At 45.8% G+C, this 576,716-nt stretch overlaps 4 protein-coding genes and 2 long non-coding RNA genes across 13 annotated transcripts in view; 3 read left to right on the top strand and 3 right to left on the bottom strand.

Annotated features, from left to right (window-relative positions):
- Positions 1-204,363, top strand: part of trpm3 (transient receptor potential cation channel, subfamily M, member 3) — a 223,540-nt gene extending 19,177 nt beyond the window's left edge. Inside the window, exons 6-24 of the mRNA XM_070887456.1 lie at positions 3,970-4,093; positions 48,743-48,815; positions 64,239-64,339; positions 80,953-81,087; positions 81,917-81,967; positions 99,524-99,559; positions 99,804-99,944; positions 112,494-112,523; positions 114,696-114,985; positions 122,996-123,224; positions 133,813-133,980; positions 136,440-136,580; positions 139,858-139,986; positions 154,633-154,884; positions 157,629-157,803; positions 165,729-165,870; positions 168,728-168,927; positions 201,646-201,778; positions 202,884-204,363. Of these exons, the coding sequence (XP_070743557.1) occupies positions 3,970-4,093; positions 48,743-48,815; positions 64,239-64,339; positions 80,953-81,087; positions 81,917-81,967; positions 99,524-99,559; positions 99,804-99,944; positions 112,494-112,523; positions 114,696-114,985; positions 122,996-123,224; positions 133,813-133,980; positions 136,440-136,580; positions 139,858-139,986; positions 154,633-154,884; positions 157,629-157,803; positions 165,729-165,870; positions 168,728-168,927; positions 201,646-201,778; positions 202,884-204,363 (4,030 nt within the window). The remainder of the gene's footprint in view (positions 1-3,969; positions 4,094-48,742; positions 48,816-64,238; positions 64,340-80,952; positions 81,088-81,916; positions 81,968-99,523; positions 99,560-99,803; positions 99,945-112,493; positions 112,524-114,695; positions 114,986-122,995; positions 123,225-133,812; positions 133,981-136,439; positions 136,581-139,857; positions 139,987-154,632; positions 154,885-157,628; positions 157,804-165,728; positions 165,871-168,727; positions 168,928-201,645; positions 201,779-202,883) is intronic.
- Positions 88,195-131,827, bottom strand: LOC139268780 (uncharacterized). Its single transcript, XR_011594106.1, has 3 exons — positions 131,667-131,827; positions 113,762-113,959; positions 88,195-89,590 (listed from the first exon to the last, which is right to left on the bottom strand). It is a non-coding gene; the product is annotated as an uncharacterized lncRNA (long non-coding RNA).
- Positions 204,364-227,438: 23,075 nt separating the features above from the next.
- On the top strand, positions 227,439-233,711 carry klf9 (Kruppel like factor 9). The gene is made up of 2 exons (XM_070887435.1): positions 227,439-228,412; positions 232,265-233,711. Exons 1-2 carry the CDS (start codon positions 227,965-227,967, stop codon positions 232,516-232,518), a joined length of 702 nt encoding a protein of 233 aa, XP_070743536.1. The 5' UTR covers positions 227,439-227,964; the 3' UTR covers positions 232,519-233,711.
- Positions 229,840-354,332, bottom strand: smc5 (structural maintenance of chromosomes 5). 7 transcript variants are annotated; one of them, XR_011594091.1, is made up of 26 exons: positions 329,874-330,068; positions 317,743-317,884; positions 314,098-314,150; positions 308,829-308,991; positions 301,952-302,086; positions 301,727-301,867; positions 299,954-300,115; positions 295,895-295,966; positions 283,884-284,139; positions 281,589-281,743; positions 277,537-277,650; positions 276,136-276,230; positions 274,637-274,769; positions 269,182-269,355; positions 264,734-264,903; positions 263,991-264,114; positions 262,058-262,180; positions 260,137-260,265; positions 258,961-259,056; positions 258,131-258,235; positions 257,894-258,013; positions 252,198-252,377; positions 245,641-245,736; positions 243,100-244,823; positions 241,061-241,134; positions 229,840-229,930 (listed from the first exon to the last, which is right to left on the bottom strand). XR_011594091.1 is itself a non-coding variant. In XM_070887377.1 (24 exons), the coding sequence occupies exons 1-24, from the start codon at positions 354,076-354,078 to the stop codon at positions 244,689-244,691; spliced, it is 3,096 nt and encodes a 1,031-aa protein (XP_070743478.1). In that variant the 5' UTR covers positions 354,079-354,332; the 3' UTR covers positions 242,238-244,688. The 7 variants fall into 7 exon arrangements, 5 of the variants coding, with proteins under 5 accessions (XP_070743478.1, XP_070743495.1, XP_070743460.1 ...); XR_011594092.1 differs by lacking the exons at positions 229,840-229,930; positions 241,061-241,134 and having other exon boundaries at positions 242,238-243,184; positions 244,590-244,823; XM_070887377.1 differs by lacking the exons at positions 229,840-229,930; positions 241,061-241,134; positions 329,874-330,068 and adding an exon at positions 354,056-354,332 and having other exon boundaries at positions 242,238-244,823.
- Positions 354,333-371,875: 17,543 nt separating this feature from the next.
- mamdc2a (MAM domain containing 2a) lies at positions 371,876-543,700 on the bottom strand. Of its 2 annotated transcripts, XM_070887412.1 has the most exons (14): positions 543,566-543,700; positions 543,225-543,341; positions 500,844-501,100; positions 483,710-483,794; positions 481,052-481,189; positions 462,825-463,078; positions 453,453-453,546; positions 440,573-440,719; positions 433,874-434,136; positions 415,160-415,256; positions 410,618-410,770; positions 398,152-398,408; positions 390,578-390,662; positions 371,876-372,384 (listed from the first exon to the last, which is right to left on the bottom strand). In XM_070887412.1, exons 1-14 carry the CDS (start codon positions 543,594-543,596, stop codon positions 372,314-372,316), a joined length of 2,049 nt encoding a protein of 682 aa, XP_070743513.1. In that variant the 5' UTR covers positions 543,597-543,700; the 3' UTR covers positions 371,876-372,313. The 2 variants fall into 2 exon arrangements, with proteins under 2 accessions (XP_070743513.1, XP_070743523.1); XM_070887422.1 differs by lacking the exons at positions 371,876-372,384; positions 390,578-390,662 and having other exon boundaries at positions 398,289-398,408; positions 410,622-410,770.
- On the top strand, positions 423,741-449,552 carry LOC139268768 (uncharacterized). Its single transcript, XR_011594101.1, has 4 exons — positions 423,741-423,825; positions 435,168-435,257; positions 448,766-448,919; positions 449,234-449,552. It is a non-coding gene; the product is annotated as an uncharacterized lncRNA (long non-coding RNA).
- Positions 543,701-576,716: the final 33,016 nt, after the last annotated feature.

Here is a 576,716-nt window from a genome sequence, read left to right as displayed (position 1 = left end):
TTCCCTTTTCCTAATCTGTCACCATTCAGATAATAGTCTGTCTCTCTGTTTTTACCACCAAAGTGGATAACCTCACATTTATCCACATTATACTTCATCTGCCATGCATTTGCCCACTCACCTAACCTATCCAAGTCACTCTGCAGCCTAATAGCATCCTCCTCGCAGCTCACACTGCCACCCAACTTAGCATCATCCGCAAATTTGGAGATACTGCATTTAATCCCCTCGTCTAAATCATTAATGTACAATGTAAACAGCTGGGGCCCCAGCACAGAACCCTGCGGTACCCCACTAGTCACTGCCTGCCATTCTGAAAAGTACCCGTTTACTCCTACTCTTTGCTTCCTGTCTGACAACCAGTTCCCAATCCACGTCAGCACACTACCCCCAATCCCATGTGCTTTAACTTTGCACATTAATCTCTTGTGTGGGACCTTGTCGAAAGCCTTCTGAAAGTCCAAATATACCACATCAACTGGTTCTCCTTTGTCCACTTTACTGGAAACATCCTCAAAAAATTCTAGAAGATTTGTCAAGCATGATTTCCCCTTCACAAATCCATGCTGACTTGGACCTATCATGTCACCATTTTCCAGATGCACTGCTATGACATCCTTAATAATTGATTCCATCATTTTACCCACTGCTGAGGTCAGGCTGACCGGTCTATAATTCCCTGTTTTCTCTCTCCCTCCTTTTTTAAAAAGTGGGGTTACATTGGCTACCCTCCACTCCATAGGAACTGATCCAGAGTCAATGGAATGTTGGAAAATGACTGTCAATGCATCCGCTATTTCCAAGGCCACCTCCTTAAGTACTCTGGGATGCAGTCCATCAGGCCCTGGGGATTTATCGGCCTTCAATCCCATCAATTTCCCCAACACAATTTCCCGACTAATAAAGATTTCCCTCAGTTCCCCCTCCTTACTAGACCCTCTGACCCCTTTTATATCCGGAAGGTTGTTTGTATCCTCCTTAGTGAATACCGAACCAAAGTACTTGTTCAATTGGTCTGCCATTTCTTTGTTCCCCGTTATGACTTCCCCTGATTCTGACTGCAGGGGACCTACGTTTGTCTTCACCAACCTTTTTCTCTTTACATACCTATAGAAACTTTTGCAATCCGCCTTAATGTTCCCTGCAAGCTTCTTCTCGTACTCCATTTTCCCTGCCCTAATCAAACCCTTTGTCCTCCTCTGCTGAGTTCTAAATTTCTCCCAGTCCCCAGGTTCGCTGCTATTTCTGGCCAATTTGTATGCCACTTCCTTGGCTTTAATACTATCCCTGATTTCCCTAGATAGCCACGGTTGAGCCACCTTCCCCTTTTTATTTTTACGCCAGACAGGAATGTACAATTGTTGTACTTCATCCATGCGGTCTCTAAATGTCTGCCATTGCCCATCCACAGTCAACCCCCTCAGTATCATTCGCCAATCTATCCTAGCCAATTCACGCCTCATACCTTCAAAGTTACCCTTCTTTAAGTTCTGGACCATGGTCTCTGAAATTACTGTTTCATTCTCCATCCTAATGCAGAATTCCACCATATTATGGTCACTCTTCCCCAAGGGGCCTCGCACAATGAGATTGCTAATTAATCCTCTCTCATTACACAACACCCAGTCTAAGATGGCCTCCCCCCTAGTTGGTTCCTCAACATATTGGTCTAGAAAACCATCCCTTATGCACTCCAGGAAATCCTCCTCCACCGTATTGCTTCCAGTTTGGCTAGCCCAATCTATGTGCATATTAAAGTCACCCATTATAACTGCTACACCTTTATTGCATGCACCCCTAATTTCCTGTTTGATGCCCTCCCCAACATCCCTATTACTGTTTGGAGGTCTGTACACAACTCCTACTAACGTTTTTTGCCCTTTGGTGTTCTGCAGCTCTACCCATATAGATTCCACATCATCCAAGCTAATGTCTTTCCTAACTATTGCATTAATCTCCTCTTTAACCAGCAATGCTACCCCACCTCCTTTTCCTTTTATTCTATCCTTCCTGAATGTTGAATACCCCTGAATGTTGAGTTCCCAGCCCTGATCATCCTGGAGCCACGTCTCCGTAATCCCAATCACATCATATTTGTTAACATCTATTTGCACAATTAATTCATCCACCTTATTGCGGATACTCCTTGCATTAAGACACAAAGCCTTCAGGCTTGTTTTATTAACACCCTTTGTCCTTTTAGAATTTTGCTGTACAGTGGCCCTTTTTGTTCTTTGCCTTGGGTTTCTCTGCCCTCCACTTTTCCTCATCTCCTTTCTGTCTTTTGCTTTTGTCTCCTTTTTGTTTCCCTCTGTCTCCCTGCATTGGTTCCCATCCCCCTGCCATATTAGTTTAAATCCTCCCCAACAGCACTAGCAAACACTCCCCCTAGTTATTCTCCTAGTTCTTATAATTATTCTGAAAATACATCAGGTGAAATGCAATATAAATGAAGTTACCAGTATTGGAGGTAGATACTTTCCTTTCAGTGTACTGATTGAAGCACCAGGCCCACACATGATCCCAGGTACGCTTCCACGCATACTGCGAGCCGGGATCCGTGGGCCATTACACTGCCCTTGAGTACGCAGCATCAGAGAGCAAGCTCACGAAGGAGGGCCCCATCAGGTAAGTTCGTATTCTATTCGGATGCCGGTGGCATACTATGTAGCTATGCTTCCAGCCGCAAAATCTGCCCCGTTAATTATGAATATAGAGTTTCTCGGTTGCTAGGTAATAACCAACTCACACAGAACAGAAATAAATCAAAATTGACTTTACTTGGTATCCCATCCTGCTGAAAGAAATAACATTACATTTTAAAATGTTACCTCCAATAGTTTGGCTAAAAGTGAGACAAAGAGTTGTTGAGGCTGGGGGTCAATTGAAAATTTCAAAACTGAGATTGATAGATTTTTGTTAGGCATGGGGTATTAAGGGATATGGAACCAAGGATGGAGTTAAAATACAGATCAGTCATGATTTCTCAACCTAAGCTAATTTACTTTGACGCTATGAATGGTTAGGATTTGGAGTGCACTGCTCGATAGGGTGGTGGACATAGATTCAATATAATGGAGTATAAAAGCAGGGAAGTCCTCCTACAACTGTACAGGGTATTGGTGAGACCACAGCATTTGGTATCCTTATTTTAAGGAAGGATATACTTGCATTGGAGGCACTTCAGAGAAGGTTCACTAGGTTGATTTCAGAGATGAAGGGGTTGACTTATGAAGAAAGGTTGAGCAGGTTGGGCCTATACTCATTGGAGTTTAGAAGAATGAGAGGTGATCTTATTGAAACATATAAGATAATGAGGGGGCTCGACAAGGTAGATGCAGAGAGGATGTTTCCACTCGTGGGGGAATCTTGAACTAGGGGGTATAGTTTCAGAATAAGGGGTCGCCCATTTAGAACTGAGATGAGGAGAAATTTCTTCTCTCAGAGGGTCGTAAATCTGTGGAATTCTCTGCCCCAGAGAACTGTGGAGGCTGAGTCATTGAATATATTTAATATGGAGATAGACAGATTTTTGAACAATAAGGGAGTGAAGGGTTATGGGGAGTGTGCAAGGAAATGGAGCTGAGGCCAAGATCAGATCAGCCATGATCTTATTAAATGGCGGAGCAGGCTCGATGGGCCAGATGGCTTACTCCTGCTCCTATTTCTTATGTTCTTAATAGTAGCCTTCAAAAGGGAATCAGATAAATACCCGAAGGACAAAAAATTGCAAGGATATGGAGAAATAGACGGGGAGTGGGACTAACTTGATTGCTCTTGGAAAGAGCCGGCCCAGACTCGATGGGCCGAATGGCCTCCTTCTATATGGTACTATTCTATGATTCTATGATCTAATTGAATGGTGGAACAGCTTGAGGGCTGAAAGGCCTCCTCCAATTCCTAATGTTCCTATGTGCCATACCACAGTCTATTCTAAAGGCTCAATCCTTTGTTTTTTGTACAATCCAGGGTTATCAATGAATCTTTGAGAGACCAACTGCTGGTCACCATTCAGAAGACCTTCAACTATAGTCGCACCCAGGCCCAGCATCTCTTTATAATTTTAATGGAATGCATGAAAAAGAAGGAATTGGTGAGTGAAGCAACTCGGCTGGGAGTCCCACATCGGGCGCAGTCTACGGCGATATGGAGAGACGCAGACCGCAGGCACAATTCAGCTGGTCAGAGTTCTACCGAGATACAGTCACTACTAACTCTTTGCTCTCCCCAGTGTAGCGCTTTGGACAGGTGGAGAGAGGAGGATTATTCAACCTATTGGAGCAAGTTTGTAGCTTAATTATAACGCTCATTAAAATTGCAGAATATTGCTATTTTCAGGGATTCTGAAATTAGTATCCGTTTTTAGTGAAAGAGAGAAGTCAGATCAAGTCTGTTATATTTGGCATAAGATAATTGGAAAAAGAACCAGTGTGAAGAGAAGGAGAATTTGTTTTTACGCATCGAGTTGTTGTGATCTGGAAAGCACTACCTGAAAGGATGGTGGAAGCAGATCCAATAGTAACTTTGAAAAGGGAATAGGATAAATACTTGAAGGGGAAACATTTGTAGGGCTATGGGGAAAGAGCAGGAGGAATGGGACTAATTGGATAGCTCTTTCAAAGAGCCGGCACGATGGGCTGAATGGCCTCATTCTGTGCACTGTAAGATTCTATGATAAAGTAATTCCTCAACCTAAGCTAATTTACTCAATTCTGACATATAGTGGACCTATTATAATGCTGATTCATTTAAAATATTGATTATTATATCTACAATTTTACTGTTAATTTTATGTTGCTCATCTGCTGCCAGTGAAACCTCAGTCATTCACCTCCTGTTATCTGTTCAACTCGTTTTGTCATTCAGTGGAAAGTTTACACAACAAATGGGAATAATGTCCTTTATTTTAACTTTGCAGACACTGAGCAGCTGTAAGAATTTTAAGAAGGCACATAACTTGGAGCTACAAAACCTGCCAATTCATTAACTATATCAAAACCACAAAGTTAATTGTTACTCTTTCCAGAGGGTAGCTTGATTTAAATGTACGTAAGCTTTAAGATGGACATCAGTATGGTGACATTATCTCAAACGAACGGAGAGTCCAGTATAATTGAATCAAAAGAAAGATTTGCCTTTCTATAGCATCTTTCATGACCTCAGGACATTCCAAAGTGCTTTACAGCTAATGAAGTGCTTTTGGAGTGTAGTCACTTTTATAGTGTAGGAAAGGCGGCAGCTAAATTGCACACAGCAAGCTCCCACAAACAGCAATGTGATAATGACAAGATAATCAGTTTTAGTGATGTTGAATGAGGGATAAATATTGGCCAGGACACCAGGGAAAACCCCTGCTCTCCTTCAAAATAGTGTCAAGAGATCTTTTACATCAACCTGAGAGAGCAGACGGGGCCTCAGTTTAACAGTTTCATCTGAACAGCGGCACCGCCAACAGTGCAGTGCTCCCTGGTTCATCTTATCAGCTCCTGCCTTCAACTGTCCTGCTCCCACACTGCCACCATTGGTCACTCACTCAACACATCCATCCTCGTAGTACACCACCACCCCCTGCCAGTTGGCAAGCCGATTGGATGATTCTTGACTGTCAGTCAAAAGAACCTTTTATCCCCATTTTCAATATTTTTATAACTGTTCAAAGAAAATGGCAAAAAAAACACACTTTTTAATGCCCCTGTGATTGTTCTCCCGGGTGTTGCTCCCAGCAGTGTCCTGCAGATTAGTCTTCAATTTCTGGAGATTCCAGGGCAATCCTGTCATTGATTCTACTGATCTTAATTAATATCCTCAGGGAGGCAAATAAGCACAACAACAACTATTTATATAGCGCCTTTAATGTAGTGAAACGTCCCAAGGTGCTTCACATGCTTCACAAGTAAAACAAAGTAAACTGTTAAATTCTCCCTCCCTTCAATGCATTTAAAAACTCCAACGAGTCAGTCAAAACTGATTTAAGTTGTCACGTAACTTGTGTAAATCTCATCAAATACTATGATATAAGTATTAGGAACAGGAGTAGGCCATTCGGCCCTTTGAGTCTGCTCCACCATTTAACAAGATCATGGTTGATCTTCTACCTCAACTCCACCTTCCCGCATTATCCCCATATAGAAACATAGAAAATAGGTGCAGGAGTAGGCCATTCGGCCCTTCGAGCCTGCACCACTATTCAATAAGATCATGGCTGATCATTCACCTCAGTACCCCTTTCCTGCTTTCTTTCCATACCCCTTGATCCATTTAGCCGTAAGGGCCATATCTAACTCCCTCCTGAATAGATCCAATGAACTGGCATCAACGACTCTCTGCGGTAGGGAATTCTACAGGTTAACAACTCTGAGTGAAGAAGTTTCTCCTCATCTCAGTCCTAAATGGCTTACCCCTTATCCTTAGACTGTGTCCTCTGGTTCCAGACTTCCCCAACATCAGGAACATTCTTCCTGCATCTAACTTGTCCAGTCCCGTCAGAATTTTATATGTTTCCATGAAATCCCCTCTCATCCTTCTAAACTCCAGGGAATATAGGCGATCCAATCTCTCCTCATATGTCAGTCCTGCCATCCCGGGAATCAGTCTGGTGAACCCTCGCTGCACTCCCTCAATAGAAAGAACATCCTTCCTCAGATTAGGAGACTAAAACTGAACACAATATTCCAGGTGAAGCCTCACCAAGACCCTATACAACTGCAATAAAACTTCCCTGCTCCTATACTCAAATCCCCTAGCTATGAAGGCCAACATACCATTTGCCTTCTTCACCGCCTGCTGTACCTGCATGCCAACTTTCAATGACTGATGTACCATGACACCCAGGTCTCGTTGCACCTCCCCTTTTCCTAATCTGCTGCCATTCAGATAATATTCTGCCTTTGTGTTTTTGCCCCCAAAGTTAAAAGCAGCAAGAGAAATGTCAAAGCTCTAGAGCATAGCAGAATTTGGGGTAAAATAAGCAGAGTGGGTCAGGAAGGGACAGAGAGAGTAACAAAGATAATAGGGCATCAATGACTAAGGTGACATCATTGAAAAATAGAAAAAAGTCAAAGCTAAAGGCACTTTATCTAAATGCATGAAGCATTCTCAACAAAATAGATGAATTAATAGTGCTGATCAAAATGAATGAGTTTGATCTAATGGCCATTACGGAGACATGGCTGCAAATTGACCAAGGTTGGGAATTAAATATTCCAGGATACTTAACTTTTAGAAGAGATAGGCAAAATGGAATCTTTTACTGAGATGAAGCCGTATCTTTTTTGGATGTACTCATTTTCATGATTTTCTTTTTCTCTTTTCCTTCCTTAATTTATTTATCTTTATCATCTTTTGGTCTCCTTTCCATATTTAATTCCGGATGGCAGTAAGAAACCTTGGGTGAAAGGCCACTCTTTGTGTAAAGATGCTTGGCAAAAATATTTTCAGGATTTGTATTTACAACTTGGTGTTATTGATGGAGGTTCCATGCTATCTTGAAGTGGTCAAGTAATTTTGGAAATTAGCTCTTAGTCTTAATATCCAGCACATCAGCAGTTTGACAAGGCAAATAGAAAGTACAGGAATTTCCGTTTAGGACCTATTTTGTAAAACCAGGCATAATGCCTTTTTTAAAAAAAAAAGCAAATTACATCTCAGAAAATTGCATTTTTGATAAAAATCCAAAAATAGGATTTTTCCTACTGCTTTGAAGTTTATATTCATGTTAAATAGCTTCCTTCCTCCCTGTAGTGGAATCTTCAAGTAGAACAACGTTCAGAATAAAGCTACAATTGTTTCCTAACTAGGTCATCATTGATACTCCCACGCAATGCACACATACCTTTAAAGATAGTCGATCTAACTTTGCCAAATCTCACTCTCATTGCTAGATATTATGTTTTGCAAAATAGTTAAGAACTTAAGAATTAAGAGCAGGAGTAGGGCATATGGCCCCTCGAGCCTGCTCCGTCATTCAATAAGATCTTCTACCTCACCTCCACTTTCCCACCCTACCCCCATATCCCACAATTCCCTTAGTGTCCTCTGCGGTAGAGAATTCTAAAGATTCACAACCTTCTGAGTGAAGAAATTTCTCCACATTTTAGTCCTAAATGGCCGACCCTTTATCCTGAGACTATGACCCCTAGTTGTAGACTCTCCAGCCAGGGGTAACAGCCTTTCAGCATCTAAAACAGCTTCTCAGCATCAGTTTTCTCACATATTCTATTTTCAAGCAAAACGATTGCATGTTTTCACAAAAATTCTGCTTTTTCTTGTCTTCTATGCCTTGCAAGTTGGATTAAAAAAATCCAACCGTCGTTTTTTCTGCTGATAGTAGATAGTAGAATTCATTGATATAATAAGTATCAGGTGGGTTAATTGGACTTTATTAACAGCAGTGGGGAGATTTGTCAGTATTAATGCCTGATCTTAGCAATAGCTTGTCTTTATGTTAATTAACTGATTTAGTTTCTGGCAATCACAGCTGTGGCATTTTAGAAAGGTTACCAATTGGAAGCCAAAGCATGTTCCCATGGAGATGGTGGGCAAATCAGAGGTAGTGTCCTCAGCAAGGACCTCAGGTGAACTCTTTGAATCCATAATTCAAGATAAAATGAATCACGCCCGGCAACCAAATTTTAATTTGATTTTACGTTTTAAAGTTTAATTTGTTTTCATTGCCGGTGCTTTTAGTGTCCCCCTCCCCTTTTATAGGGGGCACTGGAAAAATTTGATTTTAGCGCCCCAAAAAAAAAGAAGAAAAAAAAAGAAAAAAAAAGGGGCCTTGAAAATGTCTGCTGTGTCACCCAGGCGGGGGACATGGTTTTAATGTTTATGTTTATTTTCAGGTAAACTCAAAAGAGTTTCAAGATAAAATGAGTGAGAATTAATCAAGTATGGCCAACGTGGATTTGTTGTTGGCAAGCCATGTTTGATCAATCCAATAAAGGAAAGAAAGACTTGCATTTATATAGCACCTTTCACGACCTCAGGATGTCCCAAAGGGCTTTACAGCCAATGAAGTACTTTTGTAGTCACTGTTGAAGTAGGAAACCCAGCTGCCAATTTGCACACAGCAAGGTCCCACAAACAGCAATGTGATAATGACCAGATAATCGTTTTTTAGGTGTTGGTTGAGGGATAAAAACTGGCCAGGACACTAGGGAGTACTCTCTGTTCTTCGAAATAGTGTTTGGAAGAGGTGAATGATTGATTAGCTGGATGAAGGAAATGCAGCAGATGAACTTTCAGAAGGTGTTTAATAAAGTGCCTCATGAGAAGTGTGTTTGAAAATATTCAGGAAATGTAGCAGTGTGGATAGTAAGTTGGTTGACAGGCCGGAAGCAAAGAGTTAGGGTGTTCCTCAGATTGAAGGAAGGTTGGAAGTGGTGGACCCTGGAGGTCTACTTTTATTCTTGATAGAAATGGATGATTTGGGCATAGGGAAAACAATTTCAATATTTTCTGCCAACACAAAAGTAGAGGTTTTGACCAACAATGAGGAAGGAGCGTTGTCAAAGATTTCAGGATGACCTCGACAGGTTAGCAGAATGAACAGACAGGTGGAAGATGCCCTTTTACTGTGGATAAGCATAAAGTACTTCATTTTTGGGAGGAACAGCAGAGAAGGGAGTATACACGCCATAGAAAGGCACTGAAGCTTATGATCAGAGAAACAAAGCTAGGGGTTCAGATACATAAACCCTGAATGTTCAATTAAAAGGAAAGAGTTGCATTTCTATAGTGCCTCTTACGACCTCAGGAAGTCTCAAAGTGCTTTACAGCCATTGAAGTACTTTTGAAGTGTAGTCACTGTTGTCATGTAGGAAAGGTGGCAGCTAATTTACGTACAGCAAGCTCCCACAAGCAGCAATGTGATGATGACCAGATAATCTGTTTTTGTAGTGTTGATTGAGGGATAAATATTAGTCAGGACATCGGGGAGAACCCTCCAGCTCTCCTTTAATATAGCGCATTGGAATCTTTTATGTCCACCTCTGAGAGAACAGATGGGGCCTCGGTTTAACACCTCATCTGAAAGACGGCACCTCTGACAGTGCAGCACTCCCTCAGTACTGTCACTGGCAGTGTCCACCTGGATTTTTGAGCTCAAGTCTCTGGAGTGGGACTTGTAGATAAGCAAGTAGATAAAGCCTTAAAGAAAGGCCAATATAATTTTGGATGAAGAAGTATTGATAATATAGAACCAAACTGTGGCGAGATCCGAATTACAGTGTTGCGTAATTTTGGGGTTCCAATACAGAAAGGATACTGAAGTCACAGAGTGTGTATAGCATGGATCCTTTGGGATGGGCCCACAATGTGAAACTATTGTCATCAACACAGACTTGAGGTATTGGAGCAGTGAGGGCTAAGAGGAGATTTCATAGAGCTTTTTAAAATGATGAAGCGCTTGATAAGGTGAATAAGGAAAGACTAATTCCTCTGGTTGGGGTGGGAGTGACGAGATGCCTTCAATTTAAAATTGTCACAGAGAGTAAGGAGAAAGGCTAGGAGAAAGTATTTTTAACAGAGGGCTGTAGGAGCATAGATTGGTGACCATTGCATCTTTAGTGAGGGGGGTGGGATGGTGAGGGGGAGGGGATGGTGAGGGGGAGGGGATGGTGAGGGGGAGGAGATGGTGAGGGGGAGGAGATGGTGAGGGGGAGGGGATGGTGAGGGGGAGGGAATGGTGAGGGGGAGGGAATGGTGAGGGGGAGGGATGGTGAGGGGGAAGGGATGGTGAGGGGGAGGGAATGGTGAGGGGGAGGGAATGGTGAGAGGGGATGGTGAGAGGGGATGGGGAGGGGATGGTGAGGGGGGGAGGGGGTGGTGAGGGGGAGGGGATGGTGAGGGGGAGGGGGAGGGGTGGTGAGGGGGAGGGGATGGTGGGAGGGGATGGTGAGGGGGAGGAGATGGTGAGGGGGAGGGGATGGTGAGGGGGAGGGGATGGTGGGAGGGGAGGGGGAGGGAATGGGATGGGGAGGGGGGTGGTGAGGGGGAGGGGTTGGGGGTGGTGGAAGGGATGGTGAGGGGGAGGGGATGGTGGGAGGGAATGGGGAGGGGGGGTGGTGAGGGGGAGGGGGTGGGGGAGGGGATGGGGAGGGGGAGCAGGGCTTGTGCGGGGGAGGGGTGGCTATTGAGAGTGCCATAACAGCAGTGCGACCTTCTAATGCTAAGCAACATTGACAGGCACAGAACTGAGCTGGCACGGTCTCTGTAGAATAGGCTATTGATAGCACACAGCCTTATAGCGAAATGTTCATTCAAATTAATCTTGGAAGCAGCTTTGTTTCTTCAATCTCCCTAAGATGGTAACTTATAGTACGCTCAGCTCTCCATCTCAAAACCAACCTTTTAAGTTCCAGGCTTGGCAATTTGCATTTAACCAGCAGAACAAGATTACATTCAAGACTTGTTACAATAACACTTTTCTACCAGTTACTCCAGATGACCCTCCATCACCACTGCCTCCCAAACAAAATATTGACAATTTTGAATTTGTTAAAAATAATCATCCTCAGCAGAGACCTGGTGCACTTACAAGGTGAGGTGAAGTGATGACATGATAGTGGTTGAAGGATTCTGTTGTACAGGTATATTGTGTTCTTTCAGTGCAAGCTTATATTAGTCTGAAACTCCAGCCTTGTTGACAACAGCAAATTGCGTTTGTATAGCGCCTTTAACGCAGTAAAAACATTCCGAGGTACTTCACAGGAGTGATCATCAGACAAAAAATTGACACCGAAACCACATTACGCCAGGGAATTAAAAACTTTATCAAAGAGGTAGGTTTTAAGGAGCACCTTAAAGGAGGAGGGAGAGAGAGATGGAGGGAGGGAAGTTCAGAGCTAGGATGCTGAAGGCACGGCCACCAATGTTGAGGCGATGGATCTCGGGGATGCGCAAAAGGCCATATTGTTATACCCATAATTATTAAGTATTTTTGTCTAAAGGCATGCACGGGGCCGAAATTGGTGAAGGCCAAGGGCCGCCCAAAGGACCGCCGATGGCCGCCGACATACCTGACGGGACTCTGGGCAGGGTTTTTGGCAAAAAAGTCCTTGAAAGGGCGGCCGGCAGCAAAAGAGGGACTTACGCCGTCAATCTGAGCGGCAGCGGACGGGAGCTCTCATTCTCGGCGATAAAAGCACTTGCCACCCAAGTGCCGCCGAGGATGGAGTCGGACCCATGGAGGGTCAAAGTGCTACAAATAAAAAGCATTAAAAAAAACATCGACAGACCTTCAGCGGACCCCCTCAAGGTAAGTCGCTGTAAAGAGAACTTTTAAAAGTTGTTTACTAACCTTTTTTTCAGGTTCTTCACACTCACCATCGGGGACAGACCAGCCTCCTCACCGTGGTCCACCCCCGTTCTGGCACCGACTCCTGCCGACTCTCGCCTGCACCAGTCTGGCATCTCGCCGGGCCGTAGGTCAGTTGCGCCACTTGGCCGTCCGCTGATGTCAGCGGGCGGTTCCCGGTGGTTCTCCCCTCCCGCTCGCTCCATACCAAATTGAAACTGGCACAGGGCGCAATTCGAGGAGGAATGTCGGCGGCAGTCGGCAGAAGTGGGCGGTAAGGCCATCAATTTCGGCCTCTCTGTATTTACTTTCTTTTCCATTTGTATATTATAAATTCTTTGTTCGAATAATTTTCCTTTTTCTACAATATATGTTAACCTGTTTTGCTTTTGTTATGCACATTCTATATTGTATTTTGTGATTTAAATGTTGTGATGTATTATTTGCTGTGTTTTGTGAATGTTGAGCATTTTTTTTAATATTACTTAATCATAATTTTTGGTGTGCAGTTTTGCTTCATAAAAATTCATGAAACATCTTGACTTTGTAAGTTTTGTTAATACCCACCTAACTAGAAAATAAAATGCAATCAGTAGGACTGTTAACAAACGAAGTCAAACCCTAACAAGATTGAACACAACCTATCCACAGATGATTTTTTTATTCTCACACTCAAGGGAGGAGGGGAAGAATTGCTCAGTTGCTATGTATACTGATGACGTAAACTGGTTCATGAGGATTGACTCATGTTCATATTTCTAGAAAAATCATGGACCTATTTTTCTTGAGCACAAAGACACACCTATCAAAGGAATTCTTTCTGAAAGCCTTTCTTGTTCATTTTCATTCTCTGGAAAAGAGAAGGCTGAGGGGATGACCTGATAGAGGTCTTTAAAATTACATAGTGGTTTCGCCAATACTGATATAAAGTTTCTGCTAATGTGTTGTCAAACATTGAAATCTTTATTTTCAACACTTTGCCCTTTTGGACAGATGTGCGTGCACCTTTGGAAGTGGCTTAGCGAGTTGTAGTGAATGGTGAGACATAATGGTACCCCCAGCCCCCCCTCCCTAATGGGGATGAGTGTGAAAGGAATGGCCAGGGCATTGTAAGGATCCCTGGCCTCCCAGGTGCTGATGCCCTGTGTCCTTCGCAGCATCTGGTGATTACAGAGAAGGTTGGTGGTGTTGGTGATTCTGGTGTGCCTGGTGATGATAGTGTGCCTGGTGAGGTTGGTGTTGGCACTGATTGTGGTGGGATTCTGAGGACCAATGTGAGGTATTTGCAAAGGCACTGATGCTGATAGAATAGATGGCAGCTGAAGTTGAGATGACAGAAGCGATCAATGATGAGCGAGGTTGCTCCAAGGAGGTGACACTGGATAGAAAGTTCACTGCAAACACTTCAAACCGCTATAAAGCTGAAAGGTTTTTCTAAATCCTGAAGGCTCCAGCTTCTAATATTGGAAATTGAACAGCTGTGAAATGGTAGCAGTTATACCACTTCTGTAGCTAACAACTAGTTGTTGAGAACCAGACACACTTATCTGACGTGTTCGCCGAGGGACGGGAACCTCGTAAAAAACTTGGAAAAATGCTGCTTAAATACCTTTAAGCAGCTTCTTAACTATCTCCATTGCCTGACACGCTGCTTAGTGTCGGCTCTGCAATCCACAGGCAGAGCCGGCACTTGGGAAATTCACAAGGAGGCGGGTTCAGAGCAGACTTTCGTCCCACTGTCAATCACAGCCATTTTGACAGCGGGCCCGCCTCCATACTTGCACTCCCAGGACTGGTAAGATTCCGGCCTCAGTGTGCATTGCATCAAACAGTGTGAGATACCAGACTTAGTCTTGTTTTTATACAAAAGTATGTTCCTTGAAAAAATCTCCTTAATTCTCAGCCATAAGTTTCTAGTGTAATTTGAACAAACCAACTTTTAATTTGAAAGTGAATGTTCATAAGATTCTGCAATCATTTGTGAGTGATCTGCTTGAGATTAATTTGATAAATGAGCAGTTGACACACCAGTTAATATCTGTGTGGTAGTTCCAAAGATAAATCCAAGGCTGATACACTATGTTGTAAAAATGAGCTAATCTAAAACTCAACTGCCCGTGTCCCATCTCGCACCATATCCCGTTCACCCATCACCCCTAAGCTCGCTGACCTGTGTTGGCTCCCGGTTAAGCAACGCCTCGATTTTAATGTTCTTATCCTTGTGTTAAATCCCTCCATGGCCTCGTTCTTCCTTATCTCTGTAATCTCCTCCAGCCCTACATCCCTCAGAGATCTCTGCGATTTTCCAATTCTGGCCTCTTGCACATCCCTAATTTTCATTGTTCCACCATAGGCAGCCGTGCCTTCAGCCGCCTAGGCCCTAAGCTGTGGAATTTACCTCCCTAAATATCCGCATCTCTATCTCTCTCTCCTCCTTTAAGACGCACGGCTGCCAATGGCAGAGCGATGTTAATCAAGGATCACTGGCATATATACACTCACATGCCTCAAAACTCAATTTGATTACTCAACCACTTCAAAATATCCTGCTAATAACTAATATTTGATTTAAAACTTTCAATGACAGTCAATCATAGAGCAGTGGCGACAAGAGGCATCCAAAGCAGACATTTGTGAATGAAAATGAATGCAATGAGTGAATTTAGTACCTTTCAATGGGAATAGTGTGGTGGTACAATTGCTTCATCAGTGCTCCCATTTGTTTCAAATATAGAATGACATATAATGCTGTTTAAACGGTAATCCCACCTTCTATTTAATCATAAAAACCACTCTATTAGATGAGCGAGTTAAAGCAGAACCCTGATCTTAATCTTAATTTCAGGTAATTGGCAAAAGAGCTAGGACAGAGAGAATTTCTTTTTAACACAGTGAGTTATTATGATCTGGAATGCACTGCCTGAAAGGGGGCTGGAAACAGATTCAATAGTAACTTTCAAAAGGGAATTGGATAAATAAAGGGGAGAAAAATTGCAGGGCTATGGGGAAAGAGCAGGGAGAGGGGGACTAATTGGACAGCTCTTTCAAAGAGCCGGCACAGGCACAATGGGCCAAATGGCCGCCTTCTGTGCTGTAAGATTCGATGGCCGCAATTTTGCTGACCTTGGCGGGTCCGTGGCGGGCGACAGCGGATGTGGGTCCCGACCCCGCTGCTGGCTACATCCCGCTCTGTGAAATTAATTTCCCTTGATTAGGCTTGTTAAACCCGCTGTCAAAAATATCAGATTTCCCACCTGACCCGCCACCAATCCCATCCACTCACTCCCCGGAAAATTCGGGCCTATGATTCTAATGTTTGGAGAAATCTCATAGCATTCCTCAAAATAAGGAACAATACTCCAGCATGTTTTAACTGTCATTAAATTCTAGGGAGAGAGAACAGGCTTTGAAATCATGCCAAATGTTCATTATCATCTTTCAACACTCCACTGAAGAACAAATGCACTTCACGTAGTTAATAAATTGATGAATTGTGCACACTGAAGGGTTATGATCATGATGTGTTCAATGCAAGTTTATCGAGTGATCCACAGCTGATTCATGATTGTACTCAGAATGGATTTAAATCATTCATGCACTGGATTGCTAGGAGCATATACCCGTTTGGAGACAATCCTGCGGGATCTGTTCACCAGACCTAAATTCCCAATATGCTCTGTACTCAGAGTGAATTTGAATATCTATTCTGCAATATGATTTGAATTTGGATATTCATGTTAATGACTAAGAATTATTGATCCACCCACGTCTTTTCACAAAGCATAGCTTAGGAGGAATATTTTACAATCTTAACTTATCAATAAGTCTTTCTTTTATTTAATATTGTACTTGCACAAAACCTTAGTAAAGAAGGCAAGACTTGCATTTCTGAAATGCCTTTCACAACCTCAGGATGTCCCAAAGCTGCTTAATAGCCAATGAAGTACTTGTTAAAGTGTAACATAGAAACATAGAAAATAGGTGCAGGAGTAGGCCATTCGGCCCTTCTAGCCTACACCGCCATTCAATGAGTTCATGGCTGAACATTCAACTTCAGTACCCCATTCCTGCTTTCTCGCCATACCCCTTGATCCCCCTAGCAGTAAGGACCTCATCTAACTCCTTTTTGAATATATTTAGTGAATTGGCCTCAACAACTTTCTGTGGTAGAGAATTTCACAGGTTCACCACTCTCTGGGTGAAGAAGTTCCTCCGCATCTCGGTCCTAAATGGCTTACCCCTTATCCTTAGACTGTGACCCCTGGTTCTGGACTTCCCCAACATTGGGAACATTCTTCCTGCATCTAACCTGTCTAACCCCGTCAGAATTTTATATGTTTCTATGAGGTCCCCTCTCATTCTTCTGAACTCCAGTGAATACAAGCCCAGTTGATCCAGTCTTTCTTGATAGGTCAGTCCCGCCATCCCGGGAATCAGTCTGGTGAACCTTCGCTGCACTCCCTCAATAGCAAGAATGTCCTTCCTCAGGTTAGGAGACCAAAACTGTGCACAATACTCCAGGTGTGGCCTCACCAAGGCCCTGTACAATTGTAGTAACACCTCCCTGCCCCTGTACTCAAATCCCCTTGCTATGAAGGCCAACATGCCATTTGCTTTCTTAACCGCCTGCTGCACCTGCATGCCAACCTTCAATGACTGATGTACCATGACACCCAGGTCTCTTTGCACCTCCCCTTTTCCTAATCTGTCACCATTCAGATAATAGTCTGTCTCTCTGTTTTTACCACCAAAGTGGATAACCTCACATTTATCCACATTATACTTCATCTGCCATACATTTGCCCACTCACCTAACCTATCCAAGTCGCTCTGCAGCCTCACAGCATCCTCCTCGCAGCTCACACTGCCACCCAACTTAGTGTCATCCGCAAATTTGGAGATACTACATTTAATCCCCTCATCTAAATCATTAATGTACAGTGTAAACAGCTGGGGCCCCAGCACAGAACCTTGCGGTACCCCACTAGTCACTGCCTGCCATTCTGAAAAGTACCCATTTACTCCTACTCTTTGCTTCCTGTCTGACAACCAGTTCTCAATCCATGTCAGTACACTACCCCCAATCCCATGTGCTCTAACTTTGCACATCAATCTCTTGTGTGGGACCTTGTCGAACGCCTTCTGAAAGTCCAAATATACCACATCAACTGGTTCTCCCTTATCCACTCTACTGGAAACATCCTCAAAAAATTCCAGAAGATTTGTCAAGCATGATTTCCCTTTCACAAATCCATGCTGACTTGGACCTATCATGTCACCTCTTTCCAAATGCACTGCTATGACATCCTTAATAATTGATTCCATCATTTTACCCACTACCGATGTCAGGCTGACCGGTCTATAATTCCCTGTTTTCTCTCTCCCTCCTTTTTTAAAAAGTGGGGTTACATTGGCTACCCTCCACTCCATAGGAACTGATCCAGAGTCAATGGAATGTTGGAAAATGACTGTCAACGCATCCACTATTTCCAAGGCCACCTCCTTAAGTACTCTGGGATGCAGTCCATCAGGCCCTGGGGATTTATCGGCCTTCAATCCCATCAATTTCCCCAACACAATTTCCCGGCTAATAAGGATTTCCCTCAGTTCCTCCTCCTTACTAGACCCCCCGACCCCTTTTATAACCGGAAGGTTGTTCGTGTCCTCCTTCGTGAATACCGAACCAAAGTACTTGTTCAATTGGTCCGCCATTTCTTTGTTCCCAGTTATGACTTCCCCTGATTCTGACTGCAGGGGACCTACATTTGTCTTTACTAACCTTTTTCTCTTTACATATCTATAGAAACTTTTGCAATCCGTCTTAATGTTCCCTGCAAGCTTCTTCTCATACTCCATTTTCCCTGCCCTAATCAAACCCTTTGTCCTCCTCTGCTGAGTTCTAAATTTCTCCCAGTCCCCAGGTTCGCTGCTATTTCTGGCCAATTTGTATGCCACTTCCTTGGCTTTAATACTATCCCTGATTTCCCTTGATAGCCACGGTTGAGCCACCTTCCCTTTTTTATTTCTATGCCAGACAGGAATGTACAATTGTTGTAATTCATCCATACGGTCTCTAAATGTCTGCCATTGCCCATCCACTGTCAACCCCTTAAGTATCATTCGCCAATCCATCTCAGCCAATTCACGCCTCATACCTTCAAAGTTAGCCTTCTTTAAGTTCTGGACCATGGTCTCTGAATTAACTGTTTCATTCTCCATCCTAATGCAGAATTCCACCATATTATGGTCACTCTTCCCCAAGGGGCCTCGCACAACGAGATTGCTAATTAATCCTTTCTCATTACATAACACCCAGTCTCTGTTGTAGTGTAGGAAACAGAACAGCTAATTTTGCGCACAGCAAACTTCCACAAACAGCATTGTGATAATGACCAGATACACTGTTTTTTAGTGTTGTTGGTTGAGCGTTAAATATTGGCCCAGGACACTGGGGAGAACTAGTCTGTTCTTCAAAATAGTGGCCATGGCATCTCTTACGTCCACCTGAGATGGCAGACGGGGCCTTGGTTTAACATCTTATCCAAAAGATGGTTGCAGTTTGAGAATTGTTACATTTTGGGCACCCCCATTACAGGAAGAATATAAAAGTAATGTAAGGATGCAGTTCAGATTCACTAGGCTGTGACTAGGGGTATAGTTATATAAAAACAATAACAACTTGCATTTATATAACGCCTTTAATGGAGTAAAACAATTCAAGTGCTTCACAGGAGCGTTATCAAACAAAATTATGTAGAGAGACTTGAACAAGTAGTACTTTTTCACCAGACGTGAGAAGGTTTGGGGTGACCAATAGAGGCCTACAAGATTATGAAGGGTTAGAATTAGGTAAATAATGGTAGATCATCTCTACTGGTCAGGAAGGTGGCCACAAGAGGGCACAAACGTAAAGACAACCGTAAAAGGAATTGAAGAGGATGATCGAAAGAAAAAGATTCTTTACAACTTGGTTGGTTAGAATGTGAACTTCTCTGGCAGCACCTCTCGTTGAAGCAAAGGTTGTAAATTATTTTCCAAGAGGAGTTTGAAAAAGAGGAACATTACCCCTGAATGACCTGGCTCTAATACTGTTCTGTTTTGATCTTTTGATGGCTGAACTCTCTTGCTATTAATTAATTGGACTTAAGCCAGTTTCGCGAGCAATGTCCAGCCTTGTTCTGGACTTCCAGAGGAAATAGTTTCTCTCTATTTACCCTATCAACTCCTTTAATCATCTTAAACATCTCAATTAGATCACCTCTTAATCTTCTACAGAATCATAGAACAGAAGGAGGCCATTCAGCCCGTCGAATCTGTGCCGGCTCTTTCGAAAAGCAATCCAGTTAGTCCCACTCCCCCGCTCTATCCTCATATCCTGCAATTTTTTCTCCTTCAAGTATTTATGCAATTCCCTTTTAAAGACTACTATTGAATTTGGATCCACCACCCTATCAGACAGTGCTTTCCAAATCCACAACTCTTGTTACATGAAAATGTATTTCCTCATGTCGCCTCTGGTTCTTTTACCATTCACTTTAAATCTGTGCTCTCTGGTCATCGGTCCTTCAGTCATTGGAAATCATGTCTCTTTATTTACTCTAACTAAACCCCTCATGATTTTAAACATAAGTGCATAAGCAGTGCACAGCTCAGTGGCACATTGAATCGCACCTAATGGTTTTGAGCTGATTTTCCGGAGTTCATGCTGTAAGTGCTTCAGAAATTCTTTAATAATTTATGAACTGTAAGAATATCACAGAGGTGAAAGGGAATACTGCCAATGCTTTGAAATCGGAATCAGGAACAGAAGGTGCTGGAAGAACATCATCAGCCTTGGCAGCATTTGAGAAGGGAAAAGACAGATTAATGTAGACAAGGGCAAGCTATCGGCAACAGATTATCTTTTGTTGCTTTACAGATGCTAAATCTTTCTGCTGTGCATTTCCAGCAAGTTTTGTTTCATATAAACATACTGCTTCCAGTTTCCTACAGTTATACTGATCTGACAAAGGAAGGGACAAAATAAAAAACCTTTATATCCTGACATTGGTGCATAAAATCACCCAATGATATATTTAATAAAATAAGCAATTGAAAGTCAAATCTTTTTTTAATTCAATTTTTATAGATATATAGAACCCCCTCCTGACTGGTTCCCAGTCCAGCAACTCCTGGATTTAAAAATTCTCGTCCTTGTGTTCAAATCCTTCCGTGGCCTCACCCCTCCCTAACTCTGTAACCTCCTCCAGCCCTACAACAACAACACTCCTCAAAATCTTGCTCACCCCCAATTTCTATCGCAACACCATTGGTGGCCGTCACTTCAACTGCCTAGGCCCCAGGCTCTGGAATTCCCTGCCTAAACCTCTTCTGCTCTCTCTCCTCTTTTAAGACGATTTCTTAAAACCTACCTCTTCAGCCAAGCTTTTGGTCACCTGTCCTAATATCTCTTTATGTGGCTTTGAGTCAAATTTTGTTTGATAACGCTCCTTAGAAGCACCTTGGGATGTTATACTATGTTAAAGGTGATATATAAATGTTGTTATTAGTACCAATATGGGGCGCTGTATAAATGTAAGTTGTTAAAGCATACATTGAAAAACCCTGTTCCAATTGCCGTGAATTCACCCAATGGAATCCTGTTTCATCAAGCATGTGACGCACCCCACATCACGTTTTACAAACATGTGAATGTCAGTGGGGCTTTTTAATAAATATTTTACTGAGTGATTCTTCACAAGTGTCAGGAAATGCCTCCGGAAGAGAAGTTTTATACTTAGTACATTGCAGCTACTGGCAAGCAAAGTATGGGGAAATGAAAACAGTATGTTCATAATTTGCTAATAAATTATTAAAATGTTCCTTTTACTGAGAGATGTACAGATCAAACGGTTTTAATTAGCATAAAAGCAAAATACTGTGAATGCTGGAACACTGTTATAAAAGCAGAAAATGCTGGAAACTCCCAGCAGGTCAGGCCGCATCTGTGAAGAGAGAAACAGAGTTAATGTTTCAGGTCGATGACCCTTTGTCAGAACTGGAAATAGTTAAGAGATTTAAAAGGTTTTTAAGCAAGTACAGAAGCAGGGGGAAAGGGAAGAACAAAAGGGAAGGTCTGTGATAGGATAGGGGTCAGAAGTGATTAAATGACAAAGGGTGATGGTGCGAGGCCACAGGGGATGGTAATGGGACAAGCAAAGAAACAAAGATGGATGCAGAGGAGAGGTAAATTGCCTTTATCACAGGTAGATATTTAACAGCAAAAATCAGTTTGGGCAATTTCTATTACAGCACTTGATTTACCCATTCACATAGAGGTCTGTTCACCAAACAACAGCAGGTTTAATGTCAACTTCTGGGTTGAACCTGAAGTCGTGAAAGGCACTATAGAAATGCAAGTTTTTTTCCCCCTTATTCTCCAGGGTGGTACATTTGAGCTCACAATGTGTGGACTCGGAACCTAGGATCTTTCCGATCAGTATGGCTCAGTGCCACACTTGGACAGTGTATGTACCAACTCAGCTTTTAAAGTTGCCCCAGTTCTTCCTTTTTTAAACTACTTTAGATTGACAGTAAAAGAGAGAACATTTAGCACAGCATTTGTACTGAGAAGCTAATTGGTTACATAGAATTCACATAGAATTTTACAGTACTGAAACAGCCCATTTGGCTCAATTGGTCCGTGCCGCTGTTTATGCTCTACACCAGCCTCCTCCCACCCTCTTCATCTCACCCCATCAGCATACCCTTCCATTCCTTTCTCTTCAAACCCTCTTCAATTCATGGCGGGTGTTGCAGCTTTACTCACAGTCATCTTCCAGTAAGATGCTGCCTCGGATGATGACTCCCACCAATATGCTGGAGAGTAACACTGGCACACCACATTCCCAATTTAATATGTCCATTGTAAGGTATTTGTTTTTACTATCTTAACCCTAACCCTAATCAGAGGTGAGAGCAACCAAGACTTTAAACTTTTCTAACTAACAGTTTTATTAGCATTAAATCAGTATAGGTTTACAGATAAAGGTGCATACAACGTTTAGATCAGGAGATTTAAAAGGATGATTTTTTTTATTATTCGTTCCAGAATGTGCAAATCGCTGGCAAGGCCAGCATTTCTTGCCCCTTCCTAATTGCCCTTGAGAAGGTGGTAGTGAGCCACCTTTTTGAACCGCTGCAGTCCTTGTGGTGAGGGTACTCCCACAGTGCTGTTAGGGAGGGATTTTGACCCAGTGATGATGAAGGAATGGTGTTATATTTCCAAGTCAGGATGGTGTGTAACACGGAGGGGAGCTTGCAGATGATGGTGCTCCCATGCGCTTACTGCCCTTGTCCTTCTAGGTGGTAGGGGTCACGGGTTTGGGAGATGCTGCCGAAGAAGCCGTGGTGAGTTGCTGCAGTGCATCTTGTAGATGGTACACATTACAGCCACGGTGTGTCTGGGGTGGAGGGAGTGAATGTTGAAGGTGGTGGATGGGGTGCCAATCAAGCGGGCTGCTTTGTCCTGGATGGTGTCAAGCTTCTTGAGCGTTGTTGGAGCTGCACTCATCCAGGCAAGTGGAGAGTATTGCATCACACTCCTGACTTATGCCTTGTAGATGGTGGAAAGGCTTTGGGGAGTCAGGAGGTGAGACACTCGGCGCAGAATACCCAGCTTCTGACCTGCTCTTGCTTCCACAGTATGTGGCTGGTCCAGTAAAGTTTCTGGTCAATGTTGATGGTAGGGGATTTGGCTATGGTAATGCCATTGAATGTTAAGGGGATGTGGTTAGTCTCTCGCTTGTTGGAGATGGTCATTGCCTAGTTCTTGTGTGGCGCGAATATTATTTGCCACTTATCAACTCAAACCTGAATGTTGTCCAGATCTTGCTGCATGTGGGCATGGACTGCTCCATTTTCTGAGGAGTTACAAATGGAACTGAACACGGTGCAACCATCAGCAATCATCCCCACTTTTGCCCTTATGATGGAGGGAAGGTCATTGCTTAATCAGCGGATGATGGTTGGGCCTACGACACTGCCCTGAGGAACTCCTGCAGCAATGTCCTGGGACTTGGATGATTGACCTCCAACAACCACAACCATCTTCCTTTGTGCTAGGTATGACTCCAGCCGGTGAAGAGTTTTCCCCCTGATTCCCATTGACTTCAATTTTATTAGGGCACCTTGATGCCACACTTGGTCAAATGCTGCCTCAATGTCAAGAGCAGTCATTCTCACCTAACCTCTGGAAGTCAGCTCTTTTGTCCATGTTTGGACCAAAGCTATGATGAGGTCGAGCTGAGTGTGTGATATCTTTATACAGTTACTCAAGCACACACCCTACAAGATGGCTCCATGACAAGGACTGTCATCATGTGACCTTACCACATGACTTTTTATTGTTATTACATAAGTAGTTGCATTATATTAGTCCACTAGGTGGAGCTCCATTACACTTCTCCCTCCTTATTGAAGAAGTAATCATAACAAAATAATCATTATACATAACTTGCATGGTTTACACAACAAAAGATATTAACTTATTTTTCCATATTTACAAATCAAACTTAGCCACTGGTTTTCTGTTTTGAAGACGATACATTCTTCCTTGAACAGAATTTTCCAAATTTGGTGTTGAACTTAGACTCATTCTAGGCTGAGCCTGAGGAGACCTTTTCTCCAAGGGATGCCCTTGATCTACTTTTGGATTCTCTCCAACTTCAGACTATTTGTCTTTCTGACTCGGACTCAGACTTAAATTCTGACTTTCTCTTGGACTTGTTTCTAATACATCTGATGCAGGATTTGCTACTGGTACTCTACTTATAACAAGACTATCTGACTCATCAGAAATAATCGAATCACTCCAACTTTCAACTCCTTCCAATCTGTCGGTAAAATATGATCAATGTGAACAAACATAACCTTTCCATGATCATGCATCTTGACCAAATATATGCGAGGACCACATATCTTCACTATTCTTCCTGGTAACCACTTTAACCTTTTATGGTGATGGTTCTTCACTCTAACCTTCTGATTCAATTTCACACTTCTCTCTCTTACTCTACCTCTATCATGACTCTCTGTCTTGATTGTTTCTCTTCTACAGACTGTGCCAAGTTTGGCTTTAACAATGAGAACCTGGTTCGTAGCTGTTGTTTGAGAAACAACTCTGCTGGTGTTCTACCAGTAGTTGTATGAGGAGTATTACAATAAGTAATGAGAAAATTTGGCAGTTTGTGGTCCAACGACAACTGCTGTTTCTTTGGATTCCGATCCAACATTTGCTTGACGAGAGCACGTTTTACAATTTGTACTGTGTGCTCTGCTGCACCATTTGAAGCAGCAAGTATGGTGTAGCTTTCGTATGTTTCACACCATTTCTGCTCATGAACTGTACAAATTATTCTGAACAAAATTTGGCCCATTATCAGACATAATTTCTTCTGGGAGGTCATATGAAGAAAACAATCTTCGTAAATTGCCTACTGTTTAACTTATTGTTGTTTACCACATCAGAAACACCTCTATCCACCTCGAATGACTATCAATCACAATTAACAATTGCAGTCCTTCTAGCTCGGCAAACTCTACTTGTAACCTTAGCCACACCCTGGGAGGCCATTTCCATGGCTGTAATGGTACTTGCTTACCGATTTGACATGTTGTGCACTGACTAACGATGTACTCTATCTCTTTATCTAAACCTGGCCACCATAAGTAACTGTGTGCAAAACTCTTGGTCAAGCACATTCCCAGCTGTTGGTCATGAAGATCTCTTAACAATTTGGACATGAACTTATTTGGGCTAACTATCCTTGCTCCCCATATGATACAATCTTTATCCACTAATAATTCATACCTACAAATGAAGTATGGCTGTATATCTTCCTCTGATACCTGGTTTGGTCATACATTCACTATATAATCATACACCTTTGACATAACTGGGTCACGTTTGCTTGCTCTACCAATCTCTTCAGCTGTTACTGGCAGTTCATCAATGTATGAAAAATAGAAGACTTCTTCGCTATTGAGTGTAACTTGTGATGGGGATGGTAACCTGAACATAGCATCAGCATTAGTGTGATCAGCTGATCGTCTGTACTCGATGTCATATGTGTATGCTGACAAAATCAAAGCCCATCTCTGCATTCGGGCTGCAACTAAGGTTGGAACTGGGGACTTTGGATGGAGGATTGCTTTCAGGGGCTTATGGTCAGAAGCGATGGTAAACTTAAGACCAAACAAGTATTTGTGGAACTTCTCGACCCCAAAAATCAATGCCAAAACTTCCCTTTCGATCTGCACATAATTCCGCTCACTGGCACAGGCGTGAAGCAAAAGCAATTGGTCTCTCCTCCCCATTATCTAGCACATGAGAGATCAGTGCCCCAACTCCATATGGAGAGGTGTCACATGCTCGCTTGATCTCCTTAGATACGTCATAGTGAACTAAAATGGTACTCTCTACCAACTGGCTTTTACACTCTTTGAATGCTGCGTCACATTCTTCTGACCACTTCCAATGGACCTGTTTTTTCAACAACTTATTGCATGGATGTAACACTGTAGCCAAATTTGTTAGGAACTTCCCATAATAGTTCAAAAGACCCAAAAATGATCGAAGTTCAGTGACATTCTTGGGAGTGGGTGCATTTCTGATCCAGCTTTCCCTTCATTGGATGTAAACCATCTTTGGCTACTCTGTGCCCTAAGTACTCTACTGAGTTTTGAAATAACTCACACTTGTGAGCAGTCATTCATACTCTGTGCTTCTCTAGACATTTGAGCACTTCATTCAACATGTTACTATACATTTGCCTGTTTGGTGCTGAAATGCATATGTCATCTAAATAACATACTACCCCTTTAATGCCTTACAAAATTTGGTTCATCACCCCTTGGAATATGGCGGGGGCGGAAGACACTCCAGATGGTAGCCTATTAAATTGATATAGTGTGAGGGTGGGAGTGTGGGGTGTGCTCTGTGTGGTCTCTATGAGGAGGCCAGGTTCCCTTCTGACCAACTTGAGCAGTTTCGAATCGCTTCCCCTCCCTTGGGTTCTGTACTCTGGATTTATTTGTGGGGGGTGTGACAAAAGTGCAGAGGACGCTGGTTTGATGCAAAGAACTTTGGTTTTATTACAGTCAAAGTAATACAGGCTTATTACTCTAGTAAGAAAATACAAGGCCAAACTTACAATTACTCTAACAAAGAACAATACAAGGAAAGGTACAAGGTCAAACTTAAAATCACTCTAATAAAGAACAATACAAGGAAAAGTACAAGATCAAACTTAAAATCACTCTAATAAAGAACAATACAAGGAAAGGTACAAGGTCAAACTTAAAATCACTCTAATAAAGTACCATACACTACACATTCAAAGGGGGTTGCAGTAAAATTATACCTCTCACCTCCCAATACCTAATTCTAGCTAGGTTAGGCAAGGACTTATGCTTACCAATCCTTTTGATAGTTAATGGTAGATGGTGATGTTCTTCCTTCCTTCACGACTTCAAGACTTCGAGGCTGGAGAAGTTAGTTTTACAACTGTCCCATTGGTTTCTCTCCTTGTCTTGATGAGGTAGTAGCAACCACCTCTTCCCCCCTCTCACTAACCTCTGTTGAAAACAGTGGCCAGTTATACAATTTCAATCTTGCCACCCAATCTGTTCATAATCCTTTGTATAATTTTGGCGGGCCTGCTTCTTCTTTGTAATATTTTGTCGGGCCCGTTAAAGTTGATATGTTTTGGGTGGGTTGATGTTCGAAAAACTGTTTCCTGATGGAAATATTAGTTTGGCAATTGCAATGTCCTTTTGTGCTTAGTCTTTCGCATATAGGCTGGATTGGGCCTCTTTGTGATGTATATGCTGAAATTATTTGTCCAGACCCATGTTGATGGGGAGCTATCTCTGGGTGATTTTGTGATGGTAATGTCTCTTGTGGAGGAAGATTTTCAAATACTCATTCTTCCAGACAGGTTAACTCAGTTCTCACATCCAGACAGTTCCAATAATCAAGTGGGCTTCTTTTATTCCCTAGGTCCGCCTACAGGCTTGAATTTGTCTTGTAAAAGTTCATAATTCTATTAAAGTTCGTAGTTTGTTCCATAAGCACTTTAGAGTTCCAAACTTTTCGGTAGATAGTCCCAAATTGAATTTCCTTTCAAATGAGCCCAAACACGGGGGGGGGGGGGTGGTTCTGGTGAATTTTGCTCTCTGCATGACACTGTACACTCTTGAGTGTCAATCAAGGTCAGCAAAATTCCTGCTCCTGAGAGTCAACATTCCCTGCATTTATACTGGCTAAACATTACCCCGCATCCCCCGTTGAAATGCAATGCAATATACAGGCGAATACAGTCATTACAATTCGGTTATAGCATAGAGGGGGTATGATATCTCACTTTTACTCGGTTTTCACAGTAAAATTATGGTATACAGTCATACAGTTAAGTAAAGTGAAATAAAAACACATAGTAGCACATTCTCAAATCGCATAAAGTCCATAATCAAACACATTTTAAGTTCAGTAAAATAAAGGTACATAGTCAAAACATGAAAAGGACATTTAAAACCAGTCTCTCGCTGGTTCACCCCAACCTGCATGATCAGGTAGAGAGCAGGCGGCACCAAAAAATGTAAACGATAGTCGTGCCACTGTGTCACGGGAAATTGATCTGAATGACCCTGTGTATGTGCTAAACTATGGACATGGTCCCAAGTGGATCGCGGGCACGGTGATAGCTAAAGAAGGGAATAGGGTGTTTGTAGTCAAACTAGACAGTGGACAAATTTGCAGAAAGCACCTGGACCAAACGAGGCTGCGGTTCACAGACCGCCTCACCTTGTAAAAAGTTTTCATTTTGACTTTCGGCGGGGAAGTGATGTTGTGTATCTGTAAAGCATGCACTCCCATGTTCCGCCACCAGGGAGCGCATCCCCTGAAGTCCCAAGGGATCCCAGCATCCCTTGGGAGCACTGTATATAAGCCGGCCGCTAAGGCCTGTTGCTCACTCTGGAGTGTCTTATTAAAGACTGAGGTCACTGTTACTTTAACCTCCCTGTGTGCAACCTCATCTGTGTTAGGAACACAATACTTCTCATGCTGACCTCTTTCCTGTAGGGACACATCAAACAGATTGTCTAGCCCTGAGAAAGTTCGCTGGCTTGACAAAGGTGACCGAGTTCTAAATTGGGCTCATAGTCTTTAATTGACTGGCTGTCTTATTCAGTTCCTTGTGGACTGCTGTCTGCTTTTACTCTTATCTCACAGCCCTTCTGCTTGTTATCTTACCGGTGCTTCCTTAATAGCCATACCGGTAGATTCATCTTACTCCTGAGTGTTACCCGGCCTGTGCTTCTTTTAATAGCTGCACAGGTAGATTATTTTCCTTAGCCCGGTAACTAATACATATATACTTAATCATTACACAGATAAATCTTACACTACTCTAACTTATTGCTAAATATCCTTAAATTCACATCGCTATATATGTACATCTGCCACCCGTCTCCGGGTGGCCAGGTTAATTCCCGCCTTCTCTTTTTCTTCGTCTCCCGCTGGGTGTCCAGCGAGGTAGGTGATAGATCGGTCTGCACCGTCTAACCCTAAGTACCCTGACCGGACGTGGGTTTGAGTCCCACACTATCGGGGGAACGTCCCCTCCGGTGCTGCAGCACACCACTCCTTTGGGGGTGGCTGCCTGGTTAGTTTCTTCCCCTGGGGGTTCTGCCTGGTCGAGGGCTATGGGCTGGGAACTCTCACTTGGTGGCTGGTCCACCGCTATCTCTTCTGGGGGTCCCTTGTTGCCCGAGGCTACCGGCTGGGTGTCCCTGCTCGCGGGCTGGTCTCTGACCTTAGGTGCCCTTTTGCGACTGGTCCCTTTCCCGGGGCTGAACCATTTAAATCGGAGCGCTGGTGACCACGGTGTCTTTGGCCGTGGTGTGCAGGGAGTTCTTCTTAAGGCTCCGGCTGCTGGAGGTGTGTCCGAGTCCCAAATGATTGGGGGACAGTTCCTCCAGTAACACAGTCCACCGCCCCTCTAGGTGCAGTCTGTGGGTCTGCCACGTCCCCTGTGGGATTTCCACAGTCGGGGGCTGTTGGCTGGGGGTCCCTGTCTTTAGTACGGTTTACAGTTTTTGGCTGTCCCTTTCGTTTAGCTGCTGCCCCTGGGTTGAAAAGTTTGCACTGAGTTATGTGGAACCACTTTGTTCGGCGGGGCAATTTTATGGCATAGACCATGGGGCTTGCCTTGTCGACAATGTGGTACGGTCCCATGTACAGTGCCTCAAAGACCCCTACTCTAGTGTAGTTTCTCACCATAACCTGGTCCCCTATCTCCCACTCGTGGTGCTTGCGGGGTTCTAGCAGCAGTCGGTTGCTCCGATGCTGTTTTCCCATGTTGTTAGCAGCCTGCCAGTGAATCTGTTTAAGGTGTTCAAACAGATTCCTGACAAAGCTGTCCCGGTTCACTTCCCTAAGCTGACCTTCCGTGAGTCCCCGGGCTAACACATGGGTGGGGGTTCGCAAGGCTGTGCCAGTCATGAGCTCGTACGGGGAGTACCCCGTGCTCTTTGACTGGCTGGCCCGGATCCCCATGAGGACCAGTGGTAGGACCTCTATCCACCCCTTGGGTGAGTCCCCTTTCTCTTTACACAACCTTTCTTTGATAGTGCGGTTTAAACGCTCCATAGGCCCGGATGACTGTGGGTTGTGGGCTACATGCCATTTCCCTTTGATGCCGAGTACCTTAAGGGTCTCCTGCATCACCTGCTCGGTGAAGTGACTCCCTTGGTCAGACTCCACGTATTGTGATAGTCCCCATCGGGAGAACACTTCTCTGACCAGGATCCCAGCTGTTCCCAGGGCAGTGGCTGTTCGGCATGGGAAGGCTTCCACCCATTTGGTGAATATATCCACTAATACTAGGCAGTACTTGTAACCTCCCGGGGCAGTGGGTAGGGGCCCGATGTAATCGATTTGGATCGAGTGCCAAGGTCCCTCTACCCTCCTGATATGTTCCATCAACACCTTTCTTTTCTGGGGGTCGGGTTTGCTGGCCGTGCACACCACACAGCTAGCGCAGAACTCGCAAACGTCTTCCCTGAGTCCTGGCCACCACCCTGCCTGTTCCACACATTGCCAAGTGATCTCAGGTCTGGGATGTCCTGCTCCTGGACCCACGTGGGCCAGCTGGAGCAATTCTCTCCAGTGTTATTGCGGTACTACCCATTGCTCCCCCCTGAACAGTATGCCTTCTTTAATGGCAATGGTTGCGGTGCCGTATGAGCCGTCAATCCTTTCCCCTTTAGCTAGCGTGTTCAGGACAGTTTTGAGGACGGAGTCTTGGGTCTAAACCGTTTTTAGGTCCAGGGGCAAAGCTATCCCTGCCTTCCCTGCCGCTCCCATCCTGCCCCTGACTGCTGCTATGGGTCCTGAGTTGTACGGATCCCAGAGCTTGCCCGTGCGGGCCCCCTGCTTGGCTAACATGCCAGCCTGCTGGTTTCCCTCACTACGGCGTTCTGTGGTGGAATGTGCCTTCACCTTATGTATATAAATATTCCCTTCCTCTCCTACGGCTTTCATGATCTTTTCCAGTAGGGGGTTAATTGCCAGGGGTCTCCCGTCTGCGGATGTGTATCAGCGGCGGGACCAGATAGCCAGGCACTCCGTACATGAATTGCATGTGAACATTCTGTCCGAGGAAATCGTGTATGGGGTAGGGAATTCTTTGGGGTGTGTGACTTCATACACCACCGCAGACAGTTCAGCGTGCTGGGCGCTCATAGTACTGAGGAGTTTAATCGCCAGGGCAATGCCTGCCTCGCGGTCATATGCTCCACAGCCTGTGAGTCGTTCACCCGCAGATACTGTGCTTGAACCGTCCACATCGATCTCTCGGCCTGTGGGGTGTAACCCAGCCCGAAAGCCTATGTTAATTTCCCATACCCCTTCTACGGAACACCGTTGGGCTATACCTGGATAAATCATGTTGGCTGCGAGTCTTGGCTTGCAGAACCCTTTACCCTTAGGTCCATTTGAGAGAGGAGCAGGGTCCAGCAAGCAATGCGGGCACTGCTCACTGTCCCGTCCTTGATTCTCCCGTCCAGGAGCATTTGGGTGGGCGTATGGTGAGTAAGGAGTGTGATAGGGGACCCCCCCGTGAAGATCAGTGATCTTTTTATAGCCCAGTGAGTGGCTAGGAGGTGCCACTCACAGTTGGAGTATCCTTTCTCCACATCCGTGAGTATCCTGGAGGAGTAGACCACTGGTCTCAGTCGGCTGTGCCATTCTTGGAGCAGTACTGCGCTCAGACTGTCCCCACTGGCTGCTACCTCCAGGAAAAACTCTTTACCCCCATCTATTGCCCCTAGAGCTGGCGCGGTCTGCAGGTCTTTCTTGAGTTGGATAAATGCTGCCTCGCAACCTTCGTCCCATTCCCACTCCACTCCCTTGTGTAGGAGTTGGAGCAGAGGGGCTGCGGTGGCTGCATAATCCTCAATGAAATCTCTGCAGTACCCGGTGAGTCCTCGAAAAGATCTTACTCCTGTCACTGTGTTGGGGGCGGGTAACTTCTACACTGCTTCCCTTCTAGCTTTGTCTATAGTTCTTTCCCCAGCGCTCACCGACAGTCCCAGGAATTTGACTTCCTTCAGGCCGATCTGTGCCTTTTTGGGGTTTACTTTAAATCCCTCTTCTTTCAGCAGCTCCAGCAGTTCAGCCAGCAGTGGGCCATGCTCCTCCCTCTCATCGGTGAACAAGAGCAGGTCATCTACATACTGTACCAACTGCTGGGGTCTGCTGAAACTCTTTAAACAGTTGGCCATACACTGATGGAAAATACTGGGGCTGTCATGGAAGCCCTGAGGGAGACAGTTCCAAGTGTATTGCTGTCCTTTAAAGGTAAAAGCAAACTTGTACTGATCTTCCTTTCTTAAAGGTATGGACCAGAACCCGTTGGAAATATCCAGCACCGTGAAAGTGGTCGCGGAGGTTGGGATACTTCCAATGAGGTCGGCGACAGCAGCGACAGTGGGTGCACAGGCGGGGATGTTACGATTGATTACTCAATAGTCCACCGTGGCTCTCCAGGAATTGTCCAGTTTCTTAACCGACCACAATGCAGAGTTCACATGGGTAGCTATTGGTCTCAATACCCGCTGTTTAACCAGCGAACCCAAGGATGTTTCCATGTCTGCCTCCGCCTCCCTGGAGAAGTTATATTGTTTCTGTGGTCGGGTCATGGGGTCCCCATCTATGCTAACCTCGACCCCGTTTATTCTCCCACAGTCGTGTTTGTGAGTGGCAAAAGCTGCAAGGTTTTTCCTCACATACTCTTGATATTTTACAGGGGTGTTACTGACATAGAAACATAGAAACATAGAAAATAGGTGCAGGAGTAGGCCATTCAGCCCTTCTAGCCTGCACCGCCATTCAATGAGTTCATGGCTGAACATACAACTTCAGTACCCCCTTCCTGCTTTCTCGCCATACCCCTTGATCCCCCGAGTAGTAAGGACTTCATCTAACTCCCTTTTGAATGTATTTAGTGAATTAGCCTCAACTACTTTCTGTGGTAGAGAATTCCACAGGTTCACCACTCTCTGGGTGAAGAAGTTTCTCCTCATCTCGGTCCTAAATGGCTTACCCCTTATCCTTAGACTGTGACCCCTGGCTCTGGACTTCCCCAACATCGGGAACATTCTTCCTGCATCGAACCTGTCTAAACCCGTCAGAATTTTAAACGTTTCTATGAGGTCCCCTCTCTTTCTTCTGAACTCCAGTGAATACAAGCCCAGTTGATCCAGTCTTTCTTGCTAGGTCAGTCCCACCATCCCGGGAATCAGTCTGGTGAATCTTCGCTGCACTCCCTCAATAGCAAGAATGTCCTTCCTCAAGTTAGGAGACCAAAACTGTACACAATACTCCAGGTGTGGCCTCACCAAGGCCCTGTACAACTGTAGCAACACCTCCCTGCCCCTGTACTCAAATCCCCTCGCTATGAAGGCTAACATGCCATTTGCGACCAGTGATTCAAGGTCGTAACCCTCCTTTGGTTTCATGGTGCACACCGTCCCTTTTCCCTGTTTTCCTGGGATAACCATCACCTCACTCTCCTGTCCCATACAGACTGACTCCCAAAGACCCCGTGGCCTAAGATGAAGTCAGCACCCAGGATCCCTCTCCCATCCTGCTCCCACTTCATCAGGACACAAGTCCACTTAGTGTGGAGTGTACCTAAATGAATGGAGAGCGGAACAGAGAATGAGCCAGTCTGTTCAATGCCTGTGAAACCCACCAAGCTGTAGGGGACCCCGTTAGACAGAGGTGAGGCGGCGGGGTTAGCTGCATAGACAAGGGTGCTTGAGGCACCGGTGTCCAGCAGGCAAGTCCCTTTCACCTTTTCCACTTCCATCTGTATGGTCGGTCTCCCCCATGCATCATACTCGAGGGCACACAGGTGGACAGGCTGTGCCTGTCCTAGTCATAGTTTTGGTTGCGATGGGGCAGATGGGATCTCGGTACCGGTGGCAGTGGCTACCTTCCCAGGGCCATCTAACATGGCTCGGAGCGCAGTTAAAAAGGTCTCAAATGAGTGGGGAGGGACTGGATTATCTGTCTCGGTCTTTTGGGCAGGGGTTGGAGAATTCTTCCAAGGATTTTTACAATCCTTTCTCCAGTGCCCACTCTTTCCGTACCCGAAGCAGGTACGTTTTGTATGGGAGGAGTTGCCCCCCTCGTGGCACCATTCCCTCTTGTCTTGGTTAGGTCAGATTTCGTGAACTCTTTCCTTTTGTGGGTGCTCTTCTGTCCCTCTGCCGTTTCTGTAAGCTAGGGTCAGTTGCTAAGCACTCCCTGCTCTGTGGCTTGGGGATCTCTGGTGTCGAACCAGGCCTCAGCCTTGGTTCTTATTCTGGGTAAACTGTTAGCTACTAGGCTTCGGGGCCAGTGTGCTAATTCATCCGGGTTTAAGTGATCCCTGTCTATGTCCCCACTACAGGCGCTTTTGTACACCGGCCACTGTCGGTCTGCGAAAGCCTGTGGGGTTTCTCCTGTGAGCTGCACCGTTTTCCCTACTCTAGAGAAGGGACTTCCGTCATTGCAGCCCATAGCTTCTAAAATGACTTTCTGGACGGCAGCAAGTGTTTTCTGTCCTCTTTTGCTCTCAGTAGAGAGGGACTAGTACAGTTTGCTGTCTAGAGATAGGAGAAGCATCTTAACCATTTCTGCATCATCACACCCATTACTATCCCCTGCCTGTTCCACTTCCACAAAGTGAACTGAGGGGTCTCCCTTTGGAGTTAGCTTTCCCAGGTGGCTTATCATAGCCCTAAGCTGGTGGGGAGTGTGGAGGACCACAAACTGACTTTCATGGGGCCCTGGACCCCCGTTAAGGGTGGGCGGGCCAAACTTCTGTTGCCGGACCAGGCACATTAGCCCTGGTTCTGGCTCTCCCTGTTCTGGCTCGCCTCCCTCTCTTCCCTGCGGCCAAGCCGAGCTGAAACTCGGTGCTACAGGTGGTGGTGGTTCACTATCCCTGTCCGCCCCGCAACTGATATGCCCCTCCTGCTGCTGAACCGGTGTAGTCACCGGTCCACAGGTAGTGAGCAGGTAGTTTCTTCCTTCTCTTCCAGGTTTACCTAGGGCGTACCCGGGCTTATTAGGCATACCATGCCTTTTGCCTTGGACAGAGCAAGGTTTAAACTTTTAATTTGTTGCTGGCAGGGACCGTGGTCTCTCGATTCAAACCCATTAGTGCTAGCTACTTTATACGCTGCTTGCACATCTTTTAATCTTTCCTGGAGCTCTTTTACTTGTAGGGTGAGGCGAGTGCTTTCCTCCCTCAGTGACTTTTCATTATTTTTGGCCTCGGTAACCTGACATTGAAAATAGTCCTGACTGCTTTTAAACCTTTCCATTATTTGGGTCCTTTCCTGTTTTAGCTTATGGAGTTCTCCTAATAATCTTTCTTCTGACATAACCCTTTCCTGATAATTCTCTGCGCATTCCCATAACTCTGCCTGAAATGTTTCATTCATTCTGTCTAGCAGTTGGACCTGTCGCTGTAGACAGACCAACCAAATTGCTTTCTCTACTGCTTTTTTGTGATCTTTACTTGCTGTCCACTGGACTGCAGTGTCAGCTGGACACTCAGCGCGCAATAGACTAAGCACCCATTCTTTAGTTACATTCACTTTCTTATACACATAGGAGGAAATCCTCTCTTCCATTTTGATTCTTTGCCCCAAACCAGCACTCTCCACATCACAACCCATGTACCAGAGTCCTGCCGCGGTCGCCATTTTGTAAGGGAGGGTGGGGTGTGGGGTGTGCTCTGTGTGGTCTCTATGAGGGGGTCAGGTTCCCTTCTGACCAACTTGAGCAGTTTCGAATCGCTCCCCCTCCCTTGGGTTCTGTACTCTGGATTTATTTGGGGGGTGTGACAAAAGTGCAGAGGATGCTGGTTTGATGCATAGAACTTTGGTTTTATTACAGTCAGGGTAATACAGGCTTACTACTCTAGTAAGAAAATACAAGGCCAAACTTGCAATCACTCTAATAAAGAACAATACAAGGAAAGGTACAAGGTCAAACTTATAATCCCTCTAATAAAGTACCATACACTACACAGTCAAAGGGGGTTTCAGTAAAATTATACCTCCCATCTCCCAATACCTAATTCTAGCTAGGTTGGACTCCAGGGCAGGGACTTATGCTTACCAATCCTTTTGATAGTTAATGGTAGATGGTGATGTTCTTCCTTCCTTCAGGACTTCAAGACTTCGAGGCTGGAGAAGTTTTACAACTGTCGCGTTGGTTTCTCTCCTTGTCTTGATGAGGTAGTAGCAACCACCTCTCTCCCCTCTCTCTCCTCCCTCTCTCTCGCTTCTCTCTAACCTCTGTTGAAAGCAGTGGCCAGTTATACGATTTCAGTGTTCTAATCTTGCCGCCCAATCTGTTCACAATCCTTTGTATTTGGTCCAAGTGTTTCCGGTGAATGAGTCCATTTGAAAGTTTGACCCGAAACACCCTACTCCCCTCTTTGGCCACGACAGTGCCGGGAAGCCACTTGGGACCTTGTCCATAATTTAATACAAATACAGGATCATTGATTTCAATTTTGCATGACACATTTGCGCTATCATGGTATGCACTTTGTTGAAGCTGGCTGATCTCTACCTGTTCATGTAGATCAGGTGAACTAACGAGAGCCTTGTCTGAAGTGCTCTTTTCCTGAGCAGTTCAGTAGGTGGGATCCCAGTGAGTGAGTGGGGTCTCATGCGGTAGCTAAGCAGGACTCGGGATCGGCGAGTCTGCAGTGAGCCTTCAGTTACACTCTTCAAGCCTTGCTTGATTGTTTGTAGTGCTCTCTGCCTGACCATTGGACACTGGTTTAAACGGGGCAGATATGACATGTTTGATCCCGTTACGGGTCATGAATTCTTTGAACTCAGCACTGGTAAAACATGGCCCGTTGTTGCTCACCAGGACATCGGGTAGGCCGTATGTGGCAAACATGGCCCGCAGGCTTTCAGTGGTGGCAGCGGATGTGCTAGCCAACATTATCTCACATTCAATCCACTTGGAGTACACGTCTACAACCACAAGGAACATTTTACCCAAGAACGGGCCTGCATAATCGACGTGTACCCTAGACCACGGTTTGGAGGGCCAAGACCATAAACTTAGCGGCGCCTTCTTGGGTACATTGCTTAACTGCAAGCATGTATTACATCTGTGAACGCAGGACTCTAAGTCCGCATCGATACCGGGCCACCACACATGGGATCTGGCTATCACTTTCATCATTACAATGCCTGGTGGGTACTGTGGAGGTCATTGATGAAGGTGTCTCTGCCCTTCTTGGGGACCACTTCTCGATTGCCGCATAGAAGGCAGTCTGCCTGTATAGACATTTCATTTTTACGCCGCTGGAACGGCTTTATCTCTTCCTGCATTTCACAGGGACACTGGACCAGCTCCCGTGAAGCACACAGCTTTTGACTAGAGATAATAGGGGTCCTGGCTTGTCCAGGTTTTGATCTGATGGGCAGTGACGGGTGATTGTTCACTCTCAAATGCTTCTATAACCATGGCTAGATCTGTGGGCTGCGCCATTTCCACCCCCGTGGTGGGCAGTGGCATCCTACTGAGAGCATCGGCGCAGTTTTCTGTGCCTAGCCTGTGGCGGATGGCGTAGTTGTATACGGACAACGTGAGCGGGCCGATGCGTTGGTATTTATCCCTTTACTCTCGGAGAACAAGGATATAAGTGGCTTATGGTCAGTTTCCAATTCGAATTTTAGCCCAAACAGGTATTGATGCATTTTCTTTACCCCATAGACACACGCTAACACTTCTTTCTCAATCATGCTGTAGGCTCTCTCAGCCTTAGACAGACTCCTGGATGCATAAGCAACCAGTTGCAGTTTCCCAAAATCATTAGCTTGTTGCAATACACACCCGACTTCATGTGACAACGCATCACATGCTAGTACCAAACGCTTACATAGATCATACAACACAAGCAATTTGTTTGAGCATAACAATTTTCCCGCTTTTTCAAAGGTATTTTCTTGGCTTTTGCCCCAAACCCATTCATCCCCTTTTTGTAGTAAGACATGCAGTGGTTCTAACAGTGTGCTGAGACCCGGTAAGAAGTTACCAAAGTAGTTCAGGAGTGCCTGAAACGACCGCAACTCCGTCACGTTCTGTGGTCTCGGTGCGTTCTCGATTGCCTCCGTCTTCGCGTTGGTGGGCCTGATGCCATCCGCCACAATCCTCCTTCCCAGGAACTCCACTTCAGGCACCAGGAAAACGCACTTCAAGCATTTTAACCTGAGCCCCACATGGTTGAGTCGACTAAGAACCTCCTCCCGGTTCTACAGCTGTTCGACTGTGTTCCGACCTGTGACCAAGATGTCGTCCTGGAAGACCATGGTGTGCGGGACCGACTTCAGTAAGCTTTTCATGTTTCTCTGGAATATCGCCGCCACCGATCGGATTCCAAATGGGCATCTATTATAAACAAAAAGACCTTTGTACGTGTTGATGAGGGTGAGGCCCTTCAGTGATTCCTCCAGTTTCTGCTTCATGTAGGCTGAAGCCACATCCAGCTTCGTGAACGTCTTTCCTCCTGCCAGCGTTGCAAAGAGGTCGGCGGTCTTTGGTAGTGGGTATTGGTCCTGCAGGGAGAAACGATTGATAGTTACTTTGTAATTGCCACAAATTCTGATGGTGCCGTCTCTCTTGAGGACTGGGACGATAGGACTGGCCCACTCGTTGAACTCGATCAGGGAAATGATGCCCTCTCTTTGCAGCCGATCTAGCTCGATCTCTACCCTTTCTCTCATCATGTATGGTACTGTTCTCGCCTTGTGATGGATGGGTCGCACCCCCGGAATTAGGTGGATCTGCACTTTTGCTCCTTGGAATTTTCCGATGCCTGGTTCAAACTGCGAAGGAAATTTGTTTAAGACCTGGGCACACGAACTGTCGTCAGCGGGTGATAGCGCTCGGTCATCATCCCAGTTCCAGCGTATCTTTCCCAGCCAGCTCCTGCCAAGCAGCGTGGGATCATCACCCGGTACCACCCACAGTGGTAGCTTGTGCACCGCTCCATCGTAGGAGACCTTTACGGTAGCACTGCCAATTACAGGAATCAATTTTTTCGTGTAAGTTCTTAGTCTCGTGTGAACTGGAGTTAAGACTGGCCTTGAGGCCTTGATGCACCACGAACCTTTCAAAAGTCTTTTTGCCCAAGATGGACTGGCTCGCGCCCGTGTCCAGTTCCATTGACACCGGGAGTCCATTTAGTTCAACATTCAGCATTATTGGGGGACAATTCGTGGTGAATGTGTGCACCCCATGTACCTCTGCCTCCTCGATCTGAGGCTCTGGTTCATCATGATCCTCCGTGAATCTGTCCTCCTCTGCAACATGGTGGTTTGCAGGTTTAACAGGCTTTACAGCTTGCCTGCACACTCGTTAGAGGTGTCCCATTGTTCAACAGCCCTTGCAAATGTACTCTTTGAATCGACATGAATGGAAATGATGATCACCCCCACAGTGCCAATAAGGTGTTAATGGCCTTGCATTTATCACCCTTGATGGTGGACTCTGAGACATCTGCGGACGTGTAACTGCAGGTATGTGTGACCTACTTTGTACGTTACGATTCGAAAACAACATCACTTTGTTCACAGTACTTGTAGCAGCACTTGTGCGCTGAGAGATTTGCTTCGTATTGTCACTGGTGGCAATGAACGCCTAGGCCATCACTATGGCCTTTCTCAAGGTTGGGGTCTCTACAGTCAAAAATTTGAGAAGTATGGTTTCGTGGCCAATGCCAAGTACGAAAAAGCCTCTGAGCATGTGCTCCAAATGTACTTCAAATTCGCAATGTCCTGCAAGGCGTCTCAGTTCGGCGACGTAACTCGCCACTTCCTGGCCTTCAGACCTTTTGTAGATGTAGAACCGGTACCTCGTCACCAGAACGCTTTCCTTCGGGTTCAAATGCTCTCGGACTAGTGTGCACAAATCATCGTACGATTTCTCCGTGGGTTTTGCCGGAGTGAGCAGATTCTTCATGAGGCCATACAGACGGTGAGGAGGATCGCCCTTCATTTGGCTGCACTCTCTTCCCCATCTAGCTCGTTGGCCACGAAGTATTGGTCGAGTTGCTCCATAAAAGTTTTCCAATTATCTCCCTCCAAGAATTTCTCCAGGATGCCCACTGTTCTCTGCATCTTTGGGTTCGCTATCTGTATCTCGTCGCCAGTAGTTGTGTATGGAGAACGAGTCAGACTGAACACTGTGAGCTCAAAGTAAGGTGTGACCTTCATCTTTTATTGCACATCTCCAGAGTGCCTCTCCAACCTTTGAAGCCTCCTTACATACCTGTGCTCCCAAGGTATTATGGATAGAGAATTGGCTAGCTAACAGAAAGCAGAGAGTCGGGATAAATGGGTCCTTTTCAGGTTGGAAATCGGTGGTTAGTGGTGTGCCACAGGATCGGTGCTGGGACACAACTGTTTACAATATACATAGATGACCTGGAAGAGGGGACAGAGTGTAGTGTAACAAAATTTGCAGATGACACAAAGATTAGTGGGAAAGCGGGTTGTGTAGAGGACACAGAGAGGCTGCAAAGAGATTTAGATAGGTTAAGCGAATGGGCTAAGGTTTGGCAGATGGAATACAATGTCAGAAAATGTGAGGTCATCCACCTTGGAAAAAAAAACAGTAAAAGGGAATATTATTTGAATGGGGAGAAATTACAACATGCTGCGGTGCAGAGGGACCTGGGGGTCCTTGTGCATGAATCCCAACAAGTTAGTTTGCAGGTGCAGCAGGTAATCAGGAAGGCAAATGGAATGTTGGCCTTCATTGCGAGAGGAATGGAGTACAAAAGCAGGGAGGTCCTGCTGCAACTGTATAGGGTATTGCTGAGACCGCACCTGGAGTACTGCATGCAGTTTTGGTCACCTTACTTAAGGAAGGATATACTAGCTTTGGAGGGGGTACAGAAACGATTCACGAGGCTGATTCCGGAGATGAGGGGGTTACCTTATGATGATAGATTGAGTAGACTGGGTCTTTACTCGTTGGAGTTTAGAAAGATGAGGGGAGATCTTATAGAAACATTTAAAATAATAAAAGGGATAGACAAGATAGAGGCAGAGAGTTGTTTCCACTGGTCGGGGAGACTAGAACTAGGGGGCACAGCTTCAAAATACGGGGGAGCCAATTTAAAACCGAGTTGAGAAGCAATTTCTTCTCCCAGAGGGTTGTGAATCTGTGGAATTATCTGCCCAAGGAAGCAGTTGAGGCTAGCTCATTGAATGTATTCAAATCACAGACAGATAGATTTTTAACCAATAAGGGAATTAAGGGTTACGAGGAGCGGGCGGGTAAGTGGAGCTGAGTCCACGGCCAGATCAGCCATGATCTTGTTGAATGGCGGAGCAGGCTCGAGGGGCTAGATGGCCTACCCCTGTTCCTAATTCTTATTATGTTCTTATGACTCCAGGTGATGAGCCCTCTGGTGGCTGTAAAGAGTAAATACAAGTATACATATATAATAATAACCTCCCAGTTCTGGTATTCTTCTAGTAAATCGTTTTGCAACTCCTCCAGCATCTTTGTATTCTATTTTCGTATACTTATATATGTATACTTGTATTTACTCTGTACAGCCACCAGAGGGCTCATCCCCTGGAGTCCCAAAGGATCCCATAATCCCTTTGGAGCACAGGTAATTAAGAAGGCTTCACTGGTTGGAGAGGCACTCTGGAGACCTGCAATAAAAGACTAAGGTCACACTTTACTTTGATCTCACAGTGTTCAGTCTGACTCGTTCTCCATACACAACTACTGGTGACGAGATACAGATAGCGAACCCAAAGATGCAGAGAACAGTGGGCATCCTGGAGAAATTCTTGGAGAGAGATGATTGGGAAACTTTTATGGAGCAACTCGACCAATACTTCGTGGCCAAAGAGCTACATGAGGAAGAGAGTGCTGCCAAACGAAGGGCGATCCTCCTCACCGTCTGTATGGCCTCATGAAGAATCTGCTCACTTCAGCAAAACCCACGGAGAAATCGTACGATGATTTGTGCACACTAGTCCGAGAGCATTTGAACCCAAAGGAAAGCGTTCTGATGGCGAGGTACCGGTTCTACATCTACAAAAGGTCTGAAGGCCAGGAAGTGGCGAGTTACGTCCTCAATTAACACAGCAACTTGTTAAAGTTACTTAAAAGTACTGAGTGTCATTAATTAGTACTAATGATGGAGATGGAGTTCCTGCTGGCAGTTGCATTTCAAGTTATTAATAAAGTGGCATTTTGCTAGCCATCCTTCAAAGGACTATGATTCATCTTATCATTTTATCATTTTCCAGCCCTGTCAAATACCAGGGGTTCAAAACATTAAAATATTCCTCCTGAATACATGGAATATGAATCATATGACAAGCCTACTTAACTAAACTGATACTTTCCGATCACGTGTCTCACTTTTTCATTCTGAAAGATTGTTTATACTGAGCAAAGTTTTTTTTGGATTAGGCCTGCAACTCATGAACATTAAAAGGATGGAGACAAAGGAGGAAAGAGCTCACAGTACACATTGATTTTAAAGGGTATATAACACAAGTCAGGAGTGTGATGCAATACTCTCCACTTGCCTGGATGATTGCAGCTCCAACAACACTCAAGAAGCTCGACACTATCCACGACAAAGCAGCCCACATGATTGGTACCCCATCCACCACCTTAAACCTTCACTCCCTCCACCACCGGCACACCATGGTTGCAGTGTATACCATCTGCAAGATGCACTCCAGCGACTTGTCAAGGTTTCTTCGATTGTATCTCCCAAACCCACGACCTCTACCATCTAGAAGGACAAGGGCAGCAGGCGCATGGGAACACCCCCACCTCCAAGTTTCCCTCCAAGTGACACACCATCCTGACTTGGAAATATATTGCCGTTCTTTCATCTCACTGGGTTAAAGTCCTGGAACACCCTCCCTGACAGCGTTGTGGGAGCACCTTCACCACACGGACTGCAGAGGTTTAAGGAGGTGGCTCACCACCACATTCTTAAGGACAATTAGGGACGGGCAATAAATGCTGGCCTTGTTAGAGACGTCCACATCCCGTGAATGAATTAAAAAAGCACTAAATGTCTTTAACCTCACTGGACTCTTTGGCCTAGAAATACGGGGGAGCGCTAACGGGACACAAACGACTTTTCGCCTGGGGGCAACACTGCTAACGACTCCCGCTAAATTCCGCTGGAGTTTCGCGGCGGCAATAACCCGTAGCATCCCGCTCCGCTGTGCGGGTGATGATGTCATCACCGTGCGCAGCGCCCCGGGCCCTAAATGTCTTTAACCTCACTGGACTCTTTGGCCCTCTGATGCTGCGCAGGGCCATGACAGCTACAGCTTCAGGGGACGTGACCTGGGCGGCCAGCCGCTCGCAAGTTAAAGGGGAGATGCGGGCTTTAAAAAAAGAAATGATGCCGATTTTGTCCTGCACCCCGTCACACCCTGCGTGAGTGCTGGGCTGTTGGCACGGCACCCCCCGCTCCCCAGTGGTCCAGGTAGGATGCTTTCATTACCACAGAGTTTGCAGCTTGGGCCCTTCCCTTTAATTAAGGGGTAGCCCCATTTACGTGGCAGCACTACACGGCCCAGTGCGTAGTGCTGCGCCCCGCTCCCAACGCATCTGCCCCACTAGTGCCTCAGAAAGGAACTGGAGCACATTATTTTGCACACCACTTCCTTTTGGAGGCAGTAACCCCAATTTCTAGCGCGAGATGAGACTTCTGCACCTGGCACAAAATCTCACGAGTGGTACGGAATTTTTCCCCCTTAGCGAAGAAAAATATCAGCCAACAATTGGACAAAGGGTTTAGGAAAGTCAAGTCTTATTTTTCAACGCCTTCACAAGTCCATTAAAACTGTAGAAAATGACACTACTTGGGAATAATTCCATAGAATCACGCAGCACAAAAGGAAGCCATTCGGCCCATCAGCCTATGCCAGCTCTTACAAAGAACTCTCCAATTAGTCCCACTCTCCCCACTTTCCCCATCGCCTTGAAACTTTTTCCTTTTCAAATATTTATCCAATTCCCCTACTTCTAAGGTACCACTAAATCTGCTTCTCGACAGTGCATTCCAGATCATGTCATGTATCTATGTGAAGAACGGGTGGTCTCCCAGTGTCCTGCTAGCACCACCCCCCCCACCCCACCCCCGTTCCTGCCTGCATAACTTCAAAGTCGTTCATTGCATGAGTCGTGCTTTGAAACATTTCTGAAGATATGATAAATGCACTTTGTAAGTGCAAGTCTTTTTTCATTCATTTTTTTTCTTTGACAATCGCATGAGAGCTGGCCATCTTCTCAAGTGGCCCATTCTTCATTCATAGCCCAGAAAGTGGGTTCCGGCGGATTATACAACTGTACGGGCATTATCGCCAAGTCCGACCTTGTCCTTGCATCCATACATATTGCAATTTCCCACTGGATAGGAATCAGGAACGAGGAAGCCTGGCTCATTGGTCCTCTCACTAGACAAGAGGCCCAATATAGTGCTGCTACCGCTGACATCAGCTGGCTTGGCACAGCACGAGGATGGCACCTGCGAATCTTTCTGATCAGTATGGCTCAGTGCCAGTGTAATAGAGTTCCTCCTAGTGGATTACTATGGTAATGCAACTACTGATGTATCACAATAAAAGGGTCATGTGATAAAGTTACATGATGTATTGGAACCATCTTGTAGAGTGGGTTTGTTAGTGATGTTGTAAAGAATATATCATAGCCATACTTGTGTAGCTACCAACTCAGCCTTTAGAGTTGCCCCAGCTCTTCCTTTTTCAATCTACTTTAGATTAACAGTAAAAGAGAGAGCTTTTAGCACAGCCTTTGTACTGAGAAGCTAATTGGTTACATAGAATTTTACAGCACAGAAACTGGCCATTCAGCCCAACCATTTATGCTCCACACGAGCCTCCTCCCACCCCTACGTCATCACAACCTATCAACGTTTCCTTCTAAAAGGTTACATCACAAAGTGCCAATACTTGTAAAGGGCCAAATTCACTGCAATCCTTACAGCAACGATTTCCTACATTACAACAGTGACTACACTTCAAAAATACTTCATTGACTGTAAAGCCCTTTGGGACACCCTGAGGTCGTGAAAGGAAAGCTACTCTCTCACCAGAACTCATGAAAAATAGCGAGGAGCTGCTGTTTAAAAATTGTTATTCCCTTTTGTTCAGAACCCAATTTAGCACAGCAGTTATGCCAAAGATTTATATTCTTTACAAAGTGGCAGAATGAGAATACCTTCAGAATATTAAATAGTCTGTGTGGCGTGGGTTTTTATGTGACTCCATAGTTCATTTCATTGTCCATTCAGTGTGTGGAAAAGTAATTAGCTGTCTCATGTTTATTAAATGACTAGAAATAGCATTGCACTTTCATTCATTCTCCTCATTACCTATTGCATGAGGTCATTTGCAATATATAAATGATTGCTCTGCAAATTATTTGTAATAATACGATAAGTGAAATTGGAGCTACATTGTACTGCAGAGGAAGATAATGAATATTACTGCACAGGGCAGCGGGTGTGGGGTGTTACATGTTACATAGCCTTCAACCCTGTATTATTCAAGTCTGGAGCTGAAAACATACTCTGAAACTTTTTAATAGAATTGTATTCAGTTCTGCTGCTCAGGACCTGAGAGACATAACGGTAAGAGTAACACCAGCTTCACAACTGGAATGTTCATTTATCAAACCAGCATTTCCACTGTAAAGGAGTTTCGATATTTTCTAACATCCCTATACCAGCCAGTACTGGAATATATATTGGAATTTAGAAGATTAAGGAGTCATTGATCAAAGTTTTAAAGATATTAAGGGGAAATGATAGGGTAGATAGAGAAAAACCATTTCTACTGCTTAAGGAATCTAGGCTGGAATTTTTTCCAGGTAATGGGGTTGGGGTCAGGGGCCTCCAAGGTGGGCTGGAAACCTGAGAGGCCAGGTTTCACGCAAAGCCTGATTTGTATGTGAGGCCTCGCATTCCCACCTGCAGCCAGCCAGAATGAGATGCTAATATAAAAGCAAAACACTGCGGATGCTGGAATCTGAAATAAAAACAGAGAATGCTGGAAATCTCAGCCGGTCGGGCAGCATCTGTGGAGAGAAAAACAGAGTTAAAGTTTCGGGTCGACAATCCTTCATTAGAACTGCCAAATGTTCGAAAAGAACACATTCTTAAGCACTGAAAGAGGGAGAGGAAGAAAGAACAAAAGGGAAGGTCTGTGATAGAGTGGAAGACAGGAGAGATTAGAGAGACAAAAGGGATAATGGGCCGAATTGAAATGGTAATGACAGAAGTTAGAAAAAGGTTAATCTATATAGGGTGTGAATGGCAGAACAATGACCAGCTGACATTTGAGACAAAGAGAAAAAAAACATAAGATAGGGGATGGGGGATTGGGGGGGTGGGGGGGGGGGGAGGTGGGGGGAGGGAAAGGGAGCCAAAGATGGCCAGAGGTTATGCTCTAAAATTGTTGAACTCGATGTTTAGTCCATAAGGCTGTAAAGTGCCTAAACGAAAGATGAGGTACTGTTCCTCGAACTTGCGTTGAGCTTCATTGGAACCGTGTAGGAGGCCGAGGATGGAGATGTCGGAGTGGGAGTGGATCGGGGAATTAAAGTGACAGGCAACCGGGCGCTCAGGGTCACACTTACAGACTGAATGGAGGTGTTCAGCAAAGCGGTCACCCAATCTACGCTTGGTCTCCCCAGTGTTGAGGAGACCACATTGTGAGCAGCGAATACAGTATACTAAATTGAAAGCAGTACAAGTAAATCACTGTTTCACCTGGAAGGAGTATTTGGGGCCCTGGATAGTGGGAAGGGAGGAGGTAAAAGGGCAGGTGTTGCATCTCCTGCGATTGCACGGGAAGGTGCTTTGGGAAGGGGAGGGGTGCTGGGTGTGACTGCGGAATGGACCAGGGTGTTGCGGAGCAAGCGATCCCTTTGGAATGCTGAGAGGGGAAGGGAGGGGAAGATGTGATTGGTGATGGGATCACGCTGAGGTTGCGGAAATGGCGGAGGATGATCCGTTGTACACGGAGTCTGGTGGGGTGAAAGGTGAGGACAAGGGGAACCCCGTCATGGTTCTGAGAGGGAGGGGAAGGGGTGAGAGCAGAGGTGCGGGAAACAGAACAGACATGATCGAGGGCCATGTTAACCATGGTGGAGGGGAATCCTCGGTTGAGGAAAAGGGAATACATGTCAGAGGCACTAGTGTGGAAGGTGGTGTCGTCAGAGCAGATGTGACGGAGATGGAGAAACTGGGAGAATGGAATTGAGTCCTTACAGGATGCGGGGTGGGAGGAAGTGTAGACCAGGTAGCTGTGGGAGTCAGTGAGCTTACAGTCGATACTGGTCGAAAGCCTATTCCCAGAAATGGAGACAGAGAAGTCGAGGAAGGGAAGGGAAGAGTCGGAGATGGACCATGTGAAGGTGAAGGAAGGGTGGACATTGGATGCAAAGTGAATGAAATGTTCTAGTTCAGGGCGAGAGCAGGAAACGGCACCGATACAATCATCAATGTACCGGAAAAAAGAGGTGAGTGAGGGGACCCAAGTACGACTGGAACAAAGAATGTTCCACATATCCCACGAAACGTTAACTTTGATTTTCTCTCCACAGATGCTGTCTGACCCGTTGAGACTTCCCGCATTCTCTGTTTTTATTTCAGATTGAGAGGCTGTCTGGCTGCAGGCAGGTAGGCCTGCAAATGTGGAGAGGGAGTGAGCGTTTGGTCCGGGGGAGGGATCGCGGGAGGGCTAGGGACGGTGGGGGGAGGGTTTCGTTCGTGGTTGGGAGCAGATTGGTAGCCTGTCCCCGTACCACCTCCCCCCCGCCCCCCCCAATTCTGTCCCTGTCCCGTCTCTGTTAAGACCGGAAGTGGGCGGGTTCAAGGCGGGATCAGATCGGGAATCCCATTTTTAACAATTTAACTGACATCTTCTATTGCGCTCTTCCTCTCATTCTTTCTTTTTCTCTTTGCCTTCCTTTTTTTTCCTTTCCAAATAATTCTTCGCTCCACCCAATGAGCAGCTGATATCTGGAATAGACTCCTGAAGTGATTAATGTTTTTGACTATCTCCGTCAAGTAAGAGCTGTGTCAGTGTCTGCAGGGTATGGGGATACGTGTAGGTGTAGCTAATTAATTCTCCAAGGATGATGATGGTTCCAGTGTTGCACAGGTAATCAAGGGGGCGAGGATCTCATCTGTGGTTGCAGCAGACCAGATTCCAGTGGTACCGATGAATAAACTAGGGTTGCCAACCCTCCAGGATTGCCCTGGAGTCTCCAGGAATTGAAGATTAATCTCCAGGACACTGCTGCGAGCAAAAACATGGGAGAAAAATCAACACTTTTGTTTATTAATTATAAAGATATTGGAGATGGGGGTGAAAAGGCTGTTTGACTGACAGTCAAGCATCAGCCAATCAGGCAACGAAGAGTCCTTTCCAATTGGCTGTGGGAAGGCAGAGTCATTGCGATGATGGACCTATCGGGCAACCAATGGCGGGAGTGTGAGGGCGGGGCAGTTGCAGGCGGGTGGTCATGTGATGGAACTTCCAGGAATACATCCAACCAGCGTTGACAATCCTAGTGTACACGGGTAGAACAGCCAGAGTTTCAGTCCATAATCGTGTTGCATATATACGTGGCCTGCAGAAGGAATTGAGCTGGGTGAAAATTGATGGCCTTGTTTTGTGCCTTCTTTTGTGGGTTCATCAAAACTTCCGCTTGAAAGCTCGAGTTAGTCCTGCAAAGTTTAGGTCTCAGCGTACACAATTATGCTTTATTCTTCTATCATTTTGCAGATTACTGTCTTCAGAATGGGATCAGAGGGACATCAGGACATTGACTTAGCCATTCTAACAGCACTCCTGAAAGGTAACTCTATGGTATCGCAACAGATCTGCTGAATTACTTCCCTCCTGCTGATGTGCTTCTGCCTCCCGATCTCTGTAACCTCCTCCTGCCTGACAACCCCCCAAGATGTGTGCGCTCCTACGATTATGCCCTCTTGAGCAGCACCGATTTTAATCGCTCCACCTTAGGTGGCTGTGCCTTCAGCTGCCTCGGCCCTAAGATCTGGAATTTCCTCCCTAAACCTCTCCGCCTCTCTACTTTTCTCCTTAAATCCTATTTCTTTGACCAAGCTTTTTGCCACCTGTCTTAATATCTCCTCATGTGGCTCGGTGTCAAATCGCTCCTGTGAACCACCTTCGGAAGTTTTATTACATTTAAGGCACTACATAAATGCAAATTGTTGCTGTCGTGGAGCTCACTCATGCTTAACTCCTTACACCACAGATCGGAGAGATCAGTAAAAGTGAGCAGTATCTATTGATATTTGCCACAAATCACTTATCTCATCCTATCGCCATTTGCAATTATTTGTAAAACTGTTGTCAATCAACTCATTCCCCTTCGTTATTCTAACTGCTGCCGTGAAAAGTGGTGTTTGCATTAAAATTTATCCCATTGACTGTCGTAGATTAATTTTTCATAGACTGTGGTAATACCTTCACATTATCTGTGAAATATTAGCATATCAAACATTTAATCAGTCATAAACCTCTTATCTGGTCAGCACATACTGCATATTGTATAATATTATCAACAGAGTTGAAAGATTTCTGTGAGAGGATGTGGTGGTGGATTAACTGAAATGTTCAATAGTTTCTGTTAAGCTCATAATAAAGTGACGTAACTGAGTATGATACAGGTTACCTAGGGTTGCTCCATAACATCACTCCTTCCCAAAGTCAATAGTACACTTATTTACAGGGTGAGACGATCTGGGGCTTTTCGCTCCCTTGTTGATCGTCTCGGTACAAATGCAGGTGTAGGTGAGTTGGTTGGTTCTTCACTGGGCTGCTGGGAAGCTGGCCTTGCCGGTCTGCTGGGGATGGTGAGTTCGGCTTCGTGGTCGACCGTGATGTCAGTTGCCACTTGTGTGTGTGTTGGAAGGTTGAAGTTGGTGGTGTCCTCTTCGGGTTACTCGTGGCTGTTTGTAAATCGCAGTTTGGTTTGGTCCAAATGCTTTCTGCAAGTTAGTCCATTAGCAAGTTTGACCTGAAAACCCTGCTCCCTTCTTTGGCTATGAGTGTGCCATTTGGGACCATGTCCATAGTTGAGTAAAAATACAGGGTCATTGACTTTAATATCGTATGACAAGTTTGCGCGATCATGGTACATGCTTTGTTGATGCCGCCTGCCCTCGACGTGATCATGGGGATCAGGGGACAAGTGAGAGCCTTGTTTTGAGCGCCCTTTTCATGAGCAGTTCGGCAGGGGGAACCCCGGTGAGCGAATGGAGTCTGGTGCGGTAGCTGAGCAGGACTCGAGACAAGCGGGTCTGCAGGGAGCCTTCCGACACATGTTTCAAGCTTTGCTTGATGGTTTGGACTGCCCGTTCTGCCAGACCGTTGGATGCGGGCTTGAACGGGGCTGATGTGACGTGCTTGATCCCATTGCGGGTCATGAATTCCTTGTATTCAGCACTGGTGAAGCACGGCCCATTGTCGCTGACAAGAACATCAGGCAGGCCGTGCGTGGCGAACATGGCTCGTGGCTTTCAATGGTGGCAGTGGACGTATGTCACGACAGGACCAATACCCGCTTCCGAGAGCAGAGGATCTTTTTGCCACGCTGGCAGGTGGCAAGCTGTTCACCAAGTTGGACCTCACTTCAGCCTTGATGGGCTCTGTAGTGCCTTACGCCTTACTATAGAATCACACAAGGCATGTACTTCAGACAAGGTCACTACGTGACCTGAACCTTTATTCTCAGGACCAAGAAGCGCTGACCCTGCGTGGGACCTCCCTTTATATACCTGGATGACCAGGTGAGGAGTGTCTCCCACAAGTTCATCCCCTGTGGTCAAGGTGTGCATTACTCAGGTGTATACAGTGTACAGTGTTGTTACATAAGGGTTACAGTTATGTGAAGGTTACAAACATGACATCACCTCCCCCCAACGTCTTTGGGTCAAAGGTTGAGTCTTTCAGGCGGTTGACGCTCTCTCATGGAGCGTCGCAGTTGGGGCTCTGGTGGTTGGGCCTTGGCATGCATCTCTGTCGCCTGAGGTGATTCCAACCTGTCCGGGCTGGCCGCAGGGACTGTGCATGCTGGTGAATGTCCTTGTTGCTCGTTCACTGGCAGTGGTTTGGGTAACATCTCACGATCTTCCTCAGGTTCCTCAGTGTCCATGCTGAACCTTTTTTTTACTTGGTCCAGATGTTTGCGGCATATCTGCCCATTGTTAAGTCTGACCACTATGACCCTAGTCCCCTCTTTGCCAATTACAGTACCCACAAACCACTTGGGTCCCAAAGCATGATTGAGAACAAATACAGGGTCATCAATTTCTATGCATCTCCCCACTGAGTTGCGATTATAGAACTCGATTTGGGACTGGCGCTTGCTCTCAACAATGTCTGACAGGTTTGGGTGAATGAGGGACAGCTGCATTTTAAGCATGCGTTTCATGAGTAGTTCCATGGGCGGAACTCCCGTGAGTGAATGCGGGCGGGACCAATAGGCCAGCAGGAGGCGCGATAGGCGGTACTGAAGGGAGGGTCCTTGAATCCAGAGCATGCCCTGTTTTATGATTTGAACTGCACGTTCCACCTGGCCATTGGAAACCGGCTTGAACGGTGCTGTCCTGCCATGTTTGATATCATTACCCGACATAAACTCCTGGAATTCATAGCTAGTGAAACATGTGCCATTATCACTAACCAGGATGTCCAGCAAGCCGTGGGTCGCAAAGACCGTACGCAGACTTTCAACGGTGGTGGATGTCGTGCACGAATTCAATATGATGCACTCGATCCATTTTGAGTATGCATCGACAACAATCAGGAACATTTTCCCCATGAACGGGCCCGCGTAGTCTACGTGAATACGTGACCATGGCCTGGTGGGCCAGGGCCACGGGCTGAGTGGGGCCTCCCTGGGGGCATTTCCCAGCTGAGAACACGTCGTGCACCTGCGAACCCAGTGTTCCAGGTCTGAGTCAATTCCTGGCCACCATACATGTGACCGGGCAATGGCCTTCATTAGCACGATGCCTGGGTGCTCGCTGTGGAGTTCCCTGATGAATGATTCCCTTCCTTTCTGGGGCATGACTACCAGGCTGCCCCATAGCAGGCAGTCGGCTTGGATGGAGAGCTCGTCCATCCGTCTGTGAAATGGCCTGACCTCCTCGGGGCATGCTCCGTGTGCGGGCGCCCAATCCCCAATCAGGACACATTTCTTTATCAGGGATAGGAGGGGATCTCTGTTGGTCCAGATTTTGATCTGGTGGGCTGTGATTGGGGAGCCTGCGGTGTCGAAAGCCTCAACGGCCATGACCATCTCCGTGCTTTGCTCCGACGTTCCCTAGGTGGTCGCCAGTGGGAGCCTGCTGAGCGCGTCAGCGCAATTTTCAGTGCCTGGCCGGTGCCGTATGGTGTAGTCATACGCAGCCAGCGTGAGGGCCCACCGCTGTATGCGGGCTGATGCATTGGCATTGACAGCCTTGCTGTCGGACAACAGGGATGTTAACGGTTTGTAGTCCATTTCTAACTCGAACCTTCTGCCGAAAAGGTACTGGTGCATCTTTTTCACCCCGTAGACACATGCGAGTGCTTCCTTTTCAACCATCCCATATCCCCGTTCTGCCTGGGAGAGCGACGTGGAGGCATAAGCCACAGATTGGAGTTGGCCCTCATCATTACACTGCTGCAACACGCACCCAACCCCATAGGATGATGCATCACACGTTAAAACCAGTTTCTTACAGGTGTTGTACAAGGTCAACAGCTTGTCAGAACAAAGCAGATTCCGCACCCGATTGAAAGCCCGTTCTTGACAGTCCCCCCAAAACTATTCACAACCCTTATGCAGGAGCATGTGCAGCGGCTACAACAATGTGCTTAAGTTCGGCAGAAAGTTCCCGAAGCAGTTCAATAGTCCCAGAAATGAACGCAACTCTGATGTGTTGCCGGGCCTAGGCGCTCGACGGATCGCCTCCGTTTTAGATTCGGTTGGCCGGATCCCGTCTGCGGCAACCCTCCTGCCCAAAAACTCGACCTCTGGGGCTAAAAACACACACTTGGACTTCTTTAGTCGCAAGCCTACCCAGTCCAGTCGGCATAGCACCTCCTCCAGGTTGTGGAGGTGTTCCTCGGTGTCTCGACCCGTGATAAGGATGTCGTCCTGAAATATGATTGTTCCAGGGATGGATTTAAGCAAGCTTTCCATGTTCCTCTGGAAGATAGCGGCCGCTGAACGAATGCCAAACGGACACCTGTTGTAGACGAATAGCCCCTTTGTGCGTGGTGATGGTGGTCAGAAGCTTGGATTCTTCAGCCAGTTCCTGAGTCATGTAGGCCGAAGTGAGGTCCAACTTGGTGAACAGCTTGCCACCCGCCAGCATGGCAAAAAGATCCTCCGCTCTCGGAAGCGGGTATTGGTCTTGTAGTGACACTCGGTTGATGGTGGCTTTGTAGTCGCCACAAATCCTGACCGAGCCATCTGCTTTAAGGACAGGAACGATGGGGCTTACCCAGTCACTGAATTCAACAGGCGAAATTATGCCCTCTCTTAGCAGCCTGTCCAACTCACTCTCAATTCTCTCACATATCACATACGGCACGGCTCTGGCTTTGTGGTGCACTGGTCTGGCATCCGGGGTGATGCGTATCACTACTTTGGTGCCCTTAAAGGTCCCGACACCTGGTTGAAAAAGTGGCTCGAATTTCTGTAGGATCTGTGAGCATGAACTACGCTCCACAGATGAAATGGTTTGCACATCCTCCCATTTCCAGTTCATCTCGGCTAACCAGCTCCTCCCCAAGAGCGCGGAACCATTCCCCGGGACAATCCAGAGTGGCAGCCGGTTCTCCGATCCATTGTGTGTGACCACCAAGTTTTCACTGCCTAGTACTGGGATGATCTCTCTGGTGTACGTCCGCAACTGCGTGTTAATGCATTCCAGTTTGGGCCTGTTAGCTTTGAGTGGCCATAGTTTTTCAAATTGTTGGGCACTCATAAGTGACTGGCTGGCTCCTGTGTCCAGCTCCATGCGTACCGGGATGCCATTTAATAGAATTTTCATCATCATAGGTGGCGTTTTGGTGTACGAGCTGTGGATGTCTGCCACATGAACCCGCTGGACTTCAGCGTCCATAGTTTTACCCCAAGCATTACCCTGCCTTGCAGACCCCTTGTCTGGTTCCTCTGCCTCATAAACTAGCCTCACTATGGGCTTTCTGCACATTCTGGCCAGATGTCCACTGAAGTTACAGTTTCTACAGATAAATTGTTGAAACCTACAGGTTTTTGCAGCATATCTGCCACCGCACCTCCAGCATGAGCTGAGATTGTTGTGCACAAAGGAACTGTTAACAGGCATTCCTCTCTGATTGTCTCTTTGATTACTCCTGAGCAATCTGTTGCTGAGTGTCAATGGTGCCATCTCGGGACGTATTGTCCCTTGTGATGGCGTGAATTGCCGATCCCCCTGCCATTGTCTCTGTTGTTGGCCCACCCTAGAGTCTGTTGCTGCCTGGGCGGTGTCGAATTGCCCTTGCCTGCCTGCGGAGTTCTGTGTCTCGTTTACAATGTTAACTCCCTGGTTGGAACCAGGGCTGCGCGCGTAAATTATCTTGGTCTCCTCTTCCCCTGCCATAAAGGTCTGAGCTATCAGCCACTTCCTGGCCTTCAGACCGTTGAATGTGTAGAATCGATACCTTGCCATCAGAATGCTTTCCTTCGGATTTAGGTGCTCCCGGACCAGCATACACAGTTCTTCATTCGATTTGGTTGTTGGTTTCACCGGAGCTAGAAGATTCTTCATGAGGCCATCGATTGTTGCCCCACAGATGGTGAGGAGGATCGCCCTCCGTTTGGCAGCGTTCTCGACCCCTTCCAGCTCATTGGCCACGAAGTATTGGTCGTGTCGCTCGACGAAGGCCTCCCAATCGTCCCCTTCTGAGAATTTCTCCAGGTTACCAATAGTCCTCTGCATTTTTGCGTGATTGTTCGTTATCGCTTCGCCAGTTGCTAAGCTTATAATAAAGTGATATATCTGAGTGCTGTAGACATGAGTAAGTGTGACCTTAGCTCCTTTATTCAAACTCCAGAATGATACTGGGATCCCTTGGGACTCCAACAGGTATGCCCTCTGGTGGCGGTATGATACAGGTTATCGAGGGTTGCATACATAACAGTTCCCTCATGTATATCCAAAAATTATTGGGATTTGATCAATTGTGTGCGGTTGAAATCATACGGTGCGATTTAAACATGTTAACACCTTGCCTAAAGTAATGGACATTCCGTACACGAGTGAAAACGTGCGCGCTACTAATATCACATGGGCTCAAGCTGTCTGAGAAGTTACTGTTACACTGTGGTGAGATTTGACCTTGGTTTACACTCCATCTCTGGCTTCAAGTCTAATCCTGATTACATAATAGGGTAGATGTAGAGAAAATATATTCGCTTGCAGGGAGTCCAAAACTTGGGCTTATAACCAATGTTCCCTGTGAGCTGCGTTTTGTTCTGCGCAGCCTGTTTCTTTTAATGCGCGGTCCCTTTAAATCTCTGCACATGCGCAGTATTTACAGTGTGAAAGCTGGTGCACTGTCTGTGCGAGACCTGGCAGATTACAGTGCGTCCGCACACCTTAGGGGGAATATTGGTCATAAATATAAGATAGTCACCAATAAATCCAATAAGGATTCAAGAGAAACCTTTTTACCCAAGGAGTGCTTAGGATATAGAAATTGCTCCAACAGGGAGTGGTTGAGGCGAATAGCATAGATGCCTTTAAGGAGAAGCATGAAAGAGAAAGAAATAGAAGGATATGTTGATAGGATAAGATGAAGAGGGGTGGCAGGAGGCTCATGTGGAACATAAACACTGGCATGGCCTGTTTTTGTGCTGTACATTCTATATAACTGATGTTAGGCCGCATGCAGACCTGGTTTTCCTGTGTGCAAGTGGCCTGGCATTCAGGGCGACTCAATATTGTAGAGTGGACCTCAAACAGGCATTCAGCCCCCTTATTTTAATAGGGCCAGTTAATGACAAGTTTCGAGCAGGTTCGTAAAACAGGTGCTCGGACCCTATTTCGCATATCCAAAGCACTTGACATACAGGTGGGCACTCTGTACACCTGGGAGTCGCGACCTCCAATTTGACAACTGGCAAGGTCCTGGGCGGCTGAGATCAGACACGAGGAACCACGACCCAAAATCGTTCCCCTCGACGCACATTCTCCGCTCTCCAAAACAACAGGCGCGAGGAGAAGCGATTTCTCCCCAGCTACAAGCCACCACAGGCCTTGTGAAAATACAGCCCTGAACGTTGATATTTATTTTAAAGATGCACGGCTGATTTCAGAAGACACTCGAATTATTGCATGTTGTCTTTTGGCTTATTTGTGCTGTAGTAATTGCTGATTTAAGAGCAATCAGTTTACCTACAGAGTTGCTAACTGATTTCTCATCTTCCTAAACAAGCCTCTGGAGAATTATAATGGAAAGAATCTAAATAATTTCGCAATGAGCGCTTCCATGTTGAGAATGCAAAATTACAAGCCGTCAGGTCACACTGAAAAATTACAGTTTCTCAGAGAGGCGCAATGAATGAGACTATTGAAGATGTTTCACCTAATTAACGTCCTCTGGTATCATTCTGCTCTAAAATTACATACACAGGGATAACCACCAGGGAAGCAAACAATGATTAAAAACACTTAACATGTACACTGGACTGAAATTGAGAAAGCATTCAGACAACTCTAATGGATGGAAGTGAACTAGGGTCACTGGGATTGTTCACAACACTGATTTTCGCACTTTCTAATGAGGGAGTCATAACCTCTGAAAGACAGAGTCCAGGCAAAACAGTTCCATTGGGCTGAAGTTTTCGGGGATCAGCAGGCTGAGACCGGAAGTGAAGTTGAGGCCAGAAGTGACTTGCCATTGTTTCAGCTGATGGATTGACAGATGAAAGCTCCCAGCTGATTGAGAATTTTTCCTTAAGCTTACACCAATCCAGTAGTTTCATGGCATCATTACTGATAACTAGCTTTTTAATCCAGAATTATTTAGTTAACTGAATTTAAATTCCCCAGTTGCTATGGTGGGATTTGAACTCATGACTCGGATCTATAGTCTAGGCCTCTAGATTACTAGATCAGCAACAGAAGCACTATGCTACTGTACCTTATGCTGCAAGTTTTTGCACAAGTCTCCATCCAGTCTGATCTCATTACTTCTCCCATCATTGGCAGAACACTTCTGTCATCTGTACTTCATCTGCCATCTATTCCATCAGCATTGGTGCCCTTGAAACTATCTCACCTTGGTCCTCAGAATCCCACCATGATCAGCCCCAACACCAGCAGCACCAGGCACACCACTAACAACAACAACAACACCAAACTTCTCCACTGTCACTAGATGCAACCGACCACATTACTGCCCGGGAGGCTAGGGCGTCCTCACCATGGCCAGATTTACTTCACTTGATGCTGCATGCCCTGGCTGCCACATGATGTACCAGGTTGACACCACCCCACACCAACACCATAAAGCATCCCTACAATGCCCAAGCTATTCCTTTCACACTCAGCACCATTGCGGGGGGGTACCATTATGTCTCACCATTCACTGCAACTCACTAAGCCACTTCCAAAGGTGCACACAAATCTGTCCAAGAACGGAAAGTGTTGAAAATAAAGATTTCAATGTTTGACAGCACGCTAACAGAAACTTGAAATGAACATTGGCTAAAACACACAAGTGCCTTGTGTGTTGTTAGTTGGTATGATTGGACAAGGATGATGGTGAGTGTGAAGGATGGCTAGTGAGATGGGGAACTGATAATGTAGATAGAGATCGCTGGATGGAGTTGCAAGGTAAGTTGGTGTGAGTAAAGATGTGCAGGAGTAGGGTAGGGAAGGCAGAGTGATGGGGATGTGATGAATGGCACAGCAGGATGAGGTTGAGTGTGGCTTTGCAGTAACATTTCATGATCTACTGAGATCATTGAAAGATTTGTGCCACTGCAGCCTGGTCCTCCTGACAACATCCCTGCTTGTACCCTGCATGCAACCAGGCTGTGTTGGTCTCCTGGGGAGGTCTCTTCTGCCCATGAGAAGGAAAGAAAATCTCCCTGTGTGCTGTGACTACCTCCATAAGCAAATGGATGGAATCATGGGAGAGCCTGGGTGCAGCCGTGCATTGTCAGTGTTGGCAGCACATCAATTCTGCAGAACACTGACAGCACAAATGTTAAAATCAATGTGGACTTGGTCCCTTTAAGGAAACCGGCTGATGAGGCGTCATCAAATGACATCATCAGACCCACATCCTTCAAATGGCCAGGAACCGCGTTGGACGGGCTTAACAAGGCCCCTCAGGGGGAAATCATTTTACACAGCGGGTTGGAGCCAGCAGCCAGGCAGGACCCGCCACCGACCTGTCTCTGATCCACTGAGGTAGGTCAAATCAAACCCATTGTTACAGATAATGGGGGAGCGTTTCGCTTTGGACGCAATCGACGATCTGGGCGTAAGTTGTGCCCAAAATTACACTAGTTTTGAGAAGTGTTTTCATTTTCTCGAGTTTCTGTTCAAACTCATTTGCATATCGCTGAACGTAAAATCTGCCATGACCCAGCGCAATCAGGCAGTGTTTGGAATGTATTATTTTTTAAATTTTGTTTTAAAAAGTATTCCGTAATAGATTTAAGAGTGGTAACATGGTGCAATTTTACTCATACAGCTGAAAATGGGCTTATCACAAATAGAAGCATTTTTAATAGACTGGCAAGTGATACTTAAAGGGTTGATGGTGGATAGGCAATGGCAAACATTTAAAGATCACATGGATGAACTTCAACAATTGTACATCCCCGTCTGGAGTAAAAATAAAACGGGAAAGGTGGCTCAACCGTGGCTAACAAGGGAAATTAAGGATAGTGTTAAATCCAAGGAAGAGGCATATAAATTGGCCAGAAAAAGCAGCAAACCAAAGGACTGGGAGAATTTTGTAATACAGCAGAGGAGGACAAAGGGTTTAATTAGGAGGGGGAAAATAAAGTATGAGAGGAAGCTTGCTGGGAACATAAAAACGGACTGCAAAAGCTTCTGTAGATATGTGAACAGAAAAAGATTAGTGAAAACAAACGTAGGTCCCTTGCAGTCAGATTCAGGTGAATTTATAATGGGGAACAAAGAAACGGCGAACCAGTTAATCAAATACTTTGGTTCTGTTTTCACGAAGGAAGACACAAATAACCTTTCGGAAATACTAGGGGACCGAGGGTCTAGTGAGAAGGAGGAACTGAAGGAAATACTTATTAGGCAGGAAATTGTGTTAGGGAAATTGATGGGATTGATGGCTTATAAATCCACAGGGCCTGATAGTCTGCATCCCAGAGTACTTAAGGAAGTGGCTATAAAAATAGTGGATGCATTGGTGATCATTTTCCAACAGTCTATCAACTCTGAATCAGTTCCTATGGACTGGAGGGTAGCTAATGTAACACCACTGTTTAAAAAAGGAGGGAGAGAAAACGGGGAATTATAGACCGGTTAGCCTGACATCAGTAGCGGGGAAAATGTTGGAATCAATTATTAAAGATGAAATAGCAGCGCATTTGGAAAGTAGTGACAGGATCGGTCCAAGTCAGCATGGATTTATGAAAGGGAAATCATGCTTGACAAATCTTCTGGAATTTTTTGAGGATGTAACTAGTAGAGTGGACAAGGGCGAACCAATGGATGTGGTGTATTTGGACTTTCAAAAGGCTTTTGACAAGGTCCAACACAAGAGAGTGGTGTGCAAAATTAAAGCATATGGGGGTATTGGGGGTAATGTACTGATGTGGATAGAGAACTGGTTGGCAGACAGTAAGCAGAGAGTTGGGATAAGCGGGTCCTTTTCAGAATGGCAGACAGTGACTAGTGGAGTGCCGCTGGGCTCAGTGCTGGGACTCCAGCTCTTTACAATATACATTAATGATTTAGATGAAGGAATTGAGTGTAATATCTCCAAGTTTGCAGATGACATTAAATTGGGTGGCGGTGTGAGCTGTGAGGAGGACGCTAAAAGGCTGCAGGGTGACTTGGGCAGGTTTGGTGAGTGGGCAAATGCATGGCAAATACAGTGTAATGTGGATAAATGTGAGGTTATCCACTTTGGGGGCAAAAATACGAAGGCAGAATATTATCTGAATGGCGGCAGATTAGGAAAAGGGGAGGTGCAACGAAACCTGGCTGTCATGGTTCATCAGTCATTGAAAGTTGGCATACAGGTACAGCAGGCGGTAAAGAAGGCAAATGGTATGTTGGCCTTCATAGCTAGGGGATTTGAGTATAGGAGCAGGGAGGTCTTACTGCAGTTGTACAGGGCCTTGGTGAGGCCTCACCTGGAATATTGTGTTCAGTTTTGGTCTCCTAATCTGAGGAAGGACATTCTTGCTATTGAGGGAGTGCAGCGAAGGTTCACCAGACTGATTCCCGGGATGGTGGGACTGACATATGAGGAGAGATTGGATCAACTGGGCCTTTGTACACTGGAGTTTAGAAGGACGGGAGGGAATCTCATAGAAACTTATAAGATTCTGACGGGACTGGACAGGTTAGATGCGGGAAGAATGTTCCCGATAATGGGGAAGTCCAGAACCAGGGGACTCAGGACTGAGATGAGGAGAAACTTCTTCACTCAGAGAGTTGTTAACCTGTGGAATTCCCTACCGCAGAGAGTTGTTGATGCCAGTTCATTGGATATATTCAAGAGGAAGTTAGATATGGCCCTTACGGCTAAAGGGATCAAGGGGTATGGAGAGAAAGCAGGAAAGGGGTACTGAGGGAATGATCAGCCATGATCTTATTGAATGGTGGTGCAGGCTCGAAGGGCCGAATGGCCTACTCCTGCACCTATTTTCTATGTTTCTACGTTTCTATGTAATCAGAGTATCCAGTCCACCACCTGTGAGAATCCCAATTTTAAATAATAAAACTGAAAATGGCTTTAAAAAATGATACAGAACCGTTAATTAGTTAGTTTCTTACAATTTAAAAAAAAGTTATATGTAAAAGCTTTTAAAAATGTGCTTAATAGTGTCCTTGCACCTCAAGAAAACGACTTAATTTTAGGAGCATCCTCGAAGACCTGCAAACAGGCACATTTAGTGAAAACTCATCATGGTAATTCATTCGATGCAGGGGCGTGGCCAGTTCTGTGGGCGGGGTCGGCTTCCAGCACGGTGATTTTTAAACCACGCAAAAGATCGCAGAAACCCAATTTGTGCTGGATCTGTCTTTGGCCCCCTTCTATTTCTCATCTTCTTGCTGCCCCTTGGCGTTATCATCTGAAAACACAGCGTCAGTTTCCGCATGTACGCTGATGACACCCAGCTCTACCTCACTATCACTTCTCTCGACCTACCTCAGTGGATCAGAGACAGGTCGGTGGCGGGTCCTGCCTGGCTGCTGGCTCCAACCCGCTGTGTAAAATGATTTCCCCCTGAGGGGCCTTGTTAAGCCCGTCCAACGCGGTTCCTGGCCATTTGAAGGATGTGGGTCTGATGATGTCATTTGATGACGCCTCATCAGCCGGTTTCCTTAAAGGGACCAAGTCCACATTGATTTTGACATTTGTGCTGTCAGTGTTCTGCAGAATTGATGTGCTGCCAACACTGACAATGCACGGCTGCACCCAGGCTCTCCCATGATTCCATCCATTTGCTTATGGAGGTAGTCACAGCACACAGGGAGATTTTCTTTCCTTCTCATGGGCAGAAGAGACCTCCCCAGGAGACCAACACAGCCTGGTTGCATGCAGGGTACAAGCAGGGATGTTGTCAGGAGGACCAGGCTGCAGTGGCACAAATCTTTCAATGATCTCAGTAGATCATGAAATGTTACTGCAAAGCCACACTCAACCTCATCCTGCTGTGCCATTCATCACATCCCCATCACTCTGCCTTCCCTACCCTACTCCTGCACATCTTTACTCACACCAACTTACCTTGCAACTCCTCCTTATTAGACCCTCTGACCCCTTTTATATCCGGAAGGTTGTTTGTGTCCTCCTTAGTGAATACCGAACCAAAGTACTTGTTCAATTGGTCCGCCATTTCTTTGTTCCCCGTTATGACTTCCCCTGATTCTGACTGCAGGGGACCTACGTTTGTCTTTACTAACCTTTTTCTCTTTACATATCTGTAGAAACTTTTGCAATCTGTCTTAATGTTCCCTGCAAGCTTCTTCTCGTACTCCATTTTCCCTGCCCTAATCAAACCCTTTGTCCTCCTCTGCTGAGTTCTAAATTTCTCCCAGTCCCCGGGTTCGCTGCTATTTCTGGCCAATTTGTATGCCACTTCTTTGGCTTTAATACTATCCCTGATTTCCCTTGATAGCCACGGGTTGAGCCACCTTCCCTTCTTTATTTTTATGCCAGACAGGAATGTACAATTGTTGTAGTTCATCCATGCGGTCTCTAAATGTCTGCCATTGCCCATCCACAGTCAACCCCTTAAGTATCATTCGCCAATCTATCCTAGCCAATTCATGCCTCATACCTTCAAAGTTAGCCTTCTTTAAGTTCTGGACCATGGTCTCTGAATTAACTGTTTCATTCTCCATCCTAATGCAGAATTCCACCATATTATGGTCACTCTTCCTCAAGGGGCCTCGCACAACGAGATTGCTAATTAATCCTCTCTCATTACACAACACCCAGTCTAAGATGGCCTCCCCCCTAGTTGGTTCCTCGACATATTGGTCTAGAAAACCATCCCTTATGCACTCCAGGAAATCCTCCTCCACCGTATTGCTTCCAGTTTGGTTAGCCCAATCGATGTGCATATTAAAGTCACCCATTATAACTGCTGCACCTTTATTGCATGCACAGAAGGAGACTATTCAGCCCATCGAGTCTGCGCCGGCTCTTTCAAAAACAATCCAGTTAGTCCCACTCCCCCGCTCTTTCTCCATGTCCCTGCAATTTTTTCTCCTTAAAGTATTTATCCAATTCCCTTTTGAAGGCTACTATTGAATCTGAACGAACCCCCAGCAGGCAGTGCATTCCAAATCCTAACCACTCGTTGCATAAAAAGGTTTCCCTCATGTCGTCTCCGGTTCTTTTGCCAATCACCTTAAATCTATACCTTCTGGTTATCGACCCTTCAGCCATTGCAGACAGTTTCTCTTTATTTACTCTATCTAAATATTTCATGATTTTGAACACCTCTATCAAATCCCCTCTTAGCCTTCTCTGCTCTAAGGAGAATAACCCCAGCTTCTCCAGTCTCTCCACGTAACTGTAATCCCTCATCCCCGGAACCATTCTGCTCAAGGAGTTACAAGCCAAGTCGGTGCATTCTGCTTCATTAGGCCCAATTTGAAAACAAATATTTCACAAATTCTATTATCTTTGAGAGCTCTTCTACTTTAATGTAGGGCAGATTCAAAAAGGTAAAAGTGAGCCTCTCTTAAGCTTTGTAAGATGACTATAGACAGTCTCAATCCAATTTCAAGTAGGTATGAACCCACAGCACAATACGGTCAATAATTGGCAATCTCACTCAGGGAGAGTACAGATTGGCCGTTTGGGTCTTCTAAGGTAGACCCCATATCCTCCCCATCACAAAGACCACCTACTTTCGCTTCCATAAAATCGCCCATCTCTGCCATAGTCTCAGCCCATCTGCTGCTGAAAGCCTCAACCATTGCTTTTGTTACCTCCAGACTCAACTATTCCAAGGTTCTCCTGGCAGGCCTCCCATCTTCCACCCTTCATAAATTTAAACTCATCTAAAACTTTCCTGCCCATATCCTAACTCACACCAAATCCCATCAAATCCTCTCCATGACCTTGCCCTTCCCTATCTCTCTAACATCCTCCAGCCCTACAACCCTCTGAGATCACTGTGCTCCTCCAATTCTGGCCTATTGAACATCCCTGATTTCCATCATTCCACTGTTGGTCTTCAGCTGCCTCGGCCCTTAAAGCTCTGGAATTCCCTCCATAAACCTCTCCACCTCTCTCTCCTACTTTAACACGCTCCTTAAAATCTGCCTCTCATCTGCTCTACTATTGCCTTACGTGGTCCAGTGTCAAATATTTGTCTGATTACACTCCTGTGAAGCACCTTGGGACATTTTACTGTGTTAGAGGCACTATATATGGATGTTGATCAGGAGCAGCATTGAGGAAATTTGTTGCATGAGTCTACAACTAGTGACAAGGTGCCATTAATGCTTGTTTTTTTAATTTTTCCCTTTTTCTTTATAAACAGGAGCCAACGCCTCGGCACCAGACCAGCTCAGTTTAGCTTTAGCCTGGAACAGAGTGGACATAGCTCGGAGTCAGATCTTTATCTATGGACAACAGTGGCCGGTACAGTAGATGACTATTGTTTCACTTTTTGTTTTCTAAGCAGAACACCCGCCGCCCTGAAGATGCACTACAAGTTTTACATTTTCATCGCTCATTATTAAATTACACATATTTTCCAATTTTCTTTTACATTCTTTTTAAGCTGGAGATATTTTCAATTGAAGGTTTTCCAGGCCTTCGATGCATAATTTGCAATTAAATCTATAATGTGCACAACACTTTGGACAGGAAGAAACACTTTTCACTGCATTCATAAATAGTATAGAAATGGAAAGACAGTCCAAGCCAGAATAAGTAATGAAGCAGCTGTGACTCATCACCCTGACCCTGGTTAAGTGTGGCCATAATTCTAACATGAGTGCAACTAAAGGGAGGAACTGGAGATTGGTCTAATGCAGGAGTTGCGAATGAGTAGCTCAGTGATTTGAACCCAGCAGTTGGCAATCGGTGAGATGTCTCTTGATGTATTGAGGCTTCTTCGTGACTTCTATCATCTAGAAGGACAAGGGCAGCAGGCGCATTGGAACACCTCCACTTCCAAGTTCCCCTCCAAGTCACACATCATCCTGACTTGGAAATAAATCTCCATTCTTTCATCGTCACTGGATCAAAATCCTGGAACTCCTTATGCGAACCCCTTCACCACACAGACTGCAGCAATTCAAGAAGGTAGCTCACCATCACCCTCTCTAGGGCAATTAGGATCGGCAATAAATGCTGGCATTGCCAGAGATGCCGACATACCATGGATGAATAAAAAAAGCTTGGAGTAATAGAAAATGAAGGTGACAAAAGCACGGGTGAGGGGGTTGAAATAGGCAATATCGCAGAGAGGGTAAGGAGCTCAGTTCAGGGTTAAACATGATGATGCCATTGTACACTGGGTTTTATTCTGGCTTGATCAAATGGCCAGGGAAGGGAGAGAGATGGCATCAATGGTAAGGATGCAAAGTTTATCGAAAATTAAGGCCTCAGTTTTCAGTTGAAGAAGTTGTGACCAATCCCAGGCTTGATGTCGGTCAGGCAATGGAAGTACAAGTGGGGTTGCCAAAAGTGATGGAGAGTGAAGCCCCAATTTTAATCTAACCCACCCAGCAGGAAAGAGGCAAGTTCGGGTCAAATGCCCATTTTACATCCGCCAGATTTTACTCTGCATGTGTGCAGATATATGTAAATATATGGAAGAGGAGAGGGACTAAGAAAATCCAGAGGTGATAATACAGAGAGGGAAGAGAGGGAAGAGACACTTGCTGGCTGCATTTGGATAGGTTAGGGTTGGAGACGCATAAGGGAAGTCCTAAGGAACTGGACAACAGAGAAGCAATGGAGGATGATAGCAGGGTCGACCATGGCAAGCGTTGTAGAGAGGTCAAGGAAGATGAGGAGGGTTAGTGTGCCAATGTCACAGTCACAGAGGACTTCATTCATGACCTGGGCTAGGGCTGTTGCAATGCTGTGAGATGGGCGAAAGCCAAACTGGAGGAACTTGGACAGAGAGTAACACGAGTGATGGGCACAAAGCTGGGAGAAGAAAGCCAGTTCAATTACCTTTAAGAGAAAGGGAAAGTTAGAGATGGGCGATCATTAGAGAGGACAGAGGATCAGTTCTCACCAGGGTTGCCAACCATGCACTGGAGTTTCCAGGAATTGAAGATTGATCTCCAGGGCACTGTTGCAAGCAAAACACCCAGGGAGAAATATCATTGTAATGTATTTGCTTCATGGGTTCTTTGCTTAAGAATTCATAGCAATACATTGCTATTAAGAACTAGTTGGTTTATTAACAAAGGTTTAATAATCATATTACACATTACCAGTTCATCGACTAGGCTCACAACTGCATACCTCATCATGGATAACCTAGATCCAACTGAATGGGGTTTTATTGAGTCTTGTGAACATCATGTGACTGGCTAATCCACTCACAGTGCAACAGCTCTACAACTATTTTGAGCATAACTTTAAATCAAGTGCCCCCTTTTGGTAAGGGTACTAGAACCCAAAAATTTCCAAATCAAACTTTTAAGGAACTTAGTTCAAATTAAAATTTGGTTGCCAGAGGTGATGATGCGCTCCAGTCCCTCCAGTGCCCACCGATCATGGAAGGTCGCATGCTCCATCTCCAGGGCCGTAGCCACGGAAGAGAGGCAGGCTGTCGGGTTGAATGATCCGCCCCCCCAACCACCCACTGGCTGGGCCTGTTAATGGCCACCCAACAGCTCTACAACTATTTTAATTGAACGTAAATCAAGTGCCCCCTTTTGGCAAGGGCACCAGAACCAACAAATTTCAAATTAAACTTTTACAGTAACTTACATCAAATCAAAATTTGGTTGCCGGGGTTGATGATGCATTCCAGTCCCTCCGGCGCCCACCTCTCGCGGAACGCCACAAGCGTACCGGTGGACACTGCGTGCTCCATCACCGGGGCACCCTGGCTCAGATGTAGCCGCGGAAGAGAGGCAGGCAGTCGGGCTGGACTACCCCCACAACCGCCCACTGCTTGGATCTGTTATTGGCCACCCAACAGCTCTACAACTATTTTAATACAAACCTGTGAGCATCCTCACAAGTGCATACATTACAATCATTGAGGCATTAAAAAAAATTGTGTAATTTGTTTCATCTTTTTGGAAGAATTTTATTAGTTAAAAAATATTGGAGGTTGGTATAAAGGTAATTTGATTGATAGTAAAGAATCAGCCAGCAATGAGTCTATTCACTTTCCAATTGGCTGTGGGAAGGTGAGGCATCACAAGGTTGGACACGTCGGGCGACCAATGGTGGGCGTGTGTGTGTGTGGGGTGGGGGGGTCATTAATCCACCATCTGTCTTATACCGCTCTTTGTATCCAGTAGAATCTCTCCGTCAAGCTTTATTCCAATTCAGTTATTTTCATATATTTTTAATAATTGTACATAGTGCTTTTGTGTGTTTAATTTCAGCCCGGATGGAGACAACGCTATGTTTTATTTTAAATTATTTTGCAGTATCTCTTACAAAAAGAAAAAATGTGGAACATTATTCATTGGTTAAATGGTGAATCTTTTAAATCCTGCTTCTTTGCCCTCTACTTTAACTTCCAGTCTGGTTCAAGTTAGAAATCATAGAATGACACAGCACAGAAGGAGTCCATTCGGCCCATCGTGCCTGTGCCGGCTCTTTGAAAGATCTATCCAGTTAGTTCCTCTCCCCTGCTATTTCCCCATAGCCTTGCAAATATTTCCTTTTCAAGTATTTATCCAGTTCCATTTTGGAAGTTACTATTGAATCGGCTTCCACTGCCCTTTCAGGCAGTGCGTTCCCAATCATAACATTTCTCCTCATCGCCTCTCTGCTTCTTTTGCCAATTATCTTAAATCTGTGTCCTCTGGTTACCAATCCTCTTCCCGGTGGAAATAGGATCTCCTTATTTAAAATCTTCTCTCTCACTCTTTTTCTCTCTCTGTCTCCTTCCCTCTCTCTTTCTCTCTCTTTTCTAAAAATGGTGCGGTGGTAGCTTAGAAAACATCGCCCTCTACTGCTCGAGGAAGATTGTGTACTCAGTACATTAAACTGTGGAAACTCTCTCGACACTGTTCCATGGCTGCTTTTAGCTGCTGATATGTTTGTTCATTGTAGGTACTACATCGAATTAAATCACAATTTAACAACAATATGACTTCGAACAGTGAGAGATTCCTAATAATGCTTTGACACACGAATTACATTGAGCCGACAACTCAGAAACAGGCCATTCAGCCCAAATGGTCTATGCGGTTTTTAATGCTCCACACGAGCCTCCTCCCACCCCTCTATCTAACCACATCACCATATCTTTCTATTCCCTTCTTCTTTGTGTGCTTATCTAGTTTCCCCTTAAATATATCTATGCTATTCGCCTCAACTATTCCCTGTGGTAGCGTGTTCCACATTCTCGCCATACTCTAGGTAAAGAAGTTTCTCCTGAATTCCCTATTGGATTTATTAGTGACTATCTTATATTTATGACCCTTAGTTTTGGTCTCCCCCACAAGTAGGAACATCCTCTCTACATTTACCCTATTGAACTCCTTCATAATTTCAAAGATCTGTTAGGTCTCTCCTCAGTCTTCTCTTTTTGAGAGTAAAAGAGAATAAAAGAGCGCCAGCCTGTTCAGTCTTTCCTGATAGGTATAAGGAATTAGAATTCTGCATCGAATCTATTGAAGTGATGTACCTACAACAATAACAACTTGCATTTATATAGCATCTTTCACATAGTAAATTGTCCCAAAGCGCTTCACAGGAGTGTTATCAGACAAGAATTTGACACCGAGCCAGATAAGGGTTATTAGGGCAGATGACCAAAAGTTTGGTCAGAGGTAGGCTTTAAGCAGTGTCTGAAAAGGAGGAAAGAGAGGTAGAGAGGCGGAGAGGTTTAGGGAAGGAATTCCAGTTCCATTGGAACCTATTTTGTTCCAGTGCTGAGACATTCCTCTGGATTACTGTCGTAAACCAGTTCTGAGGGAATTGATTTTTTTGTACTTTTAAGCAGCAGAGTCTTGTATGCAACACTGTTTACTTATAAGTCAAAAATGTAGTGCAGATACTGAGTGAGGGACCACAGGTCAGTGATCAGACATGTTGCACCCTGGACTAACAGATCAAGGCCCCATATCCTTGATCTCATCGCATGGCAAATTCCTCATTTCACCTGTGGCGTCAGGAAATTATGTTGAGCCAGAGCCTGATACAGATGCATGGAAAGCATGAGAGAATCTGACAGCAAACTCCCTCTCCCTTCCTCCTTCCTCACCACCCAACAACTTGCTGAGAGGCAGCATTGCTTTTCCCAACCGTTACAGAATCGGTTTTCAGACACCAATGAGAACAGGTTTCAGCACTCCACCTAAACAGACCAGATGTGGGTCTAAAGAAAACTGACCTCAAATGGATTAACTTGCCTATTTCTCTCAATCTCTCTCTTTCACTATCGCTATTTTGCTCTCTCAATCTCTTTCTTTCTCACTCTCTTAATATCTCAATCCACCTTTCCTTCCTTCTTTCTCTTTCTCCCTCAATCCTTCTCTTTCTCTCTCAATTTCTCTCTTTCAATCTCTCTCTCTTTCTCAATCTCTCTCTCTTTCTCAATCTCTCGCTCTTTCTCAATCTCTCTCATTCACTCTCGCTATTTCTCTCTCAATCTCTTTCTCTCTCTCTCGCAATCTCACTCTCTCTTTCTCTCTCAATTTCTCTTTCTCAATCTCTCTTTTACTCTTGCTATTTCTCTGTCTCTTTCTCTCTCTCAATCTCTCTCTTTCTCTCTCAATTTCTTTCTCAGTCTCTCTCTCTATCTCTCAATCTCTCTCTCAATCTCTCTCTCTCTCTCGCTCTCTCTCTCTCTTTCTCTCTCGCTCTCTCTCTCTCTTTCTCTCTCAATCTCTCTCTTTCTCTCTCTCATTTCCAATGGCAATATTGGCAGATACCAGGGACTGGTCAGTGAACAAATCTGATATGTCCTTACTGTACAGTATAAATGCACACTTGAGAGAAGGTCACTCTGTGACCAGTTACCTTTATTACCAAGACCTTGAGTAATGAAGGTGGGTGGAGCTTCCCCTTTTATACCTGAAAGTCCAGGTTAGGAGTGTCTCCCACAAGTTCGCCCCCTGTGGTCAATGTTCTCAAGGTGTACAACTTAGGTCAGCTTATACATGGCTTACAATGATAGTTGAATACATGACATCACCTCCACCCCAAAGTCTTATTGGGATCACAGGTTAAGACTCTCTGGTGGTTTACGCTCCCTTGTAGAGCGCTTGAGTTGGGGTTTCGGTTGTTGGGCGCTGGCCTGAGTGTCTGCTGTTTGCGGTGCCTCAGGCCTGTCCAGACTGCCCACAGTGACTGGGCTCTCCTCCACATGGTTCCGATGTTCGGTCACCTGTGATGGGGTAAACTCTACGTCGTGTTCTTCCTCTGCTTCTTCTATGGGGTTGCTGAACCTCCTTTTAGTTTGATCCACGTGTTTGCGGCAGATTTGTCCATTGGTAAGTTTAACTACCAAAACCCTATTCCTCTCTTTGGCAATCACAGTGCCTGCAAGCCATTTGGGCCCTGCAGTGTAATTAAGGACAAAAACAGGGTCATTGACATCAATATATCGCGCCCTCGCATTCCTGTCATGGTAGTCACATTGTGACCGACGCCTGCTCTCAACAATTTCTTTCATAGTAGGGTATATAAGGGATAACCTGATTTTGAGCATCCTTTCCATTAGCAGCTCTGAGGGTGGAACCCCTGTGAGTGAGTGTGGTCGGGATCTATTGGCTAACAGGAGATGTGATCAGCGGCTTTGTAGGGAACCCCCTTGGATTCTGAGCATCCCCTGTTTGATTATCTACACTGCTCATTCCGCCTAGCCGTTTGAGGCCGGCTTGAACGGTGCCGTTCTGACATGGTTGATTCCATTGCCTGCCATGAAGTCCTGGAATTCAGTGCTTGTGAAGCACGAGCCATTGTCACTTACCAAGACATCCGGTAGACCATGGGCGGCGAACATTGCCTGTAGACTTTCTACCGTGGCAGAGGATGTGCTTGAATATAAAATGGCACACTCAATCCATTTGGAGTAGGTGTCTACTACAACCAAAAACATTTTTCTCATGAAAGGACCTGCGTAGTCCACATGGATGCATGACCATGGCTTGGCGGGCCAGGACCAGGGACTAAGGGGAGCTTCCCTGGGTGCGTTGCCCAGCTGAGCACATGTGTTGCACCTGCGAACACAAAGTTCCAGGTCTGCATCTATCCCTGGCCACCAAACGTGTGACCTGGCAATTGCCTTCATCATGACAATGCCCAGGTGCTCATTGTGAAGTTCTCTGATAAACACCTCTCTGCCCCTCTGGGGCATGACTACTCAGTTTCCCCACAGTAGGCAATCGCCCTGAATCGAGAATTCATCCTTATGCCTATGAAACGGTTTAAATTCCTCAGGGCATGCCTCGTACGTGGCTGCCCAGTCCCCATTCAGGACACATTTCTTAACTAAAGACAGTAGCGGGTCTTTATTTGTCCAGACTTTAATCTGACAGGCTGTCACAGGTGAGCCTTCGCTTTCAAAAGCTTCAACAGCCATGACCATCTCAGCATCATGCTCAGTTGCCCCCTCAGTGGTGGCTAGTGGGAGCCTGCTGAGTGCATCGGCACAGTTTTCAGTGCCCGGTCTGTGCCGAATTGTGTAGTCATAGGTGGCTAACATAAGTGCCCACCTCTGTATGCGGGCCGATGCATTTGCATTTATGGCCTTGTTGTCGGCCAAAAGGGACGTTAGGGGTTTATGATCTGTCTCCAGCTCAAATTTCCTGCCAAACAGGAACTGGTGCATTTTTGTTACTGCATATACACATACTAGCGCTTCCTTTTCTACCATCCCGTAGCTCCTTTCTGCCTGGGACAGACTTCTGGAGGCATAAGCTACTGGCTGTAACTGACCATTGGCGTTCACATGCTGCAACACACACCCGACCCCATAGGACGACGCACCGCACGTTAGAACAAGTTTCTTACACGGGTCATATAACTTTAACAGTTTGTTGGAGCGTAACAAGTTGCGTGCTCTATCAAAAGCCCTTTCCTGGCTGTCCCCCCAGACCCAATCCCAACCTTTGCATAGGAGCACATGTAGCGGCTTTAACAGCGTGCTCAATTTGGGAAGAAAGTTAGCAAAATAGTTCAGGAGCCCCAGGAACGAACGCAGCTCCGTCGTGTTAAGGGGTCTGGGTGCTCTCTGGATCGCTTCCATTTTGGACGCAGTGGGTCTGATCCCATCTGCTGCTACCTTCCTCCCCAGGAATTCTACCTCTGGAGCTAAGAAGACGCATTTCGCCTTTTTCAGTCGCAGCCCTACCCGGTCCAGTCTGCGTAGCACCTCCTCCAGGTTGTGGAGTTGTTCTTCAGTTTCGCAACCCGTGATGAGGATGTCGTCTTGAAAAACCACCGTCCTTGGAATCGACTTGAGGAGGCTTTCCATATTTCGCTGAAAGATCGCGGCGGCCGAACAAATTCCGAACGGACATCTGTTATACTCAAACAACCCCTTGTGTGTCGTGATGGTTGTCAGCTTCTTCGACTCACTCGCCAGCTCCTGGGTCATGTAAGCTGAGGTCAGGTCCAATTCGCATTCTATCTTTTCCCGCATCACGTACGGCACCGCTCTGGCCTTGTGGTGTACTGGCCTGGCGGCTGGGTTTATGTGAATCACTACCTTGATCCCCATGAAAGTGCCGATGCCGGGTTGAAATAACGAGTCAAATTTGTCCAGGACCTGTGAGCATGATACTCGCTCCACAGAAGAAATTGCATTGACATCATCCCATTTCCAGTTCATGACAGCAAGCCAACTCCTCCCCAATAGTGCAGGACCATCCCCCGGGACAATCCAGAGTGGAAACCTGTTCTCCGAATCTTTGTGGGTCATGACTACCGTGGCGCTGCCTAGCACCGGAATGATCTCCTTTGTATATGTCCGTAGCTGTGCGTCAATCGGCAATAATATTGGCCTCCTGACCTTGGAAACCCAAAACCTTTCGAACTGTTTGATACTCATCAGGGACTGGCTGGCCCCGTGTCTAGCTCCCTTAATACTGGGATGCCATTGAGGAGCACTTTCATCATTATCGGTGGCGTCCTGGTATATGAACTGTATATGTGCTCCATATGAACTCGCTGAACTTCAGCTTCCAGCGATTTCCCCCAGTATTCAATTCACCTCGTAGGGCTTACATCGGGCCTGTCCTCCTCGTACATCAACCTGCCTGCAGGCTTCCTGCACATACGAGCCAAGTGACCGCTGACGTTGCAGTTTTTGCAGGTTTATTGCTGATACCTGCAAGCTTTCGCTGAATGTTTGTCTCCACTCCTCCAGCATAAGCTGGAGGCCCTGTTGTTGGAAACAAAAGGTCCATTACCAGTCGATCGTCTCTGACTGTCTCTGTAACTGTCCTTAAGTGCACCATAAACAGCTGTTGATGGCCCCATTACTGGCCGCATTGTCCATTACGATGGCATGAATCACCGTTCAGCTAGCCATTGTCTCTGTTGAATTCCCCCTTTGGGTTCATGTCCGATTGCCCTTGTCTGCCTAGAGAACTGTGTGCCGCGTTAACAATGTTGACTCACTGGTCGTTTGCCGCATTTGAGCCAAGATTTTTGTCATACATCATTCTGGTCTCTTCCTCCCCTGAGATAAATGTTTGGGCTATCAGAGCCACCGTTTCCAAGGTCAAGTCTTTGGTCTCAATCAGTTTCCTGAAAACCCCAGCATGCCCGATGCCCTCAATAAAAAAGTCTCGCAGCATCTCCGCTCTGTATGCATCTGTGAACTTACATAGGCTTGCCAGTCGCCGGAGATCTGCCACGAAGTCTGGAACCCTTTGCGCTTCTCACCGCTGCATGTAAAACCGGTGTCTCGCTATGTGCATGCTGCTCGCCGGTTTAAGGTGTTCCCCGATAAACTTACTGAGCTCTTTGAACGTCTTGTCCGCCGGCTTCTCTGGCGCTAGAAGGTCCTTCATCAGGGAGTACGTTCTCCGTCAGGAGATGAGCCCTGCGTTTGTCGGCTGAATCTTGTCCCAACCATTCCTTAGCGACAAAACTTTGCTGTAGTCTCTCAATAAAGCTGTCCCAATCATCACCAACACAGTACCTCTCTTCTGTGCTGCTAGTGGCGATGCTCGCGTGGTTTAAATCCCAGTTTCTCGTCGCCAATGATATGTCCTTACTATACAGTATAAATGCACACGAGGCCCATACTTGAGAGAAGGTCACTCTGTGACCAGTTACTTTTATTACCAAGACCTCGAGTGATGAAGGTGGGTGGAGCTTCCCCTTTTATACCTGAAAGTCCAGGTTAGGAGTGTCTCCCACAAGTTCACCCCTTGTGGTCAATATTCTCAAAGTGTACAACTTAGGTCAGCTTATACATGGGTTACAATGATAGTTGAATACATGACAAAATCCATTCTGTCAAACTAATAAGAGAGAACAGAAATGGAACACATGGTGGCAGCAAAGGAGTTCTGTGCAGAATGAGGATTCTGCCCACAGATTGCTTCACGCTGTTGTGTGTAGCTTTAGCTCTGTAACCCTTAATATCCTTATCTCACAAAAATCTATCAGTTTCAGTTTTGAAATTTTCTATTGCCAATTGAAGGTTCCACTTCCCATCACTACAAGAAACTAAAGAGTGAGATGAAGACATGACGGTCTGGAAGTTGGGTTGTGTAGTGTCTATTTTTCAAACACTATGCGACCTCCAAAGGCCCCAAGATGGGCAGGATACCTTTTAAAAAAGAAACGAAGAACTTTGTTTTTTACAGTGCCTTTCACAACCTCAGAATATCCCAAAGCACTTTACAGCCAATGAAGTGTAGTCACTGTTGTAATGTAAGAAACACAGCAGTCAATTTGCACACAGCAAGGTTCAACAAACAGCAATGTGACAATGACCAGCTGATCCCATTTAGTGATGTTGATTGAGGGATAAATATTGGCCAGGACACCAGGGAGTACATCCCTGCTCTTCTTTGAAATACTGGCCAAGGGATCTTTTACGTCCATCTGAGAGGGCAGACCGAGCCTCGGTTTCTCGCCTCATCTGAAAGATGGCACCTCTGACAATGTAGCATTCCCTCAGTACTGCACTGGGAGTGTCAGCCTAGATTTTTGTCTCAAGCTTCTGGAGTGGGACTTGAACCCACGGCCTTCTGACTCAGAGCGGAAAATGTTACCCACTGAGCCACGACTGACAGTGCTTTGCCTGCCATGTTGGGTAAGGACAAGCAAGAGGCGTCCATTACCCACATCTGAAGCAAGTGTTAGGCCATTTGCATATGCAAATAAGGGGCTCAATGCCTCTTAGAAGGTTATGTTGATAGGATGAGATAGAAACATAGAAACATAGAAACATAGAAAATAGGTGCAGGAGCAGGCCATTCAGCCCTTCGAGCCTGCACCGCCATTCAATGAGTTCATGGCTGAACATGCAACTTCAGTACCCCCTTCCTGCTTTCTCGCCATAACCCTTGATCCCCCGAGTAGTAAGGACTTCATCTAACTCCCTTTTGAATATATTTAGTGAATTGGCCTCAACTACTTTCTGTGGTAGAGAATTCCACAGGTTCACCACTCTCTGGGTGAAGAAGTTTCTCCTCATCTCGGTCCTAAATGGCTTACCCCTTATCCTCAGACTGTGACCCCTGGTTCTGGACTTCCCCAACATTGGGAACATTCTTTCTGCATCTAACCTGTCTAAACCCGTCAGAATTTTAAACGTTTCTATGAGGTCCCCTCTCATTCTTCTGAACTCCAATGAATACAAGCCCAGTTGATCCAGTCTTTCTTGATAGGTCAGTCCCGCCATCCCGGGAATCAGTCTGGTGAACCTTCGCTGCACTCCCTCAATAGCAAGAATGTCCTTCCTCAAGTTAGGAGACCAAAACTGTACACAATACTCCAGGTGTGGCCTCACCAAGGCCCTGTACAACTGTAGCAACACCTCCCTGCCCCTGTATTCAAATCCCCTCGCTATGAAGGCCAACATGCCATTTGCTTTCTTAACCGCCTGCTGTACCTGCATGCTAACCTTTAATGACTGATGTACCATGACACCCAGGTCTCGTTGCACCTTCCCTTTTCCTAATCTGTCACCATTCAGATAATAGTCTGTCTCTCTGTTTTTACCACCAAAGTGGATAACCTCACATTTATCCACATTATACTTCATCTGCCATGCATTTGCCCACTCACCTAACCTATCCAAGTCACTCTGCAGCCTAATAGCATCCTCCTCGCAGCTCACACTGCCACCCAACTTAGTATCATCCGCAAATTTGGAGATACTGCATTTAATCCCCTCGTCTAAATCATTAATGTACAATGTAAACAGCTGGGGCCCTAGCACAGAACCTTGCGGCACTCCACTAGTCACTGCCTGCCATTCTGAAAAGTACCCGTTTACTCCTACTCTTTGCTTCCTGTCTGACAACCAGTTCTCAATCCACGTCAGCACACTATCCCCAATCCCATGTGCTTTAACTTTGCACATTAATCTCTTGTGTGGGACCTTGTCGAAAGCCTTCTGAAAGTCCAAATATACCACATCAACTGGTTCTCCTTTGTCCACTTTACTGGAAACATCCTCAAAAAATTCCAGAAGATTTGTCAAGCATGATTTCCCTTTCACAAATCCATGCTGACTTGGACCTATCATGTCACCATTTTCCAGATGCACTGCTATGACATCCTTAATAATTGATTCCATCATTTTACCCACTACTGAGGTCAGGCTGACCGGTCTATAATTCCCTGTTTTCTCTCTCCCTCCTTTTTTAAAAAGTGGGGTTACATTGGCTACCCTCCACTCCATAGGAACTGATCCAGAGTCAATGGAATGTTGGAAAATGACTGTCAATGCATCCGCTATTTCCAAGGCCACCTCCTTAAGTACTCTAGGATGCAGTCCATCAGGCCCTGGGGATTTATCGGCCTTCAATCCCATCAATTTCCCCAACACAATTTCCCGACTAATAAAGATTTCCCTCAGTTCCCCCTCCTTACTAGACCCTCTGACCCCTTTTATATCCGGAAGGTTGTTTGTATCCTCCTTAGTGAATACCGAACCAAAGTACTTGTTCAATTGGTCTGCCATTTCTTTGTTCCCCGTTATGACTTCCCCTGATTCTGACTGCAGGGGACCTACGTTTGTCTTCACCAACCTTTTTCTCTTTACATACCTATAGAAACTTTTGCAATCCGCCTTAATGTTCCCTGCAAGCTTCTTCTCGTACTCCATTTTCCCTGCCCTAATCAAACCCTTTGTCCTCCTCTGCTGAGTTCTAAATTTCTCCCAGTCCCCAGGTTCGCTGCTATTTCTAGCCAATTTGTATGCCACTTCCTTGGCTTTAATACTATCCCTGATTTCCCTAGATAGCCACGGTTGAGCCACCTTCCCTTTTCTATTTTTACGCCAGACAGGAATGTACAATTGTTGTAATTCATCCATGCGGTCTCTAAATGTCTGCCATTGCCCATCCACAGTCAACCCCCTAAGTATCATTTGCCAATCTATCCTAGCCAATTCACGCCTCATACCTTCAAAGTTACCCTTCTTTAAGTTCTGGACCATGGTCTCTGAATTAACTGTTTCATTCTCCATCCTAATGCAGAATTCCACCATATTATGGTCACTCTTCCCCAAGGGGCCTCGCACAATGAGATTGCTAATTAATCCTCTCTCATTACACAACACCCAGTCTAAGATGGCCTCCCCCCTAGTTGGTTCCTCGACATATTGGTCTAGAAAACCATCCCTTATGCACTCCAGGAAATCCTCCTCCACCGTATTGCTTCCAGTTTGGCTAGCCCAATCTATGTGCATATTAAAGTCACCCATTATAACTGCTACACCTTTATTGCATGCACCCCTAATTTCCTGTTTGATGCCCTCCCCAACATCCCTATTACTGTTTGGAGGTCTGTACACAACTCCTACTAACGTTTTTTGCCCTTTGGTGTTCTGCAGCTCTACCCATATAGATTCCACATCATCCAAGCTAATGTCTTTCCTAACTATTGCATTAATCTCCTCTTTAACCAGCAATGCTACCCCACCTCCTTTTCCTTTTATTCTATCCTTCCTGAATGTTGAATACCCCTGAATGAAGTAAATAGAGTGGGAGGGGGCTTGTATAGAGCATAAACACCAGTGGGGCCAAATAGCCTGTTCCTGTGCTGTAAATTCTATATAATTCTATGTAATATAGCAGAGGTATGACTCAGAGGAGTGGTTAATAGAATTTAATTTCATAGAGGGTTATAGAACAACTCTTTGCAAAGCAAATAAAATATATATAACCCAGCTTGAAGTGGTGGGAACATCTGGCCAGAGAATAATTGCAGCCTCAGTCAGGCATTGTGATTAGGGGTTGCCAACCCTCCACGGTTGTCCTGGAGTCTCCAGGAATTAAAGTTTAATCTCCAGGACACTGCTTACAGCAACCCTGGAGAAACATCATAGGGGCGTGGAAAAAGCGTGTCTTTTTTCTTCATTTTCTTTGAACACTTTAATTTATTAAAAATATTGGAGATGACCATTTGACTGACAGTCATGAATCATAAAATGGGGTAACGAATGAGGAGTCTGTTCACTTTCCATGGGAAGGCGGGGCTCTGCAAGGAAGGACGTGTCGGATGACCAATGGCGGGTGCGTGAGGGTGGGGTGGTTGGAAGCGGGCAGGTCATGTGACGACACCTCTAGGAATACGTCCAACGAGAGTTCGCAACCCCAATTGTGATGTCTGCGCTAGATTAATGTTACCCTTTGTAGCAGAGCAGTAATGCATTTTAAAACACAAGAGCTCTTTTTTACACCAGAATGTAATACAGTGTAACCTCCATTAGCCAAGGTCCAATTATCTGTCTTCCCAATTATACACCTAGACCGGGCTTCACGGATAATGCCATGTCACTACACAAGCCACTAACACTAACCTCCTCCTGTCCGACATAAATCAACTTCACACCCCCAAGAGAGATTAAATTCAATCAATGTCATTTATATTCGACTTGACGCACGAGTGTGTTAAATCCCAAACCAGCAAGTTATTAGCATTTAACCTCCTTCCTTCTCTGGTTCACAACAACACGTTTTGACCGAGCATGAGACCCTTGATAGTGGAATATACAGAACAGACTTTATTGATTTACGGCACAATGATTGGCCCAACTGTACACAAAAAGAGACGCTTTTCCACTTCTGTATCTTTTGAGCTTTCTGAAGAGCTATTGAAAACTGTGCTACTTTATACACCATATTTATCCTACATCAAAGGTACATGTCACAGATAAGACCTCGTGACGTATGTATTCCCAAATCCATTGAAGTAAACACTGGTAGTTATTTACTCCAAAGCTACTTCCCTTAAACAAGACTTCCTGACCTAACTATTCTTAACCGCTTTGAAGAACAGGCTTTATTAACCGTTACCTTTTTATGCTACAGTTAATAGATCCCTCTACCTATGTTTATTACCCTAACCACTAATGTTACACCTTAAGCACTCATGGCTGATGTCATTACTGTGGCATATTTCCTTGCACAAGCATTTTTCATATCAGAAAACAAGATATGTCTTCCTCTCACGGCACTTCAAAGCCATCCTGTTAATCTCGGAAAGTCTGTTGTTCCACGGTAAAAAGAAGTTTGATTATTAACCCTTAACTCCCCAAGAGGTCCAACAACTCTCCGGGGTAACCAACACAAGTTCTCAGAGAATAGAATTCAGCAGCTAAAATATCACAAAATTCCAGAATTAAGCAGATTTTCTTTTCCCGACATTCTCAGAGTTGCTCCTCCTACATTCTGCAAGTTTTTTACACTCAAGATTAGTGCCACCTATCCGTTACTCCTTGATTTATCTTGCAATCTCTGCTACTCCTGTTGTACTCCACTAGGGATCAGTCCCTTCCCCTGGATTTCATAATTTTAAATAAAAGCCTGGGTCCTGTTGTGTTTATATAGGATATTGTTATATATACCTATTACCCCTCTTTGGGTATTATAGGATATTGTTATATATCCCTATTGCCCTTATTTTGGGATTATAGGATATTGTCATACATCCCTTCTGTGGGGTATTATAGGATATTGTCATGTATCCTATTGCCCTTAGGTGGGTGTATCATAGGATATTGTTCTACACCTTTGCCTTGGAGACAAGTCAAGGATTGCTGAATATGCCGGGAGTCGATGTTCTCGCCGTGCCTGGTCGCTAAGTATTTAGCGCCGTGTTATCGCGCCACCCCCCCCCTCCGCAGAGGCACTTAATGAACCAATTTCAAGGCTTTAATCTCTTCTCACGGATGGTTAAGGACAATAGAATTAGGAGTAGGCCATTCAGACCCTTGAGCCTGCTCTGCAATTCAGTAAGATCATAGCTGATTTATGACCTCAACTCCACTTTCCCACCCAATCTACAAATCTCATGACTCCCTAGAGTCCATAAATCTATCCATCGCACCTTTGAATAAACTCAACGATTCAGCATCCACAGTCCTTTGGGATAGGGAATTCCATATATTCACAACCCTCTGAGTGAAGAAATTCATCCTCATCTCAGTCTTAAAAGACCGGCCCCTTATTCTGAGACAATGCCCCCTAGTTCTAGACTCTTCAGCTAGAGGAAACAACCTCTCAGCATCTACCCTGTCAATCCCCCTCAGAAACATATATGTCTTAATGAGATCACCTCTCATTCTTCTAAACTCCAGAGTATAGGCCTGTTCTACACAATCTCTCCTCATTGGGCATTAGACGGAATGCCTCCACTGCTTCTGGGCTGGTTTTGCATAAATAAATATGTGGATATATATGTTTTAAAGGTTTACTATAGCTATTCTACCTGGTTCACCTATACTTACAGATAACATTGTGCCAAAATTAAGCCCCTAAAATGTTAGGCAATGCAGTGGGTGCCATGTTTCTGTGGGATGGATTAGTAAACAATTTATATTAGGTGCAGACAAGCTGAATGAAACTGATGCTTTCGAGTACATAGCCCCTGTGTTTGGATCTAATTGCTCTTGCATTTAGGTGGGCTCCCTTGAGCAGGCCATGCTCGATGCTCTGGTTCTGGACCGTGTGGACTTTGTGAAGTTGCTGATTGAAAACGGGGTGAGCATGCATCGCTTCCTCACCATCTCCAGACTCGAGGAACTCTACAACACTGTGAGTCATTCAGTAAAACAGCCCGTTTTTCTCCGTCCAGTTTTTACAGCACTGCAATAATTAATGATCTTCTCTAAAGAAAGAACCTGCATTTATCTAGTGTCTTTCACCATCTCAGGATGTTCCCAAAGCATTTCACAGCTACTGAAGTACTTTTTGAAGTGTAGTCGCTGTTGTAATATAGGAAATGCAGCAGCCAATTTACACACAGCAAGACCCCACAAACAGCAATGTGATAATGATCAGATCATCTATTTTTAGGTGATGTTGATTGAGGGATAAAATTTGGCCTAGGACACTGGGGAGAACTCCTCTGCTCTTCTTTTAAAATAGTGGCCATGGAACCTTTTACGTCCATGTCCAGCTGAGAGAGCAGACAGGGTCTCGGTTTAATGTCTCATCCTATAGACGGCATCTCCGACAGTGCAGCACTCCCTAAGTACTGCACTGGGAGTGTCGGCCTGGATTATGTGCTAAAGTCTCTGGAGTGGGACTTAAACCCACAGACTCTGAGGCGATAGTGCTACCCACTGAGCCAAAACTGACTCTCTAAAGAGATTGCTAGTCATTTAGTTGAAGGTCTTGTTGTAGGCCTCTTGAAGGCTATTGTCATATGCTGCCTCACCCAGCATCATGGCACTGCCATCCAGGTTCACATAGGAATACTACGTGACCCCTCCCTCAAGGATCTGGTGGTCCAGCTAATAACATTTTTATTTCCTTTTTGCAAAGCGCGTGTAATGTTTCTGTTACTGCGATCTCACTGGAAAACTTCCTGACTGTTCCTGTAAACTCCGCTGACTTCAATGCATTCTCTGTTCTGTTTCAGAGACATGGTCCGTCAAACACTCTGTACCAACTAGTCAGGGATGTGAAAAAGGTAGGTTGTGGCATCCTGCTACTGGTAGGTCAGAAAATGATTGTCATTCATAAAAATGTAATGTACTATTTACACATCGTGTTCGTTTTTTAAATTTTTTTACGGGGGAGTAGGATTGAGTAGAATGCTTATCGAAGTAAGGGCTGTCAGTGATGGGGTGTGGAACACTCTTTCTTACTACTGTCATCCAATGTCGACATCAAGCATCCCTCGGTCTGTTGCAGCAACTCTGCAGCTCCCTCTATACTTGCTCCGCCAATGTGCTTTAACCTCAAACTCAAAGTCTGACACTACCGTCTCTAACACCAATCATTTTGTGATCTCTTTAGTGAGCAAGGATATCAAAGGATATGGATCTAAGGCAGGTAAATGGAGTTGGGGTGCTGAGCAGCCATGATCTAATTGAATGACGGAGCAGGTTTGAGAGGCTGAATGGACTCCTCCTGCTCCTATGAGACTGCAATTTTGTTATCAAATTGTGCTAAATTAGGGACAATTCTTTGCTCCAAAACTAGGGGCAGTTTTATGCTGTTCCCATGGTGAACTGGGTTTGAACTGACCAGACTCGTACCAACAACAGACAGAAGAGTTTTACATAAGAACATAAGAAATAGGAGCAGGAGTAGGCCATACAGCCCCTCGAACCTGCTCCGCCATTCAATAAGATCATGGTTGATCTGATCATAGACTCAGCTCCACTTCCCTGCCCGCTCCCCATAACCCCTTATTCCTTTATTGTTTAAGAAACTGTCTATTTGTGTCTTAAATTTATTCAATATCCCAGCTTCCACAGCTCTCTGAGGCAGCGAATTCCACAGATTTACAACCCTCAGAGAGAAGAAATTTCTCCTCATCTCTGTTTTAAATGGGCGGTCCCTTATTCTAAGATCATGCCCTCTAGTTCTAGTCTCCCCCATCAGTGGAAACATCCTCGCTGCATCCACCTTGACAAGCCCCCTCATAGGGCCCAAGTTTCCACACGATAAAAAACGGGTGCCCCTCCGAGCTGGGCGCCCGTTTTTCGCGCCTAAAACGGCGCCTAAAAAAAACCTCGCGATTCTGGAGCGTTCTGCAGCTCCTTGTCTGCCTGGCGTGGCGCCCAGGGGGGGCGGAGCCTACACTCGCGCCGATTTTGTAAGTGGGAGGGGGCGGGTACTATTTAAATTAGTTTTTTTCCTGCCGGCAATGCTGCGCGTGCGCGTTGGAGCGTTCGCGCATGCTCAGTGTGAAAAAAACATTGGCACTCGGCCATTTTTGTAGTTCTCTGTAGCTGTTTAATTTTTGAACATTTTTTTAATAAAAGCACATTGCCATCAGCACATCAGCACTTGCAGCCTTCTCACTGTCTCCTTCCCCCGCCACCCCCCCCACCGCGGGAAGAACGGGCGCCTCCTACCCCCCCCACGGGAAAGAACGGGCGCCTCCTACCCCCCCCGCGGGAAAGAACGGGCGCCTCCCCCCCCCCCCCCCCGCGGGAAGAACGGGCGCCTCCCCCCCCCCCCCCGCGGGAAGAACGGGCGCCTCCCCCCCCCCCCCGCGGGAAAGAACGGGCGCCTCCCCCCCCCGCGGGAAGAACGGGCGCCTCAGGCTGACTGCAGAATTCTCTGTGCCTGAAGCACTTTCACACAGGTAGGAAGATGGTTTATTTAATCTTTTCTTTGCTTATAAATGTTTATTCAGGTTGGATTTATTTGTATAATATTTGTAGAAGTATAAATAAGGATTTATTGTAGAATTTAATGAGTTCCCTTCCCCCCCCTCCCCCCCCCACCTCGTTCTGGACGCCTAATTTGTAACCTGCGCCTGATTTTTTAATGTGTAGAACAGGTTTTTTCAGTTCTACAAAAATCTTCACTTGCTCCATTCTACTTTAGTTTGGAGTACGTTTTCACTGTGGAAACTTTGAAATCAGGCGCCAGTGGCCGGACACGCCCCCTTTTGAAGAAAAAATTCTGTTCCAAAGTAGAACTGTTCTACCTGACTAGAACTGCAGAAAAAAAAAATGTGGAGAATTGCGATTTCTAAGATAGTCCGTTCTCTACCAGTTGCTCCTAAAAATCAGGCGCAAATCATGTGGAAACTTGGGCCCTCTATCTTATACGTTTCGATAAGATCACCTCTCATTCTTCTGAATAGTTGAGTAGAGGCCCAACCTACTCAACTCTTCCTCATAAGTAAACCTCCTCATCCCCGGAATCAACCTAGTGAACCTTCTCTGAACAGCCTCCAAAGCAAATAAATCCTTTTGTAAATATGGAAACCAAAACTGCACGCAGTATTCCAGGTGTGGCCTCACCAATACCCTGTATAACTGTAGCAAGACTTCCCTGCTTTTATAGAAACATAGAAACATAGAAAATAGGTGCAGGAATAGGCCATTCTGCCCTTCGAGCCTGCACCACAATTCAATATGATCATGGCTGATCATGCAACTTCAGTACCCCATTCCTGCTTTCTCTCCATACCCCTTGATCCCTTTAGCTGTAAGGGCCACATATAACGCTCTTTTGAATATATCTAATGAACTGGCCTCAATAACTTTGTGTGGTAGATAATTCCACAGGTTCACAATTCTCCTCAACTCGGTCCTAAATGGCTTACCCCTTATCCTTAAACTGTGACCCCTGGTTCTGGACTTCCCCAACATCGGGAACAGTCTTCCTGCATCTAACCTGTCCAATTCCGTCAGAATTTTATATGTTTCTATGAGATCCCCTCTCATTCTTCTAAATTCCAGTGAATAAAAGCCTAGTCGATCCAGTCTTTCTTCATGTGTCAGTCCTGCCATCCCGGGAATCAGTCTGGTGAACCTTCGCTGCACTCCCTCAATAGCAAAAATGTCCTTCCTCAGATTAGGAGACCAAAGCTGTACATAATATTCAAGGTGTGGCCTTACCAAGGCCCTATACAACTGCAGTAAGACCTCCCTGCTCCTATACTCAAATCCTCTCGCTATGAAAGCCAACATGCCATTTGCCTTCTTCACTGTCTGCTGTACCTGCATGCCAACTTTCAATGACTGATGTACCACGACACCCAGGTCTCGTTGCACCTCCCCTTTTCCTAATCTGTCACCATCAGATAATATTCTGCCTTCCTGTTTTTGCCCCCAAAGTGGATAACTTCACATTTATCTACATTATACTGTATCTGCCATGCATTTGCCCACTCACCTAACCTGTCCAAGTCATCCTGCAGCCTCTTAGCATCCTCCTCACAGCTCACACTGCCACCCAGCTTAGTGTCATCTGCAAACTTGGAGATATTATATTCAATTCCTTCGTCTAAATCATTAATGTATATTGTAAATAGTTGGGGTCCCAGCACTAAACCTTGCGGTACCCCACTAGTCACTGCCTGCCATTCTGAAAAGGACCCGTTTATCCCAACTCTCTGCTTCCTGTCTGCCAACCAGTTCTCTAGCCACGTCAATACATTACTCCCAATACCATGTGCTTTAATTTTGCACACTAATCTCTTGTGTGGGACCTTGTCAAAAGCCTTCTGAAAGTCCAAATACACCACATCCACTGGTTCTCCCTTGTCCACTCTACTAGTTACATCCTCAAAAAATTCTAGAAGATTTGTCAAGCATGATTTCCCTTTCATAAATCCATGCTGACTTGGACCGATCCTGTCACTGCTTTCCAAATGTGCTGCTATTATATCTTTAATAATTGATTCCAACATTTTCCCCACTACCGATGTCAGGCTAACCGGTCTATAATTCCCTGTTTTCTCTCTCCCTTCTTTTTTAAAAAGTGGGGTTACATTAGCTACCCTCCAATTCATAGGAACTGATCCAGGGTCTATAGAATTTTGGAAAATGACCACCAATGCATCCCCATCCCCTTTGCAATAAAGGCCAAGGTTCCAGTGGCCTTCCTGATCACTTGCTGTACCTGCATACTATCCTTTTGTGTTTCATGCACAAGTACCCCCAGGTCCCGCTGTACTGCAGCACTTTGCAATCTTTCTCTATTAAAATAAGAACATGCTCTTTGATATTTTTCTGCCAAAGTGCATGACCTCACACTTTCCAACATTATACACCATCTGCCAAATTTTTGCCCACTCACTTAGCCTGTCTATGTCCTTTTGCAGATTTTTGTATCCTCCTCACACCTTGCTTTTCCTCCCATCTTTGTATTGTCAGCAAACTTGGTTACGTTACACTCAGTCCCTTCTTCCAAGTCATTAATATAGATTGTAAATAGTTGGGGTCCCAGCACTGATCCCTGCGGCATCCCACTAGTTACTGATTGCCAACCAGAAAATGAACCATTTATCCCAACTCTCTGTTTTCTGTTAATTAGCCAATCCTCTATCCATGCTAATATATTACCCCCAACCCCGTGAACTTTTATCTTGTGCAGTAACCTTTTATGTGGCACCTTATCAAATGCCTTCTGGAAGTCCAAATACACCACATCCACTGGTTCCCCTGTATTCACCCTGTTCATTACATCCTCAAAGAATTCCAGCAAATTTGTCAAATATGACTTCCCCTTCATAAATCCATGCTGACTCTGCCTGACCGAATTTTGCTTTTCCAAATGTCCTGCTATTGCTTCTTTATTAATGGTTGTAGGGCTGGAGGAAACTACAGAGATAGGGAGAGGCAAGGCCATGGAGGGATTTGAAAACAAGGATGAGAATTTTAAAATTGATGCATTGCTTAATTGTGAGCCAACGTAAGTCAGCAAGCACAGCGGTGATGGGTAGCTTTTCAGTTTGCCTGCCTGTTATAGAAACCACCTGATTTTTTGAATCATGCAGTTTCTATAACGATCTACGTCACCATTTGAACATCAGGCAGCAAGTTCAAAATTTACCCCACGGACTAATGCCCTTCTCATTTCAACTCCCTATACCCATCTCCACCCTATAATTCACTGCCCCAGCCTGTGATATCCCACAACTCACTAGATACTGATCTACATGGATCTATTTTGGATTTATAATGTAGGTAGCTGAGGGTTAATGCTGCACGAATATCTCATTCACAGGTTTAAGAAATTAAGATGATCAGCAATCATTAAGGGATCATTTCCACGTGCTAAATAATTCTATCACTCTACTTTCATTAAAAAGTATGGATCAAAAGGGTTTATATTAAGGAAATGTTGGGCAGCCATCACAACATAGCTTATTTCCCTTCAAGCTCTCCTCATTAGTCCTCTCATGAAAGCCCTATATTAGTCTAGGATGTTTCCAGTACATTCTGCATGAATAAGTTTTGACAGTGAGTTCTGGTGAGCTGCAGAACCCTAGGCTCCATCATGGCCAAATCAGGCCATATCTCCAGCCCAAATCCACACATACGTACTTCCAATCGCAGTAGCTGAAGCCCTCAGTGGCTTTTTTTTTCATCTCCAAAACCTGGGGAATACTGAGCCCAGTTTTAGTGCTGTTGAGCTGAGATGAGCTATGAACATAATACCAATTACAGACAGGAAATGACCCTCTGGTCCATCCAGTCTGTCCCACACAAATTGTGATACCTTGTGCATCAAGATATATAGACTTCCCGCCCTACCCAAAAACCATGTGATCTCAGGGGAGAGGCAAAAAGCAGGTAAAAACCCTAGCACAATTCTGGGGGAAAAAATTCTGGGAAATTCCTCTCTGACCCCCTTAGGCAATTGAAACCAGTCCACAAGATCCCTCTAGCCCTGATAATGCTATGTAGTACATAGGAACACAGAAACAGGAGGAGGCCATTTAGCTCCTCGAACTGCCATTCAATAAGATTGTGGCTGATCTGTGACTTAACTCCATCTACTCGCCTTTGCCCTATATCCCCTAATAACTTTGGTTAACAAAAATCTATCAATCTCAGATTTAAAATTAACAGTTGACCCGGCATCAACTGCCATTTGATGCTAGGCCTTTTGTTTGAGATGATCTTCTCCACCCCAGCTAGGAACAGGTGCAGCTCTGACTTGAAGGACTAACTGGAACCTTTGGATGTTTGGCTCATTCCCCATTCGCCCCCTCCCCGCCCCCCCCCACTCCTCCGCCCCCATAACATCTTATCCAGTGTGTCATCAGGGGTGCTGATACTCCAGGTCGCCACTCAATAAAACAACTTGATTAAAGGACTGGACCACATGGGACCTTCCTCAGTGAAAGTGAGTTACGATCTACAATGGCATCAACGGCATCTTACATTTATTTCCACGATTCAAGGAAATAAAGTAAAAGCTCCCTCTTATTTTTACTAACTATTATAGATATATTTACTTCTATTGTCCAAACCGCTCATGGGTGAATCCAGTGTAACTGCGCAACGTTATTATGCAAGAAGTATCCTCCAGTGAGGTCTATTGGCCTTCGATTTAATACTGATGACACGTAGAAATGACTCAGTTTTAGGTATTTTAAACCCAGTTTGGAATAGATAAATGTTGCTGAGTTCCTGGAAGGTATTGCTGTTTTTTGTTGATCGTGCATCGTTTTAATTACATCTTTCACCTTTTCTTTCTGTATTGTTCCTACAACAATGTGACTTTGGTTACCCTTGATGATACTGGTGTCAGTTTGATGGATTTGGTAAGAAGTACATCCATCCCATAATCCATTTCTGTTGTTAAACAGCAACAAAGCGTATCATAAGGCAGCAGTATAAATATTTTCTTGAAGAATCGTGCCTTTGCTTGTTGCTATTATACGAGGTCCAAAATACAAATATTGGACGGATAAAGTGTGTGTCCACAGATGTTTATGAATTCCCAGGGTTTTATTTAATCTTCAAGTTGTTCAATCTGCAAACTAAATCTCATAAATAAAGACTTGCATTTATATAGCACCTTTCACAACCTCGGGACATCCCAAAGTGCTTTACAGCTAATGAAGTACTGAGGAACTGTAGTCACCGTTGTAATGAAGGAAATGCAGCAGCCAATTTGCGCACAGCATGCTCCCATAAACAGCAATGTGATAATGACCAGATGATCTGTTTTTTAATTCAGTTGTTTGAGGACTAAAGATTGCTCAGGACACCAGCGATAACACCCCCGCTCTTCTTTGAAATAGTGCCATGGGATCTTTTACGTCCACCTGAGGGGCAGATGGGGCATCGGTTTACCATCTCATCTGAAAGACAGCACCTCTGACAGTGCAGCACTACCTCAGTACTGCAGTGGGAGTGTCAGCCTGGGTTTTGTACTCAAGTCTCTGGTGTGGGACTTCAAATCCAGAACCTTCTGATGCAGAGGCGAGAGTGCGACCCACTGAGCCATCAAATTTATCTAATTTACCTTGATTTCCCTAGCCTGTAATGCAATTGCCCAAACCCAAATCCTAACATCTGTCACTTAAAAAAGATTCCATTTAATTTGAGCCGAGAGCAACTCCCTCAGTAACTTAACAAATGAATGCGCCGCCTAAGATGTGATTGAGCCGGAAGATCTTGAGTTTACTCCCTAGTTTGTGCTCAGTCGGCAACCTCAGGTGGCAGCGTGAGCCGTGCACTTGGCCTCAGCACCTTTGGAGGAGAGGATCGACCTCAGCTGCTTTCCACAGCCAAATAGCTCACTCTCCCGCGCTTGATCAACAGCCATTGGGGAGAAGGATTGGAGGGCAGGCAACACACATTGGAACCACAACCGCAGTAAGGACCTATTGAGAACAGAAAAGAGCATTTTAATATATTATTAAATAAATAAGTAGACGAAGCAAAAAATAAAAGAGGAACACAACTCATATACTTAAAAAATATTTAAATGAGTGCTACCATCACACGAATGTGTATGGCAAGGTTTTCTCACTTGTTCGCCTACAGTTTAACGTTACCATTAAGTACATTTTCTTTCCAATCCCATTATTTTGAAGAAAGAGGAGTACAGTTTACCTTGGCATGTGAGACTATTGTCCATAGTTCACATTGACTTGATTTCCTAGTGGCTGAAGCACATTACAACCTAACAAACATTCAAACTTGGTCCATGAGATGCTCGCTATACTGCAATGGAAGTTATGTTAAAGTTGTACAGAGTTCTGGTTAGACCCTCAACTGGACTATGCATTCAAATTCTGAGCACCACACCTCGGGAAAGATATATTGGCCTTGGAGGCCATGCAGTGTAGATTCACCAGAATTATATTGATCTAAAAGGGTTAAATTATGATGACAGGTTGCATAGACCAGGCTTGTATTCCCTCAAGAATAGAAGATTAAGGAGCCTAAATTGCCCTACTTACAAAGGCCTGTTAGCGCCTACGAATTGTGCTAAGAGGGCGCTAAAGGGTTTTCACTTGAGCGCAGCCGGAATTGCCCCCGGGGATCCACTGGCAAAAAGCGGTTTGCGCCCCGCGATGAGTTCAACAATGGCGGCCACTGGTGTGGCTGGGCTGCCAACATGCAGACTGGCACCCCCTCCTGGGTGCCAGGCCGCTGGCCCGACATACACCCCCTCCTGGGTGCCAGGCCGCTGGCCCGACATACACCCCCTCCTGGGTGCCAGGCCGCTGGCCCAACATACACCCCCTCCTGGGTGCCAGGCCGCTGGCCCGACATACACCCCCTCCTGGGTGCCAGGCCGCTGGCCCGACTTACACCCCCTCCTGGGTGCCAGGCCGCTGGCCCGACATACACCCCCTCCTGGGTGCCAGGCCGCTGGCCCGACTTACACCCCCTCCTGGGTGCCAGGCCGCTGGCCCGACATACACCCCCTCCTGGGTGCCAGGCCGCTGGCCCGACATACACCCCCTCCTGGGTGCCAGGCCGCTGGCCCGACATACACCCCCTCCTGGGTGCCAGGCCGCTGGCCCGACATACACCCCCTCCTGGGTGCCAGGCCGCTGGCCCGACTTACACCCCCTCCTGGGTGCCAGGCCGCTGGCCCGACATACACCCCCTCCTGGGTGCCAGGCCTTTGGCCCGACATACACCCCCTCCTGGGTGCCAGGCCGCTGGCCCGACATACACCCCCTCCTGGGTGCCAGGCCGCTGGCCCGACTTACACCCCCTCCTGGGTGCCAGGCCGCTGGCCCGACATACACCCCCTCCTGGGTGCCAGGCCGCTGGCCCGACTTACACCCCTTCCTGGGTGCCAGGCCACTGGCCCGACTTACACCCCCTCCTGGGTGCCAGGCCGCTGGCCCGACTTACACCCCCTCCTGGGTGCCAGGCCGCTGGCCCGACATACACCCCCTTCTGCTGTTGAGGCTGGAGGTCAATAGAACATTTCAAAAGTGAAATTGATTAATTTTTGTGAGGTAAGGGTATTAAGGGTTACAGAACCAAGGCAGGCAGGAGTTAAGATACAGATCAGCCACGATCTAATTGAATGACGGAACAGGCTCGAGGGGCTGAATGGCCTCCTCCTGTTCCTATGTAATTATTTCAGTTAGATAACGATGCAAAAATTGCATATTTTTACATGGTGGTTATTTTCATTTGTGTCTGTTGTAGTTTGAAATCCCGAGATTAGATTATATCAATAATGATATATTAAAATGCGCTCCACCAATTCTGGCCTCTTGAACATCTCCGATTTTCATCACTCCACCTGTCATGTATTCAACTGTCATTGTAACCCATGTATAAGCTGACCTAAGTTGTACATCTTGAGAACACTGACCACAGAGGGCGAACTTGTGAGAGACACTCCGAACCTGGACTTTCCGGTATAAAAGGGGAAGCTCCACCCACCGACTGTCTCTTGAGGTCTTGGTAATAAAGGTAACTGGTCACAGAGTGATCTTCTCTCAAGTATGGGCCTCGTGTGCATTTATACTGTGCAGTAAGGACATATCATTGGCGACGAGAAACTGGGATTTAAACCACGCGAGCATGGTCACTAGCAGCACAGAAGAGAGGTACTGTGTTGGTGATGATTGGGACGACTTTATTGAGAGACTACAGCAAAGTTTTGTCACTGAGGAATGGTTGGGACAGGATTCGGCCGACAAACGCAGGGCTCATCTCCTGACAATTTATGGATCCAGAACGTACTCCCTGATGAAGAACCTTCTAGCGCCAGAGAAGCCGGCGGATAAGACGTTCGAAGAGCTCAGTAAGTTGATCAGGGAACACCTTAAACTGGCGAGCAGCATGCACATGGCGAGACACCGGTTTTACGCGCACTGGCGGCGAGAAGGGCAAAGCGTTCCAGACTTCGTGGCAGATCTCCGGCAACTGGCGAGGCTATGTAAGTTCCCAGATGCATGCAGAGCGGAGATGCTGCGAGACTTTTTTATTGAGGGCATCGGGCACGTTGGGGTTTTCAGGAAACTGATTGAGACCGAAGACTTGACCTTAGAAGCGGCGGCTCTGATAGCCCAGACAATTATCTCAGGGGAGGAAGAGACCAGAATGATTTATGGCAAAAATTTTGGCTCAAATGCGGCAAACGACCAGGGAGTCAACATTGTTAACGCGGCACACAGTTCTCTAGGCAGACAAGGGCATTTGGACATGCCCAGCATGTAGTCGAACCCAAAGGGGGAATTCAACTGAGACAATGGCTAGCTGAACAGCAATTCATGTCATCACAATGGACAATGCGGCCAGTAATGGGGCCATCAACACCTGTTAATGGTGCGCTTAAGGACAGTTACAGAGACAGTCAGAGATGATCGACTGGTAATGGACCTTTTGTTTCCAACAACAGGGCCTCCAGCTCATGTTGGAGCTGTGGAGGCAAACACCCAGCCAGGGCGTGCAGGTATCAGCAATATATCTGCAGAAACTGCAAAGTCAGCGGTCGCTTGGCGCGTATGTGCAGGAAGCCTGCAGCAAGATTGATGTACGAGGAGGACGGGCCCAATGTAAGCCCTACGAGGCCAAATGAATATTGGGGGAAATCGCTGGAAGCTGAAGTTCAGCAAGTTCATGTGGAGCACATATACAGTTCATATACCAGGACACCACCGATAATGATGAAAGTGCTCCTCAATGGCATCCCAGTATTAATGGAGCTGGACACGGGGGTCAGCCAGTCCCTGATGTGTATCAAACAGGTCGAAAGGTTGTAGGTGTCCAAGGCCAGGAGGCCAAAATTATTGCCGATTGATGCACAGATACAGACATATACAAAGGAGATCATTCCGGTGCTAGGCAGCGCCACGGTAGTCGTGACCCACAAAGACTCGGAGAACAGGTTGCCACTCTGGATTGTCCTGGGGGATGGTCCCGCACTACTGGGGAGGAGTTGGCTTGCTGTCATGAACTGGAAATGGGGCGATGTCAATGCAATTGCTCACAGGTCCTGGATAAATTTGACTCATTATTTCAACCCGGCATCGGCACGTTCATGGGGACCAAGGTAGTGATTCACATAAACCCAGACGCCAGGCCAGTACACCACAAGGCCAGAGCGGTGCCGTACGTGATGCGGGAAAAGATAGAATGCGAATTGGACCGCGTGCTGAGGGAAGGCATCATCTCGCCAGTCGAATTCAGTGACTGGGCGAGCCCGATCGTGCCGGTGCTCAAGGCGGATGGGTCGGTCAGGATATGTGGCGATTACAAGGCCACCATCAATCGGGTGTCACTCCAAGACCAGTACCCGCCACCGAGAGCGGAGGACCTCTTTGCGACGCTGTCCGGTGGCAAACTTTTTTCAAAATTGGACCTGACCTCAGCTTACAAGACCCAGGAGCTGGCGAGTGAGTCGAAGAAGTTGACCACCATCACGACACACAAGGGGTTGTTTGAGTATAACAGATGTCCGTTCGGGATTCGTTCGGCCGCCGCGATCTTTCAGCGAAATATGGAAAGCCTCCTCAAGTCGATTCCAAGGATGGTGGTTTTTCAAGACGACATCCTCATCATGGGTCGTGATACTGAAGAACACCTCCACAACCTAGAGGAGGTGCTACGCAGACTGGACCGGGTAGGGCTGCGACTGAAAAAGGCGAAGTGCGTCTTCTTAGCTTCAGAACTCCTGGGGAGGAGGGTAGCAGCAGACGGGAATGGACCTACTGTGTCCAAAACGGAAGCGATCCAGAGAGCACCCAGAACCCATAACACGACGGAGCTGCGTTCGTTCCTGGGGCTCCTGAACTATTTTGGCAACTTTCTTCCCAAATTGAGCACGCTGTTAGAGCCGTTACACGTGCTCCTACGCAAAGGTTGCAATTGGGTCTGGGGGGACAGCCAGGAAAGGGCTTTTGATAGAGCACGCAATTTGTTACGCTCCAACAAACTGTTAACGTTATATGACCCGTGTAAGAAACTAGTTTTAATGTGTGATGCGTCACACATCACACATCACACATCACAATGTGCGATGGGTCGTGTGTGTGTTGCAGCATGTGAATACCAATGGTCAGTTACAGCTGGTAGCTTATGCCTCCAGAAGTCTGTCCTGGGCAGAAAGGGGCTACTGGATGGTAGAAAAGGAAGCGCTAGCATGTGTATATGCAGTAAAAAAATATGCACCAGTACCTGTTTGGCAGGAAATTTAAGCTGGAGACAGATCACAAACCCCTAACGTCCCTTTTGGCCGACAACAAGGCCATAAATGCGAATGCATCGGCCCGCATCCAGAAGTGGGCACTTACGTTGGCTGCCTTTGACTACACAATTCGGCACAGACCGGGCACTGAAAACTGTGCCGATGCACTCAGCAGGCTCCCACTAGCCACCACTGAGGGGGCAACTGAGCATGATGCTGAGATGGTCATGGCTGTTGAAGCTTTCGAAAGCGAAGGCTCACCTGTGACAGCCCGTCAGATTAAAGTTTCGACAAATAAAGACCCGCTACTGTCTTTAGTTAAGAAATGTGTCCTGAATGAGGACTGGGCAGCCACGTATGGGGCATGCCCTGAGGAATTTAAACCGTTTCATAGACGTAAGGATGAACTCTTGATTCAGGCCGATTGCCTACCGTGGGGAAACCGAGTAGTCATGCCCCAGAAGTTTATCAGAGAACTTCACAATGAGCACCCGGGCATTGTCATGATGAAGGCAATTGCCAGGTCACACGTTTGGTGGCCAGGGATAGATGCAGACCTGGAACTTTGTGTTCGCAGGTGGAAAGCATGTGCTCAGCTGGGCAACGCACCGAGGGAAGCCCCCCCTTTGCCCCTGGTCCTGGTCTGCCAAGCCATGGTCAAGCATCCATGTGGACTACGCAGGTCCTTTCATGGGAAAAATGTTTTTGGTTGTAGTAGACGTCTACTCCAAATGGATTGAGTGTGCCATTTTAAATTCAAGTACATCCTCTGCTACGGTAGAAAGTCTACAGGCAATGTTCGCCGCCCATGGTCTACCGGACGTCTTGGTCAGCGACAATGGCCCGTGCTTCAAAAGCACCGAATTCCAGGACTTCATGGCAGGAAATAGTATCAACTATGTCAGAACGGCACCATTCAAGCTGGCCTCAAACGGCCAGGCAGAACGAGCAGTGCAGATAATCAAACAGGGGATGCTCAGAATCCAAGGGGGTTCCCTACAAAGCCGCTTATCATGCCTCCTGTTGGCCAGTAGATCCCGACCACACTCGCTCACAGGGGTTCCACCCGCAGAGCTGCTAATGGAAAGGACGCTCCAAACCAGGTTATCCCTTATGCACCTCTTACTATGAAAGAAATTGTTGAGAGCAGGCGTCAGTCACAATGTGACTACCATGACAGAAATGCGAGGGCGCAATGTATTGATGTCAATGATCCTGTTTTTGTCCTTAATTACGCTGCAGGGCCCAAATGGCTTGCAGGCACTGTGATTGCCAAAGAGGGGAATTGGGTTTTGGTAGTTAAACTTACCAATGGACAAATCTGCCGCAAACACGTGGATCAAACTAAAAGGAGGTTCAGCAACCCCATAAAAGAAGCAGAGGAAGAACACATTGTAGAGTTTACTCCACCACAGGTGACCGAACACCGGAACCAAGTGGAGGACCGGACCCAAGTGGAGGAGAACCCAGTCACTGTGGGTAGTCCGGACAGGCCTGAGGCACCGCAAACAGCAGACACTCAGGCCAACACCCAACAACCGGAGCCCCAGCTCAGGCGTAAACCACCAGAGAGACTTAACCTGTGATCCCAATAAGACTTTGGGGGGGGAGGTGATGTCATGTATTTAACTGTCATTGTAACCCATGTATAAGCTGCCCTAAGTTTTACACCTTGAGAACACTGACCACAGGGGGCGAACTTGTGGGAGACACTCCTAACCTGGACTTCCCGGTATAAAAGGGGAAGCTCCACCTACCGTCTGTCTCTTGAGGTCTTGGTAATAAAGGTAACTGGTCACAGAGTGATCTTCTCTCAAGTATGGGCCTTGTGTGCATTTATACTGTATAGTAAGGACACATTACCACCATTGGTTGCTGTGCATTCAGCTGCCTGGGCGCTAAGCTCTGGAATTCCCTCTCTAAGACTCTCCGGCTCGCCACCTCTCTCTCCTCCTTTAAGATGCTTCTTAAACTCCACCTCTTTGACCAAGCTTTGGGTCACCTGTGCTAATATCTCCTTATGTGGCTTGGTGTTAAATTTTGTTTTTGAAGAACCTTGGGACATTTTACTATGTTAAAGGCATTATATAATTGCAAGTTATTGTTGTGTGGGTTCGAATTAAATGCATCATCACCTTGGTAGGAAATCCCTTTGTCCGTTATTTCAACGCGAGAGAAATTTTGTACAAATTCATTTGTTGCTTATGTTGCACAGCTCGATTGCAACCCAGTTGTGTGTGTTTCGATGTAAATCTTGGCAAAAATGGCAGAGTCAACTTGCAATACCTTCATTGCATTTAACAATAAAAGTTGAAAAGGAACGGTTCTGCTCACTGGGAACCCAAAACAATATAATTTTACACGAGCAATAGCATGGGACTTGCTAAAGGTTTGTTTAAATCAGATAGAAATTTGGTTAATTCTGTAGCTATCTATGGATTTTGCCGAACACATTCATGCGGTTCCCTAATTTCACAACTGTAATGTACACAACCATAACCAATAAGTTACATTGAAATGATTTTGTGAACAGCACAGCATTTAGAGGAGAGGGTGAAAGATGTTCTGTTTGATCTGTTAAATAAATTGCTCACAAATTTCACATGAAGAGACTGCCTGTAGGAGTGGGAAATAAATCAATCCTCTATTAAAATATTTGTAGATCTATTATACATTCAGGAGAGGGCTGCAGCCAGATCTGGTAAGCTGTTCTTTCTCATTCATTGCCGGGATATGGTAGGTTTCAAAGGAGCGTCTTAAAGGAGGAGAGGTAGCGAGGTGGAGGGCTTCAGGGAGTGAATTCCAGAGCTTATGGCCTCGGCAGCTGAAGGCACGGCCACCAATAGTGAAGTGAAGGAAATCGGGGATGGGCAGGAGGCCAGAATTGGAGGAGCGCGGAGATCTGGGAGGGTTGTAGAGCAGGAGGAGGTTACAGAGATCGGGCTCAATTTTCCCCAAAGCTTCTTTTTGGCATACTTGAAGAGTTATGACCATTATTTGGGGGCCCAAGTACACCAAAAATTATTTCTAAGTTTCCCCGTTTGATTGTATGCAACTGTATAGGGTATTGGTGAGGCCGCACCTGGAGTACTGCGTGCAGTTTTGGTTACCTTACTTAAGGAAGGATATACTAGCTTTGGAAGGGGTACAGAGACGATTCACTAGGCTGATTCCAGAAATGAGGGGGTTACCTTATGATGATAGATTGAGTTCAGAAGGATGAGGGGTGATCTTATAGAAACATTTAAAATCATGAAAGGGATAGACAAGATAGAGGCAGAGAGGTTGTTTCCATTGGTGGGGGAGACTAGAACTAGGGGGCACAGCCTCAAAATAAGGAGGAGCCAATTTAAAACCGAGTTGAGAAAGAATTTCTTCTCCCAGAGGGTTGTGAATCTGTGGAATTCTCTGCCCAAGGAAGCAGTTGAGGCTAGCTCATTGAATGTTTTCAAGTCAAAGATAGATAGATTTTTAACCAATAAGTGAATTAAGGGTTATGGGGAGCGGGCGGGTAAGTGGAGCTGAGTCCACGGCCAGATCAGCCATGATCTTATTGAATGGCGGAGCAGGCTCGAGGGGCTAGATGGCCTACTCCTGTTCCTAATTCTTATGTTCTTATGTTCTTATTTCTTCATTTTGGCGCAGCCCAACCTGTCCTGTAGTTTGGGGGTGGAGCCTTGATCTATGCCAAAAAGATTGGGTTGCCACGGTAACTAGGGACACAATGCGGGCTGAGGCTGCAAAGTAAAACATACAGCCAGCTCACAACACATTAAAACACATTGTAGGAACTTAAAAACACATTAAAATACATTACAGCAACTTACCTCCAATTATTAAAGTGTCCTCCCCTCACGCTGCCAGTGCCGATCCCCACCCCTATCTCAGGCTGAAGGGCCTCCCGGTCCGCTCCCCATCCCCTAACCCTAGCTGAATGGCCTCCTGGTCCGCTCGGCCGCCCCTAGCCCTAGCCGAGTGGCCTCCCAGGCCGCTTCCCCTGCCCCTAGCCCTGGCCGAGTGGCCTCCCGGTCCGCTTCCCTGCCCCATCCAAGGCCGAATGGCCTCCTGGTCTGCTATGCGCCCCTATCCAAGGCCAAATGGCCTCCTCCCTCCCGGTCCCCGCACCTAACTACACCCGAAAGGCTTCCCCCCGTCTCTCCACCTCTCTCTTACTTCTCCTGCTGCTGTTGTCCGGGCATCTGCTGCACTTACCTGCGATGATTTCCTTAACTCTCCAGAAGGTTTTTCTGCAGAGGCTACATATGCTTGGCTAAGAAGAACTGGAGTAACTCTCAGCTGGCCAAACTTCCCTAAATGGCCAAAATTAGTGCGAGTGGCAGGTTATGCCTCCTTTGGCTGAAAAAAAATGTATCTATGAGTTACGCTGGTGTAAATTGATTGGGGAAACTGTTTTTTTTAAACTTAGGCCAAAAAAAGCAGCCTGCTCCAAAAAAACGGCACAAATCACTGGGGAAAATTGAGCCCATAGGGAGGGAACCAGTGTGGGTCAGAGATGATGGGTGAACAGCATTTGGTGCGAGTTAGGATATGGTAATGAGCTCTGGTCTGTACATGTCTTTATTAGGCATTGGTAAAGTAAGGTCCGCTTGGGTTATAGTCAAGAGCAATAGTATTAAAGCAATTTCACATGCAGTCCAGGAAGTTCTCCTGCAATGTGATGCACAAGGTACTCTACAAAAGCTGTAAGAAACATTGCAGACAAGTTTGCAGTAATTGGATATAAAGAAAAATGAGCAATAGAATTAAACACTCCATCACTGGAGATTGATTTAACATTTAAGCATAAACATTATTTCAGCTTTCCTAACAAATCTTCTGAAGGAGCTACATGTAATCAAAAGGTTGTCAGTAATGTGTGCATATAAATCACAGAATAAAAATGTTTTTAAAATGCTGTGGCGCTATTGTTACAAAAAGGTAGCAATCAACAGACAAGTATTGCTGCAGAAAACTGCCTGCCGTGAACTGGCTAAGACTACAGCCCCATTATCAGAGGACTGATTGTCAAACACTTTTATCAATTCAACCTCCTGAGACCATCATCATTGAAGGTAGATTGTGGGAATGAGTTTGCTTTGTTCTGTAAAATGCTCCAGTTATTTATTCAAACTTATTTGTTCTCTTCAAGCGAGAATATCAAGCTTTCAGCTGGATCTATTTTCAGGTGAATTGATTACAATCTGCTTAGCGCATAAAATACATTCGTTATTAAACTAAAGTTTAAAAAAGGTTCTGTGAAAATCCATTGGATGCATTTCCAATGACACCGCTAAAAATATTATTAATTCATTTTAAACGCATCAACTAAAATCCAATAACAATAATTCATTGGCTTATGCTTGCTGTCTTCATGGTGGGTAGTGGATATTAAAGCTCTCTGTCTCTCTCGTGTCTTTGGTGTTGTTTAGGGGAACCTCCCTCCCGACTACAGGATAAGTTTGATAGACATCGGGCTCGTGATTGAAAACCTGATGGGAGGAGCATATCGCTGCAATTACACACGCAAAAGATTCCGAACACTCTACCATAACCTGTTTGGTCCAAAAAGGGTGAGTAATTTACAAAATAATAAGGAACCATATGTGGCGACAAGGAGATAGTGACATTATTTTTAATTTTTTTTATTCATTCACGGGATGTGGGCGTTGCTGGAAAGGCCGGCATTTATTGCCCATCCCTGGTTGAACTGCTGCAGTCCGTGTAGTGGAGGTACTCCCACAGTGTTGTTAGGGAGGGAGTTCCAGGATTTTGACCCAGCGACTATGAAGGAACGGCCGATATATTTCCAAGTCAGGTTGGTGTGTAACTTGGAGGGGAACTTACAGGGGATGGTGTTCCCATGCACCTGCTGCCCTTGTCCTTCTAGGTGGTAGAGGTCGCGGGTTTGGGAGGTGCTGTCGAAGAAGCCATGGCGAGTTGTTGCAGTGCATCTTGTAGATGGTACACACTGCAGCCACAGTGCGCTGGTGATGGAAGGAGTGAATGGTTGAGGTGATGGATGGAGTGCTGATCAAGTGGGCTGCTTTGTCCTGGATGGCGTCCCGGATATGTGGACTCCTCTTTGCATCTCTGATCGTTGATCATTCAGGTTCTTGCTGTAAGCTCTGGCCCTCACATTGCTGGATTTCCAGCTCTCATATCACACTCGCCGGTTGTAGATGGCAGCTCCTTGTTCTATTTGCACTGACGTCAATATTCTTTCACTCACAAGATTGGAACATAAGAACAGGAGAAGGCCATTCAGCCCCTCGAGCCTGTTCCACCATTCAATTAGATCATGGCTGATCTGTATCTTAACTCCATCTTCCTGCCTTGGTTCCGTAACCCTTAATACCTTTGCCAAACAAAAATCTATTCATCTCAGTATTGAAATTTTCAAATGACCCCCAGCCTCAATAGCTTTTTGGGGGAGAGAGTACCAAATTTCCACTATCCTTTGTGTAAAGAAATGCTTCCTTACATCACCTCTGAAAGGCCAAGCTCTAATTTTAAGGTTAGGCCCCCTTGTTCTGGACCTTCCCACAAGAGAAAATGGCCCAGAAATCCCGGTTTCTTCTTCCCAAGGGCGTTCGACTAAAAATAGGAGAAAAGATGCATACTTACCTTTTGGTCGAATGCCCGCCAGAGATCTGGGACTCGCGGCTTCGTCTTGCGCAACGGAGTGGGTTCACATTGAGACGTCCGCAAGAGTCACGTGGACCTGGACACCCAATCACGGTAAAGTATTTGTTTCAATCATAGTAATAGGAGTTTTGTAATTCCGAAACTCCTATTACTATGAATGAGAAACACCCCCAAACACCCAAACACTACATAAAACATTTAAAAAAACACATCACATAAATGCACTATCGAAATTAAAGTTGATAGAAATGTTTTATAAAGACAAAAAAATTTGCCGATTTTTAAAAAAAAGTTTTAATTATGTTTTAAAATAAAATTACCTGAGTGGGCAGGGTTTTAACATAAATATGTTGTTTAAATTTTATTTTAATCATGTTTTTGCTATGTTTTTAAACTCTTACACCTGTAAAAGTAGGCTATGCGCCTGCTTTGATAAGGCGCAAGAGTTTTGAAGACATTTACCGGGCAAGATATGCGTAAATCCCGCCAATATTTTATCTCTATCTACCCTATCAAATCTTTTAATCATATTAATTAGATCACACCTTAATCTTTTATACTCAAGGGAATACAGGCCAAGTCTATGCAACCTGCCCTCGTAATTTAACCTTTTATCCCCGGTATCATTCTGGTGAATCTGAACTTTACCCCCTCCAAGGTCAATATATCCTTCCTGAGGTGCGGTGCCCAGAACTGAATACAGTACTCCAGATGAGGTCTAACCAGAGCTCTGTACAGCGTAACATGGCTTCCACCCCTTTGTATTCCAACCCTCTTGAGATAAAGGCCAACATTCCATTAGCCTTTTTAATTACTTTTTGTACTTGTCCACTAGCAGTTAGTGATTTCGGTAATTGGGCCCCTAAATCTCTGTTAACTGGAAAAGATGGGAGATAAGAGCTTAAAAATAACAAAAAATAAAGTTTGAAATAGTTGATTTACAGAAAAATAGACTTATGTGTAATAATCATTGCACATGAATCCATTTTTCTTTTAATGAACCTAATTCAGGATTATCTTCTCAACAAAAGAATGTTGACTCCAGTTAAAGCAAGGCAAGAAGTTACCAACCATGCCCGCCATTATTTATTTTACGATAACTTCCCTCTTTCCCTGTAATACTTCCTAGCAAAGAGGTTGGAAGGACAATTTGCTACCTGGCCTTGCCAGTTATCTTAAAAAGCCACGAGGTGGTACGCAACAACCATAGGTGTTGACCTTTCCGATGGTCCACCCCTCCCTTCCGATGGTCCACCCCTCCCTTCCGATGGTCCACCCCTCCCTTCCAATGGTCCACTCCTCCCTTCCGACGGTGCACCTCACCTTCCGATGGTCCACCTCACCTTCTGATGGTCCACCCCTCCCTTCCGATGGTCCACTCCTCCCTTCCGATAGTCCACCTCACCTTCCGATGGTCCACCTCACCTTCTGATGGTCCACCCCTCCCTTCCGATAGTCCACCTCACCTTCCGATAGTCCACCTCACCTTCCGATGGTCCACTCCTCCCTTCCGATGGTCCACCTCATCTTCCAATGGTCCACTCCTCCCTTCCGATAGTCCACCTCACCTTCCGATGGTCCACTCCTCCCTTCCGATGGTCCACCTCACCTTCTAATGGTCCACCCCTCCCTTCCGATGGTCCACTCCTCCCTTCTGATAGTCCACCTCACCTTCCGATGGTCCACCTCACCTTCCGATAGTCCACCTCATCTTCCGATGGTCCACTCTTCCCTTCCGATGGTCCACCTCACCTTCCGATGGTCCACCTCACCTTCCGATGGTCCACCTCACCTTCCGATGGTCCACCTCATCTTCCGATGGTGCACTCCTCCCTTCCGATGGTCCACCTCACCTTCCGATGGTCGACCTCACCTTCCGATAGTCCACCTCATCTTCCGATGGTCCACTCCTCCCTTCCGATGGTCCACCTCACCTTCCGATGGTCCACCTCACCATTCCAGATTGCTTGTCCAACATCCAGTTCTGGATGAGCAGAAATTTTCTCCAATTGGATATTGGGAAGACCGAAGCCATTGTTTTCGGTCCCCGCCACAAATTCCGTTCCCTCTTCCCAACTCCTGTCTGATGCTGAACCAGACTGTTCGCAACCTTGGTGTCATATTTGACCCGAAATCAGCTTTTGACCACATATCCGCAACATAACTAAGACCACCTATTTCCACCTCTGTAACATCGCCCATCTCCATCCTTGCCTCAGCTCATCTGCTGCTGAAGCCCTCATCCATGCCTTTGTTACCTCTAGACTTGACTATACCAAATCCTCCCATATTCTACGCTACGTAAACTAGAGGTGATCCAAAACTCTGCTGCCCGTGTCCTAACTCACACCAACTCCTGCTCATCCATCACCCCTGTGCCCACTGACCAAAATTGGCTCCCAGTTAAGCAACACCTCGATTTCAAAATTCAGATCCTTATTTTCAAATCCCACCATGGCCGCGTCCATCGAAATCTCTGTAATCTCATCCAGCCTCACAAACCCCTCCCACCACCCCTCCCCCCCCCCCCCCCCCCCAGCCCCACGAGATATCTGCGTTCCTCTAACTCTGCCCTCTTGAGCATCCCTGATTATAATCGCTCAACCATTGGTGGCCATGCGGTCTGTTGCGTAGGCCCCAAGCTCTGGAACTCCCTGCCTAAACCTCTCCGCCTCTCTACCTCTCTTTCCTCCTTCAAGACGCTCCTTAAAATCTATCTCTTTGACCAAGCTTTTGGTCACCTGTGCTAATTTCTATTTATGCGGCTCAGTGTAAAATTTTTTAACTCATAACAGTCCTGTGGAGCGCTTTGGGACATTTCACTACTTTAAAGGTGCTATATAAATACAAGTTGTTGTTGTTCCCATTGTCCCACCTTCCCATTGTCCCACCTTCCCATTGTCCCTCCTTCCCATTGTCCCACCTTCCCATTGCCCCTCTCTCATCCGATTGTCCCATTCCCATCCGATTGTCCCGTTCCCATCCGATTGTCCCGATCCCATCCGATTGTCCACCTCACCCTTCCAGACAAGCATTTTATTTCTGCTTGGCAGCTCTCCATGAATGACCCAACTGAGATCAGGAACTTATTGTCCCGGTGAATCTGACAGCAAAACCATGTTCTACAATACAGTGGCACCCAGATTTTACATTTTTTGCATTGCAACCAGCTCAAGAGGAGGGATTCTGATCTGCTTCCATTAAATTTGCATTTGTTTTTAGGAATATTATGGCCTCAACCCCAAAGTGCCTAAAGAACCTTGTAGCTAGCATGACGTTTTAATGAATTAAAATTAAACTTATTAAACTTGCTAATCGCTGACCAACCTAATAGCTAAAGTGCATTTTTTATCCTTTTTTAAAATTTCCATGGTAGAATAGACGGCCATAGCTCAACAATTTGTATTTATATAGTGCCTTTAACATAGTAACATGTCCCTAGTGGCTTCACAGAAGCATTATATAAGAACATTTGACACTGAGCCACACAGGAGATATTAGGACAATGAGCGTCTTAAAGGAGGAACGAGAGGTGGAGAGTCTGAGAGGTTGAGGGAGGGAATTTCAGAGCTCAGAGCCTAGGCAGCTGAAGTCACGACTGCCAAATAGTGGAGGGATTAAATTCGGGGATGCTCAAGAGAGCAGAATTGGAGGGTTATAGGGCTGGGGGAAGTTACAGAGATAAAGAGGGTGTGAGGCCATGGAGGGATTTGAAAGCAAGGATGACAATTTTAAAATTGAGGCATTGTTGGACCGGGAGCCAATGTAGGTCTGGTTCAATAGAGCCTGAATTTGAATTCAGTCCAGAATGATGGGAGCAAAATCTCTTGTCTAAAGACCCCATATGGAATGAGTTTGGTCAGTCCGACCATAATCCTTGTGTACATTGGCCTACAAATGTGCCGCTAAGTTGGCAGCATCATCCTGAGAGGCCTTGGAGTGAGGTGGGAAATGGAAATCATGTTGGTGCGCTAGGGGAAGCAGTTCTGAGGGTAAGTTTGCTAACCCAGAGTAGAAAAAGATTTCCTTTGAACCAAAGGTGATTGATGCTGACACGTGAAATCACCCTTGGTGGCAGAGGCTGAGGGAGAAAAGGAGTGAGCATATCTCGGTGAGAAACTCAGGGGTGGGGACAATAGAGACCGAGGATTTCAACGGTATGGCAAGGGTTGTGAGCCATCGCTATGGCTCATCACTGATGTGGTGGTATTGAAATGATGTTCTTCAATGATCACATGTACTCATTTAATATGCAATCCCAGCACTGGCACTGAATCCTTGATCAGCATTGTCTAAGCATGCAGTGACACTAACCATCCACTGGGTGGCACTGCAAAATAATTGTTTTATATACAGCTGTCTCGGCCGAGAGAATCTTCTCCTTTCGTATGGTAGTAGCAAAGCAAATCAAATGGCTGAGAGAATAAACCCTCCAAATATCAGGAAAAAGAGGCAAGATTCTGCTACTACACTGCAACCCAAGCCTTTTGCTCCTTTATTCTTTAAGATGCCATTGGCCGATGACCAAAACACACCATCCCCTTTGACACCCTCCTGCTCCTCCACCTTCTCCCACCCCTCTCCCGCTCTCCTCCATCTATCCCTCCCCTCCCCTCCCTCTCCTTCTCTCTCTTCTTCTCCCCTCCCTCCCGTCCCTCTCCCATCCCTTCCCGCCCCTCTCCTTCCCCTCCCTCTCTTGCTCCCCCTCACCCTCCCTCTCCCTCCCCTTCCCACCCCCTCCCTCTATCTCTCCCGTCCCCTCATCCCTCCCTCGTCCAATCCCATTCCCTTAGCCTCCCTTCCACTCCCTCCCTCTCCCTCTCCCCATCCCCTCCCCTACCCCTTCCCTACCACTCCCTAGCCCCTTTCCCTCTTCCCCCACTTAGGCCCAATTATCCTGCCCTCTTTCCTCACTTGACCTGAATACTGTGCTTGTCCTTGATGTCCGGTGGGGAGCACTGTTAGTATATATCATAAGATGAAAGGGATGTTACAAAGCTGTAACAGAACCGAAGGAGACCCGATCTCCTAGTAATCATGACAGTGCAATTCAGGAAGTTTCCAAGAGGTTTTTGTTTTGGCGAGTGGTGTCCCAAGATTAGGTTATAGGCCTCCATACACTTACAGACATCTTCTATCTTAGGTTAGATACAACTATGTCCTAGGTTATGCACTGTGAGTCCTCAGTCTGCAAGTTGTGTTTGTTTGAGATCATTTCATGTTAGCATCCTGCGCAGGTGCTTATTCTATCAGTCCACAAGCATCCATCCATTATTCTCCGCAAGACACTAATTGCATTATCCATTATTCTGTGTCTAACCATCTAAAGCTTTGTAGAGGACCATGAATACGTCTAGAAATCAGCTAATCACCAGAATACTGAGATGATTCTGTCCTCAGTTTCCTGCATCTGATTTATATAATCTTCTTCAGTAGGTGCTGGTGACTAACTAATGCACGGGTGGTCCTATAATGCCAGTCCTGCATTGATGTCACTGACGACAAATTCCAAGCATTGCGATGGATGGTTTTACCAATTCCACAATGTGCTTTGAAGGGGGATTCATAATAACTATTTCAATCTATTATATATTAAATTCAGTACATGGGACACTCGTCTCATCAAAAAGCTTCATGGGAACTGTGGCTCTGTGGGCAAACCTGCTATACTGCCTGTAGTACCTGTTACACCTGCAGGTGGCACTGTGATGGCAGTTTTCAATGTTCACCTTGCCAGTCACAGATATATCTGATCCCCTGGTCTGGCAGACAGTAGGTGGAATGTAGTAGTGAAATTGTATTGTAACCAAAACACATTAACCATTTAAATGTTTCAGTAACTTATACAGGATTTTATTTTATATATATATATATATTACATGGAAATACATAGACTTGCATAGAATTTTACAGCACAGAAACAGGCCATTTGGCCCAACTGGTCTTTTTATACACCACACGAGCCTCCTCCCACCTACTGCATCTCACCCTATCAGCATAACCTTCTGTTCCTTTCTCTCTCGTATGTTTATCTAGTTTCCCCTCAAATGCATCTGTACTATTTGCCTCAACTACTGTTGTGGTAGCAAGTTCCACATTCTCACCACTCTCTAGTTAAAGAAGTTTCTCCTGAATTCCATATTGGATTTATTAGTGACTATCTTGCACAGAGGAACATTACTGTGTGGGTGAAGACTGGGACGACTTCGTGGAAAGACTCCAGCAGAGTTTCGTCACGAAGGACTGGCTGGGAGCGACAGCGGCTGACAAGTGAAGGGCGCATCTACTGACCAGCTGCGGACCACAGACGTATGCATTGATGGAAGACCTGCTCGCACCCCAAAAGCCAGCGGACAAGTCCTTTGGAGCTCAGCCAGCTGATCAGTGAGCATCTCACGCCGGCGAGTAGCGTACACATGGCCCAGCACCGGTTCTACATACACCGGCGTCGGGAGGGACAATACATCTCGGACTTTGTTGCGGACCTGCGGCGCTTGGCCAGTCTCTGTAAGTTCACAGACGCCTGCAGGGGGGAGCTGTTAAGGGACTTTTTCATTGAGGGCATTAACCATGCCGGGATTTTCAGGAAGCTCATCGAGGCCAAGGACTTGACTTTAGAAGGGGCGGCATTGATAGCTCAGACCTTCATGGCAGGGGAAGAGGAGACCAAGCTAATTTACGCACGCAGCCCTGGTTCCAACGTGGCGATGGACCGGGGAGTTAACATGGTGAACGCGGCTCGGGACCCCGCAGGCAGGCAAGGGCATTTCAAAACCGCCCAGGCAGCAACAGACTCTAGGGTGGGCCCGCAACAGGAACAATGGAAAGGGGATCGGCAATTCACGCCATCACGAGGAACAATGCGTCCCGCGATGGGACCATTAACACCCACCATCAGAGCGCTTAGAAACAACCAAATGGGCAATCAGAGAGGAATGCCTGGTAACAGTCTCTTTGTTAACAACAATCTCAGCTCATGCTGGAGGTGCAGGGGTAGACATACTGTGAAAAGCTGCAGGTTCCAGCAATATACCTGTAGGATTTGTAACGTCAGTGGACACTTGGCCAGGATGTGCAAAAAAGCTGTGGCGAGGCTAATCTGCAAGACAGAGGAACCAGACGAGGGGTCTGCAATGCAGGATGATGCCTGGGAAAAAGCTATGGATGCTGAAGTTCAGCGGGTTCACGTGGCTGATGTCCATCTCATACACTAAAATGCCACCCATGATGATGAAAGTTTTATTGAATGGCATCCCGGTGCGCATGGAGCTAGATACAGGAGCTAGCCAGTCACTTATGAGTGCCCAACAATTTGAGAGACTGTGGCCACACAAAGCTAGCAGGCCCAAACTGGAACGCATCGACACGCAGCTACAGACATACAACAAAGAGATCATCCCAGTGCTAGGCAGTGCAAACTTGGTGGTAACACATAATGGATCACAGAACCGGCTGCCACTCTGGAGCGTCCCGGGAATCGGCCCCGCACTCTTGGGGAGGAGTTGGCTAGCGAGATGAATTGGAAATAGGGTGATGTGCACGCCATTTCATCTGTGAAGCGAAGTTCATGCTCACAGGTCCTACAAAAATTCGGGTCATTGTTTCAACCCGGTGTCAGAACGTTCAAGGGCACTAAAGTAGCGATACGCATCACTCCGGACGCCAGACCAGTGCACCACAAAGCCAGAACGGTGCCGTATGTGATGCGTGAGACAATTGAAAGTGAATTGGACAGGCTGCTCAGAGAGGGCATAATTTCGGCCATTGAATTCAGCGACTGGGCAAGTCCCATCGTTCCTGTCCTTAAAGCAGATGGCTCAGTCAGGATTTGTGGCGACTACAAAGCCACCATCAACCGAGTGTCGCTGCAAGACCAATACACGCTCCCGAGAGCGGAGGACCTTTTTGCCACGCTGGCAGGTGGCAAGCTGTTCACGAAGTTGGACCTCACTTCGGCCTACATGACCCAGGAACTGGCTGAAGAATCCAAGCTTCTGACCACCATCACGGCGCACAAGGGATTATTTATCTACAACAGGTGTCCGTTTGACATTCGTTCGGCGGCAGCTATCTTTTAGCGGAACATGGAAAGTTTGCTCAAATCCATTCCTGGAACAATCGTATTCCAGGACGACATCCTTATAACGGGTCGAGACACCGAGGAACACCTCCACAACCTGGAGGAGGTGCTACGCCGACTGGACCGGGTAGGCTTACGGCTGAAAAAGGCCAAGTGTGTGTTTTTGGCCCCAGAGGTCGAGTTTTTGGGCAGGAGGGTTGCCGCAGACGGGATCCGACCCACTGAATCAAAAACGGAGGCGATCCGCCGGGCACCCAGGCCCGGCAACACGTCAGAATTGCAATCATTCCTGGGACTTTTGAACTATTTTGGGAACTTTCTGCCGAACTTAAGCACATTGTTGTATCGGTTACACATGCTCCTGCGTAAAGGTTGTGAATGGCTTTGGGGGGACTGTCAAGAACGGGCTTTCAATAAGGCGAGGAACCTGCTGTGTTCTAACAAACTGTTGACTTTGTATGACCCCTGTAAAAAACTGTTTTTAACGTGCGATGCATCGTCCTACAGGGTTGGGTGTGTGTTGCAGCAGGATAATGAAGACGGCTGACTCCAACCGATGGCTTATGCCTCCAGGTCACTCTCCCTGGCAGAGCATGGATACGGCATGGTCGAAAAGGAAGCACTCGCTTGTGTTTACCGTGTGAAAAAGATGCACCAGTACCTTTTCGGTAGACGATTCAAGCTAGAGACGGACCATAAGCCATTAACATCCCTGTTGTCCGATTGTCAATGCCAATGCGTCAGCTCGCATACAGCGATGGGCCCTCACGCTGGCTGCGTATGACTACACCATACGGCACCGGCCAGGCACCGAAAATTGCGCTGATGCGCTCAGCAGGCTCCCACTGGCGACCACCGAAGGGGTCAGCGGAGCAAAGCGCTGAGATGGTCATGGCCGTTGAGGCTTTTGACACTGCAGACTCCCCCATCACAGCCCGCCAGATCAAACTCTGGACCAACAGAGACCCACTCCTATCCATGATAAAGAAATGTGTCCTGACTGGGGATTGGGCACCTGCACACAAGGCATGCCCCGAGGAGGTCAGACCGTTTCAGAGACGGATGGATGAGCTCTCCATCCAAGCCGACTGCCTGCTATGGGGCAGCCGGATAGTCATGCCCCAGAAAGGAAGGGAAGCATTCATCAGGGAACTTCACAGCGAGTACCCAGGTATCGTGTTAATGAAGGCCATTGCCCAGTCACATGTATGGCAGCCGGAGATTGACTCAGACCTGGAACACTGGGTTCGCAGGTGCACAACGTGTGCCCAGCTGGGCAATGCCCCCAGGGAGGCCCCACTCAGCCTGTGGCCCTGGCCCACCAGACCATGGTCACGTATTCACGTAGACTACGCGGACCCGTTCATGGGAAAAATGTTCCTGATCGTTGTCGATGCATACTCAAAATGGATCGAGTGCATCATAGTAAACTCGTGCACGACATCCATCACCGTGGAGAGTCTGCGTACGTTTTTCGCGACCCACGGCTTGCCAGACATCCTGGTCAGCGACAATGGCCCGTGTTTCACCAGCCATGAATTCCAGGAGTTTATATCGGGCAATGGTATCAAACACATCCAGACAATGCTGTTCAAGCCGGCTTCCAATGGCCAGGCGGAACGTGCGGTCAAAGTCATAAAACAGGGCATGCTACGCATCCAAGGACCCTCCCTTCAGTACTGCCTATCGCGCCTCCTGCTGGCCCACAGGTCCCGCCCGCACTCGCTCACGGGAGTCCCGCCAGCGGAACTCCTCATGAAACGCACACTTAAAACGCGGCTGTCCCTCATTCACCCAGCCCTGGCAGGCATTGTTGAGGTCAAGCGCCAATCCCAAACCGAGTTCCATGATCGAAACTCAAGGGGGAGGTGTATAGAAATGGATGACCCGGTATTTGTTTTTAACCATGCTTTGGGACCCAAGTGGCTTGAGGGCACAATAATTGGCAAAGAAGGGAATAGGGTCATAGTGGTCAGACTAAACAATGGGCAGATATGCTGCAAACACTTGGACCAAGTAAAGAAAAGGTTCAGCATAGACATGGAGGAACCTGAAGAAGAGCATGAGATGTCACCCACACCACTGCCAGTGGACGAACAACGAAGACAATCCACAGCATGCACAGTCCCTGCGGCCAGGCCGGACAGGCCGGAATCACCTCAGGTGACAGACACGCATGCCGAGGCTCAGCCACCAGAGCCCCAACTGCGGCACTCCACGAGAGAGCGTCGACCACCTGACAGACTTAACCTTTGACACAAAAAGACGTGAGGGGGGATGTGATGTTATGTATGTAACCATCATGCAACGGTAATCTTCATGTAACTGTAACCTTCATGCAACTCCTGTACACTGTACTTATACCCTAGAAATGCACACCCTGACCACAGGGGGTGAGCTTGTGGGTGACACTCCTCACCTGGGTTTCCAGGTATAAAAGGGGAGGTCCCACCCAGGATCAGCACTCCTTGGTCCTGGGAATAAAGGTTAAGGTCACGTAGTGACTGTGTCTGCAGTACATGCCTCGTGTGAGTTTGTAGTACAGTGCAGGAACACCACACGAGCCTGCTCCGCCATTTAATACGATCATGGCTGATCTGATCATGGGCTCAGTTCCACTTCCCTGCCCGCTCCCCATAACCCTTTATTCCCTTATTGCTCAAAAATCTGTCTATATCCACCTTAAATATATTCAATGACCCAGCCTCCCAGCTCTTTGGGGCAGAGAATTCGCCAGTTTCATCCTAAATTATATCAGGGCTTCCATTATGAATTGTGTATCCCCACTTTGCATTGCCAGAAACTTCCAAAATACAAAGCTGTTCTTGGCTCGAGACTTTCTGACACATATCTTGTTCATTTTATTTACAGTTAAACCTGATTCCGATCCAAAAGCACAGCAGCCAATCAAGGGAATGTTGAAGCCTATAAAACACAGTGTAAAATTACACAGTAAGAACCAGAGGCGGAGATGAGGAAACTTTTTTATTCACTCAGCGAGTTGTTGTGATCGGGAACGCGCTGCCTGAAAGGGCGGTGGAAGCAGATTCAATAGCAACTTTCAAAAGTGAATTAGATATATACTTGAAGGAGAAAAAAATTACAGGGCGATAGGAAAAGAGCAGGAGGAGTGGGACTAATGGGATAGCTCTTTCAAAGAACCAGCACAGGCACGATGGGGCAAATGGTCTCCTTCTGTGCTGTAAGATTATATGAATTGCACAGTGCAGTCTTAACTATAGCTCATTTTTATCGAGCTGGTGCAAGTGCCAATTTGCTGCCATCAACTATTGGGTTGTTAATACCTTAACGTGTGGTCAATAGGCATTGTACAAAAAGACAAAATGCTCGGTGTTTAAATTAAACCTTCATCTTTGTTATTGATTTCTTGCAGCCCAAGGCTCTGAAACTGCTGGGAATGGAGGTACATTAACACCATCAATTTATATTCCTTTATTCAAGGAGGTCAACTTGGTTTATACAACAGGGGTTTCTATATTCACCAGTGGACGAAGTACTGATGTTACGCTCCAGTACGATACCAAATTGACCACATGCCCTGAGATGGTACCCCAACCAGAACTGTCGATGCACTATCCACGACACACTTTATGACAACAGTAATACACCTAACTGTTTGGAACTGAGGCAATAACATTGACCAATGTATTTCTATACAATAAGCAAATTTGAGATGAAAATTTCTTTCTTTCTCATTCTGTTTAATTATTTAATTAAATGTTCAGACTGGCTCCACGACTCACCCTGTAAAACGACAGTATCTGAGACCGAGACAGACTCACACATTGAATGCTTATTCCCATTTAGTGGATTTTTAGGACGTTGACCAATTATGTATGTGGAAATGCACATTCGGGAATGTTAACGCACTCTTGTGCACTTGTACTCATCCTATTAGGACCAAATTTTGAAATTCATTTAATTTTAATTTTTATGGTTAATTAGCCCAACCCCTGTTCTATAAACGAGATACACATTAGAGAATAGTGGAATATCCAGTGCACGAAAGAATTTCATAACTCGCAACTAGGTGCGTTATGAGCGCTCCCTGTGTGGTGGTACAGGCTGGGTATCGCATTGTTCCCTATTATGTACCCTTGATGTATCTGAAACCTCCTCTTTCATTGTTGCTATATTAATTTTGCATCCATTCCAATGTTGTGTCTCCGTGCTATTGGTGTTTTAGTCTCTTCAGCTTCTTGTATCTATCCTTAATCGTCTTATTTTCTTTGCTAATTTATTCTCAAGTCTTGTCAATTGTTTTTCAAATCACGGAAAAACTACATTGCCTAGTAGAATGTTTCAGTCGTCAGCTTTTCGTTCACTGTGTAATGTTGCTGTTTGATAGTTATTACCCAAATGTTCAGAATAAATCTATCCTTTTTTCAAACGTTTGTAAGTTTAGTACTAAAATTAAGTGATTGCAGTAAGGTAATGAATGATACAAATGGTTACATATGCCGCTTATCCAGTGGCATCTGAGTGTCCCGTTAATCCTGTCTAGATCTGGTACAAAAGTCGTTTTATTTTTGAAAAATAAAATCGTGGGACTGTCAGTGAACTATTTTCAGGGGTGATTTTAACCCTACTCACTCAGCAGAAACCAGGCGAATGGGCAGTTAAAATTGCCCTGGCTCTTACCTGTCCGAAAGTCGCCATGATCGTAACATCTGTCATTTTAACCTGCTCTCCTGAGCAGGCAGCAAAGACACGCATCCGGAGCCAACAGGGTCCTTCTTTACATAGGCATGTTATGGCCCAATGACATCGTTGAGACCCGACTGTAATTGTAACTCGAGCCTGAGCGGGGAATCCACCTGGATTTGAAATCAGGGCTATCTAGGAGAGCATTGATAATAGAGACTGCATTACAAGGGATAGAAAACCTATTAAAGTATATTATAAACTCTTCATTGTGAATTATGTATTTCACCAAATATTACAAGATAGACGAGTGTAGAATTGAGTTTATGATACAATAGTTGAATTGTGTTACGCAGCACAGTTACATTTCCTCAGTCCACAGATACTCTGCTAGTAAGGACCCTACCCTGCACTGCAATATATGCCGCCTATAGTACAGTATCTCTGCCCATGCCATATGACACTGAAGAACGAACCACATCCCGACAACTAAGGTTGCCAATTCTGGTTGGACGTATTCCTGGAGTTTTCATCACATGACCTCCTGCCTCCAACCGCCCCACCCCCACACTCCTGCTATTGGTCACCCGTCACCCCACCTTCCCACGCCCATTGGGAAACGTACAGACCCCGATTGGATGAATCTTGACTGTCAGTCAACCAGCCATTTTTTCTTCCCTCCATCTCCAATATTTTTTTAAGTGTTTAAAGAAAATGAAAAAAGAACAATTTTTTTTAACGCCCCTATGATTTTTCTCCCGGGTGTTGCTCGCAGTAGTGTCCTGGGGATTAATCTTCAATTCCTGGAGACTCGAGGGCAATCCTGGAGGGTTGGCAACGTGTTTGCCTTGCGTGAAAACTCATGTGCAGTGAAGGGATTCTGTGAAGCCGTCAATTGTTGCTGATGAACGTTCTCTTCTAAAATAAACAGGAAGAGCCTCCCATGCGAAGAGGCAGGAAGACCACCAAGAAAAGGGAGGAAGATGTAGACATCGATCTGGATGACCCGGAGATCAATCATTTCCCCTATCCCTTCCACGAGCTGATGCTGTGGGCTGTTCTGATGAAGCGGCAGAAGATGGCACTATTCTTCTGGCAGCATGGCGAGGAGGCCATGGCCAAGGCACTCGTCGCTTGCAAGCTCTGCAAGGCCATGTCTCACGAGGCCTCTGAAAACGACATGGTGGATGACATATCTCAAGAGTTAAACCATAACTCTAGGTTTGTTCACAGTTACTTTACAAAACTATGGCACATAATAATGGTGGCTGAGCACAAATAGCTTCACGTTAGCATTTGCTCAACTGTTCTTCTGAGAGAAAGAAAGAAGGAAAGAGAAAGAAAGAGAGAAAAGATAGAAAGCGAGAGAGGAAAGAAAGAAAGAAGAAAAAAAATTTAAATTAAAATTACATTTCTAGAGCACTTTTCACAAACTCAGGACATCCCAAAGCATCTTATAGCCCATGAAATACTTTTTGAAGTGCAGTCACTGTTGTAATGTAGGAAATGCAGCAGCCAATTTGTGCACAGCAAGCTCCCACAAACAGCAATGTGATAATAAGAACATAAGAACAGGAGCAGGAGTAGGCCATACGGCCCCTCGAGCCTGCCCCGCCATTCAATAAGATCATGGCTGATCTGATCATGGACTCAGCTCCACTTCCCCACCCACTCCCCATAACCCCTTATCCCCTTATCTTTTAAGAAACTGTCTATTTCTGTCTTAAATTTATTCAATGTCCCGGCTTCCAGAGCTCTCTGAAGCAGCGAATTCCACAGATTTACAACCCTCTGAGAGAAGAAATTTCTCCTCATCTCTGTTTTAAATGGGCGGCCCCTTATTCTAAGATCGTGCCCTCTAGTTCTAGTCTTCCCCATCAGTGGAAACATCCTCTCTGCATCCACCTTGTCAAGCCCCCTCATAATCTTATACGTTTCGATAAGATCACCTCTCATTCTTCTGAATTCCAATGAGTAGAGGCCTAACCTACTCAACTTTTCCTCATAAATCAACCCCCTCAACCCCGGAATCAACCTAGTGAACCTTCTCTGAACTGCCTCCAAAGAAAATATATCCTTTCGTAAATATGGAAACTAAAACTGCGCAGTATTCCAGGTGTGGCCCCACCAATACCCTGTATAACTGCACGCAGTACTCCAGGTGTGCCTCACCAATACCCTGTATAACTGTACGCAGTACTCCAGGTGTGGCCCCACCAATACTCTGTATAACTGTACGCAGTACTCCAGGTGTGCCTCACCAATACCCTGTATAGCTGTAGGAAAATGATTTGGGGCAAGGTGAGGAAAGAAGATCTCCAAATGGCAGCTTTGGAAGGTGCGGAGAAGAGCTAAATGTCAGCCAATGACTGAGTTGAGGGTTCGTGATGAAAATATCCATTTGACAATGGCCTTGGACTTCAGTCAGCTGAAGGATTCTCTTATGAGCTGTGCCCATAACTCAGTTACTGTATAGTGAGTGAGGTCACAGTGCTGTAAAACATTGCCAAGGGTCACAGTGAGGTAGCCCACTACATCTGCAGAAGAAGAGAGTGTGGGTACCAGCAGGCAGTGGTTGGGAGGCCATATTCTGTCCCTGTTTAGCCTGATCCTCATCAAAGCAAAAGGAACAGGTGAGTCCAAAATGGAGACCGCCACTGCATCCCAAGGTACATAGCATATATGACACAGAAACAGGCTACTCGGCCCAAGGTGCACGCTGCAACTTTACAACAACAACAACATGTATTTATTTGGCACCTTTAATGTAGTAAAATGCCCCAAGGCTCTACACAGGACCGATTATCAAACAAAATTTGACATTGCGACACATAAGGAGATATTAGGATAGGGGGCCATAAATTTGATCAAAGAGGTAGGTTTTAAGAAGCGTTTTAAAGGAGGAAAGAGAGGTGGAGAGATTTAGGGAGGGAATTCCGGAGCTTAGAGGGTTAAGTGAGGAAAATAGGCATCCTGCAGAAACCCCATCCACCCACCATTTATTACATGTCTTAGGACAGATGTAAGATACCTTAGTCGTGCATGCATATATACATAGAATTAGGATTTAGTTTAATCTCATATGATTAAAATTTTTGGTTTCTTTTTACTTATATATAAGAACATAAGGAATAGGAGCTGGTAGATTTTTTTTACTGTAGCTAGAAGTAATGAAATGGTTAAAGTTGTCCATTCCCAGGATGCTTTCGGATTTAACGTGTCAGGATACAATTTAGCTAGCTGTGTGGTTTAGTTTCCGCTAAAACTGCAAGATGTGTTATTCGTGTCACTTGACTTTCTTTTGTGGCCACATTGTGAAATGAGATAGCCAAAGCTGTTTTGAGATAGGAAGTGGGACAATAGGAAAGGATGGTAAAAAAAAGTTGGTATCTGCTGTTTTTGAAGAAAATACCATATTTCTGTGGGTCTTGTTCACAATAACACTTGTCATGCCATGATGAATCAGGAATGATGGTGTGTGTGATTAGAGGCCTATAAAGATCTTGAACTTTGCTTAACAATTTGTAGAGAGTCGGGATCGAAAGGATCGCCACAGGTTACCTGTCTACCCAGGGGAACGCGACAATATTGTTTATTTTTCTGTATGTCTACTAGTCAAAGACATGGTGTGTGCCTGGACTTGTCGAATACAATAAAAGGACTATGTTGCAACCCATATTTGGTGTCAGATTCCAACTGCTCACACAGAGCAGTGGCCAAACATGGCAATCCCAGTGGAGCACAAGGAATATCACTGTTGGTGTTTTTTGGGGTGAAGACCTGTCGTTGGGTCTTGCATCCCAATTTTTCTCTTGTTGACTACCCTGGCACATCCAGGAATGGTGGCCAAGCAGGAGACAATGCAGCCCTGTGTATGTCTGAGTTGAGGAATAGAATACTGACATTTATCCTCGTCCTCAATCAGTATATAATTATTCTGGATTTCATTTATATGTAAGTTTTAACAATTTGGGGTTTACTCAGTCTCAATCTTGCTGACCAATTCTACACCATTTTGTTGATAAAGTCCTTACCTTCCAAGGAGAGTAGACATGGTCAATTGCGATTTGTCTAAATGTGCAGCAAATGCTAGGCTTGAGCAATAGTTGAGAATAAAACAACTTGCATTGAATTTTACAACACAGAAACAGACCATGCAGCTCAACTGGTCCATGCCTGTGTTTATGCTCCAAATGAGCCTCCTAGAACATAAGAAATAGAAGCAGGAGTAGGCCATTTGACCCCTTGAGCCTACTCCGCCATTTAATATGATCATGGCTGATCTGATCATGGGCTCAGTTCCACTTCCCTGCCCGTTCCCCATAACCCTTTATTCACTTATCACTCATAAATTGTCTATCTCCGCTTTAAATATATACAATGACCCAGCCTCCACAGTTCTCTGGGGTGGAGAATTCCACAAATTTACAACCCTCTGAGAGAATAAATTTCTCCTCATCTCAATTTTAAATGGGTGCCACCTTATTTTGAGATGATGCCCCCTAGTTCTAGTTTCCCCTATGAGTGGAAATATCCTCTCTGCATCCATCTTGTCAAGACCCCTCATTATCATATACGTTTCGATAAGATCACCTCTCATCCTTCTGAACTCCAATGAGTACAGGCCCAACCTACTCAACCTACCTTCATAAGTCAACCCCCTCATCTCCAGAATCAACCTAGTAAAGCTCCTCTGAACTGCCTCCAATGCAAGTATATCCTTCCTTAATTATGGGGACCAAAAATGTACGCAGTACTCCAGGTGTGGCTTTACCAATACCCTGTACAGTTGTAGCAGGACTTCTCTGCTTTTATACTCCATGCTCCTTGCAATAAAGGCCAACATTCCATTTGCCTTCCTGAGTACTTGCAGTACCTGCATACTAACTTTTTGTGTTTCATGCACAAGTACCCCCAGGTCCCTCTGTATGCAGCATTTTGCAATTTTTCGCCATTTAAATTGTCATTTGCTTTTCTATTTTTTCTGCCAAAGTGGATAACCTCAGATTTTCACACATTATACTCCATCTGCCAATTTTTGACCCGCTCACTTAGCCTGTCTATATTTCTTTGCAGATTTTTTGTGTCCTCCTCACAATTTACTTTCCCACCCATCTTTGTATCATCAGCAAACTTGGCTACATTATATTTGGTCCCTTCATCCAAGTCATTAATATAGATTGTAAATAGTTGGGGCCCCAGCACCGATCCCTGCGGCACCTCACTAGTCACTGTTTGTCAACCGGAAAAAGACCCATTTATCCCGACTCTGTTTTCTGTTAGTTAGCCAATCCTCTATCCATGCTAATATATTGCCCCATCCCTGTGAACTTTTATCTTGTGCAGTAACCTTTTATGTGGCCCCTTATCGAATGCCTTCTGGAAATCCAAATACACCACACCCACCGGTTCCCCCTTATCTACACTGCTTGTTACATCCTCAAAGAGCACCAGCAAATTTGTCAAACATGCTTTCCCTTTCATAAAACCATGCTGACTCTGCTTGACTGAATTATACTTTTCCAAATGTCCTGCTACTGCTTCCTTAATAATGGAGTCCAGTATTTTGCCAACAACAGATGTTAGGCTAACCTGTCTATAGTTTCCTAGAATCCAGGGAATTCTGGTAGATTACAACCAATGCATCCGCTATCTCTGCAGCTACTTCTTTTAAGACCCTAGGATGTAAGCCATCAGGTCCAGGGGACTTGTCTGCCTTTAGTCCCATTATTTTACCGAGTACTACTTCTTTAGTGATAGTGATTGTATTAAGTTCCTCCCTCCCTATAACCCCTTGATTATCCACTATTGGGATGTTTTTAAAGTGACTTCTACCATGGAGATTGATATAAAATAATTGTTCAAAGTCTCTGCCATTTCTCTGTTCCTCATTATTAATTCCCCAGTCTCATTCTCTAAGGGATCAACATTTACTTTGCCCACTCTTTTCCTTTTTATGTACCTGTAGAAACTCTTACTATCTGTTTGTATATTTTATGCTAGTTTACTTTAATAATCTATCTTCCTCCTCTTTATTATTTTTTTAGTCATTCTTTGCTGGCTTTTAAAAGTTTCCCAATCCTCTGGCCTCCCACTAGTCTTGGCCACTTAGTATGCCCTTGTTTTCAATTTGATACCATCCCTTATTTCCTTCGTTAGCTACAGATGGTTATCCCTTCTCTTACAGTCTTTCCTTTTCATTGGAATATATTTTTGTTGAGAGTTATGAAATATCTCCTTAAATGTCTGCCACTGCTCATCAACCGTCCCACACTTTAATCTATTTTCCCAGTCCACTTTAGCCAACTCTGCCTTCATACCTTTGTAGTCTCCTTTGTTTAAGCTTAGGACCCTGGTTTGAGATCCAACTTTCTCACCCTCCAACTGAATTTGAAATTCAACCATGCAATGGTCACTCATTCCTAGAGGATCCTTTACTAGGAGATTGTTTATTAATCCTGTCTTATTAAACAGTACCAGATCTAAGATAGCCTGCTCCCTGGTTGGTTCCGCAACGTACTGTTCAAGGAAACTATCCCAGATACACTCTATGAACTCTTCCTAGCAACTATCTGACCAATTTGCTTTGTCCAATCAACATGAAGGTTAAAATCGCCCTTGATTATTGCCATTCCTTTTTTACAAGCCACCATTATTTCTTGATTTATACTCCATCCAACAGTGTAGCTACTGTTAGGGGGCCTATAGACTACATCCAGCAGTGACTTTTTCCCCTTATTATTCCTTATCTTCACCCAAACTGATTTAATATCTTCTGAGCCAATATCATTTCTCACTAACGCACTGATCTCATCCTTTATTAGCAGAACTACCCCACCTCCTTTTCCTTTCTGTGTGTCCTTCTGAATTGTCAAATACCCCTTGGTCACTTACCAACCACAATTCTGAAATGCCTATCAAATCATATCTATTTGTGCTGTCAACTCCTCTATTTTGTTACGAATGCTGCGTGCATCCAGATAAAGAGCTTTTACATTTGTTTTGTTACTATTTTTCCTGCTTTGACCCCACTTTCTGATTCACTTTTATGTTTATACATTCTGTCCCTTCCTGTCACGCTCTGGTTTTCATTTCCCCCAGTGCTACCCTGCTCTATTGCTTCTCCTTATTCTCTGACTTTTTAAATTTCTGCTCACCTGAACCCTCCCCCGCACTAATTAGTTTAAAGCCCTCTCTACAGCCCTAGTTATTCTCACCCCTCGTCATCTCACCCTGTCACATTATCCCTCTATTCCTTTCTCCCTCATGTGTTCATCTAACTCCCCCTTAAAGGTATCTATGCTATTCACCTCAACTATTCCATGCGGTAGCGAGTTCCACATTCTAATCACTCTCCTAAATTCCCTGTTGGATTTATTAGTGACTATCTTATATTTCTGGCCCCTAATTTTGATCTTCCCCACAAGTGGAAACATCTTCTCTACATCTACCCTATTGAACTCTTTCATAATCTTAAAGGCCTCTATCACATCACCCCGCAGCCTTCTCTTTTCTAGAGCAAACAGCCCCAGCCTGTTCAATCTTTCCTGATAGTTATAACCTCTCAGTTCTGATATCATCCTTGTAAATCTTTACGGACTGCTAATTATTTATAATGTCCCTCCTTATCTACCTTGACATCTCTGTTACCTTCAACATTTTTGAGCACTCCATGCTCCTTGGACATCTCTCCTTTACAGTCTCTGTTCATGCCACTGTTTTCTCTTGACTCTACTCTTACCTATGGACATTACATTGCCTCCAATGGCTTCTCATCCTGTACCCTCATGGTCACCTCTGATATATCTCAGCATTCCATCCTTGGTATGAACATACGAACATAAGAACAATGATGGACAGGAAAAGGCCCTCTGGTCCATCCAGCCTGTCTCACATAATTGCGGTATCTTTTGTATCACAATATAGACACTCCTTACCCCACCCAGAAACCATGTGATCTCCTGGGAGAGGCGAAAAACCAGATAGAAATCCAGGCCAATTTGGAGGAAAAAGTCTGGGAAATTCCTCTCTGTCCCCCTTAGGTGATCGAAACTGGTCCAGGAGATCACTCTGGCCCTGATAATTCCATGCAGTACCTCCCCTTTTGTAAGAGGTGTTCCCCATCCCAGCCAGAAACAGGTCCAGCTCTCGCTTGAAGGAATTCGGCGAATTGGTATTCACCGCACGAGATAACAACCTGTTCCAGAGACCCACTAATCCCTGGGAAAAGAATCAGCTCCCGAGGCCTGGCCTTGTAAAATTTAGAATGGTGACCCTTGGTCCTGCCTAACATATTTAGTTGGGATAAACTCAGATTACCTCTAAGTCTACACTTCTCTAAAGTATAGATTCCTAACTCTTTTAGCCTAGCTTAGGTAACTAAGATGCTTTAAACTGAGAATTAGTCAAGAGGCCCTCCTCTGCACCCTTCCCAAAGTCTTAATATCACCCACCACTTCACCCACACTTCATAATTTGCATGCTACCCTTGCCAACATCATCGTTAAGGGTGGGGTCAGTTTACACATTTATCTTCAGCTTTACCTCTCAGTCTCATTTGTTGGCCCCATATCTGTTGCCACTATGACCTGGATGAGCGAAAACTTCCTCCCACTTAAAGTTGTGATGGATGGAGGACCAGAGTAGAGGGAGTTGGGTGTTGAAGGGTGAACCAGTGATGCAGCAGTGGGAGATTTGTTTCCCCCAAGGGTCTGCACCGCCTTCAATACGACCATGGCTGATCTTCTACCTCAACTCCACTTACCCGCCCGATCCCATTATTCCTAGATTCTCCTAGAGTCCAAAGATCTATCGATCTCTGTCTTTAATATATCCAACGACTGAGCACCACAGCCCTCTGGGGTAGAGAATTCCATAGATGCACAACCCTCTGAGTGAAGACATTTCTCCTCATCACAGTCCTAAATGGCCGACCCCTTATTCTGAAACTGTGACCCCCTAGTTCTACACTAATTCTAGTCTAGCCAGGGGAAATAACCTCTCAGCATTTATTCTGTCAAGTTCTCTCAGAACCTTATATGTTTCAATGAGATCACCTCTCATTCTTCTCAATCCCTGACACACCAGACTGGGAGGGTGAACAAAGGACAAGCTCAAAGGGGCTGAATGGGTCCCTTCCCGTTCCTGAAAAATATTGAAAAGTAACTTTGCTTTGAGTGGATCTTAATTTGCCCTCGGATTGGGACTGACTGAATGTTATTATTTGTGCAGGGAGTTTGCGCAGCTCGCTGTCGAGCTCCTGGACCAGTCATACAAGCAGGAGGAGCAGATGGCCATGAAACTCCTGACCTATGAGCTGAAGAACTGGAGTAACTCGACCTGCCTGCAGCTGGCTGTAGCAGCCAAGCACCGAGACTTCATTGCACACACCTGCAGTCAAATGCTCCTCACCGATATGTGGATGGGCAGGCTCCGAATGCGGAAGAACTCCAGTCTGAAGGTTAGCGCAAAGCAACATAGCGCAGTCCGGAAATAGTTTACACAGATTTACAGAGAATTCACCCCTGTGCTCGCTGACCTGCATTAGCTATCAGGCTGGCAATGCTTCGATTTTTAAATTCTCATCCTCGTTTTTAAATCCCTCCATGGCCTCGCCCCTCCCTATCTCTGTAACCTCCTCCTCAGCCCTACAACTCCACCCCTGCGCCACCCCCCCACCCCCCGAGATCGTTATGCTCCTCCAATTCTGGCCTTTTGCGCATGCCTGATTTTAATCACTGCACCATTTGCGGCCATGCCTTCAGGTGCTTAGGCCCTAAGCTGTGGAATTACCTCCCTAAACCTCTCTACCTCGCTCTCCTCCTTTAAGACGCTCCTTAGAACTTACCTCTCTGTTCTAATAGAAACATAGAAACATAGAAAATAAGTGCAGGAGTAGGCCATTCAGCCCTTCTAGCCTGCACCGCCATTCAATGAGTTCATGGCTGAACATGAAACTTCAGTACCCCCTTCCTGCTTTCACGCCATACCCCTTGATCCCCCGAGTAATAAGGACTTCATCTAACTCCCTTTTGAATATATTTAGTGAATTGGCCTCAACTACTTTCTGTGGTAGAGAATTCCACAGGTTCACCACTCTCTGGGTGAAGAAGTTTCTCCTTATCTCGGTCCTAAATGGCTTACCCCTTATCCTTAGACTGTGACCCCTGGTTCTGGACTTCCCCAACATTGGGAACATTCTTCCTGCATCCAACCTGTCCAAACCCGTCAGAATTTTAAACATTTCTATGAGGTCCCCTCTCACTCTTCTGAACTCCAGTGAATACAAGCCCAGTTGATCCAGTCTTTCTTGATAGGTCAGTCCCGCCATCCCGGGAATCAGTCTGGTGAATCTTCGCTGCACTCCCTCAATAGCAAGAATGTCCTTCCTCAAGTTAGGAGACCAAAACTGTACACAATACTCCAGGTGTGGCCTCACCAAGGCCCTGTACAACTGTAGCAACACCTCCCTGCCCCTGTACTCAAATCCCCTCGCTATGAAGGCCAACATGCCATTTGCTTTCTTAACCGCCTGCTGTACCTGCATGCCAACCTTCAATGACTGATGTACCATGACACCCAGGTCTCGTTGCACCTTCCCTTTTCCTAATCTGTCACCATTCAGATAATAGTCTGTCTCTCTGTTTTTACCACCAAAGTGGATAACCTCACATTTATCCACATTATACTTCATCTGCCACGCATTTGCCCACTCACCTAACCTATCCAAGTCACTCTGCAGCCTCATAGCATCCTCCTCGCAGCTCACACTGCCACCCAACTTAGTGTCATCCGCAAATTTGGAGATACTACATTTAATCCCCTCGTCTAAATCATCAATGTACAATGTAAACAGCTGGGGCCCCAGCACAGAACCCTGCGGTACCCCACTAGTCACTGCCTGCCATTCCGAAAAGTACCCATTTACTCCTGCTCTTTGCTTCCTGTCTGACAACCAGTTCTCAATCCACGTCAGCACACTACCCCCAATCCCATGTGCTTTAACTTTGCACATTAATCTCCTGTGTGGGACCTTGTCAAAAGCCTTCTGAAAGTCCAAATATACCACATCAACTGGTACTCCTTTGTCCACTTTATTGGAAACATCCTCAAAAAATTCCAGAAGATTTGTCAAGCATGATCTCCCTTTCACAAATCCATGCTGACTTGGACCTATCATGTCACCATTTTCCAAATGCGCTGCTATGACATCCTTAATAATTGATTCCATCATTTTACCCACTACTGAGGTCAGGCTGACCGGTCTATAATTCCCTGTTTTCTCTCTCCCTCCTTTTTTAAAAAGTGCGGTTACATTGACTACCCTCCACTCGATAGGAACTGATCCAGAGTCAATGGAATGTTGGAAAATGACTGTCAATGCATCCGCTATTTCCAAGGCCACCTCCTTAAGTACTCTGGGATGCAGTCCATCAGGCCCTGGGGATTTATCGGCCTTCAATCCCATCAATTTCCCCAACACAATTTCCCGACTAATAAGGATTTCCCTGAGTTCCTCCTCCTTACTAGACCCTCTGACCACTTTTATATCCGAAAGGTTGTTTGTGTCCTCCTTTGTGAATACTGAACCAAAGTACTTGTTCAATTGGTCTGCCATTTCTTTGTTCCCCGTTATGACTTCCCCTGATTCTGACTGCAGGGGACCTACGTTTGTCTTTACTAACCTTTTTCTCTTTACATACCTATAGAAACTTTTGCAATCCGCCTTAATGTTCCCTGCAAGCTTCTTCTCGTACTCCATTTTCCCTGCCCTAATCAAACCCTTTGTCCTCCTCTGCTGAGTTCTAAATTTCTCCCAGTCCCCAGGTTCGCTGCTATTTCTGGCCAATTTGTATGCCATTTCCTTGGCTTTAATACTATCCCTGATTTCCCTCGATAGCCACGGTTGAGCCACCTTCCCTTTTTTATTTTTACGCCAGACAGGAATGTACAATTGTTGTAATTCATCCATGCGGTCTCTAAATGTCTGCCATTGCCCATCCACAGTCAATCCCTTAAGTATCATTAGCCAATCTATCTTAGCCAATTCATGCCTCATACCTTCAAAGTTACTCTTCTTTAAGTTCTGGACCATGGTCTCTGAATTAACTGTTTCATTCTCCATCCTAATGCAGAATTCCACCATATTATGGTCACTCTTCCCCAAGGGGCCTCGCACAATGAGATTGCTAATTAATCCTCTCTCATTACACAACATCTCCTTTTGTGGCTTGGTGTCAAATTTTGTTTGATAACGCTCCTATGAAGCGTCTTGGGATGTTTTACTACATTAAAGGTGCTATATAAATGCAAGCTGTTGCTGTTGAGTGTGGAGGTGGCAATAGTATGGATCAGGGTTTCAGCAGCAGGTGGGCCAAGGCAGTGGCAGAGATGGGCGACGTTACGATATTAATCACTGTAAGTAGACCTATCCTGAGCTCGGTTAGCAGCTAATAGCTTCTGGGGAGATACTGAGGTGATTGAAGAGTATGTACTATTGCTGGGATGCTTTTCCATTGATTGAGGGCTGACAACTCCCAGCACGAAATAATTAGCTTTCTTTCTCTTTTTTAAAGTGTGACACAGAAATTTATATGTGTGACAAAGGGAGTAATTGAATGCGTGTGAGACTTTCTATTTGTGTATATATATATCAAGAAAGAGAGAATGACTTGCATTTAGATAGCGCCTTTCACAACATCAAGATGTTCCAAAGTGCTTACAGCCAATTAAGTACTTTAAAGTATAGTCACTGTATTAGGAGAGAATAAGAGGTAATTACTTGAGCCATACATTCCCTCATCTGCTCTGTTCCAGTCTATCTTCCAGACAAGTTAGAATAACAGATGTGATAGTAGCAGGAATATTCCTTTGTTGCAAATTTAACTATAAAACATATTTTAACTGGACATAATTGATGATATTTTGCTAACAAAGCCAGCAACTAAAGGGTCATTAGATGTTCTGTTTTGTTTGGGTTGGAGATCAGTCAAAAGAGCCATGTACTAGTTCCATCACAATACAGTTCAAGTCTCTGCGTGCAAATGTTTCTTCTTCAAAGGCCAAAGACAATCAGATAGGGAGTTCTCCGTCAGGTCACTTGCACATCACCGCTGGCTGTCGACCAAAGGTTGGATCCACAGTGGCGATTTGCACGTCCCACTGTCTCTGCCAAAGGGAGATGTGTGGCCCGGGGTAAGTTGGAGGGGAGCTAATAAAAGGTGAAAACTAGGGGACAAGAGGGTCACATGTTACATAGTTACATTGGGGCCAAGTTTCGGCCTGAGTTGCTCCTGGTTTTTTGGAGCAACTGGTTTAGAATGGAGTATCTTAGAAATTTGAATTCTCGGCATTTAGTTTGCTCCAGTTCTAGTCAGTTAGATCAGTTTCACTTTGGAACAGAATTTTTTTTTCAAAAGGGGGTGTGTCCGGCCACTTAAGCCTGTTTTCAAAGTTTAGGCAGTGAAAACATACTCCAAACTAACTTAGAATGGAGTAAGTGAAGATTTTTGTACGTTCAAAAAAATCTTGTCTACACTTTAGAAAATCAGGCGTAGGTTACAAATCAGGCGTAGGGAATGGTGGGGGGGGGGTTTAAAGGGAAGTTTACAAACATTAAACACTTCCGTTTTACAAATAAAGAGCCATCATCAATAATAAATGATAAATACATCAATAAATCAACCAATAAATCAATTTTTAAAAATTAATAAAAATTTTTAAAAAAATTAAAAATCAATAAATAAAACATTTTCTACTTACCGACTGCAGCACCAGGAGTCCTCCAACAGCGCGCTGGGACAGCCCCCCCAGTGTGTCACTGTCAGTGTCTCTATCTCTCTGTCTGTCTGTGTGTGTGTCTCTCACTCTCTGTCTGTCAGTGTCTGTGTTTCTGACAGCGAGGGGAGGGCGAGAAGGGGAGGGGGAGAAGGGGAGGGGGGAGAAGGGGGTGGGAGGGAAGTGGGGGGGGAGAAGGGGGGTGGGGGGAGGGGGAGAAGGTGGGTGGGGGTGGAGGAGGGGGGTGGGGGGGAGGAGGAGGGTGGGGAGGAGGGGGGAGGAGAAGGTGGGGGAGGAGGGGTGGGAAGAGAAGGGGAGGTGGGGGGAGAGGGGGAGGAGAGGGGGAGAAGGGAGAGAGGATGGGGGAGGGAAGGAGAGGGGAGAGAGGATGGAGGGAGGGAAGGAGAGGGGAGGGAGGGAAGGAGAGAGGAGGGAGGGAGGGAAGGAGAGAGGAGAGCGGATGGAGGGAGGGAAGGAGAGAGGAAGGAGGGAAGGAGAGAGGAGGGAATGAGGGAGGGGAGGAGAGGAGGGAGGAAATGAGGGAAGGGAGGAGAGAGGAGAGAGGGAGGGGAGGAGAGAGAAGGGAGGGAGGGAGGGAAGAGAGGAGGGAGGGAAGGAGAGAGGAGGGAGGGAGGGAAGGAGAGAGGAGGGAGGGAAGGAGAGAAGAGGGAGGGAGGGAAGGAGAGAGGAGGGAGGGAGGGAGGGAGGGAAGGAGAGAGGAGGGAGGGAAGGAGAGAAGAGGGAGGGAGGGAAGGAGAGAGGAGGGAGGGAGGGGGGGAAGGAGAGAGGAGGGAGGGAGGGAGAGAAGGAGAGAGGAGGGAGGGAAGGAGGAGAGGAAGGAGGGAGGAGGGAAGGGAGAGAAGGAGGCTGAACGGCCAGGCCCAAGACTTTGGGCTGGATTTACAGGTAGGTGGCGTCGGGTCTCGGGGGGGGGTCGCGGAGATCCGGGGGGGAGGTCGGGGTGGGAGAGTCGCGGAGGTCCGGTGGGGTGGGGGCGCGGAGGTCGGGTCGCCGGGGGGGGGGGGGGGGCGGGGGTCAGGTCGCCGGGGGGGGGTCGGGGGGAAGCAGAGGTCGAGTCGCCAGTGCGGGGGGGCGGTGGGGGGGAGAGCGGGGATCGGGTCCGGCCGGATGGGAGGAGCCTTATCCACGCAGCCCCAGTGAGGCCATTCGGCCAGGGCTAGGGGCTGCGTGCTTCGGGCCCCTCCTACACAGTTTTGGGCGCCTGGAGCTACTGCACATGCGCGCCCACTATAGCACGCATGTGCAGAGGTCCCAGCACTGTTTTTAGCGCTCCGTCCCCCACAGCTCGTGCTGCACCGCGCCCAGCTCCAGAGGGCCTGCAGGGAGCCGGAGAATAGGTAAGTTTTTTTAGGCGCACTTTGTGGCGCGAAAAACGGGCATCCAGGTTGGCATCTAGGTTAGCGCGGCCCGAAACTTGGGCCCATTGTGTCTACAGCAGTGAAATAGGCCGTTCAGCCCAAATGGTCCGTGCCAGCATTTATGCTCCACGCGAGCCTCCTCCCACCTCTCTTCATCTCATCCCTTCACCATATCCTTCTATTCTTTTCTCCCGCATGTGTTTATCTTGCTTCCCCTTAAATGCATCCATGCTATTCACCTTAACTACTCCATGTGGTAGCGAGTTTCACGCTCTCAGCACTCTCTAGGTAAAGTAGTTTCTCCTGAATTCTTTATAGCATTTATTAGTTACTATTTTAAATTGATGGCCCCTAGTTTTGGACTCCTCCACAACAACAACAACAACAACAACTTGTATTTATATGGCGCCTTTAATGTACTGGAAACATCTTCTCTATGGCTACCCTATCGAACCCTTTCATGACTTTAAAGACCTCTATCAGGTCACCCCTCAGCTTTCCTTTTTCTAGAGTAAAGAGTCCCAGATCTTATTAGTGTCAACAATTAGAAACCATTTAAGTCCTGAGGTTGCACAGGATTGCAGTCAGATGAGATTTTAATTGATCTTCTAGTCATCATCTATAAGCGGACATAACCTGTACTTTTATTCCACATGCCCATTTTCTGATGCTTTAGATCTTACATGCCCAATTCAAACCTTTACACCTGCAGTTACTCAAGCAATAGTTATTCAATAGGGAATTGGATAAATACTTGAAGGGCTTACAGGGCTATGGTAGAAGGAGCAGCGGGGGAGTGGGACTAATAGGATAGCTCTTTCAAAGAGCCGGTACAGGAATGAGGGGACAAATGTTCCCCTTCTCTACTGTATGATTCTAAGATATTAGTGCAGCCCATAGGGAATTCAATTAGGGAATTAGTGCTTGTGCATACTTATGCTGTAGTTGCTTCCTTGTTTTTCGAAAGGTGACTGCCCATTTCACTAGTTTCTTGTATATTTGCAATGGAGGTCACCATTTGTCTGCAATCCACTTGCTACTGAGTCAGACGGTTGTGGGTTCAACTCCCACTCCAGAGACCTAAGCACGAAAATCTAGGTTAACATTCACAGTGCAGTGCTGCACTGTCAGAGGTGCCATCTTTTGGATGAGTCATTAAATCAAAACCCCTTCAGCCCTCTCAGGTGGACGTAAAAGATCCCGTGACACTATTTCGAAGAAGAGCAGGGAAGTTCTCCCCAATGTCCTGGCCAATATTGATCCTTCAACCAACATCACTAAACAAAACAGATTATCTGGTCATTATCACATTGCTGTTTGTGGGAGCTTGCTAAATTGGCTGCTACGTTAACTTACATTACAACAGTGACTACTCTTCAAAAAGTACTTCATTGGCGTAAAGCACTTTGGGACGTCCTGAAATCGTGAAAGGTGCTATATAAATGCAAATCTTTTTTTTTCACCCATTAAATCTCATCAGAAAACAGGATCCATCCTGGTGAATTGTTTTCTAGGGAATACATTCTTTTTAAATTGAAATATAGACAAAAAAAGTGGCAAACACATTGGCCAATAATTACTGACTAATTCAAGATTTTGTGACAGTTCTTAAAGCCATAATCGGAACATGAAAGCATCAGGCCATTCACCCTAAATAGCATGCCTATTACAGTACTTCGGGTCATGTACAGTACCTGCTCGGTCCATTGTGTAATATCTTCAGAGAGCACACAACACACAACCTGTAAGATGGCTACAGGTTCCAGAATCTTCTGAACTACTGGTCAGGTAACCTGCTCTTTATTAAACAGCACTAGCTACAGTAACACAGGTGTCCACAGTGAACAATCATCATACATAACTTGCATGGTTATACATAACAAAGGATATGGACTTATTTTGCCATATTTACAAATCAAGCTTAACCACTTGTTTTCTGTTTCGAAGAGGATACCTTCGTTCTCGAACAGAACCTTCCAACATGGTGTCAAATTTAAACTTATTCGAGGCGGACCCTGAGCGAAGTTTTCCTCCACGGGATGCCTTTGATTTCCATTTGAACTCTCTCTAACTTCAGACTGTTTGTTTTCCTGACTCGGACTCAGACATAAATTCTGATTTTCTCTTGGATTTGTTTCCAGTACATTGGATGTAGGATATACTACTGGTGTATCAAAACTATCTGATAAGTCTGAAATAATTGAATCACTCCCACTCTGAACTACTTCCATATCTGTGGGTAAAATATGATCAATGTGAACAAACCTAACCTGTCCATTATCAAACATCTTGACCAAATATGTGCGAGGACCACATAACTTCACCACTCTTCCTGGTAACCACTTTACCCATTTATGGTGATGGTTCTTCACCCTCACCTTCTGATTTAGTATTCCGAAACAATAACTTTCAGCAATTTCTAACAGAATGGGCCTGTAATGTTTAGAATCTGTTTCAGCGTTGTATCCTTTGGCTTGTCAGGCACAAGCAAAATTTACCAGTGTTTCATACAACGCAGGCCCGGCCTCAGTTAAGAATATAGATCTTTTTCGTTCCAAAACCACCCGGTTATTGTCATCATTACTGGGGATTTTGATGATATTATTTGCAGTGAAAAACATTTCTAGCCGATCCACATACGCTCTGAAACTTTCACGGTCGTGTAGAAATGCCCCCAAATGCCATATAATTCCCATAGAGCAGCCATTTTGACTCTGGCAGTTTAACCAAGTGTGCTCGTAATTTACCTTGGATTTGTAGCTATTTCCAAAAACAGAGAAGCTCTCAAAGTTTCTCTGTCAGCTGGCTGAATCCTTCACCAACAAAAATTTCAGCTTTGTATTATCCGATTAGATCGCATTCTCATCGCCAATTTTAATATCTTCAGAGAGCACACAACACACAACCTGTAAGATGGCTGCAGATTCCGGAATCTTCTGACCTGCTGGTCAGGTGACCTGTTCTTTATTAAAACAGCACTAGCTGCAGTAACACAGACGTCCACAATGTGGAGCTACAGACATTACAATTGACAATTCCCTTCTACATTGGAATCCAGCCCATATCCATGTTAATTCAGGAATCTATCAGTTTCTGATAGTTTTAACTCCGTCCAATTTACTGCAATTATTAATAGTCTGTTTCAGCTCTGAATGTGAAGTGGTTGTTCCTTAAGTTGATTTTACCTTATAGGTTTCTTGGATTGTAATCATAATAGTCCCTCAATCATAAATAACACAGTAAAGCCGGCCTCCCATCACAATTTGAGCTCATCCAAAACTCTGCTGCCCGCATCTTAACTCGCACCAAGTCCCATTCACCCTTCGCCCCTTGTGCTCGCTGACGTACGTTGGCTCCCAGTCCAGCAACGGCTCAATTTTAAAATTCACATCCTTGTTTTCAAATCCCTCCATGGCCTCTGCCCCTCCCTATTTCTGTAATCTTCTCCAGCCCTACAACGCACTTAGATCTCTGCGCTCCTCCAATTCTGCCCTCTTAAGCATCCCCAATTTTCATCACTCCACAATTGATGGCCGTGCCTTCACTGCCAAGGCCCTAAGCTCTGGAATTCCCTCCCTAAACCTCTTCGCCTCTCTACCTCCCTCTCCCCCTTTAAGACGTTCCTTAAAAACCTACCTCTTTGACCAAGTTTTTGGTCATCTGCCCTAATATCTATTTATGTGGCTTAGTGTTAAATTTTTGCCTGATAATACTCCTGTGAAATGCCTTGGGATGCTTTACCATGTTAAAGGTGCTATATAAATGCAAGTTGCTGCTGTTGTAAAGGTCAATAGAAGAGGTTATATAGAACTTGAATAGATCAAAACCAGGTATAAGGCAACAAGCTTAGTACAAAGGCCTTTAAAGTTATGCATGCACAGGGATAATGGTGCCATGGGGTGCCAGAATGTACCCGGCTTACTCCACCACAGAGCTGGACAAAAGCAGTAATGTCATGGGAATAGCATTACTTTCAAGTTCCCCTTCAAGTCACACAGTATCCTGACTTGGACATACATCGCTATTCCTTCATCATTGCTGGGTCAATATCCTAGTATTTCCTACAGCAGCAGTTCTAGAACGCCAACCACCACATGTTCAGCACAAGTAGGGACGGGCAATAAATGCACCCTTGCCAGCGACACCCAAATCCCGAGATCAGTTTTTTTTTAATGTAGGATTGTGTCTCCATTTATCAGTAAGGTGGTTCATCAAAAGAAGGGAGAGAAGAATCAGTGGGCAAGTCCTGCTAGATATCTAACTTTGGTGAAATACTAGAAGCATGTCCTTGGTCCACCCTCTCAGCCAAAGCAGGGTGTGCAGTCCAGAAGTGGGACATAAAGGAGCGATGTATATGCTTATTGAGGGGAAGAACATCACTACTGGGGTGTAGCAATCATACCACATTGGTGTAAAGTTTTAGGACCATTTAGGTCCAACAAGATGTCACTTTTTTGCTTAATTTCAATCCAATCCCACCCAGCTTCTCATCATACTCCTCAATCCTCACTGTCTCCCAAACACATCTAACCGCATCTTGAACTTAGTTATACTATTCACTTCTCTCGACTAACCCGGTGGCTTGTTCGAAAAGTTCCCATTGTGTACAGAATGGCTATTTAATATTTCTTCCAAACATATCTTTCTCATTTTTAATGTATGTTCCCACGTGTTTGAAGCCTTCATCATAATGTACAATGCATAATGCATCAATCAACATTGTCGGTCTCCTTCACAGATCTAAGCTAGTCACCTTGAGATCTCCTACTGTGCCTGAATTGTCCAATTCAGATCATTTTTGCACATTCTCAGTCCATTGGCTATGTTAAAGTTACAACATTACTGTCTGAAGAGAAGTCTTTCTAACAAGTCTTTCTCTCAATTGTACCCAAGGTTATTCTGGGCATCTTGCTGCCTCCATCAATTCTGAGCCTGGAATTTAAGAACAAGAACGAGATGTCTTATGTGCCACACAGCCAAGAGTCACCTTTACTAGGGAAAGAAGTGGAGGAACCTGAGAAACCAGTCAAAGAGAAGGAGGAGGAGGACATGGAGTTCACAGTAAGCAAACACTAGGGACACTTAAGCTGTGTAGTGAGCAATGATAACTCTAAAAAAAAAAGTTCTCTAATTCAGCATGAACTGACAAAACAGAAATGATAGACATCCCAAAGTGCTTCACAGCCAAAGAAGTAATTTTTGAAGTGTGGTCATTGTTGTAATGTAGGAAACACAGCAGCCAATTTACACACAGCAAGTTCCCACAAACAGCAATGAGATAATAACCTGATACGTGTAATTTGTTTCAGTGATGTAGATTGGAGGATAAATGTTGGCCAGGACACCAGGGAAAATTCCCCTGCTCTTCTTCAAAATAGTGCTGCGAAATCTTTGAGCTCCACCTGAGAGAGCAGACGGCGCCTCAGTTTAGACAGCACCTCCGACAGTGCAGCTTGTGCTCAAATCACTGGAGTTGAACCCATAACTTTCTGACTCAGAGATGAGAGCACTACTCACTGAGCCATGGCTGACAGGGAGAGGCTTTATTCTGCAGTAATAAGATAGGGAAACAAACACCTGCGGGTTAAGACTGGTCTGAGCTGATAACTGAGAAATGAAAAAGCAGCATAAGTGAGATAGAAATCACATCCTATGAATCTTTAGGATGTATTCTACTTATGCCATGTCTTAAAATTGAATCTGGTAAAGGATCAGGAAAAGGAAGTGAGATAAAGTGTTACTAAAATAGGCTAAGGGAAAAATGGGTTTATGTTTATGTTTCAGCGCCACCACACCCTCCCCCACCCAATGGATCAGAGCATTTATCAAGTCAGTAACTGAGCCGAACATTCCAGGAAAGGCTCAGGTCCCATCTATTTGGCTCCCAGTCTAGCAATACCTCGATTTAAAAACTCGTCTCCTTGTTTTCACATCCTTCCATGGCCGAATTTCCTCCATATCTCTGTAACCTCCTCCAGCCCCACAACCCTCCGTGATTTCTGCACTCCTCCAATTCTGATCTCTAACACATCTCCGATTTCATCGCTCCACCATTGGCGGCCATGCCATCAGCTGCCTCGGCCCTAAGTTCTAGAATTCACTCCCTAAGCCTTTCTATCTCTCTCTCCTCCTTTAAGACTCTCCTTAAACCTTATCGATTTGACCAAGGTTGTCCTAAAATCTCCATATGTGGCTCGGTGTCAACTTTTGTCTGATAATTGCTCCTGTGAAGTGTTGTGGTACGTTTTACTACGTCAAAGACACTATATAATACAAGTTGTTGTTGTTGGGCTGGGTAGAGAGGGAAAACTGGTCAGAGTTCACATTCCTGATCCTGTATGTGGAGTTTGAGACTGGGACCCAATAACCAGCTAGTACCTACAATCAAGGCTCACACATGAAGATTGGTTAAGAACTGGAACGCCCTATTTTCATTTCCACTGAACTTCTCCAGACATGACCATGTTAGCCTTGAATTTCCACCCTGATCTCCCACCATCAATTCAGATGAACCTTGGAGGGCAAATGGAATTCAATCCGGAGAAGTGTAATGCATTTGGGGAGGGCTAACAAGGCAAGTGAATACACATTAAATGGTAGGACACTGAGAAGTGTAGAGGAACAAAGGGATCTTGGAGTGCATATCCACAAATCTCTGAAGGTAGCAGGCCAGGTAGATAAGGTGATTAAGAAGGCATACGGAATACTTGCCTTTATTAGCCGAGGCATAGAATACAAAAGCAGGGAGGTTATGCTTGAACTGTATAAGACAATAGTTAGGCCACAGCTAGCGTACTGGTGCAGTTCTGGTCACCACATTACAGGAAAGATGTAATTGCACTAGAGAGGGTACAGAGGAGATTTACGAGGATGTTGCCTGGACTGGAAAATTTTAGCTATGTGGAAAAATTAGATAGGCTGGGGTTGTTTTCTTTGGAACAGAGGAGGTTGAGGGAAGGCCTTATTGAGGTGTATAAAATTATGAGGGGCCTGGATAGAGTGGACAGGACAGACCTATTTCCCTTAGCAGAGGGGTCAACAACCAGGAGGCATAGATTTAAAGTAATTGGTAGGATGTTTAGAGGGGATTTGAGGGGAAATTGCTTCACCCAGAGGGTGGTAGGGGTCTGGAACTCGCTGCCTGAAAGGGTGGTAGAGGCAGAAACCCTCACCACATTTAAAAAGTACTTGGATGTGCACTTGAAGTGCCGTAATCTACAGGGCTATGGACCAAGAGCTGGAAAGTGGGATTAGGCTGGATAGCTCTTTGTTGGCCGCCGCGGGCATGATAGGCCGAAATGGCCTCCTTCTGTGCTGTAAACTTCTATTATTCCATAACCCCTCCTCCCCCTCCCATGTATTCTGTTTCTCTGGTTGGGGGACTTCTGTTGAAGTTACAGCAGGAGATGGGGGACAAACCCCTTGCAGAAATTCAGAGGCCATTGCAACCATTAACATTGGTCATTAGACTGGGCTATCAAAGGCCAAGTCTCACAGCTGTGAACATCTATTACTTTCAGGCAATGCTGGATGGGGTGAATGGAGAATCGGTTCGTAAGAAAAATGAAGAGGAAGTACCAACTGTACATAGAATGATCCCCTTTGGGAGAAAAATCTATGAATTCTACAATGCTCCCATTGTCAAGTTCTGGTTTCACACAGTAAGTAATAGAATGAGGATTTGCTCGACAGTATAATAACATGCATACATAACAGTGAGAATCTCACTTTCCCAGTTATTGGCAATTCCCTGACAACAAGCGGAAGGACTGGCGTCAATGTCCTCACTACATGGACTTTTTTAAGGGTTCATAAGGCCAAAATAAAATCAGGTGACAAAGTCAAATCAAATCCAAACTGGTAGTGGTTTATGCATAACGTGACTGACTGTTCACTGATCAGCTGCATGTTCAAGTATCTGGGCTGTCAATCACACTCAAACATGCTCAAATTCAACTACCTCAGTTGGGTGTGTTGTGTCAGTTATTAACTAGGTCACCAGATTTAAAAAAAAAATGAATTCTCAGGATATGGGCATCGCTGGCAAGGCCGGCATTTATTGCTCATCCTAGTTGCCCCTTGAGAAGGTGATGGTGAGCCCCTTCCTGAACCGCTGCAGTCCTTGTGCTGAAGGTACTCCCAGTGCTGTTGGGTAGGGAGTTCCAGGATTTTGATCCAGCGACGATGAAGGAATGGCCGATATATTTCCAAGTCGGCATGGTATGTGACTTGGAGGGGAACTTGGAGGTGGTGGTGTTCCCATGCACCTGCTACCCTTGTCCTTTCTAGATGGTGTAGGTCACAAGTTTTTAAACCTTTTTAGTAGCCTAATCAAAAATGACGCTACTTTATAATTGGGCAGTACCCCCTCTACTGCTAAAATCAACTTGGACCCAAATGCAGAATTCTTCGTTTTTGCAGTTCATCCCAGCTATCAATAATTACATAACTGCAACACAACCTGCATTTAAGTAGTACCTTTTAATGTACCAAATATCCCAATGCAGAGGAGAAGCAGATGCCACAATGCAGTGGAAGAGTTAAGAAAGGTGACCAAAAGCATGTTTGAAAAGATAATTTTTGAAGAAGCTTTTATAGGCATGAAGAGGAGTAGCAAAGGTGGGCAGATTTGGAGAAAGAATCCCAGAGAGTTGAACCAATCTGGTGAAAGGTCTGCTTCCACTAATGGCGGAGCAGAGGAAAATAGGAATTGCAGGTGTAAGAGTCAGGAGACCACAGAGCATGAGCTGCGACATATGCCAGGGGGAAACTGGAGAAATGGGTTACAGATTAGCCATGATCTAATTGAGTGGCAGAACCTGCTCGAGGGACTGAATGGCCTCCTCCTGTTCCTGTGTTCTTTTCTTTTTTTACTCCCTTTTTCTATCTTATCTCTTCTTGCCCCTCCCTCTCATTCTTTCTTTCTCTTTTTGCACCTTTGGGAGGAGGGTGGGGGGAGGGGGCAGATGTGACCCCAGCCCATCAAAGGAATGCTTCTCATAGGCCCACTGACCCCTGACCCTGCAATCTTCGACAGTCTTCAGTCAGGTGCATCCTTATTGTTGTGCATGTAAATACCCTGTACACTCAATGTACAGTTACATAACACCAATGAATGTATCTTCACACTGTATACAATATGCCTGTACCACCAGGGGGTGCAACTGCTGGAGACCTAGAGGTCACCTGCACACCGCAGGTAAGCAGGTATAAAAGGGAGCTCACCTTACTGTAACCTCATTCAGGAGCTACAATAAATGGACTAAGGTCACAACAGTTCAAGTGCAATACCTTATCTCATGGAGTCATTATTAGAGTGCTTGCAAACACCACAATTGGCAACGAGAATACGAATTCCATGCGAAATATGGCTAACCTTGACAACTTTCAACAATTTGCTGATGGGGAAGATTGGGATGCCTTTGTAGAAAGGCTAGAACACTACTTCATCGTGAACGACCTGGCTGGAAACACACTGACCTTGCCAGCTGATAAGCGCCGAGCTATCCTGCACAGCAGTTGTGGGCCCACCGTTCATGGCCTTGCCAGGGACTTGCTAGCCCCAGAGAAGATGACAATGAAAACGTTCACGGAGCTCGTAACCCTGATACAGGAACAGCTTAAGCCAAAAGAGAGCATCCGAACAGCCAGACACCGGTTCTACACACACTGGCGGCCCGAAGGCCAAGAAATCGCAAAATATGCTGCAGACCTGAGACGATTGGCTGCACCATGTGATTTTGGTGAGCACCTCACCGAAGGACATCTTTGTTATTGGAATCAGCCACGAAGGCCTCCTCCACAGGCTGCTCTTTGCGGACACCACCGTTACCCTGCAGAAAGCAATTAACGTGAGCCAAGCTTTCATGGCCTCGTCCTGCGATTCCAGAAGGATGATGACTCAACCCCAGGACTCCAACACGGCAAGTACAGTGAACCGAATGACGCCTTTCAGAGGCAAGACTGTGACCCCGAGCCCCGCAACACTGAGTCCGCCGCAGGGGTCAATCGGCCAGCCCCATGCTGGTGCTGTGGAGGAAATCACAGGGCCCACCAGTGCCGATACAGAGACTATACTTGTAAGGGCTGTAACACTAAAGGCCACCTACAGCACATGTGTAAAAGAAATTTTACTCACAGAGTTGCTGAAGAGTTGGCCGATCACCCGGGCTCCAGTGCTGATGAAGATGAAGAGAGAGTCCAGGAGGCAGCTCAGCCCTAGGAAGAGGTGTACGGAGTGTTTTCCTGCTCCACCGAGAGTTCCCCGTTGAAGATAGAAGTTGAAATCAACGGTGTTCCAGTCTCGATGGAGGTCAACACAGGGCGAGCCAATTGCTGATGAACCAGGCGGTCTTCAAGAAACTCTGGGACAACCCTATCGAACAACCTAAAATGCTACCAATCCAGGCGAAGCTGTTCACTTACACAAATAACACCATCCCAGTCGTTGGCAGCGTGGATGTCCAGGTGTCATACGGTGGCGTGATGCACAAGCTACCTTTGTGGATCGTTGCTGGTGATGGTCCAACGCTGCAAGGAAGAAGTTGGATGAAACAAATCCAAATCTGTTGGACCTGGGAAAGCCTGCAGGCCCTGGCGAACGATGTCCTCGGTGGCCCCAAATTTGGATCCATCGCAGCACCTGAAGATCCTACCGTCCAATTCAACTGCGTGGCGACGACACAGACCGCACTACCCAATGGCGAGATGATCCAACCCGAACGACCAGGACTCACCTTCCAGGTGGACTAAGGTCACAACTGTTCGTGCAATACCTAACCTCGTGGAGTCATTACTAGAGTGCTTGCAAACACCACACTTATGTTGGGATGTGCCCCTTCCTCCAAACTACCAAGACCTTAATGTCAGATTGCCTAGATGTCAGCTAACCTTTTGTCAATGTTGCCGAGATAATATAATGTGTTTCCTCTCAAACAGCTGGCGTACTTTGGCTACCTGATGCTTTTTAACTACATTGTTTTGGTGAAGATGGAGCGGTGGCCATCTGTACAGGAGTGGATAGTCATCTCTTATATCTTCACGCTTGGTATTGAGAAGATGCGAGAGGTAAGCTATCCTAAAAGCAGAAAATAAAGTACGTTCTGGTTGTCGCTGAGCTTGTCATGAGTCTGTATCTACTGTCAACAACAACTTAATTTATGTAGCACCTTTAAAATGGCAGACATTTAGAGACCGCATGGATGAACTACAACAATTGTACATCCCTGTCTGATGTAAAAATAAAAAAGGGAAGGTGGCTCAACCGTGGCTATCAAGGGAAATCAGGGATAGTATTAAAGCCAAGGAAGTGGCATACAAATTGGCCAGAAATAGCAGTGAACCCGGGGACTGGGAGACATTTCGAACTCAGCAGAGGAGGACAAAGGGTTTGATTAGGGCAGGGAAAATAGAGTACGAGAGGAAGCTTGCAGGGAACATTAAGACGGACTGCAAGAGTTTCTATAGATATGTAAAGAGAAAAAGGATAGTAAAGACAAACGTAGGTTCTCTGCAGTCAGAATCAGGGGAAGTCATAACGGGGAACAAAGAAATGGCAGACTAATTGAACAAGTACTTTGGTTCGGTATTCACTAAGGAGGACACAAACAACCTTCCGGATATAAAAGGGGTCAGAGGGTCTAGTAAGAAGGAGGAACTGAGGGAAATCCTTATTAGTCGGGAAATTGTGTTGGGGAAATTAATGGGATTGAAGGCCGATAAATCCCCAGGACCTGATGGACTGCATCCCAGAGTACTTAAGGAGGTGGCCTTGGAAATAGCGGATGCATTGACAGTCATTTTCCAACATTCCATTGACTCTGGATCAGTTCCTATGGAGTGGAGGGTAGCCAATGTGACCCCACTTTTAAAAAAAGGAGGGAGAGAGAAAACAGGGAATTATAGACCGGTCATCGGTCGTGGGTAAAATGATGGAATCAATTATTAAGGGTGTCATAGCAGCGCATTTGGAAAGAGGTGACATGATAGGTCCAAGTCAGATGGATTTGTGAAAGGGAAATCATGCTTGACAAATCTTCTGGAATTTTTTGAGGATGTTTCCAGTAGAGTGGACAAGGGAGAACCAGTTGATGTAGTGTATTTGGACTTTCAGAAGGCTTTCGACAAGGTCCCAAACAAGAGATTAATGTGCAAAGTTAAAGCACATGGAATTGGGGGTAGTGTGCTGATGTGGATTGAGAACTGGTTGGCAGACAGGAAACAAAGAGTAAGAGTAAATGGATACTTTTCAGAATGGCAGGCAGTGACTAGTGGGGTACCGCAAGGTTCTGTGCTGGGGCCCCAGCTGTTTACACTGTACATTAATGGTTTAGACGAGGGGATTAAATGTAGTATCTCCAAATTTGTGGATGACACTAAGTTGGGTGGCAGTGTGAGCTGCGAGGAGGATGCTATGAGGCTTGGTTAGGTGAGTGGGCAAATTCATGGCAGATGAAGTATAATGTGGATAAATGTGAGGTTATCTACTTTGGTGGTAAAAACAGAGAGACAGACTATTATCTAAATGGTGACAGATTAGGAAAAGGGGAGGTGCAACGAGACCTGGGTGTCATGGTACATCAGTCATTGAAGGTTGGCATGCAGGTACAGCAGGCGGTTAAGAAAGCAAATGGCATGTTGGCCTTCATAGCGAGGGGATTTGAGTACAGGGGCAGGGAGGTGTTGCTGCAGTTGTACAGGGCCTTGGTGAGGCCACACCTGGAGTATTGTGTACAGTTTTGATCTCCTAACTTGAGGAAGGACATTCTTGCTATTGAGGGAGTGCAGCGAAGGTTCACCAGACTGATTCCCAGGATGGCGGGACTGACATATCAAGAAAGACTGGATCAACTGGGCTTGTATTCACTGGAGTTCAGAAGAATGAGAGGGGATCTCATAGAAACGTTTAAAATTCTGACAGGTTTAGACAGGTTAGATTCAGGAAGAATGTTCCCAATGTTGGGGAAGTCCAGTCTAAGGATAAGGGGTAAGCCATTTAGGTCCGAAATGAGGAGAAACTTCTTCACCCAGAGAGTGGTGAACCTGTGGAATTCTCTACCACAGAAAGTTGTTGAGGCCAATTCACTAAATATATTCAAAAAGGAGTTAGATGTAGTCCTTACTACTAGGGGGATCAAGGGGTATGGCGAGAAAGCAGGAATGCGGTACTGAAGTTGCATGTTCAGCCATGAACTCATTGAATGGCGGTGCAGGCTCGAAGGGCCGAATGGCCTACTCCTGCACCTATTTTCTATGTTTCTATGTTTCTAACATAGTAGAACGTCCCAAGGTGCTTCACAGGAGCGTTATCAAAAACTAAATTTGACACAGAGCCACATTAGGAGATAGTAGGACAGGTGACCAAAAGCTTGGTCAAAGAGGTAGGGTTTAAGGAGCATCTTAAAGGAGGAGAAGTAGAGAGGTGGAGAGGTATAGGGAGGGAATTCCAGAGCATAGAGCCTAGGCGGCTGAAGGCACGGTGGAGCAATTAAAATCGGGGATTGCTCAAGAGACCAGAATTGGAGGAGCACAGAGATCTCTTGGACAGGGATTGGGGGTAAAATATACTATTATGGATTGAGGATTGGTTAACGGACAGAAAATAGAAATAGGAATAAACGGGTCATTTTCGGGTTGGCAGGCTGTAACTAGTGGGGTGCCGCAAGGGTTGGTGCTTGAGCCCCAGATATTCACAATCTATATCAATGATTTGGATGAAGGGACCAAACGTAATATATCCAAGTTTGCTGATGATACAAAGCTAGGTGAGAATGTAAGTTGTGAGGAGGATTCAAAGAAGCTTCAAGGGGATATAAACTGGCTAACTGAATGGGCAAGAACATGGCAAATGGAATATAAAATGGAGAAATGTGAAGTTATCCACTTTGATAGGAAAAATAGAAAAGCAGAGTATTTTTTAAATGGTGAGAGATTGGGAAATGTTGATGTTCAGAGAGACCTGGGTGTCCTTGTACACGAATCACTGAAAGTTAACCTGCAGGTCCATCAAGCAATTAAGAAAGCAAATGTTGGCCTTTATTACAAGAGAATTTGAGTATCAGAGTAAAGATGTCTTATGGCAATTATATAGGGCCCTGGTGAGACCTGGATTATTGTGTCCAATTTTGGTCTCCTTACCTAAGGAAGGATATACTTGCCATCGAGGGAGTGCAACAAAGGTTCACGAGACAGATTCCTGGGATGGGAGGATTGTCTTTTGAGGAGAGATCGAGTAGACTTTGCATATATTCTTTAGAGTTTAGAAGAATGAGAGGTGATCTCGTTGAAACATACAAAATTCTTACAGGGCTCGACAGGGTAGATGCAGGGAAGATGTTTCCTCTGGCTGGGGAGTCTAGAACCAGGGGTCACACTCTCAGAATAAGTGGTCGGCTATTTAGGACTGAGATGAGGAGAAACTTCTTTACTCAGAGGGTGGTGAATCTTTGGAATTCTCTACCCCAGAAGGCTGTGCAGGCTCAGTCTTTGAGTATATTCAAGACAAAGATCGATAGATTTCTGAATATTAAAGGAATCAAGGGAGGTCACAGCGATAGAGGGTGCGAGGCCATGGAGTGATTTGAACACATTGATGAGAACCTACTGTCTCCAGTACATCATTCACAAAATCCCTTTATGCCTAACTACGACTCATTTCGATGGGAGCGGGGAGTGGAAATCTTCAGAACGTCACACAGTGTGGCAGGAGTGCCACTGAAATGTGTGAATGAACTAAGCTTCGCCATATGCTCAATTCATCTGAGCGCAGACACAGACAGTTGCCTAAGGAGTGATGTTCCTGGCAAGCTGACATTATTGGCCCCCTGGAGTCTTGTTCTGTGGAGAATGTAAAGACTCAGGAAGCTGAGTTTCTAAGTGGTGGCAAAGGGAAGACGGACTTCCGGCTGAATTGAATGCAAACTGTAAACTGTTATGTATGTAATAACTCGATAGACTGAATACTGTAAACTAACACAGGTACAAACCTGGCTCTGCTTTATTCTGGCCCAAAGTGAATACAAGATGGCTGGCCTTTTATACCTGAGCCGCACACAAGTGCGTACAGCCCAATGACCTCCGACAGTCGCACCACCTGATGGCTAGTAACCCCAAGGATACATACATGACAATATCCCCCTTTAAGATATTAGTAACAGTCTTTTTACAAATTGAGACGGTCCGGGGTTTTCCGCTCCCGAGTTGAACGTCTCAGTTCAACTCCAGCCGTGGGCGAGTGTTCTGAATCAGTTATGACTGGGGGCTGGGTAGCCGATCTGATGGGAGTGGCAATGACCATGTCAGTGATTGAAAGTCCAGATTCATTGATGACAGCGAAGTCCTCTGATGACTGAGGGTAGGTTGGTTGGTCACTGATTGTGTCTTCCTCAGACTGTTCCGGTTCATCCGTGTGCCGCAGCTTTATCTGATCAACATGTTTCCTGCATGTTTGCCCATTCTTGAGCTTGACAATAAACGCTCCGCTACCCTCCTTGGCGTAAGAGTACCAGCGATCCACTTGGGACCTTGACCATAATTTAGTACATACACAGGATTGTTAACAGAAATGTCACGTGACACAGCAGCACGATCATGATACCACTGCTGACTTTTATGTCTGTATAAAACACGATCATTCAAGTCAGGGTGGACAAAAGCGAGCTCTTCATCAATAGTTCAGCAGGGGGGAGCCCGGTAAGCGTATGGGGTGTTGTCCTGTATCTAAGCAATATGCGTGACAAGCGAGTCTGCAGTGATCCTTGAGTTACACATTTCATACTCTACTTGATGGTTTGGACAATGTTACACTCATAATAAATGGTTAGACTGAGTAATGTGTGTAACGAGCAAGTGTGACCTTAGCTCCTTTGTTACAATTCCAGAGTGCAGGTACTTCGTGGGTGGCCTGCTTATATACTGTGCTCCCAAGGGATGCTGGGATCCCTTGGGACTCCAACAGGTGGGCTTTCTGGTGGTCAGGTATGCTGCAGGTTACACAGGGTTAAATACATAACATCACTTCCCCGTGAAGTCAACAATACATTTATTTACAAGGTGAGACGATCTGGGGTTTTGCACTCCCTTGCCGATCGTCTCGGTACAAATGTTGGTGTGGTTGGGTTGGTCATTTCTTCAGTGGGCTGCTGGGCAGCCGGCCTTGCCGGGCTGCTGGGAATGATGAGTTCAGTTTCGTGGCCAACCATGAAGTCAGTTGCCACTTGTGTGTGTGTTGGAAGGTCAAAGTTGGTGGGGTCCTCTTCGGGTTGTTTGTAGCTGTTGGTGAATCGCAATTTAATTTGGTCCAAATGTTTTCTGTGCGTTTGTCCATTGGTCAGTTTGACCTGAAACACCCTACTCCCCTCTTTGGCTGTGACCGTGCCAGCGAGCCATTTGAGACCATGTCCATAATTGAGCACAAACACAGGATCATTGATCTCAATATCGCATGATAAATTTGCGTGGTCATGGTACACAGTTTGTTAATGCCGCTTGCCCTCCACGTGATCATGGAGATCAGCGTGGACCAGAGAGAGCCTTGTTTTAAGCTCCCTTTTCATGAGTAGCTCAGCTGGGGGAATCCCGGTGACTGAGTGGGGTTTGGTGCGGTAGCTGAGCAGTACTCGGGATAACCGGGTCTGCAGGGAGCCTTCCGACATGCGTATCAAGCTTTGCTTGATGTCTGAACTGCTCGTTCTGCCTGGCCGTTGGATGCGGGCTAGAACGGGACAGATGTGACATGTTTGATCCCCTTGCTGGTCATGAATTCTTTGAATTCAGCACTGGTGAAGCATGGCCCATTGTCGCTGGCTAGGACATCAGGCAGGCCGTGCGTGGTAAACATAGCTCGTAAGCTTTCAATGGTGGCCGTGGATGTGCTTACAGACATTATTGCACAATCAATCCATTTTGAGTAAGCGTCCACGACAACCAAAAACAGTTTTCCCAGGAATGGGCCCGCATAGTCTACATGGATCCTCAACCACAGTTTGGAGTGTCATGACCACAAACTTAGTGGTGCCTCTGTGGGTGCATTGCTCAACTGAAAGCAAGTGTTGCACTGGCGTACTCATGACTCTAAATCTGAATCGATGCCAGACCACCACACGTGAGATCTGTCTATGGCTTTCATCATTACGATTCTCGGGTGGGTGTTGTGCAGTTCGCAAATAAATGTGTCTCTGCCTTTCTTGGTCAAGACCACGTGATTGCCCCACAAAAGACAGTCCGCCTGCAGGGACAACTCGTCTGCGCCTGTGGAATGGCTTAATCGCTTACTGCATCTCCACTGGGACACTGGACCAGCTCCCATGGAGGACACAGTTTTTTTACCAAGGACAGTAATGGATCCAGGCTGGTCCAGGTCCTCATCTGGCGGGCTGTAACGGGGGACTTCTCGTTCTCAAATGCCTCCTTGACCATGAGCAAGTCCGCTGGCTGTGCCCTGTGCCATTTCCACTCCGGTGGTGGGCAATGGTAGCCGACTGATAGCATCTGCACAGTTCTCTGTGCTCGGGCTGTGACAGATTACATAGTTGTATGCTGACAGCGTGAGCGCCCATCTTTGGATGCGGACAGAGGTATTGGTATTAATCCCTTTGCTCTCCAAGAATAGCGATATGAGCGGCTTGTGATCAGTTTCAAGCTCGAACTTGAGGCCAAATAAGTACTGGTGCATTTTTTTTATCCCTTAAACGCACGACAGAGCCTCTTTTTCAACCATGCTGTAGGCTCTTTCGGCCTTGGACAAACTCCTGGATGCATACTCAACTGGTTGCAAAATCCCCGATTCATTACCCTGTTGTAACACACACCCAACCCCGTATGACGACGCATTGCAAGCTAACACTAATCGTTTACATGGGTTATACAGGACAAGCAGTTTGTTAGAACACAATAAGTTTCTGGCTTTCTTAAAGGCAGCCTCTTGTGAATTACCCCATACCCAGTTGTCTCCCTTGCGCAGTAGCGCATGTAGGGGTTCTAGCAGGGTGTTTAACCCGGGTAGGAAATTACCGAAGTAGTTAAGGAGTCCCAGGAACGACCGCAGCTCCGTCACGTTCTGTGGTCGCGGCGCGTTCTTGATGGCCTCCGTCTTGGCATCGGTGGGTCTGATGCCGTCTGCAGTGATTCTCCTTCCTAAGAATTCAACGTCCTGTGCCAGGAAAATGCATTTCGGGCGTTTCAACCTGAGCCCCACGCAATCCAACCGACTAAGAACCTCCTCCAGATTCTTCAAGTGCTCCATGCTGTCCCGACCAGTAACCAATATGTCATCCTGGAAGACCACTGTGCAAGAAACCGACTTTAGCAGGCTCTCCACGTTACGCTGGACGATTGCCGCGGCCGACCGAATCCTGAACGGGCACCGGTTATAGATAAATAGACCTTTGTGCGTGTTGATGCAGGTGAAGCCTTTCGAAGACTCCTCCAGCTCCTGCGTCATATAGGCCGAGGTCAGGTCCAGCTTGGTGAACGTCTTCCTGCCAGCCAGGGTCGCAAATACGTCGTCTGCCTTGGGTAGCGGTTACTGGTCCTGCAGCGAAAAACGGTTAATCGTTACTTTATAGTCCCCGCAAATTCTAACTGTACCGTCCTCCTTGAGTACTGGGACAATCGGACTGGCCCAGTCGTTGAATTCCATGACGCGATGATGCCTTCGCGTTGCAGCCTGTCCAGCTCGATTTCCACTTTTTCACGCATCATGTACGGTACCGCCCGTGCCTTGTGGTGGATGGGTCGCGTACCGGGAACCAAATGGACACGTTTGCCCCCAAGAAGCTTCCAATGTCTGGCTCGAATAACGATGGGAACTTGCTTAGGACCTGGGTGCATGAGGCGTCGTCATCGGACAAAAGCGCTCGGATGTCGTCCCAGTTCCAGCGGATTTTCCCCAGCCAGCTTCTGCCAAACAACGTGGGGTCATCCCCTGGTACAATCCATAGTGGGAGTTCATGTACCGCTCCATCATAGGAGACTTTGACTTCAGCACTGTCAATTACAGGGATTAGTTCCTTGGTGTAAGTCCTTAGTTTAGTGTGAATAGGGCTGAGCTTGGGCCTGTGTGCCTTCTTTCCCCACGGCCTGTCGAAGGCCTTTTTACTCATTATGGACTGACTTGCCCCCGTGTCCAGCTCCATAGATACTGGAATGCCGTTCAGTTCAACTTTCAATATAATAGGTGGGCATTTCGTCGTGAACGTGTGTGCCCCGTACACTTCTGCTCCTCAGTACGAGTTTCCAATTCAGTCTGATCCCTTGTGGATCGATCTTCCTCTGCAACGTGGTGGTTTGCAGAATTTTCAGCTCGCCTGCACATTCATTGGAGGTATCCCATTGTTCTGCAGCCATTGCAAGCATAGTGCTTAAAGTGGCATTGATGGGGCCGATGATCACCTCCGCAGCGCCAACAGGGTGTTAACTGCCTCTCATTAACAGATGATGGTGGACACTGGGTCAATTGAGGCCGTGACACAGCAGCCGGCGTGTACGTTCTGCCATGTACATTTCTGCTCAAAACCAACGTGACTTCTTTGTTCTGCAAAATCTGCTTAGAGTTGTCGCTGGTGGACATAAATGCCTGGGCTATCGTTATGGCTTTACTCAGAATCGGAGTTTCTACAGTCAACAGTTTGCAAAGGATCGTCTCATGTCCAATGCCCAGTATGAAAAAGTCTCTGAGCATTTGTTCGAGGAATCCCTCAAACGCTCAATGTCCTGCGAGGCGCCTTAGTTCAGCGACAAAGCTCGGCACTTCCTGGCCCTCCGATTGTTGACACATATAGAACCCGATATCTCGCCATCAAAATGCTTTCCTTAGGATTTAGGTGCTCCCGGTCCAGCGTACACAATTCTTCGTAGGATTTCTCTGTTGGTTTTGCCGGGGCCAGGAGATTCTTCATGAGGCCATAGGTTGTTGCCCCACATACAGATAGGAGGATCGCCCTTCGTTTGGTGGCATTCTCGGCCCCTTCTAGCTCGTTGGCCACAAAGCATTGGTCGAGTCTCTCCACGAAGGCCTCCCAATCATCCCCTTCTGAGAACTTCTCCAGGATGCCAACTGTTCTTTGCATTTTTGCACAGTTGTTCGTTACCACGTCGCCAATTGTTACACTCATAATAGGCTGAGTACTGTGTGTAACAAGCAAGTGTGACCTTAGCTCCTTTATTACAATTCCAGAGTGCAGGTACCTCGTGGGTGGTTTGTTTATATATTGTGCTCCCAAGGGATGCTGGGATCCCTTGGGACTCCAACAGGTGGGCCCTCTGGTGGTCAGTTGTGATGCAGGTTACAAAGGGTTAAATACATAACACACAGCATGCTCTGCTTGACCATTAGATGCAGTTTTGAATGGTGCTGATCTCACATGTTTGATACCATTGAGTTTCATGAACTCTTGAAACTCCAGACTAGTGAAGCAAGGTCCGTTGTCGCTTGCAACAATGTCGGGCAGACCATGAGTGGCAAACATGACACGATGGTTCTCATTGGTAGCTGTGGATGTACTGGATGACATGATTATACACTCTATCCACTTGAAATATGCATCCACCACAACTAAAAACATCTTTCCCAGGAAGGGACCTGCAAAGTCGATGTGGATCCTGGACCATGGTTTGGATGGCCACGACCACAGACTCAGCGGCTATTCCGCTGGTGCTTTACTTAGCTGCATGCAAATGTTGCACTGAGGCGCACATGATTCCAGATCAGAGTCAATTCCACCATACATGAGACCTAGCAATGGTTTTCATCATGACAATACCGGGATGAGTGCTATGTAGATCATGTACAAATTTCTCTCTGCCTTTCTTAGGCATAACAACACAATTACCCCACAGTAAACAATCTGACTGAATGGATAGTTTGTCATTGCGACAGTTGTAAGGTTTGGTCTCATCACCCATTTACTTGGGTATGGCAGACCAATCACCACTAAGGACACAACATTTCACAACCGATAATATCAGGTCCTGGCTGGTCCAGGTCTTAACTTGTTGAGCCGTGACAGGGGTTCCTTCATTTTCAAAAGCATCCATGACTAACAGTAGGTCTGTAGGTTGTGACGTCTCCACCTCCGGTGTGGTCAACGTCAGACGGCTCAGTGCATCGGCACAATTCTCGGTGCCAGGTCCATGGCGAATGATATAATCATAGGCAGATAATGTCAGCGCCCACCTCTGGATGCGAGACGATGCATTGGTATTGATACCTTTGTTTTCCAAAAATAATGAAATGAGTGGCTTGTGATCTGTTTCCAGTTCAAACCGAAGACCAAACAGGTACTGATACATCTTTTTAACCCCTTACACACAGGAGGCTGCTTCTTTTTCTACTATGCCGTAGGCTCTTTCCTCCTTTGACAAACTTTTAGAAGCATACGCAACAGGTTGTAGTTTACCCAACTCGTTAGCTTGTTGGAGCACGCAACCAACTCCATATGATGAAGCATCACAGGCCAATGCTAGACGTTTTCACGGGTCATAATGTACCAACAGCTTGTTAGAGCAAAGCAGATTAGTAGCTTTCTCAAAAGCTCTACCTTGAGACTCACCCCAAACCCAGTGGTCGCCTTTTCTTAGCAGCATGTGCAGTGGCTCTAATAAAGTGTTCAATCTGGGTAGGAAATTACTGAAGTAGTTGAGTAGACCAAGGAACGAACGCAGCTCCGTCACATTCTGAGGCTTGGATGCATTTTTGATGGTCTTGGTTTTCGAGTCCGTAGGACTGATGCCGTCAGCAGCAATTTTCCTCCCCAGGAATTCACTTCCGGTGCCATGAAGACGCACTTCAAAAGTTTCAGTCTGAGTCCCACTTTGTCCAGACGATGTAAAACGTCTTCCAGGTTGTTCAGATGTTCGGAGGTGTCACGACCTGTGACCAGGATGTCATCTTGGAACATGATGGTTCTAGGGACGGACTTCAGTAGACTCTCCATGTTCCTCTGAAATATGGCTGCAGCCAAACGAATTCCAAAAGGACACCTGTTGTAGATAAACAGTCCTTTATGATTGCTGATGCATGTAACTTTCTTCGACATCTCGACCAGCTCTTGGGTCATGTAGGCTGACGTCAGATCCAGTTTAGTGAACGATTTCCTCCCGGCTAGCGTTGTAAACAGGTCATCAGCCTTTGGTAACGGGTATTGATCCTGTTTCGAAACTCGGTTGATCGTAACTTTGTAGTCTCCACAAATCCTGACAGTGTCATCATTCTTCAACACGAAAACAATGGGGCTGGCCCATTCATTAAATTTGACCGGTGATATGACCCCTTCACGCTGGAGTCTGTCCAGTTCGATTTTGACCTTCTCCCTCATCATGTATGGAACCGCCCGAGCTTTATGATGGATGGGTCTTGCATCCGAGTCCACGTAGCTCTGTACCTTGGCTCCCGTGAAATTGCCAATGCTTGGTTCAAACAGCGAGGGGAACTTGCTCAGCACTTGAGCACATGCAGTATCATCTGACGACGACAACGCTTTGATATCGTTCCAATTCCATTTGATTTTTTCTAGCCAATTTCTGCTGAACAGCATTGGACCATTGCCTGGAACAATCCATAATGGTAAATCATGAACCGCATCATCATACGACACCTTGACTACTGCACTGCCAATCACCTTTAGTGTACATACGCAATTTGGCATTGACAGGACTCAGCTTAGGCCTCATAACCTTAGTGTCCCACAGCCTGTCGAATGTCCTCTGGCTCATTATTGATTGACTCGCACTTGTGTCCAATTCCATTGGTACCGGCACACCGTTAAGTTTCACATTAATCATTATCGGTTGGCCCTTTGTTAGGAACGAATACAGTCCATACACTTCCTCCTCTGGTATCTCGGATTGCATATCAGGATCCGTGCTATACTGGTCATCACCCTCCACGTGGTGTGTCACAACACGCTTGCTCAGTTGCGGACACATGCCCTGGAGATGCCCCAGTCTTGAACAGCCTTTACAAATGTACTGTTTAAACTGATACTGATGAGGCCGATGATTGCCCCCACAATGCTAACACGGTGAAATCGGATTCATTCCCATTGGCGGACTTTGGGCAGCCACAGGTTTCGCATACGCAGTCGAGTAGGCCCTGCCATACGCAGCTCTGCCAAACGACGATACAATCTTGGTTACGGTACTTGCCGAGTTCTGATTTTTCGATGGTATCTGCTTTAAGTTTTTGTCCATCGTCATGCATGCCTGGGCAATTGTGATGGCTTTGCTCAAATCCAGCGTCTCCACCGCCAGTAGCTTACGCAGGATCACCTCGTGGTAGGTGCTGATTACAAAGAAGTCCCGCAGCATGTCTCCCAACACGTTTTCGAACTTACATGGTCCAGCTAGACGTCTTAGGTCGGCAACAAATTCCGACACATCCTGGCCCTCAGAACGAACATGCGCGTAGAATCGATATCGTGAGATGATGATGCCTTCTGGTTTGAGGTGGTCATGTACCAGAGCACACAATTCCTCATAGTCCTTGTCCATTGGACTTGCAGGTGAGAGAAGATTCTTTATGAGTCCATAGATTTTCAGACCACAAACTGTGAGGAAGACCGCCCTGCACCTAACTGCGTCAGTGGGTTCCTCCATTTTGTTGGCCACGAAGTACTGGTCCAGGCGAGCTACAAAATCTGCTCGGTCCTCTCCCTCCACGAATGTCTCCAGAATTCCAATTGTGCTCATTTTTGCATACGAAGGTTCTTAAGTGACCTCATCACCAAATGTTATGTATGTAATAACTTTATGTATGTAATAACTCAATAGGCTGAATACTGTAAACTAACACAGGTACGGAGCTGGTTCTGCTTTATTCGGGCCCAAAGTGAATACATTACATGATGGCTTGCCTTTTATACCTGGGCCGCACACACGTGCATATAGCCCAATGACCTCCGACAGTCGCGCCACCTGGTGGCTAATAACCCCAAACATACAAACATGACATAAACAAAAAGGGCCAGCAGGAATGGTCACTGTTACCACTTTTGCTAACTAGTTAGAGCCATCATCACTGTGCCCCTATTGGTAGCTCCCTGTTAACAAGACTTGGCAATTAGAAAACCAGTGGTAATTCATTGTGCAGTTACAGGCATGTGGAAATTAAGTTAACAAAAACAACAGCAATTTACATTTATATAGCGCCTTTAACATAGTACAATGTCCCAAGGCACTTCACAGGAACATTATCAAACACAAAAATTGGCACCGAACCATATAAAGACATTTTAGGGCAGATGACCAAAGGTTCAGTCAAAAAGATAGTTTTTAAGGCGTTTCTTAAAGGGGGAGAGAGAAGTAGAGCGGCAGAGAGTTTGGGGAGAGAATTCAAGAGCTTAGGGCCTAAGCAGCTGAAGGCATGGCCGCGAATGGTGGAGTGATGGAAATCACAGATGTTCTAGAAGCCAGAATTGGCGATAATAATGGCCCATAATTTGCGGCCCCTACAAGCGCATACGAGGGGCACACGTGCCTGCAAGGGCCACGTAAGTTCTGAGTTTTCACGCGGGAAGTGCATGCGTTAAAATCCGGAAATTGCGATCTGCCAAAAATGTTCTTGACAGATCCAACGCATCTCCAGGAAAAGGGCATTCACCTGGGGAGAGTTGGGTTATTTGCCCAACTTCTGCCCAGCGAATTCCCGTGAAATTCTTACGCCTCGTAAAAGCAGGCATAAGGCATGCTTTTACCAGCGTAAGAATTTAACAAAACATTAAAATACATTTTTATCAATCATTTATACATTAACAAAGCTGTACCATAAGGTAGATTTATTTTTAATCCCTTTAAAGCAAATTTATTTTTCAAAAAATTACAATTTTGTTTTAAATATTTAATTAAATTGTATCTTAATTCATTTAAATTTGTAATGATTTTTTAATTTATTTAATGTGTATATGTATTTTGGGGGTATTCCCATTCATACTTATGGGATTTCTGTACATATGGAATCTCCATAAGCATGAATGGGGATTCCCTTCTTTTATTGGCCGGGTTGGCCCACATGCTTCCAGGGGCGCTTGCGAACCACCTGCACCCCTGGGATATGTGGGCCTGTTCCCGCGGGTACCTGGAGCACGAATCTCCATACCTCCCGGACCACCAGGTAAGCGGGCATTTTATTTGTGGATCGGAGACATTTCCCCGCGGGAAGACTCCGACTGAAAATTCAGGGTCAATAACATTAGTAGTAGCATCTCCCCAGTTATTGGCAATATGAAAATTTCATCAAAAGCACAGCAATTGGGAGAATGTATCAGAAACGCTCATTAAACTACTATGGATTTGTCTGTAGTCTTTGGTGGTGTCTTTTAATTATGGGCAAACAAGCCAGATGTACAGGAGCTGCCAGAACAGTCAAGTATATAATATCTATATTTCCAACCACTTTCTTTTGTAATTTGAGCCTATTTTTGAATGATTATTCTTCCATTCTCCTTTGTGCTATCCCCTGGCCGAGCACTACATGGCTCGAATCAACCCTCTGACACATTTACTGACTGTATGTTGACATTCACTCTCCCCTGCCTCTCCACTTCCACTCCCCCCATCACCGATGGTCAACCCATGAATGGCTAAGGCCTGGGAGCAACTTGGATGCTCTTACTCTGTAGAACCTTACTTCGATACAGCTTAAAGCTGCCCAACCAGAACGCCATTATTTGCTCCTTTGATTATTTCCATTGAATTGATACAGTAATTTGACTTGATCAGATCCTGATGTCAGAGCCTGGAAAATTGTTGCAGAAGGTGAAGGTCTGGCTGCAGGAATACTGGAATATCACCGATCTCATGGCTATCCTGCTTTTTTCTGTTGGGATGGTACTACGGCTGCAGGAGCAGCCATACATGAGCTATGGCCGAGTCATCTACTGCGTTGACATCATTTACTGGTACATTCGCCTATTAGACATCTTCGGGGTCAACAAGTATCTGGGGCCTTATGTCATGATGATTGGAAAAATGGTAAGATGAATAAGCTACTTAATCAGTTGTCTCTATATTCAAATTCAACTCAAGACACAAATTATGATACCAGAACTGAGAGGTTATACCTATCAGGAAAGGCTGAACCGGCTGGGGCGCTTTTCTCTAGAAAATAGAAGGCTGAGGGGCGACCTGATAGAGGTCTTTAAAATTATGAAGGGGTTTGATAGAGTAGACATAGAGAAGATGATTCCACTTGTGGGGGAGTCCAAAACTAGAGGTCATGAATATAAGAGAGTCACTAATAAATCCAATAAGGAATTCAGGAGAAACTTCTTTATGCGGAGAGTGGTGAGAATGTTGAACTCATTACCGTAGGAAGTGGTTGAGGCGAATAACATGGATGCATTTAAGGGGAAGCTAGAAAAACACATGAGGGAGAAAGGAATAGAAGGAGATGCTGATGGGGTGAAATGAAATGGGGTGGGAGGAGGCTCGTGTGGAGCATAAACACTAGATAGGCCGAATGGCCTCTTTCTGTGCTGTAAAATTCTATGTAATTCTATGTAAATGCATGAAACTTGAAAAATGTTCACTGATCCTAATTTGCTTATAAATAGATAGGGGGCAAAATTCAGGTGTACAAGAAAGCTGGTGCACGATGATTTTTAGAGTGGTACTTACCGCTGGGAGCTCCAATGTATTCGGAATAGCCATTTTCAGAACTTTGAAATTTTTTCAAAGTCCCACAGGAAATTACTCGTATTAGGGGTGGGTATAGACTGAAAGGCATGCTGACTGGCTGAAAATCGGTCAGACGGAAACTCCGCCACTGTCAATCAGCGGTGGAGTAATAGTGACGTCACACCGCATGTGCGTCACCAAGCTCTCTCCGCTCCGTTAAAGAGGAGAGATTCTGTTATTTTAAATCTTCAGCCACTGGGCCACCAGGGAGGGTTTCGGTCGGGCCAGCGGCCTGGCATCCAAGAGCGAGTGTCAGGCTGCCCGTTGGCAGCCCGGACAAACCCGGGGGCCATATTTTGCCGGCCGATCGGGAAATCTTTACATTGTGGCCACAGCAGTGGGCCTTCCCCTTTAAGGGCCACCGTGCTGCCAGGCCGCACTCACTATGGCAGAAAAACCTGTCGGGGTAACCACGCGGCAGAGGATCGATGGATGGATGTGAATATCGGAAGGTAAGTCTTTTTTGTGCAATAAAACTGGCGATGCAACCCCTGATGGCTCACTTTGGGTGGTCATCAGAATCAGGCGGGATCGTGTCTAGGTCGAAAAATCCCTGATCTGAACAGGTGTTAACAGGTCTCTTTGAGACCCTGAATTTCGGCCCCATAGACTTTGGGGGAGAAATTTACATGGTTTGTGACTCCCGTTAGTGCCCCCAGTGAGTGCTAACAGGTGCAAAACTGTTCTCGCCTGGGGGGAGGGAGGGGCGCTACCGACTCCCGTGAATTTGTGCGGGAGTTAGCAGAGGCGCAAAACCGGTACCGCCCCAGGCCGCAGCGCCTATGGCGATTAGGTCATCGCCACGCACAGCCACCCGTTTTCGCCCCACATGGCCCATTTTTGCCCCGTCGGCCAGCGCACTGTGAGGTCACGGCAGGCGATGTCAGCACCAGCCTCAATATCGCGAACCTAGCCGCACTTCGCTCGCGAGGTGAAACCTATGTCAGGATGATTGAAAAAATGATAAAATAAATATGCTACTTAGTCAGTTGTCTCTGTATTCAAATTCAGCTCAAGGCACAAATAATGATGCCAGAACTGAGAGGATCTATCAATCCTGTATTTTGGGGGGGTCTGTTCCACAGTGGTGTAGCCCGGCACTCCGTTTCTATGCCAGGCTGCAGCCACGGCATTCCGCATCCCCAGAGGCAGAGTTGAGGCTCCTCAAAACCACTGTAGAGCTCACAGCATGCCCTCCCCTTTAACGGAAGGGGAGGGCTCTGTGCTCGCGTCAGCGCTACGTGGAGAGGCCGAGATTAGTGCCCCAGACCTGCCCCCAAGGGAAGTGGAGAGCCCAACATTGCGCTTTACTTCCTCTCAGGGGCAAAACCCAAATTTAGGTCGTGGGGTGGGACTTCTGCGCCAGGGCAGGAAGTCCCACCGTGCCAAAGTTACCGCCCCCCAAAAGCGGCGATACGCAATTTTGCTCCAATTGTGTCCTTACTTCAAGGCACCACTGTATAAAATAAAGCCATGTTATTAAGTTCTGTTGGCTATACTAACCATTCATGCATCTCAGGAATGATATATAGGAGGGGGTGCAGCGTAGATTCACCAGAATGATACCAGAGATAAAAGGGTTAAATTAGACTGGGCTTGTATTCCTTCGAGTATAGACGAATAAGGGGGGATCTAATTGAGGTGTTTAAGATGATTAAATAATTAGATAGAGAGAAACTATTTCCTCTGGTGGGGGAATCCAGAATAAGGGAGCATAACCTGAAAATTAGAGCCAGACCATTCAAGGATGATGTCAGGAAGCATTTCTTCACACCAGGGGAGTGGAAATCTGGCACCCTCTTCCCCAAAAAGCTGTTGAGGCTGGGGGTCAGTTGAAAATTTCAAAACTGAGATCGATCGATTTCTGTTAGGCAAGAGTATTATGGGTTACAGAACCAAGGTAGGTAAGATGGAGTTACGATACAGGTCAGCAATGATCTAATTGAATGGCATAACAGGCTCGAGGGGCTGAATGACCTCCTCCTGTCCCTATGTTCCTAGATTTCTAACCCACCTTCGTTTTTCACACTGCTCCTCAGATGATCGACATGATGTATTTTGTGATCATCATGCTGGTGATTTTAATGAGTTTCGGAGTAGCACGACAAGCGATTCTTCACCCCAACGAAGATCCTTCCTGGCGGCTGGCGAGAAACATTTTCTACATGCCCTACTGGATGATCTATGGAGAAGTGTTTGCTGACCAAATTGACCGTGAGTGCCCATGGGTGACCGTCCATGAGCGTTGGTAACCGTGAGTGATCATGAGTGACGTGGTGATCATGAGTGTGTGTGTGTGTGATCGTGTGTGCATGTGAGGGACCGTGAGTGATCGTGGGTGAGTGTGAGTGACTGTGGGTGAGTGTGAGTGACCATGGGTGAGAGTGGGTGAGCGTGAGTGAGAGTGTATGAGCATGAGTTACTATAGGTGAACGTGGGTGAATGTGGGTGACTGTGGGTGAGCGTGGGGGACCGTTGGTGAGCGTGAGTGTGCGTGAGTGACTGTGAGTGAGCGTAAATGCGTATGAGTGACCTTGGGTAAGCATGAGTGAGCGTGGGTGAATGTGAGTGAGCGTGGGTGAGCATGAGTGAGCATGGGTGAGCGTGAGTGAGTGTGGGTGGGTGAGCGTGAGTGTGAGTGAGCGTGGGTGAGCGTGAGTGAGTGAGTGTGGGTGGGTGAGTGTGGGTGAGCGTGAGTGAGCATGGGTGAGCGTGAGTGAGCGTGGGTGTGAGTGTGAGTGAGCATGGGTGAATGTAAGTGAGTGTGGGTGAGCGTGGGTGAGCGTGGGTGAGCGTGAGTGAGCGTGAGTGAGTGTGGGTGGGTGAGCGTGAGTGTGAGTGAGCGTGGGTGAGCGTGAGTGAGTGAGTGTGGGTGGGTGAGTGTGGGTGAGCGTGAGTGAGCATGGGTGAGCGTGAGTGAGCGTGGGTGTGAGTGTGAGTGAGCATGGGTGAATGTAAGTGAGTGTGGGTGAGCGTGGGTGAGCGTGGGTGAGCGTGAGTGAGCGTGAGTGAGTGTGGGTGGGTGAGCGTGGGTGAGTGTGAGTGAGCGTGGGTGAATGTAAGTGAGTGTGAGTGAGCGCGGGTGAGCGTGGGTGAGCGTGAGTGAGTGTGGGTGGGTGTGGGTGAGCGTGAGTGAGTGTGGGTGGGTGAGTGTGGGTGAGCGTGAGTGAGCATGGTTGAGCATGAGTGAGCATGGGTGTGAGTGTGAGTGAGCGTGGGTGAATGTAAGTGAATGTGGGTGAGCGTAGTGAGCGTGGGTGAGTGTGAGTGAGTGTGGGTGAGCGTGAGTGAGTGTCGGTGTGAGTGTGAGTGGGCGTGGGTGAGCGTGAGTGAGTGTGGGTGAGCGTAAGTGAGTGTGTGTGGGTGAGCGTGGGTGAGTGTGGGTGTGAGTGTGAGTGAGTGTGGGTGAGCGTGAGTGAGTGTGGGTGAGCGTGAGTAAGTGTGAGTGAGTGTGAGTGAGTGTGGGTGAGCGTGAGTGAGTGTGAGTCAGTGTGGGTGAGCGTGAGTGAGCGTGAGTGAGCGTGAGTGAGCGTGAGTGTGGGTGAGCGTGAGTGAGCGTGGGTGGGTGTGTGTGGGTGAGCGTGAGTGAGCGTGGGTGAGTGTGGGTGTGAGTGAGCGTGAGTGAGTGTGGGTGAGTGTGGGTGTGAGTGTGAGTGAGTGTGGGTGAGCGTGAGTGAGTGTGGGTGAGCGTGAGTAAGTGTGAGTGAGTGTGAGTGAGCGTGGGTGAGCGTGAGTGAGCGTGAGTGTGCATGGGTGAGCGTGGGTGAGCGTGGGTGAGCGTGGGTGCCTTAAACATATTCCTGAAGTTGCTGATATTTTTTAAAAGAATGTTTTTTGTTTATCTGTCGCATCGTATCATCCTGAAACTCAACAACAACAAAAATCAGAATTCTGAATCTACATTTCAAAAGTTATTACTCAAATTACGTTGTTTTTATCTATTTTCTTGTGAACTGTTCCACTACCAGATACCATGAATGGAATAAGTCAGATTTATGTTTAAAACTAGTGATACATTAGCCCACTGAGGGCAATAACCTCTATTTATTTAGTGCCTTTAACGTAATAAAACATGCCAAGGCGCTTAACAGGAGCGTAATCAGACAAAATTTGACACCGAGCCACATAAGGACATATAAGGATAGTCGTAGTAGGTTTTAAGGAACATCTTAAAGAAGGAAAGAGAGGCAGAGGATCGGAGGGAATTCCAGAATTTAGGGTCCAGGCAGCTGAAGGCACGGTTGCCAACGGTGGAGCGATTAAAATCAGGCCAGAAGAGGCCAGAATTGGAGGAGCGCAGCGATCTCGGAGGGTTGTAGAGATAGGGAGGGACGTGGCCATGGAGGGATTTCGAAAAAAGGAAGATGTCTGGCAATAAATAGTACTTTTTATTTTATTCTTTATGACCTAGTGGAAGTACAGTCTGTGGCATGGTTAAATGTTAAAGGATGTAAATGGTTAAAGGATGGGGCAGGAAGGTCCCAAACCCAATTTTAATCCCCCCACCCCCCATCCCCACACTCTGTTTCTGCACAGAGTGATACCGGGACTAAAAGGTTAAATTATGAGGGTAGGTTGCACAGACTAGGCTTGTATTCCCTCGAGTATGGAGGATTAAGAGGTGATATAATTGAGGTGTTTAAGATGATTAAAGAAGTTGATAGGGTAGATAGAGAGAAACTATTTCCTCTGGTGGGGGGAACCCAGAAGAACCTTAAAATGAGAGCCAGGCCATTCAGGGGTGATGTCAGGAAGCACTTCTTCACACAGAGGGCAGTGGAAATCTGGAACTCTCTCCCCCAAAAAGCTGTTGAGGCTGGGGGTCAATTAAAAATGTCTAAACTGATATTCATAGATTTTTGTTAGGCAAGGGGCATAAAGGGTTACGTTACCAATGCGGTTAGATGAAGTTAAGATACAGATCAGCCACAATCTAATTGAATGGCTGAATATGCTCGAGGGGTTGAATGGTCTACTCCTGTTCTATGGTCTCCATATTATAAGGATATGGAGAAGGCACAAAAAAGATTTACAAAGATGATACCAGAACTGAGCAGTTATAAGTATCAGGAAAGATTGACCAGTCTCTTTTCTCTGAGGGGTGACCTGATGGAGGTCTTTAAAATTATGGAGGGGTTTGACAGGGTAGATGTAGAGAAGATGTTTCCATTTGTGGGTGTGTCTAAAACTAGGGGTCATGAATATAAGGTAGTCACTAATAAATCCAATAAGAAATTCAGGAAAAACTTCTTTACCCAGAGAGTGGTAAGAATGTTGAACTCGCTACCACATGGAGTTGTTGAGGTAAATAGCATTGAGGCATTTAAGGGGAAGCTAGATAAACAGAATAGAAGGATATGTTGATATGGTGAGATGAAGTAAGGTGGGAGGAGGCTTGTGTGGAGCATAAACACCGGCATGGTCCAGTTGGGCCAAATGGGCTGTTTCTGTTTCAAATTTAAGACTTATGTTACTAACCAATTAAAAATTGGTTTCAAGGAATAGGATAGGGACAAAAATGCAAACTGGTTAGTTATTTAAGAACATAAGAAATAGGAGCAGGAGTAGGCCATTGGCCGCTCGAGCCTGCTCCACCATTCAATAAGAGCATGGCTGATCTAATTTACTTGTTGAACCTGGCATTTATTCACATTGAGCCGTATCTTTTTCTTTTGAGTTTCTTGCATATTTTGAAATTATCTCTCCCTTTTTAATTTTTGATTTTTTTCCCCCCATTTTATTATTTTGCTCCCTCCCTGCAATGTGAACTGTCAGCATGTCGGACTCCTTTATCATCCAGTGAAAATCTCATCATTATTTAGGTTTGTTGAATCACTTTTACATTTTTCCATTCTTATTTTCCAACTTCATGAAACTCATTGGAATATGATTTTGAATTTGGATCCAAAAACTGTGCTGAAAGGCAAGACTAGAAAATGCACTTAACTAACTGGGGGCTATCTCTGTTCTGAATAATTTAATGCAAATGTAACACATTTTATACTTTAATGTGTCAGCTGTGGGTCAGTGGTAGCACTCTCGCCCCGCCCCCGCCCCCTTTCACGACCTCAGGATGCCCAAAGCGCTTTGCAGTCAATAAAGTCCTGGAGTCACTGTTATAATGTAGGAAATAAAGCAGCCAATATGTGCACAGCAAGCTCCCACAAACAGCAATGTGATAATGATCAGATACTGTTTTTTTTAGTGATTGTCGGTTGAGGGGTAAATATTGACTGGGGAGAACTCCTCTGCTCTTCTTTGAAATAGTGGCCGTGGGATCTTTTTCATTCACCTGAGAGAGCCTCCGTTTTAACGGATCATTCAAAAGGAAGCAGAAGTCATGGAGCCAATGGAACAATGGCCCACCACCTCTCCAGCTCCTGTTCACCCAAAAGCCAACATGAAAATGAGCCTCAATTCGTTGGAAAAGAGTTTCCTTTTTCCAACCACCAAAAACAAACGGAATATCTGAAGCCAAAACTCCGTGGCCTTTCTGGCAGACTCCCGCTGTAACTTTGTTGGGCGCCTGCTAATATGGCCGGAATGTTGGCCAGGACCCGGGCTTGTCATGGCGTTTTCAGGACAGCCTTGTGTTGGGCGAGGCGTCAATGTAATGGAGAGAGGGACTGGAATGCAGCCGTGAGTGGGGATCTTCCTGAGAAAGGAAGGCGGTCACACACGCCATCGCGACTTGGACGTATATCATAGAATCATAGAATAGTACAACTCAGAAGGAGGCCTTTCAGCCCATCAACCCTGCACCAGCTCTTTTGAAGAGCAATCCAGTTAGTCCCACTCCCCCGCTCTTTCCCCATGTCCCTGCAATTTTTCCTCCTTCAAGTATATATCCAATTCCCTTTTGAAGCCTACTCTTCAATCTGTATCCACCACCCTATCAGGCAGTGCGTTCCAAATCCTAACCACTCATTGCGTAAAAAAGTTTTCCCTCATGTCGTCTCTGGTTTTTTTGCCAATCACCTTAAATCCGTGTCCTCTGGTTATCAACCCTTCAGCCATTGGAAAGTTTCTCCTTATTTATTCTATCCAAATACTTCATGATATTAAATACCTCTGTCAAATTTCCTTTTAGTCTTCTCTGTTCCAAGGAGAACAACCCCAACTTCTCCAGTCTAGCCACCCAACTGTAATCCCTCATCCCTGGAACCATTCTAATAAATCTCTTCTGTACCCTCTCCAAAGCCTTCATGTTCTTCCTAAATTGTGGTGCCTAGAATTGGGCACAATACTCCAGCTGAAGGCAAATTAGTGTTTTATATAGTTTTACATATGTTTAGCATAACTTCCTGGCTTTTGTACGTTCCTTCATCGTTGCTGGGTCAAATCCTGGAACTCCCTCCCCTAACAGCACTATGGGAGCACCTTCACCACACAAACAGCAGCAGTTCAAGAAGAAGGCTCACCACAACCATCTCAAGGGCAACTAGGGATGGGCAATAAATGCTGGCCTTTCCAGTGACGCCCACATCCCCAGAATGCATTTTTTTTAAAATCTGGTGTCCTAGTTAATAACTGATCCAACACACCAAACTGAGGTAGTTGGATTTGAGCATGTTTGAGTGTGATTGACAGCCCAGATACTTGAATATACAGCCGATCAGTGAACAGTCAGTCACACCTTCTGCATAAACCACTACCAGTTTGACTTTGATTTAAGTTTGCCATCTGATCTTATTTTGGACGAATGACTCCTTATTTCACAATGCTGTTTCAAAACCTGACTCTGAACAAACACAATGCAAATGACGTTGTGATTAAGTCAAATTTTAAGCCCTGCTTCTCAACTGCACTACAAGTCCACCAGCTCAGGTGTGAGTCTGTTGTTGGACTCAGTCCAATAATGAACTGGTATATCTTCAGGAATTAATTTTGCTTTAAACATAAATGGAACTTATATTAAAGGGGCCATGGTCTCGATGGAAAGGTGTTATTGCAAACCTTTGAGAAAGGTTTGAGAAAGACTCAGAGAACCCATGTATCATATTTATCAGAGCGACATCAGATGCAAGCTATACCATGGTGCATTTCATTGCAATTTCCATCAATTTTGTCCATCGCTAATGAGAACATTTGCTTAACAACGTTTGATTTCCATGTGATCTCCTGGACTGGTTTTGATCGCCTGAGGGGGTTGGAGAGGAAGTTTCCAGAGTATTATATTTCCTTGTTGGCCCTAGGGTTTCTTCTTGCCTCTCCCAGGAGATTACATGACTGCGGGGTGAGGGGCAGGAGAGGAGGGAGGAAGTGTCGAACCATGATGGTCCAGCCATCATGAATGTGGGGCAGGCTTGATGAACCAGCAGTTTTTTTCCTGCCTGTGAATTTCATATGTTTGGAAGTACAGCAAACACATTTTCATGTTCCCCTGAATAGTGAAAGCCTCTATTCTGTGCTTTTTTTTAACTATTCATTCATGGGATGTGGGCTTCGCTGGCAAGGCCAGTATTTATTGCCCATCGTTAATTGACCTTGAGAAGATGGTGATGAGCACAACTTAGTGGCTTGCTGGGCCATTTCAGAGGGCTGTTAAGAGTCACCACATTGCTGTGGGTCTGGAGCTGCATGTAGGCCAGACTGGGTAAGGACAACAGATTTTTTTCCATAAAGAAAATTAGTGAACCAGATGGTTTTTTACAACAATCTGGTAGTTTGATGGTCACCATTATGATACTAGCTTTATATTCCAGATTTATTTAATTAACTGATTTTAAATTCCCCAGCTTACGTCGCGGGATTTGAACTCTTGTCTCGAATTATTAGTCCAGGCCTCTGGAGTATCAGTCCAGTAACATAATTCCACAGCAATACTCCACCTCTTCCTTCATATAATCTAACATCAAGTCTTACATCGCAAATGAACTATTCCTGTTGGTGACACTTTTGAAATTTAGCCTTACTTCAAACTTGTATTATAAATCAATATATCTTAGGGAGAGATTTAATAGAGGCATACAAAATCATGAAGGGTTTTGATTAAGTAATTTAGGAGGAACTGTTTCCATTGTAGGCGGGTCGGTAACCAGAGGACACAGATTTAAGGCAATTGGCAAATGAACCAGGGGGCGATGAGGAGAAATTTGTTTACGCAGCAAGTTATGATGATCTGGAATGCACGGCCTGAAAGAGTGGTGGAAGCAGATTCAATAGTAACTTTCAAAAGGGAATTGGATAAATACTTAAAAAGGAAACATTTGCAGAGCTACGGGGAAAGATCAGGGAGAGTGGGACTAATTGGATAGCTCTTTCAGAGAGCCGGCACAGAGATGATGGGCCGAATGGTCTCCTTCTGTGCTTTATGATTCGATGAAAGTCAAATGATTGCAAATCAGTAAAGGTACGAAGAGATTTACTGGAATGGTTCCACAGATGAAGGATTACAGTTACAGGGAGAGACTAAAGAAGCTGGGGTTGTTCGCCATAGAGCAGAGAAGACCAAGAGGAGATTTGATCAAGGTAAATAAAGAGAAACTGTGTCCATTGGTGAAGGGTCAATAACCAGAGGGCACAGATTTAAGGTGATTGGCAAAAGAATCAGAGGTGACATGAGGAAAAACCTTTTTACGCAACAAGTGGTTAGGATTTGGAAAGCACTGCCTGATAGGGTGGTGGAGCAGATTCAATAGTAGCCTTCAATAGGGAATTGGATAAATACTTGAAGGAGAAAAAATTGCAGGGATATAGAGAAAGAGCGGAGGAGTGGGACTAACTGGATTGCTCTTCGAAATAACCAGCACAGACTCTGATGGGCCTCCTTGTTGGATGTACTATTTTACGATTCTACAAACTCAACATCTGCCAGCTGGAAGAACAAGGAAACGAATTTACATAGCATACACACTCACTAAGTTTGAGGTGTTATTACAATCTGGGATTCCGCTGGTGAACACAATCAGCGTAGCTTTGGATTAATGATATTGCCCGAGATTCTTTAATGGTTATCCTCGCTGCAAGTCTCTTCTACTTCCCCCCCCCTCTGCGTACAAAGTGAGGCCTTCTATCTATTCCCTCCTTACACCAGTTAAACTATCAGTGGCAGTCAACTTTAGTCACGTGCTGTATCAAGACATGCAGCCCCGGTGGTGATCTTGTTAATATATGTCTTTCTTTTCCTTTTTTTTTAGCTCCATGTGGGGCTGGGTTGACGGAAGATGGTAGAGCCCTGCCCCCCTGCATAACTGGAGCATGGATCATTCCAGCTATAATGGCCTGTTACCTCTTAGTTGCAAATATCCTGCTGGTCAACCTCCTGATAGCAGTGTTCAAGTGAGTATTGGGCTCAGTGGCATTTATAAGGTATGCAAAAAATATAAGGATATCATTCAAAAAACAGAAAATAGGATTGGACTATGAATAGAAAACATGAACGTTTGAACTACTCTCTAGCGATAATTATGTAGGCCATTTTGTCTGCTATTGTTTCATTGTGAAAACCTTCTATGTTATCCGGGCCATATATTAGGTTTCAAGTGCCTGGGAACAATCTGGAGGTGGCTGAGATAGGGAACTCAGTGGAATGGGGAGATTAAGCCTGTATCGCAGCTCTCACACCTTGAGCTTGATGATGCAATACAATGCAGCACCAGTGCATGTTTTTATTGGACACGTTGGTGTTACATACCAAAAGAAAGAAAGACTTGATTTTATATAACGCCTTTCATGACCTCAGGACGTCCCAAAGCATTGCACAGTCAACGAAGTGTGTCTTTATTGAAACGTAGGAAACATGGTAACCAGTGTGCACACAACAAAGTCCCACAGACAGCAACGTGATAATGACCAGATAATCTGTTTCAGTGATTGTTGGCGGAGGGATAGATATTGGCCCAGAACACCGGGGAGATCTCCCCTGCTCTTCTTTGAATAGTGGCCTTGGGATCTTTTACGTCCACCTTCGAGGGCAGACGGGGCCTCGGTTTAACGTCTTATCCAAAAGACGATACGTCCGACAGTGCAGCGCTCCCTCAGTACTGCACTGGCCGTGTCAGCCTACATTACTTCCTCAAGTCTCTGGAGTGGGGATTGAAGCCATGACTTCTGACTCGGAGGCTACCACCGGGCTTTGACTGTGTATGTATTCGTATATAATAATTAGATGAATTGTGTTCTCAAACTTAATGAAGTTCATTTCCACAGATTGACGGAGTTAGCACGTGGAGCCCACCTTTCACATTGTTGTTGAAGTGTTTGTGTTGGGAACTTGAGCATGTGGGGAAAGATTGTTGTTTGCGACTGACCTGTATTTTGAATCAGGGATGGCAGCAATATTTAGAAAAGTCATATAATCATGGTATTAGACAGTCCCTCGTATCGAGGATGGACTGCTTCCACACCAAAAAGGGATAAGTTCACAGCTGTTTCAATGAGGGACCTGACATTCTAGGTCCAAAACTACATCCTGAAGGGTGGAAGATGCCTGTGTGTAATTTATTTTAACGTGGAGTGGCCGTTGCACACCAGACACCACACGGGCTTGACAGAGCTAGGTCTTGGTCCAGTGGCAAGTGTTTACCAAGACAACTGGAGACCAAGTTCTGCTGCACGGACCCAGTACGCATACATACTCCCACTGTCCATAGATCGCAGTGTGGGCTGGCCCGTGCTGCACCTTCCCTGGGCCCCGATCCCGTAGTTGTTATACGCTGCGCCACTCCTGGGCCTCTGCCTCGCTGCTGGACTCCTGAACTCTAACCTCGCCACTCCTCGACTCCGACCTCGCCACTCCTGGGCCACCACCTCACTGCTCGACTCCGACCACGCCTCCAACCTCGCCACTCATCAACTCTGACACCGCCGTTCCTGGGCCACGACCCCGCCATGATCCCGCATCCGACACCGCCGTTCCTGGGCCACTCCTCGACTCCGACACTGCTGTTCCTGGGCCACGACCCTGCCACTCCTCGACTCCGACACCGCTGTTCCTGGGCCACGACACTGCCATGACCCCGCATCTGACACCGCCGTTCCTGGGCCACGGTCCTGCCACTCCTCGACTCCGACACCGCCGTTCCTGGGCCACGACCCTGCCACTCCTCGACTCCGACACCGCCGTTCCTGGGCCACGACCCTGCCACTCCTCGACTCCGACACCGCTGTTAATGGGCCACGACCCTGCCACTCCTCGACTCCGACACCGCTGTTAATGGGCCACGACCCTGCCACTCCTCGACTCCGACACCGCTGTTAATGGGCCAGGACCCTGCCACTCCTCGACTCCGACACCGCTGTTAATGGGCCAGGACCCTGCCACTCCTCGACTCCGACACCGCTGTTCCTGGGCCACGACCCTGCCACTCCTCGACTCCGACACCACCGTTCCTGGGCCACGGTCCTGCCACTCCTCGACTCCGACACCGCCGTTCCTGGGCCACGACCCTGCCACTCCTCGACTCCGACACCGCTGTTCCTGGGCCACGACCCTGCTGCTCCTTGACTCAGACCTCGCCTCCAACCTTGCCGCTTTTCTACTCCAACCTGGCCCACCTGGGCCCTGAACTCTCGCCTCTCCTGGACCCCGATCTCTCGCCTCTCCTGGGCCCCAAACTCTTGCTTTTTCTGGGTCCCGATCACGCCTCTCCTCCACCATGATCTCTCACCGTGCCTCCGCCACTCCTCTGCTGCTCGCCGCCTCTCCACCTGCACCTGGGTTCTGACCTCACCGATGGTCCAGCCCATGCTCCAATCGCCGACCTGGATTTTGGTGACGTCAATCCAGTCGCCATCCTCGAATCGGTCGCTCTCCTGGAACGGCTCGCACTGCTCCCTGAAGAGGCTCACTCCAGCTCTATTTATAGCCCGACCTGCCATTGATGTTCTCTCGCAGGCCGGGATGTGCCGCATAGAATCATACAGCACAGAAGGAGGCCATTCGGCCCATCGTACCCGTGTTGGCTCTTTCGAAGACCTATCCAATTAGTCCCACTCCCACCGTTTTTTTTTCCATAGCCCTGCAAATGGTTCCACCTCGAATATTTATCCAATTCCCTTTTGAAAATTATTACTGAATCTGCTTCCACCGCCCTTTCAGGCAGAGTGCTCCTAGTGTTCCTTGGCGCGATGAATGAGAACGCCCCATTTTTTTTACATCTTGACTCATTTCTATTTTTGCCTCTTTTCTTCACAGCAACACGTTTTTTGAAGTCAAATCAATATCAAACCAAGTTTGGAAGTTTCAAAGGTACCAGCTGATCATGACCTTCCACGAAAGGCCTGTCCTGCCTCCTCCACTAATCACGTTCAGTCACATGACCATGGTCTGCCAACATATTTGTTGTCGTTGGCGAAAGCAGGAGAGTGACCAGGAGGACAAAGATTACGGACTCAGTAAGTCACTTCTATAGCGGGTATGACTGCTCTATTGCAAGGCTGCTTTTATTTTCTTAACTAATCTACCTCAGTAACAAGTAAAGCCTATAAAGACAGTAACTAGGATGCAATTGAAGGAACAGGCTTTGGAATAGGCTTTGGGCAGACATATCCCCACCCCAACAGGCCATCCCAGATACTTCAACACAAGAAAGAAAGAACTTGTATTTATATAGCGCCTTTCACGACCTCAGAACATCCCAAAGTGATTTACAGCCAATGAAGTACTTTTTGAAGCGTGGTCGCTGTTGTAATGCTCAGTGCTGGGACCCCAGCTATTTACAATATACATTAATGATTTAGATGAAGGAATTGAGTGTAATATCTCCAAGTTTGCAGATGACACTAAGCTGGGTGGCGGTGTGAGCTGTGAGGAGGATGCTAAGAGGCTGCAGGTTGACTTGGACAGGTTAGGTGAGTGGGCAAATGCATGGTAGATGCAGTATAATGTGGATAAACATGAGGTTATCCACTTTGGTGGCAAAAACATGAAGGCAGAATATTATCTGACTGGCGGCAGATTAGGAAAAGGGGAGGTGCAACGAGACCTGGGTGTCATGGTGTATCAGTCATTGAAAGTTGGCATGCAGGTACAGCAGGCGGTGAAGAAGGCAAATGGCATGTTGGCCTTCATACCTAGGGGATTTGAGTATAGGAGCAGGGAGGTCTTGCTGCAGTTGTACAGGGCCTTGGTGAGGCCTCATCTGGAATATTGTGTTCAATTTTGATCTCCTAATCTGAGGAAGGACATTCTTGCTATTGAGGGAGTGCAGCGAAGGTTCACCAGACTGATTCCCGGGATGGTAGGACTGACATATGAGGAGAGACTGGATTGATTGGGCCTGTATTCAATGGAGTTTAGAAGAATGAGAGGGGACCTCATAGAAACATATAAAATTCTGATGGGACTGGACAGGTTAGATGCGGGAAGAATGTTCCCGATGTTGGGGAAGTCCAGAACCAGGGATCACAGTCTAAGGATAAGGGGTAAGCCATTTAGGACCAAGATGAGGAGAAACTTCTTCACTCAGAGAATTGTGAACCTGTGGAATTCTCTACCACAGAAAGTTGTTGATGCCAGTTCGTTAGATATATTCAAAAGGAGTTAGATATGGCCCTTACGGCTAAGGGGATCAAGGGGTATGGAGAGAAAGCAGGAAAGGAGTACTGAGGTGAATGATCAGCCATGATCTTATTGAATGGTGGTGCAGACTCAAAGGGCCGAATTGCCTACTCCTGCACCTATTTTCTATGAAAAGGGGCAGCCAATTTGTGTACAGCAAGCTCCCTGAAACAGCAATGTGATAATGATCAGATAATCTGTTTTAGCGATGTTGATTGAGGGATAAATATTGGCCAGGAAGAACTCCCTTACTCTTGTTCAAAATAGTGGCCTTGGGATCTTTTATATTCACCCGAGGATCTCAGATTAACGTCTCATATGAAAGACTGCACTTCCGACAGTACAGCACTGGAGTGTCAGCTTAGATTTTTGTCTCTGGGGTGGACTTGATCCCACAACCTTCTGACTCAGAGGCGAGAGTGCTACCCACTGAGCCAGAGCTGACTACACATTAAGGTCATGACTCTGAGGGGGTGAAATTGCTCCTTTTATCGATGGTCATTGTTAAGTATGAATAAAAAGTCTGACTAGATACTGTGAGCTCAAAGTAAAGTGTGACCGTAGTCTTTTATTGCAAGTCCAGAGTGCCTCTCCAGCCTGTGAGTCCTCCTTAAGTACAGGTTCTCCCAAGGGATTGTGGGATCCTTTGGGACTCCAGGGGATGAGCCCTCTAGTGGCTACATAAGGTATTTACAGGTTTACACATATAATAACACCCGTCCCCCTCCCCCACCCCCCGCCCCCCGCACCAAAGTCAATAGTGCAGCTATTTACAAGGTGAGTCGATCTGGGGCCTTTCTTTCCCTGGTTGGTCGTCTCGGTGCAAATGCTGGTTTTGGTGAATCGTTTGTTGGGCCCTCGCTGGGCTGCTGTGCAGCTGGCCTTGCTGGACTGCCTGGTGTGGTGAGTCTTGCTGGGCCGCTGCTGGTGATGGGTTCTGCTTCGTGGTCAACCGCGGTGTCGGTTGCCACTGGTGTGTATGTTGGGGGGTCAAAGAAGGTAGGGTCCAGCGTGGGTTGCTCAGGATAGTCCGTGAATCTGAGTTTGATTTGATCCAAATGTTTCCGGTAGATGAATCCATTTGAAAGTTTGACCCGAAACACTCTACTCCACTCTTTGGCCACAACCATGCCAGGTAGCCACTTGGGACCTTGTCCATAGTTCAACACAAATACAGGATCATTGCGCAAATGTGTCACGCAAAATTGAAATCAATCATGATATGTACTTTTATTGAAGCCGCCTGCTCTCTACCTGTTCATGTAGATCCGGGTGGACTAACGAGAGCCTTGTCTTAAGTGCCCTTTTAATGAGCAGTTCAGCGGGTGGAATCCCAGTGAGCGAGTGGGGTCTCGTGCGGTAACTAAGCAGGACTCGGGATAGGCGAGTCTGCAGTGAGCCTTCAGTTACCCTCTTCAAGCTCTGCTTGATAGTTTGCACTGCACCCTCTGCCTGACCATTGGATGCTGGTTTGAATGGGGCAGATGTAACATGTTTGATCCCATTACGGGTCATGAACTCTTTGAACTCAGCACTGGTGAAACATGGCCCGTTGTCACTCACAAGGACATCAGGCAGGCCGTGTGTGACAAACATGGCCTGCAGGCTTTCAGTGGTGGCAGCGAACGTGCTAGCTGACATTATCTCACATTCAATCCATTTGGAGTATGCATCTACAACCACTAGGAACATTTTACCCAAGAACGGGCCTGCATAGTCGACATGGACCCTGGACCCTGGACCACAGTTTGAAGGGCCAAGACCATAAATTTAGTGGCGCCTCCCTGGGTGCATTGCTTAACTGCGAGCATGTGTTTACATTTGTGCACGCAGGACTCTAAGTCCGCATTGATACCGGGCCACCACACGTGGGATCTGGCTATCGCTTTCATCATTACAATGCCTGGGTGAGTATTGTGGAGATCACTGATGAAAGTGTCTCTGCCCTTCTTGGGTACCACTACCCGATTTCCCCACAGAAGGCAGTCTGCCTGTATAGACATTTCAGCTCTGCGCCGCTGGTACAGCTTTATCTCTTCCTGTATTTTCAATGGGTCACTGGACCAGCTCCCATGAAGCACAGAATTTTTTATTAAGGACAGAATCGGTGGGCCGGATGCCGTCCGCCGCGATTCTCCTCCCCAAGAACTCCACCAGGCACCAGGAAAATGCATTTCGAGCATTTTAACCTGAGTCCCATGCGGTTGAGTCGACTAAGAATCTCCTCCAGGTTCTGCAGATGCTCAACTGTGACCAAGATGTTGTCCTGGAAGACCACCGTGCGCGGGACCGACTTCAGTAAGCTTTCCATGTTTCTCTGGAATATCGCTGCGGCTGATCGAATCCCAAACGGGCATCTGTTGTAAATGAAGATACCTTTGTGCGTGTTGATGCAGGTGAGGCCCTGCAATGATTCCTCCAGTTCCTGCGTCATATAGGCCGAGGTCAAGTACAGCTTCGTGAACGTCATTCCTCCCGCCAGCGTCGCAAAAAGGTCGTCTGCCTTTTGTAGTGGGTATTGATCCTGCAAGGAGAAACGATTGATAGTTACTTCGTAATCACCACAGATTCTGACGGTGCCATCTCCCTTAAGGACTGGAATAATCGGACTGGCCCACTCATTGAATTCGATCAGCGAAATGATGGCAACAGCAGCAATGATACCATGATCGCATGGCCGTATCACGTGACATTGCTGTTCATGACCCTGCTTTTTCTTGAATTATGGTCATGGTCCAAAGTGGGTTGCTGGCACGGTTTTGGCCAAGGAGGGGAACAGGTTGCTTGTAGTCAAACTGTTAAATGGCCAAACGTGCAAGAGGCACATCAACCAAACCAAACTGCGATTCACAGACAATCCAGAACAAATTGAAGATGATATCATCATCGACCAACCAACACACATCCAACCATCAGTTGACCCTTGTGTCATTCACGAAGACGAACCTACCATCCCCGACAGTCCTGTCAGACCGATTGTTCCGCAATGCAGCAATGGTCCTACTAACTCACCCAAGCTTGGGTTCGAACTGAGAAGATCAACCAGGGAGCGGAAGGCCCTGGACCGTCTCAACTTGTAAATACAACCTGTACCAAGGACTTTGGAGGGAATGATGTTATGTATGTTAACTGGGTTTTACCTGCCACCGGAGGGCGCGACTGTCGGAGTCCTAATGGTCACTGGCAGACACGTGCAAGCCGTGTATATAATGTTGGCAGCCATGTTGAATCCTCACTTTGAGAATAAATAAACTGGAGTAAGGTCATGCCTAAACTAGCTTACCGTACTTAGCCTCATGGAGTTATTCAATACTTAACAGAATCCATCGCGACCCTGCAATGGAGGTCCGCAACCATCTCATCATAGCTCATTTCCATTGATTTCCATCTCACTTCCCGGTTCCTGTGGACATCCCCATCAATTTGTCCTCCCGTACCAAAGCCCCAACACTGAAATGAGAGGTTTTCAGTCACCATTTATCAAACAACAATATAATGTATAACTGTATTTATTCATCACCCTTGTGCATTTCCTTATATTCCCGTTTTTGTGCACCTATTCTACTACTCCTCTGTCTCCTCCGGGCTGGTGGAAGGCTGCTGTATGTCAGGGCCAGAGACTACAGATGGCCTTCTAGGATCCCCTCGACCAGCTCTGGGCCTGGAAGCCCAGGCTGCAGACTGAAGCACATCAGGCTTGGCGGCAGCAGTCTGGGCTGGCTGGGTGACAGGTAGGGACAAGTTCAATGACGGAGTGGTAGTGGTATGATCAAGCATAATGTCATCCTGAGAGAGGATAGCAGATTCCTGCTCCACTGACCCAGTGCCACTCCCCCAGTGCACTGCTGGAGCACAGATTTCTGGGCTGCTGTGACACCGTGTGATCCCCAGTGGACCGTGATGGACCCAGCGGCGATGGCAGTAGTCAGGGCTTGCGTGGCGTGCAGCTGACACTGCATGACATCACTAATACGTTGCGTGGCATCATGCTGACACTGCATGAGAGCAGTCTGAGCTTTCATGCGAGCAACCATTGATGCTATTGCAGCACCTAGACATTGTGTTGCTTATGCCTGTGCCGCAATGGAAGTTGCCACTTCGCCCATGACATGCGTCATGAGGTCTGGATCCGCACGGTCTCTCTGGGAGTCCACCATCGCCTGCACACTGGCAATGATGGACTCCATGGTGTGCGCAGAGCTGTGTACAAAGCAGGAGGTGGACTGCTCCACGCTCCTTACTATTGCCGAAAGGCGCTCGGGCACCCTTGCCATTGCACCTATCATGTCGGAATGCATGGCCATCACTCTTTGTGTGAATGCCTCCTCATCAAGTTTCTCATCTGAGTCCTGTGCATGAACTTGCCCTCCAGGGAGATGGCTCCCGAGCCTCCCTTTTCCCTTGACCGTGCCGCAGCCAGCTAGGCCATGGTTCATCACCCAGTGCAGACCCCTGCCCTAAGCTAACCTCTAATGACTGCATAGTGCCAGTATCTGAGCTTGTGTCTGTGGGAGAGAGAAGCAGTGATGCAGTGCTTGGCTCCTCCCTTCCTCCCCCACCTCCCCCTGTTCTTCTCCCTCATGACTGGGTGGGGGGGAGCGGGGGGGCTCAGGCACAGGCTGCTCATCTGCTGGCTGATGATCTGAAAGCATAAATGGCACAAGAGTTGCGTTAAGGTGAGGGCAGGGAGTCAGGCATGGAGTAAGGAAGGCAGACAGAATGAGGAGCTGGAAAGTGATAAGGCCTTCTGGTTTAACAGGGAGTGGGATGAGAAGAGGGGATAAAGATACCATTGTTGCTCCCAGTGGGCCAGATGTCTCCGCCGGCAACGGTGACCACCACCTGCGGACCAATGAGCCGCAGCATTCACTCCTCCAGGTCAGAAAGCTGCCGCAGTTCAGCTTCCACTCACCACCCCCCTCCCCCACGCCCCCTCTAGTCCACTGCTGCTCCATCCTGTTGTGTGCCATCTTGGCCTGCAAAAGAGAGGAACCTGTGTGAGTAAGAGTCCATTTATATATGTGGAAGATATGCCTGCCATGGTTAAATAGCTGTGAATGTAGGCAAGGCGTGAAATAATGTTGTGACTGTGAGTAGACACCGATGATTGGTGGTTGCATGCTGTGTTAAGTGCTGGTTTGCAGTGTGCACACAGACAGAGGCTCAGAGGCTGGTTTGTAAGAGATGTGCAAACATGTACTCACCTTGACCATCCAAGTGAGGTCGTTGAATTTCTTGCAGCACTATGTAAGTGGTTTTGCCCTTGGTGGTTTTGAATCACTCCCCCTTACAATAGTTCTAGACATCGGAATTATAGTAGTGAACAGAAATACACAGTTATAGCCAGATCTTTCGGTCTCAACCATCACAATGCTTTTATTCAAGTTAAAGCACACTCCTGCTCCCAGTAAAACCAACCCTGGTGGTGTAAAACAAACACAGTACAACACACAACCCTGGCCTGTCTGAACAGGCCCCTGAACGCGAAGACTAAAACACCCCTGCTCGGATTCAAAAGTGCACCACTGAATCTGTCCAACAGAATGTGCATTCGCTTACGATCCATGCAAAAACGTCCCCACTAAGACCCCTAAGGCTTGGTTGGGACACACAATACCCTTTCACACTATGCGGTGGTCTTAAAGATGTGTGGGCTGGGAATAAATGCTCACCAATTACCCCTCTGGCTTACTCGCTGCTTCTCCCAATGAGGTGTATCTTCTGGTTCGGTACCAATCTGTGATATTCAAGTCCAGTTTCAAGGTCAGCTTCCCAGTCGAAGTAGCGAGGCTTTCTTCGCTCATAGATGGTCTTTCTTCTCTCCGTCCCAGACGAAGTGCTCAGTCCTTGTGCGTTGAAGAACGAAGCAAGTAAGCATCGAAGTGAAAAGAGAGAGCGAGAGAGAGAGGGATGGCAGCCAAAACCTACCACTCTTATATCTACAAAATACTTCTTCTCGTACCAAAAGTTCAACTGTCCTTCGCCTGAGGCCGTACAACTAAAAGAGCAAAATCATGTCTTCGGCCTGTTCCTTTGTTACTGGGCTGTTTCCTCGATAAGGCTCCAACAGGGTGGTCGAATAGCTTCCTTTGTGTCTTGAAAACCGACCAATCTCTCACTGACTACATGACAAAGGGCCCTGTCCATCAACCATCTTTCTACCATTTCAGCCATTGATTCCATTCCACCTGATATGTATTCCTGTGGGACATGTTTGGACCTGTCCCACTTCAGGCTGCCTGCCCTTCTGCAGTAACAGCCAAATTTGTCCAAGCAATGTCCAAAACTTTAAGTCCAAAAGTGTATGCTTTTGCTGTTGATGTTTTCGCCGAATTCTTACACTGTGTAGGGCTTAAATCGACCACAGTGCTGGCAGACACCTCCGCAGCTACCTCTGCCCAAATGGCCCTAAAAATCTGTGGAGTTGGCCTTCTCCCAGATGGAGGGAACAGTGCATCCATCTTTCTCTCCACTGCCCCCACCAATGTCTCCAATGCCAGGTCATTGAAATGAGTGGCCCTTGCATGACGTCTCGGAGCAGCCATCACTGACCTTCCTTGCAGCTCTCCATCAACTCCAGAAATGATGAAAATGACCAGGTGCTGCCTGAAATGACATCCCCTTTAACAACTGGAATGAACAGCAGGCTGATTATCACTGAATGAAAGTCAGCTTAAATTGGGTGCAGCACTGGTAAGACCGCCCCTGCAGTGCCCCATTGAGGCCATTAGCACCTCATATATCACCTCCCTGCATTTCTGAGGGGAAAGTGCCCAATTTACCATAATTTTGCAGTTCATCTCGCAGGGTACTAAATGTTCAAACAGATAAAACTTAGCGCCCCAAACACAGCATTACCGAATTTCACTCCCCGAGTGTCCAGGCCCCATCCTGGTTTCCAGCCATTCTGTTGGACTCCCACAGCAGTTACAGCCAGGAGTATGCTGAGGAGAGAAGGCTGACGGGTGACCTCAGACTGAGAGGTCTTTAAAATGACAAAGGGGTTTGATAGGGTAGATGTAGAGAAGATAGTCAGTAATAAATCCAATAAGGAACTCAGGAGAAACTTATTTACAACAACAACTTACATTTAAATAGTGCCTTTAACATAGTAAAATGTCCCCAGGCGCTTCACAGGAACAATTATCAAACAAAATTTAACACCAAGCCACATAAACAGATATTAGGACAGCTGACCAAAACCTTAGACAAAGAGCTAGGTTTTAAGGAGCATCTTCAGAACATAAGAACATAAGGATTCGGAGCAGGAGTAGGCCCCTCGAGCCTGGTCTGCCATTCAATAAGATCATAGTATGAGGGGGGAGTTGGCTACGGTAGATTGCGAAACTACATTAAAAGGTATAATGGTAGACAAGCAATGGCTAGTATTTAAAGAATTTACAACAATCATACATTCCTTTAAGGCACAAAAACCCCGCAGGAAAAGTGATTCAACCGTGGCTAACAAGAGAAGTTAAAAATAGTATTAGATCAAAGGAAGAGGCTTAAAATGTTGCCAAAAAGAGTAGTAAGCCTGAAGATTGGGAGGATTTTAGAATTCAGCAAAGGAGGACCAAGAAATTGATTAAGAAAGGGAAAATAGAATATAGAAAATAGAGTAAACTAGCGAGGGACATAAAAACAGATGGTAAAAGCTTCTATAGGTATGTAAAAAGGAAAAGATTAGCAAAAGTAAATGTGGGTCCCTTACAGGCTGAGGCAGGATAAATTATAATGGGGAATAAGGAAATGGTAGAGAAATTAAACAAATACTTTGTGTCTGTCTTCACGAAAGAAGACATAAAAAACCTTCCGGAAATAGTGGAGAACCAAGGGTGTAGCGAGAATGAGATACTGAAAGAAATTAGTATTAGTAAAAAAATAGTACTGGAGGAATTAATGGGACTGAAAGCCGATAAATCCCCTGGACCTGATGGCTTACATCCAATGGTTTTGAAAGAGGTGGCTGTAGAGATAGTGAATGCATTGGCTGTCATCTTCCAAAATTCCATAGATTCTAGAACGGTTCCCACAGATTGGAAGGTAGCATATGTAACCCCGCTATTTAAGAAAGGAGAGAGAAACCGGAACTACAGACCACTTAGCCTGACATCAGTAGTAGGAAAAATGCTAAACTATTATTAAGGGCGTGGTAACAGGCCACTTAGAAAATAATAATAGGATTAGGCAGAGTCAACACGGATTTATGAAAGGGAAATCATGATTGACAAATCTGTGAGGTTGAAACTAGTAGAATAGATAAGTAGAATACACCAGTGGATGTGGTGTATTTGGATTTTCAGAAGGCATTCAATAAGGTGCCACATAAGAGGTTATTAAACAAAATTAGGGCCCATGGGATTGGGGGTAATATACTAGCATGGATTGAGGTGTGGTTAATGAACAGAAAATAGAGAGTAGGAATAAAAGGATCATTTTCGGGTTGGCAGGCTAAACTAGTGGGGTGCCGCAAGGATCAATGCTTGGGCCCCAGCTATTCACAATCTATATCAATGATTTGGATGAGGGGATCAAATCATGTATTATATCCAAGTTTGCTGATGATACAAAGCTAGACGGGAATGTAAGTTGTGAGGAGGATGCAAAGAGGCTTCAAGGGGATATAGACAGGCTAAGTGAATGGGCAAGAACATGGCAAATAGAATATAATGTGGAGAAATGTGAAGTTATCCACTTTGGTAGGAAAAATAGAAAAGCAGAGTATTTTTTAAATGTTGAGAGATTGGGAAATGTTGGTGTTCAGAGGGACCTGTGTGTCCTTGTACACACATCCCTGAAAGTTAACATGCAGGTACAGCAAGCAATTAAGAAAGCAAATAGTTGGCCTTTATTACAAGAGGATTTGAGTATCAGAGTAAAGGGGGCCGAAATTCAGCCTCCCGATAAGGCCTGTAACCACGCGTGGTGTCAAATGGCGGGCCATTTTTTAATCAAATAGCCGCCGCTCGCAAAATGCTCCCCGGTGGTTTTCTGGCGTCCCCACTTCCACCCCGCTGCTGCCAAACCCTCCTAAGTGTATCACCAAAGTGCACACCGCTGAAGTCCTGCCCCGCAAGCAAAATTCACCTTAGAAAATCTTCCGGCCACCACTCGGTGCCCCCGACAGTTTTTTCTGTCAGTGCACTGTGTTTGCAGTGTGTGCAAAATGGAGGTGCGGCCTCCATTAAAAGGGAAGGCGCACTGCCGCGGCTGCCATCTTAGTTATTTTTGACAACCGACTTCCAGGTCAGCCTGACAATTATGCCCCCTGGTTCAGCCAGGCCGCCAACAGGCCTCTTGGATGCTAGGCTGCTGGCCTGGCTGAAACCCTCCCTGGTGCCCAAGTGGACCTATCGTAAAAGCTGCAGAGCTCACAGTGGCTCTCCCCTTTAACTGAAGGCGAGAGACGTATTGACGCAATGACGTCACCAGCCCAGGGCTGACGACTGACAGCAGCGGACACCCTGCCCGCCCCCCTTATGACGGACACTCCACTCCCGCCCCCACTTCCACCCCTAATACGACCGACTTCCGCCCCGCTCAAAAAAAAAGAGTTGAATTTTGCAAGATGGACCACCGCATCCATTGCAACGGCCAAAACAGAAGAAAAACGGTAGGTGCAAACAGTTTCCGGGAGCATGGGTGAATTTCGACCCCAAGATGTCTTACTGCAATTATATAGGGCCCTGGTGAGACCTGGATTATTGTGTACAGTTTTTGTGTCCTTACCTAAGGAAGGATATACTTGCCATAGAGGGAGTGCAATGAAGATTCACTAGACTGATTCTTGGGATGGGGGGATTGTCCTATGAGGAGAGATTGAGCAGACTAGGCCTATATTCTCTAGAGTTTAGAAGAATGAGAGGTGATCTCATTGAAACATACAAACTTCCTACGGGACTTTACAGGGTAGCTGCAGGGAGGTGATTCCCCTGGCTGGGGAGTCGAGAACCAGGGGTCACAGTCTCAGAATAAGGGGTCGGGCATTTAGGACTGAGATGATGAGAAACATCTTCACTCACAGGGTGGAGAATCTTTGGAATTCTCTACCCAGAGAGCTGTGGAGGCTCAGTCATTGAGTATATTCAACACAGAGATTGATAGATTTTGGATATTAAGGTAATCAAGGGATATGGAGATAGTGCATGAAAGTGGAGTTGAGGTCGAAGAGCAGCCATGATCTTAATATTGGAGCAGGCTCGAGGGGCTGAATGGCCTACTCCTGCTCCTAATTCTTAGATGTACTGATAGCTGATCTTCAAGCTCAACTCCACTTTCCTGCCCGATCTCCATATTGCTTGATACCCCTAGAGTCCAAAAGGGAGAAACTGGGGTAATGTCAATGACCCTGTTTTTGTCCTTAATTACGTTGCAGGGCCCAAATGGCTTGCAGGCACTGTGATTGCCAAAGAGGGGAATAGGGTTTTGGTAGTTAAACTTACCAATGGACAAATCTGCCGCAAACACGTGGATCAAACTAAAAGGATGTTCAGCAACCCCATAGAAGAAGCAGAGGAAGAACACGACGTAGTGTTTACTCCACCACAGGTGACCAAACACCGGAACCAAGTGGAGGAGAGCCCAGTCACTGTGGGCAGTCCGGACAGGCTGAGGCACCGAAACAGCAGACACTCAGGCCAGCGCCCAACAACCGGAGCCCCAACTCAGATGCTCTACAAGGGAGCGTAAACCACCATAGAGACTTAACCTGTGATCCCAATAAGACTTTGGGGGGGAGGTGATGTCATGTATTCAACTGTCATTGTAATCCATGTATAAACTGACCTAAGTTGTACACCGTGAGAACAGTGACCACCAGGTGGTGAATTTGTGGGAGACACTCCCAACCTGGACTTTCAGGCATAAAAGGGGAAGCTCCACCCACCTTCATCACTTCAATGCTGGAGAATAAAGGTTACTGGTCACAGAGTGACCTTCTCTCGAGTATGGGCCTCGTGTGCATTTGTATTGTATAGTAAGGACATATTAATAGAAACATAGAAACATAGAAAATAGGTGCAGGAGTAGGCCATTTGGCACTTCGAGCTTGCACCGCCATTCAATGAGTTCATGGCTGAACATGCAACTTCAGTACCCCAATTCCTGCTTTCTCGCCATACCCCTTGATCCCTCTAGTAGTAAGGATTACATCTAACTCCTTTTTGAATGTATTTAGTGAATTGGCCTCAACAACTTTCTGTGGTAGAGAATTCCACAGGTTCACTACTCTCTGGGTGAAAAAGTTTCTCCTCATCTCGGTCCTAAATGGCTTACCCCTTATCCTTAGACTATGATCCCTGGTTCTGGACTTCCCCAACATTGGGAACATTCTTCCTGCATCTAACCTGTCTAAACCCGTCAGAATTTTAAATGTTTCTATGAGATCCCCTCTCATTCTTCTGAACTCCAGTGAATACAAGCCCAGTTGATCCAGTCTTTCTTGATATGTCAGTCCTGCCATCCCGGGAATCAGTGAACCTTCGCTGCACTCCCTCAATAGCAAGAATGTCCTTCCTCAAGTTAGGAGACCAAAACTGTACACAATACTCCAAGTGTGGCCTCACCAAGGCCCTGTACAACTGTAGTAACACCTCCCTGCCTCTGTACTCAAATCCCCTCGCTATGAAGGCCAACATGCCATTTGCTTTCTTAACCGCCTGCTGTACCTGCATGCCAACCTTCAATGACTGATGTACCATGACACCCAGGTCTCGTTGCACCACCCCTTTTCCTAATCTGTCACCAATCAGATAATTGTTTCTCTGTTTTTACCACCAAAGTGGATAACCTCACATTTATCCACATTATACGTCATCTGCCATGCATTTGCCCACTCACCTAACCTATCCAAGTCACTCTGCAGCCTCATAACATCCTCCGCGCAGCTCACACTGCCATCCAACTTAGTGTCATCCGCAAATTTGGAGATACTACAATTAATCCCCTCGTCTAAATCATTAATGTACAATGTAAACAGCTGGGGCCCCAGCACAGAACCTTGCGGTACCCCACTAGTCACTGCCTGCCATTCTGAAAAGTACCCATTTACTCCTACTCTTTGCTTCCTGTCTGCCAAGCAGTTCGCAATCCACATCAGCACACTACCCCCAATCCCATGTGCTTTAACTTTGCACATTAATCTCTTGTGTGGGACCTTGTCGAAAGCCTTCTGAAAGTCCAAATACACCACATCAACTGGTTCTCCCTTGTCCACTCTACTGGAAACATCCTCAAAAAATTCCAGAAGATTTGTCAAGCATGATTTCCCTTTCACAATTCCATGCTGACTTGGACCTATCATGTCACCTCTTTCCAAATGCGCTGCTATGACATCCTTAATAATTGATTCCATCATTTTACCCACTACCGATGTCAGGCTGACAGGTCTATAATTTCCTGTTTTCTCTCTCCCTCCTTTTTTAAAAAGTGGGGTTACATTGGCTACCCTCCACTCCATAGGAACTGATCCAGAATCTGTGGAATGTTGGAAAATGACTATCAATGCATCCGCTATCTCCAAGGCCACCTCCTTAAGTACTCTGGGATGCAGATCATCAGGCCCTGGGGATTTATCGGCCTTCAATCCCATCAATGTTCCAAACACAATTTCCTGACAAATAAGGATTTCCCTCAGTTCCTCCTTCTTACTAGACCCCCTGACCCCTTTTATATCCGGAAGGTTATTTGTGTCCTCCTTAGTGAACACCGAACCAAAGTACTTGTTCAATTGGTCTGCCATTTCTTTGTTCCCCGTTATGACTTCCACTGATTCTGACTGCAGGGGACCTACATTTGTCTTTACTAACTTTTTTCTCTTTACATATCTATAGAAGCTTTTGCAGTCCGTTTTAATGTTCCCTGCAAGCTTCCTCTCGTACTCTATTTATTTTCCCTGCCCTAATCAAAGCCTTTGTCCTCCTCTGCTGAGTTCGAAATTTCTCCCAGTCCCTGGGTTCGCTGCTATTTCTGGCCAATTTGTATGCCACTTCCTTGGCTTTAATACTATCCCTGATTTCCCTTGATAGCCACAGTTGAGCCACCTCCCCTTTTTTATTTTTACGCCAGACAGGGATGTACAATTGTTGTAGTTCATCCATGCGTTCTCTAAATGTCTGCCATTGCCCATCCACAGTCAACCCCTTAAGTATCATTCGCCAATCTATCCTAGCCAATTCATGCCTCATACCTTCAAAGTTACCCTTCTTTAAGTTCTGGACAGTGGTCTCTGAATTAACTGTTTCATTCTCCATCCTAATGTAGAATTCCACCATATTATGGTCACTCTTCCCCAAGGGGCCTTGCACAACGAGATTGCTAATTAATCCTCTCTCATTACACAACACCCAGTCTAAGATGGCCTCCCCCCTAGTTGGTTCCTCGACATATTGGTCCAGAAAACCATCCCTTATGCACTCCAGGAAATCCTCCTCCACCGTATTGCTTCCAGTTTGGTTAGCCCAATCTATGTGCATATTAAAGTCACCCATGATGACTGCTGCACCTTTATTGCATGCACCCCTAATTTCCTGTTTGATGCCCTGCCCAACATCACTACTACTGTTTGGAGGTCTGTACACAATTCCCACTAACGTTTTTTGCCCTTTGGTGTTCTGCAGCTCTACCCATATAGATTCCACATCATCCAAGCTAATGTCCTTCCTAATTATTGCATTAATCTCCTCTTTAACCAACAATGCTACCCCACCTCTTTTTCCTTTTATTCTATCCTTCCTGAATGTTGAATACCCTTGGATGTTGAGTTCCCAGCCCTGATCATCCTGGAGCCACGTCTCTGTAATCCCAATCACATCATATCTGTTATCATCTATTTGCACAGTTAATTCATCCACCTTATTACGGATACTCCTTGCATTAAGACATAAAGCCTTCAAGCTTGTTTTTTTAACACCCTTTGTCCTTTTAGAATTATGATGTAGTGTGCCCCTTTTTGTTTCTTGCCTTTGTTTACTCGGCCTTCCACTATTGCTTTTTACCTTTCTACCATCTGTTTCTGACTCCATATTACTTCACCCTGTCTCACTGCATAGGTTCCCATCCCTCTGCCATATTAGTTTAAACACTCCCGAACTGCATTAAACACTCCCGAATTACACCGCTTCGAAGGCAAGTATATCTTTCCTCAGATAAGGAGACTAAAACTGAGCACAGTACTTCAGGTGTGATCTCACCAAAGCCCTGTACAATTTTAACAAGGCAGCCTTACTCTTGCACTCCAACCCTCGTGCAATAAAGGCCAACATGCCATTTACCTTCCGAATTGCTTGCATTACCTGCATGCTAACCTTCTGTGTTTCTTGTATGAGGACATTTAAATCTCTCTGAACATCAATTTTAATAGTTTCTCACCATTTAAAAAATATTCTGTTTTTCTATTCTTGCTACCAAAGTGAATAACCTCACATGTCCCCACATTATACTCCATCTGCCACCTTATTGCCCTCTAACTTAGCCTGTCTATATCCCTTTGCAGGCTCATTATGGCTTCCTCACAGCTTTCTTTCCCACACAGCTTTGTATCATCAGCAAACTCGGACACGTTATACTTGGTCCCTTCATCTAAGTCATTAATATAAATTGTAAATAGCTGAGACCCAAGCACTGATCCTTGCGGCTTTCCATTAGTTACAGCCTGCCAATCCAAAATGACCCGTCTATCTCTACTCTCTGTTTTCTGTCTATTAACCTATCCTCTATCCATGCTAATATATTACCCACAACCCCATGAGCCCTTATCTCGCATAACAATCTTTTAAAGGAGAGAGAGGAAGGGAGGCGGTGAGGTTTAGACAAGGAATTCCAGAGTTTAGGGCATAGGCATCTGAAAGAATGGTGGAGCAAAGGAAATTGGGGAGGCGCAGCGCAACAGGCCAGAATTGGAGGTGGGCAGAGATCTTGGAGGCTTGTAGGGCTGAAGGAAGCTACAGAGAAAAGGAGGGGATGAGGTTATGGAGGGATTTGAAAACCAGGATGAGAATTTTAGAATGTGGAACTTGCTACCACATGGAATGGTTGAGACAAACAGTATAGATGCATTTAAGGGGAAGCTAGATAAGCACATGAGGGAGAAAGGAATAGAGGGATATGGTGATGGGGTGAGATGAAATAGGTAGGAGGAGGCTCGTGTGGAGCATGAACACCTGCATGGAATGGTTAGGCTGAATGGCCTGTTTCTGTGCTGTAAAATTCTATGGGCTAGATTTTCCATTATTTTGGCATGCATACCTCCCACTTAACGTCCATTTTAATGCTGAAATGAGGTGTAACGCCCATATATCGTCTATTTAGCCACAAAATGGAAACTGACGCCCATTTCTCAGTCACACATCGCTGAGTGTTACTTTTAGCATGTACGTATCGCCGATAAAACAATATTACCGCCCGCCCACTTTTTTGGGGCAGAAAGATCAGAATGGGCAACACCAACACCCATAATATCACCCAGCGTTACTTTCGGCACACAATTAATGCCGAGATTTAATAATACCGCCCAGCCATTGTTTTTTGCCGTAAAGATCACATTTGCCGAAACTAACGCCCTGAAAATCACCCATCCTTACTTTCGGCACCTCGCACACATCTCACCGACAATATCGCTCACCGAAAAAACCGCTGTGAAAAAGTTGAACTGATCGGAACTACTCACAGCAGCATGGACACCATTTTCTAAATTCGCAGGTCACATCATTTAAAAGGCTGCTCTGCTTCAACTTCGGGGGAGTTTGGAAGTACTCTCGAGGTTTTTGGAGGTGATGTGAACCAACATCTTATCATACTGTGGATGATTGGAATTTACTTTAGGTGTCTTAGTGGGGACATTTATTGCTTCTGAACAATCAGTGTAATAATGATAGCTATTGGAATGGGGCCTGTCGTTTCTCAGCCTCTCTTGATGACGACGCACATGCTGCAGACTCGAGATGGCAGAAGGTACATTTGACAGCATCATGTGCCCGATGTAAGACGTGCCAGACATTACATCCCCCATACTTACAGGGAGAAGCAGTCTGACACCACCTGCCTTAGGAGACTGCGCTTCCACAAGGAGCTATCAGTGAGATATGCCAGCTCATCAGGGGAGACTTGCAGCCTGCCAGCACCATCAGGACTGCACTATCCGTCGAGGTCAAGGTCACCGTGGCACTTTCGTTCTACGCGGCGGGTTCCTTTCAGGCCTCAGCTGGCAATATTTGCACTATATCTCAGCATGCCACACATTGCTGCATTAGACAGCTCACTGAAGCCCTTTACGCATGTAGGATGGACTTTATCAGCTTCCGTATGACATGGGAGGCTCAGACTGAGAGGGCTTTAGGATTCTACCAAATTGCTAACTTCCCCAAGGTGCAGGGAGCAATAGACTGTAGACACATTGTGATGTGGGCACCTTTTCAAGAAGCAGAGGTTTTTAGGAACCGCAAGGGATTCGACTCCCTGAATGTGCAACTCGTTGTCGACCAACAGCAAATTATTATGGCAATGAATGCTAAATTTCCGGGCAGCATCCATTATGCTCACATCCTGCTCTAGTGTGCTATTTAAAAAGACATTGTTTGTTTTAAGATAGGCTGTTTGCACCGGGACCTGCCATAGGTTCTACTCTACCTCCAATTCACTGGCTGACATCATCATCATAGGCAGTCTCTTGAAATCAAGGAAGACTTGCTTCCACGCCAAAATTGAGTTCTTAGGTGACTGAATAGTCCAATACGGAAATTACAGTCTCCGTCACAGGTGGGACAGACAGTCATTGAAGGCAAGGGTGGTTGGGACTGGTTTGCCGTTCTGCTGCCTGTGCTTGCTTTCTGCATGCTCTCAGCGATGAGACTCGAGGTGCACAGCGTCCTCCCGGATGCACTTCCTCCACCTAGGGCGATCTTTGGCCAGGGACTCCCAAGTGTTGGTGGGGATGTTGTCCTTTATCAAGGAGGCTTTGAGGGTGTCCTTGAAACATTTCCACTGCCAACCTTGGGCCCGCCTGCCGTGTAGGGGTTCCGAGTAGAGCGCTTGCTTTGGGAGTCTTGTGTCAGGCATGCGAACAATGTGGTCCGCTGTTGTGTATGCAATAACTCAATAGACTGAACACTGTAAACTCCGAATAGGTACAAGCCTGGCTCTACTTTATTAGGGCCCAAAGTGATTACATTACAAGATGGCTGGCCTTTTATACCTGGGCCGCACACACGTGCGCACAGCCCAATGACCTCTGATAGTGGCGCCATCTGGTGGCTAGTAAACCCAAGCATACATACATGGCAATATCCCCCTTTAAGATATTAGTAATGGTCTTTTTACAACTTGAGATGGTCCAGGGCTTTCTGCTCCCGAGTTGAATGTCTCAGTTCAACTCCAGCCTTGGGCGAGCGTTCTGAGTCTGTTATGACTGGGGGCTGGGTAGTGTTATGTATGCATGTTAATGATGTACTGTAACACTAGACCACTGAATGTACCTTCACCCTGTATATACCACACCTGTACACTAGAGGGTGCTGCTGCTGGAGACCTAAGGGTCACCTGTACACTGCAGGTAACCAAGTATAAAAGGGAGCTCACCTCTTGGTGTCCTCACTCTAGGAGCTGCAATAAAAGGACTACAGTCTGTACAGTTCAAGTGCCATACCCTGCTTCGTGGAATCATTAAGAGAGTGCTTGCATACACAATAACTGGTGACGAGGTTACGAATTTCCATGCACAACATGTCTAATCTAAACAACTTCAACAATTCGCTGATGGGGAAGATTGGGATGCCTTTGTGGAAAGGTTAGAACATTTTTTCATCGCAAACGACCTGGATGGGGACTCACCGATCTTGCTGGTGAACAAGCGCAGGGCCATCCTGCTCAGCAGTTGTGGACCCACTATCCATGGCCTCGTCAGGGACCTGTTAGCCCCAGTGAAGATGACAACCAAGAGCTACGCGGAGCTTGAAACTTTAATACAAGAACAACTTAAACCCAAAGAGAGCATCCTCACAGCCAGGCACCAGTTTTACACTCACCGGTGACCCGAAGGCCAAGAAATTGCTCAGTATGCTGCAGATCTAAGAAGGTTGGCTGCACCGCGTAATTTTGGCAACCACCTCACCGAAGCACTAAGGGACATCTTCGTTATTGGAATAGTTCAAGAGGGCCTCCTCCATAAATTGTTCTCTGCGGACACTATGGTCACCCTGCAGAAGGCAATCAAAGTGAGCCAGGCCTTCATGATTTCGGTCTGCGACTCCAAACGGATGATGACCCGCACCCAGGACTCTAATCCAACGAGCACAGTGAACAGAATGACGACTTTCAGAGGCAAGAATGTTGCCCCGAGACCCACAACCCTGAGTCCGCCACATGGGGCTGTCATGTATTCAACCAGCATTGTAACCCATTTATAAACTGACAAGTTGTACACTGTAAGAACAATGACCACTAGGTGGTGAACTTTTGGGAGACACTCCTAACCTGGACCTTCAGGTATAATAGGGGAAGCTCCACCCACCTTCATCACTTGAGTGCTATGGAATAAAGGACAGGTCACACACTGACCTTCTCTCAAGCATGGGCCTCGTGTGCATTTATACTGTACAGTAAGGACGTATCAATAGCGACGAGAAACTGGGATTTAAACCACGCGAGCATGGCCACTAGCAGAACAGATGAGAGGTACTGTGTTAAGGAATGGTTGGGACAGAGAATCAACATTGTTAAAGCAGCATGCAGTTCTCCAGGCAGACATGGGCAATCGGGCATGCCCCAACATGTAGTCGAGCCCAGAGGGGGAGTTCGTCAGAGACAATGGCAAGCTGAACGGCGATTCACACCATTGCAAGGGACAATGCGGCCAGTAATGGGGCCCTCAACACCTGTTAATGGCGCACTTAAGGACAGTCACAGAGGCAGTCAGAGACGATCGACTGGCAAGTGACATTTTGTTTCCAACAACAGCTCATGTTGGAGGTGTGGAGGCACACACTCAGTCGGAGTTTGCAGAAATGAGCAAAATACCTGCAGAAATTGCAGAAATGAACGCTGGGGGAAATCGCTGGAAGCTGAAGTTCAGCGAGTTCTTGTGGAGCACGTATACAGTTCATATACCAGAACGCCACCGATAATGATGAACGTGCTCCTCAATGGCATCCCAGTATTAATGGAGCTAGACACGGGGGCCAGCCAGTCCTTGGTGAGTATCAAACAGTTCGAAAAGTTGTGGGCGTCCAAGGCCAGGAGGCCAAAATTATCGCCGATTGACGATCATTCCGGTGCTGGGCAGCGCCACGGTAGTCGTGACCAACAAAGATTCGGAGAACAGGTTGCCACTCTGGATTGTCCCGGGGGACGGTCCCGCACTACTGGGGAGGAGTTGGCTTACTGTCATGAACTGGAAATGGGGCAATGTCAATGCAATTTCCTCTGTGGAGCGAGTATCATGCTCACAGGTCCTGGACAAATTTGACTCACTGTTTCAACCCAGCATTGGCACTTTCATGGGGACTAAGGTAGTGATTCACATAAACCCGGATGCCAGGCCAGTACACCACAAGGCCAGAGCGATGCCGTTCGTGATTGGACCGCCTGCTGAGGGAAGGCATCATCTCGCCAGTCGAATTCAGTGACTGGGCGAGCCCGATTGTGCCGGTGCTTAAGGCAGATGGGTCAGTCAGGATATGTGGTGATTACAAGGCCACCATTAATTGGGTGTCACTCCAAGACCAGTACCCGCTACCGAGAGTGGAGGACCTCTTTGCGACGCTATCCGGTGGCAAACTTTTTTCAAATTTGGACCTGACCTCAGCTTACAAGACTCAGGAGCTGGCGAGTGAGTCGAAGAAGCTGACCACCATCACGACACACAAGGGGTTGTTTGAGTACAACAGATGTCCGTTCGGGATTCGCTCGGCCGCCGTGATCTTCCAACGAAATATCGAAAGCCTCCTCAAGTCGATTCCAGTGACGGTGGTTTTTCAAGACAACATCCTCATCACGAGTTGCGATACTAAAGAACACCTCCACATCCTGGAGGAGGTGCTACGCAGACTGGACCGGGTAGGGCTGTGACTGAAAAAGGCGAAGTGCGTCTTCCTAGCTCCAGAGGTAGAATTCCTGGGGATGAGTGTAGCAGCAGACGGGATCAGCCCTACTGCGTTCAAGACGGAAGCGATCCAGAGAGCTCCCAGACCCCGTAACACGACGGAGCTGCGTTCGTTCCTGGGGCTCCTGAACTATTTTGGTAACTTTCTTCCCAAATTGAGCATGCTGCTAGAGCCGCTCCACGTGCTCCTACGCAAAGGTCGCAATTGGGTCTGGGGGGACAGCTAGGAAAGGGCTTTTAATGGAGCATGCAATTTGTTATGCTCCAACAATCTGTTAACGCTGTATGACCCATGTAAGAAACTTGTGTTAACGTACGATGCGTCGTCCTATGGTGTCGGGTGTGTGTTGCAGCATGTCAGTGCCAAAGGTCAGTTACAGCCGGCAGCTTATGCCTCCAAAAGTCTGTCCCAGGCAGAATAGGGCTACGGGATGGTAGAAAAAGAGGCGCTTGCATGTGTATATGCGGTAAAGAAAATGCACCAGCACCTGTTTGGCAGGAAATTTGAGCTGGAGACAGATCACAAACCCCTAACGTCCCTTTTGGCCGACAACAAGGTCATGAATGCAAACGCATTGGCCCGCATACAGAGGCGGGCACTCACGTTAGCTGTCTATGACTATACAATTCGGCACAGACCGGGCACCGAAAACTGCGCCAATGCACTCAGCAGGCTCCCACTAGCCACCACTGAGGGGGCTACCGAGCATGCTGCTGAGATAGTCATGGCTGTTGAAGCTTTCGGAAGCGAAGGCTCACCCGTGACAGCCCGTCAGATTAAAGTCTGGACAAATATAGACCCGCTATTGTCTCTAGTCAAGAAATGTGTCCTGAATGGGGACTGGGCAGCCACGTACAGTGCATGCCCTGAGGAATTTAAACCATTTCACAGGCGCAGGGATGAACTCTCGATTCAGGCCGATTGCCTACTGTGGGGAAACCGCGTAGTCATGCCCCAGATGGGCAGAGAGGTGTTCATCAGAGAACTCCACAATGAGCATCCGGGCATTGTCATGATGAAGACAATTGCCAGGTCACATGTTTGGTGGACAGGGATAGACGCAGATCTGGAACTTTGTGTTCGCAGGTGCAACACGTGTGCCCAGCTGGGCAATGCGCCCAGGGAAGCCCCCCTTAGCCCCTGGTCCTGGCCCGCCAAGCCTTGGTCACGCATCCATGTGGACTACGCAGGTCCTTTCATGGGAAAAATGTTTTTGGCTGTAGTAGACGCCTGCTCCAAATGTATCGAGTGTGACATTTTAAATTCAAGCACATCCTCTGCCACGGTAGAAAGTCTACGGGCAATGTTCGCCGCCCACGGTCTACCGGATATCTTGGTCAGTGACAATGGACCGTGCTTCAGAAGCACTGAATTCCAGGACTTCATAGCAGGCAATGGAATTAACCATGTCAGAACGGCACCGTTCAAGCCGGCCTCAAACGGCCAGGCAGAACGAGCAGTGCAGATAATCAAATAGGGGATGCTTATCACGTTTCCTGTTGGCCTACAGATCCCAACCACACTCGCTTTCCACCCACAGAGCTGCTAATGAAAAGGATGCTCAAAACCAAGTTATCCCTTATACACCCCACCATGAAAGAAATTGTTGAGAGCAGGCACCAGTCACAATGTGACTACCATGACAGGAATGCTAGGGCGCGATGTATTGATGTAAATGACCCTGTCTTTGTCCTCAACTACGCTGCAGGGCCCAAATGGCTCGCAGGCACCGTGATTGTAAAAGAGGGGAATAGGATTCTGGTAGTTAAACTTACCAATGGACAAATCTGCCGCAAACACGTGGATCAAACAAAAAGGAGGTTCAGCAACCCCATAGAAGAAGCAGAGGAAGAACACGATATAGAGTTCACTCCACCACAGGTGACCGAACACCGAAACCAAAGGGAGGAGAGCCCAGTCACTGTGGGCAGTCCGGACAGGCCTGAGGCACCGCAAACAGCAGACACTCAGGCCAGCGCCCAACAACTGGAGCCCCAACTCAGGCGCTCTACAAGAGAGCGTAAACCACCAGAGACGCAACCTGTGATCCCAGTAAGACTTTGGGGGGGGGAGGTGATGTCATGTATTCAACCAGCATTGTCACCCATGTATAAACTGACAAGTTGTACACTGTGAGAACAATGACCACTAGGTGGTGAACTTTTGGGAGACACTCCTAACCTGGACCTTCAGGTATAAAAGAGGAAGCTCCACCCACCTTCATCACTTGAGTGCTATGGAATAAAGGACAGGTCACAGACTGACCTCTCAAGCATGGGCCTTGTGTGCATCTATACTGTATAGTAAGGACGTATCAGGGGCCAATCGGCTAGCCCCATGCTGGCGCTGTGGAGGAAACCTCAGGGCCCACCAGTGCTGATACAAAGACTATACCTGCAAAGTCTGCAACAATGAAGGTTACCTTCAGCGAATGTGTAGAAAAAGTTTTACTCACCGTGTCGCTGAGGAGTTGGCCGATCACCTGGTCTCCGATACTGATGAAGATGAAGCTGCTCAGCCCCTGGAAGAAGAGTACAGATTATATACCTACTCCACCGAGAGTTCCCCATGGAAAATGGAAGTGGAAATCAACGGGGTTCCTGTCTCGATGGAGATCGACACAGGGTCAAGTCAGTCGTTGATGAATCATACGGCCTTTGAGAAACTCTGGGACAATCCCGCCGAACGACCAAAAAGGTCCCCAATCCAGGCAAAGCTGCTCACTTATACAAAAGGCACCATCCCAGTCGTTGGCAGCATGGAGGTCCAGGTATCCCATGGCAGCGCGATGTACAAGCTCCCCTTGTGGATCGTTGCCGGTGATGGTCCAATGCTGCTGGGAAGAAGTTGGATGAAGCAAGTACAAATCGGTTGGAGCGACGCTGGCCTTCAGGCCCCGGCGATCGATATCCCACATGGCCCTAAACCTGGATCCATCACAGCACCTAGAAATCCTACCATCCATGCGTGGCGATGACACAGACTGCACAACACCGTGGCGAGATGATCCAACCTGAACGACCAGACCTCACCTTCCGGGCCGTGGCAGGACTCCGAGGGAAGAAGATCGGCGCAGAAGGTAGATTCTCGGCATCCGTGGCAGAACCTGGGGAGAAAAGGATCACCGCAGCCTACCTCGCGGAGAGAGAGAAGATGGCGCCCGCACCACGAGGCAAAAAATCTGGAATCAAGATGGCCGCGATCAGACCACGAGGGGCAGCGTTGAAGGAGCAACATGTGGTACCGAGCGGCAAACAGAATTGGAGTAAAGATTGCAAGGCCCTCTTAAAAGAGACCAGCAACCCAAGACAATTATTGGGACAGTTCCACTCTAGGCACAGCGATGCCAGTGATAGTCAAGTTAAAAGTGCAGTAAATGAATGCAGGTATACAAATGTAATGTTAAATGGTGATGCCGGAAAAGCTAATGGGAAAAATGTAACGAATGCTTTTAAAAGTGATGTAAGTAACAAGTTTGTACCATTGAATAGTGATGCCAGAAATGCTAATGTGATAAATGTAACCCTGTATAGAGATACCGATACACAAGAAAGTGTTGTAAGTGCAAAATGCGAAAATGTGAAGAGAGAAAACAATGTCGAGTCAAGCAATTGCGATGGAGCCAATGTGTCATGTATGCTAAAGGTAGAATGATAAATGACACCGGGTTCTACAGGTATAATGTCAATGCCAGAGGAAACCCCCCGTAGGAGACACCCAAGTCCAGTGGGCTACCTGACCATGTAGCCTGTGCTTTCGGGACCAATGTGATGCCCCAGGAAGGGCTCACACACACCCAGTGGGAGCAGACCCACTGCAGGAACAGCGGTCAATGGACAGTACAGCCACCACCACTGGCAACCTGCCCCCGATCGGCCCTACCCCCCCCCTCCCCCGGCCACCAGGGCCAGCACCGGGAGCGAGAGGCCAGTACCCTCCAGCTTTCCCGGCGGAATCTGCGATGACCAAACTTCCACCACCAATGGAGGACAAGGAGCCCACACAGCCCTGTGGACCTGCCCACCACCAAACGCCACCACCTACCCATTCTACAATGTATGTACCTTACCCATTGCACTGGCTCCACCACTGCGGAATCCTCCAACAGTGACACCCACATGGTCTTTGTATGAAGGGGGGGAAATGGATGAATGCAGCCACGAGCACAGGGATCACACCTGGCACCCACACAACCCTCACCACAACCTCCCACAGCCCACTACTGATCACCTCCCCATGTCATGGCAATAAGGACTTGGGAAAGGCTTAGGGGGAGTGTTGTTATGTATGCATGTTAATGTATGCATGTACTATCACACTAGATCTGAATGTACCTTCACCCTGTATATACCATACCTATACACCAGAGGGTGCTGCTGCTAGAGACCTAAGGGTCACCTGTACACTGCAAATAACCAAGTATAAAAGGGAGCTCACCTCTTGGTGTCCTCACTCTAGAAGCTGCAATAAAAGGACTACAGTCTGTACAGTTCAAGTGCCATACCCCTACCTCGTGGAGTCATTAAGAGAGTGCTTCCATACACAATAGGTAGCCGATTTGATGGGAGTGGCAATGACCATGTCAGAGTTTGAAAGTCCAGATTCATTGGCCATGTCAGTGATTGAAAGTCCAGATTCATTGATGACAGCGGAGTCCTCTGATGACTGAGGGTAGGTTGGTTGGTCACTGATTGTGTCTTCCTCAGACTGTTCCGGTTCATCCGTGTGCCACAGCTTTATCTGATCGACATGTTTCCTGCATGGCTACCCATTTTTAAGCTTAACGATAAACACTCGGTTACCCTCCTTGGCCGTAACAGTACTGGTGATCCATTTGGGACCTTGACCATAATTCAGTAAATACACAGGATCATTGATAGAAATGTCGTGTGACACAGTAGCGCAATCATGATACCCTTGCTGACTTTGACGTCTGTATTCAACACGATTATTCAAGTCAGGGTGGACAAGAGAGAGCCTGGTCTTGAGACCTCTCTTCATCAATAGTTCAGCAGGGGAGACCCCGGTAAGCGTATGGGGTCTTGTCCTGTAACTAAGCAATATACGTGACAAGCGAGTTTGCAGTGAACTTTGAGTTACACGTTTCATACTCTGCTTGATGGTTTGGACCACATGCTTGACCATTAGATGCCGGTTTGAATGGTGCTGATCTCACATGTTTGATATCATTGAGTTTCATGAACTCTTGAAACTCCTTACTGGTGAAGCAAGATCCGTTGTTGCTTACAACGATGTCAGGCAGACCATGCGTAGCAAACATGACACAAAGGCTTTCAATGGTAGCTGTGGATGTGCTGGATGACATGATTGTACACTCCATCCACTTGGAATAAGCATCCACCACAACTAAGAACATCTTTCCCAGGAAGGGACCTGTAAAGTTGATGTGAATCCTGGACTGTGGTTTAGATGGCTATGACCACAGACTCAGCGGCGATTCCGCTGGTGCTTTACTTAGCTGCATGCAAGTGTTGCACTGATGCACACATGATTCCAGATCAGAGACAATTCCAGGCCACCATACATGAGACTTGGCAATGGCTCTCATCATGACAATACCAGGATGCGTGCTATGTAGATCATGTACAAATTTCTCTCTGCCTCTCTGCCTAACAACATGATTACCCCATAGTATACAATCTGATTGCATAGATAGTTCGTCTTTGCGACGGATGTAAGGTTTGTTCTCCTCATACACTTGCTTGGGTATGGCAGACCAATCACCACTAAGGATACAACATTTCACAACTGATAATATCGGGTCCTGGCTGATCCATGTCTTAACTTGTTGGGCTGTGATAGGGGTTCCTTCACGTTCAAAAGCATCCATGACTAACAGTAGATCTGCCAGTTGTGGCGTTTCCATCTCCAGTGTGGGCAACGACAGACGGCTCAATGCATCGGCACAATTCTCAGTGCCAGGTCTATGGCGAATGACATAATCATATGCAGATAATGTCAGTGCCCACCTCTGGATGTGGGACGATGTATTGGTATTGATACCTTTGTTTTCCAAAAACAATGAAATAAGTGGCTTGTGATCTGTTTCCAGTTCAAATCGAAGACCAAACCGGTACAGATGCATCTTTTTAACCCCCTACACACAGGCAAGTGCTTCTTTCTCTACCATGCTGTAGGCTCTTTCCACCTTTGACAAACTTTGCACGCAACCAACTCCATATAACGAAGCATCACAGGCCAATACTAGACGCTTACATGGATCATAATGTACCAGCAGCTTGTTAGAGCAAAGCAGATTAGCAGCTTTCTCAAAAGCTCTCTTTTGAGATGCACCCCAAACCCAGTTGTCACCTTTTCTTAGCAGCATGTGCAGTGGTTCTAATAAGGTGCTCAATCTAGGTAAGAAATTATCGAAGTAGTTGAGTAGACCAAGGAACGAATGCAGCTCCGTCACATTCTGAGGCTTGGGTGCATTTTTGATGGCCTTGGTTTTCGAGTCCGTAGGACTGATACCGTCAGCAGCAATTTTCCTCCCCAGGAATTCGACTTCCTGTGCCATGAAGACGCACTTCGAGCATTTCTGTCTGAGTCCGACTTTGTCCAGACAATGTAGAACCTCTTCCAGGTTATTCAGATGTTCGGCGGAGTCACGACCTGTAACGAATATGTCATCTTGGAACACGACGGTTCTAGGGACAGACTCCATGTTCCTCTGAAATATAGCTGCAGCCGAGTGAATTCCAAAAGGGCACCTGTTGTAGATAAACAGTCCTTTATGAGTGTTGATGCATGTAAGTTTCTTTGACGTCTTGACTAGTTCCTGTGTCATGCAGGCCGATGTCAGATCCAGTTTTGTGAATGACTTCCCCCCCCGGCTAGCGTTGCAAACAGGTCATCATCCTTCGGTAACGGGTATTGATCCTGTTTCGAAACTCAGTTGATCGTAACTTTGTAGTCTCCACAAATCCTGACAGTGCCATCACTTTTCAACACGGGAACAATGAGGCTGGCTCATTCGTTAAATTTGACCGGTGATATGATCCCTTCACGCTGGAGTCTGTCCAGTTAAATTTTGACCTTCTCCCTCATCATGTACGGAACTGCCCGAGCTTTATGATGGACGGGTCTTGCATCCGAATCCACGTGGATCTGCAACTTGACTCCTGTGAAATTGCCGATGCCTGGTTCAAACAGCGAGGGGAGCTTTCTCAGCACTTGAGCATATGGAGTATCCTTCAACGACGACATGCTTTGATCTCATTCCAGTTCCATTTGATTTTTTCTAACCAGTTCCTGCCGATCAGCGTTTGACCATTGCCTGGAACAATCCATAACGGTAAATCGTGAACCGCATCATCATAGGGCACCTTGACTACTGCACTGCCAATCACCATTATGAGTTCTTTAGTGTATGTACGCAACTTGCCATTGACTGGACTCAGCTTGGGCCTCACAACCTTAGTAGCCCACAGTCTGTCGAATGTCCTCTGGCTCATTATTGATTGACTCGCACCCATGTCCAATTCCATTGATACCAGCACACCATTAAGTTTTACAATAATCATTATTGGTTAGTCCATACACTTCCTCCTCTGGTATCTCGGATTGTATATCCGGATCCGGGCTACACTGGTCATCATCCTCCACATGGTGTGTCGCAGCACTCTTGCTCACTTGCGAATACATGCGCTGGAGATGCGCTCGAACAGCCTTTACAAATATACTGTTTAAACCGACACTGATGAGGCCGATGATTTCCCCCACTACGCCAACACGGTGATATCGGATTCATTCGCATTGGCGGACTTTGAGCAGCCACAGGTTTCGCGTACGCAGTCGGGTAGGCCCTGCTATATGCAGCTCTGCCAAACGACGATACTATCTTGTTTACAGTACTTGCCGAGTTCCGATTTTTCAATGATATCTGCTTTAAGCTTTTGTCCATCGTCATGCATGATTAGGCAATCGTGAAGGCCTTGCTCAAATCCAGCGTCTCCGCCACCAGTAGCTTACGCAGGATCACCCCGCACCCCGTGGTTGATGCCGATTACAAAGACGTCCCACAGCATGTCTGCCAATGCAGTTTCGAACTTACACGGTCCAGCTAGATGTCTTAGGTCGGCAACGAGTTCCGATACTTCCTCAGAACGAACGTGCGTATAGAATCAATATCTTGAGATGATGATGCCTTCATCTGGTTTGAGATGGTCACGTACCAGAGCACACAATGTTTCATCAACCTTGTCCGTTGGACTTAAGGGTGAGAGGAGATTCTTTATGAGTCGATAGATTTTCGGACCACAAACCGTGAGGAGGACCGCCTGGCGCCAAACTGCGTCTGCCTCTTTCTCCATTTTGTTGGCCACGAAGTACTGGTTCAAGCGGGCTACAAAGTCTTCCCAATCTTCTCCACGAATCGCTCCAGAATTCCAATTGTGCTCATTTTTGCATGCGAGGGTTCTTCTTACCTTGTCGCCAAATGTTATGTATGCAATAACTCAATATACTGAATCCTGTAAACTCCGAACAGGTACAAACTTGGCTCTACTTTATTAGGTCTCAAAGTGATTACATTACAAGATGGCTGGCCTTTTATACCTGGACCGCACACATGTGCATACAGCCCAATGACCTCCGACAGTGGCGCCACCTGGTGGCTAGTAAACCCAAGCATACATACATGACACCCGTCCAGTGGAGCTGGTCGAGTGTGTTCAGGTGCCTCGATGTTGGGGATGTTGGCCCGGTCAAGGACGCTAACATTGGTGCGTCTGTCCTCCCAGGGGATTTGCAGGATCTTGCGGAGACATCGTTGGTGGTATTTCTCCAACGAATTGTGGTGTCTGCTGTATATGGTCCATGTCTCTGAGCCATACAAGAGGCCGGGTATCACTCAGGTGGCCAAAGGCTGCGCTGGCACACTGGAGGCGGTGTTGAACCTCGTCGTCGATGTCTGCCCTTGCCGATAATAGGCTCCTGAGGTATGGAAAGTGGTCCACGTTGTCCAGGGTCGTGCCGTGGATCTTGATGACTTGGGGGCAATGTTGTGTGGCGGGGACAAGGCTGGTGGAGGACCTTTGTCTTACGGATGTTTAGTGTAAGGCCCATGCTTTCATACGCCTCAATAAATACGTTGACTATGACTTGGAGTTCAGTCTCTGAATGTGCGCAGACGCATGCATCATCCACTACTGTAGCTCTATGACAGAGGTTAGGATGGTCTTGGATCTGGCCTGGAGACGACGATGGTTGAACAGATTCCCACTGGTTCTGTAGTTTAGTTCCACTCCAGCGGGGAGCTTGTTGAGTGTGAGGTGGAGCATGGCAGCGAGAAAGATTGAGAAGAGGGTTGGCGCGGTGACGTAGCCCTGTTTGACCCCGGTCCGGATGTGGATTGGGTCTGTGATGGATCCGCTGGTTTGGATCACGGCCTGCATGTCACCGTGGAACAGGCGGAGGATGGTGACGAACTTTTGAGGGCAGTTGGAACGGAAGACACTCCATAGTCCCTCACGGTTGACAATGTCAAAGGCCTTTGTAAGGTCAAAGAAGGCCATGTACAAGGGTTGTTGCTGATCCCAGCGTTTTTCTTGCAACTGTTGCGCTGTTAAAATCATGTCCGTTGTACTCCGAAGAGGACGAAATCCACACTGTGACTCCGGAAGGAGCTCCTCAGCCACAGGGAGAAGACAGTTGAGGAGGACTCTAGCGACGACTTTCCCAGGTTGATAACAGGGAGATCCCTCTGTAGTTGCCGCAGTCGGACTTGTCCCCCTTTTTAAAGATGGTCATGATTACTGCATCTCAGAGATCTCCCGGCATGCTCTCCTCCTTCCAGATGAGAGAGTTAAGGTCATGTATTCGTGCCAACAGTGCCTCTCCGCCATACTTTAGTGTCTCAATGGGGATTCCGTCCGCTCCCGTTACCTTGTTGTTCTTAAGCTGGCGGATGGCCTTTTCTACCTGATGCAGTGTTGGGGTTTTGCTGAGATGGTGGCGGGTAGCATGCTGCGGGATGGAGTTGAGGACACTCGAGTCAAAGACAGAGTGTCGGTTAAGGAGATCTTCGAAGTGCTCCTTCCAGCGGGTCCTGACTGCCTCGGTGTCCTTGATGAGTGTTTCCTCGTTCTTGGCCAGCAGTGCGGTGGGGCCTTGGGTGTTTGGGCTGTAGGTGGCCATGACTGCGGTGAAGAATCCTCGCACATCATGGCTGTCGGCCAGCTGCTGAATCTCCTGTGCTTTCTCCACCCACCATCTGTTCAATAGGTCGCGGGTTTTTGTTGGACCTCGGCTTTAAGCTGTCTGTAATGCTGTTTTGCTGCTCCCGAGTTGTGTTGTTGTTTCAGGCTCAGAAATGCCCTGCACTTGCGATCTATTAGCTCTTGGATCTGCTGGTCATTCTCATCAAACCAGTCCTGGTGTTTCCTGGTTGAGTGACCGAGTGTCTCTTCGCAGGCACTGGTTATGGAGGCCTGGAGGGCAGACCAAGCACTGTGGGCATTCTGCATCTCAGGGTCACCAAGGGTCGCCAGGTTAGCAGTGAGGCGTTGGCTGTATAGGGCTCTCTTAGTAGGGACGCGGACAATGATTTTTTGAGGCTGAAGTAAAAGCCCTCTTTGGTCTCATCAGTTGCATCGAGTGTTGGGCCGTACACACTGATATCTTTGCTGCATTGGTTCCAGGATAGGGTGAGTCGAAGCATCATGAGACATTCGTTAATCCTGCAGGGGAAGCCTCTGAGGCGGTCGACCAGCTTGTTCTTGATGGCGAAACCAACTCCGTGGAGGCGGTGTCCTTCCTCTGGTTTCCCTTTCCAGAAAAAGGTGTAACCTCCACCTTGTTCCTTGAGCTGGCCTTCCCCTGCCCACCGGGTCTTGCTTAGGGCGGCGATGTCGACATCAAAGCATCTAAATTCCCGGGCAACTATGGCGGTGCGGCGTTCCGGCCTGTTGCTGTTGGAGTTGTCCATGAGTGTCCTGACGTTCCAGGTCCCGAACTTCATTTTGAAGGGTGGAAGATGCCTGTGCGTGAGTTCTTTTAATGTGGGGTGGCCATTGAATGTCAGCTACCACACGGGCCTAGTTGAGCAAGGTCTTAGTCCAGTGGCAAGGGGGTCCAAGACGACTGGAGCCCAGGCTCTGCTGTGTGAGCCTAGTTGCCTATGGCGACATGTGGGCCATAAGGTGAGATGGTAGGTGATCCGAGGTTTGATGGAGGTAGGCATTGGGTCCATTTTGTGGGGGTCAGGGTGATCAGAGTGGAGGGAGAAGAGGTCAGAATGGTCACAGCCGTTGTGTTCATCGCGTGCTGGAGGAGCGAGCCCAGGACATCGTCGGTGGAGGAAGGGAGGCCTGGATGACACAAGACACTTTGTTTAAATTAATCTTGTATTGGATTATATTATATTTGGATGAGTATATATTTTTGGAATAAAACCTGTAATTGCTTCTCTTTTTATCCTTTATCCTTTTTGATTAGAACTCTTCATAACTGAAGATGAACTGAAGAAGCTGCATGACTTCGAGGAGCAATGCATAGAAGAGTATTTTCGAGAAAAGGACGATATGTTCAACTCTTCAAATGATGAAAGAGTAAGAGTCACTGCTGAACGGTGGGTTGTCACCATTTTTATATGTTATTTTTTAAAACATCATTTTCAATTCAGATTGGATGCTATCCCAGGGGTCATGTTTGGAGGATTTATTCAGGATGTCTAGACTCAGGAGGGGTTAAACTGAGCTGGTATTCCTGCTCATGCAACTGTTCCTGTTCCGGCTTCTGCAACTGTTCCTGCTCCTGCAACTATTCCTGTTCCTGTTCCTGCTCCTGTTCTTGTTGCTGTTCCTGCTCCTACTCCAGCTTGCTATTCAGTTCCTCCTCCTCCATCATTGGAGCATGCAAGTGTTTGGACAAGAGCTGAGGAAAGGATCGGGTTGTGATGTCCCCATGGTCAAACAGCCTGGGATCACACCCATGGAATAAACTTGGATGAGATGTCAGAATGTTTCCAATTTCTGTGGAAACATATTCCAGTGAGAGTCAGTGTCATTAAAAGAGAAGGGTAGAAACTGAAGGGGTGCACATTACAAAAAAGTAGCCAATTTGTTCTGAAAAAAAATCAGCGCAGGTCCAGATGTTATTTCCAGATGTTCCTCTTGCAGCCCTAATGAAGAAATCGGCAGCCGTGAAAGTACATGGCCAAACTTGGATCTGATCCGGAATAAACTTGGAGAGTGTGTAGAGGAGATTTACTAGAATGGTACCAGGAATGAGGGAATTCAGTTATGTGGAGAGACTGGAGGAGCTGGGTTGTTCTCTTTAGAGCAGATTTGGTTAAGGAGCCATTTAATAGAAGTGTTCAAAATCATGAAGAGTTTTGATAGAGTAAATAGGGAGAAACTGTTTCCAGTAGCAGGAGGGTTGGTAACCCATCGCCCTGCAATTTATTTCCCTTTTGAAAGTTACTACTGAAACTGCTTCCACTGCTCTTTCAGGCAGTGCGTTCCAAATCATAACACCTCAATACGTAAAAAACAATTCTCCTCAGTTGCCAATTACTTTACAACTGTGTCCCCTGGTTACCGACCCTTCAATTCAGATTTATATACTATTTTGAAGAAGAAAGGCCATTGATCTGAATCGCTTCTAGTGGAGCTTGAAAAAATATATTTTTTAATGGAAATATGTTGTGTTTATGCTGCATTTTGTTTGTGCAGGGTTGACAACATGTCGATGCGGCTGGAGGAAGTGAACGAGAGAGAACATTTCATGAAGGCTTCCCTTCAGACTATGGATGTCAGGTTGGCGCAGCTGGAGGAGGTTGCAGGACGTATGGCATCGGCTTTGGAAAAGCTGGCTGGCATCGAGAAGGGAGAGACGAACAAGGTCCGATCCAGGACTTCCTCAGACTGCACTGACACAGCCTACATTCTGCGGCAGGGCAGCTTCAACAGCCAGGAAGGGAACAATTACAAGCTCCCGGAATGTGGGGAGCAGGCGGGGGAGGAGTCGCTGTCTCCCACGTCTCCCACCATAATGCCAAGGATGAGGAGCCATTCCTTTTACGTGGTGAGCCCGAAGCAGAGGGCGGGAATGGAACAGGCTGAATTCACCTTCAAAGAAAGGTCTCTGAGCTTGCAGAGGGCAACCAGCTCACAAACGGTGGCTGTGGCGAAGGAACTAAAGCCTACGCCACACCCTGCTGCCGCCGTGGCTGTCCCAGCAGACAGCCAGAGACCGGCGTCCTGTATCGACATCTACGTCTCCGCGACGGAGGAAGAGCAGGCGGCCAACGAGACTGCCGAGAGCTCCCTGAGGGTTCCCCCCGCCCTCAACCCATCCGAAATGGTGGCGGCCATGCTGGGGAGCCAAGCGGGCAGCACGCCACCACTGCCAACCAGCAAGTGGCCAGAGGGAAATGGAACGTACGAGGAGATGTTCATATCGGATGGTCTGATGATGGCCCCAGAGACTTCACACACCTCCGAATGTCTCCAGCAATGGGGCACTGATCCCTCTACGTACCACGCTTTGGAGCGCTCCAAGAGTAGCCGCTACCTCGCCGCCTCCACCATTTACATCGAGGAGTCTCCGATGGTAAAATCGCAGAGCTTCATGTTCCCCTCCCGGAGTTATTATGGCTGCCTGGGGGTCCCAGTAAAAACAGCCGAGTACACAAGTATCACCGACTGCATCGACACCCGGTGCGTCTCCGCCCCTCCCGTCAACATAGAACACTCCCCGTTGTCCAGTGGCTCCCATGGCGACCACTCGAGTGGCCTTGATGATGTACCCACCTCCCACCCAGAGCGAGAGGCCGAACTGAGCCACCCCAGCTCGGACAACGATGAGAACGAAGGCGAGGGCCAGGACAAAGTGCCGGCAGTCGCCACGCTCTGCTGCCACGAGAGCGGCGCAGCTCAGCCGCGGCCGAACAATGCGTCGCCGCTCTCCAAACTGGAGAGGGCCAACAGTTACACCACCTCAGAGCCCAATGCACTGAGCTCGCACGCCAGGAAGAGCTGCTCCATCAGCGACAAGCTGGACACGCAGCGGAATTCCCCGGGTGTGCAAAGTCCATTCCACCGCAGCCGATCGTCCAGGCCAGACGGCAAATCCGACAGCTTCTCCCTGAAAACGCTGTCAAGAACGACAGCTTTTAGAAGCTTTGACAGCAGCAAACACAGCTTCTCATAATACTGCTGTCCCATTCCTTGTTGTGAAACAAAAAGTGTGCTTGTTTTTCTTTGTGATTTATAGGCACCAAACCTGATGGTGTTTCGTGGTCGTAATACTTTTATGAGCTTTGTCTATCCACAGTCGTTAAAACACTGCACAAGTGTCAGTATGCCTTGGCACGGTTTTCTTCCTTGTTCAGATATTAAAGGGGCCACATCATCTCATGGCCGGAGTGGGTCGGTAGATCAATAGTTCTAAACCGACGATAGCCCAAGGTGTTGACGGTGCCAGTTCTTGAGTTACGCCATTTGCATTACTGCCAGTCAAAATGCTTCCAATAAGCAAATGCTGCAAGTAGCATCTCAGAATTAGAAGAACAAACATTTGAAGGTTTCAGAAGTAAGGTCATAAAATCAGAGAATGATACAGCATGGAAGGAGTCCATTCAGCCCATCGTGCTGGTGCTTGCACTTTGAAAGGACTGTCGAATTAGTCCCACTTCCCGCTCTTTCTCCTTTAGCCCTGCAACTTTTTTCCTTTTCAAGTATTTATCCAAATCCCTTTTGAAAGTTACTATTGAATCTGCTTCCACCACCCTTTCAGGCAGCATATTCCAGATCATGTGTAAAATAAATTCTCCTCATCTCCTCTCTGGTTCTTTTGCCAATTATCTTAAATCTGTGTCCTCTGGTTACTGACCCTTCTGCCACTGGAAACAGATTCTCCTTATTTACTCTATCAAAACCCTTCATTATTTTGAACACCTCTATTAAATCTCACCTTAATCTTTTCTGCTCTGAGGAGAAAATCCCAGCTTCTCTCGTCTTTGAAAATAAAATGCCGTCTGAAGATTCATCTAGGTCAATTGAACATTTCAAAACTGAAATTTGATAGATTTTTGTTAGATAAAGGTATTAAGGGATATGGAACCAAGGTTGGTAGATGGAGTTAAAATACAGATCAGCCATGATCTAATTGAACAGGCTCAAGAGGCTGAATAGCTTCCTCCTGTTCCTATGTTTCTACGATTCCACTTTTAAAATTGGTTGAAAGAAAACGTATGTAAACATTTTGGTAAACTTGCAAGCTTCGCATCAATCTTTTTGATGCTTTTGGATTAGCTCATGCCCGAGCAGCAAAAATCAATGGTACATTGATTGCAAGGCCTTCTGCGAATTCACCACAGGCACTAGTGAAGGAGGTGGTTCTTGCATTCAAAGCCTAGACTCCAGATGACGTGGCCCCATTAAACTTATTTTTTAAAGAAAAGAATGAAAGAACAGTAAACATGATCACAGTGCAGTGAGATCTACAGCACAAGGGGAGAAATAATTTTGATACCAAGCACTGGTGAATTTTGTCTCAACTGCTGTTTGTTAATATTTGATAGCCTTTTGAGGAAGGATTGTACAGTATTTTTTAAAATAATTTGCAAGTATCTGTAGTTTTGTGATTCCGAGTCCAATTCTTCACCAAGTGAGTAACGTTTATATTGTTGCTGGAAATATATTTGCTAGCTCTTATTTTACAAGCATGTATGCTCTTGCAATAAGGATGTAAATAATAATGTCCATCCCTTGGTCCAGACTTGAGTTGAAGACTCTAGCAATGCATGCGTTTAAAAAGCAGCTGGATTTCACCAAAATGTGTCGGGCATAATAGGTATGAAATAAAAATCACTGCTCATTATTGACAAGTGCTAAATGTAATGAATGCAAATGGCTGGTAGCCTTGGCAATGAGTTTTGGTTCTTTTGGACTTTTAAGCCTGCAGTCTTGAGCCTACTGACCTTGCAAAACACAGATACAAGTTAACAAGTACATTGGTTTTCAAAGGCCAAGCTCTGAGTAATCATAGAATTTTACAGCACAGAAGGAGGCCATTCGGTCCATCGTGCCGGTGCCGGCTCTTTGAAAGACTATCCAATTAGTCCCACTCAGGCTCTTTCCCCACAGCCCTGCAATTATTTTTCCTTTTCAAGTATTTATCCAATTCCCTTTTGAAAGTTACTATTGACTCTGCTTCCACCAGGCAGTGCATTTTAAGTCACAACTCGCTACGTAAATAAAAATTCTCCTTATCACCCCCCTGGATTTTTTGCCAATTATCTTAAAATTGTGTCCTCTGGTTACTGACGCTCCTGCCAGCAGATATTGACTAACAGATTGCAAACAAGTCAAAACAAGCATTAAATCTACTGAAGTCACACGGTGTCTTGAAAATAAGAAGCTGAATTAATTATCTTCAGTTATAGCACATTGATTATTTTTTATGGACAATTATTCAAAACACACAGGACAGCTGTAAACCAAATTCCTTTCCAATTTTGAACAGTCAGGGCTCCACTTTTTTATTTCCCCCCCGTCCCTCCCAGGTGACTGAGGTCACACCTATCGCCCCCCCTCCCCCCACCACCAGTGACTGAGGTCACACCTATCGCCCCTCCCACCACCAGTGACTGAGGTCACACCTATCGCACCCCACCTCCCCCCCAGTGAATGAGGTCACACCTATCGCCCCCCACCTCCCCCCCCCAGTGACTGAGGTCACACCTAACACCCCCCCCCCCCAGTGACTGAGGTCACACCTAACACCCCCCCCCCCCCCCAGTGACTGAGGTCACACCTAACACCCCCCCCCAGTGACTGAGGTCACACCTAACACCACCCCCCCCACCCCCCCAGTGATTGAGGTCACACCTAACACCCCCCCCCCCAGTGACTGAGGTCACACCTAACACCCCCCCCCCCCAGTGACTGAGGTCACACCTAACACCCCCCTCTCCAGTGACTGAGGTCACACCTAACACCCCCCCCCCCCAGTGACTGAGGTCACACCTAACACCCCCCCCACCCCCCCAGTGATTGAAGTCACACCTAACACCCCCCCCCCCCCCCCCAGTGACTGAGGTCACACCTAATGCCCCCCCAGTGTCCAGGTTTAGCCAGCCCTCCCTTCCCCTGGTGACTGTGACCGGGCCCTCCCCATGCCCTCTGCCTCACCCACTCCAGTTGCCGCACTCCCAGGCACTTGACACCGACAATTCAGCAGCACGAGCCCGCCTGGAAAATCAGAAACAACAACCAGCGCATGTGCAGACAGACCACCCTGTCGTGCACGCGCAGTAAGTCACACTTGCCATTATAAAAGATGTTTAATTTAGACTTAGAGCCACAAACTGACAGCCTGGAGGGGAGAGGGGGTACACCCACTGCCGGGGGTTACACTTCGGGGGCGAGTTTTGTTAACTGGGGACTCTCCTGGGACATTATTTGCCTGGGGATACAGTACCTTACCCAGGGACATATGGTCACCCTACACCAACTGCCACTTTTTCCTTTCTGCAAACAGGGCCCAAGAGTGAACATGTGATTGGCAGTCTCGAGTTGCACACTTATCTATCTTCTGAAGATCAGTCCGTGATCTCCATACAAGCGGAATGAATGCAAGCGGCAGTCCCTATTCACATTTCATTTAATCCAGTTTCAGTCTGGAGCGCCCGCCCCAGATTCACCTTCTGACCTTGCATCCTATTTGCACACACGTACAAAGTAATTTTAAATTGCCTGTCATCCATTCCTATGAAGTGACTGAACAGGATGAAAAGCCAGCTTTGCAAATGGGCCTGCAGCGTAACAGACCCAAAAGTTGGAGCCTAAATATATAAAAGTACATTGACACTGTCAGTCATTTTCAGGTGATTCTCACAGATTCCTGCTTAATAATATGATTATTCAGCAGGTTCAAGCAATCAAAAAAAGTAAAAATAGAGGCACTTGCACTGGAAAGTAAAGGTTGTAGACTAATAAAACGGGTGAGAAGATATTATTCGCTCAAAGGGGTCAGGATTAATTATTTGTTAATAAAACTCTGGGATGATTCATACTAATTCATAAACAGTGCCATTCAAACACTTTACCCAGACCTGATAAGTGTGGTTTACATGTTAAATTCCATGCGGTTCAGCTGAGTAGAGATGCTTTAAGTGGGCAAGCCAGCCATTTGCAAGATTTGAGCCAATCCCAGCCTAACACATTGACTCCTTAAAACTAAAGCTCGAGCAGATAGGAACAATTGCCCAGAAATCCCGGCCTCCCCGGGTCCGTACTGAGTTTCTACGGACCTGGGAAGGCATCGGAAAAGCCGGTTTTCATGCACAACGCACATGCGCTGAAAACCAGCTTTTCCGATTTGTCAAGTTTCTGGCTTGACAGATCTTGCGCATATCGGGAGCGAAGGCATTTGCAAGGGCAAGGTTGCGGGATTTACGCATATCTTACCCAGCAAATGTCCTCAAAACTCTTGCGCCTGATAAAAGCAGGCACATAGCCTACTTTTACAGGCGTAAGAGTTTTAAAACCCACAAAAACATTGTAAAATAAAATTTTAAAAACACATATTATTAAAAACCCTCCCCACTACGGTAAGTTTATTTTAAACCATAATTTAAAAAGCTTTATTAAAAATCGGAAAAATACATTTTTTTAAATACATAAATAACTTTAATTTAAATTAATAAAAATATGTTGTACTTTTTTCTATCTTTTATTATTGGTTATGTGTGTTTTGGGGGCTGTTTTTCATTCATAATAATGGGAACTCCAACTTACGGAGTTCCCATTATTATGAATGAAAATATACTTTACCTGATTGGCTGCCCAGAGCCATGTGACTGCACCTCCAGGACTGCGCACATCCCAACATGAACGTGCTCTGTTGCGCAAGAAGAGAAGGCCTCGACTCCGGGATCTCTGGCGAGCATTCGACCAAAAGGTAGGTGCGCATCTTCTGTCCTATTTTTAGTCGAACGCCCGCGGGAAGAAGAAACCGGAATTTCTGGGCCAATAAGTTTTGAAAGACGCCAACCCTTCCTCCTCCTTTGAAATGCAAATATATTAAAGGTTGCTAATCAGGTCTTCAACACACCGTTGACTTAAAACATTATTAGCAAATCGGCAGACTTGTTTTGCCTGTGTTTAGTTAAGTGGATTTGTTAAAGTCTGAATATGATCCCCACTCATGCAGTCATATAATTTAATAAAGACAATGTATACAGTGCTCTTTTACTGATAGAGATCAAAGGTTATAAATTCTCTACGGTATCATATTCATGAAGTGCAATATTTACCAATCAACAGAAAATTGCTACTGCCATGCCAAAATCCACGGGTCAAAGTAGTCAAGCTTTCACTTTGTCGCAACAGTGCACTCACATAGGTATTTTGGACCCAGATAAAGGGTTCGATCCAGTATTTTTTAGCTAAGTTTGCACTTTCGCCCCAATCCCCACCCCCAGCCTCTGCCAACATCAGAGATAACACCTGGATGTTCTCACAGGACTGTGTAAAAGGTTAGGGGTGGGGAGGGTGTCTAGTTCAAAAACAGTAGACCCTTTAATACTGTTGCCCTTGACGTTCCCAGGGAAACACTGAGCTTAACGTTGATGTTATTGTGACGCAAAGTTTGGAAATGGCTTCTTTAAAAACATTGAACTCCCGTTCTTGGGGGTGAAGAGTTATAAATGTGTGTCCTTGTTGGTACAGTTTAAAAAACTTATAGATGACACATAGGCATGAACTTTATACGGGATTTCCCCCGTTCGCATAAACCAAATGGTCAATTAGGCTGAGAAAGCCTCTTCTGTGCAGCCAATTGATTGTAAACGCCGTGGGAGCAAGTCCAATTTTTTTCCTCCACAATATATATTTAAAAAAATTATGTCAAATTATCACAGAAGATAGTGTTAATGCCAATTAAAAGGAAATATTTTACATCCAATATTTTGTCTCTAGCTTGTCCTTTTTTAATGCCAATGTTTTCCTTATCACTTCACCTAGAAAAATGAATGAAGGTCTGATCCCAGACAAGTTCGATTACCCCATAAAGTTGGATAAACGAGGAAGAAATTACTTTGAAATTGTTTGGTGTTTTGGAATTTCCTGACACAGTAGGAATTCTGGATGTACAGTTTCTGTCTTGGGCGCAATTGAGAAATTGCGCCCAAAATGCGCTTGGAATCGCGCCAGTTAGGTCAGGCTTCAAGTTTCTGCTAAAATTAATTTGCATAACCTCAAACGTAATATCTTCCGTGAACCCCCACAATCGGGCAGCATAATAGCACGTAGGCATTTATTTTCTTTCCATTAACATGTGTTCCTTGATGTATTGAAGAGCGGTGACCTGGTGCAGTTTTATTAATTCAGCTGAAAATAGGTTACCACCAAAAATAAGCCTTTTTATTAAGGGTGCCCAGCAATAGTCCCTGTAATTGTTTTTGACACACGGCCACTTTAAAGGGCTGCGCGACCCATTCACACTTTCACACATGTGCGAACTTTAACATTGCAAAAGCTGGTACTGGACTGCGCGGGACTGGCAGAGAGCTGCGTAGTTTATAGGGAACGCTGGTGCCCAGTCCTCCACACCTGTGAGTAAACCGACAGAAAATCACTGGAAATGACTTAAAAAAAATCTATATCGAACCATTTAATAGTTTAATCGGTGTCCACTAGCCAATTTCTTAGTAAATTAAATATTTTTTCAATAGAAAAGACTTTTAAAATGTGCCTCCTAGTCCCTGTGCGCCTGGAAGAAGCTGAGCGCAATTTGAAGAGCCTTCCCAAACCAGCGCCATCGGCGGAATCTCACAATGTCCACCAGGGGGCAGGGCAGCTTTGTGGGCGGGGCATGTTCCAAGCGAATTGAAACTTGAACCAGCGTAAAAGATCGCGGAAACACGCGGGTGAGTGGTTTTAGGAGTAACTCATTTACATTTTAAAATTCTCCAATCTTTGGCACTGGTTGGGCTGATTGCGCTGGAATCTGGGCACAAAGCTAGTGCGCAAGAGGCCAAAATTTGAGAAACACAATGATCTCGGAGAGTTGTAGGGCTGGAGGAGGTTACAGAGAGAGGGAGGCCATGGAGGGATTTGAACACAAGGACGAGAATTTTCAAAGTATTCATCCAAAGACTATTTCTCACATATCTATTGTAGCAAGCACTTTAAAAAAATTATATTTGTGTCAGTTGCAGTAAATATGGTAAAGAATAAATATGGTATGGGAAGATTTCTTCATTCACAGTATTCATGCAAATTCCAACATGTATTGTTTTATTTTGGTACAAAAATGGCAAATTCAATGGTTAAAATGTAAAAGTCCATAGAAGTGTACTCTGCATTCTTCCAATTCTGGCCTCTTATACATTCCCAATTTCCTTTGCTCCACCATTGGCATCGGGGCCCTTAGCCATCAAAGCCCTAAGCTCTGGAATTCCCTCGGTAAATCTCTCCATCTCTCTACCTCTCTCTCCTCTTTTAATACAGTCCTTAAAACCTACCTCTTTGACCAGGCTTTTGGTCACTTATCCTAATATCTCCTTATGTGGGCATGGTGTCAATTTTTGTTTGATAATCGCTGCTATGAAGCACCTTGGGACATTTTATTACGTTAAAGGTGCCAAGTTGTTGTTGTATATTCAGACACCCGTTCACAGCTGTGGGCAACAGGCACAATCATTTCAGCCAAAATTCCAGGAGTTGCCAATTCTAAGAATGACAAAAATAAAAATGGAACTATTAGAAATCTCTCAATTGTAGACAACAGGGTTGAAATTGCCCTGTTTAGCGATGCCCATTAGCGCCTCCAGGGGGCGCTAATGGGTCACGAACAGTTTTTGCCCAGGGGTGGGGGTGACACACTACCAGCTCTCACGAAATTGTGCGGGAGTTAGCAGAGGCGCTGTCACAGTAGCGCCGCACTCCGCCGGTAGCGTCCCAGGCCCCCACGCAACCAGCGATGACATCATCACCGTGCGTGGTGACCCCTTAGCGCCACGTGGCAACCCCTTTCAGCCTCGTGAGGAAAATTGGCCAGCACCCCGCGAGCCTGTGAGCACCGATGGTGGAGGGAATGGATGATTAAGGTGGTGGATGGGCTGTCGATCAAGTGGGCTGCTTTGTACTGGATGGTGTTGAGCTTCTTGAGTGTTGTTGCAGCTGCACTCATCCAGGCAAGTGGAGAGTATTCCTTCACATTTGCTTCTTTGCACATATGAAGACCTGTAGCACAAGACACCACCGGTAAAAGAAGAGGGCATATGAGTGAAATCAGCAGCTTCATCTGCATGCCAGATAAACAAATCGGGGTAGATTTTCAATTTCCCTACCTGGGTCTTAACCTAGTGGGGCAGATCATTCACCCTTTATACAACACGTCTGATTTTTGTTCATTGAAATTAATGGGAGGAAATTCAGGCATATTCTATAAAGGGTAGATGCTCCACCCCACTAGATTAGCACCCAGTTAGTGAAGACTAAAATCTATCCCATAGTGTGATCCTTAGTAGTCAGTAAAAAAAAGGCACCTTTCACAACCTCAGGATGTCCTGAAGTGCTTTACAGCCAATAAAGCACTTTTGAAGTATAGTCACTGTTGTAATGTAGCAAAGTTGCACCCAGCAAGCTCCCACAAACAGCAATATGATAATAACCATATATTCTGCTTTTTTGTGCTGTTGGTTGAGGGATAAATACTGGCCACGACACTACGGATAACTCCCCTGCTCTTCTTTGAAATAGTGGTCATGGGATCTTTTATGTCCACCTGAGAGAGCAGATGGGGCCTCCGTTTAACATTTTAGCCAAAAGAAAGCACCTGTGACAGTGCAATGCTCCCTCAGTACTGTGCTGGGGCTGTGAGCCCAGATTTTTGCTCAAGTCTCTGGAGTGGGACTGTGAACCTACAACCTTCAGACTCAGAGGTGCGAGCCATGTCATTTAAAACAAGCTAATTGAATAGAAGTACAAGATGTCAAGGGGGAAAAAAACTTTGGGGGGCAAAATTGCCCTGTGCCACGATTGGGGCGGTAATCTTCTGAGATCGAGACCTTTGGCGCCTGGCGCGGAAGTCTCGCCCCCACCGCGGAATTGCCCTTACCGCCCCTGAAAGGAAGCAGAGCACTATCTCCTGCACTCCACTTTCTTTGGGGGCGGTAACCGGGGTGATACAGGTGCAGCGTCCCGAATTCTGAATCCTCGGGAGCGAGGCCGTTCCAGATTTTGCGTTTTGCCAGATTTTGGACCGTCTTTCTGAAGTCACGAATCTGGAAACACCCGAGCCCAGGTTTGGGTATTTCTGGATTTCAGAACATCAGAAAGGGGGTGGGGGGGGGTGGGCGTTCGGGTCGCCGGACGGGGCCTCGCGCTGAGATGTTCGCGCGGGGCCTTGCCGCCATGGAGGCGTTCGGGCGGGGCCTCGCCATCGAGGAGATGTTCGCGCGGGGCCTCGCTGCCGAGATGATGTTTGCGTGGGCCCCGCCCGAAGAGATGTTCGGGTGGGGCCCCGTCGTAGAGGACGTGTTCGGGCGGGCTGGCTAGGTGAGGTCCGAGGTCAGGCGAGGGGCGGTGAGGTGAGGTCCGAGGTCGGGCAACGGAGAGGTGCAGTGCGGCGAGGTCCGAGGTCGAGGGAGGTCCGAGGTCGAGGGGCGGTGCGGTGAGGCCCAAGATCGGGCAGCAAGGTGAGGCCCGAGGTTGGACAGCGGCAGCGGTGAGGCAATGCCCGAGATCGGGCAGCAGCGGCACTTCGAAGTCAGCAGGGTCCGGATTCTGGAACACCCTGCCACCAATCGGTCCAGAGTCTGAATTCCGGAACAGTACCGATTCCGGCACTCCGGATTTTGGACTGGGGCGGGGAGCCAAGCGCTACGCCGTTGCAGCAACTCCGCAAACTACCGGGCAATTTCCCGGAAGGAGGTAGCAACCCACCACCCCCCCCACCCACCGCCCGTAAACTGTCTTGCGCCCCATTAGCGCCCCCCAGAGGTGCTAACGGAGCTATAAAAAGGGTCAATTTTGCCCCCTTGGATTAAAAATTATGAGAGCACCTGCTGCAATGTAACAACCTGAGATGTCACTCCTCTGCACTATTTAACATTTCTCTGACCTGAATTTGTCAGCGTGGAAATTCAAATGTCAGCCAAAGAACGCTTAAGGTTTAATTGACAGCTGTTTACATGACATGTTACTGGAATAAAATTAATGCAAAATGAACAAGATATTCTATTATAAATAGTTGACACAAAGATACATCCCTGCATCCAAATAATAAAGAACTTGCATTTCTATAGCACCTTTCATGAATTCATGTGCCAAAGCGCTTTATCGCCAATGAAGTACTTTTTGAAGTGTAGTCACCTTGTAATGTTGGGAAACGCGGCAGCCGATTTGTGTACAGCAAGCTCCCACAAACAGCAATATAATAATGACCAGATCATTTGATTTTTATTGTCATTAGTTCAGGGGGAAATATTGTGCAGGACACTGGGGGGAACGCCCACTGTTCTTCATCAAAATAGTGTTCGTGGGATCTTTTAGGTCCACCTGAGAGAGCAGACGGGGGCTTCGGTTTCACGTCTCATCCAAAAGACGGCACCTCCGACAGTGCAGCACTCCCTCAGCACTGCAATGGGAGTGTCAGCGTAGTTTATAAGTAACATCAAAATGTATGTGTGTTGGGGGAGGGTGGAAGGGAGAGGGTTAATCTTCCCTTCGCAAATCTTCCCTTAGCATGTTAGCTTGTAACTAGGTTGTTTACCAACTTGCAGTGAATTTACCATCTAATCCTTAGCATACTAGATACACACTGAAATGCAGAAGCTATAAATACGATGCTTCCCTTTACTTCAAAGTAGTTCTACATATTACTCTATTACAAACCCGTCCAACCATTACTGTACTCACTGTGCCGCTCCCCTCCGTGAAACTGCTTTAAGCTGTGTGATTATACACAATTTGGTTATGCATTATTATTCCATCCACATTTTTAAAAAATTGCACTAAGTTATGGCAAACGGTTCCAATTTATTAACAGTATATATATGTGTGTTTAAACTGTGACAGTTCTATGATTCTAGTTGTGCAACATGTTTTACGTAATGTGCAACCAAAGTATGCACATTAACGCGTGGTTGCAGTGTTTCGTGCCTTGTTTTCTGAGAGTTTTCTTCCCCGAAGTGTCGGGCTGAAGGTTCAATTGCAGTTCATGGAAAAGGACGTCTTGTACCCAGCGGCGAGAATCCTCAATAACAACATGCCCTCGTTGAACCATTACACTGACATGTTCAACACATCAGCACAACGTTACACCCCCTTCCACTTAAAAGGGATACAACTCAAGGTCGAGCGAAAAATGCTCTGAAACTCCGAACTACACTGTAGGCAATGCTGAATGTGATTTCAGCAGGTTGCAAGCTTTCTGCACAAAAAAACTTTGCAGTCTTTTTTACTTTTTTTTCAAAAAAAGTTATGGTTGCAAAAACAAACATTTGCTGCAATCACCGCTGTGAGACCACACCGGGACACGCTGTCTGATAGTTGCTTGCTCGGATTGTAGAGGGAGAGGGAGGGAGAGTGTGGGTGCACAGTTTGGGTTCACAGTTCTGGGAGACGTGTCGATATCAGCTCGCTGCTGACTTTAGTCACTTAATCTCACCTGAACTAGATAATAGTTTGCTACAAAACACAACACGTGGTAGCACATCTCTATCCACCTGTTTTTCTGTACTGTTGCAAAGTGAAGTATGCAAATCAAGAGAATCGAATGACTGCATCGGAACAGTGAAAATATCAGATTTTTGCTGCATTGATTCTGGTTCGGTTTTGGGTCCACATTTGATACTGTACCCCACCCACCCACACCTTGCTTGACTTTGATCAAGAAAAAACCACTTTACAGCTGTGAGCTTAGTGTTATACCTCGTGTCGGCGGTAACATGTTATGTAACCCAAGTTATCTCAGAGTGAGACATTGTGTCCAAGAACAGTAAACAAGACTATAATGTTCCGCCAGAGTTGGAAGTATTCTATTAAAGAACTCGCGGCGACCTCGCCTCAGCTGCTGGCTTCCTGTTTTTTTTAAAAAAGCACATTGCGTTACAAATGGAAAAGCCTGACTGTATCTTAAAAAGGCGATGTCAAATTCTGAGAAGGTTAAGGGAAGATTTATAAAGGTGTTCAAAATCAGGAAGGGTTTTGATAGAGTAAATAAGGTGAAACTGCTTCCAGTGGCAGGAGGGTCGAGAGGACACAGATGAGATTTTGGTTCATGCAGCGAGTTATGATGATCTGGAATGCACTACCTGAAAGGGCGGTGGAAGCAGATTCGATATTGGCCCAGAATTTCCAACATCCCGGGTCCGTACGAAGTTTCTACGGACTCGAGAAGGCATCGGAAAAGCCAGTTTTCAGTGCGCAATGCGCAATGCGCACACGCTGAAAACCGGCTTTTCCGATCTGTCAAGATCCGCAGATCGAGAGCGAGGACATTTGTACATGGAAGTTTGTGCTATTTACCCATATCTTGCACGGCAAATGTCCTCAAAACTCTTGCGTCTGAAAAAGCAGGCGCATTGCTTACTTTTACATGTGTAAGAGTTTAAAAACATAGAAGAAACAGGTTTAAAATAAAAATTTAAAAAACACATTTATGTTAAAACCCTGCCCACTCAGGTAATGTTATTTTAAACTCTAACCCTAACTTTTTTTTTAATCGGGAATTTTTTTTCTTTAAAAAACATGTGTAACATTTTTTAATTTCTAATAGTTTATTGTGTGAGGTATTTTTTAAATGTTTTATGCAGTGTTTGTGCATTTTGGGGTTTTTCTCATTCATAGTAATAGGAGATTCGTAACTCCGAATCTCCTATTACTATGAATGAGAAAATACTTACCTATGATTGGGTGTCCAGGCCCACGTGACTCCTGTGGACATCCCAACGTGCATGCGCTGTGCGTTGCAGGGAGAGGAGGCCTGTGGATCGGGAGTTCCAGTGGGTGCAGCAGCTTCAGGTAAGTGCGCATTTTATTTCTATTTTTTTCTTGATTTGCCCGTGGGAAGCCCTCCTCGGAATTTCTGCTCCAATAACTTTCAAAAGGGAATTGGATAAATACTTGAAGGGAAAAAAATGCAGGGCTATGGGAAAAGAGCAGGGGGGAGTGGGACTAATTGGATAGCTCTTTTAAAGAGCCGGCACAAGTAAGATGGGCCGAATGGCCTCCTGTGCTGTATCATTCTATAATTCCATGATGGTGCCATGTTCCCCAGGATGTAGTATATCATAAATATATTCATATAAAAATAACATGAATTATCTGCCCAGCATTCAGCTTGCCACCTCAATCAGATCCCCAGACTCTTTCTATTTTTGATCAATTTCTAATGGAGAATGGGAATCTGGTCAGTGGCGATACAACAGATTAATATCAGAGGATTCCAGTCTCTTGTGTTCAGGTGAGGCACCCCATCAGTCACCCCACCTTCATCATCCACCCCACCATCATCCACCCCACCATTGGTCACCCCACCATCGTCATCGACCCCACCATCAGTCACCCCACCATCGTCATTGACCCCACCATCGTCATCGACCCCACCATCAGTCACCCCATCTTCATCATCCACCCCACCATCAGTCACCCCACCATTGGTCACCCCACCATCGTCATTGACCCCACCATCGTCATCGACCCCACCATCAGTCACCCCATCTTCATCATCCACCCCACCATCAGTCACCCCACCATTGGTCACCCCACCATTGGTCACCCCACCATCATCATCGACCCCACCATTGGTCACCCCACCATTGGTCACCCCACCATCGTCATCCACCCCACCATCAGTCACCCCACCATTGGTCACCCCACCATCGGTCACCCCACCATCGTCATCGACCCCACCATTGGTCACCCCACCATCATCATCGACCCCACCATTGGTCACCCCACCATTGGTCACCCCACCATCGTCATCCACCCCACCATTGGTCACCCCACCATCATCCACCCCTAGAGCAGGGAACTGCAAATTCTCTGATGTTAATGTGTATACATGCATAGGAACAGGAGTAGGCCATTCAACCCCTTAAACTTATTCAGTCAGATCATGGCTGATCTGTATTTCAACTGCCATCCGCTGAACTTGGTTCTGTATCCCTTAATACCCCTTGCCTAACAAAAATCTATCAATCTCAGTTTTGAAATTTTCAATTGACCACCAGCCTCAACAGCTTTTTGGGGGAGTGAGTTGCAGATTTTCACTACCCTTTGTGTGAAGAAGTGCTTCCTGATATCACCCTTGAACAACCTAGCTGTAATTTTAAAGTCATGCCCTCTTGTTCTGGACCCTCCCACCAGAGGAAATAGTTTCTCTCTATCTACCCGATCAAGTCCTTTAATCATCTTAAACACCTGTTAGGCCACTCCTTAATCTTCTAGAGCCAAGGAACTAGAGCATCTCCAGCAGTGCAGTACCCCCTCTAGTACTGCACTGGGAGTGTCAGTCTAGATTTTGTGTTCAAGGTCTCTGGAGTGGGACTGTGAACCCACAATCTTCTGACTCAGAGGCAAGAGTGCTATCCACTGAGCCACAGCATTTTGCCCAAACCAGCTTCTGCCCCTTTCTCTTTTACAGATTAGGCCCAGTCAATCACCCTGGCTCCTTGGAGTCTGAAAACTTTGAATCAATTGATTCAAGTCAGGATGATGTGTGACTTGGAGTGGAACATGGAGGTGGTGGTGTCCCCATGCACCTGCTGCCCTTGTCCTTCGAGGTGGTAGAGGTCGCAGGTTTGGGAGGTGCTGCCAGAGAAGCCTTGGTGAGTTGCTGCAGTGCATCTTGTAGATGGTACACACTGCAGCTATGGTACGCCAGTGATGGAGGGATTGGATGTATAAGGTGGTAGATGGGGTGCCAATCAGGCGGGCTGCTTTGTCCTGGATGGTGTTGAGCTTCTTAAGTGTTGTTGGAGCTGCACTCATCCAGGCAAGTGGGGAGTATTCCATCACACTCCTGACTTGTGCCTTGTTGATGGTGGAATGGTTCGGGGAGTCAGGAGGGGAGACACTCACCACATAATAACCAGCCTCTGACCTGCTCTTGTTGCCACAGTAGTTATGTGGCTGGTCCGGTTAAGTTTCTGGTCAATGGTGACCCCCAGGATGTTGATGATAATGCTGTTGAATGTCAAGGGGAGGTGGTTAGACTCTGGAGATAGTCATTTCCTGGCACTTGTGTGGTGCAAATGTTACTTGCCACTTATCAGCCCAAGCCTGAATGTTGTCCAGGCCTTGCTGCATGCGGGCATGGACTGCTCCATTATCTGAGGAGTTGCGAATGGAACTGAACACTGTGCAGTCATCAGCGAACATCCCCACTTCTGACCTTATGATGGAGGGAAGGTCATCAATGAAGCAGCTGAAGATGGTTGAGTCTAGGACACTAACCTGAGGAACTCCTGCAGCGATGTCCTGGGGCTGTGATGATTGAACTCCAACCACCACAACCATCTTCCTTTGTGCTAGGTATGACTCCAGCCAGTGGAGAGTTTCCCCCCTGATTCCCATTGACTTCAGTTTTACTAGGGCTCCTTGATGCCACACTCGGTCAAATGCTGCCTTGATGTCAAGGGCTGTCACTCTCACCTCACCCCTGGAATTCAGCTCTTTTGTCCATGTTTGGACCAAGGCTGTAATGAGGTCTGGGGCCAAGTGGCGGAACCCAAACTGGACATTGGTAAGCAGGTTATTTGTAAGTGCCACTTGATAGCACTATTGACAACACCTTCTATCACTTTGCTGATGATTGATAGTAGACTGGAGGGCAATAATTGGCCGGATTGGATCTACACAGCTTTTTGTGGACAGGACATACTTGGGAAGTTTTCCACATTGTTGGGTAGATGCCAGTGTTATAACTGTACTGGAACAGCTTGGCTAAAGGCACGGCTAGTTCTGGAGCATAAGTCTTCAGCACGACAGTCGGGATATTGTCGGGGCCCATAGCTTTTGATGTATCCAGTGCGCTCAGCCTTTTCTTGATGTCACTTAGAGTGAACCGAATTGGCTGAAGACTGGCTTCTGTGATGGAGGAGGCTGATATGGATCATCCACTCAGCACTTCTGGCTGAAGATGGTTGTAAATGCTTCAGCCTTGTCTTTTGCACTCACGTGCTGGGCTCCACCATCATTGAGGATGGGGATATTCATGGAGCCTCCTCCTCCCATTAATTGTTTAATGCTCCACTACCATTCACAATTGCATGTGGCAGGATTACAGAGCTTTAATCTGATCCATTGGTTGTGGGATCGCTTAGCCTTGTCTATAGCATGCTGCTTCCGCTTTTTAGCATGCGTATTGTCCTGTGTTGCAGCTTCCCCAGGTTGGCGCCTGGTGCTGCTCCTGGCACGCTCTTCTACACTCTTCATTGACCAGGGTTGGTCCCCTGGCTTGATGGTAATGGTAGAGTGAGGGATATGGCAGGCCATGAGGTTACAGATTGTGGTGGAGTACAATTCTGTTGCTGCTGATAGCTCACGGCACCTCAAGGATGCCCAGTTTTGAGCTGCTAGATCTGTTCTGAATCTATCTCATTTACCACGATGGTAGTGCCACACAACATGATGGATGGTGTTCTCAGTGTGAAGACGAGACTTCATCTCCACAATGACTGTGTGGTGGTTGCTGCTACCAATACTGTCATGGACAGATACATCTGCAACAGGTAAATTGGTGAGGACGAGGTCAAGAAGGTTTTTCCCTCATGTTGATTCTTTCACCACCTGTTGCAGGCCCAGTCTGGCAGTTAGGTCCTTCAGGACTCGGCTAGCTCAGTCAGTAGTTGTGCTTCCGAGACACTCTTGATGATAGACGTTGAAGTCCCACACCCAGAGTATCTTCTGTGCCCTTGAAATCCCCCAATGTTGCACAAGTTGGCACCTATGGCAAGTACCTGCAAGAGTTGTGAGGGTGGAATTGTTGGGACCGCCTATCCAGCAGTTGGCCCTAAGACTCATCTAAGGGTTTAGGGTGAGTAAGTGGCGAGCTTTACAGGAAGTGGACCCTGATGGTATATTTGATTTTCTACGGGTTTGCCAGATTATCCTTGGTTATGTACTTTGCTCCAGATCTTAAGCAGCTGGATTTTCGGCTTTGCCGATTTCACGGTGAAAATGGAGGCCAGGTGTGAAATTAGCCGCCCAATTAACGTTTGCGATTAATTGCTTAACTTTCGTCATTTCTGTCCTGCGCAAGGGCGCAGCGCAAAGGGAGGCGTTGAACTATTTTTGCAGTGCAAAAACAGGAACCTTGGCAACTTTAGTGCGAGGCCAGGAGCGTTTCGAGAGAGGCCCCTGCCACCCACCCCCCCCCCCCCCCGCCCTCCCACCCTCCCAAAAAATCCCAAAAAACATTGGCAACACCCTTACCTCACAAATCGCTGCAAAATTATAAAAAAATAAAAACTGGAACTTACCTTTTTTGCAGTTTATCTAACTCACCGCCGCCGGCAGGACTGCACTGCTGTGTTTTCCCTGGCGGTCATTGTGGGGCGCGTTTCGTGACGACAGGTCGGGTGAGACTCGAAACCCGCAGCGGTGTTGCAATGTGAGCCGTTGCACACCTGGCGCAGCTTTCCCTGCCGGTGCTTCTAAGCACCGCCTCAAAAACTGACCCGAGGATCACGACAGGGCGAAAAACAGCTGACCGCCCCATTTTTCACCACGGAGGGTCAAAACCCGCCGAAAACCAGGTCGCAAATGACCCAATCGACCAGCCCATTATCTCCTTAATTTGTTGGCATGCTTTCAATTGCTAATAAACCTGCTAATAAAACTTCTTTTCATTATCTTGTTGATTTGTAATACAGAATTGTATAATTGATATGCTCAAGTTTCTGCCTCACCCCTCCCTATTTCTGTAATCCCCTCCAACTCTACAACCCTCTGAGATCTCTGCATTCCTCCAAATCTGGCTTCTTTTGCATTCCCGATTTGTTTCGCTCCACCATTGGCGGCTATAGTATCCCTTGTTGACAGCTTGGGAAAGAGACCAGTTCTCAGCCCTTTGTCTATGCTGTTGAGCTTGCTGCAACTTCCACCTCCGCAACATTGGACATCTCCGCCCCCTGTATCAGCTCATCTGCTGTTGAGACCCTCAGCCATGCCTTTTTTACCTGTAGACTTGACTATTACAATGCTCCCCTGGCCAACTTCCCACCTTGCACCCACCGTAAACTTGAGCTCATCCAAAGCTCTGTGCCTGTATCCTAACTCGCACCAGATCCCGTTCATCCATCGCCTTTTTCTTTTGTAGTTGAAGCCTTCAGAAAGCCCACAGTAGAACCCACACGTGTGCTCGCTGAACTACATTTGCTCCTGGTTCAGCATCACTTCGATTTAAAAATTCTTATTCTTGTTTTCTAATCCCTCCCTGACCTTGCCCCTCCCTATCTCTGTAATCTCCTCCAGCCCTACAGCCCTCCGAGATCTCTGCGCTTTTCTAATTCTGGCCTCTTGCACATCCTCGATTTTCATCGCTCCACCATTGGCAGCCGTGCCTTCAGCTGCCTGGGCCCTATGCTCTGGAATTCTCTCCCTAAACTTCCTCGCCTCTTTTCTCCTTTAAAACGCTCATTAAAACCTGCCTCTGAACTGTCCTAATGTCTCCTTATGTGGTTCATTGTCAAATTTTGTTTGATAATGCCCCTGAGGCAAGTTGTTGTTGTTTCTTGTGTGAAGCATCAATGGCAGAATTCCATGTCCCAGTGTCTGTGGGTTTCCCTTGGGCCTCCGTACTCGCTAAATCTAATGGGGATCTATGTCTGCTGAGAGCAGGTGTGCGTTCCACTGTGGGCTTTCTGAAGGCTTCAAGTACAAAATAAAAAGGTAATTGATCTCAGTGGGATCAATTACCTGAAGTAAGTTGCCTCCCTGATGGAGGTGAAGAAAATTACATCACCAGCTTTCTTCACCCTCATCAGGCCCCAGTTGTTACCTCTTGGATAGGTAGGCTGCCACCCCAAGTCACTTCAATGGGTGGGGGGAGTACCTCTGATGTGCTGCTACAAGCATGGTCTAACAACCAACCTATTCAAATAACCCTATTCCCAGGATTTAGGATGGAGTCAACAGTTGCTCAGTGGAAGTTCCACCTCACTGAACTTGCACATCCTCCAAATACATTGTAGGATTTTTAGGCTTTTATTATATTTCTTGAATAAACACATTACATTGCATAGAAATTATACAACATAAACAGGTCAATCAGCCCAACTGGTCTATGCCATGTTTATACTTCACATGAACTTCCTCTCACCATACTTCATCTCACCCTATCAGCATAAGCTTCTATTCCTTTCTCTCTCATGTGTTTATCTAGCTTCCCTTTAAATGATGAAGGATGGGAGGAGGCTCAAGTGGAGCATAAATGCTGGCATGGACTGGATGGAGCGAATGGTCTGTTTCTGTGCTGTATATTCTATGTAAAATAGATGTATGCTTTTTGCCTCAACTACTGCTTGTGGTAACGTTATAAATGTTATATCAAAGCTAAAATTGCTGTTAATATGAAAGGGTAAATATATATCTTGAATTCGCACACATAAAAAAGGGAAGGTGGCTCAACCGTGGCTATCTAGGGAAATCAGGGATAGTATTAAAGCCAAGGAAGTGGCATACAAATTGGCCAGAAATAGCAGCGAACCTGGGGACTGGGAGAAATTTAGAACTCGGCAGAGGAGGACAAAGGGTTTGATTAGGGCAGGGAAAATGGAGTACGAGAAGAAGCTTGCAGGGAACATTAAGGCGGATTGCAAAAGTTTCTATAGGTATGTAAAGAGAAAAAGGTTAGTAAAGACAAACGTAGGTCCCCTGCAGTCAGAATCAGGGGAAGTCATAACGGGGAACAAAGAAATGGCAGACCAATTGAACAAGTACTTTGGTTCGGTATTCACGAAGGAGGATACAAACAACCTTCCGGATATAAAAGGGGTCAAAGGGTCTAGTAAGGAGGGGAAACTGAGGGAAATCTTTATTAGTCGGGAAATTGTGTTGGGGAAATTGATGGGATTGAAGGCCGATAAATCCCAGGGCCTGATGGATTGCATCCCAGAGTACTTAAGGAGGTGGCCTTGGAAATAGCGGATGCATTGACAGTCATTTTCCAACATTCCATTGACTCTGGATCAGTTCCTATGGAGTGGAGGGTAGCCAATGTAACCCCACTTTTTAAAAAAGGAGGGAGAGAGAAAACAGGGAATTATAGACCGGTCAGCCTGACCTCAGTAGTGGGTAAAATGATGGAATCAATTATTAAGGATGTCATAGCAGTGCATCTGGAAAATGGTGACATGATAGGTCCAAGTCAGCATGGATTTGTGAAAGGGAAATCATGCTTGACAAATCTTCTGGAATTTTTTGAGGATGTTTCCAGTAAAGTGGACAAAGGAGAACCAGTTGATGTGGTATATTTGGACTTTCAGAAGGCTTTCGACAAGGTCCCACACAAGAGATTAATGTGCAAAGTTAAAGCACATGGGATTGGGGGTAGTGTGCTGACGTGGATTGAGAACTGGTTGTCAGACAGGAAGCAAAGAGTAGGAGTAAACGGGTACTTTTCAGAATGGCAGGCAGTGACTAGTGGGGTGCCGCAAGGTTCTGTGCTGGGGCCCCAGCTGTTTACATTGTACATTAATGATTTAGACGAGGGGATTAAATGTAGTATCTCCAAATTTGCGGATGACACTAAGTTGGGTGGCAGTGTGAGCTGCGAGGAGGATGCTATTAGGCTGCAGAGTGACTTGGATAGGTTAGGTGAGTGGGCAAATGCATGGCAGATGAAGTATAATGTGGATAAATGTGAGGTTATCCACTTTGGTGGTAAAAACAGAGAGACAGACTATTATCTGAATGGTGACAGATTAGGAAAAGGGAAGGTGCAACGAGACCTGGGTGTCATGGTACATCAGTCATTGAAGGTTAGCATGCAGGTACAGCAGGCGGTTAAGAAAGCAAATGGCATGTTGGCCTTCATAGCGAGGGGATTTGAATACAGGGGCAGGGAGGTGTTGCTACAGTTGTACAGGGCCTTGGTGAGGCCACACCTGGAGTATTGTGTACAGTTTTGGTCTCCTAACTTGAGGAAGGACATTCTTGCTATTGAGGGAGTGCAGCGAAGATTCACCAGACTGATTCCCGGGATGGCGGGACTGACCTATCAAGAAAGACTGGATCAACTGGGCTTGTATTCACTGGAGTTCAGAAGAATGAGAGGGGACCTCATGGAAACGTTTAAAATTCTGACGGGTTTAGACCGGTTAGATGCAGGAAGAATGTTCCCAATGTTGGGGAAGTCCAGAACCAGGGGTCACAGTCTGAGGATAAGGGGTAAGCCATTTAGGACCGAGATGAGGAGAAACTTCTTCACCCAGAGAGTGGTGAACCTGTGGAATTCTCTACCACAGAAAGTAGTTGAGGCCAATTCACTAAATATATTCAAAAGGGAGTTAGATGAAGTCCTTACTACTCGGGGGATCAAGGGTTATGGCGAGAAAGCAGGAAGGGGGTACTGAAGTTTCATGTTCAGCCATGAACTCATTGAATGGCGGTGCAGGCTAGAAGGGCTGAATGGCCTGGTCCTGCACCTATTTTCTATGTTTCTATACATACATGGCATAAAAGGAGATATGATTATGGTTACTCGTATGTTTAATTATCTGTACATACCACATTTTAGTCTTCAGAATGTTGGTTGAAGATAGTCTTGAAAGCAGAGACATTTTGTGTAAATAGTCCAAGTTCTGTTCTCATGTATAATAAATAGAGAGCATCATTAACCATAATCATCTATTCCCAACTATGGTACCACTGGAGTAAAACTTCAAATTAGTAGGAATTAGGAGGGTCTAAAGAAAGCATAATTATGTTATAAAACAATAAAGGTGACAACAACTTGCATTTATACAGCTCCTTTAACATAGTAAAACATCCTAAGGCACTTCATAGAAACGTTATCAGACAAAATTTGACACTTAGCCACGTAAGGAGATAGTGGGACAGATGACCAAAAGCTCGGTCAAAGGGGTAGGTTTCAAGGAGCTTCTTCAAGGAGCAGAGAACAATGGAGAGGTTTAGGGAGGGAATTCCCGAGCTCAGGGCCCAGACAGCTGAAGGAACGGTCGCCAATGGTGGAACGATGGAAGTGGGGGATGCACAAGAGGCCAGAGTTGTTGGCCGCAGAGATCTCGGAGGGTTGTCGTGCCAGAAGAGGATACAAAGGTAGGGAGGGGGGGTGACGAGGTTATGGAGGGATACGAAAACAAAGGATGAGAATTTTAAACTCGAAGCGTTGCTGGGAAGCAGGGAGACAAACACATTTTAACAAAAAAAATGAGCATTTCCCCTTTAAGATTATCATCATCATCATCATAGGCAGTCCCTCGGAATCGAGGAAGACTTGCTTCCACTCTTAGAATGAGTCCTTAGGTGGCTGAACAGTGCAATACGTGAACCACAGTCCCTGTCACAGGTGGGGCAGATAGTCGTTGAGGGAAGGGATGGGTGGGACAGGTTTGCCGCATGCTCTTTCCGCTGCCTGTGCTTGATTTCTGCATGCTCTCGGCGATGAGACTCGAGGCGCTCAGCACCCTCCCGGATGCACTTCCGCTACTTAGGGCAGCCTTTGGCCAGAGACTCCCAGGTGTCAGTGGGGATGTTGCACTTTATCAGGGAAGCTTTGAGGGTGTCCTTGTAAGGTTTCCTCTGCCCACCTTTGGCTCGTTTGCCGTGAAGGAGTTCCGAATAGAGCGCTGCTTTGGGAGTCTCGTGTCTGGCATGCGGACAATATGGCCTGCCCAGCGGAGCTGATCACGTTTGGTCAGTGCTTCAATGCTGGGGATGTTAGCCTGTTCGAGGACGCTAATGTTGGTGCGTCTGTTCTCCCAGGGGATTTGTCGGATCTTGCGGAGACATTAAGATTATACGCAGCAACTGGAGCCAAGCATGAAAAAAAGTCCCGCCCTTGCACGGATTTGCCTTGGTTAAGTCAGCGTGAACGTGACTCTGTGTGCATCTGGAGCAGCTGTTTCCTGTCCACGGTCAGGTTAATATGAATGGAGGAGCCTCCAGGTGTTTGGAACCCTTGTGAACAGAACGCCGCGCGTCCAATCAAGAGGCGCTTCCATTGTGACGTGTATAATTGGGGGGGGGGGGAGGAGAATTCCAGATGTTGGTTAGGCTGCGAAAGAACATCGCGAAGTTCACCACTAGTGCAGGACAGCGCGGCTGTGTATACAGTCTGTTACAGTATTACTCTTAACCTGGTCTCCTGCAAAAATAAGTAATTCTGCACGCCGATAAAAATAACCAACCTTTTATGGGGTAATCTTAATCCAGTTTGTATCTCCTTATTGGTTATTTTTCAGGAGAAAAAAGGAATACATTTTGTCAATATTCAATTGCACGTGTTTTATTTCCTAACATCGAGAAATGCAAGTAATTCCTCATTCTTAAAAGACAAATGCGTCCATCTAACACTGCCGTGGTGAAGAACAAATAGAGCTGGAAGCTTTGCTGTGTGTGTTTTTTTAATTGCAATGTGATTTGATATTTTATTGCAATATTGCTACATTTGCACGCCACGTGTTTTGCCATTTTGTGCGAGAGGGACGGAGCTTGGTCAATGCTACCAGCAGATTGCCTTCCTTAAAGATTGCTGCCGGTTTTGTTTTTTTAAAAAGCAAGGCGTGGGAAACTGCAGGAAATTTACTGATCATTTGTATTTGGAGCCATGTCTGCTGTTGCTTATATCGATTATCTGGCGGCCGAGTGCTTGGTTTCCATCTCCAGTCGCCCTATCGTGCACCAGTCTCCTGTGCAGGAGTTGAGTGAAGAGGGTGGGAGAGACACCAGGGAGGGCTGGAAGGAAGGCGGCTCCCTGCTCACCATGGCCAGGATCTTGGCGGACCTGAGCAAATGCAGACCTCTCTCCCAGTTCGGGTCCAATCACTCCGAAAGCTCCACCGATTCCGAGGGCGACGCTTGCATCTTGACCGGAAGAGGTCAGCAGCACCTGGAGCTGGAGCCGCATCTTCCGCCGGAGCTCGGACTGCGACAGTGTAACGCAACGGGCGAAGTGAAGACCTTCTCCGGCAAGAGACACGAGTGCACCTACACTGGATGTGGCAAAGTCTACGGGAAGTCTTCCCATTTAAAGGCGCATTTCCGAACGCACACAGGTCAGTGTTACAGCCCTCGCATTCAAATGAGTATTGTGTTTCAGTAAAGTTGTGATTTCCCCCCAACTTTTTAAAAGAGAAAAGTCATATAGAATCATGCAGCACAGAAGGAGGCCATTCAGCCCATCGTGCCTTTGCCGGCATTTTGAAAGAGCTATCCAATTAGTCCCATTCCCTGCTCTTTCCCCAAAGCCCTGATTTTTTTTCCTTTTCAAGTATTTATCCAATTCATTTTGAAAGTTACTATTAAATCTGCTACCACCACCCTTTCAGGCAGAGCTTTCCAGATCGTAACAACTTGCTATGTAAAAACCTTGCTCCTCATCTCCCCTCTGGTTCTTTTGCCAATTATTATAACTGTGACCTCTGGTTACTGACACTCCTGCCACTATAAAGAGTTTCCCCCTATGTACTCTTATCAAAAATGATACAATTCCATATAATTCAGAGGGTGGAAGGGATAAGTTTAGAATTTAGTTCACTAGCCTCATATTACATTGCTGGAGAAGTGGGCAGTTGTTTAGAGTTTCAGGGTATTTTGTTGCTGTGGAGGGGGTGTGCCTGGGTGTAACTTTCAATTGTGGATGTGGGTGTGGATTTCACTCACTCAGCCTGCTAATTACTTGGGTGATTGAAATGGCTGTAACAAGATTTTTAATCCATTCATACGATGTGGGCGTCACTGGCAAGGCCAGCATTTATTGTCCATCCCACTTGCCCTGGAGAAGGTGGTGGTAAGCCGCATTCTTGAACTGCTGAAGTCTGTGTTGTGAAGGTACTCCCATAGTGCTGTTAGGGAGGAAATTCCAGGATTTTGACCCAGCAGCGGTGAAGGAACAGCAATATATTTCCAAGTCAGGATGGTGTGTGACTTGGAGGGAAACATGGAGGTGGTGGTGTTCCCATGCATCTGCTGCCCTTGCCCTTCTAGGTAGTAGAGGTCATGGGTTTAGGAGGAGCTACCAAAGATGCCTTGGCGAGTTGTTGCAGTGTTACTTCTAGATAGTACACACTGCAGCCACGGTGCGCCGGTGGTGGAGGGAGTGAAAGTTTAAGGTGGTGGATGGGGTGTCACTTAAGCAGGCTGCTTCATCTTTGATGGTGTCGAGCTTCTTGAGTGTTGTTGGAGCTGCACTCATCCAGCAAATTGCGCCATGGAAATGATTGTGCTTTGTGTTTACATTTGGGGTAGTGGAGATATGAGGCAAGCCATTTTGTTTTGTTTAAGAAACTCTTGTTGGGTCTATATAGTTGACAGACCACAGATGCCTTGTGCTATTTTCCGGGAATATAATGTACTGCAGTTAGTAAGATGTGGGATGTTAGTAAGAACAAAGATACCTCTAAGTATAATAAAGCAGTGATTATTGAGTAGCCACCTGTTGCTGGCTAACTTAAAAATGTACATTAATAGAAATAAAAATCAGTGTCTTTGATTTCATTTTTATTTCACCTTATTCGCAGAAGTTTTCTTAACAAATGTTTGTACCGCTTGCTGTCTTGCTTTGGAGGGAGTACCTGTTGGTCATATTATTCTACCATTAAAATTTGTTTTGGAAGCAATGAGTTACAAATATATGTCTTAACAGTGCAGGTTTAAAAAAGTTATTTAGGTGCAACAAAGAGGTTCAAGAGACTGTTCCTCCTCCTTCCCCCTCTGAGACTCCCACTTCTGTGGCAGACCGCTCCCACCCACTCCCATCCCACCTTTGCTCTGGAATTCCCTCCTTATACCTCTCTATCTCTTTCCTTCTTTAAGATGTGCTCTAAAACCTACCTCTTTGACCAAGCTTTTACATCACCTGTACGACTATCTCCTTATGTGGCTCGGTACCAATTCCTGTCTGCTAATTGATCCTGTGAAGCACCGTGGGACGTTTTCCGACGTTAAAGGCGCTATATAAATGAATGTTGTTGTACATTCACCTTACTGTGGAATTAACCCTATCAGCATATCCTTGTATTCCCTTTTCCCTCATGTACTCATCTAGCACCCCCCTTTAAATGGGCAGCTAGCATATGCAGTCAAGTTTCATGATGCTGATATTGGTTACAGGGCTAAATGAGTCAGAGTTTAGTGTGTAAAGGTTAACATCATTCAAAGCATGAGGAAGATCCAATCAGTGCAAGTAATCATTTGTTTTCTTTAGTCACTCTCCAGACACTCCAACAAGCTCTCGCCTAATAGTCCCTGAAGAGAAGGCGTGTATTTCCAGACCTTAGTTTTGACTACTGGCTTAAACTCACTGTTAGCTCTTTAATATTCTTCCTAGTGAAAAGGTAGTATAGACAATAATAACCCAAAGGCTTTTCTGGCACAGGATTAGTGGAAAATATATTGGATGTTACATATAAAATAGTTAACATTAAGGTTCAGAAAAGCATGTACATTATTTTCACATTATTACACAAAAATAAATTGCATCGATTAAACTGAGTAAAACTGATTGTAACTATTGCATGTGTGTTCAAGTTCCTCCATGGCCTCGCCCCTCCCTATCTCTGTTACCTCCTTCAGCTCTACAACCCTCCGAGATCTCTGCGCTTCTCCAATTGTGGTCTCTTGTACATCTCCAATTTTCATAGCTCCACCGTTGGCGGTCATGCCTTCAGCTCTCTGGGTCCTAAGCTCTGGAATTTCCTCCCTAAACCTCTGTCTCTCTCCTCCTTTTAAGACGCTCCTTTTGGAGGTGCTGTCAACCTCAGTGAGCTCGAGGACAAGGAGCTCCAATGAATGATCAGAGGATGCTGCCTGTATCCTAACTCGCATCACGTCCCATTCACCCATCACCCCTATGCTTGCTGACTTGCATTGGCTCTCAGTCCGGCAACGCCTCAAATTTATAATTCTCTTCCTGGTTTTCAAATCATTTCATGGTCTTGCCTCTCCCTATCTCTGTGACCTTCAACCCTCTGAGAACACTGCATTGCTCCAATTCTAGCCTCTTGCACATCTCCAATTTTCATTGCCCAACTGTTAGCGGCCGTGCCTTCTGCTACCTAGGCCCTACACTCTGGCATTCCCTCCCTAAACCTCTCCGCGCCTCTCTCCTGCTTAAAGACGCTCCTTAAAATCTACCTCTTTGACCAAGCTTTTGGTCACCTGTCCTAATTTCTCCTTATGTGGCTTGGTGTCAAATCCTGCGTGGTAACACTCTTGTGAAGCATCTTGGGATGTTTTACTACGTTAAAGGCGCTATATAAATAGACGTTGTTGTACATTCACCTTACTGTGGAATTAAGCAACTTGACGATTGGAACCAAGCCTCGCACACTGGTGTTAACTAGGTCTGCCTTTGAAGTAATTATACAACTTGTATTTATATAGCGCCTTTAACGTCCTTTAACGTCGTGAAACATCCCAAGGCGCTTCACAGGAGTATTATGCAATAAAAGTTTGACAACGAGCTGCATAAGTACAAATTAGTGCAGGTGACCAAAAGCTTGGTCAAAGAGGTATGTTTTAAGGACCGTGTTGACAGAGGATAGAGAGGTTTAGGCAGTGAATTCCAGAGCTTGAGGCCTAGGCAACAGAAGGCACGGCCACCAATGGTGGAGCGATTATAATCAGGGCTGCTCAGGAGGGCAGAGTTAGAGGAGCGCAGACATCTCAGGGGGGTTATATGGCTGGAGGTGATTAGAGAGATAGGGAGGGCATATGCAAAAGACATGACTATCCGAAAGGAGGTTATACGGCAGTGTGGGTCAACTCCTATGAAAGTAAGATGCTCAGACTGGTGCCATTGAATCAGATAGGGTTTCTAGAGAAGACCCAAATTCATAACAATTGTATGGAAAAAGAAATCCTGTACGGTGATGGTGTCTTTAAAATGTTCTCTTTGCCCTATACAGGAGAAAGGCCCTTTCCTTGCAAATGGCCCAAATGTAGTAAAAGATTTTCCCGTTCCGATGAACTGACACGACATTACAGAACCCACACCGGCGAGAAAAGGTTCAAGTGCCCCATGTGCGAAAAATGTTTCATGAGGAGCGACCATTTGACCAAGCACGCCAGGCGGCATCCCGATTTTCATTCCAGCATGCTTCAAAAGCCACGGAGGAGAATTGGGTCTCTCCTATCCACGGCCCTTGAACCAGCAAGATAAAAGCCCAGCTTATGGGGAGGAACGAGATCAGCAGGCTGCTGATTGAAGTCGTTCTGCTGCCACTGTTAAAAATCGGTTGTGCAGTTTGTATTCTGCAGTCCAGTGCCATGGTCTTCAAACTCTGGTTGAATTTAGGAGTAGTTTCTGATCACGGGTCTGTGCTTGCTAGCGTTAATGTATCTCGCCAAATTTATCTCGCTTTGTGATACACAGTATCATTGCACTACAGCAGATTTCCAACACTTTTAGTAATTCTGGGTGCAGTTTGAAATGCAGGCTCCTGACGTACACAGTAATTACTACTCCTGTACTATTATCCTTTCAGCTGGTTTACTCTGAACACTTTTCTCATTTGGACAGGGACTTGGTCCAGTTAATAAATGCCTGGAGATGACTTTCATGTTTAGCATACTGTGTTACCGTACTGGATAAATAGGCACTAATTCCACTCGCTACCATCAGCCCTATGAGATGTAACTCTGAATTTGCACCAGGAAAAGCTCAAGATTCACAAGTGGAATTCTGTAGTGGGTCTCAGTTTAGTGGTTTAGTAGTTTAGTAGTTAGAAGACCCTTCTGAGGAAGAGCACAGTGGTCATTGTGGCTGTGTTGAAATGTGCCTTATTACTGCTCATGATGTATTTTAGGCATTTACCCCACAATGGGAAATGGGGAAAGGGGCAGAGGAGAAAATTATTTAAAATTTTACAGCATTGGAAAGTTATTAAGTCTTAATGGTTTTCTTTGTCAACTTTTTGAAAACCAAATGCTGGAAAATCTACCTCCATTTTTAGTCTACAGTAAAAGTATATTTACACTGTAATATGTGATAACTAATCTTAAAGTGTGAATGTATACGTAACTATATGTACCATGTATTGTCTGGTTTAACCCTTTTATTGCACGTAAATGCAATTATTTTTCCTTTCATCACATAAAATCTTGCAATTTCCATTTTCTTAAAGTTAAAAATGAGAAATTCAAATCGAAGTGTAGCTTCTAATTTTTTAAATGAGTACTATTTATTAGTACTAACATGAAGATACTTTGGGTTGAGCAGAAGGAAAATTAATCCTATTTTTGAAATTTAAAAATATAATTGTAAGAAAATGTTCAAAGGTCCAGTGGAGGGATGTTTATTATTGCAGATTATCACAACAATTATACAATAAAATCTCACTGTGCTTCTGTGGTTTACCTGTATATTTACTTATAAAGCTGGGTACATTAGTGCAGTGGTTCTCAAAACTTTTATTGTTTGAAGGACCCCATTTCAAATCGATTAGTAAGCATGGACCCCCCCCCCCCATCTAAATTATAATATTCAATGTGAACATGCTGCATGTAGTGTTTAAATAATAATGCTTTTAAGAAAACAGGTATTTACTTAGATATCAATGAGATGGGTGTACCTGCTCCTCATCAATTCTGGGTACTCCGCAGCAACAGATGACCACTATTAGCCATGTGTGCTGGACAAGTTTTAAAGCTGTCAGCAGGCTGGCCAAGGTGAGTGAGGGCACGAGCATTCCTGCACCTGCTGGAAGCATGACTCACCGCCATCCAGTCCCACTGACATGTTCTGTAACAGCTGCACTATGGGACTGTACGTGTTTCAGTGAATATGTTCAAGCATGTGTTTGAAAGGCCCCGCAGGCGCGCTGATTATGCGTTGGAAGATGGCACAGGTTCGCAGCGCCAGGGAGAGGAATCGGCTCGATCGGCAGGGAGCGCTCGTTGCAAATTGAGAGAGAGCTGTGGACCTCTTAGAACGTGGGCCCAGCCATTGAGAACCAAGAAGAACTGAATCAGTGTCGGTTTTTTATAAAGAGAAGCAGACTTAAAATCACCTCTGGAAAGTCTCTATGGTCAAATATCACAGATGCAGTAATTTTATTCAAGGCAGTCTAGTTCAGTTTGGTAGGATTTTACCTAGTTTGAAAGTCTTTTAAAATCTCTTTAAAACCACCGCCTCGCTCAACCCTTCCACTGTCTCTAGTTCATCAGACTGCTTGTCCGAGATCCAGTACTGGATGAGCAGAATCATAGAAGCTTACAGCATTTCGGCCCATCATGTTCATGCCGGCCAACAAGAGGCTATCCAGCCTAAACCCACTTTCCAGCTCTAGGTCCGTAACCCTGCAGGTTACGGCACTTCAAGTGCCCATCCAGTTACTTTTTAAATGTGTCAAGGGTTTCTGCCTCTACCATCCTTTCAGGCAGTGAGTTCCAGACCCCTACAACCCTCTGCGCGAAGAAATTTCCTCTCAAATCCCCTCTAAACCTTCTACCAATTACTTTAAATTTATGCCCCTGGTTGTTGACCCCTCTGCTAAGGGAAATAGATCCTTTCTATCCACTATAACTGGGTCCTTCATAATTTTATACACCTCAATGAGGTCTCCCCTCAGCCTCCTCTGTTCCAAGGAAAACAAACCCAGCCTATCCAATCTGTCCTCATAGCTAAGATTCTCCACTCCCGGCAACATCCTCGTAAATCTCTTCCGTACCCTCTCCAGTGCAATCACATCCTTCCTGTAATGCGGTGACTAGAACTGCACGCCTCAGTTAATAAAGCCAAACATTTCCATATGCCTTCTTAACCACGTTATCAACCTGGCCTGCTACCTTCAGGGATCTATGGACATGCAATCCAAGGTCCCTTTTGTTCCTCTACACTTCAGTGTCCTGCCATTTAATGTGTATTCCCTTTCCTTGTTAGCCCTCCCCAAATGCATTACCTCACACTTCTCTGGATTAAATTCCATTTGCCACTGTTCTGCCCACCTGACCAGTTGATTGATATCTTCCTGCACTCTACAGCTTTCTTCATTATCAACCACACAGCCGATTTTAGTATCATCTGCAAACTTCTTAATCATACCCCTATATTCAAGTCTAGATCATTGATGTATACCACAAAAAGCAAGGGACCTAGTACTGAGTCCTGCAGAACCCCACTGGAAAGATCCTTCCAGTCACAAAAACATCCATCAACCATTACCCTTTGCTTCCTGCCTCAGCCAATTTTGGATCCAAATTGCCACTTTGCCCTGGATCCCATAAGCTTTTACTTTCGTGATCAGTCTGCCATGTGGGACCTTATCAAAAGCTTTGCTAAAATCCATATACACTACATCATACACACTGCCCTCATCGACCCTCCTGGTTACCTCCTCGAAAAATTCTATCAAGTTAGTTGGAAATTTCCTCCAACTAAATAGTGGGAAGACAGAAGCCATTGTCTTCGGTCCCTGCTACAAACTCCGTTCCCTCGCCACCGACTCCACCCCTCTCCATGGCATTTATGTGAGGCTGAACCAGACTGTTCCCAACAACCTTGGTGTCGTATCTGACCCCGAGATGAACTTTCAACCACATTAATGCAATAGTTAGGAAAGACATTAGCTTGGATGATGTGGAATCTATATGGGTAGAGCTGCAGAACACCAAAGGGCAAAAAACGTTAGTAGGAGTTGTGTACAGACCTCCAAACAGTAATAGGGATGTTGGGGAGGGCATCAAACAGGAAATTAGGGGTGCATGCAATAAAGGTGTAGCAGTTATAATGGGTGACTTTAATATGCACATAGATTGGGCTAGCCAAACTGGAAGCAATACGGTGGAGGAGGATTTCCTGGAGTGCATAAGGGATGGTTTTCTAGACCAATATGTTGAGGAACCAACTAGGGGGGAGGCCATCTTAGACTGGGTGTTGTGTAATGAGAGAGGATTAATTAGCAATCTCATTGTGCGAGGCCCCTTGGGGAAGAGTGACCATAATATGGTGGAATTCTGCATTAGGATGGAGAATGAAACAGTAAATTCAGAGACCATGGTCCAGAACTTAAAGAAGGGTAACTTTGAAGGTATGAGGCGAGAATTGGCTAGGATAGATTGGCGAATGATACTTAGGGGGTTGACTGTGGATGGGCAATGGCAGACATTTAGAGACCGCATGGATGAAGTACAACAATTGTACATTCCTGTCTGGCGTAAAAATAAAAAGGGGAAGGTGGCTCAACCGTGGCTATCTAGGGAAATCAGGGATAGTATTAAAGCCAAGGAAGTGGCATACAAATTGGCCAGAAATAGCAGCGAACCTGGGGACTGGGAGAAATTTAGAACTCAGCAGAGGAGGACAAAGGGTTTGATTAGGACAGGGAAAATGGAGTACGAGAAGAAGCTTGCAGGGAACATTAAGGCGGATTGCAAAAGTTTCTATAGGTATGTAAAGAGAAAAAGGTTGGTGAAGACAAACGTAGGTCCCCTGCAGTCAGAATCAGGGGAAGTCATAACGGGGAACAAAGAAATGGCGGATCAATTGAACAAGTACTTTGGTTCGGTATTCACTAAGGAGGATACAAACAACCTTCCGGATATAAAAGGGGTCAGAGGGTCTAGTAAGGAAGAGGAACTGAGGGAAATCTTTATTAGTCGGGAAATTGTGTTGGGGAAATTGATGGGATTGAAGGCAGATAAATCCCCAGGGCCTGATGGCCTGCATCCTAGAGTACTTAAGGAGGTGGCCTTGGAAATAGCGGATGCATTGACAGTCATTTTCCAACATTCCATTGACTCTGGATCAGTTCCTATGGAGTGGAGGGTAGCCAATGTAACCCCACTTTTTAAAAAAGGAGGGAGAGAGAAAACAGGGAATTATAGACCGGTCAGCCTGACCTCAGTAGTGGGTAAAATGATGGAATCAATTATTAAGGATGTCATAGCAGTGCATCTGGAAAATGGTGACATGATAGGTCCAAGTCAGCATGGATTTGTGAAAGGGAAATCATGCTTGACAAATCTTCTGGAATTTTTTGAGGATGTTTCCAGTAAAGTGGACAAAGGAGAACCAGTTGATGTGGTATATTTGGACTTTCAGAAGGCTTTCGACAAGGTCCCACACAAGAGATTAATGTGCAAAGTTAAAGCACATGGGATTGGGGGTAGTGTGCTGACGTGGATTGAGAACTGGTTGTCAGACAGGAAGCAAAGAGTAGGAGTAAACGGGTACTTTTCAGAATGGCAGGCAGTGACTAGTGGAGTGCCGCAAGGTTCTGTGCTGGGGCCCCAGCTGTTTACATTGTACATTAATGATTTAGACGAGGGGATTAAATGCAGTATCTCCAAATTTGCGGATGATACTAAGTTGGGTGGCAGTGTGAGCTGCGAGGAGGATGCTATTAGGCTGCAGAGTGACTTGGATAGGTTAGGTGAGTGGGCAAATGCATGGCAGATGAAGTATAATGTGGATAAATGTGAGGTTATCCACTTTGGTGGTAAAAACAGAGAGACAGACTATTATCTGAATGGTGACAGATTAGGAAAAGGGAAGGTGCAACGAGACCTGGGTGTCATGGTACATCAGTCATTGAAGGTTGGCATGCAGGTACAGCAGGCGGTTAAGAAAGCAAATGGCATGTTGGCCTTCATAGCGAGGGGATTTGAATACAGGGGCAGGGAGGTGTTGCTACAGTTGTACAGGGCCTTGGTGAGGCCACACCTGGAGTATTGTGTACAGTTTTGGTCTCCTAACTTGAGGAAGGACATTCTTGCTATTGAGGGAGTGCAGCGAAGGTTCACCAGACTGATTCCCGGGATGGCGGGACTGACCTATCAAGAAAGATTGGATCAATTGGGCTTGTATTCACTGGAGTTCAGAAGAATGAGAGGGGACCTCATAGAAACGTTTAAAATTCTGACGGGTTTAGACAGGTTAGATGCAGAAAGAATGTTCCCAATGTTGGGGAAGTCCAGAACCAGGGGTCACAGTCTGAGGATAAGGGGTAAGCCATTTAGGACCGAGATGAGGAGAAACTTCTTCACCCAGAGAGTGGTGAACCTGTGGAATTCTCTACCACAGAAAGTAGTTGAGGCCAATTCACTAAATATATTCAAAAGGGAGTTAGATGAAGTCCTTACTACTCGGGGGATCAAGGGTTATGGCGAGAAAGCAGGAAGGGGGTACTGAAGTTTCATGTTCAGCCATGAACTCATTGAATGGCGGTGCAGGCTAGAAGGGCTGAATGGCCTGCTCCTGCACCTATTTTCTATGTTTTCTATATCCACACCATCACCAAGACCGCCTACTTCCACCTCCGTAACATCGCCCGACTCTGCCTCCATCTCAGCTCATCTGGCGCTGAAACCCTCATCTATTCCTTTGTTACCTCTAGACTGGACTATTCCAATGCACTCCTGGCCAACCTCCCATCTTCCACTCTCCATAAACTTGAGCTCACCCAAAACTCTGCTGCTCATACCCTAATGCACGCCAAGTCCCATTCATCCATCATGCCTGTGCTCGCTGACCTACATGTGTTCCCGGTCCGGGAGCCATCCAATTTTAAAATTCTCATCCTTGTTTTCAAATCCCTTCATAGCCTCACCCCTCCCATCTGTGTAATCTCCTTCAGCGATCTCCGCACTCCTCCAATTCTGACCTCTTGTGCATTCTGTTTTAATTGCTCCACCATTGGCGGTTGTGCCTTCAGCTGCCTAGGCCCTAAACACTGAAATTCCCTCCTTAAACCTTTCCACCTCTCCTCCTTTAAGACGCTCCTTAAAACCTCTCTCTTTGACCAAGCTTTTGGTTATCTGTCCTAATATCTCCTTGTAGCTCAGTGTCAAATCTGGCTCGATAACACTCCTGTGAAGTGGCTTGGAACATTTTACTTTAAAGGCGCTATATAAATGCAAATTGTTTTATTGCCAATTGTAAGCTAGGAAAAGTAGAAATCAAGATTGCTTTTATTAGACAGGTGACAGCCATCTCCTAGTGTTGAAGAAAAGTTAAATGTAAAATGGCTCGGGACTTATTCCTAAGCCCTGGTTTGTGAGCGATCTATAAATCCCAGAACAACAACATGAACTGGGTCTAATTAATATTTTACAGTTGGCCTGTTAGAGATGCAACAAGATCCAATTTCTACCCCCATATGAGTACTACCGATGACAGACTGGAGAAGCTGGGATTGTTCTCCTTGGAGCAGAGAAGATTCAGGGAAGATTTAATAGAGGTGTGCAAAAACATGAAAGGTTTTGAGAGAGTAAATAAGGAGAAACAGTTTCCAGTGTCAGGAGGATCAGTAACCAGAGGACACAGATGTAAGGTCATTGGCAAAAAAAAATACGGGGGTGGGGGGAGGGAAGGAAAAGAGTTTCAAATTATTATTTTTTGAACATAGGGTTATGATGATCTGGAATGCACTGCCTGAAAGCAAATTCAATAATAACTTTCAAAAGGGAATTGGATAAATACTTGACGGGGGAAAGAGCGGGGCAGTGGGTCTATTTGGTTAGCTCTTTCACAATGAACTGAACGGCCTACAGCTATGCTGTATGATCTATGATTCTAACTTCAAACAATTTAATTTGAAACAGGACAATTATAATCTACATAAACCCTTACACTATTTTAAACCACTGATGTGCAGTGTAATGATTCCTACTGGTTATTGACTTAATAAAACATAGTTCCCCCAAAATGATTTATTTTGTAGTAAATGTGATGGATATTAAGTAGATAAACGAACAGCTCCTTGGATAGCCCTGAAGATACAACACACATCTTCTAAACTGGTCATATTTAAATTAAGACAATAGCACCAATATTGGACAAAAATTAGGGCAATTGCCCTATATTTCTAGGTGAAGGCCTATGCATTTACTTGTGTCCTGTCACCTCGTGTTACCCTATTGTCTTGCTTTAAAACCGCTAGAGCTTTTATAGAACATCAAGCTGTAGTATTATGAATGGGAAGAATAGACAGTGGGTATTCCTTATTCAAAATGTAAGAAGCAGCGCTACTACTAGATATTTTTAAGCAAAAAAAAAGAGCAACAGAAGCAGTTTAATGTGCATTTATCCCTTTATAACACGCAAGAAAGTTGCAATAAGTCAGCAGAATATATTTCTCTAAATTAACCAGGGGGATTTCAATCAACTTTAGAAAAACCTGTTCACTCAAAAACTGCACACCAGACATTACGTTTGATGGGGGGGGGAAGAATCAGTTTAATGTAGGCGTAAAACTGAAGTACTTAAAAAAATTTTAGTTGTCAGCTCTCAACTCCCATCAGTTTTCCCAACTGCCATCGCACCAGGGTGTTGCTTCATCCGGAACCAAGTTCCCTTCCCAACATCTGCAGTTATCACCAAGACTGGCTCCTTCTACCTTCACAAAATTGCCACCAGCTCTCCCTCTCCCAACTATTATTTTCCTTCCCACTCACTGTCCCAACCATTCTCTGATTTTTACATAAGGAGTGATTTAATGGAGTTGATAGAAACTATTTCCTCTGATGGAGAGTGTCCAGAACAAGGGGGCATAACCTTAAAATTAGAGCTAGGCCGTTCAGGGGCGATATCGGGAAGCACTTCTTCACACAAAGGGTAGTGGAAATCTGGAACTCCCGCAAAAAACTGTTGAGGCTGGGGGTCAACTGAAAATTTCAAAACGGAGATCGATTTATTAGGCATGGGTATTAAGGGTACAGAACTAAGGAGAGTAAATGAAGTTAAGATACAGATTAGCCATTACCTAATTGAATGGTGGAACGAGCTTGAGGGGTAGAATGGCATCCTCCTGTTGCTATGCTATACAAGTGCAAATTGCTGTAAAAAAGAAAAATACTTAATTATAGCCTTCAGACCTACACAAAGGTATTTGCTGGTATTTTGTTAAAAAGCCTATGCAACCAAACTTTCCCATGCGTGATAGCCAAGCTCAGGGTGCATTCGGTGGGCCTTAAAAGTACTCATTGGTCTATTGATTATAAACTTCCACAGAGTGGCTCATTGTTCAACTTAATGACCCGGGAATTTATGGTAGGGATAACAGTGAGGCTATCAGCGTACGCTGGTAAGAGTAAATTGGACAGCAATTTCCGGCGACCACACATGCGCAGTTAAATGCAGAAACCAGGATGTTGTTGTCTGAGTTGCCCTGCTCCTCCAGAGGTTCACTACAGTGGTACCTCAGTGTGAAACTCGGCATTGAAACACTTGGAAGGGTGTGAAGTTGCTGTACTTACGTGATACCCATTAAACTCACCAGGAAAAGTTAGGGCTTGTCCATTCCAGTGCAAGTAAATTTTTAACGGGGTGATAAGTTTAAATTACTGTCAAACAACCACCCTGGCACTGAAAATTAACTTTAACAAGTGTGGTGTCTCATTCCTTCAGATTTGAATTATTGATGATTTTTTTTTAATGAATAATTTAAAAAGTTTTCTGTTTCTTTTTACCTCTCTCTTCATCCCTTCTTGGTTTCCCTCTCCTCTTTATTTCACTTTCTATACCTGATTTGGCATTGAATTAAATATTCTAACTTACACTTCCTGGTTCAGACTCTGCGTGCCTCAGTAAGGATTCTTCAATCTGATTGGTTAAGGAGATACACAGTTATTTGCCCTGTTCACACAGGTCCCAGATCCCCTGTAGAGGACGCCATGCGTTTTGAATCTCTAATCGCCGCAAGTTCCAGTGCAAAAGCCCACAGAAAATCAGCGAGCAAGTGTATGTGTAATGAATGGCGAGCACCGTTCGTTTGCTGCTGACTGCAAAATCCAGCCAATGTTTTTTTAAAACATTCCTGTGTTGACTTCAAGCCCAATGACACTGATGCAATTAATACACAGAGAAACAGCTCTACAGTACTCAAAAATGGGAGAGACTTTTAAAATGAAAGTTATTTATTTCAATTCAGAAAGGGACAGCAATAAACCTATCCGGCACAAAATACGGTGCATCTCAAAAAGGTGATTTTTTTTTGGCTTTTTAAATAAAATTAAGAGAATGCACGTTAGAAAAGAGTCAGTATACAAAACAAAACACGACACAGGTTCTCGAACAATAAAATTAAAACTGCAAAAATTCTTGAATGACAGTTTTATGAAAACGCACAAGGAAAATAAATAAATTTCTTATAGCGATTTCATTAAAAGCCAATGTGAGGGGGTGCAATCCCATTGACACCAAAAAGGAACAGGTCCAAAAAATGACATTCCAAATACCCACCGTTTAAAAGCAATTAGCTGAAGATATAAATATGGCAGCTTATGTATCTTTCTCGAAGTGTTAATGAGCCAATGCACTGGCAATGGGTAGTCAAAGTTCTCGTCACATTTATTGAATAAGTGGAATGTTTTTTTTTAAAAGACGCATTCTCCTAAGTTATACTGTGAATACTGCAAGTTCTTTCAGACAGCTTTCATAACATACTTCACTAATAAAAAAAAACTTGGAACACTAGAGCACTAACTATTCTGGATATTTTTGTTATCTTACAAAAATATAGCAGGCACTGCAGAGCAGCACAGCATCTTAAATAGCCAACCTTTCAATCCCCACCCCACCCCAAATATAAACAATACAGGTTTGAACCTCCCTTATCTGGAACCACCCCTCGTCTGGAACTATTCCCATGTGGTGCATGCGCAGAACTCCGACATGAACAAATTGAAGTCACTACCGATTCCCGCAATCGCTGGCCTGACCCAGTGATCCACCCCCCGAATGTTCCCTCTGCCGCACTCCCAGCCCCAAGCCAGCCGGCCCCAATACCCCTTTGCTCCGTACCTGTAGATCCAATTTAACGTGACCGGAAAAATCCCTTCTCCAGAACAGGCCAGATCCTGAGGGTTCCGGATAAGGGAGGTTCAACCTGTACTGATAAATGGATTAAAATTACAATTTAAAAAAAATAGCCCACAGCAACATACATGGTCAAAGTGCAAGTGGAAATGCTCGCCTTGACCACAGTACTACACTACCTTCGAGTGGACAAACCAGGTAACTACCACAGAGGAGGGGGGGTCAAGCAACCAACCCTCCCAGTCAGGGGGTTACGCAAGTGCAAAGGACACTTGGTGATTCATTTTTTTTAAAATTGTGCTTACGCACACTATTTGACAAGTTGCAAGTACAGTGAATTATGGGAACAATAAATGACTTATTAATACCTTATCCTCCACTTATGGACGAGGTAGCCAATCCAACTAAGCAAATAATTATCCTTAAAGGCATCTTCAGTACACAAGAATATGGCTTTCCTTTCCTGTCATACCCACCCTCACTTGAATGTCCAAATTACTTTCTCTGGTTGAGCTCATGAACTGGTGTGCACAGCACAGTTCTGATGTGGGGAAGAGGGCACTTTTTCTGTCGTAGAATGTGGACTCAAGCTGCATCCTGTGTGTTTTTAAAAAAAATATAAAACCTTTCTGCTTGAGGGAATTCCTCACCTTTATTTACATGTCACTGCTTAGTTATGTAAAGGCTTTTATCATTAGCTTAAGACCACTTTAATTACTCTTCCACAATTCATTAATTTGTTTTCTTTCAACTGTTTGGCTGGTAGATAACAGATTTTAAAAAACAAAATTAAAAAATCTAGAAAAGGTAGTTTTCCCTCTCCAAAAGGGGAATGGCATGGGATGTGCCCGTGTCCTAATTTCATGCTGGTCTAACTGTCACAACAAAGTAACCAGATATTACAGGGATGGGACACATTGACAACAATTTCCTCAAAGGACAGGTAATTTGTCCAGTAGAACTGGTTACCTAAACCACAGTATGTGCATGTGTCCAGGAGTATTAAACAGAAATCCGAGGGAGTATCGATCTTTACAGCTTGACTCCCAATTTTACAGATCTGTACAATAGTTTGTTACCAAACCATACCATTATCTGAGCGCATTATGAAACGGCTTGCATATATGGTGCACATGGCAGTGATATCTAACAAAACATTGTTTACCTCAGTTGATCGCGCTATAGCAATATGTTGACATTTCTCTGCTCATAACAAGCATTTAAAAGCCAAACGTGTGAAAGGTCATAACACACGCACACATAACTCCAGGTTCACAATGGATTACCACATTCTGATAGCTCCGTTATGTAATCTCCCATTTCAGAAAGAGGTGGTAAGGCTGCATTGCCAGGCACACACAACGTGGCATTTAGATTTATTTGAATTTGTGTCTTCCACCCGCCGCCCCCCCCATCCAAAAGCGCAGGTAGTTTAAAAAAAATATATTTTTAAAAAGGCTCAAAACCACAAGCACCAGTAATAAGGGAGATGGTCCTTAAGTTGCCCGAAGAGGCAGCCTTTTGCTTGTAAACATAATTGACTATATGTCCATGAGAGAATTGTTCTTAGTTTTTCAGTTATGCACTTGTACTCTTCGCCGCCGCCTGAGAAAAGCCTTCAGATTCCACTTGCATGGTGGCAGCATGTGCGGTCCATTGTAAACGCACAGCACCGTCATGTTCTCAGCATAGGTTAGGTTCTGCAACAGCTATGGAAAAGCAAATTATAGCATGTCAGCAATAATCGAACATGGTCAGTCTTGTAATTCTTGCAGAGGTTGAAACTACATTGTTAGCTAAAATGTTCACAAACGCACACATATTTGATAAACTCGACCAGATATAGCTTTTCTTGAGCTATCATTTTTGCCTTGCACTAACCCTTCAGGTTATAAAATAATCTAATTTCAATTGCTGTTAACAAGATACCTGATTTGAGATACCTAATCGCGGAACACTACCTGTGACTGACTGAAAGGGAAAATATATGGGTGGCCATATGACCGATTGAGGCCGGTGTTCTAGCAATTCCATTAGCCTATGATCATGTGACTATGCTCACTTTCGAGCAAACTCATTGGCTGCAGTTAATCAGGTGACAAATCTGATTGACAGGGCTCTGAATCAATGCTGATAAAGATTAGCCAAGTAGAGAAGGGGATTTCAGATGACCAACACGATTTATTGTTTGTGGTGCAGGTACCTCTGCCCATTGGAGACCAAATGGCAACTACACGATTCCTCCTCCCATCTCCCGTTTGATCATGACTTCACTACCAAACAACCAAGCACTATTGCTGATAATTACTTATTTCCTCCACTGCCTTCGATCTCCTTGCACTCCAACACCACACACTGCCGTGGTTTCAAATTCCCCAGTGAAGATTCTATTCCTGTTAATTGTGTGATATCAAAGCATCAGGTAATTCCCAAATAGAATTGGAAAATCCATACCAATACTGGAAAAACTACTCAACATTTGATCAGTGCTACTGTATAATTTGATTGTAGGGTTAGCCGACGTACCTTGGGCGTGATAAAGAAATACTGAGAGGTGTTCTCCTTGCAAGCTGTACGTACCACCATTTCAAAAACCCTCCTCTCATTGGTTGGGTCCATTCCCTGCATTTACAAAAATAATTATTCACCCATTCTGCCATAAATTTTTTCGTAGTTACCAACATTTTTCCCACATCAAAATATTTAATTTATAGAAACAGTTATGCAAAATTAACAATTACACTTGACAAAAGATCATTTCTAAGGTAGCATTTGCTTCTTTTGTAATGAAACTTGAACGTTATTGCGCTATTCGGAAAATATCAAGGACTAGATTTTCCACTTTTGTGCAGATTGGCCAAAAATGGGCGTTATTTCCAGCGTGGGCGGTAAAAGTGGGTTTTGAGATCGCTGGAATATCGCCCATTTTTTAAAATGGGCATTACCGCGAGTGATCTGAAATGGGCGTTAGCGTTAAGTTTTTTCGACCTTCTGCCATAAAGTGTCGGCGACTATAGCAAAGGCATGGCAACACTTGTTTCCCACGTTTCAGGAGTCATCATTACATGCGCGTAAGAGGAAGCAGAGAGAGAGGGAGCAGAGAGGGACTGAACACGTGTGTGGGTGTGGTGTGTGCTTCTTTGGCTGTTGTGGGAGGCACGAGGGAGGTTCACCAGCAGCAAAAAGCCTATTAAGCACAAAGAAGGTAGTTGGCACCGAGTTTTTGTGGAAAAAATAATATTCAACATGGAAGGGATGGAGGAGGGTACCCAGCATGTTGTGGAGACTGAGGACACTGGCGAAAGCAGTGAGCTGGGAGAGAAATAATTGAGAGGACGCAAAAGAGCAAGGAGGTTCTCGGACGAGGCAAATGCCTCCCTCATGCAGGAGGCCGAGTCACGGCTGGGGTCAATTGACCCAGGAAGGGCATGGGAAGCTCACCCCAAAGGCCTACCAGAAGCTATGGGCTGAGATAGCCAAGGTGGTCTCGTCGGCGACCAACAAGGTGCGTGAGGGCAACCAATGCCGCAAGCGATGGAAACCTTGTCGGATCCGCCAGAGTAAGTATTACATTTATTTACATTTACTTATATATTTATATAATTGGAATTGTAAGTGTAATGAGTGATTAAAATCAGATGTGATGTCTTGCACTTATACCAGGAAGGTTGTACTCAAAGCCTGCGGTCACTGTGTACATCCTTAGATGATAATTTTCATTACAATCATGATTACATTTATCGGTGATGTGTTGTATCAATCTCTGTGACAGTACCTAGCAATGATATCACGCAATGATCTCATGCCACGTCGTGCTGTTGTTACCTTTTACAGAAGAAGCTTTTGAGGAATAGGGCTAAGCAGAGGCGAACGGGTGGGGGACATCGAGGAGCAGGTGCCGGCACTAGTGGGGACCCACCCCCGGTCGGCTACTCAAGCAGCAGTAGAGCCGGATGTGATGCCATGTGAGTAAAGCATACATCATTGCGTGATGTAAAGTCAATAGATGCCACACCCACTCATATCTGACCATTATGATAGATGAATCATAAAATTCTTCTCTAAATAATGATGTCCTTATGAGAATCATTGCAATGCAGAATTTGGTGATTGACAGCGGTGTTGCTTTTATCATGCATATGCTGTGTGTAGCGCGGGACTCGCCTTGTGACCCTAGCACTCCCTTTTTCTCTAATGACCTCATTTATGTTTTGCAGCTCAGCCAGCAGCGCGGCCCCATGCAAGAACACCGAGCTCAGAAGGTGGGGGCACGGGGGCGGACTCGCCAGACTCTCCTCCATCTGGTGCTGAGGAGCCCCGATTCTCGCCTGTGCATCTGCTGGGTCCCTTCTCCATGGATAACAGTGCCAACTTCGAGGAGCCTGCATCCCCAACCTCCATAATCCATTCGACACCAATGACATCTAGTGCTCCTGCGGCCATTCCCACCTCCACCGTGGAGGTACCGGGGCACCTTGCCACAGGGCACCCCAGGTGTCCCCAGGACGGCGCCGAACAAGCGGAGGTTGGTTCGACGTGGCAGATCTGCTCCACAAGCGGCAGCTGAGTGGGGACATGGTACACTTGTCCAGGAGGAGTGTTGACATAGGTCAGCAGATCCAACAAACAATGGGGGGGCATATCTCTCCAGCTGGCCAACATGTCCGCCACCATGACAGAGTACGTGCCGCGGCTGGTGGAGGCCCTGGAGCGGATGGCCAGGAACACTGGTGGCAGAGGCCTCCCAGCGGTCCTGGAGTGTGGCACTGCACCCCAAGGTGCCGCACCCCCATTGCCAACGACACACAAGAGCCAGGAGGAAGATCACCTCGGGACCATCCTCTCCCACATCCGTCCAAGCAGTGGTTCTGCCGTCATCCCCCCCAATGAAACAGCGCCTGAGAGCTCCTCGGCCAGGCGGCTTGGAGACAGGGGGGGGGGAGGGGAAGGAGGAAAGTGAGGTGCATGGACACAGGTTTTGTCTTGGGCATATTTTTATGTTGTTGGTCAGGGGAAGGGGCTACCTTGCTGTGTTTGTATTCTGTGTTGCGGGAAATGGTGACCAATCGAATGATGTAAATGTGATAAATTTGTTGTGGGGTGGGGTGTTTTTTACAGTTATAATTATGATTTCACACAAATGGTTGAATTAAATGTTTTTTTATTTAACATAACACTGTAGTGCATTGTCTCAGATAGCTGCACCGTTACACACTGGTGATTCCTTAACATGAAATGGCATAATTACACTTAACGTGAATCAACTTAGTAACTGTCACCAAGGTGATGCACACCATTGATGTATGACCTGCACACCCAGCAGTGTTGCAGCTTTGTAAATAACAACCACGTTCTTTCAAGCAAAGCTCTCATTTATGAGCTGCTGACTTAGGAGAGTCTTGCAGTTATGTAGCCACCACGGGCCCTTTCCTGTGGTCTAGAGGGGGGCGGGGCATGGTTTCAGCATCAACTTTATTGTCTGGCCTGAGTTCAGCATCCACCTCCTCGTCCTCTCTCCTGAGGTGGACCGTCAGTCCCTTCTGGCAATTCTTGTCCCCTCCTAATAGCCAAGTTGTGCAGCATGGAGCACACCACCACGATTAAGCTACCTGCTCAGGGTGGTATTGGAGCTCTCCTCCTGAGTGGTCCAGGCATCTCAAGCGCTGCTTAAGCACTCCAATGGTTTTCTCGATGATATTGTGAGTGGCTCTGTGGCTCTCATTGTATCGCTTCTCGGCTTCGGTGTGGGTGTCATGCAGGGGGGGGGGGGGGTCATCAGCCAGGTGGCGAGGCCATATCCTTTGTCACCAAGCATCCAGCATTGATCTTATGGCTGACTGGTAAACATCTCAGACACAGCACTGTCACACAGGATGTGAGCATCATGGATGCTGCCTACAAATTTGGCATTCACTGCCATCATTATTTGCTGATGGTCGACAACGAGTTGCACATTCAAAGAGTGGAATCCCTTGCGGTTCCTAAAAACCACTGCATCCTGAAAAGGTACTCGCATCGCGATGTGCCTAGTCTATTGCTCCCTGCACCATGGGGAAGTTAGCAATTCGGTAGAATCCTAAAGCTCGCAGTCTGAGCCTTCCTGGTCATGAGGAAGCTGATAAAGTCCATCCTGCATGCATAAAGGGCTTCAGTGACCTGTCTAATGCAGCAATGTGCGGCATGCCGAGATATAGCACAAATGTCGCTCACTGAGGCCTGAAAGGAACCCGACGCGTAGAACGAAAGTGCCGCGGTGACCTTGATGGAGAGTGCGGTCCTGATGGTGCTGGCAGGCTACAGATCTCCCCTGATGAGCTGGTATATCTCACTGATAACCTCCCTGTGGAAGTGCAGTCTCCTAATGCCGGTGTTATTGGACAAGTTGAGGTAAGATCGCTTCTTCCTATAAGTGCGGGGGGTCTGGTCCTCCTCATCAGTCTGGCATGTCTTAGATTGGGCACATAATGCTGTCGAATATATCTTCTGCCATCTGTACTCTGCAGCATGTGCGTACTCATCAAGACAGGCAGCGAAATGACAGGCCCCATTCCAATAACTATTAGTATTACACCAATTGTTCACAAACAATAAATGTCCCCACTAAGACACGTAAAGTAAATTCCAATCGTCCGCAGTATGGTAAAATGTTTGTTCAGATGTTCACATCACCTTAAAAGACCTCCAGAGGACATCCAAACTCCCCCGAAGTTGAAGCAGAGCAGCCTTTTAAATGAAGCAACCTGCGATTTAGAAAATGGCGCCCATACTGCTGTGATTAGTTCAGGTCAGAGCAACTTTTTCACATCGGTTTTTACGGCGAGCGATATTATTGGCGAGATATGTGCGAGGTGCCGAAAGTAACGCTGGGTGATTTTCTGGTCGTTAGTTTCGGCAAATGTGATCTTTACAACAAAAAACAGTGGCTGGGCGGTATTATTAAATCTCGGTGTTAACTTTCGGCATGGAATTAACGCTGGGCGATAATATGGGTGTTTGTTTCGCCCATTCTGATCTTTCCGCCCAAAAAAAGTGGGCGGGCGGTATTATTTTTTTTAAAATCACGTTATGTACATGCCGAAAGTAACGCTCGGCGATAAGTGACTGAGAAATGGGCGTTACTTTCCATTTTGTGGCTAGATGGGTAATATGTGGGCATAATGGGCCCAAGTTTCAGCCTCAGTTGCTCCTGATTTTTTGGAGCAACTGGTGTAGAACGGAGTATCTTAGAAATTCAAATTCTCGGCATTTAGTTTGCTCCAGTTCTAGTCAGTGAGAACAGTTTCACTTTGGAACAGAATTTTTTTTTCAAAAGGGGGCGTGTCCGGCCACTTGCGCCTGTTTTCAAAGTTTCGGCAGTGAAAACTTACTCCAAACTAACTTAGAATGGAGTAAGTGAAGATTTTTCTACGCTCGAAAAAACCTTGTCTACACTTTAGAAAATCAGGCCTAGGTTACAAATCAGGCGTAGGGAATGGGGGGAGGGGGGTTTAAAGGGAAGTTTACAAACAGTAAACACTTCAGTTTTACAAATAAAGAGCCATCATCAATAATAAATGATAAAAACATCAATAAATCAACCAATAAATCAATCCAAAAAAATTAATAAGAAATAAAAAAAATTTTTAAATCAATAAATATAACATTTTCTACTTACCGACTGCAGCACCGGGAGCCCTCCAACAGCATGCTGGGATCCCCCCACCCCCCAGTGTGTCTCTGTCAGTGTCTCTATCTCTCTGTCTGTCTGTGTGTGTGTGTCTCTTACTTTCTGTCTGTCAGTGTCTGTGTTTCTGACAGCGAGGGGTGGAGGGGAGGGGTGGTGGAGTGGGGGTGTATTGGGGGAGGAAAGAGTATGTGGGGGGGGGGGGAAAGAGGGGGTGAGAAGGGAGGGGAGGGGGGGGTGAGAAGGGAGGGGAGGGGGGGTGAGAAGGGAGGGGAGGGGGGGGTGAGAAGGGAGGGGAGGGGGGGGTGAGAAGGGAGGGGAGGGGGGGGTGAGAAGGGAGGGGGGGTGAGAAGGGAGGGAGGGGAGGGGGGGTGAGAAGGGAGCGAGGGGAGGGGGGGGTGAGAAGGGGGGGGGGGTAAGGAGAAGGGAGGGAGGGGAGGGGGGGAAAGAGAAGGGAGGGAGGGGAGGGGGGGTGAGAAGGGAGGGGGGGGGTGAGAAGGAAGGGAGGGAGGGAGGGGGGGGGGTGAGAAGGGAGGGAGGGGAGGGGGGAAAGAGAAGGGAGGGAGGGGAGGGGGGGAAAGAGAAGGGAGGGAGGGGAGGGGAGGGGGGGAAAGAGAAGGGAGGGAGGGGAGGGGGGAGAGAGAAGGGAGGGAGGGGAGGGGGGGGGAGAGAAGGGAGGGAGGGGAAGGGGGGGAGAGAAAGAAAGGGCCGGGCCGAAGACTTCGAGCTTAGACTTATTGGATTGACAGGAAGGTGGCATCGGGTCCAGGGTCCGGGGCGGTCGGTCGGGGGGGGGGGGGGGGGGGGGATCGTTCGGGGAGTGGGGGGGAAATTGGTCGGGAGCGGAGGTCGGTCGGGAGCAGGGGAAGCGGAGGTCGGATCGGGGGGGCTTTCCGGTGGGGGGGGGGGTGGGTGGGAGCGGGAGTCAAGTCGGGTCGGGTCCAGAGGAAGCAGGAGCTGGGCGTGGGAGGAGCCTTATTCACGTAGCCCCAGTGAGACCATTCGGCCAGGGCTAGGGGCTGCGTGCTTCGGGCCCCTCCCACACAGTTTTGGGTGCCTGGAACTACTGCACATGTGCGCCCACTGTAGTACGCATGTGCAGAGGTCCCGGCACTGTTTTCAGTGCAGGGACCTAGCTCCGCCCCCTACAGCTTTTGCTGCGCCGCGCCGAGGGCCAGAGGACCTGCAGGGAGCTGGAAAATCTGGAAGTTTTTTTTAGGCGCACTTTGTGGCGCGAAAAACGGGTGTCCAGGTCGGGGCTGTGACATTCTAGGCGCGGCCCAAAACTTGGGCCCAATACCTCATTTCAACGTTAAAATGGATGTTAAGTGGGCAGTATGCATGCAAAAGTAATGGAAAATCTAGCTCCAATTCCCTGAATGCTGTGAACAAAAAAAAATGTTTGTGCCGATAAAAGTACCTGATTGATTTCATCCACAACACGAAAGGGGCATCTATTTAATTCCTGCAGAGCCATTAGATACAGCATTGTAGAAACGCTTCGCTCCCCACCACTCTGGTGATGTGGAGTGAGTTCATGTAGCTGAGTACTGCTGCGAAACTTCACTCGAATTCGGATACCGTACTTATCATATTCTTCCTGTAGGAAACAAAAAAACAGAGGAATGAGGTCATTCAGCCAATCTAGTTTGCTTCATCAGGCATTGTTATTTGGCGAGAGCCACATCTGATTATTTCAAAATAATTTTCCTACCCCAAACCGTGGTTTAATAACAACCTGCATTTATATAGCGCCTTTAACATAGTAAAATGTCTCCTGGCGCTTCACAGGAGTGTTATCAAAGGAAATTTCTTAAGGAGATACTAAGGCAGGTGATCAAAAGCTTGGTCAAAAGAGGTAGGTTTTAAGGAGCGTCTTAAAGGAGGAGAGGTGGGGAGGCGAAGAGCTTTAGGGAGGGAATTCTAAAGCTTAAGCCGTAGGCAGCTTAATCACCGTCGCCAATGGTGGAGCAATGGAAGTTGGAGATGCACAAGACGCCAGAATTGGAGGAGCACAGAGATCTTGGAGGATTGTTGGACTGGAGAAAGATTAGGAGATAGGGAAGGGCGAGGCCATGGAGGGATTTGAACACAAGGATGAGGAAGAAGAACTGATCCAATTCCCGTCAACAGTTGGTATTTCCTGCACTAGGCAGATGTCCACCGCATAAGTCACAACAATAAGCCTGAAACATTGGGGCAAATATTCAGGGAGGTTCTCCGCTCCTTCCCTGTTATTTCAGTGGAAGCAAGGCGGAGACCCCGGGAAAACTATGTAAACACTGTTTATGCTATTTTTATGGGGTCTCTGCAGCTCTCCTGCAGACAAATGAGAGCGCCTCCAATGAAATTCAGTCGCATTATTCTTTACGGTAAAATCCTTGTTTTACAATCATGTCCCCGGCATTTCTATTTAGTTGATAGTCACCTAATCTATCCCTTTCAACGGACTAAAAACTTGAACCATATTCCACATTAATTGGTCCAGAATTCCCGGTCAGCTGCTTCCCGCAGGCGATTGGGTAAAAAAAACTTAAAGAAGCGCACTTACCTGAACTGCTGCGTCCACGCGAGTTCCCGGTCCTGAGGCCTCCACTGACTGCGCATCTCAGCGTGTGCACATCAGGACGTGCGCAGGGCTGGAGCTGCAGTCACATGGTTCTGGGCAGCCAATCAGGTAAAGTATGTTCTCTTTCATAATAATGGGAACTCCGTAAGTTGAAGTTCCCATTATGAATGAGAAATCATCCCCAAACACACAAAACACATAAAAAATAGAAAACACTACATATTTAGCATTAATTTAAATTAAAGTTATTTATGTATTAAATATATATTTTTTTCCGATTAAAAAAAGTCTTTAAAATTATGCTGTAAAATAAATTTTACGTAGTGGGCAGGGTTTTTAAAAATAAAATGTGACTTTTAAATTTTATTTTTTATGCTTTAAGTGTGTTTTAAAACTCTTTTGTCTGTGAAAGTAGGTTATGCGCTTGCTTTTATCAGGCGCAAGAGTTTTCAGGATATTTGCTGGGCAAGATATGGGTAAATACCGCAATCTTGCCAGTTCAAATGTCCTGGCTGCCAAGATATGGAATATCTGTAGATCGGAAAAAACGGTTTTCAGTACATGTGCATTGTGCGTTGAAAACCGTTTTTTTGCGATGCCTTCCCGGGTCCGTGCTCACTTAGTACGGACCCAGGAGGCCAGAATTTCTGCCCCATTAACTTTTCTTTAGCCTACTTTTGCAATAATAAAAAACACAAAAACCATCATGTTGCCCCTGTCTGAATTCTTTCCACTGCCTTCATCTTTTAATAGGTACAATAAGCACATCTGGACAGGATATTTTGCTGTGGTTTCAGCAATACTTGAGACATAATTTCAAGGAAAATATTATCAAACAACACTGGAGGATGACAGCATCCACTTTGAATCTTATCCAAGAATGGTTTTAAGGTGTCCTGCTCCTAACCTTAGAAATCCTTTCCATATAGCCAAAAAAGCAATCAAAGTGAAGCAACAACAATGCTAACTATATGAAATTGGGTAATGAGTTTACTGGAAGTCGCATGGTATGTTTACATTAAAAAGTGGTTGCAAGGGAGAGGCCACTCAACTGGAAGCCAGCAACCTTTGTACATCACCCACATAGGGCCCAAGTTTCGAGCCGCGCCTAGAACGGCGCAGTCCCGACCTGGACGCCCGTTTTTCGCGCCACAAAGTGCGCCTAAAAAAAACTTCCAGATTCTCCAGCTCCCTGCAGATCGTTTGCAGCTCGGCGCAGCGCAGCAGGAGCTGTAGGGGGTGGAGCCAGGTCCCTGCGCTGAAAACAGTGCCGGGACCTCTGCACATGCGCGCCCACTGTAGTGCGCATGTGCAGTAGCTCCAGGCGGCCAAAACTGTGTGGGAGGGGCCGAAGCACGCAGCCCCTAGCCCTGGCCGAATGGCCTCACTGGGGCTGCGTGAATAAGGCTGCCTCCCACGCCCAGCTCCTGCTTCCTGCCGACCCGACTCCCGCTCCCCCGCCTCCGGACCGGACACACGCTCCCCCCACCCCGAACCTCCGGATTGGACCGGACCCGACACAACTCCCCCCCCCCCCCCCCCAACTGGACTGGACCCGACCCGACTCCCGCTCCCCCGCCTCCGGACCCGACACCCGCTCCCCCCACCCCGAACCTCCGGATTGGACCGGACCAGACACAACCCCCCCCCCTCCCCCCCGACTGGACTGGACCCGACCTGACCTCCCTCCCTCCCTCCCCCTCCCCCTCCCCCGACCCGAACCGACCTCCCTCCCACCACCCCCCCGACCCGACGCCACCTACCTTAAATCTGGTGCTGGGGATGGGCCCTGCCCGGAGTCTTGGGCCCTGCCCGAAGTCTCAGCCCGTTCAGCCTCCCTCCCCCTTCTTCTTCCCCCCCCCTATATCTCCTTTCCCCCCTTCTCCTCCTCCTCCTCCTCCCACCCCCCCTCTCCCTCTACCCCCCTCCTCCCCTCACTGTCAGAAACACAGACACTGACACAGAGAATGAGAGACACACACAGACAGACAGAGATAGAGACACTGACAGACACACACTGGGGGGAGGGGGGGGGGGGGGTGTGGAGGGCTCCCGGTGCTGCAGTCGGTAAGTAGAAAATGTTTTATTTATTAATTTTTTTTGATTGATTTATTGGTTGATTTACTGATGTTTTTAGCATTTATTATTGATGATGGCTCTTTATTTGTAAAACTGAAGTGTTTAATGTTTGTAAACTTCCCTTTAAACCACCCCCCCAATCCCTACACCTGATTTTCTAAAATGTAGACAAGGTTTTTTCGAGTGTACAAAAATCTTCACTTACTCCATTCTAAGTTAGTTTGGAGTAAGTTTTCACTGACGAAACTTTGAAAACAGGCGTAAGTGGCCGGACACGCCCCCTTTTGAAAAGAAAATTCTGTTCCAAAGTGAAACTGTTCTAACTGACTAGAACTGGAGCAAACTAAATGGCGAGAATGCCGATTTCTAAGATACTCCATTCTACACCAGTTGCTCCTAAAAATCAGGAGCAAATCATGGCGAAACTTGGGGCCATAGATTGGAGAAGCTGGAGTTGTTCTCCTTGGAGCAAAGAAGGTGGAGAGGAGATTTGATAGACGTGTTCAAAATCATGATGGTCTAGACTGAGTAGAGAGAGAAACTGTTCCCGTTGGCAGGTGGGTCGAGAACCAGAGGACAAAGATTTAAGATGATTGGAAAAAAAAAACAAAGACGACATGAGGAAAACTTTATGTAGCAAATGGTTAGGATCTGGAATGTACTGCCTGAAAGGGTGGTGGAGGCAGTCTCAATTGTGGCTTTCAAAAGGGAATTGGATAAGTACCTGAAGGAAAAAAGAATTGCATCGCTATGGGGCAAGAGTGGAGGAGTGGGACTAGCTGAAGTGCTCTTGCAGAGAGCCAGCACGGGCTCGATGGGCCAAATGGCCTCCTTCTGTATTGTAACCATTCTATGATTCTATTTACTTTTCTTTCTGCTCTTGCTCCAAATCAAATCTGCACATCATGGTTCTCATTGCTAAATTGGAAGGATTACAGCCATGTGCCTTTAGTATCCAAGTCAAGGTCCATCGATACAAAAACTTCCTTCATTCAGGCAGAAAGAATGACATCATTAATGTCAAGACTAACAATTTAGCACAGTGCAGAGAGAACATAATGGGCGTGGTCACCAATATTCCAGTGAAGCTGCGCAGCTGTGCAGTGGTCTGAAGGTCCCCGCAGGCCGCTTGCCAGCTTCACTATGGAAAAAATGCACACAGAAATTTGAATGGGCCGCACAGGAAACATTGGTCGTCACCCTCAGTAACTGCGATAAAAGGAAAGGCATGTAGAACAAATGGCAGCGTGAGTAAACAGGAAGGAATTCCACTGCGGTGTCATATAATACCAAAAAGATAGAAGAGGAGTATTAAAATGGATTACAACAATGGATTCAGGGACTGGTCCAATTCAAGCTAAGTGGCAATGTAAGATACCCTAGTTGTGTGTACATATATACATAGGATTAGGATTTGGTTTAATCTCATATGATTGGGGTTTTTGCTTTCTTTTTGCTTATAAATGGCTTGTGGATTTGTACTGTAGCTAGAAATAATGAATTGGTTACAGTTGTCCACTCCCAGGATGCTTTAGAGTTGAACGAGTCAGGGTATAATTTAGCTTCTGCTGAGGTGCAGGATGTGGGTTGCAGGATGTGCGATTCATGCCTGTTGACTTATTTTTGTGGTCACACTGTGAAACAAGATAGCCACAACAGTCTTGAGATAGGAAGTGGGACAATAGGACAGGATGGTAAATAAGTTTTGAAGGAACAGTCATTTCTGGGGGTCTTGTTCACAATAACACTTGTTATGCGCTAATGAATCAGCAAAAACAGTGTGAGTGACTAGAAGCCTATAAAGATCTTGAGCTTTCCATAACAATTTGTAGAGAGAGTCGGGATTGAAAGGATTGATGAAGGTTAAGTTTCTACCCAGGGAACAATAGAATAATTACGTTTATTTTGCTGTATGTCCTACTGCGCAGGCATTGCGTGTGTCAAAGACTTGGTCAAACGTAATAAACAGATATGTTTCAAAAGAATGTTCCCTTTAATATTTTTTGGGTATGCAGCCCCTTTATTAACGATCTGCACGGCCCATTCAAATTTCCGCACGTGCGCGGTTTTTCTATTCAAAAGCCAGTGACCAGCTGCGAGGGACCTCTAGACCGTTGCCCGGCTTCACAGCTTAACGGGAATATTGGTTGCAACTATATTTGGTTTGTCAGATTAGAATTGTCTTACAGCAGCGAGCAAAAGATTGGGGACAGATATGATGGAGACGTCTTGGGTTAATGCAAGTCTTATCCCCAGTGAACAAAAAGGTCTGGAATATCAGGCGACAAGTCCCAATCCACTTAGAGGTCCAGTAAATTCCACAATACGAAGCCAACAACGGTCTACATCTGGGGTAAAGGTAATAACTTATTGATGACTTGGTTGGGAGTTGAACCAATAGACATGTAGTATTAGGGAGATTATTGGTGTGAATGTCGATGTCACAATACAGTGGGAAAATATCTTACCTCATTCTCTGTGTGCAGGTCAATTTCACCTGCACACTGCATTGAGCGGAAATACTCGCTGAACTTCTCGTTAATTTGTTCAACAAGCTGTTTCAAAGGATTTAACCATCTTTCTTTTACCTACAGGAAGTGAAAAAATAAATTTTAACAAAATGACTGAGTCACACAGACACCTAGTAAGAACGCTAAAATTAAACACCAGAACACAGTTTTCAAATAAAATGTTTCTCCAACTACCTGTGAAATATTCAGTTTATAATTTTCCAATTCATTCTTTTTTCTGTTCAGCTCTTCAGACAAATTTTCTATTTCTTGTTTCCTCCTCTTGTATTCATCCACAACCTTAAAAAAAAAGTTATTTTATTGAGCTTATCAATTCAACAATTTAAATAGATACACCAATGCATTTTACTGTCATAACTCAATGTCACTCAGTGCATTTCCCCTGGATTTGTTAAGAGCTATCTTTAGACAACTTTAGTAAGTGTTTCTGATGAAGTTACTGCGCAACACATTCATGTCCTGGGTGAACTTTGTGCAGCTGGCAATAGTTGTTCCCTATGGTCATTATCAATGTAATAATGGCACATTCAACTGAATTACATATTTTAGACTCTTAACTAAGTTTCTAATTAAAATCTTCAACCAACACCTGGAACAGAATATACACAGAATATACAGCATAGATCATTGCTGTTTGTGGGGCCGCACTGTGCAGAAATTGGATGCTGCGTTTCCCACATCACAAATGTTTACAGATCAAAATTACTTCATTGGCTGTAAAGCGCTTTGAGATGTCCCAAGGCCATGAAAGGCACTATATAAATGTACGCTCTTTCTAATTGCATTCTTTTTACACCTTAATCTTAAACTGTGATTGGGACCTGTTCCTTTCCCCATTACAAGCAGAGACAGACTGCACCAATGTTATTTGTTCATCCCAAATTCAGAAGTGCAAAGTGGCACTCGGGGTCAATTACATTGCTTCCAACATGCATGACTCAATTCATTTATTAAAAACATACAAACAAACGGTCTCTGCTGAAAAAACAAGGTGGTGTTCTTACTGAAGAATTCAAGCCTGTGAAACAGGATGCTCTGGACCTTTCCTCATTAAGCGAAGCATCGATTTCATCCAGTGAATTGGGAAGACTTTGAAAGGCCTAGGGAGAGAACAATAAAACTGAAAGATTGCAGAAAGTTGAAACGGTTCATTCCAAGTTCAAGGTGATTTAAAAAACAAAACAGCAACTTTCAGTAATAAATTAAACAGTCGTTTACAATGATGCTTTACCAAAGGCTTACTGCAGGACAGTGCCCTACAATAGACTTCTCAAGTACTCATAGGAAGAACAAAGGGATAGTTCTTGACTTCGGCCACCCAATGTAACTAGGGCAACAGCGACATTGAAATGGCCAGCCACCCCATTTGTTCTGGCACTGTGGCAACCACCATCCTCAAAGGGGCCATGCCGCCTTCCTTTTCTACATCCAGTCATTGTTGTGCATTCAACAACAAATGTCACCATGCATAACATCCAACAACTTCCCTTCAATTTGTACAGCGGTGCTTATTTTCAAGAAAAATTAATGTAGCCACTTCATGGTTAGACTCCGGTTTCCCCAATTATATTGAAGTTGATTTATCCTTATAAAAGATTAGTTAGATCATTTTGTTTGTAATATTTTCTTAATTCATTATCATATGCACACTGCAAGTTGAAATTAACAGCCACCTTCCAACTAAGTTTCCATGATTTTAACAGAGGCAACATCTTTACAAATTTAAATATAAACACCAACTGTTACAACATTGCGTAGCTTTAGGTTATACTTGTGAAGGAGTTAGTGGTAATAGAACCACTGCATCTTTCATAATCAATGGAGAGACATGAAAGTTATTTACTGCTTTTATATTTCACACATTTTAGACTACATTCTGGGAGCCACTGGACTTGCACTTCCATTCAGTCTAACCAGAGATGAATCCATTCTGTATTTCTTTCCCTCCCAAAACCATCGATTAATTTTACATTATGCTCACCTGTATCGTCAGTAAATGCACTGATGATATTTGAACCTGCAATTCTTGAAATCCCATTACTAAACATGGATCATACATACGTATTATGACAGACCTGGTTATAAAACTATCACTTTGGATGATAAGTGCCATGCCCACACTTTTCATCAGTGTCAAATCTCTGTATAGTGCTATAATCCAGCAATTCATCTGTACTTACAGTCATCAATTCTGGAGGGATGTAATTTTGATTCGGATCCAGGTCACAGGTTTGCCTGGCTGCTTTCATGCGCTCTTTACATGTATTCAGAAGTCTGTGCTTTCTGTCATCCAGCTCTGCATATTGTTGCTGTAATCCATAATTAAAATGATTAAAACAGCAAGTTATACGTGGTGATTATTCAGTAAAGGAATTCTCTATTGCTTTACCTCAGATTTTAGCTTGCATTTTCCAATAAAGCTCAAGGGGCTGCAAAAACATTTACATAACCCTTTCACCAGTGAGTACCTTAATTCAAAAACACTGACACATGCAACAAAACCATGAGTTTTAAAAAGATGTACAATATCAGCAATTAATCCTTTCTTCCCCAGTGAATTTACAGCATTATATTTTCTCCTGAATATGCAACAAATTGGCCTTGCTACTTAACATTTTACACCAAGTGCATATAAAGTTTAGAAATCTGAAATACAGCAAAGTACACCGAGAAGCACAAGCATATCCGACTCAAATTAAACTTAAACGATTGACATACAAACTTTTGTGCACATTATTCTTAATAGTATTCTAGTCAAATATAGTTTGCAAAATTATTATCCCATATAACAGGAACACTTCAAACAGTACATACATGTTATACACTAGCAAATTAATGCAACTTCCTTCCACCATCCCCTAAGCCACATTTGAAAATACTTTGTGCATTGTTGGGCATCTTGCCCGAAAAGGAATATTCCTGCGTTGGAATGGACTTGGAGAGGAGCAACTAGAGTGATTTCCTGGTTACGAAAAGACACTTGCAGTACTGAGCTGGTTTTCATTTAGGGAAAAGATTGAGAGCGGCACCTGATCCAGGTTTTTTTTTTAAATGCTGAGAGGAATGCATAATATTGATGCAACAAGGGTAGCTAACTCGAATTGAGAGAACAGATTAATTGAAATGGCAGCTAAATAAACACATGAGGAAGAAAGGAATAGAAGATTATGCTGATGGGGTGAGCTGAAGTAAAGTGGGAGGAGGCTCGAGTGGAGCATAAACACTGGCTAGACCAGTTGGGCAAATGATCTGTTTCTGTACTGTAAATTCTATGTAATTCTATGTAACAGAACTAGGGGACGTGAATAAAATTGCTAAGTGTCAAGCATGACTTCAAACTAGAATGAATCCACCACTATCTGCCCCTGTCCTAATTCCCATCAAGTCCCACTTACCCATCTCCCCTGTGCTCGTTGACCTACATTGGCTCCCAGTTAAGCAATTCCTCTTTTTTAAAAAATTCTCATCTGTTATCAAATCCCTCCATGGCTTCGCTTCACCTCATCTCTAATCTCCTCCAGCCCTATAATCCCCGAGACTTCTGTGCTTTGCCTATTCTGACCTTTTGAACATTCCCAATTTTAATTGGCAGTCGTGCCTTCAGCTGCCTTGGACCTAAGCTCTGGAATTCCCTTCCTAAACCTTTCTGCCTCCCCATTTCTCTTTCCTCTTTTAAGACGCTCCTTAAAACCTACCTCTTCGATCAAGCTTTCGATCATTTGCCCTAACATCTCCTTATATAGCTCGGTGTCAATATTTTTTTTGATAACGCTCCTGTGAAGCGTCTTGAGACTTTTTATGTTAAAGGTGCTATATAAATATAAGTTGTTGATGATATGTGGAATAAACAGATAAATGAGTTAATGCAGTCTCAATTACTTTAAAAATAAATCTGGATACATATCTGTATTGGATTGAGGGGTATTAGGGCAAGCTGATGTGGGAAATGGAGGAAGGAAAATAAGCACTGCATTTATGGGGTGCTCTTCTGAAGATGGGGTACAATCATATTGCTAGAACTGTACTAACTTAGAATGCTTGTTGCTTACACTGGAAAAAAGCATTTCAATCAGCACATAAACGTGGCTAAGTAAATTGTACCTCTTTCATCTTTTGTTCCGTAGCTGATTCTTTACACTCAGTTTCCAGCCGGTTCTTCTGATAAGTTAACGATGTGTTTTCAAGAACAAAGCCGACTTTCTCCATGTTCAGTCTCATGCAAGTCTGGAAAGAAAATATTGCAGCTGTTAATACTGGAACGCTACAACTCTTTTTCGCTCTTCCCTATCCCAAAACTTCTCACAAATCTCCCACTCCTGAGGACAGCTACGGCAAAAAAAAAAACACTTCACATAGGATGTGTATGAAAATTCCACATTGCATTCTAAGTTGGGAGTCAAGGGATCAACCATTTCAGTGATAGGTGAGCTGTCACTTGATGTGCAACCGCTCACTATTGGATAATTACGTTACGTGGGCAACTGCCAATAGTGCAACGATTATTTCAGTGCATTGCCCATCTATTCAATCTGCTGGAAAACAGAAACTTAGAACGGCCCGGGGGGGGCGGGGGAGTAAACATTAAAATGGAGCATAAAAAACAATAAACCATACGGAATCCTGAGCTTTTTCGAGGCATAGAGTACAAAAGCCAGGAAGTTATGCTACGCCTATATTAAACACTAGTTCGGCCTCAGCTGGAGTAGGGTACACAATTCCGGGCACCACACTTTAGGAAGGACGTGATGGCTTTGGAGAAGGTACAGAAGAGATTTACCAGAATGGTTCCAGGGATGAGGGATTACAATTACATGGAGACTGGAGAAGCTGGGGTTGTTTTCCTTAGAATGGAGAAGGCTAAAAGGAGATTTGATAGTGGTGTACAAAATCATGAAGTGTTTAGATAGAGTAAATAAAGAGCACAGATTTAAGGTGATTGAAAAATTAACCAGAGGCGACATGAGGAAAAACTTTTTTATGCAATGAATGCTTATGATTTGGAATGCACTGCCCGATAGGGTGGTAGAAACAGATTCAATAGTAGTTTTCAAAAGGGAATTGGATAAATACTTGGAGAAAAAATTGCAGGGAAATGGGGAAAGAGCAAATGGGGGAGTGGGACTAACTGGATTGCTCTTCCAAAGAGCCGTCGCAGACTTAATGGGCCGAATGGCCTCCTTCTGTGCAGTGTAATTCTATTCTACAAGTGCCACGCAAGTCATGTAGAAAATCAAAATGCCGAAACATACCAGAGATCCATTCAGTCTGTTTTCCTGCAGTTCTGTCGCCCGTCACTAATATGTTTCTCTTGGAGATACTTTGACCTTGGAGGTCTAAGCTAATTGCTCCTACAAACTAAATTATTCCAAAGCCCAACCAGCTTAACTTGACAAGAGTTAGGGTGCGAGCAGCACCCTCTTGATCATTCCTCCTCGTCCTCTAGCTCACGAGGTTAAAAGGAATTCCAAAAGGAATGCCCATCTTTCCATGAGCGCCTTTAAAGGAGAGAGAGAGGTATAGGGAGGGAATGTCACAGCTTAGGGCCTAGGGAGCTGAAGATGGAGTGCTGAAAGTTGGAGGAACACAGATCTCGGAGGGTTGCGGGGCTGGCGGAGATTACAGAGATAGGGAAGGGAGAGGCATAGAGGGTATTGAAAACAAGAATGAGAATTTTAAAATCAAGGTGTAGCATCCATACACGAGTACCGCTTGGTAATTTTAGGGCCCATGTGTGTTTTTTTAAAAAAGGACAGAGTATAAATACATATTTGAGTCTGCAGAGTTCCTTTAGGACCTCAATTTATTATTCTTTTACTAAAAAAAGTAGAGATTTGTATTTTCTCATATAGCTGAATATTTTTACGACAGCGATTTTTTTTTTTACAAAAACAAAGTAAAATAATTTCACAAAAAGCAATTTTTTCGTAAAGTTTGAGCATATTTTGCTAAAGAGAATTGGTTCAACTGAACTGAGTTATGGGGGCAATTCTTTTGTGCGAAAATACTGATTGCCACAAATTCCTTTAAGACTTACCCGAATGAGCTGTGTTAATTCAGAAACCAGTTTGGCTTTTTGAGTATAGATTGCCTTCATCTTTGCATTGGCTTTTTGCTCTTCCACTTGAAGATTGATAGTATCCATCTCCATCTGCTTGAGACTGAGAACAAAATGTTACATTTTTCCACATGCAAAGTTGAAGGGGTAGAAATTTGTCTCAGGCGATGGCACAAACCGGGTGATATCGGATCAGCCTCCCGTTATACGCAGCGCCTGATATTCAGTTCCACTGCAGTCAATGGAATTAAAAATCAGGCGCTGCGTAAAATGTGCGCCCGATCCCATACCGACCATTTTGTGCCGCCGTCCGAGACGAATTTCTACCCCAAAGAATTCTTCTCACTAAACTGTTCAATCAAAAAAAATCTTTTAACTTTATACACAAAGAAAATATGTCCCAGGATGTACTAACCTGCCACTTGTCTCAGTTTCATCAGGGTGATAACACTTCATCCACACAAATCAGTCCTTCATAAATACCTACCCAGAAATTTGGCTTAACTCAATCAACTTTGTTTTGTTGGACTGGGGTAAACATCAGTTTTCTGAGCAGAGTTTAAAAAAAATATTTTGGACTTTGTACATGGTCTTCCTTCTTTGCATAAAGCATGAATGGACATTAAGATCTTGACTACAAGGAGACGCGTGGTTGGTGACAGGTTACGGAAAACAGCAACCATAGAAAACAATCTAGAGGCACTGTGAGGCAGAGCCCATACCTGTCATTTTTTGTATGGATTTTTTGTTCTAGCTGTCTTCTCTTGCTCTTCATCTCCAAAAGTTCTTTCTTTTTTGTCCTCAGTTCATTATCTTTATGCTCGAGCTGTTTCTGTTTCTCGGAAAATTCAGCAATGCGTGACTCTGCCGCATTCAGATTTGCAGTTACTTCCTGTGAATGAAGCACAAGTCTGCAGCCTTATGTAACTATCTTTGATTCCTCATTCTTTGCGTGCAGTTCAACTTTCTCATTCAAATGAAAAGACAACTATCTAAATGGAGGAAAACCATATGACACTGTACCATTAAGATTCCAGCTCCTTGAAGTAGCCATATCAGCACGTAATTGGTCCACTGTATACAAGGTCTTCCAACAAGTTACGACGCATATTATATGCAAGCTGAAAGGTGCAGGAAGTGTCTAACTGATGGCACGTGCTGAGAGATGGCCCGTGGAATGGATTGACACCCGAGCCCTCGGGTGTGACAAGATGCTACCTTCTCACAATAGCCTAAAATGTTGAGGTTGCTTGTACTGATCCTCCCAAACTAATACTTTCATTCGCCACTGTAACCAGTCTGGTTCCAGGTTGATAACTTACCGTTGAAAAAAACATGCTGAATTTAGTAAGACAGAAATATTTAATGTTAAAAATTTAGCTCAGGCAACCCAGACAAAATCCAACTTGCCACATCTTGGAAACAAACATTTTAATCAAGCAGTAATAAATATTTTGAGCAATCTATCAGGTAAGGTAGCAGAGTCAAAAGCATTTGGAGAGTTCAAAGTGCAGTTGGGCACAAGGCTAGGTGAGTCAGATTGCTAGAGTGATGAGCTTCTGAATGGCCATTTCTGGTTCTGGGCTTTTTCGAATGTTCGAACATATTAAAATACCAAACATTCAATTACAAAAATCTTGCACGATTAGACAAAATAAAGAATCAGTAGTAAGAGGGGGCAGAAATTTGATTTCACCAAAAAAATCCAACTTTTTCCTACAACAAATATAGAACATGGCTATCAAGGTATTTTTACCCATACTTTGTAATTTACCAGTGTTGTGTCTGGTGTTCCTCCAGTTGTAAGCAATGCCTAAACTTGTAAAGCCTGAAAACATAAGGCTGGATTTTGCGGTAGGAATTCCAGTGTAAATCGGACAGCAACCTCCGGCGTCCGCAGTTAAACGCGGAAATCAGGAAGTTGCTGTCCAAAGTGCCTTGCTCCTTCAGAAACTGCACAATAACAGCATCGTGCCAAGAGACTCGGCAGTGAAACACATGGAAGGATGTGAAGTTGTTGTACTTAAGTGACAGATACCCACTAAACTCGCCAAAAAAAAGTCACGGCTTGTCCATTCCAGTGTCAGTAAATCTTGAACGACGTGACAAGTTTTAACTACTGCCAAACCACCTCTCTGGTACTGAAAAGAGTGGAATCAGCGAGTCAGATTTTAATTATTGTTGAGAGATTTTTTTTTTTTAAATTAAACATTTTCATTCTGTCCCTCATCTCTCGGTCTTAACCCCATCTTTCTTTTCCTCTCTCGATTTCGCTTTCTGTACATGATTTGACATTGAATTAAACGGCGAGATGCTGGTTCAGAATCTGCACTGCTCATTAATGATCCTTCAATCGAGTTAAGGAGATACACAGTTACTTGTCCTGTTCATAGGTCTGCGATCCCCTGTAGAACGTGCTGCGCCATTTTGGCTCTCTAATTTACAGAAAGTTCCAGTGCAAAATCCTATTGAAAGTCCGTGTACAGCGTAAGCGTAAGCGTAATGAACGGCTAGTGCCGTTGGTTCGCCGCTGACTGCAAAATTCGACCTCTAGTGTAGAAAAGAAACAAGGAACTAGCGACAATATGGTAGATTTTTATCAGTAATTTACATATAGCATGATCAGCTGGTTATCTTGGGTGAGATTCTGCTCCTTGAATGCTACTCTAGGCCCATTGCCACCTTTAACATGGCAGTCCCAGGAAGCAGCAGCAGCAGCCAGGGCAAGCTTTTGTGAAAATAAGCCAGAGATCTGGGCCTCACCCTGCCGTCAGCATTTAAACGCGGCAAGTAGGAAATGGGTGGCCAGGGGTGGTCTCGCTGAAGGCAGGATAGCCCAGGTCACGGCAGTGACGTGGCGGTAAGCCTCACTGCCAGATTCTCATCGCTGTCCCATCTTATTTTCAGAGGAGAATCCAGTCCTTTATATCTCAAGTAATGCATCACTGGGGATATTTGGTGACAATACAAACAGGCAGCTGTGGTTGTACTATCTGCCCTGACCACACTTAAACTGGGGAAAAGCAGTGCTCCATATTTGTACTTAAGATTGTAGTTCTGACTGTCCGGCCTTTGGCAACAAATAAAACCACTAATGTTAGGAAAGAGTCAGTAGATGCAATAGCCAGTTTTTTTCCGGTATTAGAAATTTCCTACATTACAACAGTAACTACACTTCAAAAGTACTTTACTGTCTGTAAAGTGTTTTGGGATATCCTGAGATCATGAAAGACATTATATAATTGCAAGTTCTTTCCTTATAATAGAAATTTCAAGATGTTACAACAAGATGTCTCAGCACTTTAAAAAACTTTGTTATACAAGATAATAATGGCACCTTCATAACACTGCAGCTACACTGCAACCAACATACAAGGGCAGTGCAAAATCACCTCACCAAATGGTGTCTCTACCCAATATCAAGCTGCCAATTTTGGAGAAATTAGTACTACAGGACACAGTGGCATTGGTTACAAGAACATAAGAAATAGAAGCAGGAGTAGGCTATACAGCCCATCGAGCCTGCTCCGCCATTCAATATTGTGGCTGAACTTTTACATCAACTCTACTTTCCTGCCCTCTCCCCATATCCCTTGATTCCCTTAGTCCCCAAAAGTTTATCGATCTGAGTCTTGAATATACTCATCGATTGAGCATCCACAGCCCTCGGAGGTAGAAAATTCCAAAGGTTCACAATCCTTAGAAGAAATTTCTCTTCAGCTCAGTCTAAAATGACTGATCCCTTATCCGGAGACTATGCCCTTAGTTCTAGACTCTACAGTCAGGGAAAGCATCCCTCAGCAGCGATATTGTCGACCCCTGAACAAAAGACTAACATACCAAGACCAAATAACTGGAGCATTGGTGTCTGGGATTCCACAATATCCTGACCACAAAAGAGTACTATGACTTTTTTCAACAACAACTTGTATTTATATAGCACATTTAACGTAGTAACACATCCCAAGGCACTTCACAGAAGTGTTAAAAGACAAAACAAATACATTTGACAGCGAGCCACAAAAGAAGAAATTACAGCAAATGAAAGAGGTATGTTTTAAGGAGCGTGGTAAAGGAGGAAATAGAGATAGAGGCGGAGAGGTTTAGGGGAGTTCGAGATTAGGGCCAGGCAGCTGATGGCACAGCGACCAATGATTAAGCAGTTAAAACAGGAATGCTCAAGAGGGCAGAATTTGATGAGCGCAGATATCTCAGGGGATTGAGGCTGAAGGAGATTACAGAGATAGGAGGGGCGAGGCCACGGAGGAATTTGTAAACAAGGATGAGAATTTTGAAATCGAGGCGTTGATTAACCAGGAGCCAATGTAGGTCAACGAGCACAGGGGTGATGGGTGAACGGGACTTGGTGCGAGTTAGGACACGGGCTGCTGAGTTTTGGATGACCTCAAGTTTACGTAGGGTGGAATGTGGGAGGCTAGCCAGGAGTGCGTTGGATTAGTGAAGTCTAGAGATAACAAAGGCATGGACGAGGGTTTCAGCAGATGAACTGAGGCGGAGGCGGAGTTGGGAGGTACATAGACGGTTTTAGTTATGCCACATAGATGCGGCCGGAAGCTAATTTCAGGGTCAAATATGACACCTAGGTTGCGAAGTCTGATTCAGCCTCAGAGAGATGCCAGGGAGAGGGATGGAGACGGTGGGCAGGGAATGCAGTTTGTGGCAGGGTCCAAAGTCAATGGCTTCGGTCTTCCCAATACTTAACTGGAGAAAATTTCTGCTCATCCAGTACTGGATGTTGGACAAGCAGTCTGACAATTTAGCGACCCTGGAGGGGTCAAGAGAAATGATAGTGAGGTAGAGCTGGGTGTCGTCAGCGTACATGTGGAAACTGATGCCGTGGTTTCGGATGATGTCGCCAAGGGGCAGCGTATAGATGAGAAATAGAAGGGCGTCAAGGATACATCCTTGGGGAACACCAGAGGTAACGATGCGGGAGTGGGTAGAGAAGCCATTGCAGGTGATTTTTTTTGGCTACGATTAGATAGATAAGAATGGAACCAGGTGACTGCAGTCCCACCCAGCTGGACGATGGTGGAGAGGCATTGGAAGAGGATGGAGTGGTCAACCATGTCAAAGGCTGCACAAAGGTCCAGGAAGGATAGTTTCTCCTTCCATATTCATACCAAAAGATAATTGTATAAAAACTTACTTTCAATTGATCCTCCAATTGTCTTCTTTCCTCTAGATCCACTTGAACAGTGAGAAACTGTGCATTTCTTAATGAAGTATTGCTTGAAATGGTTTTATTTGAGTAAATGGATTTTTTTACACTGTATCGCTCGTTTTCTGTGTAAAGCTGACGCAACTGAGTTTCTCTTATTACCTACAGAAAATCAACAATGTTGTTATAGTGCTGTACAAAATAATAAGTACTGTTAGCATTATATCGTAGGAGCTCCAATCATGAATGTTACTGAAGCAGATGTTTTCACTTGTGGGGAGTCCAAAACTAGAAGTTATAAATATAAGATAGTCACTAAAAAATTCAATCTGGAACGTAGGAGAAACCTCTTTACACAGAGTGTGTTGAGAATGTGGAACTCGCTACCACAGGGTGTAGCATAGATGCATTTAAGGGGAAGCTAGTTCTGTTTCTGTGCTGTAAATTCTATGTAGCACAATATTCTGTACAACGCTTTTATAACTCTGTACTTTCTTTCCCCACCTCCCCCCCCAGGCCCCCAAAATGAATTTTTGTCTGCTTTTCTGAAAAACCTTGGAAAAAAATACTCTGGGCCTGGGGGGGGCGGAAAGAGAGGAGTAAGACGAAAAATATGTAAATATCACTGATGTAGTAAATGCTAAAGTAGATGCAGATCTAACCTTGGAAAGGATAGGGGTCTCGAATCAGATCGAGCTACTGGTCCTGACAGCATGTCTTGGATAGAAACATAGAAAATAGGTGCAGGAGTAGGCCATTCGGCCCTTCTAGCCTGCACTGCCATTCAATGAGTTCATGGCTGAACATGCAACTTCAGTACCCCATTCCTGCTTTCTCGCCATACCCCTTGATCCCCCTAGTAGTAAGGACTTCATCTAACTCATTTTTGAATATATTTAGTGAATTGGCCTCAACAACTTTCTGTGGTAGAGAATTCCACAGGTTCACCACTCTCTGGGCGAAGAAGTTTCTCCTCATCTCGGTCGTAAATGGCTTACCCCTTATCCTTAAACTGTGACCCCTGGTTCTGGACTTCCCCAACATTGGGAACATTCTTCCTGCATCTAACCTGTCTAAACCCATCAGAATTTTAAACATTTCTATGAGATCCCCTCTCATTCTTCTGAACACCAGTGAATACAAGCCCAATTGATCCAGTCTTTCTTGATAGGTCAGTCCCGCCATCCCGGGAAACAGTCTGGTGAACCTTCGCTGCACTCCCTCAATAGCAACAATGTCCTTCCTCAGGTTAGGAGACCAAAACTGTACACAATACTCCAGATGTGGCCTCACCAAGGCCCTGTACAACTGTAGCAACACCTCCCTGCCCCTGTACTCAAATCCCCTCGCTATGAAGGCCAACATGCCATTTGCTTTCTTAACCGCCTGCTGTACCTGCATGCCAACCTTCAATGACTGATGTACCATGACACCCAGGTCTCATTGCACCTCCCCTTTTCCTAATCTGTCACCATTCAGATAATAGTCTGTCTCTCTGTTTTTACCACCAAAGTGGATAACCTCACATTTATCCACATTATACTTCATCTGCCATTCATTTGCCCACTCACCTAACCTATCCAAGTCACTCTGCAGCCTCATAGCATCCTCCTCGCAGCTCACACTGCCACCCAACTTAGTGTCATCCGCAAATTGGAGATACTACATTTAATCCCCTCCTCTAAATCATTAATGTACAGTGTAAACAGCTGGGGCCCCAGCACAGAACCTTGCAGTACCCCACTAGTCACTACCTGCCATTCTGAAAAGTCCCCATTTACTCCTACTCTTTGATTCTTGTCTGACAACCAGTTCTCAATCCACGTCAGCACATTACCCCCAATCCCATGTGCTTTAACTTTGCACATTAATCTCTTGTGTGGGACCTTGACGAAAGCCTTCTGAAAGTCCAAATATACCACATCAACTGGTTCTCCCTTGTCCACTCTACTGGAAACATCCTCAAAAAATTCCAGAAGATTTGTCAAGCATGATTTCCCTTTCACAAATCCATGCTGACTTGGACCTATCATGTCACCTCTTTCCAAATGCACTGCTATGACATCCTTAATAATGGATTCCATCATTTTACCCACTACTGATGTCAGGCTGACCAGTCTATAATTCCGTTTTCTCTCTCCCTCCTTTTTTTTTTAAAAAGTGGGGTTACATTGGCTACCCTCCACTCGATAGGAACTGATCCAGAGTCAATAGAATGTTGGAAAATGACTGTGAATGCATCCGCTATTTTCAAGGCCACCTCCTTAAGTACTCTGGGATGCAGTCCATCAGGCCCTGGGGATTTAATCGGCCTTCAATCCCATCAATTTCCCCAACATAATTTCCCGACTAATCAGGATTTCCCTCAGGGGTTTCCTCCTCTTTACTTGACCCTCTGACCCCTTTTATATCCGGAAGGTTGTTTGTGTCCTCCTTAGTGAATACCGAACCAAAGTACTTGTTCAATTGGTCCGCCATTTCTTTGTTACCCGTTATAACTTCCCCTGATTCTGACTGCAGGAGACCTACGTTTGTCTTTACTAACCTTTTTCTCTTTACATATCTATAGAAACTTTTGCAATCCGTCTTAATGTTCCCTGCAAGCTTCTTCTCATACTCCATTTTCCCTGCCCTAATCAAACCCTTTGTCCTCCTCTGCTGAGTTCTAAATTTCTCCCAGTCCCCGGGTTCACTGCTATTTCTGGCCAATTTGTATGCCACTTCCTTGGCTTTAATACTATCCCCGATTTCCCTTGATAGCCACGGTTGAGCCACCTTCCCTTTTTTTTTTACGGCAGACAGGAATGTACAATTGTTGTAGTTCATCCATGCGGTCTCTAAATGTCTGCCATTGCCCATCCACAGTCAACCCCTTAAGTATCATTCGCCAATCTATCCTAGCCAATTCACGCCTCATACCTTCAAAGTTAGCCTTCTTTAAGTTCTGGACCATGGTCTCTGAATTAACGGTTTCATTCTCCATCCTAATGCAGAATTCCACCATATTATGGTCACTCTTCCCCAAGGAGCCTCGCACAACGAGATTGCTAATTAATCCTCTCTCATTATACAACTCCCATGTTGTTTAAAGGAATGGGAGTTGTGCTAATTCAGTCACCTGCTGGTATATTTAATAGTTCCTGATGACTGGAGAGTGGCTTGATGTTGTACCAATATTCAAAAAACAGCATGTTAGAATAGGGAAATTATAGGCCCATTAGCTGGACATCAGTTATAGGGAAGTTGCTAGAAGGGATCATTATACCCTCTACACCACCTTTTCAGAGAAGGGGCTGACATGCCTTCTGGAAAAAAGGTCTTGTCTTATGTTGAATTGTGTGAAGATGAATGTTGTATATTTTCAGAAAGCTTGTGACATAATAGGTTATAATATAAGACATAGTCATGTGGGAGTGGAGGGAAGATCCTGGGTTGGATATGGAATTGGCTGCATTCTCAGATAGAGGGTGGTCACTAATGGTAACTGCACCACGTGGAAAACGGTCACGAGTGGTATCGGCCTGAGATTGGTTTTAAGACCATTACTCTTCATGGTGGTTGAGATTGTTGGGGATAATGTCTGCGAGTTTATGGATGACATGAAGATCTGTGCAGGTGTCAGAGCCTTTGAGGAGGAAAGACAAATTACAATCTGATCTAGATGTGATGGGGAAAATAGGTCCGCATCCAATAAATGACATTTAATGTAAATAAATGCAGTGCAATGTACATGGACAGGACGAATAACAAGCATGAGTATACCATGCCAAGCTCTGAACTGAATTTTGATGGGGGGGGGTCTGGGTGTTGCACAGTGCAAGAGTCTCTGAAGGTCCATGACCAGAGCAGAGAGGGTATAGTGAAAGCAAATAAGAGTATTAGGATGCATAGCTAGGGTGATCTAACACAATACAAAAAAATCACCAAAGTGTCCTTGTACAAGTGCTTGATTAGGCCCCATCTAGAATACGGTATCCATTTTTGGATCTCTCACATAGCGGTAGTTAGAGGCCGTAGAAAAGGTTCAGAGGAGGGCCAATACATTCATACCTATTCTAAAAACCTTTAGCTATCAGGATACACTTGGGAAGCTGGGGCTTGTCACTTATTAAAAATGTAGACTTTGGGGAGACTTGATCAGCACATGCACAGTGGGCCGAATAAATCTCCTCTGTACCCACCCTAGTGCAATCACACATTTAATTCTGGTTAATTCCTCTCCTACCCCTGAAGGTGATTAAAACAATGTTTGGGGATGATCACTGGGTGCATTGGCCATCTACCTTTTATATGTAGTGATATCAGCCTCCACCAGGAACTTGTCGCAGCTCCATTTTCAATGTTTGCAATGAACCTGCACCCACTGCAGGAGCTGGTAGCTCATTTAAAAGATAAATGACTCTGTGGGGAAAGATAAACCTCCTGACATCAAGCCTAGTTGTACGCATGTCCTCTCGTTCTAACTTATCTAATTCAAATCATGTGTTCACCTGTTCATAGTCTAGACACTTCATCATTTTAAATCATAGAATAGAATGATGCAGCATAGAGTCATTTATCTTTTAAATGAGCTACCAGCTCCTGCAGTGGGTGCAGGTTCGTTGCAAACATTGAAAATGGAGCTGCGACAAGTTCCTGGTGGAGGCTTATATCACTGCACATAAAAGGTAGGTAGGGATGTTGGCCAATGCACCCAGTGATCATCCCCAAACATTGTTTTAATCACCTTCAGGGGTAGGAGAGGAATTAACCAGAATTAAATGTGTGATTGCACTTGGGTGGGTACAGAGGAGAGTTATGAGGATGTTGCCTGGACTGGAGAATTTTAGCTATGTGGAAAGATTGGATAGACTGGAGTTGTTTTCTTTGGAACAGAGGAGGCTGAGGTGTATAAAATTATGAGTGGCCTAAATAGAGCGTTTAGTAAGGATCTATTTTCCTTAGCAGAGGGGTCAACAACCATGGGGCATAGATTTAGAGTAATTGGCTGAAGAAAGGATTAGAGGGGAGTCAAAAAGAAATGTTTTCACCCAGAGGGTGGTAGGGTCTGTAACTCACTGCCTGAAAGGGTGGTAGAGGCAGTAAGCCTCATCATATTTTTAAAAATACTTGAATATGCACTTGAAGTGCCGTAACCTACAGGGCTACAAACCAAGAGCTGGAAAGTGGGATTAGGCTGGATAGCTCTTTTTTGGCTGGCACAGTCATGATGGGCCGAATGGCCTCCTTCTGTGCAGTAAATTTCTATGATTCTTTGAATGTTTTTCCTCCCCTGAATTAGACTAGATTTAAAAAAATCTTACCCTCACCCCCAGGAAACTACATGGCCGCTAGTGGGTGGCAAGTATTGGAGTCACGTTGCCTAGACTGAATGGGACAGACATGATGGACCAGCGAGTCTTTTGATGTCCGTTCAAAATAAAGGTCAATTAAAAACACCTACCTTTTCGATCATCAATTTGGTCCTTGCAGTCCCTATGGGAACATCGTAAACTCTGTACTGCTCACACAGGTAACTCATTACAGGTTCTGGTGCATCAATCAGCTCTCGCAAATAGGATACAAAGCCATAATTTCTATTTAAAAAAAGGAATTTACTGCTGTTAAATAGGAAGCAAATTGTTGAAAATTAAGATTTACAAAGGATAAGAGAAAAGGGCGAGGGAAATCGATCATGTAAATTACACAATAGACCTTCACTTTTGTTACGAAAGGCAAAAATGATCTGCCCAACTAGTAGTAATGACTGCTGCCATGTTAACAGTCCAGATTAATTAAACTGTACAGTTAAGCAATATGAGCAAATCAAATTTCCCAGTTACTTTGGCCATAACAAGATTATAAAAAGAAAGCAAATGGACAGCAAAGCAAATGATAACCAGTTAAATACTCAATGATACTCATGTATTGTAATGTGGCAAGTGTCAGCTGTGGCTCAGTTGGTAGCACCCTCACCTCCAAGTCAGAATGTTGTTGGTTCAAGTCCCACCCCAGTGCAATACTGAGGGAGTGCTGGACTATCGGAAGTGCCATCTTTCGAATGAGACATTAAACAGAGATCTACACGAGTGACTACACTTCAAAAAGTACTTCATTGGCTGTAAAGCGCTTTGTGACATCTGGTGGCCATTAAAGGCACTATAAAAATGCTAGTCTTTCTTTTGGTAGAGATGAGAGTGAAATGTTGTAAAACATATACAAAACACAAGAGAAGAGATTCAAGGATTTAGATGAAAATTATTTATATTGCAATACCTGCAAGATCCTATGCAGAAGACTTAGCACTGGGTGTAAAAATGATGGAGCTAAATTCAGGCTATATTTGTCTGTATGAATTGCTTGAATATTAACAGATGAAATTAAATCTGTTAAAGTATTAAATGGGATAAATATAAGATGGGAAGCTATTCAGCATTTTTGATGGAATTTATGCAAAATAGCTTTAGTATTGGAAAGTTGCAAACCAATAGAATTAGATACATTTCCAAATAGAGTTAAGCATTTAGGATAGAGATTTCCTCTAATCCTTTGCACTCACTAAGTTTTTTCTAAATCGTAGAATCAAAGAAGTTTACAACACAGAAGGAGGCTATTCGGCCAATCATGTCTGTGCCAGACGAAAGAGAGCTATCCAGCCAAATCCCATGTTCCTGTTCTTGGTCTGTATCCTTGTAGGTTTTGGCATTTCAAGTGCATATCCAAGAACAAACTAAAAGCAGAATGCAAAAAAACCCCAAACAAATCGGCATTTTCTTTGATATACGTGCAGTAATTACTAATTAAACGAGGTCTTATTTCTGTCAGATGTCATGAGCAACACTGTTAAAATACAAAATTAATAAACACCTTTTTAACGCCATACTTCACTTCAGTTATTCTTTATTCCACAATTTAAAAGTAAAACATGTTCAGCAGATGCAATTAAAAATGCAAATTACTTACCCAAGTTCTTGAATGGGCCTAGTAGGTGGCTTCCCTGCAGCTGAATTGGAAGGAGCACACACTGCATTCACTTTTAGCCTCTGTTTATCACGAACCTGAATATATAATATTTGTGTTAATCAATATAACCTATTTGGGAAAATTGTTCCAGTTTATGTTCCCCTAATTTTCTCCACTCCCCTCAATCGTTCCAGAATTTGTTGACACATGCCTAACACTGGCAAGCCTCAGCTAAGCAGTAATTCTTTATGTGCAAGCTCAGAAGGTTCTCTCACACACACACACACTTTCTCAGGAGCAAGAGCCTGGATTTCTGCCCTGCTCCAACACCCCACGCTCCCGCCTGCCAAATTTAGTGGTGCTGAGGGCCATCAATCCTCTCACTCAAAATCAATATTGGAAGCTTCCTCCTCAGTATAGTCACTATTACAATAATGTGCATATAGGTGCCTGAAATAGGCACCTGAGCTTATGAGTGCAAAATTAAATCAATGAATTATTACAATGTGAATGTAACTCAATAAAATTGATTGAAGAAAACTTTCTTGCTCAATTTTAAGTTCAAATTAGATCAGACTCCAGTAAGGTTCAATTTCCTCTTCACAATGATATTTTAAGATGAACAGCCAGTTATTCTTTAGGATCAACTTCCAGTTAAACTTTCATATCACTCATGTTTTGCATTACACATTTAACAAAACAAAACTTGTAGCAACAATCAGAATTCAATACACTGACTAGGCCAACGATATTCCATTAAAACTATCATTTACACTGGATTCTCGAAGATTTGTAAAACTGTAACAGCTACCTTTCATTATCAGATCTCGGCAGTAAACCTCTACAGTTATCCTGTGCACTCATTTTGTGCTCATACATATTGCGACATAACGCAGTGCAGGTGGAAAATGAAATGCACGGGAGCATCTCATAATGGGAGCAATGTAGCAAAGTAAAGGCAGTCACTCAATTGCTCTGGTGCTAATTCAGGGTTGGATGACGGTGCATATTTTGTCTTCCCAATGGAGTAGATCTCTACTTTGTGCGATTGTATAAAACTGGTGATAGCGAGTTGGTAGCCTATTTTACATATCTCTTGTGACTTCAGGACGGGAGGTCATTACAGCAGTGGCCACGGATTGGGTGGGAGATCGACAAGGCCATTATGAAGTGAATCAGAAGGGGGCGCATGAATAGGGGCCAGAAAAAGGAGGGGAGGCAGAAGAAGCTGATTGAAAGGCAGTAGGCGGGAAGCATAGCTGCAACAAATTTATGAGCACAAAATTAACTCACTTTAGCTAAATCACTCATACTTTGAGATATTTTAACATTTCTTTCTTTAAATTAGCTTGCAAAAGACTACTGCAAGTGCTACTTGTGGAAGCCTGTGCTTGTACTGACCTCACTGAGGAACACACCCATATCATCCATGTTCACACAAACAAAGGCCCTCAGATCATTCAATGAAATATGGTTTTCAATGTACTTGGCATTTCTTGAATCCTTCATATTAAGCTGTAAAAAGTTAATAGAAGTTAATAGAGATAAAAAATGGGTAAAATACTTTTTGAGAAATTATGCTATTTAGAAGGCACAAGCATTACTCAAAGAGTCTTACTTTCAGACTAAGTCATATAATAAGAACACAATATAATAGCAGGAGTAGGCCTTTTGGCCACCTTGAGCCTGCTCCACCATTCAACGAGATCATGGCTGATCTTTTACCTCAACTCTACCTGCCCACACGATCTCCATATCCCTGGATTCCCTTAATATCCAAAATTCTATCAATATCTGTCTTGAATATGCTCAGCGATGGAGCCTCCAAAGCCCTCTGGGGTAGAGAATTCCAAAGATTCATAACCTCAGTGAAGAAATTTCTCCTCATCGCAGTCCTAAATGGCCGACCTCTTATTCTGAGACTGTGACCCGTGGTTCTCAACTCCCCACGAGGGGAAATATCCTCCTTGCATTTACCCTGTCAGGCCCTGTAGAATTTTGTATGTTTCAACGAGATCACCTCTCATTCTTTTAAACTTTAGGGAATATAGGCCTAGTCTACTCACTCTCGCCCCGTAAGACAATCCCCTGCATCCCAGAAATCAGTATGATGAACCTTCGTTGCACTCCCTCAATGGCAAGTATATCTTTCCTTGGTTAAGGAGACCAAAACAGTACATAATACTCCAAGTGTGGTCTCACCAGGGCCCTAAATAATTGCAGTCAGACATCTTTACTCTTGTACTCAAATCCTCTTGTAATAAAGGCCAACATACCATTTGCTTTCTGAATTGCTTGCTGTACCTTCATGTTAACTTTCAGTGATTTGTGCACACGGAAACCAGGTCCCTCTGAACACCAACATTTCCTGAAGTGGGACAAGTAGGGCTAGGCTAACATTATAATAGCAATGCTAGAATCGTTAGTAAAGTGTATCTTTGAAGTAAACATTGTAGATGGTAATGGTTCTTCACCAAGGTATGCTGGGATACTTGACCACAGGTATCTTTAGAGACAGCTAGCTTATTTAGAAGCTTGGGAAAATGACTCATTGTTATGTGCAGAACAAGATAATGAGACTGAAGGCCAAAATAGGAGTTGCCATGGGAATGGGAATCCAAGGCTAGAAGGAGTTACGATAACAGGGACACCTGCTGGACTTGAATAACTCCATTGATGTAGTATAAGTGTTGAAACAGTGTGTACTAATTTATGACTGTCACAAAACAATCCAAATTACAGTAACTTATTATAAAAGTATGCTGCAAACTGTATTGTTGAGCGTGATATCTCAGGCAACTGAGGATCACTCCCTTGCACGTGCTCGAATAAACTCTTTACTTGTTGGACTTTGTAGAGGAGAGTGGTTTATTTTTACCACAACAATTTCCCAATCTCTCACCATTTAAAAGATACTCTGCTTTTCTATTTTTCCTACTAAAGTGGATAACTTCATATTTCTCCACATTATATTCCATTTGCCATGTTCCTGCCCACTCACTTAGCCTGTCTATATCTCCTTGAAATCTCTTTGCATCCTCCTCACAACTTACATTCCCAGCTAGCTTTGTATCATCAGAAAACTTGGATATATTACATTTGGTCCCCTCATCCAAATCATAGATATATATTGTGAATAGCTGAGAATCCTTGCAGCACCCGACTAGTTACAGCCTGCCAACCTTGAAATTACCGGTTTATTCCTTCTCTCTGTTAACCAATCCTCAATCCATGCTAATATATTACCCCCAATCCCATGAGCCCTAATTTTGTTTAATAACCTCTTGTGTGGCACCTTATCGAATGCCTTCTGAAAATCCAAATACACCACATCCACTGGTTCCCCTTATCTATTCTGCTAGTTACAATCTCAAAAACTCTAACAGATTTGTCAAACATGATTTCCCTTTTGACTCCGTGTTGACACTGCCCAATCCTATTATTATTTTCTAAGTATCCTGTTACCACATCCTTAATGATAGGGAATTTTCCCTACTACTGATGTTTTCTCTATCCCTCCTTAAATAGTGGGGTTACATTATCTACCTTCCAATCCGCAGGAGCCGTTCTGGAATCTATGGAATTTTGGATGCCGACAACCAATGCAGCCACTATTTCTATAGCCACCTCTTTCAAGTGTTGAAAATTACATTTATGGATTCCATGGCATTCACTTCCAAAAAGGTAGGTAATTTTGTTTTTAATTATTAATTAAGGGTCAAGGCTACTAAAGTAGACCACACCAAGGTTGGAAAGAGTGAAAGAAGATGAGATACCAGAGGTGTTGCTAAATTTTGGTTTCAGAAGTTTTGAAGATTGGAGGAGTATTTGATATCCTAATTAGGAATAAGTAGGAGTAGGACACTGTGGAATAAGTCTTGAGTTCAATGTAGAGAGGATGTGTGGAAGAGATTTTTAAAGCTTGCATAACAAATAAAAGCAGCCCCGATCATAATAGAGGCAAAATTACATACAATACAGCACAAAAACAGGCCATTCGGCACAACTGGTCCATGCCGGTGTTTATACTTCACAAGACTCTTCCCATCCTTCTTCATCTCACCCTATCAGCATATCCTGGTATTCCTTTCTCCATCATGTGTTTATCTAGTTTCCCCTTAAATACATTTATGCTATTAGCCTCAACTACTACTTGTGGCAGCAAGTGCCACATTCTAACCACTCTCTTACACAATAATAGTCAATATATTAGGAAATTATTTTAAGAAAAGAACTTCAAACCAAAGAAAATCCTAAATAAGGCACCGTGTGCACGTCGCACGTACACGTGTGCATGCGGTTTTTCTACTGTGAAAGTTGACATTACACAAGGACATAGAAATTGCGCACACTCTCACTCTCTGGGTAAAGAATTGTCTCTTGATTTCCCTATTGGATTTATTAGTGACCATTTTACATTTATGACCCATGTTCCCTTTAAGCTGAGTGGCTGCACAGCGCTCTGGAGCTACAGCGCAGCCAGCTCACCAGCTTTTAAATGGGAAAAACTGTGCATGCGCTGCATTTTGAACAGGCCGTGGAAAGGGGCTGCACACCAGAAAAAAAATTAAAGAGAACATTGTTTATGACCCCTAGTTTTGGACCTCCCCACAAGCAGATACATTTTCTCTACGTCTACCCCATTACATAATTAGGATTAGTCTTTGACCTTTAAGGCCTCGGACGCCAGAGTTGGAGTGAAAAACCAAACTCAGTTCTCCCCAGCGTAATATCAACTGCCGGATGGTAAGTTGCATGTCTAAGGTACAAGCAGTCTAGGAAATTAAAAGTTTGTGTAAAGGATTTCTGATGAATTAAATTATCAACACATTATCAACAAGTACTGATCATGGAAAAAATATTTTCAAAACGAATTATGATATTTTAACACTGCTACAAATATCTGATCAAGATCTAAATAAAATAGTGGCTGCATACAATGACACCACTATTTCCAGCCAGAATGGAGATGATTGGGTAATTCCCCTGCCAATCTCTGCTGCAAGTGACTGGGATTAATTTTACACATAATTTGTATTGAGTAACTATCCTCCACTCACTGCAATTTGCTAGAGAAATCATCCTGCTTTTATCAGGAGAAGTTGCTGCGGTTTTAGTCATAAGTTCTATTCGCTGTAGTTCATAGAGATTCTTTTAAAATAGACACTGTAGACTGGTTGCTGTAGTGTGCTGTTTAAACAGACTGCTGAATAAAGAGACTCTGTTTAGATGCAGAGTCCTGCCGCAAGTCCATGCCCCATCTCAAATCATTGGCTGACAGTGCAACCCATTGGTTGGCACAGTGGTGTCAATGGATACTCTGAACAACAATATGAAAACAAAGATAGAGAAAACAGAAATACAAACACAACTAAAAAACATACCACTTCCTCTGGCTAACTAAACAATGCCATCGGAGATTCACTGGTTGGTATTAAAAAAGGAAACTTTACCTCGAGCATAATTGGCTCATAGATGTGTCCACGGAATTTATTCCTGTTCTCTCTCAACCACAGGAGAGCATTGTATGTATCTTTGAACCGATTTCGAAGAGTCACTTCTTTTACGTGCATCATGTCTTCAAGCCTCTTGATATTTGCCATAACCTCTGCATTTCAAATAGTTGTACATTATTCAACGGATCACCAATTTTTGCATTGACAGTAATGTAGCATCAACAGCTGCTACATGATGCTGCAGGCAGTGTATACCAACATTAATACAAGTGTCTATTGACAGGGAATCATTAATGAACCACTGCAAAAATATTTATCCCATTTACTTTTAGTTTACAAAAAGGGCTCTAAATTGAATATTACAACATATTGGGCCCAAGTTTCGGGCCTCGCCTAGAACGGCGCAGCCCCGACCTGGACGCCCGTTTTTCGCGCCACAAAGTGCGCCTAAAAAAAAAAACTTACAGATTCTCTGGCTCCCTGCTGGTCCTCTGGAGTCGGGCGCGGCGCAGCACGAGCTGTAGGGGGCGGAGCCAGGTCCCTGCGCTGAAAACACGCGCATGTGCAGTAGCTCCAGGCGGCCAAAACTGTGTGGGAGGGGCCCGAAGCACGCAGCCCCTAGCCCTGGCCGAATGGCCTCACTCGGGCTGTGTGCATAAGGTTGCCTCCCACGCCCAGCTCCTGCTTCCTCCCGACCCGACTCCCGCTTCCCCCCGCCCGACTCCCGCTTCCCCCCGCCCGGACCAGACACGCCCCCACCCCCCACCTCTCTCTCCATTCCCCCCCCGACCCGAACCAATCTCCCTCCCACCACCCCACTGACCCCCCCCCCGACCCGACCCGACCTGACCTTTCCCCACCCCCCCCCCCGACACAAACCAACCCGACCTCCCTCTGACACACCCCCCGCCCCCCCGAACCGCGCTCCCTCCCTCCCCACCACCTACCCGAACCAACCCGACCTCCCTCACCTCCCACCCCGCCCCCGCTCCCGACACCGGACCCGACGCCACGCCACCTACCTGTAAATCTGGTGCTGGGGACGGGCCCTGCCCGAAGTCTTGGGCCCGGCCCGTTCAGCCCCTTCTCCTTTCCCCCCCCCCCTCTTCTCCTTTGCCCCTCCTCCCCCCTTTCCCCTTCTCCTCTCCCCCCCACTTTCCCCTTCTCTTCTCCCCCCCACTTTCCCCTTCTCCTCTCCCCCCCCCACTTTCCCCTTCTCTTCTCCCCCCCACTTTCCCCTTCTCCTCTCCCCCCCCCCCCACTTTCCCCTTCTCCTCTCCCCCCCCCACTTTCCCCTTCTCCTCCCCCCCATTGCTGTCAGAAACACAGACACTGACAGAGTGATAGACACACACACACACACAGACAAACAGGGAGATAGAGACACTGACAGAGACACACTGGGGGGAGGGGGCATCCTAGCACACTGTTGGAGGGCTCCCGGTGCTGCAGTCGGTAAGTAGAAAATGTTTTATTTATTGATTTAAAAAAAAAATGTTCTTAATTTTTTTGATTGATTTATTGGTTGTATTATTGATGTTTTTATCATTTATTATTGATGATGGCTCTTTCTTTGTAAAACTGAAGTGTTTAATGTTTGTAAACTTCCCTTTAAACCCCCCCCCCACCCCGCATTCCCTACGCCTGATTTGTAACCTACGCCTGATTTTCTAAAGTGTAGACAAGGTTTTTTCGAGCGTACAAAAATCTTCACTTACTCCATTCTAAGTTAGTTTGGAGTAAGTTTTCACTGCCGAAACTTTGAAAACAGGCTTAAGTGGCTGGACACGCCCCCTTTTGAAAAAAAAATTCTGTTCCAAAGTGAAACTGTTCTAACTGACTTGAACTGGAGCAAACTAAATGCCGAGAATTTGAATTTCTAAGATACTCTGTTCTACACCAGTTGCTCCAAAAAATCAGGAGCAACTGAGGCCGAAACTTGGGCCCATTGTCTTTTCCACCATAAAAATTCACCATGTAATTTTAAATCTTGCCACCAGTTTTTTGTCAAGTGCAGATGAGGGAGGACATTCGACCCAATTTGTTCATTATTCTATAGAACATACTATCCTCCTTTAACTACTTGAATGAAATTCTGGCAAGTTATTAGAAAAATGTGTCATTTATCTGGTTCCATTTGACAACTTTTGCTGCAGTATGAAAGCCTGCTCTAGTGATAGAAGTTCATGCGTTGCCTGTTAGATTTCAATATTTTCCATACCTGACTTGCCCAACTCCCTGCCTCTACATTTTGAACCAATGGAATTTGCAATCTTTCAGGATTGCACTTACTCTCTCTCTCTTTCTCCAGATTGCACTTCTCTCTTCGTAGTTCTGCTTTTTCACCGTCAACAGCTCCCTTATCCTCTTGGACTTTCCGGAGGGCAGCACTGATTTTGTCTAATTCAGGTTGCACGTGGTCGTAATTACTTGTTGCATTCAGTTCATTTTGCAAATCTTCTATCATTTTCTTGGTGTTGCTTATTCTTTTCTGGCGGTCAATTTCCTCATCATTTTTCATTCTTAAACGTTGCTGGACTTCTTCAACCTTAAAAAGAAAAGAATCCTTTATTTAATTAAATCAAAATACTAGACAAATTAAAGAAGTGAACAATATTCTCTCCAGCTTGAAAACTGTTTCATGACATCAACATCACACTAAGTTTATATACACTAGAAAAGTAACAGTTGTAGTTCAATAAAAAATAATGTGCAACAACTGTATTGCATTATTACTTCCAAGTCAGCTTCAAGGAGCAAAGATCTTATTCCATTATGAAGTGCATGCAATGCAAAGTGCTTGCTTTTTATTTTTTTATTTTTAAGTCTCTCAGTTGGCAGCACTCTCATGGGGTCAAGTCCCATTCCAGATTAGAGCACAAAAATCCCGACTTACACTCCAGTGCAGTGCTGCACTGTTGGAGGTACCGTCTTTCAGATGAGACACTAAACCGAGGCCCCATCATCCTGGTGAATCTATGCTATATACTCCCAATAGCTTTAATGTCCTTTCTTTAATGAAACTCCCATTACTGCATACAGTATTCTAACTGTGTTGTTGTAAATTCATTATTGCTTCTTTCGTCTTGTTCTCTATGCCCTCATTTATAAACTCTAAAATGCTATTTTTTTTTTTAATGACTATACCTACCTGCACTCTCACTTTCAGGGAGTTAAGTATTTAAACTGTAGAGGTCTCTGTTCATCCATACCCTTGTGTCTTTATATCATGCATATTTCCATTCTTTTTTTTCTCTTAAAACTGTATCACTTCTCTTATCCACATTGAATTGCATCTTCACTTATCTGCCCATTCTGCCTACCTGTCCATATGTTCCGGACATGTTCTAGTAATTGCTAAATAAATGCCCACACAAAATGGCTACGAGCAAATACTGCTGGATAACGATCAGGAGCCAGGACTCCTGGCCGATTTTCTTTCCTTTATTCCAGTGGCGTCGAGGCCAATCCCCGCACTTCTACTGTCACACTGACTGAGGTTAGCTAACACGGTGTGGGTCAGGGTTGGAATCAGGGCCTTCTCTGCCTGGTGCCGTTTCATTAAAATGAAAAGAGGTTTATCAGCAAAAATAAGCATTTTTAGTAAGGGATCCAGTCCTCCAGCTGTGAGTAACCCGGCTTTAAATCACTGAAAATACTTACAAAAACTATATTAAGCCATTTAATAGTTTCATTGGTGTAGACTAGTCAGTTTCTTAGTAAATTCTTTTTGGTATGATTTCTTAAAAAAAAAATGCCTACTAGTGCCTGTGCGCTTAAGAAACAAAGCAATCTGAAGAGCCTTCCCTAACCAGCGCAATCAGCTAATCTCGCTATTTCGACTTGGGGGCGTAACCAGATTTGTAGGCGAGGCCCGATTCAGGCAAGTTTAATCTTGAACCAGTGTGAATTATCGCAGAAAACACAAGTGCAAGTGGTTTTGGGCGTAACTCACCTACATTTTAAATGCCCCGACCGTTTACGCTGATTCAGCCCCAATTGCTCTGGTGCAAAACCAGCGGAAACTTCCCCCTAATGTTTTTCAAATTTAGTGACCTAAACTGCGCTGCCGTTTCTTTGAACGTAATTAAATTGCAGCAATCAAACGATGTTAATGAACAATGTGACCCACTGTGCTGCTCTGAAATTAACCTGCTACAAACAGTGCTGCTGTGAATAAACACAAGATAGTTGCAATGCCTGTATAATATATGACGTGAAATATTTGGTAATTTACTAATTTATTTCAAGTACTTTGTAAGAACAAATCAACTCTCCCAACAGTGTTTTTGTAACTAGGATTTCTTGGATTACTGGGCACAGACTAGTCGTACTCAGAGACAATATGCATCAGAACGAGGCAGAAAACAAAAAAATCAGGCAGCATCTGTGGAGAGAGAAACAGAGTTAATGTTTCAGGTCAATGACCTTTTGTCAGAACTGGAAAAAGTTAGAGATATAACCAGTTTTAAGCAAATGCAGACGCAAGGAAAGGGGAGGGGGTTGCAAGAAGGGAAGGAAAAACAAAAGGAAAGGGCTGTGATAAGGTGGAAGACAGGAGAGATTAGAAGACAAAAGGTATGATGGTGCGAGGCAAAAGGAGATGGTGATGGGACAAGTAAAGAAACAAAAGATGGGTCTAGAAGAGATGTAAATGGGAATAGTAGAAGCATGACCCCAAGCTCTGGTTGCCTGTCACTTTAATTCTCTGCTCCACTCCCACTCCGACATTTCTGTTCTCATCTGCCTATACTGTTCCAATGAAGCTCAACGCAAGCTCGAAGAACAGCACTTCATCTTTCAATTAGGCACTTTACAGCCTTCTGGACTCGACATCGAGTTCAAAAATTTCAGATCATAACATCTGCTCCCATTTTATTGTTGGACAGCAGCTGTTGATTCTGTTATTCCCATTTACATCTTATCTAGACTCATCTTTTGTTTCTTTACTTGTCCCATTACCATCTCCTTTTGCCTTACACCATGATCCCTTTTGTCTCTCTAATCTCTCCTGCCTTCCACCCCATCACAGACCTTCCCTTTTGTTCTTTCCTCACCTTCCCCCTCTGCCTTCCTCTGCAATTGCTTAAAACCTGCTGTATTTCTAAAGTTATCCAGTTCTGACAAAATGTCATCGACCTGAAATTTTAACTCTCTGATCTGCTGAGTATTTCCAGCATTGTTTTTATTTCAGATTTTCAGCATCCGCAGTATTTTGCTTTTGTATTAAGGCAAAAAACATTAGGGATTCAAATGCGTTATTGCAGCTCCTTATTTGGTTTCAATCACAATTATTTTCACATCAGTACGTAGCAGATGGGAATACTGGGATTAAATAATAATAAGCTGATGGAAGACTTTAGGATTATGAAAGGGTTTAATAGGGTAGACATAGAGAAGATGTTTCAATTTGCAGGGGAGAGCAGAACTAGGGGCCATAAATATAAGGCAATCACTAATAAATCCAATAGGGAATTCAGGAGAAACTTCTTTCCCCAGAGAGTGGTTAGAATGTGGAACTCGCTATCACATGGAGTAGTTGAGGCAAATAGCAGATAAGCCTGAGGGAGAAAGGAATAGGAGGATGGGGTGAGATGAAGGGTGGGAAGAGGTTTGTGTGGAGCATAAACACCAGCATGGATTTATTCGGCCGAATGGCTTGTAATATTCATCCATAATATTAAAATTGGAATATATATTCCTTTTATGGGCATTCCTTTTATGAGCGGGTGCAGGACATTCTGAAAAGGGAGGGTGAACAGCCAGTTGTCATGGTGCATATAGGTACCAACGACATAAGTAAAAAACGGGATGAGGTCCTGCGAGACGAATTTAGGGAGCTAGGAGTTAAATTAAAAAGTAGGACCTCAAAAGTAGTAATCTCAGGATTGCTACCAGTGCCACGTGCTCGTCAGAGTAGGAATCACAGGATAGTTCAGATGAATACGTGGCTTGAGCAGTGGTGCAGAAGGGAGGGATTCAAATTCCTGGGACATTGGAACCGGTTCTGGGAGAGGTGGGACCAGTACAAACCAGACGGTCTGCACCTGGGCAGGACCGGAACCAATGTCCTAGGGGGAGTGTTTGCTAGTGCTGTTGGGGAGGAGTTAAACTAATGTGGCAGGGGGATGGGAACCTATGCAGGGAGACAGAGGGAAATAAAATGGAGGCAGAAGCAAAAGATAGAAAGGAGAACAGTAAAAGTGGAGGGCAGAGAAACCCAATGCAAAAAACAAAAAAGGCCATATTACAGAAAAATTCTAAAGGGGCAAAGTGCGTTAAAAAGACAAGCCTGAAGGCTCTGTGCCTCAATGCGAGGAGTATTCGGAATAAGATGGACGAATTAACTGCGCAGATAGCAGTTAATGGGTATGATGCAATTGGCATCACGGAGACATGGTTCCAGGGTGACCAAGGCTGGGAACCCAACATCCAAGGGTATGCAGCATTTAGGAAGGATAGACAGAAAGGAAAAGGAGGCGGGGTGGCTTTGCTGGTTAAAGAGGAAATTTAATGCAATAGTAAGGAGGGACATTAGCCTGGATGATGTGGAATCGGTATGGGTGGAGCTGCGGAATTCCAAAGGGCAGAAAACGCTAGTGGGAGTTGTGTACAGACCACCAAACAGTAGTAGTGAGGTTGGGGACAGCATCAAACAAGAAATAAGGAATGTTTGCAATAAAGGTACAGCAGTTATCATGGGCGACTTTAATCTACATATTGATTGGACTAACCAAACTGGTAGCAATGCGGTGGAGGAGGATTTCCTGGAGTGTATTAGCGATGGTTTTTTAGACCAATTTGTCGAGGAACCAACTAGAGAGCTGGCCATCCCAGACTGGATGATGTGTAATGAGAAGGGACTAATTAGCAATTTTGTTGTGCGAAGAGAAGAGTCACCATAATATGGTAGAATTCTTTATTAAGACGGAGAGTGACACAGTTAATTCAGAAACTAGGGTCCTAAACTTAAGGAAAGATAACTTCAACAGTATGAGGTGTGAATTGGCTAGAATAGACTGGCAAAGGATACTTAAAGGGTTGATGGTGGATAAGCAATGGCAAACATTTAAAGATCACATGGATGAACTTCAGCAATTGTACATCCCTGTCTGGAGTAAAAATAAAACGGGGAAGGTGGCTCAACCATGGCTAACAAGGGAAATTAAGGATAGTGTTAAAGCCAAGGAAGAGGCATATAATTTGGCTAGAAAAAGCAACAAACCTAAGGACTGGGAGAAATTTAGAATTCAACAAAGGAAGACTAAGGGTTTAATTAAGAGGGGGAAAATAGAGTACAAGAGGAAGCTTGCAGGGAACATAAAAACTGACTGCAAAAGCTTCTATAAATATATGTGAAGAGAAAAAGATTAGTGAAGACCCTTGCAGTCGGATTCAGGTGAATTTATAATGGGGAACAAAGAAACGGCAGACCAATTGAACAAATACTTCGGTTCTATCTTCACTAAGGAAGACACAAATAACCTTCCGAATGTACTAGTGGACAGGAGGTCTAGTGAGAAGGAGGAACTGAGGGATATCCTTATTAGGCGGGAAATTGTGTTAGGGAAATTGACGGGATTGAAGGCCGATAAATCCCCAGGGCCTGATAGTCTGCATCCCAGAGTACTTAAGGAAGTGGCCCTAGAAATAGTGGAGGGAGAGAGAAAACTGGTAATTATAAACCGGTTACCCTGAAATCAGTAGTGGGGAAAATGTTGGAATCAATCATTAAGGATGAAATAACAACGCATTTGGAAAGCAGTGACAGGATTGGACCAAGTCAGCATGGATTTATGAAAGGGAAATCATGCTCGACAAATCTTCTGGAATTTTTTGAGGATGTAACTAGCAGAGTGAACAAGGGAGAACCAGTGGATGTGGTGTATTTGGACTTTCAAAAGGCCTTTGACAAGGTCCCGCACAAGAGATTGGTGTGCAAAATCAAAGCGCATGGTATTGGGGGTAATGTACTGACATGAATAGTGAACTGGTTGGCAGACAGGAAGCAGAGAGTCGGGATAAACGTGTCCTTTTCAGAATGGCAGGCAGTGACTAGTGGAGTGCCGCAGGGCTCAGTGCTGGGACCCTAGCTCTTTACAATATACATTAACAATTTAGATGAAGGAATTGAGTGTAATATCTCCAAGTTTGCGGATGACACTAAACTGGGTGGCGGTGTGAGCTGTGAGGAGGATGCTAAGAGGCTGCAGGGTGACTTGGACAGGTTAGGTGAGTGGGCAAATGCATGGCAGATGCAGTATAATGTGGATAAATGTGAGGTTATCCATTTTGGGGGCAAAAACACGAAGGCAGATTATCTGGATGGCAGCAGATTAAGAAAAGGGGAGGTGCAACGAGACCTGGGTGTCATGGTTCATCAGTCACTGAAAGGTACAGCAGGCGGTGAAGGCGGCAAATGGTATGTTGGCCTTCATAGCTAGGGGATTTGAGTATAGGAGCAGGGAGGTCTTACTGCAATTGTACAAGGCCTTAGTGAGGCCTCACCTGGAATATTGTGTTCAGTTTTGGTCTCCTAATCTGAGGAAGGACATTCTTGCTATTGAGGGAGTGCAGCGAAAGTTCACCAGACTGATTCCAGGGATGGCTGGACTGTCATATGAGGAGAGACTGGATCAACTGGGCCTTTATTCACTGGAGTTTAGAAGGATGAGAGAGGATCTCATAGAAACGTATAAGATTCTGATGGGACTGGACAGGTTAGATACGGGAAGAATGTTCCCGATGTTGGGGAAGTCCAGAACCAGGGGACATAGTCTTAGGATAAGACTTAAGATTTAGGACTGAGATGAGGAGAAACTTCTTCACTCAGAGAGTTGGTAACCTATGCAATTCCCTGTCGCAGAGAGTTGTTGATGCCAGTTCATTGGATATATTTAAGAGGGAGTTAGATATGGCCCTTACGGCTAAGGGGATCAAGGGGTATGGAGAGAAAGCAGGAAAAGGGTACTGAGGGAATGATCAGCCATGATCTTATTGAATGGCGGCGCAGGCTCGAAAGGCCGAATGGCCTACTCCTGCACTTTTCTATGTTTCTATCAGCATTCACTGTCACGCCTCTAGATAGCACCTCAATAGAATTTCCCCTCATTAAGGTGAGCAGTTGGCATTGTTCCCAATCATGATAGCAACTCCATTTTCACCACTAGTTGCCGCCTCAGAAGCTCCAGGTCCCCATACCCAAACCCTAATTATACAGAATCAGAGCATTCGCAGCCCTAGGAAGAAACCAACCACATAACACCTCTGCCCACATAGTGCACATGGGTTATGGGAAGTGGTCCACGTTGTCCAGGGCCGCGCCATGGATCTTGATGACTGGGGGGCAGTGCTGTGCGGCGAGGACAGACTGGTGGAGGAGCTTTGTCTTCCTGATGTTTAGCCTAAGGTTATACAAGTAGATAGGAACGTAGGAACAAGAGTAGGCCATTTAGACCCTTCAGTCTGTTCTGCCATTCAATTAGATCACAGCTAATCTGTATCTTAATTCCATTTACGTGCCTTGGCTCCAAAACTCTTAACACCCCTTGCCGAACAAAAATTTTATCAATCTCAGTTTGACATTTTCAATTGACCCCCAGCCTCAACAGTTTTTTGGTGCAGCGAGTGCCAGATCGCCACTACTGTGTGTGAATAAGTACTTCCGGACAGCACTCCTGAACGGTCTAACTCTAATTTTAAGGTTTTGCCCCCTTGTTCTGGACACCCTCACTAGAGGACATAGTTTTTCTCTATCTACCTCATCAACTCCTTTAATCATCTTGAACATCACAAATAGATCTTTCCTTCTATACTCAAGGGAATACAAGCCTAGTCTATGCAGCCTGTCCTGATAATGTAACCCTTTTAGCCCCCGTATCATTCTGGTGAATCTGTGCTGCATATAAAATTAATTCAATAATTACAATTTTTAGAATGGCCATGATAGTGGTTGGTGTTTGAAGTTGACAAACTTAAATTTCTGCGTACGAATCATTCTTCTCAAATTAAAATTACAACACATGGTGTGAGTAGTAACAGGAGTAGGCCATTTAGACCCCTCAGTCTGTTCCAACATTCAATTAGATTAAGGCTGATCTGTATCTTAACTCCATCTACCCGCCTTGGTTCCATAACCCATAATACCCTTGCCTAACAAAAACCTATCAATCTCAGTTTTGACATTTTTAATTGACCTTCAGCCTCAACATTATGGGTAATGTATTAGTATGGAGAGAGGATTGGCCAACAGTCAGAAAACAAAGAGTGGGGATAAACTAATCATTTTCCAGTTGGCAGGCTGCAACTAATGGGGTGCCATATGGATCAGTGCTTGGGCCCAAGATATTTAGTCTGTATTAATGACTTAGAAGAAGAAACCGAGTGTAACGTGTCTTAATGCAAGGAGTATCCGCAATAAGGTGGATGAATTAATTGTGCAAATAGATGTTAACAAATATGATGTGATTGGGATTACGGAGACGTGGCTCCAGGATGATCAGGGCTGGGAACTCAACATTCAGGGGTATTCAACATTCAGGAAGGATAGAATAAAAGGAAAAGGAGGTGGGGTAGCATTGTTGGTTAAAGAGGAGATTAATGCAATAGTTAGGAAAGACATTAGCTTGGATGATGTGGAACCTATATGGGTAGAGCTGCAGAACACCAAAGGGCAAAAAACGTTAGTAGGAGTTGTGTACAGACCTCCAAACAGTAATAGGGATGTTGGGGAGGGCATCAAACAGGAAATTAGGGGTGCATGCAATAAAGGTGTAGCAGTTATAATGGGTGACTTTAATATGCACATAGATTGGGCTACCCAAACTGGAAGCAATACGGTGGAGGAGGATTTCCTGGAGTGCATAAGGGATGGTTTTCTAGACCAATATGTTGAGGAACCAACTAGGGGGGAGGCCATCTTAGGCTGGGTGTTGTGTAATGAGAGAGGATTAATTAGCAATCTCATTGTGCGAGGCCCCTTGGGGAAGAGTGACCATAATATGGTGGATTTCTGCATTAGGATGGAGAATGAAACAGTAAATTCAGAGACCATGGTCCAGAACTTAAAGAAGGGTAACTTTGAAGGTATGAGGCGTGAATTGGCTAGGATAGATTGGCGAATGATACTTAGGGGGTTGACTGTGGATGGGCAATGGCAGACATTTAGAGACCGCATGGATGAATTACAACAATTGTACATTCCTGTCTGGCGTAAAAATAAAAAAGGGAAGGTGGCTCAACCGTGGCTATCTAGGGAAATCAGGGATAGTATTAAAGCCAAGGAAGTGGCAGACAAATTGGCCAGAAATAGCAGCGAACCTGGGGACTGGGAGAAATTTAGAACTCAGCAGGGGAGGACAAAGAGTTTGATTAGGGCAGGGAAAATGGAGTACGAGAAGAAGCTTGCAGGGAACATTAAGGTGGATTGCAAAAGTTTCTATAGGTATGTAAAGAGAAAAAGGTTAGTAAAGACAAACGTAGGTCCCCTGCAGTCAGAATCAGGGGAAGTCATAACGGGGAACAAAGAAATGGCAGACCAATTGAACAAGTACTTTGGTTCGGTATTCACTAAGGAGGATACAAACAACCTTCCGGATATAAAAGGGGTCAGAGGGTCTAGTAAGGAGGGGGAACTGAGGGAAATCTTTATTAGTCTGGAAATTGTGTTGGGGAAATTGATGGGATTGAAGGCCGATAAATCCCCAGGGCCTGATGGACTGCATCCCAGAGTACTTAAGGAGGTGGCCTTGGAAATAGCGGATGCATTGACAGTCATTTTCCAACATTCTATTGACTCTGGATCAGTTCCTATGGAGTGGAGGGTAGCCAATGTAACCCCACTTTTTAAAAAAGGAGGGAGAGAGAAAACAGGGAATTATAGACCGGTCAGCCTGACCTCAGTAGTGGGTAAAATGATGGAATCAATTATTATGGATGTCATAGCAGTGCATCTGGAAAATGGTGACATGATAGGTCCAAGTCAGCATGGATTTGTGAAAGGGAAATCATGCTTGACAAATCTTCTGGAATTTTTTGAGGATGTTTCCAGTAAAGTGGACAAAGGAGAACCAGTTGATGTGGTATATTTGGACTTTCAGAAGGCTTTCGACAAGGTCCCAAACAAGAGATTAATGTGCAAAGTTAAAGCACATGGGATTGGGGGTAGTGTGCTGACGTGGATTGAGAACTGGTTGTCAGACAGGAAGCAAAGAGTAGGAGTAAACGGGTACTTTTCAGAATGGCAGGCAGTGACTAGTGGGGTGCCGCAAGTTTCTGTGCTGGGGCCCCAGCTGTTTACATTGTACATTAATGATTTAGACGAGGGGATTAAATGCAGTATCTCCAAATTTGCGGATGACACTAAGTTGGGTGGCAGTGTGAGCTGCGAGGAGGATGCTATTAGGCTGCAGAGTGACTTGGATAGGTTAGGTGAGTGGGCAAATGCATGGCAGATGAAGTATAATGTGGATAAATGTGAGGTTATCCACTTTGGTGGTAAAAACAGAGAGACAGACTATTATCTGAATGGTGACAGATTAGGAAAAGGGAAGGTGCAACGAGACCTGGGTGTCATGGTACATCAGTCATTGAAGGTTAGCATGCAGGTACAGCAGGCGGTTAAGAAAGCAAATGGCATGTTGGCCTTCATAGCGAGGGGATTTGAATACAGGGGCAGGGAGGTGTTGCTACAGTTGTACAGGGCCTTGGTGAGGCCACACCTGGAGTATTGTGTACAGTTCTGGTCTCCTAACTTGAGGAAGGACATTCTTGCTATTGAGGGAGTGCAGCGAAGATTCACCAGACTGATTCCCGGGATGGCGGGACTGACCTATCAAGAAAGACTGGATCAACTGGGCTTGTATTCACTGGAGTTCAGAAGAATGAGAGGGGACCTCATGGAAACGTTTAAAATCCTGATGGGTTTAGACCGGTTAGATGCAGGAAGAATGTTCCCAATGTTGGGGAAGTCCAGAACCAGGGGTCACAGTCTGAGGATAAGGGGTAAGCCATTCAGGACCGAGATGAGGAGAAACCTCTTCACCCAGAGAGTGGTGAACCTGTGGAATTCTCTACCACAGAAAGTAGTTGAGGCCAATTCACTAAATATATTCAAAAGGGAGTTAGATGAAGTCCTTACTACTCGGGGGATCAAGGGTTATGGCGAGAAAGCAGGAAGGGGGTACTGAAGTTTCATGTTCAGCCATGAACTCATTGAATGGCGGTGCAGGCTAGAAGGGCTGAATGGCCTGCTCCTGCACCTATTTTCTATGTTTCTATGTTTCAAAGCTCGATGGTAAAATGCGCTGTGAGGAGGACTCAGATTCTGCAAAGGGATATAGACAGATTAAGTGAGTGGGCAGATGGAGTATAATGTGGGGAAATGTGAGGTTATTCACTTTGGTAGGAAGAATAGAAAAACGGAATTTAAAAAAAATTGTGAGAAACAATTAAATGTTGGTGTTCGGAGAGATTTAGGTGTCCTCATACAGGAAACACAAAGTTAGCATGCAGGTACAGCAAGCAATTAGGAAGACAAATGGCATGTTGGCCTTTATTGCAAGGGGCTTGGAGCACAAGAATAAGGAAGTCTTACTACAACTGTAGAGTTTTGGTGAGATTACACCTGGAGTACTGTGCACAGTTGGTCTCCTTATCTGAGAAAGGACATATAAGCCTTAGAGGCAGTGCAACAAAGGTTCACCAGATTGATTGCTAGGATGAGTGGGCTGTTCTAAACTCTCTGGAGATTGAGCCTAAACTCTCTGGAATTTAGAAGAATGAGAGGTGATCTCACTGAAACATAAGATTTTGAGGGGGCTTGATAGAGTAGATGCTGAGAGGTTGTTTCCCCTGGCTGGGGAGTCTAGAACTAGGGGGCATAGCCTCAGGACAAGGGGCCGGCAATTTCGGACAGATATGAGGAGGAATTTCTTTACTCAGAGGATTGTGAATCTTTGGAATTCTCTACACCAAAGGGCTGTGGATGCTGAGTCGTTAAGAGATTTTTGGATTCTAGGCGAATCAAGGGATATGGGGATCGGGCGGAAAAATGGAGTTGAGGTCGAAGATCAGCCATGATCTTATTGAATGGCAGAGCAGGCTTGATGGGCCGTTTAGCTTACTCTTGCTACTAATTATTATGTTAAGACCAATTCACTCTATCTGGTTGTACAATAGCTGAGCTTAAGGCACTCAATACTGACAATATGTTACCATTCATCCGCAATACCATTTCTAAAATTGAGGAGTACAAAGAATTCAAAAAGTTTTGTAAAGTTTCCCAGGGGTAAAGTTGTACCAACCTCTTTGTCCTTCCGTTCCAAGAAATCTTGCTTTTGTTTGCTTTCCTGAGAGATTTTCTTAATTTCTGACCCCTACAAAAACAGGCAAATGCAATCATTCCACTGAGCAATGTTAATATAGAAAAACTCAGTTTAAGCATTGTACATATAAGTGTAAGCAAATTAGAATAGATAACATCACATTGTCTATTGAAAGATAGGTCAAAACTAGCAAGAGCTTCATTCTTGCTTGCATAAAAAAATAAATCACAGGGCACTCACTCCAAGACTTAGTTGCACAACTTCCCTCTCCCATGTAATAAAAACACCCCCTTCCCAAGGAACTCTCTACCTTCACTCACGCAAGACAAGTCATCAAAAGCATAAAACACAAAAAGAATGGAAAGAAAGACCAGTCAATCCAAACTTACGCCGATCTAGTGTCATACTGTGCTATTACATACAATTTACAGCACAGAAACAGGTCACGCGGCCCAACTGGTTGATGCTGGTGTTTATGCTCTGCACAAGCCTCCACCCACCTTACTTCATCTAACCCCATCAGCATATCCTATTCCTTTCTCCCTCATGTACTTATCTAGCTTCCCCTTAAATGCATCTATGCTAGTCACCTCAACTACTCCACGTGGTAGAGAGTTCCACATTCTCACCACTGCTTGGTACTTATCGACTTCCTTTTTAAAGGACTCAACAATTATATGCTAAGTGACACTTACCTCTGACGTGTTTAAAACCTTAAGAAAATGAGTGCTGAGTCACGTCTTGCAATTCTGACTTCTAATTCTTAATTTTTGGTTGCATACAACAAATTTCTCAGCTTCCACCTCAAATTCACGTCATGATTTTAAACATAAATGATACACTAATCAATGTTCCCTTTAATTTCTTTTTTTTGGTGTGGCCCCTTTAAGGAGTTGCGTGGCTATTTCAAAATACCACGCATGAGTGTATTTTCCCCATCCGAAAGCCGGTGAGCCACCTGCGTGGGAGCTCCGGAGCGCTGAACGGCCGCACAGCTTAAAGGGACCATTTGACGCTAACCTCTCAATTTTTGTAATGAAAGTAAAATGAGTAAGATCTACATGAGAACATAAGAAATAGGAGGAGGAGTATGCCACCTGGTCCTTTGCGCCTGCTCCGCCATTTAATAAGATCATAACTGATCTGATCATGGATTCAGCTCCACTTCCCTGCCCGCTCCCCTTTATTCCCTTATCGCACAAAAATCTGTCCATCTTCGTCTTAAATATATTCAATGACCCAGCCTCCACAGCTCTCTGGGGCAGAGAATTCCATAGATTTACAACCCTCAGAAGAAATTGCTCCTCACCTCAGTTTTAAATGGATGGCCCCTTTTTCTGAGACTATGTCCCCTAGTATTAGTTTCCCCTATGAGTGGAAATATCCTCTCTGCATCCACCTTGTCGAGCCCCCTCATTATCTTATATGTTTCGATAAGATCACCTCTCATTCTTCTGAACTCCAATGTGTATACGTCCAACCTACTCAACATATCTTCATAAGTCAACCCCCTCATCTCTGGAAACAAACTAGTGAACCTTCTCTGAACAGCCACCAATGCAAGCATATCCTTCCTTAAATATGGAGACCAAAACTGTACGCAGTACTCCAGGTGTAGCCTTATCAATACCCTGTACAGTTGTAGCAGGACTTCTCTGCGTTTATACTCTATCCCCCTTGCATTTGCCTTCCTGATTACTTACTGTACCTGCATACAAGTCATTAATATAGATTGTAAATAGTTGAAGCCCCAGCACTGATCCCTGCGGCACTCCACTAGTCACTGTTTGCCAATGACTCATTTATCCCAACTCTCTGTTTTCTGTTAGTTAGCCAATCCTCTATCCATGCTAATATATTACCCCCAACCCCGTGAACTTTTATCTTGTGCAGTAACCTTTTATGTGGCACCTTATCGAATGCCTTCTGGAAATCCAAATACACCACATCCACTGGTTCCCCCTTATCCATCCATCCTGTTCATTACATCCTCAAAAAACTCCAGCAAATTTGTCAAACATGATTTCCCCTTTATAAAACCATGCTGACTCTGCTTGATTGAATTATGCTTTTCCAAATGTCCCACTGCTGCTTCCTTAATAATGGACTCCAGCATTTTCCCAACGACAGATATTAGGCTAACTGGTCTAGTTTCCTGCTTTGTGTCTGCCTCCTTTTTTTAAAAATAGGGGCGTTACATTTGCGGTTTTCCAATCTGCTAGGACCGCCCCAGAAGCCAGGGAACGTTGGTAGATTACAACCAATGCATCCACTTATCTTTGCAGCCACCTCTCTCAAGACCCTAGGATGTAAGCCATCAGGTCCAGGGGACTTATCTGCCTTTAGTCCCATTATTTTACAGAGTACTACTTCATTAGTGATAGCGATTCTATCAAGTTCCTCCCTCCCTATAGCCCCCTTGATTATCCACTATTGGGATGTTTTTAGTGTCTTCTACCATGAAGACCGATACAAAATATTTGTTCAACGTCTCTGCCATTTCCCTGCTCTCCATTATTAATTCCCCAGCCTCATCCTCTCAGGGACCAACATTTACTTTAGCCACTCTTTTCCTTTTTATGTACCTGTAGAAACTCTTACTACCTGTTTTGAAAATTCGTGCTAGTTTACTTTCATAATCTATCTTGCCTTTCTATAAATTTTTTTTAGTTGTTCTTTGCTGACTTTTAAAAGTTTCCCAATCCTCTGGCCTCCCACTAGTCTTGGCCCCTTGTTTTCAATTTGATACCATCCCTTATTTTCTTAGTTAGCCACGGATGGTTATTCCTTCTCTTAGTCTTTTCTTCTCATTGGAATATATTTTTATTGAGTTATGAAATATCTTCTTAAATGTCTGCCACTGCTCATCACCCGTCCCATACTTTAATCTATTTTCCTAGTCCACTTTAGCCAACTCTGCCCTCATAACTTTGTAGTCTCCTTTATTTAAGCTTAGGATACTGGTTTGAGAACCAACTTTCTCACCCTACAACTGAATTTGAAATTCAACCATGTTTTGGTCACTCATTCCTCGAGGATCCTTTACTAGGAGATCATTTATTAATCCTGTCTCATTACACAGTAATCTACAGCTTTTTCTTGCAATGGACTACTGCACAACAATAAAAGAATATACACTAGTATATCCCCATTCCTTTATGTAAAGATGATACTGCAACAGGAGTATTTAATCCACCAGGAAGAATTACATATAATAATGGTGTCAGCTCATTAATTTGAGCAATTAAGGCCCTTTTAGTGCAGGTATCTGTGATGTAGGAACTCATTCTAAACTGTGATAGACAAAACTAGGTTAAATCATTTAAGGTTTAACTACAGGTTAAAAAAAAATCAAAAAGGGAGTTCCTGGTCTTCCATAATGGCTAGTGAAAAGCTGAGCCATACAGATGAAGATGATCTCAGATTTAATTCCCAGACTCTGCTCTGTTGGCTGATCTCAATCATTTCAGCTTACACAAAGAATGGTAACTTCATTGAGACATCATACACGAACAAGGAATCAAGACCTTTGGGAAAGGAGGAGGAGAAAAGAGAAAAGTGGGCCAAAAAAGTGTTTTGAACAACTTGTAAAAGGCAAATTTCGGATTTAAGAATGATCGCCACATGGACTTCCAGGTAGAGAAGTAAAGGCAAAATACTGGAATGAAAGAATGGTACAACACAGAAGGAAGCCATTCGGCCCATCATGCCTGCGCCGCATCATTTAATAAAATTTTAGAAGGGGAACTGTTGGATCTTTCTGGATAGATGAACTAAGTTGAGCCAAACAATCATCCCCATCCATTGGAAAGAGAGTATTTCTTAACAGATCATAGTACAGCTGTTTAATATATTCTGCCCTGTTTCTCCATAATTGTGTGCGCTAAACAATGCCTTTCACAGTTTACTTAAAGTTCGGATTCATGCAGCAATTTAAGTTATGCAAGTCTTTAAAGTTTATGAAATGCTATATTTATATACACACAGCGGCCATGACTAAAATCAGAAAGGCTTTCTCGCACCAACCAAGCTTCTAACCTTTTCCTTTATTTTGGCCTCGTGCTCCCTACATTGCCTATCAACAGCTTGAATTCTTCTGGTCATTGGAGCCTGGGCTTCTTTTAGTGCTTTCAGTTCTTGTTTTAGCTGGTCACGGATACGCTTCACTTCTTCGTGCTCCTGTCGAGCAGCCTCGTATTCCTTAAAATATTAGCAAAAGTAAATTGTTTACTAAAGCATGTAGCTATAATTGTTTTGTTAAAAAAATGTCAACAGTGACAATAAAGGGTGCTAGATTATCTACAATCGATAGTGTAATTTTTTGAAACTTCAACACTTAAACAGAAATTATAGAGGGTTAGGTGATGCATTGAAAGATTCTCCACCACATCGTTTTGAAGTGATCATTCTCTCATTTGATATCAGACTTTTAGTTCTTTGCCGAGAGCACCCAGCATTGCAGCTTCAGAGTAGCATCTCGGATTATTTCTGTATAGCCGGGAGGAGGTTTCCTGCTTCTCCCAGCCCCATCAAAAATAAAAAGGTATTTACCTTTGGGCTCCTCCTCAGCTGAATCGGTAGCTGATATTGGGTGGAGCTTGCAAGCCACGCACTTGACCCTAATCGAGTCCTAAAATGGAATTGGGGTCCTATTGATACCTAAATTAGTTGTGCACTTGTTTTAAGCGGCTATTCAGAGTACCCCAGCAAAAATGGCAATGGTGGGAACAGGTCGATACATTGTACCACCCTGTAGTCGTTGCGCAGGTCTCAAAATCTCCCCACAGGTTTGGTGAACATGAGACGAGACCAAATCAGTGTATCTTGTTCTGGCAATTCGATCTCTTTTCACGCTGAGCCAGAGATTCTTAAAACTTTTAAGAATCTGCAAATATTCTGAAAGAGCAAGAACTATTAACTGTATTAAAGGCATTGGCCGCTAATGTGAATGATTTTGTTGCATGCAGAGCCAACTTCATGCAGCTGTTGCTGATGACAGGAAAGAAAAAATAACTGGCAAGACGGGAGGGGGGGGGGGGGGGGGGGGGGGGGTAAGAGGGGTCAACAAGAAATGAAACCAGCCTAAATGTAAATGAAACAGGAAAGACTAAACTAAGGGAGGACATAGATGGCTAGGGAATAAGTAGTTATAGAACAGGAGTGTAAAAATATCGTTCAAAATAAAATGAGAGGAACTGCTATTAAAATTTAGCTAAACTGTCTGTACAGCAATGCACAGTGTCCATAATAAAACAGGGGGGCTAGAGGCAATAATACATTGCGAGGAACCAGATAGAGAATGGGTTACTGAGACATGGCTACAGAAAAATCAGAGCAGCATGCGACCGGGCCAGCAGCCCAGCACCCAAGACGGATTACCGGGCTGCACGATGACAGCCCGGACCACCATGGTCGAGCTGACCAGAGAGTTGGCCGACAATAAAAGATGGCGGCCCGGAGCCCTGCCCTTTAATCACCGTCCCGAGAGCAGATGTCTGCCAGCATAGCTGGCATTGACATCCACCCGCACCAGCCTTGGGGTACAATTTTCCCCGCGGGGCGTTAAGGGGTTGGTGCGGAGTCGCCGCGCATGCCGGTGAAATGCACAGCGGCCAGGGGTGCAGCACTGCCGTGCCTCCACAACCTCCCGGGCAATTTCCCGGGAGGCGGTAGTGCCCCCCTCCCCCCCAGGCAAAAATTGTCTTGTGCTAACGGGGCTATAAAAAGGAGCAATTTTGCCCCCTCTGAACTCTGATCAGTCTCTTATTACTGAAGTAAAATGCTTTCTTGCGTCGCCACGTCAGAACTTACCACCCAGGGCCTCTTTCTTTCCAGCATCTTTATTTTATCCAAATGTCGCTGTCGCTCATAATATCGTTGCACATCTTGCTCATTCCGCTCATTTCTTTGCTTCATTTTCTCCAAGGCAGCTGTCTTTTCTTTACATGTATTCTACAAATACATTAAATAAATTTTATTTTGAAGCTATTAGAAAGGGGCCAATGAATACAATAACAAAGATATATCCTTCCATACCTCGAGTTCTTTCTCCTTTTCACGATAATTCTTTAAATCGCTGTGAAATTTGTACATTTCTGGTGGGCCAACTGATTTTTCAGTTGCTTCCAATAGCTCAACTTTTGACATTTTTGCAAACTCTCCAACTTTCTCCTGTAAAATTAAACATGAAACATGAAGAATGGTTAACTGGGCCAAAAAAAAAAAATTGATCATTACAATCAGATTGAACTGCGCAATACAGCAATTTCATACAAAAGATACAGTGCTCGCTCCACAGATAATGTCACTAACATTTCTGTAAAGAACACAAACAAGGAAAGCATGTTTATTACTAATTCTGCTGCATTCTGAGCAACGTGAACAGCTTTCCTCTCTTGAAAAGTTGTGTCCAGAGAATCTTCTATCGGCTTCCAAAGAATCCTCAGCAGATGTAATCATTGTTTTCTAGCACGGAGTCCAAAGCAGCAGTGAAAGATCTTACTCACCAATTTTCTTAGATGAAATGAAAGATTTGGAAAACAACATAGCTAAATCATTGTGTTTATCCTTCCACCCCAAATCCCCAATTGGTTGTTTCTACATTTGTTCTCCCTCCCTCCCTCCCCCCGCCGGTTTCATTCTGACATTTGTGGCGCTTCCCAGGATGGCCCTTCAACACTGAATTAACAACTTGCAGCTGAAGGCACGGCTGCCAGTGGTGGAGCGAAGGAAATCAGATCGGCGCATAGAATTAACAGCACAGGAACAGTCCATCCAGACCAACTGGCTCACACCAGTGTTTATGCTCCACATGAGCTCCTCCCACTCTACCTCATCTCATCCTATTTAGCATAAATGTGACTACACCGAATAGTTCTGTGCGCACAAAAAGCAAACCATTTTTTTCCATTTTGGATTTACATTCAAGTCGCAAGCTGGGCGGGGAGGGATCGGGAAGAGAGAGGATGAGCAGCTAGATAACAAGAATACTCTATGGTGGGACACTCACAATGTGAAGTATTACCTTCCCATACACGTTATTACCTATATTATCAAAAATCTTGTGCATGCATAAATACAGCACTGTAATAGCTTTTCACCCAATCAAATTGCAGAATCAAACACCAATGCCCTTTCAACCAATCAGATCCCAGAATGATTGATTCTACAACAACCTGAATTTTGTAGTGCCTTTAAGATGCTAAATGTTCCAAGGAGTTTCACATAGGAGGGGGTTGCTAAACAGGAGACACAAAGGGAATCTTAAACAAGGGCAAGGATTTTGACAGTGTGCTCAAACGTTTTGAGGTGGCTTTGAGGTGTGGAGAGAAGTAGCAAGGCAAAGAGATTTAGAGAAGGATCTCGAGAGAGTAGGGTTAAGGCAGCTGAAGGCCTTGCCAATGAGGTAGAAATGACAGTGGGGAGGGGTGCACATTCAGTCAGCAATGAAGGATGAAAAGGCTGGGTCATAGGGTGGGGTAAAGCCATTAAAGAAATTGTAAACAACTGCCCAGAATTTACGGCCAGTGGCAAAGTGACGTCAAAGAAAGCTTCCTGCAGAGGTCTAGCGGCATGAATTTCAGCATTCCCGATGTTAATTTCATGCTGGCGTCAAGTCTAGGGGGATCTCCAGCATCCAGCAAATCATGTCATCAAGCTGGCTAAGCAGCCAATCGCATTGGAGAATTCTCTCAGGAAATAAAATGCAATGGTTTTCCTTCACTTTTCAATATTTTAGAGAGCAAAATAAAGATTGGGACATGCACATCAGATCAAGGTAGAAACTGAACTATAAACACTTTTTAAAGATTTTTCAAATTTATTTATTCGTTCACGTGATGTGGGTGAAGCTGAAATCCTTGTGGTGAAGGTACTCCCACAGTGCTGACTTTGTCGTAGCGGTTTTGGTACAACCAAGTGGCTTGTTGAGCCATTTCAGAGGGCAGTTAAGAGTCAACCACATTGCTGTGGGTTCGGAGTCACATATAGGTCAGACCAGGTAAAGGCAGCAGGTTTCCTTCCCTAAAGGACATTACCGAACCAGATGGGTTTTTAACAACAATCCAGTAGTTTCATGGTCACCATTACTGATTAGCTTTTTAAAAAAAAAATTAATTCCAGATTTATTTAATTAACTGATTTTAAATCCCAAGCAGCCGTGGTGGGATTTGAACTTGCCTCCCTGAATTATATGTCCAGGCCTCTGGATTACTAGTCCAGTAACATAACCACTATGCTACCGTAACCTGTAAATTAAACATTGATATTAAAAACCATAGAATTTTTAAAATTTGACATTCCACAAATATAAAATTAGCTTTTCAGGGCCAGAACTGTTGTTCAGCGGTAATTATGAATCAGTAGGCCATTAAAAATCCAGTTACACCTCATTCACCATGGCTCAACTTTTTCAGTTTTTAAAAAAAAAAAGAGCGATAGTAGAGGGTAAAAGCCTAAGTCTGCGCCAGTTCAGTGATTTTTCAAAAATTACCGGCTCCAGGAGTTCAACAGCACACCCTATGGAGAACCGGAGAATCGCTGAGAGCAACATCTGGATTCCCGCGTTTGTGCACGCATGCGCCGTCTCCAGAACTTCTTGTCAGTTTCAGTGGGGTAACCATGGTGAACGCTGAGTTTCGGCATCTTTATCACCGCAAAATCTGGATCAATAGAATTCAGGGCAATGAAGGTGGTCAAGGACACAGGTAAGGTGTGAGCACTTTGCACTTTGCATGGGGCAGAGTTTTGGCTGAATTGGAGTTTGTATTACCGAGAACATACAGCACAGAAACAGACCATTCAGCCCACCCATTCCATGCTGGTGTTTAATCTCCACTTGAGCCTCCACCCATTCTTATCCAACTATCAGCATAACCCTCTATTCACTTCTCCCTCGTATGCTTATCTACCCTCCACTTAAATGCATCTATGCTATTCACCTCAGCCACTCCCTGTGGTAACGAGTTTCTCAGCACTCTCTGGGTAAAGAAGTTTCTTCTGAATTTCCTATTTGATTTCTTGGTGACTATCTTACATTGATGACCTCTAGTTTTGCTCTACCCCACAAGTGGAAACAGTCTTTCTGTGTCTATTCTATCAAAGCCTTTCATAATTTTAAACACCTCTATTAGGTCACCCAAGAGAAATGAGACCCAGCTTGTTCATCCTTTCTCGATAGGTATAACCTCACATTTCGGAAATGGGCACCAGAATGTAGCATTCGAAGGGAGAAACATAGGGCACAAAGGATTGCGAGATGGATAGCACTAAAGTAAGAAACAGTAAGATATTAGGTGGGGTCAGACTAAGAAAGAACACAGGATGGTCTAATCTAGGTTTACAGTGCATGAGCTCAATTTTCCCCAGTGATTTGCACCGTTTTTTTGGAGCAGGCTGCTTTTTTTGGCCTGTTAAAAATCCAGTTTCCCCAATCAACTTGCATCAGCGTAACTCAATTAGTCACGATTTTTTTTAGCTCAGTTTTTTTTTCAGCCAAAGAGGGCATAACCTGCCACCTGCGCCAATTCTGGCTATTTAGGGAAGTTTGGCCAGCTGAGAGTTACTCCAGTTTTGCTTAGGCCTCTGTAGAAAAACCTTACCAAGAGTTAAAGAAATCGGCGCAGGTAAACCCGGATTGCAGCAGCAGGAAAGGTAAGAGAAGGGGAGAGAGAGAGAGAGAGAGAGAGAGGTAGGGGGTGGAAGGGAGTGTGTGGGGGGTGGGTAAAACTTTCGGGTGTAGTTAGGTGCGGGGACTGAGAGGGAGGAGGCTATTTGGCCTGGGATAGGGGCGGGGTAGCAGACCGGCAAGCCCTTTGGTCTGGGCTAGGAGCGGGACTAGAAGGGCACCTAGGGCCAGGGTCGGGCGGGGGGGGGGGTGCAGGCAGACCGGCAAGCCCTTCGGCCTGGGTTAGGGAGCGGGACTGGCTTTAATAATTGGAGACAAGTTGCTGCAATATATTTTAATGTTTTTAAGTTGATGCAATATGTTTTAATGTGGTTTTAAGTTGAAGCAATATGTTTTAATGTGTTGGGAGCTGGCTGTTTCACTTTGCAGCCTCAACTCGTATTGTGTCCCTGGTTACCATGGCAACCTGATCTTTTTGGCGCAGATCAAGGCCCCCCCAAGGAGACTGGACACGCTGCGTGGCGCCAAATTCGAATTATACATCGAGGAAAGTTTGGCGAAATATTTCTGCTGCATTTCTGGCCTAGAAAACCCGGCGTTACTCTGGCAATACGCCAGAAAACGGGCTTGGGGAAAATTGAGCCCTATATATGTGAACGTACGAGCACAGTAAACAAGGCCGATGAGCTGAAGGCGCAAATAGCCACATGGGAATAGGAGTCATGGCAACATGGCTCAAAAAAAGGGCAGGCTTGGGTATTAAATATTCCTGGACATAGGGTGTTCAGGAAAGATAGGGAAGGAAAGATAGGAGGTGGTGCGGCAGTACTGGTTGAGGAGAATGTAACAGTGCTGGGAGAGAGAAGATGTCCTGGAAGGGTCAAGGACAGAATCTATATGGTTAGAGTTAAGAATTAATAGATGTACCATTACATGACTCGGTGTATTCTATAGGCTACCAGCTAGTGGATTGAGAATCAGTTAACAGACAGAAAAGAGAGCAGGAATAAACGAGTCAGTTTCGGGTTGTCAAACTGTAACTAGTGGTGTACCGCAAGCATCAGTGCTTAGGCCTCAGCTATTCACAATCTATATCAATGATTTGGATGAGGGGACCAAATGCAATACATCCAAGTTTTCTGATGATACAAAGCTAGGCGGGAATGTAAGATGTGAGAAGGATGTAAAGAGACTTCCAGGGGATATAGACAGATTAAGTGAGTGGGAAAGAACATGGCAAACGGAATATAATGTGGAGAAATGTGAAGTTATCCACTTTGGTAGGAAAAATAGAAGAGCAGAGTATTTTTTTGAGAAATTGGGAAATATTGGTTCAGAGGGACCTGGGTGTCCTTGTACACGAATCACTGAAAATTAACATGCAGGTACAGCTAGCAATTAGGAAAGCAAATGGTATGTTGACCTTTATTACAACCAGATTTGAGCATAAGAGTAAAGAGTGCTGAAATTGAGCCCCATCCCAAACGGGGTACACCTACCGTTTTTTTTTTATTTAAAAGTGTTTCTCCGCCCCAATCCATGGGGTGCAGAATCGGGAGAAACTCAGCACTTGGAAGGTTTTTTCCCCCCCAGTCGGAGTGATGTTGCAAGGCGGAACTGCAGGCGGATTGGAACGGTCGTCGCTCCAAGTCATCAGCGTCGCGCTGGCGCGTCACAACGTTCCTCCCCTTCAGTTAAAGGGGACGCTTGCTGCGAACTCTGCAGCCACTTTATGGGCAAACACTGGGCCACCAGGGAGGGTTTCGGCCAGGCCAGCAGCCTGGCACCCAAGAGGGCATGTGCTAGGTTGCCTGTTGGTGGCATGGCCGAACCCGTCGGCATATTTGTCAGCCCGACCTGGTAATCAACCGACAATAAAAAAATAAAATGAAGTAGTCAGCAGCGCGGCCTCCCTTTTTAAGGGCGGGTTGCTACCAGCCGGTAAGATGTCGGCATGTGCCGACCCAGCTGGAAAACGATTGGTGCGGTAGCCCGTTCTCGCCGCTTCCGGCCCGGGGACAGTTTCGGACAGGTTGGCCCATCCATACGCCCCCGGTCGGTAAGGCCTCTTCACTCCATTCCCGCCTCTTATAGAGGGAGGCAATTTCGGTCCCGCGATGTATTACTGCAATTATATAGGGCCCTGCTGAGACCACACCTCGAGTATTGTGTACAGTTTTGATCTCCTAAGGAAGGATATACTTGCCATGGAGGGAGTGCAACAAAGGTTCACCAGACTGATTCCTGGGATGGGGGGGTGGGCAGGGGAGTATCCTAGGAGAAGGGATGAGATTGAGCAGACTAGGCATATATTCTCTAGAGTTTAGAAGAATGAGGTGTGATCTCATTCAAACATACAAAATTCTTACAGAGCTTGATAGGGAGGATATTTCCCCTATCAAGTCAGCCATTTAGTACTGAGATGAGGAGAAATTTCTTCACTCTGGGTTGTGAATCTTTGGAATTCTCTCCCCCAGAGGGCTGTGGATGCTCAGATGTTGTGTATACTCAAGTCAGAGATCAATAGATTTTTGGATATTAAGTGAATCAAGGGATAAGGGGATAGTGCAGGAAAGTGGAGTTGAGGTAGATCAGCCATGATCTCATTAACTAAGGCAACGACAGTGCTGTTTTTCTAACAGAGCTGCATAAATTCTTGACGTGGCCCCGTTTTCCAATTACACACACAAGCCACAGCAAGGCTTCTAACAACTCCCCAATGTCTGCCTTCCAGACAGTAAAAGCTGCATGTGTAGAATAATTCAAATTGCAACCAAAGGCGGCTTGAATCCCATTCCGAGTGCTTTCAGACCTCCTGCTCAATCTGACAGATATGGGAAAGATCTCCATGAGAAACTAAGTAGCCAACCTGACTCAGTATTCAGTATATCATATACAGAACATCACATCAATGCCCCCAACTGTTACCAGGAGATCAACTCATTGTTAACAATCTCCTACATTTTAAGAGAAAATATTACTTTCCTGAAACGTTCCATACCAACATTGATACTCGAGCTTTTAGATCAAGTGCTCAGCTGATGCCAACTAACTGTTGCATTAATTCAGAGGAGAGAATTTAGTGCATTGATCTAAAGTACCAGTTAGTAATACCATGTAGGCACAATTCTGGGAAAAAAAATCAGCAGGTATCAATTAGTTTTCATGATGGGCTTACACCTTATACATCAAAGGATTAAATAAGCAACATGAACAATGTTGACCGAGATGTAACCTTTCATTATATTAATTGATAATTTTTCTATTTATTCTGGCATAAATGCATACCTGAGGTAAAAACTGGCAGAGATTGCCCACTTGAATATTCAAAGCAGAGATCTGCTCTTCGACCATTTTCTGGGTTGCATGTTCTCTATTTATTTGCCACACAGATTGATTGTTTGACACTGAAATCTCTCGACTAACAATAAGGTTGCTTGGAGGCCTGTACCTGTAAAAGACCAATTATTTCAAATCACAAAAATTAAATTAGCCTTCAAGAGATTTAGAAATTGCATTATACACTTTAGAAAATAAACCGAAACCAACAGTGCTTCAACTGGTTCATTATTACAAGAAACAGGAGGAGGCCATTCAGCTCCGCTAACTTGTTCTGTCATTTAATTAGACTATGGCTGACCTGTATCTTAAAGAAAGACTTGCATTTATATAGCACCTTTCACAACCACCGGACATCCCAAAGCACTTTACAGCCAATGAAGTATTTTTTAAAGTGTAGTCACTGTTGTAATGTAGAAAACACTGGTGTACTGAGAACTCGTGTTCCTCCAATTTTGGCCTCTTGCACATCTCCAACTTCCTGCGCCCCACCATTGGCAGCCGTGCCTTCAGCTGCCAAAGCTCTGGAATTACCTCCCTAAACCTCTCCGTCTCTCTCCTTTAAGACGCTCCTTTAACCCACCTCTTTGAGCAAGTTTTTTTTTTTTAAATCACCTGTCCTAATATTTCTTTCCATAGCTCAGTATCAAATTTTGTCTGATAATCACTCCCCTGAAGTGCTGAGGGACATTATACTACACTAAAGGCGGTATATAAATGCACGTTGTTGTTGTTGTTCTTATATTTGGGGCCCTCTATTATTGATGCAGGTACTGGAAAGCAGTGGTAGTTAGAAAGAAAGACTTGCATTTATATAGCGCCTTTCACGAGCATCAGGCGTCCCAAAGCACTTTACAGCCAATGAAGTACTTTTTAAAGTGTAGTCACTGTAGTAATGTAGAAACGCAGCAGCCAAGTTGCACACAGAAAGCTCCCTCAAACAGCAATACGATAATGATTAAAACATCTGTTTTAGTGATATTGATTAAGGGATAAATATTGGCCAGGACACCAGGGATAACACCCAGCTCTTCTTCGAAATAGTGTCATGGAATCTTTAACACTCACCCGAGAGTGCAGACGGGGTCTCGGTTTAACATCTCATCTGAATGACGGCAACTCCGACATTGCAGCACTCCCTCAGTACTACACTGGTAGGTCAGCCTAGAATTGTGTGCTCAAGTGTCTGGAGTGGATGGAGTCGAGGGTGCTACCAACTGAGCCACGGCTAACAGGCCATCTACCCGCCTTGGTTCTGTAACTTTAATACCCTTTGCCAAACAAAAATCTATCAAATTTTCAATTGACCGCCCCGATCAACAGCTTTCTGGAGGGGTGGGGGAGAGAGAGAAGAGGGTTCCAGATTTTTGCTACCCTTTGTGTGAAGTGCGTACGTCCTGACATTACCCTTGAATGGCCTCTCTGGTCTGGATTCCCCCTATCAGAGGAAATAGTTTTCCTCTATCTCCCCTATCAAATCCTTTAATCATCTGAAAACCTCAATTAAAGTACCCTTTCATCTTCTATATTCAAATAAATACAGGCCAAGTCTATGCAATCGGTCCTTATAATTCCCTTTTACAATTCATCAGGTGAAACAACTTTTAAATTGAGAAATTATTTAAAGGCTCCCCCAGTGAGGACATGGGTGTGTTACAGTTTGAACTCTCTCCCAATTTTTTTTGTATACATAGCAAAATACAGTTTCCACGAGCAGACTTAAATTTCCTATATGAAAGTTACAACCTTCCACATACAGGTGCAGCATCCCAAATCCGGAACCCTCGGGACTGAGGCCGTTCCAGATTTTGCGTTTTGCTGTATTTTGGAACGTCTTTCCGACATCACGAATCCGGAAACACCTGAGCCCAGGTTCGGGTATTTCCGGATTTCGGAACGTCAGAAAGGGGGCGGGGGTTGCCAGGCGAAGAGCTGGTCGGGCGGACCCCACCACCGTGTAGGTGTTCGTGCGGGGCCTGCCGAAGAGGAGCTGGTCGGGCGGCCCCTTCGTGGAGGCGGTGTTCGGGCGGGCTGGCGAGGAGGCTCCAAGGTGTTCGGGCGGGCCGGCGAGGTGAGGCCAGAGGTCGGGCGGCAGCGGCACCTCGAGGTCGGCGGGGTCCAGATTCCGGAACATTTTACGGATTCCGGACGACCCTGCCACCAATCGGTCCGGAACTCCGGATTTTGAACGCTGCACCTGTACCACAAATGAGATGTGTGCCACGGGACAAATAATTACCCGTTTTAATCAGAGTTGCATCAAAAGACCCATCCGAGTTACCCAACACACACTCCTGTCCACTCTTAGGGCCCAAGTTTCCACACGATAAAAAACGGGCGCCCCTCCGAGCAGGGCGCCCGTTTTTCGCGCCTAAAACAAAAAATCGCGATTCTGGAGCGTTCTGCAGCTCCTTGTCTGCCTGGCACGGCGCCCAGGGGGGGCGGAGCCTACACTCGCGCCGATTTTGTAAGTGGGAGGGGGTGGGTACTATTTAAATTAGTTTTTTCCTGCCGGCAATGCTGCGCGTGTGTGTTGGAGCGTTCGCGCACGTGCAGTGTGAAAAAAACATTGGCACTCGGCCATTTTTGTAGTTCTTTGTAGCTGTTTAATTTTTGAACATTTTTTAAAATAAAAGCACATTGCCATCAGCACATGCAGCCTTCTCACTGTCCCCCCCTCCCCCCCCCCCCCCCGCGGGAAAGAACAGGCGCCTCCGCCTCCTCCTCTCCCTCCCCCCGCGGGAAGAACGGGCGCCTCAGGCTGACTGCAGCATTCTCCGTGCCTGAAGCACTTTCACACAGGTAGGAAGATGGTTTATTTAATCTTTTCTTTGCTTATAAATGTTTATTCAGGTTGGATTTATTTGTATAATATTTGTAGAAGTATAAATAAGGATTTATTGTAGAATTTAATGACTTCCCTTCCCCCCCCACCTCGTTCTGGACGCCTAATTTGTAACCTGCGCCTGATTTTTTAAATGTGTAGAACAGGTTTTTTCAGTTCTACAAAAATCTTCACTTGCTCCATTCTAACTTAGTTTGGAGCACGTTTTCACTGTGGAAATTTTGAAATCAGGCGTCAGTGGCCGGACATGCCCCCTTTTGAAGAAAAAATTCTGTTCCAAAGTAGAACTGTTCTACCTGACTAGAACTGCAGAAAAAAAAAATGTGGAGAATTGCGATTTCTAAGATAGTCCGTTCTCCACCAGTTGCTCCTAAAAATCAGGTGCAAATCATGTGGAAACTTGGGCTCTAAATGGCAGAAAATCACCACATCGCAAGATTACATTGTTCAGGTCACAGAAAGAAAACAGAACAGCAAATAATCAGCAGGACAATATTTGGCTTGTGCCATATTTAAACTGCTTTGGAACAAAATAATAGAATGCAGAATCTTTGCATGCTATTCAGAATATTGTAATTGTCTTTGATTAATGCAACATGGGTGCACAGCTCTAGAATATGGAACCAGACAGGTGAACAGAACTGAGATAGGAAAAACATTCCAAGGCAGACTTCAACACATCAGAACAAAGCAGACACCACTGTGTCAGCCAATGAGTTACAAGTCAGGCAGGACTTGTGGCAGGACTCACAGTAAACAGTCTATTTTAAACAAAGTCCATTTGCAGAGTCTTTACCACCAAAACTACAACAACTTCTCCCGATAAAAGCAGGACGATTTCTCCAGCAAAATGCAGTGAGTGGTGGGGGAATTACCCAATCATCTCCATTCTTAACAGGAATAGTGGTGCTACTATATGCAACCACAAAGAAGTCCCTTGCTACTAGGCAGGCAATCAGGTTATTAATTAGTTATACCATTCAAATAGACAACTTTTCCAGTTTTTTGGGTTTCGTTTGCATTTGATAACTGACATGTATATCAATTAGCTTGCCTGCTTTCATGTCTACACCTGACAGAGCAGTCTGAGTGTTCGACCAGCATTGGAAAGTTTACGTGCTTTTAATAGACCCCTCCATGGTCCAACATCCAGTACTTGATGAGCAGAAATTTTCTACAATTAAATACTGGGAAGACCGAAGCCATTGTTTTCAGTTCCCGCCACAAACTCCATTCCCCAGCCACTGACTCCATCCCTCTCCCTAACATTGTCTGAGACTGAACCACACTGTTCGCAACCTTGGTGCCATATTTGACCCTGAAATTAGCTTCCGGCCACATATCCACAGCATAATTAAGACCGCCTATTTCCACCTTCATAACATCGCCCGTCTCCACCCTTGCCTCAGCTCATCCGCTGCTGAAGCCCTCATCCATGCCTTAGTTACCTCTAGACTTGACTATTCCAACTCACTCCTGGCTGGCCACCCACATTGTACCCTTCATAAACTTGAGGTCACCCATAACCCGTGTGCTCGCTGACCTACATTGGCTCCGGTTAAGCAACGCCTAGATTTCAAAATTCTCATCCTTGTTTTCAAATCCCTCGCCCCTCCTCATCTCCATAATCTCCTCCAGCCCAACAGCCACCCCCACCCACCCATCTCTAATTCTGCCCTCTTGATTATAATTGCTCAATTATTGGTGGCCATGCCTTCTGTTGCCTCAGCACTAAACTCTGGAATTCCCTCCCTAAACCTCTCTGCCTCACTTTCCTCCTTTTCAAGACACTCCTTACAACCTACATCTTTGACCAAGCTTTTGGTCACCTGCCCCAATTTCTCCTTATGTGGCGCGGTGTCAAATGTTTCCCTTACAATACTCCTACGAAGCACCGTGGGACGTTTTACTACGTTAAAGGCACTATATAAATACAAGTTGTTGTTGTTAACATTTCTAAGATATTAAGTAATTTCTCGTGCTTTTGATTTGTAAATACAGGCAAGCAACATGCGGGTAAACTACTGGACTAGATGGTCCCTCGGTCTTTAAAACTGTCTCCAGACAGTTTTGCTTATTGCAGAGACTGAAGTGCTACAATTGACTTTACTGCCCCCAGGTCAGAGGAGAAAACCGGTCACGGTTCCCACTAGTCACGCTCCAACAAGCCTGCTAGAAGTACGCACAATGAGATGCCAGCCTCGGCTCAGTAGTGGCACTAAATATGAAATTGATGGGAATTTGGGAAGCAGGGCTGGTTGGAGCATGAGTGTTCCCTGCAGTTCAGGATGAGGAGCTAGGACACGCAAAACTAAGATGTTACATTGCCGTCACTGGATTTTACAGATCGAGTTTGCAGTCAATTATACTTACAGTTCAAGTTCAATATATCCTTTGTTATATCCCCGTTTCACATAAAGGCCAACCTGTTCAAAAAAATAAAGGTTGATCATTTTAATACAGCTCTTACAAATGAAGTGTGAATATGATCTGAAAGATTACGGTATAATTAAACAGATCTATTTTACTCTACCGGTCTGAGTGAAAAGAATGCAATGTCAGAAGTGTGAAACAACTAAAGTTGACTCTTCCAAGTGGGTTAAAATACTGAGCCGTAAATTGTGGCCTTTCCGGGTGCGTCCGATGTGCACATGCGCCCGAAGAGGCCCCGCAAGTTCCAGGTTTAGGCACACGAAACGCATGCACCTAAACCCGGCACTTGCGATGTCGAAATTTATTTTGACAGATCACATGTATCCTCGGGAGAAGGGACTTCGCGGGCGGAGATTTGGGCTATTTGTCCAACTTCTGCCCCACGAATGTCCTTAAAACTCTTACGCCTGGTAAAAGCAGACGCTCGCACGGTCTGCTTTTATCAGTGTGTTTTAAAAGATAGAAAAATTAAAGTTTCACTAATTTTTATATTAAACACCTGGTCCATTAAGAAGTTTATTTTTTAACCCTATTAAAACATTTTTAAAAATCAAAGAATTTTTTTTTTCTAATAAAACATTTAATTTAATTCAATTTATTTTAAATATGTGAGGTGTTTTATTTTATTTATTATTGTGTTTGTGGGGGTATTCTTATTGATAGCAATGGGAGCTCCATACAAACGGAACTCACCATTACTATCAATGAGAATATTCCATGTGCATTGGTGTTCCATGCCCACGTGATCCCAGGATGCGCTAGGCCTCGGAGCGGAAGTGTTTATTCCTCCGGGACCACCAGGTACATTCGACAAAAACATTTTGGTTGGAGGAGTCAGCCTGCGGGAAGCCTCCAACCACAATTTCTGGCCCAATGCCTTCTTGCCCCTGCTCAAAGATCAATTGTCATCCCAATTATTTGTTAGATCTGCTATGCACAAAATAATTCCCATCCTTCTTTTAAAACTGTTGGCCTCACTGTTAGTCCTACCACAAAATCCAGGCCATTATATCTGTCTTTGAAGTTGAACGAATGAGGAAGATAGACCTTTACACCACTCTCTACACTGAAACATTTGTCTATGACTCCCAAAGAGAAGGTCATGGAGAGGTGTTGATATACAGCAGTTTATTGAGCACCATCAAATTACAATAGGCTAATGTGTTTATCAAACACGTGCCAAAATAAAAATGCATTATGCAGATACATTTTTCCTGCATTTACAAATACAGTAAATGTTGTATTTAAAATTGTTTAAATTGCAGCAGTGTCACTTAACACAAGAACATAAGAAATAGGAGCATTAGGCCTCACAGATCATCAAGTCTGCTCCACCATTCAATAAGATCATGGCTGATCTTCTACATCAACTCCACCTTCCCGCACTATCCCCACATCCCTCGATTCCTTTAGTATTCAAAAATCTATCGATCTCTGTGTTGAATATACACAACGACTGAGCATCCATAGCCCTCTGGGGTGGAGAATTCCAAAGATTTACAACTCTTTGAGTGAAGAAATTTCGCCTCATCTCAGTGCTAAATGGCCGACTCTTTATTCTGAGACTGTGACCCCTAGTTCTCGACTCCCCAGCCAGGGGAAACATCCACCCAGCATCTACCCTTTCAAGCCCTTTAAGATGTTTCAATAATATCACCTTTCATTTTTCTAAACTCCAAGTAACATAGGCCTATTCTACTCAATCGCTCTTCATTGGACAATCTTTTAAACGAAAGAACTTTGAGACATTTAGTACATAAATTTAAACTTTCAAAGCCGGAAAACATATCAAGTAGCATTAAACAATGATTTTTTGTTTGTTTGACAATGTTCTAATGTTAGTATTACAGCATTTTCAATCCATTAAAAGCTTCATTGTTTCCATTATATTAATTGCAACCGGCTGACCACCTTTTCAAAGTTAAAAAACTGCACATTATAGTCGTAGCTGTGTGTCAGCTGTGGCTCAGTTGGAAACACTCTCACCTGAGTCAGAGGTTGTGGGTTCAATTCCCAAAAATCTAGGCAGACTTTACAGTGCAATACTGAAGGAGTGCTGCATTGTCAAAGGTACCATATTTCGGACAAGGCGTTAAATTGAGGCCTCGTCTGCTCTTTCAGGTAGACATAAAAGATTCCAAGGCACTACTTTGAAGATCAACGGGAGAGTTCTTCCCGGTGTCCTGGCCAATATTGATCCCGCAACTAACATCACTAAAAAACAGATTATCGGGTCATCGTCACATTGGTGTTTGTGGGAGCTTGCTGTGCACAGATCGGCTGCTGCGCTTCCTACATTAGTGTCTATACTTCAAAATTACTAGTGTTTTGGGTCGTCCTGAGGTCATGAGAGGTGCTATATAAATGCAAGTTCTTTCTTTCTTTCACATAACCAATCATCAGTCCAACTGATGAAAAGTGAAGGAATTAAAAGTAGCAAAAAGGGAACCACTGAGGAACTATTCAAGCAAAGAACACAAGCAACTAAATCTCTCTTTTCCCTAAAACTGGCACTCATGAACTAACGAACACCACAAAACTGACAAAATAATTTCTTCACACCATTTTGACTGCCATTTTCCTCTCACTCAGGCCACTTAAAAATAAGATTTATAATGTGTCAAATGACAGAAAATTTCAGAGACAATTTAAGGAAATGTTACTTTAGTTAGAAATGCCCCACATAGTTCTGCCCACATAATCCAACAACAACTTGCAATTATACAGCGCCTTTAGCATAGTAAACCATCCCAAGGCACTTCACAGAAGCGATTTATCAAACAAAACTTGACACCGAGCCACACAATGTCGCATAGATAGAAACAAACCAGAGATTCATAGCTCTAGTTAAATTTGTGAGAGAAAGAGATGTACTCCAGAAGTTTTAGTTTTCACTCTTTTTCTATGGAACTACAATACTAAAAAAGCATATTGCGATAGCTAGCTGAAAATTTGCAATCAATGGAGGTCCAAAAATAAAAAGCTTTTACTTTTTTCAGTGATTTGTACAATTTAAACTAATAGGAAAAAATGTAGCAGTATTATTTGGGATAAAAGTTGTGCTGAATGCGGCTGATGTTTGCATCAGGCCAAGGGAGAAAAGACTTGCATTTATATAGTGCCTTTCACACCCTCAGGATGTTCCAAAGCGCTTTACAGCCAATGAAGTACTTTTTGAAGAGCAGTCACTAAATATTGGCCAGAACATCAGGGATAACTCCCCTGCTTTTCTTCAAAATAGCGACATGGGATCTTTTACATCCACCCGAGACAGCAGACAGGACCTCGGTTTAACGTCTCATCCGAAAGACAGCACCTCCGACAGTGCAGCACTGGAGTGCCAGCATGGATTGCATGCTTAAATCCCGAGATTGGGGCTTGAACCCATGACCTGACTCAAGATGAGAGTGCTACCCACTGAACCACGGTTGACACCATGCAACAGCTCAGAAACCGTGCTCCAAACTGAAACAATGTTACATGGAATCTTCCTGTAAATTAATTATCCAATCGTCCAGTTAACCAAGAAGGAGCTTGCTGTAAAATCCAGCCAGATTTATTACATCAAATATTATCAGCACTCACCTTGTCCCCTCTGCCAATAAAGGAGGTTTTTCCTGCCAAGCCTAGGCAAATCGCACAGACGATGCTGGACTTTCCAGTGCCATTGGCACCCACTATCATGTTCAAATTGGCCCCAGGGTGGATCTCACAGGAATCATAAGTTCTGAAAAGCAATGCAACATTTACTAAATTCTAACAAAAGTTTATCATAACTTATAACCGATACAGTTCTCTGTCAGATTGTTATATCAAACATTAGAAATATGTAATAATTAGAGCTTTATTCACTCAACATTGCTTCAGTACTTACATTTAATTTTTAGCTTCCTCAAAGGTGCTAGATCTTAGCATGGGAGAGAACTTCTACAGCACTGTTCACACTCCCTCTGGTTTTAAATACGCAGATACACATTGAAGTTTTAAAATCCCAAAACACAAATCTGTTAGTCATTTCAGTAATATTGGCCAGCATCCATCCCTAATTACTACTCCATGTTAGGAAGCCGGTGTTCTAGTTTTTCCTTTGTGCCTGGTAATGGATTTGATGAGGAGGCTGACTTTACATAATTGTGAAGACGATCAATCAGCCTAGCAGAATAAAAGATGTGTGGAAACATACTGAGAAGTCCCATTGTTGTTGTAAAAAGCACTAGAACAAAGCTCGCATAGTTTAATGTCATCAAAATTTGAAATCGCACCACGACCCTTTACTCACTCCCAGTCACCTTAACACATATAGCCTTCCAGGTATTTCACTAGTAAGTTTTTCTATGGAGAGCATATCTTGCATCCCAACTATTTCCTATTAGATCACTTAATTATGCCTCAGTTAACATACTTTCACATACCCAATAGGAAGGTTTTATTTCTCCCCATCAATGTCCATAATTTCCAAATGAGTCAGAGATCAAGATTCAACTGAAAGCACAAGAAATACTGCTGTCATTGGTCAGACTATCTACACTTGCTTTGGGAGTCTAGTGTCTGGCATGCGAACAATGTGGCCTGCTTAGCGGAGCTGATCAAATGTGGTCAGTGCTTCAATGCCTGGTCGAGGGCGCTAACATTGGTGTGTCTGTCCTCCCAGGGGATTTGCAGGATCTTGCGGAGACATCGTTGCTGGTATTTCCCCATCGATTTGAGGTGTCTACTGTATATGGTCCATGTCTCTGAGCCATACAGAATATTACTACAGCCCTGAGCTTGGAGGTAGATTTGAGGGCCTGGTCTTGGATAATATTTGTATAAGTATAAATAAGGATTTATTATAGAATTTAATGACTTCCCTTGCCCCCCCCCCTCCCCACGCCTAATTTGTAACCTGCGCCTGATTTTTTAATGTGTAGACAAGGTTTTTTCAGTTCTACAAAAATCTTCACTTGCTCCATTAGTTTGGAGTACGTTTTCACTGTGGAAACTTTGAAATCTGACGTCAGTGGCCGGACACGCCCCCTTTTGAAGAAAAAATTCTGTTCCAAAGTGAAACTGTTCTAACTGACTCGAACTGCAGAAAAAAAAATGTGGAGAATTGCGATTTCTAAGATAGTCCGTTCTCCACCAGTTGCTCCTAAAAATCAGGCGCAAATCATGTGGAAACTTGGGCCCTGTAATTCTCGTATTCGACTGTTCAGTCACCCAAGAACTCATTTTTGGAGTGGAAGCAAGTCTTCCTCGATTCCGAGGGACTGCCTATGATGATATCTACACACCACTGGACCCAGTCCCTATAGTGTGCCAACACCCCACTCCATTTACTGCTGCATGACTCTGCATAGGTGCAGGGTGTGGTTTTCATACGCACCATTTACAGTTTGCATCAGGTGGGGAAATACGATTATAAATGATAAATTTGTATCATTATTCAGAAAAAAAGTTGTCGAATAGAGGAATTTTTTTTTAATGTAAAAGATGAAATTATTTTCAATTTCATCAACTATCAGAACATTCAATTCAAAAGAATATAGAAAACAAGTCCAGAACGAATTATGGTTCCAATTTGAAATTCTTATTGCAACAGTTTAAATGAGAACATAAGAACATAAAAATTTGGAGTAGGCCATTCGGCCTCTCGAGCCTGCTCTGCCATTCAAGATGATCATCTACCTCAACACTTTCCCGCCCTATCCCCATATCCCTTGATTCCCTTAGTATCCAAAAATCTATCTCAGCCTTGAATATACTCAATAATTCAGCATCCACAACCCTTTGGGGCAGAGAATGCCAAAGATTCACAACCCTCAGTGAAGAAATTCCTCCTCATCTCAGTTTTAAATGACCTACCCCTTATCCTGAGATTATACCTCCTAATTCCAGAATCTCCAGCCAGGGGAAACAGCCTCTCAGCATCCACCCTGTCAATCCCCCTCAGAATCGTATGTTTCAATGAGATCACCTCTCATTCTTCTAAACTCCAGAGAGTATAGGCCCATTCTACTCAATCTCTCCTCATAGGTCAACCCTCTCAACCTGGGAATCAATCTAGTGAACTGTTGTTGCATAAATGTATTATTTGCTTACTTACATTGCATAATTTATTCAAATGTGAACAATGGGATTACTTGCCCATCACTTTCTCAGTCACTATTTATGACAAACTTTTCTAAAAATGCATTTTGATAACTCCCATTGTACAGTTGGTTTAATATTTCTGACTGGAGGTAAATGTTTCAAGCACACCAGTGTATATTTACGTTTTGTTTTAAAAGCAGGATATTCTTCAATTGAATTGACCTGCAAGGCACCCATTCACAATCAGCAAGGCCAATTTGGAAATTCACTTGCTACAGTTAAAATATTCAGATCTCCAACAAAGCAGAGCCAATAATTAAACAATTATACAATGCTAAAATGATCACTGTCTGCCTCTCTCCCACATTTATGTTACCTGGCACAAGTCTCTCTCTCTATATCTGTTGGAAATCAGACAGAAATCCAGGTACCATGCCATGGAAACTGCTGCAGAGTTAATTTTGTGCAGCGTCAAGGTCAAGTTATTACGCTAACACACTAAACTCAGGTTGCAACAATTCAATGGCAGATAAATCTTGGATTTGTGCCGTCATCGGTTCTCTGGTGGTTGGGTCATTTGTGTTCGGAAGTCTTATTGACGACAGATGAACCATATGACAGTTGCATTTTTATCAAGTTAAAAGAAACAATTTGCACTCGTACAGGATCTTATCACATGCTCCAGACGTCCAAAAGAGCTTAACATCCAGCGAATTATTTCTGAAATGCAGTCACTGTTATCTCAGCAAATGCAGCACATGGAAGAGTCCTACAAACAGCAAATACAAACCAAGCACTTTGCAATGGGGGTGACAGCTGCATTATGTAAAGCTATGGGGGGGGAGGGGGGGGGATATTAAAATAACATTCAATGGGTGACTATACTTTACAAGTAATTAATTGGCTGTGAGGTGCTTTGATATGTCCTGAGGATGTGAAAGTCAATTTTTGCCTGAGATCACACCTGTGAAATAGCTTGGGACGTTTTATGATGTTAACAGTGCAATATAAATGCAAGCTGTTTTTGCTGCTGTTGTTGACAGGTGCTATATAAAGACAATTTCTTTCTTTCTGATAAACACCATTAAAACTAGAAAACAAAACAGGTGATCCCAGTTTATTATCCTCTTCACTTGCAATTATGTTCCTCGGGAACTCTGGCTTTTTGATTATCCTATTGTTAATCTGACCAGTATGATTGCATAGAATGCATCAAGGTGGATAATGAAGAAAGCCACTGACCTACACTTACAAGTGGTGAAGATAATGAACAACGTCACTGCTCTACATTTTCAAAGTATAGACAGAATTCAATAAAATACAATCCACAAATACTGTAATGAAAATTTAATGTGATTATTTACTTGCAAGAGCCTTAATGATACAGGTAACTATGCCATTTACTGGTTATAATTGATGCATCAAAACTGTTATATCACTGAGTGATCAGGCTCACTGTATTACAGCACAGAAACAGGTCATTCTGACCACCTGATCTATGCCAGTGTTTTTTCCCCCACAACCCTCCTTCTACCTCTCTTTATCTAACCCCATCAACATATCCTTCTATTCCTTTTGCCCTCATGTGTTTATCTAGCTTCCCCTTGAATGCATCTATTCTATTTGCCTCAACCACTTCTTGTGGTAGCGAGTTCCACATTCTAACCATTCTCTGGGTGAAGAAGTTTATCCTGCATTCCCTATTAGATTTATTAATGACCATCTTATATTTATGGCCCCTAATTCTGGTCTTGCCCGCAAGTGGAAGCATCTTCTCTACGCCTTCCCTATAAAACCCTTTCATAATCTTGAAGGCATGCATCAGGTCAGCCCTCAGACTTCTCTTTTCTAGCAAAGTATTTCAGCTACTGTACTTCAGTAACTATAGACTAGTTCTCCACTTAAGTATTTCTATAAAAGCTCTCGGGCCTATTCAGAGCTCCTACAAATGCTGAACAATGCCTAAAAAAAACTAATCTGTATGTAATTGAGCCACAGCTAAGTTAGCTCATCAGGAGATTTGGGGAAATCGCCCTTTAAAAGGAAAAATAAGTTTGCCATAATTTATAAGTTTGCAGATGACACAAAACTCAAAAATGCATTGACCAAAAGGGTGGTGGGAGCAGATTCAATAACAACTTTTAAAGGGAACTGAATGTACTTGAAGGGGAAAAATTTGCTGTGCTATGGGGAAAGAGCAGCAGGGAATGGGACTTGTTAGATAGTTCTTTCAAAGAGCCGACACAGACGCAATATGTCAAACGGCCTCCTTCTGTGCTGTATCATTCTATGATCCATGCATCCCTCTCTCATTTGCCTTAGCTGGCATCACCATTCCAATCAAAGCCCAGTGGTGCTAAGAAACTACAACTCCCACTGATGTATTGTTGCATTGATGTTAGTGTCAGCGGGATGTTTGTGGCACTGCTTCCCAAAGCTGAGAATATAAGCCTACCAGATCCGTTAAAGCTGGTTAAACAAAAACAAGACTTGCTGGACACTACTCTCAATGGCTCAAAAACCAGACATCAATATAAAACCATCTACACACATTTAGTTTTAAGTGGGACCCAATGGCAGCTTTGAGATGCCCATGCAAAAAGGCTGCGCTTATCAAGGCGTGAGATCGTAATGCTGAGAAATTGACCACTTCCCATTTCATGAGCCCAGTGTCAAGCAATTCCAAGTCAGGTATAAGCCATTAAAGTGGATGAGTTGCACCTACAGGAGTGGACCATTGTGCAAGGTTTCCCGCCCAATTTTGCTAAAATTTACAATGAGCTGCCTGCTTGGCAGACGTGTGTCACATAGTCGATCTCTAGTCGATTCAAATACAAGACATTTTTCAGTAAATCTGCAGTGATGACATCTCAATTATTGAACACTAATCTGTGAACATCAATGACATGGAGCATTAGAGTTAGTTAAGAACTACTCTATAACAAACTCTTCTCCGTCTTTCGGATGAAACGTTAAACCGAGGCCCGGTCTGCTCTCTCAGGTGGAAGTAAAAGATCCCATGGCACCACTTTGAAGAAAAGCAGGGGAATTATCCCCAGTGTCCTGGCCAATATTTATCTGGTCATTATCATATTGCTGTTTGTGGGAGCTTGCTGTGCGCAAATTGGCTGCTGTATTTCCGACATTGACAACACTTCTGGCTGTAAAGCATTTTGGGATGTCCTGAGGTCCTGAAAAGCACTGTATAAATGCAAGTGTTTCTTTATGATATAAAGAAATGATATAACATAGAACACAAACTGCAGTAAATATTAAGACAGTAATTATAATAGTGATTTTATCAAAAGTCACCTCAACCCAGCAATGTATTATATCCTGGAAACAAAACACTTTTCAATGTGCTTCATTAATTGTAAGTAGACACAAGGTGAAGTTTTTTTTCTGGAAAAGCCAGGAGGAAAAAAAAGCCAGTTTTCTGCTATTTTCAACATAGAAAAATGACCCAAGGTTCTTCACAATAGATGCCGAGCTAAAGAAAAATGTTTTGGGAGAGGTGAACAAAAGCTCGGTCAAAACAAGTTTGTGTTCATTCCAGAGCAAGTTTTTAAAAAACCACAGCAACATGCACTTGTACCTTGGTCACAAGCAATGAAAATTAGGTAGATATATTTCAGAAAATAATATGTTGGGGTACAATACACGAGTAATTTGAGACATGACATATGGCAAGTCTTACATGCTTAGGACACCATCTTCCTCCTTTGCCTCTCCTCTGTAATCCAGCGCTCTGGGTCTGACCAGTACATGTTTTCACTCTAACCTGTTCCAACACAAAGAGCATAGCTCCAGCAACAGCTTCTCCTCCTTCCAGCTCCGGAGGATCCATAGTCAAGGGATCAGCCATGGCTCAGTGGATAGCATTCTCACCCAAATCAGAAGTCATTGCAGTGGCTTGAGCACTTAATCTAGGTCGACACTTCAGTGCAGTACTGAGGGAGCGCTCCATTGTCAGAGGTGCCGCCTTTTAGATGAGATGTTAAACAGAGGACCTACCTGCCTTCTCGGATGGGCATAACTAAATCCAGTAACAACATTCAAAGAGGAGCCGGGAGTTCTCCAACATTTATCGCTCAACCAATACCATCCAGAACACATTATCAAGTCGTTTATCTCATTGCTATATGCAAACTCCTTCTTCCAGCACCGGAAACGCTACAAGGACACCCTCAAAGCCTCCCTGGTCAAGTGCGACATCACCACTGACACCTGGGAGTCCCTGGCCAAAGACCGCCCTAAGTGGAGAAAGTGCACCCGGGAGGGCATTGAGCTCTTCGAATCTCAACATCGAGAGCATGAAGAGGTCAAGCGCAGGCTGCGGAAGAAGCATGCGATAAACCAGTCCCACCCAAAATGTCTGTTCCACCTGTGAGAGTCTGTGGCTCTCGGATTGGACTGTTCAGCCACCAAAGAACTCACTTCAGGAGTGGAAGCAAGTCTTCCTCGATTTCGAGGGACTGCCTATGATGGATGATATGCAAACTGACTCATATTTTCCTACATTACAACAGTGACGACACTTCAAAATACTGATTGGCTGTGAAGCACTTTGAAACGTCCCAAGGTCATGTAAGGCTTTATATAAATCTTTTGTTCCGATCCCTCCCTCTTCTTATGCATTAGTTAAAAAATGAGCTTTCTGAATTTAGAACATTCACGACAATATTGCTTTTAAATGATCACAATGCCTTCAATGTGCAGATCCAATTACAAAAGTATCAACAAAACAAACCTTCAAAAAAGGTTTTTAAATGACAGATAAGACTGAATTTAGAAATTTACCAGGAACTTTCTCACGTTGCCACTTGAGGTACCACTCATGGAATGCAATTAAAGGAAAGCCCAAAATCTACAGCAGCGGGGTCCTGGTACACAATGCACTAAAGTGCTTGCGCTGCACGATGGATGCTGGGATTGTGTACCAGATGGGTAGTTATTCTTTCACAAAAATACACAAGATTTCAATAAGCTACAAATGATTACAGTGTAAAAACAGAGAATGCAGGAAACAAGCAGCAGACCTATCAGCATCTGAAATACAGCTTAATGTTTGAGCAAGACCCTTTCACTGAGGAAGGAGCTCAATCTGAAGTGCTAACCAGTTTTGTTTTTCTTTTTAGATGCTGTTAAACCTGCTGTATATTTCCTGCAATAAAAACAGAAAATGCTGGAAATACTCAGCAGGCCAGGAAGCATCTGTGGAGAGAGAAACAGAGTTAATGTTTCAGTTATATGACCCTTTTGTCAGACTACCCTTCCCACTGTTCAACCCTAACTGTTTCACTCTCCACAGATGCTCCCTGATCTGCTGAGTATTTCCAGCATTTTCTGTTTTTATTTCAGATTCCAGCATCTGCACTATTTTGCCTTTGTGTTAGTTTATTTCCTGCACTGTTTTTACTTCAGATTTCTATTATTAAATTTTTTTCCTACATTGCACATCACCTCCGTTCTGAGCCAGAAAAGAAAGTTAGAATGGAGGAGCATTCCCCCCTCGACAATCACTCCCAACACCCTCTGCCCTTCCCATGACACCGTCCCCTATAAACGCATGAGATGCAACACCTGCCCTTTTACCTACTCCCTTCCCACTGTCAGGACCCCAAAACACTCCTTCCAGGTGCAACAGCAATTTACTTGTACTTGGGTATAATGTATTCCCTGCTCATAAGGTAGAATCATAGAAAAATTACAACACAGAAGGAGGCCATTCGGCCCATCGTGCCCGCGCCAGTCGAAAAAGAGCTCCCCAGCCTAATCCCACCTCCTAGCACTAGGTCCATAGCCCTGTCAGTTACGACTCTTTAAGTGCACATCCAAGTACTTTTTAAATGTGATGAGGGTTTCAGCATCTACCACCCTTTCAGGCAATGAGTTCCAGACTCCCACCATCTTCTGGGTGAAGAAATGCTTCCTCATCTCCCATCTAATCCTTCTACCAACTACTTTAAATCTACGACCCCTCTGCTAAAGAAAATAGGTCGCTCCTATCCACTCTATCTAGGCCCCTCAATTACATCTCCCCTCAGCCTCTTCTGTTCCAAGGAAAACAACCCCAGCCTATCCAATCTTTCCTTATAGCTAACATTTTCCAGTCCTGGCAACATCCTCGTAAATCTCCTCTGCACCCTTTCTAGTTCAATCACATCCTGGTGACCAGAACTGCACGAAGTAGTAAAGCTGTGGTCTAACTAGTGTTGCATAACTTCCCTACTCTCGTATTCTATGCCTCGGCTAATAAAGGAAAACATTCATTATACCTTTTTAACTACCTTATTGACCTGTCCTGCTACCTTTAAGGATCTGTGGACATATACTCCAAGGCCCCTCTGTTCCTTCACACCACTCAGTATCCCCCCATTTATTCTGTATTCCCTTGCCTTGTTGCCCCTCCCCAAATATATTAACTCACACTTTCCGGATTGAATTCCATTTGCCACTTTTCTGCCCAACTGATCAGTTCATCGATATCTTCCTGCAGCCTAAAGCTTTCCTCCTCATTGTCAACCAGATAGCCAATTTTTGTATCATCTGCAAATTTATTGGGTAATTTTCCCCTAATGTTTTGGGGTGCATAGTCCCTTTAACGGGCTACGTAGTCCATTCAAAATTTTGCACAAGCGCAAAATCTCCCATTCAAAATCCAGTAAGCAGCCTGCATGGGACCGCTAGAGAGCTGCGCTGCCGCATAGCGGGAACATTGTTGGTGGACCATGAGCCAATGTAGGTCAACGAGCACAGGGGTGATGGGTGAATGGGACTTGCTGTGTGTTAGGATCTGGGCAGCAGAGTTCCATGTGAACTCAAGTTCATTGAGGGTGGATCATGGGAGGCTGGCCAAGAGAACATTGGAATAGTTGAGTCCGGCAAATAACAGTTGTATTATACATGTTGTAGGACCAACCCAGAATACGCTCGCATTTTGAAAAATTTATTTATTTATTGCCCATCCCAAGTTTCCCTTGAGGGTGCTCGTGAGGTGCCTTCTTGAACCGCTGCCATCTTGAATAGGAGGAGAACGAGAGCTTGGTGCAGGTGTAAAAGGGGTGGAAGAATGTGATCCAGGCCTAAAAGGAGATGGGAGAACATGATCTATCTTTCCAACTCTATCACGGTCTTGCTCTCATCCGACTTTAGACCTGGATCACGTTCTTTCTTCCCCGCGCCCCCCCCCAACCCCTCCCAGTTTTCTCATCATGGTTCCCCACACTGTCCCCCCACTCCCCCAACAAATTCCTGCCCCTCTCTTCCCAGGTTCTTGACCTCCCTCCCAATCTTCTCTTTCCCACCGCCCTTGATCTTCTCCCACCCCCTCCGAACTCCTCTCCTTGCCCCCCCCCCCCCCATCAATCCCCTCTACTATCTGCTCTCCTGCCCCTGCTTCCATCCCCTCTTCTCCATCCCCTTACCTTTTCCGCATGGAGCCGAGGAAAGCGTGCTGATGTAGGCCACAGCCAGCGCACCGTTTGGTACTGTGCATGTGCAGTACAAAACGGGGCACATGCGCAGAGGAATCAAAACACCATGGAAATAATCATTGTTGTCCCATTGCGACCCTTTTTTGCCTTGCACCAACATACCTTTTATTATTTAATCACTCCTGCCTTTCACCCCATCACTTCTTTTGAGAAGGTAGTAAAATAGTCCTTTTGGGATTAATGTGGCTCTAAAATTAACCATCTGGCAATGGAAGATCAGAACTGAGTCAGCCCAGTGGCTGGGCAATCGGATACCCAAGCCAGGTAGCACTGCAGGGCCCTGATGAATAACTTGCCAGTCTAGCTTATTAATAGATCCTGGATAGGTAAACCCATCATCAGTCTTTTTAATGCTGGCACGTTAAACTTGACTTTCATCACCAATGGGTCTACGATTCTGTTGCCAGAATATAAGAGATGGCTAGTTCATGGGCACAGCACAGACTCTCTCTCTCTTTTCCCACAACCAATCCAATCAGCTTTGGCTCAGTGGGTAGCACTCTCGCTTGAGTCAGAAAGTGGAGTTCGGACTCGAACCCACAAGAGACAAAAATCTATGCCAACACTCCTAGTGCAGTACAGGTTGTACCTCTACAGTGCGGGACTCTCCAATCCGGAAACATACGTGGTTCGGCATCAGTCCCGACGTGGGTGGCGTCCGGGTTTCCTGTTCAGTGAGGAGTGATTGTAGACAATGACTAAATGCTGCGCAGTGGCCTTCTGCGCAGTGCATGCACAGAACGCTTCCAGGCCGTTGGTTCCAACCGTGTCACACCCAGTGACTGGATTGAATAGATTTGCGCATGTGCACAGAAACCGCGCAAATCCAGCTTCGGGGTCAGAATCCGACACAGCTGCCTCCATCTCGTTTCGAACTGTCTGGAGTGGGGGCGCGCGGAGGTGAGACACAACCTTAAAAAAAACAGCAGCAAACCATCAAGGAGAGAGTGAGGCCTGGGTTTCGCAGCCGGAGCGTGGTGGAGGCATTCAGGAGCCCAGGCGCTGTCATCAGCTACCGGTCGGTAAGCCTAGGCTAGGTGTGACCTCCCGAGTTCAAGGGTGCCAGACCAGAGAGGTCCAACCTGCACGGAGGGAATACTGCACCGTCGGAGGTGCCATCTCTCAGACGAGACGTTAAAGTGAGGCCCCGTTTCCCCTCTCGGATGGGCGCAAAAAATTTCATGGCACTATTTTAAAGATCTGGGGAGTTATCCCCGGTGTCCTGGCCAATATTTATCCCTTAATCAACATCACTAAAAACAGATTATCTGATCATTATCACATTGCTTTTTGTGAGAGCTTGCTGTGCGCAAACTGGTTGCCGTATTTCTTACATTCCAACCGTGACTACACTTCAAAAGTGCTTCATTGGCTGTAAAGCGCTTTGGAACGTCCTGCGGTCATAGTTACAACACGGAAGACCTTTTGGCCCGTCCAGTCCATGCCAACTCTCAGCTAGTCCCACTCCCCTGCCCTTTCCCCATAGCACTACAATTTTTTTTCCTTCAAATACTTATCCAACTCCCTATTCAAAGATAAAATTGAGTCTCCCTCCATCCCCCTTTCAGGCAGTATATTCCAGATCTTAACCACTCTCTGCGTTAAGAAAAAAATGTCTTATGTCGCCTTTGATTCTTTTGCCAATCACCGTAAAACAATGCAAGTCTTTCCCTTAATTAGCAATATAGAAGCACATACTGAGATTCTTCCTACTCAGCCCCAGATAACTACTTGCATTTATATAGCGCCTTTAACGTAGTAACCCTGCAGGTCAGTGTTGAAACAGGTAAAGGGATCCTGTTGGACAATCAGCCTGTAAATGTGTGGCTCCGTGTAATATTTTGTCAGATAATCGCAGCTGTGAAGGGCCGCGGGCCGGTCCAAGGCGCTGTATAAATGCAAGTTGATGAAAAACAACATCAAGAGCTGAGCGCCCGGCCGGCGGCAGGACAAGGCCCCGAGCCCGAGGAACAACAGGCGGCTCCCTGAACCGGTTTATCGCTCAGTTCGGCACGGGAAGGCGGCGGCGGCGGCGGCGGCGGCGGCCCGGACACAAGGGCCACTCTGTTATTCTTTCGTGAAGTGAGGAGAGAAAAACCGCCGCAGCGTTCACCTCACAACCGCCAACCCTGCCCTGCGTTAACTCACAGGAAGTTATCCATCTTGATCCTGACGATGGCTCCCTCTACGAACTGCTGGCCCGCCCTCTCGGCGCCGGCCCCATCCTGCGAGGCCTGCTTGTTTGCCGACGCTCTTTTACTACTCGATTCCCGCTGGCCTGACGACTTTCGCTTCGGCGTCGCCATCTTGCCGGTTGCCAAGCTCTTTCCCGCCCAAACATCAAGACCCTACGTCAGCACGTCGGCGCGCCGTCTCCTCTTCTCCCCGCCCGCCCGCCCGCCCGCCCAGCCAGCCCCGGGAGCGCGTGCGCGCGCGCGGTTTTTTTTTGTGTGCGCGCACACAATTGGGTGCGTGCGCGTCCGTGAGTTCCTCCTCCCGAGCGTACGTCACAAACGACAGAAGGCGTTGCGCGCGCACACACACCTGTTCAGTTGCCCATGATTCATGCGGAGTTAACCCTGGCTTTGGGATTATATTTACGACATTGCATCCTTTTAAACCATTTATATATATATACATATCTATTTAAAAAGACTTGACTTGGCAGGAAAAATATTTATTCAACCACTTTGCATTTTATGTAAGGTATGGGCTCAGTTTGGGGTAGCGCTCTCTCGCATCTTTGAGTCAGAAGGTTGTGGGTTCGTGCCTCCGCTCCGGTGACTCTAGCCCATAATCCAGGCTGGCACTCCCAGTGAGGGAGCGCTGCACTGTCGGAGGGACAGTACTGAGGGAGTGCTGTACTGTTGGAGGGACAGTACTGAAGGAGCGGTGCACTGTCGGAAAGGCAATACTGGGAACGGTGCACTGTCGGAGTGACATTACTGAGGGAGCTCCACTGCACTGTCGGAGAGGCAATACTGAGGGAGTGGTGCACTGTCAGAGTGGCATTACTGAGGGACCGGTGCAGTGTCAGAGGGGCTGTACTGAGGGAATGCTGCACTGTCGGAGCAGCATTACATAGAGACATAAAAACACAGAAATTTACAGCATGGAAGGTGACCATTTTGGCCCATCGTGTCCGTGCCGGCCGACCAAGAGCTATCCAGCCTAATCCCACTTTCCAGCTCTTGGTCCGTAGCCCTGTAGGTTACGGCACTTTAAGTACACATCCAAGTATTTTTTAAATGTGGTGAGGGTTTCTGCCTCTACCACCCTTTCAGACAGTGAGTTCTGTACCCCCACTACTCTCTGGGTGAAGACATTTCCCCTCAAAACCTCCCCCCAATTACTTTGAATCTATGTCCCCTGGTTGTTGACCCTTCTGCCAAGGGAAACAGATCCTTCCTATCCACTCTATCCAGGCCCTTCATAATTTTATACACCTCAATCAGGTCTCCCCTCAGCCTCCTCTGCGCCAAAGAAAGCAGACTCAGCATCTCCAATCTTTCCTCAGCCAAAATTCTCCAGTCCAGGCAACATTCTTGTAAATCTCCTCTGCACCCTTTCCAGTGCAATCACATCTCTCCTGTAATGTGGTGACCAGAACTGCACACAGTACTCCAGCTGCGGCCTAACCAGTATTTTATACATTTCAAGCATAACCTCCTTGCTCTTGTATTCCATGCCTGGACTAATAAAGGCAAGTATTCCATATGCCTTCTGAACCACCTTATCTACCTGGCCTGCTACCTTTAGGGATCTGTGGACCTACACTCTAAGGTCCCTTTGTTTCTCTACACCTTTCAGAGTTGTACCATTTAATGTGTATTCCCTTGCATTGTTAGACCTCCCAAAATGCATTACTTCACACTTATCCGGATTGAATTCCATTTGCCACTGTTCCGCCCACCTGAACAGTGCATTGATATCTTCCTGCAATCCACAGTTTCTTCTTCATTATCAACCACACAGCCTATTTTAGTGTAATCTGCAAACTTCTTAATCATACTCCCAACTGTCATGTGTGTATGCTTGCGGTTACTAGCCACCAGGTGGCGCCACTGTCAGAGGTCATTGGGCTGTACGCACGTGTGTGCAGCCCAGGTAGAAAAGGCAAGCCATGTAATGTAATCACTTTGGGCCCTAATACAGTAGAGCCAGGTTTGTACCTGTGTTAGTTTACAGTATTCAGTCTATCGAGTTATTATATACATAACATTTGGCGACGAGGTAACTTAAGAACCTTCGCATGCAAAAATGAGCACAATTGGAATTCTGGAGAGATTCGTGGAGGGAGAGGACTGGGAAGATTTTGTAGCTCGCCTGGGCTAGTACTTCATGGCCAACAAAATGGAGGAAACCACTGACGCAGTTAGGCGCATGGCGGTCTTCCTCACGGTTTGCAGTCCGAAAATCTATGGACTCATAAAGAATCTTCTCTCGCCTGCAAGTCCAATGGACAAGGACTGTGAGGAATTGTGTGCTCTGATACGTGACCATCTCAAAGCAGAAGGCGGCATCATCATCTCAAGATATCGAACCTACACGCACGTTCATTCTGAGGGCCAGGATGTGTCAGAAGACGTCTAGCTGGACCGTGTAAGTTCAAAAACGCGTTGGGAGACATGCTGCGGGATTTCTTTGTAATCGGCATCAACCACGAGGTGATCCTGCATTAGCTACTGGCGGCGGAGACACTGGATTTGAGCAAGGCCTTCACGATTGCCCAGGCATGCATGACGATGGACAAAAACTTAAAGCAGATATCATCGAAAAATCAGAAATCGGCAAGTACTGTAAACAAGATTGTATCGTCGTTTGGCAGAGCTGCAAATGGCAGGGCCTACTGCCCAAATTCCGCCAATGGGAATGAATCCGATTTCACCGTGTTGGCGCTGTGGGGGCAATCATCGGCCTCATCAGTGTCGGTTTAAACAGTACATTTGTAAAGGCTGAACGAGACTGGGGCATCTCTAGCGCATGTGTCCGCAACTGAGCAAGCGTGCTGCGACACACCATGTGGGGGATGATGACCAGTACAGCGCGGATCCGGATATGCAATCCAAGATACCAGAGGAGGAAGTGTTATGGACTGTATTCATTCCTAACAAAGAGCCAACCGATAATGATTAATGTGAAACTTAAAGGTGTGCTGATGGAATTGGACACGGCTGCAAGTCAATCAATAATGAGCCAGAGGACATTCGACAAGTTGTGGGATACTAAGGCTGTGAGGTCTAAGCTGAGTCCAGTCAATGCCAAGCTGCGTATATACACTAAAGAACTCATAACGGTGATTGGCAGTACAGTAGTCAAGGTGTCGTATGATGGTGCGGTTCATGATTTAACATTATAGGTTGTTCCAGGCAATGGTCCAATGCTGTTCAGCAGGAATTGGCTAGAAAAAATCAAATGGAATTGGAATGATATCAAAGCGTTGTCGTCGAAGGATGATACTCCATGTGCTCAAGTGCTGAGCAAGATCCTCTCACTGTTTGAACCAAGCATCGGCAATTTCACGGGAGCCAAGGTGCAGAGCCATGTGGACTCGGATACAAGACCCGTCCATCATAAAGCTCGGGCGGTTCCATACATGATCAGGGAGAAGGTCGAAATTGAACTGGACAGACTCCAGCGTGAAGGGGTCATATCACCGGTCGAATTTAATGAATGGGCCAGCCTCATTGTTCCTGTGTTGAAGAGTGGTGGCACTGTCAGGATTTGTGGAATCTACAAGATTACAATCAACCGAGTTTCAAAACAGGATCAATACCCGTTACCAAAAGCTGATGACCTGTTTGCATCGCTAGCCGGGGGGGAAGTCATTCACTAAACTGGATCTGACGTGGGCCTACGTGACACAGGAGCTTGTCGAGAAGTTGAAGAAACTTACATGCATCAACACTCATAAAGGACTGTTTATCTACAACAGATGTCCTTTCGGAATTCGCTCGGCTGCCAGCTATATTTCCAAGGAACGTGGAGAGTCTACTGAAGTCTGTCCCTAGAACTGTTGTGTTCCAAGAGGACATCCTGGTCACAGGTCATGACACCGCCGAACATCTGAACAACCTGGAAGAGGTTCTACATTGTCTGGACAAAGTCGGACTCAGACTGAAACTTTTGAAGTGCGTCCTCATGGCACCGGAAGTCAAATTCCTGTGGAGGAAAATTGCTGCTGACGGCACCAGGCCTACGGACTCTAAAACCAAGGCCATCAAAAATGCATCCAAGCCTCAGAATGTGATGGAGCTGCGTTCATTCCTTGGTCTACTCAACTACTTCGGTAATTTCCTACCTAGATTGAGCATTTCATTAGAACCACTGCACATGCTGTTAAAAGAAGGCAACAACTGGGTTTGGGGTGCGTCTCAAGGTAGAGCTTTTGAGAAAGCTACTAATCTGGTTTGCTCTAACAAGCTGCTGGTACATTATGATCCGTGTAAGCGTCCAGTATTGGCCTGTGATGCTTCGTCATATGTTTCTATGTTTCTATACAGAGTTGGTTGCGTGCTCCAAAAAGCTAATGAGTCGGGTAAACTACAACCTGTTGCGTATGCTTCTAAAAGTTTGTCAAAGCGGAAAGAGCCTACAGCATGGTAGAAAAAGAAGCATTAGCCTGTGTGTATGGGGTTAAAATGCTGCATCAGTACCTGTTTTGTCTTCGGTTTGAACTGGAAACAGATCACAAGCCACTCATTTAATTGTTTTTGGAAAACAAAGGTATCAATACCAATACATCGTCCCGCATACAGAGGTGGGCGCTGACATTATCTATCTATGATTATGTCATTCGCCATAGACCTGGCACCGAGAATTGTGCCGATGCACTGAGCCGTCTGCCGTTGTCCACACCGGAGGTGGAGACACCACAACCTGCAGACCTACTATTAGTTATGGATGCTTTTGAAAGTAAAGAAATCCCTGTCATGGCTCAACAAGTTAAGACCTGGACCAGCCAGGACCTGATATTATCGGTTGTGAAACGTTGTGTCCTTAGTGGTGATTGGTTTGCCATACCCAAGCAAATGGGTGATGAGACCAAACCTTACAACCATCGCAAAGACCATTCAGTCAGATTGTTTACTGTGGGGTAATCGTGTTGTTATGCCTAAGAAAGGCAGAGAGAAATTTGTACATGATCTACATAGATCTCATCAGTGCAACACTTGCATGCAGCTAAGTAAAGCACCAGCAGAATCACTGCTGAGTCTGTGGTCTTGGCCATCTAAACCACGGTCCAGGATCCACATCGACTTTGCAGGTCCCTTCCTTGGAAAGACATTTTTAGTTGTGGTGGATGCATATTCCAAGTGGATAGAGTGTATAATCATGTCATCCAGTACATCCACAGCTACCATTGAGAGCCTTCGTGTCATGTTTGCCACTCATGTAAGCGACAACGGACCTTGCTTCACTAGTCTGGAGTTTCAAGAGTTCATGAAACTCAATGGTATCAAACATGTGAGGTCAGCACCTTTCAAACCCGCATCTAATGGTCAAGCAGAGTGTGCTGTCCAAACCATCAAGCAGAGTATGAAACATGTAACTCAAGGTTCACTGCAGACTCGCTTGTCATGCACATTGCTTAGTTACACGACAAGACTCCACACGCTTACCGGGGTCCCACCTGCTGAACTATTGACGAAGAGAGGTCTTAAGACCAGGCTCTCTCTTGTCCACCCTGACTCACTATCATGATCATGCGACATTTCTGTTAACGATCCTGTGTATGTATTAAATTATGGTCAAGGTCCCAAGTGGCTCGCCGGTACTGTTACGGCCAAGGAGGGTAACAGAGTGTTTATCGTCAAGCTCAAGAATGGGCAAACATGCAGGAAACATGTTGATCAGATAAAGCTGCGGCATACGGATGAACCAGAACAGTCTGAGGAAGACACAATCAGTGACCAACCAACCTACCCTCAGTCATCAGAGGACTTCGCTGTCATCAATGAATCTGGACTTTCAATCCGTGACATGGTCATTACCACTCCCATCAGATCGGCTACCCAGCCCCCAGTCATAACAGACTCAGAACGCTCACCCAAGGCTGGAGTTGAACTGAGACGATCAACTCGGGAGCGGAAAACCCGGACTGTCTCAATTTGTAAAAAGACTGTTACTAATATCTTAAAGGGGGATATTGTATGTATCCTTGGGGTTATTAGCCACCAGGTGGCGCCACTGTCGGAGGTCATTGGGCTGTACGCACGTGTGTGTGGCCCAGGTATAAAAGGCCAGCCATCTTCTAATGTAATCACTTTGGGCCCGAATAAAGCAGAGCCAGGTTAGTACCTGTGTTAGTTTACAGTATTCAGTCTATCGAGTTATTATATACATAACACCAACATTCAAGTTCAAGTCATTGATAGAGACCACAAAAAGCAAGGGAGAGCTGCACTGTAATTGGGGCAGTATGGCGGGTGGCTGCACTGTGAGAAGGACAGTACTGAGGGCGCGCTGCACAGTCGGAGGCACAGTACTGAGGGAGAGCAGCACAGTCAGAGGCACAGTACTGAGGGAGAGCTGCACAGTAGGAGGACCAGTATGGGAGGGCTGCATTGTTGGAGAGGCAATGTGAAGATGGCTACAATGTCGGGGGAGGCAGTATTGAAGGAGTGCTGCGCTGTCGGCGAGGCAGTACTGAGGGAGATGCTGTACTGTCATTGGGGCAGTACTGAGGGCATGCTGCACTATTGGAGGGGCACTATGGAGGGAGCGCTGCACTGTCGGAGGGACAGTACTGAGGGAACACAGCTCTGTCAGAGGGGCAGTACTGAAGGAGTGCTGCACTGTCGAGGGACAGTACAGAGTGATCGCTGCACTGTCGGAGGGGTAATACAGAGGGAGTGCTGCACTGTCAGAGAGGCAGTACTGAGGGAGAGTGACAGTCAGAGGGGCAGTACTGAGGGAGAGCGACTTTGTCGGAGGGTAGTACTGAGGGAGGACTACACTGTCGGAGGGACAGCACTGAGGGAGCGCTGCACTATTAGAGGGGCAGTACTGACGGAGGGTTAGTACTGAGGGAGTGCTGCATTGTCAGAAGGGCAATACTGAGGGAGTCCTGCACTGTTAAAGGTGCCGTCTTTTGGATGAGACATTAAAATGAAGCCCCGTGCTCTCTCTATTCAATTTTTTAAAATCCCACAACTATTTTGAAGAAAAGGTGACTTGGACAATATTTATCCCTCAACCAACATCACTGAAAAACAGATAATCTGGTCATTACTGTTTGTGGGAACTTGCTGTGCACAAATTGTCTGGCGCATTTCCTATATTAAAGCAGTGACTACATTTCAAAAGTACTTCAAAATTTCAAAAGTTCTGACGAAAGGTCACCGACCTGAAATGTTAACTCTGCTTCTCTCTTCACAGATGCTGCCTGACCTGCTGAGCATTTCCAGCATTTTCTGTTTTTATTTCAAAAGTACTTCATTGTCTGTAAAGCGATTGGGACATTCTGAGGCCATGAAAAGCGCTATATAAATGCCAGTTCTTTCTTTCTACAATCTTTCTGTTGCTACCAGTGTGTGAAATCTGCTGGACAATGTTAAGAGGTTGAAGTTCACAGTTGTGGGAGTCAAGGTCGCTGCTACTGGAAGCAGTCCTGTGATGTGACATCACAGCAAAAGCTGTTCAGTGCAATATCTAACTGTCTGCTAGTTTGCGCAATAGCATCTGGGATCAACTGATGTGAGGACTAGGCAGAGTACCTATTAGCAGTTGCCGATGGAAGTAATGAGACCATAATTGTTTCCCGGCCAATGTTCTCAGCTATTCCTGACTCTTACTGCGGGGGGACAAAAATAAAAATACTGCAGATGCTGGAATTCTGAAGTAGAAACCATGGGTCAGGCAACATCTTTGGAGAGAGGGAAAGTTAGGTTTAACATTTCCGGAGTGATTATTTGCACAAACAAATTTGAGTCGTTCTGCGCATGTGGGCGGAGCCTAAAGACCGTCCTGTCTCCCACCGAAACCGCACATGCTCACCTGCCGTTCCAACATGTTTCTTGTTGGTCCAGCACCAATACTAGAGGCTGAAGGCTGGAGTCCATTCACCGGCTGTAGGCTCAGCTCAGTGGGGGAGAAGGTCAGGACCTCAGGGGTGGGGGAGATGGAGGGGGAGATGGAGGTGGGAAAAGGTCTTGAATTCAGCGGGGGAGGTCAGGAACTCGGTTAGTGGGGTGGGAGAAGTTCAGAAACTCGGGGCGGGGGAAGATCAGGACCTCAGGGGTGAGGAGGAGGGAGAAGGTCAGGAACTTGGGGTGGAGAATGTCAGGAACTCGGGGTGGGGGAGGGGGGGGGGGAGAATGTCAGGACCTCAGGGGTGAGGAGGAGGGAGAAGGTCAGGAACTTGGGGTGGGGGTGGAGAATGTCAGGAACTCGGGGTGGGGGGGGGAGAGAATGTCCGGAATTCTGGGGGTGGGAGAGAATGTCAGGAACTCTGGGTAAGGGGGGGGGGGAGAAGGTCAGGAACTCAGGGTGGGGGGGGAGAAGGTCAGGAACTCAGGGGTGAGGAGGAGGGAGAAGGTCAGGAACTCGGGGTGGGGGTGGAGAATGTCAGGAACTCGGGTTGGGGGGGGGGGGGAGAATGTCAGGACCTCAGGGGTGAGGAGGAGGGAGAATGTCAGGAACTCGGGGTGGGGGGGGGAGAATGTCAGGAACTTGGGGTGGGGGGGGGGACAATTGCCGACAAGATTACGGACCTTCACGCGAAAATGGCTACCCTTGGTACGTTGCAGTAGTTCGCTGATGGTGATGATCAGGACGCCTTTGTGGAGAGGCTCGAGCATTTCTTCACAGCAAACGACCTGACAGGAGACGACCCGACCACACTGGCTGATAAGCGCCGAGCTATCCTGCTAACCAGTTGTGGGCCCACCGTCTATGGCCTCGTCAGGGACTTGCTGGCACCAGCGAAGACAATGACCAAGACGTACGAGGAGCTCGTAACCCTGATCCAAGAGCAACTCAAACCCAAGGAGAGCATCTTCACAGCCAGACACCGGTTCTATACCTACCGACGGCCCGAAGGCCAGGAAATCGCAAAATATGTTGCAGACCTTAGGAGACTGGCGGCAGCATATAATTTCGTCAACCACCTCAACGAAGCGCTGCGGGACATTTTTGTCATTGGAATCGGCCATGTGGGCCTTCATAAGCTACTGTCTGCACAGTCACACTGCAGAAGGCCATCTCTGTTAATCAGGCATTCATGACCTCGACCTGCAGCTCTAGGCAGATGACTCATTCTCAGGACTCAAACCCGGCAAGTACTGTGCACAGAGTGGCGCCTTTTAGAGGCTGGACTGTAGAATGTGAACCTTCTCAGGGAAGAGAGAACAGACCCCCGAGTCCCTTAACTCAGAGTCTGCCGAGGGGGGCTAATTAAGTAGCTCCACGCTGGCATTGCGGAGGGAATCACAGGACTCACCAGTGCCGCTTTAAAGGCTATGTGTGTACATAGAAACATAGAAAATAGGTGCAGGAGTAGGCCATTCAGCCCTTCGAGCCTGCACCGCCATTCAATGAGTTCATGGCTGAACATGCAACTTCAGTACCCCATTCCTGCTTTCTCGCCATACCTCTTGATCCCCCTAGTAGTAAGGACTACAGCTAACTCCTTTTTGAATATATTTAGTGAATTGGCCTCAACAACTTTCTGTGTTAGAGAATTCCACAGGTTCACCACTCTCTGGGTGAAGAAGTTTCTCCTCATCTTGGTTCTAAATGGCTTACCCCTTATCCTTAGACTGTGACCCCTGGTTCTAGACTTCCCCAACATTGGGAACATTCTTCCTGCATCTAACCTGTCTAAACCCATCAGAATTTTAAACGTTTCTATGAGATCCCCTCTCATTCTTCTGAACTCCAGTGAATACAAGCCCAGTTGATCCAGTCTTTCTTGATATGTCAGTCCCGCCATCCCGGGAATCAGTCTGGTGAACCTTCGCTGCACTCCCTCAATAGCAAGAATGTCCTTCCTTAAGTTAGGAGACCAAAATTGTACACAATACTCCAGGCGTGGTCTCACCAAGGCCCTGTGCAACTGTAGTAACACCTCCCTGCCCCTGTACTCAAATCCCCTCGCTATGAAGGCCAACATGCCATTTGCTTTCTTAACCGCTGCTGTACCTGCATGCCAACCTTCAATGACTGATGTACCATGACACCCAGGTCTCGTTGCACCTCCCCTTTTCCTAATCTGTCACCATTCAGATAATAGTCTGTCTCTCTGTTTTTACCACCAAAGTGGATAACCTCACATTTATCCACATTATACTTCATCTGCCATGCATTTGCCCATTCACCTAACCTATCCAAGTCACTCTGCAGCCTCATAGCATCTTCCTCGCAGCTCACACTGCCACCCAACTTAGTGTCATCTGCAAATTTGGAGATACTACATTTAATCCCCTCGTCCAAATCATTAATGTACAATATAAACAGCTGGGGCCCAGTACAGAACCTTGCGGTACCCCACTAGTCACTGCCTGCCATTCTGAAAAGTACCCATTTACTCCTACTCTTTGCTTCCTGTCTGACAACCAGTTCTCAATCCATGTCAGCACACTATCCTCAATCCCACGTGCTTTAACTTTGCACATTAATCTCTTGTGTGGGACTTGTCGAAAGCCTTCTGAAAGTCCAAATATACCACATCAACTGGTTCTCCCTTGTCCACTCTACTGGAAACATCCTCAAAAAATTCCAGAAGATTTGTCAAGCATGATTTCCCTTTCACAAATCCATGCTGACTTGGACCTATCATGTCACCTCTTTCCAAATGCACTGCTATGACATCCTTAATAATTGATTCCATCATTTTACCCACTACTGATGTCAGGCTGACCAGTCTATAATTCCCTGTTTTCTCTCTCCCTCCTTTTTTAAAAAGTGGGGCTACATTGGCTACCCTCCACTCGATAGGAACTGATCCAGAGTCTATGGAATGTTTGAAAATGACTGTCAATGCATCCGCTATTTCCAAGGCCACCTCCTTAAGTACTCTGGGATGCAGTCCATCAGACCCTGGGGATTTATCGGCCTTCAATCCCATCAATTTCCCCAACACAATTTCCCGACTAATAAGGATTTCCCTCAGTTCCTCCTTCTTACTAGACCCTCTGACCCCTTTTATATCCGGAAGGTTGTTTGTGTCCTCCTTAGTGAATACCGAACCAAAGTACTTGTTCAATTGGTCTGCCATTTGAAGGCTGCAACACAAAGGGCCACCTCCAGCGAATGTGTAAGAGCAATATGACTCACTGTGTTGATGAAGAGTCTGCAGATGGCCATGAATCCAGCGCGGATTATGAAATGATAGGCAGAGAGGCAGCTCAGCCCCACGATGAGGGATATAGCATGTTTACCTGCACCACCGAGTGTTCCCCGTTGAGGAAGTAAGTCGAGATAGATGGCGTTCCAGTCTTCATGGAAGTGGACACGGGGGCGAGCTAGTCAGTAATGAATCAAGAAGCCTTTGAGAGGCTATGGGACAATCAAACTGAATGACACAAGTTGGTCCCGGTTCAGGCAAAACTGCGCACCTACACTGATGAACTTATCCCAGTCGTTGGTAGTACGGATATAAGGGTACTCCATGATGGCGCGGTGCACAAGTTACCTCTGTGGATTGTTGCAGGTGATGGACCAACGCTACTCGGAAGAAGATGGATGGAGAAGATCCATTGGAAGTGGGAAGACTTCACCCCTCCAGCGATCGATGTCCTCCGCGCTCAGAGGCAAAGCAAGCCCTCACTTGAAGGTGGACCCGGCACCAGAGAGCAGACCGGCACAGCACCTGAGGCACAGACCGCTCAGCACGACTGCGTGGAGATGATCCCGCTGAGACGACCCGAACGCACCTTCCCGGCTCCAGTGGCAGGACTCCGGAGGAAGAAAATCAGATCCAAAGGTGACTTCCCAGCTTCGGTGGCAGAAGAGGATCACCGCAGTTAACATCGTGGATAGAGGAAAGATGGCGCCCAAACCACGAGGTGATGCGCTGAAGAAAAAGATGGCGGTGGCCAGACCACGAGTTGCAGCGCTGATGGAGCAACACGTGGTACCAAACAAAGAAGAGGATTGGGGTAAAGAAAGCAAGGCTCTCTTAAAGGAGGCCTGCAACCCACCACACTTAAAGGGACAGTTCCACATTTTCAAACAATGTCAGAGCAACTGTGAGTTAGATGTAAAATGTGCAATTGATGATCAGAATTGTGTGCATGCAATAAACAAAGAAAAGTCTCAATGTAATAACAACTGTGAGCCAGATGTAAGATGTGAAATTGATGATCAGAGTTGTGTACATGCAATAAGCAAAGAAATGGTGTGCGATCGCGATCGGAGCTACAGGTTATTTACCATGAGTAATGAAACGTTATGTGATGTAAGATTTCAACTGCATTCAGTCAATGCAGCGGGCAGACACCCATCGGGAGCACACAGGTTCAGCAAGCTACCCAATATAGTAGCCTGCGTCCCTGGGACCAGAGTTATGCACCATGTTGTGTGGCCACAAGCAGCCAATACATACAAGCTGCAGAGCAAGCGATCTCAGGAGGGCAACGGCACCAGTATCGATATCCTACCCCTGATCGGCTCCACCTCTCAGGCACCCGATGGCACCAACCGCCACGAGCCTGAAAGAGCAAACTGCAGCCCCCAGACCCCATCGCCACCAAGGCCATACCCGGGAACGAAGGGTCACCCACAACAGTACTCCCAAAGGGGACCCGGGACCAGCCAGGATCCCAAACCAAACAACGCCCAGGCTAGCGAGTCAGCAGTTCCCTGTGCACTGCTAGATGACAGCTCCTCAGGGAGCAGCAGTGACCCAGGGTGCAAGGAAAGGACAGGGAGATCGAAGACATCTGTGAACCTGTCTGACGCTAGGAGCAATGGCAACAGCCCCGAGAGCAGGCAACTTGAGCCAACCGGGTTCCCACTGCCAGCACTGGGCACCGCGCCACCACCAGACTACCTGGACACCATCCAGCAGTTCTGGCACTAGCTTGTCCTCACGCACCTGTGCTGACACCCGTGCCGATTCCCAGCACGTATCAAGAATGTATCTCACCAGTCGAATGTACTTGCCTCACAACTGAACCACAAATGTAATGCAAATTTTTTTTTTCTGGACTTAAATGTATATGAATGTAATGAGCCTCCGGCATAATCTATATGTGGGGGGCGGGGGGAAGAGAATGGAGTGGTCATTGTGGTGTATGTAGCACACAAATCATTGACTCCACACGGTCTGGTGTTGATATAACTGCTGTGACCTTAGTCCTTTATTGTGTAACTCCAGAGTGCCTCTCAGGTGTGGTGGGCAGCCTTTTATACTCTGTCTTGCAGGTACTTTCAGGTCTCCCACCACAGCGCCCTCTGTGGCACACCATTATACTTATACATTTAATGTACTTGGACAATACATAACATCTCACTCACCCCCAGTTCCAAAAGCCATTGCTGGTGACCTCGGCCTTGTTGATTTGTGAGTGTGAGCCCATGACCATCCACTTCCCTCTTCTCCCCCATGTGGAGGACCCGGTGCAAGCATGTGGTGTTTGCAGTCCTTACATGGGTGATAAGGTACACGAGCATAACCTCCAACAGAAAGCAGGTATGCATAGACGGTACATATGTATGGTATATATGATATGTGGTACAGATGTTATGTCAAAAGGTTGCAGGTCCACTGAACAGTTATTTAATCCCAGCTCCTCTGGGTGAGGTACAATGGCGGTACACAGCCCCTTTTTGCCCGAGGTAATGGGCTGCGCTGAGACAGGGTTCGCAACTGGTGCGTTGCCTCTGTTCTCATGAAGTAGTCGCCTTAGCAGCCGCTGAACCATTGCATGAATTCCCTAAATCGAAAATCGCATTAGCCCATTGGTAATGTTAGTCATGGATCCATATCCCTTTTACTTGAACCTCATGGTATTAACTCTTTCCGTAATTCATATCCATTATTTTAACCACAGTAACCATTCAGCATTAAACTGTTAATTCTTATCATAAATCCGTTATCCTACATTCACATAGCTCATTTGGACTCGCTCTTGCCTTACAAAAGTCTTTATGTGGGGACTGCCAACGGTGTTAGGTCCTTTTAAGACTCCCGGGTGCATTTCCCTTTTAAGACGCCATCTTGTGGTTCCCACAAGGCTTCCCTTGGGCGCTGCCATTTTAGGTGTTCTGCTGGCCTTTGTCTGCAGAGCTCTGTTGCCACGAGGCTCACCACCATCTTGAGCTGACTGGTGAAGAAAGAACAGAAGGGACAAGGAAGAAAGAAAGGGAAAAAAACGGCCCAGAGCAACTCATCTTGGCAGAAGTGGTTCCCTGGACTCGATCAGTCACAGTCCCTGTGAGTCCCTCCGTACTTGCTGCCACATCCGCCACTCTGGCTCGCGTTCTCCCGAGTCACGCCAGCCACCGCCGCAGCCTCCGCTCCCACCGTTGTCTCCGCACATGCCGCCTCTCCTGTGGCCGCCGTGACTGCCACCATCGCAGCCGCTACCACCTCCCAACTTTTCCTCTGCGTGGGTCCCCCAGGTCCGCCGGCCATCGATGGACCTCCCGCTCATCGCCCGCAGCGCCCCGCCGGCCCGCACCCCAGCAATCGGCCCGTACCTGAAAACTTGCTCTTCCAGGGTCTGCTCATCTGTGGAGGCTGAGGCAGCAGAATTGCTTGTCAGGAGTTCTGGGCTGCTGTCGCCTGTGTGTGGATTTAGGCTGCAGCTCCAGCTCGGTCGGCGCTGCTCTTTGGGAACCCGGGGGACAGCGGTCTGTGGAGGAATGAAGTCTTCCCAGCTCCCCCGGACCTTTCCCATCCATCTTCTACCGAGAAGCGTCGGCCCATCGCCTGCAATGACCCACAAAGGTAAACAGTGCGTCTTGCCCCCGTGAGATACCTGCACATCCGCTCTGCCACAAACAGGTATCAGTTCCCTGGTGTAGGTACGCAGCTTTGCCGTGACCAGGACCAGCTTGGGTCGTGCAGCTGGGTTGATGCATAGTTTATCGAAAGTTCTCTGACTCATCAACGACGGACCCGATCCCGTATCCACTGCCATGCTCACTGGGACTCTGTCAATTTTTACTTCCATTATCACTGGGGGCGAATCGTCAGTACACGTATACAGTCCCAACACCTCATCTTCTTCTGCCTGCTCCTCGCTGAACAGTAGATCATCCCCCATCTCCTCAGCCACACGTTGAGTCAGATTTCTTTTACACATACGCTGAAGGTGGCCTTTAACGTGGCAGGTATTGCACGTGTACTCCGCAAACCTGCACCGGTGAGCCCCATGGCTTCCTCCGCAGCGCCAGCATGGTGCTATTTGATTGGCCCCCCTCAGCGGACTGAGTTCCAGGACCCCGAGGTCCGTGCTCTCTGCCCCGGGCAGAGCCACGTTCTGCAGTTTTGTCCGTGGTGGGCGCTATCCTGTGGACAGTGCCTGCCAGGTTCGAGACTGTGGATCATTTGCTTGGTGCTGCAAGTCCAGGTCATATATTCCCGGCTGATGGTGATGGCTTTTGTCAGGGTGACTGTGGGTTCCGTGGCTAGCAGCTTGTGAAGGAGGTCCTCATGGCCAATCCCTATAACAAAAACATCCTGCAATGCCTCGTCAAGGTGTGCGCCAAAATCACACGGCGCCGCGAGTCTCCTGAGGTCCGCAGCATATTTGGTGACATCCTGGCCCTCAGATCTGCAGTGATGGTAAAATTTGTATCTGGCCGTGAGGATGCTCTCCTTTGGTTTCAACTGGTCACGAATGAGTGCGACCAGCTCCTCATATGATTTGTCCCTGGCGCACGCGAGTGCCAGCAAATCCCTGACGAGTCAGTAAACCTCATCGCCACAACTGGAAAGCAATATCGCATTACGCTTCTCTCTCAATGCGTCCGTGACATCCGTCAGGTCATTTGCTGTGAAGTAGTACTCAAGCCTTTCCGTAAAGGCCTCCCAATCATTGCCCACGGTAAAATCCTTTAGCGAGCCCAGAGTAGCCATGGTTGCGTGGAGTTCGTCCATTTCCTCGTTGCCAATGTGGTGTATGTAGCACACAAATCACTGACTCCACAAAGTCTGGTGTTGATATAACTGCTGTGACCTTAGTCCTTTATTGTGTAACTCCAGAGTGCCTCTCAGGTGTGGTGGGCAGCCTTTTATACTCTGTCTTGCAGGTACTTTCAGGTGTCCCACCACAGCGCCCTCTATGGCGCACCATTGTACTTATACATTTAATGCATAACAGTCATGGACACACACAAACATAAACCACCAGCACTCTACTGCCAACGAAACACCAACCACTCACCCAAGATAGAAACGACCCGCCAAGGGTCAACCAGATAGAGCTAAGCCCATAGCACAGTCAATGCAGAGGCGATTTGCACTAAAGGCTTGGGGGAGAGTGATGTCATGTATCCTACATGGTTACTGCTTGCACTATTACAAGGTGTGCCACCAGAGGGCACTGCAGTGGGAGATTTGCAGGTTACCTGTACAGGTGTGCCTGGCCTAGTATAAAAGGCAGGCCACCAGGTGTGATCCTCACTCTGGAGTTATTAATAAAGGACTAAGGTCACTACAGTTCAAGTACAACACATTGCCTCGTCAAGTCATTATCAGAGCATCTAAAGACATAACAATAGCCACACGTGTAAACTCACCCCTATGGCCAGTAAAGAAACCCGATAACTCATAGAGGGTCACAGTAGATTACCGAGTCCTGAATAAAAATATTCCAGCCTCTTGCACCCACGGTAGCAGTGGTAACGGATTTGATAGGAAGTATCCCGCAGCCGCTACAACTTTTACCATGCTGGACATTTCAAACGGGTTTTGGTCCATTTCCCTGAGACGGGAGAACCAGTATAAATTTGCCTTTACCTTTAAGGGTCAGCAGTATATGTGGACATGTCTTCCACAAGGGTTTCACAATAGTCCCTCGATTTTTCACCAAAGTACGGCCGAGGCATTAAAAGGTTTTAGTCCGCCAGATCGGTTGGTCCAATATATGGACGATCTGTTGTTATTCTCCGAAAGTGCGGAGCACCACGGGCCATTATTGAGTGAGTTACTGCATTTGCTGAAAGAAGCAGGTTTTAAAGTAAATCCCAAGAAAGCTCAATTCGGCAAAGAGGAGGAGCAGTTTCTAGTTTGATCATTAGGGCAGGAGAAAGCACCATAGATGGAGCTAAGAGAAAGACAGTCCAGGAACTACCTGTTCCTAAGGACATGTCTGGAGTAAGGTCTTTCCTGGGAATAACGGGTTACTGCAGGGAATTCATAGAGGGATATGCAACCATGGCAGCTCCTTTGTTGAAGCTTCTTAGGAAAGGAGTAGAGTGGGAATGGAGTGAGAGTTGTCAAGAAACGTTGATTCGGTTAAAAGAGATGTTACAGGCAGCACCAGCGTTGGGAGCAGTAAATGGAGACCAGGACGTTAGTCTGGAGGTAGCAGCGACTGGGGACAGTTTGAGTGCAGTGTTACTCCAGGAGTGACACGGCAAGCTGAGACCGGTGGCCTACGCCTCCCAGGTTCTCACCAAAGTAGAAAAGAGCTTTTCAAACTGCGAACGACATCTGTTAGCAACTTTTTGGGCAGTAAAGCATTTTCAGTCACTCACAGGGTTAGCTACAGTAACTTTGCTGACCTGTCACACCCCGACACAAATATTACTGGACAGTAGAATGAAAGATGGGACAGTGAGCAGTAACAGGATTGCTCGCTAGACATTGTTGCTTACTCAGTTAGACCTGAGTAAGCAACAATGTCGGAGCAGCGCGAGTCCGGGGATTTCGGGAGGCCTATAAAGGCCCAGCAAGCGTGAGGAGGCAGGAGCTCGGAGCAGCGCATGTCCAGGAATTTTGGGAGGCCTATAAAGGCCCTGCAGGCGTGAGGAGGCGGGAGCTCGGAGCAGCGCGTGTCCGGGGATTTTGGGAGGCCTATAAAGGCCCAGTAGGCATGAGGAGGCGGGAGCTCGGAGCAGCACGAGTCTGGGGATTTCGGGAGACCTATAAAGGCCCTGCATGCGTGAGGAGGCGGGAGCTTGGAGCAGCGCGTGTCCAGGGATTTCGGGAGGCCTATAAAGGCCCTGCAGGCGTGAGGAGGCAGGAGCTCGGAGCAGCGTGAGTCCGGGGATTTTGGGAGGCCTATAAAGGCCTAGCGGGCGTGAGGAGGCAGGAGCTCGGAGCAGCGTGAGTCCGGGGATTTCGGGAGGCCTATAAAGGCCCAGCAGGCGTGAGGAGGCAGGAGCTCGGAGCAGCGTGAGTCCGGGGATTTTGGGAGGCCTATAAAGGCCTAGCGGGCGTGAGGAGGCGGGAGCTCGGAGCAGCGTGAGTCCGGGGATTTTGGGAGGCCTATAAAGGCCCAGCAGACGTGAGGAGGCGGGAGATTGGAGCAGCATGAGTCCGGGGATTTTGGGAGGCCTATAAAGGCCCAGCAGGTGTGAGGAGGCGGGAGCTCAGAGCAGCGCGAGTCCGGGGATTTCGGGAGGCCTATAAAGGCCCAGCAGGTGTGAGGAGGCGGGAGCTCAGAGCAGCGTGAGTCCGGGGATTTCTGGAGGCCTATAAAGGCCCAGCCGGTGCAGCTGCAGGGAAAGAAGGCAAAAAAGAAGTAGAAAGAAATTGAAAGGTGACATCAAAGCCAAGGGGGTAAGTGATTGGCTGGTGATTGGTGAGTAGTTTTTCTTTTTCTTTTCCCTATTAGTAAGTAACCTTTAGCATTATTGTTGCCAAATTAAGTTAATCTAGGGGTTAAGTCATGGCAGGAGAGCTTGGACACATGTTATGTTCCTCCTGTAATATCTGGGAAGTCTAGTGTCCCTGACGACTACATTTGCGGGAAGTGTATCCGGCTGCAGCTCCTGACAGACCGCAGTGCGGCACTGGAGCTGCGGTGAATTTACTCTGGAGCATCCACGATGTTGAGAATGATGTGAATAGCACATTTAGTGAGTTGGTCTTACCGCAGGTAAAGGGTGCACAACCAGATAGGGAATAGGTGACCAACAGGAAGAGCAGTGCAAGGAAGGTAGTGCAGGGATACCCTGCGGTCATCCCCCTGTAAAACAGATACACAGCTTTGGGTACTGTTGGGGAGGATGACTCATCAGAGGGGAGCAGCAGAAGCCAAGTTCATGGCATCGTAGGTGGCTCTGCTGCATAGGAGGGCAGGAAAAAGAGTGGGAGAGCTACAGTGATAGGGGATTCTATTATAAGGGGAATAGCTAGACGTTTCTGCGGCCGCGTCCGAGACTCCAGGATGGTATGTTGCCTCCCTGGTGCAAGGGTCAAGGATGTCTCGGAGCGGCTGCAGGACATTTTGAAAAGGGAGGGTGAACAGCCAGTTGCCATGGTGCATATAGGTACAAACGATATAGGTAAAAATTGGGATGAGGTCCTACGAGACAAATTTAGGGAGCTAGGAGCTAAATTAAAAAGTAGGACCTCAAAAGTAGTAGTCTTGGGATTGCTACCAGTGCCACGTGCTCATCAGAGTAGGAATCGCAGGATAGCTCAGATGAATATGTGGCTTGAGGAGTGGTGCAGAAAGGAGGGATTCAAATTCCTGGGACATTGGAACTGGTTCTGGGGGAGGTGGGACCAGTACAAACCGGACAGTCTGCACCTGGGCAGGACTGGAACCAATGTCCTCGGGGGAGTGTTTGCTAGTGCTGTTGGGGAGGAGTTAAACTAACATGGCAGGGGGATGGGAACCTATGCAGGGAGACAGAGGGAAGTAGAATGGGGGCAGAAGCAAAAGATAGAAAGAAGAAAAGTAAAAGTGGAGGGCGGAGAAACCTAAGGCAAAAAGCAAAAAGGGCCACATTACAGCAAAATTCTAAAGGGGCAAAGTGTGTGAGAAAGACAAGCCTGAAGGCTCTGTGCCTCAATGCGAGGAGCATTCGGAATAAGGTGGACGAATTAACTGCGCAGATAGCAGTTAACGGATATGATGTAATTGGCATCACGGAGACATGGCTCCAGGGTGATCAAGGCTGGGAACTCAACATCCAGGGATATTCAACATTTAGGAAGGATAGACAGAAAGGAAAAGGAGGCAGGGTGGCATTGCTGGTTAAAGAGGAAATTAATGCAATAGTAAGAAAGGACATTAGCTTGGATGATGTGGAATCGGTATGGATGGAGCTACGGAATACCAAAGGGCAGAAAACACTGGTGGGAGTTGTGTACAGACCATCAAACAGTAGTAGTGAGGTTGGGGACAGCATCAAACAAGAAATAAGGATGCGTGCAGTTATCATGGATGACTTTGATCTACATATTGATTGGGCTAACCAAACTGGTAGCAATGCGGTGGAGGAGGATTTCATGGAGTGTATTAGGGATGGTTTTCGAGACCAATATGTCGAGGAACCAACTAGAGAGCTGGCCATCCTAGACTGGGTGATGTGTAATGAAAAAGGACTAATTAGCAATCCTGTTGTGAGGCCCCTTGGGGAAGAGTGACTATAATATGGTAGAATTCTTTACTAAGACGGAGAGTGACACAGTTAATTCACAAACTAGGATCCTGAACTTAAGGAAAGGTAACTTCGATGGTATGAGGCGTGAATTGGCTAGAATAGACTGGCAAATGATACTTTTGACAAGGTCCCACACAAGAGATTGGTGTGCAAAATCAAATCACATGGTATTGGGGGTAATATACTGATGTGGATAGAGAACTGGTTGGCAGACAGGAAGCAGAGAGTCGGGATAAACGGGTCCTTTTCAGAATGGCAGGCAGTGACAATGGAGTGCCGCAGGGCTCAGTGCTGGGACCGCAGCTCTTTACAATATACATCAATGAGTTGGATGAAGGAATTGAGTGTAATATCTCCAAGTTTGCAGATGACACTAAACTGGGTGGTGGGGTGAGCTGTGAGGGGGACGATAAGAGGCTGCAGGGTGACTTAGACAGGTTAGGCGAGTGGGCAAATACATGGCAGATGCAGTATAATATGGATAAATGTGAGGTTATCCACTTTGGGGGCAAAAACGCGAAGACAGAATATTATCCGAATGGTGGCAGATTAGGAAAAGGGGAGGTGCAACGAGACCATGGTGTCATGGTTCATCAGTCATTGAAAGTTGGCATACAGGTACAGCAGGCGGTAAAGAAGACAAATGGTATGTTGGCCTTCATAGCTTGGGGATTTGAGTATAGGAGCAGGGAGGTCTTACTGCAGTTGTACAGGGCCTTGATGAGGCCTCACCTGGAATATTGTGTTCTGTTTTGGTCTCCTAATCTGAGGAAGGACGTTCTTGCTATTGAGGGAGTGCAGCGCAGGTTCACCAGACTGATTCCCGGGATGGCTGGACTGACATATGAGGAGAGACTGGATCAACTGGGCCTTTATACACTGGAGTTTAGAAGGATGAGAGGGGATCTCATGGAAACATATAAGATTCTGACAGGACAGGACAAGTTAGATGTTGGAAGAATATTCCCGATGTTGGGGAAGTCCAGAACCAGGGGACACAGTCTTAGGATAAGGGGTAGGCCATTTAGGACTGAGATGAGGAGAAACTTCCTCACTCAGAGTTGTTAACCTGTGGAATTCCCTGCCGCAGAGAGTTGTTGATGCCAGTTCATTGGATATATTCAAGAGGGAGTTAGATATGGCCCTTACGGCTAAGGGGATCAAGGGGTATAGAGAGAAAGCAGGAAAGGGGTACGGAGGGAATGATCAACCATGATCTTATTGAATGGTGCTGCAGGCTCGAAGGGTCGAATGGCCTACTCCTGCACCTGTTTTCTATGTTTCTATGTATCAATGAAGGTTGAGAGGCTAGGAGAACCAAAGCTATCCCCGATCCTGGTTTATCCGGGGGCAGTTCACATGTGTTCAGTGGAAGGAGTCTGGGATGTAGAGGTGGGATTCAAAGCAGGAGAACACCCGACAGGCTGGGACATCTATGTAGATGGGTCTAGTTCAGTAATAAAAGGAGAGAGAAAAACAGGTTGTGGGATTTACGTTCCTGAAGCAGGGATTGAGAAAGCCATAAAACTCCCCAACACTTTAAGTGCACAGCAGGCCGAGCTAGCAATGGTAGCGTACGTAGTCACACACCCGAACGAATTCCCAACTCCCTATACGATATGTTCGGACTCCATGTTCACATAACTCCTGTACAGAGTATTTAACCATATGGGCTAGGCGAGGTTTTAAGTTCTCAGATGGATAACCGTTGGTGATGGCTCCGTTGTTAAGTCATTTTGAACCTCATAGGTAGGGACCAGAAGAATTACTACATCCAAAAGGTCAAAACACACTCTAAGACAGCCAAAATAGAAAGGGAATGAAAAAGCAGACACACTGGCCAAAACAGGGGCAGAAGAAGGGACACCTTGGGATCCATATCACTGTGGACAGATTATGACTGTAACAGGCAGAGAGGGGAGAAGGTCTGGAAGTTGGGGTGAGGGGAATGTCAGGAACTTGGGGGGTGGGGGAAGGTCAGGAACTTGGGGTGCGGGGAGGTCAGGAACTTGGGGTGTGGGGGGGAGGAGGTCAGGAACTTGGGGTTAGGGGGAAGGTCAGGAACTTGGGGTTAGGGGGAAGGTCAGGAACTTGGGGGGGGAGAAGGTCATGAACTTGGGGGGGAAGCTCAGGAACCTGGGGGGGTGGAGAAGGTCATGAACTTGGGGGGGGGAGAAGGTCAGGAACTTGTGGGGGGGGGAGAAGGTCATGAACTTGGGGTGTGGGGGGGAGGAGGTCATGAACTTGGGGTGGGGGGGGGAGGTCAATAAATTGTTGGCGGGGAGGGGGAAGAAGGTCAGGAATATGTTTGGTGGGGAGTAGGTCCTAACCCTGGAGGGTGAGCCCTGTATGTTCTCTGAAAGCAGTAGTGTTAGCAATGTGTGCTCTGGAGCCTGGCTGTCACAATGAATGGATCAAATTACACATTGCAAAGGTCTTTATTACTCCAGCAGGCAGGATCTAATTACACATTCTTGTCCTCCAAAGGGGCCAATATGAAATCTCTTGTCCTCCAAGGGAATCAATCAGCAATTTGATGTTGCAAATAGTTACAGTCTAATATTTCAGGCTGATTATTTTTTTATCAGAACTGCAAGATGTTACAGGTGAACAGTTATTAGCAAGAACAGAACCAATGAAAAGAGGGTAGGGAGAAATGAAAAGAATGGCCTGTGATTAAGGTGGAGACCAAGAAATGATTAAATGAGCGAAGTGATGATGGTGTGTCAAAAGGAGGCAATATATTTATACAGTGCCTTTAACATATTAAAATTTCTCAGGGCACTTAGGAGGAGCGTAATCAGACAAATTTGACACCAAGCCACATAAGGTGATATTAGGGCAGAGGATCAAAAGCTTGGTCAAAGAGGTAGGTTTTAAGGAGTGGGAGGAGGGAGAGATTGAGAGGTTTAGGGAGGGAATTCCAGAGCTTGGGGCCTTGGCATCTGAAGGCACGGTTGCTAATGGTAGAGCGATGAAAATCGGTTATACTCAATAAGCCAGAATTGAGGAGCGCAGAGATCTCGGAGGGTTGTAGGCAATGTTTCTGTTATATATGCAGACTATAAGTATACTCTCTGTGCAGTCACTGTATAGTTGCATAAGATGGAGACTTGTTACCTGATGTACTATCAATAACGTTTACACTGTGTATATACTATGCTGGCACCACTAGAGGGTGCAACTGGTGGAGACCCGGGTTTCCTGCCCCTATGGCAGAGGCTGTCCACCAGAGGGCACTGCGGTGGGAGACCTGAGGGTCACCTGCATAGGTGTGCAGGGCCCAGTATAAAAGGCTGCCCACCATGCTTGTGCCTCACTCTGGAGTTACGAATAAAGGACCAAGGTCACTACAGTTTGAGTACAACACATTGTCTCGTGAAGTCATTCATAAGTGCATTACAGACATAACAACTGGTGATGAGAATACGGACTTTCATGCGATTATGGCCACCTTTGACACACTAAAAGACTTCGCAGAGGGTGATGATTGGGATGCCGTCACGGAAAGGCTCGAGCAATATTTTGTGGCAAACGACCTGGCAGGGGAGATGGACACATTGGCGGAGAAGCGCAGGGCTATACTGCTGACTAGTTGTAGGCCCGAGGTCTACCGCCTCGTCAGGAACTTGAAGGCCAAGGATAAGACATACGATGAGCTGACTGAACTAATTCGCGACCAACTTAAACCAAAAGAGAGCATCCTCACGGCTAGGCACAGATTCTACATTCACCGCAGACCTGAGGGTCAGGAGATTGCAAAATATGCTGCCAACCTCAGGAGACTTGCGGCACCGTGTGATTTTGGCACGCACCTCAATGAAGCATTGCGAGACATCTTCGTTATAGGAATTAGCCACGGGGGCCTTCTTCACAAGTTATTATCTGCCGACACCACAGTCAACCTGCAGAAGGCCATCAGCATCAGTCAGGCGTTCATGACCTCAACCTGCAGCACCAAGCAAATTATTCAGCCTGTGGACTCAAACCCGGCAAGTACTGTACACAGAATGGTGCCTTTCACAGACAAGACTGTAGAATGTGGCTCTGCCCAGGGCAGAGAGCACAGACCTCAGGGTTCCAGAACTCGGAGTCCGCCGAGAGGTGCTAATCGAGTAGCACCATGCTGGCGTTGCGGAGGAAACCATAGGGCTCACCAGTGTCGGTTTGCGGAGTATGTATGCAAAGCCTGTAACATGAAGGGCCACCTCCAGTGTATGTGTAAAAGAAATACAACTCGCCGTCTAGCAGAGGAGTCGGTAGATGACTTTGAATCCAGCGGGGAGTATGATGATTTGGCCCGAGAGGCAGCTCAGCTCCAAGAAGAAGTGTATGGAGTGTATACCTGCACCACCGATTGTCATTCAGTGAAGATGGAAGTCGAGATAAACGGCGTTCCAGTCTTCATGGAAGTGGACACGGGAGCAAGACAGTCAGCGATGAGCTTTTGAGAGGCTATGGAACGAAAAACGACCCGAGCTGGTTCCAGTACAGGAAAAGTTGCACACCTACACCAAGGAGCTGATCCCAGTCCTTGGTAGTGCAGATGTAAGTGTAATCCATAATGGCATGGTGCACAAGTTACCTCTGTGGATTGTTGCAGGTGATGATCCAACGCTACTCGGAAGAAAGTGGATGGGGAAGATCCAGTGGAAATGGGGAAGATCTCTTCACTCCACCAATCGATGTCCCCCATGCTCAGAGGCAGAGCAAAACCTCACCTTCGCTTGGGCCAGGCACCAGAGAACAGACCAGCACAGCACCTGAGGCACAGACCGTCCATCATGACTGCGTGGTAATGATCCGACTGGAATGACCTAAAAGTACCTTCCCGGCTCCAGTGGCAGGACACCTGGGGAGGAAGATCGAATTCACAGGCACTCTTGCAGCTTTTGTGGCAGAATCGCGGAAGAGAAGGATCAAGGCAGTCAACCTCGAGGACAGAGGCAAGATGGCGTCCCTGCTGCAGCAAGGTGCAACATGGCTGAAAAAAAAGATGGCCGCGGTCATATCACGAGGTGTAACGTTGAGGGACCAACTCGGATTTGATTGGGATAAAGCCAGCAGGGTTCTTTTAAAGGAGACCTGCAACCAACTGAACTTAAAGAGGCATTGTATGCATGGCAATCAATGTAACGAACCGATTAAGATTGTGAACAAAATGTTGTTGCGAGATGTCGGGAACAGAGTGTCCCCAAAAGTAGCAAACGAGCGAATTCGGGAGGGTAAAGGCACTGATCCTGATGCCCTGCCCCAGGTGTCCCCACAAGTTATAGGCCAGCGACCTCAGGAGAGTGAAGGCACTGATCCTGATACCCTGCCCCAGGTCTATCCCATGCTGCAGGCGCCCGATGGCACTATTCACCATGGACTTGGAAACGAAAACGGCCCAATACGTGCAGTCGGCTATCGTTGCCCACCACCCGGGTGGAGACGGTGCAGCCCCCAGACCCAGTCGCTACCTCGGCCATGTCCGGGAGCGAAAGGTCAGAACCAACGAGTTCCCCAAATGGGACCTGGAACAGCCAGGTTCCTAACACCATTAGAGAGCAGGCAGAAGATTCTGCCGCCCTCAAAGGAGGACAGGGAGGCCACACACATCTGTGGCTCTGCCCACCACTAGACAATGACAAAGGCCCTGAGTCCTGGCTATGTGAGCGAACCAAGCCCACCCTGCTAGCAGGGGGCGCAGCGCCACTATCAGATGACTAGGACCCCGTCCGGTTGCTCTGGAACCTGCGTCCTCACATACCTGTACTGCTACCTCAGTACTGACCATGTCTGAACCATGAATGTAATCTAACCAATCCTGGTGCACAACCGCAAAACGTAACAAATATAAGTCACTGAACCAAGGTGTCACGAGACAAGCTGTAACTTCCTTTCTTTGTGATTGCACTGTGTCTGATCCTGTATGTTTATATAATGGGCCAGCTGCATGATCTTGCTGTGTAGGAGGTGGAGGGGGAGGGGGGAAATGGATGTATGTAGCCATGGACACACACATGGATCACACCCAGAACCCACTGGAGCCTCCACTGCATCATCGAACCATCAAAACTGGTAACCACTACCCAACGTTGTGACAAAAGGACTTGGGGGTTAACAGTGAGAGAGCCAAGGCAAAGCACAGCCAAGGTGCAAGGGTTATTGGCACTTAAGTCCGGGGAGAGCTAAGCCAGAGCACATAGTGCAAAGGTAATCGGCACAAAGGACTTGGGGGAGAGTGATGTTATATATGCAGACTATAGATATACTCTCTGTGTAGTCACTGTATAGTTGCATAAGATGGAGGCTTATTACCTGATGTACTGTCAATAAGGTTTACACTGTGTATATACTATGCTGGCACCACTAGAGGGTGCAACTGGTGGAGGCTGGGGTTCCCTGCCCCTGTTGCAGAGGCTGTCCACCAGAGGGAGGGTCAGAGGAGTGCAGGGCCCAGTATAAAAGACTGCTCACCATGCTTGTGCCTCACTCTGGAGTTACGAGTAAAGGACCAAGGTCACTACAGTTTGAGTACAACACATTGCCTCATGGAGTCATTCATAAGCGCATTACAGACATAACAGTTCCCTCAAATGTTTTGGCGGTGCGCGGTTCCTTTAAGTGGCTGTGCAGCACATTCAAACTTCGATTTTTCTATTGAGAAACTGGCAAGCAACCTGCGCGGGAGCTTTAGTCAACTGCACGGCTGCACTGTTCTTTGATTCTAAGATTCTAGTTTTGGTCTCCCCACAAGTGGAAACATTTTTTCCTCATCTACCCTATCGGACCCTTTGATAATATTAAAGACCCCGATCAGGCCACCCTTTAGCCTTGAAGGATGGAGGCAATGTTCCCTCTGGGCTGTGTGTATGCGCGGGTGTGCAGGTCATCATCATCATCATCATAGGCCGCCCCCCGAACGAGGATGACTTGCTTCCACGAGTTCACAGGTGTTTCGTTGAAGGACCCAATGTTCCAGACCTGAACTCCAATTGGAAGATGCCTGTGTGTGAATTTTTTTAATGTGTGGTGACCGTTGCACACCAGCCACCACACGAGCTTGACAGAGCTAGGTCTTGGTCCAGTGGCAAGGATTAACTAGGATGACTGGAGACTTGCTCTGCTACACGGACCTAGCATGCTCACACATATCGCAGTGTGGGCTGGCCCATGCTGCCCCTGGGCCCTCGGCTCTTCTGGGTCCCGTACCCTCATCTGTCGCATCTCCGCCACGATCTCTCGTTGCTCCTCCGCCATAAACATTCACCGCATCGCGCCACAAACACTCGCCACTCATCTGCCCCAACCTTCCAACTCCTCTGTACCTGCGTCCTGCTGATGTTCCTGCCCACGCTCCAAAATGGCGACCAGGGTTTTGATGACATCACCCAGTCGCCCATCTCAAAAACGTTGCACACTTGGAGCAGCTAGCGCTGGAGGTTGAAATGGTACGCCGCTCCAGCTCTTTTATCTCCCGACCTGCGGAGCTGTTCTCTCGCAGGTAGGGGGAAGGCGTGCAGGTACAGCGTAAGTCACTCACTTGCCCACTAATTGAAAAAAATTAGCCGTACAACAACATTTTAGAGGCAACATAGGTTGTAGGGCTGGAAGAGGTTACACAGATTGGGAGGGTGGGGCCATGAAAGGATTTGAAAACAAGGATGACAATTTTGAAAATCGAGACATTGCTTAACCTCAAGGACCATGAGGACATATTAAATGGTTCGAGCACAATGGCAAAGGTGAAGGGAAGCATGGGAATGCTATCAAAGTGGAGAAGGCTCCAGGCATTGACCCATGACTATGATGGAAGAATATGGCAGGTGACCCCAGGCCTGTCGACCATACCTCGCTGGCTATGGACAGTTAGCCTTGGGAGAGGGTCATCTGCCCGCTCAGCAATCTAAAGAATGGTCTGCAGTGAAGAAGAGGAAACAACACAGGAAAGAAGAAAACTTAATGCAGCATGTGACATAATGCCTGGCTTTTAATATAGAGCCTTGGTTAGACCACATTTGGTGCACTATGCACAGTTCTGGTCTCCATATTACAAAAAGGATATAGAGGCACTGGGGAAGGTACAAAGAAGACTCACAAGGATGATACCAGATCTGAGAGGTTAAGGCCATCAGGAAAGACTGCACAGGCTGGGGCTCTTTTTTTCTCAAAAAGAGAAGGCTTGGGGTAGGTGGTGGTGACCTGATGGAGGTCTTTAATATTATGAAAGGGTTTGATAGCGTAGATGTAGAGAAGATGTTTTTCTATGCCTGATAGAATGATAGAATGGTTACAGCACAGAAGGAGGCCATTCGGCCCGTCGAGCCAGTGCTGGCTCTCAGCAAGAGCGCTTCAGCTAATCCCACTCCCCCGCCCTTTCCCTGTAGCTCTGTAATTTTTTTTTCCTTCAGGTACTTATCCAATTCCCTTTTGAAAGCCACAATTGAAACAGCCTCCACCCCCCTTTCAGGCAGTGCATTCCAGATCCTAACCACTCGCTGCGTAAAAAAGTTTTTCCTCATGTCGCTTTTGGTTTTTCTGCCAATCACCTTAAATCTGTGTCCTCAGGTTCTTGATGCTTCTGCCAATGGGAACAGTTTCTCTCTATCTACTCTGTCCAGACCCCTCATGATTTTGAACACCTCTATCAAATCTCCTCTCAACTTTCTCTGCTCCAAGGAGAACAACTCCAGCTTCTCTAGTCTATCGATGAAACTGAAGTCCCTCATCCCTGAAATCATTCTTGTAAGTCTTTTCTGCACCCTCTCTAAGGCCTTCACATCCTTCCTAATGTTCGGTGCCCAGAATTGGATGCAATACTCCAGTTGAGGCAGAATCAGTGTTTTATAAATGTTCATCATAATTTCCTTGCTTTTGTACTCTATGCCTCTATTTATGAAGCCCAGGATCCTGTATGCTTTTTTTAACTGCTTTCTTAACTTGCCTTGCCACCTTCAATGATTTGTGCACATATACCCCCAGGTCTCTCTGTTCCTACACCTCCTTTAGAATTGTACCCCTTAGTTTATATTGTCTCTTCTCGTTCTTCCTACCAAAATTAGTCACTTTGCACTTTTCTGTGTTAAATTTCATCTGCCACGTGTCTCCCATTTCACCAGCCTATGTCCTCTTGAAGTCTATAATTTCCTCCGCACTGTTCACTATACTTCCAAGTGGGGGACACCAAAACTAAGGGCCATAAATATAAGATAATCACTAACAAATCCAATAATGAATTCAGGAGAAACTCCTTTACCCAGAGAGTGGTGAGAATGTGGAAATCGGTACCACAAGGAGTGTTTGAGGTGAATAGCATAGATGCACTTAAGGAGAAGCTAAATAAGTAAAGCAAAGCTGATAAAACCATTTTTTGCCTCAGAATTGAGCTCAGTGAATAAATAGGGTACTAATTACACACACTCAGAAGCACATTTGTTTGTGTTCCAGGTACCATTAATAATGATTATCAGGTGTATAGTCGAGACTGCTGTATAGCAATTGAGCTGTAATCCTGAAAATTGTAAATATTCATACATAGAATAATATAGAACTTACAGCACAGAAACAGGACATTCTGCACCACATGAGCCTCCTCCCACCCTGTTTACTTCATCTCACTCTATCAATAGCTCCGTTTATTCCTTTTACCCTCATGTAACAACTGTGTAATAAGAAAGTCACATTATAGGGTAGAAATAAAAACAGTAACTGCTGGAATGCACTGCAGGACAATGAGCATCTGTAAAGGGAAAAGAAGGCTTAACGCCCCAATTGTTAACCTATCTTTTTTCCTTACACATTCTGTGTAGTTGCAGTGTTTCTATTTTTGTTTTAGATTCCCAAAATTTGCAATATTTTTTATCCTCCTTTTTATTCATGCTATCATCATTATAGGCAGTGCCTCGGAATCTTAAAATGAGTCCTTAGGTGGCTGAACAGTCCAATACGAGAACCACAGTCTCTGTCACAGGTGGGACAGATAGTGGTTGAGGGAAGGGGTGGGTGGGATTGGTTTGCCACATGCTCTTTCAGCTGACATGATATAAGGTAGGTCCAATAACCATTGCTTGACAGACAGCTTGAACTGAAGGGAGAGCTTGAAAGATAGACAAGATGGTGGCTGTCAATCATTTTGCTTTGCTACTGTGCAACCCTGTGCTCACTGACCTATATTGGCTTTTGGTTAAGCAACGCTTCGATTTTAAAATTCTTATCCTTGTTTTCAAATCCCTCCATAGCCTCGCCACTTCCTATCTCCGTAACCTCCTCCAGCCCTACCACCCTCCGAGATATCTGTGCTCTTCCAATTCTGGCCTCTTGAACAGCCCCAATTTTCCACCACTGGTGGCTGTGCATTCAGCTGACTAGGCCCTAAGCTCTGAAATTCCCTTCCTAAACCTCTCCACCTCTCCTCCTTTAAGACGCTCCTTAAAACCTACCTTTTTGACCAAGCTTTTTATCATCTATCCTAATATCTCCTTCTGTGGCTCAGTGTCAAATGTTGTTTGATAATGCTGCTGTGAAGCGCCTTGAGACATTTTACTACACTAAAGGTGCTATATTCAGCCCTTCGAGCCTGCACCACCATTCAATATGATCATGGCTGATCATGCAACTTCAGTATCCCATTCCTGCTTTCTCTCCATACCCCTTGATCCCTTTAGTCGTAAGGGCCATCTCCCTTTTGAATATATGTGACAAACTGGCCTCAACAACTTTCTGTGGTAGAGAATTCCACAGGTTCACAATTCTCTGAGTGAAGATGTTTCTCCTCATCTCGGTCCTAAATGGCTTACGCCTTATCCTTAGACTGTGACCTCTGGTTCTGGACTTCCCCAACATTGGGAACATTCTTCCTGCATCTAACCTGTCCAATCCCGTCAGAATTTTACAGTGAATATAAGCCTAGTCGATCCAATCTTTCTTTATATGTCAGTCCTGCCATCCCGGGAATCAGTCTGGTGAACCTTCACTACACTCCCTCAATAGCAAGAATGTCCTTCCTCAGATTAGGAGACCAAAACTGTACACAATATTCAAGGTGTGGCCTCACCAAGGCCCTGTACAACTGCAGTAAGACCTCCCTACTCCTATACTCAAATCCTCTCTATAAAGGCCAACATGCCATTTACCTTCTTCACCGCCTGCTGTACCTGCATGCCAACTTTCAATGACTAGTCAACCAATGACTAAAACAGATGATCTCATTTATTTCATTGCTGTTGGTGGGCGCTTGCTGTGTGCAAATTGGCTGCCACGTTTCCTATATTACAACAGCGACACACTTCAAAAAGTACTTCATTGGCTGTAAAGCGTTTTGGGATGTCCTGAGGCCAGGAAAGGCACTGTATAAATGCCAATTCTTTATTTTTCTTTTACTTAAAAATTAATTGTGGAGTATACCGTTGTCTATTTTGTTGGGATCCCAGAATATAAGGGAAATCATAATGTACAAAACGTATCAAAAAAGTAGAATTTATTTATTCTGTTGCTGGGATTCCAATGGTAAATGGGAGCCATATTGCCAATTGGATTTCTGTCTTGGTGTCTTGACTCCTAGGGCTAGAAATTCAGGTCTGTCAAAAACCTGGTGCTCCTACCGCTTTTTGGCTGCTATTACCGCCGCTATGGTTGCGGTGGTCATTGGACTGATATTCAGCAATTTAAAAAAAAAATGGCGGCCAGCGGTATTGTCCAGCGGGAATCGTCAGTTAGCAGCGGTGTGTGTGGAGAGCGGCGTTTGGACCGCGAAATTCACCTTCTGTTGATTTGTTGCTAACAAGCCAGCTGGTCCCTGGCGTTCCTAAAGGCCAGGGTTTGCAGCTAGGTCCTGAGCAGGGAAGACGTTTGACTGGAGGACATGGCTGCTGGACCTGGAGTGAGGAGGGCAAGCCGTTTTGCAGTTGCGGAGCTGGAAACACTCATGCAGGCTGTGGAGGGAAGGAGGTGAGTCCTGTACCCCGATGCAGGGAGACCCACTCGGGAAGTTGTATGTAATAAAGGTTCAAACTGAGTACTGTTTAACTAAGCAAGGTACAACCTTGGCTCTGCTTTATTTAGGCCCAAAGTGCCCGACTCTCAAAATGGCTGGTCTTTTATATCTGAGCAGCACCATGTGCATGCTGCTCAGTGGCCTCCAACAATGGTGCCATCTGGTGGCTACAAACAGAATGTACATACATGACAATAATCCCCTCTGAGATCTTATCACAGTCTTTCACAGGTCGAGACGGTCCGGTGCTTTGCGCTCCCGGGTTGACCATCTCAGTTCGATTCCAGCCTTTTGTGCGGGGCCTGTTGTGGCTGGTGGCTGGATGACTGACTTGTTGCGGGTGGCAGTGGCCATGTCAGGAATTGCGTCCATTTTTAGTGAACATGTCCGTGATGGAAATTCCGGGTTCACTGATGACCATTGAGTCCTCTGAAGGCTGCTGGTAGGTTGGTTGGTTGTCGACGGTTTCTTCGTCCGACTGTTCTGGCTCATCTGTGTGCCTCAGCTTTGTCTGATCCATGTGTTTCCTGCAAGTTTGCCCATTCTTGAGCTTAATAACGAATACTCTGTTGCCTCCTTGGCCATGACTGTACCAGCGATCCATTTGGGACCCTGACCACAGTTCAACACATATACAGGATCATTAACAGAAATCTCATGTGACACAGTTGCGTGATCGTGGTACACTTATTGACTTTGTCTTCTGTATTCAACATGATTATTTAAATCTGGGTGTACCAGAGATAGCTTGGTCTTAAGACCTCTTTTCATCATGAGTTCAGCAGGCAAGACCCCTGTGAGTGTGTGGGGTCTTGTCCTGTAACTCAGCAGTATGCAGGACAAGCAGGTCTGCAGTGATCCTTGGGTTACTCTCCCCATACGTTGCTTGATAATTTGTACTGCACATTCAGCTTGTCCATTGGACACAGGCCTGAACGGTGCTGACCTTACTTGTTTTATGCCATTAAGTTTCACAAACTCATGAAACTCCTGACTGGTGAAGCATGCCCCATTGTCGCTCACCTCTATGTCAGGCAGACCATGTGTCACGAACATGACATTGAGATTCTCTATGGTAGCCGTGGACGTACTGGATGACATAATTATGCATTCTATCCACTTCGAATAAGCGTCCACCACCACTAAAAACATCTTGCCCAGGAAGGGACCTGCAAAATCTACATGGATCCTGGACCAAGGTTTGGATGGCCATGACCACAGACTCACCGGCGATTCCGCTGGTGCTTTGCTGAGCTGCATGCAGGTGTTGCACTGATGCACGCATGCTTCCAGCTCAGAATCAATTCCTGGCCACCATACGTGGGATCTGGCGATGGCCTTCATCATCACTATACCAGGAGATGTGTGCTATGCAACTCACGCACAAACTTCTCTCTCCCTTTCTTGGGCATTACAATGCGATTGCCCCACAACATGCAATCTGCTTGAATAGACAGTTTGTCCTTGCGATGAATGTACGGTTTGGCCTCCTCGCACCTTTGCTTAGGTATGGCAGACCAATCCCCTTTGAGGATGCAACCCTTTACCACCGATAAAATCGGGTCCTGGTTGGTCCAGGTCTTAACTTGTTGAGCCGTGACAGGGGTTCCTTCACTCTCAAAAGCATTCATGATTAACATGTGATTCGCCGGTTGTGGGCAACAGCAACTGGCTCAAAGCATCGGCACAATTCTCTGTGCCAGGTCTGTGGTGAATGATATAATCATAGGCAGATAATGTCAGCGCCCACCTTTGGACGCGGGATGAAGCGTTGGTATTGATACCTTTGCTCTCGGAAAACAATGAATTGAGCGGCTTGTAATCAGTCTCTAATTCGAACCTCAGACTGAACAGGTATTGATGCATCTTTTTAACACCATACACACTCGCTAAAGCTTTTTTTTCTACCATGCTGTAGGCTCTTTCTGCTTTAGACAAGCTTTTGGATGCATATGCGACAGGTTGAAGTTTCCCCGACTCATTGGCTTGTTGGAGTGCGCAACCAATTCCATATGACGATGCGTCACAGGCCAAAACTAAACATTTACATGGGTCATAATGTACCAGCAGCTTGTTCAAGCAAATCAGATTGGTGTCTTTCTTGAAAGCTCTGTCTTGCGATGCGCCCCACACCCAGTTGTCGCCTTTTCTCAGTAGCATGTGCAGTGGCTCTAGTAAGGTGCTCAATTTAGGTAGGAAGTTACCAAAGTAGTTGAGTAGACTCAGGAACGAACGCAGCTCCGTCACATTCTGCAGTTTGAGTACATTCTTGATGGCCTTGGTTTTCACATCAGTAGGTCTGATGCCATCAGCGGCGATTTTCCTCCCGAGGAATTCGACCTCCGGTACCATGAAGACGCACTTCGAGCATTTCAGTCTGAGTCCCACTCTATCCAAACCTCTTCCAGGTTGTTAAGATGTTCCTTGGAGTCACGACCAGGGGGTGATCAGCATTTCATCTTGGAACACGACGGTTCTGGGAACGGACTTCAGTAGACTTTCCATATTCCTCTGGAATATTGCTGCAGCCGATCGAATTCCGAAAGGGCACCTGTGGTAAATAAACAGTTCTCTGTGCATGTTAATGCACGTAAGTCTCTTCGACGTCGCGACCAACTCCTGTGTCATATAGGCCGACGTCAAGTCCAGTTTTGTGAACGGCTTCCCTCCGGCTAGCATCGCAAACAAGTAATCAGCCTTCGGTAACGGGTACTGATCTTGTTTCAAAATCCTGTTGATCGTAGCCTTGTTGTCTCCACAGATTCTGACCGTGCCATCACTTTTCAGCACAGTATCAATGGGGCTGGCCCATTCATTAAATTCGATCGGTGATATGATCCCTTCACGCTGGAGTCTGTCCAGTTCAATTTCGACCTTCTCCCTCATCATATACGGCACTGCCCGAGCTTTTTGATGGACTGGTCTTGCATCTGAGTCCGCGTGGATCTGCACCTTGGCTCCCGTGAGGTTGCCGATACCCGGTTCGAACAGCGAAGGGAATTTGCTCAATACTTGGGCACATGTATCTTCCTCCGATGACAACGCCATTATGTCATTCCAGTCGCATCTGATTTTCTCCAACCAGCTCCTGCCGAGCAGCGTTGGGCCATTGACTGGAACAATCCACAGCGGTAACTCGTGAACCGCACCGTAATATGACACATTAATTTGTGCACTGCCAATCACCTTTATCAGTTCTTTGGTGTACATGCGCAGCTTGGCGTTAACAGGGCTCAGCCTGGGCCTCACAGTCTTAGTATCCCACAGCTTATTAAATGCCCTCTCGTTCATGATCGATTGACTCGTCCCCGTGTCCAGTTCCATCAATACCGGTATTCTGTTAAACTTCACGTTAATCAAAATTGGTTTACTCTTGGTTTTGAAAGAGTACAGTCCATACACTTCCTCCTCTGGCATCTCGGATTACGTATCTGGATCCCCGCTGGTCTGACTCTCATCCTCCACGTGGTGTGTCGCAGCTCGTTTGCTCAGCTGTGGACACTTGCGCTGGAGATGCCCCACTCTCAGACAGCCTTTGCAACTATATTGCTTAAATCAGCACTGCTAGTGCCGATGATTTCCCCCACAACGCCAACACGGAGAAGTCAGATACATTCCCGCTGGTGGACTTTAGGCAGCCACAGGTTTCGCGAACGCAACCGGATAGGCCCTGCCATGTGCCGCTCTGCCAAACACCGAATCAATCGCATTTACAGTACTTGCCGAGGTTCGGTTCTTCCCCGCTAATTCCTTTAGACTCCTGTCCGTCGTCATACATGATTGAGCGACCTGGATGGCCCTTTTTAAATCCAACTCCTCCACTGCCAGAAGTTTGAGCAGGATCATCTCGTGGTTGATACCGATAACAAAGTCGTCCCGCAGCATGTCTGCCAACACCGTCCCGAACTTGCACGGTCCCCCTAGATGTCTCAGGTCAGCAACGAATTCCGCCGCGCTCTGGCCTTCCGATATATAAAACTTTTATCTCGAGATGATAATGATGCCATCATCTGACTTGAGGTGCTCCTGTACCAATGTACACAACTCCTCGTACGTTTTCTCTGTTGGATCACTAGGCATGAGTAGATTCTTTATCAGACCGTAGATCTTTGAACCGCACACAGTGAGGAACACGGTCCAGCGCCGATCTGCATCGTCGACCCCCTTCATTTTGTTGGCCACAAAGTACTGGTTCAAACGGCTCACAAAGTCTGCCCAATCTTTTCCCTCCACGAATCACTCTAAAAATCCAATCATGCTCATTTTGCAAACAAGGTTCTTGTATTCCCGTCGCCAAATGTTATGTATGTAATAAAGGTTCAAACTGAGTACTGTTTAACTAAACAAGGTACAACCTTGGCTCTGCTTTATTTAGGCCCAAAGTGCCTGACTCTAAAAATGGCTGGCCTTTTATATCTGAGCAGCACCATGTGCGTGCTGCTCAGTGGCCTCCAACAATGACGCCATCTGGTGGCTACAAACAGATTGTACATACATGACAGAAGTGAACAGTAATGCCTGGAGCGAGGTAGCTGTGAAGGTCTCAGGTACCTCCATTCAAGATCGCACCTCCACCCAATGCAGAAAAAGGATGAACGACATCATGCGTTTGACGAAAGTGAGTACCTGTTCCACCAACTGCCGACCTTCCATCTGCGAGCCTCTCCTTCATCCTTCTCTTATTTCCCGCCTTCACTGTACAGTCACTGAAGCAGCATTTCATTGTTGAGGCCTGTATATATATGTATGTGTTCTCGGAATGGAGGCTCCCTTTCAGGTCACAGTTACAATTGCATGTCAGGGACACAACTTGTTTCTGATGTGTCATCACACTGCTACCTAGCAACCATTCTTTGTTTTGCAGGCCAAGGTTGCTCACAACAGAATAGAGCAAAGGTGTTGGTGAGTCCCATCATCAAATCCTGACACCTCTGGAGGAGTGGGTCGAGGCGTTAGTGGCAGACATGCTGCCTTCCCTGTGGCCTCTGGTACTGGGGATGCCGATGTGGGCAGCATGGATAAGTGAGGCACTCCTTTAATGCTATCTCTCCCTGAAAGCGCCAGCGCCTACTGTGTGTTTCCTTCTGAAAATCCACTACTTGCAGCCTCCATGTGTCAATTCCCTTCCTCCCCCTCATGGCAGCCCTTGTGCCTGCCATTCATGCTTGCAGATGAGAAGCCGAGTGAGAGCCAAGGCGAGGATCCTAGCGCTGGTGCGAGTGGGTGGGCAAGGCAGGACAACAGCCTTGAGTGCAGTGGCAGCTGAGGTGAGGGAGAGGCTCCTCCTGACACAGAGAGGCATGGCCTGGAGGAGACCCTTGAGGGCAATGAGAGCCATGTCGATCCTGACACCCTTGAGGACATTGGGGGCTCCAGCCTTGATGACACCCTGAAGTGCAATCCATCTATTAGGGACATCTCAGATGAGGCAGAGGAAGAGGGGGACACTGCTGTCAGCATTGCGTCACTGCTTCCTACTGTCACACGCGCCACCTCAGATACTGGGAGTACGCGGTCAGATGTAGTAGAGATGGCAGAGGGGTCTGCACTGGGTGTTGCACGGGGCCTAGCGGGTTGCAGCATGGTGGCGGGCCTAAGGAACTTTGGGTGCTATCGGGACGAGTGCACATGGGAGTTCTGCTGAAGTGGATTCAGACGAGACAATTGATGTTGGAGCTTATGAAAGAAGGGCAGAGGCCATGCATTCCCAGATGTTGGGGGCAGTGGCAAGGGTGCCAGTCTGTCGGAAGTGGTGAGGAGCATGGAGGAGTCCGCTTCCCGCATTGTCGACAGCTCGGCGCACACCATAGAGCCCACCATTGCCAGTGTGCAGGCGATGGTGGACTCCCAGAGAGACCGTGCAGATATAGATGTGATGCCGCAACCCGTACGTGATATGGCAGTTGCCATTGCAGCACAGACGCAAGGGAATGAACGCATCGGTGCTGGTGTGGAGAGGATGACCACGGCTCTGAATGCTTTTATGCACTCGGGGCAACAGGCCACGGAGCCTCTAATGCTGCCATCTTTGAGACTGTGCCTGCTCTCGTGGCAGTCTCAACTGGATACCACCCGACACCTCAGTATTGCCATCGTGGCTGGGTCCACCACAGGCCACCTTCTGGTGTGGCGCCACAGCACCGACCTGTGCTCCCTCAGATAGGTGGTAATGTACTGCCCCCGGGGAGTGATGCAGGCTCCTCGGACCAGGATACAGATGATGCGCTCTCTCAGGATCGCAGCATTCCTGGCCCCAGAGCTGACACTCCGCCATTACTTCCAAGCATGGATTCGCCCAAGCCAAGGCCGACTGAACACTCCCAGGAGGGTGTTGACCAGTCTCCAGCCGGCCCTTCCAGGGCCAGAGCTGGTCAACAGCATCCTAGAAGGACATCTGTAGCTTCTACACAAGAAACACAGCAGTCTGCCCAGACCCATGAGGCAGCCACAGGGGAGACGCTGCAGCGTAGTAGCAGGATAGGTTTGCATAAAAGCGGTTATAAGGAGATGCACCAGGGTGAGAAATAATGGTGTATGTTTTTCGCACCTTTCTTTATTCTGCAATAAATCTTTATTTTGTGTTCCTATATCTGGGCAGGTGTATCATTTGACGGTGGGCAATGATGTATGAAAGGACTCATTGGGATGGCCATGGAAAAGCAAAGCTGAATTGGGTGATGTGGGCATTAACTCATCGGAAACGAACACTTCCCTTGCAGGGTTGGGATGGCGACGACGCCTCCTGGTCCTCCTCCTGATCCTCCTCCTCCTGGTCCTCCTCCTCCTCCTCCACCTCCTCCTGAGGTGCTACTACTGGATCGACCTCCAGCGGCTGGCCCCTCATTATTGCCAGGTTGTGAAGCATGCAGCAGACCACCACGAATAGGGAGACCCACTCAAGCGAGTACTGTAACACTCCACCAGAGCACAAGGCAATGGAACCTCTGCTTGAGGATCCCGATGCAGTGCTCAATTATGCACCTGATGGCTGAATGAGCGTCGTTGTGAGCATGTTCGGCTGCAGTCCTGGGGTTGCGAAGGGGAATCAACAGCCAAGGTGCATATCCCTTGTCACCTAGCAGCCATTCACAATCCTGGTTTGGACCCGAGAACACGGCGGGCACACTGCTCTGGCGCAGGATGAAGGCATCGTGGTTGCTGCCTGGCTACCGTGCATCAACGGCCATGATCTTGTGCTGGTGGTCACAAAGCAGCTGGACATTCAGGGAGTGGAATCCCTTTCTGGTTATGAACATCTCAGCATGGGTTTGTGGTGCCCTCAGTGACGTGTGTGCAGATGATGGCGCCCTGCACCCTGGGGAACCCCGCAATCCGCACAAATCTGGTCTGCCGCTCCACCTGCTTCTCCCTGCTCTGGGAAAGAAATGTATTCCAGTCTTCTCTTGTAGAGAGCATCTGTGACTTGACGGATGGAGCGATGGGTGGAGAACTGAGAGAGGTTAGATATATCTGTAGTTGCAGTTGGAAAGAGCCAGATGCGTAAAGGTTTAGTGCAATGGTCAGTTTGGTTTCAGCCTTGTCTGTTTCAGATTGCACAGGTCCCCGAGGATGTCCTTCCTGACCCTCCTCCTCTCTGCCTTGAGGTCTGTGGCCATCTCCAGGCCCATCTCTATGTTGGGCAGCCATGTCTGCTGCTACCCTTGCCCACTGTCTCTGGACCCGTTGCTGATGGCACCGCCATCTCCTGCATGCCTCCCTGCCACGCACAATGTGCACAAGGTGCTCCCCTGCGAGCATTGAGCCCATTGCGTCTGCAGGCTCAACCCTCACTGTGAGGCCTCTGTGCAGCACAGATTGAGGACTCCAGGCCACCAGTCTTCACTGCCGATGTCAAAAGTGCGAGTGAGAAACTTTTCACATTCCCACAAAAGTTTTCAGAACTGCGAGAAACTTTGGTCCAAATCCGATAAAAGTTTGGTAAAAAAAATGGCGATTCACTCACTGCTTTGAACTCTGCTGGTGGTCTCGAACTGAACTGCACAGTGCTCCGACACAAAAAACTGTCGGGGACACCATCGGGCAGCAGCTTGGATTTTTTTATAGTGAATATAGTTTCCAAGGTGGAGAGGCAGCAGTGCGCGCTCTGATTGTATCATTAGGACTGCATTTACAATAAGACGGCGGTAGTGAGCACAGCCGCAAAAACCCTGAGCTAAATATCAATTACGGCGGCCATTCGACCCGCAAAGCAGCGGCCACTCAACTCCGCCGCTTGGCCGCCGCTTTCCGGCGGTAAGAGGCCTTTTCCAGAGGCTGAATTTCGGTGCCCTTGTCTCCATTATAAAGGAGAAAACTGCAGGACTATGGGGAAAGGGCGGCGGCGGGAGGGGTGGGGACTAATTGGGCAGCTCTTTCAAAGAGCTGGAACAGGCACGATAGGCTGAATGGCCTCCTTCTGTGCTTAATGGGTCTATCATAAACTAGATAGATTGTAGTCACACTGTATGCCTTCAGCTGCCTAGACCCTAAGCTCTGGAATTCCCTCCCTAAACCTCTCCGTCTACATCTCCAACTTTCTATCTCTCCTCCTTTAAGACACTCCTTAAAACTTACCTCTTTAAAACCTACCTCTCACCTGTGTTAATATCTCCTTCAATATCTCAGTGTTAAATTTGTTTGATAATGTTTCTGTACAGTGGTAAGGAAGTTTTACTATGTTAAAGGCTCATGTGGAGCATAAACACCGACATGGACCTGTTTTGCCAAATGGCCTGTTTCTGTGCCTTTAGGTGTTTCCACATCTGAGCTGATGTAACCTACTAGCTTTCCCTCAACCACAACTTAAGAGCTTAATAACTGGGTCCCCCCACACCCTGCCCCCTCACCTGCTCAGCCTCCCTCCCAGTCATATCTAATTATTCAATGAACCCTCTTGCCTAGTAACGGCACATCTGGTACTTTCTAGCTTCGGTGCAACGCCAATGGTTATTGCACTAACATTTCACATTTCTTTTCACACATTATTAACATACGTCCAGAGGCAACCCCAAGAGCTAAGGGTCTTCCAGCTCTAGAGATGTGTTAGATCTCAGCAGAGGTGAGAAGAGAGAGGTGTTTGTTAACCTCAGCTGTTTCTGCATAATTTTCCACCTGTTAAGATTAGCGAGCAACTAGACACAGTACTGTGTTAATTGTAGACTCCAGTGGCATTTTGACAAAACTCCCCTGGGTGGTTTCTGCCAGCAGGTATATCTGCCCAATTGTGTAGACACCTGAGATTAACAGTAATTTATGCATTTGACGTTCAAAATAAGTCGAGGAAGAGACAGAGACATAGTGTATGAACATCCTCGATTTTCATTGTTCCACCATCGGTGGCCGTGCCTTCAGCTGCCTGGGCCCCAAGCTCTGGAATTCCCTCCCTGAACCTCTCCGCCTCGCTACCTCTCTCTCCTCCTTTAGGACGCTCCTTAAAACCTACCTCTTTGACCAATCTTTTGATCATCTGTCCTAATATCTCCTTATGTGGCTTGGTGTCTAATTGTGTTTGATATTGCTCCTGTGAAATGCCTTGGGATGTTTTATAGTGTTGAAGGCGCTATATAAATGCAAGTTTTTGTTAATGTTTGTGACTCACTGGATCATTACTCACATACCAGATTCATCTCAGAGGCCTAGACATTGAGAAATTGCATGGAAGGTTTTCTCACATCTTTATTTGAACTGGATAAATATAGAACACAATCGGCATGTGACCTCACAGTATGTGGCCAAGAAGGAGCTGCTAACTGCATTCATAATATTCTTTGACAAACAAACCAAACATAAAACTCAAACAGTGCTAATGATCCCATCTTTTAACATCGTGAAATGTTGAATATTTACAGCTCTTCAGCAATTACGAATACTGGATATTTCCATGTACTAAAGCAAACATTAAGGACCCTGTGGGCTCTACGTCTTTGCTAACTAAAGCAACACATGTATCTGTTCTAATATTCAGCAAAAGCCATTCAAATCAATTGAATTCTTCTTTCTGGTGACGGCTGAAAAATAATTTACAACTTCTACAAGATTCAAATCGAGCTTCTCGTTACTCGTGCTCTCTGTGACGTTGCAGCCATGGAATCCCAATTCAGATATAAAAGCTGTACCAATCCGGTTGATTCGGAGATTCTGGGTCATGTGGCAAAGTTTTTCCTGAATCTGTAAATAAATGAGAAAAGAAAAACACACACACACACACACACACACAACAAAAGTGATTAGTTTCCTTCACTCTGCTGTATGAAAAACGCATTAAATCAAGTCCCTGTATCATCTGCTAAACCCAAAGAATTAATCTGGCTTAAACCTATCTCTTGACCAAGTTTTTGGTCTCCTGTGCTCATATCTCTTTATGTGGCTCTGTGTCCAATGTTTGTCTAATAATGCTCCTGTGAAGCTGTGGCTCAGTGGGTTGCACTCTCACCTCGAAGTCAGAAGGTTGTCCCACTCCTGAGACTTAAGCATAAAAATTTAGGCTGACACTCCCAGTGCAGTGCTGAGGCAATGCTGCACTGTCAGAGGTGCCATCTTTTGGATGAGGCGTTAAACTGAGGCCCCGTCTGCCCTCTCAGGTGGACATAAAAGATCCTAGGCACTATTTCGCAGAAGAGCAGCGGAGTTATCCTCAGTGTCCTAGGCCAATATTTATCCTTCAATCAATATCACTAAAACATTATCACATTGCTGTTTGTGGGAGCTTACTATATACAAATTGGCTGCTGTTTCCTACATTACAACAGTGACTACACTTCAAAAAGTACTTTATGCTCTGTGCTTTGGGGTGCCCGGTCGTGAAAGGTACTATATAAATGCAAATCTTTTTGTGAAACACATTTGGAACATTTTACTACTTTAAAGGCACCAGTTGTTGTTGTTGTGTGGTTGGAAATGGGCCATAACCAATGCCCATCCCGGTTAACTGTAAGGCAGACAGGTCCAGTTTCACGCAAGATTCAGGAGATTGAGATGATTGCATATTGTCTGTGTAACATGCAATAAATAGTCACAAAAAGAGAATGGGAAAGAGATCACATTTTATCACTTTCAGGAATTTTGTTCATACCACATATTAGGTAAAAATTATAAAAATTAAAATTAGATTTTAAGGCTGAGTGGTATTACTACACAGATTGTTGATTTCAGCGACAACCTTCTGAAATGTTTTTCCTTCATAGATTTGTCCATTTACAATTGTGAAATTGGAGATTTCTAAAATAGGACTTATAACATTTTTGGGGGGAACCAGTGGGGAGCAGGACTGTAGGCCTGGTGAGTGATGCAGGAAGGTCATAGTGACTGTGGGAGCAGAGCATCAGAGGTTAAACTAGGTTGGTGGCAAGATGAGATTGATTTGTGTCAGGTAAGGGTATTCGAATCATAGAATGATTCGGCACAGAAGGAGACCATTTGGCCCATCATGCCTGTGCCGGAGGGCAGATGGAATTAAGATACAGATCATCCATGATCTAATTGAATGGGGGAACAGATTCAAGGAGGAACTGATAGGATATATACTGAGATACTATTTCTGCTGGTTGGGGGATCTAGGAGTGGGGGGCATTGCCTAAAAATTGGAGCTAGGCCTTTCAGGACTGAAGTTAGAAAACATTTCTACACACAAAGGTGGTAGAAGTTTGGAACTCTTTTCCGCAAAAGGCAGTTGATGTGAGATCAGTTATTAATTTTAAGTCTGAGATTGATAGATTTATGTTAACCAAAAGTATGAGGAAATATGGAGCAATGGCGGGTATATGGAGTTAGGTCACAGATCAGCCATGATCTCACTGAATGGCGGAACAGGTTCGAGGGACTGAATGGCCTACTCCTCTTCCTATGAGGCTGGGGTACTGGGGGGGGCATCTAACACTGGTGGATAGAGAGTGAAGATTGAGTGTGGGTAGGGGGGATCGGAGGCTGAGAATATTGTGGGGACAAGGTGAAGGAAGATCAAGGCTATCAGCCTTCATCCTACCTGTACCCTCCCTCCTTCCCCGCATGCCCAAGCCTTGTTGCCCTCCCACTCTCCGTGTCTGATCTACACTCAGCAGTGCCCCATTTCCCCGCTCCGATCACGGATTAGCAAGTAACAATATCTATTAATGATCTGAGATTTGACGGGGTCAAGGTACAATACGTTTAAAAGTTTGCAACGTTAGTTAAGAGTGTGTTTCTCTCCCCAGTCGGGGAGTGTGAGCCCATTAAAGGTGAGGTTAATTGAACGTAAAGCAAAGGTGAGCTGGAAAACACAAGGACAAGTGCAACACACTGTGCAACATCATTACAATCATTTGTATTGTGTCAGCTTAATTACTGTTGTGTATGTTTATAAAGAATTAACCATATGGGATTCCACGGCCATAGAATGAATTACAATAGTGAAGCAGTGAAGTGGCGTGTGAAAACAGAGCCTGAAAAGTGTACATCAAATACAGTAGTGTGACAGTACGTTCTCACCTCACTGACGGTAAAAATGTTTGAGCGTAGAGGTGTCCACTGCTTCAGAGACACTCCCTGTCAGAGGTGTCACTAGTTAGCTATTGCATACAATTATCAACCACACAAATTTAGACAGCACGCTTACCAGTTTGATGCACTCGCGAAGATGCTGAAAATTCGGCAATTTTTACCAGTTAATGATGCGTTTATATTACCAAATTGCTTCCAGAGTTCCACAATGCATTACAGTTGCTGGTGTTCTGAGTTTGCCCTGTTTTCCTGGCTGGCCTCCCACCTTTCACATTCCGTAAATTTGAGCTCATCCAAAACTCTGCTGTCCGTATCCTAACTCGCACCAAGTCCTGTTTACCCATCACCCCTGTGCTCGCTGACCTACATTGGCTCCCGGTCCGGCAACGCCTTAATTAAGAAATTTTCATCCTTGTTTTCAAATCCCTCCATGGCCTCACCCCTCCGTATCTCTGTAAATGCCTCCAGCCCTATAATCCTCCAAGATCCCTACGCTCCTCCACTGCTGCCCTCTTGAGCATCCCGATTTTAATCGCTCTACCGCTGATGGCCATGTCTTCTGCTGCCTATGCCCCAAGCTCTGGAATTCCCTTCCTAAACCTGTCTGCCTCTCCTTTAAGCCGCTCCTTAAAACCTATCTCTTTGACCAAGCTTTTAGTCACCTGTCCTAACATCTCGTTATGTGGCTCAGTGTCAAATTTTGCCTTATAACGCTCCTGTGAAACGCCTTGGGACATTTTACGACGTTAAACTGGCTATATAAATGTAAGTTGTTATTGTTGTTTACACTGTGGGGGTGGGATTCAGAGCAATGGCAGCGGCACTAAAGCAACTGCATTTGTGCAGTTGATTATGCACAATTGGTTGTGCAAGATTAGATGTGCACAATTGTACAAAAGTCACAATTTCACGGCTGCACATGATTTTGTGCATGAGCCATTAATTTCAGCTCTTATTCTCTTTAACTTTAATTCTTTGCCCTCACACCTTTGCCAGTGGAAGAATGCCATTGCTGGCCTGTATGGTCAGGTGAACTAAATACCAATATGCGAGACTCAGCAGCAGTGCGTTGAAACTTTTAAGGAGGGTCATGACAACAACAACTTGCATTTATATAGCAACTATAACATAGTAAAAGTTTGGTCAAAGCGGTAGGTTTTAACGAGCATCTTAAAGGAGGAGAGAGGCGGAGAGGTTTAGGCAGGGAATTCCAGAGCCTAGGACCTAGGCAGCTGAAGGCACAGCCACCAATGGTGGAGCGATTAAAATCGGGGATGCTCAAGAGGCTAGAATTTGAGGAGCGCAGAGATCTTGGGGAGTTGTAGAGGTTGGTTGAGAATACAGAGATGGGGAGGGGCGAGGCCATGGAGGGATTTGAAAACAAGGATGAGAATTTGAAAATCGAGACATTGCCGGACTGTGAGCCAATGTAGGTCAGCGAGCACAGGGGTGATGGGTGAATGGGACTTGGTGTGAGTTAGGACACGGGTAGCAGAAATTTGGATGACCAAGTTTATGGAGGGTAGAAAATGGGAGGCCGACCAGGAGAGCGTTGCAATAGTTAAGTCTAGAGGTATGAAAGGTATGGATGAGGGTTTCGGCAACAGTTGAGCTGAGGCAGGGGTGGAGACGGGCAATGTGACAAAGGTGGAAGTAGACAGTCTTGGTGAAGTCATCATGTTGCTGATACTACTTAAGGAGGAGGTAGAGGGGAGGAGGCTGGCCCCTGTAAATACTAGTCTGAAAGCACTGGATGGAATGTCAAACTTGCTCAGAGTCTTTCCTGCTCTGAGCCACACAATCAGGGACACAGACCACAAGAATCGAAGACAACTGACTAAGACAAGTGACAACACAGGGAATAAAAATGCTGATCGTTGCAGAGAAACTCATGCTGACACATATGGGGAATTTCCCAATTACAGAAATGAGCAATGGGTTTTCTGTAGACACAGACTGCGAGGCCCAATTGGTATAGCTTTAGCGTCCTCTGCTGGTGAAAGTAGTAAACTGCATGCCAAAGAGGTTGAGTTGTTTTAACCTTTTGTTGCAATTTTGTGGATCGCAAAAAAAGATTTACTACAATGATACCAGAGCTGAGAGGTTGTACCGATTAGGAAAGATTGAACAGGCTGGGGTTCTTTTCTCTAACAAAGAGAAGGCTGAGGGTGACCTGATCGATGTCTTTAAAATTATGAAGGGAGTTCGATAGGGTAGACGTAGAGAAAATGTTTCCACTTGCGGAGGAGACCAGAAGGGCCATAAATATCAGAGAGCCACTAATAAATCTAACGGGGAATTCAGGAGAAATTTCTTTACTCAGAGAGGGATGAGAATGCGGAACTCACTACCACATGGGAGTGGTTGAGGTGAATAGCATTGATGCATTTAAGGGGAAGTTAGATAAACACATGAGGGAGAAATGAATAGAAGGATATGTTGATGGGGTGAGATGAAGTAGGGTGGGAGGAGGCTTGTGTGGGGCATGGACCTGTTGGGTTGAATGACCAGTTTCTGTGCTGTACATTCTATGTAATATGCCAAAATTTCTACCAGTTTCTACGCCAACTTTGCTTTGGGGAACCTACATCCAAATTTCCTGAGAATTGCATTAGCAAAGGCCGGGACTGGAAAACCAGCATAAATAATCGGGGCCTGTGGAAAACGATGAACATGCAACATCTTCCAACTTCAAGACCCTCCTTATCTTATTGATGTCATGAAAATGAAAGTTGAAGCCTTCAGGCCATCATTTATGCATGTTTAAGAAAATACAACAGCGCAAGCTTTATTCTTTTTAGTGCAACAGATCCTAATGATGTAAAATTGCATTCAATGATGTACAACATGTCTTTATTTTTCCTGTGCAGCTTTGCCAGTGGAAGATTGCCATTGCTGGCCTGTACGGTAGGGTGAGAAATATTAACACACCAGACTCAACTGCAGTGTGCTGAAGCTTTTAGTGTGAGAGCACTAGAGGTATCTCTGCTGTCATTAGATGGGAGAACTACTTAAATTGAACACTTTTCCTTCCCATCTCTTTCCCCCATCCCCCCTCTCTCCCACCACCCAATTAATGGGGAAAATTCTGCCTGATCTGTGTCTCTGTTTGGTCATGCTCTTGCCTCTGGGTCAGAAGGTTGTGGGTTTAAGTCCCACTCCAGAAACTTGAGCACAAAACCTAGGTTGACACTGAGAAGCTGCACTGTCAGAGGTGCTATCTTTCGGATGAGACGTTAAACCGAGGTCCCATCTGCTCTCTCAGGTGGACATAAAAGATCCTATGACACTATTTTCAAGAAGAGCAGTAACATCCTAGTGAATTTGAACTGCATCTTTACATTACTCTGATATCCTTCCTATAATGGGGGTGCTCAAAATGTAACAGTACTCAAACTGCAGCCATCTTTTTGATAAGTCATTAAACTAGTGTACCGTCTACTCTCTAAGGTGGACGTAAAAGATGCCATGCCATTATTTTGAAGAACAGACAAGTTCTCCCCAGAGTCCTGAGCCAATATTTATCCCTCACTAAAAAAACAGATTATCTGGTCATTATCACAATGCTGTCGGTGGGCGCTTGCTGTGCGCAAATTGGCTGCTACATTTCCTACATTACAAAGGTGACTGCACTTCAAAAAAGTACTTTATTGGCTGTAAAGCCCTTTGGGACGTCTGATGGTCGTGAAAGGCGCTATATAAATGTAAGTCTTTCTTTCTACCACTGCGTTCCAGTACAGTACCTGCATCAATAATAGAGGATCCCAACCATAAGAACAACAACTTGCATTTATATAGCGCCTTTAATGTAGCAATTATCAGACAAAATTTGACACTGAGCCATGTAAAGAGATATTAGGACAGGTGACGGTCAAAGATGTGGGTTTAAGGAGCGTCTTAAAGGAGGAGAGAGAGGTTTAAGAAGGGAATTCCAGAGCTTAGAGCCTAGGCAGCTGAAGAAACAGCCGCCAATGGTGGGGTGTAGGAAATTGGAAATGTGCAAGAGGCCAGAATTGGAGGAACGCAGAGTTCTCAGTGCACCACATAGCCCATAACAGATATTTATTCACTGAATAATGGAGTGATAAAAATGAGTGGATTGGAGCTTCTACAATGTTCACTCCAATTGTCTGTCATTTTGATTATCCAACAGAATTTTTGCAGGATAAAGCCTTACGTGAGACAGCACTGCACTTTGTATCTGCTTTTTGTTTGATTTTAAAATTCTCATGCATGTTTTCAAATCCCTCCCCAACCTCGTCCTTCCCTATCTCTGTAATCTCCTCCAGCCCCACAATCCTCCTGAGATATCTGTGCTCCTCCTTTCCAGCCTCTTGAACATCGCCAATTTGCATCACCACTCCAACATTGGCGGCCATGCTTTCAACTGGCTAGGCCCTAAGCTCTGGCATTCCCTCCCTAAACCTCTTTAGCTCTCTCACCTCCTTTAAGATGCTCTTTGTCTAAGCGTTTGGTCACATGTCCTAATATCTTTTTATATGACTCGGTGTCAAATTTTGTTTCATAATCACTCCTGTGAAGCACCTTGGGATATTTTTACTGCATTAAAGGTGCTATATAAATACAAGTTGTTGTTATTCAACATTGTGCATCACTGCACAGCTCAACTGAGCATCCACATAGATGGTTTCTGGCATGCAATAACTGTTTAACAATCAATTATTTATATTGTACTTCTCTTCACGTTTGTGAAAAGAGGATTGCTACGCCATGCGAGTACGGCAAAACTCTGGTTAATGGCACTTTTCCATTATTAATGGGCTGAGGCGGGAGAGAGACACTCCCCATTATGATGGATAACGCAGATCTAACTGTAAATCTTAAAAGTAAATCTTTAAAGGGTCGTTCTTCTTCACTCTGCAGCCTTCACATTACGTACCACTGGAGTTTAGTCAGGTCTGGATTACATTCTGGAAACATGCACGATGCAGGTGTCAGCTGTGGCTCAGTGGGTAGCACTCTCCCTCTGAGTCAAAAGGTTGTGGGTTCAAGTCCCACTCCTGAGACTTGAGCACAGAAATCAAGGCTGATGTTACTATGTTAAAGGCGGTAGATAAATGCAAGTTGTGCCTGTACATTATGCTCTAAATGAAGGAGTGTTTTAAGGATTAAACCTTGTAACCATATTTATAAACATGAACCAAGTGCGGATTACTTCCTGTAAGGAGTCGGTATTACTTCACAGAGCAAGGCTCTATAACCAGGATTTAACTGTGGGGTTCTCCAATCGGTGGGTGTAATACTGGCGGAAACTCCAACAGGGACTTCTGCCGAGCTTACAGCGGTTGAGCAGGAAAATCCTGCTGAGGAAATTCCCGGTAATGGCGGTGTCTTTTTCACTCACAAAAATAACCAGGATCCACCAGGATCGCAACAACATCCCTCACCATCGACTGAAGTCCTGAAGCCCTTTTGGACCCGCGCGCTTGAACCTTCGACAACGCGACTTCAACCCTGATGATGCTTGGAAAGCCGAATAGAGTTCACAAGAAGTCACAAAGTCATAAGCAAACACCTTGTGAAAGACCCGACGCGGAGGATTCCTGGCTTCGATCTTCCACGAAGCTTATCGGTAACTCGAAACCGCACCTGCACAAACCACAGCAGCTGCGGATACTTGAGGCACAAATGGAGACTGTGGTCACCCAGAATAGACCGTGGAACATAGAATGACTCAATGCTGGATTCACAAATACAAAGGAGGCATCGCAGGGAAACACTCCGCTGCTCCTGACCCAATTATCTGGCTTAACCACTTAAATGTAAAACTATAGCTGTTGCTCTACATCCACACTAACAGCTGACTAAGTGTGTTTGCAAGTTCCATTCCTGAGCAGAATATCACTGCCAAATAACCAGCAAATTCACCGCATGTGGAGCAAAGGCTCAAGTCATGCATGAGTCAAGGATTCCACAACATCATCATAAAAATGGTAATCGCCTGCACATTGATCAGTACAAAGAGTATTGTTTTTAAATTAATGCCTGATGTGTTTTTCTCCCCCACGGAATCACTTCCCAAACCTCTACATGACCCTAAACACCATTACAACTAGACCGTTTAGAGGTGATGTCAGGAAGCACTTCTTCACACAAAGGTTAGCGGAAATCTGGAACTCTCTTCCCCAAAAAGCTGTTGAGACTGGGGGTCAATTGAAAATTTCAAAACTGAGCGTGATGGATTTTTGTTGGGTAAGGGTATTAAAGGGGGTAGATGATGTTAAGTTACAGAACAGCCATGATCGAATTGAATGGTGGAACAGGCTTGAGGGGCTGAATGTTCTCCTCCTGTTCTTACGTTCCTAAGTTATAGAGATCAAAAGGCAGCAGTTGCTATTCTCAGCTTTAGTTGATCACAACTGGAGCAGTCAATTGAGCTGCTTTTATTGGGCCAAAGTGTTAGGAAGGGAAATAAAAAGTTCTCAGCTGGGGTTAGAAATGCTGATTGCTATCTAATAGTCCCTACTGGAAGTTGCTTTAACATAAATGCTGGCTGAAAATAGGATTAGGAGGTGAAATGTGGTGCCTTTCATGGTGGAATGGTGGAATGGCCAAGCAGCATTCCCGCTCTAGGATTTTTTATTTATTCATTCATTTATTTATTCATTTGAGCGTTGCTGATAAGGCCAGCATTTATTGCCCATCCCTACGTTCCCCTTGAGAAGGTGGTGGTAAGCCATCTTCTTGAAACGCTGCAACGCATGTGATGAAGGTACTTCCACAGTGCTGTTAGGGAGGGAGTTCCAGGATTTTGACACAGCGACGATGAAGGAACGGCCGATTATATGTCCAAGTGTCTGACTTGAAGGGGAACATGGAGGTGATGATACTGCATTTGCCCTTCTAGGTGTTAGAGGTCACTGTTGTGTATCTGTAAAGCATGTACTCCCATATTCCGCCACCAGGAAGCGCATCCACTGAAGTCCCAAGAGATCCCAGCATCCCTTGAGAGCACTGCATATAAGCCGGCCCCTAAGGCCTGTTCCTCACTCTGGAGTGTCTTATTAAAGACTGAGGTCACTGTTACTTTAACCTCCCTGTGTGCAGTCTCATCTGTGTTAGGAACACAACAACTGGCGACGAGTACACGAAACCAACGCAAAGATGCAGCAAACTGTGGGCATCCTGGAGAAGTTCTCAGAGGGTGAGGACTGGGAAGCCTATGTCGAACAGCTAGATCAGTACTTTGTAGCCAATGAGCTGGACGGAGAAGGAAGCGCTGCAAAAAGGAGAGCGGTCCTCCTCACGGTCTGCGGGGCACCGACCTACAGCCTCATGAAGAATCTTCTGGCTCCGGTGAAACCCACAGATAAGTCATATGAGGAGCTGTGTACACTGGTTCAGGAGCATCTTAACCCGAGGGAAAGCCTGCTGATGGCGAGGTATCGGTTCTACACGTGCCAGCGATCTGAAGGTCAGGAAGTGGTGAGCTACGCCGCCGAGCTAAGGCGACTTTCAGGACAATGTGAGTTTGATGGCTACCTGGAGCAGATGCTCAGAGACTTTTTTGTACTGGGCATTGGCCACGAGACAATCCTACAAAAACGTTTGTCTATAGAGACATCAACCTTCAGTAAGGCCATTGCGATAACACAGGCGTTTATGTCCACCAGTGATAACACCAAACAAATCTCTCAGCACACAAATGCAAGCAATGTTCATAAAATAACTGGAACTGTGTTTGTGAGCAGAAATGTACAGGGCAGAAACCATGAGTCTGCAACTGCCAGTTGGCCTCAGGTGACCCAGATGACTCAGAGTTCCCAACAAAGGATGAATGCAAGGCAATTCACACCTTGTTGGCGTTGTGGAGGCTTCCATTCAGCCTATTCATGCCGTTTCAAAGGGTATGTTTGCAAGAGCTGTGGAACAATGGGGCACCTCCAACGAGCTTGTAGACGAGCTGCAAGCTCTGCAAAACCTGTTAACCACCACGCAGCAGAGGAAGATCAGTCCATGGTGGATCAAAGCAATTTCGAGCCTCAGAGAGAGGAGGCAGATGCTGAAGTACACGGGGTGCACACATTTTCGATGAAATGTCCACCTATAATGCTAAATGTAAAACTGAATGGCTTACCCGTAGCCATGGAACTGGACACTGGCGTTAGCCAATCCATCATGAGTAAAAAGATGTTTGAGAGAATGTGATGGAACAAGGCACTCAGACCAGCCCTGAGCCCCATCCACACGAAACTGAGAATGTACACCAAAGAGCTCATCACTGTCCTGGGCAGCGCCATGGTCAAGGTCACCTACGAGGGCACGGTGCAGGAAGTGCCACTCTGGATTGTCCCAGGCGATGGCCCCACATTGCTTGGAAGGAGCTGGCTGGGCAAATTCCGCTGGAACTGGGATGACATCCGAGCGCCATCACATGTCGATGAGGCCTCATGTACCCAGGTTCTTAACAAATTTCCTTCCCTTTTTGAGCCAGGCATTGGAAACTTTTCCGGGGTGAAGGTGTGGATCCACTTGGTCCCAGAGGCACGACCCATTCACTACAAGGCGCGAGCGTTACCTCACATGATGAGGGAAAGAGTGGAAATCGAGCTGGACAGACTGCAACGCGAGGGCATCATCTCCCCAGTGGAATTCAGCGAGTGGGCCAGCCCGATTGTTCCAGTACTCAAAAGTGATGGCACGGTCAGGATTTGCAGTGATTATAAAGTAACTATTAATTGTTTCTCGCTACAGGACCAATACCCCGCTACCTAAGGCAGACGACCTATTTGCAATGCAGGCAAGAGGCAAGACGTTTACCAAGCTCGACCTGACATCGGCCTACATGACGCAGGAGCTGGAGGAGTCTTCGAAGAGCCTCACCTGCATCAACACGCACAAGGGACTGTTCATCTAGAACAAATGCCCGTTTGGAATTCGGTCGGCTGCAGCGATCTTCCAGAGAAACATGGAGAGCCTACTCAAGTCTGGACCACGAACAGTGGTTTTTCAGGATGACATATTGGTCATGGGACGGGACACCATCGAGCACCTACAAAACCTGGAGGAGGTTCTCCAGCGACTGGATCGCGTAGGGCTGCGGTTGAAGAGGTCGAAATGTGTCTTCATGGCAACAGAAGTGGAGTTTTTGGAGAGAAAGATCGCTGCGGACAACATTCGGCCCACAGACGCCAAGACAGAGGCTATCAGGAACGCGCCCAGGCCACAGAACGTCACAGAGCTGCAGTCGTTCCTGTGACTCCTCAACTATTTTGGTAACTTCCTACCAGGGTTAAGCACCCTCTTAGAGCCCCTACATGTGTTATTGCATAAAGGTAAGAACTGGGTATGGGGAAAAAACCAAGTAATTGCTTTTGAGAAAGCCAGATACATTTTACGCTCCAACAAGCTGCTTGTATTGTATAACGCGTGTAAGAGACTCGTGTTAGCATGTGATGCATCGTCGTACGGAGTCGGGTGTGTATTACAACAAGCTAACGTTGCGGGGAAATTGGAACCTGTTGCCTATGTCTCCAGGAGCTTGTCTAAGGCCGAGAGGGCCGACAGCATGATTGAGAAAGAGGCATTAGCGTGTGTGTTCGGGGTAAAGAAAATGCATCAGTAGCTATTTGGCCTCAAATTTGAGCTGGAAACCGATCACAAGCTCCTCAAAGCCCTGTTCGCTGAAAACAAGGGGATAAATACTAATGCCTCAGCCCGCATACAAAGGTGGGCACTCGCGCTATCAGTGTATAACTATACCATCCGCCACAGGTCAGGCACCAAGAACTGTGTGGATGCTCTTAGTCGGCTACCATTGCCCAGCAAGGGGGTGGAAATGGCGCAGCCTGCAAACTTGTTGATGGTCATGGAAGCGTTTGAAAATGATAAATCACCTGTAACGGCCCGCCAGATTAAGACTTGGACCAGCCAAGATCCTCTGCTGTCCCTAGTAAAAAACTGTGTACTGCATGGGAGCTGGGCCAGCATCCCCGTTGAAATGCAAGAGCTAATCAAGCCGTTTCAGCGGCGAAAGGACGAGCTGTCCATTCAGACAGACTGCCTGTTGTGGGGTAACCGCGTAGTGCTATCCAAAAAGGGCAGGGAGACGTTCATCTCGGATCTCCACAGCACACACCCGGATATAGTAATGATGAAAGCGATAGCCAGATCCCACGTGTGGTGGCCCAGTATCGACTCTGACTTAGAGTCCTGTGTACGGCAATGCAGCGTGTGTGCTCAGTTGAACAACGCGTCTAGAGAGGCACCACTAAGTTTGTGGTCCTGGTCCTCCAGACCATGGTCGAGGATCCATGTCGACTATGCGGGCCCGTTTCTCGGTAAAATGTTCCTGGTGGTGGTGGATGCTTTTTCAAAATGGATTGAATGTGAAATAATGTCGGGAAGCACCGCCACCGCCACCATTGAAAGCCTGAGGGCCATGTTTGCCACCCACGGCCTGCCTGACATACTGGTCAGTGACAACGGGCCATGTTTCACCAGTGCCGAATTTAAAGAATTCATGACCCACAATGGGATCAAACATGTCACCTCGGCCCCGTTTAAACCAGCCTCCAATGGGCAGGAAGAGCGGGCAATACAAACCATCTAACAGAGCCTTAAACGAGTCACAGAAGGCTCACTCTAAACCCGCCTGTCCCGAGTACTGCTCCGCTACCGCACGAGGCCCCACTCGCTCACAGGGGTGCTACTCATGAAAAGGACACTTAAAAGCAGTCTCTCGCTGGCCCACCCCAACCTGCATGATCAGGTAGAGAGCAGGCGGCCGCAACAAAATGTAAACGATGGTCACGCCACTGTGTCATGGGAAATTGATTTGAATGACCCTGTGTATGTGCTAAACTATGGACATGGTCCCAAGTGGATCGCAGGCACGGTGATGGCTAAAGAAGGGAGTAGGGTGTTTGTAGTCAAACTAGACAATGGACAAATTTGCAGAAAGCACCTGGACCAAACGAGGCTGTGGTTCACAGACTGCCCTGAACAACCCACAGCAGACACCACGTTTTTTGAGCCCACAACACACACCCAAAGGATCAACAATATCACCCCGGACCAGGAAATCAAACCCATCACGCCCAACAGCCCAGCAAGGCCAGGCATACCCAGCAGCCCTGCAGGACTAACAACACACCAGCCCAGCGAGGGCACAGCCAACACACCAGAACAGACATTTGTACCGAGGCAGTCCACCATGGAAAGAAAGGCTCCCGACCACCTCACCTTGTAAATAGTTTTCACTTTGACTTTGGGGGGGAGTGATGTTGTGTATCTGTTAAGCATGCACTTCCATGTTCTGCCACCAGGGAGCGCATCCCCTGAAGTCCCAAGGGATTCCAGCATCCCTTGGGAGCACTGTATATAAGCTGGCCCCTAAGGCCAGTTCCTCACTCTGGAGTGTCTTAATAAAGACTGAGGTCACTGTTACTTTAACCTCCCTGTGTGCAGTCACATCTGTGTTAGGAACACAATAGTCACGGGCTTGGGAGGTGCGGTCAAAGTTGCCTTCATTTTAATCTGCATTGCTTCAGTGTGCATGGCCCCTTAAATCATAGACCTCTGCATTGTCCACAATTCCTTGCAAGTTCCACAGCCTCGCTTTCAGAAGCTGTGCAAAGCTCCAATCCCGCTCCTGCATATGAACTTCGGGTCAGATGCCTCCAGTAATGCCAAAAGGATGGCGTTGCACAGCAGGTAAGCCCTGTGCCTACAATCTCCATCCTCCCAGGTGAATTTTGTTCCGTTAGCATGGCGGCCATTTTCAGCAGCCATTAACTCCAGTTGCCGCCGACTTTATTGGCTAAAACAACTTTTTTCCCCAATGTAGTTATAGCACTTCACACCCTTCCAGACTCATCATTGAGCTCAACAATTTCAGATCATAACCATTTTTTTGGTAAGCAGTTGCTGCTGATGATTTTGCTTTTGTCATTTTCAACTCCTCTGCACCCACCTTTTTGTTTCTTTACTTGTCCCACTTTTGCTTTGCACCAGCATCATTTTTGTCATTTAATCTCTCCTGCCTTCCACCCTATCGTAGATCTTCCCTTTTGTTCTTTCCTCCCCTCCCCCCTTTCACTACCTCTGCACTTGCTTAAAATCTGTTACATCTCTAACATGTTCCATGTTCTGACGAAGGGTCATCGACCTGAAACGTTAACTCTATGTGGTAGAAATGAGCCTCCACCGAAACGAGGCACACCTTCCGTTTTTTTAAGTTTCCCTCCGCCGCAGCCCATGTAGTTTTTTTGGCTCAGGGCGGAAGTCATGGTGGCTGAGGGCTGGACAAGCTGCATCACAATGTCTCTCCCCTTCAGTTAAAGGGGAGGGTCGCTGCGAACTCTGCAGCCACTTCAGTGGCAAACAATGGGCCACCAGGGAGGGTTTCGGCCGGGCCAGCGGCCTGGCACCCAAGACTAAACCTTTAAGTAACAAGAACTTGCATTTGTACAGCACCTTTAACGTAGTAAAATGTCCCAAGGTGCTTCACAGAAGCGCTATCGACAAAATTTGACACCCAGACACATAAGATGATATTGGGACTGGTGACCAAAAGCTTAGTCAAAGAGGTAGGTTTTAAGGAGCATCTTAAAGGAGGAAAGAGAGTGGTGCCGAGGCGGAGAGGTTGAAGGAAAGAATTCCAGAGCTTAGCACCTCAGTAGCTGAAGGAACGGCCGCCAATGGTGCAGCGATGGAAATTGGGGATGCGCAAGAGGTCAGAATTGGAGGAGCTGAGATCTCGGAGGGTTGCAGGGCTGGAGGAGGTTACAGAGTTAGGGAAGTGCTAAATGATAAACACAATTGTCTTCAAAAAAAGATTACAATGAAATTTAAAAAAATGCCTTGCATCACTAATGCATCCTCAGCCCCTCTTCTGTCACACAGCCTAATTCAGCCGTCTAGAATCATAGAATAGTACAGCACAGAAAGAGGCCAGCTCTTTCGAAGAGCAATCCAGTTAATTCTATTTCCCCGGATATTTCCCCATATCCCTGCAATATTTTTCTCCTTCAAGTATTTATCCAATTCCCTTCTGAAGGCTACTTTTGATCTGTATCCAGGCAGTGCTTTCCAAATCCTAACCACTCGTTGCTTATAAAAGTTTTTCCTTATGTCGTCTCTGCTTCTTTTGCAAATCATCTTAAATCTGTGCCCTCTCATTATCAACCCTTCAGCCATTGGACACAGTTGCTCTTTATTTACTCGATCTAAATCCTTCATGATTTTAAATACCTCTATCAAATCCCCTCTTAGCCTTCTCCACTCCAAGGAGAACAACCCCAGTTTTTCTCGTCTATCCACATAACTGTAACCCCTCATCCCGGGAATCATTCTAGTAAATCTCTTCTGTACCTTCTCCAAAGCCTTCACGTCCTTCCTAAAGTGTGGTGCCCAGAATTGGATACAATACTCTAGCTAAGGCCGAACTAGTGTTTTATATAGTTTTAGCTTAACTTCCTGGTTTTTGTACTCTATGCCTCAATGTATAAAGCCCAGGATCCCAAATGCTTCATGAACTGCTTTGTTAACCTGTCCTGCCACCTTCAAAGATTTGTGCACAAGCACCCCAGGGTCTCTCTGTTCTTATACCCCCCTTAAAATTGTACCCTTTAGTATGTATGGTCTCTCCTCATTCTTCCTATCAAAATGTATCATCACACTTCTCTTCATTGAATTTCATCTGCCATGTGTCCGCCCGTTCTACCAGCCTGTCTATGTCTTCTTGACGTCTATTACTATCTTCCTCACTGTTTACTATATTTCCAAGTTTCATGTCATCTGCAAATTTTGAAATTGTGCCCTATACCCCAAAAGAAAGACTTGGATTTATATAGCACCTTTCATGACCACTGGACGTCCCAAAGCGCTATACAGCCAATTAAATACCTTTGGAGTGTAGTCACTGTTGTAATGTGGGAAATGGGGCAGCTAATTTGCACAAAAGCAAGCTCCCACAAACAGCAATGTGATAATGACCAGATAATCTGTTTTTTTGTTATGTTGATTGAGGGATAAATATTGGTCAGGACACCATGGATAACTCCCCTGCTCTTCTTCGAAATAGTGTCATGGGACCTGTTACAACTGCTCCTGCTGTGGGAGCCCGTGTGTTCAGCATCTCCTTCGTCCCCTGTCCCTGTCCCTACTGTGAGCGCCATGTGTTCAGCATCTCCTTCGTCCCCTGTCCCTGTCCCTACTGTGAGCGCCGTGTGTTCAGCATGGCCCCTGTCCCCTGCTCCTGCTGTGGGAGCCTGTGTGTTCAGCATCTCCTTCGTCCCCTGTCCCTGTCCCTACTGTGAGAGCCGTGTGTTCAGCATCTCCTTCGTCCCCTGTCCCTGTCCCTACTGTGAGCGCTGTGTGTTCAGCATCTCCTTCGTCCCCTGTCCCCTGCTCCTGCTGTGAGCGCCGTGTGTTCAGCATGGCCCCTGTCCCCTGCTCCTGCTGTGGGAGCCTGTGTGTTCAGCATCTCCTTCGTCCCCTGTCCCTGTCCCTACTGTGAGAGCCTGTGTGTTCAGCATGGCCCCTGTCCCCTGCTCCTGCTGTGGGAGCCTGTGTGTTCAGCATCTCCTTCGTCCCCTGTCCCTGTCCCTACTGTGAGCGCCATGTGTTCAGCATCTCCTTCGTCCCCTGTCCCTGTCCCTACTGTGAGCGCTGTGTGTTCAGCATCTCCTTCGTCCCCTGTCCCCTGCTCCTGCTGTGAGCGCCGTGTGTTCAGCATGGCCCCTGTCCCCTGCTCCTGCTGTGAGCGCCGTGTGTTCAGCATCTCCTTCGTCCCCTGTCCCTGTCCCTACTGTGAGCGCCGTGTGTTCAGCATGGCCCCTGTCCCCTGCTCCTGCTGTGAGCGCCGTGTGTTCAGCATCTCCTTCGTCCCCTGTCCCTGTCCCTACTGTGAGCGCCGTGTGTTCAGCATGGCCCCTGTCCCCTGCTCCTGTTGTGGGAGCCTGTGTGTTCAGCATCTCCTTCGCCCTTGCTCAATTTGCAAGTGTACCCAAGGAAGCGGTGCTGATTTGAGAGGCAGCTCCAACTCCTGCGGGGCAGCTCTCATACTGAAATTGGAGGCTGTGTCTTGACAGCAGCCCCTGGCCTTTCTGTTACATACCATGGCTCAGTAATTAGCACTCGTGCCTCTGAGTCCGCAGGTTTTTTGTTTCGAGCTCCACCACAGACATTTTAGCACAGGAGCAGGCCGGGCCTCGGTTTAACGTCTCATCTGAAAGACGGCACCTCCAACAGTGCAGCACTGCCTCAGCACTGCACTGGGAGTGTCAGCCTAAATTTTTATGCTCAAGTCTCAGGAGTGGGACTTGAACCTACAACCTTCTGACTTAGAGTCGAGAGTGATACTCACTGAGCCACAGCTGACACTGAAGTCCAAGCCATTAATGTATATCAAAAACAGCAGTGGTTCTAGTACTTGGAGAATGCCACTGTATAACCTCCCTCCGGTCCAAAAAACAGCCATTCACTACAATTCTCTGTTTTCTATCCCTTAACCAATTGTGTATCCATGCTGCTACTGCCCCTTTTATCCCATGGGCTTCAACAAGTATAGTATGTGAAACCTGTGCATGAAACAGGGAATTGAAGGTGCTTTTTTTAATTGATGCTGCCTGTTGGGACAGAGAGAAGATAACGGACTCCCTGGCTCCAACAGCCTGTGCTGGCTCTTTGATAGAGCTATCCAATCAGTCCCACTCCCCCAGCCTTTTCCCCTTAGCCCTGCAAATAGTTCCCCTTCAAGTGCTGATGTCTTTGAGTTTTTTCGCAGAATCTTGGATGTGAAACTCAGCTCACCCGCAGTAATTATTGGGATTAACCCTCAAATCCGAAATCTTAAACCTAGTTGAGCCGGGGATGGGTTACATTTCTGAATACAGTTTCTGCATATTGGTTCTAAATGTACCTTTACATGGTCCATTTTCAAATAAAACGTCGTCTATTGCAATGTCGCTGTTTATTGACAGGCCACGAATCGCTTCAAAGACAATCTGAAAAAGAAAAATATTTATTCGTAAATGCAGCAGCGAGTTGTTATGATCTGGAATATGCTGCCTGAAAGGGTGGTGGAAGCAGATTCAATCGTAACTTTCAGAACGGAATTGGATATATATTTGATGGGGGAGAATTTGTCGGGCTCTGGGGAAAGACTAGGGGTCATGGGGAGTGGGACTAATTGGATAGCTCTTGCAAAGAGCTGGCACAGGCACAATGGTCCAAAGGGCCCGTTTCCATCTGAACTTTTTAAACTATGCTTTAGTTATCCAACTTTTTGTTGGGGCGTGAGTAGCCTTTAGTACACTGCCCTTTCACTCCATGGATCTGGATTCTAATTCAAGCCAAACCGACAAGATGAAATACTCTCCTTTTTAATCTCTCAAAAGGATTTGAGCTTCAGGCAGCCTGCTTACAGCTTGTTGCTGTATAGCTTATTACTGCCAATAATTCTGCCTCGACTCAGAAATCATGACATTATTTGATTTGGCTTGATCACAACAAAATTCAGAAGAACATTATTTACAGTGAAGAAAAATATTTATTCGTAAATGCAGCAGCGAGTTGTAATGATCTGGAATATGCTGCCTGAAAGGGTGGTGGAAGCAGATTCAATTGTAACTTTCAGAACGGAATTGGATATATAGTTGATGGGGGAGAATTTGTACGGCTCTGGGTCATGTTCCGCTGCCAGGGAGCGCATCCCCTGAAGTCCCAAGGTATCCCAGCATCCCTTGGGAGCACTGTATATAAGCCGGCCCCTGATGCCTGTTCCTCACTCTGGAGTGTCTTAATAAAGACTGAGGTCACTGTTACGTTAACCTCCCTGTGTGCAGTCTCATCTGTGTTAGGAACACAATAACTGGCGACGAGTATATGAATCCAACGCAAAGATGCAGCAAACTGTGGGCATCCTGGCTAAGTTCTCAGAGGGTGAGGACTGGGAAGCCTATGTCGAACGGCTAGACCAGTACTTTGTAGCCAATGAGCTGGACGGAGAAGGAAGCGCTGCAAAAAGGAGAGCGATTCTCCTCACGGTTTGCGGGGCACCGACCTACAGCCTCATGAAGAATCTTCTGGCTCCAGTGAAACCCACAGATAAGTCGTATGAGGAGCTGTGTACACTGGTTCGGGAGCATCTTAATCCGAGGGAGAGCGTGCTGATGGCGAGGTATCGGTTCTACACGTGCCAGCGATCTGAAGGTCAGGAAGTGGCGAGCTACATCGCCAAGCTAAGGCGACCTGTAGGACAATGTGAGTTTGATGGCTACCCGGAGCAAATGGTCAGAGACTTTTTTGTACCGGGCATTGGCCACGAGAACATCCTACGAAAACTTTTGACTGTAGCAACACTGACCCTCAGTAAGGCCATTACGATAACACAGGCGTTTATGTCCACCAGTGATAACACCAAACAAATCTCTCAGCACACAAGTGCTAGCAATGTTCAGAAATTAATTGGAACTGTGTTTGCGAGCAGAAATGTACAGGGCAGAAACCACAAGTCTGCAACCGCCAGCAGGCCTCAGGTGACCCAGATGACTCAGAGTCCGCAACAAAGGATGAATGCAAGGCAATTCACACCTTGCTGGCTTTGTGGAGGCTTCCATTCAGCCTATTCATGCCGCTTCAAAGGGTATGTTTGCAAGAGCTGTGGAACAATGGGGCACCTCCAACGAGCTTGCAGATGAGCTGCAAGCTCTGCAAAACCTGCTAACCACCATATGGCAGAGGAAGATTGGTCCATGGTGGATCAAAGCAATTTCAAGCCTCAGAGAGAGGAGGCAGATGCTGAAGTACACAGGGTGCACACGTTTTCGACGAAATGTCCACCTATAATGCTAAATGTAAAATTGAATGGCTTACCCATAGCCATGGAACTGGACACTGGCGCTAGCCAATCCATCATGAGTAAAAAGATGTTTGAGAGAATGTGGTGGAACAAGGCACTCAGACCAGCCCTGAGCCCCATCCACACGAAACTGAGAACGTACACCAAAGAGCTTAACACTATCCTGGGCAGCACCATGGTCAAGGTCACCTATGAGGGCACGGTGCATGAACTGCCACTCTGGATTGTCCCGGGCGATGGCCCCACACTGCTTGGAAGGAGCTGGCTGGGCAAAATCCGCTGGAACTGGGGTGACATCCGAGCACTATCACATGTTGATGAGGCCTCATGTACCCAGGTTCTGAACAAATTTCCTTCCCTTTTTGAGCCAGGCATTGGAAACTTTTCCGGGGTGAAGGTGCGGATCCACTTGGTCCCAGAGGCACGACCCATTCACCTCAAGGCGTGACGGTACCTCACATGACGAGGGAGAGAGTGGAAATCGAGCTGGACAGGCTGCAACACGAGGGTATCATCTCCCCAGTGGAATTCAGCGAGTGGGCCAGCCCGATTGTTCCAGTACTCAAAAGTGATGGCACGGTCAGGATTTGCGGCCATTATAAAGTAACTATTAATCGTTTCTCATTACAGGAACAATACCCGCTACCTAAGGCAGACGACCTATTTGTGATGCTGGCAGGAGGCAAGATGTTCACCAAGCTCGACCTGACTTCGGCCGACATGACGCAAGAGCTGGAGGAGTCTTCGAAGAGCCTCACTTGCATTAACACGCACAAGGGACTGTTCATCTAGAACAGATGCCCGTTTGGAATTCGGTCGGCTGCAGCGATCTTCCAGAGAAACATGGAGAGGCTACTCAAGTCGGTACCACGCACGGTGGTTTTTCAGGACGACATATTGGTCACGGTTCGGGACACCGTCGAGCGCCCACAAAACCTGGAGGAGGTCCTCCAGCGACTGGATTGCGTAGGGCTGCAGCTGAAGAGGTCGAAATGCGTCTACATGGCAACAGACGTGGAGTTTTTGGGGAGAAAGATCACGGCAGATGGCATTCGGCCCACAGACGCCAGACAGAGACTATCACGAACGTGCCTAGGCCACAGAACGGCAGGGCGCTGCGATCCTTCCTGGGACTCCTCAACTATTTTGGGTAACTTCCTACCGGGATTAAGCACCCTCTTAGACCCCTACATGTGTTATTGCGTAAAGGTGAGAACTGGGTATGGGGAAAAAAACAAGTAATTGCTTTTGAGAAAGCCAGAAACATTTTATGCTCCAACAAACTTCTTGTATTGTATAACCCGTATAAAAGACTTGTGCTAGCATGTGATGCGTCGTCGTACGGAGTCGAGTGTGTATTACAACAAGCTAATGCTGCGGGGTAGTTGCAACCTGTCGCCTATCCCTCCAGGAGCTTGTCTAAGGCCGAGAGAGTCTACAGCGTGATTGAGAAAGAGGCATTAGCGTGTGTGTTCGGGGTAAAGAAAATGCATCAGTACCTGTTTGGCCTCAAATTGGAGTTGGAAACTGATCTCAAGTCCCTCATATCCCTGTTCGCTGAAAACAAGGGGATAAATACTAATGCCTCAGCCCGCATACAAAGGTATCAGCATATAACTATACCATCCGCCACAGGCCAGGCACCGAGAACTGTGCGGATGCTGTCAGTCGGCTACCATTGCCCACCACGGACGTGGAAATGACGCAGCCTGCAAACTTGTTGATGGTGGCTTAGCCCGCAGACTTGTTGATGGTCATTGAAGTGTTTGAAAATGATAAATCACCCATCACAGTCCGCCAGATTAGGACTTGGACCAGCCAAGATCCTCTGCTGTCCCTAGTAAGAAACTGTTTACGGCATGGGAGTTGGGCCAGCATCCCCGTTGAAATGCAAGAGCTAATCAAGCCATTCCAGCGGCAAAAGGACGAGCTGTCCATTCAGGCAGACTGCCTGTTGTGGGGTAACCATGTAGTGCTACCCAAAAAGGGCAGGGAGATGTTCATCTCGGATCTCCACAGCACACACCCGGGTATAGTAATGATGAAAGATCCCACGTGTGGTGGCGTGATATCAACTCTGACTTAAGAGTCCTGTGTACGGCAATGCAGCGTGTGTGCTCAGTTGAGCAACGCGCCCAGAGAGGCAACACTAAGCTTGTGGTCCTGGCCCTCCAGACCATGGTCGAGGATCTATGTCGACTATGCGGGCACGTTTCTCGGTAAAATGTTCCTGGTGGTGGTGGATGCTTTTTCAAAATGGATTGAATGTGAAATAATGTCGGGAAGCACCGCCACAGCCACCATTGAAAGCCTGAGGGCCATGTTGGCCACCCACGGCCTGCCTGACATACTGGTCAGTGACAACGGGCCATGTTTCACCAGTGCCGAATTTAAAGAATTCATGACCCGCAATGTGAGAAAACATGTCATCTCGGCCCCGTTTAAACCAGCCTCCAATGGGCAGGCAGTGTGGGCAGTACAAACAATCAAACAGAGCCTTAAACGAGTCACAGAAGGCTCACTCCAAATCCGCCTGTCCCGAGTACTGCTCAGCTACCGCACGAGACCCCACTCGCTTACAGGGGTGCCTCCGGCTGAGCTCCTCATGAAAAGGATACTTAAAATCAGACTCTCGCTGGTTCACCCCAACCTGCATGATCAGGTAGAGAGCAGGCGGCAGCAACAAAATATAAACGATGGTCGCGCCACTGTGTCACAGGAAATTGATCTGAATGACCCTGTGTATGTGCTAAACTATGGACATGGTCCCAAGTGGATTGCGGGCACGGTGATAGCTAAAGAAGGGAATAGGGTGTTTGTAGTCAAACTAGACAATGGACAAATTTGCAGAAAGCACCTGGACCAAACAAGGCTTCGGTTCACAGACTGCCCTGAACAACCCACAGCAGACACCACCTTTTTCGAGCCCACAACACACACCCAAAGGATCAACGACACCACGCCGGACCAGGAAATCAAACCCATCACGCCCAACAGCCCAGCAAGGCCAGGCTCACCTTGCAGCCCTGCAGGGCCAACAACACGTCAGCCCAGCGAGGGCACAGCCAACACACCAGAACAGACATTTGTACCGAGGCAGTCCATCAGGGAAAGAAAGGCTCCCGACCGCCTCACCTTGTAAATTGTTTTCACTTTGACTTTGCGGGGGAGTGATGTTGTGTATCTGTAAAGCATGCACTCCCATGTTCCGCCACCAGGGAGTGCATCCCCTGAAGTCCCAAGGGATCCCAGCATCCCTTGAGAGCACTGTTTATAAGCCGGCCCCTAAGGCCTGTTCCTCACTCTGGAGTGTCTTAATAAAGACTGAGGTCACTGTTACTTTAACCTCCCTGTGTGCAGCCTCATCTGTGTTAGGAACACAATAAAGATGATTGTTTTGCAAGATAAAAAACGAGTAAAAAAAATGAATGAAAAGGGATCAATTTAGTCTGCTTTCACCTCGAGTACCATACATACCCTGAGTCAGCACTTCCAGCTATGATTGTTACCGGTAGTGTGGTTCCTGCTAAGGAACAGTCTGCAATGCAATAGTCTATTCTCAAACGGTGAAACAGGAATCTCTGTTTAATTTTGGATGCTGTAGAATCAATAGTGAGAATAACAATGTTTGATTTACTGAAATACAATAGCATTTATTTGTGATTTTTCTGGCGCTGTGGGAATGGAGCACAGTCTAACGGTTATTAAACACTCAGGCCTCTAAGCCTCCTTGAAAAAATGCATCCCTGGCCCAAGACCGCTCAAAGTGGAGGAGAAGCATCCGGGAAGGTGCCAAACACCTCGAGTCTTTTCGCCGGATGCAAGCGGAAGCCAAGCGCAAACAGTAGAAGGAGCTCACGACAACCCAAGCACCCCCACCCAACAGTCCCTTCAACCATCACTTGCCCCACCTGTGACAGAAACTGTAGGTCCCGCATTGGACTCATCAGTCACCTGAGAACTCATATTAGTGTTGAAGCAAGTCATCCTCGACTCCGAGGGACTGCCTAAGAAGAACTGCCGAAGGACTGCCCAGATTAGCACAGCCGGGTTAGATGCAGAGCAAAGCTCGCTGTGCTTGGCTCCAATGATGTGCCTTACCCTCCAACCTCGGTAGAACATCACCTACTTCGCCAGTGTGACATTTTCCCCCTTTCCATAATTAGCCATCCTGTGTCCTGTCTAACCGAGATCGCCAATTTAATGCTACTTTGCGTATAAAGGGGGCAAAACTGCCCTGCACCCCGATTGGGGGCAGTAACCAGCTAGGGCTGGGACTTTCTGCATCCGGCGCAGAATTCCCGCTCCCGCCACTGAATTGGGCTTACTGCCCCTCAAAGGAAGTGGAGTGCAATCTCGTGTGCTCCACTTCCTTTAGGGGCAGTTCCTGGGGTGCCACTGGGCCAAGGACTGCAGCGCTATGCTTAAAGGGGAGGACCGCTGTGCATTTGCAAGGCTTCTGATGGCCACCACTAGGCCACCAGGGCAGCATGGGACTGAGCCTGCAGCCCGGCTCCCAAAATGGAGTGCCGGGCTGCACGATGGCGGCATATATTGGAGCCGACCCAAAAGTCGGCAAACCAGCAAGGCATTGGTGTCCACCCCTTTAAGTCCCGCACCAAGGTCAGAAGTTGGCCAGCTTCGCGACACGCAAAGCTTGTGTTGACATCCACTCGTGCCAGCCTTGCGGGGCGCGGGGCAATTTCCCCCGCAGAGCGTTAAGGGGTCAGCGCGGGGCAGTGAGGGGTCGCTGCACACGCCGATGATGTCATTGCCAATTGTGTGGTGGCCCAGGGTGCTATCCGTGCCTCCACAAACTCCCGGGCAATTTCCCGGGAGCCGGTAGTGCCCCCTGGAGGCGCTAACGGGCCTCGAAAATTGGAGTAATTTTGCCCCCATAGTTTTGTACCATGGGCACATGTTAACCAAGAACTGGCCAAACTACTTTCACAATCGAATTCTTCATCAATCTGGGTGGGATTCAAAGCCGGGCTTTGTACACTCACTTGTGCACAGGCCATTCCTAAAGAAACAGTGATCAAAATTCGGTACTGCCGCTTTTGAGGTGGTGTCACTGCCTGAGTGCTGATTTTACCGCCCAAAGATGAGAGAGCAGCGCTAAAACATGGCGTTGCACACTTACCCTTGGGCAGGAGCTCAGGAGGTCTACTGAATTTGGAAATGGGATGCTGCCGCCATGCTAGCTGGAAAACGGGAAGTAAAGGGAAGAAAGAAAATAAACTCCAAACATCTCTGACCCGCATGCAAATTTCCCCACTGTTACAACTAATAAAAAAAAAATGAAGAAATAAATAAAGAAAAAACTTACCTTACTCTCTGGCTGATTCCGCCCGAGTTACGCTGTTTACTCACCACTTTTTCCAAGCTGTAAGAATGCCTGCCGGGAAGGCAGACGTTCAAACTAAATATTGCGATAGAGGAACAAGGAGGCATTGCACAGCATAGCGTTTGCTCTTGGCAACTCTGCCAAAGAGCTAACTAAATTTCTGCGCAAGCGTGGACATTTACTGTCGAAGGTAGGCCTTTGCTACCCGTTAGCCACCTCCTGCGCACGGTAACGGGTGGCAGTAGAAACTGAATTTCGACCTCACAGCATTTTATTGACAACTAACCTGATGTTTGTGCCCACACTTGTATTCTATGGAGGCTTTCATCCAAGATATACTCTGTTCTCCTCTTCTTTTCCATATGAGAGTTTCTTGAGCATGCTCCTTCTTTAAGTAAATATTTAGCGATCCAGTTCCGATTCCATACATGTGGTAGAAGAACGTCAGACACTGGTCACCAGTGAATCTGCGCAGTTGCCATGACAACAAACGTGCATTGTATCCATGCCTCATATGAGAGGCCTCAATGTACATGTAGTGCCCTAAATAAAAGATTTTTAATAGGTCAGATTGCAGGCATCCCACTCTGAAACAAAACCCTTGTTCTTGGGAAATATAATCCCTACTTACTGCCCTTTAGTTAATATTAATGATCAGGACTACAAGTGATAGCAACATTGTCTCACCCCTCCCTATCTTTGTAACCTCCTCCAATGCCACAAACCTCCGAGATCTCTGTGCTCCTTCAATTCTGGCCTCTTGCACATTCTCGATTTGAATCACTCCACCACTGGCAGCCATTTCTTCAGTTGCCTCGGCCCTAAGCTCTGAAATTCCCTCCCTCAACCTCTCTATCTCTTTACCTCTCTCTCCTCCTTTAAGAGGCTCCTTAAAACCTACCTCTTTGACCAAGGTTTAGGTCACCTGTCCTAATAATCTCCTTATATGGCTGGCTGTTTGATATCGCTCCTGCAAAACTCTTTGGGACATTTTACTATGTTAAAGGTGCTATATAAATATAAGTCACTTTAATTCCCCGCTCCACTCCCACTCTAACCTCTCCATCCTCGGCCTCTTACACTGTTCCAATGAAGCTCGAGGAACAGCCTTTTGAGTTCAACAATTTCTGATCATAACCATTGCCACCATTTTTTCGGACGCCAGCTGTAGTTGATTCTGCTATTCCAAGTTGCTTCTAATTTTTTTGGCACCATGCAGGTCATTCAAAATACTGTGCATGTGCGGTTTTTGTATTGAAAAGCCAGCAAGCCAACTACACAGGATCCCAGGAGTGCTGCACGGCCATGCTTACGAGGAACATTGCTCTAGATCTATCTTTTGTTTCTTTACTTGTCCCATTACCACCCTCTTTCACCTACACCATCATACCTTTTGTCATTTAATCTCTCCTGCCTTCCACCCTATCACAGACCTTCCCTTTAGTTCTTTCCTCCCCTCCCCCCCTTTCCCTGCACCTATTTGAAAGGTCATCGACCTGAAACGTTAACTCTGTTTCTCTCTCCACAAATGCTGCCTGATCTGTTGAGTGTTTTCCAGCCTTTTTTGATTTTATTTCAGACCTCCAGCATCCGCAGTATTTTGCTTTTCTATAAATGCAAGTTGTTGTTGTTGTATTTTAACAGTTATTATATAATGAATTTTATCCTTCCTTCCTTTCAAATATTATCCAAGGAAATATAATCTATTCATTTAATGCCTGAGCCCAACTTTTGAGGTTTAATGGTGAATTCCACTCAGACCAGGGGCTGTGGAGGGCAGAGGGAGAGGGGGAAGAAGGGAAAGAGAAATAGACTGTGTGAAATACTTCCAATTCAAGACAAGTCATCAAAACATCTCCTCTCAGTTCCCCCAGTGTGAAGTGTAGAACTGAGCCAGACAGTTCAGGAGAGTTCTTGGGCTGTGCTGACTTTGATGGTCTGTGTTATGATTGGCCTCAGCATTCCTGAACTCGGGAGGGGGCGGGGTTGGGGAGGCAACTTCCATCTGCTCCTGGCTACTATCCAGGTATCCTTGCTGGAAGGTTGTAAGTGTGTGTAATTTGGATGAGGAAAGGATGAAGAAAGGATCAGGCTCCACTGTGAAAGTTCACACGGTTGAACAGGTAAAATTATCACTCACCTGTGATGAATTATTACTTGGATAAGTTACAAGAGGACAGCTTGAACCTTACCCAGTACAAGACTGTGCCGTCAGGAGGGGAGGGATGAGATTCTTGGTGTGTCTGCCCTGAGATTAGATGGTCTAAATTGTGCCTTTCTAAAGACAGCCTTATGGAATCTTGTAATTTAAGTTCTGATGGCTGGAAAAGCGCACACTTGGCTGACTTCATCCAACTTTGGTTTGGCTTCTGGTGTGCTGCCATTTCCATTGAGCGGTGGTCAGTGTTGCTTTAATGATAGTCATGGGGGTCACAATTGACCAGAAACTTAACTGGGCCAGCCACATAAATACAGTGGCTACAAGTGTAGGTCAGAGGCTGGGTATTCTGTGGCGAGTAACTCACCTCCTGACTCCCCAAAGCCTTTCCACCATCTGCAAGATATAAGTCAGGAGTGTGATGGAATACTCTCTACTTGCCTAGATATGCGCAGCTCCAACAATAATTAAATAATTCAACACCATTCAGGACAAAGCAGCCCACTTGATTGGCACCCCATCCACCACCTTAAACACTCACTCCCTCCACCACCAGCGCACCGTGGCTGCAATATGTACCATCTACAAGATGCACTGCAGCAACGTGCCAAGGCTTCTTCAAAGCATCTCCTAAACCCACGACCTCTAGCACCTAGAAGGACAAGGGCAGCAGGCGCATGGGAACACCACCACCTCCATGTTTCCCTCCAAGTCACACATCATCCTGACTTGCAAATATATCGCTGTTCCTTCATTGTTACTGGGTCAAAATCCTGGAACTCACCACCTAACAGCACTGGGCGTACCTTCACCAGATGGACTGCAGCCATTCAAGAAAGTGGCTCAATGAAGTACTTTTGAAGGTAATTACTGTTCTAATGTAGGAAATGCGGCAGCCAATTTGCGCACAGCAAGGTCCCACATTTTCAAGGTCAACTAGGAATGGGCCATAATTGCTGGCCTCGACAGCAAAGCCCACATCCCGTGAATTAATTAAAAACAATACTCTAATTAAGGTCTCCTTGCATCACATACCATTCCCTGGCCAAGGGAATGCGCAAGCAAGTGTTCCCAGACTACTGCCAGTGCCACTTTGTGACCAAGGTCCCAGGTGTGCATGAGGTGACTTATCCTGCAATTTACCTTCCATCCCTCTGGGGAGGCAACTTCCATCTACTCAGTGATTCGCATTGATCAAGATCTGAAAGCAGAGGCAGATCAGGAGCACAATCCCAATTCATACTTACCCACACCACGATGGATTAACATATTGATCCACTGAACACTTGTGGTAGCACAACACCTGGAATCTGAACCACATTTGCCTGCATGATCTCAGGACATCCCAAAGCACTTTACAGTCAATGAAGTACTGTTGAAGTGTAATCACTGTTGTAATGTAGGAAACATGGCAGCCAATTTGCACACAGCAAGATCCCATGAACAGCGACGTGATAATGATCAGTTTTAGTGATGGTTGAAGGATAAATATTGGCTAGGAAGCCGGAGAGAACTCCCCTGCTCTTCTTCAAAATAGTGGCCATGGGATCATTTACGTCCACCCGAGAGGACAGACAGGGTCTTAGTTTAAAAGATGGCACCTCCGACGGTGCAACGTTCCCTCAGTAATGCACTGGAGTGTCAGCCTAGATTTGTGCTCAAGTCTCTGGTGGGACTTGAACCCACAACCTTCTGGCTCAGAAAATCAGACCTAAAGGCCGCGGAGACAAGGGGAAGGGCATGGGAGATGGAGAAACAAAGAAAACCTTTAAGTAACAGTAATAACTTACATTTATATAGCTCCTCTAATGTAATGAAAAGTCTCAAGGTGCTTCACAGGAGCGATCAGCAAACAAACTTTGACAGTGAGCCACAGAAAGAGATATTAGGAGAGCTTGGTCAGAGAGGTAGGTTTTAAAGGGCGTCTCCTCGCCTATCAAAAACCCACCAGCTCCTACGCAAAATAAGAGAAGAAAACTGATAAGAGACACCGGTCTTATATTTCAGATATATAACATCTGCCGTATTTTACCTTTTGTGTATGAAGCACACCGTGAATGGAAGCAGCACACACATGCAAGGTGCCTGATACCAGGTGTGTGGCGACAGAGCCCTCTGGGCTCTCCTAGTCACACAGACAGACTGACTCCCAGCAAACAAGATTATCAGTGCTTAACTTCCAACTACAGCTAATAAATACCAGCCTCAGATCAGACGATTGTAAGAATTCGGCGAAAACACCGACAGCAAAAGCATAAACTTTTGGACTTTAAGTTTTGAACATTCTTGATACATTTGCTATTACTGCAGAGAAGCAGACAGCCTGACTTAGGACAGGTTCAAACATGTTCCACAGGAATATATGTCAGGTGGGCAGATGATGGATCAGTGGCTGAAATGGCAGGAAGATGGTTGATGGGAGGGGCCTTTTGTCATGTAATTAGTGAGAGATCAAGAAGATTGGTCGGTGCTCAAGACACAAAGGAAGCTTTTCGACCACCCAGACTTGTTGGAGCTGTTATAGATTATACTTGTATTTACTCTGTACAGCCACCAGAGGGCTCATCCCCTGGAGTCCCAAGGGATCCCACAATCCCTTGGCAGCACAGGTATTTAAGGAGGCTTCACAGGTTGGAAAGGCACTCTGGAGACCTGCAATAAAAGACTAAGGTCACACTTTACTTTGAGCTCACAGTGTTCAGTCTGACTCTATCTCCAAACACAACAACTGGCGATGGGATACAGATAGCAAACCCAAAGATGCAGAGAACAGTGGGCAACCTGGAGATATTCTCAGAGGGAGATGATTGGGAAACCTTTGTGGAGCGATTCGACCAATACTTCGTGGCCAACGAGCTAGATGGGGAAGAGAGTGCTGCCAAACGAAGGCCGATCCCCCTCACCGTCTGTGGGGCACCAACATATAGCCTCATGAAGAATCTGCTCACTCCAGCGAAACCCACGGAGAAATCGTACAGCAATTTGTGCACACTGAGCCGAAAGCATTTGAATCTGAAGGAAAGCGTTCTGATGGTGAGGTACCAGTTCTACACCTACAAAAGGTCTGAAGGCCAGGAAGTGGCGAGTTATGTCGCCGAGCTAAGACGCCTTGCAGGACATTGCGAATTTGAAGGACATTTGGAGCACATGCTCAGACTTTTTCGTACTTGGCATTGGCCACAAAACCATTCTTCACAAACTTTTGACTGTAGAGACCCCAACCTTGAGTAAGGCCATAGCAATAGCCTAGGTGTTCATTGCCACCAGTGACAATATGAAGCAAATCTCTCAGCACACAAGTGCTGCTACAAGTACTGTGAACAAAGTGATGGTGGTTTCGAATCGTAACGTGCGCGGCAGGTCACACTTACCTGCAGCTACACGTCTGCAGATGTCTCAGAGTCCACCATAAAGGATGATGAATGCAAGGCCATTAACACCTTGTTGGCGCTGCAGGGGTGATCATCATTTCCATTCAAGCCGATTCAAAGAGTACGTTTGCAAGGGCTGTGGAACAATGGGACACCTCCAACGAGTGTGCAGGCGAGCTGCTAAGCCTGTTAAACCTGCAAACCACCACGTTGCAGAGGAGGACAGACCCACGGAGGATCACGACTAACCTGAGCCTCAGATCGAGGAGGCAGAGGTACATGGGGTGCACACATTCACCACGAATTGTCCCCCAATAATGCTGATTGTTGAAGTAAATGGACTCCCGGTGTCAATGGGAGCTGGACACGGGCGCGAGCCAGTCCATCATGGGCAAAAAGACTTTCGAAAGGTTGTGGTGCAACAAGGCCTCAAGGCCAGTCTTAACTCCAGTTCACACGAAACTAAGAACTTACACAAAAGAACTGATTCCTGTAATTGGCAGTGCTACCGTAAAGGTCTCCTACGATGGAGCGGTGCACAAGCTACCACTCTGGGTGGTGTCGGGCATTGGTCAAATGCTGCTCAGCAGGAGCTGGCTGGGAAAGATACGCTGGAACTGGGACAACGTCCGAGCGCTATCGCCCACTGACGACAGTTCGTGTGCCCAGGTCTTAAACAAATTTCCTTCGCTGTTCGAACCAGGCATCGGGAAATTCCAAGGAGCAAAAGTGCAGATCCACCTAATTCCGGGGGAGCGACCCATCCATCAGAAGGCGAGAGCAGTACCGTACACGATGAGAGAAAGGATAGAGATTGAGCTAGGCCGGCTGCAAAGAGAGGGCATCATTTCCCCGATCGAGTTCAACGAGTGGGCCAGTCCTATTGTCCCAGTCCTCAAGGGAGATGGCACTGTCAGAATCTGTGGTGATTATAAAGTAACTATCAATTGTTTCTCCCTGCAGGATCAATACCCTTACCAAAAGCTGACGACTTCTTTGCAACGCTGGCGGGAGGAAAGACATTCACGAAGCTGGATCTGACTTCAGCCTACATGATGCAGGAACTGGAGGAATCATCGAAGGCCCTCACCTGCATCAACACGCACAAAGGTCTTTTTGTTTGTAACAGATGCCCATTTGGAATCCGATCAGTGGCGGCGATATTCCAGAGAAACATGGATAGTTTACTGAAGTCGGTCCCGCGGTCTTCCAGGATGACATCTTGGTTACAGGTCGGAACACAGTCGAGCATCTGCACAACCTGGAGGAGGTTCTTAGTCGACTCAACAGTGTGGGGCTCAGGTTAAAATGCTCGAAGACGGAGGCAATCGAGAACACACCGAGGCCACAGAACGATCGTTTCTAGGACTCCTGAACTACTTTGGTAACTTCTTACCGGGTCTCAGCACACTGTTAGAACCACTGCATGTCTTACTACAAAAAGGGGACGATTGGGTTTGGGGTAAAAGCCAAGAAAATGCCTTTGTAAAAGCGAGAAAATTGTTATGCTCGAACAAATTGCTTGTGTTGTATGATCAATGTAAGCGTTTGGTACCAGCATGTGATGCGTCGTCATGTGGCATTGGGTGTGTATTGCAGCAAGCTAATGATTTCGGGAAACTGCAATCGGTTGCTTATGCATCCAGGAGTCTGTCTAAGGCTGAGAGAGCCTACAGCATGATTGAGAAAGAAGCGTTAGCGTGTGTCTATGGGGTAAAGAAAATGCATCAATACCTGTTTGAGCTAAAATTCGAATTGGAAACTGGCCATAAGCCACTTATATCCCTGTTCTCCGAGAAAGGGATAAATACCAATGCATCGGCCCACATTCAGAGATGGGCGCTCACGTTGTCCGCATACAACTATTCCATCCGTCACAGGCCACGCACAGAAAACTGCACCAATGCTCTCAGTAGGCTGCCATTGCCATTGGGGGTGGAAATGGCGCAACCCGCAGATCTCGCCATGGTTATGGAAGCATTTGAGAGTGAGCAATCACCCGTCACTGCCCGGCAGATCAAAACCTGGACAAGCCAGGACCCCTTATTATCTCTAGTCAAAAGCTGTGTGCTTCACGGGAGCTGGTCCAGTGTCCCTGTGAAATGCAGGAAGAGATAAAGCCGTTCCAGCGGTGCAAAGATGAAATGTCTATACAGGCAGACTGCCTTCTGTGGGGCAATCGAGTAGTGGTCCCCAAGAAGGGCAGTGACACCTTCATCAATGACCTCCACAGTACCCACCCAGGCATCGTAATGATGAAAGTGATAGCCAGATCCCACGAGTGGTGGCCTGGTGTCGATGCGGACTTAGAGTCCTGCGTTCACAGATGTAATACATGCTTGCAATTAAGCAATGTACCCAGGGAGGCTCCGCTAAGTTTATGGTCTTGGCCCTCCAAACCATGGTCTAGGGTACACGTCGACTATGCAGGCCTGTTCTTGGATAAAAGTTCCTTGTGGTTGTAGACACGTACTTCAAGTGGATTGAATGTGAGATAATGTTGGCTAGCACGTCCGCTGCCACTACTGAAAGCCTGCGGGCCATGTTTTTCCCACCGATGTCCTGGTGAGCGACAACGGGCCATGTTTTACCAGTGCTGAGTTCAAAGAATACATGACCCGTAACGGGATCAAACATGTCACATCTGCCCTGTTTAAACCAGCGTCCAATGGTCAGGCAGAGAGAGCAGTGCAAACCATCAAGCAAGGCTTGAAAAGGGTAACTGAAGGCTCACTGCAGACTCGCCTAGCCTGAGTCCTGCTTAGCTACTGCATGAGACCCCACTCACTCACTGGAATCCCACCTGCTGAACTGCTCATGAAAAGAGCACTTAAGACAAGGCTCTCATTAGTTCACCTGATCTACATGAACAGGAAGAGAGCAGGCGGCTTCAACAAAGTGCATACCATGATAGTGCAAATGTGTCACGCAAGATTGAAATCAATGATCCTGTATTTGTATTAAATAATGGACAAGGTCCCAAGTGGCTTCCAGGCACTGTCTTGGCCAAAGAGGGGAGCAGGGTGTTTCTGGTCAAACTTTCAAATGGACTCATTCACCGGAAACACTTGGACCAAATCAAACTCAGATTCACGGTCTATCCTGAGCAACCCACCTTGGACCCTACCTTTTTTGATCCCCCAACATACACACCAGTGGCAACCGGCACCACGGTTGAACATGAAGCAGAACCCATCATCCACAGCAGCCCTGCAGGGCCCAACACACCAGGCTGCCCAGCAAGGCCAATTGCACAGCAGCCCAGCGAGGGCCCAACAAATGATTCAACAACACCAGCCTTCACACTGTGTCGATCAACCAGGGCAAGAAGGGCCCCAGATCGACTCACATTGATACACTATTGACTTTGGGGGGGGGGTGCGGGGGAGTTTTGTTATATTGTATTTACTCTGTACAGCCACCAGAGGGCTCATAGAAAAAAAACATAGAAAATAGGTGCAGGAGCAGGCCATTCAGCCCTTCTAGCCTGCACCGCCATTCAACGAGTTCATGGCTGAACATGAAACTTCAGTACCCACTTCCTGCTTTCACGCCATACCCCTTGATCCCCCGAGTAGTAAGGACTTCATCTAACTCCCTTTTGAATATATTTAGTGAATTGGCCTCAACTACTTCCCGTGGTAGAGAATTCCACAGGTTCACCACTCTCTGGGTGAAGAAGTTTCTCCTTATCTCGGTCCTAAATGGCTTACCCCTTATCCTTAGACTGTGACCCCTGGTTCTGAACTTCCCCAACATTGGGAACATTCTTCCTGCATCCAACCTGTCCAAACCCGTCAGAATTTTAAACGTTTCTATGAGGTCCCCTCTCACTCTTCTGAACTCCAGTGAATACAAGCCCAGTTGATTCAGTCTTTCTTGATAGGTCAGTCCCACCATCCCGGGAATCAGTCTAGTGAATCTTCGCTGCACTCCCTCAACAGCAAGTATGTCCTTCCTCAAGTTAGGAGACCAAAACTGTACACAATACTCCAGGTGTGGCCTCACCAAGGCCCTGTACAACTGTAGCAACACCTCCCTGCCCCTGTACTCAAATCCCCTCGCTATGAAGGCCAACATGCCATTTGCTTTCTTAACCGCCTGCTGTACCTGCATGCCAACCTTCAATGACTGATGTACCATGACACCCAGGTCTCGTTGCACCTTCCCTTTTCCTAATCTGTCACCATTCAGATAATAGTCTGTCTCTCTGTTTTTACCACCAAAGTGGATAACCTCACATTTATCCACATTATACTTCATCTGCCACGCATTTGCCCACTCACCTAACCTATCTAAGTCACTCTGTAGCCTCATAGCATCCTCCTCGCAGCTCACACTGCCACCCAACTTAGTGTCATCCGCAAATTTGGAGATACTACATTTAATCCCTTCGTCTAAATCATTAATGTATAATGTAAACAGCTGGGGCCCCAGCACAGAACCCTGCGGTACCCCACTAGTCACTGCCTGCCATTCCGAAAAGTACCCATTTACTCCTACTCTTTGCTTCCTGTCTGACAACCAGTTCTCAATCCACGTCAGCACACTACCCCCAATCCCATGTGCTTTAACTTTGCACATTAATCTCTTGTGTGGGACCTTGTCGAAAGCCTTCTGAAAGTCCAAATATACCACATCAACTGGTACTCCTTTGTCCACTTTATTGGAAACATCCTCAAAAAATTCCAGAAGATTTGTCAAGCATGATCTCCCTTTTACAAATCCATGCTGACTTGGACCTATCATGTCACCATTTTCCAAATGCGCTGCTATGACATCCTTAATAATTGATTCCATCATTTTACCCACTACTGAGGTCAGGCTGACCGGTCTATAATTCCCTGCTTTCTCTCTCCCTCCTTTTTTAAAAAGTGGGGTTACATTGGCTACCCTCCACTCGATAGGAACTGATCCAGAGTCAATGGAATGTTGGAAAATGACTGTCAATGCATCCGCTATTTCCAAGGCCACCTCCTTAAGTACTCTGGGATGCAGTCCATCAGGCCCTGGGGATTTATCGGCCTTCAATCCCATCAATTTCCCCAACACAATTTCCCGACTAATAAAGATTTCCCTCAGTTCCTGGGAGCACAGGTATTTAAGGAGGCACAGGTTGGAGAGGCACTCTGGAGGCCTGCAATTAAAGACGAAGGTCACACTTTACTGTGAGCTCACAGTGTTCAGTCTGACTCTTCCTCGATACACAACAGGAGCCTTATCCAGGAAACAGCCCAGTAACAAAGGAACAGACCAAAGACATGATTCAGTGCTCTTTAGTTGGACTTCCTCAGGCGAAGGACTGATTTTTGGCACGAGGAAATGAGAAGCATTTTGCAGGTATAAGAGTGGCAGTTTTTGGCTGCCATCTCTCTCTCTCTCCTCCTCTACGCTTGCTCGCTTCGATCAATGCACAAGGACCGAGAACTCCGTCTGGGATGGAGAGAATAAACACCATCTGCGAGCGAAGAGAGCCTCGCTACTTCGACTGGGAAGCTGACCTTGAGACTGGACCTGAATACCACAGATTGGTACAGAACCAGAAGATACGCCTCATTGGGAAAAGCAGCGAGTAAGCCAGAGGGGTAATTGATGAGCATTTATCCCAGCCCACACATCTTTAAGACCATCGCATAGTGTGAAAGGGTGTCGTGTGTCCCAACCAAGCCTTAGCGGCTTAGTGGGGAGATTTTTGCATGGATCGTAAGCGTACGCACATTCTGTTGGACAGATTCGGTGGCGTACTCTTGAATCCGAGCATGGGTGTTTTAGTCGTGGGTACTTCGCGTTAGGGGCCTGTTCAGACGGGCCAGCGTTGTGTGTTGTACTGTGTTTGTTTGTTTTACACCATCAGGGTGTGTTTTACTGGGTGTAAGTGTGTGCTTTAACTTGAATAAAAGCATTGTGATGGTTGAGACCGAAAGACGTGGCTATAACTGTGTATTTCTGTTCACTACTATAATTGCGGTATCTAGAACTATTATAAGGGGGGTGATTCGAAACCACCAAGGGCAAAACCACTTACACTACGCTGTATTATGTGGCAACTGTAAGCAAAATGTGCAGCACCAAATTCAAGTGTAATATAGAAACCATCTCAGAGATTGAATTTCACACCACCCTCGCTCAAAATAGACATGCAAAACAATTTATAATTGTTGCTTAATCTATAGTGCTGTAGCTTAGGACTCGCAAGACAGAGGCCATGAGTTCAAATTCCACCATGGCAATTTGTGAAATTTAATACTTATAAATCTGGTAATTAGTGGCCTAACACCAGAAAATGATAATTAAAAATGTGGGATTATCATTAGTAATGTCCTGGCAAGGGAAACCTGCCAGCCTTACTCAGTCTTACCCATGCTTGATCCAAGTTGATTCTAAGTGCCTTCTGAGATGGCTTAGCAAGCCAAATAATCATAACAGAACAGATAACCCTGCAAAGTCCTCCTCACCAAGCTGGAAGATCTGGCTCACACACCAATCAAGCAACAACAACAACTTGCATTTATACAGTGCCTTTAATGTTGTAAAACATCCCAAGGTGCTTCACAGAAGCGTTATCAAATCCAATTTGACACCGAGCCACTTAAGGAGATATTGGGACAGGTGACCAAAAGCTAGGACAAAGAGATAGGTTTTAAGGAGTGCCTTAAAGGAGGAGAGAGTGGTAGGGAGCTGAAGATATTTAGAAAGGGAACTCCAGAGCTGAGGCACAGGCAACTAAAGGCACGGCTGTCAATGGTGGAGTGCTGAAAATCGAGGATGCACAAGAGGCCAGAATTGGCAGAGCATAGAGATTCTGGCGGATTGTAGAGTTGGAGGAGGTTACAGAGATAGGGAGGAGGGGTGAGGACATGGAGGGATTTGAACGCGAGGATGAGAATTTTGATATCGAGGCATTGCTGGACCGGAAACCAATATAGGTCAGCAAGCACAGGGGTGATGGGGAAATGGGACTTTATGCGAGTTAGGATACGGGCAGCAGAGATATTGCAGCTCATAGAAAAATGATTCTATGAGTTTTCTACTTAGAGAAGTAAGGATTTCTCAATGTCCAAGATAATAATTGACAGTCAGTCTTATTTTTCCCACCAGGTTTTGGCCACTTATTAAACAAGAAAAGATTCTTAACTTGTTCATGCTTGGCTGGCATGTGCTAAGGGGAAAGAGACAAAAAGTAGTACAGCTGCTTTAAGAACACTCCTTGAATTACAACTCACCTACCCCTGTAGTGTGATCTCCTTTTGGACCTGTATAGGATGTTGGTGTTGCACCACCTCTTCTGTACCAATTGCTTTTGTCCTTTTGATCCTGAATGAATCCACAATTATCCTCATCAAAATTGCACTTCCCTGGAACAGCTAGCCAGGAACCTGCAAAATAAAGAACCTCCTCAAACCCTCAAACTATAAAGATTTCCAAAAATAAAATATTTTATTCTACCCCTCCTCCCTGTGCAACATTTTTATTTTTAATGATGCGGTCTAAACATATTTTCTCATAAAGAGTAACATTTTATTGAATGTATGTGGATCATTGTGAGGGATGGTAGTGCTGGGGAAGTGTCAGAATCAAGCACTCCCCAGGTCAGAGGTCACACTTTTAAGGCCCGGATTCTAGAGTAGTTGTCATGAGGTGGTACTTTACCCCAGAGAATAGTGGACCTCTGGAACAGGCTGCCGGCGGACGCCAAATTCGGCAAGTTATTTGAAAGCAAGAGCTGCACCTGTTTCTCGCTGGGGCGGAGAGTCCAGAGACCCACATGTGCTTAAAGTTTATGGGTTGCTGCTTGAGAAATGCAATCAAGACCTTGCGTACAAAAGCACCTGGAAGAACACCCTTGCTACACCAGGCATCTTCGTACTGTGAGCGGAACTGCCAGCTTAGTGCCAACATGCGCCAAGGAAGGATATACTTGCCATAGAGGGAGTGCAATGAAGGTTCATTAGACTGATTCCTGGGTTGAGGCAATTTATCTATGAGGAGAGATTGAGTAGACTAGGCCTATAATTTCTTAAAGTTTAGAAGAATAAGAGGTGATCCCACTGACACATATGAAATTCTTACAGGGCTTAACAGGGTAGATGCTGAGAGGTTGTTTCCCCTGGCTGGGGAATCTAGAACTAGGGGGCCACAGTCTCAGAATAACGGCTCGGCCATTTAGGACTGAGATGAGGAGAAATGTCTTTATTCAAAGGGTTGTGAATCATTAGAATTCTCTGTCCATTGAGCTGTAGATGTCCAGTCATTGGGCTGGATTTTCGGCTTTTGAGATTTTGGGGCATGACTGGCGGCGGGGCGGGCCTGATACCACCTGGAAAAAGTTTGCGTCCCAGTCTGCAAAATTCGAGAAAAAAATGAGGTTCCATGATCGGGGGCGCAAAATCACCCGTTACACAAGGAAGCTTTTGTGCCGCAGCCGAAAATCGCGGCGTTAAAAATGTTTTGTTAATTTAAGGAACTTATTGTTGCTCAGTGCCCTGCAACATAACGTTATACATTGTCTGGGTTTATTTTGGGTGGGGGGAGTTTTTGTTACTTTGTTTTAGTAAAATTTATGATTCATCTTTTGCCATTGGTGTCTTGTGTATTAAGAACATAAGAACACAAGAAATAGGAGCAGGAGTAGGCCATACGGCCCCTCGAGCCTGCTCTGCCATTTAATGCGATCATGGCTGATCCGATCATGGACTCAACTCCACTTCCCTGCCTGTTCTCCATAACCCCTTATCCCCTTATCGTTTAAGAAACTGTTTATTACTGTCTTAAATTTATTCAATGTCCCAGCTTCCACAGCTCTATGAGGCAGCGAATTGCACAGATTAACAACCCTCTGAGAGAAGAAATTTCTCCGCATCTCAGTTTTAAATGGGTGGCCCCTTAATCTAAGATCATGCCCCCTAGTTCTAGTCTCCCCCATCAGCGGAAACATCCTCTCTGCATCCACCTTGTCAAGCCCCCTCATAATCTTATACGTTTTGATAAGATCACCTCTCATTCTTCTGAATTCCAATGAGTAGAGGCCCAACCTACTCAACCTTTCCTCATAAGTCAACCCCCTCATCTCCGGAATCAACCTTGTGAACCTTCTCTGACCTGCCTCCAAAGCAAGTATATCCTTTTGTAAATATGGAAACCAAAACTGCACACAGTATTCCAGGTGTGGCCTCACCAATACCCTGTATAACTGTAGCAAGGCTTCCCTGCTTTTCTACTTCATCCCCTTTGCAATAAAGGCCAAGATTCCATTGGCCTTCCTGATCACTTGCTGTACCTGCATACTAACCTTTTGTGTTTCATGCACAAGTACCTCCAGGTCCCGCTATACTGCAGCACTTTGCAACCTTTCTCCATTTAAATAATAACTTGCTCTTTGATTCTTTCTGCCAAAGTGCATAACCTCACACTTCTTTTCCTCCCATCTTTGTATCGTCAGCAGACCTGGCTACGTTACACTCAGTCCCTTCCTCCAAGTCGTTAGTAAAGATTGTAAATAGTTGGGGTCCCAGCACTGATCCCTGCAGCACCCCACTGGTTACTGATTGCCAACCCGAGAATGAACCATTTATCTTGACTCTCTGTTTTCTGTTCGTTAGCCAATCCTCTATTCATGCTAATATATTACCCCCAGCCCCATGAACTTTTATCTTGTGCAGTAACTTTTTATGGCACCTTGTCAAATACCTTCTGGAAGTCCAAATACACCACATCCACTGGTTCCCCTTTATCCACCCTGTTCGTTACATCTTCAAAGAATTCCAGCAAATTTGTCAAACATGACTTCCCCTTCATAAATCCATGCTGACTCGGCCTGACCGAATTATGCTTTTCCAAATGTCCTGCTACTGCTTCTTTAATACTGGACTCCAACATTTTCCCAACCACAGATATTAGGCTAACTGGTCTACAGTTTCCTGCTTTTTGTCTGCCTCCTTTTTTAAATAGGGGCGTTACATTTGCAGTTTTCCAATCTGCTGGGATCTCCCCAGAATCCAGGGAATTTTGATAAATTACAACCAATGCATCCACCACCCCTACAGCTACTTCTCTTAAGACCCTAGGATGCAAGCCATGAGGTCCAGGGGATTTATCAGTCTTTAGTCCCATTATCTTACTGAGTACCACCTCCTTAGTGATTGTGATTGTGTTAAGTTCCTCCCCCCACCATAGCCCCTTGACTATCCACTGTTGGAATATTGTTAGTGTCCTCTACCCTAAAGACTGATACAAAATATTTGTTCAGAATTTCTGCCATCTCCATGTTCCTCATTACTAATTCCCTGGTCTCGTCCCCTAAGGGACCAACATTTACTCTAGCCACTCTTTTCCTTTTTATATACCTGTAGAAACTCTTGCTATCTGTTTTTATATTTTGTGCTATTCTTCCAACGTTCACCGGAGATGCGCCTTTATGGGGGCGCATAGCGTGTCCAGTATTAGCTCCATCCCTCAGTCCTCCATTGTGGAGAACCAGTCCATTATGAGCTGGCGACATACGACTCTTGGTCCGGCAGCATCACCACACTGCCTCCCTCGTGGATGGTGAGGCTATTCAATGGGGGCCATGCCAGGCTCCTCTTTGTCATCCTCCTTCTCCTAGCTGGGCATGCGATCTCCACTGGTGATGCCTGGCCCCTCATGATGGCCAAGTTGTACAACATGCAGCACACCACAATGAATGTGGATACCTGTTGAGGGGAGTATTGGAGGCTGTCTCCAGAGCGGTCCAGGCATTGGTCTGCCTGTAGGAGATGGTATATCTCTGTCAGCACATCTTTTCGGAAGCGTAGCCTTCTCACACACTGCTCCTCAGAGAGCTGGAGGTGTGAGTGTTGGTGCCTGTAAACCCGTGGGGAGTAAACCCTCCTCCCCAGACATCTTCAGCCTCTCCTCATCCTTGGCCTGACATGGCCAAGAGCCCTTCTTCCAGCTCGACGCCACCTGGCAATACCATGGAGTATGATATGTTGGCAAACTAGTAATGCCCCCATTAAATTCTCTTACTGAAGTTGTAAGGGCACTGTAAAGGCAGATAAAAGTGACGTTTGCAAGTCAGAGCTTCACGCAGCATGATGTGTGCAACCGTATCAGTCAATGTGACCTACGATATAGGAGCCTCATCCCTTCATTTAAATATGCCAATACCACCTGCTGCACCCTGGGAACGCCTGGTTTTTCAGACGTTTCCTGGGGCGGGCATTAAATGAGGCGTTGGGGAGGAATTTTACATCCGGGGCGGTAACGGAGCATTTCATGACAATTGACGTCATGATCTCAGTGAAAATAGAGGTCGGGGCGGTAAGCTTTTGCACTGCCGCAAATCATGAGCCGAATTTGCCGGCCGGGCGATAAAAGTTGGATGCCCGGAGTTACGCCTAAAAACACCATTTACCGCTTCTCCGGAAAGCAAACTGAAGCACAACCGAGCCAAAATTCTTGAGTATATTTAAGACAGAGATTTTTTGGATTCTAAGGGAATCAAGAGATATGGGCAGGAAGGTAGAGTTGAGGTAAAAGATCAGCCATGATCTTATTAAATGGCACAGCAGGCTTGAAGGTCTGAGTGGCCTACTCCTGCTCCTATTTCTTATGTTCTTACATGTGATATTCTAGGTATCATATCATTGGACGATTTTATTTTGTTGGTGTAGCCATGGTAACAGTTATTGCCATCTTGTTTGTGTCATACACTATTGTGACGTGTAGGAGGAATAAATATTTATGCCGTATTTTTGTAATTACCGCCTTAGCAAAGTCTGTACCTCCAGGGATCCGGCAGTCTCCTTGGCTCACTGTGACATCATCCAGTGCTACCATTCCGCAGTTCCAGAAATTCTTACAAACACTGAGAAAAACTATCTGGAAACAAAATAAAACAAACAGCGCTTCAGTAAACTTCAGCAGCATTCGCAAGCATTCTTCTATCTGAGACCGACTTTTCCGCTTATTAGCGATCCATACTGTACTTCTTCCAAGTTTTTGTGCTGTAAGCCTTTGAGATTCAGGTTTGTAAATGCGATATCAAACCCCAGGCAAGACAGAACATGATTGCAACAGAAAGTTCAGGGAGGACTTTATTTTAAATGTATATAAATGGTATAGGAACAGGAGGAGGCCATTCAGCCCCTCGAACCTGTTCCACCATTAAATTAGATCATGGTTGATATGTAACTTAACTCCATCGATATCCCTTAATATCCCTTAATATCTCTTGCCTAACAAAAATATATCACTCTCAGTTTTGAAATTTTCAATTGACCCCCAGCCTTAATAGCTTTTGGGAGAGAGTTCCCGATCTCCACTACCCTTTGTGTAAAGAAGTGCTTCCTGACATCACCCCTGAATGGCCTAGCTCTAATTTTAAGGTTATGCCCCCTTGTTCTGGACTCCCCAACCAGAAGTAATAGTTTCTCTCTATCTACCCTAATGTAGGAAACACAGCAGCCAATTTGCGCAGAGCAAGATCTGATAAACAGCAATGAAATAAATGACCAGATAATCTGTTTTTTTCGTGATGTTGGTTGAGTGATAAATATTGACCATGACAACTTCCCTACCCTTTTTCAACCAGTACCATTAGATGTTTTACGCCCACCTAAGAGGTTGGACAAGGCCTTGGTTTAACATCTCAGGGAGAAATTGGCCTGGTTTGTGCCTCCCCTTAGCGCCTACGGGGCACAGTAATGGGGCGCTAAGGGGTTACCAACTGGGCACGGCGAATTCACCGACCCCCGTGAACTTTCCTGGCGGTTTTGCACTGGTGCTAACACTTACCACCTCGCTCTCTTGCGCCCTGTAGATCATGATGTATCCAGTGCGCAGCGCCCCATTACTGCCCCGGATGTGATATTCACTCCCGCCCCCAACAGTGACAGCTGCAGGAGGCCTTGTTACCTCAGCTGGCCGCTTGGGGAGCGATATATAAAGGTAGTGGTGGTCAGGTAGGGCAATATTTATTACTTTTCCCAGTCTGGTCCCTTCTTATTTCTTTTGACCCCTCGATTCCTCAGCCCAGCACTCTCTTAGAGTGCTTGGGGCTGTTAAGCATGTAGAACAGGTCCTGTGGCCCAACAGAGACAGACTGAACATTGATTGAACCCATCACTGGCCCTTCCCTTTAAGCGAGGGAAGGAGCCTCCGAAGACGGAAAATGCCGCAACCGCCTCATTTTAGCGCTCTAAGAACATAAGAACATAAGAAATAGGAGCAGGATTTGTTCAGAGTTTCTGCCATCTCCATGTTCCTCATTACTAATTCCATGGTCTCATCCTCTAAGGGACCAACATTTACTTTAGCCACTCTTTTCCTTTTTATATACCTATAGAAACTCTTGCTATCTGTTTTTATATTTTGTGCTAGTTTACTTTCAGAGTCTATCTTCCCTTTCTTAATCATTTTTTGTATGCAAGTTGGCTGCTGCATTTCCTACATTACATAGAAACATAGAAACATAGAAAATAGGTGCAGGAGCAGGCCATTCGGCCCTTCGAGCCTGCACCACCATTCAATATGATCATGGCTGATCATGCAACTTCAGTACCCCACTCCTGCCTTCTCTCCATATCCCCTGATCCCTTTAACCGTAAGGGCCACATCTAACTCCCTTTTGAATATATCCAACAAACTGGATTCAACAACATTCTGTGGGAGAGAATTCCATAGGTTCACAATTCTCAGGGTGAAAAAGTTTCTCCTCATCTCGATCCTATATAGTTTACCCCTGGGGCCCCAGCTGTTTACATTGCACATTAATGATTTAGACAAGGGGATTAAATGTAGTATCTCCAAATTTGCGGATGACACTAAGTTGGGTGGCAGTGTGAGCTGCGAGGAGGATGCTATGAGGCTGCAGAGTGACTTGGATAGGTTAGGTGAGTGGGCAAATGCATGCAGATGAAGTATAATGTGGATAAATGTGAGGTTATCCACTTTGGTGGTAAAAACAGAGAGACAGACTATTATCTGAATGGTGACAGATTAGGAAAAGGGGAGGTGCAACGAGACCTGGGTGTCATGGTACACCAGTCATTGAAGATTGGCATGCAGGTACAGCAGGCGGTTAAGAAAGCAAATGGCATGTTGGCCTTCATAGCGAGGGGATTTGAGTACAGGGGCAGGGAGGTGTTGCTACAGTTGTACAGGGCCTTGGTGAGGCCACACCTGGAGTATTGTGTACAGTTTTGGTCTCCTAACTTGAGGAAGGACATTCTTGCTATTGAGGGAGTGCAGCGAAGGTTCACCAGACTGATTCCCGGGATGGCGGGACTGACATATCAAGAAAGACTGGATCAACTGGGTTTGTATTCATTGGAGTTCAGAAGAATGAGAGGGGATCTCATAGAAACGTTTAAAATTCTGACGGGTTTCGACAGGTTAGATGCAGGAAGAATGTTCCCAATGTTGGGAAAGTCCAGAACCAGGGGTCACAGTTTAAGGATAAGGGGTAAGCCATTTAGGACCGAGATGAGGAGAAACTTCTTCACCCAGAGAGTGGTGAACCTTAGGGATTCTCTACCACAGAAAGTTGTTGAGGCCAATTCACTAAATATATTCAAAAAGGAGTTAGATGTAGTCCTTACTACTAGGGGGATCAATGGGTATGGCGAGAAAGCAGGAATTGGGTACTGAAGTTGCATGTTCAGCCATGAACTCATTGAATGGCGGTGCAGGCTCGAAGGGCCGAATGGCCTACCCCTGCACCTATTTTCTATGTTTCTATGTTTCTATGTTATCCTTAGACTGTGACCCCTGATTCTGGATTTCCCCAACATTGGGAAAATTCTCCCTGCATCTAACCTGTCCAATCCCGTCAAAATTTTATATGCTTCCATGAGATCCCCTCTCATTCTTCTAAATTCCAGTGAATATAAGCCTAGTCGATCCAGTCTTTCTTCATATGTCAGTCCTGCCATCCCGGGAGACAGTCTGGTGAACCTTTGCTGCATTCCCTCAATAGCAAGAACATCCTTCCTCAGATTAGGAGACCAAAACTGTACACAATACTCAAGGTGTGGTCTCACCAAGGCCCTGTACAACTGCAGCAAGACCTCCCTGCCCCTGTACTCAAATCCTCTCGCAATGAAGGCCAACATACCATTTGCTTTCTTAACTGCCTGCTGTACCTGCATGCCTACTTTCAATGACTGATGTACCATGACCCCCAGGTCTCGTTGCACCTCCCCTTTTACTAATCTGTCACCATTCAGCTAATATTCTGCCTTCATGTTTTAGCCACCAAAGTGGATAACTTCACATTTATCTACATTATACTGCATCTGCCATGCATTTGCCCACTCACCTAACCTGTCCAACTCACCCTGCAGCCTCTTAGCAACCTCCTCACAGCTCACACTGCCACCCAGCTTAGTGTCATCTGTAAACTTGGAGATATTACATTCAATTCCTTTGTCTAAATCATTAATATATATTGTAAATAGCTGGGGTCCCAGCACTGAACCTTGCGGTACCCCATGAGTCACTGCCTGCCATTCTGCAAAGGATCCGTTTATTCCCACTCTTTGCTTCCTGTCTGCCAACCAGTTCTCTATCCACGTCAATACATTACCCCCAATACCATGTGCCTTAATTTTGCACACTAATCTCTTGTGTGGGACCTTGTCAAAAGCCTTTTGAAAGTCCAAATACACCACATCCACTGGTTCTCCATTATCCACTCTACTAGTTACATCCTCAAAAAATTCTAGAAGATTTGTCAAGCATGATTTCCCTTTCATAAATCCATGCTGACTTGGACCGATCCTGTCACTGCTTTCCAAATGTGCTGCTATTTCATCTTTAATAATTGATTCTAGCATTTTCCCCACCACCAATGTCAGGCTAATCGGTCTATAATTCCCTGTTTTCTCTCTCCCTCCTTTTTTAAAAAGTGGGGTTACATTAGTTACCATCCAATCCATAGGAACTGATCCAGAGTCCATGGAATGTTGGAAAATAACCACCAATGCATCTACTATTTCTAGGGCCACTTCCTTAAGTACTCTGGGATGCAGACTATCAGGCCCTGGGGATTTATCGGCCTTCAATCCCATCAATTTTCCTAACACCATTTCCTGACAATAAGGATTTCCCTCAATTCCCTTAGTTCCTCCTTCTCTCTGAACCCTCAGTCCCCTAGTATTTTCAGGAGGTTATTTGTGTCTTCCTTAATGAAGACAGAACCAAAGTATTTGTTCAATTGGTCTGCCATTTCCTTGTACCCCATTATGAACTCACCTGATTCTGACTGCAAGGGACTACATTAGTCTTCACTAATCTTTTTCTCTTCACATATCTATAGAAGCTTTTGCAGACAGTTTTTATGTTCCCTGCAAGCTTACTCTCATACTCTTTTTTCCCCCCTCCTAATTAAACCCTTAGTCCTCCTCTGCTGAATTCTAAATTTCTTCAAGTCCTCAGGTTTGCTGCTTTTTCTGGCCAATTTATATGCCTCTTCCTTGGATTTAACACTATCCCTAATTTCCCTTGTTAGCCACAGTTGAGCCACCTTCCCCCTTTTATTTTTACACCAGACAGGGATGTACAATTGTTATAGTTCATCCATGTGATCTTTAAATGTCTGCCATTGCCTATCTAGCGTCAACCCTTTAAGTATCATTCGCCAATCTATCCTAGCCAATTCACATCTCATACCATCGAAGTTACCTTTCTTTAAGTTCAGGACCCTAGTCTTTGAATTAACTGTGTCACTCTCCATTTAATGAAGAATTCTACCATATTATGGTCACTCTTCCCCAAGGGGCCCTGTACAACAAGATTGCTAATGAATCCTCTCTCATCATACAAGACCCAGTCTAGGATGGCCTGCTTTCTAGTTGGTTCCTCGACATAGCGGTCTAGAAAACTGTTATATATGTAAACCTGTAAATACCTTGTTTAACCACCAGAGGGCTCATCCCCTGGAGTCCCAAATGATCCCACAATCCCTTGGGAGCACCTGTACATAAGGAGGCCTCACAGACTGAAGAGGCATTCTGGAGGCCTGAGTAAAGGACTACGGTCACACGTTACTTTGAGCTCATAGTATCTGGTCAGAATCTTTATGCAGACATAACAACTGGTGACAAGATACAGATAATGAACCCCACCACAACAATGCAGAGAACCATGGGCATCCTGGAGAAATTTTCAGAGGGAGATGATGGGGAAACCTTCGTGGAGCAACTCGACCAATACTTCGTGGCCAATGAACTGGAAGGAGAAGTGAACGCTGCCAAATGAAGGGCGATCCTCCTCACCATTTGCGGGGCACCAACGTATGGCCTCATGAAAAATCTGCTCGCTGCAGCGAAACCCACAGAGAAGTTGTACGATGATTTGTGTACACTGATCTGGAAGCATCTAAACCCGAAGGAAAGTGTTCTGATGGCGAGGTACCGTTTCTATACGTACAAGAGGTCTGAAGGTCAGGAAGTGGCAAGCTACGTCGCCGAGCTAAGGCGCCATGCAGGACATTCCGAATTTGAAGGACACTTGAAGCACATGCTCAGGGACTTCTTTGTACTTGGCTTTGGCCCTGAAGTAATACTTTGCAAACTTTTGACTGTAGAGACCCCAACCTTGAGTAAAGTCATAGCGATAGCCCAGGCGTTCATTGCCACCAGTAACAATACCAAACAAATCTCTCAGCACACGAGTGCTGTTGCAAGTACTGTGAACAAAGTAATATTGTTTTCGAATCATAACATACAGGGCAGGACTTACATGCCTGCAGCTGCACGTCCGCAGATATCTCAGAGTCTACCATCAAGAGTGGTGAATACAAGGCAATTAACACCTTTTGGCACTGTGGGGGTAATCATCACTTCCATTCATAGAAAAATAGAAACATAGAAAATAGGTGCAGGAGTAGGCCATTCGGCCCTTCGAGCCTGCACCGCCATTCAATGAGTTCATGGCTGAACATGCAACTTCAGTACCCCATTCCTGCTTTCTCGCCATACCCCTTGAACCCCCTAGTAGTAAGGACGACATCTAACTCCTTTTTGAATATATTTAGTGAATTGGCCCCAACAACTTTCTGTGGTAGAGAATTCCTAAGGTTCACCACTCTCTGGGTGAAGAAGTTTCTCCTCATCTCGGTCCTAAATGGCTTACCCCTTATCCTTAGACTGTGACCCCTGGTTCTGGATTACCCCAACATTGGGAACATTCTTCCTGCATCTAACCTGTCTAAACCCGTCAGAATTTTAAACGTTTCTATGAGATCCCCTCTCATTCTTCTGAACTCCAGTGAATACAAACCCAGTTGATCCAGTCTTTCTTGATATGTCAGTCCCGCCATCCAGGGAATCAGTCTGGTGAACCTTCGCTGCACTCCCTCAATAGCAAGAATGTCCTTCCTCAAGTTAGGAGACCAAAACTGTACACAATACTCCAGGTGTGGCCTCACCAAGGCCCTGTACAACTGTAGTAACACCTCCCTGCCCCTGTACTCAAATCCCCTCGCTATGAAGGCCAACATGACATTTGCTTTTTTAACCGCCTGCTGTACCTGCATGCCAACCTTCAATGACTGTTGTACCATGACACCCAGGTCTCATTGCACCTCCCCTTTTCCTAATCTGTCACCATTCAGATAATAGTCTGTCTCTCTGTTTTTACCACCAAAGTGGATAACCTCACATTTATCCACATTATACTTCATCTGCCATGCATTTGCCCACTCACCTAACCTATCCAAGTCACTCTGCAGCCTCATAGCATCCTCCTCGCAGCTCACACTGCCACCCAACTTAGTGTCATCCGCAAATTTGGAGATACTACATTTAATCCCCTCGTCTAAATCATTAATGTACAATGTAAACAGCTGGGGCCCCAGCACAGAACCTTGCGGTACCCCACTAGTCACTGCCTGCCATTCTGAAAAGTACCCATTTACTCCTACTCCTTGCTTCCTGTCTGCCAACCAGTTCTCAATCCACATCAGCACACTACCTCCAATCCCATGTGCTTTAACTTTGCACATTAATCTCTTGTGTGGGGCCTTGTCGAAAGCCTTCTGAAAGTCCAAATACACCACATCAACTGGTTCTCCCTTGTCCATTCATGCCGCTTCAAAGGATACATTTGCAAGGGCTGTGGAACAATGGAACACCTCCAATGTATGTGCAGGCGAGCTGCAAACCCTGCTAATCCTGCAAACTACCATTTTGCAGAGGAGGACAGATCCACGGTGGATCACAATGAACCAGAGCCTCAGACCGAGGAGGCAGAGGTATAGGGGGTGCACACATTTATCACAAAGTGTCTCCCGATAATGCTGAAGGTTGAATTAAATGGACTCCTGGTGTCAATGGAGCTAGACATGGGCACAAGCCAGTCCATAATGAGCAATAAGACTTTCAATAAACTTTGGTGCAGCAAGGCCTCAAGGCTAGTCCTGACTCCCATTCGGACTAAACTGAGAATGTACCCAAAGGAACTGATTACCATAATCGGCAGTGCTACCGTAAAGGTCTCCTACGATGGAGCGGTGCACAAATTACCACTCTGGGTGGTACCGGGCGATGGCCTCACGCTGTTCGGCAGTAGCTAGCTGGAAAAGATACACTGGAACTGGGACGACGTTCGAACGCTCTCGTCCGTCGACGACACTTCATGTGCCCAGCTCTTAAACAAGCTCCCCTCGTTGTTCGAACCGAGTATTGGGAAGTTCCAAGGAGCAAAAATGCAGATCCATTTGATTCCGGGGGCGTGACCCATCCATCACAAGGTGAGAGCGTTTCCGTACATGATGAGAGAGAGGGTGGAGATTGAGCTAGACCGGCTGCAACGAGAGGGCATCATTTCGCTGATCAAATTCAACGAGTGGGCCAGTCCGATTGTTCCAGTCCTCAAGGGAGACGTCACCATCAGAATCTGTGGTGATTACAAAGTAACTATCATTCGTTTCTCCCTGCAGGATCAATACCCGCTACCAAAGGCAGATGACCTATTTGCGACGCTGACGGGAGGAAAAACGTTCACGAAGCTGGACTTGACCTTGGCCTACATGACACAGGAGCTGGAGAAATCATCGAAGAGCCTCACCTGCATCAACACGCACAAAGGTCTCTTCATTTACAACAGATGCCCGTTTGGGATTCGATCAGCCATGGCGATATTCCAGAGGAACATAGAAAGCTTGCTGAAGTCGGTCCCGCGCACCGTGGTCTTCCAGGACGACATCTTGGTTACAGGTCGGGACACCATCGAGCACCTGCACAACCTGGAGGAGGTTCTTAGTTGGCTTAATCGTGTGGGGCTCAGGTTAAAATTTTCCTGATGCCTAAAGTGGAGTTCCTGGGGAGAAGAATCGTAGCGGACGACATCAGGCCCACCGATTCGAAGACGGAGGCAATCAGGAACGCACCAAGACCACAGAACATGACGGAGCTGCGGTTGTTTCTAGGACTCCTGAACTACTTTGGTAACTTTTTACCGGGTCTTAGCAACACTGTTAAAACCACTGCATGTCTTACTGCATAAAGGAGATGAATGGGTGTGGGGCAAAAGCCAAGAAAATGCCTTTGAGAAAGCTAGAAAACTGTTATGTTCAAACAAATTGCTTGGGTTGTATGATCCATATAAACGTTTGGTACTAGCATGTGACGCGTAGTCATATGGTGTTGGGTGTGTATTGCAACAAGCTAATGAATCTGGGAAATTGCAACCGGTTGCTTATTCATCCAGAAGTCTGTCGAAGGCTGAGAGGGCCTACAGCATGATCGAAAAAGAAGCGTTAGCGTGTGTTTACGGGGTAAAGAAAATGCATCAATATCTGTTTGGGCTCAAATTTGAATTGGAAACCAACCATAAGCCACTTATATCCCTCTTTTCTGAAAGTAAGGGGATAAACACAAATGCATCGGCCTGCATCCAGAGATGGGCGCTCACATTGTCCGCATACAACTACGCCATCCGCCACAGGCCAGGCACAGAAAAATGTGCCGATGCTCTCAGTAGGCTGCCATTGCCCACCACAGGGGTGGAGATGGCACAGCCCGCAGATTTAGTTATGGTAATGGAAGCATTTGAAAGTGAGCAATCACCGATTACTGCCTGACAGATTAGAACCTGGACGAGCCAGGACACCTTACTGTCCTTCGTAAAAAACTGTGTGCTCCACGGGAGTTGGTCTAGTGTCCCGTTAGAGATGCAGGAGGAAATAAAGCCATACCAGCGGCGCAACGATGAAATGTCCATACAGACAGACTGCCTCCTATGGGGCAATCAGGTAGTTGTGCCAAAAAAGGGCAGGAACACTTTCATTAGTGACCTCCACAGTACCCACCCAGGCATTGTAATGATGAAAGCGATAGCCAGATCCATAGTGTGGTGGCCCGGTATCGATGCAGACTTAGCGTCCTGCATGCACAAATGTAACACATGTTCTCAGTTAAGCAATGCACCCAGGGAGGCGCCATTAAGTTTATGGTCCTGGCCCTCCAAACCGTGGTCCAGGGTCCATGTCGACTACGCAGGCCCATTCTTGGGAAAAAGTTTCCTTGTGGTTGTAGATGCGTACTCCAAATGGATTGACTGTGAGATAATGTCGGCAAGCACATGCGTTGCCACCATTGAAAGACTGCGGGCCATGTTTGCCACGTACGGCCTGCCTGATGTCCTTGTAAGTGACAATAGGCCATGCTTCACCAGTGCCGAGTTCAAAGAGATCATGACCCGCAATGGGATCAAACATGTCACCTCTGCCCCGTTCAAACCAGCGTCCAATGGTCAGGCAGAGCGAACAGTGTAAACAATCAAACAGAGCTTGAAGAGGGTAACTGAAGGCTCACTGCAGACTCACTTATCCCGAGTCCTGCTTAGTTACCGCACAAGACCGCACTCACTCACTGGGGTTCCACCCGCTGAACTGCTCATGAAAAGGGCACTTAAGACAAGGCTCTCATTAGTCCACCCTGATCTACACGAACAGGTAGAGAGCAGGCGGCTTCAACAGAATACATATCATGATCGCGCAAATGTGTCACACGAAATTGAGATTAATGATCCTGTATTTCTGTTAAACTATGGACAAGGTCCCAAGTGGCTTCCCGGCACTATCGTGGCCAAAGAAAGGAATAGGGTGTTTCAGGTCAAACTTTCAAATGGACTGACCTGCAGGAAACACTTGGACCAAACCAAACTAAGATTCACGGACTATCTAGAACAACCCACAATAGACTCTACCATTTTCGACCCCCCAACACACACACAAGTGACAACTGACTCAGCGGTTGACCACGAAGCAGAACGCATCACCTGCAGAAGCCCAGCAGGACTCACCACACCAAGCAGCCCTGCAAGGCCAGCTGCACAGCAGCCCAGTGAGGGCTCAACAAACGACTCACCAAAACCAGCATTTGCACCGAAACAATCAACCACGGAAAGGAAAGCCCCAGATCGACTTACACTGTAAATAGTTACACGATTGACTTTGGGGGGCGGGGGGTGGCGGGGGGGAGTGTTGTTATATATGTAAACCTGTAAATACCTTGTTTAATCACCAGAGGGCTCATTCCCTGGAGTCACCTGTACATAAGGAGGCCTCAAAGGCTGGAGAGGCACTCTGGAGACCTGAATGAAGGGCTACAGTCACATGATACTTTGAGCTCACAGTATCTGGTCAGATTCTTTATGCAAAACATAACAAAAACCATCCCTTATACACTCCAGGAAATCTTCCTCCATTGTATTGCTATATTGCTACCAGTTTGGTTAGCCCAATCTATATGTAGATTAAAGTCACCCATGATAACTGCTGTACCTTTATTGCACACATCCCTAATTTCCTGTTTGATGCCATCCCCAACCTCACTGCTACTGTTTGATGGTCTGTACACAACTCCCACTAACGTTTTCTGCCCTTTGGTGTTTCACAGCTCTACCCATATAGATTCCACATCATTCAAGCTAATGTCCTTCCTTATTATTGTGTTAATCTCCTCTTTAACCAGTAACGCTACCCCACCTCCTTTTCCTTTCTGTCTATCCTTCCTGAATATTGAATACCCCTGGATATTGAATTCCCAGCCTTGGTCACCCTGGAGCCATGTCTCCGCAATTCCAATTACATCATGTCCCTTAACAGCTATCTGCGCAGTTAATTCATCCACCTTATTACGAATGCTCCTTGTATTGAGACTCAGAGCCTTCAGGCTTGTTTTTCTAACACTCTTTGTCCTTTAGAATTATGTTGTATGTGGCCCTTTTTAATTATTGCCCTTGATTTCTCTGCCCTCCACTCTTACTTTTCTCCTTCCTACCTTTTGCTTCTGTCCCCTTTTTACTTCCCTCTGCCTCCCTACATAGATTCCCATCCTCCTGCCATATTAGTTTAAACCCTCCCCAACAGCACTTGCAAACACTCCACCTAGGACATCGGTTCCAGTCCTGCCCAGGTGCAGACCGTCCGGTTTGTACTGGTCCCTCCTCCCCCAGAACCAGTTTCAATGTCCCAGGAATTTGAATCCCTCCCCATTGCACCATTCCTCAAGCCACGTATTCATCTGAACTAACCTGCTATGCCTACTCTGACTAGCACTTGGCACTGGTAGCAATCCTGAGATTACTAACTTTGAGGTCCTATTTTTTAAATTTAACTCCTAGCTCCCTAAATTCAGCTTGTAGGACCTCATCCCATTTTTTACCTATATCATTGGTACCTATATGCACCATGACAACTGGTTGTTCACCGTCCCCCTCCAGAATGCCCTGCAGCTGCTCCAAGACATCCTTGACCCTTGCACCAGGGAGGCAACATACCATCCTGGAGTTTCGTTTGCGGCCGCAGAAAAGCCTATCTATTCCCCTTATAATAGAATCCCCTATCACTATAGCTCCCCCATTATTTTTCTTGCCCTCCTGTGCAGCAGAATCACCCCTGGTGCCATGAACTTGGCCTCTGCTGCTGTCCCCTGATGAGCCACCTCCCTGAACAGTGACTGCACTGCAAAAAGTACTTAATTGACTATAAAGTGCTTTGGTACATCCTGAGCTCATGAAAGGCACCATATGACTGCAAGTTATTATTTTTTTAACTGCACGAAAGGATTATGTGCTCGAGTCACTGGAGTGGGGTTTGAAGCCACAACCTTCTGACTCAGAGGCGAGGTTTACTACCACTTAGTCAAGGTTGACCCTTAACACTTGATGCGGTGTGGGATTGAGCGTACAAACCAGGAAATTCCCAAGTTCGGTTTGTGCTATTGGCTAGTTTCAGCAGGGATGGAAGTTGCATTGCTATAATGGGCCTGTGCGATGAAAGAGAAACATCAGCACCCTTTTGTACCATCATTGTCCAGTGATCCCTGCTGGAAAGTGCGTCTGTCAGCTGAGGACAAGACTGGCCAACATTGTGATACTCTCATCAGTCAAAATAACCTGCTGACGCTTATTGTGCTGGGCCTCAAAAGAAAGCTTCAAATATGAAAATAAAAATGACCTAATTTGAACTAGCTTTGTCAGAACAACAGCAGCATGTACACTATGGACTGGAGGGTAGCTAATGTAACACCACTTTTTAAAAAAGGAGGGAAAGAGAAAACGGGTAATTATAGACCGGTTAGCCTGACATCAGTAGTGGGGAAAATGTTGGAATCAATTATTAAAGATGAAATAGCAGCGCATTTGGAAAGCAATGACAGGATCGGTCCAAGTCAGCATGGATTTATGAAAGGGAAATCATTCTTGACAAATCTTCTGGAATTTTTTGAGGATGTAACTAGTAGAGTGGACAAGGGATAGCCAATGGATGTGGTGTATTTGGACTTTCAAAAGGCTTTTGACAAGGTCCCGCACAAGAGATTGGTGTGCAAAATTAAAGCACATGGTGTTGGGGATAATATATTGACGTGGATAGAGAACTGGTTGGCAGACATGAAGCAGAGAGTAGGGATAAACGGGTCCTTCTCAGAATGGCAGGCAGTGACTAGTGGCGTGCCACAGGGCTCAGTGTTGGGACCCCAGCTATTTACAATGTACCTTAATAATTTAGATGAAGGAATTGAGTGTAATATCTCCAAGTTTGCAGATGACACTAAACTGGGTGTCGGTGTGAGCTGTGAGGAGAATGCTAAGAGGCTGCAGGGTGACTTGGCCAGGTTAGGTGAGTGGGCAAATGCATGACAGATGCAGTATAATGTGGATAAATGTGAGGTTATTCACTTTGGTGGCAAAAACACAAAGGCAGAATATTATCTGAATGGCGGCAGATTAGGAAAAGGGGAGGTGCAATGAGACCTGGGTGTCATGGTACATCAGTCATTGAAAGTTGGCATGCAGGTACAGCAGGCGGTGAAGTAGGCAAATGGCATGTTGGCCTTCATAGCGAGAGGATTTGAGTATAGGAGCAGGGAGGTCTTAATGCAGTTGTACAGGGCCTTAGTGAGGCCTCACCTGGAATATTGTGTTCAGTTTTGCTCTCCTAATCTGAGGAAGGACATTCTTGCTATTGAGGGAGTGCAGCGAAGGTTCACCAGACTGATTCCCAGGATGGTAGGACTGACATATGAGGAGAGACTGGATCAACTGGGCCTGTATTCACTGGAGTTTAGAAGAATGAGAGGGGATCTCATAGAAACATATAAAATTCTGATGGGACTGGACAGGTTAGATGCAGGAAGAATGTTCCCGATGTTGGGAAAGTCCAGAACTAGGGGTCACAGTCTAAGGATAAGGGGTAAGCCATTTAGGATCGAGATGAGGAGAAACTTCTTCACTCAGAGAGTTCTTAACCTGTGGAATTTTCTACCCCAAAGAGTTGTTGATGCCAGTTCATTGGATATATTCAAAAGGGAGTTAGATATGGCTCTTACGGCTAAAGGGATCAAGGGGTATGGAGAGAAAGCAGGAAAGGGATACTGAGGTGAATGATCATATTGAATGGTGGTGCAGGATCGAAGGGCCGAATGGCCTACTCCTGCACCTATTTTCTATGTTTCTATGCTTCTCTGTCTTACACTCACATCACCATCTTTCTTTAACACTGACTCATTCGGTGAATCGACTGATTATCTCCTGATTATAGAAGATTAAGGGGTGAACTAATTGAATTGTTTGAGGTGATTAATGGATTTGATAGCGTAGATAGAGAAAAACTATTTCCTCTGGTGGGAAATCCAGAACAAGGGGGCACAACCTTAAAATTAGAGCTAGGCTGTTCAGGGGTGATGTCAGGAAGCACTTCTTCACACAAAGGGGAGTGCAAATCTGCAACTCTGTCCCCCATAAAGCTATTGGGGCTGGAGGTCAATTGAAAACTTCCAGTAGGGCCTCAAAAGAAAGCTTCAAATATGAAAATAAAAATGATCTAATTTGGATTAGCTTTGTCAGAACTACATGTCCAACAGCAGTCTTACACTCACATCACTATCACCATGCAACCATGTGTATTTAAATGCCTCTCTGACCTTAGTCCAGCTTCATTGAGCTATCAGGCTCAATAATGACTGTAGGTTAGGTCCCTGACCATGTCATTGGCTCTCACTGTTTCAGCAGAAACATTTCCCCAATATCAATAAGAACAGCAGAAAAGAAAAATGTTAAAGTTAGTGAAAATAATATGCCATACTTAAATTTGTGAATGAGGTTCTGGTAGTGATGTACACATTTAACCTGCTCAATTAATAACTTGATCTTTCATTGAATTTGAACCCAATAAAAATATCTAATTAATGTGAAAAGGAATATTTTGTGAAGTAAAATTGTCAACTGCTCGATATAGTTGATGGGTTTATCTAAACTGTGTGCTACAGGCATCCTGGAGATTTGGCATTCAACCCTGTTCACAACAGACGAGTGATTCTGCTTGTGTGTAATATGTTGGCACACTCTTTTATGACTTCTAGCACAAGCCAAACTATCATTTGCTGTTGATCTAGTGGTAAGTAATTGCAAAATACCAAAATGTGAGCAACTCTGATAATGTAAAAAAAAAGCCATACTTTAAAACCATGAAAACAAAATGAATTCATGAAAAATATTTTCGATTAACTTTTATTGGGGGAGAAGATGGAAGAGTTATATATAATTTTCTTTTATGACGATCGCCTCCCACACAACTAATCCAATGATGCTTTTGATGTTATTTACATAACTATATACAGGATAAAAAATAGACTCACCAAATGCTTTTTTCTGTTTCAAAAGTGCCCCTTTAAACAGTTTCTGGCCATAAAAGAAATAAAGAAATAGTTGCATTTTTACAGCCCTTTCATAACCCCAAAGCAAATTACCGCCAACGAAGTACTTTGAAGTGTAGTCACTGTTGTAATGTAGGAAACTTGGCAGCCAATTGCACACAACATAGTCCCACAAACAGCAATGTATTAATGACCAGATAATCTGTTCTTGTGATTTTGGTGAATGGATAAATATTGGCCGGAACACCGGGGGGAACTTCCCTGCTCTTCTTCGAAATAGTGCCATGGAATTTTTTACATCCGCCAGACAGGGCGTCGGTTTAACGTCTCATCCGAAAGACAGTTCCCAAAAATTTATCGATCTCTGTCTTGAGTATACCCAACGATTGAGCACCCACAACTCTCTGGGGTAGAGAATTTCAAAGATTAACAACCCTTTGAGTGAAGAAATTTCTCCTCATCTCAGTCCTAAATGTCCTTATTCTGAGACTGTGACCCCATGTCCTGGATTCTCCAACCAGTGGAAACATCTTCTCAGCATTAAGCCTGTTAAGAATGTTTCAATGAGATCATCTCTCACTCTTCTAAACTCAATTAAATATAGGCCTAGTCTACTCAACCTCTCCTCATAGGACAATCCCCCCATCCCAGTAACCAGTCTAGTGAACCTTCATTGCATTCCCTCTAAGGCAAGTATATCCTTCCTTCGGTAAAGAGACCAGAACTGTACACAGTATTTCAATTGTGGCCTCACTAATGCCCTGTACAATTGTAGTTAGAGCTCTTTACTCTTACACTCTAATCCCTTTGTAACAAAAGTACTGGATAAAATATTCAGAATCATAGTTACAGCACAGAAGAAGGCCATTCGGCCTGCCGAGCCCATGCCAGCCTTCTGCAAGAGCACCCCAGCCAGTCCCATTGCCCCACCCCCTCCCCGCAGCCCTGCAAATTCCCCTCCCTCAGGCACTCATCCAACTCCCTCCCGAAAGCTGTAATTGTGAGTCTGCCTCCAACACCCCCAGGCAGCACACTCCAGACCCCAACCACTCACTGTGCAAAAACGATCCCTCCCATGTCGCCCCTGGTTCCTCTGCCAATTACCCCAAATCTGCATCCTCTGGCTCTCGACCCCTCTGCCAATGAGAATAGCCTCTCTCCATCTATTCCGTCCAGACCCCTCATGGTTTTGAACACCTGCGTCAAATCTTCTCTCTACCCTCTCCGCTCCAAGGAGAACAACCCCAGCCTCTCCAGTCTATCCAGGCAACCGAAGTCCCTCATCCCCGGAACCACCCTCGCAAATCCTCTCCGCTCCCTCTCCATGGCCCTCACACCACACCTCAAGTGCGATGCCCAGAACCAGATACAACACTCCAGTTGAGGCTGAGCCGTTGATCTATACAGGTTCATCATAACTTCCACACTTTTGCACTCTATACCACCACTCATGAAGCCCACGATCCCATAAGCTTTTTTAACCGCTTACTCAACCTGCCCTGCCACCCCCAATGACCTATGCACACATACCCCTAGGTCTCACTGTTCATGCACCCACCCCAGAATGGTATCCTTTAGTCTACACCTCCTCTCCTGATTTTGCCCACCAAAATGTATCACCGCACTCTTCCATGCCAAATCTCATCTGCCACGTGTCCGCCCATCCCACCAACCCATCTATGTCCCCTTGAAGTCTATCCTCCTCACTGTCCACCACACCTCCAAGTCCCGTCTCATCCACAAACTTTGAAATCGTGTCATGTGACACCCACATCCAAATCATTAATATATAACAAGAAAAGCAGTGGTCCCAGAACCGACCCCTGGGGAACACCACTGTATACCTTCCACCAGTCTGTAAAACAACCGTTCAACGCTACTGTTTCCTGTTACTTAGCCAATTTCATATTCAGGTTTCCACTGTCCCTTTTATTCCATGGGCTTCAACTTTGCTGGCATGCCACTTTGTCCAATGCCTTTTGGAAATCCATGTACACCACATCAAACGCATTGTCATCATCAACTCTCTCTGTTACCTCATCAAAACTCGATCAAGTTGGTTAAACACGATTTGCCTTTCACAAATCTGTGCTGGCTTTCCTTAATTAATCCACACTTGTCCAAGTGACTTAGTGTTGTCCTTAATTATTGGTTCTAAAAGCTTCCCTACTACCGAGGTTAAATTGACTGGACTATAGTTGCTGGGTCTATCTTTATTCCCTTTTGTGAACAAGGGTGTAACATTTGCAATTTTACAGTGCTCTGGTACCACCCCCATTTCCAAGGAGGATTGGAAGATTATGGCCAGTATCTCTGCGATTTCCTTCATTTCCTTCAGCATTCTAGGATGCATCCCATCCCGTCCTGGTGACCTATCATGACTTATCTACATTAATGACAGTCAGCCTTTCGAGTACCTCACCATTATTAATTTTTATCCCATTTAGTATCTCCTCTACCTCCTCCTTTATTAGGTCTATGGCAGTATCTTCTTCCTTGGTGAAGACAGATGCAAAATATTCATTTAATACCTCAGCCATACCCTCTGCCTCCATGTGTAGGTCTCCTTTTTGGTCCCTAATCAGCCCCACCCTTCCTCTTGCTACCCGTTTACTATTTATATGCCTATAGAAGACTATTGGATTTTTTTTTTTTAGCTGCCATTCTATTCTCATATCCTCTCTTTGTTCTCTAAGTTTGCTATATCCGGTTAGTCCCATGTCTAGACAATTAGATGAGCAAACTTGTGATCAAGAGCCCATTCCTGATGCTTCATCTTAGCCCTGTTGAGAGCATCTGCTGCTACATTCTGCACCATAACAATAGTACTGAACAGATGTTTGCTGGTTTCCAAAAGCACTCATTCATATGAATAATTTTGAAGCAAAGTAGATGCAGCTCCATTTCATCATGCTCAGTTATATATATACACATTTGTTGCCATCATATCTGTCCAGACCCTCATTATGCTATCTTGAACAGTGCAGCTAGCCAGATGCCTCAAACTCTAGAATGTTTTGATGGCAACTTAACGATTTACACAGAGCAAAAAGTGGAACTGTGGTCAGTAGACATTACCATACTTCAATTTTTTTCAATCTCAGGTTTAAAATACAAAACAGTACATAATCTCAAGCTAAAGAACACAAGAAATAGGAGCCGAAGTTGGCCATACAAATCATCGAGCCTACTCCGCCATTCAATATTTCCATGCCTGAACTATTACATCAATTCCACTTTCCTGCCCTACCCCCATATCCCAGAGTAAGGACCCAGAGCGATTCTTCTCCCCCCTGCCCCAGCTCTGGGTCTATTGGATTAATAAATGATTACCTTAGTGGGCTCCAGCCTTTGATAGTTGACTTCCGCTTGAATCCACATACCAGTTGGTGATTTGGGTATTGACCAAATCTTTTCTTGAACGCGGTCATTTTCATCGTAGATATAGACTGCAAGGGCATCCCCTGTTACAAAATGATTCAGGGCATAAAAAAATTGCACGCAGTACTGGAGGTTGGCCAGTAGAAGTGGACCTGCCAGATGCGCCACATACTCCTGCTGGTATCCAAATCTTGCGTTGGAAATAAGAAAGCCACCTATGAAAAGTAAGAGAGCATCTGTTACTGAAATAAAACAATAAGTGCAAATATACATCTTAAGAACATAAGAAATAGGAGCAGGAGTAGGCCATACAGCAGATCGAGCCTGCTCCGCCATTCAATAAGATCATGGCTGATCTTCGACCTCAACTCCACTTTCCCGCCTGATCCCCATATCCCTTGGTTCCCTGGAGGCAACTGGAGGGGTTCAAACTCTGAATTCAACCGAAGTTGCATAGAATTACATAGAATGTACAGCATAGAACAGGCCATTCGACCCAACAGGTCCTTGTCGGTGTTTATGCTCACCACAGGCCTCCAACCACCCCTCTTCATCTCACCCTATCAATATATCCTTCTATTTCTTTCTCCCTCATGTGTTTTTCTCGCTTCCTCTTAAATATATCTATGTTATTTGCCTCAACCACTCCATGTGGTAGCGAGTTCCACATTCTCATCACTCTCTGATAGCGATGTTTCTCCTGAATTCCTTATTTGATTTGTTAGTGACTATTTTATATTTATGGCCTCTAGTTTTAGATTCAAATTGTGCCAAGGGAGTTGAAGAATGATTTTGATGTGAAGTGATAAATTTCATACCATCATACTAAGCAGTCACACGATAATATTGCTTATGGCAATTTCCAGGCTTTCCTTTGTTGACGTAACTGTTGAACAAATATGAATATTAATTTGTTAAATGAATGGGAGCAATGTTAACCTAATTTGCCAGCTGGGAATCCCACACGATCAGGTGGGACACTCATCTCACACCCGACTCGATACTGACTTCAATGGAGAGTATAATCGGGGCGATGTATAAATCCAGTATTGTGCCTGATCCCATCAGTATCACTGACGGGCGGGTTAGGTTAAAATGTCTTCTGGCAAATTTATGTTGGCCTGGATTTTGCCATGAGCGGCAAAGTGATGTCGCTCACCAACGACTTCGAAGAAAGTTGCCTACAAAATTTTAGCAGACTCTGTGGTGCCAATCTCACCTTTTCTGACGCTAATTTCAACTCTAGGGGATCTCTGGCATCCAACAACGGTGATATCATCAAGCAGGCTAAGCAGCCAACCACATTGAAGAATTCTCACCGACAGCAAACCAGGAGGTAATAAGCGGATTTTATCATTCACTTTTTAATCATTTTACAAAAAGCGGAATAAAGATTGGAATGTGCACATGGGATTAAGGTAGAAGCTGAAATATCATAAACAAACTTAATTTTTTTTGTAATTGTTGTTATTATTTTAAAAATCTGTGGAATTTTTATCAGAAATGGAGAAAATTACACTCGACAAATATAAAATTAGTTTTTCAGGGCTAGAGAGGTTGTTCATGAAAAATTATGACTTAGTACACCATAAAAAAAATCAGTTACACTTCTTTCAACAATGCTTAACTTTTTCTTGCGTTTTTACAGGGTGAATAGTGCGTAAAAAGTGGAAGTTCACATCAAGTTACTGATTTCTAACTGAATCCATCTGCAAAGATTGCAACAGTGCACTCTGCAGAGGAGCAGGGTATCACTGACAGCAACGTCAGGATTTCTGCGTTTAGCTGGGCATGTACGGACGCCAGTAGTTGCTGTCAGTTTCACAGAGTAATGACGTCGAACACTAACAGTGCCGCCATTACAACCACAAATTCAGGGCCCTTATCCTCTGGCCAGCTCATCATCCATCCAATGTTTTGAGTACAGAAGAGGTATTAAATTATGTATTTTTAATTAATTTGTAACATCCCTAATATGTTTATTTAGTTTGCCTTTAACTGCATCTATGCTATTCGCCTCAACCACTCCCTGTGGTAGCGAGTTCCACATTCTCATATCTCTCTGGGTAAATAGACTATTTGATGGGAAAATATTGATAAGTCCAAAATAAACTGCTTGCAACATTGACTATGAGTTTGGTAGCCTGGGAATCACAATTTATCTTTTCATAAGCCACTGATCCCAGTCATGTATCCTTGCCAGGATTGCAGTTTTCCAGCTCAGTTTACATCTATAGTCATTCCCAAATCCTCACTGATCCCAGCTGTCTCAGCAGATTACAGTTACTGGAGTTTAACAGTCTGAAGGAAACTTTCTATCTTAATTCCGGGTATTAAACTTGACAGCCTCATGTCCAACAACTCACATAGAAATGTTGCCAGATGAATTTCAGATCACACAAAGACATCTGTCTCTCCGATATAAACAATGAAAAAGACTGGAAAGCAACCAATAACAACACTGAAAGAAAAAAGACTTGCATTTCTGTAGCACCTACCATGACCTCAGGATGCTCCAAAGCGCTTTACAGCCAATGAAATACTTCTGAAGTGTAGTCACTGGTGTAATGTAGGAAATGTAGCAGCCAATGTGCGCAAAGCAAGCTCCCACAAATTGCACTATGACAATGACTAGATCATCTGTTTTAGTGATGTTGGTTCAGAGATAAATATTGGCCAGGACATTGTGGAGAACTCCTCCACTCTTCTATCGAAATAATGCCATGGAATCTTTTACATTCACCTGAAAGGGCAGCTGGGGCCTCAGTTGAATATCTCATCCAAAAGGTAGCACCCTCAACAGTGCTGGAGTGTCAACCTAGATTTTTGTGCTTAACTCTCTTGAGTGCGACTTGAACCCACAACCTTCTGACTCATAGGCAAGAATGCTACCCACTGAGTGACATAAATAGCATAGAGGCCTTTAAGGGGAAGCTAGATAAGCACATGAGGAAGAAATAGAGAGATATGCTGACAGAGTGAGATGAATAGGGGTGGGAAATGGTTCGTGTGGAGCCAGTTGAGCCGAATGGCCTATTTCTATGCTATAAATTCTATGCAATTTTATGTAATCATCTGGTGTCCGTTTGTCCAGGACAGCACAGGCACACCGGGCCAAGTTTATTATTGCCTTACTCTGGGTAACTATCAGCCACATTATGTTAGGCAGTTGAACAGTGATTTACTATTATGCATGTGTACAAGCAAACACAAATGAAGTGGTTGACAAAGATGGATTTGTGCTGTGAAAATGTCTGGTGAGGAACACCACTATACTATGTATACATGTGGGAGAAAGGAATAGAAGGATATGCTGAGGGGTGAGATGAAGAGGGGTGTGAGGAGACTCGTGTGAAATGTAAACACCAGCATAGAGCAGTTGGGCCGAAAGGCTTGTTTCTGTGCTGTACATCGTATGTAATTCCCTCCTGCAGCAACTTCATAGTCTTTCCTTATTTAATTACATTTTTCTTACCTCTTTTGGAGGCCTCTTGCCATTCCTCAATGGCGAACCCTGGTAGATTCCAGCACTCTGCATGTGCCACTTAAACCAATCACTAGATGGTAGGCAAACCAACCAAGAGTGATTTGTCTGTTGACTATTTTGCTCTCAAAAAAATAACCTGCATTTATACAGCACCTTGCATGTAGTCAAATGTCCCAAGGTGCTTCACAGAAGCATTATCAGACAATAATTTGACAACGAGTCACATAAGGAGGTATTAGGACAGATGACCAAAAGCTTGGTCAGAGTGGTAGGCTTTAAGGAGCGTCTTAAAGGAGGAGAGAGAGGTAGCGAGGTAGAGAGGTTTTTGGGGGTAATTCCAGAGGTTAGGGTCAAGGCAGCTGAAGGCCAGTCCATCAATGGTGGAACGATAGATATCAGGGATGCACAGGAGGTCAGAATTGGTGGAGCACAGAGATCTCGGAGAGTTGTAGGGCTGGAGGAGGTTACACAGATAGGAAACGGGTGAGGCACTGGATGGATTGGAAAACAAGGATGAAAATGTTAAATTCAAGGCCTAGCTGGACTGGGAGCCAATGTAGGTCAGTGACCACATGAGTGACAGGTGAATGGGACTTGGTACGAGTTAGGATACAGGCATCAGAGTTTTGAATGAGTTGATGTTTATGGAGGGTGGAAGATGGGAGGTCGGCCAGTAGAGCAGTGGAATAGTTGAGGCTGTGAGGAAATGCTCAGCATCCACTGATGGTTTGGCTAAGATCAGGAATTTGCCATGTCGGGAATCAAGGCCACAAATCCATGCCCTACTACTCTGTGGCACATCACCTTGGAACACTAAGGAGTAAATTTTCATCTTTACCACCAGGTGGAGCACAGAGAGGAAAATTGGGTTCGAAGGATCACCTGCCTGGAGGGGAACCCAACTGATTTTTCTTCTATTCATTTAAATAGAAAATAAATCTTGGCAGCTCCATTGTCAGGATCTGATTTTCCTCTCTGCACTCTGCCTAAAAAATAAAGATAGACTTTCATTTATATAGCATCATTCATGACCTCAGGATGTTGCAAAATGCATTACAGCTAATGGAGTACAGAAACTGTTGTAATTTAGGAAACATAGCAGCCAATTTGCATGCAGCAAGCTCTCACAAACAGCAATGTGATAATCTGTTTTGAATAAAAATTGGCTAGGACACCAGGGAGGACTCCCATGCTCTTCTTCAAATAGTGCCATGGGAGTTTTTATGTCCACCCAAGAGGGCAGACAGGGCCTTAGTTTAAATCTCTTGAAAATAGTGGAGAACCAAGGGTCTAGTGAGAATGAGGAACTGAAAGAAATTAATATTAGTAAAAAAAAGAACTGGAGAAATTAATGGGACTGAAAGCGGATAAATCCCCTGGACCTGATGGCCTACCTCCCAGGGTTTTAAAAGAGGTGGCTATAGAGATTGGTTGTCATCTTCCAAAATTCCATAGATTCTAGAACGGTTCCCATGGATTGGAAGGTAGCAAATGTAACCCCGCTCTTTGAGAATGGAAATAGAAAGAAAATAGGGAACTACAAACCAGTTAGCCTGACATCAGTAATCAGGAAAATGCTAAAATCTATTACTAAGGATGTGGTAACAGGGCATTTAGAAAATAATAATGAGTTTGGGCAGAGTCCACACGGATTTATGAAAGGGAAATCATGTTTGATGAATCTGTTAAAGTTTTTTGATGACATAACTAGCAGAATAGATAAGGGGGAACCAGTGGATGTGGTGTATTTGGATTTTCAGAAAGCATTCAATAAAGTGCCACACAGAAGTTATAAAACAAAATTAGTGCTCATGGAATTGGGGGTAATATACGAGCATGGTTTGAGGATAAGTTAATGGACAGAAAACAGAGAGTAGGAATAAACTGGTCATTTTCAGGTTGGCAGGCTGTAACTAGTGGGGTGCCGCAAGGATCGGTGTTTGGGCCCCAGCTATTCACAATATATATATCAATGATTTGGATGAAGGGACAAAATGTAATATATCCAAGTTTGCTGATGATACAAAGCTAGGTGGGAATGTAAGTTGTGAGGAAGTTACAAAGAGGCTTCAAGAGGATGAATGAATGTTCACCAGACTGATTCCTAAGATGGGTGGATTGTCCTATGAGGAGAGATTGAGTAGATTAGGCCTACATTCTCTAGAATTTAGAAGAATGAGCTCAGTGAAACATAAAATTCTTACAGGGCTTGACAGGGTAGATGCAGGGAGGATGTTTCCTCAAGCTGGGGAGTCTAGAACCAGGGGGCACAGTTTCAAAATAAGGGGTCGGACATTTAGAACTGAAATGAGGAGAAATTTCTTCATTCAGAGGGTGGTGAATCTTTGGAATTCCCAACCCAGAGGGCTGTGGAGGCTCAGCTGTTGAGTATATTCAAAGCAGAGATCGATAGATATTTGGAAAGTAAGGGAACCAAGGGATATGGGGATATGATGGGAAAGTGGAGTTGAGGTAGAAAATCAGCCATGATCTCATTGAATGGGGGAGCAAGCTCGAGGGGCTGAATGGCATTGTCCTGCTCCTATTTCTTATGTTCTTAATGTCTCATCTGAAAAAAGGCATCTCTGACAGTGCAGCACTTCCTCAGTACTATGCTGAGGTACGTCTGTTTATATTTTTGCGTTCAAGTCCTTGGAGTGGGACACAACCTTCCGATTTAGAGATGAGAGTGCTACCCACTGAGCCACGGCTACAAGACCTTTCTACTGAGTCAGTAATAATTCAGACTACAGTTCCAGAAATAGCATGACAGCTGAGGTGTATCTTGACCCACTCCCCCAATTCTCTCTTGACTTAAGTCCCTCACTCAACTTCCCCCTCCATCCCAGCCCCACATCCCTGAGATAAGGAAATAGAAGAACGTTGTGTCACTTTCCTCATGATAATGTTGTGCTAAAGAGACATGATAATGCATTTCAACAATATTTTAGTCACTATTTTGTGTGTTTATTTTACAAATAAAGAAAGGATTACCAATTGGCTTTGTTTAACAAAGACAATATTCCTTTAAAGCTTCATTTCAAGCTGATGTTGAGTAATACACTTGTTCAATAATAATAACTGTATCCCTTGCCTGAACACCAAGAGTATGAGTAATAAGGTGGCCATCACATGATTTACTACAGATGCAACTTAAATCTTACCTACTCCACTTGTGTGGTCTCCAAATCGGAATGCATTTGGTTTCCGAACCAGTCTTGTCCATTTTGAGCCATCTTTGTGGTTTTGTGAATATTTGCAAAGACCTTGATCGAAGTTGCAATTTGCCAGAGATGGGTCGAAGACCTGGGCTTTATTCAACAAAAAGCAGAAAATATCGTTCAGCATCGAACAGATTGTATACATGTGAAAGATTGTAAGAGTAATGCAGAATCACGTGTCTGAGATGTGCATCGCTTCGGTACTACTCAAAAACACAGCTAACCCTGCCAAAGGAACTGGCTAAAATCCGTCACCACATCTATAACTACCCAAGAAAAATTCGAGCTAGAAATAACCATTCGTTTGCAAGAAAAAACTAAGTTTTATTGAGAGCAGGGAGTAGGATGCTTGATCAATATGGACTTTCTGGAGTTTGACTTGACGGACAATTTTAACCCCCCTCTCCACCCCCTTCCCTCACACCTGATGAGAATGAGATGTACAGGGGTTCAGGGGGTTAAAATAGAGGCAGTGTCCTCCCCTCCTGGTTAACCTCACACTCACACGTAAGGGAGTTATAGCAAATAATTTTTTAAAAATGCTTTTATTTTCCAACTACAGAATAAGTCATGGCTTTTGAACCTCTGCCAGACCTCTGCAGATGGGTGGCTGTGGACCAATGTCAAGGGAGAGATTTTCCAGTAATGTGCTTCGCGCAGTCCAAGACAGGAAAAACACAGTCAAATTGGACAGGAAAACAATGATTAGAAACTTAATATAAGATAAAATCTATCAGCTGATGTTACCTACAGAAAAAATAATTAACAAAACACAAATTTCTTTCTTCGTGTGACGTGAACTTGTCGAGCTCACTTATTTGTGGCATTGTATTTAAAGCAGATTTTAAATGTAGTAAAGGTCATCAGTTTTGCTGAGGCTATTGGACAGAAAAGAATGCAATTAAAAAAGTGCAAGAACATCAAGTGCACTAGGGATAACAATTCTGATGCCGATGAGGTCATATGTAGAAATAAGCTTAAATTGACAACCATTTAACTGTCATTCACACTTTGGTTAAGTCTAGGGTCGCCAACTCTGGTTGTCACGCGTTTCGCGAGGTTTCAGCATGTGACATCCTGTCTCCAAGCACCCCGCTCCCGCCATTGGTCACCTGACATATCCATCTGCCATCTTCCCGCACCAATTGGGCAACGAACAGATTCTTCATTACCTGATTGGATAATTCAGGACTGTCCATCAAACAGCCTTTCCCCCTCAATGCTAATATTTTTAGCATTCAGAAGGCGTTCGACAAGGTCCCACACAAGAGATTGATGTGCAAAGTTAGAGCACATGGGATTGGGGGTAGTGTACTGACATGGATTGAGAACTGGTTGTCAGACAGGAAGCAAAGAGTAGGAGTAAATGGGTACTTTTCAGAATGGCAGGCAGTGACTAGTGGGGTACCGCAAGGTTCTGTGCTGGGGCCCCAGCTGTTTACACTGTACATTAATGATTTAGATGAGGGGATTAAATATAGTATCTCCAAATTTGCGGATGACACTAAGTTGGGTGGCAGTGTGAGCTGCGAGGAGGATGCTGTGAGGCTGCAGAGCGACTTGGATAGGTTAGGTGAGTGGGCAAATGCATGGCAGATGAAGTATAATGTGGATAAATGTGAGGTTATCCACTTTGGTGGTAAAAACAGAGAGACAGACTATTATCTGAATGGTGACAGATTAGGAAAAGGGGAGGTGCAAAGAGACCTGGGTGTCATGGTACATCAGTCATTGAAGGTTGGCATGCAGGTGCAGCAGGCGGTTAAGAAAGCAAATGGCATGTTGGCCTTCATAGCAAGGGGATTTGAGTACAGGGGCAGGGAGGTGTTGCTACAGTTGTACAGGGCATTGGTGAGGCCACACCTGGAGTATTGTGTACAGTTTTGGTCTCCTAACCTGAGGAAGGACATTCTTGCTATTGAGGGAGTGCAGCGAAGGTTCACCAGACTGATTCCCGGGATGGCGGGACTGACATATCAAGAAAGACTGGATCAACTGGGCTTGTATTCACTGGAGTTCAGAAGAATGAGAGGGGACCTCATAGAAACATATAAAATTCTGACGGGGTTAGACAGGTTAGATGCAGGAAGAATGTTCCCAATGTTGGGGAAGTCCAGAACCAGAGGTCACAGTCTAAGGATAAGGGGTAAGCCATTTAGGACCGAGATGCGGAGGAACTTCTTCACCCAGAGAGTAGTGAACCTGTGGAATTCTCTACCACAGAAAGTTGTTGAGGCCAATTCACTAAATATATTCAAAAAGGAGTTAGATGAGGTCCTTACTGCTAGGGGGATCAAGGGGTATGGCGAGAAAGCAGGAATGGGGTACTGAAGTTGAATGTTCAGCCATGAACTCATTGAATGGCGGTGCAGGCTAGAAGGGCCGAATGGCCTACTCCTGCACCTATTTTCTATGTTTCTATGTTTCTATGTTTCTATAACTAATAAACAAAAGTATTCTGAGAATGGTTTATTTAATGCACCCATAATGATTCTCCTAGATATTGCTCGCAATCAGTGTCCATCAAATTAATTTTTAAGTCCTGGAGACTACATGGCAATCCTGGAAGTTGGCGACTCTAGTTAAAACGACTGCAACACAGACTGCGGGCCCGAAATTGGTCAATGCATAAGGGCCACCCATTTCTTGGCGGTATGCTGGCGATGCGACATTTCAAACTGCCTGCACACTGCCGAGACTGAAGAGGACAAATTTGGTCAATTTTTTTTTTGTCGTTGTGTCGACACTATGCCAGCGGTCTGCAGCGGCCAGTATGTAACCTAGTAGTCGATCCAGATCGACTTTCTCCTCGATGGATAGTACGGCATTGAACTGCACATGTGGATTTTTTTTTCTGTTATTTTTTTACAGAAGCATTTTATCTGCTATTTCGGGGGTCAGGGGTCACCCGCGCATGTGTCGTGAGTTGAAGAGGAGGGAGAGAGAGAGAGAGGAGCAGCAAGCTAGTCGATGGGCAGTTACTTTAAAAACACATTTAATAGTTCTACAGTTTGAAGAATAGGAAGACATATTTTACAAAGCAAAAATCATAACAACAGAAATATGGAAACTGTTGTGTTCCTAACTGCACACAGGGAGGTTAAAGTAACAGTGACCTCAGTCTTTATTAAGACACTCCAGAGTGAGGAACAGGCCTTAGGGCTGGCTTATATAAAGTGCTCCCAAGGGATGCTGGGATTCCTTGGGACTTCAGGGGATGCATTCCCTGGTGTCGGAACATGGGAGTGCATGTTTTACAGATACACATCACTCCCCCCCAAAGTCAAAGTGAAAACTATTTACAAGGTGAGGCGGTCGGGAGCCTTTCCTTCCCTGGTGGACCGCCTCGGTACAAATGTCTGTTCTGGTGTGTTGGCTATGCCCTCGCTGGGCTGGCGTGTTGTTGGCCCCGCAGGGCTGTTGGGTGAGCCTGGCCTTGCTGAGCTGTTGGGCGTGATGGGTTCAATTTCTTGGTCCGGGGTGGTGTCGTTGATCCTTTGGATGTGTGTTGTGGGCTCGAAAAAGGTGGTGTCTGCTGTGGGTTGTTCAGGGCAGTCTGTGAACCGCAGCCTCGTTTGGTCCAGGTGTTTTCTGAAAATTTGTCCATTGTCTAGTTTGACTACAAACACCCTACTCCCTTCTTTAGCTATCACCTTGCCCACGATCCACTTGGGACCATGTCCCTAGTTTAGCACATACACAGGGCCATTCAAATCAATTTCCCGTGACACAGTGGGGCGACCATTGTTTACATTTTGTGGCTGCCACCTGCTCTCTACCTGATCATGCAGACTGCGGTGAACCAGCGAGAGTCTGGTTTTAAGTGTCCTTTTCATGAGTAGCTCAGCCGGAGGCACCCCTGTGAGCGAGTGGGGTCTCGTGCGGTAGCTGAGCAGTACTCGGGACAGGCGGATTTGGAGTGAGCCTTCTGTGACTCGTTTAAGGCTCTGTTTGATTGTTTGTACTGCCCACTCTGCCTGCCCATTGGAGGCTGATTTAAACAGGGCCGAGGTGACATGATTTATCATATTGCGGGTCATGAATTCTTTAAATTCGGTACTGGTGAAACATGGCCCGTTGTCACTGACCAGTATGTCAGGCAGGCCGTGGGTGGCCCTCAGGCTTTCAATGGTGGCGGTGGCGGTGCTTCCCGACATTATTTCACATTCAATCCATATTGAAAAAGCATCCACCACCACCAGGAACATTTTACTGAGAAACGGGCCCGCATAGTCGACATGGATCCTCGACCATGGTCTGGAGGGCCAGGACCACAGACTTAGCGGTGCCTCAACTGAGCACACACGCTGCATTGCCGTACACAGGACTCTAAGTCAGAGTTGATACCGGGCCACTACACGTGGGATCTGGCTATCGCTTTCATCATTACTATACCCGGGTGTGTGCTGTGAAGATCCGAGATGAACGTCTCCCTGCCCTTTTTGGGTAGCACTACGCGGTTACCGCACAACAGGCAGTCTGCCTGAATGGACAGCTCGTCCTTTCGCCGCTGGAACGGCGTGATTGGCTCTTGCATTTCAACGGGGATGCTGGCCCAGCTCCCATGCAGTACACAGTTTTTTACTAGGGACTGCAGAGGATCTTGGCTGTTCCAAGTCCTAATCTGGCGGGCCGTGACAGGTGATTTATCATTTTCAAATGCTTCCATGACCATCAACAAATCTGCGGGCTGCGCCACCATCAACAAGTTTGCAGGTTGCGCCATTTCCACCCCCATGGTGGGCAATGGTAGCCGACTGAGAGCATTCACACAGTTCTCGGTGCCTGGCCTGTGGCGGTTGGTATAGTTATACGCTGATAGCGCGAGCGCCCACCTTTGTATGCGGGCTGAGGCATTAGTATTTATCTCTTGTTTTCAGCGAACAGGGATATGAGGGGCTTGTGATCGGTTTCCAGCTCAAATTTGAGGCCATACAGGTACTGATGCAATTTCTTTACCCCGAACACACACACTAATGCCTCTTTCTCAATCATGCTGCCGGCCCTCTCAGCCTTAGACAAGCTCCTGGAAGCATAGGCGACAGGTTGCAACTTCCCCGCAATGTTAGCTTGTTGTAATACACACCCGACTCCGTACGACGACACGTCACATGCTAGCACAATTCTTTTACATGGGTTATACAATACAAGCAGCTTGTTAGAGCATAAAATGTTTCTGGCTTTCTCAAAAGCAATTACTTGGTTTTTTTCCCATACCCAGTTCTCACCTTTACGCAATAACACATGTAGGGGCTCTAAGAGGGTGCTTAACCCTGTTAGGAAGTTACCAAAATAGTTGAGGAATCCCAGGAACGACCGCAGCTCCGTGACGTTCTGTGGCCTGGGCGCGTTCCTGATAGCCTCTGTCTTGGCGTCTGTGGACCAAATGCCGTCCGCCGCAATCTTTCTCCCCAAAAACTCCACTTCTGTTGCCATGAAGATGCATTTCGACCTCTTCAGCCGCAGCCCTACGCAATCCAGTCGCTGGAGGACCTCCTCCAGGTTTTATAGGTACTCGAAAGTGTCCCGACCCGTGACCAATATGTCGTCCTGAAAAACCACCATGCGTGGTCCCGACTTGAGTAGGCTCTCCATGTTTCTCTGGAAGATCGCTGCAGCCGACCGAATTCCAAACGGGCATCTGTTCTAGATGAACAGTCCCTTGTGCGTGTTGATGCAGGTGAGGCCCTTCGAAGACTCCTCCAGCTCCTGCGTCATGTAGGCCGAAGTCAGGTCGAGCTTGGTGGATGTCTTGCCTCCTGCCAGCATCGCAAATAGGTCGTCTGCCTTAGGTAGCAGGTATTGGTCCTGTAATGAGAAACGATTAATAGTTACTTTATAATCACCACAAATCCTGACCATGCCATCACTTTTGAATACTGGAACAATCGGGCTGGCCCACTCACTGAATTCCACTGGGGAGCTGATGCCCTCGCGTTGCAGCCTGTCCAGCTCAATTTCCACTCTCTCCCTCATCATGTGAGGTACCGCTCATGCCTTGTGGTGAATGGGTCGTGCCTCTGGGACCAAGTGGATCCGCACCTTCACCCCGGAAAAGTTTCCAATGCCTGGCTCAAAAAGGGAAGGAAATTTGTTAAGAACCTGGGTACATGAGGCCTAATCGACATGTGATAGCGCTCGGATGTCATCCCAGTTCCAGTGGATTTTGCCCAGCCAGCTCCTTCCAAGAATTGTGGGGCCATCGCCCGGGACAATCCAGAGTGGCAGTTCGTGCACCGTGCCCTCGTAGGTGTCTTTGACCATGGCGCTGCCAAGGACAGTGATGAGCTCTTTGGTGTATGTTCTCAGTTTCATGTGGATGGGGCTCAGGGCTTGGTCTGAGTGTCTTTCTGCACCACAGTCTCTCAAACATCTTTTTACTCATGATGGATTGGCTAGCGCCAGTGTCCAGTTCCATGGTTATGGGTAAGATATTCAATTTTACGCTTAACATTATAGGTGGACATTTCGTCGAAAATGTGTGCACCCTGTGTACTTCAGCATCTGCCTCCTCTCTCTGAGGCTTGAAATTGCTTTGATCCACCATGGACCGATGCTCCTCTACCACATGGTGGTTAGCAGGTTTTGCAGAGCTTGCAGCTCATCTGCAAGCTCATTGGAGGTGCCCCATTGTTCCACAGCTCTTGCAAACATACCCTTTGAAGCGGCATGAGTAGGCTGAATGGAAGCCTCCATAACGCCAGCAAGGTGTGAATTGCCTTGCATTCATCCTTTGTTGCAGACTTTGAGTCATCTGGGTCACCGGAGGCCTGCTGGCAGTTGCAGACTCGTGGTTTCTGCCCTGTACATTTCTGCTCGCAAACACAGTTCCAGTTAATTTATGAACATTGCTAGCACTTGTGTGCTGAGAGATTTGTTTGGTGTTATCACTAGTGGACATAAACGCCTGTGCTATCGCAATGGCCTTACTGAGGGTCGGTGTCTCTACAGTCAAAGATTTTCGTAGGATGGTCTCGTGGCCAATGCCCAGTGCAAAAAAGTCTCTGAGCATTCGCTCCAGGTAACCTTCAAACTCACATTGTCCTGCAAGTCGCCTTAGCTCAGCAACGTAGCTCGGCACTTCCTGATCTTCAGATCGCTGGTACGTATAAAATCGATACCTCGCCATCAGCACGCTCTCCCTCGGGTTAAGATGCTCGTGAACCAGTATACACAGCTCCTCATATAACTTATCTATGGGTTTCACCGGAGCCAGAAGATTCTTCATGAGGCTGTAGGTCGGTGCCCCGCAGACCGTGAGGAGGACCACTCTCCTTTTTGCAACGCTTCCTTCTCCGTCCAGCTCGTTGGCTACAAAGTACTGGTCTAGCCATTCGACATAGACTTCCCAGTCCTCACCCGCCGAGAACTTCTCCAGGATGTCAACAGTTTGCTGCATCTTTGCGTTAGCTTCATGTACTCATCGCCAGTTGTTGTGTTCCTAACACAGATGAGACTGCACACAGGGAGGTTAAAGTAACAATGGCCTCAGTCTTTATTAAGACACTCCAGAGTAACAGGCCTTAGAGGCCGGCTTATATGCAGTGCTCCCAAAGGATGCTGGGATCCCTTGGGACTTCAGGGGATGCGCTCCCTGGTGGCAGAACATGGGAGTGCATGCTTTACAGATACACAACAGAAACGTTAAAAAAAAAATCTAAGCGTAGGAACATCGAGAAGGACGTGAGGTTGAGTGCACCCGCCTTGGACGAGATGAAGTTAACTGCCCTTCTCGAGAATATCACGGAGAAGTTCTCTGAGCTTACGAAGGGTGGTCGTGGAAAGCCCCCCCCAAAGTAGTACAACAGGATATGGGACGAGATCGGGGAGGCTATGTCCTCCACAAGTACCATGGTACGCATCGGGGAAAGGTGCCGTAAGAGGTGGAACAACCTGGTGAGTGTTGTAAGAGTAAGTCATGATTTTATTTATGCAGTCCCCATCTGTCATGTACCATGTAAATGTAGGTTCAGTGTCACACGGATTCTTTTATTTATCTTAAGGTTATGGCAATGTATTCGTGCTTTCAGGCAATGACAAGAGGATCAACGCAGTGTTTTAATGTGTGTGTGTGTGACCCTGTGTGATGTTAAATGGATTGAAGATTTTTACTTTCATTTATGTTACTTTCTGCAGAAGACATGTGCAATAGCAGCCGATCAGCGGCAAGCGGGGGGAGGACCCACAACCCAAGAGCTTCTGACTGAAATCGAGATGCGTGCCCTGTCCCTAGTTAGGGATAGCAACCGTGCCACCACCGGCATTGGAGCTGACCCACTCACACAGGATGGTAAGTTAAATACAATCCCCGGTCTGTGTTGCGGTCCTGTCATGTCATGTAATGTAACTGTAACTAAACTGTTGGCCTGATATTAGTAATGTAAGTTTATTGCACTGTAATGTTAGCCCCATGTGATGTCCTGCAATGTTGGAGGCATGTAAAGTAATGCATATATGTATTGTTTGTCTGTGATATGTAATGTAGTTCTGCAGCAGTGGTGGACATTTAAGTAAGACTGCGATAAGTCACTGTACTATGTACTTATGTAACCCTGACTCCTCTCCTGGTGTCAAGCATTTTTAAATGTTGTTTTGTATTTCCAGCCTGGGACGATTCAGACCATACCGACACAGAGAGACCAGATGATAGAACCACTGCCTCCACCTCTGGCGTCACCCAGCCTTCTCCCGACTTCACCACTGGCAGAGATGAGGAAAGCGAAGAGGAAGAGGAAGAGGAAGAGCCGCTGCTCCTGGAGCCAGTGGATTAGTCAGGTCGACAGCACCTGAGGGTGGGGAGCTGATATCATCTTCCAGCCCTGATGCCTTCCACATCACAAGCTTCTCCTGAGGCCCCATTTATTGCGTCTGCAACGTCTGACCCCCCCAACGACAGCAACAGCACTCGGGGTGCGGTGCTACACGGGGAGGTCCAGGCTCAGGGGCAGTGGGAAAGGGAAGGGCGGGATTAAGAAAGGGGGGAATAGTCCCAAGGGTGGTGTAATACGCGGTCGAGGATGGGGTCGAGGTCGTGGTCGAGGACAGTAAAGAGTCTTTTGTTGTACTTGTTCCTTGAATAATTGAAGTTTGATTTGTAAAAGTTTATTAAAGTTGTAAAAGTTTTGTTAAAGTTGTTATTAAAGTTGTAAAGGTTTTGCTCAAGTTGTTTTAAAGTTGTTACAGTTGTTTTATAGTTATAAATTTTACAAAGTTTTTAAATTGTTGTATATTTTTGACATTTTTACATAAACGTTTGAATTGAATTTAAGCACTCTTGTACAGTGTCAAACTTTTGAGGTAACAGTCATCAGGGTCCCAAAACACAGCTCTCCACATTCAAGCAAAGTGTTCATTTATAAACCTTCTCACATCTGGTTCCTCCATTGGACAGGTGGTCAGCAATACAGGCTGAGATAGTACAGGCCCCATTCTTTTTAAATCTCCACAATATTTTTCAAAGAAAAAATATAACTAAAATGCTTTCTATCTTAATAAGTTACTCAGTACCAATAAAAATACCTTTTCCACTGTAAATCGCACTGTGAAGTCACTGTTCACCTCTGAAATACAGAGCTGCTGCTTTCGCTGACAGTTCCCGATTTCCAAAATGGCGGCTCCATGCACTCCGCCCATTCCCGCCCACTTAGCATTACGTAAAACCACCTTTTCCAGGATGGTATGCAACTCCGGTGGTATGTTGGCGGAATGCGATGGAAATCAGACTTTTTGGGCAGTATGTGGACGGTCCTGAATGGTGCACGGTGTGCATACTGCTCGGCGGTATGTCAATGATGAATATTCTGCCGAGTGGTATGTCGGCGGTATGTAGGTGTTTTTTGACCAAAATCGCATTTTTGGGAGGTACGCAGTATGTCGACCAATTTCGGGTCCTTTGTACTCAGCTTTTGGTGTTATCAGCAACGTTACTCCTAAAGTGTGCAGGTGCACGGACACACATCGATCGGCAAGTCCCATGAAGGCTCCTCACCAGCAGTTGCCGCTGGAAAAGATACCATGCATGCATGGCCGCTGCAGCAAATTTAAAGGGACCGCGCACGGAAAAATAAATTAGAGGCAACGTTAGTTCTAAGTACGTTATTTTCAGTGCATTTTTGCCTGTGTTAGTTTCCACCACCACAGCAGTGGCGTGTGTGAGGCAGGGGGAGAAGTGAGCATGAGGCATGGGAGAGCAGCACACAAGGTGTTGAAGGTGTGAGAGAGCAGTAACAGCAGCAACTTCCATTAACAAAGTGCCTTTAATGTAGAACTGTCCCAATGCTTTGCATAGAGGTGAAAGTGAAGCATTGTGTCAAGGAAAGAGATATTGAGAAAGGTAACCAGCAGCTTGGTGGAAGAGATGGGTTTTGAGGAGGATCCAGTGTGTGAGGTACAGCCAGCAATGGTGGGGCGAAAGAATGGGAGCATGCGCATGAGGCAATTAAGGGAGATATAGGGATATGGGAACAGAACAGGCATATATGATATGTGGAAAATAAACACCAACACAAATGGCCTGTTTCTCCGCTGTAAGTTCTATGGAATAGTTCCACAGGCAGCTCTCAAATGTCTTGCTCAAATGGCCATTTTTTTATGTGTGAGCCTAGACATAGAAACATAGAAACATAGAAAATAGGTGCAGGAGTAGGCCATTCGGCCCTTCGAGCCTGCACCGCCATTCAATAAGATCATGGCTGATCATTCCCTCAGTACACCTTTCCTGTTTTCTCTCCATACCCCTTGATCCCCTTAGCCATAAGGGCCATATCTAACTCTCTCTTGAATATATCCAATGAACTGGTATCAACAACTCTCTGCGGCAGGGAATTCCACAGGTTAACAACTCTCTGAGTGAAGAAGTTTCTCCTCATCTCAATCCTAAATGGCCTACCCCTTATCCTAAGATGATGTCCCCTGGTTCTGGAGTTCCCCAAAATCGGGAACATTCTTCCAACATCTAATCTGTCCAGTCCCGTCAGAATTTTATACGTTTCTATGAGATCCCCTCTCATCCTTCTAAACTCCAGTGAATAAAGGTCTAGTTGATCCAATCTCTCCTCATATGACAGTCCAGCCATCCCTGGAATCAGTCTGGTGAACCTTCGCTGCACTCCCTCAATAGCAAGAACATCCTTCCTCAGATTAGAGACCAAAACTGTACACAATATTCCAGGTGAGGCCTCACCAAGGCCCTGTACAACTGCAGTAAGACCTCCCTGCTCCTATACTCAAATCCCCTAGCTATGAAGGCCAACATACCATTTACCTTCTTCACTGCCTGCTGTACCTGCATGCCCACTTTCAGTGACTGATGAGCCATGACACTCAGGTCTCGTTGCATCTCCCCTTTTCCTAATCTGCCGCCATCCAGATAATATTCTGCCTTCGTGTTTTTGCCCCCAAAATGGATAACCTCACATTTATCCACATTATACTGTATCTGCCATGCATTTGCCCACTCACCTAACCTGTCCAAGTCACCCTGCAGCCTCTTAGCGTCCTCCTTACAGATCACACCACCACCCAGTTTAGTGTCATCCGCAAACTTGGAGATATTACACTCAATTCCTTCAACTAAATCATTAATATATATTGTAAAGAGCTGGGGTCCCAGCACTGAGCCCTGCGGCACTCCACTAGTCACTGCCTGCCATTCTGAAAAGGACCCGTTTATCCCGACTCTCTGCTTCCTGTCTGCCAACCAGTTCTCTATCCACATCAGTACATTACCCCCAATACCATGCGCTTTGATTTAGCACACCAATCTCTTGTGCGGGACCTTGTCAAAAGCCTTTTGAAAGTCCAAATACACCACATCCACTGGTTCTCCCTTGTCCACTCTACCAGTTACATCCTCAAAAAATTCCAGAAGATTTGTCAAGCATGATTTCCCTTTCATAAATCCATGCTGACTTGGACCAATCCTATCACTGCTTTCCAAATGCGCTGCTATTTCATCCTTAATGATTGATTCCAACATTTTCCCCACTACTGATGTCAGGCTAACTGGTCTATAATTACCCATTTTCTCTCTCCCTCCTTTTTTAAAAAGTGGTGTTACATTAGCTACCCTCCAGTCCATAAGAACTGATCCAGAGTCGATAGATGTTGGAAAATGATCACCAATGCATCCTCTGTTTCTAGGGCCACTTCCTTAAGTACTCTGGGATGCAGAGGATTTATCGGCCTTCAATCCCATCAATTTCCCTAACACAATTTCCCGCTTAATAAGGATATCCTTCAGTTCCTCCTTCTCACTAGACCTAGACAGTGAGTGTTGGCAGTTTATTTAGTTGGGGAGGGCAGGAAGAGTGAAGGGGAGAGGGAAAGGGAGAGGCCATCTCCCTTATCCAATATCCACATGGCAGGTACTTTCTGGCTGAGGTCACTGGATAACTGATTCCTCCCTCCCCTCCTTCTCAACCAAGGATCTTGAAGCCTGTCATAGTCCCTCCAACTCTCTCCCTCCCCTGGCTGTCGTCAGCTAATTCAGCAATGACTAGTGATCAAATTTGAAGCTTTTCCCATCTGAGTGGCTCAGGACTCCACTGGGAACTACAGTGGGAAATGATTAATTAACCAATGATAGGGACTTGCCTAATCAAGCTCAAGATAGGCTTAATTGGGTCCAATAATGAATATCCATTGACATAGTGCATAGTCTGCTTCTGTGTCTGCATGAACCATTAGCTTGAGCACATGATACCGCTTTCAAACTCTCTATATTACTGAGGGCCGATAGCCACGTAAAAAGCCTTTGTTAGAGATATAAAATACCAGCTTATTCACAAGTTACCCAACTCAAGAAGAAAATGAAAGCTCAAACCTGTTTTATTATTGCAGAAATGTGGGGAGAAAGAGATGTCATCCAGTGCGGCATAACCTCCTTTTGTGCTGCTGAATGCGACTTCAAACACAATCTGAAAAATCAATAGTCACTCACACAACCTGGAACAATGTGTCAAGGAAACTCGAGAACATTTGAGACTTGCTGTTTTGGGATGTCACACATACAGTGAAACCTGTAAATTAGGGACACCTGAGGGACTTGCACCTCTGTTCTTTATTTGCAGGTGTCCTTATTTTCAAAATGGTCCTTGTATGTACAGTAAACCGGATGAGCTAAATATTCCCAGGATTGGCTGCATCTCCTTCAGCGTTCCTTCTTTTTTCCTCTCTCACCTGGGAATTGTGCCTGATTGTGGAGGCCTGCCAGCGGGATGTGATTTCAGTTCATTTTATGTTCATTGGGTTTCACAGTTTATTGCCATCCCGGGGTCCTTTTCCATCAAGAAGAGGGATGTGCTGAACCTAGGATCTGTTACGTTGGGGCCTACACAGGGCAAGATGGCTGCTGTAGGGCCAGAATGCCTGGCAGATGCCAGCCAAATTGGGGTGGGATTAATGTCCTGCTGACCCCTGTCTGGGACCTGCTCCTTCCGGGTGCTGCAGCTGCTAATGTTTGAAGTGCTGGGGTGGCAGCGGGTGGGTAGGGGCTGCCAGCAGCTCATCAGTACCTGATGTGCTGGTGGAATGAGACGTGGTGTTGCCCGGTGCAGTTACGCCTTTTGTCCAATGGGGAGTTCTTTACCTAGCATCCATAGCGGCAGAGAAACCGCTCTATCCCCGGTACAGAACCGCGCAGGCGTTCAATCTCAGAGAGAGAGCGCTTTCTCTGCCACTATGAATGCTGGGTAAAGAGCTCCCCATTCCACAAAAAACATTTCTTTCACAAACCTGTATCTCTCATGTTTTAACTTGTAAACAGGCTTGGTACATTGAAGGCTGTCTGTAATTTGTAATTTGCAAGTGTCCAAGTTGTAAAGGGGCCACTTGTATCTATTATAATGTAAGTTATTTGGGATAGTGAGTAAGTGTCCATTTTCTGCAGGTGTCTGTCTTATGGGAGTATCCGTTGTACAGGTTTCACTGTACTTTTAGCCTTAAGGGCCTGAAACTATTTCTCCTGGACTTTTATCCTGTACATTTTCTCACGTGAAAGGGAGAGGGAAAATTGCAGGCAAGTCAACACTGGACTCCTTATCACCTCATCCCTTAATGATCTGCTGTAGATAGGGTTGTCAAACCCTCTAGGATTGAGCTGGAGTCTCCAGGAATTAAAGATTAATCTCCAGGACACTACTGCGAGCAACACCCGGGAGCTGGAGGAGAAATAAGGCTGTTTGACTGACAGCCAAGAATCAGCCAATCAGGTAACGAATAGTCTGTTCGCTTTCCAATTGGTCGCAGGAAGGCGGGGCGCTGCAAGGATGGACATGCTGGGCGACCAATGGTGGGAGCGCATGGGCGGGCCGGTTGGACGCAGGAGGTCATGTGATGAAACCTCCAGGAATACACCCAAGCAGAGTTGCAGACTGGTATTGGGAAGACCAGAAAAAAGGCAGCTGTCCCAAATGCTCTCTAAGGATTGGGGAATAGCAGGAGGTGATAACTAAAGTGAAGGGGAAGGTAACTGTTCTACAACGTCAGGAAACCAATGTCCGGAATACATTATAACAGTGACAACGCTTCAAGAGTACTTCATTGGCTATAAAGCGCTTTAAGACAATCTGAGGTTGGGAAAGACGCTGAATAAATGTCAATCTTTTTTTCTTAGTACCACAGGCCCAATGTAAACACGGAGGTATGTAAAAATGAAAACACAGCTTAGAAGGAGGAGGGATTAAAACTGGTACAATTGCCAGACAGAGAGAGATTTGAATTGTATATACACAAATGTACAAATTATTGTTAATACAATTGCTATGCAGGAGGCATAAATTGCTAGGGGCATTATTACATAGAATTACATAGAATCTACAGCACAGAAACAGGCCATTCAGCCCAACTGGTCTATGCCGGTGTTTATGCTCCACACCAGCCACCTCCCACCCCCTTTCTTCTCACCCTATCAGCATATCCTTCTATTCCTTTCTCTCTCTTGTGTTTATCTAGCTTCCTCTTGAATGCATCTATGCTATTCGTCTCAACTACTCCATCTGATAGCGAGTTCCACATTTCCACTACTGTCTGGGCAAAGAAGCTTCTCCTGAATTCCCGAATGCATTTTTAGTTACTATTTTATATTTATGGCCCCTAGTTTTAGACTCCCCCACAAGTGGAAACATTTTCTCTATGTCTGCCTTAATAAAATCCCTTCATAATTGTAAAGACCCCTGTTGGCCATTCCTCAGCCTTTTCTTTTCTATAGAAATATGATGCAATAACATTAACAGAAACATGGTTTTAGATAGATCTAAACTAGGAGCTAAACATTCCCAATTAAAATGTCACGTGAGATAAAAGAGAGTAAAAAAGGGAGAAGGGATGGTAATGTTAATCAAAGATTCTATCATAACACTAGACTGTAGGGATAGCTCAAAAACTGAATCCGTTTCACTAGAACTAAGGAATAAAAGGAGAACTGTTATTCCTATGGGAATATAGTGTAGATTGGCAAACAGTGGAAACTAGATAGAGGAAGGAAAGAAATAAGTTTTATATCATGCCTTTCACATCCTCAGGATATTCCAAAGCACTTCACAGCCAATAAATTACTTTGAAATGAACAGGCAGACTTTGAACAAGGGATTTAAGTCTCATCCAAAAGTTGGTAAACTCCAACAGTGGAATATTGCACTGGAGTGTCAGTCTTGATTACATGCTTAGGCCCTGCAGTGGGATTTGAACCTATAACCTTCTAACCCATCTTTCTTTCAGCCTGTAGGAGATATATATGAAAGTGACAAAGAAAGGAAAGGTCTCTAGAATGCACCCAGGACTGCTTTCAAGATCAGTAGGTTTTTATTCCAACAAGGTAAAAGGTAGTTTTCAAATCCCTTAATGGCCTCACTTGTGCCTATCACTGTAACCTCCTCCAGTCCTACAACCCTCTGAGATCTCTGCACTCCGACAATTCTGATCTCTTACGCATTCCCAATTTCTATTGCTCCACCATTGGTGGCTGTGCCTTCAGCTGCCTGGGCCTTAAGCTCTGGTATTTGGTCCCTAAACCTCTCTGCCTCTCTCTCCTCCTTGAAGACACTCGTTAAAACCTACTTCTTTGACTAAGTTTTTGGTCACGTGACCTAGTATCTCCTTATGTGGCTCAGTGTCAAATTTTGTTTGATTATTGCTCCTGTGAAGCGCCTTGGGATGTTTCACTACATTAAAGGTGTTATATAAATGCTAGTTGTTATAGCGCTGGATCTATTTCTACGAAATAAAGTGGGGCAAGTGGATTAATGTATGAGTAAATTGACATCTAGGAAACAGTGACCAAAGCATAAATAGGCTCAATTGGAACTAGCCCAGATAAACTGAAAATAAAAGCTGGCAAATAATGGGAAACATTTTTCCCACCAAATCACTCACTGTCAACCACTCTTGTTATTCTCTCAGGTACAGTTACCATTTTCTCCCCCTTAAGTCTTTGCTACCAGGGATAAGGGACTTCAGTTATGTTGAATGACTACAGAAGCTGGGGTTGATCTCTTGGAGCAGAGACGGTTAAGGGGAGACTTAAAAGAGGTGTTCAAAACCATGAAGGGTTTTAATAGAGTAAATAAGGCAAAACTGTTTCCAGTGGCAGTAGGCTCAGTAATCAGAGGACACAAATTTAAGGTTATTTGCAAAAGAACCAGAGGGGAGATGAGGAAACTTTTTTTTTTACTCAGCAAGCTCTTAAGATCTGGAATGCATGGCCTGAAAGGGTGGTGAAAGCAGATTCAATAATAACATTCAAAAGCAAATTGGATAAATACTTGAAGGGAATACATTTACAGGGCTATGGGGAAAGAGCAGGGGAGTGACACTAATGGAGAGCTTTTTCAAAGAGTCGGCACAGGTACAATGGGCCGAATGGCTTCCTTCTGTGCTATATAATTCTATGCTCTCAGCGAGAAATTGGAGAGGGCACTTCAAATTAGCTGGTGATGTAGCACTGGGCGAAGCTGGCGGCTACATCGTCGGCAATTAGGCTCTTAGTTTAAAAAAAAATTGGGGGCAGTAACAGGGCCTTGTTGGGGCGCTGAACGTGTCGCTGCCTGGCGCGACCGTCAGCGCCACGCTCCCGGCATCAGCACCGCGTTTTTGACGTTAGTGTAGTGCTGACGTGGTGCGTCACGCCGCCGAGTCACAACATCCCTCCCTTTCCCTTAAAGGGGAGGGATGCTGCGATGTCGGCAGCGACTTTGGGAGTGCCCACTGGGCCACCAGGGAGAATGGCAGCCCAGCTGGATCAGCAGCCGCCATTGTCGGGCCCACTGAAAAGTCGGCCGATATAAAAAAAATGGTGGCCGCAGTGTGCACCACCCTCCCCTTTAAGGGCGGCCAGGGTGTCCCAGCCACTGACAGCTTCTTGCTCCGAGGGGTCGGCGCAGGGCGATAGGGGGTTGCTGCGCACGGTGCGCTCCACCGGGGCGAAATTCGGCGGGCAATTCTGGGGGGCGGGGGGGGGGCACTCCATCCTGCTCCTGGCACAAACCATTCAGCGTCCGTTTGCGTCTTCCGAAGGGCTTTTTTCTGAAGGGCAATTTCTATGATTCTAAGTCAAGAGGGCTGCAACCTTGTACGTATGAACTTGCCGCACAACTGGTCTAGTCATCCGCTGCCAGATTCTGCTCGACCACATCAAGTATTACTGCACCTCACACTCCTCAGCTAAATCCTCTAAATACTCCTGAGATAGTGGAAGCACAGGACAACCCAACTGTGGCTCAGTGGGTAGCACTCTCGTCTCTAGTCAGAGGATTCAGGATTCAAGTCCCACTCCACAGATTTGAACACCAAAATCTAGACTAACACTATAGTGCAGTGCTGAGGGAACACTGCAGCGCAGATGGAGTACTGCACTGTTGGAGTTGCCGTCTTCTGGATGAGACGTTAAACCAAGGCCCTGTCTGCTCTCTCAGGTGGCTGTAGAAGATCCCATTGCACTATTTTGAAGAAAAGCTGGGGAGTTCTCCCTAGTGTCCTGGTCAATATTTAGCCCTCAATCAATGTAACAAAAACAGATTTTCTGGTCAATATCACGTTACTGTTTGTGGGAGCTTGCTGTGCACAATTGGCTGCTGTGTTACATAAAAACATAAGAAATAGGAGCGGGAGTAGGCCATACGGCCCCTCGAGCCTGCTCCGCCATTTAATAAGATCATGGCTGATCTGATTAAATTGCCTACATTACAACAGTGACTACACTCCAAAAGTACTTAATTGGCTGTGAAGTGATTTGGAACGTCCTGAGGACATGAAAGGCGTGATATAAATGCAAGTCATTCTTTTGTTTTCAAGTATCATCATCATAGGCAGTCCCTCGAATCGAGGATGACTTGCTTCCACACCAAAAAAGGATTAGTTCACAGGTGTTCCAACGAAGGACCGAAGATTCCAGGTCCCGCACTACATCCTGAAGGGTGGAAGATGCCTGTACGTTGATTTTTTTAACGTGTGGTGGCCGTTGCACACCAGCCACCACACGGGCTTGACAGAGCTAGGTCTTGGCCCAGTGGCAAGAATTACCCAAGATGACCGGAGACGTTCTCTGCTGCACGAACCTAGTGCGCACACATATTGCAGTGTGGGCTGGCCCATGCTGCTCCTGGGCCCCTGGCCCCGAACTCACGCCTCTCCTGGGACCCGATCACAACCCTCTACAGTCTCTCACCGCTCCTTCGCTCCGACCTCGCCGCTCCTGCTGTACCTGCCCACACTCCAATCATCGGCCTAGACCTTGATGACGTCACTCTTCGCTGCCGTCGCAGCTCGTGCTGCTCCCTGGAGTAGTGTATGCCTCCACGCTGCTCCCAGGCCGCGGCTCTCCGCTCCTTTTATGGTCCCGACCTGCCGCTGGTGTTCTCATGCAGGTCGGGGCCTCTGCTTTCAAGTAACGGCCTCCTCAAACCCCTTTTCTTGGATGCTTCATTCTCATCTCCACTAGAATCTGAAGAACTGATGAATTTGTTCATCTGGAAGATTCAGCCCATCTGTTCAGCTGCCTCTCCTTCCTCTCTCCTTATACTCTGAGCCTCTCCCTAAACCTCCCACTCACTTTAGCTCCAATCTCTCCCTTCTACCCAGTGCTCTCTCCAACCTCACCTCTTACAAGAAGACCACTTCAAATTTCTTTCATCCCTTACGTTAGTCAACATTATTAATGGGTGCTTTTGCTCTGGCACACCATTCCTGCACACTTTCAAAAGGACAGATATGACCCCCACTTCTCATCTTATCTGTCCTTTCTAACTACAATCTCAAACATCTCTTTCCTTTCAAGTCCTCAAGCATGTCATCACCACCCAGCTCTGTGTCCACCTTTTCCAAAACTGTTATGGGAGCTATTTTGTCCACTTTAGAGTGCTTTACATTAGGAAGGATGTCAAGGCATATGGAGAGGGTGTAGAAGAGATTCACAAAGATGATACCAAGGAAGAGAGGCTTTAGTTATGAGGGGAGACCAAAGAAACTGGGGCTTTTAAAAAATTCGACCAGAGAAGTTTAAGGGAGATCATAAGGTAAATCAGGAAAAGTTTCTTCTGGCAGAGGATTGTTAGGATATGGGATGTTCAATAGAAACAGTGCCATAATAGCTTTTCAAAAGAGATGAGGATAAATATTTGCAAAAATAAATATTTAAAAGTGTATGGGGAAAGCATAAGGGAATAGAATTAAGTGGGTAACTCTTTCAGAGAACTGGGAGAGGGACGAATGGAGTCTTTCTGTGCTGTAACATGTCATGAAAGTAGCCTCCATAAGCTCAGATCGTTGCACGATAATAAATTAATATAGTATCTAGCACCAGTTATGAAAATGAAGGATAATACAGTGTGTGAAAGCTCATTTAGACAGTCAAAATTGATAGATTCCAACAAGCAGAGCTTCCAACATTTTTGTATAAGCAAGTGATCCCAAATTAAATCAAAATAGAAGACTCTTGCTTCCCCTCCTTCCCCCATATACACAAACAGCCAGTTCCAACAGCCCTTACAATCACTTGAATGGAAAAACCTTTAGAAATAACCATAATTTCTGGAAAGAACTCCCTTCTGGATTGTTCCATTTTAGTCATCCCAAGCAGCCCACCCAAAACATACCCGTCGTTGTGGAAACTCTGAGTTCATGATCTAATAATCTCCCTCGGTGTTTTATTTTATTTTGTTGAAAAACTTGACAAGTGAATATATATTACTGCCCCAGTAACTGTCTGAGACACCAGATGGGTTCTCTCATGCACCAACCCTGCAGAGTTCCCAGCACATTCCAGAGAGAGAGTGAAAAAATCTCACATTTTGCCAGCGAAGCATTTCTAACTCTGTCCAAAGACAGACAACGTAGGAGCTTATAATACATTTTAGATGTTAAAAACATGGTTGAAAAGTAAACACACTTAAAAAAAAATCAACAATACTATAAATTTGAAATAAAATGCTAAAATAACACAGCAGGTCAATTAGCATTTGGATGAGAATGATAGATGAATATTCAGGATGGCTCTTCTTCAAAATAGTGCTGTGGGATCTTTTATGTCCACTTGAGAGAGCAGATGGATTAACATCTCATCCAAAAGACAGCAACTCCGACAGTGCAGGGCTAGCCTAGGCATTTTGTGTTCAAGTGGAGTGGGACTTGAACCCACAACCTTCTGATTCAGAGGCAAGAGTGCTAGCCACTGAGCCACGGCTGACACTAGGACAGCTTAGAATTAGGGGCATCAATCTAAGATCATCACTAATAAATCCAATAGGGAATTCAGGAGAAACTTATTTTCCCAAAGAATGGTGAGCATGTGAAGCTCGCTACCACAGGGGATAGTTGAGGCGAATGGCATTGATGCATTTAAGGGGAAGCTAGATAAACACATGAGGGAGAAAGGAATAGAAGGATATGTTGAAAGGGTGAGATGAAGTAGGGTGGGAGGCGGCTTGTGTGGAATATAGTTGTGACGAATGACCTATTTCTGTGCTGTAAATTATTTTTCTTTTTCTTTCAGATAGTCACCAAGGCAAGGATTTTACTTATCTGGGCATGTCCAGGGCTGGTGATATCAGTGGTGGGTCGCAGCCCAGCTGCTAGCTCCATCCCACTGCCTAAAATGAATTTACGTTGATAGGGCTTGTGAAGCCTGCCCTGTGCCTTTCACAGCTCAATTAGAGGAAGCAGGTCTGGTGATGCCATAACTGGTATTGATGTCGTCACTGGTATTGACCACCTTAGTTTTGTAATTTATGCTGTCAGTGTTCTACAGCATTGAGGTGCTGCAAACACTGCCAATGACTGCACAGAAGTGCACAGCTGCACCCAGGCTCTCTCATGACTCCTTCTATATGCTTATGGAGGGAATCACAGCACACAGGAAAGCCCTCTTCCCTTCCAATGGATAGAAGTCACATACCCAGCATACCAAAAGAGCCTGGTTGCACATTGCACAGGAGGACCCAAACAGGGATGTTGTCAGGAGGACCAGGCTGCAGTGGCACAAACATTTCAATTATCTCAATAGATCACGAAACGTTACTGCAAAGCCACACTCAACCTCATCCTGCTGTGCCTCTCATCACAGCCCCATCACTCTGCCTTCCCTGCCTTCTCCTGCACATCCTTTCTCACACCAACTTACCTTGCACCTCCACCTAACCCTCTTTAATTACATTATCACATCCCGATCTCACTAGCCACCCCTCACACTCACCCTCATCCTAGTGCAATTATACCAACTAACAACAGCAAGGGTAGGCACTTGGGTGTTTTATTGAATATTTATGTAAAGTTTCTATTGATGTGCTGTCAAACATTGAAATCTTTATTTTCAACACTTTCTGGCCTTGGACAGATTTGTGTGCACCTTTGGAAGTGGCTTTGTGGGTTGCAGTGAATGGGGAGACATAATGGTATTCCCTGCAATGGTGATGAGTATGAAAGGAATGGCTTGGTCATTGTAGGGATGCTTTATGGTGTTGTTGTTGGGTGGTGCCAACCTGGTGCATCATGTGGCAGCCAGGGTGTACAGCGTAAAGTTGTAATGTGGCCGCTCCTTGAAACATACCTCTTTGACCAAGCTTTTGGTCACCTATCCTAAAATCTCCTTATGTGGCTCAGTGTCAAATTTTGTTTGATAATCGCTGCTGTGAAGCATCTTGGAATGTTTTATTATGTGAACTGTGCTATATAATGCAAGTTGTTGTTATACAAAATAAATATTTACCTGAAATGGGTGTGATGCTTTAACATTCACCTTTACCAAACTCCAATTGTGTGTAGATTGAGTCGCTCTCCACACTTCCTCATAATGCCCGATTCTATCCTTGGTATAGGCCACAAATAAATTGGAATGCTTCTGTTCGAGTTGGTAAAAGAAGGACAGACATCCAGACAGGACGGACGTTGTCACTGGTGACATTAACTGAGCTACTTCGTGTAAACTTGTGGTGTAAATAGAGTCAACATACATATAGTGACCTGCAAGAACAATGTCAATTGCAAAGTGGATCATTAAATAGTCTTGACAATCTGATATTAGCAAATTTTTGTCTGCACTGCAAAATTGTATAGATATGCTACACAGCAGTTTAACATATAATATATACTTTACATAGGTTTCAGATTAAATGTAAAAGACTTGGGGGCCAAAATTGGTGAAGGCCAAGGCCCAAAGGACCGCCGATGGCTGCCGAGAGACTGGGCAGTACTTTGCCAGGAAGATTCCGCAAAAAAAGAGGTGGCAGTACTGCCCGGCGGCCAAACAACGGCTTACGCTGTCAATCTGGGTGGCAGCAGGCGGGAGCTCTCAATCTCAGCGGCAAAGGCTCTTGCCGCCCAAGTGCCGCCGAGGATAGAATCGGGCCCAGGGAGGGTGGAAGACCTTCAAATAAAAATCATGGCAAACAAAAAAAATACCAGAACGCCTTCAGGAGACCCCTTTCAGGTAAGTCGCTGTAAGAAATTTTTAAAAATATGGTCACTAACCTTTTTTTTCCGTTCTTCATACCTACTGTCTGGGTTAGAACAGTCTCCACACAGCGGTCCTTCCCCCTGCTGGCATCGACTCCCGCCCGCAGCTCGGCAGGCAGGAGGCCACTTACACTACTCGGCTGCCAGAGGATGTCAGCGGGGGGTCTCCAGCGGTACTCCCCTCCCGCCCGCTTCAGCCCAAGTGGAAATAGGCAAAGAGGGGAGACCGACAGCAAAACTCGACGGCAATCAGTGGCAGCAGGCGGCAGTGGGCGGTAAGGCCACCAATATCGGGGTCTTAGGTCATAGATTTAGGACATTTTCACTTCTATTGATTTAATTCGGCCCATCATGCCTGTGCCAGCGCTTTGAAAGAGCTATCCAATTAATCCTACTCCCCTGCTCTTTCCATATAGCCCTGCAATTCCCCCCTTCAAGTATGTATCCAATTCCTCTTTTAAAAATTACTATTGAATCTGCTTCCACCGCCCTATCAGGGAGTGCATTCCAGATCACAACAACTCGCTGCATAAAAAAGATTCTCCTCAGATCCCCTTTGACTCTTTTGCCAATCTGTGTCTGCCTGCCACTGGAAACAGTTTCTCATTATTTACTCTTATCAAAACCCTTCATGATTTTGGATGCTTTTATTAACTCTCCCCTTAACCGTCTTTGCTCTAAGGAGAACAATCCCAGCCTCTCCAGTCTCTCCATGTAAATAGAAATGAAAATGAGACAGTTTCTCTAACGGATCTGCGATGTTGGTTTTACACCCGGGTGACAAGATGAAAATCTGCCGCACCGTACCCTAAGTGCTGGTGAAACTAATGCCCCCAGTATGGAACATAGGAACAGGAGGAGGTCATTCAGCCCCTCGAGCCTGTTCCGCCATTCAATGAGATTGTGGCTGACCTGTATATAAACTCCATCTACTCGCCTTTGTTACAAAGTATTTGCAGCACACAAACAGGCCATTTGTCCCATCAGGTCCATGCCAGTGTTAATGCTCCACATGAGCCTCCTCCTACCTCTCTTCATCTCACCCCATCAATGTATCCTTAAGGCTTTTCTCAAATTTTGAAATCATACTTCCGATTCCTGAGTCCAAATCGTTTATGTAAATGGTGAACAACAGTGGTCCCAGCAGCGAACCTTGTGGAACACCACTTTCCACCATGGATAAAAATGTGCAGATGCAATCCATCTGGACCAGGGGGCTTATCCTCTCTAATTTTTATTAGTTTATCAATTATCTCTCCCCCCTTTCTATCTTAAATGTCTTTATATCCTTTTTAATCTATTTTTCTAATGCCATGGCCATCATGTTAGTCTCCCTGGTAAATACTGAGCAAAGTAATTATTTAATATTTCTGCCATTTCGCTGTGAGTTTATTGTGTGTATGCCTTAGTATCCCTATGCCTGTTTCCTTAACCCTTAATACCCCTTGCCTAACAAAAATCTATCAATCTCACTTTTGACATTTTCAACTGACCCCCAGCCTCAACAGCTTTTTTGGGGGAGAGAGTTCCAGATTTCCACTACCTTTTGTGTAAAGATGGGCTTTGGAGAGGGACAAGAAGACATTGCAGCAGTTCGGTAACTGTGCTTTCAATTGGACTCTGCCTTGTCATCCTATCAGTGTAACCTCTGTCTACTGTAAGCAGGGAAGTTTAACCAGGAGCAGGGATACAACACCAAAGGATGTAGAGGCACTAGAGAAGGTGCCACAAAGATTTACTAGAATACCAGTACTGAGAGGTTATAGCTGTTATGTCTTGGATAAGGAGTCAGACTAGATACTGCATGTTCAAAGTAAGTGTGACCGTAGTCCTTTATTACAGATCTCAGAGTGCCTCTCCAGCATGTGAGGCCTCCTTATATACAGGTGCTCCCAAGGAATTGTGGGATCCCTTCGGACTCCAGGGGATAAGCCCTCTGGTGGTTAGACATGGCAATTACAGGTGTACATACATAACAACACTCCCCCCCCCCCCCCCCAAAAGTCAATAGTGTAACTATTTACAATGTGAATCAATCTGGGGTCTTCCTTTCCCTGGTTGATCGTCTCGGTGCAAATGCTGGTGTTAGTGAGTCGTTTGTTGGTCCTTTGCTGGGCTGCTGCACAGCTGGCCTTGCTGGACTGCTGGAGGTGGTGAGTCTTGCTGGGCTGCTGCGGGTGATGGGTTCTGCTTTGTGGTCAACCGCTGGGTTGGTTGCCACTTGTGTGTGTGTTGGAGGATCGAAAAACGTAGAGTCTATTCTGGTTTTTCTGGATAGTCCGTAAATCTGAGTTTGGTTTGGTCCAAGTGTTTTCTGCAGGTGAGTCCATTTGCGAGTTTGACCACAAACACCCTACTCCTCTCTTTGGCCAAAACAGTGCCAGCAATCCACTTGAGAACTTGTCCATAGTTCAACACAAATACAGAATCATTTACTTCAAGTTCGCGTGACACATTTGCGCGATCATGATATGTATTCTGTTGAAGCCGCCTGCTCTCTACCTGTTCGTGTAGATCAGGATGGACGAACGAGAGCCTTGTCTTAAGTATCCTTTTCATGAGCAGTTCAGTGGGAGGGACCCCAGTGAGTGAGTGGGGTCTTGTGCGGTAACTAAGCAGGACTCGGGATAAGCGAGTCTGCAGTAAGCCTTCAGTTACCCTTTTCAAGCTCTGCTTGATTGTTTGAACTGCTCGTTCTGCCTGACCATTGGACCTGGCTTAAACGGGGCAGACATGAACATGTTTGACCCCATTGCGGATCATGAATTCCTTGAATTTGGCACTAGTAAAAGCACGGCCCATTGTCACTTACAAGGACATCAGGCAGGCCATGTGCGGCAAACATGGCCCATAAGCTTTCAATGGTGGCAGCGGACGTGCTTGCCAACATTATCACACATTCAATCCACTTGGAGTACGCATCTACAACCACTAAAAACATTTTTCCCAACAATGGGCCTGCATAGTCGACATGAACCCTAGACCACAGTTTGGAGGGCCAAGACCATAAACTTAGTGGCGCCTCCCTGGGCGCATTGCTTAACTGGGAACATGTATTACATTTGTGCACACAGGATTCTAAATCTGCATCGATACCAGGCCACCACACGTGGGATCTGGCTATTGCTTTCATTATTACAATGCCTGGGTGGGTACTGTGGAGATCACTAATGAAAGTGTCCCTGCCCTTTTTTGGCACAACTACCCGATTACCCCATAGGAGGCAGTCTGCCTGTATAGACATTTCATCTTTGTGCCGCTGGTACGGCTTTATTTCTTCCTGCATCTCTAACAGGACACTAGACCAACTCCCGTGGAGAACATAGTTTTTTGCTAAGGACAATAAGGGGTCCTGGCTTATTCAGGTTCTAATCTGTCGGGTGGTAACAAGTGATTGCTCACTCTCGAATGCTTCCATTACCATAACTAAATCTGCGGGCTGTGCCATCTCCACCCTGTGGTGGGCAATGGGAGCCTACTGAGAGCATCGGCACAGTTTTCTGTGCCTGGCCTGTGGCGGATGGCGTAGTTGTATGCGGACAATGTGAGCGCCCATCTCTGGATGCGGGCCGATGCATTCGTATTTATCCCCTTGTTTACAGAAAAAAGGGATATAAGCGGCTTATGGTCGGTTTCCAAGTCAAATTTGCGCCCGAACAGATATTGATGCATTTTCTTTACCCTGTAAACACACACTAATGCTTCTTTTTCGATCATACTGTCGGCCTTCTCGGCCTTAGACAGACTTCTGGTTGCATAAGCAACTGGTTGCAATTTCCCAAATTCATTAGCTTGTTGCAATACACACCGGATCTCGTACGACGATGCATCACATACTAGTACCAAACGTTTACATGGATTGCACAACACAAGCAATTTGTTTGAACAGAACAGCCTCCTAGTTTTCTCAAAGGCATTTCTTGGCTTTTACCCCATACCCGTTCATCTCCTTTATGCAGTAAAGAGTGCAGTGGTTCTAACAGTGTGCTAAGACCCGGTAAGAAGTTACCAAAATAGTTCAGGAGTCCCAGAAACAACCGCAGCTCCGTCACGTTCTATGGTCTCGGGCCGTTCTCGATTGCCTCCGTCTTCGAATCGGTGGACCTGATGCCGTCCGCCGCGATTCTTGTCCCCAGGAACTCCACTTCAGGCACCAGGAAAACGCACTTCGAGCATTTTAGCCTGAGCCCCACACTATGAAGCCGACTAAGAACCTCCTCCAGGTTCTGCAGGTGCTCAACTGTGTCCCGACCTGTAACCAAGATGTCGTCCTGGAAGACCACGGTGCACGGGACCGACTTCAGCAAGCTTTTCATGTTCCTCTGGAATATCGCCGCGGCCGATCGAATCCCAAACGGGCATCTGTTGTAAACAAAAAGACCTTTGTGCATGTTGATGAGGGTGAGGCCTTTTGAAGATTCCTCAAGCTCGTGCGTCATGTAGGCCGAGGTCAAGTCCAGCTTTGTGAACGTTTTCCCTTCCGCCAGTGTTGCAAATAGATCATCTGCTTTTGGTAGCAGGTATTGATCCTGCAGTGAGAAACTGATAGTTACTTTGTAATCACCACAGATTCTGACGGTGCCGTCTCCCTTGAGGACTGGAACAATCGGACTGGCCCACTCATTGAATTCGATCCGTGAAATGATGCCCTCTCGTTGCAGCCTGTCCAGCTCGATCGCCACCCTCTTTCTCATCATGTAAGGTACTGCACTTGCCTTGTGATGGATGGGTCGCGCCCCCAGAATCAAATGGATCTGCACTTTTGCTCCTTGGAACTTTCTGATGCCTGGTTCGAACAGCGAGGGAACTTGCTTAGGACCTGGGCACATGAGATGTCATCGACGGACGAAAGCGCTCGAAAACAATGTAATTTTGTTCATAGTATTTGCAGCAGCATTAGTATGCTGGGAAATTTGTTTGTTATTGTCACTGGTGGAGATAAATGCCTGGGCTATCGCTATGGCTTTACTCAAGGTTGGGGTCTCTAGAGTCAAAAGTTTGCAAAGTATTACTTCATGGCCAATGCCAAGTACAAAGAAGTCCCTGAGCATACGCTCCAAGTGTCCTTCAAATTCGCAATGTCCTGCAAGGCACCTTAGCTTGGCGATGTGGCTCGCCACTTCCTGGCCTTCAGACCTCTTGTACGTGTAGAACCGATAACTCGCCATCAGAACGCTTTCCTTCGGGTTTAGATGCTCCAGGACCAGTGTGCACAGCTCATCGTACGACTTATCTGTGGGTTTTTCTGGAGTAAGCAGGTTTTTCATGAGGCAATACGTTGATGCCCTGCAAACGGTGAGGAGGATCGCCCTTCGTTTGGCTGCGTTGCCTTTTCCTTCCAGCTCGTTGGCCACGAAGTATTGGTAACAATACCTACCAGAAAAGATTGAACAGGCTGGACATATTTTTCTCCAGAAAAGGGAAGGTTGATGAGTGACCTGATAGATAATTATGAGGGGGTTTGATAGGATAGACATAGAGAAGATGTTTCCACTTATGGGGAAGATCAAAACTAGGGGTCACCAATATAAGATAGTCACTAAAAATCCAATAACGTATTCAGGAGAAACTTTTTTACCCTGAAAGTGGCTAGAATGAGGAACTCGCTACCACAGGGAGTAACTGAGGCGAATAGGATAGATACATTTAATGGGAAGCCATTTAAACACATGAGGGAGAAAAGAATTGAAGGATATGCTGATAGGGTGAGATGAAGAGGGGTGGGAGGAGGCTCGTGTGGAGTCTAAACACTGGCACAGACCTGTTGGGCCGAATGGCCTGTTTCTATGCTGTACATTCTCTGTAATTTTTACATTATTTCTATTCCAGGTTGTAACAATCCTCATTTGAGGTTTTCAGAAAACCTGAAGGTTTTTTGTTGCAAGCACTGTACATCAGAAAACTCAGCGTCAGCATCACTCAGAAAAAAAACACTTACAATGCAATTCATGAATGAAAAAAACATCCTTTCTTCCAGCACAAGCGTGCAATATATTTTCTTGGCACTGACTAATACACAGACTCAGATGTGTTGTGCGACCACAACCCACGCTGGAGATTCCTAGGAAATAAATCATTGCTTCGTACACAAACGGAAATCCCACTGTCATTCGATAGCAGCTGTACGACAAGAATCATCTCTTTTAAAGGAATACTGAGTACAGAAACCTTTCTTGTATGTTTTTGACTGCAGAACATGACGAATCAGATCACCTCATTGTGCAATTTGTAAGTTTATGTCATCATAGAATTACAGCACAGAAACAGGCCATTCAGCCCAGCTGGTCAATGCCAGGGTTTATACTCCACTCGAGCCTCTGCCCACCCCACTTCATCTATTAGCATAACATTCTATTCCTTTCTCCCTTATTTGTTTATCTAGCTTCCCCTTAAATGCATCCCTGCTATTCGTCTCAACCACTGCTTGTGGTAGCAAGTTCCATATTCTCATCAATCTTTGGATAAAGAAGTTTCTCCTGAATTTATTAATGACTATTTTATATTTATGGTCCCTAGATTTTGCCTCCCCTACAAGTGGAAGCATCTTCTCTAAGTCTATCCTATCAACCACTTTCATAATCAGAAAGTCTTCTATCAGGTCGTAAATCTTTGAAATTGTCTACCCCAGAGGTCTGTGGATGCTCAATCGTTGAGTATATTCAAGGCTGAGATCGATCGGTTTTTGGATTCTAAGGAAACCAAGGGATATGGTGATCGGGCGTGTAAATAGAGTTGAGGTAGAAGATCAGCTATGATCATATTGAATGGCGGAGTAGGCTCAAGGGGCCGTATGGTCTATCCTGCTCCTATTTCTTATGTTCTCATGACACTCCTCAGCCTTCTCTTTAGTCACAAACATTTTCACGGAGGTAATGGGGTAGATTTTCAACTTGTTGCCTGAGTGAGAAGCTGGAATTGGATATCAGCTGCCCATTATAGAAACATGCCCAGATTGATGTCCATCCAATTGATTGGAGATGAAAATTGGGTGGTTTCCATAATGTGCAGCTAAGCTGCAATGATATTTTTACACTCGGGTGGCATGTTTATAAGGTTATGCTGATACAGTGAGATGAAATAGCAGAGGGAGGAGGCTCGTGTAGAGCATAAACGCTGGCACAGACAAGTTGGGTTGAAATACCTGTTTCCATACTGTGGACTCTATGTAATTCTCCATGCAAGTTGAAAATCTACCCCCCGATCTCCTTAAATAAAATGGCACATGGTAGATATTTCCACAGCAGATAATGGGGGAGAGTAGGGAAGTCTAACTAGGATCAGTTAACTAGTTGCCCCACTAAGTGAGGACATAAAAACATAAGAACATAAGAAATAGGAACAGGAGTAGGCCATACAGCCCCTCGAGCCTGCTCCGCCATTCAATAAGATCATGGCTGATCTCATCATGGACTCAGCTCCACTTCCCTGCCCGCTCCCCATAACCCCTTATCCCCTTATCATTTAAGAAACTGTCTATTTCTGCCTTAAATTTATTCAATGTCCCAGCTTCCACAGCTCTCTGAGGCAGCGAATTCCACAGACTTACAGCACTCTGAGAGAAGAAATTTCTCCTCATCTCTGTTTTAAATGGGCGGCCCCTTATTCTAAGATCATACCCTCTAGTTCTAGTCTCCCCTATCAGTGGAAACATCCTCTCTGCATCCACCTTGTCAAGCCCCCTCATAATCTTATACGTTTCGATAAGATCACCTCTCATTCCTCTGAACTCCAATGAGTAGAGGCCCAACCTACTCATCCTTTCCTCATAAGTCAACCCCCTCATCTCCGGAATCAACCTAGTGAACCTTCTCTGAACTGCCTCCAAAGCAAGTATATCCTTTCGTAAATATGGAAAACAAAACTGCATGCAGTATTCCAGATGTGGCCTCACCAAAACCTTGTACAGCTGTAGCAAGACTTCCCTGCTTTTATACTCCATCCCCTTTGTAATAAAGGCCAAGAAACCATTGGCCTTCCTGATCACTTGCTGTACCTGCATACTATCCTTTTGTGTTTCATGCACAAGTACCCCCAGGTCCCGCTGTACTGCGGCACTTTGCAATCTTTCTCCATTTAAATAATAACTTGCTCTTTAATTTTTTTTCTGCCAAAGTGCATGACCTCACACTTTCCAACATTACACTCCATCTGCCAAATGCTCTCAGCCTCTTAATTATTCTCTCCAACTGTATCAGAATATCAAATGAAAAGATGGTATAAAGATGTATCGACGCAGGCATTAATTGATCGTAGGGTATGGTGAACTGGCTGCTGCTGAAGACACTATAATACCTGGGTTACGCAGTACTTTATGTTGGAAAGTGTAATGCAAAGGTGGAAGGAAGCGGTGGGAAGGAGTTGCCATTATCACCTGTTCCAGAATCTCTACATCTACAGTATGTAGCACTGTGAAATTCTTAAATGTATTTACTACAGAATCGTATTGTGAACATTGCAGAGGAAAGTTACTTATGTTATGTATGCAACACCTTGTAACCAGCATTTTACCGCCACCAGAGGGCGCATCTGTTGGAGTCCCAAGGGATCCCAGCATCCCTTGGGAGCACTGTATAAAAGCAGGCCTCCCATGCTGTGCCGGCACTCTGGAGTCAGAATAAAGAGACTTAGGTCACACTTGCACAAGTGTACAGTACTCAGTCACATTGCTTTATTTGAGACATAACAACTGGCGACGAGTAATAGATAACGAACCATCACGCGAAAATGCAGAGAACTGTTGGTATCCTGGAGAAATTCTCAGAAGGTGATGATTGGGAAGCCTTCATGGAGCGACTCGACCAATACTTCTTGGCCAACGAGCTAGAAGGGAATGAGAATGCTGCCAAATGAAGAGCGATCCTCTTCACTGTCTGCGGGGCAACAATCTACGGCCTCATGAAGAATCTTCTTGCTCCGGTGAAACAACAACCAAATCATATGAAGAACTGTGTACGCTGGTACGAGAGCACTTAAATCCGAAGGAGAGTGTTCTGATGGCAAGGGATCGATTTTATACATGTCAACGGTCTGAAAGCCAGGAAGTGGCGAGTTACATCGCCGAATTAAGGCGCCTTGCAGGACATTATGAATTCGGTGGATTCCTGGAGCAAATGCTAAGAGATTTTTTCATGCTTGGCATTGGCCATGAGGTTATCCTTCGCAAACTATTGACTGTTGAAACAACGAACCTGAGCAAAGCCATAACGATAGCCCAGGCATTTATGTCCACCAGCGATAACACCAAACAACTTTCACAGCATAAAGATGCATCGGCAAGTACTGTACACAAAGTAATGTCATTTTCATATATGCATATGGCAGAACGTACACGTCTGCAACTGCACGACCTCAGATGACTCAGAGTCCGCCATCAAGTGTGAATGCGAGACAATTAACACCTTGTTGGCGCTGTGGAGGTGATCATCGAGCCCATTAATGCCGCTTCAAATACTATGCATGCAAAGGCTGTGGAACAATGGGACACCTCCAGAGAATGTGCAGACGAGCTGCAAACGCTGCAAACCATCACGTTGCAGAGGAAGACCGATCCATAGCAGATCAAACTGAACTAGAGACTCAAACCGAGGAGGCAAAAGTGTACGGGGTACACACCTTCACCACATGGTGCAACAAAATGCAAAGGCCCAAGCTGAGCCCTGTTCATACCAAGCTGAGAACTTACACTAAAGAGCTGAGCTCTGTAACTGGCAGTGCAGCAGTAAAAGTCTCCAATGATGGAATGGTGCATGAACGACCTCTATGGATTGTACCAGGAGATGGCCCCACACTGTTCGGCAGAAGCTGGCTGGGAAAAATCCGCTAGAACTGGGATGACATCCGAGCACTTTTGTCCGTCAACGACGCCTCATGTGCCCAGGTTTTGAGCAAGTTCCCATCGTTGTTTGAGCCAGGCATCGGAAAATTCTCTGGGGCGAAGGTGCAGATCCACTTGGTTCCCGGTACACGACCCATCCACCACAAGGCATGCATGATGCGAGAGAAAGTGGAGCTGGACAGGCTGCAACGAGAGGGCATCATCGCCCCGGTTGAATTCAATGAGTGGGCCAGTCTGATTGTTTTGGTTCTCAAGGGCGATGGCACGGTCAGAATTTGTGGGGACTATCAAGTAACAATTAACCGTTTGTCGCTGCAGGACCAGTACCAGCTACCCAAGGCAGGCGACCTATTTGCGACGCTAGCAGGAGGGAAGACGTTCACCAAGTTGGACCTGACCTCGGCCTACATGACCGAGCTGGCGGAACCTTTGAAAGGCCTCACCTGTATCAACACGCACAAAGGTCTGTTCATCTACAATAGATGCCCGTTTGGGATTCGATCGGCCGTGGCTATTTTTCAAAGGAACATGGAGAGCCTGCTAAAGTCAGTTCCACGCACCGTGGTTTTCCAGGACGACATATTGATCACAGGTCGGGACACCATCGAACACTTGCAGAACTTGGAAGAGGTTCTAAGTCGGCTAGATCTCGTGGGACTTAGGTTGAAATGCTCGAAGTGTGTTTTCCTGGCGCCAGAGGTCAGGTTCTTAGGGAGAAGAATCATGGCAGACGGCATCAGACCCACCGACGCCAAGACGGAGGCCATCAAGAACACGCCGAGACCACAGAACATGACGGAGCTGCGATCATTACTGGGACTCCTCAATTATTTTGGTAATTTCCTACCCGGGTTAAGCACCTTACTAGAACCTCTACATATGTTACTACGCAAGGGAGATGACTGGGTATGGGAAAATCACAAGAGACTGCTTTTGAGAATGCCACAAATCTGTTATGTTCCAACAAACTGCTTGTTCTGTATAACCCATGTAAACGTTTAGTGCTAGCTTGCGATGCGTCTTCGTACGGGGTCGGGTGTGTCTCACAAGCAAACGAATCGGGAACATTGCATCCAGGAGTTTGTCCAAGGTCCAGGAGTTTGTCCAAGGTCGAAAGAGCCTACAGCATTGTTGTGTATCTGTAAAGCATGCACTCCCATGTTCCGCCACCAGGGAGCGCATCTCCTGAAGTCCCAAGGGATCCCAGCATCCCTTGGGAGCACTGTATATAAGCCGACCCCTAAGGCCTGTTTCTCACTGTGGAGTGTCTTAATAAAGACTGAGGTCACTGTTACTTTAACCTCCCTGTGTGCAGTCTCATCTGTGTTGGGAACACAATAAGCATGATTGAAAAAGAAGCTCTGGCATGCGTTTACAGGGTGAAAAAAATGCACCAGTATCTGTTTGCTCTTAAGTTTGAGTTAGAAACTGACCTAAGCCACTCATATCGCTATTCTCAGAGAGCAAAGGTATTAATACCAATGCCTCTGCTCGCATCCAAAGATGGGCGCTCACGCTGTCTGCATACAACTATGTAATTCACCACAGGCCAGGCACAGAGAACTGTGCTGGTGCTCTCAGTCGGCTACCATTGCCCACCACCGGGGTGGAAATGTCACAGCCTGCAGACTTGCTCATGGTGATGGATGCATTTGAAAATGAAAAGTCACCCGTTGCGGCCCACCAGGACCAGCCAGGATCCTTTACTGTCCATTGTAAAAAACTGTGTCCTCCATGGGAGCTGGTCCAGCGTCCCAGCGGAGATGCATGAAGAGATCAAGCCATTCCAGTGGCGCAATGATGAAACGTCCATACAGGCGGACTGTCTTTTGTGGGGTAATCGCGTGGTTTTGCCTAAGAAAGGCAGGGAAATGTTTATACGCGACCTACAAAGTACCCAGCCAGGCATAGTAATGATGAAAGCTTTAGCCAGATTCCATGTGTGGTGGCCCGGTATCGACTCAGATTTGGAGTCTTGTGTGCGCCAATGCAACACTTGCTCTCAACTGAGCAATGCACCCAGGGAGGCACCGCTAAATTTGTGGTCATGGCCCTCCAAACCGGGGTCTAGGATCCACACTGACTTCGCTGGCCCATTTTTAGGCAAAATGTTTTTGGTTGTTGTGGATGCTTATTCAAAATGACTGAGTGTGTAATAATGTCTGTAAGCATGTCCACTGCCACCATCGAAAGCCTACGAGCAATGTTTACCAAGCACGGCCTGCCTGATGTCCTTGTCAGCGACAGTGGGCCATGCTTCACCAGCGCTGAATTCAAGGAATTCATGACCCGCAATGGGATCAAGCACGTCAAATCTGCCCCGTTCAAACCCGCATCTAACGGCCAGACAGAACGGGCAGTCCAAACCATCAAGCAAAGCTTGAAACGCGTGTCGGAAGGCTCCCAGCAGACCCGCCTGTCCAGAGTCCTGCTCAGCTACGGCACAAAACTCCACTCGCTCACTGGGGTTCCCCCTGCCAAACTGCTCATGAAAAGGGCACTCAAAGCAAGGCTCTCTCTAGTCCACCCTGATCTCCATGATCATATCGAGTGCAGGCATCATCAACAAAGCATGTACCATGATCGCGAAAATTTGTCACGCGATATTGAAGTCAATGACTGTATTTGTACTCAACTATGGACACGGTTCCAAATGGCTTGCTGGCACTGTCGTAGCCAAAGAAGAGAGCAGGGTATTTGAGGTCAAACTTGCAAATGGACTAACTTGCAGAAAGCATTTGGACCGAACCAAACTGCGATTCACAGGCAGTCATGGGCAACCTGAAGAGGACACCACCAACTTCAACCCTTCGATACACACAAAAGTGGCAACCGACAGCACGGTTGACCACGAAGCTGAATTCATCATCCCCAGCAGCCCAGCAAGGCCAGCTGCACAGCAGCCCAGCGAAGGCCCAACCAACTTACCTACACCTGTGTTTGTACCGAGACGATCGACTAGGGAGCGGAAAGCCTCAGATCGTCTCACCCTGTAAATAAATGTACTATTGACTTTGGGGAGTGATGTTATTTATGCAACACTTTGTAACCAGCATTCTACCGCTACCAGAGGGCGCATCTGTTGGAGTCCCAAGGGATCCCAGCATCCCTTGGGAGCACTGTATATAAGCAGGCCTCCCATGCTGTGCCGGCACTCTGGAGTCAGAATAAAGAGACTTAGGTCACACTTGCTCAAGTCTACAGTACTCAGTCACATTGCTTTATTTGAGACATAACAACTTAACATGAAAGAAAGCTTTTATTTTAGCTTGTGTGTGCACCATCTAAAAGGCACAAGTCAGGAGTGTGATGGAATACTCTCCATTTGCCTGGATGGCTGAGCTCCAACAACACTCAAGAAACTCGACACCATCCAGGACAAAGCAGCCCGCTTGACTATCACTCCATCCACCACCTTAAACATTCACTTCCTCCACCACCGGTGCACCGTGGTTGCAGTGTGTACCATCTAAAAGATGCACTGCAGCAACTCACCAAGGCTTCTTCGACAGCACCTCCCAAGCCCACAACATCTGCCACCTAGTAGGATGAGGGCAGCAGCCACATGGGAACAACAACCCATCCAAGTTCCCCTTCCAGTCTCAAACCATCCTGACTTGGAAATATATTGCCGTTCCTTCATCGTTGCTGGGTCAGAATCCTGGAACTCCCTACCTATTAGCACTGGGAGTACCTTCACCACATGGACTGCAGCGGTTCAAGAATGCAGCTCACCAGCACATTCTCAAAGGCAATTATGGATGGGGAATAAATGCTGACCTTGCCAGTGACACTCAAAGCCTATTAATGAATAAAATAAAATTCATTAGTGGTGCGTTCACAGTCTACAGGTTCAGTGTCAATGGAAAGCTAAACGAGCTTCACATTGTCTATTGACACTACTGTGTCAGCCAATGAGTTAAAGGTAGGGGCGGGACTTATGGCAGACTCACAGCAAACAGTCTACAGAGTTTACTTTAAAAAAGTGTCTCTATGAACACAGCAAACAGAACTTATGTCCAAAACTGCAGCAACGTCTCCAGATAAAAGCAAGACTATTTCACCAGCAAAATGCAGTGAGTGGAGGATAATTACATAATACAAATTGCGTCAGATTAATCCCACTCATTTACAGCAGTGCGGTCTCTAGGCGTGATTGACCATGGGAATTATGCAATTGTCTCCATTCTGGCTGGCAATAGTAGTGTCATTATATGCTGCCCTGAAACTAAGACTTTGCGTAAATTTGTTGCGAAGGCCTGAACTGACACCGAAACCGAGTATAATGAGGCTCTGTCCTCCAGGGAACCCCAATCCATGCCATTCCAATGTCACCCGATACAAGCTGAATTTACAGTGTAAGTGCAGCATGGGCACTGATAGTGGTAATGTAAATACACCCGTAAACTTCAGGGGTAGGGGGTGGGGCAGGAAACCACAACTCTTTCTGGAAATTCCCAGAATGAAATCATAAGTCATGAATCGCATTGTAATTCAATAAAGTCCAATAAGCATGTAACAGTGCTTACCTAACAGGCACCAGAAGTGCACATTCCATTTCAAACAAAACAGGATGTGGTAGGTCATTCTCCCAGGGGATGCTTTGACTGGATTAATTAAGAATAAGCTTACTATTTTGCGTTTTGCAGGACAATCTTGGAATCTCATGTTTCTTTCATGCTATCTGATTGTGCATTGTTTTGTAAACAGGCATCAGTATTTTCTCCGTTGATACAAATTTGTCATTTGCTTATTGCAAAAAGGCAGCTACTTGTGAGATCAGTTTACTGATCTGAGTGAATCCTGCTATCCCTGCTATAAATCAGAAAAAAAATAGAGCTTGCCTGTGTAATATTTTCTGTTTGAATGCACATTACTTAGCTTCCTTTAGGTCCTTTAAAGCTTTAATAATAATACACTGTCACAAGATACAGTGACTCTCAAAATTATCAGTCCCTACAGATCATAGACTCATTGGATCGAACAGAAGGAGCCATTCGGCCCATCGTGCCTGTGCCGGCTCTTTGAAAGAACTATCCAATTAGTCCCACTCCCTGCTTTTTCCCCCATAGCTCTGCAAATTTTCCTTTTACAAAAATATATCCAATTCCCTTTTGAAAGTTACTATTGAATCTGCTTCCACCACCATTTTAGGCAGTGTGTTCCAGATCGTAACAACTTGCATTAAAAAATTCTCCTCATTCCCCTCTGGTGCTACCTGTGTCCTTCAGTTAACTACATTATTATTACAACAGTGACTGCACTCCAAAAAGTTCTTCATTGGCTGTAAAGCACTTTGAGATGTCCGGTGGTCGTGAAAGGCGCAATATAAATGCAAGTCTTTCTTTCTTTACCCTCCTTACACTGGAAACAGTTTCTCCCTAACAACTCTATCAAAACCCTTTGTAATTTTGAACATTTCTCTTAAATCTCCCCTATACCTTCTCTGTTCTAAGGAGAACAATCCCTGCTTCTCTAGTCTCTCCACATCATCATGAGTTTGTGAGATTATATCAAGCCTTATGACAACTATCCTTTGGCATTTTCTGGTGGTTTCTAGCGTTGCTGTGTGGTTTTGCGATGAGTAAATACTTCTTATAGAGTATTTATCTCACTACTTAGTTACAGATGTCAAGAGGACTACTTCCCTGCATAGCTTTGATGGCTTATGCTCCTAATTGATGTGTGTTCTTATTTATTACGCAATGTTTCATTCCTTTTTGCGGTCAGCATTATTTATGGGTTATCCTCCACTGAGGCAGGTTGGTGCCCTTTCAACCGCTCAATGACATAACTCATAACGGCCTTCGATAAAGTCTGAAAGTTGTTATACACTTGGTCCACCACATATTTATTGAGCGCTGAGGTAACTTATTTTGATTTAATGCTAAAGCAACATTGAGCTCGGAGGCATTTCTGCTAGACATTCCAACTCGTATTGGAATTAATCCAAGTTAACCTTCATTTTCATGAGGTGTCTGAATACTTGACACTAAGCTGGGTGGCGGTGTGAGCTGTGAGGAGGATGCTAAGAGGCTGCAGGGTGACTTGGACAGGCTAGGTGAGTGGGCAAATGCATGGCAGATGCAGTATAGTGTGGATAAATGTGAGGTTATCCACTTTGGTGGCAAAAACACAAAGGCAGAATATTATCTGAATGGCTGCAGATTAGGAAAAGGGGAGGTGCAACGAGACCAGGGTGTCATGGTACATCAGTCATTGAAGGTTGGCATGCAGGTACAGCAGGCGGTGAAGAAGGCAAATGGCATGTTAGTCTTCATAGCTAGGGGATTTGAGTATAGGAGCAGGGAGGTCTTACTGCAGTTGTACAGGGCCTTGGTGAGGCCTCACCTGGAATATTGTGTTCAGTTTTGGTCTCCTAATCTGAGGAAGGACGTTCTTGCTATTGAGGGAGTGCAGCGAAGGTTCACCAGACTGATTCCAGGGATGGCAGGACTGATATATGGGGAGAGACTGGATCGACTGGGCCTGTATTCACTCGAGTTCAGAAGAATGAGAGGGGATCTCATAGAAACATATAAAATTCTGACGGGACTGGACAGGTTAGATTCAGGAAGAATGTTTCTGATGTTGGGGAAGTCCAGAATCAGGGGTCACAATCTAAGGATGAGGGGTAAGCCATTTAGGACTGAGATGAGGAGAAACTTCTTCACTCAGAAAGTTGTTAACCTGTGGAATTCCCTACTGCAGAGAGTTGTTGATGCCAGTTCATTAGATATATTCAAGAGGGAGTTGGATATGGCCCTTACGGCTAAAGGGATCAAGGGGTATGGAGAGAAAGCAGGAAAGGGGTACTGAGGTGAATGATCAGCCATGATCTTCTTGAATGGTGGTGCAGGCTCGAAGGGCCGAATGGTCGACTCCTGCACCTATTTTCTATGTTTCTATGTTTCTATGTCTCACTGTAGTAAAATGTTATTCATGCAAGGGCATACAGAATTTTACCTTTTGTAATGACATTATTACTTACATATGAACATACAAAATTGATGGGCAGGAAAAGATCAGCTGGTCCATCAAGCCTGCCCCACACCGTGATGGCCAGAGCATCATAACGAGACACTTTCTACACCCCCCACCCCCCAGGCAAATCAACGCTTTTGTTGATGTGAAGTTACATTCTCCTTAATTAATTCCACTTCATACTTTCAAGATTGGATATTAGTACAAAATGAATAAGTGTGTTGAAATCAAATACAAGGGTTTTGATAGAGTATATCAGAAGAAACTGTTTCCAGTGGCAGGAGGGTCGGTAACCAGAGGACACAGATTTAAGGTAATTGCCAAAAGAATCAGAGTGGACTATGAGGATTTTTTTTTACACAGTGAGTTGTTATGCTCTAGAATGCACTGCCTGAAAGCATAGTGGAAGCAGATCCGATAGTAACTTTCAAAAGGGAATTGGATATATAATTGAAAAGAAAAAAGTTGCAGGGCGATGGGGAAAGAGTAGGGGTTGGGACTAATTGGATAGCTCTTTCAAAGAATTGACACAGGCACAATGGGCCGAATGGCCTCCTTCTGTGTTGTATGATTGATTGTATGAATATATTTTATGAGCCTTTTGTTAATAAAAGTAGATTTTTTTTAGCATAATGAAAATGTTTGCGCAATCGTAAACATACCATGCTCATTGTCCAACGTGTGATCAGTAGGCAGATTTGTGGGTGAATCTCGGACCGAACCTCCACCGACCAGCCAATTCAGGTTTGGGTTCCATCTGTTGTTATAGCCGCAAAGGTGATTTTCTTCGAAGGTGCACACTGTAATTGTAACGGGACTTCGTGAAAAGGAAGTCATGGTATTGGATACAGAGCGACAACCAGAAACAGAATCAAATCTAAAAACTTTTAGCTAGAAACTGGACCCAGCTGTGCTTCATTTTTCGGGCACGGAACGGGTACAGAAAGCAACGATATGCTGTCTCCCATACCCTGCGGGATATATCCAATGCCATCTTGGGTCAGGAGTAGGGGATACCAACCCTCCAGGATTGCCCTGATGTCTCCAGTAATTAAAGATTAATCTCTAGGACACTGGCTGCGAGCAACACTGGGAGAAAAATCATCGAGGCGTTAAACAAAATTATTTTTTTTATCTTCTTTGAACACTTTGGATTATTAGTTATAAAAATATTGGAGATTAGTTATAAAAATATTGGAGATCCAAAATATTGGATCATGTGATGAAACCTCCAGGAATACGTCTGACCAGAATTGGTAAGCCTGGTTAGTTTTAACATGCAAAGCAACTTCATCCATACAGACTGCAGGTATGTGATTAGTTTGAAATCTAAAAAAAGTAATTGAGTATATTCCAGGCTGAGATCGATAGATTATTGGACTCTAGGAGAATCAAGGGATATGGGAATATGGGAATCGGACGAGAATGTGGAGTTGAGGTCGAAGATGAGCCATGATCTTATTGAATGGCGAAGTAGGCTTGAGGGGCCATATGGCTACTCCTGCTCCTATTTCTTATGTTCTTAAGTACCTAATTTAATTGAAATTTTTCACTGCAGGATGGGCAGTTTCAGTTAGCTGCTGAAAAGCTCCTTTGCAACCTAATCTTAATATTGAATCATCGCATTCAACAACAGTTCCACACATTTCACCACTAGCGTAACAGTTTAATTATTCTTACTTTCATTTTTACTGCTACAGGTGTGACGTCTGAAATCCAGAAACCTCGGGACCGAGGCCATTCTGGATTCTGGGAATTTCTGGGTTTCAGAACATCTTTGCCTGGGCCGAGGGAGGTAGATAGGATAGAGGAGGGGGGATCGGTCGGACCGCCAGTAGTCGGGGCGAGGGGGGGGGGGGTCGGTCGGGCTGGGGCCGGAGGGGGGGTCAGTCGGGCAGCCGGAGGTCGGCAGGGGTGTCAGTCGGGCCAAGGCCAGGGGAGGTTGATCGGGCCGAGGTCAGAGGGTTGGTTGGGCCGGCAGAGGCCGGGGGTGTCATTTGGGCCGAAGCGGGGGGTGGTCGGTCGGGTCACAGGAGGACAGGGGCGGCCGGGGGAGATCAGGCCGGAGGCCGGGGAAGGTCAGGTCGGTGGTCAGGGGAGGTCAGGTCGGTGGTTGGGGGAGGTTGGGCCGGAGGCTGGGGGAGGTCGGGCCGGAGGCCGGGGAAGGTCAGGTCGGTGGTCAGGGGAGGTCAGGTCGGTGGTTGGAGGAGGTAGGGCCGGAGGCCGGGGAAGGTCAGGTCGGTGGTCAGGGGAGGTCAGGTCGGTGGTTGGGGGAGGTTGGGCCGGAGGACGGGGAAGGTCAGGTCGGTGGTCGGGGGAGGTCGGGCCGGAGGCTGGGGGAGGTCGGGCCGGAGGTCGGGGGAGGTCAGGTCAGTGGTCGGGGGAGGTCAGGTTGGTGGTTGGAGGAGGTAGGGCCGGAGGCTGGGGGAGGTCGGGTCGGAGGTCGGGGGAGGTCAGGTCAGTGGTCGGGGGAGGTCAGGTTGGTGGTTGGAGGAGGTAGGGCCGGAGGCTGGGGGAGGTCAGGTCGGTGGTCGGGGGAGGTCAGGTTGGTGGTCGGGGGAGGTCGGGCCGGAGGCTGGGGGAGGTCGGGCCGGAGGCTGGGGGAGGTCGGGCCGGGGGAGGTCGAGGGAGGTCAGGTCGGTGGTCGGGGGAGGTCGGGCCAGAGGCTGGGGGAGGTCGGGCCGGGGGAGGTCGGGGGAGGTCAGGTCGGTGGTCGAGGGAGGTCGGGCCGGAGGCTGGGGAAGGTCAGGTCGGTGGTCGGGGGAGGTCGGGCCGGAGGCTGGGGAAGGTCAGGTCGGTGGTCGGGAGAGGTCGGGCCGGAGGCAGCGGGAGGTCGGGCTGGAGGCGGGGGGAAGTCGGGCTGGAGGCGGGGGGGAGGTCGGGCTGGGGGCAGGGGGAGGTCGAGCCGGAGGCAGGGGGAGGTCGGGCCGGAGGCGGGGGGAGGTCGGGCCAGAGGCAGGGGGAGGTCGGGCTGGGGGCAGGGGGAGGTCGGGCCTGAGGCGGGGGGAGGTCGGGCTGGAGGAGGGGGGAGGTCGGGCCCAAGGCAGGGGGAGGTCAGGCTGGGGGCAGGGGGAGGTCGGGCCGGAGGCGGGGGGAGGTTGGGCCCGAGGCAGGGGGAGGTCGGGCCCGAGGCAGGGGGAGGTTGGGCTGGGGGCAGGGGGAGGTCGGGCTGGAGGCAGTGGAAGTCTGGATTTCGGAACATTTTCCGGCTTCCGGACGACCCCGCCATGGATCGGCCCGTTGTCTGGATTCCAGAACATTCCGGATTCCAGAACTCTGGATTTTGGACTTCGCACTGTATAACAATTAAACTAACTCACCAATGCAATAGCCAGGAGTAACGTTGATTTCAAAAACTGCAATGCTCGCCTTTGGGTCTGGGTTGACTACACCTTCTAGAATGATCTATGCCAAAGTAGAAAGAAACATTAATGTAGAATGTTTGTAAATAATAATAAGTGTAGCCTATTTTTAAAAATTTAACGAACTGATTCTCAGCTCACATCACAATCTACTGAAGTTGCCGGGTAGCTATCTGCTTCCAATATTTGCCTCTTTTTTCTTTCCCTCTCTTGAAGGCCCCACATATGATTTTTTTTCTGGATGTCGAGTTGACAGCGCACCAACGGAGAGACAGCTGCACAAAGTTTTCCTTCCGCAGGGGTGTCAGCTGTGGCTCAGTGGGTAGTGCTCTCATCTCTGATTCAGAAGGTCATGGGATCAAGACCCACTCCTGAAACTTGAGCACAAAAATCCAGGCTTACCCTCCAGTGTAGTACTGTCAGATCAGATGTGATGTTAAACCGAGGCACTGACTGTTTTCTCAGGAACACGTGAAAGATCTCATGGCCCTATTTTGGAGAAGGTAAGGGGAGTTCTCCCCGGTGTCCTGGCCAATATTTATCCCTCAACCAACATCACTAAAACAGGTAATTCGATCATTATAAAATTGTGGGAGCTTGCAGTGCGCAAATTGGCTGCCGTGTTTCCTACTTTACAACAATGGCTACATTTTAAAAGGACGTCAAGGGCACTATATCAATGCAAGTTTTCTTTCTTTCTCCCAGGAGAGCTCCAGGCATGGGCTCATCCGTTGCTTGGGCCTTAGGGTTGCAGATTTCAGGCTTTGGAGAGAGTGCAGAGATGGCGTACTAGATTGGTACCAGGGATGAGAGACTTTCGTTATGTCATGAGACTGGAGAAACTGGGGTTGATCTTCTTAAAGCAGAGAAGGTTAAGGGGGAGATTTGACAGAGGTGTTCAAAAAGGGGATTTTGATCGAATAAATTTGTTTCCAGTGGCAGAAGGGTCGATAACCAGAGGTCACAGATTTAAGGTAATTGGCAAAAGAAACAGAGGGGAGCTGAGGAGAATTGTTTTTACTCAGCGAGTTGTGATCTGGAATGTACGGCCTGAAAGGGCGGTGGAAGCAGGTTCAATAGTTACTTTCAAAAGGGAAATGGATAAATACTTGAAAGGAAAAAAATTGCAGGGCTATGGGGAAAGAGCAGTGCAGTGGAATTAATTGGACAGCTTTTTCAAAGAGCGATGGGCCGAATGGCCTCCTTCTGTGCTGTATCATTCTGTGATTCTATGATTTGGGCATAGCTCGCAGGCCTCTTAAGTGACGGACTGCAGCTGCGTGTTGGGCCTCTGAGATTGGGGCCTTCCGACAGCTCATCTCCATTAGCAGCTAGAAGGCCCTAATTGTTTGCAAACTTCCTGGGGACGTGCTTACCCAAATGTCTCCATCCTGCCTTCAGGATTTCCGCAGCCCGTCTGGTCAGTGGGAGGTCTTGTGGGGTGCTGGCCAGGGTGTCAGTTTCCACTGGCCATCCGTCACCAGGGCGCTCAGGGATTGTCGGCAACAGGAACATGAAGCGGGAAACCTCGAACTGCCCTTTCAGGCCTTGTTACCATAACAACATGGGACCCGCGCCTGCCACAGGCGCAGACCCAGTTACATCAGTGGAGGGAGCCTGCAGGAAAATTCCAGGGCAGCCTGACAGGTGCGAGGGCCTGACTTAACAAGTCAGTGCACCTTTTCCCTCTGTCCTGGGGGCGGTGTGGAGGAATGCTGCTTCTCCAGGTACAGCGCAGAGAAAAATCTACTCTACTGAACCTTGCTGGCGTATAGCTCTAGAGGGACCAGGATTCCCGGTACCTGCACTTGAGTGTCAGCTGTGACTCAGTGGGTAGCGCTCTCACTTCTGAGTCAGAAGGTTATGGGTTCAAGTCCCACTCTCAGAGACTTGAGCACAAAATCCAGGCTGACACTCCAGTCCAGTGCTGAGAGAGTGCTGCACTGTTCAGAGTCTTTCGGATGAGACGTTAAACCGAGGGCTCCGCCTGCTCTCTCAGGTGGATGTAAAAGATTCTATAGCACTATTTTGAAGAAAAGCAAGGGAGTTCTCCATGGTGTTCTGGCCAATATTTATCCCTCAATTCACATCACTAAAAACAGATCATCTGGTCATTATCACATTGCTGTTTATGGGATCTTGCTGTGCTCAAATTGGCTGCGCGTTTTCTACATTACAACAATGACTATACCTCAAAAGCACTTCATTGGCTGTAAAGTGCTTTGGGTTGGCCTGAGGTGGTGAAAGGTACTTCAGAAATGCAAGTCTTTCTTTTCTGTTCATCACATGGCCATTCATTGTGTGTGAGCCAAGCCAGCCGGCTATTTGACTGTGGCAGGCAACTTCAATCCTCTCCTCATCTGTTACGCTGCAACCCCACCTGATTCTTCTTTTCTCTAGACCGGGTGTACTTACTAAGATCAGGTAATTCAGCGCAGACTAAGGATCAAATCCGAGACCACTCTCGTCTGTGTACGGCTCAGTGCTGTACCACTCCTTCAACCACTGCAACAGCTCATCAAATTCTGATTCAGAAATAATTTCAAACTCCCACTGAGTTAGAAAACCACTGTGTGTATTTTTAGAGGCAACAGATGCTGAATAATTACAGTGTGTTGGTGGGGGAAAAGAGCAGCGGGAGGAATACAGTACATTAACTCGGACAGTCATGCCCTCTCTATGTTTCACTGAGAGACTTTTAAAATTAAATGTAATTGTTGTTTTGAATTTGGGCAAAAATAGTGCTTGTTCTTTCATCCGCACAGTTTGTCTACAATGTTGGCATAAATATCTGAGGGAATTTAAGGAGCGTGCGGGACTAACATCTGTTAGATCATGAAATGGGTGATCTAAGAATATCTGCAACAGAACTACGGGACTTTTTAACCATTCTCTTAGAACAGATAAGGTTCGGGGGAGATTTAATAGAGGCGCTTAAAGTCATGAGGAGTTTTGATCGAGTAAATAAGGAGAAACTGTTTCCAGTGGTAGGAGGGTCGTAACCAGAGGATACAGATTTAAGGTCATTGGCTAAAGAGCCAGAGGTGAGATGAGGAGAATTTTTTTTGCACAGCGAGTTATTGTGATCTGGAGGAGGGAAGAAAAATTGCAGGGCTATAGGGAAAGAAGAGGGGGAGCTGAACTAATTGGATTGCTGTTTCAAAGAGCCGGCACAGGCACGATGGGCCAAATGCCCTGGTCTTCTGCTTTGTGATTCTATGAGAAGATATGGATGCGTGCTTTGGAATACAGTGAATGTCCCGGTGTGTGGATTATGGAGCCGGCACATGGAAACATCTGATGCTATCTGCAAACTGCTCTCTGTCTGCTCCTATGTTAATGCTGTGAAATTATTCTAGAATTCATAGAGTAAAGCAACAAAACAACAACCTACAGATGTTGGAATTCACAAAATGATACAAACAGACTATTTCTATTTTGACAACCAATTTCCTGAGTTGCTCATGTGGTTCCTGCCAGGAGTCTGGCATCAGGTCCTGGAACTACTAAGCTTGGCTCACACATGGGTTCATGATGGTACCAGAAGTTGGACAGACTTGCCACACAATCTACAATTCTCTTGCCACATAAATTGGCTTTGAGTTGCTGCCTAATTGGAAGGGCCTTGTCAGAAACCTCCTATAATTAGTAGGAAAGCGGAAAATGTCCATTGATGTCACGTTTCACATTGCTCAACTTATCTCTTGGAGCTGTTTGATCCACCCTTTCCCTTTCCAAAATCCTTCTTTCCCAGTCTGACTCAGGTAACTTGTGTTGATCAGCCACCATTTTTTTCACCACTTCCCAGCTTTCGAAAAAAATAATCCATTCGCAAGTTACAAGGCCCACTATATGCCCATTTGAAATAGTATTTAAGATTGTTTGACCTGCAACATTTACGAGTTGTTGTACTGTCCTCTTCTCTGGTCAGTCAACAATAACAACAATTTGCATTTATATAGTGCCTTTAACGTAGCAAAAAGTCAAAAGGCACTTCACAGAATAGTGGATAATCAAAGGGCTATAGGGAGGGAGGAACTTAATACAATCACTATCACTAATGAAATAGTACTCGGTAAAATAATGGGACTAAAGGCGGACAAGTCCCCTGGACCTGATGGCTTACATCCTAGGGTCTTAAAAGAAGTGGTTGCAGAGACAGTAGATGCATTGGTTGTAAGCTACCAAAATTCCCTGGATTCTGGGGCGGTCCCAGCAGATTGGAAAACCGCAAATATAATGCCCCTGTTTAAAAAAGGAGGCAGACGAAAAGCAGGAAACTATAGACCAGTTAGCCTAACATCTGTCATTGGGAAAATGCTGGAGTCCATTATTAAGGAAGCAGTAGCGGGACATTTGGAAAAGCATGATTCAATCAAGTAGAGTCAGCATAGTTTTATGAACAGGAAATCATGTTTGACAAATTTGCTGGAGTTCTTTGAGGATGTAACGAGCAGGGTGGATAAGGAGGAGCCAGTGGATTTGGATTTCCAGAAGGCATTCGATAAGGTGCCACATAAAAGGTTACTGCACAAGATAAAAGTTCACGGTGTTGGGGGTAATATGTTAGCATGGATAGAGGATTGGCTAACTAACAGAAAACAGAGAGTCAGGATAAACAGATCATTTTCCGGTTGGCAAACAGTAACTAGTGGGGTGCCGCAGGGATCGGTGCTGGGGCCTCAACGATTTACAATCTATATTAATGACTTGGATGAAGGAACCGAGTGTAATGTAGCCAAGTTTGCAGCTGATACAAAGATGGGTGGGAAAGCAAATTGTGAGGACACAAAACATCTGCAAAGGGATATAGACAGGCTAAGTGAGTGGGCAAAAAATTGGCAGATGGATTATAATGTGGGAAAATATGAAGTGATCCATTTTGGCAGAAAAAATAGAAAAGTAAATTATAATTTAAATGGAGAAAAATTGCAAAGTGCTGCAGTACAGAGGGACCTGGGGGTCCTTGTGCAAGAAACACAAAAAGTGAGTATGCAGGTAACAGCCAGTAATCAGGAAGGCAAATGTAATGTTGGCTTTTATTGCAAGGGGATAGAGTATAAAAGCAGATAAGTCCTGCTACAACTGTACAGGGTATTTGTGAGGCCACACCTGGAGTACTGTGTGCAGTTTTGGCCTCCGTATTTAAGGAAGGATATACTTGCATTGGAGGCTGTTCAGAGAAGGTTCACTAGGTTGATTCCGGAGATGAGGGGATTGACTTATGGAGATAGGTTGAGTAGGTTAGGCCTATACTCATTGGAGTTCAGAAGAATGAGAGGTGATCTTATTGAAACATATAAGATAATGAGGGGGCTCGACAAGGTGGATGCAGAGAGGATATTTCCACTCATAGTGGAAACTAAAACTAGGGGACTATGGCCTAGAACCTCCACTTTTTTTGCCTGCTTAATGCCCACTTAACGGCCATTTTACCGCTGAAATGGCGTAAAACGCCCAGGTATCCACCCATTTTGGCACAAAATGGAAACTGATGGGCTTTTTTAGGAGACTTATCGCCGAGCGTTATTTTCTCAATGGGCTTAACATCGAGAAAAAATATTACAGCCCGCCATTTTTTTTGGGCGGAATCAGCAGGATGGGCGAATTTAACACCCATAATATCACCCAGCATTACTTTCCGCATGGAATTAACGCCGAAATTCAATATTAGCGCCCGCCGACTGTTTTTTGTCGTAAAGAGCATTTTTGCCCAAACTAGTGGCCATGGAGATCGCCTATTATCAATTTCACCACCTCGCACACATATCGCCCACAATATCGCTGGCTCAAAAAAACGCCCATAAAAAGTAGAACTAACCAGAGCAAATCACAGTGTTATGGACCCCAAGTTGTAGATCACATGTTGCGTCCATTAAAAGGCTGCTGTGCTTCAACCTCGGTGGAGTTCGGATGTACTCTGCAGGTTATTGGAGTTGATGTGAACATCTCTGAAAACATCTTGATTACACTGTGACCGATTGGAATTGAAGAGGTGTGCTCGTCTGGACATTCCTTGTTTGTGTGCAATTGGTGGAAAACAGAGAGCTGCTACAATGGGGCCTGTCCTTTCTCACCCTCGCTTGGTCACCAAATACATGCAGCAGACTCGATATCGCCGAAGGAGCGCTGCACTGCTTTATTTGCCCGATGTACTAAGTGACAGACAGATGAGGAGGATCAGATGTTACAACCCCCGCAAGTACAAGGAGAAACATTTTTACCTCGACTTGCCCGACACCACCTGCCTTCAGAGACTGCGCTTCCACAAGGAGATTCTCACTAAAGTATGCCAGCTGATAAGGGCAGACCTGCAGCCTGCCAGCAGCATCAGAACTGCACTGGCCGTCGAGGTCAAAGTCACCGTGGCACTGTTGTTCTATGTCTCGGGTTCTTTTCAGGCCACAGCTGCCGACATTTGCGGACTTTCTCAGCATGCTACACGTCGCTGCATTAGACAGGTTACTGAAGCCCTGTACGCACACAGGAGGGACTTGATCAGCTTCCCTATGACCAGGGAGGCACAGAGTGAGAGGGCTCTAGGATTCTCCAGAATTGCAAACTTCCCCAAGGTGCAGGGAGCAATAGACTGTACGCACATCGCGATGCGGGGCACCTTTGCAGGATGCTGAGGTTTTCAGGAACCGCAAGGGATTCCACTCCCTGAATGTCCAGCTGGTTGTCGACCACCAGCAAATGATACTGGCAGTGAATGCTCAATTTCCGGGCAACATCCATGATGCGCACATCCTGCATGAGAGCACTGTATCTGACTTGTTTAACAATGAGCTACAAGGTCAATTCTGGATGCTTTGGGACAAAGGATATGGCCTCACCACCTGGCTTATGACCCTCCTACGTGACACCCACACTGAGGCCGCGAGGCGATACAACGAGAGCCACAGAGCAACTCGCAATATCGTGGAGAAAACCATTGGAGTGCTGAAGCAGCGCTTTAGATGCCTGGACCACTCAGGAAGCGAACTCCAACACCACCCTGAGCAGGTAGCTCAATTCGTGGTGGTGTGCTCCACGCTACACAACTTGGCTATCAGGAGGGGACAAGAATTGCCTGATGGGTCTGACAGTCCACCTCACCAGAGGGAGGAAGAGGATGATGAGGAGGCGGACGCTGACATCGGGCCAGACTGACGCTGAAGCCATGCCCCCACCCCGCTGTAGACCGCATGAAAGGGCCCATGGTGGCATGATAGCTGCTAGAGCCTTACGTCAGGAGTTCATCAATGATCGCTTTGCCTGAAAGAACATTGGTGTTATTTACAAGGCTGACTCACTGCTGGGTGTGCAGGTCATACATCAATGGTGGGCATCATCTTGATGACAGTTAAAGTTTAATTTGATTGAAGTTAAGTGTAATTATACCCTTTGATATTAAGGAATCAGCAGTGTTTAATGGTGCAGCTATCTGAGCCAATGTGCTGCAAGGTTTGGTTAAATTAAAAACACTGAAACCGAACATTAGTCTGAAATCATCACTATTTCTGTACAAACCAACTCTTCGCCCCCCCCCTTCTCCTCCCCACCTCTACCCCTTCCCCTTCCCCCCCTGACTCCAAGCTGCCTGGCCGAGGTGCTCCTTAGGCAATGCTTCATTGGGGGGGTGATGGCCGAAGCACTGCTTGGACGGTTACGCGGGAGAGGACGGTCCTGAGGTGAGAGCGTGCTCCGAGCAAGATGTGGTTGGCAATAGGGATGCGTCACCTTGGGGTGAATTTCGGCGATCCGGGACCACTGGGAGTCCTCTGCCACCAGTGTTCCTGGCTACCAGCTTCAGGGTCTCCTCCATCCCTTCCATTTTATATGTTATTTGTTGGACAAAAACTCGGTGCCAACTATGTTCTTGGTGCTTAGTAGGCTTTTTGCTGTTGGTGAATCTCCCTCGTGCCTCCCACAACAGCCAAACAAGCACACACCACAGCCACACACGCTTTCAGTCCCTCTCAGCTCCCCCTCTCTCTGTCTCCTCTTCTGCGCTTATCATGATGACCCTTGACCTCCTGAATCGCGGGAATTGAGCGTTGCCAAGCTGTTGCTAAGGACGGCCACACTTTACGGCAGAAGGTCAGAAAAATTTAACACTTCTGCCCATTTGATATCGGTCGCGGTAACGCCCATTTCAAAAATGTAAACTAGGTGTATTGAGAATGGGCGCGAAGCCGGCGATCTGAAAACCCTTTTATACCGTCCACACCGGAAATAACGCCCATTTTTGAGTGATAGGTACAAAAGTGGGGGTTCTAGCCCCAAGTCTCAGAGTAAGGTGCCGCCCATTTAAAACTGAGATGAGGAGGAATTTCTTCTCTCAGAAGATTGTAACTCAATGGAATTCTCTGCCCCAGAGAGCTGTGGAGGCTGGGTCATTGAATATATTTAATACGGAGATAGACAGATTTTTTGAGCAATAAGGGAATAAAGGTTATGGGGAGCGGGCAGGGAAGTGGAGCTGAGTCCATGATCAGATCAGCCATGATCTTATTAAATAGCAAAGCAGGCTCAAGGCATAAAATGGCCTACTCCTGCTCCTATTTCTTATGTTCTTATGTTAGCAGACAAAATTTGACACTGAGCCACATCAGGAGATATTAGGACAGGGCTGGGACAAAGCGGTAAATTTTAAGGAGTTTCTTATAGGAGGAAAAAGAAGTGGAGAGGTTTAGGGAGAGAATTCCAGAGCTTAGGGCCTTGGCAGCTGAAGGCACAGCCACAAATGGTGGCGTGATTAAAATTAGAAGCCAGAATTGGAGCAGTGCAGAGATCTCGGAGGGTTGGAAGGCTGGGGGAGATATCTTACAGATCATAAAAAGCTTTGCTTTTTTCGGTGTTTCTACCCAAACCAATATAACCGCTTATTTTTTCCAGAAGCTGACAGATTTCTGTATTTCTATCATTATTTTTTATTATAATCTAACCACCCACTAATTAAGCCAGTACTTGGCCTTTTTTAAAGTATAGAGCATATGCTCCATTAATTCCATGTTATCAGGTAAACAGTGGAAATTGGCACCCATTCACCATCTAAAAATTTCACTCCACCACCGTTACTCCGTGGCTGCTGTGTGTACCATCTATAAGATGCACTGCAGCAATTCGCTAAGGCTTCTTCGACAGCACCTCCCAAACTCCATCATTTAGAAGTGCAAGGGCAGCAGATGCATGGGAACACCACCACCTGCAAGTTCCCCTCCAAGTCACACACCATCCTGACTTGGAAATATATTGCCGTTCCTTCATCGTCGCTGGGTCAAAATCCTGGAACTCCCTCCCTAACAGCACTGTTGGAGCACCTTCACCATACAGACTGCAGCGGTTCAAGAAGAAGAAGGCTATCACAATCTTCTCAAGGGCAACTAGGATGGGCAACAAATGCTGGCTACATCCCAAGAATGAATGAACAAAAATTAAAGAGAAATTACTCCATAGTAAAAGTATCACATACTTTGCCATTCCTCTTGAAGTGATAGTAAGTCCGGCCCTGTGCAGGGTTTTGTTTCACTTCAATACTTATTCAAGAGCAGTGGTCATGCAGGATGCACTCAGTCATATCTATAATCTGTAAATCCACTTCTAGGTGGTATTCTTTATGTTACAATCTTTTGCCTTAGATATTCTCTAGTGTAAAGCAGTGCTGGCTACTCCTGTAAGTGGTCTGAGCACATTTAGTGGTGTGTCCATTTTGCTCAATGACTAACTATATGATAGTGTGACCCGGGGGTGTAACAATAGCACCCCTAATCTAAACCACATATTTGAGGCTTTCACACGAGCTCCCACATGCCTCTCCAATCTTCATTGAAGGCTTGGTAAGACTTAGATAACACAAGTTACACAAAAGGGCTCATGGGATTGGGGTTAATATATTATCATGGATTGAGGATTGGTTAACGGACAGAAAACAGAGACTAGTGTAAGATTGCAAAATTCGTGGAAACCCCCCCCCCACCCCAGTGTTTGGACTCATTGAAAAGGAAATTCGATTTGGGACTATCAAGCAGAAAATTTGGGACCCTAAAATGCATGTCGAAGAAACTACGAGTTTTAACCAAGTTTGGGATTTTAAAAGACATATTGGGTCCGTGTGGAAAAGGGCTGCAAAACTGAGGGACAACTAGCCTCTATAGAAGCCAGTCTTTTGGGTATTGAAGTTGTCTGGGGTATTGAAGCTAAACAAAGTGACTGGAGAATTGTGTAAACTCGAAAACCCTTCTCCCCGGGAGACATTAACATAGCAACAATCGACCCAGAGATAGCCAGCCATAGCTCTAAGCATGAAACCCACCCAGCGCATGCATAATGTTAATAGCCCATCCAGCCCGCATAGAAAGCCCAGGCCTAGGCAGACAACGTAAATACCAAAACTCAATTTCCCAAATTGAAAACGATTTCAACCGATCGGCACATCCGAAATGAGTTATCATTAACGAGCCCGCCAAAATATGACAAAGAAATATCACGCCAAAATTAAGACAAAGAATCGGGGTTGATTTGGCGCGCAGATTAGAATGACCCCCAAAGTATAACTGGGGCCCTGTTTTATGGTTTAATGAGTCTTCCAGAGAGCTTGCTACACAGCCTTCTACGCAGCTCTCTGAACATCAACATCTTCAGCCTTGACGACACTCCTGGGCCACACTGCTCTGCTACTGAGGAAGAAGGAAGAACATTATCAAGGCAGAGAAAAGCAGTTCCCAGTAACTTCGGACATCATCATCGCGACAGTAACTGACCACAGCCAACGTGGTAACACCACGATTGACAAATTCCAAGAACAAAACTCCTCAAGAAGAAACCGAAGATTCAAAAATTTCCACTCTACAATCTGCTCCTAGCTACTAACAGGTGAAACATTACCTAAAAGAACTTTAAAATCTACTGCCAACGGAAGAAAGTGGGTACTCACCCCATAAAATCCAATACTTGCCCTACCGCATCAGCGGACACCACCCAACTGAAGACTACGCAGTAAGAAGTCTTCCACGACATTCGGGGTACAGCGAACAGAACCTACAGAGTCCAGCGAACCCCAAAACCGCGAACCACCGCTAACTGACAATAAGAGGATTGGTGAGCATAATCCCTGTTTGCCCTAGAGTTCAACCTAGTCAGATTTAGGCATTGGGAGGTGGGAGGTGTATTATTTTCTGTAACCCCTTTTGAACATGTGATAAAGTGTCCCTTATTCTAGTGATTGTGCATTTTGACATTGTACTTTCTTTTCCTTAATAAAATCAAAGTTTCTTGCACCAAAATCAGTTGTCTCTTGCACTTTGTTACATCCCCAAATAAACCCAAAGTCTAGAAGCCAGGAAGTGGGAGCGATTCGAACCACTCAGAAGGTCAGACGTGAACCTGACCCCGAGACCACCCCCTACAGTAGGAATAAACGGGTCATTTTCGGGATGGCAGGGTGTAACTAGTGGGGTGCCGCAAGGATAGGTACTTGGGCCTCAGTTATTTACAATCAATATCAATGACTTAGATGAAGGGACCAAGCATAATATAGCTAAGTTTGCTCATGATACAAAGCTAGGTAGGAAATAAGCTATAAGGAGGATACAAAGGGGGATAGACCAGTTAAGTGATTGGGCAAGAAGGTGGCAAATGGATTATAATGTGGGGAAGTGTGAAATTATCCACTTTGGTAGGAAGAATGGAAAAGCAGAATTTTATTTAAACGTGAGAGACTAGTAAGTGTAGGGATTTAGGGGTCCTTGTACACGAATCACAGAAAGTTAACATGCAGGTACAGCAATCAATTTGGAAGGCAAATTGTATGTTTACCTTTATTGCAAGAGGGTTGGGGTATTAGAATAAGGGGGTTAGAAATTGCCCTCCACCGGAAACAGGGCGCACCTACCATTTTTGAAGTGTTCTGGTCACCACAATAGATGTGGCAGCCTATCCGGCGAAATTCAGCTCCTCGGAGTTTTTTTCCAGCGGGGCGGAAGTGGGAGAGGAATGCAGTGGCCATCACTAGAGGGGCAGAACTGGGGGCGGGACGGAGTGACTACAGCTGTCAGTCATCAATGCCGCGCTGATGATGTCATCGCGCTGGCGCGTCACATCGTCTCTCCCCTTCAGTTAAAGGGGAGAGCCGCTGCGAACTCTGCATTCATTTTAGTTAGGTCCACTAGCCCACTTGGAGAGTTTCGGCTGGGCCAGCGGCCTGTTGGTGCCCGACCAAACCCTGGGGCATAATTGTTAGGCCGACCTGGCAGTTGGCCGACAAAAAACAATAACATGGCGGCCGCGGCAGTGCGCCCTCCCCTTTAAGAGCAGCTGCTCCGCCATTTCACAGAGAGTACACCATCAGAAAAAGCAGTCGGGGGCACCGAGTGGTGGCAAGACCACTCCTGCGATGCAATTTCGGGTAAGGGGGAATTTTGCGAGAGTGTTCCCGCCAGACAGTAAGGGGCCGGCGCATGCACGCCACGGCGGGGAAATGGGCGGAATGGTCCCGGACGCTGCTCCGCTCCTGGGGAAGGGCAATTTACAAAATGACGACCCCTCCATGGAGAGTTGCCGGCCATTCACGCTGCCCAGTGGCAGCCGTTTTCCGGCAGTCAGAGGCCTTAGCGGAAGGGGCAGTTTCGGCCCCCGGAAGTCTTGCTACAATTATATAGCGCTTTGGTGAGACCAAACCTGGAATACTATGTACACTTTTGGTCTCTTTACCCAAGGAAGGATACACCTGCCTTAGAGGGGGTGCAACGAAGGGTTACTAGACTGATCTCTGGGATGAGAGGGCTGTGATATAAGGAGAGATTGAGTAGAATGGGCCTATATTCTCTGGAATTTAGAAGAATGAGAGGTGATCTCAATGAAAAGTATAAAATTCTTAGAGAGATTGACAGGGTAGATGCTGGGTGAATGCTGTTGTGAATCTCTAGAATTCTCCCCAGAGTATATTCAAAACAGAGATCGATAGATTTTTGGATACTAAGGGAATCAAGGGATATGGAGAAAGAGTGAGAAAGTGGAGTTGACGTAGAAGATCAGCCATGATCTTATTGAATGGCGCAGCAGGCTCGAGGAGCCAACTAACCTCCTCCTGCTCCTATTTCTTATGTTCTTATAGAGATCAATATATCCAAGTTTGCCGATTGGTGGTTTAGTAGATAGTGTAGATGGGAGCATAAAATTACAAAGAGACAAAGAGATGGTTAAGTATGTGGGCAAAACTGTGGCAGATGGATTTCAATGCAGTTAAGTGTGAGGTCATCCATTTTAGACAAAAAAAGGATAGATCCGAGTATTTTTTAGAAGCTAGAACCAATGGCGATCCAAAGACACTTAGGGGTCCATGTACAGAGATCAATAAAATATAGTGGTTAGGTACAAAATATATTCAACAAGGTGAATGGAATGTTCGCCATTTTAACTAAAGGGCTAGAATATAGGGCTTAAAATTGGCCCACCCGTTTTTTTCGGCGCACTCACGAGAGATGCGGTGACTTGCTGCGTGGAAAACTGCTCCAAAAAAATCGGTCCCCATTTTGGATGCTGTCCGGCTTCACCCGGGTCTTCGTGCAGCATGTCCAGTCAGGTTGAGTGCGGAGCCAACGTCCTGCGCTGAAAACAGTGCCGGGACGTCTGCACATGCGCGCTGGAGTGTGCGTGCATGCGCAGTAGCTCCTGCCGCCAGCCTCTCAGTGTGCGTGCTGCAGCGTGGGATGATGCGTCCCACCCCTGCTGATGCGTCCCGCCCCTATCCCAGGCCTACCGCACAGGCCGGCCCGCTGCAGGAGAAAATGCCTCGTTCGGACCAGACATCGAGATCGTATGGCTGCAATGGCGTATTATAGTATGTTTAGAATTAAGTACATAATTCCATAATTATTGCAGAATACGGGAAGCAGTTAGCTGGTGTTTGGTTATTTTAAAATGCGATTCCAAGTATGACTGGCACTATGCAGCTCTCCACTTTGAAGCCAGCTTGAAAGCTCCAGTTCAGCATTTTATCTCTTGGGCTTTGTTTGAATAGCATTGCTGTTTGCTGCTCATTATGTTAATTCTTGCTAAGATTTGTTGTGGCAAGTAATGGTTTGTGAGATTAGGGCAATTTAATTCAACTATCTTTTACTTCTTTTATTTTTGTAATTTAAACTTCCATAAATGCTTCTATTCTATAGTAAATTAACTTTGCGAAGTTTGTCATATGATGTCCTGTATAGCTGTTTGATCCTATTTACATTCTTCAGTCATGTCATTAAGTTCTGCTGACCTCCGATGCACTTACCTGCATTGATTTCTTAACTCTCCACAAGGGTTTTCTCCAGCAGCCACAAGTGGCCACATACGCTGGCCTAAGTTAGTTTGGAGTCATTATTAGCAGGCCAAAGTGGCCTAAATGGCCAAAACAGGCATAGGTGGCCGGTAACGCCCCCTTTTGAAAAAAAAACGAAACTAAAAATATCCTAACGAACTCACTTACACTGGCGCAAATTGAATGTGCATAATGTGGATTTTTAAAATACTCCAGAAAAATCAAGTTGCTCCAAAAAAAACGGAGCAACTCCTGGCCAATTTTGAGCCCATAACGGGGAGGAAGTTTTGCTACAGCTATTCAAAGCCCTGGTTAGACCATATCTGGAGTACTGTGTACAGTTCTGGGCACTGCACCTTAGAAAGGATATATTGCCTGGAAGGAGTGCAGCGCAGATTCACCAGAATGTTACCAGGGATCTAAGGCTGAGATTATGAGGAGAGATTACATAAACTAGGCTTGTATTCCCTGGAATATAGAAGGCTAAAGTGTGATTTTAGGATTTTGAAATAAATTGATCGGGTAGTCAGAGAGAAACTTTTTCCATTGGTGAGGGGAGTCTAGGACAAGGGGATATAACCTCAAAACCAGAGATGTTAGGAAACATTTCTTCACGCCAAAGGTAGTAGAAGTGTGGAAGTCCCACAAAAAGCAGTAGATGCTAGCTCAATTAATAATTTTAAATTTGAGATCGATAGATTTTTGGTAAACAAGGTTATTAAGGGATATGGGGCCAAGGCAGGTGAATGGAGTAAGGATACAGATCAGCCTCATCATCATCATCATCATCATAGGCAGTCCCTCGGAATCGAGGAAGACTTGCTTCCACTCCTGAAGTGAGTCCTTTGGTGGCTGAACAGTCTAATACGAGAGCCACAGACCCTGTCACAGGTGGGACAGACATTCGTCGAGGAAAGGTGTGTGGGGAACTGGTTTACCGCACGCTCCTTCCGCTGCCTGCGCTTGACCTCTTCACGCTCTTGGCGTTGAGACTCGAAGAACTCAACGCCCTCCCGGATGCACTTTCTCCACCTAGGGCGGTCTTCGGTCAGGGACTCCAGTGGTGATGTCGCACTTTATCAGGGAGGCTTTGAGGGTGTCCTTATAACGTTTCCACTGCTCACTTTTGGCTTGTTTGCCGTGAAGGAGCTCTGCATAGAGCATCTGCTTAGGGAATCTCGTGTCTGGCATGCGAACTATGTGGCCTGCCCAGCGAAGCTGATCGAGTGTGGTCAGTGCTTCAATGCTGGGGATGTTAGCCTGGACGAGGACACTGATGTTGGTGCGCCTGTCCTCCCAGGGGATTTGCAGGATCTTGTGGAGACATCGTTGGTGATATATCTCCAGCGACTTGAGGTGTCTCCTATATATGGTCCATGCCTCTGATCCACACAGGAGCCCTGTAGACCATGAGCTTGGTGGTAGATTTGCCATGATCAGCCATGATCTAATTGAAAGGCGGAACTGGCTCGAGGGGCTGGATGGCCTACCAGATACAAATTGTTGAGCTGCTTTATTTCACAGCAAATGAACTTACAGAGCATCAGTTATAATCAGTCTCCCTTAATTCTATCCGTACAGTTTGTCCTTATGCAACAGCAGAAAATGAAGAATAAGCTCCTATTCTCACATCAGTGGGTCATCTTTCTCGACTTAAACGTTCTCCTGCATTCTAACTTTCTGAAGGCAAAATACTACAGATGCTAATTATCTAGGCTCCGCCCACCTTTTAAAATCAATGGTGGGATCAAGTTTGCTGAAAATAGAAAATAGAAAAGAATTGCATTTATACAGCGCCTTTCACAACCTCCGGATTTCTGTTTAAATCCTCATCGTCTCTGTGTGACTACTTCCCTTTCCTTTAAAAAAAATTCTGACCCCAGGAAGAGGAATCTCGCCAAATTATCCTGGGGACTACCCCTGCTGATCTCAAATGGATTGAATTCTCTCAACTACAGCAAGTGTCAACGTGCAATGAAATGTTCAAACTAGCTTTCATTATCTGGAGTGCCTCATCGAAATTCTATTTAATATATCTCCGTGCCCCGCTGTCCTGTGGATTTAACTACTCGAGAACTCAGTCTGACTCAGAGGTAGCATTTTTAACATATGTTACACCACCAGTGTCCCGCTGTGTCTACATAACAACATCAACTTGCATTTATATAGTGCCTTTAACATAGCAAAACGTCCCAAGGCGCTTCACAGGAACGATTATCAAAGAAAATTTAACACCAAGCCACATAAGGAGATATTAGTACAGGTCAAAGAGGTGGGTTTTATGGAGCATCTTAAAGGAGGGGAGGTAGAGAGGGGCAGAGGTTTAGGGAAGAAATTCCAGAGCTGCCATTGGAGGGATGAAGGAAATCGAGGATGCGAGGCCAGATGTGGAGGATGCAGAGATCTCGGAGGGTTGTAGGGCTGGAGTTTACAGAGATAGGGAGGGGGGCGAGACCATGGAGGGATTTGAACACAAGGATGAGAATTTTTAAGTTGGTCTGGAAGCCAATGTAAGTCAGTGAACACAGGGAGTGATGGATTGAATGAGACTTGGTGCAAGATCGAATTCAGGCAGCAGCGTTTTGGGTGAGCTCAAGTTTATGGAGGGTGCAAGGAGGGAGGCTGGCCAGGAGAGCATTGGAATAGTCAAGTCTAGAGGCAACAAAGGCATGGATGAGGGAATCAGGATTTGATGAGCTGAGGCGCAGATCCCCAAAGCCTGACAGTTTATATCAATAGCTCTCGAGATTTCTTTCTCAAAAATAGTTAAGTGATTCGAAGAGTTATCTGCTCGCACACAGAAAGTACCTTGGATTTGTCAACTATGTTCCTTACGCCTATACTAGCAATTTTCCAGCTGTCAGATGGCTCGCTTGCAGACCAGAGCAGAAAATCAAAGCTGTTGCCTTCTGGTCGAATGTACATGTTCAATCTTCCAGGATCTGAACCAGTCAGCTGATACACAAGCCTCACACAGCTTTCTCCCAGACCATGGAGCTCAGGACTGGTAAAGGAACCCACTTTTCCATTGCCGTCAGCAGATCCTTCAATATAAATATAGCGGCCTGCAAAACAAGGAGGACACTATTGATTATCAAACTCTAGATAAGCATCAAATGTATACATTTTACTAAAGTGACCATTCAAGTTTTGGCAGGAGGAGTCCCCCTCTCCTCTGCCCCAGCCCCCACAACCACCTCAAAAAACCACAGTCAGTATGGGTCAATGCACCATGGAATATAACAAATCAAACAAAGTCATGATAAAGTCCAGAGAGATGTTTAAAAATCTATAAGTAGAGTTTCCGCTAGGTTGTGCTTTTTTTTCGACGCAATTCACCCAAAATTGGCGTAACCAGTACAAAAGACGGTGGAATTGTGAGCACAAATTACACTCAGCCCAAATCGAGTTTCCGTGGTCTTTTGCGGTGCTTTAAGAAACATTGCGCTGGAAGCTAGCCCCACCCACAAGCCATTAGAGAGGGTGCAGAGGAGATTTGCAAGAATGATACAGTTACGTGGAGAGACTGGAGAAGCTGAGGATGTTCACCTTAGAGCAGAGAAGGTTAAAAGGAGATTTGATAGAGGTGTTCAAAATCATGAACAATTTTGATAGAGTAAATAGGGAGAAACTGTTGCCAGTGGCAAAAGGGTTGGTAACCAGAGGACACAGATTTAACGTGATTGTCAATAGGGGAGGGGAGATGAGGAAACATTTTTTTATGCAGCGAGTTGTTGTGATCTGGAATGCACTGCCTGAAAGGGTGATGGAAGCTGATTCAATAGTAACTTTCAAAAGGGAATTGGATAAATACTTGAAGGGGCAAAATTACAGAGCTACAGGGAAAGAGCAGGGGAAGTGGGACTAGTTGGGTAACTCTGCCAAAGAGCAGGCACAGGCATGATGGGTCGAATGGCCTCCTTCTGTGCTGTATGATTCTATGATTCTATGATTCCCAAAGCTAACATTCCTCACCTTAATGAGCACAAAATTCACCCAGTTGACTTTACGTGTAGTGATATTTATAGGTATGAAGCTTAGCTTCAGGCTGTGCTGAACTCAAGATCATGACAACTTGCATTTATATAGCACTTTTAACATAAACAAAGAAAATCCAGGATTTAAGCCTATATTTCTCAATTCTTGATATCCCGGTGGCCCTGGACACCTGCAATGGGAACAAACATCCTACCTGAGGTGGGAGAGGGATTTGAGTCAGTTGCTAATCTAACAATGGGACACAGCGATGTAAAAGAATTAAATCAACAGCAATGTAATAGGATACTCCCACTGTTTGGTCCTGTAATTCACTCCTATATGAAGCGACAATCTGCTAATGAGCGAATAACTCAGTAATTTCAGTTCCGTATGGGTATCTCAATGTTTATGAGGTCATTTTTAAAGCTCCCGGCACACTCAGAAAATCCGCCATTAATATGACTTTCGGGCAAAATCTCCCGGCTTATGTATTGTTTCTAACAAAGCGCATGCCTCTAAAATCTGCAAATAGACACTGCAAAAACATTTCCTAAACTATCCTGGTTGACACAGCCACAGAAAGCATTGTCCAGGACCATAAACACAAGAGTTGGGTGTTAACAGCTGGGCCACGCTTTTTAACACAGTGACAAGAAGCCATGCCAATCCACACATTCTTCACCAGGAAGTTAAGTGGATCATGGCTGGAGTACACAAAAATATTCAGCCTGCCCATAAATCAGATTAACAACTCTCAGCCTCTCTTTATCAGTAAAAGCATTTGGGATTAACTGACTGCAAAACGATTTAACATGTCTAACGATTGGTATTACAACTGGTTTACACACAACTACTGTTTTCCTTATTGAGCAACCAAGAAGAAAAAAAGAGCTGGTATTTCTATAGCACTTTTCCCGACCTCAGGATGTCCCAAAGCACTTTACAGCCAAAGCAGTACTTTTGAAGTGCAGTCACTGTTGTAATGTGGGAAACGCGACAGCCAATCTCTGCATAGCAAGCTCCCACAAACAGCAATATGATAATGACCAGATAATATGTCTTTTTGTGATGTTAATTGAGGGATAAATATTGGCCAGGATACCTGTGATAAATCTCCAGCTCTTCTTCAAAATAGTGGCCACCTGAGAGAGCAGATGGGGGGGCCTCAGTTAATGTCTCATCTGAAAGATGGCATCGCAACAATGCAGCACTCCACTGGAGTGTCAGCTGGGATGGCTGTGCTCAAGTTTCTGGATTGGGACTTGAACCCATGATCTACTGACTCAGAGGCAAGGGCACTACCCACTGAGCTACAGCTGACACTGAGAAAGGAAGCAAAAAAGAAAGCAAGCAAGAAGGAAAGAAAAAAGAAAGAAGGCAAGAAAGAAAACTTACATAGTCTTGCAAAAAGATCAACCCTTCGATCATCCTGCTCAACAGATATTGATTTTTTAATGTCATGCTCATGACTGATTCCTATTTATATTTTGTAGCAATCAGTTTTTCAGATTAACCCCAGTAACACTCTTGAATAGATTTGGATGTGAGATAATAGAAAGAAAGAACTTGTATTTATATAGCACTTTTAACAAGCTCAGGATGTCCCAAAGTGTTTTACAGCCTATGAAGTAATTTTTGAAGTGTAGTCAATGTTGTGATGTAGAAAACGCGTCAGTCAGTTTGACTGCTGCTCCTCCTGGCTCCACATTCAAGTAAGAATATTTTATTAAACTTACTTTTTTGGTGGTAGTGCGTCCTTTCGGAGAGCCGCATGTCATTCTGGCAACCCAATTTTACACAAGGGGTCCCAAACAGGCGTTAGGCCTCTTATCTGCATATTCAAAGGCTACTAACGCCTGTTTCAGGTGCAGGCCCTGGGCCCCTATTTTTTTGACTATACCAATATGGCAGGCAGCCCTTTTCCGGCTTATAATGTACAGGCATTCTTCCTGCCCAATATATTCTGGAATCTTAGGTGCCCGTTTAGCACCATCAAATTTCTAGACTATGATGACAGGTGATAGCAGAAGCAGTTGGGGGCAGAGGTGGTCCTCCTGATGGACATAAAATGGTGTTAGTCCGTAAACATTGAAGTCCCCACGGTGAGGAGATTCACTAGAGCAAAAATAGAGGACTTTCAGGAGCCAGCAGAAGCGATTCTTTGGGCCAAATCTCAAGCAGGAACATAGGAACATAGGAACATAGGAACAGGAGTAGGCCATTCAGCCCCTTGAGCCTGTTCCGCCATTCAATATCATGGCTGATCTGCGATCTAACTCGATATACTTGCCTATCACCCAAAACCCTTAACACCTTTGGTTAACAGAAAGCTATAAACTCCGATTTAAAATTAACATTTGCTCTAGCATCAATTGCCATTTGCGGAAGAGAGTTCCAAACTTCTACCACCCTTTGTGTGCAGAAATGTTTCCTAAGTTCACTCCTGAAAGGTCTGGCTATAATTTTTAGACTATGCCCCCTAGTCCTAGGATCCCCAACCAGTGGAAATAGTTTCTCTCTATCTACCCTATCAGTTCCCCTTAATATCTTGGTACAAAAGAGTTAGTGATAGAGATGATGGCGGACTTTCATTCTTGGGTTTATGTTTCAGTCACAAAGTTAGAAGCCTCAACAGTGCAAATGGTTTTCATGGATGTGGACCAAGCAGAGATTCATTGAAGATGTAGCAGCAACAACAACTTAGTAAAATGTCTCAAGGCGCTTCACAGGATCTATTATCTGACACAATTAGACTGATCCACGTAAGGAGATATTAGGACAGGTCAAAGCTTGGTCAAAGAGGTAGGTTTAAAGGAGGGTCTTAAAGGAGGAGAGAGATAGAGAGGCGGTGAGCTTTAGAGAGGGAATTCCACAACTTAGCACCTAGGCAGTTGATGACACGGCTGCCAATGGTGTGGAAAAGGAAATCGAGAATACGCAAGAGGCCAGAATTGGAGGAGCGCAAAGGTCTCAGAGGGTTGTAGGGCTGGAGGTGGTTACAGAGATCAGGAGGGGTGAGGCCATAGAGGGATTTGTAAGTAAGGATGAACATTTTAAATTCAAGGCATTGCCGGACCAGGAGCCAATGTAGGTCAGCGAACACAGGGGTGATGGATGAATGGGACTTGATGCGAGTTAGGATGTGGGCAGCAGAGTTTTAGATGACCTCAAGTTTATGGAGGGTGGAAGATAGGAGGCTGGCGGGAGAGCATTGGAACAGTCAAATCTAGAGGTAACTAAGGTATGGAAGAGAGTTTCAGCAGCAGATACGTTGAGGCAGTAGCAGGGATGGGCAATGTTACAGAGGTGGTGATGGAGAAGAAATGCCAATTAAAAGAAAGAGGAAGAAGAGCTGTGTTACAGATTGAAGGTCACCTCCATCATTTCCATATGTTAGAACTGAGCATTGTTGGTTTAACACTCTGTGTTAATGTGAAGTAGTAACCTCTAAATGCTTGAAAGAGGATGAATTCTTGTCTTTATTTTAATTGGCAAATGTGACGATTTGGCTTCCACTAATCAAATGTTTGTAGAAAGGGAAGGTTATATGATAGGAGGCTGTAGTACGTTCTTAAATGTGTGCAAACTGCCTGCTAGCTGTTTGCTTTGAATTATGTAAAAGAGATGTTTGCAGAATTTGAACTGCTCCTCCAACCCTACAGTCCTCCGAGATATCTGTGTTCCTCCAATTCTGGCCTCTTGCACATCCCCGATTTCCATCGCCCCACCATTGGCGGCCATGCCTTTAGCTGCCTGGGCCAAACTCTGGAATTCCCTCCCTAAACCTCTCCACATCTCTACCTCTCTCCTCCTTTAAGATGCTCCTCTAACCCTACCTCTTCGACCAAGCTTTTGGTCACCTGCCCGAATATCTCCTTCTGTGGCTCAATGTCAAATTTTGTTTGACAACCGCTCCTGAGAAGCACCATGGGACGTTTTACTGCATTAAAGGTGCTTTATAAATGCAAGTTGTTGTTGTGGCTGACAACATTCTAAAACTCCAACAAGATGGCAACAGGTCGAATCGTCTGGGTGCGAGCAAAACATAACTCCAATAATGAACAGCCTTTCAGATTATCAATAACTATGATGTAGAACTGGGTGTCCTTTATCTTAAATGCATTACCATCGCCACTAAAATAATAACTTCAGATAAAAACGTCAAAGGAATATGTCTCCTTTGTTGTCCCGTGTAAATAACTGAATTATTTTTTATATTAAAGTATCTATTTGTTCTCCTATGCATAAAAGAATTAATCATTTCCCAGCGATAACATCAGGGATTCTCTGGGAAAGAGTCTTGATGGTTCAAATGCAGTTCCGAGCTGTTTTTAAATTGCTGCGACAATTCTCCCTAGTTCAGTCCCTGTGTCATTTTAATCAATTCTGCCCTGCTGTATTAAACCATCCTTTGATAATTTCCCAGCAGCAAGAATTCTGTGAGGAACGATACCAAGTAACAAATGGATTAACCCTGACCACAGCAGAGGGGCCCAGGCTCATTGCTCTAATAAGGCACGGTCCATTTCAACTGCGACATCGCTTTGTATTATTCGCAGTCACATTGCAGTTATTGCCGACTTGTGGACAACTTTTTCATGTAGCTTTCTCCCCATCATTAACGGGGAGGGTGCAGGGAAGCCCGGTTGCGGGCGATGAACCAGGGGTCACAGTCTAAGGATAAGGGGTAAGCCATTTAGGACCGAGATGAGGAGAAACTTCTTCACTCAAAGAATTGTGAACCTGTGGAATTCTCTACCACAGAAAGGCCAGTTCGTTAGATATATTCAAAGGGGAGTTAGATGTGGCCCTTACGGCTAAAGGGATCAAGGGGTATGGAGAGAAAGCAGGAATGGGGTACGAAAGTTGCAACAATGATCAGACATGATCATATTGAATGGTGGTGATTGCTCGAAGGGCCGAATGGCCTACTCCTACACCTATTTTCTATGTTTCTAGCTCCGTGAAAGTCCACAATCATACACAAGACATCAATGCAAAACGGTCCATCTAACATTTTATTAATGACACCAAAGTAGTCGCCTCAAACAACACAACAAAACCCCTCACCAGCAAGGAAAAATAATCACAACTTCCCATTGAAAGACCATCGCACACAATCAACTTAAACAATGTCTGGACAAAGAACTTGTCCACTAGTCATCCCACAGCAGCATCCATGTGGCATATTAGGCACACACACTTACAACAAAAGATGCATCAACCAATGCAACGACTTATTTACAACCATTATTTGCACAATGAGGACATCTATCCATGGTGGCCAAATCTTCAGTCAGACTTCCTCTGGCATTGGCCAGGCTCGCAATCTGCCGGGAGTCTGCACAAGGTTATTTATGGTAGGGCCTCCACATCCCCGGCCTTGCCTAATAAGTCCGGGTACGCCCCAGGTAAACCTGGATTTCCTTGAGTTCCTCCTTCTCACTAGACCCTCAGTCCCCTTCTATTTCCGGAAGGTTATTTGTGTCTTCCTTAGTGAAGACAGAACCAAAGTATCTGTTCAATTGGTCTGCCATTTCTTTGTTTCCCATTATAAATTCACCTGATTCTGACTGCAAGTGACCTACATTTGTCTTCACTAATCTTTTTCTCTTCACATATCTATAGAAGCTTTTGCAGTCAGTTTTTATGTTCCCTGCAAGCTTACTCTCATACTCTATTTTAATTAAACCCTTTGTCCTCCTCTTCTGAATTCTAAATTTCTCCGGTCCTCAGGTTTGCTGCTTTTTCTGGCCAATTTATATGCCTCTTCCTTGGATTTAACACTATCCCTAATTTCCCTTGTTAGCCACGGTTGAGCCACCTTCCCCATTTTATTTTTACGCCAAACAGGGATGTACAATTGTTGTAATTCATCCATGTGATCTTTAAATGTTTGCCAGTGCCTATCTACCGTCAACCCTTTTAGTATAATTTGCCAGTCTATTCTAGCCAATTCACGTCTCATACCATCGAAGTTACCTTTCCTTAAGTTCAGGACCCTAGTCTCTGAATTAATTGTGTCACTCTCCATCTTAATAAAGAATTCTACCATATTATGGTCACTCTTCCCCAAGAGGCCTAGCACAACAAGATTGCTAATTAATCCTTTCTCATTACACATCACCCAGTCTAGGATGGCCAGCTCTCTAGTTGGTTCCTCGATGTATTGGTCGAGAAAACCATCCCTAATACACTCCAGGAAATCCTCCTCCACCGTATTGCTACCAGTTTGGTTGGCCCAATCCATATGCAGTTTAAAGTCACCCATGATAACTGCTGTATCTATATTGCACGCATCCCTAATTTCCTGTTTGATGCCATCCTCAACCTCACTACTACTGTTTGGTGGTATGTACATGACTCCCACTAGCGATTTCTGCCCTTTGGTGTTCCGCAGCTCTACCCATACAGATTCCACATCATCCAAGCTAATGTCCTTCCTTAATATTGCATTAATCTCCTCTTTAACCAGCAACGCTACCCCATCTACTTTTCCTTTCTGTCTATCCTTCCTGAATATTGAATACCCCTGGATGTTGAGTTCCAGCTTTGGTCACCCTGGAGCCATGTCTCCGTAATCCCAATTACATCATATCTGTTAACAGCTATCTGCGCAGTTAATTCATCCACCTTATTACGAATGCTCCTCGCATTGAGACACACAGCCTTCAGACTTGTTTTTTTTAACACTCTTTGTCCTTTTAGAATTGTAATGTGGCCCTTTTTGATTTTTGCCTTTGATTTCTCTGCCCTCCACTTTTCCTTATCTCCTTTCTACCTTTTGCTTCTGCCCCCATTTTACTTCCCTGTGTCTCCCTGCATAGATTCCCATCCCCCTGACATATTAGTTTAAACCCACCCCAACAGCATTAGCAATGTGTCATTATTGTAGCACATAGCGTGGTCAGTATTATCTGCATCCCTCAGCTTCCTCCATTCAAGAGAACCAATCCATTATGAGCCGCTGATGTGTGGCTCTTGCACCAGCAGCATCGCTACGCTGCCTCCACCATGGCTACTGCTCCTCCTCCTGGTGTGGCTGGCCATTCGATGCCTCACCAGGCTCCTGCTCATTTTCCTCCTCCTCCTGAGGTGAGGCTGCGATCCCACTGGCAATGCCTAGCCCCTCATGACGGCCAAGTTGTTCAGCATTCAGCACACCATTATGAATAGCGACAACTGTTGAGGGCAGTATTGAAGGCTGCCTCCAGAGTAGTCCAGGCATGGGAAACACTGCGTCGGCACCCCTATTGACTGCTCAATGATGTTGCGGGTGGCTGCATGGCCATCATTGTAACGATGCTCCACTTGTATGGTGGGATTATGGAGGGGGCTCATTAGCCAGGTGGCTAGGCTGTATCCTTTGTCCCCAAGCAGCCAGCCGCGCCCTTCCCATGATGGCTCAAACATTAGTGGCACATTGTTCTCACGCAGGATGAACACATCATATGCGCTCCCTGGATAGCGGGCATTCATTGTGAAGATGCACTGCGTGTGGTCGCACTCCAGCTGCACGTTCAGGGAGTGGTATCCCTTTCAGTTTCTGAATACCTCTGCATTCTCGAATTGTGCTCGCAAGGCTATGTGTGTGCAGTCAATGGTTTCTTGAACCCTCGGGAAGCACGCAATACTGCTAAACCCATATGCCCGCTCATTCTGGCTCTCCCTGCTCAATGGAAACATTATGAAGTCCATTCTGCGGGCATAGAGAGCCTTTATGATGTGGCGAATGCAGCAATGTGCAGCAAATTGAGAGATGCTGCATATATCCCCTGATGCAGCCTGGAAGGAGCCGGAGGCATAGAAGGTCAGCGCCACAGTGACCTTCACTGCGATGGGCAGCATAGTCCTGGTGCCGATGTGAGGCTGTGGGTCTGCCTGTAGGAGATGGCATATCTCTGTCAGCATTTCTTTTTGGAACACAGCCTTCTCACACACTGCTCCTCAGAGTGGTGCAGGTATGAGCGTTGCTGCCTGTAAACCCGTGGGAGGTAAGGCCTCCTGTCCTGACATCTACAGCCTCTCCTCATTTTGTAGCCTGACATCTTGACGCCGCCTAACAAGAGCATGGCAAACTATTAATGCACCCATTAAATTATTTCACACAAGTTTTAAGGATCTTGTAATGGCAGATAAATCTGCCGCTTTAAAGTCAGAGATTAACGCAGCGTGCTCTGTGGAAACGTTGCACTCAATGTGACCTCCGATTAATGCTCCTCCTCCTTCCCTTTAAATAGGCTGCAGGTAGCGCCAACGGAAGGTGGTACCGCCTGGTTTCTCGGGCGTGATTAGGGACGGACGCTAAATGAGGCGGCCGTACCTAATTTTGCGAGCGGGGCTCTCGCAGGTTATTGCGCGATGAATGACATCATGATCTGACAAAGTACAGAACGAGGAAGTAGCGTTTTACGCCACCGCAAAACCAGCACCAAATTTCCTGGCGGGGCGCTGCAAACTGCACGGCTGGGCGGTAAGCAATTCGAGACGCATTACCACCCCTCCAGGGTGCTAACTGACGCGCTAGACATCCGAATTTCCAGCTCTATTTGTGTATATTTTTTCATTGTATTTTTATAAATCAAATTGCTAATGGGAAAATTATGTGCATTTCTACTTTGATTTGCATTTCTTTATAATAAAATTATTTCCAACAAGGGTAAAAACCACTAGAGTTGGCTTTTAAACAGACCTCCTTCTGTTGTGAATGTTATTTTTTAAATTTGTGATCTGAGAATTATGCGCAGAATGCTTCTGTGCAGCTTCCAGTAGCTTCAGGTTCATTGGCAGGAGTCACTCCGTAAGGATAAAAGAGGAACAAAGGCGGAACGAGACTCCAAAGGTAGCGCTAAAACCAGGACAATGACAAGATGGGCGAGGGGTGGGGAGAGGGGAGGGGGAATGTAAAAATCCAACATCTTTTGAGCTCGGGAAGAAGAAGTTCCCTGTTAGAAGACTGCCTCGCTGTCAAAGAACCTGAAACAATTACACTGCCAACTTAGTTACGAGTCGACCTCTGCCCAGAGATCAAAGAAATATTATCAATAACTCTAACATTGGTACAGGAGCCTAGTGTTGTTTTGATCCTTGTGTTATCATAATTGTCTTCTAATTTTTTGACACTTTTACATCTTTGATTTAACTATTATTAACTGAGGTTGAGCACCATTTTGACGTCACGTCTGGATCTGTTACAGTGAGGAAGGCTCAGGGGGAGGGGAAGGTGGAGCCAGCAACATCGAGGCTGGGGGAAGGCCCAAGGCTTCCTTGTGTGGCCTGTGGGGGTATAAACATTCCTGCTCCCTGGCGCACAAGGGCACTTAGAAAAACAGGCAAAATTCCAAATATTTACCATGGCCTCTTGTGGCTAGCTGGCTTCTTCCACGGGGGTCGGGTCACACATCGTGCGGGACTCCCGCTGGCTAAGACCACATCGCAGCACCTATGACAGCATCGGGCCGTGGCTTTCCAATGTGAAATAGGCCCCCACCACCCGCATCGCCACCTGCCTTGTGCGAAAGCCTCATCGATGGTCTGATTTGGGGCAGTAAAAATGTAAACAGCCAGGAATGGGGTCGGCCTGATAGTTTAACCCCCTCCTCCCCGGACTCTCTCCTGCACGTTGGTGGTGGGGGTGCGGTGGGGGTAAAATCGAGGCCGGTGTTCCCTAGAGAGAGTGCAATAAGGAAAGTTAAAGGCGGTGAGGCTTGGAGCATGTTCGATTTATTTTTGGGGGGCTGCAGCTACATTTGAACCCAAGACCCAGAGAACGGAGGTAGATAGTGAGCCAGATAGTGAGCTTACATTTATATCTTGTTTCTCAGAAATATCTTTTAAAGCCCTTTACAAGAATGACACGGGGGCTAAAGGAGTTCAATTATGATGACAGTTTGCACAGACTGGGCTTGTATACCCGCGAGTGTAGAAGATTAAGGGGTGATCTAATTGAGGTGTTTAAGATGATCAAAGGGTTTGATGGGGTAAATAGAGAAAAACTATTTCCTCTGGTGGAGGAGTCCAGAGCAAGGGGGCATAACCTAAATTAGAGCTAGGCTGTTCAAGGGTGATGTCAGGAAGCATTTCTTCACACAAAGAGTAGTGGAAATCTGGTAGTCTCTCCCCTAAAAAGGTGTTAAGGCTGGGGTTCAATTAAAAATTTCAAAACAGATATGAATAGATTTTTTTGTTGGGTAAGGGTATTAAGGATTACGTAACCAAGGCGGGTAGGTGGTGTTAAAATACAGGTCAGCCACAACCTCATTGAATGGCGCAACAGGCTCGAGGGGCTGAATGACCTCCTCCTGTTCCTATGTTCCATACCGGGGGCATTAGTTTCACCAGCACTTAGGGTACGGTGCGGCAGATTTTCATCTTTTCACCCGGGTGTAAAACCAACATCGCAGATCAGCCATCCGTTAGAGAAACTGTCTCATTTTCATTTCTATTTACATGGAATTGAAAATAGAACTTTTTCATTTTCAAGTTTTTACGAGACTGGAGAGGCTGGGATTGTTCTCCTTGGAGCAGAGACAGTTAAGGGGAGAGTTAATAGAGATGTTCAAAATCAGGAAGGGTTTAGATAGAATAAACAAGGAGAAACTGTTTCCAGTGGCAGGAGGGTCGATAACCAGAGGTCACAGATTTAAGGTCATTGGCAAAAGAACCAGAGGGGAGCTAACGAGAATTTTTTTAGGCAGCGAGTTGCTGTGATCTGGAATGCACGGCCTGAAAGGGCGGTGGCAGCAGATTCAATAGTAACTTTCAAAAGAGAATTGGATACATACTTGAAGGGGGAACATTTTCAGGGCTATGTGAAAAGAACAGGGGATGTGGACTAATTGGATAGCTCTTTCAAAGAGTCAACAATGGGCCAAAAGGCCCCCTTCTGTGCTGTAAGCTTCTATGATTCAATAGAAATGAGGTATGAAAGGCACTGTATAAGTGCAAGTTCTATCTTTATATACTTATGTCGCAAAAGGTTTGCACTTATCCTGATGCTAACCTCAAGTCCTAAGACACGCCAACAGCATATAAGAAAAGAAGTTTCAACAACAGCTTAAGTAGGTCAAGAAAAATGGATCCAGTGCTTATGGTAATCTATCATAAGTTTTCTATTCTTATATTTATGGTCTGGTGTAAGCAAAGGAACTTTTCAAATTCCTTCCCTAGTCTTCGTTTGTGATCTCAGGAAAATCACTCAAGTGCCAAACCTCAATTCAGTAATAAAAAAATAAATTATATCTAAATGGCTCTGATACTACACAATTAAACCTTAGAATAGACCGAAATGTTTAAGGAAAAAGAGCTACACACTACAGTGCATTCCTTTTAAATGTATCACTGATTTTCCATGATTTTTAATGTCTTTATACTCTAGGGGAACTGCATATAAAATATACTACAACACAAAAAAGATATTGCCTATTTACAACAGCAGGTTAGCATCAAAAACAAGAAACTTATTTGAGATTAAGTCTGGCCAACATCCACCAGTCAGTGAATAGGGTTTCATGGACCCTGCTGAAATGAAGTTAACAGTTCCCAACTTGCAAAGCCTGCAAAGCACCACACATCAAGCAGCAGAGACCTCTGTGGACAAGCCCTCCATGTTGTCATGTATGCTGTCTTTTAAGTTGTTCTCAGGATGTGGGCAATTCAGACAAGGTGTGCATTTATTGCCCATCTGTGGCAGCCGTGGCTCAGTGGGTCATATACTTGTCTCTGAGTCAAAAAGTTGTGGGTTCATGTCCTACTCCAGCGACTTAAGTGCCAGTACTGAGGGCACGCTGTATTGTCGGGGGCTGTCGTCTTTCGGCTGAGATGTTAAACCAAGATCCTTTCAGCCCTCTCAGGTGGACGTAAAAGATCTCATGGCACTATGTCGAAGAAGAGCAGAGGATATCTCCCCTGAGTCCCCTGAGGCCAATATTTATCCCTTAATCAATATCACCATTGCTGTTTGTGGGAACTTGCTGTGTGCAGATTGGTTGCCGCATTTCCTATACAGGTTGTGTTATGTCTTGGATAAGGAGTAAGACTAGATACTCCAAGTAAGTGTGACTGTAGTCCTTTATTACAGATCTCAGAGTGCCTCTCCAGCCTGTGAGACCTCCTTATATACAGGTGCTCCCAAGGGATTGTGGGATCCCTTGGGACTCCAGGGGATAAGCCCTCTGGTGGTTAGACATGGGAATTACAGGTTTAGATATATAACAACACCCACCTCCCCCCCACCACCCCCGCCAAAATCAATAAACTATTTACAATGTGAATCGATCTGGGGCCTTCCTTTCCCTGGTTGATCGTCTCGGTGCAAATGCTGGTGTTGGTGAGTTGTTTGTTGGGCCTTCGCTGGGCTGCTGCGCAGCTGGCCTTGCTGGACTGCTGCAGGTGATGGGTTCTGCTTCGTGGTCAACTGCTGGGTCGGGCTGTCACTTGTGTGTGTGTTGGAGGGTCGAAAAAGATAGAGTCTATTGTGGGTTGTTCTGGATAGTCCGTAAATCTGTGTTTGGTTTGGTCCAGGTGTTTTCTGCAGATAAGTCCATTTGAGAGATTGACCACAAACGCCCTACTCCTCTCTTTGGCCAAAACAGTGCCAGCAATCCACTTGGGACCTTGTCCATAATTCAACACAAATACAGGATTATTTACTTCACTTTTGTGTGACACATTTGCGCGATCATGATATGTATTCTGTTGAAGCCGCCTGCTCTCTACCTGTTCGTGTAGATCAGGGTAGACTAACTAGAGCCTTGTCTTAAGTGCCCTTTTCATGAGCAGTTCAGCGGGAGGGACCCCGGTGAGCGAGTGGGGTCTTGTACGGTAACTAAACTGGACTCGGGATAAGCAAGTCTGCAGTGAGCCTTCAGTTACCCTTTTCAAGCTCTGATTGTTTGAACTGCTCGTTCTGCCTGACGGTTGGACGCTGGCTTAATCGGGGCAGACGTGACATGTTTGACCCCATTTCGGGTCATGAATTCCTTGAATTCGGCATTGGTAAAGCACGGCCCATTGTCACTTACAAGGACATCAGGCAGGCCGTGCATGGCAAACATGGCCCATAGGCTTTCAATGGTGGCAGCGGACGTGCTTGCCGACATTATCACACATTCAATCCACTTGGAGTACGCATCTACAACCACTAAAAACATTTTTCCCAACAATGGGCCTGCATAGTTGACATGAACCCTAGACCACAGTTTGGAGGGCCAAAACCTTAAACTTAGTGGCACCTCCCTGGGTGCATTGCTTAACTGGGAACATGTGTTACATTTGTGCACACAGGATTCTAAGTCTGCATCGATACCAGGCTACCACATGTGGGATCTGGCTATCGCTTTCATCATTACAATGCCTGGGTGGGTACTGTGGAGATCACTATTGAAAGTGTCCCTGCCCTTTTTTGGCACAACTACCCGATTACCCCATAGGAGGCAGTCTGCCTGTATAGACATTTCATCTTTGCGTCGCTTTATTTCTTCCTGCATCTCTAATGAGACACAAGACCAACTCCCGTGGAGAACACAGTTTTTTTACAAAGGACAGTAAGGGGTCCTGGCTCATCCAGGTGCTAATCTGTCGGGCGGTAACAGGTGATTGCTCACTCTCAAATGCTTCCATTACCATAACTAAACCTGCAGGCTGTGCCATCTCCACGCCGGTGGTGGGCAATGGTAGTCTACTGAGAGCATCGGCACAGTTTTCTGTGCCTGGCCTGTGTCGGATGGCGTAGTTGTATGCGGACAACGTGAGTGCCCATCTCTAGATGCGGGCCGATGCATTCGTATTTATCCCCTTATTTACAGAAAAGAGGGATATAAGTGGCTTATGGTCGGTTTCCAATTCAAAATTGAGCCTGAACAGATATTGATGCATTTTCTTTACCCCGTAAACACACGCTAACGCTTCTTTTTCGATCATGTTGTAGGCCTTCTCGGCCTTAGACAGACTTCTGGATGCATAAGCAATTTCCCAAATTCATTAGCTTGTTGCAATACACCCTGTACGATGACACATCACATGCTAGTACCAAACGTTTACATGGATCGTACAACATAAGCAATTTGTTTGAACATAACAGCTTCTAGCTTTCTCAAAGGTATTTTCTTGGCTTTTACCCCATACCCATTCATCTCCTTTATGCAGTAAAGAGTGCAGGAGTTCTAACAATGTGCTAAGACCCGGTAAGAAGTTACCAAAATAGTTCAGGAGTCCAAGAAACGACCGCAGTTCCGTCATGTTCTGTGGTCTTGGTGCGTTTTTGATTGCCTCCGTCTTCGAATCGGTGGGCCTGACGCCATCCGCCGTGATTCTTCTCCCCAGGGACTCCACTTCAGGCACCAGGAGCATTTTAGCCTGAGCCCCACACGATTAAGCCGACTAAGAACCTCCTCCAGGTTCTGCAAGTGCTTGACGGTGTCCCGACCTGTAACCAAGATGTCGTCCTGGAAGACCACTGTGCGCGGGTCCGACTTCAGCAAGCTTTCCATGCATCGCCGCGGCCGATCGAATCCTAAACGGGCATCTGTTGTAAACGAAAAGTTCTTTGTGTGTGTTGATGCAGGTGAGGCCTTTTGAAGATTCCTCCAGCTCCTGCGTCATGTAGGCCGAGGTCAAGCCCAGCTTCATGAACGTTTTCCCTCCCGCCAGCATCGCAAATAGGTCGTCTGCCTTTTGTAGCAGATATTGAGCCTGCAGTGAGAAACGATTGATAGTTACTTTGTAATCACCACAGATTCTGACGGTGCCATCTTCTTGAGGACTGCAACAAACGGACTGGCCCACTAATTGAATTTCATCGGTGAAATGATGCCCTCTCTTTGCAGCCTGTCCAGCTCGATCTCCACCCTCTCTCTCATCATGCAAGGCTCTTGCCTTGTGATGGCTGGGTCACTCCCCCGGAATCAAATGGATCGGGACTTTTGCTCCTTGGAACTTTCCGATGCCTGGTTCAAACAGCGAGGGGAACTTGCTTAGGACCTGAGCACATGAGGTGTCATCAATGGACGAAAGCGCTCAGACTTCATCCCAGAGTTCCAGCGTATCTTTCCCAACCATCTCCTGCCGAACAGTGTGGGGCCATTGCCCGGTATGACCCAGAGTGGTAAATCATGAACCGCTCCATCGTAGGAGACCTTTATGGTAGCACTGCCAATTATGGGAATCAGTTCCTTTGTGTATGTTCGAAGTTTGGTACGAATGGAAGTCAGGACTGGCCTTGAAGCCTTGTTGCATCACAACTTATTAAAAGTCTTTTTACTCATTATGGGCTTGCGCCCATGTCCAGCTCCATGGACACCGGGAGTCCATTTAATTCAACCTTCAGCATTATTGGGGGACACTTTGTGGTAAACGTGTGCACCCCATATTCCGCTGCCTCCTCGGTCTGAGGCTCTGGTTCATCATGATCCACCGTGGATCTGTCCTCCTCTGCAACGTGGTGGTTTGTAGGATTAGCAGGGTTTGCAGCTCGCCTACACATACATTGGAGGTGTCCCATTGTTCCACAGCCCTTGCAAATGTATCTTTTGAAGCAGCATGAATGTATTTAGATTTCCAAAAGGCATTCGATAAGATGCCACACAAAAGGTTACTGCAGAAGATAAAGGTACGCGGAGTCAGAGGAAATGTATTAGCATGGATAGAGAATTGGCTGGCGAACAGAAAGCAGAGAGTCGGGATAAATGGGTCCTTTTCCGGTTGGAAATCAGTGGTTAGTGGTGTGCCACAGGGATCAGTGCTGGGACCACAACTGTTTACAATATACATAGATGACCTGGAAGAGGGGACAGAGTGTAGTACAACAAAATTTGCAGATGACACTAAGATTAGTGGGAAAGCGGGTTGTGTAGAGGACTCAGAGAGGCTGCAAGGAGATTTGGATAGGTTAAGCGAACGGGCTAAGGTTTTGCAGATGGAATACAATGTCGGAAAGTGTGAGGTCATCCACCTTGGGAAAAAAAACAGTAAAAGGCAATATTATTTGAATGGGGAGAAATTACAACATGCTGTGGTGCAGAGGGACCTGGGGGTCCTTGTGCATGAATCCCAAAAGGTTAGTTTGCAGGTGCAGCAGGTAATCAGGAAGGCAAATGGAATGTTGGCCTTCATTGCGAAAGGGATGGAGTACAAAAGCAGGGAGGTGTTGCTGCAACTGTATAAGGTATTGGTAAGGCCGCACCTGGAGTACTGCGTGCAGTTTTGATCACCTTACTTAAGGAAGGATATACTGGCTTTGGAAGGGGTACAGAGACGATTCACTAGGCTGATTCGAGAAATGAGGGGGTTACCTTATGATGATAGATTGAGTAGACTGGGTCTTTACTCCTTGGAGTTCAGAAGGATGAGGGGTGATCTTATAGAAACATTTAAAATCATGAAAGGGATAGACAAGATAGAGGCAGAGAGGTTGTTTCCATTGGTGGGGGAGACTAGAACTAGGGGGCACAGCCTCAAAATACGGAGGAGCCAATTTAAAACCGAGTTGAGAAGGAATTTCTTCTCCCAGAGGGTTGTGAATCTGTGGAATTCTCTGCCCAAGGAAGCAGTTGAGGCTGGCTCATTGAATGTTTTCAAGTCAAAGATAGATAGATTTTTAAGCAATAAGGGAATTAAGGGTTACGGGGAGAGGGCGGGTAAGTGGAGCTGAGTCCACGACCAGATCAGCCATGATCTTATTGAATGGCGGAGCAGGCTCGAGGGGCTAGATGGCCTACTCCTGTTCCTAATTCTTATGTTCTTATGTTCTTATGAATGGAATTGATGATCACCCCCGCAGCGCCAGCAAGGTGTTAATTGCCTTGTATTAACCATCCTTGATGGCGGACTCTGAGTCATCTGCGGATGTGCAGCTACAGATGTGTAAGTCCTGCCATGTACATTTCGATTTGAAAACAACGTTACTTTGTTCACAGTACTTGCAGCAGCACTAGTGTGCTGGGAAATTTGTTTGGTATTGTCACTGGTGGAGATAAACGCCTGGGCTATCACTGTAGCTTTACTCAAGGTTGGGGTCTCTACAGTCAAAAGTTTGCGAAGTATTACTTCATGGCCAATGCCAAGTACAAAGAAGTCCCTGAGCATATGCTCCAAGTGTCCTTCAAATTCGCAATGTCCTGCAAGGCGTCTTAGCTCGGCGACGTAGCTCGCCACTTCCTGGCCTTCAGAACTCTTGTATGTGTAGAATCGATACCTCGCCATCAGAACGCTTTCCTTCGGGTTTAGATGCTCCCGGACCAGACTCATCGTATGACTTGTCAATGGGTTTTGCTGGAGCAAGCAGGGTTTTCATGAGGCCATACATTGGTGGCCCGCAAACGATGAGGAGGATCACCCTTCGTTTGACAGCGTTGCCTTCTTCTTCTAGCTCGTTGGCCACGAAGAATTGGTCAAGTCGCTCCACGCAGGTGTCCTAATCATTTCCCTCTGAAAATTTCTCCAGGATGCCCACAGTTCTCTGAATTGTTGCGTTGGGGTTCATCATCTGATCGATTCTCACTCACTAGCCAACAGTATATTTCTCCTTATGGCGCAGCTAAAATCAAAACATAGAATTTTACAGCACAGAAACAGGACATTCGGCCCAACTGGTCTGTGCCGGTGTTTCTGCTCCACACGAGCCTCCTCCCACCCCTCTTCATCTCACCACATCAGTATATCCTTCTATTCCTTTGTTCCTCATGTGTTTATATAGCTTCCCCTTCAATGCATCTTTGCTATTCACCTCAACCATTATTTGTAATAGCGAGTTCCGTATACTCACCACTCTCTGGGCAAAGAAGTTTCTCTTGAAATTCTCATTGGATTCATTAATGATTATCTTATATTTATGGTGCATAATTTTGATCTCTCCCACAAGTGAAATCATGTTCTATATGTCTACCCTAACAAACCCTTTCATAATCTTGGAAGACTTCTATCAAGTCACCCCTCAGTCTTCTATTTTCTACAGAAAAGAGCCCCAGTTTGTTCAATCCTTTCTGATAGATATAACCTCTCAGATCTGGTATCATTATTATAAATCTTATTTGCATCTTCTCCAGTGCTTCTATATCATTTTTGTAATATGGAGACCAGAACTGTTCATAGTACTCCAAGTGTGGTCTAACCAAGGTTCCATACAAATTTAACATAATTTCTCTGCCTTTTAATTCCATTCCTCTAGAAATGAACCCCGGTACTTGTTTTGCACCTTTTATGGATTTGTTAACCTGCATCGCTACTTTTAATGATTTGTGAATCTGAACCCCTAGATTCATTTGCTCCTCCAACCCATTTAGATGCTTATTTACAATTCAATTTAAAAACCATTCAAATCACAAAGACGGTTATATATGTAAACCTATAAATTTCTTGTGTAACCACCAGAGGCTCATCCCCTGGAGTCCCAAGGGATCCCACAATCTCTTGGGAGCATCTGTACTTAAGGAGACCTCACAGGTTGGAGATGCACTCTGGAGACCTGCAATAAAAGACTGCGGTCACACTTTACTTTGAGCTCACAGTATCTGGTCAGACTCTTTATTCATACATAACAGAGACCATGTGGGAAGAATTTCTAGGTATTGACAAAGTTCCCATTGGTCAAACGAACCTCAGAAACAGCAATGCTATGTGATATGTATGCTTATCTATAATAAATCACACGTGGCCCATGCTGGAGCTGAACATCTTGTGACCTTTAGGTATAATGTAAACTCCAAAATTGCACTGCAGGGGGAGCCTGCTTTATATAGGGACACAAGGGCTTTCCCCATCTGTTGGTTATTACATGTAATTACATGGTACAGAGCACAGCTGCAAATACATCACAACACTACCCCCCAAGTCTTAGATGCGGTTTACAGGTCAAGCCTGACCTGGGGTCTGTGCTCTCTGGTTGAGCGTCTGAGTTGAATGCTGGGCATGGGCGGCCTGACCGGAGTGTCGCTGCCTTGCGGTGCTGCGGCTCTGGTCGGACTGTCTGGTGCGATGGGTTCTATTTCTCGGTGAACCGCTGGTTTTGTTGCTTTGGTTGGAAGTCGATGTCACTGTAGTCATCCAGCGGTCCTGGATCATCGGTGAACCTCAATTTGGTTTGATCGATGTGCTTCTTGCAGGTTTGGCCATTAGTGAGTCTTACCACGAATACCCTACGCCCCTCTTTAGCTATGACAGTGCCTGCGAGCCACTTGCGACCCGTACCAAAGTTCAGCATGAAAACAGGGTCACCAACATTGATACACCGCATTACAGAGTTGCGGTCATGATATGTACATTGCTTAAGATGCCGGTTTTCGACAATCTCACTTAAAACCGGGTGCACGAGGGACAACCTTGTTTTGAGGGTCCTCTTCATGAGCAGTTCGGCGGGCGGAACCCCTGTGAGTGAGTGGGGCCTTGTCCAATATGCAAGCAGCACGCGAGACAGACGACTCTGCAAGGGGCCTTCCGTCACTCACTGCATGCCCTGCTTTATGATCTGTACTGCCCGTTCAGCTTGGCCATTGGAGGCTGGTTTGAACGGGGCCGATCTAACATGCTTTATGCTGTTACAGCACATAAATTTGCGAAATTCAGAACTCATAAAGCATGGTCCATTGTCACTAACAAGGACGTTGGGCAGGCCATGGGTGGCAACCATTGTCCGAAGGCTCTCTATTGTGGCGGTGGATGTGCTGGACGACATTATAACACATTCGATCCATTTAGAGTAAGCATCAATTACAACTAGGAACATTTTTCCTAGAAAGGGACCTGCAGGACCAGGGTTTGGAGGGCCAGGACCACAGGCTCAGTGGGGCTTCCCTGGGTGCGTTGCTGAGTTGCACCGGCATATGCATGACTCTAAGTCTGCGTCGATGCTGGGCCACCACACGTGCGATCTCATAATGGCTTTCATCATTACGATGTGTGCTATGGAGATCCTTGACAAATACATCTCTGCCTTTCTTGGGCAGGACTACGTGATTTCCCCACAAAATGCAGTTGGCCTGGATGGATAACTCGTCAATGCGCCAGTGAAACGGCTTAAAATCGCCATGCATCTCTCCATACATGGTTGCCCAGTTTCCACTTAATATACAGTTTTTCATCTGGGACAGCAGTGGGTCTTGGCTGGTCCAGATTCTTATCTGGCCACCGTGATGGGTGACCCTTCGCCCTCAAAGGCTTCCATGGCCATGACCAGTTCCACGGGCTGCTCTGCTTCACCCTCGGTGATGGCGAGCGGGAGCCGGCTGAGCGCATCTGCACAGTTATTGGTGCCTGGTCTGTGGCGGATCGTGTAGTCGTAAGTGGACAGCATTAATGCCCACCTCTGAATGCGAGCTGAGGCGTTAGTATTGATGCCTTTGCTCTCAGAGAATAACGACGTGAGTGGCTTGTGGTCGGTTTCTAGTTCGAACCGCCGGCCAAATAGATACTGATGCATCTTTTTTACCGTGTACACACAAGCTAGGGCCTCCTTTTCGACCATGGTGTACCCCCTTTCTGCCTTGGAAAGGCTGCGGGACGCATACGCTACAGGTTGGAGCTTACCCGACACGTTCGCTTGCTGAAGCACATACCCGATCCTGTAGGATGATGCATCGCACGCTAATACAAGATGCCTACAGGGATCATACAGTGCCAGTAGTTTGTTTGAGCACAATAAGTTTCTGGTCTTCTCAAAGGCAGTTTCTTGATTTTTACCCCAGTCATCACCCTTACGGAGCAGTGCATGTAATGGTTCAAGCAAAGTGCTCAGCCCAGGCAGAAAGTTACCAAAGTAGTTCAGTAGAGCACAGCTCCGTCGTGTTGCGTGGTCTCGGGGCCTTCTGTATTGCCTCCATCTTGGAGTCTGAGGCCCTGATGCCATCTGCTGCGATTCTCCTTCCCAGGAATTCCACCTCTGGTGCCAAGAAGACGCATTTGGTTTATTTCAATCTTAGACCTACTCGATTTTGTCGGCGTAGCACCTCTTCCAGGTTATGGAGGTGTTCATCAGTGTCGTGTCCGGTGATCAAGATGTCAACTTGGAAGACGACCGTTCTCAGGACAGATTTCAGCAGGCTCTCCATGTTTCATTGGAAGATCGCAGCCGCTGAACAGATCCCGAAAGGGCACCGGTTGTATAAGAACAGCCCCTTGTGTGGGTTTATGCACGTCAGCTTCTTGGACGATTCTACTCCTGGGTCATGTACGCCGAGGTGAGGTCCAATTTAGAAAACAGCTTCCCGCCCGACAGGGTCGCGAACAAATCCTCCGCCTTGGGTAGCGGGTACTAGTCCTGTAATGATACTCGGTTTATGGTTACTTTATAATCGCCACAGATTCTAATTGGCCCATCACTTTTAAGAACGGGGACAATGGGACTAATCCAGTCGTTAAAAATTCCACTGGCGACGCACTGAAGCCGATCTAGCTCGACTTCTACTTTCTCCCGCATCATGTAAGGGACCGCTCTGGCCTTGTGGTGAACGGGTCCCACGTCTGGGCTGAGGTGAATTGTCACCTTGGTCCCTGTGAAGCTGCCAATGCCAGGCTGGAACAGTCTAAGACCTGCGCACACGTGGCTTTCTCCATCGACGATAATGCTTTTACATCGCCCCATTTCCAGTTAAAATTCCATAGCCAGCTTCTGCCAAGCAGAGTGGGTCCGTTACTGGGAACAATCCATAGTGGCAATTTATGCACAGAACCATCATACAGCACCTGAACCATTGCACTTCCGAGGACCGGGATAATCTCTTGCGTGTAGGTGCGCAGCTTCGCGTCGATCAGACTCAGCTTGGGCCTGTGTGCCTTGTTTGCCCATAACTTCTCGACGGCCTCCTGGCTCATGATCAATTGGCTTGCACCCGTGTCCAGTTCCATCGGTACCGGTATGCCATTCAGTTTAACGTTCATCATAATCGGGGGACTCTTGTTGGTAAAGGTGTGCATTTCATGCACGTGCACCCCATGTACCTCTTCCTCCTCGGTCATCTCTGCGCGATCCTCGGGATCTACGCTTGACCTCCCATCCTCCACTACATATCGAGTTGTAGCACGTTTACACATTCGTTGGAGGTGCCCCATCATTGAGCAACTCTTGCAGACATATTGTTTGAACCTGCACTGGTTTGCTCGATGAGCCCCTCCACAGCACCAACAGCTTGCTGATGGACTTGCATTCAAAGGTACTGATCTCTTCGCATTAGTCCATGTGGTGAGTGAGTCATCTCAGGTCGAGCCGAGGTCGCATTAGCCCAGCTGGGGGCACTTTTCCTGTCTCCTGACGAATTTAGCTTATTCACAGTGTTTGGCCCCGGGTGATTCGGAAGTTGTGGGTAGAGTAGCTTTGTTTCTTCCTCTCTGACCATGTATGCCTGAGCAATCAGGGTGGCTTTGGCTAGGTCCAAGTCTTCCTCCGCTAGCAATTTGCAGAAAATCCCTTCGTGCCCGATTCCCAAAACAAAGAAGTCTCTTAACATTTCTTCAAGAACTGCCCTGAATTTGCATGGCCCAGCAAGACGCCTTAGCTCAGCGATGAACGCTGCCACATCTTGGCCTACTCCGCCCCGGTGGGTGTAGAAACGGTACCTCGCCATGAGCGCACTGCGTTTCGGCTTTAGGTGATTTCGAACTAGCTCGCACAATTCTTCGTAACTTTTCTCAGCGGGTTTCTTCGGGGCCAGTAGGTCCTTGATCAATGCGTAGGTCGGTGATCCGTAGACTGTGAGGAGGATGGCCCTGCGTTTGCTGGCATTTGCGGCTCCCTCTAAGTCTTTCGTGACAAAGCATTGATCCACTGGTCAATTAAGTCATCCCAGTCTTCCCCGATGCAAACTCGCTCAATGTAGTCAATGGTGGCCATAGCTGCATGTTAGTATCCCATTCTCGACTCGCCAGTTGATATGTATGCTTATCTCTATAATAAATCACACGTGGCCCATGCTGGAGCTGATCACCTTGTGACCTTTAGGTTTAATGTAAACTCCAAAAGTGCACTGCTTTATATAGGGAGGCAGCATGAGGTGCAGTAATGTGTGCCTCCCGGGCTTTCCCCATTTGTTGGCTGTTACAGGTAATTACATGGTCCAGAGCATGGCTACAAATACATCACACTATGAGCATCAAATAAGCTGTTAATTGGAGACTGAGGTTACCATAATTTCTGATGTAGTTTCGCAAGGCTGGAAAAGGAGAGTGAACCATTGCAAAAACAGCAATTCAGATTATTAAGTGCATTGGGAAAGAGAGTGCAAATAAAGCTGACCACATCGCATTTTATAATAGTTGAAGGGCTTTTGTGCACATCACCTCTACATCCAGCTCATATTTGTACTAATAACAACATTTATATATCGCCTTTAACATAGTATAACATCCCAAGGTGCTTCACAGGAGTGTTATCAAACAAAATTTGACTCAGAGCTACATAAAGTGATATTAGGACAGGTGATCAAAAGGCTGATCCAAGAAGTAGGTTTTAAAGAGCGTCTTGAAGGAGGCGAGAGAGGTAGAGAGGCAGAGAGGTTTAGGGAGGGAATTGCAGAGCCTAGGGCCTAAGAAACTGAAGGCACGGCCACCAATGGTGATGTGATTAAAATCGGGGATGCGCAAAAGGCCAGAATTGGAGGAATACAGAGATCTCAGAGGTTGTACGGCTGGAGAAGGCTACAGAGATAGGGAAGGAGGAGGCCATGGAGGGATTTGAAAACAAGGATGAGAATTTTAAAACCAAGGTGTTGCCGGATCGGGAGCCAATGTAAGTCAGTGAGTACAGGGGTGATGGGCTGAACAGGACTGGGTGTGAGTTAGGATATGGGCAGCAGAGTTATGGATGAGTTCAAGTTTACAGGGAGTGGAAGATGGGTGGCCGGCCAGGGGAGCGTTGGAATAATCAATAATTGCATCCCTCTTGACCCAGAGAGTGGTGACAATGTGGAATTTGCTACCACATGGTGCAGTTGAGGTGAATAGCATAGATGCATTTTGTGGTGTATGGAGCACATAAATCACTGACTCCAGTCTGGTGTAAATCTAACTGCTGTGACCTTCGTCCTTTATTGTCTAGCTCCAGAGTGCCTCTCAGGTGTGGTGGTCAGCCTTATATAGTGCCTGTTCTAGGTACTTCCAGGTTTCCCACCACAGCGCCCTCTGTGGTGTGGCATAGTGCTTACATTACATTTAAGGTACCAGGATGATACACACATCATTACATAACATCACACTTCCCCCCCCCACCAGGACGCAGGACGACGATACATACATCAATACATAATATCACACTTGTCCAACGGAAGGCAGGTAGGCATAGACAGTGCATTAGTATGGTACATATTATCTGGTACATTAATTAGTTATTGACTGGTAACGGATCCCTAATTTCCTTGTTAGCCCTTATCATTAATTGTACTTCATATCCATTATTTTACACAAATACAGTGGCCATTCAGCATTAAAAAAGTAATTCTTATTATAAATTCACCATCTCACATTAACATAGCTCATTTTAGACTTGCTCTGCCTTACAGAAGTCCTTTGTGGGGACCACCTCTTGGTAAGGCCCTTTTAAGACTCCCGGGTGCATTTCCTTTTTAAGGTGCCATCTTTGATGCCGGAGGATTCCACGAGGCTTCTCCTTGGGCGCCGCCATCTTTGATGCTCTTCTGCTCTGGACCGAGGCCGCCACCATCTTGCTCTCCGCCGCTCCGGATGCCCTCCGCCACCGCAGCCTCTGCTCCCCTCCGCTGCCACCTGACTTGCCGCCTCTCCTGCGGCCATCGTTGTCGCTTCTCCGGCGGTCACCGTAGCCGCCTCCCCTGCAGCCGCTGTGGCCGCCGACCTCCAGCTGCTGCCGCCGCCCGACTCTCCCTCTGCGTGGGCCCCTCCGATCCGCCGGCCATCCTGGATCCCTCGCACCCCGCCCGCAGCGCCCCGCTGGCTCACCCTCCCCCCCCACTAGGCCCCTCTCTGCAGGGCTGCTTGCCTGTGGGGGCTGAGGCTGCAGGATCTCTGTGTGAGGTCCGGGCCTGGGGCTTGCCTGTGGGTGGAATGAGGCTGCAGCTCCAGCTCGGTCAGCGCTGCTCTCTGGGGACCCAGGGCACGACAGCACCCCAGGGAGCAGCAGGCTGTGGAGTGTTGAAGTCTTCCCAGCTCCCACAGACCGTCCCCATCCACCTCCGGCCGAGGAGCGTCGGCCCATCGCCTGCAACGACCCACAAAGGTAAACTGTGCGTCTCGTCCCCGTGGGATACCTGCACCATCGCTCTGCCAAGAACAGGTATCAGTTCCCTGGTGTAGGTACGCAGCTTCGCCGTGACCGGGACCAGCTTGGGTCGTGCAGCTGGGTTAGTCCACAGTTTATCAAAAGTTCTCCAACTCATCAACGACGGACCCGAGCCCGTGTCCACTTCCATACTCACAGGGACTCCGTTGATTTTTACTTCCCTTATCACTGGGGGCGAATCATCGGTATATGTGTACAGTCCCAACACCTCATCATCTTCTGCCTGCTCCTCGCTGGATGGTGGATCATCTCCCAGCTCCTCAGCCACATGGTGAGTCCAATTTCTTTTACACATATGCTGAAGGTGGCCTTTCGTGTGGCAGGTATTGCACGTGTACTCCGCAAACCTGCACCGGTGAGCTCCATGGCTTCCTCCACAGCGCCAGCATGGTGCTGCTTGATTGGCCCCCCTCAGCGGACTATGAGTTCCAGGACCCCGAGGTCCATGCTCTCTGCCCCGAGCAGAGCCACGTTCTGTAGTTTTGTCCGTGGTGGGCGCTATCCTGTGGACAGTGCCTGCCGGGTTCAAGACTGTGTGGATTATTTGCTTGGTGCTGCAAGTCGAGGTCATATATGCCCGGCTGATGGCGATGGCCTTTGTCAGAGTGACTGTGGGTTCTGTGGCTAACAGCTTGTGAAGGAGGCCCTCATGGCCAATCCCCATAACGAAAACGTCCCGCAAAGCCTCGTCAAGGTGTGCCCCAAAATCAATAGGCGCCGCGAGTCTCCTGAGGTCCGCAGCATATTTGGTGACATCCTGGCCCTCAGGTCTGCAGTGATGGTAAAATTTGTATCTGGCCGTGAGGATGCTCTCCTTCGGTTTCAACTGGTCACGAATGAGTTCAGTCAGCTCCTCATATGACTTGTCCCTGGCGTTCCCGGGTGCCAGCAAATCCCTGACGAGACAGTAAACCTCATCTCCACAACTGGAGAGCAATATTGCCTTACGCTTATCTCTCATTGCGTCCGTGTCCTCCGTCAGGTCGTTTGCTGTGAAGTAGTACTCGAGCCTTTCCATGAAGGCCTCGCAATCATTGTCCATGGTAAAATCCTTTAGCGAGTTCAGAGTAGCCATGGTTGCGTGGAGTTCGTCCGCTTCCTCGTCGCCAATGTGGTGTATGTAGCACACAAATCACTGACTCCACACGGTCTGGTGTAAGTCTAACTGCTGTGACCTTCGTCCTTTATTGTCTAGCTCCAGAGTGCCTCTCAGGTGTGGTGGTCAGCCTTATATAGTGCCTGTTCTAGGTACTTCCAGGTTTCCCACCACAGCGCCCTCTGTGGTGTGGCATAGTGCTTACATTACATTTAACGTACCAGGACGATACACACATCATTACATAACACATTTAAGAGGAAGCTAGATAAAAACATGAGGGAGAAAGGAATAGAAGGTTCTACTGATAGGTTGAGCTTAAGTAAATAGAGTGGGAGGAGGCTCTTGTAGATCATAAACACCGGATCAGTTGGGCTGAATGGCCTACTTCTGTGCTGTAAAATTCTATGTAATTCTATGTATGTAGTATTTCCTCCACAATGATTGATAACTCAATGTTGCTAAAATAGGCTTGATAGACTAATTTTTATCCGCAGCTAGGAAATTTCTCATCCGCACATCTGGATTGGCAACCAATGGTAGAGACTCAAGCCAGTGAAAAGGGAAGCAGTCTGAATGCCTTCTTGGAACAATAACTGCAAGCGTTCAAGTATTGTACGAGCTTGATGTGGTACATGTCCTTGCTATTTATGCAAGTCTGCAAAGAAACCGCTTGTCCCAGTTACTACCTATTTACCTATATGTTGGTTTGTAACAGGCTTACATGCAGAAACTCACACCACTTCCAATGTACTGAGGGAAATATTTGCTCATGTTCCCAACTTAATTTTTCCAGTGAATTATTTGCCAAGACATATGTAAATTGTATCCAGTTTGTTATGAAACACTGGGGGGTTTAAACAACCTTAATGATCTGCCACATTTGCTTCACATCATTTCTGGATGTTCACTCAAGGGGGGTTTAGGATTCTTATGCAGTGCCTGCTCAGTAATTCCTCAAATTAAGGTTAATGCTGTCTGAACTCACTGGCATACAGTGAGTGTTTAACTTAGACAGAACAATTTACTTTTCCTTACATCACTTCTCAACCAACTAAACCCCAGAGCCCTGGTTTTGCAGGTGTATGGCCGCAATAATGACCTTGATAAAAATGAAATGCAAGTCCTAGACAGACTAACAGCGCTCAAAAAACAATAAATCCCAAAGCTAGATACTATTTATCCTAGAGTGCTGAAGGATACTAAAGAAGTGTGTGGCATTGCCCATCATTATTAGGGAGTCACTGGACACTGCAGAAGGTACCAGTAGATTGGAAGTAGGCCAAGATGGTTCCAATATTCAAAAAGGGACAAAAAACAGACACAGGCAATTATAGAGCCATCAGTCTTATTTCAATCCCATGTGAAATATTGGCCTGGATTTTGTGCTAGAAGTACCAATGAGGCCACAGCATTCAATGTGGAAATCAGGCAGTTGCTGTCCGAGTTACCCTGCACCTCCACAAGCTTCGCTACACCAGGACCTCGCCAAGAGACTTGGCATTGAAACACAAACTTCCTGTACTTACACAATAGGTATACACTAAACATGCTAGAAAAAGTTAGGGCTTGTCCATTCCAGTGTAAGTGAATTTTTAACAGAGTGACAAGTCTTAATTGCTGCCAATCAACCTCTCTGGCCCTGAAAATTTATTTTAACAATTGTGGAGTCTCATTCCTTCAGCGTTTAATTGTTGTTGATTTAAAAAAAATAAAAAATGTAAAAAAATGTTTTACTTTGTCTTTCTGTTGTTTTTTCTCTTTCTCTCTTAATCCAATTTGCTTTCTGTATCTGATTTGGCATTGCATTAAATATTCTAACTGATACTTCCTGGTTCAGACTCTGCCTGTCTCAATAACAGTTCTTCAATCTGATTGGTTAAGGAGATCCACCACTGCTTGTCCTGTTCACACAGGTCCCAGATCCCCTGTAGAGGGCGCTGCACAGTTTTGGCTCTCTAGTCACTGCAAGTTCCAGTGCAAAAGCCCTCAGAAAGTCTGTGTGAAAGTGTAAGTGTGATGAATAGCGAGCATCGTTCGTTCTCCGCTGACCGCAAAATCTGTGCCATTGTGTTCAATTATCAGATGTAAACTTGAAGATTATCTGGGCAACAATAATTTAATCATCAACAATCAACATGGATACATGAAGATCTTATCTGACCAACTTCCTTGACTTAATTGCAAACAGATTCAATAGTAACTTTCAAAAGGGAATTGGATAAATACTTGAAAAGGAGAAATTTCTAGGGCTATAGGGAAAGAGCAGAGGAGTGGGATTAATTGGATAGCTCTTTCAAAGAGGCGGCATAGGCACGACGGGCAGAATGACCCCCTTCTGTGCTGTATGATTCTATGAAGTGATGTCCTAAGCAGACTATGATGAGCTTTATGATGCATTGCATCTGTACATCAAGAAGGCATTTGACAAAGTTCCATACGAAAGATTAATAGTTAACCTGAAGCTGTTGAGGATATATTTCAGGCATGGATAAGAAACTGGCTGAAGGGTAGAAAATAACAGGTACTTGCTAGAGGAATTATGTCGATGCGAGGGTAAGTACTAAGTGGGGTGTCATAGGGATACTAGAGTTTCTCATCGATATCAATGAATTGGACTCAGAAACCCATTGCAAATTGACCAAATTTGCTGATCATACCAAGCTAGGAATGCCATTGAAGTGGAGGAGGAAGCTCAGAAATAAGAACATAAGACTTAGCAGCTGGAGTAGGCCTTCTGGCCCCTCAAGCCTGCTCCGCCATTCAATGAGATCATGGCTGATCTTCTATCCCAACTCCAGTTTCCTGCACTATCCACATTTCCTTTGATTCCCTTAATACACAAAAGTCTATCGATCTCTGTCCTGAATATACTCAAAGACTGAACCTCCACAAAAATTCTGGGGTAGAGAATTCCTAAAGATTCACCATCTTCTGAGTGAAGAAGTTCTTCCTCACTCCTCATCTCAGTCCTAAATGGCTGGCCCCTTATTCTGACACTGTGACCCCTGGTTCTAGATTCCTTAGCCAGGGGAAACATCCTCCCTGCATCTACCCTGTCAAGCCCTGTAAGAATTTTGTATGTTTCAATGAGATCACCTCTCATTCTTCTAAGCTCTAGAGAATGTAGACCTAGTCTGCTCAATCTCTCCTCATGGGACATTACACGTCTAATGATGTAATGTCTCCACTGCCAGTATGAGCTGGACAAAATACAAAGTACGTGAGCAAAACGATGGCAGATGAAATTCAATATAGATAAATGTACTACACATGGGGTGGAAAAATGGGCCGCACACACACTCCATGAATAGCTGAGGATGAAGATGAAAGAGACCCATGAGCCTTCGGAGACTTAATGGTCAACAAGTCAGGCCAATGCAGAGCAGCATTCAACAAACCCATGGAATGCTGAGCTACATGTCCAAAATGGTAGACTACGAGCCAGAAGAATTCATGATCAAATGGCACAGTGCTCTGGTCAGACCACACCTTAAGTACTTAAGTGTCAGCTGTGGATCAGTTGCTAGTACACTTGCCTCTGAGTCAGAAGGTTGTGGGTTCGAGTCCCACTCCAGGAACTTGAGCACATAAATCTAGGCTGACACTCCAGTGAAGTGCTGTACTGTCAGAGGTGCTGTCTTTTGCATGAGACTTTAAACCAAGGTCCCATCTGCCCTTTTAGGTTGATGTAAAAGATCCCAAGGCATTATTTCGAAGAAGAGCTAGGGAGTTATCCCTGGTGTCCTGGCCAATATTTATCCCTTAATCAACATAACAAAAACAGATTATCTGGTCACTATCACATAGTTGTTTGTAGGAATTTGCTGTGCACAAAACGCTGCCGCGTTTCCCACATTACAACAGTGACTATACTCCAAGAGTATTTTATTGGCTGTAAAGCGCTTTGAGACGTCTGGTGGTCGTGAAAGGTGCCATATAAATGCAATTCTTTCTTTTTTACTGTCTCCAGTTCTGGTCACAAAGAAGACATTTAAGCATTGGAAACGGCGCAGAGAAGAGCCAAAAGATTGATTCTTATTATCAAAAGTCTGAGTTATCAGGAAAGACTGGAGAAACTTGTGCTGTTCAGCCTTGAAAGTAGACATCTTAATACGATCTTATAGATCGATGAAATATAGTCCACAGTACGGAAAAGGGAAATTCAGAAAACTACTTTAAATGTAATGACAAAGGACCATTGTTTCAAACTAGCAAAAGGTAAACTTAGGATTGATATCTGCAAATGCTTCTTCTCACAGAGTGATAAATGCATGGTGGACTCCCAGATGAACATGTATAGGAACAAGAGGAGACCATTCAGCTCCTCGAGACTGTTCTGTCATTCAATGAGATCTTGGCTGATCTGTGTCTTAACTCCATCCAACTGCTTTGGTTCTATACTCTTGGTTAGCAAAATTCTATTGATCTTAGATTTAAAATTATTAATTGAGCTAGCATCTACTGCTTGTTTTGTGGGAGAGAGTTCCACGCTTCTACCCCCCTTGACGTGAAGTAGCATTTCCTAACTTCGCTCTTCAAATTGACTGGCTCAGATTTTAAGGTTATGTCCCCTTGGCCTAGACTCTCCCAACAGAGGAAAACGTTCCCTTCTATCCATCCTATCAATTCCTTTCAAAAACCTAATAACCTTAATCAAATCACCCCTTAAACTAGTGGAGTGGTGGAGATGAAAATCCAGGAATGCCAGTTGGATGCTGTAATGGGTGAGGGGGTAGATGCTTTAGGATCTTTCTGGTTGGATGAACTAAGATGGGCCAGAATGAGCCAACATTCTTCCATTAATCTGATTCATTGTGGCCTTGTATCCATCCAGCATACTCTTCCTAATGGACAACAGCCTTTAGCCAACGAAAGAGTGATTCAGTATGATATTTAATTGTATGTCCTGGTGGATAAGGGCAGCATGCGAATCCCACTTCATCTCCTAAACAACCCTCCTTGCATCAAAACACATCTCAGCCTAATCATTTTAAAAATTCATTCCTGGGATGTGGGCGTGCTGACAAGGCCAGCATTTATTGCCCATTGCTAATTGCCCTTGAGAAGGTGGTGATGCCTTCTTGAACCACTGCAGTCCTTGTGGTGAAGGTACTCCCACAGGGAGAGAGTTCCAGGATTTCGACCCAGCAACTATGAAGGAACGGCGATATATTTCTAAGTCAGGATGGTGTGTGACTTGGATGGGAACTTGAAGGTGGTGGTGTTCCCATGCGCACTGTCGACAACACCTTCCATCACTTTGCTGATGATTGAGAGTAAACTGATGGGGCGGTAATTGGCCGGATTGGATTTGTACTGTTTTTTTGTGGACAGGACATACCTGGGCAGTTTTCCACATTGGCTAGAGGCACGGATAGTTCTGGAGCACGTCTTCAGCACAACAGCCAGAATATTTTCGTGGCCCTTTGCTGGATTGAGTGCACTCAGCTGTTTCTTGATATTACGTGGAATGAATCGAATTGGCTTAATATTGGCTCCTGTGATGGTGGGAACCTCAAGAGAATGCATCATCAACTCAGCACTTCTGGCTGAAAATGGTTGCAAACACTTCAGCCTTGTTTTTTGTACTCGCGTGCTGGGCTCCGCCATCGGTGAAGATGAGGATATTCATGGAGCCTCCTCTTCCCATTAGTTGTTTAATGGTCCACCAGCATTCACGACTGGATCTGGTAGGACTGCAGAGCTTTAATCTGATCTGTTTGTTGTAGGATCGCTTAGTTCTGTTTATAAGCATGCTGCTTCCACTGTTTAGCATGCATGTAGTCCTGTGTTGCTGCTTTCCCAGGTTGGCTCCTCATCTTTAAGAATGCTTGGTGCTGCTCCTGGCATGCTCTTCCACACTCCTCACTGAACCAGGGTTGGTTGCCTGGCTTAATGGTAATGGTAGAGTAAGGGATATGCCAGGCCATGAGGTTACAGATTGTGATGGAATACAATTCTGCTGCTGCTAATGGCCCACAGCGCCTCATGAATGCCCAGTTTTGAGTGGCTAGATCTGTTCTGAATCTATCCCATTTAGCCCACAGTAGTAGTGCCACACATGACGGAGGGCGTCTTCAGTGTGGAGACAGGACTTATTGCAAGCAGTGCTGTCATGGACAGATGCATCTGCGACAGATAGATTGATGGGGACAAAGTCAAGTAGGTTTTTTTCTCATGTTGGTTCTCTCACCACCTGCCACTGGCCCAGTCATGTCCTTCAGGACTCAGCCAGTAGTGGTGCTACAGAGCCACTCTTGGTGATGGACATTGAAGTCCCCCACCTAGAGAACATTTTGTGCCCTTGCTACCTTCAGTGCTTCTTCCAAGTGGTGTTCAACATGGAGGGGTACTGTTTCATCAGCTGAGGGAGGGCAGTAGGTGGTAATCAGCAGGAGGTTTCCTTGCCCATGTTTGACCTGATGGGGCACTGATGCTACTTAATGGGGTCCAGAGTCAATACTGAGGATTCCCAGGGCCACACCCTCCTGACTGTATGCCATTGTGCTGCCACCTCTGGGTGGGTCTGTCCTGCTGGTGGGACAGGACATACCCAGGGATGGTGATGGAGGAGTCTGGGACAATGGCTGAAAGGTATGATTCTGTGAATATGTGTCAGGCTGGGTCAACTGGGCGTGCGGTCCCAGTTTTATTATTATTGTTTCTTGTTACAACTGAGTGGCTTGCTTGACCATTTCAAATGGTCAGTTAAGAGTCAACTACATTGATGTGGGTCTGGAGACACATCTAGGGCAGACCAGGGAAGGATGGCAGATTTCCTTCCCTGAAGGACATTAGTGAACTGGATGGGTTTTTAACGACAATGGTCGCCAGTACTGATACTAGTTTTTCCTAATTCCAGATTTATTTAATTAACTGAATTTAAATTCCACAGCTGTCATGGTGGGATTTGAACTCACGCTCCAGATTATTCGTCCAGGCCTCTGGATTACTAGTCCAATAACATAACCACTATGCTACCGTTCCCAGTTACCAGTTACCTACCTTTGCAGCAGCTTGATTGTTCTGAAGAAGAAGAACAACTTACATTTACATCACATCTTTAACACAATAAAATGATCCCAAGGAGCTTCACAGGAGCGATTATCAAACAAAATTTGACACTGAGCCATGTAAGGAAATCTTAGGACATTGGTCAAAGTGGTAGGTTTCAAGGAGTGTTTTGAAGGAGGAGAGAGGCAGAGAGGTTTAGGGAGGGAATTCCTGAGCTTGGGGTCTAGGCAGCTGAAGACAATTAAGCTCCCAACCATGCAATTACAAAGAACTTAAAAAACTTAAACCAAAGTATCTCTCTTTGGTTGTTGACGCTTGCCCCAGCCATTCTCCAGATGCTCCTGGGTGGCCTCCTAGATTGATGATTTAAATCACCAGGGGCTAGAACCTCCACTTTTATTGCATGCTTAACACCCACTTAACGCCCATTTTACCGCTGAAATGACGTATAACGCTCATATATCGCCTATTTTCGCACAAAATGGAAACTGACGGGTTTTTTAGGAGACTTATTGCCGATCGTTATTTTCCCAATGGGCTTAAATCCGGGAAAAAATATTACCGCCCGCCCACATTTTTGCATGAGCAGAATGGGCGAAATCAACATCCATAATATCGCCCAGCGTTGCTTTCCGCACGGAATTAACGCCAAGATTCAATATGAACGCCCGCCCACTGTTTTTTTGTCCAAAGAGCATATTTACCCAAACTAGCGGCCATGGAGATCGCCCATCGTCAATTTCACCACCTCGCACACATATCGCCCACAATATCGCTCAATCAAAAAAATGCCCACAGAAAGTGGAACGAACGCCAGCAGTGTGGCTGGCATTTGTTAAATCCCACTTTTACGTGAGGAGCTGTTAGCAGAAAGATTTGCCTGAAAGAGCTCGGATGTGAGTGACAAAGCTGACACTGTGTGTGTGCAGCTCAGACATCAATGGTGCCCATCACCTTGGTGCCAGTTAAAGTTTACGTTGATTGATGTTAAGTTGTCTTTAACCCTTTCATGGTAAGGAATTACCAGTGTGTAACGGTCCAGCTATCTGAGACAATACGCGACAAGGTTATGTTCAATAACAAAAGTTTAATACCAACATTGGTCTGAAATCATAAGTATCACAGCCAATAACACCAACCCCCACTTCTTCCTCCACTGACATAAATCACATGTTCGACATGTCCACCAACACAGACTACAAAGGCAAAGCAGGAGCGTGGTCCCCAGCCCCCATACATTGCAACAAATTGCATACACCCAGATGGAGAGATAACACAGCCATCACCTGCGCACATGCACCTCACTTTCCTTACCCCCTCTCCTCAGGCAGTGCCTCATTGGGAGAGATGAAGGCCGGTATTTTTCCCTAAAGAAACAGGTGGGTTTGGAGCAAGGGGCAGTTAAATTGTTAAAAATTGGATTCCCAATCTGGTCCCACCTACGTCCGGTTTTAACGGAGGCGGAACGGGGGGTGAGCGACCAACCCGCTCCCAGGCGACGGTACGTCAATTTAAATATAATGAGCTTGGAAGCCTCTTTTTCCACTTCCATTTTGAATTTAACTGCCTGTGGACAGGTTTCACATAATTAGTACAAATAAATTCCATTTTAACCACCCACCTGCTCACCTGCGGAAATATCGCCCTGGCAGCTTCTTTCCCTGTTGGAATTAACGGCAGGCGCTACGGCAGATGAAAGCTTTCAATTTTACGACCGTGGCACTAAGGGGGCGTTGCCTACTCATTGACGTCACTAAGTGGGTGGCGCTAGAGTGCACAGCACTAATTCTTCACGCCGCCGGTAAACCTACACAGAAGGTACTAACGGGGGGCAGTAAGCAAACAAATTTTTAGCCCTAAGTGCGGCACACTTTTATTGTCCCTGTACAATGTAACCACAATTAATGCACACTTTGTCTTTTGCATAATGAAATGACATTCAAGAAGCAGAAGATGCATGCTGGAGACTATTCTAACCCCACACACATACCATTCTGAGGAGACCATGCTATTTGGTAGGCAGGCTGTAGATGGGGTGGTGGAACTGAAAGCTGGAGAACAATGAAAAGAAAGAAAAACTTGCATTTATATACCGCCTTTCTCGACTGCAGGATGTCCCAAAGTGCTTTACAGCCAATGAAGTACTTTGGAATTGTATTCATTGTTGGAATGTGGGAAACACAGCAGCCAATTGGTAAAGCAATCTCCCACAAACAGCAACTCGATAATGACCAGATCATCTGTTTTTTAGTGACGTTGGTTGAGGGATAAATATTGGTCAGGACACCAGGGAGGACTCCCCTGGTCTTCTTCGAAATAATGACCATGGGATCTTTTACATCCAGCTCTGAGAGCAAACAGTTCCTCGGATTAACATCTCATGCGAAAGATGCCAAGATGTTGTTTCATACCATAAAGTTCGCATAGCAAGAATATTCTGTGATTGGGAGACAAGTAAAGTACCTTATTGGGGCGAGCTTTATATCTGAGCTAAGCTACACTTAATCTGGGAGTCATAGATAATAAAAAAGTGTTCCATTTCCCAGCACGAATATTCCTCATCTTCATATATGTGAAAGTTCACAAAAATAGATGGTTACCCATTAACAGCAAACATTTAGCCAGATATTGCTGCAGCAGGATATCTAACCGGGTTTTCTGTTAGTTAGACTTGTCCCTGCAGCCTTCAGCACAGAACATTTTTGCCCACTAATTTGCTGAAAGTGTGAGCTAATAATGTCTCAGTGAGGGAAACCGGGCATCTGGGACCTGACTGAACAGGGAAAGCGACAGTGTATCTCCTTAACCAATCAGATTGAAGGTTTAGTAAATAAACAGTGCATGGACTGTGAGAAAGAGGGTAAATGAAAGGGCGTGAATTCAATGTCAAATCAGGTAAAGAAAGAGAAATAAAGGCCGGAATTTTCCCCTAAAGAAACGGATGGCTTTGGAGCAAGGGGCAGTTAAATTGTTAAAAATGGGATTCCCAACCTGGTCCCACGTACATCCGGTTTAAACGGAGGCGGGACGGGGGGGGAGGCGAGTGACCAACCCGCTCCCAGGCGGCGGTACATCAATTTAAATATTAGAATGAGCCTGGAAGCCTCTTTTTTCACCTCCATTTTAAATTTAACTGCCCGTGGACGAGTTTCACACAATTTGTGAAACCCGGCAGTTAAATAGAGGAGGGGACTGCTGCATCCAGGAGGTAAGTGGCTTTTCACCTAACTCCTGGATCCAGGGTCCCTGCCTAACCCACAATCCCATGGTAAATGGCCCCTTGCCATTTTTTGAAGAAGAGCAGGGGATTTCTCCTCGGATAATGGCCAATATTTATCCTTCAATCAGCATCACTAAAACAGAACATCTGATCATTATCACATTGCTGTTTGTGGGAGCTTGCTGTGCGTAAATTGGCTGCCACATTTCCTACATTACAACAGTGACTACACTTCAAAAGTACTTCATTGGTTGTAAAGAACTTTAGGAAGTCCTGAAGTCGTAAAAGACGCTATAGAGATGCAAGGGGGAGAAATTCCCAAGCGCCATGTTTGGGGGCCCAGTCGGGCAGGGACCTCCTGCGCCCACTGAGGAAGTTCCGCCCCGGCCACGAAACTGGGGTTACCGCGCCTCACAGAAAGTAGGGCGCAATGTCGCGCGCTCCACTTCCTATTGGGGCGGTATCCGGGTGCTACTCGGGCGGGATTGGCAGTGCTACGCGGGCTGACGTGTTTCAACGCCCCTCCCCTTCGGTTCAAGGGAAGGGCCGCTGCGCACTCTAGAGGGCCTCTGATGGCCTCCACTGGGCCACCAGGGCAGCATGTGCTGAGGCCTCTGCCCGGCACCCAAATGGAGTGCCGGGCTGCACAATGGCGGCCCAGACCACGCTACGGAGACTCAAGACAGACCGACTGGTGAGTCGGCCAAAAAGAGAAAATAGCGTCGCGTGGCGCAGCGCACTTCCCCTTTAACTTCCAGCCCCCGAGCGGATATCGGCTCGGTTTGCGACCCACAAGGCTGGCACTGATACCACTCACAGCAGCCTCGCGGGCCGCTGCCCAATTTCCTCCGCGGGGCAAAAAGGGGTCGCCGCGGGGCGCTAAGGGGTCGCCGCATGCAGTGATGATGTCATCACCGGTTGCGCAGTGGCCCAGGGAGCTACTATCATGTCAGCACTTCCGTTAACTCCTAAGCAATTTCACGGGAGCCAGTAGCCCTTCCCTGCTCCCGGGCAAAAAACGGTTTGCGCCCCATTAGGGCCCCTTGGAAGCGCTAACAGGAGGCAGACAACAGGGGAATTTCAGCCCCCAATTTCTTTCCTTTTTTTTAACTAGACATCGTTTTGGGATGACTCATTAATCAATGCAGCTGACCCAGAAAATAGACATCAAAGTGAGCACCTTCAATATGTCGACTGCAATTTCCACATACATCTGCAGAGAAGTAAGTCATTGCCACAGCACAGACTGTCATCATATTGGGCAAGTATATTACCTGAGCACCTTGCCAACGAAAGAAACAGTATATTGTGAAGAAAGTTTACAGATTTTAGAATAATGCAAGTTTGGATAGTAGAATGCAAAGTAATTACTAGCCAAATTATTTAATTTATTAAAAAGCTCCTGCATGCTCTTTTGATACCTCAACTGGTAACAGTAGTGAATAGCTAACCACAACAACATGCATTTATATAGCACCTTTAACAAAGTAAACGGTCCCAAGATGCTTCACAGGAGCAATTATCAGACAAAATTTGACACCGAGCCACATAAGAAGATATTAGGACAGCTGACCAAAAGCTTGGTCAAAGAGGTCGGTTTTAAGGAGCGTCTTAAAGGAGGAGAGTGAGGTAGAGAGGCGGAGAGGTTTAGGGAGGGAATTCCAGAAATGTCTTCACTCAAAGTGTTGGAATTCTCTACCCCGGAGACTGTGGATGCTCAATCGTTGAGTGTATTCACGACAGAGATCAATAGAATTTAGGATATTATGGGAATCAAGGGATATGGGGATAGTGCAGGAAGGTGGAGTTGAGGTAGAAGATCAGCCATGATCTTATTGAATGGCAGAGCAGGCTCAAAGGGCTGAATGGCCTACTCCTGCTCCTATTTCTTATGTTCTTACATATTAGAGGTGACAGCAGAAGCATAACTCCAGAGTCACATTCTGATCTGATTTTAGAATGTAGGAGTTTGAGACCCCTCTTGAGAAAACCATCCCGTGCTACTTGGATTTGACATCACCTGCAAGTTAACTGCAGTGGAGTGTCAAGCTGGATTTCCTTTGGTCCCACTGGGCTTTATCAACTTACTCAGAGTTTCTATCTCGTGTAATGTTTTATGAATCTAAAAGAAAACTTACAGCATTACGTCTCTGCTCTTTCATAGCCATTCACAGACTACTTTAACATTGGGAGCATTTGTACATAACAGGTATAACCCAGAGCAGCTGCTATAATTAGTTTACAATTCGTTTTACACTAGTTGCCCAATTAGGTAATCATTAAACATGAAAGTCTTTAGCTTGTTGTATAAATGTGAAACACAGGACATTAAGTGTGGCTCTGTGGCTCTCCAGAAATTTGAGCACAAAAATCTAGGTTGACACTTCCAGTGCAGTACTGAGAGAGTGCAGCACTGTCGGAGGTGTCGTCTTTTGGATGAAGCATTAAACTCTGATCCCTTTTTGCCCTCTCAGGTGCCTGTAAAAGAGCCTATGGCTGCAATTCAAAGAAGAGCAGGGTATTCTCCCGTGTCCTTGTTAATATTTATCTCTCAACTAAAACCTAAAAACAAATTATCTTGTCATTTATTTCATTCCTGTTTGTGGGACCTTGCTGTGCACAAATTGGTTGCCGCATTTCCTACATTACAACAATGACTATGCTTCAAAAAGTAGTTCATTGACCATAAATACTTTGAGCAACCTGAGTTTGTGAAAGTATTTCTTTCTTTAAATATGCATCAGCACTGTTCCACTCTTATGTTATTATATTAAAAAGCAGCTCTGTCTTTGATTTTTTCCATGGTGTATAATTGGAATGCAACTCAATTCATTGGACTCCTGACAGATGGTTCAGTCTATCACTGTTTCAGAGCATTTTGAATTCCAGCACATGGTGCTCATACATCATTTATGGCAACTTACACAAGCAAAGACTGTCAAAGAATTATTAGAAATTTTAACCGGATATTCCAGGTCATCAGGCAGTTTCAAAGTATTTTTAAATTTTACTTAGGATGCTTAAGATTCAATAGTAACTGTGCTCCTTGGAGCAGAGGAGGTTAAGGGGAGATTTAATAGAAGTGTTCAAAGTTATAATTGGGTTTTGATAGAGTAAATAAGGAGAAACTGTTTCCAGTGGCAGGAGGATGGGTAACCAGAGGACACGGATTTAAGGTAATAGGCAAATAAACCAGAGGGGAGATGAGGATTTTTTTTACGCAGTGAGTTGTTGTAATCTGGAATCCGTTGCCTGAAAAAGTGGTAGAAACAGATTCAATAGTAAATTAAAAAAGGAATTTGACAAATATTTTAAGGGAAAAAATTGGAGGGAGTGGGGAAAGAGCAGGAGGGAGTGGGGCGAATTGGATCACTCTTTCAGAGAGCCGGCACAGGCACGATGGGCCGAATGGCCTCTTCCTGTGCTGATTATGGTCCACAATTGTTTTTGGAGAGCTAATGTGATTGATTTTTTATTTCTGTAGATAAGGTGCATCCCAGTGTTCAGTCTGTCTGTACTGCAGACATTCGAGGGGAAGTGTAAATGTCTGGGGTTATGCAGCAAACTAAACCGGGTCAGTGACAATCTTTGGCAGGTCTGTGCCACTCCAGCAGCTTGGCAGTACACTTGGCTTTCAAACTGGGACCCGACACTCCAGTTATACTGCCACCTCTCATATCGATGCACCACTCAAAGCTGCTTCCCATCACCACAAAACTGGCGATAGTAACTGCACCCTTATCTCGGAGTGTTCCAAAAATGCACTTACCACGGTGACCAACGCAATGGTTAGAAAAAGATCTAGAGGGGAGATGAGGAGAAATGTTTTCACTCAGAGTTGTCGGGATCTGGAACACTCTACTTGAAAAGGTGGTGGAAGCTGATTCCAGAAATAATTTTAAAAAGGAGTTGGACAGGTTCTTGAGGATGAGAAATTTACTGGGTTACGGACAGGAGCGGAGATGTGGGACGAAGCACGACTGCTCTTTCTCAGAGCCAGAACAGACACGACGGGCCGAATGGCCTCCTTCTGTGCTATAAGTTTCTATGATTCTATGATTCGAATGCAATCTGTAAATACAGACACTCACAAGTACTGTACATACAAGAGCCAGCACAGTGATGACAATCCATTCCCCCTGCAAAATCTAAAAACACAAAAGAACTAAACACTGTGTTGTCACTGTCTCGCTCACGGGATGTACTAGCCACGTTACAGTGCAGAACAGATGACACTTGGTATCCCAAACACAGCTCACTCCAACACACTCACATCATACGTGTTCTTTCTACAAAATAGCACTTCAAAGCAGCAATGCATCGGCCAGAGGGCGCTTTAGAAACGTCCCAGGAACGTGAAAGGTTAGCGACACAAATGAAGGTTCTGTCTTTTCAATATTATTGTAAAACTTAAAACTTCTCAATGATTTAAAACTTCTCAATGCTGTTATAGGTCCTGGAGCTCACCGCTGCTGTTTTATGAGGATCAGAGCGAAGACTGGATTGTGTAACATCCTGCTCTCTCACTTTGCCCCTTTATCTTGTAGTTTCTGAAGCTTTCTGCAGTTGCACTATGCAGAATTTGCTTCTGAATTTGGTCAATCAGCGTTTCCCACCGGCGCGCAATTCCAGCGCAGTGCTTACCTTGGAAATTCACAGCCCACGGTTCATATTGTGGATCGGATTTGTAGCCGCAAAGGTCCTCCTCAAAATCGCACGACCCGCTACTCCTCACTGCCTCGGCTCTGGCAAACTGAACCACTTCATCACCAAATAGATACATAAAAAAAAAACACAAAAAGGGGGTAAAGGTAAAACAGTTAGAAATGCATCAAATTCAAAATGTTTGCTTATTTTAAACAAACTCTTACTTTCAAGATTAGACTGCACCAATTTTTTTAAAGGAAACCAAATGCTTTTTTTTGAACAGGTGCACAGTGGAATGTCTTTCTAGACTGTATATATATATATTAGTGAGCGTTTACCGTGCAGAATTAAGAGTATAAAAGGCGTCATGGCGTAGGGCTAAGATCCAAAGTGAAGACTGTGTACAATAAGAGTCATTCAACTTTCCTTAAACTCTGTACAGTCATTCAGCAATGCAGGAGCTAGGGTTCCGCAAACTGTAAGGCTGGGCTGGAGAGACGAACTGCTTTGTTTCAGCCAGATTGAGCAGCGGAGATATCCCAAGGGGAGGAGAGAGAGAGCAAGAAAAAAAAGTAACGAGTTCCAGATTGGCCGGGATACACCTACCCAGAGAGAAGCTGCTGCGGGATGCTTTTTTTTTGGACTGTAAAGGCAGAGCAAATGATAAATAGCACGCCAACTGTTGTTGCAGATTCAAATTTGCCTCTTCGACACACAGTTTGCTCCCCCATCAACACCAGCCTCCCTTCTTTGAAGTCTATTGTCACTTAGCCGACCACAGTCCATTTGCAAACAGGCATCTTGCTTTTCAGTTGACATTATGGCTGCTTCATATTATAAGGCTGTGCATTCCATCAACCCCAGAACAGTTCTTGCTATTGTCAGGACAGAGAGAGAGTGTGTGTGTGTGTGTGTAGTGGGGGGGGGGGGGGGGGGAGTGAGGATCAAAGCATGGACTGTGCCTGCTAGTGCTGCTTTCCAGAGGAGGTTCTCTCCAGTCAAGAGATTTCCCTGAAAAAATGACAAAGCCACATTTATTAAAAGTTTTATCAGCATTACACAGAGCTGCCAATTTCTGCATGTTGAAGGAGGTCAGATTCTATCCACGGATTTGTCAAGTCCATTCTGCTGTTGTTTGTTCGCCAAATAACTGGGAGCCAGTGCTATCATTCACATCAAAAGATGGGTCATTGTGTCAGGAGAACAACACAGGATCAGTCATGCATGACGCCACAGATACAAAATAGAAGACGCATGCCTTCAGCTGTTTGATTCCTGCAGGAGTTCAAGATGATTACGAGAAAGGTTCTGAGATACTGAATGAGTATTTTGAATCTGTCTTCACTAAAGACAGATGCTGGTAGTAGAGAAATTGGGTAAGATAAAAATAGGTAAAGAGGAGATATTTAAATGGTTGGCAGCACTCAAAGTAGAAAAGTCACCCGGTCTGGATGGGATGCATCCTCAATTGCTGAGAGATGTAAAGGTGGAAATTGTGGAGGCTCTGGCCACAATCTTCTAATCCTGTATAGATATGGGAGTGGTTCCAAAGGAATGGAGGCTTGCAAATGGTACACCCCTGTTTAAAAAAGGCAAGAGAGATAAATCCAGCAAATACAGGTCAGTTAACCTAATGTGAGTCGTGGGAAACCTTATAGGGACATTAAACCAGGACAAAATTAATTGGGACTTGGAAAAATATGGATCAATAAATGAAAGCCAGCATGGATTTGTTAAAGGCAAATCATGTTTGACTAACTTGATTGAGTTATTTGATGAAGTAACGGAGCGAGTGGATGAGGATACTGTGGATGATGTAATGTATATTGACTTTCAAAAGGAATTTGATAAAGTACCACATAATAGACTTGTTAGCAAAATTGGAGCCCATGGCTGTGTGGATAAGAAATTGGCTAAGATACGGAAAGCAGAGAGTAGTGGTGAACAGTTGTTTTTCGAACTGGAGGGAACAATACGGTGGTGTTCCCCAGGGGTTGGTATTAGGACCACTGCTCTTTTTGATATATATTAATACCTGGACTTGGGTATACAGGGCATAGAGAGACCTGAGGCTGTATGTCCACAAGTCTTTGAAGATGGCAGGTCAAGTTGAGAAGGCTGTTAAAAAGTCATACGGGGTCCTAGGCTTTAGAAATAGAGGCAGAGAGTACAAAAGCAAGGAAGTTATGCTATACCTTTATAAATCACTGGTTAAGCTTTAACTTAGTATTGCACTCAATCCTGGGCACCACACTTTAGGAAAGATGTCAAGGCCTTAGAGAAGGTGTGGAGGAGATTTACTATAATGGTACCAGGGATAAAATACTTCAGTTACATAGAGAGATCTGAGAAACAGGGGTTGTTCTCCTTAGAGCAGAGAGGTCGAAAGGGAGATTTGATAGAAGTGTTCAAAATCTAGAAGGTTTTCGATAGAGTAAGTATGGAGAAACTGTTTCCAGTGGCAGAAGGGTCGGTAAACAGTGGACACAGATTTAAGGTAATTGACAAAACAAGCAGAGACAACGAGTTGTCATGATCTGGAATGGACTGTCTGAAAGGGTGGTGGAAGCAGATTCATTAGTAACTTTCAAATAATTGGATAAATACTTGAAAAGGAAAAATTTGCCAGGCTATAGGGAAAAAACAGGGGAGTGGGACTAATTGGGCAGCTCTTTCAAAGAGCCGGCACAGGCACAATGGGCCGAATGGCCTCTTTCTGTGCTGTATCATTCTATGATTCTATTAGATAGATAGATATATAGACAGATATAGACATTCACAGACAGACGGATGGACAGACGGACCGACAGACAGACAGACAGATGGACGAACAGACAGACAGATGGATGGACGGATGGACTGCCAAACAGACAGACAGACAGATGGTCAGACCGACAGACAGACAGATGGATGGACAGATAGACAGACGGATGAACGGACGGACCGACAGACAGACAGGCGGATGGACGGACTGGCTAATGAACTTGCTGTGCTTGGTCTTGTCCAACTCTCTTTATTTGGAAATTATGTCTGACTGAAGCTGACAAGAATACGCAGCTGTTGTGACCTTAGCTGATCCAAAGTGATATGTGGGAATACTTGGTGAATGCCAGGAAAAAAAAGGGAAGGGAAGCAGCCTGCTAAATAGACCATGGAGAGCCCAATCCAGTTGTTGCCAATATTTTTAAATTGACAAAGAAAGAAAGGAAAAAAGGAAGGAAGAAGGGAAGTGTTATGTATGTAAACATTGTAACTGTGTAAGACTTGCCACCAGAGGGCGCAACTGTTGGAGGCCCAAGGATCACCTGCACACCTCGTGCAAGGGAGTATAAAAGGTTGTCTGCCATGCTGCTTTGACACTCTGGAGTTGTATTAAAGAGACTAAGGTCACATCAGTTTTAGCTCACAGTGCCCAGTCTTGTGGAGTTCTTCCATAGTTAACAATTGGCAATGATTACAAACTTTCACGAGGTCATGGCTGCCATTAGTATTTTAGAGAGATTTGTAGAGGGTGATGATTGGGAAGCCTTTGTTGAGTGTCTCGACCAGTACTTCATGGCCAATGAGCTGGATGGGGATGATAAAGTGATCAAGCGCAGGGCGATTCTCCTCATCCTGTGTGGGTCCACAATATACAGCCTCATCAAGAATCTGCTAGCACCAGAGAAACCAGCAGAGAATACATATACAGAGTTGTGTACGCTGGTTCGGGAACACGTCAAGCCGAAGGAGAGCATCTTAATGGCCAGGTTTAACTTCTACATGCACCACCGCTCCGAGGGTCAGGACGTGGCGAGTTATGTCGCTGACCTGAGACTCCTTGCGGGAACTTGTGAATTTGCTGGATTTTTGGGAGAAATGCTGCAGGACTTTTTTGTGCTCGGCATCGGCCACGAGGTCATTCTTCACAAGTTGCTGTCCGCCGAATCCCTAGACCTGAGCAAGACCATCACGATAGCCCAGGCATTCATATCCACGAGCGATAATACCAGACAGATATCCTCCTAGCATCGAAGCTCACGGGCAAGTACTGTGCATAAAATGACATTGCTAGCAGGTAGAACTGCATATGGCAGGGCCTACACATCTGCAGCTGCAATACCTAGGATGACTCAGAGTCCGCCATCGGGCATGAATGCAAATCCATTAGCACCATGTTGGCACTGCGGGGATAATCATCGAGCCCATCAATGTCGATTCAAGCACTACGTATGCAAATGCTGCGAAACAATGGGGCACCTCCAGTGAATGTGCAAGAGTGCTGCGACTCACCACGTGGCAGAGTCGGCAGAGGATGATCGATCCGGCGCGGATCACGCAGAACAAACAAGAGAGGCAACTCAACCCAAGGAAGAGGTGTATGGGGTACACACCTTCACCACCAAGAGACCTCCTATTATGCTGAAAGTCAAATTGAACGGTATTCCGGTATCAATGGAATTGGACACGGGGGCGAGTCAGTCAATTATGAGCCAGAAGGCTTTTGAGAAACTTTAGGGCAACAAGGCACAAAGGCCCAAACTGAGCCCAATTCAGACAAAGCTGTGCACCTAAACCAAAGAGCTCATACCAGTCATTGGTAGTGGTGCAGTTAAGGTATCGTACGATGGAGCTGTGCATGATTTATCACTGTGGATTGTACCAGGCGATGGCCCAATGCTGTTCAGCAGAAGCTGGCTGGGAAAGATTCGATGGAACTGGGACGACATCAAAGCATTATCTTCAGTGGATGATGCCTTGGGCGCCCAAATGCTGAGCAAGTTTCCATCGTTATTTGAACCAGGCATCGGCAACTTCACAGGCGCCAAGGTGCAGATCCATCTAGTCCCCGATGCAAGGCCCATTCATCACAAGGCTCGAGCGGTTCCATATATGATGAGGGAGAAAGTCGAGATCGAACTGGACAGACTTCAACGATAGGGAATCATATCGCCAGTCGAGTTCAACGAGCGGGCCAGTCTGATTGTTCTGGTGTTGAAAAGCGATGGCCCGGTCAGAATCTGCGGAGACTACAAAGTATCGATCAACCGAGTCTCGTTACAGGACCAGTACCTGCTACCCAAGGCAGATGACCCGTTCACAACGTTAGCAGGGGGGAAGTCGTTCACCAAGTTGGACCTAACCTCCACCTACATGACACAGGAGCTGACTGAATCTTCGAAAAGATTGACGTGCATCAAAACGCACAAAGGACTGTTTATATACCACAGGTGCCCTTTTGGGATTCGCTTGTCTGCTGCCATCTTTCAGAGGAACATGGAGAGTTTGCTGAAATCAGTTCCACGCACCATTGTGTTTCAAGATGACATCTGGATCACCGGTCATGATACCACCGAACATCTGCACAACCTGGAAGAGGTTCTAACTTGACTAGACAGAGTGGGACTCAGGCTGAAACGCTCCAAGTGTGTTTTCCTGGCACCAGAGGTTGAATTTTTGGGGAGAAAGATTGCGGCAGGCGGCATCAGACCTACGGACTCAAAGACAGAGGCCATCAAGAATGCACCCAGACCACAGAATGTGATGGAGCTGCGTTCATTCCTGGGACTCCTCAACTATTTTAGTAACTTTCTACCCGGGTTAAGCACTTTGCTGGAATCGTTGCACATGTTGCTACATAAGGGTGATGACTGGGTTTGGGATAAATCTCAAGAGACAGCCTTTGAGAAGGCCAGAAACCTACTTTGTTCTAATAAGTTACTTGTACTGTATGAATCGTGTAAAAGATTAGTGCTAGCTTGTGATGCATCTTTGTATGGGATCGGCTGTGTGTTACAGCAAACCAATGTATCGGGCAAACTTCAATCAGTTGCATACGCGTCTAGAAGTCTGTCTAAGGCTGAAAGAGCCTACAGTATGGTCGAGAAAGAGGTGTTAGCATGTGTATATGGGGTTAAGAAAATGCACCAATACCTATTTGGACTTCGGTTTGAGCTTGAAACCGACCACAAACCGCTCATTTCGCTGGTTTCAGAAAGTAAAGGTATAAACACCAATGCTTCGTCCCGCATCCAAAGATGGGTACTAACATTGTCTGCCTATGACTATGTTATCCGCCACAGACCAGGCACGGAGAACTGTGCTGATGCCCTCAGTCAGCTACCATTGCCCACCACTGGGGTTGAAATGGCGCAGCCCGCAGACTTGCTTCTGGTCATGGATGCTTTTGAGAGCGAGGGGTCACCCCTCACTGCTCGCCAGATCAGGACCTGGACCAGCCAGGATCCTGTGCTATCACTTGTAAAAAGTTGCGTCCTCAATGGGAGCTGGTCGGCCGTTCCTGGGGAAATGCAAGATGAAATGAAGCTGTTTCACCGACGCAAAGATGAAATGTCCATCCAGTTGGATTGTCTCTTATGGGGTAATCGTGTGGTTTTGCCAATAAAAGACAGAAAAACGTTTATACGCAACCTACACAACACCCACCCAGGCATTGTCATGATGAAGGCTATAGCCAGGTCGCATGTTTGGTGGCCCGGCATTTATTCAGACTTAGGGTCATGCATACACCAGTGCAACACGTACTCACAATTGAGCAATGCACCAAGGGAGGCTTCATTGAGTCTGTGGTCATGGCGCTCCAAACCGTGGTCCAGGATCCACGTAGATTTTGCTAGCCCCTTTCTTGGAAAGATGTTTTTAGTTGTAGTGAACGCTTACTCTAAATGGATTGAATGTGTAATCATGTCATCCAGCACATCCACCGCCACCATTGAAAGCCTCCGGGCTATGTTCGCCACCCATGGCTTGCCTGACGTCCTTGTCAGTGACAATGGACCGTGTTTCACCAGCTCGGAATTCAACGAGTTTATGACCCGCAATGGCATCAAGCACGTCAGGTCTGCCCCGTTTAAACCTGCATCCAACGATCAAGCAGAATGGGCAGTCCAAACTATCAAGCAGAGCTTGAAACGCGTGACGGAAGGCTCCTTGTAGACCCGCTTATCTCGGGTTCTGCTCAGCTACCGGACGTGACCCCACTCACTCACTGGGGTTCCCCCTGAAGAGTTGTTAATGAAGGGAGCACTCAAAACCATGCTCTCCCTAGTCCACCCAGATCTAAATGATCATGTGGAAACCCGGCGTCACCGGCAAAACATGTACCACGATCGCGCGGCTGTATCGCGTGACATTGATGTTAACAACCCTGTGTTTGTCCTGAATTACGGTCATCATCCTAAATGGACGATGACCGTAATTCTTGGCCAAGGAGGGGAATAGAGTGTTTATAGCCAAACAATTGAATGGACAAACGTGCAGAAAGCATTTGGATCAGACCAAACTGCGGTTCACCGACAACCAGGAACAACCTGAAGAGAACATCACCATCATCGATCCACCAGCACACACCCAACCAGCAATTGACCTCGCTGTCAATCGAGAGGATGAACCCACCATTCCCAACAGTCCTGTCAGACCAGCCGCGCCGCAGTGCAGCAATGGTCCGACTGACTCACCCATGTCAGAGTTTGAACTCAGACGATCAACCAGGGAACGTAGGGCCCTGGATCGTCTCAACTTATAAATAATTTGCATCAAAGACTTTGGGGGAGTGATGTTATGTATGTAAACATTGTAACTGTGTAAGACTTGCCACCAGAGGGCGCAACTGTTGGAGGTCCAAGGGTCACCTGCACACCTCGTGCAAGGGAGTATAAAAGGTTGTCTGCCATGCTGCTTAGACACTCTGGAGTTGTATTAAAGAGACTAAGGTCACATCAGTTTTAGCTCACAGTACTCAGTCTTGTGGAGTTCTTCCATACATAACAGGAAGAAAGGAAGGAAGGAAAGAAGGGAGGAAGGAAGAAAGCAGGAAAGAAAAAAAGAAAGGGAGAAAAATAAGGAAAAAGAAGGACTTGCATTTTAATAGCGCCTTTCATGATCTCAGGATGTCCCAAAACACTTTACAGCCTATGAAGTACTTTTTGCAGTGTCATCACTGTTGTAATGTGGGAAATGCGACAGCCAATTTGCGCACAGCAAGCTCCCACAGTTCTGATGAAAGGTCATCAACCTGAAACGTTAACTCTGTTTTTCTCTCTTCACAGACGCTGCCTGACCTGTTTTTCAGCATTTTCTGTTTTTATTTCAGATTTCCAGCATCCGCAGTATTTTGCTTTTGTATTATATTATTTTAGCTGTGCCTGCATGTTTAAAATTGTGAAATTACAGTGCTGCGTGCATGAAGCTTTGCTCTGCTCGGATTTTATGTGAATGTGATACTGCTGCTCTATGATGGGAGAAAAGGGGAAATAGAGACCCGAATCGCAATAAAAAACTTTGCCCACAATCCTCTGAAATGTTGGGAATCAATGATTAGGCTCGCTGTGAATTCTGATTGTAGAGAAGCTCAGGAAATGTGCTAGTCAGAAGAGTGATGACATGGGAACTGGAGTAGGGTGATGGGTTAATTGTTTGGCTTTTATGGTGGTAGCCATGGCTCAGTGGGAAGCACTCTCGCCTCTGCATCAGAAGATCGTGGGTTTAGGTCCCCACTCCAGAAACATGAGGTCATAATCCACTGCTGTACTGAGGGAGTGTGGCACTGTTGGAGGTGCTGTCTGTCAGATGCGATGTTAAACCAAGACCCTGTCTGCCCTCTGAGGTGGACATAAAAGATCCCATTGTGCTATTTTGAAGAAGGTAGTAGGGACGTGAGGGGTTTGTGGTCAGTTTCTAATGCAAATTTGGCCTCGAAAAAGTATTGGTGCATCTTTTTGACACCGTACACGCACGCGAGCGCCTCCTTCTCAACCATACCGTACCCGCGCTCCGCCCGCGAAAGTGACCTGGAGGCATAAGCAACGGGCTGCAATTTACCTGCATCATTGACGTGCTGTAAAACGCACCCGACCCCGTACGCTGACGCATCACACGTAAGGACTAACTTTTTACCTGGGTCAAAAAAGGCTAAAACACTCTTGGAACATAGAAGGTTGCGTGTCTTATTGAAGGCGCGTTCTTAGGCGTCCCCCCCAAAACCAATTGCACCCCTTTCTGAGTAGCACGTGGAGAGGCTCCAGCAGCATGCTCAAGTTCTGCATAAAGTTCCCAAAGTAATTGAGTAGCCCGAGAAAGGGGCGCAGTTCCGAAACATTCCGGGGCCTGGGTGCCAGGCGAATCGCTTCGGTTTTGGATTCGGTTGGGCGGATTCCATCAGCGGCAATCCTTCTGCCCAAAAATTCAACCTCAGGCGCGAGAAACAGACACTTGGATTTCTTAACTCTTAGGCCTACCCGATCCAATCGACTTAGTACTTCCTCAAGATTGCGGAGATGAGAGTCGGTGTCCCTGCCTGTGATGAGTATGTCATCTTGAAACACTATTGTCTCCCGGATGGACTTGAGCAGACTTTCCATGCGCTGGAATATAGCAGCTGCCGACCTGATGCCAAATGGGCATCGATTGTACACAAAAAGGCCTCGATGTGTGTTGATGGTGGTGAGTAGCTTAGATTCTTCGGTCAGTTCTTGCGTCATATACGCAGATGTGAGGTCAAGTTTCGAGAAAAGTTTTCCTCCAGCCAACGTGGCAAATAGGTCCTCCGCTCTGGGCAGCGGGTATTGGTCCTGTAGGGAGACTCTGTTTATGGTAGACTTGTAATCCCCACAGATTCGCACGGATCCATCAGGCTTCATGACAGGGACGATGGGGCTTGCCCAGTCGCTGAATTCCACGGGAGAAATTATGCCTTCCCGCAGAAGCCGGTCCAGTTCGTTTTCAATCTTTTCCCTCATCACATAAGGCACAGCTCTAGCCTTGTGATGGACCGGTCTGGCATTCTGTGTGATGTAGATTCTAACTTTAGCCCCACACCTGGCTGAAAGAGATGTTCAAAACGGCTAAGAACTGTTGAGCAGGAGGTCCGTTCCTCTGACGACATGGCGTGAACATCATCCCATTTCAAGCTAGCCAGCTTCTCCCCAACAGGGCTGGGAGATCCCCGGGGACAATCCACAGGGAAAGTCGGTGCACCATCCCTTTGTGTGTGACTGAGAGCATGGCGCTGCCAAGGACTGGGACGATTTCTTTAGTATAGGTCCTTAGTTTGGTGTCGATCTTTGTGATTTTTGGTCTGTTGCTTTTGTGCGGCCACAGCTGTTCAAATTGTTGAACGCTCATGAAGGATTGACTGGCCCCCGTGTCTAGTTCCATGTTGACGGGTATCCCGTTGAGTAGAACCCTCATCATAATTGGAGGCGTCTTGGTGTAAGAACAGTGGACATTGATCGTGTCAACCCGCTGTACCTCGGCGTCCCATGCACTATTCTAACCGTCTTCTGGACCGCTTTCCAACCCTTCCGATTCGTATACCAGCCGAGTTGCTGTTTTTCTGCACATGCGAGCCAGATGCCCTGTGTCGTTGCAGTTTCTGCAAACAGCATGCTGAAATCGACACACCCTGGTTGAGTGCCTTCCCCCACATCTCCAACACAGACCGTTTCCATTGTTTCCGAAGGATGAGCTGTGTCTGGCTGATCTCCCTTGAGCTACTCTCAATCTGTTGTTGATTGCTCACATTGTGGGTTGATGAGGTGTGATTGGCCGTTCATGTGGCCCTTGATTTTGATGACTTCTGGGGCCACTGTCTGCTGTTGAAGGCCTGCTCTCCTGCCTTTGTCTGTGTGTGGGGATAGCGGTTTGTTTCACAATGTGAACCCCTTGTTCCGATGCCTCGTTTGTTGTCGTACCTGAAGAATAGATCAGCCTCGTTTCTTCTTCGCCTGCCAAGAACATCTGTGCGACCAGTGCTGCTGCCTCTAGAGTCATGTTCTTAGTCTCTATAAGCTTTCAGAATATTCCTGCGTGGCCTATTCCTTCAATAAAAAAGTCTCTCAGTACTTCTCTCCTTAGTTCATCGGGGAACTCACATGAACTAGCCAGCCTCCGAAGTTCCGCCATGAAGTCGGGTATGCTTTGGCCCACACAGCGTCTGTATTGTAGAACCTGTGTCTGGCCATGTGTAGGCTGCTCGCTGGCTTCAGGTGATCTCTCACCAGTGTGCTCAACTCCTCAAACGACTTGCTTGCTGGTTTCTCGGGTGCCAGCAGGTCTTTCATTAAAGCATATGTTTTCGAGCCACAGCTGGTCAAGAGATGGGCTCTTCTCTTGTCTGCCTTATCGTCGCCCAGCCAGTCTTTGGTCATAAAGCTTTGCTGGAGCCTTTCTATAAGGTCATCCCAATTGTCTAGAGCATTGTATTTTTCATCTGAGCTGTTGGTAGCCATTCTGTGGATTCTGTGATCCCGTAACTCGTCGCCACTGTTAAGTCCTGACTCTAATGTACTGACTTACACGAGACACATGCTGAAGTCAAGGTCACTCAGGACCTGCACCTTTAATTCCAGCTTTCCAGTGCTGCACTTGCCTGAGACCTCCCTTTATATACCACAGTGGGACAGGTATGGAGTGTCTCCTGCAAGTGCACCCCTGGTGGTAAGGTATGCTTATTGTTACAGGTCATACCCAGTCACAGTCATGTATAGCATGGTAAGATACAGTTATGTACAATAATGTGAGATACATAACAGAAGTCCCTCACTGGCTTTCACCCTTCCCTATCTCTGTAGCCTCCTCTGGCCCGACAATCCTCCGAGCTATCTGCGCTCCTCCAAATCTGGCCTCTTGCACACCCCGATTTTCATCACTCTATCAGTGGTGGCCGCGCCTTCAGCTGCCAAGGCAGAAAGCTCTGGAATTCTCTCCCTAAACCTCTCCAGCTCTCCACCTCTCTCCTCCTTTAAGATGCTCCTTAAAACCTACCTCTTTGACCAACCTTTCCCAATAGCTCTTTTTGTGGTTTAGTGTCAAATTTTGTCTGATAACGCTCCTGTGAAGTACCTTGGGGTATTTTACTACATTAAAGGCGCTATATAAATTTAAATAGTTGTTTAGCAGCTTTCAAGGGTTGTGGTTGTTCCATCTTGTTTACCTTCAGGTAGGTTGTATATATGGTATACGAAAAAGTTCACCCATTTAATTGTTGTATTGAACATGGCCTCCTCAATAATTGTAGGAAACTTGGCACAACAATGATTGAAGCAGGAAAACCTCTATTCAAAGCCAAAAGATATAGTTACAACTTACATTTACATAGTGCCTTTAACATAGTAAAACATCCTGAGCCGTTTCACAGGAGCATTTTCAGACAAAATTTGACACCGAGCCACATAGGGAGATATTAGGACAGGGTCAAAGAAGAAAGTTTTAAGAGACATCTTAAAGGAGAAGGGAGAGGCGGAGGCGTTTAGGGAGGGAATTCCAGAGTGCAGAGCCTCGGCTGCAGAAGGCACGGCCGCCAATAGTGGGGTAAGGAAATCAGCGATACAGTTATTGCTTCACAATAGTAGCCTGTCCCTTTAAGAAAGCAAGAACCTAAACATCAGCACAGGAAGCAGCCACGGCAGGTTTTAATGGGGTCGTTGGGGGAGTTGGGGGTGGGGGGAGAGTCAACCTGCTTCTGACCTGCGTACAAAGGAAGTAGAGGAAGTCTGGTTACAGTCCTGCATTGATATCATTTGGCATCCATTAAGTATATCATTTAAAGAGCTTCACCCTCTTCAGGTGCAATAGCAAGAAATGCCATAGAGAAAGTTCAGGGGTAGTATAAATGAGGCACGGAACCAAAACAAGGCATCTGTCTGTACTTTTCCGGAGGAGTAAAGCAGAGAAACATCTACCATTGGAGCTTCAATGGCTCAGTATCTCATCTGATGATTTATTTACCAGTTCTTAGCACTCCAGTGTAGTGCTGCACTGTCGGAGTTGCCGTCTTTCAAATAAGACATTAATCCGAGGCCCTATCTGCCCTCTCAGGTGGACGTAAAAGATCCCAGGGTGTAATTTCAAAGAAGACCAGGTGGAGTTCTCCCCGGTGTCCTGATCAATATTTATCCCTTGATCAACAACACTAAAACAGATTGTCTGGTCATTATCACATTGCTGTTTGTGGGACCTTGCTGAGCATAAATTGGCTGCCTCATTTCCTATATTACAACAGTGACTACACTTCAAAAAGTACTTCATTGACTGTAAAGTGCTTTGGGACGTCCTGAGGTCATGAAAGGCACTGTATCAATGCAAGTTCTTTCCTTTCTTTCTTTCAGATATTGGGGAGATTCTAGCCTACATTCTTCGAGTTTGAAGCAGCAGTGAGGTACCTCTTCTGTGCTAGCATATATCGGAGAATCACAGAGTGGGTGAGGTACTTTAAGAACCACCCTGTACTCAGGAAACTTTACCCCTTCGAATCAACTATCTTTTCTAAGGGAAGATACCCTGGAAAGGGATTTGTGGCCTAGTATTTGGATCTATTCTTCTAACGCATCTTCAATTTATCAAGGTAGTATGCATACAGGCACTAACTTATTAATAGACACTGTTTTTGCAGCCAAAAGTATCGTAACTGGAAACAGTATGAGGATTGTGGATTGAGGGGGCTCTTTGACTTAAGAGGACATTCTCACCTCATAAGGAAGTTTTCTTGCAAAATATATCTGAATGAGATCACACATTTAAACAGATAATTGTATTTAATCTGTAAAGTGGTCATTTCATATTGCTTTCACCATAAATTATAAGATTGTTAAAAAATTGTTGTCTTACTATGTCAACATGAGGAGAATTGAAAGGATTTCAGCTGCCTGTAATGTATTACCCACTAACTGTTTGAGCACTGAATGTTCCTGGCAGATCACTAACACACTCCTCATTTAAAGTAGATCCTTCAAACCAAAACAACTAACAATTTCTTAAATTCAGATAAATGTTGGATTATTTATTTGCCTCAGTATTCCCTCCCATCCTAGTTCCACAAGTGCCGAAAGGCCTCAACCACAACAACAACAACAACTTTCATTTATATAGCACCCTTAATGTAGTAAAATGTCCCAAGGCGCTTCACAGGAGCGATTATCAAATAAATGTTGACACTGAGTCACATGAAGAGATATTGGGACAGGTGACCAAAAGCTTGGTCAATGAGGTAGGTTTTTAAGGAGCATTTTAAAGGAGAGAGAGGTAGAGCGGTGGAGAGGTTTAGGGAGGGAAATCCAAAGCTTAGGGCCTAGGTAGCTGAAGGCACGGCCACCAATGGTGAAGCAATTAAAATCAAGGATGTGCAAGAGATCAGAACTGGAGATCTCGGAGGGTTGCAGCAGAGGTTTGGATCGGGTTAAGTTTATGGAGGGAGGAAGTTGGGAGACCAGCCAGGAGAGCAAGATTAGTACTGATGAAGCAGTTGGGCTCGTCTTGTCTTAGCCATTCAGAAGAAAATCCTCCAGCGTCCAGATGTTTCTTAAAGGATTGCATTGTTTCAGCCTCTAATACCTAACCCAGACACCCACTCCTTATGCCGATCATCATACCAAAATTTGTTTTTGCATCTGTAATACTTTAATCCTATTGTCTGGGTTTAACTTTAATTAATATTCTGAAATTATTTTTTTCTATGCCATTTACAATCAACATCACTAAAAACACATTATCTGATCATTATCTCATTGCTGTTTGTGGGAGCTTGCTGTGTGCAAATTGGCTGCGTGTTTCTCTACATTACAACAATGATGAGACTGCAAAATGTACTTCATTGGCTGTAAAGTGCTTTGGAATGTTCTGAGGTCATGAAAGGCACTATAGGAATACAAATTATTTCTTTTCTTAATGGCAATTGCTAAGAAATTGTTTCAAATATTCTTTATTTTTAACGAGATAAAAAAGCTCCAGTCCTGTTCAATTCGCGTTTTTGCAAAAATTCTCCTGTAGGTACCAAAGAGTTAACATTCATAGGATGAGAAAGAAGTACTCTGAGACAAGTTCTGAATCATGTTGAAAAGCAGCCAAAATAAAATCCTGAAAACTTCTAGTTAATGCAGTATGTGCTCGATTGCAACTCCCATGGAACCACAGTAATTTTAATTGAAACAAACCTATTTTGGTGAGACATCGGATCCAGACATGAAAGTGGCATACTGACATAATGCAATTGTGCTATTAAAAAACTAGAAGAATTAGCTTTGGAAACATTCCCTGGAATTGGTAACTCTCCATGTATATTAAAGTGTCAGGCTGCTATTTAGCTCTGACTGATCTATCTCCTGTTTAATAAACAAATTCTTCTAAAAATAAGGAAAAGTGGGGAAGAATGAAAGAAAAATAGATGTTGTATTATATCAGGCGGAACATTGATTGCTCAGGTTTCAGAGCTTAAGTGAAACATAAATGATTTTCATAATCATGTAAAAATGAAGGCCAACGACTAAAACCTCAACATTGGCCCAAATTTTGCTGCCAAAATCATAGTGAGTTCAATGGTGCTCACCATTATTAATGTGTAAATTGTCCAGAAACTTGGGGAGGAAGACATTCCCCGAAATTGAGAATCGGCACAAGTTGCTGGATAATTTGCGCCACTCCAGTATCTCGCCCTCAACCTCACCGTGGGTTTCATGAAGTTGTTGCATTTGCGCATTAATTGCCTGCTAAACTCACTGCAGAAAGTCATGTCTAGTAATTAACAGCATAAATACCCTTATAACACCATGATATTTGTTAATGACTGCCAACCAACTTCTCTGGCCCGGGCAGTGAACAATTAAAAGTATGGAATCTCATTCCTTCGGGTTGTGGTTTGTTGTTGAAGATTTTTAAAATGTCAAAATAAAAAAAATGTTCCTTACTGTCTCTCTCTTAATCCAATCTTTCTTCCCCTCCCTTTATTCCTCTTTCTGTAGCTGATTCACCCTATTTCATTCTCTGTCATTCCTGTTTCTTTCTCAATCCTTAAATCTCATTGGTTAAGGAGGTAGACTGTCCCTTCGCTCAGTGAGGTCCCAGATGCCCCATTGTTGACACCGTGCCGTTATCAGCTCACACTTTCAGCAAGTTACAGTGTAATTTAAAAAAAAATCTAAATGTGCACGAATAATTCTAACTAATGGAGCATGCTGCGAGATGCCCCACTCCAGCAAAATCTAGGCCACGCATGTGTTTATCTGTAACTTTTTCTGTTCAATGTGTTAATCCAACTCAATTCTTCTCTTGCATCCCATCGGTAATACCGAAGTAAACCAGCCAATGGTTGAACATTGAAGTTTCATCACAATTTTTTTAATTAATTCACGGGATGTGGACATCGCTGGCAAGACTAGAATTTATTGCCCATCCCTAATTGCCCTTGAGAAGGTGGTGGTGAGCCGCCTTCTTGAACCGCTGCAGTCTGTGTGGTGAAGGTGCTCCCACAATGCTGTGAGGGGGGGGAGTTTCAGAATTTGGACCCAGCGACAATGAAGGAACCGCGATATACGTCCAAGTCAGGATGGTGTGTGACTTGGAGGGGAACTTGGAGGTGATGATGTTTCCTTGTGCTTGCTACCCTTCTCCATCTAGGTGGCAGAGGTCGCGGGTTTGGGAGGTGTTTTCCAAGAAGCCTTGGTAAGTTGCTGCAGTGCATCTTGTAGATGGTACACACTGCAGCCACGGTACTTCAGTGGTGGAGGGAGTGAATGGTGGATGGGATCAATCAGGCTGCTTTGCCCTGGATGGTGTTGAGCTTCTTGAATGTTGTTGGAGCTGCACTCAGCTAACCTGGACAACCTGGATTTTGAACGCCTCTACTAAATCTCCCCTTAACCTTCTCTAGTCTCTCCACATAACTGAAGTCCCACATCCCTGGTACCAGTCCAGTAAACCTCCTCTGCACCCTCTCCAAGGCCTTGACATCCTTCCTAACCTGTGGTGCCCAGAATTGGCTGCAATACTTCAGCTTAACCAGTAATCTATAAAGGTTAAGCATAACTTAATGTGGAGAATATGTCAGCATAAAAGACTTCCATTTTGAAAGATCAGACTTTGGTATCCGGTTCATACTCTTTGAAACTTCCCAAACACAGCACTCAAAAGTGGACTGGCCAATCCAAAACTGGATGGGGAGCAGCCCTACACCATATTAAAAGGGGTTTACAGAGGAGCTCTTAACGGAAACTGCCCACCCCAACATCTTGATCACTTTTGTATATTTTTTTCACATCTGTGTCACTTGAATTTTCTGCATAATTGGAAGCCAGAAGTGAGGCATAATTCCAGCATCACTCGTGTACCACCACAGTTAGTGAAAATCTGGAACTCTCTTTTCTCAATGTCCACCAGAAAGCTGTTAAGGTTGCGGAGTGGGGGGGGGGGGGGGGGAAGGGTGGTCAATTGGAAATTTCAAAACTGAATTTGATAGACTTTTGTTAGGCAAAGGATATTAAGGGTTATAGAACCGAGATGGGTAGATGAACTTTCAGCTGTGGCTCAGTTGGTAGCACCCTCGAATCAGAGTCAGAAGATTGTGTGTTCAAGTCCCACTCCAGACACTTGAGCATCAAAATCTAGGCTGACACTCACAGTGCAGTACTGAGGGAGTGCTGCACTGTTGGAGGTGCTGTCTTTGAGATGAGATGCAAAGCCAAAGTCCTGTCTCCCTCCTGGTTATGTAAAAAATCCCATGGCCAATATTCTGAAGAAGAGCAGGGAAGTTCTCCCTGGTGTCCTGGCCAGTATTTATCTCAACCAACATCACTACAACAGATGATCTGGTCATTATCACAATGCTGCTAGTGGGAGCTTGCTGTGCAAAAATTGGGTTCCATGTTTCCTACATTACAACAGTGACTACTCTTCAAAAAGTACTTCATGGGCTGTAAAGTGCTTTTGAACATCATATTACTGGACCTCATGCAGCATGGCTTGTAGGCTGAGGTTGAGGTTGGGGAAATATGCCTATCAAGGTCAGAGGTGATGGAAGTGGGTTCAGGTGGAAGATGCAGGCCAGCATGGAGTCTTAGCATGAGAGCTGGTGAAGAAGGAACGGGTGTTGGAAGGACAGGTCCATTTACAAAAATAGAAAAAGAAAATTACACCGAAAATTGTTACATTTGAAAAAGACAGAATTAGGACTGGAGTACAGATAGAGGGCGGGTTAGAATTGTGGAATGAGACCCAGGCTGCTTAAGTAGAGTCTATTCCTTGTGGAACCCTGGCATTTCTACATTAGTATGCTGTACATGGGGTTGCAGTAATTTCTCTGCCATTTCATTCCTATAAAACAGATATCTACGTCAAAATTCCAAGTTTTAAAGCCTGTGTGCGAAGTGCCATGCTATCTTGGGGATTTATTTTTGCTTTAGTGTGATCGAGCACATTTCTTTGTTACAATTATAGAATCTTACAGCACAAAAGGGGACCATTCAGCCCGTCGTGCCTATGCCGGCTCTTTGAAAGAGCTGTCCAATTAGTTGCACCGCTCAGCATTTTCCCCATAACCCTGCAAATTAGTCCTCTTCGAGTACATGTCCAATTGCTTTTTGAAAGTTTCTATGGAATCTGATACCATCACCCTTTCAGGTAGTGTGCTCCAGATTTAACAAGCCTCTCTATGAATAAGAACATTTGGGGGAGTAGAATGTGATTAGGGAGAATATCGACAGAGGTTCTGTGGCATTTTGGTCTTTAGTGTTCCCACCAGAAGTGCAGAATGGGCAATGGGCACACTTCATGCAGGGGAAGGGTTTGATGGGTCAGTATGAAAGAAGTTTGACATTGTATTGCATTACTGTGGGACAATTTTTGATTTTAAGTGGAACTCAATACTGTGTAACAATCTAGAAGTTTCTTGAAGGCAGGGCTATGTGTAAAACATGTGACTGACCAGAAGGTTCTCCAGTCATTAATTGGAGCAGAGTGGTCAGTATGAAGCAGAGTAATCACTTTTTTTTATTCGTTATAGGGATATGGGCGTCGCTGGCAAGGCCAGCATTTATTGTCCATCCCTAATTGCCCTTGGGATGGTGGTGGTGAGCCATCTTCTTGAACCACTGCAGTCTGTGTGGTGAAGGTACTCTCAGAGTGCTGTTAGGGAGGGAGTTCCAGGATTTTGACCCAGCGACGATGAAGGAACGGCGATATATTTCCAAGTCAGGATAGTGTGTGACTTGGAGGGGAATTTGGAGATGGTGGTGTTCCCATGCACCTGCTACCCTTGTGCTTCTAGGTGGTAGAGGTCGCGGGTTTGGGAGATGCTGCCGAAGAAGCCTTGGCAAGTTACTGCATTGCATCTTATCCAGCAGTCTGAGTAGACATATGCAGGTAGGAATCAAAGGCAAAATGCTACTGTGTGGTGTCCTTTTGTGATTGGAAAGAGCTTTAAGCTAAATTATTTTCTTGTAAGTTGTTTTGCTCTTCAGTTGCAAAGCTTTACCAATAAAATATGCATTAGAGCATTTATCATACCAGAACTGAGAGGTTGTACACTATGGGCTAGACTTTCCAATTGACATCGCTGCGCTAGCGCCCAGATTTCGCCCCAAAAGGCAGGCTATCACCCATTTCGCTTAAAAAGTGGAAAGTTGGGCCGGAACATCACCGAAAAATTGCCTGCCCAACTTTCGTGTCACATCGCCGAAGTGATCGCCCACACATCGCCCAGCGCAACTTTCGGCACATCACCCACACATCGACGAGAAGATCGCTGGACATCGCTGGAGAAAAGCTGCTTTTACCTGGCCTTCCTCACAGAACTCGGCACTACAGGCACCATTTTGAATGTCGGAGGAAGTGAAAGGCTGCTTAAAGAAGGGGTTTACAATTTGTGAGTTATTTAAGGGCCTTATGGTTACAGATTGATCCACTCACATTGATATTTATTTTAGTACAAATGTCATTTATAGCAATAGTGATAGTGATGGGGTCTGTAACTTCTCTACTATTACTTGTAAATGCTCACATGCTGGAGTCTGAAGTTGGGTTAAGTGAAGAGTTTAGTGAAGGGGCCAATTGAAGAGGTGGCAGACTAATGCGGAGGCGGAGGAGGAGAACATAGAAACAAAGAAACATAGAAAATAGTTACAGGAGTAGGCCATTTGGCCCTTTGAGCCTGCAGCACCATTCAATAAGATCATGGCTGATCATTCACCTCAGTACCCCTTTCCTGCTTTCTCTCCATACCCCTTGATCCCTTTAGCCGTAAGGGCCATATCTAACTCCCTCTTGAATATATCCAATGAACTGGCATCAACAACTCTCTGCGGTAGGGAATTCCACAGGTTAACAACTCTCTGAGTGAAGAAGTTTCTCCTCATCTTAGTCCTAAATGGCTTACTCCTTATCCTTAGACCATGTCCCCTGGCTTCCCCAACATCGGGAACATTCTTCCTGCATCTAACCTGTCCAGTCCCGTCAGAATTTTATATGTTTCTATGAGAACCCCTCTCATCCTTCTAAACTCCAGTGAATGCAGGCCCAGTCGATCCAGTCTCTCCTCATATGTCAGTCCTGCCATCCCAGGAATCAGTCTGGTGAACCTTCGCTGCACTCCCTCAATAGCAAGAACGTCCTTCCTCAGATTAGGAGACCAAAACTGAACACAATATTCCAGGTGAGGCCTCACTAAGGCCCTGTACAACTGCAGTAAGACCTCCCTGCTCCTATACTCAAATTCCCTAGCTATGAAGGCCAACATACCATTTGCCTTCTTCACCGCCTGCTGTACCTGCATGCCAACTTTCAATGACTGATGTAACATGACACCCAGGTCTCGTTGCACCTCCCCTTTTCCTAATCTGCCACCATTCAGATAATATTCTGCCTTTGTGCTTTTGCCCCCAAAGTGGATAACCTTATACTTATCCACATTATACTGCATCTGCCACCTGTTTGCCCACTCACCTAACCTGTCCAAGTCACCCTGCAGCCTTTTAGCATCCTCCTCACAGCTCACACCGCCACCCAGCTTAGTGTCATCTGCAAACTTGGAGATATTACACTCAATTCCCTCATCCAAATCATTAATCTATATTGTAAATAGCTGGGGTCCCAGCACTGAGCCCTGCGGTACCCCACTAGTCACTGCCTGCCATTCTGAAAAGGACACATTTATCCCGACTCTCTGCTTCCTGTCTGCCAACAATTCTCTATCCACGTCAGTACATTACCCCCAATACCATGTGCTTTGATTTTGCACACCAATCTCGTGTGGGACCTTGTCAAAAGTCTTTTGAAAATCCAAATACACCAATTCCACTGGTTCTCCCTTGTCCACTCTACTAGTTACATCCTCAAAAAATTCTAGAAGATTTGTCAAGCAGGATTTCCCTTTCATAAATCCATGACCGATCCCGTCATAGCTTTCCAAATGTGCTGCTATTTCATCTTTAATAATTGATTCCAACATTTTCCCCACTACAGATGTCAGGCTAACCAGTCTATAATTACCCGTTTTCTCTCTCCCGCCTTTCTTAAAAAGTGGTGTTACATTAGCTACCCACCAGTCCATAGGAACTGATCCAGAGTTGATAGACTGTTGGAAAATGATCACCAATGCATCCACTATTTCTAGGGCTACTTCCTTAAGTACTCTGGGATGCAGACTATTAGGCCCAGGGATTTATCGGCCTTCAATCCCATCAATTTCCCTAACACAATTTCCCGCTATTTAAGGATATCCTTCAGTTCCTCCTTCTCACTAGACCCTCGGTCCCCTAGTATTTCCGGAAGGTTACTTGTGTCTTCCTTCATGAAGACAGAACCAAAGCATTTGTTTAACTGGTCCGCCATTTCTTTGTTCCCCATTATAAATTCACCTGAATCTGACTGCAAGGGACCGGCGTTTGTTTTCACTAATCTTTTTCTTTTCACATATCTATAGAAGCTTTTGCAATCAGTTTTTATGTTCCCAGCAAGCTTCCTCTCATACTCTATTTTCCCCCTCCTAATTAAACCCTTTGTCCTCCTCTGCTGGATTACAAAATTCTCCCAGTCCTCAGGTTTGCTGCTTTTTCTGGCCAATTTATATGCCTCTTCCTTGGATTTAACACTAACCTTAATTTCCCTTGTTAGCCATGGTTGAGCCACCTTCCCCGTTTTATTTTTTACTCCAGACAGGGATGTACAATTGTTGAAGTTCATCCATGTGATCTTTAAATGTTTGCCATTGCCCATCCACCATCAACCCTTTAAGTATCATTCGCCAGTCGATTCTAGCCAATTCATGTCTCATACCATCGAAGTTACCTTTCCTTAAGTTCAGGACCCTAGTTTCTGAATTAACTGTGTCACTCTCCATCTTAATAAAGAATTCTACCATATTATGGTCACTCTTCCCCAAGGGGCCTCGCTCAACAAGATTGTTAATTAGTCCTTTCTCATTATGCATCACCCAGTCTAGGATGGCCAGCCCTCTAGTTGGTTCCTCGACATATTGGTCTAGAAAACCATCCCTAATACACTCCAGGAAATCATCCTCCACCGCATTGCTACCAGTTTGGTTAGCTCAATCAATATGTAGATTAAAATCGCCCATGATAACTGCTGTACCTTTATTGCATGCATCCATAATTTCTTGTACAGCCGACAAACTTACAGGGAAAAGCAATTTTACCTCAACTTGTCTGATAACACGTGCCTTCGGAGGCCGCGCTTCTGAAAGCAGGTCATCGATGAGATATGCCAGCTCATCAAGAGAAGGTGACCTGATCGAGGTCTTTAGAGTTATGAAGGGGGTTTGATAGGGTAGATGTAGAGAAGATGTTTCTACTTGCGGGCAAGATCAGAACTCGGGGTCATAAATATAAAATAGTCACTAATAAATCTAATAGGGAATTCAGCAGAAACATCTTTACCCAGAGAGTGGTGAGAATGTGGAACTCACTACCACAGGGAGTGTTTGAGGTAAATAGCAAAGATGCATTTGGGGGAAGCTAGAAAAGTACATGAGGGAGAAATGAATAGAAGGTTATACTGATAGGGTGAGACAAAGACAGGTGAGAGGAGGCTCGTGTGGAGCACAAACACTGGCATGGACCAGTTGGACCGAATGGCCTGCTTCTGTGCTGCACATTCTATGTCATTCTATGTAAAAAAATTGACAACAGTCCCAGGTGCCCAATAATTATGAGGTCAGAGAGGCAAACATGTGACCGATGCTCTGAGGCCACATGTGTATTCTGACCCAGTGCTAACTTTAAAGGGCGCACAGCTCCAACACTTATTGAAAACATCCTGCCTAAAATGTTAAGAATGATTGATCAGATACAGTTCAGTGAATGACACAGTGGGTGGGAACATTGACCTTTCATCTCCAAGACCTGGATCTGAATCCATGCCAAATCGAGGAAGAAAATCTCGGCTAAGAAATTCAATCGCACCGCGCCCGTTTGACAGGCAAACGGGCTCCTAAGGGTTCAATATGGCGGGCGGCATCCACGGTCTCATTTTGGGCCCTGAGTGCGCCCCCTGCAATACTGGATTGGGCTCTTCCACAAGTGTCCAGGACCTATTAAAAAGGCTAATTCAAATCTTTGAATAAGGGTCTTATGTTTGTTGTAGGATCCTTTTGTGATATTGGTCTACCCTAGTGCCTGACTTGCCACGTGGCAAACCCGCTCAACAACTCGAGCTGCCAACAGTCAGCCAGGTCTCTGTAGCTGCATTAATTAAAGGGCTCATCCACTCCATACAGGTTCATTGCTGGTCTGTCCTTTAAGGCTGTTGGTTAACTTCTGGGTATTTCTGGTGACCTATTTTCTTCCTTCCACAAATGACTTCTGCTCACAACTTTGTGCTGTTGGCCAGACTGCTTTTGTCTGACTTCACAATGGTTTCACTGCAGTCACGGGTGGACTGGTAGGCCTCCCTTTGGGGGTTGGAGGACGTGGGGCAGCAACCAAGGAGATGGGTGAGAGCAGGAGTAGCTGAAAGAAGAGGGAGGAGGAGGACACTGTGCAGGAGGACAACCCACAGTGGGTTTTCAGGGAGCACATTTCCTACTTTAACTTCAGTGAGGAGCAATGTATGAGGCGTCTCTGTTTCACCAAGTTGACTGTCACCGAGCTATGTCACCTGCTGCAGCCACAACTCGAGCTTTGAACCAGGGCATGGGAACATTAGAAGGAACATGGGAACTGGATGAACAGCACTGTCTGTGACTGTCAAGGTCACCCTACTCTGAGCCATTTAGTGCTAGCTTGCTGGCAGGCTGCCTAGTCCACCGAGCACTTCCTGGTATAGCTCGCCTGCCTTCGTCGTTAGTCTGAGCCCTCAAAGTCTGCAACTCAGTCCTCTGCAGCAGAGCTGGTGTGTGATCTCACCCACTGGCGAGCTGGCATCTGTGATGTCCTATCTCCTCCCCATCCTGCAAACCTGTGGCCGGTGATTCATCCATGGGCACTATTTCCAAAAAGAGCAGTGGGAGTTCTTCTTGGCATCCAGGCCAATATTTATCACTCAACCAACATCACTAAACAAAACCCAGATTATCTGATCATTATCACATTGCTGTTTGTGGGAGATTGTTGTGCGCAAATTGGCTGCCGCATTTCCTACATTCCAAAGTGCCTACACTTGAAAAACGTACTTCATTGGCTGTGAAATGCTTTGGGACGTCCTGACGTTGTGAAAGGAGCTATAAAAATGCAGGTTCTTTCTTTCCATCCTCCTGTACTCACTGTAATGAGAGAAAAATTCAACCCCACATTACAACCCCCCTAAAAAAAGTAGACTTCATTTTACCCAATGTTATAGATGATTAAAAATAGCTTTACAGCATTATGAATGCATGGTAAACAGAAAACACATTGATTTGGCTATAGCATATTAAATGGGTTCCACATGTAACCCTGAACTCCATATCCCATATTCTTTATTCACTGAATTTACAATGCCACAGGAATGTAAATTGTACATTCTTTATACTTCAGCACTAGTGCCCCAAACACTATAACTTGCCACTTACCAATTCTACTTGTCAAACGCAATAACGATGGGCAGTTTATCATAAGCATGCGCAGTGCAGAATTTCAAATATACCTTTCATGTAAAGAAAGATGAGGGCATTTAATGATGTCTAGTTGGCGGTAAGTCAGAGAAAGATACACACAATCTTCCCTACCCTTAATCAGTTCTGTGTTCAGCCAAACACTCTTGGGATGCATTTACATTTGGTTTTGATATCAAAGTAACCAAAGTCATTTGTGTTACATGTTCACCAACTATGTGAAAAGCTGACAGAAACTGCAGGAGTCCATGGATGGACATGTAAAAAAGAAAATCTCTTTACTCATTGAAACCCCAAGGTTTTTTTTTTGTTTTAAGACCACAAGACTATAAGAAACAGAAGCAGGAGTAGGCCACTTGAACTACGAGCCTGCTCCGCCATTCAGTAAGATGATGGCTGGTCTTCTACCTCAATTCCACCTTCCCGCCTTATCCTCATATCCCTTGATTCACTTAATATTCAAAAATGTAGTGATCTCTGCCTTGAATACATTCAATGACTGAGTGTCCACAGCCCTCTGGGGTAGAGAATTTCAAAGATTCACAACACTCTGAGTGAAGAAATTTCTCCTCATCTAAGTCTTAAATGGCCCACCCATTACACAAATAATTTTTACATTAATTTCCTTCAATTGTTTGTGTGTGGCAGAGGGCATAATCATTTCCACAATCTTCGGGCGATGTCTGTGATCTTTAATTGGTATATCTGGGGTGTTGTAATGTCAGCTGTGGCTCAGTGGGTAGCACTCCTGCCTCTGAGTTGGAAGATTGTGGTTTCAAGTCCCTCTTCAGAGAACTGAGCACAAAACCAAAGCTGACACTCCCAGTGCAGTGCTGAAGGAGTGCTACACCATTGGAGGTGCTGCATTTTGGATGAGACATTAAACTGGAGCCCCATCTGCCCTCTCAGGTGACTGTAAAAGATTCCATGTACCATATCTTTGAAGAAGAGAGTTCTCCCTGGTGTCCTGGCCAATATTTATCCCTCAACCAACATCACTAAAACAGATTATCTGGTCATTTATATTTGCAGTTTATGAGTCCTTGCTGTGCACAAATTGGTTGCTGCATTTCCTACATTACAACAGTGACTACACTTCAAAAGTTAATCATTGATTGTGAAGTGCTTTTGGACATCCTGAGGTCATGAAAGGCACTATATAAATATATATCCTTCTCTCTTTATGATAATGCAGTGGAGATACTTTGAGGTTGCACTAGCCGAAGAATAATGAGAACACCTATCAGTTCACTCAAATTAGTCTCACAGTCACATACCCTCACATTGAATTAAAATGTAGCCATCCAAAGTTACATCCAATTGATGTTATTCAAATGTTTGGTGGATTTAGGAGCATGGTAGTGCAGCATGTTTCAGATGCCAATCATACCACTATCCTTGATCTCATCTGCCCTGCTGTTGGAAATGCCACATACAGGCTAGATGATTCCCCAATGGAGGAGCAAGATTCAGAGAAAAGAAAGAATAACTTGCATTTATATAGGGAGGGAGGTATCCCTGTCCATCTTTACATACCTCCTAACAGCTGACTCTTGAGTGATGGCCACCTTCTCTGCCCACTGTCTTGACTGGGGATGGGCATGGTGAGAAGAAACGCAATTAGGGGAGAAACTATTTTGTAAACAAAGAGAGCGCATCATTCTAATCAAGGGCGGCTTTGACCAATGGAATAATGCAAGGTTCATTTTTGGAATATGCTTGCTGTAAAAATTCATGAAATCCAACTATTTACATTTAAAAATATCTGTCAAGATTGACACAACAACGGTGTGCCGCTAATCCAATTAGCTCGAAGCTCTGCCCCACTGAAAATATTAAATAAGCCTCCTGGATAAAGAAAGATTTACACCCTACACATTGACTTTCATTTAATTGCTTCCTGGCCACAGCTCTTCTTGCTGACTGATGCAGGTAGAAGAAAAGTAGGCAGACGGGCAGAGAGAGTGTTGAAATAGAGAGCAAGATTGAGTCTTGAACGGAAAGAGATCTGTACAGCGAGTGTGTAGGGAAAGCAAGCCTGACCAGTGAGTGGGAAGAGAGGCGAGATGTGTAGGCTGAGTGGGAACCAATGGAATATCACCTGTCCATCTTAAAATCTTTCTGAATTATCCCAACAGCCACCTCCTGCCTAGAAAATAATGATAGGAACTGGAATAAAGCTCTGTGCTATCCCAAACTTTTACCATATAATTTAAGTGAGAGAACAACTTTGCTTAACAGTATTCTGACTAAATGGCAAATGTCATACCTGACTTTCGTTATGTTATAACTAGTCAATCTCCCCTGGCATTGCTTATGGACAAAAGATTTTAAAAATTTTGGGCTGGAAATTTGGTATCGCCCATTTTTGAGGCGTTAATCCTGTCGGGCAGTAACTGTAGCACCCTGCTGCCTACCGCAAAATTAGGTTTCAGTGCCCCAAGAGGGAAAGGAGCGCTAAATCAGTCGTTCCACAATTCTCTTAGGGCGGTGGAACCAAAAATCTCAGTGATAAATTTCCAGAATGATTGCACATGCTCTGGAGGCCGCTATACATCCTGTGGACAGACGATTCTTAATGCGTGGTAAGATCAGTATGCTCATGCGTAGTTTCAAATTCTCAGTCTGCTCAGAGTGGGGAAATAAAGGAACAAGAAGATCGCCACCGTGCCTACCGCTGCTCGCCTGTGGCCATCGAGGCCTTAATCGAGGCAGTGGAATGTGCTGCAACATCCTAGTGGAAGAAGGCCCACTCCTAGAGTCTTCAGGAGGCTATAGAGGGAGGTGGCCCAACACATCTCCGCCAGGAACACGGTGCCCAGAACTGCGACACAATGTCGCAAGAAGTTCAACGACCTCACTAGGGTTGTGGGGGTGTGAAACCTTCCTATTAACGTTGCAATGCCATAATGTAAACCTCGCTGTTTCACGCAATGTCAAGTTTTTGCAGTACCTGCTCCTTCTCTATGTGCACCAGGCCATGGTCTTTGTTGGTGAAGCCATCTCAAAAGTTCAGGCTCAATTCAGCAGCCACGCTCTGCCCATCCAAGCGTCGTTGACCTTCTTCTTCCCTACTCAGCCTCTTCCCTCCTCGCACTACCCTTTCACTCTTGAAATGCATTAGCAACACTTCAGCCTCATCCTTAATCTTAGGTTGTTGTCACCTAATCCCACCGTTCACACAGCCACACTGCGCAGCCACGCTCAGATATGGACCTGAACTTGGAGGCTATGTCGACAGAGTCCATGGTAATGCACCGCAAGCTTATGGGTGCATTGGAAATGGTCCACAGAGCATGGATGCACTTGCTCTGAGGCTGACGGAAGCCGCCTCAAGCATTGCCCGTGCCTCTCAGCAACCCACGAGCCCATCCTTGCCTGGTTACGTAGGGAGATGGACTCAACGGCTGACAGTGGAGTAGCAGATGTAATGGCACATGCCATGGTTGACGTTGCAGCAGCTATCACATCACAGGCCGAAGCCACGCAAGGCCTTTGTGATGTGATGCAGTCACTGGTTGCTGGCATCAACTATCAGACTGTTATCTTTCAGACTCAGTCTGCTCTGAGTCAGTCTCAGATCAATGCCATGCAAACACTGACTGCTGCCATTCTCTCTGTGTTCCCCACAGTCCAACGGGGAAGTAATGTTGCCGAAGCAGGCCATAAATCTGTGCTCCCACAGATTGCTCCGGATGCTGATGCTGTGCCCCTGGAAAGTGGCAGTGGCCCACTAGAAATGTAAGGTGCTGCTCTTGCTCAAGATAACAGCATTCCAGCTCCCACCACTGTCACTCTGCCTTTGCACCTGCCGTGGTCTATATTCCAGCCATCCGAGACTGCTGCCGCCAATGCTGAGGTGGTGCAGTCCGCAGCCGGGCCTTCTAGGCCCAGAGCTGATCTAGGGCTTCTAGCTTAGCCATCTTTAGTGTCTGCCTTACAGACACAGCAGCCTTCAAGCAGCCTTGCTGCAGGCACTGCGGCCACATTGGGGAGCAGGCAGGGAAGTGGACCTGAGTCCATGATCGGATCAGCCATGATTGTATTAAAAGGTGGAGCAGGCACGAGGGTCCATATGGCCTACTCCTGCTCCTATTTCTTATGTTCTTATGTTCTCATTAAGGAGAAGCAGTAGGCGTGGGAGGCGGATTAAGGAAAGGGGTGGGAAATTGGAGAGCAAGTCATAATAAAGACTTTGGCCACCATAGACAGATGTCCACATCCTGTAAATAGCATTGTAAATATCTCATTGCTGTTGTTTGACGCCTGCTATTGGTATATGGGTCTGGGCCTAATATGGCACTTGGAAGCTAGTGTAGAATTACAAATGGCAGGGGCATTTGTACAGATATTGTTGAAGTTGAATATGTGTTATGCTGTTTCAAGGGGCTGTTACATTTCTAATTAGTTGCTGGTGAGGGGTTTTTGGCGTGCTGTTTGAGGCGAGACTTTTGATGGAATTATTAAAATATTCATTTGACCGTTTGCATTCCCATCGTGTATTAATGTGGCATTTCACGGAGATGTGCCATTATCATAGCACAGAGCCCGGCCAATATCAGTTGCATCCAGCAGCTTCCTCCATTCAAGAGAAGCGATGCATTATGAGCCGCTGACGTGTGGTCCTTACACCAGAAGCATTGCCACGGCGCCACTTCCGTGACTACTGCTCCTCCTCCTCATCTGGCTGGCCATTCAGAGCATCAGTAGGCTCCTCGTCCTCCTCCTCCTGAGGTGGGGCTGCAATCCCCACTGGCAATGCCTGGTCGCTCATTATGGCCAAGTTATGCAGCATGCAGCACACCACAATGAATAGCGACAGCTGTTGAGGGCAGTATTGAAGGCTGCCTCCAGAGCAGTCCAGGCATCGGAAATGTTGCTTCAGCACCCCTATTGTCTGCCCGATGAGGTTGTGGGTGGCCGCATGGCTGTCGTTGTAGCGTTGCCCCGCTTGGGTGGTGGGGTTGCGGAGGGGGGGGGGTTCATCAGCTAGGTGGATAGGCCGTATCCTTTGTCCCCGAGCAGCCAGCCTCGGCCTTCCGAGGGTGTTAAAAAGACAAGCCTTAAGGCTCTGTGCCTCAATGCGAGGAGTATTCGGAATAAGGTGAACGAATTAACTGCGCAGATAGCAGTTAACGGATATGATGTAATTGGCATCACGGAGAAATGGCTCCAGGGTGACCAATGCTGGGAACACAACATCCAGGGATATTCAACATTAAGGAAGGATAGACAGAAAGGAAAAGGAGGTGGGGTGGCGTTGCTGGTTAAAGAGGAAATTAATGCAATAGTAAGGAAGGACATTAGCTTGGATGATGTGGAATACCAAAGGGCAGAAAACACTAGTGGGAGTTGTGCACAGACCACCAAAGAGTAGTATTGAGGAAGGGGACAGCACCAAACAAGAAATAAGGGTTGCATGAAATAAAGGTACAGCAGTTATCATGGGCGACTTTAATCTACATATTGACTGGGCTAACCAAACTGGTAGCAATGCGGTGGAGAAGGATTTCCTGGAGTGTATTAGGGATGGTTTTCTAGACCAATATGTCGAGGAACCAACTAGAGAGCTGGCCATCTTAGACTGGGTGATGTGCACTGAGAAAGGACTAATTAGCAATCTTGTTGTGCAAGGCCTCTTGGGGAAGAGTGACCATAATATGGTAGAATTCTTTATTAAGATGGAGAGTGACACAGTCCATTCAGAGACTATGGTCCTGAACTTGGGGAAAGGTAACTTCGATTGTATGAGATGTGAATTGGCTAGAATAGACTGGCGAGTGATACTTAAAGGGTTGACAGTGGATGGGCAATGGCAAACATTTAAAGATCACATGGATGAACTTCAACAATTGTACGTCCCTGTTTGGAGTAAAAATAAAACGGGGAAGGTGGCTCAACCATGGTTAACAAGGGAAATTAAGGTTAGTGTTAAATCCAAGGAAGAGGCATATAAATTGGACAGAAAAAGCAGCACACCTGAGGACTGGGAGAATTTTGTAATACAGCAGAGGAGGACAAAGGGTTTAATTAGGAGGGGAAAATAGAGTATGAGAGGAAGCTGCTGGGAACATAAAAACTGACTGCAAAAGCTTCTATAGATATGTGAAGAGAAAAAGATAAGTGAAAACAAACATGGGTCCCTTACAGTCAGATTCAGGTGAATTTATAATGGGAAACAAAGAAATGGCGGACCGGTTAAACAAATACTTTGGTTCTGTTTTCACGAAGGAAGACACAAATAACCTTCTGGAAATTCTAGGGGACCAAGAGTCTAGTGAAAAGGAGGAATTGAAGGATATCCTTATTAGGCGGGAAATTGTGTTAGGGAAATTGATGGGATTCAAGGCTGATAAATCCCCAGGGCCTGATAGTCTGCATTCCAGAGTACTTAAGAAAATGGCCATCGAAATAGTGGATGCATTGGTGATCATTTTCCAACAGTCTATCGACCCTGTAACAGTTCCTATGGACTGGAGGGTAGCTAATGTAACACCACTGTTTAAAAAAGGAGTGAGAGAGAAAACGGGTAATTATAGACCGGTTAGCCTGACATCAGTAGTGGGGAAAATGTTGGAATCAATTATTAAAGATGAAATAGCAGCGCATTTGGAAAGCAGTGGCAGCATCATTCCAAATCAGCATGGATTTATGAAAGGGAAATCATGCTTGAGAAATCTTCTAGAATTTTTTGAAGATGTAACTAGTAGAGTAGATAAGGGAGAACCAGTGGATGTGGTGTATTTGGACTTTCAAAAGGCTTTTGACAAGGTCCCACACAAGAGATTGGTGTGCAAAATCAAAGCACATGGTATTGGGGGTAATATACTGATGCGGATAGAGAACTGGTTGACAGACAGGAAGCAGAGTGTCGAGATAAATGGGTTCTTTTCAGAATGGCAGGCAGTGACTACTGGAGTGCCGCAGGGCTCAGTGCTGGGACCCCAGCTCTTTACAATATACATTAATGATTTAGATGAAGGAATTGAGTGTAATATCTCCAAGTTTGCAGATGACACTTGTTGCGTATCTGGAATGCATGCACTCCCATGTTCTGCCACCAGGGAGCGCATCCCCTGAAGTTGCAAGGAACCCAGCATCCCTTGGGAGCACTCTATAGAAGCTGGCCGCTAAGGCCTGTTCCTCACTCTGGAGTGTCTTACTAAAGACTGAGGTCACTGTTACTTTAACCTCCCTGTGTGCAGTCTCATCTGTGTTTTAGGAACACAATAACTGGCGACGAGCATACGAATCCAACGCAAAGAGGCAGCAAACTGTGGGCATCGTGGAGAAGTTCTCAGAGGGTGAGGACTGGGAAGCCTATGTTGAACGGCTAGACCAGTACTTTGTAGCCAACGGAGAAGGAAGCGCTGCAAAAAGGAGAGTGGTCCTCCTCACAGTCTGTGGGCACTGACCTACAGCCTCATTAAGTATCTTCTGGCTCCTGTGAAACCCACAGATAAGTCGTATGAGGAGCTGTGTACACTGGTTTGGGAGCATCTTAACCCGAGGGAGAGCGTGCTGATGGCGAGGTATCGGTTCTACACGTGCCAGCGATCTGAAGGTCAGGAAGTGGCGAGCTACGTCGCCGAGCTAAGGCGACTTGCAGGACAATGTGAGTTTGATGGCTACCTGGAGCAGATGCTCAGAGACTTTTTTGGACTGGGCATTGGCCACGAGACCATCCTACGAAAACTTTTGACGTGAAAACTGTAGAGACACCGATCCTCAGTAAGGCCATTGCGATAGCACAGGCATTTATGTCCACCAGTGATAACACCAAACAAATCTCTCAGCACACAAGTGCTAGCAATCTTCAGAAATTAACTGGAACTGTGTTTGTGAGCAGAAATGTACAGGGCAGAAATCACGAGTCTGCAACTGCCAGCAGGCCTCAGGTGACCCAGATGACTCAGAGTCCGCAACAAAGGATGAATGCAAGACAATTCACACCTTGTTGGCATTGTGGAGGCGTCCATTCAGCCTATTCATGCCGCTTCAAAGGATATGTTTGCAAGAGCTGTGGAACAATGGGGCACCTCCAACAAGCTTGCAGATGAGCTGCAAGCTCTGCAAAACCTGCAAACCACCACGTGGCAGAGGAAGATCGGTCCATGATGGATCAAAGCAATTGTGAGCCTCAGAGAGAGAAGGCAGATGCTGAAGTACACGGGGTTCACACATTTTTGACGAAATGTCCACCTATAATGCTAAATGTAAAATTGAATGGCTTTCCCATAGCCATGGAACTGGACACTGGTGCTAGCCAATCCATCATGAGTAAAAAGATGTTTGAGAGACTGTGGTGCAACAAGGCACTCAGACCAGCCCTGAGCCCCATCCACACGAAACTGAGAACATACACCAAGAGCTCATCACCGTCCTGGGCAGCGCCGTGGTCAAGGTCACCTTTGAGGGCACGGTGCACGATCTGCCACTCTGGATTGTCCTGGGCGATGGTCCCACACTGCTTGGAAGAAGCTGGCTTGGCAAAATCTGCTGGAACTGGGATGACATCCGAGCGCTATCACATGTCGATGAGGCCTCATGTACCCAGGTTCTTAACAAATTTCCTTCCCTTTTTGAGCCAGGCATTGGAAACTTTTCCGGGGCGAAGGTGCGGATCCACTTGGTCCCAGAGGCACGACCCATTCACCACAAGGCGCGAGCGGCACCTCACA

This window comes from Pristiophorus japonicus, chromosome 1 (assembly GCF_044704955.1).
Source record: "Pristiophorus japonicus isolate sPriJap1 chromosome 1, sPriJap1.hap1, whole genome shotgun sequence".
Classification (NCBI taxonomy): domain Eukaryota; kingdom Metazoa; phylum Chordata; class Chondrichthyes; family Pristiophoridae; genus Pristiophorus; species Pristiophorus japonicus.
This window is presented reverse-complemented; position numbering and strand designations above follow the sequence as displayed.

What these genes read in the sequence shown, in the direction of transcription:
- smc5 (XM_070887359.1), bottom strand. Translation starts at nt 330,031, where the DNA reads ATGGCGACGCCGAAGCGAAAGTCGTCAGGCCAGCGGGAATCGAGTAGT. An exon ending in AATTAACACAGCTCATTCGG is followed by an intron (nt 262,181 to 263,990) that starts GTAAGTCTTAAA and finishes TTTTCTTTCCAG; the next exon opens with ACTTGCATGAGACTGAACAT. An exon ending in CGGAACAAAAGATGAAAGAG is followed by an intron (nt 260,266 to 262,057) that starts GTACAATTTACT and finishes TATGGATTACAG; the next exon opens with CAACAATATGCAGAGCTGGA.
- mamdc2a (XM_070887412.1), bottom strand. Translation starts at nt 543,596, where the DNA reads ATGACGCCTTTTATACTCTTAATTCTGCACG. An exon ending in GTGGGCTGTGAATTTCCAAG is followed by an intron (nt 501,101 to 543,224) that starts GTAAGCACTGCG and finishes CTTGTTTTGCAG; the next exon opens with GCCGCTATATTTATATTGAA. An exon ending in ACATAGTTGACAAATCCAAG is followed by an intron (nt 483,795 to 500,843) that starts GTACTTTCTGTG and finishes ACTTTGGCATAG; the next exon opens with ATCATTCTAGAAGGTGTAGT.
- klf9 (XM_070887435.1), top strand. Translation starts at nt 227,965, where the DNA reads ATGTCTGCTGTTGCTTATATCGATTATCTGGCGGCCGAGTGCTTGGTT. An exon ending in GCATTTCCGAACGCACACAG is followed by an intron (nt 228,413 to 232,264) that starts GTCAGTGTTACA and finishes TGCCCTATACAG; the next exon opens with GAGAAAGGCCCTTTCCTTGC.